Raw genomic sequence first — 576,716 nt, 5'->3', positions numbered from 1 at the left:
TCTATGTTGCTATAAAGAATAAGATTTCATTCTTTTGCTGTCTGGATACTATTCCATGATGTATGTGTACCATATTTCTTTATCCAATCCACCACTGATGGCCACCTAGGTTGATTCTATGTCTTTACTCTTTTTTTTTTTTTTTTTTTTGAGACAGAGTCTCACTCTGTTGCACAGGCTGGAGTTTAGTGGTGCGATCTCGGCTCGCTGCAACCTCCACCTCCCAGGTTCAAGCAATTCTTCTGCCTCAGCCTCCTGAGTAGCTAGGATTACAGGTGTGTGCCACCATGCCCAGCTGATTTTTGTATTTTTTAGTAGAGATGGGGTTTCACCATGTTGGCCAGGCTGGTTTCGAACTCCTAACCTCGTGATTTGCCTGCCTCAGCCTCCCAAAGTGTTGGGATTACAGGCCCGAGCCACCACGCCCAGCTCCACGTCTTTGCTCTTATGAATTGTGCTGTGATAAACATGCAAGTACAAGTGTCTTTTTGGCAGAATGATTTATTTTCCTTTGGGTATATAGCCAGTAATGAGATTGCTGGATCAAATGGTAGTTCTACTTTTAGTTATTTGAGAAATCTTCACACTGCTTTCAACAGGAGCTGAAATAATTTACATTTCTACCAACAGCAGATAAGCTTCCCTTTTCTCCATAACTTCACCAACTTCTATTGTTTTCTGACTTTTTAATAGTAGCCATTATGACTGGTATAAGAGGATAGCTCGTCATGGTTTTAATTTGCATTTCTCTGATGATTATTAATATTGAGCATTTTTTTCATATGTTTGTTGGCAGACTATATGTCTTCTTTTGACAAGTGTCTGTTCATGTCCTTTGTCTACTTTTTGATGTTTTTTTTCCCTATTGATTTGCTTAAGTTCTTTACAGATTCTGGATATTAGTCATTTTAACATTACCTAGCTTCAAACTATACTACAAGGCTATAGTAATCAAAACAGAATGATACTGGTACAAAAATAGACCTATAGACCAATAGAACAAAATAAAGACCCCAAAAATAAAGCTGCACACCTACAATCAACTAATATTTGACAAAGCTGACCAAAAGAAAAACACAGGGAAAAACACCCCATTCAATAACTGATGCTAGGAAAATTGGCTAACCATATGCAGAAGAATGAAACTGGACCCTACCTCTCACCATATTAAAAAAATAACTAGAGATGGACTAAAGACTTAAATATAAGACCTCAAACTATAGAAATCCTAGAAGAAAGCCTAGAAAATACTCTTCTGTACAGTAGCCTAGGTGAGGAATTCATGACTAATACCTCAAAAGCAAATCAAACAAAGACAAAAATTGACAATTGGCACCTAATTAAAATAAAGAGTTTCTAAACAGCAAAATAAACTATAAACAGAGTAAACATGCAATCTACAGAACAAAAGAAAGTATTGTGAAAAACCAAAGTTCTTAAAATTAAAAACTCAATAGATGTTAAAGACTAAATTAGTCTTAGATGAAAAGGTACTAATGAATTGGAATATATATCTGAGATTACTCAAAATGGAACACAGAGTGGAAAGGCAATGTGAGAATTGGAAAAAAGGCACATAGATAACAGAATGAAAATGTTCAACTTAAAAAAAAATTAGAAGCAATGGGGAAAAGACAATGAGAATTTTCCAGAATTAATGAAAAAATTTTATATTCAAAATGAAAAAAACATATTGAAAAAACCATGTTGAATAAGAAGAAAAACCCAGCTATACATATTATGGTGAAAATGCAAAACACATACACACACACCGAAAATCTCAGAGAAGGCAACTAAAAGTATTAGGTCCTCTCTCTGTATCAGATGTGTGTGTGTGTATGTGTGTGAGTGTGTGCATGTGCATGTGCATGTTCATTGTGGTGTATTTATGTTTGTCTATATGCTTTTGTTTGTGCCAGTCCCCTCACTGGCCATAAGCTCAAGATTGAAAAATTAACACAGCTTGAAAAACAAAAACTTTAGAAATGAACCATGGGGAGTACCCACATGTTACCACATGTATTTGTCTGTTCTCACACTGCTATAAAGATACTACCTGAGACTGAGTAATTTATAAAGGAAAGAGTTCACAGTTCTGAATGGCTGGGGAGGCCTCTGGAAACTTACGATCATGGTAGAAGGTAGAAGGTGAAAGGGAAGCGAGGACCTTCTTCCCATGGCAGCAGAAGAGAGAAGAGTGAGGAGCAAAGAGGAAAGAGCCCCTTATAAAGCCATCAGATCTCATGAGAACTCACTCCCTATCACAAGAACAGCATGGAGGAAACTGCCCCCATGATCTAATCAACCTCTCACCAGATCTCTCCATAGACATGTGGGGATTATGGGGATTACAATTCAAAATGAGATTTCAGTGGGGACAGAGTCAAACTATATCACCACAGTATGTTGCACACAGAGACTTTTATTGAAAGATCTCAGACATTGTGTATTTGCATATTTTAGAAAACGTGTTTAGTTTTCAGTAATTTGTATATCTTTGGACCTCTGTGAAATATATTGACTTAGATAACTTAGACATGTAACTGTTAAAAGGGAGTCTTGTTTTTCTATTTCCTTAGATCTAACCTGACAAAATATATAGACATTTTTTTTGTTTTGTTTTGATTCTCAAATGGCTCAACTCATGCTTAGTTATGAATGGCTTCTGACGTGCTGGTGCTGACTAGTTCCCATGTAAACTGGAGAGACGAAATTTTATTTGTGATTGAATGTATTTTTGTTAGAGGCAAGTAAACAGTTGACATAAAGCATTACTCACTCATTCAATCCTTGAAGCTTTGTAAAACAAAAATAAATTATTTGGTAAATTTTGTTTATGAGTTAATTATAAATTAGTGAGCACATGAATTTAATCTCCTGAAACTCATCAAATTATTTTATCATTATAAAAGGGGGTTTATAGTCTATTAAACAGTAATTCTTTAATAGAAAAGGAATGTATGGCCCACTTTACCTATCATATAGATTAAAGGCTTCAATAATTTTGCAAACTATTCTTGAAAACAAAATTAAGAGTCCATTAGCACTTCACACCCCCAACAATAGAAACATTAACATATACAGCAATTCCAAACTGGCAGAGTAATGATCTCTATGAACACTCTCCCCAGAGAAACAGCCATTATCTGGTTAAATAACACACACACACACACACACACACACACCCGACACCATACCACACAGAGTTGTCCCTTGGCATCCATGAATGACTGGTTCCAGGACCTCCTTCAGATGCCAAAATCTGAGGATGTTCAATTCCCTTATAGAAAATGGCATAATATTGGCAAATAAACTATGCCCATTCTCCTGTATACTTTTATTTATTTTTATTTTGAAACAGAGTCTTGCTCTCTGGAGTACAGTGGAGCTGTAAAAGCAGAAGGCTCTGAAGCTCTCTTCAAGTGAATTGACTGTTTCAAACAAGGTGTGAGGAAGATCAAGCTAAGGGCACTCTTGATAACAATGAAACTTTGCTGATTCATTAAGAGGAGGCTGGTAACTCCATGAGAGCAACAAGCTAAACTATAGTCCAGTCACAAGTTTGCCAGAGAGAAAATCAGAGAAAGAAGCAAGTAAGAACCCTCCTGGATTGGAACAAACCTCAAAGACTGATCTTATGCAAAGGATCCTATGTTTAATTGGATCAAACTGAAATGGAATTTATGCACCAGAACATTGTTGAAAACAATAAAGAAATCATCCTGCAAATAGTGGAAGCTAACAGATGGATGTAATGCTTACAGAAGCAGACGGTTCAACAGGAAAATCAGGGAAAGGGACCAAGAGTCCTCGTATAACCATTGCCATGCCAGGGTGACTGTGCAGATGAGGAAAAACATCAGAGGCTGCACACTGCAAGAGAAATACACTTCAGTAAAATATTTCAGCCTAGTCACCAACAAGCAAACAAGCAAACAAGTCCCAGAGAGGAGGTAGTGAAGGGGAAATCAGTACCCAGTGTTGCTACAAAATATTACCTGAAATGTTCAGTTTTTAGTAAGAGAAAGCAAATAAGAGGCATGCAAACCAGCAGAAAGATGCAACCCATACACAGAAAAAAAAGCATAACATATTCCAGGCCCATTTATGTTGCCTCAAAGGACAGGGTTTTATTCATTTTTAAGGCTGAATAGTATATATATCTATATCTGTCTATCTATCTATCTATCTATCTATCTATCTATATACATATATATCCAATTTTCTTTATCCATTCATCTGTTGATGGACACTTAGTGTAACTCTATCTTGGCTATTGTGAATAGTGCTACAACAAAAATAGATATGCAGATATCTGACATATTAATTTTATTTTCTTTGGATACAAACCCAGTAGTGAGATTGCTATATCATATGGTAGTTATATTTTTACATTTTCAAGGAAGCTCCATACTGTTTTTCATAATGACTGGACCATGCTATTTTACAGTTCCATAAGCAATGTACAAGGGTTCTCTTTTCTCTGCATCCTTGCCAGCATCTGTTATTTTCTGTCAATTTGATAATAGCCACAGAATGGTTTTTACCTAATGTAAATATGCAGAATCTGATACAATAACATCTATTACTTTTATCATCTAATTTATGTAGTAGTCTTTGTCAGAGCAGCCTGCATTTTTTAAAGCATTATATTTTCAAATATATATTTAACATTCTAGAATGTATTGGGCAGTAAATTCTGCCTGTTTCTCCTATGAAGAACAGACACTGTGTGAAAAAATATCGAGTGATAAATATGATTATACTCACAGAATTTTTCTGCAAATGAAGAGCAGACTGAACAGGTCCTTGTCTCTTGGTCTCTGTAAGATCCTATATTTAAAGTGGAGACAGCAAAACTTTATCTTAATTATACTTTATATCCCCTTCTTCCTTCACTTTTCAAAGAGCTTTTTTTCAAGTGATTATTCTAGTCAGCTTGGGGTGATTGGCATCTCTATTCTTTTAAAATCTAATAAATGATACATACTTAAGGATGTGTCACACTACATGTAAATTTATTCAAAACATTGACCCATTTTTACTGGTTCTTTTATTCATGACCCAAAGAATATTGAAATGATTTTTCTTTAAAATTTTAGTAGTTAAGCACATGGACTGTGGCACTAGATTGCATGGTTTTAAATTCTGACTCTGTTCCCGATCCTCCATGCCTCAGTCTCTTTATATTTAAAATGGAGATAAGAATATTCCTTATCTCATAGATTGTGATGAGGCTTAGATGTGTTAATATTTAGAGTGTTTCAGACAATTACTAGTGCATTCCTTGCTATTTCTTTCTTAAAACAGTTTCATGTGTAATTGTCAAGTATAAAGTTTAATTTAGTATCTGCATAATTTAAATGACACATCTGACAGAATATTGAGCTCCACAAAATTGACACATGTATATCCACACATATATGTGATATTGACAAGGAAATTTGAAGTTGGAAGCCATCTTCTCTTTTGATATAAATGTTCTGTAATAATTTCTTATCCCATCATGGAGGCAGGCTATGCTTACTGTATTACTCAGTTCTTGCATTTCTGCCAAGAAATACCCAAGATTGGATAATTTATAAAGCAGAGAAGTTTAATTGGCTCATGGTTTAGCAGGCTTTATAAGAAGCATGCTGCTGGAATCTGCTTCTGCTGAGGCCTCAGGAAGCTTACAATCATGGTGGAAGGTGATGGAAAGCCAGCATATCACACAGCAAGAGAGGGGGCAAGAGAGAGAGGGAGGAAGTGCAACATGCTTTTATTCAATGAGATCTTGAGAGAACTCACTCACCATTGTGAGGACAGCACCAAGACATCCATGAGGGATCTGCCCCCATGACCTAACACCTCCCACCAGGACCCACCTCTAACATTGGGGACTACATTTCAACATGAGATTTGGAAGGGACAAACATCCAAATTATATCACTTACTAAATCACAACTTTTCATTGTTTTGAAGACTCTCTTCAAAATAATTTGGAAATGTTTAGGTTTGTTTTTATTATCTTAGTTTGTAAATCATGTAATATATTGAGTCATATAATTGAGAAGGTAGTAAAAAATATTTTGGGTTCACCCACAACACGTAGAAATGTAAAGAGAGTGAAACCCAGCTGTTCACTGAACTAGCTCCCAAAGGATCACAAGGTAAGCCTTTCCTAGCTTCTCCCAATGAACACAGTCATACAAAGAAAGAAGGAGCATGATCCCAACACCATTTGAGAAGTGGAGCTAGGCCAGGATTGAAGTCACTCATCAGTCATACTGTAGTTGAATTTTTATTGTCATATTTTGTATTATAGTGAATTTATATTAATTACTGCGTTTAGAATTTATCTTCACTGTCCTATCAAAGTTCCGTTCCTCTATTAAAAGCAGCTTATATGTCATTTTTTTGGTGATAACTATAATAGTTATGATCATGGTTATTTGTGCAATATACTGTTTATGGCTTATCCACAGGGCTGCCATACCTCAGACACTCCTCAATTCATGAAGAACTACGATGTAGGTTTGGCATTAACATCCCCAAGTCATCTTCTCTAGCTGAAAGGGAGAAAATTTCTAGGTCAAAAATCAGAGGGTCTTCTTTTTGAGTATGCCATTAAACCAAATTGAAATAATTCTCCCCCACAAAACCAAGGGGATATGATGAACACTCACTAGTATGCAAATTCAATAAAGTTATTAGGTTAAACTTGTTGCATTAGTTGGATAATGAAAGATCAATATCTTTGTAACCCAATCTTAGTTTTGATGCCTAATATAGCCTTATCTCCAGGAAAACTGTGATCACTCATTCCTCATTCCATGAAGCTACAAAAAAATGAAGTTAGATATGAACAGTTATGTGTATAATCTTACAGTAAGACTACTGATAATCTTCAATGAATTATAGAAACTTCTAGATGTTATTCTTCTTAGTTTTACTTAGAACTTGACAATCCATAATCTAAATATTCTCTATAGATTATATATTTAATATTTGTTCTCATATTTTAATATAAAATATTTTATACAGCAAAATTAAAATGGATGACTGTACTTAATTTTAGAAGTAAAGAGAGACAAGTCCAGGCAGCAGGAAGTTGGGCTGCAGGAGTAACTCTGAGGACCTGGCATGCTCCTTTTCCTTGAAGGGACTCTGCTTTGAGAGAGTGTGGCAGTCTATGTTTAAGACTTCTGGGCAGTGGCAAGGCTAAGCCTCAGGACAAAACAGAGTTGTTACTCAGATTTTTTTCAGTGATGAGATGGGATTGGCAGAAGGGATATAAAAAGAGAGACTCCAACCTCTGAAAGGGATATAGGAATTATTTCTCTAAGGACCTATGATGAAAATACCTGTGCACTGAAACCCTGAACTTAAATATACTAGAGAAGGGGATTGGTCCTCTTATCGAGAGAGAGGGATGGCACAAGTAGTGCCATGAAAAGGTAGTGGTTATTTGTGTGAGAAAAGATCTGTTATGTTCAGCCAGATTGGGCTCCACTGGTTTTCAATAGAAGAGGAAATTTCTTGTGGCTGGCTGGTGTGATTCACCAATTGAGCAGGAATGGACTTGGAGGGTAAGTCTCTGCCTCAGTGGTAATCTGATTCTGGAAAAAACTTGCCAGGAGATCCCAAATAAGATAATGATATTAACTATTCACTAGAAGGGAAGTTCCTTCACATATAAAAGAAGACACATTCCTCAAACGATGTATCTAGGTAGGCCAGGATTGTACTTGGAACAAACACATTGCAAAGAACCTTCGTACCCAAAGCACCAGGAAGACTTAATTATGTAGTACAACAGAGAACACACAGCCTGCTGAAAAAAGTTCAAAAGGAAGACTCTATGAGGCTCAAATATAGAAAAAAATTACCTGCACATATTTTTAACTATTGTAAGCTTCAATTTTAAGATGTTATGGTTTTTAAAATTTTAGATATCAAAAATGAGCTACTCATTCAATTGCAGAGTTCTATTGTTTAAAGGTCTCAAGTGAGCATCTTTTTTTCCAGTTAATTCCATCACTGACTTGCTGACTTAATCAGTATCCACAGAAGTTTCTCAGTGCAACCTCAATAATTATATAAGACTTTTGTAATGATTATTTATCAAGCACTGTGATATTCTGTTTTAAATATTGTTTACTAGCTTTGATAAAAATACAACATATAGCATTCCAAAAGATATGTGGCCGCAACACTGGTAACTAAAGTGTGTAGTAGAGATCTGGTCAAAATGACCTGAGACAAATGAATCCCCAGGCCTCACTAAATAATATGTCTTTGGTCATCTTTTGCAGATCCTATTTGAACTCGTTCTTTTGATATGCTCAGCAATATTATGAGTCTAGTTTAATGGTTTTATTAAAATTGTAAAATTTTCCTTTAAAACATGTATTGAATGTTTCAAAACAATACTGACTCTCATCAAAGGAAATCATGTTAGGTCAGAATCTATAGGAATTTGTTCACATGAAAAAGCTGTCACATGTCAAACAGTGCTATGAAATTGATAGCTGATATTTCAAAGCTGGAGCATAATTTTTATCATCAGCAATCTAGGGTCTATCTCTGGGAGTTATACGAAGGAAAGTTCAGTGAAAATTCGAGTTTTACTCTTCTTGTGGAGAGTTAGTATGGATTCCATTTCTCAAAAATAGTTGGATTATGAGTAACAATCCTTCACTGCTATATACCTATAAAAACACTTGAAATGAGTGGCATAAATGCTGAATTTTTATAATTATAAAAGAACCCTCATTTTAGCAAAGTAATGCAAGAAATCAGCTGTTCATCTGTGCTAAGTCACTTTTCAGAAAACTGGTGTTCCTCTCCTAGACTTCAATTGACAATGATAAAGATTACAGGGAAGTAATCAACAAACCAACAAATATTCATGGAACAAATACAATATTGAAGGCATTATATCAAGTGCCACAGAAAATGTAAACACAAATAAACCTAGTTCCTTCCAAGGAATTTACCAACTGAATAAATAAGTTTAACTTTCATTGAATAACCTGAACTCCATAGAGCATGAATAAGAAAAACTTTTTCCTCCTCCTACCATGAGAAAACACGCTGCCAGGTTTCCTTTGATCACATCTGATTACCCTTTAGGGTCACTTTGGAGTAACTGAAAAGTTTTATTAAAATTCTACCCAACTTGGGCCACAAAAACTCATGCATCTTTGCCCTGCAAAGCAGTGATAATATAGCTTCTTTTTTGTGTTTTTAATTTTATTTTATTTTAGGTTCTAGGATACATGTACAGAATATGCATGTCTGATACATAGGTAAATGTGTGCCATGGTGGTTTGCCGCACCATCACCTAGATATTAAGCCCAGCATGCATTAGTTATCTGTCCTGATGCTCTCCCTCCCCTTGTCCCCCCAGCAGGCCCTGGTGTATATTGCTCCCCTTCCTGGTTCCATGTGTTCTCATTGTTCAGCTTCCACTTATGTGTGAGAATATGTGGTGTTTGGTTTTCTGTTCCTGTGTTAATTTGCTGAGGATGATGGCTTCCAGCTTCATCCATGTCCCCGTAAAGGACATGATCTTATTCCTTTTTATGGCTGCACAGTATTCCATGGTGTATATGTACCACATTTTCTTTATCCAGACTATCATTGATGGGCATTTGGGTGGATTTCATGTCTTTGCTGTTATGAATAGTGCTGCATAAACATACATGTGCATGTATCTTTATAACAGAATGATTTATATTCCTTTAGGTATATATCCAGTAATGGAATTGCTGGGTCAAATGGTATTTCTGGTTCTAGATCTTTGAAGAATCACCACACTGTCTTCCACATGGTTGAACTAATTTACATTCCCACCAACAGTGTGAAAGCATTCCTATTTCTCCACAGCCTCACCAACATCTATTTTTTTCTTGAGTTTTTAATAATTGCCATTCTGACTGGCATGAGATGGTATCTCATTGTGGTTTTGATTTGCATTTCTCTAACGATCAGCGATGTTGAGCTTTTTTTCATATGGTTGTTGGCTGCATACATGTCTTCTTTTGAGAAGTGTCTGTTCATGTCCTTTGCCCACTTTTTGCTGGGATTGTTTTTTTTTTCCTTGTAAATTTGTTTAAGTTTCTTGTGAATTCTGGATATTAGACCTTTGTCAGGTGTGTAAATTGCATAAATTTTCTCTGATTCTGTTGGATGCCTGTTCACTTCGATGATAGTTTCTTTTGCTCTACAGAAGCTCTTTAATTAGATCCCATTTGTCAATTTTAGCTTTTGTTGCTGTTGCTTTTGGTGATTTCATTATAAATTCTTTGCCCATGCTTATTTCCTGAATGGTATTGCCAAGATTTTCTTCTAGGGTTTTTATGGTTTTGAGTTTTATATTTAAGTATTTAATCCATCTTGATTTAATTTTTGTATAAGGGGATCCAGTTTCGGCTTTCTGCATATGGCTAGCCAGTTTTCCCAGCATGATTTATTGAGTAGGGAATCCTTTTCTGACATGGTTTGGTTGTGTCCACACCCAAATCTCAACTTGAATTGTATCTCCTAGAATTCCCACATGTTGTGTGAAGGATCCAGGTGGAGGTAAATTGAATCATGGGGGTCAGTCTTTCCTGTGCTATTCTTATGATAGGGAATTAACTCTCACAAAATCTAATGGGTTTATCAGGGGTTTCCACTTTTGCGTCTTTCTCATTTTTCTTTTGCTGCCCCCCATGTGAGAAGTGCCTTTCACCTCATGCCATGATTCGGAGGCCTCCCCAGCCATATGGAAATGCAAGTCCTATTAAACTTCTTTTTCTTCAGAGTCTCAGGTATGTCTTTACCAGCAGCATGAACACAGATTAATACATTTCCCCACTGCCTGTTTTTCTCAGGTTTGTGCAAGATCAGATGGTTGTAGATGTGCGGTGTTATTTCTGAGATCTCTATTCTGTTCCATTGCTCTATGTGTCTGTTTTTGTACCAGTACCATGATGTTTTGGTTACTGTAGCCTTGAAGTATAGTTTGAAGTCATGTAGTGTGATGCTTCCAGCTTTGTCCTTTTGCTTAGGATTGTCTTGGCTATGTGGGCTCTTTTTTGGTTCCAAATGAAATTTAAGTAGTTTTTCCTAGTTCTGGAAGAAAGTCAGTGGCAGCTTGATAAGAATAGCATTGAATCTATAAATTACTTTGGGCAGCAAGGCCATTTTTATGATATTGATTCTTCCTATTCACAAGGATGGAATGTTTTTCCATTTGTTTGTGTCCTCTCTTATTTCCTTGGGCAGTAGTTTGTAGTTCTCCCTGAAGAGGTCTTTCACAAATTTTGTTAGCTGTATTCCTAGGTATTTTATTCTCTTTGTAGCAACTGTGAATGGAAGTTCATTCATGATTTGGCTCTCTGCTTGTCTATTGTTGGTATATAGGAATGCTTGTGATTTTCGCACATTGATTTTGTATCCTGAGGCTTTGCTGACATTGCTTATCAGCTTAAGGAGCTTTGGGGCTGAGATAATGGGGTTTTCTAAATATGGAATCATGTCATCTGCAAGCAGAGACAGTTTGACTTCTTATCTTCCTATTTGAATACGCTTTATTTCTTTCTCTTGCCTGATTGCCCTGGCCAGAACTTCCAATACTGTGTTGAATAGGAGTGGTGAGAGAGGCCATCCTTGTCTTGTGCCAGTTTTCAAAGAGAATGCTTCCAGCTTTTGTTCATTCAGTATGATATTGGCTATGGGTTTGTCATAAATAGCTCTTCTTATTTTGAGATAAGTTCCATCAATACCTAGTATATTGAGAGTTGTTAACATAAATGAATGTTGAATTTTATCAAAGGTCTTTTCTGCCTCTATTGAGTTAATCATGTGGTTTTTGTCATTGATCGTTTATGTGATGAATTATGTTTTTTGATTTGCTTATGTTAAACCAGCCTTGCGTCCCAGAGATGAAGCTGACTTGATCGTGGTGGATAAGCTTTTTGATGTTCTCCTGGATTTGATTTGCCAGTATTTTATTAAGGATTTTCTCATCAATGTTCATCAGGGATATTGGTCTGAAGTTTTCTTTCTTTGTTTTCTCTTTGCCCGGTTTTGGTATCAGGGTGACACTGGCCTCACAAAATGAGTTAGAGAGAAGTCCCTGCTTTTCAACTGTTTGGAATAGTTTCAGAAGGAATGGTACCAACTCCTCTTTGTACCTCTGGTAGAATCCATCTGGTCCGGGGCTTTTGTTGGTTGGTAGGCTATTAATTACTGCCTCAATTTCAGAACTAGTTATTGATCTATTCAAGGACTTCTTCCTGTTTTAGTCTTGGTAGGGTGTATATGTTCAAAAATTTATCCATTTCTTCTAGGTTTTCTAGTTCATTTGCATATAGGTGTTTATAGTATTTTCTGATGGTAGTTTGTATTTTTGTGGGGTCAGTGGTAATATCCTATTTATCATTTATTGTTTGTATTTGATTCTTCTCTCTTTTCATCTTTATTAGTCTAGCTAGTAGTCTATTTTATTAATATTTCAAAAAATTTGTGTAACTTTCTAACTTGCTAATATTGTACGCAACTTTAAGCAACTTTTGGATTCATTATGGCTCCAAATTATTGAGAACACATGTGAACTTCTCCTGAGAATTTTTTTCATGCTCAATTCTTTAATAGTATAGGCCAGGTATTTGAATATCTACAGGTTAGCAAACATCCAGTCAGTATATGAAGTATCTACTCTTTTGCAGATAACCCTAATCACTCGAGCTCTCCTTTAACTTGATTTCGTTGGTGGGAAAAGCCACAGAACTGTTTAGCCCTATGAATTTCATTTAAAATTTTCTCCAATAGATCTTTACCTTTCTCTTATAGAAGAGAATAGTTATAGAGTGTGATAGAAAGTGGTCAAAGGGTCAGTTGGACTACCTCTTAGTAAATCTATTCAAGAAATATACTCAGAATTTAGGATATTTATCATTCATTGCCCTCAGCTTTAAAGGTTTGGCTACAATTCTGAGAAAACATGGAATGTTCTGGTGCCTACTAAAATAATTTTAGGCAAATAAAGGAGTTAGCTACCTTTAGATACATCACAGGGGCTGATTTACCTAAAAGTTAATAAAGCATCAACCTAAGGACATCTCAATTGACTTCCAAGGCCCTGTACCTCATTTTGTATTTATAATTTTGTATTTTTTTCCCTAAATCTCTTCCCCAAATATATGTGCCTCAGATGCCACAAATCATAGATTTACTCCTATCAGCACATGATTAGTTGAAGACTATAAGTTCCCTAACTTGAGCAATGGTAAAGTCACCAGCTGGAGCTTTCTGGGAAGGTTTTATAGAGAAAGAATCTAAGGTTACACATTTTATCAACAGAGAGAATGAGCTGTCTTGAAAGCTTAAGGGAGACCTTATTAAAGCAGTTAGTCTACTTTACAGGTCATATATTAGAGCTTGATTATTTGAGGACTCTCAGAAATAGCAGAATATCTAAATAAAAGCTTATCTTGACATTATCACCATTATAATCCTTATATGAGACTAATGCTTTGCTTTTAGAATAAAACATAATAATCTATTAGGATGTGTCTGGAGTAATGCAGTTCTGTATATACTATCTTTCACTGCAAATCATTCAGGTACTTTATTTGATCCTTAATCATAAATGTCATTTTAAAATCTTTTACATTGTACAGATGCCAGGAGATCCTTTTTTATGCTAAATTTAATCTCATATGCATAAAACACTTGTGAATTTTTCTACATGTATTTTTTATAATATCTCAACTTATAATCACATTGAAACCATGGACTGTTTTTCTTTCTAATTCATTCCATTGTTTAATTTTTATTTCACCGTTCCAGCCCTCTTTCTGTAGCAGTTCAGAAACATACTACAAACTTCAAAAGCCATTTCAATTTTCATTTTACTTTTGCATTTCTTCCTTTTTGGATTTATTTTTGTTCTACTAATATTTTTTAGGCACCTTTCAATTTGCTTTGAAATGCTTTCCTTTCATGTCACTTTTTTTCTATTTAAAAAAGCCACTGTCTTTGTTTGATTCTTCTGTATTTATGCATTACCGTTGCCTTGTAGTAAAATCGGAGCCAAATGAGGCTTTTTTATGTGTATTTTGTATTTACAAGGGATACAAGAAGCCATGCAGTCATGAAATGACCCGTGCTGCACTGCCAGGTTCTTAATGTGTTGTGCTCACCCTGGCACCTTACTGGAAATATGACAGGCTTGTTCATAAACACACAAACCTTGAGCTATGCAGGTTTTCACTGTCTCTTAAGAACACTAATCTCTCAATGCATCAAGGAGATTCTACTTCTGTCTGTTTTCCCTCTCCCATTATTTTCAAAATATATTTTGGCCATTTATATCCTAAACATATGATAAACCAAGAATTTGGAGTCTGGAGAGAGCCAGGACTATAAAAAAAAAAAAAAGACTGTCCTAATTATTACTAAAACAGAGTACCCTTCTAATTCTAATGGCATATATGGAAAACCTGAGAGACTCATGCCAATAGTTCTGTGATGGGAAGGTGGCTGTTCATTTATTAATGTGCATTGAAATGTTGAAACATATATTTTGTATATATAGTAGGTATATATTTATTCATGAATAATTATATGTGGTGATAGCAATTCAATAAGGTAGTTATGCATAAAATGAGATTTATATTTTCATAGATTAAAAAATACAAACAAAACTAACTGAAAGTCCTTTTTTTCTACCTTCAAGGAACAGACTCATTCAGAAGTGTTTTATTTAGTTATCTAAGAATCTGCTTTCATTATTCTCTTATGAAGATCAGAGGATATAAAATATATTCTTTATTATTCTAAAAATACATTCACTTTTTCTAGACCCTATTTTATTGTCTAACATCTAAAATGTATGTTCAGTATTTGAAGGCTGATGCTAAATCCATATCAAAGCAAAGATAATGAAAATGATATTGTGCTCTGAAAGCACATAAGCAATAGCAAACACCTTGTGGTGAACCAGTTTTCAAACCTAGTGCAGCATTTTAATTTTGTCTCTGCTCCTTCTCCAACTCATACAGTCACACTATATTTTGAAATTCTTAGAATTTTGTTCGTAGAAAAATGACTAAAAACTTGTCTCTTTAGAGAGCATAATAAAGTGTTTTCTAATCACAGATTTGTGGTGTATTCTCAAAATGTTGCTCCTCTAACTGAATGTCTTAAAATAGCAATTGCAGTGCTCTAAAACTAATTTATTAAAATGACAATAATGGTATTAGAGGATGAATGCTCAGATAAAAATCTTTTCTCTAAATGAAGAATAATTATTCATGCGGGAAAATTATCAGAAACCATTTTGGGCTTCTCTAATAACATGCTAAGTAATTTGTTATTTTCAATGTAGTTGGAAATATTTACCACTTGCTAATTCCTGCAAAATTCAATACAGCCTATAGATAAGATTAGTGATGGAATACAAATATTATATTACAAAATTATATTCGAGTTTACTTTAGAGTTAAAATAATGATTTTCTAAAATTTTCATTTTATTTATCAGTAAACCAAGCCCCAGAAAGGTTGAAAAAATAAGTAAAAGACTACATCAATGGTCTATGACATTGATAAAATGAGAAGGTGGCTCACCTTACTCCATGCCCAGAGTTGCTTCCATGACTTCACCCAGGACTTATTATACAAGCAAAAATAAGAGATGTTGATCTGTTAACAAATAAAGTGCTGGTCATAACAATAGGCAACTGTCACTTGATTTTTCTCTGATCCTAGGGTGAACTCTTTATTTCAGAAAAAAACATGTTGTTTATCATAATATACAAACTACTATAATTTGATTAACCCTCTTTTTAAGACTGTCTAAATTTGTTTAAATTATATAATTTCTGTTTAATTTAACCTTCCATTCCCCCACCAAAAATAATTGAAAACAACAAAAAAATTGAAAACAATCTAAATGTTTAGTTGTTGGTATTGGGTTGTGATTTATCCATGTATTGTAAACACTATAACTGCTGGTATCTAGATGCCTAACAAAATCTAGTCATTTTCATTTGTAGGTACATACCCAACAATAATGCATATATGTGTGCATGAAAATCAATGTCCAGGAATATTCATAGACATTCATAGTTTATTCATAATTTATTCATAGCCATCATTAAATCAAAGCAATCGTAATGTCCAGTAATTTTAATATGAATAAATTAATTCTGATTTATTCATGTCATGGAATACTACATAGCAATGAAAATGAACAAACTTTAGCTATATGCGACGTTGTTGTATCTCACAAACCCAGTGTTTAGTCAAAGAAACTTGACAGCAAAAGATAAATACTGTGCATTTAATATATAATCCTCCCAGAGGGTCAACTTCCCACTCTCTTATAGGGAGTTACAAGACTATGTATAGGGATTTTTTGGATAGATATTTTTAGTGATAAAAATAAGAGTCACAATTAAAAGGTAGGAGGACCTGGAGTTCAAAGATAAGTAGTTATAGAAATAAGAAAATGACACCAAAGGAGGAATTAAAGACAATTAATATATAATTTTCCCACCTCAATATGTTCTGTAGGTTTGCCCTGGTTATGTGGATTCTAACACAATTGTGACAGAGTATTATTAAATTATTAGCAAAATAATCCTATTAGCAAAATGTTCTGAATTTATTTAAATTAAAAATGATGCACAGGAGTGATTGTTTTCCATGAAATCTCAAAGATTCCTACACATCCCCAAAATCTCAAAACTCATTTATCACAGTGGAGCTAGAGGTGGGTAGGAAGGTGTAGACAAACAAGAAAAAAAATGAATAAGATAATTTCCAATAGCCATAAGTGCAATAAAGAAAATGTAGAGGATGAAATGGATATGAATGGCCAGGGCAGAAGAAAAAGGCATAATTTAGATAGAGGCATATTCGATGACTTTTATCTAGGATGTGAATGATAAGAATGAACAAGGCATTTGGAATCCCAAAGAAAGAGTATGCTAAGCAGAAGAAACAGCAATAGGCAAAATCCCTGAAGAAGAAATGGCCTTAGTGTGATCCAGAAACTGAAGAAAGGTGTCTCAGTCCATTTGGGGCTGCTATAACAGAATACCACAGACTGAGTGATCTATAAAAAACAGAAATTTATTTCTCACACTTTTGGAGGCCGGGAAGTCTCAGCCCAAAACATAGGCAGGTTTGGTGAGACCTTTCTCTTCTTCCAAGATGGTGCCCTGCACGCTGTGTTCTCCAGAGGGGAGGAAGGCTGGATTCTCATGTGACAGAAGGCCAAAGGGCTAAGAGGGACAAAAGGGGGCCAAATTTGCCCTTTTATAATGGCATTAATTCCACCCATGAGGGCAGAGCCCCTATGTCTAATCACCTCACAAAAGTCCCACTTCTTAAAATCAATATATTGGCAATTAAACACTACATGAATTTTGGAGTGGACAGATGTTCAAACCATAGCAGAAGGTTAAATTACACAAGAGGGAAAGTAGTGGAGACTTAGACAGTGGCCTAATTATGTATTCTTATAGTACACAGAAGTAGATAATTGCCAGGTCATAGCCAGATAATGTAAAGTCATGTCTTACATCCCCATTATTTTTAGTTTCTAGGGAATATTACAGGAAGTACTACAGGAAATTTCAAATTTCTTTTAGGGTCAGAATCTGATTCACTCCCTGAGCATTTGAATTAGTTTAGATGGGCTACCGGGCATGAGATCAGTGCTGTAAGATCCATTTTAAGGAGTGTCTGAAGAGAAGAGGAACAAGTCCTTTATCCAGATCGTCAAAGGACAGCCTGGCATCAGAGTGTTGAATAATCATCAGTATTTCAGAGTGAACTGAAGGTATTATTGAAACAGGTCAGGAAAAAGATAAAGAGTTTGAGGCAATTACTGTATCTTTAGCTATCTTTATTGAATTGAGCACATGATTTGTTGATGTATATGGATGAGTTAAAGGAAGAGAAGCTGAGAAGACTATTACAAAGTGTGATGGTTAGTTATGTGTGAATTTGGCTATGGCGTCCAGTTGTTTGGTCAAACATTTGTCTGGATGTTGCTTCTGAAGGCATTTTGTATATGTGATTAACATTTACACTCAGCAGACTTTAAGTGAAGGGCATTATCCTTAATAATGTAGGTGAGACTCATTTCATTGGTTGAAGGCCTTGGAATAAAAAGCTGAGGTTTTCCAGAGAAGAAAAAATTATATCTCAAGACTCTAACATAAAAATCTTGCCTGAGTTTTCAGACTGCTGGGTTGCCGTACAAATTTCACACTGGCCAGCCCCTGCATGAGCATGAACCAAGTCCTTAAAATTAATCTCTTACTCTCTCTGTCTGTCTGTCTCTCTCTGTCTCTGTCTCTCTCACTCTGTGCGTGTGTGTGTGTGTGTGTGTGTGTGTCTGTGTGTTACACTGATTCTATTGGCTTGGAGAACATTTAGTGAAACACCTAGTAAAGACTACAATGCAAATTCCTTTCTGGTTTTCTTAGCTGTTTGAAAGAGGCAGAAACCTCCAAACTACTTTTACTTTCCCCTGTTAAGGTTTAGAGCAGAGTGAGCGTTAGCCACTCACTCCGTGAGTTCCTTCTTTTAAGATTCCCCATGGACCTGATTGACCACTGAAGGATAAAGACTCACACCTCATCCTTCTAGGTGAACTGGAACTAGCCACCTGGCCCCTGCCCAACACCAGGGAGCCAATTTTTTGTTTTTGTTTTTTATCTTAGGAGATAAATGACATATCTGAATCTATATTATAAAACTCTTCTCTACTATGAAAATCTAAATGATTGGCACTGGGAAATTCTTCCCAGGTAAATAAAGTAGGAAGTTGAACATTTATCTAACAGATCTACTTTGGAATCTTAGCAATTCAACTGATAAGATGCCAGAAATTATTACAATTATTAATAAAATATATGAACATTTTTATCTTTTCCTATTGACTTTAGATTTTGATTAATAGCAGTATTTTCTAAGTCCTGTCAACATACACTATATATTCCTCAAAAGCCAGGTCCTGCATATTCAAAGCAAAATGGGAGAGGGAGTCTTAATTATTTAAATGTACTATCTATAGTATTCAAATCACTTTTCTATTCTAATTTAGCTGAGCATTTCTGGCCATGTATTGATGAGGAGCAAAATGTAAACATTCCCATCAGTTTGCTAGTAGTAACTAGACCTAAAATAATTTTGTTTTTTACATATCTAATTTTGAGACAGTATGCTTGGCAGTTAGGAGCATGGGCTCTGAAGCCCAATTCCCTAGATTCACATAATGGTGTCATATTAGCTGAATGAATTTGAGTATTTTATGCAACCACTTCCTGACTCAATGTGTTCATCAGTAAAATGGGGTAATATTACTTACCTCATAGAGTGGTTATGAGGGTAAACACATAGAATAGTATCTGGAACATAGTAAGTGCTTAAAATATTAGTTTTAATAGCTATAGATATTTTCTGATACTTATAAATGCCTTTAATCAAACAATTGCTACATTAGTTTTTGTGTACAGCAAGTGTATTAACTATATGATGGGAATCAATCTTAACCTAAGTTTGAGTCCTCGATCTTCAAACTAGAGGTTATGTGACATTGGCAAGCCACTATCTATGGATCTTGAACTAGAAAGTGGATCTGATACCCCCCCATATCTCCATATCTATATCATTACAAAAGCAAGTGTGATTATATTTACTGAATGCAAGTTATAAAATCTTATACAGACGTGAAGGCTTGCTATCTATTCATTTAATCAATTAACTTCAAAATAGTTAAACCACAGTGACTCTGCAGTTGGTGTTCCACAACTATGTGCCAAAGAAACATGTTTTAAAAAGTCAATATCATAATATGCATAATTATTTTTAAGTATATGAGGGCTGATTTTCTTTACTTATTAATAACTAACTTAGTAGTAAAACATAATTTTTTAAGCGTAGCTGAATTTGCTCATAGTTGTGCCTCTATCCTCTGACTTATACATTTCATTTTGGTTACTGATGCATACAAGCTCCAGGAGCAAATTTTCTTATGTCCCCTCTCTGCTTCCATGGCCTCATTAATCTCTTCTGTCTTGCATCTACCTGCGTAGTTTTGCTGTTCTTCATGTTCTCTTCTGGCTTAGTCTTCATCAGAGTAAAAGGAATAGTAATCTAACACAGAGGATAATGAATATTGGTCTTCCAATTTAGCCCCAAAACACCAAAAGTGGTGGACTGACCTAGGGAAAATTCAGGTGTAAAAAAAAATCTAATAGTCATACTAAAAACAGCAGCAAGCTGTGTTTGGTGGAGACTTGTATTCAGCTTTTTAATTGTCTTTTTTTTTCACAGACTTTTAAAGTACAATTATATCATGACTTGACTGCTTTTAGTTCCACAGTCTTCTGAAAATAACAATGTAAACATTTTAAAGCTATAAGGGACTTATACTAAAGCACAATGGAAAAATCTGTGCTGGCAAATTGGAGCACTTTGTTATTCTCACCCACTTCAATTCTATCAAATTCACATAGGAATTTGACAGTTAAAAGACAGTAATTTGAAATATACAATTTCCTTTTGTTCCTTCACTTTACCTAGTGAAATTTTTAGAACATTACTGTTAGTATCCCATGGCCTATGTGTTAAAAGTCTTCTGTAGCCCTGATAGAGCCTCTGGTATTTAAAAATGAAGGATAGTGGGATCTTCAGAAATAAAGAGCCAGACTTGATATCAAACCATATAAGGTAATTGGGCAGTATCAATTACCTTTCTGTCTTTCTGTTCCTCTGGTTAATTAGCCTTTCCTTCCCACACTTTCTCAGGCATCTATGACCCCATGTATTAAGCTCTCTCATAGTTCCTCCAATGTTGACTGTGCTTTCCTGCCCAGACTTTGAATCTTGATAAAGTATAGCTATCTTGAAGATGCAGATCTAATGTGAATTATTCCGTAAAGACTTTCTTTCCTGATTCATAGTAGGAAATAATCTTTTCCTCCATTTAGTTTTCCAATTATTTTTTAACCATTTTAACACAAATTGCCATATACAGGCATGACTATTAAAGCAGATTACAAATTCTTTTAGGCCAGGGACTTTGTTTTTATTTATCTTGGGATCTTCTATATCTCATAATACAATATCTTACGTTGTATTAGTAAGAGTTGATAATTGATTGCTATTAAACATGGATAGGAATAATTTTAATGATATAAATTTATTGGGCAATCATGACAATTAGATAAAATAAGTATCAAGAGTTATATTACAAGGAATATGATGATACCTTGTTTCCAATAATAAAAACTGATTAAAAGTTCCAATGTAGTATTACCTGTAGAGACAAAGAAAAACTTGTCAAAAAACATGAAAGCATCTAAAAAGACATGGTTATACAAAAGCCTGTCTGTGTTGTTCTTTTCTTTTTTTTCCCTTTTTTTTTTTTTTGAGGCGGAGTCTTGCTCTGTCGCCCAGGCTGGAGTGCAGTGGCATGATCTCGGCTCACTGCAAGCTCCGCCTCCCGGGTTCGCACCATTCTCCTGCCTCAGCCTCCCAAGTAGCTGGGACTACAGGCGCCCGCCACTGCGCCCGGCTAATTTTTTGTATTTTTAGTAGATTCGGGGTTTCACCCTGTTAGCCAGGATGGTCTCGATCTCCTGACTTCATGATCGGCCAGCCTTGGCCTCCCAAAGTGCTCGGATTACAGGCGTGAGCCACCGCGCCCGGCCTATGTTGTTCCTTTCTTAATGAGCCTACAACTTCACCTCTTTTTAGATTCCATTCAACTGTGGACAAAATAATTACCTAAATTTATTTGATGTCTTGACATGATACATCATAGCACAGACCAGTTGCATGTCACTTAATTGTCTAACTAGTTCCAGCCTCAAGCCTTGGAACTTACTGCATTGAGACTCTATTCTTCTCTGTTTACTTTCCTATAAAAAATTTAATGAACAATAAAATGTCTTTGCCATCTTTATTGTGGCTCCTTTGAAGTCTTGCTCTTGTCATTGGTTTTTTCTTATATTGTGCCTGACTCCAAGTCTGAAGATTCTGTACTATAGATTGGTCTCAAATAGAAAAGCATTGTATGTGCTTTCAAGAAAGTAGACATTTTGAAATACCATTTATATGGGATGAACTTTTTACAAAGTTCTTTTTGATGCATGTTTGTCTATGTATAGAATATCTTTGAGGAACACATAAAAAATTTGTAACAATGGTTGCCTTTGTGGAGGGGGACTGAGGGACAATGTGTGGAAAGGAGAATTACCTTTCATTTTACACCTATTTAGATTCTTTGCATTTTTGCCATATTAAAAACACAATTTAGATTAAAAACAAGACACAAAAGCAAATTAACTAACACTATATTATTTCCTGTGTCTTTTCTTTCCTAAACAAATTACAACAAACTTGGAGGTTTGAAACAACAGAAATATATTCTTTCACAGTTCTCAACTCCTGAAGTCTAAAATCAGTTTCACTGGAAATCAAGGTGTTGACAGGGCTTCATTCCTGTTGGAGGCTCTAGAGAAGTCATTTTTTGGCTCTTCCAGCTTCTAGTAATTGCTGACATTCCTTAACTAGTGGCCCCATGACTCCATTGTCTGCTTCTGTTGGTCACATTGCTGTATCCTTTGTCGATTCAAATCTCCATCTGCCTTTTTCTTAAAAGGGCACTTGTGATTGCATTTATGTCCCACCCAGGATAATCTTCCCATTTCAAGATTCTTAATGACATCTATAAATATCTTTTTTTCATGACGGTTTTCAGGAATTAGAACCTTGTGTCTTTGGGGGTCATTATTCAGCCTGCTGTAAGCACCAATTAGACATGTTCCTATGCATGGATTTACTGAATCCACACAGCTAGTCTGTGAAGTAATTGTTGTTCTAATTGTGCAAGTGAGACCACTGAAGTTCAAGAGGTTAGGTGACATATATCCAAAGGCACAAGTAGCAAGTGGTGAAGAGTTGATTCAAACCTAGACCTAATCTGGCTCCAATTCGCTTTTGTTTTTCCATTTCATCCTAGCAGCTTCCCAAGTAATAGATACACAGTAGTGTCTTAATAAATGTTTGTTGTTACAAAATTAAAATAATAAAATAAAACTATTGAGATATTGAAGTTTGCCACTTTATCATTTCATTACTATTTTTAAAAGTTCACAGATTTTTAAAACTTTTTTTTTTTTTTTTTTTTTTTTTTGAGATGGAGTCTCGCTCTTTCACCCAGGCTGGAGTGCAGTGGCGCTGTCTCGGCTCACTGCAAGCTCTGCCTCCCAGGTTCACGCCATTCTCCTGCCTCAGCCTGCCGAGTAGCTGGGACTACAGGCACCCGCCACCACGCCCGGCTAATTTTTTGTGCTTTTAGTAGAGACGGGGTTTCACCGTGTTAGCCAGGATGATCTCGATCTCCTGACCTCGTGATCCGCCCACCTGGGCCTCCCCAAGTGCTGGGATTACAGGCGTGAGCCACCACACCTGGCCAATTTTTAAAGCATTTTTAAAAATCAGATGTCTCTTCAGAAACGGTTTCCTAATGTCAGTGCAGTGCTGTTTCCAAATGGATCGCCACTGTGGATTGGAGACAGTTTTATCAATGTAACACAAAATAACGCAACACATAAAGAATGTGAAGAGGCTGAGCCAGGAATAAATTGAATCCCTGTACAGACAAATAATGAGCCCCAAAGTTGAATCAGTAATAAATAGCTTATTGTGATGATTAATACTGAGTGTCAACCTGATTGGATTAAAGGATACAAAGTATTGATCCTGGGTGTGTCTGTGAGGGTATTGCCAAAGGAAGTTAACATTTGAGTCATTTAATCTGGGTGGGCACAATGTAATCCGCTGCCAGTGTAGCTAGAATATAAGCAGGCAGAAAAATGTAGGAAGAGAGACTGGCCCAGCCTCCCAGCCTACATCTTTCTCCCATGCTGGATGCTTCCTGCCCTCAAAAATTGAACTCCAAGTTCTTCAGTTTTGGAACTAGGACTGGCCCTTTTTGCTTCCCAGCCTGCTGACAGCCTATTGTGGGACCTTGCGATTGTGTGAGTTAACACTTAATAAACTCATATATATATATATATATATATATATATATATATATATATATATATGTGTGTGTATATATATATGTGTGTATATATATATATACTTTTATATATATATATATACACACATATATATATACACACACATATATATATATATATATATATATATATATATATATATATATACTTTCCATTAGTTCTGTCCCTGTAGAGAACCCTGACTAATATAGATATTTTGGTACCAGGAGTGGTTCTAGAGGAACAGAATATTAAGGATGGAGTTATTTCATTGGTTTGGGGGTTTCTGGAGTTGGCTGCTTAATATGATTAGACCTCAAATTGCTAAGGACTCTACTTCTAATACTATGGAGAACCCTGATAGTCCTTGGCATGAACTGTTTAGAAAGTTATGCAAAATAAAGGCATTTGACACTCATGGTTCATCACTCGTGAGAAGCAAAGGGTTTACTGACTCTATGCATAATACCTTTGACCCTATGCGGGGAACCAGGGAACATAATGATGCTGGTTGGTTGCTCCTAAGTTCAGTGGACAAAGCGATGAAAGAAAATGATGAACTCAGGGATCCTATCTCCCAGCTTCAGAAGCAAATACTGAGCCCCAAATCTGCTAAGACTGAGCTGAGAGTCTTATCTCCTGTAGAGAAAGAGCTGAAATTGTGGAAAAACAGACACAAGTTTTTATCATGTGAGTGGCCGACCTGCAACGAAAGGTGCATGCCCAACCTCACCAGATGTCTACTGTTAAAGGAGGGCATTTGTTGGAAAAGAATGGGACCCTGCAACTTGGAATGGGGAGGTGTGGGAGGACCCTGATGAAGCTGGGGACACTGAGTTTGTGAACTCTGATGAGCCTTTTTTTTTGCCAGAAGAAACACCTTTCCCGTCCCCATAGTGGCAACATCCCCTCCCCCCACCCATGCTGCCATCAGCCCTTCCACCTTTGAGGAGATAAACCCTGTGCTGCCTGAGGCAATGGTGATGGCCTCCCCGAGGCAGTTTCCAGGCAAGAGAATGTTGATTCTCCTCAGGAAGCCAACACCCCTGTTTGCTTCCAGTCCTATAGCTAGACTAAAGTCCTGGTGGGCCCATAGATGTGAGGTTGAGAGTATGACCCATGAGGAGGTGCACTACACTCAAAAATAACTGCTTGAGTTTTCTAATTTATGTAAACAGAAAACTGGAGAACAGGCATGGGCATGGATGTTAAGGGTGTGGGATAATGGTGGAAGGAACACAGAGTTGGATCAAGCTGAATTTATTGATTTGGGCCCACTAAGTAGCTACTCTACATTTGATGTTGCATCTGGGGAGTTAAAAAAGGTTCTAATAGTTTATTTGCTTTGTTAGTTGAAATGTGGATTAAAACAGGAATACCCATCTTGAATAGTTAGGTGAGCTAGTAATACACTTCTAGTGTGCTTAGTCCTTTATACCTTTTGTGTCTATTTTTTTCCAGCAGCTGTTTGTATACGTACCAATGCATCCTGCATTCATCCTACTCAAGTTTATAGCATAAACTTCATGCTGCGAGTTCTCCAGGTTCTGGATCTTTAGTTACATAAATTCTTATCACTCTTAATTTTTTTTCAGGGCTATTGTTTGTGTTGTAAACATTGAAGGCATATTTTGGAACTCAGAGCCAATAATTTGAAACAAACACTAAGATTATTTTCTGTATTATTTCCACTGGAGCAAAACATTTTAACCTGTTTGTTTCTAATGAAAGAGCTGCAAGGCAAAGAGGAAAATTTTATAGTAGTAAAAGAAAATACATGGATAAAAATGCTGAAATATTATTCTCTTGTACAAGGTTAACTCAATGGAACAGAATGCTCTTGGCATACAATTAAATTTGAGATGAAGGAAAGGCAAACACAGGTCTTCTTTCAGGTAGAGAGCGTTTGCATTTAAAGATTTATTGTAATACAGAGTTTCAACATGCTCACACTTACAATATTGTCCTTCTGGAAAAGGACCTTTTTGGTGTCCCAGTGAATCAGATAAGTGAGGGTTAGTACCTGAGGTTCATTGGTCTATGTGGATTTTATGACTAATACAGCTAGGTAATTCTTTTTTACAAATTTTTCATTTGAACATAAAGTGTTCAGTAAAATATAGGAAGTAAAAGGAGATAATTTGTAGCTGATCCACATACGGCAGAGTGACTAAAAGTAAATGATAAAAATGGGCTGATGCTTGGAAAAGAGTTACAGAGTCAGTGGGATCAATGATTATTATTATTAATAATATTGATATCTCCAGTGCTTATATTATCTTTTATGCTCATAATTTATACCTTACAAATTTTTAAATAATCTCTCAACAAGCATGAATGTAATTATTAGTATATATTGTAAAAGTCTGAGAAAACAAGCTTGGAGAGATTTGTAGCAAATGAACTAATGTCATACAGCTGCTATGCTGAAGTTTCATGTGTCCAACTTGTTCTATCATTTTAAAAATGTCTGGATTCGGAGTTTCTGGTTCACTACAATAGCCATCAACAAACAATGATTATTGATAAACTACTGTGTCCTGAATTTTAATATTCTTTTCATTGTGCATATTTTCTCTAGCATTTTACTAATTTTTATGTCAATATCCTTGACCTCAAATAAACATGTAATACTACTTCTGATGTGCCTTACAGAAGAAAGACTTAACTCCTCTGACAAATAAAATATTCCTATTTTTTTTAAATCAACCATTTGGACTGATACAGAATGACATTTTAGGATAAAAGTAAATAATCAATATTTTAAGCTTTTTCAATATTAAACAATGCCATTAATAAATGCAATGTCCAGATTAAATGTCTTTCCTGATATAAAGTATTTTTAAAGCCGGCTAACATCTGGTTGCTAAATGGCCTAAAGAGCGAGGATTTTAAGAAAACCAAATATTTTACAAAGAAAACAGAGAAAATATTTATAACCATAGTAACAGCTTAATTTAAATTTGGTATTTTATATATTATTTCAGATTCATGATCATTTACAGAATCACATTATTGATTACTTTTAGGAGGCAATAAACAGTTATGCAAATGAAGGCAAATTGTATCATGTTCACACAACACTGGGTTACAGCTAACTATAGGGAGACTGATTAAGCTGGTGGAGAACTCAGATTCAATACTTAATCAGAATGTTCATTAGGAAAATATATGGCCTTAAGAATTTGATTAAATCACTTTGTTGCTAATAGTACTTATTCCATTCATTCAACACTATATATATATATATATATATATATATTTTTTTTTTTTTTTTTTTTTACCAGAAATAGGCAATATGTTGCAGGTATAGAAGGTATGTTAGAGAAACAAGATAAACTAAGTCTCTGCTCTCATTGTGCCTACTTTCTAATAAGAAGGAAAAAGAAAGGAAGTAAGGAAAAGAAGGTAAGTAGTGAGTAAGAATTAACAAATACTTGTATTGAGTTTATTGAGTCTGTGGAAGGCTGATTGCCTCTCCACAGCTATATCCACTGTGAATTTTTAGCCAAGCATGCAGTGGTAGGCCCAAGAGATTATGGTTTAGGTGGGCCAATGGTTAGGAAGAAGAGCAGAATTCAGAAATGAGTGAGGATAAATTGGGACCCACAGGTATCTCCAATTTGTCTTTCACTGCCTGTAACTGTGATGATCTTTAGGGACTGATTGCTCCTGTTTCACTGGTCCAAATCTCATGCAAATTTCCCTTGTGGCCAGCTACACACTGGCATCATATAGAGAAGATGATTCAGGAAATGTTGGAGTATACACAATTTCACTGTTATTTATTCTATGTAATATTTCCTATTTATAATATTTTACTTCAAAATAAAGATATAGGCAAAAATAATTACTTCAGGAAATTATGTTAAATATCAATGTCAGTTTTTTTTAAGTCAGCACAGAACTATAAAGTTATGAAAACCTTTTTGAGTCTTCTGTCAGTGATGTTCCATGTATCTCTGCTTATTTACCTAGTGCTTTGGACTTGGCAAACATCATTTCAAGTTCTTATATAAAATCCCCACAGAGTAGTGGCAATTTGTCAGAGCATTTTTTCCTCACCTTTTTAAAAAACAGTAAGTAAAATGAAGAGAATTATAATGGTGTATGCCACAATCATGTTAGTGTGAGTCCCCACAAGATGTTAGCCAGACAACTGCTCTACTCACTAGCCTATAGCAATGAAGACAGTGTTCTCTGATGCAGGAAGTAGGAACACATATCAAAGGATCAGTTGATCTGCAAATTTAATGTTTATTCTCCTTCTTAAATGTGTCGAACAGATCCGTGCAATTCATATTATTTTTTAAGAACTGTCAACCACATCCTTAAACTCTGGCAATCTTCATAGCATAAAAAATAACTCATTGCACCCTTTAAACTAAAAGAGAAGGCTTGTGCATGATTTAATAAATGTGATTTTGGATGTCTAAGCATGAATTAACTTTATTTTTGTAATTCTCTGAAGCTCAGCTATGCCATTGACATTATTTTATTCTCCAATAATCAATAGCTAGAGCCAACCAATTTGATTTTTTGATATGATTCATCTCTTGTATTTACACAGTGCTTATAGAAAACAAAGTAATTTGAATTGGAAAGGTATTTGATATTGAAGACAGAGCCTTAAAATTGATTTGTAGTTAAAACACATTGACTTTTTTTATATTTTCAAATCTAATATTACCAGAATCCTGTAAAAGAATATTCATACCAATGAAACACTTTAAACTGGCCATTGCTATAAAATTGAAATGGAGAAATACAGTTTTTACTTCAAAGGAATTTCTACCTTAAGGTCAGTCTAAAAGCATTTTTTCTCTACATGTATTAAGTGGATTTAGAGTGCATCATTAAAATGAAAGTAACCTCAATATATCATCTTTAGAAGTGGATGGAAAAATGCTTTAAGAGGATCTAAATTGCATATTAAAGAAACCAACTTTATTAAATTATGGGGCTTCAAATTAAAAGATATTTCAGCAAACCTGCTAGTTAGATTCTTACTGAGAAACTCTTTAGTTCACAGCTGGAAATCACTATTCATTGTGCCTGTATTAAAAAAAATTCCCCTACAGGATGTTGGCAGTGTCCCTACCTGAAGTAAAAAGAACCTAACCAATAGCTGTTTTAACATAAAATTCTTATTAAGAAAATTTATATTTGAAAAAGTTTAATATGGAAGTGATTACACCAGAGAAAACAAACTTTTCAATAAGTTTAGTCTGCTATTTTTGTAAAACTCATTTTGCCTTACAATTACAGTTACATATGGCGTAGTGACAATGACAATAAAGTGGGCTTCATCAATACTGAAGTAGACTGAGTTGGATTATTATTTAGACAATTTTTTAAAAACTGTGTCAGATTTACTTTCTTCATTCATAAAATATGGACTAATTCTAACTCGATTGTAACTGTTGTGAAGATTAAGTAAAATAATCCTTGAGAAAATACATAGCATCTATCGATATATAGTGTATATACACTAGATAGTTATTACATTCCCTTATTTGTGGAGGTTTATTCATTATGGCACAATTTACAAAGTTAATTTATTTATAATACTTGCTTCTAATGAATCACTCAAATATAAAAAGTGTCAATAGTAACTCTGAAAACAAATGTCAGGTTGCTTTTTATGTAACTCAGTTTTGTTTCTAATATGCCAAAATTTTTTCCTTCCAGAAGAAAAGCTTCCTTCTGCAGAATAGAGAAAATATTACTTTCTAAAACCTGTATTCCCGATTAACTCCCACCAATATGGCAATACCTAAAATTATTTGACCAGATAGGAACCTGTAACCCATTTCTTCTGTTATATTCATGTCTCTCACCATCACCTCTACTGGCTTCACACCAAGTCTTAACTATCTCCTTGGCTTGACTAAACTTTAGACAAATTTCCTCCTAACCATAGGCCAGAAACCTTCCTTTCCTTAGAGTACTTACTTTAAAAAGCTTGTAATTGCAAATTATTTATCTGCCTCTTTAAAGTGTAGACACAGCTCCCAACCTCCTGCCCATTTTATAAACCAGTAATGTCTCTCTCAAGGACCTGGGAGTCATCCCTTTGAAATGTAATCATCAAGGAAGGTAGCTTTCTTCTCTTTCAGCCTCTGTGGAAGGGTAGCAGCCTAACTTGCTAAGTGCCAATTAGCAAACACAAATAGCCTGATCACAAAGAAAAACATTTGCAAGTTCAGAAGTGAATCATTCAACGTGCTAGACACACCCAATTGATCAACCTCCCCAATAATATCCTCCAGCTCACCCTGTACTTAAAAACACTCCCACCTTTCGTTTTGGTGGAGTTGATTTCCATCTCTCTCCCTCGTACAATTGTCTTGAATAAAGTTGTCCTCGGCTGTGTAACTCTCTCAACTGCAAGTTTTCTTTGACAGATTCCTCCTTACCAAGTTTAAGGTCTATGGTTCATCATTAAAATTACACTCTTGCCAATTCCTAAATTCATTTGTCTCTATTTTGCCCAAACTTCAAATCTGGATAATTCATTTCTCTAACTGCTCTGGTTGAAGAAAAACACACAGCCAGCTGACTCACTTCACTCTAGCTGCTGACTTCAAGTCTGGGAATACTGTTTCATCCCTTTGCTTGCCTTAAACGTCCCACACCTTTTTGCCCACAAGCATTCCACAGAGAAAATAGAAGCAATCAGAGAAAATGTCCACCAGTGCTGACCTCTATATCAATCTACTAACCTGCATCTGAGACCTTATACTTTGCCCTTCCCGATGCTATTGTTAATAAGTTAGCAATGCTTATACCTCAGGCAACCCCTTCACTTGTGCCCCAAATCTATTTCTACCCCATCTACTCAAGAACGTAGCTCTGGAAACTCTCCCATCTGTATGCCATGTTACCAACTTTTTCTAATCTACTCAACCAGCCCAATCACCATGCAACATGTTGTATATATTTCCATTTTAATCCCAAATCTTCTTCCAGATACTGCAGCAAATTTCACCTCCTTTTTTCAGCAAGTATTGAGAAGGTGTTTACAGTCCCTCTCCTCCCATTCTCTTTTAAAATTACCACACTCAGGTTTTAGCTCCCACCCACCGAAAGTATTGTGTAGGCCACAAATAAACTTTTAAATCCAATTCTAAATTCTAGATTTATTTGACTAACCAGCAGCATTTGGCATAACTGATAATTTCCACACTTTCTTCATACGTCTTAAAGAACACCAAACTATTTCATTTTCCTCTTAAATAACTGGCCCATTTTTCCTTTACTGGTTCTTTCCATCTCTCCACTGCTTAATTAGTGTGACTAGGTTCAATTTTCAGACCTCTTCTCTTCTTTAATTGAACTCATTCCCTAGGTGATCTCGTCCAGTTTCATGACACTGAATATTATCTAGATGCAAACATTGAAGCAGTTTTTTTCTCCAGCTGAGACTTCTCCTCTAACTTCAAAATATTTGTCCAACTACCTCCTAGACATTTTCATTTGGCTATTCAACGGAAATCTCAAGCATAACATGCTAAACTCCAAACTCCGGATCTTTACCTCAAACACACAACTTCCCAGTCATCACTGTCTCTGTCAATGTCATTGTTCCAGTTGTTGGTGGAAGAGAAGTGGGGGCATGACATTAGACTTAATCTTGATTCCTGTCTTTCCCTACTTCATAGAGTGATTCTTTGAAAATATAAGATATTATAAATTTGCACATAATACATCAATATCTTTCTTCCCCATTTGGAGTGGATGTCAAAAACCTCATAATGACCTAAAGGCCCTATCTGGCCTGGTATCTCAGTTGCCACTGTGATCTCATCTAATGCTCTGTAATCTAGCCACATGTGTCACCTACCTGATTCTTCACGTATGACAAGCATGCTCCTGCTTCATTACTTTTATACTCTCATTCGCTTTGCATACTCTTTTTGCAGATCATCGATCACTCTCTCATGTCACTACCATCAACCATTTTATTTAAAATTGCAACTCTACCCCTGAATCACTCTATCTCCTTTCCTGATTTTTCTTCAGAACACTTCTTACAACCTGATATAACACATATGAATGTATGCATATATTTATTATCTGTTTCTTGAAGTTTAACATAAGCCTGTATGAGAACAGAGACTTTTATTTTCTTGGTCCCTAGAAAAGTACCTGGCACATAAATATTTAAGAAGGAAGGAGAGAAGAAGGAAAGAAGGACACCATTGTTAACTCTGTATCATTATCTGTAATCTAGATGGATATTATTAGGGTGCCTATTTTCTTAGCATTTTGAAATTTTATTGCATATTTATTAACTCTTAGAATTTGGGTAGGAGATAAGATAAAGCCATAGCTATGTTCCTAAGATGCTAGTTTTCACATGCATCCATGTGAAGATACCATCAAACAGGCTTTGTGTGAGCAATAAAGCTTTTTAATCACCTGGGTACAAGCCGGCTGAGTCCGAAAAGAGTCAGTGAAGAGAGATAGGGGTGGGGCCGTTTTATAGGATTTGGGTAGGTAGTGGAAAATTACAGTCAAAGGGGGGTTGTTCTCTTGCGGGCAGGGGCGGGGGTCACAAGGTGCTCAGTGGGGGAACTTCTGAGCCAGGAGAAGGAAATTCACAAGGTTAATTGCTCAGTTAAGGTAGGTCAGAAACAAATCACAATGGTGGAATGTCATCAGTTAAGGCAGGAACCAGCCATTTTCACTTATTTTGTGATTCTTCACTTGCTTCAGGCCATCTGGATGTATAAATGCAGGTCACAGGGGATATGATGGCTTAGCTTGGGCTCAGAGGCCTGACACTAGTAACAGTTATAAAAGTGCTGCTTCCTCTTTCTCTACTAATGCTGCTCTCACAACTTTGGTTTGTCATCCCCTTTGATTTCCCATCCCCTCATACCCTGTAGGATGGTTAAAAGGTATTAAATTTCTAGAGCTTATATGGATGATGAGGTTTCACTCTCTCTAAAAACTCTTTAGTTATTAAGAGAATTATGCCAGCTGGTCAGGTTGAGTTTATTGGAAGATCCATTTTTTAGCAGTGTCCCGATGGGTTAGAATCTGATTTTCAGGGTTGATGATTCTGAAACTTGAAGTTATTTTGTTAAAATAATAAGCATCCTGAGCTTGAGTTGAATTGGGATATTGATTTTTATAGTACAGTATCAATTTGTTAATTAATAATAGATACTATCTTTCTACTCATCAGGGAACATGTTTTGCTATATTTCTCCTCTAATATCTTCTCCATAACAATATTCTAATAAGAAATGTGGTGTTACACTTTTGCACTTAAGCTCCTATAAGAGTCCTCTGTTACTTTTCAGATTAAATACAAAGTTGTTATAGATATACAATGATGTTTAAATATCCAGTATCAAGCTCAAGTTATTTTTCTGTAACTCAAGTTAATTTCTGTCTCTATTTTATCATGCTGATTTCAGTCACTTCTAGGCATTCTCCACATCCACCTTCCAGGGATTTGTTACAATACCAAGGTCTTGTCAATGCAAAATATCTGAGACAGGTCTCAGTCAATTTAGAAAATTTATTTTGCCAAGGTTAAGGATGCATCTGTGACACAGCCTCAGGAAGTCCTGAGACATGTGCTTGACAGAGCAGGAGCATCGCCTCTTGGACAAGCCCCTCATTCTAAAGTTTATCTTAATAAAAAACAGCCTAAATCCAAAGGGCATCAGCCTAATGGCTAAGGTCAGCATGACCATAAAGCACAAATAATATTTCCAACCAGAAACATTCCAAACTCCTCCCCAACCAGAGACATGCTAGCCCCAAGATAAACCCCCCTCTGGCAGGGAAGATGCTAGCCCTGAGATAATCCCTCTCTGGGCTGGAAAGACGTCTGCCCCAAAATAATCTCCCATCCTTCCAGAGAGATTCCAGCCCCGCCATAAACTTCTCCACACACATAAACATTCCAAGCTTGTGATAAGCCCCCTTACCCTAAAACAATATATACTCTTTGTCTGTAAGAGTAAGCGCTCCTGACCGAAATAGCCAGGACAGCCTCTCAGGTTTGAGCTAAAGTAAACCTGTCTTTAACTACCAGCTGCATTTCGTGTTTCTTTCCTCTTTCTTTAACTCTCACAGTGCTCATGTGGTTGGGGGTACAGTTTGCTTTTACACATTTTAGGGAGACATGAGTCACCCATCAATATGTGTAAGGTGTACATTGGTTCAGTTCGGTAAGGCAGGGCAACTGGAAGGGGGGTCTTCCAAGTTAGAATTAGAGAAGAGACAAAAGATTGCACTCTTTTGGGTCCTTGATCAGCCTTCCACTGAATACACAATTTATTCTGGCTCAGTGAACCTGCATTTTTACATAAATGATAGGGCAGAGGAAGCAATCAGGTAGGCATATGTCTCGGGTGAGCCTCAGAGGGATAACTTCGAATGGAACAGAAGGCAGGTTTGCCCTAAGCAGTTCCCAGCTTGATTTTTCCCTTTATCTTAGTGATTTTGGAGTCTCAACATTTATTTTCTTTTCACAGTGTCATGTAGTGTTCAGCAAAAATTTGAGGAAGGACAACAATGTGGATCTTGGCTTAGCTTCAACAGGTTTACAGTGAGATATATGTCAGCTCAGTTGGCTTGGATACTCCAAGTTCTGTGACTCAATTGTATTCTGTCCCACACAGAACTTACAGAACTTTGGAGAAATTACCCATGCCTTTATTTTCTTAGATGCACCACAAACTTCCCTCTGGTGACTTGCTAGATTCCTTGTGAGCTGCCAGGAGCTGCCAACACCTCTCTCTCTCTCTCTCTCAACACCTCCCTCTCTCCCTCCCTCCCTCTCTCCCTCCCTCCCTCTCTCCATCTCTTCCCTTTCTCTCTCCTCTTTCTAGCTTTCTCATTATTCCCTCCCTCCCTCTCTCTCTATTTATCTATCTTCCCTTCTCTCCACAGTTCTCTTTTTAATCTTGGAGATTATAAACAGAAGTCTCATGTTCCCTTCTATTTCTCTCAATTCATATTACGTATATCAGGAATCCTTTTCCTAATTTGTCCTTCTAGTTTCTGGAAATAAAAGCTGTAAGAGCATAGGGTCTTGTCCTATATTCCTCCCTGCCACAAACTTCTCCCAAAACAACGAGCACAGAGCCCACTGGAAATATAGGTAAAGAAGACAATAAAGGGAGGGAAAAGAATGCCTTACTATCAATATTATGACATTTACAGTTAGATTTCCATTTCATTTCCTTACTCATCCATATTTTCCCTACTTTCTCATAGCATCAGATGTGTTGTAGCTTCCTGAATACGTTTGCTCCTCTATATTTCCTAGTATTTGAACAATCCTACTTGTCTTTTGCCTGCTTTAAATGACTGTTCATGTGTAAACAACAGTATGTGCAACATGATGAAAGAGGAGAAAAGGATGCCACCACAAACACCTTTACATTGAAGTGTATCTGGGAGACAGCTCTCCCTACAGAATGGCAGCTAACCATGGGCCAACTAAGAAGCCAATTTGAGCCTTTCATTAAATGGTAGTAAGGGTAAATAATTTCTTTTTCAGACAAAATAAAACATACTATAGATTTAGATAGATAGATAAATAGATAGATGATAGATAGATATGCACATATATGCATGTGTATATACACAAACCCATATGTACGCTTAGAAGTGGGAATATTTGTTTACCTTTCAGATAGACCTGTTGAGCATTTTGTGGCCCCTATATGATGCACACACCTTACTTTGAAGACTGAATTTAACATACATTAACCTCTAACATTTTGTATATTGAAGCTGCCATTTTGGTATCATGACACCAATTTTTCAATAGTGTTATAATGTATTACTTGCCAATTTACCATTAGTTATTTTATGAGATTTGCAAGACAGATTAGTCACCTGATAGCAATTGTGATCTGCATTTGTATTTTCAGCAGAGCCTCCATAAACCATTTCTCCTTAATATGGATAAACATACACATTTTTATGAAGATGATAAATATCTTCAATATCATAGGAGGGCATTTTCTGACCTTGCTACTGAATTCTGAGGATAGCTCTTTCCATGCACGGATTAGAGCTCATCTGCACACAACCTTCAGTAAACTCCTTGGAAAAAGAGATTTTAATAGTAAGGATTTAGATTATTATCATTCAGAGATGTTTTATTAACCTCCATCCACAATGTGCATATTTCTACAGCTTTTTTTTCATAATTATAATAGGGAGGCCCTCAATATAGACTATAGATTTTTCTAGGTTCATTGGTCAGTTCCATCTAACTTTCCTCGTAACATCTATTTTAAATCTTGCCAAGGCCACTAATGTTATAATGCTGCTAAATTATATGATCACATTTTGGTTCTTATCTTGACCTATCAGCAGTTATTAGGCTTGTTTCCCTAAGAATAAGAAGCCCACTATCTCTGGGAAGTAGATCTCTCAATAAACAGACACGGACAAGTCAACACTCAACTGTCAAGCATTCAATAACACTCCTTGAAACAAAATCATTTTTAAAAATCAGTCTTCTACCCATACAGCGTCAACTCTCATCATTCCTTCACTTCTTACCACTTTTTCCAGCCATGCTGGATTTTCTTAAGTTTCCAAGCTTTTGCAAATGCAACTCCTTCTCTCCAGACTGTGTGTCTCATATTTCTCAACAACATATGCAGCACAGATAACTGGAAAACCAACTTTATGCAAAAACAATAACCCTGTTTCCTTTGTCTGTGTCAGTATTCTTCTTTGTGCCCCTAAGTACTTCCTTTGTGATAGCAATTTTTAAATTGTTGTATTGTCTATTTATTTACTGGCTTTTCCACAAGACAATAAGTTCTTTTGCATTGTATAGGAACTTGCATGTAGTAGCTATTTAATACAGCTTTGCGGAATAAATTAAAGAGTTAATCTCCATGCCTTTCTCCCTTTTCATTTTTTTCATAACCTTTTCACATATAAGTATGATGAAACTTTGAAAGTGAGATTATTTAGAAAAATAAGAATCTCATACCCCATGGTTTGCCAATATTTATAAACAAATAACAGTAGAAAACATGTTTTTGCATTTAATTTTAAAACTGTTAGATGACCTTGTTGACAATAAAAACAAATTATTTACCTAAATTAAAGCTAAAAAATGATAGAATGAATAAAATAGACATCAGATCTCTTTTGTTTAATGTTTTTAAATTAAATATAAGATACGCAACATCTTAATAAAAATAAGACACACAAACTTTTTATTTTTCTAAAATTCTCATGATTTAGCAAAAAAGATCTTCATGGTATACCACATTTACCACGGGCTAAAATATAGTTTGCAAGGCAGGAAGGTTTTCATATTAAGCTTTGCTTATTAATTCCCTGAATTAGAATGGCTCTTAGAGGAAAAACAACTAATTTGCAGACAGCTTGAAGAAATTGAATTGGGTGATGATAGCTATCTTTAAAGCTTGTGACCTTACATTGTCCTTTTAGATGCCTTAAGGGCATTAAAAGTACTCTAAATTAATTTTAGAGGCTACATAATAATGTTTCCATTAATCATAAAATCCAAGACCAGTATGCCCCTTGGTGCTCTGCTATGATTTTAATCTTCCTAACATGATTTTGTCATGTGTCTTATTTCTAGAAAAATTCTGTGATTTTTTTCAGACCTAATTTTCTTAAATCTTGGCAACAATATGCACCTCTTTCTAACTCCTCCCAACACATCTGAAATTTAGAACTTATGTATTTTTTCTGCATCATACGTTCAGTCTTCTCCAGTGTTTAATGATACCTTTATGGTTGCATATAACAGATGAGCAGTGATGTTTGCATGTCATGAAGATCCTGTGTGCTTTCAAAATGGCAAAAACTAGTAGTTTAACTTGTGCCAAGCACTACAATTTTTCATAGTAATACTTTGTGTTTCATCAGTCACTTTAGGAATAAGGTAACTGACACATAGATAAGTTTAGTAATTTGCCCAGCAGCAATCAGCTGGTAAGTAGCTCAAATCTAATTTTATTGAGCCTAAGTTGCCACAAATGTGATTGAACATAGATGATCATTCCTCCCTTTACCTTCCTCTGACAAAATAAACCTGAATAACCAAAAATTATTAAAAAGAACAGAAAATTTGAAATAACCCTTGGACACTAGGTATCCACCCATGCCACCCATGGGTGGCACCCATGCCAAAGAATTCCTAGACATTATGCAGATAAAACTAAAAAGAAGTCATTGAGGGTAGAATTGATATGGACAGGAGGCAGGGAAAAACTGGGTAGAAAAGGGCGGGGTCATTGGCAAGGGCTCCACCCTCAAGCCTAGACCTGCAGCCCTAAATGAGAACATGCATTCCGGTTTTCCTGCCCAAATGTTGCCTTTTCCAAAACCACCCTGGCCTTCCATGCCCCCCATCCTGTACCCATTAAAAACCCAAAGCTCCACTAGCAGAGGGGCAGAGTGGCACAGCAGAGAAGGAGAGAAGAGAAGAAGCATCTGAATGTTGAGAGGAGAAGAGGCAGCTGGACATAGGAGACAATGGTCAGAGAGGAGTTCAGCTGAACCCCAGGGGAAGATTATCATTCCATCTCATTTCCAGCTCCCCATACCACTGAGAGCCACTTTCCCCACTCAGTAAAATCTTTGCATTCATCATCCTTCAAGTTCATGTGACCTCATTCCTCTTGGGCACGGAAAAGGACCTGGCTGCGGGTGCAAGAGGCTGTCATGCTGACTCTCTAGCAAGCTGTTTTAACACTTAGTCATTCTTGGAAGACAAATGCTAAAAGAGCACTGATTGTAACACATGCCCTCTGGGGCTCCAGAGGTCACAGGCAACCCCTACACGCTGCTGCACAGGCTAGTATGGGGTTTGTTCCTGCTGGTGCCCGAAGGCACTTGTCCTGGCTCCTGCACCGGTTAACCTGTGTGCTCTCTCTCCTTCAAGAGGTTTGAGTGCAGCACCCAGTAAAGGAGCCACCCCTGTTGTAAGTCCCATGAGGGGCTCAGGGGAACTCTCCGGTCTCAAAATCACATTATTGTTGTAGAGAAATTCGTACCCTATCTCTGCAAGCAAATAAAGGGAACACTAAGAGATTTGAAAATATTGGACTGTCTCCTAGGGCAGCAGGCTATAAGAAACATAGGAACACGGTCCACCTGGAGAAGAAGCCAGCCTCAGTGGAAGGCTAATTATGGAAAACAGCTTTTGAGGGAAGAATATTCTGTATGCAGAGGGAACAATGCAAGTGAAGAAGATTCTCACTATCAACTCATTCACTACTTAATCAGGCCACTGCATCACCAAAAGGGAATTGATAGTAAAAAATCTGAAGTAGAAGAAAATGCTATCATAACAAGAATTGTTTGTACTTGGTGTCTCCATTTCTACTTCTTCCATTCTATCTTGACCCTACACCAATACAACTTTTGCCTTCATCTCTCCACTATAATGTCTCTTGTAAAGATCACTAATGACTTCTGTGTTGCTGAATCAAATGATACCATCTCGTCCTCATCTTACTCAACCTATGAGCAGCATTTGATCCTGTTGATCATTTTTTCTTCCTAAATTGTTATTCACTTGAATTGCAGGAAGCCACAATTCCTAATATTCTTTCTACCCACTTCACTCCTCCTCAGTCTGTTTCCTTTACCGCATGCTCCTCACTCTCCTGAATGATTAATATTGTCGACCCTGTGGCTCAAGGCTTGGTTCTCTGTCATATATGCTCTATCTTGGTAATCTCATCTAGTTCCATAGTTTTAAACAACTTTTAATTACTCATGACTCTCAAATGCATATCTCCAGCCCAACTTTCTATGATGAACTCTAGATATATATTTCTGACTGCCAACACAACCTATCTTCTTGGATATCTTGTAGGAATATGAAACATAAGTAACCCAATGCAATTTATGAATGTTTTCTACTAATCTGCTCTACCTGAAGTCCTACTCATTTCAGTTAATGGAAACCCAACCTTTTAACCAGCCAAAAAGTTAAAGTTCAATCTGTAAGCAAATATTAGATTTTTTATGTTTAAATACTAATTATAGTGTTGCACTATATGAAGGTATTACCTGTATGAAAAGTAAAGGTAAAACTGTATAGACTGAATTAAATATGGCTATTTATATTACTCTTAAGGAAAATGATACATATGATACTAAAATGTTACCCATAGAAAACATGTTGCATATTCCCATTCTTTTACACGGAAGTATTAGAATTTTATTATCTGCATAATAATCCATTGCATTAAAAAACATTATCTTCTCTTTAATTTGCTTTTTAAAATTTTTTTAATTTGCTACCAATAAACAGTTTACATAGAGAAATTGATGATGAAAATTAATATTTATTAATCCATTTTTGTAAATACTAACTATATGTTGAGTCACCAATCAATAGTATTTATCTGCTAAGTAACCTGTAAGATTTACTTAAGTAATAAAACCTGAGATTTAAGGGCAGCCCCAGTTCTATTTTAATCCCCTATTTTAACTCCTACGTACTTAAATCTTAAAACACGAGAAACCACATTTTAATATTTGTATTTTAACTACAATTTCTGCATTTTAAAAAGTACTTAGGTTATATTTTAAAATATGCAATTTAAAAATCCCCCAGGGCTATTGAAACAATTTTATCAATAATTCCATGGTGTAAGGTAGAAAGAGTTAAGGAAGGCGGGGAGCAGTGGCTCACGCCTGTAATCCCAGCACTTTGGGAGGCCGAGGCGGGCGGATCACGAGGTCAGGAGATCAGGACCATCCTGGCTAACACGGTGAAACCCCGTCTCTACTAAAAAATACAAAAAAAATTAGCTGGGCGTCGTGGCACGCGCCTGTAGTCCCAGTTACTGGGGAGGCTGAGGCAGGAGAATGGCATGAACTCGGGAGGCGGAGCTTGCAGTGAGCTGAGATTGCGCCACTGCACTCCAGCCTGGGCGACAGAACGAGACTTTGTCTCAAAAAAAAAAAAAAAAAAAAGAGTTAAGGAAAAAACGTAGAGAAACTACGGATTTCCCCTTTAATTGCAATCCAAAAATGTCACTGGTAGAGAAGATGTAAAGTTCTGCTTTATTTCTAACATATAAAGTGCTTGGAATCCATCACTCCCATGAGAAAGGGAACATAAACCACTTTTCTTGGACCTGTTAGAGAAATAAGGTCACAAGGTAAACCAATACCCAGAATCTGTAGAGAAAAGAGGAACACAGAGAATCACAATGAAGATCAGCTTACCTGGAACAAAGACATAGTCATACACTGATTGGGCACAAAATAGTTTTGGCTAATTACTGGAGGCTGAGTCTGGATGACCTGGCATGAGAGTGAGAACCTCCTGGGGTCAACAGTCATAGGAAGACGCTGCACTTTTTATGAGTTCTCCTCCAGGAAACTGACTAGTTCTCATGATGAAGATTAAAGACATATCCTGTCATGTTTCTACTAGGGGTAGAGGAAAAGTAATCATTCTGAAATACGTTTAGAGCATGATTAAGAACTGCTCTCCAAGGGAAACAACAACCAGAACCAAACCTAATCTATCTGGGGAAAAGGCAATCAGTCAAATTCTGCTCTAGTTTTCCTGTCTTCCTTATGAGGGGAAAGATAAAAGCTAAGAAACACATATGAAGGCCATAGCTCGGAAATGCAGACCCACTAAAAGACTAAAATTTAATTTACAGGATTATAGAGCACTTTCCCTTCCATCACAAAATGCCTTACCACCACATCACAAGGGCTCTAGAATAATAACAGTGCATTATAACTAACAGATCTTGAAGATGCAGATTCAATAAAAGGAATTATTAGAGACATCCAAAGACAAAAGAGGAGACAAAAATAAGAACATTAGAGGATGATAAAACCTATGGCCCCTACAGCTACTGCAAACATAAACATAGTCCAACTCCTAGACAGATTCACATTAAACCTCACACTAAAGGCTTATGAACCTCAGCTCCTATTACCCAATTTCCAGCTTTTAGTGAAAATTTACAGTGCATATTGTGATAGTGAAAATTATGTGTCAACTTGACAGGGCCATAAGGTTTTCATATATTTGGTCACACATTATTATTTGTTTTTACTTTTTAACTGACACACCAAAAAATGTACATATTTATGGGGTACAGTGTGATGTTTCACTATATGTATACAATGTGTAATGATCAAATTAGAATAAGAAGCATATCCATCACATCAGACATTTATTATTTCTTTGTGGTGGGAACCATTAAAATCCTCTCTTCTATTTATTTTGAAATATAAAATATATTATTAACTACAGTCACTCTACTGTGCAATGCAACATGATAATTCATTCTTCCTATCTAACTGTAAGTTTGTACACATTCACCAACCTCTCTTTATGCCCCTCTTCCCTCTGCCCTTTCCTACCTCTGGTAACCACTAATCTACTCTCTACTTCTTTGAGATCAATGTTTTTGCATTCTACATATGAATGAGATCATACAATATTTGTCTTTCTGTGCCTGGCTTATCTCAATTAACATAATGTCTCCCAGGTTCATTTATTTTGCTGAAAGTGACAGGTTTTATTCTTTTATGGCTGAATTGTACTCCATAGTGTAAATATATTACATATTCTTTATCCATCTGTTTGTTGATGGACACTTAGGTTAATTTCACATCTTGGCTGTTGTGAATAGTGCTGCAATAAACATGAGTGTGCAGACATCTCTTGAACCAACCAATTTAATTTCCTTTGGATATATACCCAGTAGTGGGATTGTTGGATTATATGGTAGTTCTATTTTCAATTTTTGGAGAACTTCCATAGTGTCTTCTATGGGGGCTATACTAATTTGCATTCCAACCAACAGTGTAGAAGAGTTCCCTTTTCTCCACATCCTTGCCAACTCTTGTTATCTTTTGTCTTTTTGATAATAGCTATTCTAACAGGTGTGAGGCAATATATCATTGTGGCTTTAATATGGATTTCCCTGATGGTTAGTGATGTTGATCATTTTTTCATATACCTGTTGTCCCTTTGTATGTCTTTTTTGGAGAAATGTCTATTTGGATTTTTTGCCCATTTAAAAAATTTAGTTATATCTTTTTGCTATTGAGTTGTTTGAGTTCTTAATATATTCTGGATACTAACCCCGCTTCAGATGTGTAATTTGCAAATATTTTATCCAATTCTGTAGGTTATCTCTTTACTCTGTTGATTGTTTTCTTAGCTGTGCAGAAGCTTTTCAGTTTGAAATAATGCATTTGTCTACTTTTGCTTTTGTTGTCTGTGCTTTTGAGGTATTGAAAAAAAAAATGACTCTTCCCCTGATCAATGTTAAATGTTTCTCCTATGTATTCTTCTAGTAGTTTTACAGTTGTGTGTCTTATATTTAAATCTTTCATCCATTTTGAGTTGATTTTTGTAGGCAGTGAGAAATGAGGTTCCAGTTTCATTCTTCTGCATGTTGATATCCAGTTTACCCAACACCATTTGCTAAAGAGACTGTCCTTTCCTCAATGTGTGTTCTTGGAGCCTTTGTCATAGATTAATTGACTGCAAATGCGTGGATTTATTTCTGGGTCATATAGATACTCTATTCCATTGGTCTGTGCATCTTTTTTATGCCAATTCCATGCTCTTTTAGTTACTATTGCCTTGTTGTGTATTTTTAAGTCAGGTAGTGCAATGTCTCCAGCTTTGCTCTTTTTGCTCAAGATTGCATTGGCTCTTCAGGGTCTTTTGTAGTTCCATGCAAGTTTTATGATTTTTTTTCTATTTCTGTGAATAATGTCATTGGCATTTTGATAGGGATTAAATTATATCCATAGATTGGGAAGTATGGGCATTTTAACAATGTTAATTCTTCCAGTCCTTGAACATTGGACATCTTTCCATTTATTTGTGTTTTCTTCAATTTCATTAGTCAATATTTTGTAGTTTTCATTGTAGAGAACTTTCACCTCTTTGATTGTGTCTGTGAGGGTGTTTCAGGATGAAGTTAACCTTTGAATTGGTAGACTGAGTAAAGAAGATTACACTCCCTTATGTTGGTGAGCTTCACTCAATCAGTTGATGCCGCCAAGAGATCAAAAAGGACGAGTACGAGAGAATTCCTCCGCCAAACAGTCTTCAGACTGGAACATTATATTTTTCTTGCTTTTGGGCTGAAATGGAAACACTGAATTCTTGCTGGTTCTCTAGCTTACAGGGTTCAGTTTTGAACTAGACTCCCACCATGACTTTAAATATAAAGCACAGATAGGTTAAAGTAAAAGGATAAAGATATACTATGTTAACACTGATCAAAGGAAAGCTGTTTTAACTCATAAAAATAGATATATTAATTTCAGACAAGGCAAACTTCTTATCAAGAAAAATTATTTGTGACAAACAGGGGTATTAAGTGATTTTTAAAATGGGTCAGTTCTCCAAGAAGATATAAAAAATCTTATTCATTTACCTGTGAAGAGAATATTAAAATACATGAAGCAAAAAAAAAAAAAAAGACAGAACTCCAAGAAATAATAGAGGAATATGCTATTATATCTGCAGACTTCAGCACAACACCTCTCTATCAAAAATTAACATATCCAATGAGCATAAAATCACTAAAGAAAGAGTGGTACAGAACAGCACAATCAATCAGTTGGATCCACTTTATACATATATATAGAATATTTCATCTAACAACAGAATGCGTGTTCTTCTCAAGCTCATAGAAAACATTAAACAATACTGACTTCATTCTGTGCCATAAAACACACTTTAACATATTTTTAAAAATAAAAATTATGTAAAGTATATGCTTAAACAATGATGGAATTAAACTAGAAATTAATAACAGTGAAACACCTGGAAAATCCAAAATATTTGAGATTAAAGAACATACTTCTAAATAATGTGAGTTAAAGAAGAACTCTCAAAATAAATTTAAAAATATTTAGAACTAAGTAAATACAAATAAAAACACAGGTTATCAAAATTCGTGGAATGCAACCACAGCAGTGGTTGGAGGAAAATTTATAGCATAAAATATATTAGAAAAAAAGAAGTATTCATAATAAATAAACTGAGCTTCCACATTAGAAAAGTAGAAAAAGAAGAGTAAAGCCTAAATCAAGTAGAAAAGTAGAAGCAATAAAAATTAGAGCTTTAACAAATGAAATTGAAAAAGAAAATCCATAAGGAAGAAAAGTTCTTTAAGAAGCTGATTTTTAAAAAACGATCAATAAAATTGATAAATGTCTAGCCAGGTTAGCAAAGCAATAAGAGAGAAAACACAAATGAACCATATCAAAAATGAAAAAAGAAACATAAGTATTAATTCTATGAGCTTTAAAAGGATAGTAAATAAATATTATGGACAACTCTATATCCACAAATTTAAGTCTTAGATGAAATGGTCAATTTCTTGAAAGATACAAAATACCAAAACTCACTGAAGAGAAACATAATCTGAATATAGGATATTGAATCAATAATTTAAAACCTTCTTAAATAGAAAGCATCAGGCCTATATGATTTAACTGATGAATTTTATTAAACATTTGTGATGAAAATAATACCAGTTTTTCCATATATTTTGCAGAAAAAAATAGAACCAGGGAACACTTTCTAGTTCATTCTGTGAGGTATGCATTCCCCTAACACTAAAAACCAGATAAATACATTAGAAGGAAAGAAAACTACCTGTTTCAAAACAACAGGTGCTGGGGAGGATGTGGAGAAATAGGAACACTTTTACACTGTTGGTGGGACTGTAAACTAGCTCAACCATTGTGGAAGTCAGTGTGGCGAATCCTCAGGGATCTGGAACTAGAAATACCATTTGACCCAGCCATCCCATTACTGGGTGTATACCCCAAGGATTATAAATCATGCTGCTATAAAGACACATGCACACGTATGTTTATTGCAGCACTATTCACAATAGCAAAGACTTGGAACCAATCCAGATATCCAACAATGATAGACTGGATTAAGAAAATGTGGCACATATACACCATGGAATACTATGCAGCCATAAAAAATGATGAGTTCATGTCCTTTATAGGGACATGAATGAAGCTGGAAACCATCATTCTCAGCAAACTATCACAAGGACAAAAAAACAAACACTGCATGTTCTCACTCACAGGTGGGAATTGAACAATGAGAACACATGGACACAGGAAGGGGAGCATCACACACCCGGGACTGTTTTGGGGTGGGGGAATGGGGAAGGGATAGCATTAGGAGATATACCTAATGCAAAATGACGAGTTAATGGGTGCAGCACACCAACATGGCATATGTATACATATGTAACAAACCTGCACGTTGGGTACATGTACCCTAAAACTTAAAGTATAATAATAAAAAAAAAAAACAAAACACATAAACATGGAGTCACCATTTGACTCAGCAATTCCACTCCATGGTATACACCCAAGAGAAATGAAAACATATATCCACACAATAACCTGTACACAAATGTTCATAGCAGCACTATTCACAATAGCACAAAGGTGGAAACAACCTACGTGTTCATCAATGGATAAGTTAAAGGAAATGTGGCATAGTCATACAATGGAATATTATTTAGCCTTCAGAAGAATGAAGTTACACACGCTACAACATTGATGAAGCTGGAGAACGTTATGCTACATAAAAAAGCCATTCACAAAGTACTACATATTGTATGATTCTATTGACATGAAAGGCTCAGAATAGGCAAAATTACAGAGACAGGAAGTGGACTAATGATGGCATAGGCCTAGGGGTGTTAGGCTAGTGGAAGCATAAGGAAATGGAACATGAATACTAATGGATACTGGGTTTCTTATTGGGGTGACAGAAATATTTTAAAATCGATTGTGGTGATGGTCGCACAATCCTGTGAACACAGTAAAGACAATTGTATATTTTTTTTAAAAAAAGAAAACTACAGAGCAATAGCTCTCTCAAATGTAAATGCAAAAATTCTCAACAAAATATTAGAAAAATCAAATCAAAAATGTATAGAAAGAACTACAACCCACATCCAAGCGAGATTTATCTCAGATATGCAAGGCTGGTTCAGCATTCCAAAATCAATGAATGTAATCCATCTCATCAAAGGCAAAATACATAAAGTCAACAACCATGTCAATTGGCACAACAAAAATTTTAAAAATTCCAGTAATTATTTAATATAAAATCTCTCAGCACTCTAGGAATAGAGCAAAACTTGCTAAGTTTAACGAAGATCATCTGTAAAATACCTACAGCTAACATGGTACTTCATAGTGAGAAACTCGATGCCTTCCACCCAAGATCAGGAATAAGGCTAGAAAGTAATGTCCTCTCTCCCTACTTCTATTCAATATCATACTGGGAGTCCTAGCTTGCACAAAAAGACAATAAAAGCCATAGAAATTGAAAGAGAAGAAATAAAACTTTTTTTTTCACAGATGAAATGTTTCTGTATAAAATCAGAAAGAATCAACAACAACAACAACAAAATCAATTGCAACTAAAAAGCAATTACAGAGAGGTTGCAGGATAAAAGGCTAATATGCAAAAGCCAATTTATTTTCTATATACTAGCAATAAACAATTGGAATTTTACATTAAAAACACAATATCATTTATATTAGCACCAAAATAAATAAAATTATTATGTATAATAATCCAACAAAATTCACCAAGGATCTATATGCAGAAAACTACCAAACTCTGATTAAACAAATCAGAGAAGATGATACTTAGTCCAATGTGACCACACACTGTTCCTTAGACGTGTTGCAATGGACTGTACCACTTTGGTGTCCTTATTATAAATTCTTTGTAAAGAGAAGCATCATTTTACAAGGAAAATAAATTTTAAATTATCCCTTTGATACCTCAAAATTTCATGCTCTTTTTAACATAGTTCAAAATTATTAATGTTTCAGATATCATGAAAGGAAATGGCATATACCAACATTTTACAAATGAGTCATGGATATGTCCTACTTAGGAGTTCAACTGATCATTTAGATCATTTTTTGAGTGATACTTTGGTTCAGTGACCATGACCTGATTTTATGCTTCAACTTTTCCATTCCTACCAAGCTGTTATACTGCTTGAAGCTCAATTTACAAATCTATGAAGTGGAACTGGAGACATGTGCCTTGCAGGGCTTAGTGAGAATCACAGATCAATTACATATGTTGCATTGCATTTAATGAATGCTTACTAAGGATAACTTGGATTCCCTCTGTAACAATAGGTTCTCGTTTTTATACAGAAGAGTGGTCACGCTGAAGACTGTGGTGTTAGAGATAGAATGGGATCCATGTGGACAGAGTAGATAAGACTGAAAAGTCTGACAGATCTTGGGTCTAATGATATCTGTATGTCCAGCTTACAAGGCGGTCGGGAAAGACAGCTGGGGAATGAAGCTCAAGCTTTTTTTTTTTTTTTTTTTTTAAAGAGGCAAGGAATAATGACCACAAATAGTTTATGAGACTTCCTTTACTTGGTAATTTTTTTATTTTTTCATTATCCCCATGGTGTCAAAAGACAGCAACTTCTAAGGGTATATGATGCTGAATAAATGTGTATGGGATATATACAGTGGAGCAGCTGCCCTTTGATGAGCTGAGCGAAGACATTAGGAATAGGGTAAAGGGAAGCTATCGATTCACTCTAGCAAGGCAGACGAGTGAACATAGCCCTGCCCCAGATGCTTATATAAGAGCTCTTTGCTGTGCAAAGGTTTTAGAAAGCGTGGACATTCGGGAACCAGCAGCAGGATCAATGTCGCCCTTGACTGGGTCTTGCCAGTAACAAGTTCATGCAAACTAATGTTACTCAAATCTTAGTAAATCCTAACACTCTGCTACTCATCTTATATGAATTCTCTAATTAAATCTTCAGAATAACTCTGTGAGGAAACTGTTTTGTTGTCATTTTACAGGTGCAGAAACTGAGCCTTAAGAAAACTCACTAACTAGATCACACAACTAGTAAGAGATAGATAGGACTTGAAACAAAGATTGTCTGACTTAGGCCCCAAACTCTTAACAATTCTACTATATTGTTGCCTAAGATACTAGCTCTCAACAGCATAGAATGAATTCATTTCAAGAATAATAATATCTACTATCTATTGAGCACTTACTGTAACTCAGGTGTACTGCTCTACTCACATTATTTTGTTTAATTCTCATCAAATCCCTTTGAGTTAGGTTTTATTTTTCCCATTTTACAAATGAAGACACTGAGGCTTATATAAGTTAGGTTATTTGCCCAAGAGCACAGGCTCACAATACAAAAGCAAGGATTGAATCCAGTTGTGTCTGACTCTTAAATCTATTTTTTTAAGTACTGCAAAAATCAAGGGTATTAAAGTCAGAAAACAAGGACAAAATTGGTCTTATACAGAAGATCTCTTTTATACCAACTGTAAAATAACAAGCAAGCCATGGCCATAAAATACTGTGGCAACCAGTGGAACCTGCCTTATTACTTTATAGTCACACTTCAAATTTATTCAATACACAATTATTGAGATTCTACTATATGCCATGCTCAACATTTTGCACAAAATAAATCAGATTAATCTTACGATAGCTTTAGTTCAAAGACTGGTTCAGTCCTTTGTGGTACTTTTCCTTTGTGTGGCTATGTTTTTGTAAAGGTTGTTTTCTCTTCCAACACAGCTTAACTCTGCCCTTGCACCTAAAAAAACCACATTTATCATTATGATTTTCAGTATCAGAATGACAGCAGCCTCAACATTTTGTTTCCCAGGTGAGGAATGAGCATGCTTATTCACATCACTGCAGAGGAAGCAAAAATCTTCTTCATGGCCAAAAAACTCACATCCAGCTCCCTCTTCAATTTTTGAAAATTAGCAGCTTCTTTGAATTTAACTGAAGCAGAGAATATTGTTGGAATAAAAGCAGCATTAATTAAAATTGTCTATTGAGTCCCATGACAAATTTGCTATTATAAGTTAAAGCAAAGAGAACATGATGCTGTGTTGTTTATAAGATAGAGGTAATTTCCTGGGAGTATTTGTAAATCATTATCAGGGCTTGTCCATGGTTGTCAGGAACTTCACAGATAGAGTCTCACTTTTAGAATATAATTCTTAGTGCCAAGATAATGTGTAAGCAGGAGATATAATTTGAGAGATAAAGCTATTTAAATAAAACTTATGTATTCAACTGATTATAAAAAACATTACTGGCTGACTGTAGAAAGCCTGAAAAACATAGAAAACTATAAAGATAAAATTCAAATCACCTGTAATCTCTGGTTTTAGCAGCAACCACTCAATATTTATAGGATTTTGCTGTTGTTCTTAACCATATATAATTTTACATATTGAGTTGTAAGTGAAAATAGTGTTTTTAATTTAGCATCCAATTATAAGAATTTTAACTCTTCATAGCCATCATTTACCTTGACTGGATTATGAACATCCTATAATTTTTTTTTTTACAGTTCCTTTATTGTGAATCTTTTAAAAAATGGAACTCTAATGTATTTATCTAGACAAGAGTTATAGTATAAAAACTTTAATTTGCTCATTTATAATAAACTATATAATTATTTTCTTTTCATAAGTATGAATTAATTATTCCAATCAATCATTAATCTGTCTTGTCTACAGGAGAACCAACCACTGTTCTGATTAAAATGACCAAAATTTCCCTTTCAAATGAATGCTCAGCCACCTCATTTACCATCAGATCATCTCCCAAGGTCAGCTTTACTACATCAGCTCAGCCAGTGCAACCTTGACAGTTTTGTGTGTGTGTAAAATATGTGGGATGTATGTGTGCGTACTTGTAAATTCAATGAGGCTCTTTAGGGAGAAGCCTATTTGTAACTTCCTCCTTTTTTCAGTATTTTTAAAAATGGCTTTAAGATCTGTGGCATCAGTTTACTCTCTGCAGTTCTTATAGAAACAAAACAAAACAAAAAAAGTTTAATGCCTACTCATAGTCATTAGGGAAATCAGAGAACACTCCTAAGAAATACTTCTAATGTCTACCTATCACACCCTTACTTTCTGCCTATTTCAGTTTTTATCTGCAGTTTCCTGAAAAAGATGATCCATGCTAATGTAGTTTAAAATCTTCAAATAGGGAAGCAAAATAAAAGTGTGCTTTAGATAAAGCATTAAAGAAAATTGGTATTGTGTTATTTATCTAACTTTGTACTTGCTGAAAGTGACAAGAGAAACTTGTTTATTAATTGATAAATATGAGCATAACTTTGTGTAAATGTATACTTCTTTTAGAAAAATAGCAACTGGAGTTTACTTGTAGGCTAATGAACCCAGACAAAAGAGTCGGAGGCCTTAATGGCAATTACATGTCAACCACAAAGCCCTTTGTAGCATAATCTTGCCAGTTATAAACATGTTATTATTTTTATAGCTGTTTTCCATGTTGCAGAAAGTAAACTACAGTACTAATAAAATATCAGAACTATAGACATTATGTAAGCTGAGCTTCTCTTCAAATTTCCTTCTGCCTCTTTCTGTATCAGAATCCATGTTCAAATTGTATACAACACTTCTAAAACATTTGCTATTGCCTCTTTTGTATGTGTATATTAAAAATGAGATAGGCTGGGCATGGTGGCTCACGCCTGTAATCCCAGTACTTTGGGACGCCAAGGTGGGAGGATCACTTGAGGTCAGGAGTCCAAGACCAGCTGGCCAACATGCTGAAACCCTGTCTCTACTAAAAATACAAAAATTAGCCAGGTATGGTGGCACACGCTTGTAATCCCAACTACTCAGGAGGCTGAGGCAGGAGAATTGCTTGAACTAGGAAGGTGGAGTTTGCAGTGAGCCAAGATTGTGCCACTGGACTCCAACCTGGCCAACAGAGTGAAACTCTGCCTCAAAAACAAAACAAAACAAAACAAAAAATAAATAAAATACAGTTTTATTCTTTCACACTGTGTCTCCTCCTTTGGGAGCATTTTGCATTTTTGGCCCTTATTCCCTTTCATAGAAATGTTGAGCTAGTAATGTCAAGATTATTACTGATAAAAGGGAAGCTTCAGGTGAGTCAGTTCAGTTTTTATCTTATAATAAACTCAGATGATTTGGGGATACTTTGAACTAGTTCTCACAAATTACACATTTAATATAGTATTTTATTATAAATTTGATATTATGAAAAATGTGACTTTAATATGCTACTAGACTGTGCAGTGCATTTATAATGGAAAGTAGAGGTAACAATGCACTTCAATTCCCTTCAAACACCCTATAGATCATAATTATTAATTATGAGATCTAAAACAGCAACTGGGAAAAAAACTAAACTTATTGTGGAATCAGATATATCTTAGGTGAAAAATAAATATTTATAAAATAAATTATCTTAAAGAAAATGTGTAAGATCAAAATGTAAGTATATTTATTTCATTTATTTTCTTATACTTTTAAATATTTAAGTTCATCTGGAAAATTATTCAACAAGTAAGATTGTTTTTGCTTTCACTTTAGATAATTGGGAATTCAAATAAAAAGGGATGTTATATCTGATCAAGTGTTCCTCCATTCATGGTGACTGGAGTCGAGACAATTGTGTTCCCTCAAATGGTTCTTGAACTTTACTTTTGTATATGAACACAAGTGCTTAAGTATTTAAAGCATAATTTTAATAAACCTAAGTTGAAAATACAGTAGTTGCTAGGAAATTTGATAATGGCATTTGAAAATTTTCTACTATGAAGTTTTAAAGCATCCAGAGAATCTCTTATTTTTGAAATGCCAATTAAAAGGAATAGGTAGATATAAGAAAATATATTTTCTCTCTTTTTTTATTATACTTTAAGTCTGAGGGCACATGTGCACAACGTGCAGGTTAGTTACATATGTATACATGTGCCATGTTTGTGTGCTGCACCCAGTAACTCGTCATTTAATATTAGATATATCTCCTAATGCTATCCCTCCCCGCTCCCCCAACCCCACAACAGGCCCCAGTGTGGGATGTTCCCCTTCCTGTGTCCATGTGTTCTCATTGTTCAATTCCCACCTATGAGTGAGAACACGCGGTGTTTGGTTTTTTGTCCTTGCAATAGTTTGCTGAGAATGACGGTTTCCAGCTTCATCCATGTCCCTACAAAGGACATGAATTCATCATGTTTTATGAATGCATAGTATTCCATGGTATATATGTGCCACATTTTTTTAATCCAGTCTATCATTGTTGGACATTTGGGTTGGTTCCAAGTCTTTGTTATTGTGAACAGTGCTGCAATAAACATACATGTGCATGTGTCTTTATAGCAGCATGATTTATAATCCTTTAGGTATATACTCAGTAATGGGATGGCCGGGTCAAATGGGATTTCTAGTTCTAGATCCTTGAGGAATTCTCACACTGACTTCCACAATGGTTGAACTACTTTACAGTCCCACCAACCATGTAAAAGTGTTCCTATTTCTCCACATCCTTTCCAGCACCTGTTGTTTCCTGACTTTTTAATGATCGCCATTCTAACTGGTGTGAGATGGTATCTCATTGTGGTTTTGATTTGCATTTCTCTGATGGCCAGTGATGATGAGCATTTTTTCATGTGTCTTTTGGCTGCATAAATGTCTTCTTTTGAGAAGTGTCTGTTCATATCCTTCTCCCACTTGTTGATGGGGTTGTTTGTTTTTTTCTTGTAAATTTGTTTGTGTTCATTGTAGATTCTGGATATTAGCCCTTTGTCAGATGAGTAGATTGCAAAAATTTTCTCCCATTCTGTAGGGTGCCTGTTCACTCTGATGGTAGTTTCTTTTGCTGTGCAGAAGCTCTTTAGTTGAATTAGATCCCATTTGTCAATTTTGGCTTTTGTTGCCATTGCTTTTGGTGTTTTAGACATGAAGTCCTTGCCCATGCCTATGTCCTGAATGGTATTGCCCAAGTTTTCTTCTAGGGTTTTTATGGTTTTAGGTCTAACATGTAAGTCTTTAATCCATCTTGAATTAATTTTTGTATAAGGTCTAAGGAAGTGATCCAGTTTCAGCTTTCTACATATGGCTATCCAGTTTTCCCAGCGCCATTTATTAAATAGGGAATCGTTTCCCCATTTCTTGTTTTTGTCAGGTTTTTCAAAGATCAGATGGTTGTAGATATGCGTCATTATTTCTGAGGTCTGTGTTCTGTTCCATTGGTCTCTATCTCTGTTTTGGTACCAGCACCATGTTGTTTTGATTACTGTAGCCTTGTAGTATAGTTTGAAGGCAGGTAGTGTGATGCCTCCAGCTTTGTTTTTTTGGCTTAGGATTGACATGGCAATGTGGGCTCTCTTTTGGTTCCATATGAACTTTAAAGTAGTTTTTTCCAATTCAGTGAAGAAAGTCATTGGTAGCTTGATGGAGATGGCATTGAATCTATAAATTACCTTGGGCAGTATGGCCATTTTCACGATATTGATTCTTCCTACCCACGAGCATGGAATGTTGTTCTTCCATTTGTTTGTATCCTCTTTTATTTCATTGAGCAGTGGTTTGTAGTTCTCCTTGAAGAGGTCCTTCACATCCCTTGTAAGTTGGATTCCTAGGTATTTTCTTCTCTTTGAAGCAATTGTGAATGGGAGTTCACTCATGATTTGGCTCTCTGTTTGTCTGTTCTTGGTGTATAAGAATGCTTGTGAGTTTTGCACATTGATTTTGTATCCTGAGACTTTGCTGAAGTTGCCTATCAGCTTAAGGAGATTTTGGGCTGAGACAATGGGGTTTTCTAGATATACAATCATGTCATCTGCAAACAGGGGCAATTTGACTTCCTCTTTTCCTAATTGAATACCCTTTATTTTCTTCTCCTGCCTCATTGCCCTGGCCAGAACTTCCAACAGTACGTTGAATAGGAGTGGTGAGAGAGGGCATCCCTTTCTTGTGCCAGTGTTCAAAGGGAATGCTTCCAGTTTTTGCCCATTCAGTATGATATTGGCTGTGGGTTTGTCATAGATAGCTCTTATTATTTTGAGGTACGTCCCATCAATACCTAATTTATTGAGAGTTTTTAGCATGAAGGGCTGTTGAATTTTGTCAGAGCCTTTTCTGCATCTATTGAGATAATCATGTGGTTTTTGTCTTTGGTTCTGTTTATGTGCTGGATTACATTTATTGATTTGCATATGTTGAACCAGCCTTGCATCCCAGGGATGAAGCCCACTTGATCATGGTGGATAAGCTTTTTGATGTGCTGCTGGATTCAGTTTGCCAGTATTTTATTGAGGATTTTTGCATCGATGTTCATCAGGGATATTGGTCTAAAATTCTCTTTTTTTGTTGTGTCTCTGCCAGGCTTTGGTATCAGGATGATGCTGGCATCGTAAAATGAGTTAGGGAGGATTCCCTCTTTTTCTATTGATTGGAATAGTTTCAGAAGGAATGGTACCAGCTCCTCCTTGTACCTCTGGTAGAATTCGGCTGTGAATCCATCTGGTCCTGGACTTTTGTTGGTTGGTAAGCTATTAATTATTGCCTCAATTTCCGAGCCTGTTATTGGTCTATTCAGAGATTCAGATTCTTCCTGGTTTAGTCTTGGGAGGGTGTATGTGTCGAGGAATTTATCCATTTCTTCTAGATTTTCTAGTTTATTTGCATAGAGGTGTTTATAGTGTTCTCTGATTGTTGTTTGTATTTCTGTGGGATTGGTGGTGATATCCCCTTTATCATTTTTTATTGCATCTATTTGATTCTTCTCTCTTGTCTTCTTTTGTAGTCTTGCTAGTGGTCTATCAGTTTTGTTGATCTTTTCAAAAAACCATCTCCTGGATTCCTTAATTTTTTGAAGGGTTTTTTGTGTCTCTATTTCCTTCAGTTCTGCTCTGATTTTAGTTATTTCTTGCCTTCTGCTAGCTTTTGAATGTGTTTGCTCTTACATCTCTAGTTCTTTTAATTGTGATGTTAGGGTGTCAATTTTATATCTTTCCTGCTTTCTCTTATGGGCATTTAGTGCTATAAATTTCCCTCTACACACTGCTTTGAATGTGTCCCAGAGATTCTGGTATGTTGTGTCTTTGCTCTCGTTGGTTTCAAAGAACATCTTTATTTCTGCCTTCATTTCGTGATGTACCCAGTAGTCATTCAGGAGTAGGTTATTCAGTTTCCATGTAGTTGAGTGGTTTTGAGTGAGTTTCTGAATCCTGATTGCATTGTGTTCTGAGAGACAGTTTCTTATAATTTCTCTTCTTTTACATTTGCTGAGGAGTGCTTTACTTCCAACTATGTGGTCAATTTTGGAATAAGTGCGATGTGCTGAGAATAATGTATATTCTGTTGATTTGGGGTGGAGAGTTCTGTAGATGTCTATTAGGTCCACTTGGGGCAGAGCTGAGTTCAATTCCTGGATATCCTTGTTAACTTCCTGTCTCGTTGATCTGTCTAATGTTGGCAGTGGGGTGTTAAAGTCTCCCATTATTATTGTGTGGGAGTCTAAGTCTCTTTCTAGGTCTCTAAGGACTTGCTTTATGAATCTGGGTGCTCCCGTATTGGGTGCATATATATTTAGGATAGTTAGCTCTTCTTGTTGAATTGATCCCTTTCCCATTATGTAATGGCCTTCTTTGTCTCTTTTGATCTTTGTTGGTTTAATGTCTGAAGATCTACCAAGCAAATGGAAAACAAAAAAAGGCAGGTGTTGCAATCCTAGTCTCTGACAAAGAAAATATATTTTCATTTCCCTATACAATATATAGCATATATTTGAATATAAATGTTCACTATATAATCACACATAATTATATAATAATCGCATTCAAAAGACAAATATTAACATGGGGAAATATTTGTAATTCATATACCAGAGAAATGGTTGACATCCTTATTTGGCAATCTCCTTAAATATTTCCCCCAGACATCAAATAAAATCTCCAGTTTAAAATACATAAAACTCTATTTGCAAAAAAAGTCTTCTTCCCTAGGGCTTTTCAGTTCATATTAATGCCATCTTCATTCTTACCATTGATTCAAATCAAACTTTTAACACTAATATTTGACTTCTTTATTCTTTCCCTTAGCTCACTACCCATACCCAATTTATTCTCAATTCCCATTAATTCCTCTAAAGTATGTCCTGAACTATGCATTTCTTTTCTTCTCCACTCCTATCACCACCAACACTGACACTCAAATAACACTTCAGTTGTTTCCCTCTTACCATTATTGCCTCCACTTGCTCCAGAACAATTCATTCTCTGTGCAGCAGGTTGAGGGTCATTTTTGTCTTCACATAAATTATTTAAAGTCAGTCCACTAATTATAATATATAATAGTTTCCATTTGAAGCTAGAATATATTCCAACAATTTTCCAAAGCCTGCTGGTCATATGGTAAGTGTGTGTCTAATTTTATAAGAAACTGCCAAGCAGTTTTTCAGTGTCTGTAACTGCTTTATATTTTCAATAAAAGTGACATAAGTTCTTCTTTCTCCATATCTGCAGTGACAGTTCCTATTGTCATTTAATTTTTTTTTGAAATTAGAGTGGTCTCTAAATATTAATTTATTTCCTTTACCCTTTGTTGTTTGATACTGTAGAATATCTTTTTTACAGGCTTATTGGCCACTTATAGATCTTAATTTGTGAAATGCCTCCTCAACTATTTTGTCCATTTTTAGTGTCTTTTTTGTTGTCTTCTCTTTGAGTTTTTAGATACATGAAAGCACAATGCATGAAAGAAAAAAAAAGCAAATTGTACTTAAATCAATCAAAACTTCTGTGAAACACACTGTTAAAAAAATAAAAGGATAAGCCACTGAAATAAGGTATTTGCAAAAGATACATCTGATCATGGACTTATATCTAAAATATACAAGGAACTTTGAAACCCCAATGACCAAAAAAAAAAAAAAAAAAAGAACCAATTGAAGATGGACAAAAGATCTGAATAGAGATCTCACTAAAGAAAATATGCTAATAGCAAATAAACTTATGAAAAAATGCTCAATATCATTTGTCACAAGGAAATGTAAACTAAGCAACAGTAAGGTACTACTATAGGCCTATTAAAATTTGTAAAATTAAAAAACTGACAATGCCAATTGCTGGTGACGATAAGGAACAATCAGAACTTGCATGTGTTGTTGGTAGGAAGGCAAAATAGTCCAGTCATTTTAGAAGACATTTGACAGTTTCTCATAAAGGTAAACATTGTATTACCATATGGTCCTGCATTTACACTCGTATGTATTTACTCAAATGATTTGAAAAAGTACGTATATGAAAACACCTACAGCTTCATTTATAATTGCCAAAAACTAGAAGCAACTGAATTGTGTTTTAATAAGTACATGCATAAATACATTGTGGTACACACACTTGGAATATATTTTAGCAATAAAAAGGACTAAACTATCAAGTCATGAAAAGGCAGGGATGAATCTTAAACGTGTATTTCCAAATGAAAGAAGTCTGTCTGTAATGGATGCATAATGTATGACTCCATTTGTATGACATCTTGGAAAAGGCAAAACTTTAGAAATATAAATAGATCAATGGTTGCCCAGGGTTTAAAGACATGAAGGATCAAATAGATGAGCCACAAAGGACTTCTTAGGGCAGTTAAACAATTCTATATACTACAGTATTGATATTATGTATGTATCAAACCCATAGAATTCTACAGCACAAAGAGTGAGCCTTAATGCATGCAAGTTAAAAAAAAGCTATTTAGGAGATCCAGGAATCCTAGGGCAGAATGTAGGTTGTGATGAAAAAAATATAACTGTATTGCAAATATAAGAAACAACATCACTGAAGGGGTTAAAGAGATAAAGTTACTGAAATAAGTAATTTTGGAAACCAGTGGAGACTATAAAACTAAAGACTAAAGACTAAAGAACATGTACATAACACTTTACTTGAGGAATTTTTTTTCCACAGGTATACAGGTTAACAATTCTGAAACCCCTAGATATATCTATACTATATACATATACTGGAGTTGATCACTTGAGTCAAGAGACAGTAGATGGTAAGAGTCAAGTTTTTTACTGTTGGAATGAAAGATTGCAAATAAATAAGCAGAGAAGGCTAGAATAATTCATGAGGTAATGGATTAGAGTTGGAGACATCGGCATCAACTCATATATAGCTTAATGTATATAGTAGATACAGATAGATACATATAGAAATATTTATAGATACATTTATACACAGATTAGTTTAATATATATATAAAACTATAAATACACATATGCACACAAACAGATATATGTTCTTGCTTGCCAGCTCAGAAGGCCTATGATGATAAACCGGTAGCAACAAGCATACCCAACTCTTGGTTTCTAATAGGAGAAACCAGCATTTACTGAAGAAATGGCAGATTCAGGACTTCAGTGGGGAATATATAAGCTTGTAATGCTAGAAAGTAAGAAAGTGGTTAAAAAGTACAAACAAAAACAAAAACACGATTTTAATAGGAGTTTATCAAAGAAACAAAGGAGCTCATTGAAAGAGCTCCAAATAGCCAAAGCTAACATACCTTGATTAAAACAATGAATAACACAGTACTGCATCATAAGTCAAAAATATAAAATAAATTTCCATGAAGCATAATTTTAAATAATTTATACAGATACTCCACCCTTAAGGAGCTGAAGTGTGATTTCCTCACTCTTTAAATGTGCCCAGCATATAGTGACATTCTTCCATATAGTGGCATTCTTCCAGACAGTACAGCATGGAAAGTTGGAGGCAGGGGGTGTGTGACTACACTGGAGAAATCTGATAATTGCTACCTTAGCAAGTGACAAATGCTAACATTAACAGTGAAAGTCAGGTTCACAGCACATACCCTTTATGTGAGGTGCTCCATAAAAGGGCCATATATGCAAAGCAGCCCCCAAATGCCAAAGGAGTGTAGAAACCAAAGAAGGAAGCAGAGAAATCCAGTTTGTCAGTTTTAGGTGATTTATTAGGGGAACTTACAGACAGAAGACTGGTCTTGGGTGGCTGCAAGACAGGTAGATCTCCACACGCTTACTCCCCAGACTTAAGGCTTGTATACCATAAAGAAAAAATACATGTGTTCTGAGCAAGACAATTAAAGCCTACCCTCCAGAAAAGGCAAGAATGCTATTTGCATCATAGCCTATAATTTGCACAATAAAATCAATGTCGCTTTGTTCTTATACTAGGGGCAGTAAATAAAGTAGAAACCAGGAGGCATTCACTAAACTGGGGCTAATCAGAATATATTAGCAGCATTTTTAGGGCAATTAAGCAATTCTGTATACTACAGTGTTGACACTCCGTATTTATCAAACCCATAGAATCCTATAACACAACAAGTGGGGCTAGTAGATGTGGATTAGCATCCAAGATGAAGTAACTTTTGTCTCCACCCCTCTAATCTCTCTTACAATCTCATGCGCCCACCTCTTCCATGATGGTCCCTGAACATTCAGAGGTGAGGGGTGCTGCAGTCATTTCAATGGTTTCAGTGACAAGTTGCATCAGTTAATTTTCTACCTGTAAGCAGAAGTCAAAACAAAAATACAAACAACAAGCAATGATACTTATGCCAGGCATAAGGCATAGAATGTCTTTCACTACCATGTTTCCCAGGATCCAAAGCAAGAGGCTTTTTGTAGCACTGAACAGCAACAGAAACAGATGACTGTTGGAGGAAATACAATGTTTAATAGGTACTTGGTGGAACAAGCAAAACAACGGTGTAGCGTCACCTCTGCTGGACAGGACATAGGCAGTCAAATTATTATGTGATGGGGATGCATACCAAACATGTTGCCCAAGGGGCCAAGGTGCCAGTATTATCTGTCAGGTTACAGGGGCAGCAAGATACCATGTTAAATGGCTGACCAAAGTTTACTCTAAAAGGAACCCTGTTCCAGTGTGTTGGTATTTGGAACATCTTGATCCAAACTCCAAAAGGATCAATGGAGACCACCTTAGCTGACAAGAAAATTCCTTGCTCTCTGATGAGAAATAACCTATCTAACCTTAAGAAAGTTACCAGTCCAGTTCTCATTCCGTTGTCCCCTACCCTGGCTCAAGATCTTGGGGGAGTTGCAAATAACATTTGCTGTTGACCTTTGATCAACTCCAGTAGATGTTTGTCTGGTCAGACTTTCTTTACAACTCACAGTTAATGAACCCTTCTCTATGGTGATCCTGAGTCATTGGTATGTTGCCAGCCCTGTATTTTCTCAATGAATTCGAGTTTCTAATGACTTGAAGCAAAACCTTCACCCACCCATGCAAAGTATTGGAGTATGAAAGTGCTTGAAGTTTTGCCTTCACAATACCATGTTTCCTTTCAATTAACCTTGCTGCTTGGTGATCATATGGCTCAATCTTGGACATCATGTTCACTGAAATATCATGTCTCAGTCATTAACAACGCATCAAGAGTATCCATACATGACACTGTTTTACTTCAAGCCATTAATGGTGACTATTTTGTTTGCCCTTTTGCAAGGGAAGGCCTTCAAAAATTCCATGGCATATGTCAGTGTACATTTTTGTTCCAAGCTTACTGGCAGCAGAGGTTTAATATAGTCTATCTGCCAGTCTCTCACAGGTGCAGCTGTTCTATGCATATGTCCAGATATATGTGGATGTGGCAAGGGCATAAGTGGGAGCAAACTAAGCAGTTTGTTATTGCTGCTGCTAAATTTGCATAGTGGAGGGGCAATCTTGCTTCCTTTGCTATTTTCCAGCCCACGCATGCACTGTGATGTCCACTATGTTTATTACCCAATCAACCAGCTTGAAGATTGCAAGGGAGCCAATGTTCTCATTTTTGCTAGGATATCAGCCTCCATGTTACCAGTGGGAAGTGAATCTAACAAGTGTGCTGAAACATGATACACAATTACACTCTCAGTGGGTTATTGTAGCCTTTTCCAAATGTCTTTCCACATGGCAGTTCCCCACAGGGATTTGTAAAGTACACACCAGTCATCCTAGGCCCACTGGGCAAGCCAAGTTGTAAGAGCCTCAGTAATGCCCAACTATCTGTATAGACAACTATAAGCCATGGCTTGTGGGTCCAAACCAACTATGCAGGTCAGAGTTCTGCCCACTGACTGCCCTGCTGCATTCCTATCTCAAACCAGATAGTATCTGTCTATGGATAGACAGCTATGCTAATACTATCTGTACACAGAGGTTACCTTGGCTCGACCCGTCTTAATCCCAAGCATATTTAGGGATAAGAGCCATGCCTTTGTGTGTCATTGGAGGCATCACCTGTGGAAGCTCCATAGCAGGGGCAGCACTAGTCTCATAGTGTGCTGGCCCTGAGCATGCAGTTTATTTTTCAAGGGACTCGTGGAAGGAGCCCTACATTATTGCAGGCATGCATGCCACTTTTGTAAAGTGAAGGCCTGAGCAATAGTTGAGACAGACCTGGAAAACAATCCCTCTAGCCAGACCTTAGTAGGGAGACCTGTTCTCTCTGTTTCCAGCAAAGCAGCACTTACGGGTTCAACTTGCTGCAGAGCTTTGTATATGCCTGGGACCTGTTCAATTGGGGAACACTGGGTTTCAACATACTTTCATAGCTGTGACCAGAATCCTAGGGGAACTTCTTTCTCATGCTGGACTTGCGAGATGTGACCCTTATGGTCACATCTAAAGACACTGATATCCTGGGAAATGGGGAATCTAATGCTTGTGTTTAAACTACTAGTATTTTAGCCTTAGCAAATGCTTCTTCTTGTTATTTATCCCAGCAGCAACTAGATTTCTTCATTTATTATTCTGTATAGGGGATGCAAATATTGAGCTAAATGTGGACTAAAGCCTGCCAATATCCCAAAAGGCCTGGACAATGTTGTAACTTATTTAACTGTTTTAGGCAAGTAAAAATGTATTTTGTCAATGACTGCCTGAAATAAGGCATGTGTTACCCAACCAAGCAACCCTTAGGAACTTTACAGCTGGTCCTGGGCCTTGTATCTTTGGCAATTGATGGCCCATCCTCTGCATTGGAAAAGGGTGCACAATGCATCAAGGTGTTGCTGTAGCAATGACAAATCTTCAGAAGTTAGCATAATATCATCAATATAATGCCTATAAGTCAGGGTGTAAAGGGATGCTGAAGAAGTCATTAACTAAATCTAACACAGCACGATACGTGCCTATATTATTTGTTCTATCACTTGAGTTATATTAGGCACAGCACTGTGTACCTTGGATATCACCTTATTAAGTTCCTAGTTGTCTATGTGTCATCAGATTTTCTTACTGGCCATACAAGACTGTTGAAAGAACTCTAAGCTAGCTGCATAATATTAAGTTTGGCCACTTACTGCATGGTGGCTGTAATTTCTTCTGTACCACCAAGAAGACAATATTGTTTCACTTTAACAATATGTTGTGGGGGAGGGAGTTGTAGGATTGAAATACCTTTTACCAGCCAGAGTGATAAGTGGAATTCCCCCACAGACATTTATAAAGCACATCCTAAAAAGACATTCATACCCAAGATGTTTTCTGAAATAGGTGAGATAAAGACAGTAGAGTAAGCAGCAGGGGCACAGTAGAGTAAGTACCAGGGGACTCCACTCAAAACCAAGGAGGGGAGGAATTTGTTTCACTCAGATTATTTGCACCCCCTGCCCCCAATGACCATCTATAGCTGCCCATTTACTCAGCTGTCTTTCTGGGTTTCATGAATTAAGATACATTATGCACCCGTGTCCACTAAAGCTAAGGTTCTCTGCCTGTTTTTGAACTCCAATAGATTATGAGCTCCACCTGGGGCTTCCGGTCACCCCTATAGCTTTTCCATGAAGGCAAGTTTGGCCCCACCTCTAGTCTCTAGGCTGGAAAGGAGTATCACTCCTGGAATGCAGAGATTGGGATTCTTTTATACAGGGTTTCTTCTTTTCCTTCTCCTTCTTTTTGGGGCACTGGGAAGGGGTCTAAACTGTTGATCAGGAGTCAGGTCTTCTCAAAGGCTCACAATATAGAGTTAGGATGCTGGTCTATGTTTGTTTGTTTGTTGTCTACCCCAGCTGAGATCAGATCATGCCACATTTACTTCTAGAAATCCTAACTGGTCCTCTTTGACCTCCCTTTTTCAATCCAGCAAACTTTATTTATCTCATTTTCCCTTTTCCTTTAGTGAGCAGTTGGGCTTTATCTCTTCCCTATTTCCTTTTTGCAAAATCAGAAATGGCTTCTCTCACCTCACATACATCTTGTCCCCCAAGGGAGACATGCCTCTTCTGGGGGCCACTTTGTCTCATTTTTTTCAGCTTTACTCCTTTCCAGGGATGTGCAGTCCTTATCAGCGTCCCATAGTGGCTAAGATTTCTCTTGGCTGCTGTTTAAAAGGTTTTGCTATGTCCAGTATTCCTGCTGAGTGCTGCATGTTTTGGGATTTTGCTTTCTGCAGCATGAGCAGTTTTGCTCTTAAGGGGAATGAATAATTATCTTCCTCCTCGGAGTAAACCTCTGTGCCATCATCTCACTCACAAATTGGTTTGCTGGAATTCCAGGTATATGCATCCGAGCTTGGTTTGGCAAGGACAATCTTCACTTTCAGCCTGTGCAGCTTTCTTCTTTGCAAACATACAGAGTGGCAAGCTAAGGTTTCCAACTGTGCCTCCTGAGTTTCAAGCTTATTCATCAAACCAGAACTAACACAGATGTGGAAGTTCTCATATCCTTTCCTCACTGCAATTCTTTCTCCAGTTTTCCTGCACTCACCTCAGCAGTTACCTGTGGCCACTCACACAAGATCATAACAGTGGCAAACTCAGGGTCACAGCTCCAAGAACTTTCTTACCACAATGAATCATATTGCTTTTTTACTGACAAGCTTTCTAGAACTTCTGATGTTCTGGGCATGTTCTCATACACTGTAGTCCACAAGCATCTAGCAAATGGGCAACACCACCCCACATAGAGGAGGAGGAACCCCTAGGATTTCCCCCATGGATGCGTCTTTCTCCTTTCCCAAACTTTAGTTACCTGACTCCTGGCTAGCTGTCCATTTGTTCAGTGAAAAGGTCCTATATGCACAGTAGCCCGCAAAAGCTGAAGGGGCCAAGAAACCAAAGGAGCCAAATGAATCCAGTTTATCAGTTTTGGGTGATTGATTAGGGGAACTTACAGACAGAAGCCTGGTCTGGGTGGCTGCAAGACAGTTTGATCTCCACACTGTTACTCCTCAGATTCTTTCTGTATGATACAGGAAAGTTCTGTGCAAGACAATTAAAGGCAACCCTCCAGAAAAGTCAAGAATGCTGTATGCATCATAGCCTCTAGTTTGTGCAGTAACATTAAAATTGCTTTGTTGTTAGTCTAGGAACAGTAAATATAGTAGAAACCAGGAGGCATTCAGTGGACTGGGGCTAATCGGAAGTCAACATGGCAGATTAGCATAAAGATGGAGTCACTTTTGTTTCCATATTGTGTGATGAAAATGGCACTTTACCTCTGTGGTTCTCCTCTCAAAACCACTAAAAACAGTCTAATTATGAGGAGAAAACCTCAGACAAATTCCAGTTAAGAAAAATTCCACAAAATATCTGAGCAGTACTCTTCAAATTTGTTAAGGTCATCAAAAACAAGGAAAATCTGAAAAAGTTAACACACCCAACAGTAGCCTAAGGAGACATGATAACTTAACAAGGATCCTGGAATAGATAAAAGGACATTAGGCAAAAAATAAAGACATCTTCATAAAATTTGGACTTTTGTTAATAATGTTTCATTATTGGTTGATTAGGAGTGACAAACGCACCATACTAATGTACAGTTTTAATAATAGGGGAAGGTGGCTGTCAGGTATGTGAAAACTCTTTGTAGTATCTTTGCAACTTTTGTGTAAATTTAAAATTATCCTGAAGTAAAAAAAAAAAAGTTTACTTGAAAAATATTACATTTAGTAAAATAAATTAGATAACCGAATAATATATACTGTATTGACTCATTTGCATGAAAGTATAAGAAAGATCATTCTAATCTTTAGTGATAGAGAATAAGTAGATCAGCAATTTCTAGGTCCAGGGATAGGACTGGATTGGGGATTGGCTGGTAATTGATACAAAAAAGTATTTTCAGAGGTGACAAAACATTCTGTAACTTATTGTCACATTGATAAGTGTGAATATACGTGTGTGTGTGTGTATATGTATTTGTCAAAACTCTACACTTAAAATGTGTGCATTTTATTATATGTAAATTATACCCCAATAAAGTTTTTAAAATCCCATTATAAATAAGGGTACTGTAAGTGATTGGAGCTGGAAGATTAGGGAACACTCCAACCATGAACTTTCAATGTCACTTTGACTAGAAGCCTCATCAATTTATTTTACAAATTCTGCTTACAACTTTTAAGATACATCCCCCAATTCCATTTTACTAAAAACAGTTTTCAATATCTTGGGCTTAAGTCTTAGATACATCATTTAAATAAGAACATCTATTTTTAGTTAATTCAATTTATCTGAATCTGGGAGGAAAAAATATATCTTATAAAATTGGGGAGATATTTATTTATTTATCCACATATCATATACATTGGTAGAGAATAGCTGATGACTGATATGCTTCATCTTCCTTGGAAAAAAAACATGTTTGTTATGATTAGAGGCATTTTCTTTTGTGATTTTACATTTGGTGTTTTTTCTATCTGGCCTATCTGGCTACTTTCTTTGTAGAAAATAACCCTCTCTAAGGGCCTGGTAATAATAATTTATATAACTCATTTTGTGCTATACAAAATGAAGATAATAGAAATAATAGTTTATGTGAACATAATATATATTTCAAATAATATAAAGAGATTCATACATGTTGTTTAATCTTGAGTCTGAAAGCCTTTCCAATTTAATAAGATGTCAAGAGAGCTATTGATAACTGAGAGCTGAACACTACAGTAAAGCATGAATGCTGACTTCTTTAACAGGAAAAGAACTGCTTTTTAATTGGACTGGATGCTGTATTGACAGAATAACAAGAAAAAAATTAAATCATTATTCTTTTGCAGCACAATGCTTCCTGTCCATACCAATGATGAAGAATAAAATAGAATATTGTCCTTTCTTCTTTTTATAAACTATTGAAAATCACATGTAGATATTCAGTTGCATGTGTTTATTTATATACATGAGGTGCAGAGTAGTACACTAGGCAAGCAGATACACTTTACTGTTGTACATTATCTCTACCACTTGGTGAAAACCAAGTTGATGACTTAGGCAAAAACCTTTTGTTATTTTCCATTTCCTTAGATAAGCGCAAAAAGATCTAGACTTCTCTGTGGATATGCAGTTTTACATAATGAGGCAATATTTGTATTGAGAAAAGGTCATATGCAGTTTTACTTCAACTATCAACAGATTTTTTTATTATAAAAATATTCTAGCTGCCTAACCATCTTAACTAAAAAGGTATTTGCCTAAAACAGGTGTTCGAATGACCAAATGACCTGTGTAACATTTTTTGAATGATACTTAACGTTATAAAATGCCCTCTTCTTTCCTATGTCCCATTTTCTCTATCAAAAATAAATTCATACTTAATTATATACATAAACATAAAGATAAAATATTGGCTGATCTGGCACCGTTGCCTCAATGCAAGACAGATTTGCTGTGCTAGTGCTAGAGCTTCTTCTGCCCAATTCTGCTTCCATCACTTCCACCACAAGCAAGAGCTTCTGCACAGCAAAAGAAACTTTCAGCAGAGTGAACAGACAACCTACAAAATGAGAGAAAATTTTTGCAAACTATGCATCTGACAAAAGCCTAATACCATCTATAAGGAACGTAAACAAATGTGCAAGAAAAAAAAACCATTAAAAAGTGGGCAAAGAACATGAAGTCATTTTTCAAAAAAGACATACCATGCAGCCAAAAATCATATGGAAAAAAAAGCCTAACATCACTGATCATTAGAGAAATGCAAATCAAAACCGCAATGAGATATCATCTCACACCAGTCAGAATGGCCACTATTAAAAAGTCAAAAAATAACAGATGATGGTGAGGTTGCAGAGAAAAAGGAATACTGTTGGTGGGAGTGTAAATTAGTTCAACCATTGTGGAAGACAGTGTGGTGATTCCTCAAAGACCTGAAACCAGAAATACCATTCAACCATAAATTGCATTACTGGCTGTATACCCAAAGGAAAATACACTATTCAGCCAAGAAGACACTTGCACGTTTATCACAGCACTATTCACAATAGCAAAGACATGGAATCAATATAAATGTCCATCAATGGTAGACTAGATAAAGAAAATATAGTACATATATACCATGGAATACTATGCAGACATAAAAATAATGAGATCACATCCTTTGCAGGAATATGGATGGATCCGGAGGCCATTATCCTTAGCAAACTAAAGCAGGAACAGAAAACCAAATACCGCATGTTCCCACTTATAATTGGGAGCTATCTGATGAGAACACATGGACACATAGAGGGAAGCAACACATACTGGGGCCTATTGGAGGGTGGAGGGTGAGAGGAGGAAAAGGATCAGAAAAAATAACTAATGAGTACTAGGCTTAATACCTGGATGACAAAATAATCTGTATAACAAACCCCCATAACACAAGTTTACCTATATAACAAACCTATACATGTACCCCTGAACTTAAAAGTTAAATTAAAAAAAAAAAAAACACTAACTCAACAATGTACTGCAAAAAACAAACAAACAAAGAGTACCTCTGAATAAACTTCTGGTATGCAAATCTCCATCTCAGAGTCTGCTTACCAGGAAACCTGACCTGCAACAGCTGGTACCAGAAGTGGTTGAAGGAAGCAAATTCTAGAATGTCGTCTTGAAATTAGATTGATCAGCAACGAGGACCTCTTTAGAGGTGGTTTGGTCGAGCACTGACCACCCCAACATAATTATACAATTACTAAAACTTTCACTGTAGTGGTAAAGTGAAAAGGGATACCAGTGAAAAACAGTGGATTACTTAAAGGTAAAAGAGAAACAGTAACTATAAGAACTCCATATGGAATTGGATGGCTATTGCTGGGGCCAGTAGATGCTTTAGAGAAAGGGAAGAAAAGGTGAGTGTGATTAATTACCAATTAAAAGCTAAGTGTGAAAGACAGAGAGCCAATTTGGCAGCATAGCACATCTTCTGCACCCAGAAGGGAAAAAGGGTGATCAGGCCTAGAGGTTATTCATAAAATTAAGGGAAATCTAAGTGATGTTACATTTTCAACTCCATCTGGTGTGGACTTCAACGTAAAGGCCCTGAACTGGGAAACTGGAATTTTGCCATAGAATGGAGTCATCTGGATTGATGCGGTAGAAATTCTTGGAATTTCCCTGGACCTTTTGGCCTACAAAATTGGCCTACTTTTTCCTGTTAAAAGCTAGCTAGTGCTTACACAATTCTTGAATATCATGGAGAGTCTCTGCCTTTCTAGAAAACAAATTATCCCCTCAGGATCTACCCATACTTCCTTTCTAGGATACCAGTCTAATAATAACAGTAAATCAATACAAAACTTGGCTGAGAAAGTGCTGAGACTACTAAGAGAAAAAGGGCCTCTACACCAAACAAATGTGGGACCTAACCAAGATATGCAACAGGAGCCAGGGAAGTATATACAGAAAAATAACCTGAGGACTCTGAATCAAGGTGGATGAGACATAAGAATGAGGAAGAGTAATTTTATCACTATAAAGCCCTCTTCCATGATATTTTAATGCCTTGCCAAGGATCCTGGGTTATGATACTAACTTACTGCCACAAAGATCCTTGGGAGTTTTGAGAAAACAGTGGCTTAGATAAAGTAAAGTAGAAATGCATAACTGCAGTAAGAGATGCTGGAAGAAGGAACCAAAGGGTCAGAGAATTGGGCATGCTAGAGTGCTAGAGAATTGGGCATGCTAGAGGGCATCAAGCCCAAAAGCCTTCCAGATGATTATATTCCCTGGGAAAGCCTGCAAGAACACTCCATTTACCAAAGCAATGGATTGTTGAGAGGGACATCACTGAAATGATCAGTGCAGCCTGTCCTCCGGGGCCTTTGGAATTCTTCCATTGCAGCTCAGGCTACAAGTGACTAAGCCAGAAACTTCTAGCCACAGTTGGAGTAGAATTGACTTTCCCATAATCTGTTGGTCAAAACAGACTTAGGCCAGCCCAAATTCAAGAGAATAATAAATGAAATTCATCTCTTAATGGGAGTAGTGTCAAATAATTTGTGAACATCATTAACATGCCATATCCCACAGATAGAATATTTATAGATTCTTGTACCACAGTTGAAAGCTTGACTGGTTAGTCAGAGATTTGGAAAGAAAAGCATTTGAAACTCATGGATAAGGAAGCTTGGAAAGGGGGAAAAATGGGAAACTCTGAAAGTGGGCACAAAGTATTTGTATCACATATGGTGGCATTAGCCCGCCAGAGAGCTTCTACCACAGAAAAGGCATTATACAACCAAGTAGAAGAAAGACTTGGTGGGTCAACACTAGCTAGCCTCTGCAATTGGTCTTCCTAGTGTTGGACCGGTCAGGATATAAATAAAGTAGAGATGAAGGCAAAGATGGATGCTTAGCCAGGGCCAAACGGTGTGTGTTACCACCAAGACTAATATATTGCCTTTCATTGCTAAATGACCTGGCAGCCACAGAAATCAATGCTGAATTTCTGATAAGGCACTACCTATCCAGTAAATCTGCCACCCATTCAATGATAAGTTGATTACATTGGAGACCTTCCACACTGGAGGGGGCAGTGATTTATCATGACTGGATCTGATACATATTCCAAGCATGGGTTTGTTTGCCTTTTCTTTTTGAACGACTTTAACCAGTACAACATCAGAAAGCTGACAAAGTGTTTGAACCAGCAATACAGTATCATGCGTAATAACTCTTTGGACTAGGCAATCCACTTTACAGCAAAAGAAGTGTGATAGAGGTTACACGACCATAGAATCAACTGGTCTTACCATAAATCTCATCAACCAGTAACTTCCATCCTGAACCAGTGATAGAAGAGTCTCATGGAGGTCAGCTGTGTTGCCAGTTTGGAGAATATTTCCTCCAAAGATGAGATGCCATATTTTAAATGCAGAATGCCCTCCATAACATTGACAATTATATAGTAATATGCTTCCAAAAGGTAAATAGGTTTGAGAACCAAGGAATGGAAGGTCTCCTTATCATCATTCTCAGTGATTCACTTGGGCAATCTGTTTTTCCTGTGTGGGTTTAGAGTTTCTGGTTTTAAGAGAGGTGACATATCCACAAGTAGACAAAATAAGAGTTCTTTAAACTTTAAGCTATGGCTGATACTTGGTCATTTCATGCTCCTTCTAACAAGAGACCTTCAAGGAAGAAATTTTCATATTAGCAGGGATCATTGATCCTCATAACCAAGAGGATGTTGGACTTATTTTACTTGATAGGATTTTCAATAAAATTTTGAATGGAAATGGTAGGAATGTATATATGTGCCTTAGGACTGGTTATGAAAACATGGAGAACTAGATTTGACATTCAAGTGATCCGGTTGGGTATTTCTTCTCATTTCCTTACTCAATTTTGATGGTAAATGTGTCATCAAAGCAGCTACACTCTGAGAAGCACATGGTGATTAAAGGCTCAGACCTCTTAGCAAACAAGGTGCAAGCTGGGAGTGGGAGTATCTAGATCAGGTAAGTTGTAGCAGAAAATATGAAAAACTCTACATAAAATAAAATAATTGGATTTGTTTTCCAAAACTTAGTATAAAGGAAACTCTAGGCTAAATTAATTTTCTAGTCAATTATGTTAAATATTTAAATAAGAAATGGTAGAATGCTTGTACAAATTCTTACAGAAAATAGAAGAGGAGGGAGTACTTCTCAATTCATTTAATGAGGCTAGCATTGTCTTATATGAAAGCTAGACAAAATCCTGGTAAGAAAAGAGATTATAGATCAATATCCTTCATGAACATAGACACAAATCTTCTTAACAAAATTATAGCAAATAAATCCAACAAAACATTAAAATAGTAAGGCATTTTGACCAAGTGATGTTTATCTAATAAATACAAGGTAAATTTAATATTCAAGGATAAATCAATGTATTTCACCACTTTAATAGAATGAATGATCAAAATAATTACTACTTCAATGAATGCAGAGAAAGCATTTAACAAAATTCAGCTTTTATTTATAATAAAACTAAAACTATAAATTAACTAGGAAGTGAAGAAAGGTCACTAGAGCTGATAAATGGTATCTTAAAAATTACCTACAACTAAAATTATACTTATTGGTACAATACTGAATGATTTACTACAAAGTTTGGGGATAAGAGAAGTATGTGTGATCCTACCAGTTTTATTTAAAAAAGAGAAAAGACAAAAAAGAGCTTAAAGTTTGTAAATTATGGAGCAAAATTGTTTTAAGTTTATATGATTATTAACACAGAAAATGCTAAGGCATCTACAAAAAGCCTACTAAAACTAATAAGAGATTTTGCAAGAAATCAGGATATAAGGTCAATACAAACTTAGTTGTATATATTGGCAATAATTTAAAAATAATCTTATAGAAAAAATAGGTAAAAACATTTGTTTCTTTAGGTTATGCAAAGGTTTTGTTAGACAGAACCCTAAAAGCACAAAATATAAAACAATGCCCAAATTAACTTCATTATGGATTCAAAACTCTATGTACAAACAAAGAGTTTGTATCCTTTTTATAAAAAGAACTCTTACAACTCGATAATAAGTAGAAAATATACCTAAAAAGTGGATGAAAGATTTGAGCACTTTACAAAAGGAATAATACATAAGAATAGGCAATAAGCACATAAAAAGATGACTAGACATCAAACAAATACAAATTAAAATCAAAATGAGATAGCATTAGACACTCACTAGATGAAAGTTAAGAGGCCTATGAATATCAATTGTTAGTGATGATATAGGGCATCTGAAAATGTCATACACTGCTGATGGGAAGGCAAAATGGTACAGGATGTGAGGGAAAAGTTCAGCATTTGGAAAAATGATGGCTGTATATTAAAAGGTTAAAAATATATGACCAAGTAATTTCAATCCTAGGTATTTATACAAGAGAAGTGATTACATCTGTTAACACAAAGATATTTCTGCAAATATTCATGGGAGGATTATTCATACTAACTAAAACCTGGATTCGATACAAATATCCACCAGTTGATGAATAGTATACTAGTATGACATGTATCCATGAAGTGAAACGCTATTTAGCCAGAAAAAGAAACACAATATATACCACAATATAGAGTAACTTTAAAAAATATTATTGGTAAAATAATTCACATAAAATAGATAATTTATAGTGATTATTTTAATTTGAAATTCCAGAAAATATGATACTTCTTGTAACAGAACAATCAATGATTTCCTGTGGCCTGAGATAGAAGAAGAAGGTGGGCATAAGGTTGCAGGATCAACTGCAGAAAAGTTAGGAGAAAATATTTAAGGATGAGGGCACTGTTTTATATCTTTACTGTGGTGATGGGTACACAGTTATATATAATTATTAAAATTCAACTATGTTCTTTTTAAAATATCATTTTATTGTGATAAAAACAAACATGAGATCTACCTCTTAACATGTTGCTAAGTGTACATTATTGTTGACTATAATGCAATGTTATTCAGCAAATGTCTAGAGTTTATTCATCTTGCTTAACTGAAACTTGATTATAACCACCTATTGATTATAGGAAATCTGCCCATTGATTATAACTACTTACTTCCCCCTTCCCACAGCCCCCAGGCTCTCCTCTTAAAATAGATTAATTTAATATATATGAATAATACTTCAATAAAAAACAATGCTTCATATATCTTGAAGCATTGTTGCTAGATGTACACACATTTTGGATTGCTTTATCTTCTTGGTGTATTTGTTCTTCCATCATTATTAAATGCTCCTTATTACCTCTGCTAATTTCCTTGTCCTGAAATTTACTCTGATATTATTATGTCCACCAATCTTTTGATTGGTTTCCCTATGGTATAACTTCTTTATCCTTTTCTTCTTTAAACTTATCTTTTTTAGCATATTTTAAATGGGTTTCTGGTAGACAATAATTTGGTTTTGCTCTTTAAACCAATTTCCAATCTATATTTTATAGTGTTTAGATAGAACAAACAAGAAAGAGATAAATAAAATATTATAATTAGAGACTTCAACACTCTCTTCTTTCAGTTAAGGACTTCTTTCTTCTCTCTTCTTTGACAAAAGAAATAGAACATCTTAATGTAATAAACATTTATAGAATACTCCATCCAACATTATCAGAATAACTATTCTTTACTACTACACATGAAACATTTGTGAAAACAAACCATATCCTGTGTTACAACACAAACATTAATGAATTAAAGAGAATTGAATTGACACAAAGTGTCTTTTTTGGTCATATGACCCTAATGAAATTAAACCTGATGTCAATAACAGGAAAATGTCCAGAAAATTCCCTGAATTATTAAAAATCAAATAATGCAATTCTAAATAGTGGTTGGGTCAAAGTGGGTTCAGAATATACATTGAATTGATTTTAAACTAAAATACAATGCATTAATACATATGTGATGCAGCTATAGCCATCCTTGTAGAGAAATTTATGCCATTAAAATGCACATATTAAGAAAAAATTTTCAGATAAATTTAAACTTTCACCTTGATAAAATAAGAGAAAACTTGTTCTTTTTTATTTTTCTAGAAAAAATAAGAACAAACTAAACCCACAGAAACCAAGATGATATAATAAAGAGAAGAGAAAAATAAAATTGAAATTAGAAAATAGAGAAAATAAATGAAACCAAACTTCGTTTTATTTTTAAGATCAATAAAGTTGATAAAGTGTTAGCTGGTCTAAGAAAAAGATGGAGAGGAAAAAATTACTTGAATGAAAACTATCACTTCAGGGATATCACTGTAAATACTACAATTATTAAATGGATGATAAGGGAGTACTATAAAGAACCCTAGTCATACAAATTCAAAAACAGAGATAAATGGACCAATTCATTGAGACACAAAAATTACCAATACTTATGCAAGAAGAAACAGAATACTTAGTAGTGTTATATCTCTTTTAAAAACTGAATTGCTAGTTTAAAACCTTAAAAAAACTCTTGTTTCAGATGGTTCCTATTGAAAATTATACTAATTTGTGTCATCTCTCCAGAAGTGAAAAGAAGTGTTCCCAACTCATTTTATAAAGCGAACATTACCCTGAGACCTAAAACAAATAAAGACACTACAAAGAAAGAAACTACAAACCAGTATTCCAGATGGAAATAGACATAAAATTTCTCAATAAAATATTATTGAATTGAATGCAGCAATATATGAAAGAAGATAAAGCATTATGACCAAACATGGCTTATATAGGCTGGTCAACAACAAAAAATTGATCACTATTATCATCAGATACTATTACAGACAACTATATGCTCACAAACTGAAAAATCTAGAGGAGATGGAAAAATTCCTGGAAACATATAGCCTCCCGAGATTAAATTGGGAAGAAATAGAACTACTGAACAGATCAATAATCAGTAGCAAGATGATTCAGTGATACAAAATCTCCCAATCAAAAGAAAGAGCCAGGGCCGGGTGGATCTACAGCCAAACTCTAACAAACATGCAAAGAAAAACTAATTCCAATTCTTCTGAGAGCATTCTGAAAATATCAAGGAGAAGGAAATACCTCCTAACTAATTTTACAAGGCCAATTGCACACTGATACCAAAACCAGACAAGGACACCACCAAAAAAGAAAACTACAGGCCAATATCCCTGATGAAAATAGACACAAGAATCCTCAATAAAATACTAGGAAATCAACTCCAACAGGACATCAAAAAGATAATATATACCATTATCAGGTGGGATTTATCTCAGGGATGCAAGTATGGTTAAACATATGCATCAATAAATGTCATGCATCGTATCTGTAGAATTAAGGACAAAAATCATATGATCATATAAGTAGATGCAAAAAAAGTATTCATGAAATTTAGCATTCCTTCATGATAAAAATTCTCAACAATCTAAGCATGGAAGAAACATACCTAAAAGTATTAAAGGCCATATATGACAAACCCACAGCCAACATCATTCTTAATAGGGAAAAACTGAAACATTCCCTCTAAAAACTGGAAAAGACAAGGATGCCTTCTCTCACCACTCTTACTCAAAATAGTACTGAAAGTCCTCACTAGAGAAATCAGGCAAGAAAATGCATCCAAATTAATAAAGAGGAAGTCAAATTATCCCTTTGTGCTGATGATATGATTTCATATCTAGAAAACCCTAAAGACAACACCAAAAAACTCATGGATTTCATAAATGAATTGAGTAAAGATTCAGGATACAAAAAAAAAATAAGCATACAGAAATCAGTAGTGTTTCTATATGCAAATAATGATCTACCCAATGATCAAATCAAGAAGGCAATCCCATTTACAATGGCTACAAAATATAGCTATGATATATTTAGCCAAGGAGGTGAAAGATCTCTACAAGGTGAACTACAATGCACTGATGAAAGAAATTGTAAATGACACAAACAAATGGAAAAACATCCCATGCTAATGGATTGGGAGAATTAAGATCATTAAAATGACCATACTGCCAAAAGCAATCTACAGATTCAATGCAATCCCCATCAAATTGCCAATGTCTTTTTCTATAGAATTAGAAAAAACAATTTTGAAATTCATAGGGAATTAAAAAAAAAACCCAAGTAGCTGAAGCAATCCTAAGAAAAAGAACAAAGCTGCAGTCCATCACATTACCTGACTCCAAATTATACTACAAGGCTATATTAACCCAAACAGCATACTACTTTTATAAACATAAACACATAGACCAATGAAACAGAATAGAGAACCAAAAAATAAAGCCAGATACCTACAACTAATTTTCAACAAAGTCAACAAAAGTGTTCACTAGGGAAAAGACACCCTATTCAATAAATGGCACTAGAAAAATTGAATGGTTATATGGAGAATGAAACTAGACCCGTACCTCTCACCATATATTAACAAAAGTTAACTCAGGATGGATTAAAGACTTAAATATAAGATCTGAAACTATAAAAATCCTCAAAGAAAAGCTATGAAAATCTCTCTGGACATTGGCTTAAGCAAAGAATTTGCGACCAAGTCCTCAAAAGCAAGCAGAGAAAGCCAAAATGTAAACAAATGAGACTCAATTAAACTAAAAAAGCTTCTATACAGCAAAATAAGCAATCAACAGAGTCAACAGACAACCTAGAGAAGTGAAAACTGTGCCTCTTACAAAGGGCTAATATCTAGAATCTAGAAGAAACTGAAGCAACTCAACAAAAACTAAACAAATGATAAAAAGTGAGCAAAGGACATGAACAGGCATTTTTCAAAAGAAGACATACAAATGGTCAATGTATAGAAAAGTTTTCAATATCACTAATCATCAAAGAAATGCAAATGCAAATTATAACCACAGTGAGATACCATCTTACACTACTCAGAATGGCCATTATGTAAAAGTCAAAAAAACAACAGATATTGGTAAGGAGGGAAAGAAAAGGGAACTCTTATAAACTGTTGATGGGAATCTAAATTAGTACCACTTTTATGGAAAACAGCAGAATTAGTTATAGAACTACCATTTAAGCCAGCAATCTCACTACTGAATATATACACAAAGGAAAAGAAATTGTTGTATCAAGAAGACACCTGCCCTTATATGTTTATTGCAGCACTATTCACAATAGCAAAAATACAAAGTCAACCTAAGTGACCATCAACAGAGACTTGGATAAAGAAAATGTATGTGTGTATGTGTGTGTGTGTATGTGCATATCTCATGGAATACTATTCAGCTATTTAAAAAAATGAAATCATGTATTTTACAGTGACATGGATGGAATTGCAGGCTATTATCCTAAGTGAAATAATTCAGAAATACGAAGTCAAAACCACATGTTCTCACTTATAATTGGGATCTAAACAATGAGTACACCAGGAAATACAGAGTGGAATAACAGACATTGAAGTTACAAAGGTTGGAGGGTGGGAGGGAGCTGAGAGTTGGCTAAATACCTATTGGGGACAAAGTTTACTATTCAAGTGATGGGTATATCAGAAGGCTGGACTTTATCACTATGTAATATATGCATGTTAGAAATCTGCACTTGTACCCCCTAAATTTATAAAAATAAAACACGATAAATTTATCAATGTAATCAACAAATGGACTACAAAAGAAAAACTGCATCATCTTAAGAGATATAGAAAATGAATTTACATATGTCAACATCCATTTATGATAATTGCTCTCAGCAAACTATAAATACAAGAAAAGATATTTAATCTAAGAGTGTCTCTAAATTATTTACAAGTAATATCATATTTAATGGGAAAAACCTAAAGACTTTCCTCTCAAAATCAAAACCAAGGTGATATGGTTTGGCTCTGTGCCCTCACCCAAATTTCATCTCGATTTGTAATAACCATGTGTCGAGTGAGAGACCTGTAATCCCCACGTGTCAATGGAGGGAGGTAATTGGGTCATGGGGGCGGTTTCCTCCATGCTGTTCTCATAATGGTGAATGAGTTACCATGAGATTTGATGATTTTATAAGGGGCTTTTCCCCCTTAGTTTTCTCTTCTTCTCCCTCCTGCTGCCTTGTGAAGAGGTGCTTGCTTCCCATTCAGCTATGATTGTAAGTTTCCTGAGGCTTCCCCAGCCATGTGGAACTGTTAGTAAATTAAACTTCTTTCCTTGAGAAATTATCCAGTCTCAGGAAGTGTGAGAATGGACTAATAAAGTAAATTGGTACTGGTAGAGTGGGGTACTGACACAAAGATAGCCAAAAACATGGAAGTGACTTTGGAACTGGGTAATAGGCAGAGGTTAGAATGGTTTGAAGGGCACAGAAGAAGAAAAGATGTGGGAAAGTTTGGAACTTTGTAAAGACTTGTTGAATGGTTTTGACCAAAATGCTAATAGTGATATAAACAATAAAGTCCAGGCTGAAGTGGTCTCAGATGGAGATGAGGAACTTACTGGGAACTGGAGCAAAGGTTGCCCTTGCTATGCTTTAGCAAAGAGGCTGGTGGCATTTTGCCTCTGCCCTAGAGATCTGTGGAACTTTGAACTTGAGAGAGATGATTGGAAACTGGAGCTTGTGTTTAAAGAGGAAGCAGAGCATGAAAGATGAGATTTTGGACTGTGCATTTTTGAGTTAATGCTGAAATGCATTAAAATTTTAGACTTGGGAAGGCATGACTGGTTTTGCAATGTGACTTCTCACCCCTGGAAGGACCAGGGGTGGAATAATATGGTTTGGCTCCATGTCCCCACCCAAATCTCATTTTGAATTGTAATACCCACAGGTCAAGGGAGGGACCTGTAGTCCCCATGTGTCAAGGGAGGGAGGTAATTGGATTATGGGCCTAGTTTCTCCCATGCTGTTCTCATGATAGTGAGTTCTAATGAGATCTGATGGTTTTATAAAGGGCTCTTCCTTCTTCACATTCTCTTCTTCTCTCTCCTGCCACCTTGTGATGAAGGTACCTGCTTTCCCTTCTGCCATGATTGTAAGTTTCCTGATGCCTCCCCAGCCATGTAGAACAGTGAGTCAATTAACCCTCTTTCCTTCATAAATTACCCAGTCTCAGGGAAATTCTTTATAGCAGTGTGAGAAGGTACTAATACACTAGGCAAACATTCTTGTCTCATCACTTATATTTAATATTATGCTACAAATCCTGGCTAATGAAAACGGTTTAAAAAAAGAGAAAGAATGCAAGAAAGAAAAGACATACAGATGGGAAAGGAAGATATATTACCGTTAAAAAAAAAAAAAAGCATTATTAACAGAATGCACAAAATCTCAAGAAATCCATAGAAATACCTCTTGGAACTAATAAATGAATTTAATAAGTTCACAAAATACAAAGTCAGTATACAAAAATAATTATTTCTGCATACTAGTTTTAAACTATTAAAAACCAAAACCCAAAACTTTTTTAAAAATGCACCATTTACAAAAATCAGAACCATAAAATAGCAAAGTATAAATCTAACAAAATACAGGCAGAACTTGAAAGACAAAACTGCAAAATGTTAATAAAAGAAATCAAAGAAGTCCAAAATATAAATATGGATATTATTAAAATGTTAATTCTTCTCAAATTGATATAGATTTCACACAACCTCAATGAAAAGCCCAACAGGATTGTGTGGAAATATTTACAAGTTGACTGTAAAGTCAAGTCAGAAAGTGAACAAATAAATGAACAACAAATATTAATAATTTTGAAAAAAGCTAATTTTAAAAAAGAAGAACAAAACTGAAGGACTCATATAAAGCAACAGTAACCAAGACAATATAGTATTGGCAAAATAATAAGCATATAGATCCATGGAAAACAGCAGAGACTTCAGAAATAAACACACAGATATGGTCAACTGATTTTTTTTTAAAGGGAAAAAGGTATACAATAGTGAAAGAACAGTCTTGTCAACAAATAGTGCTGGAGCTACTAAATATTCACATGCAAAAAGTAAGAACCTCAATCCATACCTCACATAAAATATAAAGTCAACTTAAAATGATACACAAAACTATTATTCATACCTAAAATTATAAAACTTGTAGAAAAAATGTAAAAGTCCTTTTTTCAATATACTTGAGTTACCTTTATTAAAAGACTATTATCAGGCTGGGTGCAGTGGCTCATGCCTGTAATCTCAGCACTTAGGAGGAAGAGAAGGGAGAATTTCTTGTGTACAGGAGTTCGAGAGCAGCCAGGACAACATAGCAAGACTCTGTGTCTAAAAAAATAATAGCCAGATGTGGTGGCATGTACCTGTAATACTAGGTATTATACCTGTAACATAGGTAGTTGGCAGTCTGAGGGTGGAGGATTGCTTGAGCCCAAGAGTTTGAGGTTACAGTGAGCTATGATCCTGCCACTACTCTCCACTCTCCATCCTGGGTGAGAGAGTGAGATCTTGTCTCTTAAACAAAACAATTATAAATTAATACTTCCTATTATTCTTGTTTGTAGGGTAAACTGTAATGTTTTGATATATGCACACATTATGGAATAATTAAATACATCTAATTAACATATCTATAACCTCACATATTTTTCTTGTGTGTAGTATAAAAATTTAAAATCCACTCTTTTAGAATTTTTGAATATATGATACATTATTGTTAACAATAGTCACCATGCTGTGCAATAGATTTCAAAACTTATTGCACTTGTCTAACTGAAACTTTTTACCTTTTAACCAAAAATCTCCCCACCCCTAACCTTTGGTAACCACTATTTTACTCTCTGCCTCTGTGAATTTTACTTTTTTTAAATTTCTAATATATGCAGTATTTTTCTTTCTGTGCCTGATTTATTTCACTTGGTGTAATGTCCTCCAAGTTTCTCAGGTTAGATAAAGATTTCTTAAATACAATACTAAAAATCAGTAAATTTAAAATGACAAATAAGACTTCAGAAAAATGAAAAACTTGTGTTATGTGAAAGGTACTGTTAAGAGAATGAAAAGATAAGCTACTCACTGGGAAGAAAATATTTTCAAATCATATATGTGATAGTAGACTTGCATGTCGAATGTGTAAAGAATTCTCAAAAATCAAATATAAGAAATCAATCTAATTACTTAAAAATGTCCATGAGATCTGAACACTATCAAATTGATGACAAGAGATATGCAATACTCTTAGTCATTATAGAGATGCAAATTAAAACTTCATGAGACACCAGTACATACTTATTATGATGTTTTTTAAAAAATGACAACACCAAGCACTTAGACGATGATATGATTTGGATATTTATCTCCCAAATCTCATGTTGAAATGTAATCCTCAATGCTGGAAGGGGAGCCTGGTGGAAATGTTTGGGTCATGGGAGTGGATTCCTCATGGCTTGGTGCTGCACTCAAGATAGTGAATAAGTTTCTTTGAGATCTGGTGGTTTAAAAGCATGTGGCATCTTCCCTTAACCCCTATTCTCTCTCTTGCTCCTACTCTCATCATGTGATGTGCCTGTTCTCCCTTTGCCTACCATCATAATTGTAAGCTTCTGAGGCCTCACCAGAAGCAGACGCCAGTGCCAAGCTTCCTGTACAGCCTGCAGAATCACGAGCCAATTAAACCTCTTTTCTTATAAATTAGATATCTAAAAATGTGGAAATGACTTTGGAACTGGGTAATGGGCAGCAGTTGGAAGAGTTTAGAGGGCTCAGAAGGCAGAAAGATAAGAGAAAGTTTGGAACATCTTAGAGTCTGTTTACAGGATTGTGACCAAAATGCTGATAATGCTACAAAATTGTTTCTCAGATGGAAATGAGAAGCTTATTGGTAACTGCAGCAAAGGTCGCCTGTGTTATACCTTAGCAAAGAGCTTGGTTGTATTCTGTTCCTGCCCTAGGAATCAGTGGAATTTTGAACTTCAGAGGGATGATTTAAGGTATCTAGCAGAAGAAATTTATAAGCAGCAAAGTGTTAAAGATATGACTTGGCTGCTTCTAACAGCCTAAATTGAGATGCAGGAGCAAATAAATGACTTAAATTTGGAAGTTATATTTAAAAAGGGGATGTAGAGTGTAAAAGTTTAGGGAATTTGCAGACTGGCCATGTGGGGTCTTCCCCATTTTCAGGGGAATAATGTGGTTTTCCTGTTTTCAGGGGAAGAATACAAGCAGGTTGTGGAGCAACCACTTGCTAGAGAGATTTGCAAAATGAAAAAGGAACCAATTGATAATAGCCAAAACAATGAGAAAAAGGCCTCACAGACATTTCAGAAGTCTCTAAGGAGGCAGCCACTTCCATAACAGGCCCAGTGGCCTAAGAGGGAAGAATAGTTTTATGAGCCAGGGCCAGGGCTCTGCCGCCCTGTGCAGCCTCCAGGCTCTGCTTCCGGCATATCTGCTGCTATGGCTCCAGCCTTGGCTCAAAGGGCCCCAGGTACAGCTCAGCTCGGGCTGTTATTCTGGAAGGTGCAAGCCATAAGCCTTGGTGGATTCCATGTGATGTTAAGCCTCTGGGAGCACAGAATGCAAGAATAAAGGAGGCTTGGCAGATTCTGCCTAGATTTCAGAGGAGGTATGAGAAAGCCTGGATGTTCACGCAGAAACCTACCACAGAGGTGGAGCCCTCACAGAGAACCTCTACTAGGGGAGTGGTGAGAAAAAATGTGGGGTTGGAACCCCCACACAGAGTCCCCACTGGGGCACTGCCTAGTGGAGCTATGAGTAGGGGGCCACCATCCTCCAGACTCAAGAATGGTAGTTCTACCAGTAGCTTGCAACCTCAGCAGGAAAAGCCACAAAGGCAAAGCTTCACAAGGCCTTGTGAGCCCACTTCTTGTACTAATATGCCCTGGAAGTGGAACATGGAGTCAATGAGATTATTTTGGAGTTTTACAATTTAATGACTGCCCTGTTGGGTTTCAAACTTACATGGGGCATATAACCCCTTCCTTTTGGCCAATTTCTCCCTTTTGGAACAAGAATATTTACTCCATGTCTGTAACTACATAGAATCTTGGAAGTAAAAAACTTTTTTTGATTTTACAGGCTCATAGGTGGAAGGAACTTATCTCCAGGTGAGAATTTGAACTTGGGATTTGGAACTTCTGAGTTAGTACTATAATGAGTTAAGACTCTAGGGGATTATTGGTAAGGCATGATTATATTTTACAATATGAGGACATGAGATTTGATGGGAATAGGTGCAGAATGACATGGTTTACATATTTGTCTTTCCAAATGTCATGTTGAAATATAATTTCCAATGTTAGAGGTGAAGCCTGGTGGGTGGTGTTTGCATAATGTGGGCAGATCCCTCATGGCTTGGTGCTGTACCTCAATATAGTAAGTGAGTTCTCTCAAAATTGGGTTGTTTAGAAATGTGTGGCACCTCCCCGCTACCCCTGTACTCTCTCTTTTACTCCCTCTCCTGCCGTTTGACATGCCTGCTCCCTCTTTGCTTTCCATCATGATTTTAAGCTTCCTGAGACCTCACCAGAAGTAGATGCTGAGACTATTCTTCCTGTACAGCCTGCAGAACCACAAGCCAATAAACCTCTTTTCTTATAAATTACCCAGTCTCAGATATTTATTTATAGCAATGCAAGAATGACCTAACAAACAAGATTTAGAGCAACTGGACTCATACATCATCAATAGAAATGCAAAATGCTCCAATCCCTATGGAAAACAGTTTGGCAGCCTCTTATGAAGTTAAACCTTACCATTTGACTGAGCAATCCTCCACTTAGGAGTTTAGCTTAAAGAAAGAAAAATTTATGTTTACTCAAAAACTCAAAAACCTGTACTTGAATGTTTATAATATCATTATTCTTAATCACCCCAAACTGGAAACAATTCATATGTCCTTTGATGAGTGAATGGATAAATAAACTGTGGTACATCATGCAATCAAATACTACTCAACAATTAAAAGTACCAAATTTCGGATACAGATAACAACATTGATGAATTTCAGATATATTATGTTAAGTCAAAGAAGCCAGACACAATGATGTTCAATTTCATATATTTTCATTTATATAACATTCTGGCAAATGTAAAACTATAAGAATAAAGAATTTGTGAGTGGTTTACTAAGGGTTAGAGGTAGAAGTAGGTTTGACTACAAAAGGAGAGTATAGGGGTCTATTTTGAAGTAAAAGAATGGTTTTTCATCCTCAGGTAGCAGCGGTTATATGGCTTCATGTGTTTGTCAAAAGTCATATAACTTTACTTCCAAAAAGGTAGATGAATTTTAATGTATTCAAATTATGCCTTATTATAATTGAGATATAAAATATCTCAATAGATTAAAAACATAAGATCTATGCATGTCAGTAAATGTAAATTTACCTCAATAAAAATACTATGCAGCCAATTTTCGAAGTATCTTTGTGAGACATTACTAATATATTAAAACTCTTAAGTCAGTTCCCTTTAATCCATGGTTGGCCCTGGATACATAATTGTTGAATGGATGAATGAATGAATGAATGAATCATTGATTAATAATAAAAGAAAAAATTAGGAAAATTTAAATCTCAGAAAACTTGTCTCTCAAATCAAAGTGAGAATTAATTGTATGATAAATATTTCTTTCAGAAACGTAAGCATTTCTGTTTTTATGTCTGATAATTGAAGATTTTTCTGAGAGTGACAATCTTTTTAATATGCTTTAGTGCAGTCTTTAGTTTTCCTACATTTGATCTTTTATGCAAGCCCTACATTTTCACCCTAATATAAATTTTTCTTTGCTCATTATTTATCTCTTTCACTTAAATCTACTAAAATATTGTTTATGTCTTCAATTCTTTGATGTCTTGTTCATTAAAGAGGAAATAAGAGAAAAATTATTCTTATTTCCTTCTTTAAAGGTAATATCGAATATGTGATTATATACTTCTCATCAGATGTAGCTTAGTTTATGCCACAATTGTCATCTCATTAATGAGAGCTTCCAAAATGAACTCGATTATGCTAATAATGTATTGTAGTTTTAACTATCATGTTTTTCTGACTTTAGCATGGAAATAAAAATTAAAGTACTTTTTAATATCTGAACCATTCCTGGAGTTATTTTCAGGAACAGAAAACATTTTCACAAAACATATTGTTTGAATCTGTTAAAAGCGAATAAAGAGACACCCAGAGACCATCATCTCTAAGCCTATTTCTGAAGGAGCTGACACTTTCATTCTGTTTGATTCTCTTCCCTTTAATTGCCCTACTTCCTAGGCTGATATTTCTAATTTTAAAAATTCAGATTAGTTCCACATCTTCCATCTATGCCACATTTAGATTTAAGTAGCCTTCTATGCAAAAATGACAAAAAGAGAAAGTAGTTCTCTTTTCAATAGATAAAACTGTCTCATTGAATGAATGGCATCTCCCATGATAAAAAGAAAAAAAAACATGCTTTTATAGTAAAAAGAAAGCCCTAATCAACTTTCATTACTCAGGAGACAACCACCTAGTTTGAATTAGGACTCTGCTGCTTACTGGCTACATCACCTTGGGCATGGTATTTGACTTATTTGTGCTTCATTCTCTTCTAAAATATGAGGATTCTATCAGTATCTATTTTATAGGATGGCTGTCAGGTAAAAAGGACCAATATCTGTTATGCATAGAACAGTGAATGGCACACATTCAGTGTTACAAGTTAATAACATTTATTATTATTATAACCATTATTGATTCTCACTAAAACTGTGTAAGAAAGATAGGCGAGTAGCCACACCATTTTACCACTGCATAGTCCCTTCCTTACAAATAACTTGGAAAAATAGGCAATATTATTCTTCTCTGAGAATCCAACATGAAACCACAACGTAGCAAACGATGAAGCTATATACAAAGATACTTTAAATAAATCAAAGGTCTCACAGGCTAGCTGGACTTCTCTATAACCTAAATTAGGTTTTAAAATCTATTAAAAAAAAGTAAATTAGAATGAGATTTCTTAGTCACAGTAGCTTTTATAAAAGAGATCCAAAGATTCTGGTCAAAAATATGAATCTATCTTGTTCTTATAACATATATATTCCTATTGTGTAAGTATCTTTGATGCAATGGTATTTAGAAAAGAGACTGGTCTATGATAAGTGCTCTATAAATAATAGCTGTTACTTATTATTTACTACTTATTTACATTATTGTTATCATTATAATTAATATTGTCTTTTTATATTTTATCCTCAGAAAGTACATTTCAGATTCTAATTTCAAGTACTATAATACACTGTGCCTTCACAGGAAGGATGCATAAAAAGAAGGTAGGAGGAGTAGCTAACATCTGTAAGAGGTCTACGTTTCAAACACTGGCATTCTAACATTGTACAGATATGTTTAGATGAGGTGCCTGAACTAAGAGTTGGGAAATCAGGTTTCTGAGATGGCAGGGCCCAGTGCCACAGTCCTGAACTTAACAGAGTCACTAAACTAATCGGGGAGTTTTGACAAATAGATGGACAGCTATTCTCAAGTAAAACCCTAATTTCAACTCTGGCCTCATGTGGAATTTCCTTTACAAAACTTCTGTACTCTAACTTCTATAGTTTCTCTAAACTTTTGGTATAATGGAGTTTGTTAATGTTTCCTTTAAATGTTTAGTAAAATATCAATCACTCAAATTTTTGATGACTGATATTTCACACACTGTATAATACTAGTCATCAAAAATAAATATACACATAGTCGAATTTTACTGTGTACTTATGTACCTATCACATGTGAAGCCCCCTGCTGAGTACAGGAACCATGAAGCTGGGTAGGACAAAGGCAATCAGAACAGATTGATAAACTAGTAATAACAACACACTGTGATACTAGCAGCAACCTTGGAGATACACAAAGAGAAAAGAAACTTGAAAATGTTAAATACTAAAATTAGAAATAAGCTGATGAGATCCTAAACCATGCTTACATGATTTTTCATGCTTTAGTGAAAAGATAAGAATTATTTCTAATTGCTTGGTTTTAAATGTGTACTTTTAAACTACAAAAGTGTGGTTAAATGCATTCTTTCTCCATTAAATTAAGTACCTTTGCTAATAGTCTTTAAACTGTTAAATTCATTTTTATATAGGCTTTCTTTAACCAATAATGTAAAGGTAAAGATAAAATGTGAATTAATGGAAAAGCACAGCCTTTTTCATATTAACCACTTTCAGAAAACAGTGTCCTCAGTATAGGGAGTTCCAAATGCCTCTGAACTGAAGGCCTGCATTTTCCCCTAAATATGCAACGTCTGCGTGTAACATTTTAGTCATTCCTAAAACTTTTCAATTAAACTTTTATAAAGCTATTCAATATTATTTTGTTTTATGTAAGAATTTCTGAGAAAAACTGGGATAATGATGTACATTTTAAGTACATTGTAATTGTTAGAACAATATATATATTATTCTAACAATTACAATATATATTTCGTAACTAAAAATTCTGTGTTTTTAAGCCCTGAGTTTCCATTATCATCAAAGAAGATAAAGTAGAAAACCACTTATTTCATTTTAACTTCTAAGTATAATCAATTTCCTTACTTATTAAAATTTAGCAAAAATTACTACAGTGTTCCCATAAACACCAAGACTTTTCCTTTTCCTTTTTACATTTTGAAAAGATCATATAGCAAATTCTTGCTTCTGGTAATGGTGAATTAGCTTGGAAATACTAATCCTACTGCCAATAAAAATAATAATGAACTGTGAGCAAAATATTAAAGGATTTACTTGAAGCAATTTAGAAACTAGAGAACACATAACTTTTAAAATATCCATATTTATTTATTCTTTGGGACATTCCTCAGTCTCCACAACAACACAGAGATAATACTCAGGCACAAAGTTGTAGTCTTACTGGGTTGAAGAGTCACAATTTGGATTACAGGGCTCTCACAGAACCTGGAAATGAGAGTGTCAGTATCTTAGAAAAGGAATATCATAGACAGGTAAGCCTAACAATTTTCATATATTCTTCGTGGACAAATGAGCTGTGACAGTGCAAGGAGCTGAGAGGGAAAACAAAATCTAGAAGGCCAAACATGCTGAACAAAGATATTAACAGCTTCTTTCTAGTGAAAGGAAGACAAAGTTTGGAGTTTAATCCTTCCAAGTTAGAGAGGTCTGGTAAACACCTCAGAATTTTCATGACACAGAACGGTCACAACCCAGGACTAAGGAACACGTTTCAGACATGATGGCATATCTTAAATTGATCCACCGAAGAAAGCCTAAAACCAAACTTCTTATACAAGATAAAGGCCATGAAACAAATGCCTGCTTGAACAAAATTCATCATTACTCGGAGGGAAATAACAGAATCCGGAGTCTCTAGCATAGAGTCACACACCACATTATGACCTTTTGATCAATGACAAACTGCATATAAGACAATGGCCCATAAGATTATAATGAAGGTGAAAAATTTCAATCACCTGCTGGTTTCGTAGCCATCCTAACATCATAGTGGAATGCATTATTCACACGTGTGTGGTGGTGCTGGTGTAAACAAACCTACTGTTGCCAGTCATGAAAATATCGCACATACAATTATGTACACTGCATAATAGTTGATAATGATAATAAATGGCTATGTTACTGTTTTATGTATTTACTATAGTATATGTTTTAGCATTATTTTGGAATGTACTTCTACTAATTAAAAAAAGGATAGCTGTAAAACAGCCTCAGGCAGGTGCTTCAGGAGATATTCCAGAAGACAGCATTCTTATAATAGGAAATGACAGCCCATGTGTGTTATTGGCTGGAGGACCTTCCAGTAGGATAAGATATAGAGGTGGGAGACAGTGATATTGATTATTCTAACCCTGTTTTGGCTTAGGATAATGCGTGTGTTTTTGTTTTAGTTTTTAACAAAAATGTCTAAAAAGTAAAAAATAAAAAATTTTAAAAATAGATAAATGCTTATATAATAAGGATATGAAGAAAGAAAATATTTTTGTTCAACTTTGCAATGTGGTTGTGTTTTAGGTGTTATTTCAAAGTAGTCAAAAAGTTTTAAAAATTAAAAAGTTTACAAGGTAAAAGAATTATAATAAGCTAAGATTAATTTATTGCTGAAAAAAATTTAAAAAATAAATTTAGTGTGGCCTAAGAATACAGTATTTATAAAGTCTACAGTAGTGTACAGTAATGTCCTAGGCCTGAGTGTACCATTGTTTTTCTTTCATACTGTATTTTCACTGTAGATTTTGTATGTTTAGATACACAAATACTTACCATTGTGTCACAATTGTCTAGAGTACTCAGTACAGTAATATGCTGTACAGGCTGGGCGTGGTGGCTCATGCCTGTAATCCCAGCACTTTGGGAGGCTGAGGCAGGCGGATCATGAGGTCAGAAGATCGAGACCATCCTGGGTAACATGGTGAAACCCTGTCTCTACTAAAAATATGAAAAATAAGCCAGGTGTGGTGGTATGTGCCTGTAGACCTAGCTAGTCGGGAGGCTGAGGCAGGAGAATCGCTTGAACCCTGGAGGTGGAGGTTGCAGTGAGCTGCGATAATGCCATTGCACTCCAGTGTGAGTGACAGAGCAAGACTCCATCTAAAAAAAAAAAAAAAAAAAAAAAAAATCCTGCACAGGTTTCAAGCCTAGAACAGTAAGCTATACCATAAAACTTAGATGTATAGTAGCCAGTACTATCTAGGCTTGTGTAAGCATACTCTGTGATATTCACACAATGATGAAATTGCTTAACAACACATTTCTCAGAAGGTATTCCAGTTGTTAGGCAAGGCTAGTATAAGAAGGAGTATGAAGTCCCTAGCAGCAAACATAGGGATGCTAGGACTCTCTTGCACTCTTTCTCTCCAGTTATCCCATGGGCTGCCCACAAGAAAGATCAGAAAGTATTGAGAGAAAGCTTCCTCTATACTTCTGACTGGATGAGGAGAACAGTGCCCACTGTTCTTAAAGTATTTAGAAATAAATTTAATAAAAAAATATGTAAGATCTCTATACTGAAAAATACTGAGAGAAATTTTAAATGGTGTAAATAAATAAAGAGACATTTCGTGTTCCTTATTTGGAAGATTCAATGTTGTTTAGATGGACATTCTCCGTAAATTGATCTACAGGTTCCACACAATCCAAATCAAAATCCCAGTGGCTATTTTCATGGAAACTGAAAAGTAAATTTCAAAATTAATGTGGCCATTCAAAGGACCTATAATAGTCAAACAATTTTGCAGAACAAACAAGCAACACTTGAAAGACCTGATTTGAAAACTTACTTTAAAATAAATTTAGTTTAGTCTAAGTATTCAGTGTTTATAAAGTCTACAGCAGTGTGCAATAATGCCCTAGGCCGGAGTGTGCCATTTTTTTATTGTGAGGTGTACCATTTTTATCTATTACACTACATTTTCACCATATATTTTATATCTAGATACACAAATACTTACCATTGTGTTACAATTGTTTCATTCAAGACAGTGGGAATATTGGAATAAGAATAGACAATTAGTTGATTCACTTGGAATACAGATTCCAATCCATACATACACAATTAGTTTTTTACTAAAACAAGGAAGTATTCTTTTATAAATATTCCTTAAACAACTGTGTATCTCAATGGAAAAATTTGTACGGCAATTCTTACTTTATGCCATATAAAAATAATTTTGAGATGGATTATATGAATAACATCTACATTTAAAAGCTAAATCTATAAAATATCTAAAAATCAACATGAAAGAAAACCTTCACCATCTTGTGGGTATGCAAAGATTTCCTGGAGAGGGTATTAAAAACATTAATAGTTTTTTTAAAAAATATAAAAACATAAATTTAGCAGTAAAAATGCCATGTATACTATATTAAAATTAAAACTTTCTGCTTTTTAAAAGACCTCCCTAAAAAGTGAAATGCAAGTCACAAGACAGGAGATGTTTGAAGTACATATAATTGATAAGAACTTATATCTAGAGTACAAATATGTTCCCTTACAATTCAAAAATAAAAAGACAAATAAGCTAATTTTTAAAATATCTGGCTAAAAGCCTTAAACAGACACTTCACATAAACAGATAAAAAGTTAAAAAAGTAGATAAAATGCTAACCATAATTAATAGTCATACAAATTAAAGCCACAATATGATATCCCTGAAATAGCTAAAAGGAAAAAGATTGACAATACCAAATATTTGGAAAGACATAGAGCAACCAGAACAACCAGATCTCTCAAACATTGATGGTTGGCAAGAATATGATACAATCATATTTGAAAACTGATCATTTCTTATAAAGTTAAATATATACTTCATGACCCAGCAATTCTACTCCTAGGCATTTATCTATGAGAAGTAAAAACATGTATTCACACAAACATTCGAACATGAATATTTATGGCAGCTTTATATATGATACCCAAAACCAGAAACAACCCAAATGTCCACCAAGAGCTGAATGGATAAATTTTGCAGGCTTGTCACACAACAGAATGCTATTCAACGTCAAAGAGAATGAAATACCAACATGGATCAATATGGATGAAATGGACAAATCTCAAAAACATTTACATTGTATCCAAGAAGCCAGATATGAAATAGTTCATAATGTATGATTCCAATTATATGAAGTTCTATAACAGGCCAAACTAATGTATGGTGATATAAATCAGAACAATGTTCACTCTCATGGAGGGGTGACAGGATAAGGACAATGTTTACTCTCATGGAAGGGTGACTGGATAGGGACACAAGAGAATTTTCTGGGGTGAGGGAAATGTTGCATATATTTATTGAAGTGACAGTAATACACACACACACACAAATGTACATACAGTCAAAAGCCATTGAGTTATATATTTAAAATATATGCATTTATTTTATGTAGTATATACTTTAATGAAAACAACAATTAGGGAAAGTAAATTAAAGGTCAGTGCCAGTGGAAGCATAACCAAGGTTAAATATTGTGATAGTTAATACAGTGTGTCAACTTGATTGGATTGAAGGATGCAAAGTATTGTTCCTGAGTGTATCTGTGAAAATGTTGCCACAGGAGATTAGCATTTGAGTCAGTGGATTAGGTGAGGCTGAGCCACCCTCAGTCTAGGTGGGCACCATCTAATCAGCTGCCAGTGAAGCTAGAATAAAGCAGGCAGAAGACGCTGATGTGCTGAGTCTTCCAGCCTTCATCTTTCTCCCATGCTGGGTACTTCCTGCCCTTGAACATCAGACTCCAGGTTCTTCAGCTTTTGGACTCTTGGACTTATGCCAGTAGTTTTCCAGGGGCTCTCAGGCCTTCGGCCATAGACTGAAGGCTGCACTGTTGGCTTTCCTACTTTTGGAGTTTTTGGACTCATGCTGCCTTCCTTGTTCCTCAGCTTGCAGAGGGCCTATTGTTGGACTTCACCTTGTGATTGTGTGAGACAATTCTCCTTAGTAAACTCCCTTTCATATATCCATATATCCTTTTAGTTCTGTCTCTTTAGAGTACCCTGACTAATACAAATATAAAAGAGAGGATGTAGATTTAAGAAAAGGAGAGACCAAGGCTAAGATTTCTTGATTTGCTGTAATTAAATGAAATGAAAAGATATTTGCTAAAATTTAAAAGACCACATAAGAGTGGGGCTTATTATGAAGTAGGGATCAATCCAGTATGTGGGAAAACAAGGTTAGCTGATTATAGACAAAAAAGGATAGTCAGCATATTTGTTTCCATAATGACCCTTAAGAACATTGAATTTGGGAGTCAAAAGAAAAAAATGTGTATAGGAAGAGATAAGAGAATGGAAACGGAAGCTGGGAAAGTGTAATGTGTAGTTTTCCAATTTTTTAAAAAAACATTTTAAGAGGGTTCTATAAGCTCTGATTGATATTTTTTATCTCAAATCAAGAAAAATATTCTAGAATCAACTACGTAATCTGTCATTAAATTGATGTCATACTGTGTCCAGAATTGGTGGGTTCTTGGTCTCACTGACTTCAAGAATGAAGCCGCAGACCCTCGCGGTGAATGTTACAGCTCTTAAGGTGGTGCGTCTGGAGTTTTTTCCTTCGATGTTCGGAGTTTCTTCCTTCTGGTGGGTTCGTGGTCTCGCTGGCTCAGGAGTGAAGCTGCAGACCTTCACAGTGAGTGTTACAGCTCATAAAAGCAGTGTGGACCCAAAGAGTGAGCAGTAGCAAGATTTATTGCAAAGAGCGAAAGAACAAAGCTTCCACAGTGTGGAAAAGCAAGCAGAAGCAGGAATATGCACAGATAAAACATTATGTATGTATACAAAAAAGAGACCATGAAGAACTTTGAAAATGGGAAATGATTTTACTGCAGGTTAGCAGGAATTCAGCAGCTCAGTAAACTGGCCCTATTATTAACAGTTCTCTTCATCACATAGATGAAAAAAAACCAGAATCTGTGCATATTCCTGCTTCTGCTTGCTTTTTATGCCCCTCTTATCTTTTTCTCCTTAGATGACTTATTGCTGAAACCTTATCTTTCTAGAACTATTTGCCTCCTATGATTGGCTACGTTTTACTTTCCAGCTTTCCTTTGACTAAGCTGTGATTGACACTTCACTCTGCTGAACTTTCACCTACTATTAGCCATGCCTTTTACTTTCTTTTCATTATAAAACATCTGAAAGAATATGAAGTTCAGTCTTTTCAACTTTGTAACCTCTTATAATATTATATTTATATTTTAAAATTTATTCCCCCTTAAAAACATTTTAATGTATATATTTACCTATAAATTTTATAGGTAAAATTTTATCATTTTATCTATAAAATGAATGTTAAGTATATAAGCATTAATTTTATAAATGCAAAGTATTTTATTATATCTGTGACATGTAGCTAATTTATTTCTTCAATCATGCAAGATAATTTTTTTGTATTTCTTTCTTTCCTGACAACCATTATTTCTCCTCATGGAAAAGAGATATTCAGATTATTGATATTTAATAACTACTAGAAAAGATGTATGTCAAAATTCATTGCTTTTACTTCAATTATTCACACATAATCATTCAAGGGAAGATGGTACAATCCATTAAAAACTAATCTTACTGTTGGTCAGTCAAGCATATGGATATTCCAAAAGAATTTACAGTAAGACTCAATATTTGAGCGAGGTTTAAATAATATTTTAGAAACCATATAGTGTTCATAGAATTAGGGTTTCATAGGGTGGTCTGAAGTAGCTTTTCAAGTTTATATAATTTACCCTGAGCTCCTAAATAGATATCAGGCTCTTCTAGATTCAGGATACCTCATATATTCACTCTTCTTATGGTTGTAGGAAAAACTTTCTCTTTTGCAGGGATTACTTCCCCTACTCCAGGTCACTAAATGCTTGTGAACTCAGACTTTTATAGATATTAGCTTTAACAAGGCTGTCAGTAGTGTCAACTAAAGATTAACTGCTTGATGTATTTTGTAACAGATACAGAAAAAAAGTCATCCTCTCAAAACTGAGTTGTGATATGAAATGAGTTAAGTATATTTAGTATGTGTTTGAGACCCAGACGGGCAGGAAGTGGGTTGAGAAAGGAAATAAAATAGGTTCTCCACATCAGTAAGACATTGTGATTTTTATACATTCCTGAAATTGACTATTTGGAGAGCAGTTTGATATGTACATTTGATATTCCACTGAAATCAAACCTTGAATATATAATAAGACTACTTTTAAAAGTCAAGTTTGAAAGTTTTAAAAGATAAAATACATCAGAATACAGCTGAATAGAACAAGGCTGGGAGACAGACTTGGCTGTGTTGACGGATAACTTGTGATGAGAAAAGGGGATTATGGCCAGGAAGGGGACCACTCCAGTGCTCAGAGGTTGGTGGGCTCGAGAGTATCCACAAAAGATGCTTCTACCCTTTCTTTTTGCCTCATGACTCAGACTGCTTTGTCTAAAGTCTTTTCATTATTATGTATCTACCAAAAAGGTAAATTTTAACTTACAGATTGCCTTACAAATTATTGAAAAGCTGAACATTTCTACTTCAGAAAAGTAACAAGTACTATAAACTGAAACTTTCCTGAGTTTATTTGTAGGTTTTATACTAGTTTTGCTTGTGTTTGGGGTTGTTTGTGACAATTGTACACCATAGGATTTTACAGCACATCAGTTTATAAGAATCAGCTTGGCAAAATCTTTAATGGAAGTTTTGCTGACTAAGGGCCTTCAGACAAAATCCACTGAGGACTTAATAATAAAATGAATATTCATAACATCGTTATGTTCTCCAAAGACTTTCTCTCTGCATGCTTTTTAAGTAAGCAAGTATTAAAAGGAGATTTTTCCAAGAAATGTAACTAGAGACCATAATTTCAGTACTTAGAAATTGATAATTTAAAATATTTTAAAGTTAATTATATTAAAAGTGACGATTTTACTCACAAATTTTATAAACAGGACGAAAATATAGGGAAGTGTCTCCAGCACATACTGAGAGGTTAATATAAATCTGGAGGAAAGTCATTCTAAATCTGAAATTATATCTACGTGTATTACTCCTCTGATCACAAGTATTTAGTAGCACCTCTAGATTGTGGACAATTTTAGAATTTTAATTTCCACCACTTCTCTTCAGTTCATTTTGCTCCTAACACACTGTTTTTGTATTCATTATCTTCTCTCCTATGTGGATTTGCACGTCCCTGCCCTGGATGTACCTAATAGGCATTTTCTTGTCTAGATTGTCTTCACATTCTGCCCCCACCATAAATGTATAACTTTCCTGTGCGTGCCAATTCAAACCCAGTTTTTTGCTTGAAGCTTTCCTAGACCCCAGCTAAGCATAAGTGATATCCACTTTTTGGAATTAGCTTGTTTATTGCCTATATAACTGATTTGACACCTTTACACATATCATTTTCAACTTGACCACGCTTTCTTTTTAATTTACTTTTCCATGTGCTGTATCATATCTTCCAAGCCAGTCCATGGGTTTCTCAAGGACATATGTCTGGTTCTACATAAATTAATCTGCTTTTAAATTCTTGAGGAGCAATCATAGTATGATTACATAGGAGATGCTTAATAAATATCAGCATTAAGCCAATGAATGAATGGATTTCTCTGAGAAAAAATAGGGAGTACTGTCAAATTTTATAGAAGTAAATTTAAATATATACCAAGGTACAAAAATAAATGAAGACCACTCAAATAAGAACAATCAGAGGCAATTTATGCACAGCTTGCTCTAACAAAGGAGTCAGTCTCCATCACTTACATTTAGCAGAGACTCAGGGGCAGACAGAGGAGTTGAAAATAAATAAATTGTAGTAAATAAAACAGAAAGAGAGAGAACCCTTTAGGAATGCTCAGATTGAAGGTTGCTGGCATGGAGAAGTTGGAGGCAGGCTAACTAGAAGGGGGGCAGCCTATGTGATTGGCTTAGGAGCCGTATTTGGGTTTCTGCAGTTGGTTCTGCTTTTGATGTGAGTATGAAGGTTTGCAAAAATCAAGGAATCTGTCAGTTATTGACTAAATTGTGTTTGGGGGCCAATAGCTGAAGATGTTAGAGTTTGGCTTCCTGAGCTGGTTGCTGCAGAGGTTGTGGGTCAGAGTTTTATTTTCATAATGGTCTGGCCACATATATCTGTTGGTATACCCAGTATCTCAGTATAATAATGGTATATATGTTTCTAGTACCTTACAGGATGCCTAGCTCTATATAGACTCTATTTCACATGATCTTTATGACAATTCTGTGGCCCTGATAAGTATTAATATTTAATGTAACCAAGGAGAGGACTAAGGCTTGAAGAAGCAAGCTGTCTTGCCCAATATATCAAACCTAGTAAAAGGTATTCATATTTGGACTTACAGCTTCTGGATTTAAGTTCAGACTTAAGATGAAATGATTGTGAATGTGTGGAATCAGGCTATAGCTGGTACATATGAGAATAAAAGCTTAGGAAAATTCCATACAATTGCTGAAAGTTAACAAAAGAGTATCTTGAGATTCTGAAGGGTATCTTGAGAAGTGGAACCCTCATTTAGAATATAGGTAAAAGATTCTGAGAGTATTTGAAAGTAAGAATGTAATTGTAGTAGAAGCTTAAATATTTCTAGAAGGGATAAAGAAAAGGCAAGAAAGCATGAACCTTTCCAGTTGGAATTTCAGCATTTATTTGAAAATGGCTGCACCATCTACTGTGGGCAAGTCTGTGCCCTGTGGGTGTTTGCAGTCTAACAGAAGAGAAAGGCTTGAAAACAGTGGTGTTAGTTCATTTTCAGAAGCTTCCAACTAGATGCAAGAAGTTTATTAGAGGAAGTGTTTAAGGGATATGCAGAGTTGAAATGGAGAAGGGATTTATTATTCATCAAAGCACTGCATACTAAAATACATTTAGAAGAAATATTAGTTGAGAAAATAGTGCTGAAAGTAGGAACAGCTCCAAAGAGGTAGCAATAATTTAATCATGAGATAATCCTGTTACTAGGAATTGCTGTCTTAAAGCTAGACAGAAAGTGAGAAGGATATAAAAGCATACGAAAGGAAAATTCATGCTTTTACACAGGTCTGGATGAGAATATAAAGAACAATGGGCTAGAAAATTTATTTAAGGATCTGTCAAAAGCTTAGTGGTTTTGCTACCTTTAATCATGGGTCAATTTTCACCTCCTCTGTGAAATACTCCCTGACTTCTCCCTTCCTCTCCAACCCCATAAGATGTTATGCCTGTCTTTCCTTGAATTTGACCATGACTATTTACTACTACCAGCAAATATTATTATGATGAGGATGTCACTACCATTGACACTGTGTTCATTCTTGCACTAATACATCCTACTCATCATCTTATCATGTAGCAAATCTGTCACACACCAAAATCCAGTCATTACTATAATTTATAGAAATAACAGAAGTCAGGAAGCTTCTCGTAAATGTTAATTCATTTCCCCTCCTTTTGAATTCTACTTTCTTAACTATAAGGAAATTATCTTACAGTCCCATTAGCACTTTCTGTATGCCACATTGAATCACCTTTCCTACGAATCCCCAACCTGAAGCTCTAGACGACGTGTCCCTCCCGACACCATAAAATCATGGAAGAGCCAACCTTTCTTGGTAGATGTCTGGATAATAATAACCTAAAAATGGCTGCCGTGAGATAGATATGCTGCATGTGGCCTGTGTCTGAACTGCAGTCTCTGTGAGGCACAGTGACTCTTCAGTGTTACCATATTGCCTTCTTTACAATTCCTATTGTATTCCTTGCCCAGAATATTATAAGTAATGTGGGTATTTGGGGAGTCAGTAGCTTCATTTCATCAATATGAAAGTAAAACTGAAGCTATTTGACTAGTAGAATATATAATATCATGTAGAAATATTCCAGCTTCACTACCACTCACATTCCTACTCGATTTACACAGTCATCTGAGGGGATATTTTTTAGCTACCCAGGTCAATATTTGAGAGTGGAAAGCCCAAGACATGAGTCAGCTATTGGAAGTCTCTAACTTCTTTGTAAATGCACTCTTTGGTCATGTTCTTATTTAGTTAAGCAGCTAGAGTACAACAGGGAAGATCGTTCAGTTCTGGTGATGAACTATCCAGAGATATTGACACGGTTAGGTTTAGACATGACCATCAGGATAAATCGAATGGCATGGCTTTAAGAAATTGAACTTTTTAGTGTCAACATGTGCCAATTCTGTTATATTTCCTTCACAGATGCCAGATTACTTACAGCTTTGTGAAACATGAGTTTTGCTTCCTAATGTGTTTCTGTACAATAACATAGAATATTATCTTTCCTAACCACTAGTAAGTTCAATTTCCTATGATTAATGACATCTGCCACTTTGAACAGCAGGAATCTTTTGTTCTATTAATATTATTGCAACTACTATCACAAGATCAACTACCCACTACATTACCTTATTTCATTCTTTTTTTATTTTTAGTTTGTATTTTACTTTAAGTTCTGGGATATATGTGCTGAACGTGCAGGTTTGTTACATAGGTATACATGTGACATGGTGGTTTGCTGCACCTATCAACCCATCATCTAGTTTTTAGGCCCTGCATGCATTAGGTATTTGTCCTAATGCGATCCCTCCCCTTGCCCCCCACCCCCTGACAGGCCCCAGTGTGTAATGTTCCCCTCCCTGTGTCCATCTGTTCTCATTGTTCAACTCCCACTTATGAGTGAGAACATGCAGTGTTTGGCTTTTAGTTCCTGTGTTAGTTTGCTGAGGATGACAGTGTCAGCTTCATCCATGTCTCTGCAAAGTACATGAATTCATTCTTTTTTATGGCTGCATAGTATTCCATGGTGTATATGTGCCACATTTTCTTTATCCAGTCTATCATTGATGGGCATTTGGGCTGGTTCCAGGTCTTTGCTATTGTAAATAGTGCTGCAATAAACATATGTGTGCATGTGTCTTTATTGTAGAATGATTTATAATCCTCTGGGCATATACCCAGTAATGGGATTGCTGGGTCAAATAGTATTTCTGGTTCTAGATCCTTGAGGAATCACCACACTGTCTTCCACAATGGTTGAACTAATTTACACTTTCACCAACAGTGTAAAAGTGTTCCCATTTCTTTGCATCTTTGCCAGCAGCTGTTGTTTCCTGACTTTTTAATGATCAGCATTCTAACTGGCATGAGATGCTATCTCATTGTGGTTTTGATTTGCATTTCTCTAATGACCAGTGATGATGAGCTTTTTTCATATGTTTGTTGGCCGCATAAATGTCTTCTTTTGAGAAAGGTCTGTTTATATTCTTTGCCCACTTTTTTTTTTTTTTATTTCTTATCTGAATCTTGAAAGTGAAGAGTTAACATTCCCATTTTGCAGATAGGGAAGCTGAGGTAGCTTCACAGAGTTAAGTAAACTGCCCCAACTTTCCCAATGTCTATAGTAGAGTACAGACGCTCTCTGATAAGCCCTATGCTTATGCTCCTATGTCAGGCTGCCACCTATGAAAACTTAATTACACCAAAATACTCATATTTTACAAAGAAATATGGTTAACAATTAGGGTAAAGACGTGCTTTAAAAGGTTGTTCCTTGTTCTTCAGACTGATGCAAGCCAGGCAAAGCTCCAAATTGGAGCTTAGCCCAGGAGGGTTCTTGGCTTTACCCAGGAAAGAATTCAAGGGTAAGCCAGTGGTGTTAGACAGCAATCTTTTATTGAATGGTATTGCTCCTTGCAGAGCAGGACTAACTCATTGGTAGTGCACGCAGAGTCGGCAAAGTATGGGTTCTTGATTACTCTACTTATACCCACTTATTCTCACTTTCAATTACATGCAAATTAAGGGGCAGGTTAATACGAATTGAGGGGGCATTATCTGGAACTTCCTAGGAAAGCAGCGGTATCTTCCAGGTCATTACCACGGAAACGGGCGGTAACTTCCACACCATTACCATAGCATCTGTAAACTGTCATGGTGCTGGTGGGAGTGTCTTATGCTAATAAGCAATGAGGGTAGGTAGGGATTACTTTCCGAGTCATCTGCTGGCTCCTGCCAGTTTATTTTATCATGTCTGGACCAGATCCTGTTTTGTTCAGCAGGGTTGTGACCAGAAAATAAGTCCTGCCAGCCTCTGACTTCAAAACTATAGAAGCATTAAATGCAGAATTCTTAGGAAAGAGAGAACCTTCTAATAATCTTAGTAATTCCTTTCCCCCAAGTTTGCTGTGGTATAACACACCTTATGGATTTATTTAAGTTAAAGAGCTTTGTGTCACCAACTAACTTCCTCAGGTGTATTTTATTAGGTTTGTGTTGTAGAAAAAAATCAGTCAAATTATTGGCAATTGTATTTTTATGGCATCATTGTGAACAAGGGTTTATACCAAAATTCTGTAAAAAAGACTTTCATATGAAAATCTGTGCAGCTTTTCATGTTAAACCGACAGTATTGGAAATGATATGTGTGGCTGAAAAATCATTCAAATATCTGGGAATTTCTTTTTTTTTAAGGTATCATTATATACAAGGCTTTAAACAAAAAAATTGGAATATAAAGATTAGTCTTGCATGAAAATATTAACAACTTTTAGTGTTAAAAAAACATGGGGGAGATTCTGTAGTTCAATTCATTAAGCTGATAGTTCATTAAACTGATTATATAGTTCATTAAACTGATTTATGGAAAATATTTGAAGAAGAAGTTTATATTTAAAAAATCTGGTATTTGCTCTGCATATCCATGAATCGGGATGGGTCAAATTCTTTAGTTTTTTCTTTTTAAAAATCAATATTTTAAAAATCTATTTGAATTAGCTTTTATCTTTATACCAATTTGCAGACTCATTAATATAAACTCACACAGAAATTTCTGAGACATCTGATGTTTCATTTCTCTATTCATAGCAGTTAAAATTGTAGGTATGTTACCTTGCAGAGACAGGACTTTAGCATTCATAAAACACATTTACACGTTGTAAACATGATTAAATCGAAAATAGACTATGAAAATGGACTGTTGAATTAGTGTAAAATAAGTTGAACAACTGAGAAAAAGGCTATCCCAGGTCAAAGAAACCTGATTAAATCCACATCTTGGAAAGAGCAGTCATTCATTTTAAATAATTATACTACCTGGCAAAATATAAAGCCCCTCCCTCCACAATATGAACTGGTTTCAAAATGAACAAAAGGATATCTCACACACAGTAAATGTTTCATGTAAGAGGTAATATTTGTGACATGCTTTGAATAATGAGCAGAAATTAAGACATAGGGATGATGTAAATGCTATATTAAATATTACACTGAAGTTCTGGGAGAAGGAAGCAGATTAGTATTATTATATCAGTGAATCGTTTTTACCAAGAAATACAGTAATGAAGGTGGATCAATCTGGAAGCATGGCTAAGCCAGTCCAGTGAAAACAAGAGGTAGAAAAAACTGTTTCTTAGTTAAAGGAATTGGCTGCTAGTTCAAGCAAGAAGAAATGAAGCCGAGAAAGACAATGGAGATAATCAAAACAAAATGGGAGAGACTGTTACAAGTATATTGTAGGCGGTAGGAAGCATAACTGGTTTGATCACCTCTACAGAGGCTACAGCTCAGAACCTAATTTAGTGCTTGGAACTTAATAGTAACTGAATATTTATTGAAGGAGTTCATAAATGAGTGATTGAATAAGATTTTACATCTTATGAAAGGACTGTAACTAAGTGAGAGTATGAATTTAAAATGAGCCAAGCTTAGCCTGAAACTAACAAAAGTTTTAATTTAGGAGAAAGGTCCAATTTCAAGGGAAGGTGTATATTCATTTTAAATTTATTGGTTTAAAAAACTCAACAGGATACCCAGGTGGAGATATCTCTAGCAGATAGTTGAAAATATGAGTGTGGCTCTCAGAAAAGAGGATGTTTGTTGAAATAAATAAATGAGCCCTATTCTTAGCAATTCTAAATTTTTATTATTTATTTAAACAATTTTATTAGATGCTGTTTTTTCTTTCTCTTGTTTAATTATAAAATAAATTTCTTATTTTTTCTATTTGTTCCACTCCCCCTCTGTTCCAGTTATCTATTGTTGAATAGAAAACCACACCAAAATTTGATGGCCTAAAACATGAATTTATTAATACTATCTCTCACAGTATTTTGGGGGGTAGCTGGATTCAGCTGGATGATTAGTGCTCAGAGTCTCTCATGCAGCTGTCGTCAGATCATTACAGGGCTAGAGTTACATGAAGTCTTCTTTATTCACATATCTAGATCTTTGTTTGGGATGACTGGAATAGTTGCAGCTGCTCCAGCAGCTACTCCACTTGACTAGTTTGTCCTCATGGCATGGAGGTCTCAGAGTAGTCAGACTACTTCCATGAGTTGGCTTTTCCCAGAGTCAGCATTCAAAGAGAACAAATTAAAAGTCACATCGATGAGAAGTCAAGCAGCATCACTTTCACTATATTGTGTGGGTCAAAGGCAGTCTAGACTACCTTTGCGGAGGGGACTCCCTAAATTACCCAAGTGATGATTCTTTGGAAGGTCATCTTTGGAGGCCAATTACCATATTTCTCTTTCAACCCCTATTACTTGTTATTTTTAATTGTGAGAAATTCAAATAATAACTATAAAGTAAATATCTACTCATGCAATACCACTTAGATCAACAAACAACATGGCCAACACAGTAGAAACTCCCTCACCCCCAATCCCACCCTCTGTGCACTCCTCTTGAACACAAAGACCTTCCTCCCCACTAGAGGTAACCACAGTCTTGACTTTTGTGAGAATCATTTCTTTGCTTCTCCTTAGAGCTTTACCATCTTTGGACATATCCCAAGGAAATATAGTTTAGTTTTGTTTGTGAATTTTATATAAATGAAATTATACTCTATGCATTTTTGAGACTTGTTCAACTTTATGTTGTAACCATGAATGTTATTGTATGCAGACTTTTTTTTTTCATTTACATTTCTGTGCAAATTCCATTATATGAATACAATGGGGTTTTATATATCCATTTTAGTTTAGATTGATGTTGGGTTGTTTCCATGTGTCTATGACACATGATATGGCTATAAACACTCTTGGACATGACTTCTTATGCATATTTGTAATATTTGCTCTTTATACCTGGAAGTGGAATTAATAGGCATTAGAAATTAAAATATTTAACTTATTCAGATAAGTCAAACTGCTTTTCGAAGTGGCTAAACCCAACACTCCCACATGCTAGCTCTGTGAGTTCTCATAGCACCGCATCCTACCAACACTTGGTATATTAAATATTTTAATGTTTACTAATCTGGCAGATGAGTAGTGATATTTTGAAATCATTTTAATCTTAATACATCTGATAATTAATGAGGTGTAATAACTTTTCTTGTGTTTACTGGCCATTGTATATCATACTTTTGAAGAGCCTATTAAGATATTTTCCTCTTTTTCTAATGAATTACCTATTTTCATCTTACTGATTTGTAGGAATTTTAATATTTCATGGATAGTAGTTCCACTTTGTGGTTTATCTTTTCATTCTCTTTTGTGGCATCATTTGATAAATAGTAGTTCTTTGTTTAATGTATTCAAGTTTATCAATGTTGTCATTTACTTATTAAAATGACATGATAATATGTTGTTCCTGTGAAATAGCTCACTCAAAATGGGAATGCTAATATATTAAAAAGCAAAAAGGCATTAAATATACTGTTTTAGCTTTTAAAAACATTATATGAAAGCACCATAATGAATGATGCATTTGTAAGAGAGAAAGCAAGGTCAGAGAGAAAACAAGAGAATCAGGAGCTGAAAAGAAAATAGAAATAATGTAGAGAAGGAGTAGTCCAAGAAGTCAGGACAACAGTTGAGGTTGTGCAGTGTCTCAAAAGAGAGAGAGGAGCATTGCAAGAATAAGAAATATTTTTAAGAGTATTAAATGCTACTGAGATTTCAAAGATCATGGAATTTCAACTGCCTATCCTTCTTTCCTTGTCTAATTCTTATTTTTCAGCAAGATGCTTCTTTCTAGTGTCAGGTGGTCAGTTCTTTCCTCCGATAGCCCCTTGGCTCCCTTTGCCTTTCTGCTTTTCTCACCAGTACAATTCTGTTTTGAGAGCCCCAGCTACACTGGGGATCCAGTACCAGGAAGGCTGTCACCCCTGTGCTAAAGAAAAATGAAAGCAAGTTGGACATGAGTGTGTACAGTGTGCCTTTCATGAGATACTTCTTTTAGCTGGAGGATGGTCTACTACCTGGTTTTGCAACCAGGGTCCCTCACACAGAGACCTTATTTACAGTGGAAGATGACCTTGTGGCTCTTGTATGACCCATGACTACATTATGCCTACCTGACCATTTCTCTGGTGATGAAAGCCAAATGTTGTGTCCTCTCCAGGACACTGGGGAAAACCTGGGCTGGGACAGCCCATTGTTCTTCAGATGGAAGTTGAACATTCAATACAATGCTCTACCACAGGATGAAACAAGGCTAAATATTTTTTTTATTTACTGTATTTTTTATTTTTTATTTTTTAGATGGAATCTTGCTCTGTTGCCCAGACTAGAGTGCAGTGGTGTGATCTCGGCTCACTGCAACCTCTACCTCCTGGGTTCAAGCAATTCTCCTGTCTCAGCCTCCCATGTAGCTGGGACTACAGGTGCGTGTCACCAAGCCCGGCTAATTTTTGTATTTTTTTTTTAGAGAGACAGGGTTTCACCATGTTGGCCAGGATGGTCTTGGTCTTTTGACCTTGTGATCCACCCGTCGTGGCCTCCCAAAATGCTGGGATTACAGGTGTGAGCCACTGTGCCTGGCCCAAAGATTTTTACTTACATATTTTGGGCAAAGAGGGCATAATTAATGGAGAGGAAATTATGGGCCACACGAGGCAGAAGTGGAGGGTCAGGCAGAGAGAGAGAGGCAGTGAGTAGCCATCAGCAGTATATAAATGGGTATAAGATGTGGGTGACTTCAAGTCCATGGGCAAATGTCTGAATGGTCCATTTAAAGAAAATAGCTGGAAAGCAGGGAGCATAGTCGTTGGGCACGAGAGATGTTTCTCAATTCTTGTCTCTGGCCATCAGCTTGAGCCACTGGGGTGTGGTGTAGAACTGAAAGCTGTATTAAGGGTGACTGAACCTTGCTTCCAGTATGAGAAACTTAAACTTGTATTCAAAATAGGTGCCGAGGCCATGTAAAATGATAAGAATTCACTAAACACCCATGTTGTGGTGAGTCTTAAGAACTTGCTATGAAGTGACCCTGTCACTATGTACAGATGGGGACATTGGGTCACATGCTACTTTCATTGTTGAAAACTACCTATATATACAGACAGCTGGGTATTAGGTAGATTTTACTGATTGTTTTAATGTGTCATACAAGACTCCAATGTTCTTTCTCCAATCATAACCAGAACTCAGCTTCCAGCCTCTACCCTTCTGTCATTTATTCTCTGGAGAAATTAAAAAAAAAAAAAAGCCAAAGACAAACAGCCCCAATATTCCACTAAGAGATCCTTAAAGTGCCAATATATTTTAGAGTGGAATGAAAATATGTTTTCAAATTTGACCTTACCAAATCTCTTGGTATCAGTTTCTTCATTTGGGGATAATTTTGTCCTACCACCAAACCCTTTGATTTTGCACATAGCTGAAACCCGATATGGACTTTACACTCCCCAAAAATAATGCTGATAGAATAGATGAATAATAAACATCATACATTACATCATACATTACAATGAATTTTCTGCACTATTGTGGGATAGACGTCTTACATAACTAATGGTACGTGATTTGTCTTTCACTATAACTTTGAATAATAATTTTAATTGGTTTTTCTTTTGTAGGTTTTAAAATAATATATGTACTTAAATAAGTGGTTTATATATATATATTAACCATTATATATTACATTAAATATAGCCATTTATTTAATCTAAGAAAGGATGAAAAGGTAACTTTATAATAAAATGTTTTATAGGTAAGTTATTTTTTCTTTTGAAACTTTTAATGGAGTTAACTTCTGGTGTTTTATTTTAAAATACTTTAAATGTTTTTTAAGCTATTAGCTAACAGTACTATACTCTCTGTGTGAAAAATATGGGTTTATTATTGTACTGGGGAGTAATATAGTTCTTTATTGCTTTTTAGTTTTATCTTCTCGCAAATAGCAGGCTGTCAAGAACCTTTCTGATATAATTGTAGTTGTAAGTAATGGCACCTCCTACCACCGGTTAGTTTGCTGCTTCTTATATGCTATGTGTTCTGAAAACACATAAGAAAGGCTTCTTTGAAACTTCATGATAAACAAGAATCTAGAAAGTTCTGAGAGAGCTTGAATCTAATGGCTGCAAATAAGAGCTAAGTATTTCAAGCTCTAATTTTGTGCCAGTATATGTCTCATGTTATTTTATTCATTTCTTAATCCTTTAAAATACGATTTTTTATTCCTTTCTTAATCCTATAACATGGATACTATTATTACTCATATTTTACAGATGAGTTGAACAAGGAGACTCAGATAAACAAGAATTCTGAGTGGAGTCTTTTAATCTTTCTGACTTCTCCCCTTCCAAAATTGATAGAGCAACGATATAGGTAAACAAATAAGCAAGCAAACAAAAAACCCACAGAAAACATCTACTCTAAAACAAGATAATAAGAAATTACCATGGACCCCAAAATATGATGGAGGGAGGACAAACTGGATCCATATGATATTAGTGACTATTAGAATGCAGAGAAAAAGCAAGATACAAAAAAAGTCAGTAAGACCCACTACCAGAAAGTTAGATTAGCAATCTAGGACAGAAGTGGAAACTGGGACAGGCTTTTGCAGGCTCCAATTCTCAGAAGAGTGGAAAAGGACTGCAGGAAGATCTGCTGATATTGGCAAGTCTGGACCCAATGAACCTTCCACACTAACCAACTGGAGCTCCTTCCAGTTCAAAGTCCTGTGCTGAAGAGAAACTAATGGGAGGAGAATTGAAATTAAGTTTACTAATATAAGTATATATTCAAAATAGGTAAATATAAGGTCTGTGACCTCTCATTTTGATTACTTTGGCCCTTGCAAATGTTAGCAGTGGGCCTCATTCTGAAATTTGGGAGGTGGCTGCTCTCTACATTTGAGCCCTAGGGGCCACCACAGGAGTTTCAGGAAATTGCAGTGGAGCTGCTCCTCCAAACAATCATGGTACGAGGAACACAGGCTGCACTGATAATCCATTCTACTTAGCTGATCTGAGTTTGGAAACCTGGACTCTCAATTTTCTTAACAGTTTAAGTATGGGTTCTATTTTTGTTTTTGCTTTTTTTTTTCCAAAAAGTGGGAAAGGAACTTGAAGTTCATAGCGTATCCCTTCTCATATTTTTAAAATGTTTTAAAAATGTAGTGATATTTCCAAAATGTGAAGAATTTTCTTGTTTTTGTTTTTGTTTTTTGTTTTTTGTTTTGAGACAGAGTTTCGCTCTTGTCGCCCAGGCTGGAGTGCAATGGCACAATCTCAGCTCACTGCAACCTCTGCCTCCCGGGTTCAAGTGATTCTCCCACCTCAGCCTCCCCAGTAGCTAAGATTACAGGCACACACCACCACGCTCAGCTAATTTTTGTATTTTTAGTAGAGACTGGGTTTTACCATGTTGGCCAGGCTGGTCTCGAACTCCTGACCTCAGCTGATCCTCCCGCCTCAGCCTCCCAAAGTGCTGGGATTACAGGTGTGAGCTACCACGCCTGGCCAGAATTTTCTTGTTTAATTTCCCATCACATGCCATCATGTGGGCCTCAAATCATGAGGAAAGAGTGATTACTGGCAATACTCTGTTTTTTTTTTTTTTTTTTTGGCACACATCCATGCCCAATGCTGGATTCTTGAATCTTCTCATTTATAAATTATAAATCACATTCATTTTGGAACCATTGTTGAGAAAGAATCTTTTTTTTTAAAAAATTCATTTTCCCAAAGATAACTCATTTGGTTAATAAAGAGGATGAAAGGATTCTTGTTTGAGATTTTTAAAAAATATCATCACTTTTAATTAAAAAAATAAATGACAAAGACATTTAAAAATCATCTAGCAGGTAAGCTAGGAGCTTGTGTTACTTAATTTCTACACTCTGAGCAAGACTCTCAAAATGTGTGATTCTAACACAGGACAGCTTTTCTTACACACCCAGCTTCAGAGATTTGTCCCGGAGTGCAGAACTATTAAGATGCGCGATTACTTTCCTAGAATTGTCATAACAAATTACCATAAACTTCATGGATTAAAACAACAAAAATTTATTCTCTAATTTAGTACTGGAAGCCAGAAGTCAGAAATCAATGTGTTGGCAGGGCTCCACTCCCTCCAAAGACTTCAGAGGAGAACTTTACCTTGCTTCCTCTAACTGCTGGAGGCTTCAATCATTTCTTGTCTTGTGGCAGCAAAACCCAACTCCCTACAGAAAGGCTCTTTTCATGCCGTTTTCCTCTGTGCTAGTCTCCACACCCACTCTTCTCATAAAGACACTTGCCATTGGATACAGGGCCTACTCTAATCCAGGATGATCTCCTCTAGAGAACTTTAATTTAATTACATCTTCAAAGACCTTTTCCTAAATAAGGTCACATTCACATATTTCTGGTGAATTTACTTTTTGGGGTCCTATTCAATCTACTATAGAGACTGATCTATGGATAGTAGAAAAGAACTTTTCATATAGTACTTGAAAATCTGTCAGGGGTATAATATACACCTTCAATATCATAATTAAAGTATAAAAATTTATCAACCTATAATAGTTAATGAAAAAAAGACATTTATATCTTGAGTTGATTCCTAGTCACAGCAAAAGTAAATACAACTTTATTAGCATTAAACAGATTTTGTTTTAGAGAAAATTGCTACTTCACTATTAAGTCTCTCAGAATTACAGATTATACATCAAAATCAGGTTCGTGTGCCAGGATATTAAAAGGATAATTTTGTACCCTAGAAATGAAAGCAAACAGAAAATGCCAGAGGTACTTTTACATAATAGTTTCATGCTTTCATACTGGGCTGTAGCTATATTATTATTATCATTATCATAAAATGTTGTTACATTTTTCTCATTTGGTTTCAACCAGTTGTGTTTCTTGTGAGATCAGTGACCTGTGAATATAAAACACAGAGAAATCTAAAACAACTGGAATTTCTAATAATATAAAGTAAAAACTGTTCTCTTCAGTTTGAGGGTTATTTTTTTATATTTCCCAAATAAGAGGCAGCAGCAAATTTTAAACCAAGAGCAATGGAATGAAAAAAATCACTTCATGGGTTATTTTTAAGAGAAGACGGAGTCTTTAGTTGAGAAGACAGCAGGGACAGTGGTGAGTGGGGGAGAGGGAGAGAAAGGAAGAAAAACAGAGGCTACAGAGGAATAAAGGAAGAGAGAAAGGAGATAAATATGAGAGAGGGAGAGAAAGAAGGAGAGAGGGAGAGAGGGGAAGAGGGAAAGAGGAGAGAGAGAGAGAGAGAGAGAGAGAGAGAGAGAGAGATTGCTACTTCTCTGGGGGTCTAGAAGGAAATGCTTGTGTTTTCTCTCACCCAGGAGGAAGAATTAGCTAATAAGGAGGAGGGCAGCAAGGACTAGAACACAACATTTGTGAGCCTAAATCAGTACGTCTGATTAAGCTCTTTTGTTTCTATTTCTCCACCGAATTTAAAAAATCCATACAATCAAAATCTTATCCTACCTTATAGAAATTTTTGCATGTGAAATCTGGGAAATTTGGGAAAGAGAATATTAAAAACCTTAAGCTCTTTATTGGAGCTAGTTTTAAAAAAATGTTTAATAATATGACTGATCAAAGACAGTGATGCTTGCCATACATTTAATCTCTCCCGTGAGCCCCCATACTTTCTCATCTTTTTGCAGTGAGAAGGGAACATGATGTGACATTCTGGCCAATAAAATGTAAGCAGAAGCAGTCAGTATTACTTCCCACTGGAGGCAGAGAAAATCCCCTCATGATTCTCCCATTCAGCTCTTACCCCTAAGAATGAGAGTGAAGGTCACATGTTGCTATTGGAAACTCTAAAATTTGAAACTGCCTGAAATGCTGAGCCATCACATTGAGTTCAGCACCCTGGAGAGCCCAACATCTACAGTAAACTTTATAAGTGGGAAAGCTTAAAAACTATTTTTTAAGCCACTGAGATTTTGCGATGGAGTATTATCATAGTTTATACCTACCCTAATATGTGTAATATATCTAGGTTGTTTGAGGTTAGCTGAGGTAATCCCTTAATAGATATGAAACAAAATTAAATACTATGAAGTGGGGAGGCATTACATTTGCTTTTTAAAAACTGCATTCTCTTTGATACTTTCTGATACTTTTGTTGCTGTTAAAAAAAAGCATAACTTTTCATTATCGGCTATATGAGTAATCATTATTTTCAACTTTACTAACAGAAAGATCTATGATTCCAAATTTCTCTTAAACGTTTCTTAACCCCTGTTAACTTAGTTGATTTCTTTTCACACAATTAAAGTTGTATTAGAAAGACTGGAAATCATTAATCTCTTGATACAGAATAATTTCTTTCAGATATTAGTAAATGATATACAGTAAACGCCATTTTCTTACATGTCTGGATTTTATACTTTTGCAAAAGGAAAATTCAAACTCAAATGAATTATTTTTATTTTTTGAACATATTTTTGCAAAATGGGATGAATTTGAAAAAATTAACAAAACCTTGCTGGGTCATATAAATCATCTCCTTTTTATATGATTATATGAGGCCTATAGACTATAACCATTTTCCTTAAGTCCTCTGGGCCACCTAAGTAACTGAGCCCCTTCTTAATAAACTTGCATATCTGCATTGAAACATCATCTGTTAGTGATCCGATGAAAAGGACATGTGACACAAACCTACCTACCTCTAATCAGTGGTAATTACTGATATTTATTAAAAGAACTTGCCATTTCATGACACTTTTGGGTATCAAATAACACATATGCATCAAGGCTATGATAACTACTTGCTGTAGTTTCTTTTAGTGAATATTGGTAACCTCCACTGGTTAGAGAAAGGTAGTTGGGATCTGCATGTTCTTTTTTGTCAAGATCACTAACAGGTAATATGTTTCAATAAGTACATAACTCATAATAAATTCTCTTGACCAGGAAAAAAAAAACAGCTTATTATATGAGTCAGGAATTTCCTTACTTCTATACACCAAAGTAACAATGTTAAAATAAATTACCATACAGACAACTTATCACTGCTTCAATTTATATTATGTATAGGAATATGCCCTTTTTTTTTTTTTTTTTGAGATGGAGTCTCGCTCTGTCGCCAGGCTGGAGTACAGTGGTGTGATCTCGGCTCACTGCAACCTCTGCCTCCCGAGTTCAAGTGATTCTCCTGCTTCAGCCTCCCGATTAGCTGGGACTAAAGTCATGCACCACTATGCCCAGCTAATTTTTGTATTTTTAGTAGAGATGAGGTTTTACCATGTTGGCCAGGATGGTCTGAATCTCTTGACCTCGTGATCCACCACCCTCAGCCTCCCAAAGTGCTGGGATTACAGGAGTGAGCCACCACACCCAGCTGGGATATGCCATTTTTAAGATTATCTCCAGCTGCTTCATGTGGGCATTTTGAATAGGAATTGGTGGGGTGGGGGTGGGGAGACTCACTTTTTGCTTCCAGCATTCTTTTGGTACCCTCTAACAGTTTTTTTTTCTACTGATGACATACTACAAGGACTAAAATAATGTGGATGTGCACTATAATCCCAACAGTTAATGTCTGTTACAGGATTTTCTTTTTCCTGTATCATGAAAGAGTAATCATTTTCTTGAGCCATTTAGACTAAGCCATGAATTAAACATGGGAGTGAACAGTTAACTATATTTTTTTGCATATTTCAATGTGTTCAGTTGTACAAATAAGTGTCATTCTACAAAAGGTTTTATATATTTAAATGATGAGTTAGTAGAACAATTGGGAGACACAGGACTTCATTCCAAGAAAAATACTTCTGAAAGGTAATAGAAAAATACACTAGTAAATCTGTGATGTGTATTTTAAAAGTCATTAAAAAGAATCCAGAAACAAACCCAAATATATACAATCAACTAATTTTTGACAAGCATACCAAGAAGACACAATGAGGAAAGAATAGTTTCTTCAATAGATGGTGTTAAGAAAGCTAGATATCCACATGCAAACAAACAAATAAATACGCTTACTTTACGCCACACACAAATTCAACTCAAAATGGATTAAAAACCTAAATATAAAACCTAATACCACAAAACTCCAGGAAGAAAATACGGGAAAAGCTCCTGGAAATTGTACTTAGGAATTAGTTTTTGAATGTCACAACTAAATCTTGGCAACAAAAGCAAAATAAACAATTGAGACTACATCAAACTAAGGAGCTTCTGCACGGCAATGAAAACAGTTAACAAAATTAAAAAGCAGCCTATGGATTGGAAGAAAATATTTGTGAGCTATATATCTGATAAGGGGTTAATATCCAAAATATATAAAAACCTCATACAGCTTAATAGCAATGAATAATAATTAATAATAACAATAACCTGATTAAAAAATGGGCAAATGACATGAGTAGACATTTCATAAAGAAGGCATAAAAATGGCCAATAGATATATGAAAATGCGCTAATCACTAATCATCAGAAAAATTCACATCAAAATCTCAATAAATTATCATCTCACACCTGTTAGAATGGCTACCATCAAAAAGACAAGACACAATACGTGTTGCTGAAAGTGTGGCGAAAAAAGAACCGTTTCACAATGTTTCAATGGTCTTTACATTTTGTTTTGTTTTGTTTTTGCAGTGCCTGGTACCAGTTTTTCCTTTCCATATTTAGTGCTTCCTTCAGGAGCTCTTCTAAGGCAGGCTTGGTGTTACCAAATCCCTCAGCATTTGCTTGTCTGTAAAGGATCATATTTTTCCTTCAATTATGAAGCTTAGTTTGGCTGGATATGAAATTCTGGGTTGAAAATTCTTTTCTTTAAGAATGTTGAATATTCATCCCTACTCTCTTCTGGTTTGTAGAGTTTCCACCGAGAGATCTGCTGTTAGTCTGATGGACTTCCCTTTGTGGGTAACCCCACCTTTCTCTCTGGCTGCCCTTAGCATTTTTTTCCTTCATTTTAACCTTGGTGAATCTGATGATTATGTGTGTCTTAGGGTTGCTCTTCTCGAGGAGTACCCTTATGGTGCTCTCTGTATTTCCTGAATTTAAATGTTGGTCTGTCTTGCTAGTTTGGGGAAGTTCTCCTGCATAATATCCTGAAGTGTGTTTTCCAACTTCGTTCCATTCTCCCTGTGACTTTCAGGTACACCAATCAAATGTAGGTTTGGTCTTTTCACATAGTTTGATATTTCTTGGAGGCTTTGTTTGTTCCTTTTCATTCTTTTTTCTCTAATCTTGTCTTCACGCTTTATTTCATTAAGTTGATCTTCAATTTCTGATATCCTTTCTTCCACTTCATGAGTTTGGCTATTGATACTTGTGTATGCTTCACGAAGTTCTTGTGCTGCATATTTCAGCTCCATTGGGTCATTTATGTTCTTCTCTAAAATGGTTATTCTAGTTAGCAATTCCTCTAACCTTTTTTCAAGGTTCTTAGCTTCCTTGCATTGGGTCTAGTTAGCAATTCCTGTAACCTTTTTTCAAAGTTCTTAGCTTCCTTGAATTGAGTTAGAACGTGCTCCTTTAGCTCAGAGAAGTTTATTATTACCCACTTTCTAAGCCTACTTCTGTCAATCCATCAAACTCATTCTCTGTCTAGTTTTGTTCCCTTGCTGGTGAGGAGTTGTGATCCTTGAGAGGAGAAAAGGCATTCTGTTTTTTGGAATTTTCAGCATTTTTGCACTGGTTTTTCTTCATCTTCATGGATTTATCTACCTTTGGTCTTTGATGTTGGTGACCTTCGGATGGGGTTTCTCTGTGGATGTCCTTTTTGTTGATGTTGATGCTATTGCTTTTGGTTTTTTAGTTTTCCTTCTAACAGTCAGGCCCCTCTTCTTCAGGTCTGCTGGAGTTTGCTGGGGGCCCACTCCAGACCCTTTTTGCCTTGGTATTACCAGCAGAGGCTGCAGAACAACAAAGATTACTGCCTGCTCCTTCCTTTGGAAACTTTGTCCTAGAGGGGCACCTGCCAGATGCCATCTGGAGCTCTCCTGTATGAGGTGTCTGTTGACCCCTGCTGGGAGGTGTCTCCCAGTCAGGAGGTATGGGGGTCAGGGACCCACTTGAGGAGGCAGTCTGTCCTTTAGCAGAGCTCAAGTGCTGTGCTGGGAGATCTGCTGCTCTCCTCAGAGCTGGCAGGCAGAAACGTTTTAAGTCTACTGAAGTTGCACCCACAGCTGCCCCTTCACCCAGGTGCTCTGTCCCAGGGAGATGGCAGTTTTATCTATAAGCCCCTGACTGGGGCTGCTGCCTTTCTTTCAAAGATGCCCTGCCCAGAGAGGAGGAATCTAGAGAGGCAGTCTGGCTACAGTGGCTTTGTGGTGCTGCAGTGAGCTCTACCCAGTCTGAACTTCCTGGCAGCTTTGTTTACACTGTGAGGGGAAAAATGCCTACTCAAGTCTCAGTAATGGCGGACATCTCTCCCCTCACCAAGCTCAAGCATCCCAGATCAACTTCAGACTGCTGTGCTGGCAGCGAGAATTTCAAGCCAGTGGATCTTAGCTTGTTGGGCTCCATGGGGGTGGGATCCACTGAGCAAGACCACTTGGCTCCCTGGCTTTAGCCCCCTTTCCAGGGGAGTGAACAGTTCTATCTTGCTAGTGTTCCAGGTGCCACTGGGGTTTGAAAAAAAACTCCTGCAGCTACCTCGGTGTCTGCCCAAATGGCTGCCCAGTTTTGTGCTTGAAACCCAGGGCCCTTGTGGTGTAGGCACCCGAGGGAATCTCCTGGTCTGTGGGTTGCAAAGGCCATGGGACAAGTATAGTATCTGGGCTAGATGGCACCGTCCCTCATGGCATGGTCCCTCATGGCTTCCCTTGGCTAGGGAAGGGAGTTCCCTGACCCCTTGTGCTTCTCAGGTGAGGTGAAGCCCCACCCTACTTCTGCTTGCCCTCTGTGGGCTGCACCCACTGTCTAACCAGTCCCAGTGAGATGAACCAGGTACCTCAGTTGGAAATGAAGAAGTCACCCGCCTTCTGCATTGGTCTTGCTGGGAGCTGCAGATAGGAGCTGTTCCTATTCGGCTGTCTTGCCCAGGAAAACCCATGTCAATTTTTAAAGAAAGAATAAATTCTATAGGTTTTACTGTCCTGCTGTCTCCATGTGTAAATTACTCCCACCCACAACCCCAACCCTATACACATAGTACTAATAGTACTAATTTCACTATTACCTGAGCTTCCCTTTTCCACTAAGTTTTCATTCCTTGAGAAATGAAAGATGATCAAAGTCACTGAGAAACTGGCAAAATGCCACTTATAGCAGCATATGTTTGGCAGCAGGACTTAGTCCTCCTATTAGAAAGGAAATTCTTGGTAAATGCAAGTATATATAAAAAAGGATCCATCTTCTGATGTATTCTTTTGCAGGGAAATGGATTTTACTCCCTTTGAACAGGCTCTACATGAATACTCTTTGAAGGAAAAATCATATTGCTTTTAATAAAAGTCCTTTCTTTTCCATATCGTGCATCTGTTTCCTTTTCCATACCTTGGTGGATCTCAGTTTATTAAAAGTATTCTATCAACAAAATAGGAGGGAATTATTATCCCATGCTAGTATCTTTCTTTTGTTTTAACTTGATTCCACACTTCAACTTTAGTTTACTTCAATTCATAGTAATAAAATAAACAGACCTTTCTACATTCTGAAGAAGAGCATTCTAGTTAAGTTCTTTAGAAGGTGAATTGAATTGTAAGTATAATATATTTGTAATGCAAACAGTATTTTATATGTAACAAGGCAATTTATATGTATCTATCTAAGTAGACATGTGTGATAGTAATTATAAATGAACTATTAATAATTGTCTAGTAAAATAAGTAGTTCCATAATAAAATATAAACATTAGCATAATAATAGAATAATGTACTAACATGTTTTGGACTGACATGTAAACCAACTACAATTTGTTGTGCTTTACCTGCACTGTCTCATTTAAACTTCATAATAATTCAATTAGTGAATACTCTTACTGTCTTAGTATGAGAAGTGAGGGAACTAAGGCACAGTGAGACTATTTTTAATAGGAATTAATGAGTACTTACTTTTTTGTTGAATGAATTAGCTATTTACCAACCAAATATTTACCTTAAATATATATTTAATGTACAACATAAATACATAATAAATATAAAATAGGATATAAGCATATATTAATATATTAAATATAAATTATAAATATACCTAATATATTAAAATATAAATATATAGTTACATATAAATATATACATGCACAATTGATAATATATAATAAAATATGCACATACAAACACATACACCAAAAGAAAGACAAAGAGAAATAACTTTCGCTCCCATGTGTCTTTTTGCATTTCTGCACATCTTGTGAGTGAGACCCTGTTTGTCCTCTTTTATTTTGAACTATTTTCATTTCAAGGATGTCTGTATGGTAAATAGCCTTGGAAGACAGAAATGGTGTTTTTGTCCAGAACCAAGAGAGGCTTGCTTGTAGCCTTGGGAGATAGAGACAGTGCTACCCTCCACAGCAAAATGTTGGCATGCTAGCCATTCATCAGAAAAGATTCAGGTTCCCTAAGCTCAGGGTTCCTCTCCTGTAAAGCAGTCCGTTGTATGTGCCAGTGGTATCTTATCCTCTTCATATCTCTGTGGAAATTAGGATTGAGGAAGAAGAATGATAAATGCTGATAATGTGGCTACTGTTAATGTCTAATAAGCTTCTTTGCTCCTGACCCAAGCATCTTGTATTTTCTGCAGGCATTTATGAAACTGTGACAGGCTGGCTTGTTAGCTTACAAAGAAGATATAAATCTCAGAGCCTTCATAGACTCTTTTTCTGCATTCTGATAAAAAAAATTCTGTCTCTTTTCTGATCTTTCTCAATGTTTAAGAAGTAACAAAATGTACTTACTGACATACTTATCCTTTTTTTTTTAATTCCTGTCAAATAGTGGTATGGGAAAATGGTGGAGGGGCAAAACAAAGAGATCAAGAAAAGAAAATGTGGTCAAACTGCCACACAAGCATAAACCTTGTGTGACTGTGTATTTGCTGTCTTACTCTGTATCACATGCTTTTTGAACATTTGGGGTTAACTAACCTACTAATGAGACCTATCTTCCTCTGAAGAGTCAATCTATCCCACATTCTTTCTGTGCTGGGGGATGAATATTTCTCCCATAAAACATAAGTTAACAGCATAAATATAATTTGGTGATAGAAAAATAATTCTTTATAAGAGCTATTGTATTGAAAGGTAGTAGTTCATCTGAAACCAGGGAATAAATGTTGACTCCCTTTTAGTGAAAAGTGAAATAGTTATTTATCTTAAACTTTTCTTAGCATAATTCTAGTTATGTTAGAAAATGATGCTACTAACAGCCAGCACACTTTTTAGGTTTATAGCTATAAGAACAAATGTATTATATCATCATGTAAACATTATTTTACTGGTCAAGCATGGTGGCTCACACCTGTAATCCCAGCACTTTGGGAGGCCGATGTGGGCCAATCGCTTGAACCCAGGAATTTGAGACCAGCCTGAGCAGTACAGCAAGACTCCATCTCTTTCTCTCTCTCTTTCTCTCTTCAGTAAAAAGAAAAAAAAGTATTATTTTGCTAGCAGCAAATTATCACTATGATTTTTAAGGGTAATACTAATATTTAAAGTTAATGCTTAATATACATCGATATATTTAGCTTTAGGAAATAAATATTTAGGGAAATTCCTTAGTAACTCTCATTTTTAAAAATTTATACCCAAGACAACTAGTTCATTTTGGGTTTGCTTGTATGAGTTGATATATAATGTTTTATTATTTATTTATTTTCTTTTTAAGACAAGGTCTCGCTGTGCCACCCAGTCTGGAGGGCAGTGGCACAATCATGGCTCACTGCAGCCTCAAACTCCTGCACTCAAGTGATTCAACCTACCCAGTAGCTGGGACCACAGGCATGCACCAAAATGTGAAGCTAAATTTTTCATTTTTTCATAGAAACAGGGTCTCCCTATGTTGCCCAGGCTGGCTTTGAACTCCTGGGCTCAAGCAATCCTCCCACATCAGCCTTCCAAATGGTTGGAATTACAGGCATGATCCACTGTACCCAGCTTGATTTAACTGTTTTAAGGCCAAAGCTCAAGTTTCCCGTATTCTTTACACACTTAGATTATTCTCTGATTTGTGAAATAGTCTCTCCCTTCTCTAGCTCCTTGAGTCAGATGTATCTCTTCTATGTTAGGTAGGGTAATGCTTGCTGTTTTAACAAACCAGCTCCCAAATAAGCTAGGGCAGTCAAGTTCTTGTCCATGATTATACAAGCTATGGGCACATAAAAACTGAAACTCAGTACCCTAAGACAATGAATGTTTATTTTTTCATTGATGTATACTCCTATGCAGATGCTCTTGGCTGTTGAAGTATAGGATTCTACTTCATAGTCATTTAGGGAACCAGGATGATGAGGGTTGTGCCATTGCCAACACATATCTTTCTGGGTGATTATTCAGCTGGTGGAGAGAGACAGCAAGTTGCCCTGGGTGGAGAGTCAGTGGGTAAAGAGAGAAAAAAAATATAAAAGTATTCCCACTTCAAGCCACCTTGGAAGAAAAGTGACCCACATAAATTTGTCGCATGTTTTACAGATACGAATTAGTCATGAGACCCCACTGAGATGCAAGAATGATGGCAAGTGTAGTCCATTACTGGGCAGTCACTTCTTAAAAATAAATTCCCAACTACTGAAGGAGGTCATACATTTTTGGTGGGCAGCTAATTTTCCCCACCTCATTCTGCACTCTTAGCAATTATTCTCCAAGTCCATTTAAAGGCCTATCTGTATTAATAATGCATTCATTTTATTGTTACTAAATATTATAAATGAGCCTGAAAAACATTCTGTAGCCACATGGAAACACTGATTCATTCTGCTATAAGTACTGTAGAGTTACACGAACTTACACTAGATAAGATCAGTGTAGTCACTAGGGAGCCATCTGCACAAGATATTATAATATATAATACTACTTTTATGTAACCCTACCTGTTGTAAGTATGATGTGAGGCCTATAAAGTAAATATGTGTCACCAAACTTGTTTACATAATGTACCCTTCTCTAAAAAATAACAATGCTAAAAAATATCCTTTCTAATTAGCAGCTTTTTCTCAGAACAATAAGATAATGTACACATTCAGGGAACCAAAAGAAAATGAATTGAGTATATATGGAGAAGAAAAACATAATTTAGTCCCCAAAAGATGCAGTTATTAATGCCAACATAGGTCCATTACATTTTACACACGGATAAGCCAAAAGTTATGGCAGTCAAGTTCTTACCCATGATTATGCAGGCTATGGACAAATAAAAACTAAAACTCAGATCTTGCAGTCTTGTGCTGTTTCTTAATCAAGTTGTGATACACTTTAGATATTTGTCTTCTCCAAATCTCATGTTGAAATTTTATTCGCAATGTTGGAGATGGGGCCTAGTGGGAAGTGGATCCTTCATGAATAGCTTGCTCCCTTCCTTGAGGTAATGAGTAAGTTCTCACTATATGAGTTTACAGGAGGGCTGGTTGTTTAAAAGAGCATAACACCCATCCTTTCTTGCTCACTGCTTCACCATGTGACACACCTGCTCCCCCTTTCCCTTCTGCTGTGACTTATAGCTTCCTGAGGCCCTTACCAGAAGCAGATGCTGGTGCCATGCTTCTTGTACACCCTGCAGAACCATGAGCCAAATAATCCTCTTGTCTTTATAAGTTACTCAGCCTCAGATATTTCTTTATGGTTATGCAAGCAGACTAACACAAGCTGACATTCTAGCAAGATGAAGGATGACTGGAACTGTGGTGGTGGAATACCATGGGTTTACTCTGTGGCTTCTTCTGAGTCTGTATTTTAGGCTATGATGAATTAGAGTACCATTGGCTGTAGGGACTAATAGTAGTAGTAATTTTTTTGAAAGTAATTTTGTTCACCTATCTTCTTGTTATTTAATAAAACCTATCAAAAACATGAGGAGTGTCAAATGCACAAGAGAATTGAAAAAAAGATTTCAGGTAGCCATTGCCATATGTAATCTAGCACAATAGTAGTGGTTTCTGTCATTTGAAGTCAGCTACCAGAAGGTGCTTTATATAATGTTATCCCACTGGATCTTCAAATAATCCTTTGCAGCACTTATTATCAGCACGTATTTACCAATTTTACAGTGGAGAAAATAAGTAACTGAGTAAATAAGAGACAGAGTTGGTATTAATGTTGAAGAATATCTTATCCAAGGCCATTCCCTTTCTCCATGTTTGTACTTTATTTTAATGTGTTTCAGAACAGAACATATGGTTAATCTAGTATATGATATTATTAGAGAGTGTATTAGGATTCTCCAGAGAGAGTCAATAGGAGATAGACAGAAAGATAGATAGATAGATAGATGGGTAGATAGATGGACAGATAGACAGATAGGTGACAGGAAATTTATCAGGGTGATTGGCTCACGTCATTATGGAGACTGAGAAATCTTGAGACGGCCATCTGCAAGCTGAAGGCCCTGGGATGCTGGTAGCATGGCTCAGTCCAAGCTCAGTCCAAGCTCCCAGGTCTAAGAACCAGAGAAGTGAATGATGTAAATCTCAGTCTGAGACCAAAGGCCTGAGAACTCAGGAGGCTGCTGCTTTAAGTCCTGGAGTCCAGAGGCCATGAAACTGGAGTTTTCATCCAAGAACAGGAGAGGAAGAATGTTACACAGTTGCAGCTGGATGGACACATTAGCCTTTTCCTGTTTTTGTTTTCTCTGAACTCCCAGAAGATTGGATGGTGCCCACCCATTGCATTTGTAAGCTAGTACAATAGTAACAATTTCTGTCATTTGAAGTCAGATACCAGAAAGTGCTTTATATAATGTGATCCCACTGGATCTTCAAATAATCCTTTACAGTACATATTATGAGCACATATTACCAGTTCTACAGCTGAGAAGATAAGTGACTAAATAAAGAAGTAAGAAGTAAGAGTAAGAAGCCACACTGAGGACAAATCTTCCTCACCTAGTCCTCTTAGACTCACATGCTAATCTTTGGAAACAACCTTAAAGACACACCCAAAAACAATACTTTCCCAAGCTTCTAGGTGTTCCTTAATTCTGTCAAGTTGACACCTAAAAGAAACCATCACAGTAAGCATTCTTAGGCACATTGTAACAATGACTGCTTGCTGCATATACAATTAAATTTTTGGTGCTGAGGCTTGAACTGACCATAAAAATGACTGAAACACTTAAGGAGATGTGTCTTAGAAGGTGCCTTATTATTGCTCATATATGGTAATTCAGATTCAAGGTTATTCAAGGAAATTCAATTTTTAGGATAAACCAGTTTGAGAAGATAGAAATGAGGTTCAATAAATATGCTCATTATAGGTAAGTGAGGTTTCCTGTAAACACAGCAAAATTTCAAAAAATAATTTTAGAAAAGAATTTAGAGCAATGTATACAAGAAAATGACATAAGACACAATTCAATTTTTGAAAACTAAGATATGTCACCTTACTCTTGAGAATAACTCCAACTGGCCACACTTATACTTCCCATTTGTGCTAGCTATTGAACTTATAAACATGTGTCTAATGTCTGCTTGCCCAGATATGCTGTAAACTGCATGAGATGGGGCTCAAGTCAGTGTCATTCACCATCACTTCTGCCTCCTGCAGTTTCTTCTTCATAATGTTAGCTCTTAAAAATACTGATTAAATTAATTGATGGACAAGGTACTAGAGTTCATTAAAATTTCAAATAAATTAATGTACACTAATAGTAAGATGCAAAAACACCCACAAAAACGTTAATTCTTCCTACTAGCCCTCCACCACCCAGGTTCATTCTCCAGAGGAAGTAATTGTTCATTATTTCCTACAAGTTTTCTGAACATTAATGCTTCTTTAAGCATGTCTCCACTTTTTCTTACATTCATTTCTCACATAAAAATATGTACTTGAAATGTAAATATGTTTATTTATATAGCATCAAATCAGTTTAATAATCCAGACAAAATATTAATTGAATTGGTTGAATTATCCCAGTCCCTAATAGGTAATATTCTACATATTCCTAAAAACAAATTCCTTACATTGACGCATTTACTTGTGATTTCTTTCTTACAAATGTAGTAAGCTGAATGTAGACCATAACAATTGCATTTCAACACTAGTTGAATTTTCAGGTAGTTTGAAATCAGAAAAAAAATAACATGGACTTAAGATTTCACTTACAACATAGGTTTTTTTTTGTTTTTTTATTGTAGTTCTTTGACCGTTTTGACAATGACTGAAAAATTCATTGTATCTGATCATGTGCTCATCTACTTACTGGGTTCATTTGACTAGCAAGCAACCCGGGAGATGTGAAATGTAGGCAAAATAGTCACAGGGGTGCCTCTCTGACATCCATAGACCCAGACCTTGGCACCCTTTCTGCTTACTAATTCTCAGTCATTGGTAGTAGGCTATTTAAATTTTATTGTGTACAAGAATACTTTCATGAATTTTGATTTAAAATAATAGGATAGTCAGTTGTGACCTAGAAAGTTTTTTTCTGTATTTGTATACTGTGGTGTGGAATTATTTCAGCAGAAATTGAGCTATATAGTATACATATTATTGAATAATATGTAAAAATATATGTAAATGAAAGCTATATTTTTAACATGAAAATATATTTGCAACCATAGCAGAATTTATCATGTAGTTTAGCATAGGGTATTTCACGATCTATTGTATTTATATAAATAACATAGTACTCTGTGCAAACCCAGACTTAAGTCATGCTATTCATTCTTTATGTAACTCTTTTTAAGATTTCCTTTGGTATATGTGGAATCATGAAGGGCTGCTTCTGTTCTAATTCAAAATTTAAATTTTTATCAAGTATATATGTCTGAAATTATAATTATGAAATTCATCTAAACCTATTTGGATGGTTTAATTTCTATCTCTCTTCTGTTGCTTTTGGCTATCTCGTATCCTTTTACCAACTAGCCATGGTTTTCAAACTATGCCGCCCAAACCAGCAGCATAAAATCACCTGAGAGTTTCTTGAAGTTTAGAATTTCTGGTCTCACATCTCACTTACTGAATTAATATGCATTTGTTAAAAATGCATTTTTATATGCATATAAATGCATATAAAAATGCATTTTGAGAGGAACAGCTCCAGTCTACAGCTCCCAGCATGAGCGATGCAGAAGACGGGTGATTTCTGCATTTCCAACTGAGGTACCGGGTTCATCTCACTGGGGAGTGTCGGAAAGTGGGTGCAGGACAGGGGGCGCAGTGCAACCAGCATGCACCAAAGCAGGGTGAGGCATCGCCTCACCCGGGAAGCGCAAGGGGTCAGGGAATTCCCTTTCCTAGTGAAAGAAAGGGGTAACAGACGGCAACTGGAAAATCAGGTCACTCCCACCCTAATACTGCGCTTTTCCAATGGTCTTAGCAAACGGCACACCAGGAGATTATATCCCGCGCATGGCTCGGAGGGTCCTACACCCAGGGAGCATCACTCATTGCTAGCACAGAAGTCTGAGATCAAACCGCAAGGTGGCAGCAAGGCTGGGGGTGGGGCACCCGCCATTGGTGAGGCTTGAGTAGGTAAATAAAGTGGCCGGGAAGCTCAAACTGGGTGGAGCCCACCGCAGCTCAAAGAGGCCTGTCTGCCTCTGTAGACTCCACCTCTAGGGGCAGGGCATAGCCAAACAAAAGGCAGCAGAATCCTCTGCAGACTTAAATGTCCCTGTCTGACAGCTTTGAAGAGAGTAGTGGTTCTCCCAGCACACAGCTGGAGATCTGACAAAGGACAGACTGCCTCCTCAAGTGGGTCCCTGAACCCCAAGTAGCCTAACTGGGAGGCACCCCCCAGTAGGGGCAGACTAACACCTCACACGGCTGGGTACTCCTCTGAGACAAGACTTCCAGAGAAATAATCAGGCAGCAACATTTGCTGTTCACCAATATCTGCTGTTCTGCAGCCTCCACTGCTGATACCCAGGCAAAGGCAAACAGGGTCTGGAGTGGACCTCCAGCAAACTCCAACAGACCTGTAGCTGAGGGTCCTGACTGTTAGAAGGAAAACTAACAAACAGAAAGGACATCCACACCAAAACCCCATCTGTACGTCACCATCATCAAAGACCAAAAGTAGATAAAACCACAAAGATGGGGAAAAAACAGAGCAGAAAAACTGGAAACTCTAAAAATCAGAGCACCTCTCCTCCTCCAGAGGAACGCAGCTCCTCACCAGCAATGGAACAAAGCTGGATGGAGAATGACTTTGACGAGTTGAGAGAAGAAGGCTTCAGATGATCAAACTACTCTGAGCTAAAGGAGGAAGTTTGAACCCATGGCAAAGAAGTTAAAAACCTTTAAAAAAAATTAGATGAATGGCTAACTAGAATAACCGATGCAGAGAAGTCCTTAAAGGACCTGATGGAGCAGAAAACCACAGCACGAGAACTACGTGACGAATGCACAAGCCTCAGTAGCCGATTCGATCAACTGGAAGAAAGGGTATCAGGGATGGAAGATCAAATGAATGAAATGAAGCGAGAAGAGAAGTTTAGAGAAAAAAGAATAAAAAGAAACGAACAAAGCCTCCAAGAAATATGGGACTATGTGAAAAGACAAAATCTACGTCTGATTGGTGTACCTGAAAGTGACGGGGAGAATGGAACCAAGTTGGAAAACACTCTTCAGGATATTATCCAGGAGAACTTCCCCAACCTGGCAAGGCAGGGCAACATTCAAATTCAGGAAATACAGAGAGTGCCACAAAGATACTCCTTGAGAAGAGCAACTCCAAGAGACATAATTGTCAGATTCACCAAAGTTGAAATGAAGGCAAAAATGTTAAGGGCAGCCAGAGAGAAAGGTCGGGTTACCCATGAAGGGAAGCCCATCAGAATAACAGCTCATCTCTCGGCAGAAACTCTACAAGCCAGAAGAGAGTGGGGGCCAATATTCAACATTCTTAAAGAAAAGAATTTTCAACCCAGAATTTCATATCCAGCCAAACTAAGCTTCATAAGTGAAGGAGAAATAAAATCCTTTACAGACAAGCAAATGCTGAGAGATTCTGTCACCACCAGGCCTGCCCTAAAAGAGCTCCTGAAGGAAGCACTAAACATGGAAAGGAAAAACCAGTACCAGACACTGAAAAAACATGCCAAATTGTAAAGACCGTCAAGGCTAGGAAGAAACTGCATCAACTAACAAGCAAAATAACCAGCTAACATCATAATGGCAGGATCAAATTCACACATAACAATATTAACCTTAAATGTAAATGGGCTAAATGCTCCAATTAAAAGACACAGGCTGGCAAATTGGATAAAGAGTCAAGACCAATCAGTGTGCTGTACTCAGGAAACCCATCTCAAGTGCAGAGACACACATAGGCTCAAAACAAAGGGATGGAGGAAGATCTACCAAGCAAATGGAAAACAAAAAAAGGCAGGGGTTGCAACCCTAGTCTCTGATAAAACAGACTTTAAACCAACAAAGGTGAAAAGAGACAAAGAAGGCCATTACATAAGGGTAAAGGGAACAATTCAACAAGAAGAGCTAACTATCCTAAATATATATGCACCCAATATGGGAGCACCCAGATTCAGAAAGCAAGTCCTTAGAGACCTACAAAGAGACTTAGACTCCCACACATTAATAATGGGAGACTTTAACAACCCACTGTCAACATTAGACAGATCAACGAGACAGAAAGTTAACAAGGATATCCAGGAATTGAACTCAGCTCTGCACCAAGCAGACCTAATAGACATCTACAGAACTCTCCACCCCAAATCAACAGAATATACATTCTTTTCAGCACCACACCACACCTGTTCCAAAATTGACCACATAGCTGGAAGTAAAGCACTCCTCAGCAAATGGAACAGAACAGAAATTATAACAAACTGTCTCTCAGACCACAGTGCAATCAAACTAGAACTCAGGATTAAGAAACTCACTCAAAACTGCTCAACTATGTGGAAACTGAACAACCTGCTCCTGAATGACTACTTTGTACATAATGAAATGAAGGCAGAAATAAAGATGTTCTTTGAAACCAATGAGAACACAGACACAACACACCAGAATCTCTGGAACACATTTAAAGCAGTGTGTAGAGGGAAATTTATAGCACTAAATGCCCACAAGAGAAAGCAGGAAAGATCTAAAATTGACACCCTAACATCACAATTAAAAGAACTAGAGAAGCAAGAGCAAACACATTCAAAAGCTAGCGGAAGGCAAGAAATAACTAAGATCAGAGCAGAGCTGAAGGAAATAGAGACACAAAAAACCCTTCAAAAAATCAATGAATCCAGGAGCTGGATTTTGAAAAGATAAACAAAATTGATAGACCACTAGCAAGACTAATAAAGAAGAAAAGAGAAGAATCAAATAGACACAATGAAAAATGATAAAGGGGATATCACCACCAATCCCACAGAAATACAAACTGCCATCAGAGCATACCATAAACACCTCTATGCAAATAAACTAGAAAATCTAGAAGAAACGGATAAACTCTTTGACACATACACCCATCCAAGACTAAACCAGGAAGAAGTTGAATCTCTGAATAGACCAGTAACAGGCTCTGAAAGTTAGGCAATAATTAATAGCTTACCAACCAACAAAAGTCCAGGACAAGATGGATTCACAGCCAAATTCTACCAGAGGTACAAGGAGGAACTGGTACCATTCCTTGTGAAATTTTTCCAATCAATAGAAAAAGAGGGAGTCCTCCCTAACTCATTTCATGAGGCCAGCATCATCCTGATACCAAAGCCTGGCAGAGACAACCAAAAAAGAGAATTTTAGACCAATATCCCTGATGAACATCGATGCAAAAATCCTCAATAAAATACTGGCAAACTGAATCCAGCAGCACATCAAAAAGCTTACCCACCATGATCAAGTGGGCTTCATCCCTGGGATGCAAGGCTGGTTCAACATATGCAAAAAAATTAACGTAATCCAGCATATAAACAGAACCAATGACAAAAACCACATGATTATCTAAACAGATGGAGAAAAGGCCTTTGACAAAATTCAACAACCTTCATGCTAAAAACTCTCAATAAATTAGGTATTGATGGGACGTATCTCAAAATCATAAGAGCTATTTATGAAAACCCACAGCCAATATCATACTGAATGGGCAAAAACTGGAAGCATTCCCTTTGAAAACTGGCACAAGACAGGGATGCCCTCTCTCACCTCTCCTATTCAACATAGTGTTGGAAGTTCTGGCCAGGGCAATCAGGCAGGAGAAGGAAATAAAGGGTCTTCAATTAGGAAAAGAGGAAGTCAAATTTTCCCTGTTTGCAGATGACATGACTGTATACTTAGAAAACCCCATTGTCTCAGCCCAAAATCTCCTTAAGCTGATAGGCAACTTCAGCAAAGTCTCAGGATACAAAATCAATGTACAAAAATCACAAGCATTCTTATACACCAATAACAGACAAACAGAGAGCCAAATCACGAGTGAATTCCCATTCACAATTGCTTCGAAAGGAATAAAATACTTAGGAATCCAACTTACAAGGGAGGTGAAGGATCTCCTCAAGGAGAACTACAAACCACTGCCCAATGAAATAAAAGAGGATACAAACAAATAGAAGAACATTCCATGCTCATGGGTAGGAAGAATCAATATCGTGAAAATGGCCATACTGCCCAAGGTAATTAATAGATTCAATGCCATCCCCATCCAGCTACCAATGACTTTCTTCACTGAATTGGAAAAGAGTACTTTAAAGTTCATATGGAACCAAAAAAGAGCCCACATTGCCAAGTCAATCCTAAGCCTAATGAACAAAGTTGGAAGCATCACACTACCTGACTTCAAACTATACTACAAGGCTACAGTAACCAAAACAGCATGGTACTGGTACCAAAACAGAGATAGAGACCAATGGAACAGAACAGAGCCCTCGGAAATAATGCTGCATATCTACAACCATCTGATCTTTGACAAACCTGACAAAAAGAAGAAATGGGGAATCGATTCCCTATTTAATAAATGGTGCTGGGAAAACTGGCTAGCCATATGTAGAAAGCTGAAACTGGATCCCTTCCTTACACCCTATACAAAAATTAATTGAAGATGGATTAAAGACTTAAATGTTAGACCTAAAACCATAAAAACCCTAGAAGAAAACCTAGGCAATACCATTCAGGACATAGGCATGGGCAAGGACTTCATGTCTAAAACACCAAAAGCAATGGCAACAAAAGCCAAAACTGACAAATGAGATCTAATTAAACTAAAGAGCTTCTGCACAGCAAAAGAAACTACCATCAGAGTGAACAGGCAACCTACAGAATGGGAGAAAATTTTTGCAATCTACTCATCTGACAAAGGGCTAATATCCAGAATCTACAATGAACTCCAACAAATTTAGAAGAAAAAAACAAACAACCCCATCAAAAAGTGGGCAAAGTATATGAACAGACACTTCTGAAAAGAAGGCATTTATGCAGCCAAAAGACACATGAAAAAATGCTCATCATCACTGGCCATCAGAGAAATGCAAATCAAAACCACAATGAGATACCATCTCACACCAGTTAGAATGGCGATTATTAAAAAGTCAGGGAACAACAGCTGCTGGAGAGGATAGGAGGGATCAACAGGTGCTGGAGAAATAGGAACTCTTTTACACTGTTGGTGGGACTGTAAACTAGTTTAAGCATTGTGGAAGTCAGTGTGGCGATTCCTCAGGGATCTAGAACTAGAAATACCATTTGACCCAGCCATCCCATTACTGGGTATATAACCAAAGGATTATAAGTCATGCTGCTATAAAGACACATGCACACGTATGTTTATTGTGGCACTATTCACAATAGCAAAGACTTGGAACCAACCCAAATGTCCAACAATGATAGACTGGATTAAGAAAATATGGCACATATACACCATGGAATACTATGCAGCCATAAAAAATGATGAGTTCATGTCCTTTGTAAGGACATGGGTGAAGCTGGAAACCATCATTCTCAGCAAACTATCGCAAGGACAAAAAACCAAACAGCACATGTTCTCACTCATAGGTGGGAACTGAACAATGAGAACACATGGACACAGGAAGGGGAACATCACACACCGGGGACTGTTGTGGGGTGGGGGGAGGGGGGAAGGATAGCATTAGGAGATATACCTAATGTTAAATGACAAGTTAATGGGTGCAGCACACCAACATGGCACATGTATACATATGTAACTAACCTGCACATTGTGCACATGTACCCTAAAACTTTAAGTATAATAAAATGCATTTTTAACAAATGCATATTAATTTGAATCAATACACATAAAAGTTTCAGAAGCACTGCTATCATGTACCACTAATTACTTGTTCCTAAACAGACCCAAAGTTTGAAAGCAGTTGATTCTCTTTTCTCCTAGCGTCATTTGGGGTCATGCACCCTATTCTTGGCCAATCAGAACACCACAAATTTAAGACTTCCTTGATTGGTTCGGAGATGATTAAGTGGCTCAGCCATGTAAGCCAACATTTCCCACGAGACTTTTGCCAGGGCTATCGAAAGCAGTTCTCTTTCTTATTAAGCTTGGTTAGCTTTTAGAATTAAGTTCTATATCCCTGATGGCCAACTTTTTCACTACATAGAGAGTGCTTGCCTAAGAATAAAGCAGACACAGAGGAATAAAATAAAGTTGAGATGGAAAGAGCAATGGACAAATTGAAAGAAGAGAGAGGAGAAGGAGAGGGGAGTAGCGGAGAAGAGAGGAGGGGAGAGGAGGGGAGGGGAAGGAAGGGGAGGGGAGGGGAGGGAAGGGAAGGGAGAACAGGGGAGCAGAGAGGAGAGGAGAGCTGGAAAGGGGAGGGGAGGAGGGGAAGAAGTAAAGAAAAAAGGAGGAAAGAGAGAGAAAGGAAAGGGAAATAAAGGGAGAGGAAGGGGAAAAATATCTTTAAGTGCCTAATAACAGCTGTGCCTTAAACCACCATCACCTGTGGGATTTCTCAATTACATAAGTCATTAAATTCCATTTCTTAAGTTGGAGTTGGGTTTCTAACACTTGCAAATGAAAGTATCCTAATTGTACAGATGATGAAAGTGTTTCCATGAGGAATTTAATTACTAAACTACCAGACAACAGTCTCTTGGTGTCCCTTACATTTAGAAACATGCTTTAATTTTCAGCCTGAGCCAAATTTACTCTCTAATGTATTCAACAAAACAAGTTCATGTTTTACATTCCTGAATCTCAAAACATGTGCTTTCTCTTGAATAATTACAAATGTGACTGCTGGTGATCTTGTTATAATGGCTGTCTTGGTATGAATTGATCAAATTCAGATTAGTGTTTTACTTTATTATTAAAAACACTTGGTTTGAACTTGTTACATTAGTGATTTTAAATCTGAACACTTTCTGAAAACCTGTTTCATGTTTTGGACACACCGCAAGTAAACAGATTCAATGTAGATGGAAAAAAAAACAAATTTTCCTTTCCTTCTCACCCTTCCTACTGCTCCCTGCCATCTTTCAAATTTCTTATCTCTTCCTTTTTTTGTTGCTTTTTTTTTTTTTTTTTTTTTGAGACAGAGTTTCACTCTTGTTCCCCAGGCTCGAGTGCAATGGCATGATCTCAGCTCACTGCAACCTCCACCTCCTGGGTTCAAGCGATTCTCCTGCCTCAGCCTCCTGAGTAGCTGGGATTACAGGCATGTGCCACCATGCCCAGCTAATTTTTTATTTTTTTTTTTGTATTTTTAGTAGAGACAGGGATTCTCCGTGTTGGTCAGCCTGGTCTTGAATTCCTGACCTCAGGTGATTGCCTGCCTCGGCCTCCCAATATTCTAGGATTACAGGCATGAGCCACCGTGCCCAGCACCTCCTCTTTCTTTTAATTGTTATTCTTGGACCAAATAGTGGACACCATTTAAACCAAAATCTATTTTTTGAATCAACTTGGAATTAAGCAGTTTGTCATATTTTCTTCACACTGTAAAAATCCAGTTATCAAATTATCCAGTAGATATTACATGCCATCTTCATGGGAATTTTTAAACATATAAAACATTGCAAAGGAGATATTGGGGTTAAAATATATTGAATCATTGGGCTAATAAAATAATTTGAAAATGATGGTATGCATTCTTAAACTGTTTTATTTTCTGATAACTTTTCATAAAATTTCAGACAAGCCATCACAAAATTGGATGTTTCAATGTGCAGCATTATTTCTGTATCAATATCTTTATATATCTATATATTTTCTTATGATAAATAAGACTTTTCAGTTTTGAGTAAGGCTGATGGTGATAACAGTTCCTAAATCTAAAATGGTAAGCTCCACTTACCTACCTCATGCAAATCCATTTTGTTTTCTTGTTTTGATTTTTTTTTAGTTGTACAAAATTATAGGGTACATGTGAAGTTTTATTACACATATCTAGTGCATAGTAAACAAGTCAGTTTCCATCGCCTGAGTACAATACATTTTTGTTAACTGTAGTCAACCTACTCAACTGTAAAACATTTAATTAGCTCCTTCTTTCTAACTGTATGCTCATACCCTTTAACACACTTCTCTTAAGCCTTCCCTATATCCCCCACTCACCCTTCCCAGTCTCTGTCTTCCCACTCCTTATCTCTACATGATCAAATGTGTTCACTCCCACATATAAGTGAGAAAACATGTTATATTTGTCTTTTGGTGCCTAGCTTATTTCACTTAACATAGTGATTTCCTCTATCCATGTTTCTGCAATCCATACACAATGCAATAGTACATGACCATAAAAAATAATGAAATGTATATGTAAGTGATATATATACACATATATTTAATAATAGATGTACATATTCATATTTATAAGTATATATTACTTACATAAATGAATACATATATATTTATAAATGCATTTATACATAAATATATTTCATTACATAGAAGTCATATATATTTAATTTCACATTGGAATATATATATATTTTTTTATCCACTCATCCATTGATGGACATGGGTTGAATTCATATATTTTCTACTGTCATTAAAGCTGTAATAAGCTTGTGAATACAAATATCCCTTTGATACACTGATTTCTTTTCCTTTGGGTAGACACCTAGTACTGGGATTTCTAAATCAAATGGTAACTCAGTTTTTAGAGAAATCACAAGTTTTCAATAATGGCTGTGGTAATTTATAACCACATCAATAACATACTGTATATAAGACATGTTTTATTTTCCTCCACATGTTTGACAAAATGTGCAACTTTTTGTCTAAGTTATAATGAACCAATTTTCATTTTGTTGGCCCTGTGCATTTTTTTAAAAATTCTGTTTCATTTTGTACTGCTCCGTACTTAATTATTTCTTTTCATCTGCTATTTGGGGTTTGGTTTGTTCTTGATTTTCTAGTTCCTTCAAGATCATTGTTAGATTGTTATCTTTCTACTTTTTTGATGTAGGCATTTATTCCTACAAACTGTTTTTATGGTATCTCACAGGTTTTGGCATGTTGTGTTGCCAATTTCACTCGTTTCAAGAAATTTTTAAAACTTCCATCTTAATTTATTCATTAACACGATAGTGATTCAGGAGAATGTTGTTTAATTTGTATGTGTTTGTAGTTTCCAAAGTTCCTCTTTGTATTGATTTTTACTTTTATTTTGCACTCTACAAAGATAGTTGATGTGATATTATGTTTTTTTTCTAGATTTGTTGAGGCTTCTTCTAACATACAGTCTATCCTGAAGAATGTTCCATGCACTGATTAGAAAAATGTGAATTCTGTAGCTGTTGAAAAAATGTTCTGTAAATGTTAGTTAGGTCCATTGGTCTAAAGTCCAGTTTAAATCTAAAGTGTTTTAATTTTTTGCTTAGATGTTCTGTTTAATGCTGGGAGTGGGGTGTTGAAGTCCCCCACTATTATTGTATTGTAGTGCACCTCTCTTTTTAGATCTAGTAATATTTGTTTTATAATTCTGGTTCCTCTAATGTTGGCTGCATATATATTTAGAATTGTTTTATCCTTTTCCCGGATTGGTGCCTTTATCATTATAATGAGGCCCATATAAGGCATCAATTCAAAAAAAGGATATGCTTTGTCTTTTTAAAAATGTTTTTGACTTAAAGTTTGTTTTATCTATATAAATAAAGCTACTTCTTTTCACTTTTGGTTTCTTTTCATGGAACATCTTTCCATGCCTTTGCTAGCAGTCTATATAAGTTTTTCTGATAAGGTGAACTCCTTGTAAGCAGCAGATAGTTAGATCAATTTTTTAAATTCACTAAATCTTTGTATATCTTTTATATAGAGAATTTAATCCATTTTGTCTAAGGTTAATATTGATATATATAAGGCTTTGTTTTTGTCACATTGCTAATTGTTTTCTAGCTGTTTTACATATTTTCTGTTTCTTTCTTTTTATCTTAGTATTTGTCATTGTGGTTTGGTGGATTTCTGTAGTGATACCACTTGAGTCTTTTCTCTTCCTCTTTTGTGTGATTGCTTAACCAGGAGTTTTATACTTTTCTGTGTTTTCATAATGGTAAATATCATCCTTTGCTTCCAGATATAGGACTCCTTTGAGCATTTCTTGCAGAATCAGTTTAGTGGTAACAAATTCTCTCAACATTTGCTTCTCTGGGAAATACTTTATCTTCCGTTTTTTTGTAAAGGATAATTTTGCTGAATAATATTCTTGTCTGTCATGATTTTCTTTCTGTACTTTGAATGTAGTATCCGATTTCCTTCTGCCCTGTAAGGTTTCTGCTGTGAAATCTGATGGGGTTTCCTTTATAGGTGACTAAAAACTTTTCTCTTGCTGCTTTTAGGCTTTGCTCTTTGAGTTTAGACAGTCTAGCTACAATGTGCCATGAAGAAGACCTTTTGCATTGTATCTGCTTGAATATCACTGAGTCTCCTGTCTCGGGATGTCTAAATCTCTTGCTAGGCCTAGCAAGCATTCATCTATTATTTTGTTAAATAGGTTTTCTAATTCTTTAATTCTCTATTTGCCCTCAGGGATACAAAGAATTTAATATTTGGTGACTTTTTGTTGTCCCAAACATCATGGAGGCTTTGCTCATTCTTTTTTATTGTTTTTTTCTTTATTTTTGTCTGACTGAATTATTTCAAAAGACCAGTCTTCATTTTCTATGATTCTTTCTTCTGCTTGGTCTGGTCTATTGTTGAAGCTTTCTAATGCATTTTGTATTTCTTTCATTGAATTCCTCAGTTTCTGAGTTTCTATTTGTTTCTTTTTAAAAATATCTATCTCTTTGGAAAATTTCCCATTTATATACTGAATTGATTTCCTGATTTATTTGTATTATTTTTCAGAATTATCTTGTATCTCACTGAGTTTCTTTAAAATTAATATTTTGAATTCTTTATCTGAGATTTTGAGAATTTCTGCTTGATTAAAAATCTATTGCTGCAAAATCATTATGTTCCTTTGCAGGTGTCAAATGTTCTTGCTTTTGCATTTTTCCTGTGTCCTTATGTTGATATCTGTGCATCTGGTGTAATAGCCATTTTTTCATATTTTTGAATGGACTTTTGTAGAGGATGACTTTTTCCCAAATATATATCTATGGTGTTGATTGGGTAGGGCACTTTGGATTTGATTCTGTATACATGTAATAGTGTAGTCTCTGGATGATTTCTTTGACTGTAAACAGCATTAGAGATATCTGTGATTTCCTTAGTGGGTTAGGGTGCAGTTATTAGTGGAGGTTGTAGTAAAGTCATAGTGGGGATGGGGATGTCACATAGCCAGTCTTCAGGCCCTAGTGATGGCAGCAGTGGGCTGAGCATTCTGATCCTTATGCCTTAGGGTGGCATACACTGGCACCTGTGGTAGTGGTTACTGGAGGGCCAATTCTTGGGCCTCCAGGTGGCTAGCTTGAATGCTGATAGTTGCAGAGATGGACCAGGCAGGTTTTCAATTTACTGGGTCCCTGGACAGCTTGTTTGTATACGCAATGCCAGTAGCATTAGCAGGATGATTCTTGAGTCCCAAATCATGTACACTGATGTTAGTAGTGACTGCAGTGGGCTGGGTAGGCCAGTCTCTGGGCCCTCAGGTGGTGCTTGTAGGTAGGTGCCAGATAAGGTGGTAAGAGCCAGGAGTTTAAGCTGAACATTAGGCCCCCAAGAGGAGTGCTCAGGTGCCCAGGGTGGTGAATTGCTTTGGGCAGTCTCTAGGACCTTGAAGCATGTGCTCTGTCTTAGAGATGGGGGCAAAGCTGGGTTTGGCAGGCTTGTGCTCAAGCCTCCCAAATGTGAGAACAGCCACTAGCCAAGGTTGGTGGGTTGAGGGTGATCCTCAGTACCCAGGTAGAATGCTGGGTGAGCAGTAGTGTTAGCCCCACTGAGGAAGGTGAGCCCAGACTCAGTGGCCACAGTCTAAGCTAGTTGGTGGGGAACACATGTCCCTCTCATGCCCTAGTCACAGTGGGTCTCATCTCTGAGCCCTGGTAGTGGTAGCCCACACCTAGCTCACACCTCAGGCCCAGCTACAGGAGACCCACCATAAGTCCCGGTGGTAACTCATGTCCCACTTGTGTCCCCTTCTCAGTCCTGGCAGCACTTGCTTCTCAACACCAGTAGCTGAAGCCCACACCTCACTGGCTTCTCAGCCTTGGCTGCAGCAGCCTATTCCCAGGTCATGGCCCAGTCCCAACAGCAACTGCCCAAGTTTTCCTAGCACTTCAGTGTAAGGGCTGCTGAGCCCAAGGACAATATGCAGTCTAATAAAGTCTGGGATTGAAAATGGTGTTTTGCTGTAGCCACCTATGACTCAGAAAGGGTGCAAGAACAAGTGCAAGCTCTCTCCCTAAAGCGGTTCCATCTCATTGTCTCCTGGCACCTCCTTATGTTAGTTTCAGGTCTTGAAAGGGTTGAGGGACTCTCCTGTTGCCAGGATTTCATGATTCCATGCTGGGAATGTGAGATGCTGGGAATCTCTCACTTACTCATTCCCTACATTGGGCAGTTCCTCCTGGCTTCCAGCTCATACCAGCCAAGCAGGCTGTCTCTCTTTTTTTGTTCCCTTGCTTTTGTTTCTTCCTGTCATTTCTCAGTTGAATTCCAGTGTTATCTCTTGGATAATGTATTTGAAGTATGATTACGCACTATTTTGGATCTTTTAAGTGGAGGAGGTGAGCGTGAAATGCTTCTAGTCAACCAATTTGAAGTCCACAATAGATAACTTCCATTTTCTTTAAGTTAGAACTGTTTAACACAGAGAAGAACAAAAGCTATTTTTCATTTAGTCAGTCAACATACGTCTATTGAATACTTATAATGTGTTAGACTCTGTGGTAAGAGGTAAAAATTGGAAATTGATAAGTCATTGTGTGGCATTCTAATACAGTGAAATACATTGTATTCTAATATAATGAAATACATTAGTAGATTTGTAGGAAGTCTGGGAGAAGGAGGTCTTATATGTACTCCTGGGGATCTTTATCAAAGCATCCAATGCCCCAATTTTTTCTTCCCCAATGCTCATCCGCAGATCTATCAAAATTAGGAGTTATTCACATGAAAAAGCTTTCCAGGGCTTGATTTACTCCAAATTTTCCAAACTCCTCACCAATTTATAACCACTATATGGTGTTTCCAACAAGGTGTTCCATGAGAGCAGTGATATACAAATAGTTTTGTGTATGTAGAGTTGGAGAAGTAAGGGAAATTTCTTGTTGCTATTGTGATTATTCTTTCTGTATTTGAAGTGAGCCTTGAAGGACTAAAAGGGTAAAAACAGATGGGAAAGGGAGAAAAGAGCATTTCAGCTTATGGAAATATAAGCATAATAATTACTAACATTTATGAAGCTTTTACCATGTGCTGTACACATCCCTCAGGTCGTTGACACGGAGATAAAGGACAGTGGTTACATGAATTTCCTCTGGTTTCCTAGGTAATGAATGGTGGCGCTTGGATGTGGCTCCCAGCTTTCTGAAAGGATACTCCAAAAAGAATGTTCTAACCTCCAAAGTTGGTTTCCATAAGGGTAAGCACTTAGGGAATAATGATCAGTTTAAATGCACCAGTGTCACTACTCATTTTGGTTTATATGGTAAGATGCATAATGTATATAACATACATACATAAAATGTATATATGAAAATAGGTATGTATAATATATCTCTCTCCATATATATATGCATATATATATATATATATATATATATACACACACATAGAATCTCCAGAACCTGGGGACCAAAATTTCTAGTTGCTTATCTTCATGGGCCAATGCATGCATGCACAGGTGCTTAGCAGCTGTGCATTAATGAACACCACTGATGAAATGATTCTTTAGGATGAAAATTTCTTCCAAAAATAAGATAGGTAGTTTTATTTTTTGACAGATTGCGATGTGCAATATCTACTTTATAAGGAGAATAAAAAATCTAGTTTCAAAGTGTTGTTTTACATGTAAATGTGATGTCAAAAATATGCTTTTGCTCTGACTCTTCATAGGCCATTCTGTTCAGTCCCAAAGTCATTATCAAAATCCTTTGACTTTTTGCTATGTACTCCTCAATTTTATTTCATGCATCTTGAAGAAACAAAAGACGTTTCAAATATAAATAGAGAATGAAAGTCTAGTTGTTGCATATAGGCCAGGCACCTTATCTAGCTCTCTGTGTGAATTTCCACCTCACTGCTTGCTGAGACTCTGCAAGAGGCAGGCTTCATCAGTTCGAAAATACCACACTCTGTCTTGATAGCTCATCCTCCTCTCTGTTTGTCACAGATGTTTCCAAGTGCAATGAGATGTGATTTAAAGAAAAGTGCTAATTTTTAAAAAGGTAAAAATTCTAAATTGAGTAATCTGTATATGCATTGCTGCCAAGTATTGGTTTGAGCTGATTCAAAAGAATTCAATCTATGGACATACATATCTTAATATATTTAAGGTCAATAAGACACATAAAAAATTCTCAGTAAAAGTCATGTAAAGGGAAACTGTTATGTTTGCACAGAGTTCATATATTTGCAATTTGGTTCCCATGATAAAAACATGATAATATCATAAGTAAGTGTAACTTTTCAATTTTAATAAGGTTTTGCTTGAAAGTCAGGATCATCTTATATATTCACTTCCTGATTGGATATTCTGCTATCTTTACAGAGCTCACATGGGAGAAAGGATTAATTTTTCTAAATTGAATTTTAAAAGATATTTTATGCTTCTTTTCCATTCAAATATGGTTAAAAGTTAACCTAGTTCAAGGGAAAAGGCAGGAAAGTGTACAGCCTTAAATCCCAATTGAAGGAAAGACACTTTTTCGGTGGAAGAAGTTCATCAGTATTCTTCATAAATACTATCTTCATAAATATTATCAAGTGAGATTAAAACTATTATGCATTTTAAAACTTCTTCAGGGGCTTCTTTTTCCATTTGGTTCCACATGATAGCTTTTCTTTGGAAGTAGATTTGTGGCCCAGTGAGTAGCATTTGTTGTTGTAGAATTTTATTTTCTCATTAAGTGGCTTGCCCATAAAAAACAAGGCAGCTCTACTTCTACACAGTAGTGAAATATGAGAACATTTCTAGTAAGAAGACTAGGCAACAGGGCAGGGTGAAGGTGTGGAGAGAGAGAGAGAGAGAGAGAGATGTTCAATCGTCATTGTAATTGTATCTAATCATCACAGCATCACAGAAATGGAGAAGCTACTACAAAGGAAGAGAAGTCCTACTGCCCTGTCTGGATAAGACATTCCATTTTTTGATAGAATTTTCAGAGTACAGAAATAGTGTTTATATTTGTTGGGAAGTCAGAGTTGACAAAGTATTGTTTGGGGCATATCTAGATTTGTCAAGTTGGTGCTCATAATTTTTCATTTATTCTTGATGTGATTATTTCTTAGCTTTCAGAACTGAGGAGTTACTAGTCAGTCAATCATTTCAGCTAGTATCCTCTTAGTAGACTAATAAAGTTCTGTTTTTTTCCTTCAACTTTTATTTTAAGTTCTGGGGTACATGTGCAGGATGTGCAAGTTTGTTACATAGGTAACACCTAAGTATTAAGCTCAGAATCCATTAGCTATTCTTCCTGATGCTCTCCCTCCCCCTGTCCCAAGACAGGCCCCAGTGTGTGTTGTTCCCCACCATGTGTCAATGTGTTCTCATCATTCAGCTCCCACTTATTAGTGAGAACATGAGGTGTTTGTTTTCTGTTCCTGTGTTAGTTTGCTGAGGATAACGGCTTCCAGCTCCATTCATGACCCTGCAAAGGACTTGATCTTGTTCCTTTTTATGGCTGCATAGAATTCCATAGTGTATATGTACCATCTTTTCTCTATCCAGTCTATCATTGGTGGGCATTTGGGTCGATTCTATGTCTTTGCTATTGTGAATAGCACTGCAATGAACATACGTGAGCATATATCTTTATAATAGAATGATTTATATTCCTCTGGGTATATACCCAGTAATGGGATTGCTGGTCAAATGGTATTTCTGCTTCCAGATCTTTGAGGAATTGCCTCACTGTCTTACACAATGGTTGAACTAATTTACATTTCCAACAACCATGTAAAAGCATTCCTTTTTCTCCACAACCTCACCAGCATCTGTTGTTTCTTGACTTATTAATAATTGCCATTCTTACTGGTTTTCAATTGTATCTCTTGTGGTTTTTATTTGCATTTCTCTAATGATCAGTGTTGTTGGGCTTTTTCTTCATATGTTTGTTGGCCACATAAATGTCTTCTTTTGAGAAGTGTCTGTTCATGTCTTTGCCCACTTCTTAATGGGGTTGTTTGGTTTTTTCTTGTAAATTTGTTTAAGTTTCTTGTAGACTCTGGATATTAGACATTTGTCAAATGGCTGTATTACAAAAATGTTAAGGGCAGCCAGAGAAAAAGGCCAGACCACCTGCAAAACGAAGCCCATCAGGCTAACCGCAGATCTCTCAGTGGAAATGCTACAAGTTAAAAGAGATTGGAGTCAAAAATTCAACATTCTTAAAGAAAAGAATTTCCAACACAAAATTTCATATCCAGCCAAACTAAGCTTCATAAGTGAAGGAGAAATAAGATCCTTTTCAGACAAGCAAATGCTGAGGGAATTCACCACCACCAGGCCTGCCTTGCAAGAGATCCTGCAGGAAGCACTAAATATGGAAAGAAAAAACTGTTACCAGCCACTACAAAAACACACTGAAGTACCCAGACCAGTGACACGATGAAGCAGCTACATAAACAAGTCTGCAAAATAACCAGCTGGCATCATGACAGGATCAAGTTCACATATTACAATATTAACCATAAATGTAACTGGGCTAAATGCTCCAATTAAAAGACAGAGAATGGCAAGCTGGGTAAAGAGCCAAGACCCATCAGTATGTTGTATTCAAGAGACCAATCTCATGTGCAAAGACACACATAGGCTCAAAATAAAGGGATGGAGAAAAATTTATCAAGCAAATGGAAAACAGAAAAGAGCAGTGGTTGCAATCCTAGTTTTGGACAAAACAGACTTTAAACCAACAAAGATCAAAAAAGACAAAGAAGGGCATTACATAATGCTAAAGGGCTCAATTCAACAAGAAGAGTTAACTATCCTAAATATATATGCACCCAATACAGGAGCACCCAGATTTATAAAGCAATTTCTTAGAGACCTACAATGAGATTTAGACTCCCACACAATAAAGTTCTCTTTATACTGCTTTTCATGCAGCTGTCACTATGTTTCTGGCTATTTAACTATTCTCTTAATGTGTTGAGCATTTAAAAGGTGTAGAGATAAATTAAATGATTACACCCAGTCCATACATGTAATATTTACGTACAATATTATGAATTATGCCATTTACCTTTTATTTGGCTGTAGAATGCTTGCCTTTTGCAAATTTAAGATTTGAGTGAAATCTCAATGAATAACATCAATATGAAAAGTTAAAATTTAAAATAGAAGCTATAGGCTTCATAATATGCTACCTCAGCTTTTTTATTTTTATTTTTTAGTTTACTGTTAAAGTTTAGAATAGTATTAGATTTACAGATAAGTTAGGAAGAGAGTACAGAGAGTTCCTATATACCCTCCACACAGGTTTCCCTATTGCTAACATCCTACATTAATATAAGTTTTAATTTGTCACAATTAATGAACCAATATTGTTATATTATTATTACTGAAGTTCATACTTTATTTCCGTAGTTTTTACCAAATGTCTTTTTTCTATTCAAGAATCCCAATCAGTATATCACACTACATTTCACTGTGATGACTCTTCACATGCCATGCCAGTTTCTTTCTTTTTTCCTCTCATAATTAGACTGAAATTATATTTTTGGGGGGACAAAATCCACAGAAGTAAAACACTATTCTCATCACAATGTATCAATAATCCTACAAGCTATTAACATGACTTATCCCTGTCAATATTATCTTTGAACACCGGGCTATGGTAGTGTTGTCAGATTTCTTCATTGTAAAGTTACTCCCCACCTTCCATGCTGTACTTTGGAAGGCAGTCACTATGTACAGCCCATATATAAGGAATGGAGAAGTATGTTGCACCTTCTTGAGTAGAGATTAGCTATATGAATTATTTGGAATTCTCCTAGATGAGAGAATTATCTATTCCTCTTATTTATTTATTCAATCATTTATTTATGTCAGTATGGACTTATACAATTTTATTTTATATTTTAGATTATTATTTAATACAAGTTTATCCATTTTGTTGTTCAAATTGTTTTAGCTTTGGTCATGGGTATCCTTTTGTTTAGCTACTTTATCCCTTTGACATAGTACCATCATCGAAGGTTTGTTTGTTTTGTTTTTAGCACTACAAAATGCTCTGAATACATCTTGTTTATCTTCTGACTCAATCCTAGAATCAAGTATTTCTCTATGGAGCCCACTGTCTTTTACTGGAGTGTGGTATTAGAATCCAAGATTTGTGTGCTACTTATATTCATTATGACTGAAGTGTCAGTACTTCTAAGCCTTTTCAGCTGACAGAGGAAGTATATACTAATAAGCTAAACATGAGTTTATACTGATGTTTTCAACTTAAATCTAATACCACATGAATCATTTTAGATTTATCCCCTTGCTGGTCTGTAACCTTCCAATCCAACAGTGAGAAAGTCTGGCCCTTAACATCTGCCATCCTTTTAAATTCTCTTGATTAGTGTGGCTTCATAATTAGCCTTAAAGTTGGATACTGTGAGTCCTGCAGTTTTTTTTTTTTTTTAGCATTTCGTTGGCTCACTTGCATTTTTATATAAATTTTGGAATTAGTTTGTTTATATAAAATAACTTGCTCAGATTGTGATTGTGATTATCAAATAGATCAAATTGGGAGGAAATTGTGTTTTAAGAATATTGAGTCTTCCAATCTAAGAACATAAAATATCTCTCCACTTGTTTAGACACTTTTTTATCAGTATTTTGTAATTTTCTGCATACAAATTCTGTATGTGATTTTATACTTAAGTACTCCATTAATTTGGTGGTATTGTAAATAGTATAGCTTTAATTTCAAACTTCAATGATTCATTGTTCTTATAAAGGAAAGTAATTGAGATTAATATTGATATTGTATCTTGTGACTTGGCTATACTTGCTTATTAGTTCCAGGAAGTGAATTTTGTTGTTGCTGCTGCTGTTGTTATTTACATTCTTTGGGGAGTTTTGTTCTGGCAATTATGTCATTTGCAAATAAAAAAGTTTACTTCTTCCCTCCAATCTGTGCACATTTTATCTTTTTCTTGTTTTGTTGCACTAGCTCTGACTTTTGGTAGGATATTTAACAAGAGTGATAAGGTTACTTTGCCTTTTTCCTGATATTAGGGGTGAAGCATCAGTCTCTTGTCATTGAGCATGATGTTAGATGTAGGACATGTAGGTTTCCTTTCTTAAAAAAATAAAGTTGAAGAAATTCCACTCTATTTCACAGTATTGAGAGTTTTTATCATGAATGGATATTGGATTTCATCAAATGCTTTATCAACATCAATTCATATTATCATCTCTGATTTTTTTTCTTTTGCCAGTATATGTGGTGGATTACATTGTTGTTACATGTTGAACTAGCTTTATAAACTCCTAATAAATTCCACTTGTTTCTTGTATAAACTGTTTTCCCATGTTGTTGGATTCCATGTCGATATTTTGTTTAAGATTTTTGCATATATGTCCATGAGGGAGGTTGTTCTGTTGTTTTCTTTCTTTGTAATGTCTTCAGCCAATTTGCATACTAAGATAATTCTGGTTTTAGAGAATACATTAGAAAGTGTTTTCTCTGCTTCTATTTTCTGGATAAGGTGGAAAATTGGTATTATTTCTTCCTTAAGTACTTTGTAGAATTCACCAGTGAAAATATCTGGGCCTGGTAATTTCTTTTGAGAATCTTATAAAATATTGAATTAATTCCTGTATAGAGCAATTCAGGTCATCTATTTCTCCTCGTGTGGATTTTAGTCCTTTCTGTCTTCCAAGAAATTCTTTTATTTCATTTATCTTATCATTTTTTTCATGTGTACCATCACATTTACTTTTCAAATCACACTTAGAACAATACTGCACATGGTAGTCATTAAAATTATTTGATGAATGGATGAACACATGAACAGCAGGAATGCATTTTTTAAATTACAAAACTGAGAAATGAGAACTAACTGTCTTAGAGACTAAAGATACTGACTCCATTACTTTTATTATGTTTTTATGTTAATTTTGACTGCTTCTTATTGAACCCTTCCATTTGGTGGTTAAAATATCATTGAGGCAAGTTTTTAAAGATTTTTTCCCTATTATTTGTAATGATTTATTAAAGTAAAAATGTATTTCATATATGTATTATTACTAGTTTGTTAAATTATTTCAAAGTTAAGGTTCTAACCAACATCAGAAAACAATGGCAATGAGCATATAAGAAACAGATTTAGACATGTTAGGCTCTCAGGGATGAAGAAATTTTTTCTTTCTCTTTTGACACAGAGTCTCCGTCTGTAGTCCAGGCTGGAGTGCATGGTACAATCTCAGCTCACTGCAGCCTCGACCTCCCAGGCTCAGGCAATCCTCCCACTCAAGCCTTCCAAGCATCTGGGACACAAGTATGTGCCACCACACCTGGCCAATTTTTATTTGTAGAGACGAAGTCTCTCTATGTTGCGTAGGCTGGTCTTGAACTCCTGGGCTCAAGCAATCCTCTCAACTCAACCTCCCAAAGTGCTTGGATTACAGGCATGAGCCACCACATCCAGCCTAAGAATTCTTATATTTGCTTTGCCACTAAGCTGTTTCTTCAGTACAAGCAGTTATTTAAGCTCTTTTAGAGCCAGGTGGGGCAATCTATGGCCTACCACCTGTGTTTGTAAAGTTTTATTGGAACACAGCAATGCTTATTCATTTACATATTGTCTGCGGCTGCTTCAGAAATACAATGGCAGAGTTGCGACAGATTGCGTAAACCACAAAGCCTACAATTTTTGCTATCTATAATTTTAAATGATTACCTTCATTTTATTTTACTGGCTTTATTTATTATTTTGATTTCTTATTTCCATGGTTTTCTTGGGGAACTAGTGATATTTGGTTACATGAATAAGTAGTATTTCCTTAGTCGGAGTGTTGATCTCTTTTTTATTTCTAACATCGATAATTTGTGTGTTCTCCCATTTTTGTTGTTGGTTGAGATACTTAAAAATGTATTGTGTTGATCTTTCAAAAAAATGAATTTCTAAAACCATCCTCCTTATTGGTTTTCTACTTTCAATTTCATCGATTTCTACTCTAATTTGTATTGCTTCTTTTTATTTATGCACTAAAACTTAAATCCCTCTTCTTTATCTAGTTTTCAAAAGTAAAATATTAGGTTTTTTATTTTAGATCTTTCTAATTTTTTGACATAAGCATTTAATGTTATAAATTTCTCTTTATGCATTGATTTTGGTGCAGCCAACAGATTTTGATAATTTGTGTTTTCATTTTGTTCAAAATGTATTTTAAAGTCTCTTGAGACTTTTTCTTTGACTCATAGATAATTTAGAAGTGTGTTATTTAATTTCCAAATATTTGAAGAGTTCCCAGCTATTTTTCTATAGCATATTTATAGTTTAATTCCACTGTGGTCTGAGAACATGTTTGTATGATTGCTAGTTTTTTAAGTATGTTAAGATATGTTTTATGCCCAGAATGTGGTTCACATTGGGTAATGTTCCATGTAGCCTTGAGAAAAATGTGTCTTCTGCTGTTGCTAAATGGGATACTCTCTACATGTCAATTAGAACAAATTGATGGATTGTGCTATTCTGGTCATCTATGTCTTTACTGATTTTCCACCTGCTTGATCTAGCAAATGCTAAAAGAGGTACTGATGTCCTCAAATAGGAATGGATTTGTCTGTTTCTCCAATCAGTTGTATCAGCATTTTCTGCATGTATTTTCACATTCTTTTGTGAGTTACATATGCATTTATGATTATTATGCTTTCTTCAGGAATTGATTATTTATCATTATGGAATACTTTTGTTTACTTCTGAAGCTTTTCCTTGTTCTGAAGTCCTTTTTGTCTAAATGTAATATTGCTACCCCAGCTTTTGTTTGTTTGTTTGTTTGTTTGTTTGTTAGAGGGAGTCTTGCTGTGTCACTCAGGCTGGAGGGCAGTGGTGCAATCTCAGCTCACTGCAACCTCTGCCTCCCGGGTTCAAGCAATTCTCCCTGCCTCATCCTCACAAGTATCTGGGATTACAGGCACTTGCCACCACGCTTGGCTAATTTTTGTATTTTTAGTAGAGATGGGGTTTTGCCATGTTGGCCAGGCTAGTCTCAAACTCCTGGCCTCAGGTGATCTGCCTGCCTCAGCCTCCCAATGTGCTGGGATTACAGGCAGGAGCCAACGCGCCCATCCTAGCCCAGCTTTTTAAAATTAGTGTTACTATGATGTATCTTTCTCCAACCCTTTGCTTTTAAATTATTAGTAAATTTATATATAAAGTAGGTTTTTGCAGACAATATATGGTTTGGAAACATTGTTTTTAATCTACTCTGACCAAATTTTTCTTTCAATTAGTTTATTTAAACCATTTATACATTAAGTGATAATTAACATGGACTAATATTTATGATATCTCAAAGTCTTTTTAAAATTTATTGGCTTACTTATTTCTCTACCTTCTGATTTTTCTTTATTTATTTGAGCATTTTACATGATTTCACTTTATCTTCTATCTTAGCATACAAATTATATTACTTTAAAAAATGTATTGGTTGTCCTAGAATTTACAATTTACATTTTTATCTGTTTTGTCCACCTTCAAATAACACTATACTGATTAACATGTAGTGCAAGTACTTTATAAGAAATTATTCCCAGTTTCTCCCCCCTTTCCCCCGATGTTGCTGTCACTCATTTTGCCCATTCATAATCACCCAATACATTGTTATTATTATTGCTTTAAAAACTATCTTTTACATCAATTAAAAATTAGAAAAAAGATTGTAATTTACCTTCATATATTCCTTCTTCAATGCTTTCTTTTCTTTATGTAAAATCCAAATTTCTGACCTTTATCATTTTCATTTTCTTTCTCTCTGAAGAACTTTTTTTTTTTTAACCATTTTTTGGAAAGTCTGCTGGTTATATAGGTTTTTTTTCTTTGTTTACCCTTCACTTTTGATGGATAATTTTGCTGCATAAATTCTAGGTTGATGTATTGATTTTACTTTGTTTTCAAAACTTCATTTCCACTCTCTTTTTGCTGTCATGGTCTCTGATGAGAAGTCCACGGTAATTCTTATTCCTCTATAAATTAGTGTTTTCCCCCTCTGCATTCTTTTTAGACTTTTTTCTTTGTGTTTGGTTTCCTGCTGTTTAAATATGGCATGCCAAAATCTATTTGTTTGGTATTTATTACGCTTCACTTTATCTGAACTTTCTGGACCTGTGATGTGGTGTCTGTCACTAATTTTGGAAAGGTCTTAAGTATTTCAATTAAGTATATGTTACACTTTTATATATTGTCCCACAGTTCTTTGACGTTTGGTCCTCATTTGTTTGTTTAATATTTTTTTCTTTTTGCATTATAATTTGAAAAGTTTTTATTGACCTATCTTCAAATTTACTGATTCTTTCTCCAGTCATTTCAAGTCTACTGAAAGCTCACCGAATGTATTCTTCATTTCAGTTACTGTGGTTTTTAATTCTAAAGTTTCCCTTTGATTATCCCTTAGAGTTTTTATCTCTCTGCTTACATTACGTATCCGTTCTTCCATGCTGTTTACTCTTGCTATTAGGGTTCTTAACATATTAATCATAGTTATTTTAAAATTCCTATCATATAATTCCAACATGTATGTGACATCATGAGTCTGGTTCTGATGATTGCCTTTTTCTCAGAGTGGTTTTTTTTTCCTTGAATTTTGACATACCTGGCAATCTTTTTGTTTAAAGCCAGATACAATGAATTAGGTAATAGGAAGTGAGATAAATAGGTCTTTACTATGGGGATTTATGCTCATCTGGCTAGGAGTTGGACTGTGTTTAATATTTGTCATAGCTACAGGCACCAGACAATTTAACTTCATTTCTTGTCCTTGTTTTCCTCTCCACACTTAACTTTGGGCTTTCCTAGGTGCTCTTTGTCTGGGAGGACCTGCGTCTTGCATCTCTTTCAGCTGTGATTTACTCTTATGCTACTGGCTATTTTTGTGTGATGGTAAATTGTGGGCAAGGGGATATGTTCCACAATTGTCCAATTAAATTGCTTGCAAAGTTTTTCTCTCATTGTTTTAGTAATCCTAATTGCATCTGTAGAATATTTAAAAAATGGTTTAGATATTGCTGACTCATATTAACTAAATTGTCACTGCTTTTTCAACAAAAATAAATTGTTATATGAGTAAATAGTTCACACCAATTTACTTGCCTCTAAAGAATGGAAATAAGTTCTTAAAAAAAAAACAAAAAAATAAGTTGATCATTTTTGCAACATTTTAAAGCAAGAAGATATTATAAAATTCCTAAAAACAATCATTTGGAACTATTTATTTTTAATTTAAACTCATTTTAGATACAGAGGGTACATATGTAGGTGTATTATATGGAGATATTGCATCTGCTGATGTCTGGGGTATGGATCTCGTCAATCAGGTAGTGAGCATAGTACCTGATAGGTAGTTTTTCAACACATGCCCCCACTACCTCTTTTTGCCTCAGTAGTCCATAATATCTATTTTTGCTCATAGTATCTATATTTATGCCAATGTGTGCTCAATGTTTAGCTCCCATTTATAAGTGAGACATGTGGTATTTGGTTTCCTGTTGCTTCATTAATTAATTTAGGATTGCTCCATCATATTGCTGCAAAGGACCGGTTTTCACTATTTTTATGGCTACAATGTATTCCATGGTGTATATGTACCATAATTTCTTTATCCAATACACTGTTGTTGGGCACCTGTTATTTCCATGTCTATTCTATTACGAATAGTGCAGCAATGAGCATACGAGTGCATGTGTCTTTTTGGTAGAATGATTTATTTTCCTTTGGGTATATACCCTGTAATGGGATTGCTGGTTTGAATGGTGGTTCTGTTTTAGGTTCTTTAAGAAATCTCCAAACTGCTTTCCACAGGGGCTGGACTAATTTACATTCTCACCTGCAGTGTATAAGCATTCCTTTTCTCTGCAGCCTTATGGGCATCTATTGTTTTTTGACTTTGTAATAATTGCCATTTTGACTGGTGTGAGATGGTATCTCATTATGGTTTTGATTTTCAATTCTCTGACGGTTAGTAAAGTTGAACATTTTTTCATATGATTGTTGCCACTTTTATGTCTTCTTTTAAGACCTGTCTGTTTATGTCCTTTGTCCATTTTCAATGGGGTTATTTGCTTTTTACTTGTTGATTTCTTTAAGTTCTCTATAGATTCTGAATAGTAAGCATTTGTCAGATGCATGGATTGCAAATATCTTATTCCACTCTGTAGGTTGTCAGTTTACTCTGTTGATAAGTTCTTTTGCGATGCAGAAGATCTTTAGTAAAATAAGGCCCCATTTGTCTATTTTTGGTTTGGCTGCAATTGCTTTTGGGGACTTAGCCATAACTTCTTTGCCAAGGCTGACGTTGAAAAGAGTATTTCCTAGGTTGTCTTCTAAGATTTTTATAGTTTGAGGGCTTATATTTAAGCCTTTTATCCGTTTTGAGTTAATTTTGTATATGGTGAAAGGCAGGGGTCCAGCATCAATTCAGCATGTGGCTAGTCAGTTATCCTGGCACCATTTATTGAATAGGGAGTCCTTTCCCCACTGCTTGTTTTTATCAGCATTGTCAAAGATTAGATGGATGTAGGTGTGTGGCTTTATTTCTGAGTTTTCTATTCAGTTTCATTGGTCTATGTGTCTGTTTTTGTATCAGTACCATGCTGTTTTGGTTACTGTAGCCTCGTAGTATAGTTTGAAGTTGGGTTGCATGATGCCTCCAGGTTTGTTCTTTTTGCTTAGGATTGTCTTGGATATTCAGGCTCTCTTTCTGGTTCTATATGAATTTTAAAATAGTTTCTTCTAATTCTGTAAAGAATGTCAATGGTAGTTTAATGGGAATAGCATTGAATCTATAAATTACTTTGGGTAGTGTGGCCATTTTAATGATATTGATTCTTCCAATCCATGATCATGGAATCTTTTTTCATTTATTGGTGTTGTCTAATTTCTTTCAGCAGAGGTTTTTAGTTCTCCTTGAGGAGATCTTTCACCTTGTTGGTTAACTGTATTCTTAGGTATTTCATTTTCTTTGCAGCCATTGTGAATGGGATTGTGTTCTTGATTTCACTCTTGGCCTGGATGTTGTTTGTGTATGGAAATGCTATTTATTTTTGTATACTGATTTTGTATCCCGAAACTTTACCAAGGTCATTTATGAGTTCTAGGAGCCTTTTGGCAGGGTCTTTAGGATTTTCTAGATATAGAATCATATTGTTCGTAAAGGAAGATAGCTTGACTTTTCCTATTTGAATGCCTTTTATTTATTTCCTTTGCCTGACCACTTCTATTCAACATAGTACTGGAAGTCCTAGCCAGAGAAATCAAATAAGAGAAAGAAATAGAATTTTTTTAAATTAACTTTTTTTTCTCCTTCTTGTCCCATGATCCTCTCCCCTTCCTGTCAAATCATGATAATATACTTATCTTAAGGATATTTCCTCTCTACTTAGTCTTTTATTCTCTAATTTCATAAAATTGCTTGATACTACTTGGATATTTGTAGCTACTCAGACATATAGAAAGTTCACAGTTTCAGTGATGTCAATGACTAATGAAACCCAGAGTTTTTGTAGTGAACTAGAAAATTGAAACACAAGTTTCCGTGAGAAGAGTAATAGGCAGGATGAGAATTAATTCAAAGGGTAATATTAATAGGTATTTTCTATTCAAAATATCCTGGAAATACTCTACTTACAATATTTTATTTGTAGAATCCTAATACTGGGAAAAATACTACCTTATTTTTAAAAATATTTTAAGCCTTCCGGCAGGTTTCTTCAACCCTCTGAGAATACAGTTTGTCCTCTAACTAAATATCCATTTTCAAAATTGGAAGGAAAGAATGGTCCAGTCTGGCTTTACCATATTAAACACAAAACCAACTGTTCAGTTTAAGTTATGCCTAAGAGAAATTATAACCTCAGCTGCCATTTCTTATATCCTGTTAAAATATATCAAAATATTTAGTGTACTCTAGTATTTACTTGTCCACTTCTCTTACATTTCAAGTTTATTTCCAAGCCCGTCTCTTAAAACTTCAGGATAATTCTGTCTTTACCTCTAATCATCTAGATCATTCCTTTCACAGTTAGGCAGATGACAAGTATGAGGAGACAGCTTTTGGCTGACATATATAATTCTTATTGCACTAATGTTATTGTTATCTTGTTGAATTATAATTGTTATTTTCTAGGTTTAAATTCCTGTTCCATAAATTGCCAGTTATGTGACCTTTAACAAATTTTCTCTGTCTCAGTTTCCTCATCTGTAAAATGAAGGCAATTCTATTACTTAACTGATAGAATGTTGTAAAGATTAAATTTGTTAATTCACAAAATATGTTTCAGAAAAGTGTCTAGCTCATAATAATTGCACAATGTATATTCGCTGCAATTACTGTTAGGATTATAACTATTACAACTGGTTTGGAGGGGATGTAGTGTCTCACCTGATTAGTAGACCATTTATACTAAATCCTTGAGGAGAGACAGGCCTATGAAAGCATTGCACAATTATGTCAGGTGTTGTTCACATGGACTACTATAAGATTGGGATACCTTGGACTTTGGGCAACTCTAGGCACATGTGACTCCTTTTTCCCAGAAACAGGACTTAGAAAGGAAAGAAAGTGGAAAGATCATGAATCTCAGCCTAGTTTTTATATCTGCACATCCCTAGTAGAGTTATTTTACCTCCCTGAGCTGTGGTCTCATCATTTGGAAAATAATACTCAAAAGTCATGGTGGTTGTGAAGATCAGTATATATAGACATGCTTTATATAAAGCACATAGCATTAATAAAATTTTTTTTAAAGTATAAAGTATTCTTTATTTTTTAACATAAAGTTTTATACTACATATAAAACACATAGTATTAATTATTTTAAAAATCAGATTTCTTTCTCCCTTTCCTATTATTTCTTTTTCTATTAACTAAAGGGCAGAATCTTCTTATCTAACATTTACCCAGAGAGATATAAAGCAGAATAGGAAAAAATACCTGCGTGGCAAAACCATGCAGTTGTCACATGGGGATGGATCGAGTGAAAACAAATGAAAAAAACTAGCCATGTGCTTGTACCTTGTTCTTGTATTGGAGGGCTAGCATATAGATGTCTCAAGGCAGTGGGTGAATTGGAGCAGGTCTCACAAATAAGGTGACTAAGACATAAATAGAACTTTGAATTTTATTGACATGTATGAGCTTACATTCCTTTAACTATCTCTTACTATCCTGTTCTTACTTTTGAGAGTTCCAGTTCACTTTCAAAGAGAAAGGACACAGATTTGAGTCAAAGTGCTGGAGGTGTGGGGGTCAAGGCACTGTCCTCTGCTCCCAGCCAGAGGACCAATGAAATGACTTGAAGGAACAGGGTAATGGCAAAGTCAGAGCCACTTAGAAACCTAAAGATTTTTATTTTTCTGTTAATTTTAGGAGGCTAGGTTTGGTTTTACAATTAATAACCCCTTATAGGAAGCAGGAAACACTACCTCAACTCCATGTCTACATTCTTGACACAAATAGCACTTTTATTCTTCTAAAATCACAAATATATAAAAAAATGTGAGGGCTTTCCAAAGGGATAAGGGCTTGGAAAGAAGCATCTTTCAAGAAAGGTAGGCATATTTTCCATGTTCATAAGTTTGTTACTCAAGGCTTAATATGCTCCAATGAAGTATATGTCATAGACTCTTCTTGCTTCACACCAGTGATTTTTCAGCCTTGGCTTGATACTAGCAGCACCATGAGAACATTTAAAATAAAACAATGCTCAAACTGATTTAATTGTTCTGGGAATTGGTATTTTTTAAAGTTCCCAGGTGAATCAATATAAACTTAGGTCTCTGAACTACTGCTTTATGCCCTTAGACCTGTGTTCTCAGGTTTTAACTGGAAATTTAGCCCATTGTCTCTAGGTTTGCCCTTTGTAACAATGAAGGAAAGAATGCCCTGGGTATTCTAGAACAGTTCTTTAAAAGTTTGAAAATAAATCAACCCTTCAGTCTCTTTTCTCAGACGACTCAAACTAGTGCCTCACACTTTGCGTCTTAGAAGCCTTTCCATTCTTATTTTTGTAATTCTCAGGAGGAATTCTTATAATGTTAAATATGTTGAAAGGTGAAAGACAGAAGCTTGAATAAAAAGCTTTACATTAATTATTATGGCAACATTTATCAACAATTACCTATTATTCCTTTGTAAACACATTCTTACAGTGTATTAACATTTCACTATTCTTTGAAGCAGTGATTGCCTATTGGTCTTGTTTATATTCTGTTATAATTCCACATTTCCCCAAAACTTATTCTGGAGATTTTCTTAGTTTTTTAAAGTCTTTTGTTGAGAAGAGCCTAGTTAAACTTTTTATTAAACTTATTGTGATAAGAGAGGGCACTATTGAGGTATAAGTTTCTTGGAAAGATTTTGTGGAAAACTCAGATAGATCTTATTACTGTAGCATTTAGGTATATTGGATTCCCGGTTTAAATTCTGCCTGAAGCTTGTCAAGTGGAAGTAAAGCAAGAGAAGAAAAGTATCTTAAATTTAAACCATCAAGCAAAGAGTAAAATTTTTCCCAAAAGCAATGAACCATTTAATTTCCACTAATGTTACCTGGGAAAAAATATCCTGTACTACCAATCAAAGAAACTTAGAAATGAGAATAAGCACTTAGTCTTCAGAGACTCCAAAAATTTTGGTTCAGGGGAATCAGAGTTGAAACATTCCTCTCAAAATAGCCTTGCATAATATTTTTGTTTTAACAAATTAAATTTAATTTGGCAGAAGATTGGAAAGAATGCTCTTTGGGAATTTAAGATTTGCTCCAAAGTCAACAAAGAACTATGTAAGCTGGGCAAGCTCAGTATTATGAAGGGGTAAAGAAGCTGATCCTAAAATAAAGAGTAGGTAATATTTTAAGATGTCAAATAAATGACATTTGCAACTTACTATATTTGCAGTTACAACCTGCTTACACTTAGAGTTGCAACCTACTACACTTACGCTAAGTTTTAGGTAAGAAGGCACATAAGCATTCATATGTGAGCATGCATATATACACACTTAGAAATAAATTTTAATTATTTTTTAAGCTAGCCCTACAACTAAACTTTTAGAATGATGAGGCAAAGGGGACTGAAGAATCACAATATTGGTCTCACAATTAATCTTAAGATAACTAGTCACAAAGAAATATTTTCACATAATAAGTAAAAACACTAAAGTAAGTAAAAATCTATTTGTTACGTCTAGAAAATTTTATCTTGCTTGGTTCATGAGAAATTGATAAAGTTGAAGAGGATTCTATTTAATGTAGGGTCTGGCTTGTATGTGGGAATACAGAAAGCATATAAACTTATTTTTATGATTTATAAAATTCGGTTGTAAAAGTTATTGTGATCATTATTGACTAAACAGATGGTATTTTAAAGTTTATCTACAATTAATTATCATGTCAGTAGCAAATCTGCCACTTAAATTCAAGCAAAATTATTGATCTCAATATTGATGGTTTAAAAGTTAGAAATGTATCATCTGACTAGAGTGATCTCCATTGTAAAATATCAGAACTTGTCCTCAGGTAAAAATCCTGCTGTTTTAGACACACTAGGATTTAGAATTTTAGCAGTCCCTTTAGACAAGTCTTCCTTGGTCTCTTTCTCTGTAAATGGTCAGTCCATCTATAATGGTGGGTCCAAAAGAACCATAATTCTACCACATTACCCTGGTTCTCTAGCAATATTGGAGGACTATGGTAAGCAATTGACTTATACTTGGTCTAATATATTTTCCTTCAAGAATGTGAACTGAGGGATGCAGAGGATGGGACTTGCGTGCTGAGTCATTTTAATGGTGGACTGTAATGAAAGATCCACAAACTGTTGATACCAAGATCCTTACTCCCCATTGCATCCTTTCTCAAGAGTTGTAGTTTATTATTTTTAAAATATATTTTTATATTTATTATAAAATAATAAAATTTATTATTTTATTATAACATTTATTATAAAATATTATATATTTATTATATTATAATTTATTATGTTATATTTTATTTATATATTTTATGTTATAATAAATATTTATGTTATAATTTATTATATTATAACATTTATAAAATATAAAATGTTATAAAATTTACTGTAATAAATTTTGTTTTAATGTTGAAACTTCCTTATGTTGATTCTATTATTGTACACCAAAGACTTTACTACAAGGATTCATGACAGTAGAACTTACTTAGAAAAAGATTTTAAGGAGGCAACTAGTTCAACTCCTTCACTTTAAATGAAGAAATTGACACTCATAGAGCTTGATTCAATTGTTTAATATCTAGAAGAACTAGAGATGTGGTGTGGACATTAGTTCTTGTTTTTGCTAAGTGTGCCATTCACATTCCTGACTTTCACATTCACCTGACTTTCAGCTCAAGAGCTTATGAAGACAGGCCTCTTGGTTTAGTAATCTGTGTAGATATTATGTTTTTTTTTCCCAGTGCTAAATTTTTCACCTTTCATATTCTGATTATCTAACTACTTTCACTTTATAACTAAAGCAAAAGGGCCACAGATTTTTACAAATGCTCTATCTGGCCAAAGCCCCAAATTAAGCTCTTTCAGATTGCTACAAAGAAGAGCTGATACCAATCCTACTGAAACTGTTCCAAGAAATCAAGGAGGAGGAGTTTCTCCCTAACTCATTCTACAAAGCCAGCATCATTGTAATATGAAAATCAGGCAGAGATATAATGAAAAAAGAAAACTTCATGCCAGTATCCCTAATGAAGATTGATGCAAAAGTCCTCAACAAAATACCAGAAAAATGAGCCCAGCAGCTCCTCAAAAAGCTAATCTATCCCAATAAAGTAGGTTTTATTTCTAGGGTGCAAGATTAGTTCAACATACACAAATCAGTAAATGTGGTTCACCACATAAAAAGAAAGAATCAAAAACAAATGATCATCTAAATAGATGCAGAAAAAAGCCTTCAATAGACCAGGCATTGAGGGAATATACCTCAGAATAATAAAAGCCATCTACAACAAACCCATATTCAACATCATATTGAATGGGCAAAAGATGGAAGCATTTTCCCTTGAGAAGTTAAACAAGACACTCTCACCAATTTTATTCAACATAGCACTGGAAGTCCTAGCCAGAGCAATCAGGCAAGAGAAGGAAAAAAAAAGACAAATAGAAAAAGAAGTTAACTATCTATCTTTGCTGAAAATATAATTCTTCTATACAAAGAAAACCCCAAAGACTCCATGAAAAGGTTCCTGGAATTGATAAACACATTTGGTAAAGTTTCAGGATACAAAACCAATGGAAAAAATCAGGAGTATTTCTATATACCAAGAATGGTCTAGTTATGAACTAAATCAAGAACACAATCCCACTTATATTAGCCATAAAGAAAATAAAATACCTAGTGTATTAGTCCATTTTCATGCTGCTGATAAAGACAAACCTGAGACTGGAGAAAAAAAGAGGTTTAATTGGACTTACAGTTTCGCATGGCTGAGGAGGCCTCAGAATCATGGTGGGAAGTGAAAGGCACTTCTTACATGGTGGTGGCAAGAGAGAATGAGGATGATTTAAAAGTGGAAACCTCTGATAAAACCATCAGATCTTATGAGACGTATTCACTACCACAAGAGCAGTAAGGGGGAACTGATCCCATGATTCAAATTATCTCCCACTGTGTCCCTCTTAAAACATGTGGGAAATATGGGAGTACAATTCAAGATGAGGTTTGGGTAAGGACACAGCCAAACCATATCATTCCACCCTGGTCCCTCCAAATCTCATGTCCTCACATTTCAAAACCAATCATGCCTTCCCAACAGTCCCTAAACTCTTAACTCATTTCAGCATTAACCCAAAAGTCTACAGTCCAAAGTCTCATCTGAGACAAGGCAAGTCCCTTCCACCTACAATCCTGTAAAATCAAAAGCAAGCTTGTTACATCCTAGATACAATGGGGGTATAGGTAGTGGGTAAATACAGCCATTCCAAGTGGGAGAAATTGGCCAAGACAAAGGGGTTACAGGGCCTGTGCAAGTCCCAAATCCAGTGGGGCAGTCAAATTTTAAAGTTACAGAATGATCTCCATTGACTCCAGGTCTCACATCCTGGTCATGTGGATGCAAGAAGTGGGTTCCCATAGTCTTGGGCAGCTCCACTCCTGTGGTTTTTCCAGGGTATGGTTTCCCTCCCAACTGCTTTAATGGTCTGGCATTGAGTGTCTGTGGCTATTCCAGGTGAATGGTGCAAGCTGTCGATGGATCTACTACTCTGGGGTCTGGAGGACAGTGGTCCTCTTCTCACAGCCCCATTAGGCAGTGCCCCACTGGGGACTCTGTGTGGAGATCTGACCCCACATTTCCCCTCCACACTGCCCTAGCAGAGGCCCTCCATGAGCACCCCACCCCTGCATCAAACTTCTATCTGGACATCCAGGTATTTCCATACATCTTCTGAAACCTAAGTGGAGGTTCTCAAACCCCAATTCTTGACTTCTGTGCACTCACAGGCTCAACACCACATGAAAGTTGCCAAGGCTTGGGGCTTGAAGCCTCTGAAACCATGGCCCTAGCTCTACACTGGCCCTTTCAGCCACAGCTGGAGCAGCTGGGACGCAGGGCACCAAGTCCCTAGGCTGCACACAGCACAAGGACCCTGGGCCCAACCCACGAAACCATATTCTCCTAGGCCTCCAGGCCTGTGATGGGAGGGGCTGCCATGAAGACCTCTGACATGCCCTGGAGAAATTTTCCCCATTTGCCTTAGGGATTAACATTCGGCTCTTCATTACTTATGCAAATTTCTGCAGTCGGCTTGAATTTCTCCTCAGAAAATGGGTTTTTCTTTTCTATCACATTGTCAGGCTGCAAATTTTATGAACTTTTATACTCTGCTTCCTTTATAAAACTGAATGCCTTTAACAGCACCCAAGTCACCTCTTGAATGTTTTGCTGCTTAGAAATTTCTTCTGCCAGATACCCTAAATCATCTCTCTCAAGATTCAAAGTTCCAAAAACCTCTAGGCTGGGGCAGAATGCCACCAGTCTCTTTGCCAAAACATAACAAGAGTCACTTTCCTTCCAGTTCCCAATAAGTTCCTTATCTCCATCTGAAACCAACTTAGTCTGGACCTTATTGTCCATATTGCTATCAGGCTTTTGGTCAAAGCCATTCAAAAATCTCTAGGAAGTTCCCAACTTTCCCACATTTTTCTGACTTTTTCTGAGCCCTCCAAACTGTTCCAACTTCTGCCTGTTACCTAGTTCCACAGTTGCTTCCACATTTTTGGGTATGTTTTCAGCAACATCCCACTCCTGGTACCAACTTACTCTATTAATCTGTTTGCATACTGCTGGTAAAGACAAACCCGAGACTGGGAAGAAAAATAGGTTTAATTGGAGTTACAGTTCTGCATGGCTGGGGAGGCCTCAGAATCATGACGGGAGGCAAAAGGCACTTCTTAAAAGGAGGCAGCAAGAGAAAATGACGAAGACGCAAAAGTGGAAACCACTGATAAAATCATCAGATCTCATGAGACTTATTCACTATCATGGGAACAGTATGGGGGAAACCACCCCCATGATTCAAATTATCTGCCACTGGGTACTTCCCACAACACGTGGATATAATGGGAGTAAAATTCAAGATGAGATTTGGGTGGGGACACAGCCAAATTATATCACCTAGCACTTCATCTAAGCAAAAAGGAGAAAGATCTAGACAAGGAAAACTATAAAATACTGCCGAAAGATATCGGAGATAACACAAATAAACCAAAAAAAAATTCATAGTCATGAATTGGAAGAATCAATAGTGTTAAAAGGGCCATACTGCCAAAAGCAATATACAGATTCAATGCTATCTTTATCAAAATACCAACATCATTGTTCACAAACTCAGAAACATCTATTCTAAAATTCATATGGAATGAAAGGATAGCTTGAATAACCAAAGTAATTTTAAGCAAAAAGAACAAAAATGGAAGCATCACATAGCCCAACTTTATTATATAAGGCCACAGTAACAAAAACAGCATGATACTGGTAGAAAAACAGACATATCAACCAGTGAAACAGAATAGAGAACCCACACACCTACAACCATCTGATCTTTGACAAAATTGACAAAAATAAGCAAAAAGGAAAGGAATCCGTATTCATCAATGGTGCTGGGATAACTGGCTAGCCTTTGCAGGAGAAGAAAACTAGACCCCTGCCTTTCACCGTATACAAGAATTATCTCAAGTTAAATTAAAGATTTAGATGTAAGACCTCAAGCCACAAAAACCCTAGAAGAAAACCTAGGAAATACTCTTCTCCACATCAGCCTTGGCAAATTTATGACTAAGAAACCAAAGCAATTCAAGATAAATGAAAATTGAGAAATAGGACCTAATTAAGCTAAAGAGCTTCTGCACAGCAAAAGAAATTACCAATAGAATAAACAGCCTAAAGAATGGAGGAGATAGCTGCAAACTATGCATCTAACAAGGGTCTAATACCCAAAATATGCAAGGAACCTAAACAAATCAACAAACAAAAGACAAAAATTTAATTTAAAAAACTGGGTGAATGACATGAACAGACAGTTCTCAAAAGAGAGCATACAAGTGGCAACAAACATGAAAATACACAACATCTGTAATTATCAGAGAAATACAAATGGAAGCCATAATGAGATTACCATCACATAAAGATCTGAATGGAGATTGTTAAAAAGTCAAAAATTAACAGATACTGGTAAAGCTGTGGGGAGAAAGGAATACTTATACTCTGTTGGTAGAAATGTAAACTAGTTCAGCCACTGTGGAAAGCAGTTTGGAGATTTCTCAAAGATCTTAAGATGGAATTAGCATTCAATCCAGCAATCCCACTACAGTATATACCCAAAAGAAAATAATTCATTATATCAAAAAGACACATGCACTTATATGTTCATTGCTGCACTACCCACATTACTAAGATCTGGTATCTGCCTAGGTGCCAATCAACAGTGTATTGGTTAAAGAAAATGTGGTACATATATACCATGGAGCACTATAAATTCATTAAAAATAATATAATCATGTCATTTTCAGCAACATGGATGGAGCTGGAGGCTATAACCTTAAGTGAACTAATGAAAGAACAGATAACCAAATACTGCATGTTCTCACTTATAAGTGGAAACTAAACATTAGGTACACGTGATTGTAAATATGGGAACAATAGATGCTGTGGATACTAGATGGGGGAGGCATGAAAGGGGACATGGGCTGCAGAAACACCTGTTAAGTAGTATGCTTACTGCCTGGGTGAAGGGATCATTGGGAGCTCAAGCCTCAGTGTCATGCAATATACCCATGTAACAAACCTGCATGTCTTTAATCCATAAAATTTTATATTGTAAAAAAATAAAATGTATGTAGGTAGGGAAAATTTAGAATGATAAATAGATTAACAAATATTTATTAGAATCTTATTGATTCTTTGGTGTGTGCCAGAGACTGTTCTAGATGTGGGGGATATAGCAGTGAACATAGACAAAATCATTAGGGGAAAAGACAATAAAGATATGTATGTAAAATATACAGTCTATTTTGTTGGAGTAAGTTTTAGGAAGAAAAATACAGGGAAAGGAAATAGATTTGTGTGGTATGGTATTGTAATTTTAGAGAGGGTGGCTTCACTAAGAAGAGAGTTGCATTGCATTGCAATAAAATCCTGAAATAAATAATAAGTGAGCTGTGTAAATGCCTGGAGACAAGCACTCCAAAAAAAATAAACAGCTAGTGCAAAGGCCCTGAGGCAAGAGTATATCTGTGCTAGAGACAGCAAAAAGGCCAGTATGCCTGGTGCAGAGTGAATAAAAGGGAAAATCATAGGAGATGAAGTCAGAAAGATAATTGGAGAGAGAGGACATAGATTACATAAGGCTTACATTCTGTTGACTTTGTCTTCATTTTCATGAAAAACCACTGTGGGAATTTGAGGAGAGGAGAGGTATAGTTGGACTTAATGTTTTAATATAAGATATCCCTGTGGCTGTGGAGTGGCCTTTAGGGTAGAAGCAGGAAGACAGGAAGTATTTGCAGTAATTCAGGAGCAAGATAATGAAGGCAATAGTGGGTAAGAAGCAGGAAGACTTCGGATATATCTTTTCAAATGAAGCTGACAGGATGTATTGATAAATTGGATATGCAGTATGTGAAATAAATAGAAATCAAGGAGCAGTCCATTTTTTTTTATCTGAACAACTTGAAAATTAAATTGACACTTGCCAATGAATATCTTAAGATTAAGACAGATGCCACAGGCTCTGTAAAAATCAAACTGATATGGGATGACAAGAGGTAACGATAGTCCAAGCAGAAGTTTCCCTAATGTCCGTCACACATTCAGACAACTCTGAGTGTTCACTGTAAGCCCAGCCCCCAATTGGATATTTTTCACCCCAACTTCTGAAAGACATTGCAGCCATCTGGAATTGCTCATCAGAAAATCTTTACTATCTTTATAGGCAAGGTGCATGGTTCAACTGTTCTGTAATTTTACAGTATAATCAAATGAATGACATATTGACATGACCATTTTTCCTTATTTTCCTACCTAAAGCATTGATTTGTGAATGAAATTCATCATTTAAATGTTAAATTTATTGTAGTAGGGCCTGAATTGGAGTTAATTGAAGTTCCAAATACAATCTTGTTGCAGGTGTTTCTTATATAATTAATACTTGTATTTAGGATTAAAGTTTATTATTTATTGTTATTTTGTCAATGACAGCAGAAGAGCATTAGATTATCACTTAACAGAAAACATAAGGAATCAGAGCAATTGATTCAAATTCAACATGTTCTCATTTTTGTGCCAACTTTATCTGTGAAAGTGAAAATTTTATTTCCAAATAAAACTGATTTTAGATGAAAGATTTATTTTGTTTTACTCTACCCCAATAATAAACCATCTGCTCTATGACCTTGAGTTTCTGTAAGCCCAAGAGAACACAGTGCCACCCACTAAGAAAGAAGGAAGGGAGAGAGAATGCAGGGATAATTACTTCTATCCTCTTCAAATACATTGCCTACTTCTCATAAATATGAGCCACTCTTCCTTTCCTGTTTCCTATAAACTTTAAAAACAATTGGTCACTTTTTGCAGAAGTCTCCTCCATGGTTGCACATTCATTTAGTGCTGGTACATGAGTAGATTCCAACATTTTCAGTTTTTAAATAGAAAAACACGTGTGTGCCTTCACCAGAAAAAATAATGAAGGCTTCTTTTTAAAAAAATTTTAAAAACTATATTGTTTGGGAAGAGATATGCTTTCCCATGTGAGTTTCTTTTTACTAGATTCAAGAATATTAAAACTCATTATCCATTTATTCCTCCCTTCCCTCTATAAGTGTTTATCGAACTGACATTTGTTTATTGTGCAAGGCATTTCCTGCATATTGACAATAAAAGTGAATAAATAAAGGTCTGCCTTTAAACAATGTACAGTAAAAAACACAAATGACTATATAGAAAAATAAATGCCACCACTATTGTTCAATAGGACTAATATAATACCCCTCTAACTCATCTTTCTGCTTCAGCTCTGGACCCCTACGGTCTATTTTCCACAAAACAGCCAAATTAATTGTGAATGTAGATTAGCTCACATCATTCTTCCCTGCAAAACCCTCAAATGGCTTCCAATCCCCCTTGAAATAAATTTCAAGGTCCTTACCATAGAAAGGTCACAACCTACAATTTCCTACGTATTTTTCTTTTATTTTTTTGGAGATTGAGTCTTGCTCTCTTGTCCAGGCTGGAGTGCAGTTGCATAGTATTGGCTCACTGCAGCCTCCATCTCCCAGGCTCAAGTGATTCTCATGCCTCAGCCTCCCAAGGAGTTTGGATTACAGAAATGTGCCACAAAACCCAGCTAACATTTGTATTTTTAATAGACAGAGTTTCACCATGTAGGCCAAGCCAGTCTTGAACTCCTGGCCTCAAGTGATCCACCTGCCTCAGCCTCCCTAAGTGCTGAGATTGAGCCACTGCACCCTGCCAAATCCTACATGATTTGACTCAAATGTCTCTAACTGCTTTCCCCACCATCACTGTGTTTGTGACACTTTGCCCTTCTTGCTCTTCTTACAGTTCCCAAACATGTTCTTGCTTCAAGAACTATGCAACTGCCTTCATTCTGCCTGAAATGATTTTCCACCATATTTTCTTATGATCCACTCCCTTCAAGTCTCTTCTCAAATATCATCACCTTAAAGTCCTTCCCTGACTGCCCCACTCCTTTCTAAAGTAATGAGGAATTAGTGAAGGATTCTATTACATTGCACTGCTTTATTTGGTATACCATTTTGCACTAATTGACAACATATTTTTTATTTATTTATTATACACAAACACTCCTCAGGTTGTAAATTTCATGAAGCAAGAAATTTTTTACTTTTGTTTACTTTTGTAGAGTAGTAACAAAGTTTTTAAACATATATTTTAAATTTATGGGCACTTGGTGTATATATTTATGGGGTACATGAGAGGTTTTGATACAGGCATGCAATGTGTAATAATCACATCATGTAAAATGAAGTATGCATCCCCTCAAGTATTTAACCTTCATGTTAAAAACAATCCAATTATATTATTTTAATTCTTTTTAAGTGTACAATTAAATTATTATTGACAATAGTCACCCTGTTGTGCTGTTAAACACTAGGTCTTACTCATTCTTTCTTACTATTTTTTTGTACCCATTAACTATCCCCACCCCATTCCAACTATCCCACTACCCTCCCTAGCCTCTGATAAGCATCCTCTGCTCTCTATGTCCATGAGTTCAACTGTTTTGATTTTTAGATCTCACAAATAAGTGAGAATATGTGATGTTTGTCTTTCTGTGCCTGGCTTATTTCCATTAACATAATGACCTCCAGTTTCATTCATGTTGTTGCAGATGACAGAATCTCATTCTTTTTTTATGGCTGAATTGTACTGTATTATGTATAAGCATCACGTTTTCGCTATCCATTCATCTGTTTGATGAACATTTAGGTTGCTTCCAAATTTTGGCTACTGTGAACAGTGCTGCAACAGATATAGAAGTGCAGATATGTCTTTGATATACTGATTTCCTTTCTTTGGGGTATATACCCAGCGCTGGAATTGCTCAATCATATGCCAGCTCTATTTTTAGTTTTTTTGAGGAACCTCCAAACTGTTCTCCATAGTAGTTGTACTAATTTACATTCCCATCAAAAGTGTACAAGGGTTCCCTTTTCTCTACATCCTTGCTAGAATTTGGTATTGCCTGTCTTTTGGATATATCATTTTAAGTGGGGTGAGACGATATCTAATTGTAGTATTGATCTGCATTTCTCTAATGATCAATGATGTTGAGCAACTTTTAATATTCATGTTTGCCATTTGTATGTCTTCTTTTGAGAAATGTCTATTCATATACTTTGCCCATTTTTAGTTGAATTATTAGATTTTTTCTTATAGAATTGTTTGTGCTACTTATATTCTGGCTAATAATCTCTTGTCAGATGGGTTATTTGCAGATATTTTCCATTCTGTGGGTTGTTTCTTCACTTTGTTGATTATTTCCTTTGCTGTGCAGAAGCTTTTTAACTTGATGGGATCCCATTTGTCCATGTTTGGTTCAGTTGCCTGTGCTTGTGGGATATTACTCAAGAAACCTTTGATGAAATCAATGTCGTGGAGAGTTTTCCTGATATTTTCTTGTAGTATTTTTATAGTTTGAAGGCTTAGATTTAAGTCTTTAATCTATTTGATTTGATCTTTGTTTATGGTAAGAGACAGGGGTCTAGTTTCATTCTTATGCATATAGATATCCAGTTTTTCCAGCAATATTTATTGAACTGACTATCTTTTCCAAAATATATGCTCCTGCCAACTTTGTCAAAACGAGTTCACTGTAGGTGTATGGATTTGTTTCTTGGTTTTCTATTCTGTTCCACTGGTCTATGTGTCTGTTTTTATGGCAGTACCATGCTGTTTTGGTTACTATAGCTCTGTAGGATACTTTGAAGTCAGGTAATGTCATTCTCATTTTGTTCTTCTTGCTTAGGATAGTTGTGGCTTTTTGGGCTCTTTCTTAGTTCCTTATGCATTTTAGATTTTTTTTTTGTATTTTTGTGAAGAATGTCATTGGTATTTTAATAAGGATTGCATTAAATTGGTAGATTGCTTTGGGTAGTAAGAACATTTTAACAATATTGTTTCTTCTAATCCATGAACATGGAATGTCTTTCCATCTTTTGGTGTCCTCTTCAATTTCTTTCATTAGTGTTTTATCATTTTTATTGTAGTGATCTTTAACTTCTTTGGTTAATTCCTAGGTATTTAATTTTATTCATGGCAATTATAAATGGGAATCCTTTTTAAATTTATTTATCAGATTGTTCACTATTAGCATATAGAACTGCTGCTAATTTTTGTATGTGATTTGGTGCCCTGCAACTGTCCTGAATCTATTTATCAGTTCTAATAGTTTTTTTGTGGAGTTTTTAGGGTTTTCCACATATAAGATCATGTCATCTGCAAACAAGGTGTATTAATCTGTTCTCACATGGCTGTAAAGAACTACCTGAGACTCAGTAATTTACAAATAAAGAGGTTTAATTGACTCACTGTTCCAAACGCTGTCCAGGAAGCATGGCTGGGAGGCCTCAGGAAACTTACAATCATGGTGGAAGGTGAAGGGGAAGCAAGCACATTTTATCATGGCAGAGCAGGAGAGAGAGTGAAAGGGGAAGTGCTACACAGTTTTAAACAACCAGATCTCTTGAGAATTCACTCCCCACCATGGGAACAGCAAGGGGGAAATCTGTCCCTATGACTCAATCACCTTCCACCAGGTCCCTCCCCTAGCACTGGATATTACAATTTAACATGATACTTGAATGGTGACACAGAGCCAAACCATATTATTCTGCCTCTGCACTCTCCCAAACATCAAGTCCTTCTCACATTTCAAAACACAGTCATGCCTTCCCAACAGTCCCTCAATATCTTAACTCATTCCAACATTTACTCAAAAGTCCAAACCCAAAATGTCATCTGAAACAAGGCAAGTCCCTTCTACCTGTGAGCCAGTAAAATAAACAATAAGTTAGTTACTTCCAAGATACAACTGGTAAATAGACCCATTCCAAGAGGGAGAAATTCGTTAAAACAAAGGGGCTACAGGCCCCATGTAAGTCTGAAAACCAGGAGGGAAGTCGTTAAATCTTAATGTTCTCAAATAGTCTCCTTTGGCTTCAAGTCTCACATCCAGGCCATGCTGATGCAAGGAGTGGGCTCCCAAGGCCTTGGGCAGCTCCAACTCTGTGTCTCTGCAGGGCACAGATACTGTGGCTGCTTTCATGGGCTGGCATTGAGGCCTGTGGTCAGGTGCATGGTGCAAGCTGTTGGTGGATCTATTATTCTGTGGTCTGGAGGGCAGTGACCCTCTTCTCATTAGGCAGTGCCCCACTGGGGACTCTGTTTGGGGGCTCCAAACACACATTTCTTGTCTGCTGTGCCCAAGAAGAGGTTCTCTGTGAGGGCTCTACCCCACAGCAGGCTTCTTCCTGAACATCCAGGCATTTTCATACATTGAATGAAATCTAGGCAAAAGCTACCAAACCTGAACTCTTGCCTTCTTTGCACCCATAGACCCAACACCTCATGTAAGCCACCAAGGGTTGGGGCTTGCACCCTCTGAAACAAGAGCCTGAATTGTACCCTGGCCCCTTATAGCCATGGCTAGAACTGGAGTGGCTGGGAAACAGGAAACTATGTCCCAAGGCTGCACAGAGCAATGGGGCCCTGGGCCTGGCCCGCAAAACCATTTTTCCCTCCTGGACCTGCAGGCTTGTGATGGGTGGAGCTGCTGTGAAGGCCTCTGCAATGCTCTGGAGGCATTTTCCCCATTGAATTGGCTATTAACATTTGGATGCTTTTTACTTGTGTAAATTTCTGCAGCCCTGAATTCCTCCCCAGAAAATTCCTCACTCCTCATGGTCAAGCTGCAATTATTTTTAACTTTTATGTGCTGCTTCCCTTTTAAATATACATTCTAGCTTCAGGGAATTTCTTTCTTTATGCAAATGATTATAGGCACTTATAAGCAGCCAGGCCACATCTTGAACAATGCTGCTTAGATGTTTCTTCTGCCAGACACTCTAAATCATCTCTCTCAAGTTCAAAGTTTCACAGGTCTCTAGAGCAGGGTCACAATGCCACCAGTCTCTTTGCTAAAGCATAGCAAGAGTGACCTTTACTCCAGTTGCAAATAAGTTCCTTATCTCCATTTGAGACCACCTCAGCTTGGACTTCATTGTCCACATCACTATCAGCATTTTAATCACAACAATTTAACAAGTTCCTAGGAAGTTACAAACTTTCCCTTATCTTGCTATCTTTTTCTTAGCCCTCCAAACTGTTCCAACATCTGCCCATTACCCAGTTCCAATGTCAATTCCACATTTTTAGGTATCTTTATAGCAATGCCCCACTTCTTAGGTACCAATTTTCTGTATTAGTCCATTCTCTTACTACTCTAACGAACCACCTGAGACTGGGTAATTTATAAAGAAAAGAGGTTAAATTGAATCACAGTTCCACAGGCTGTACAGGAATCATGGTTAGGAGGTCTCAGGAAACTTACAGTCATGGATGGAAGTGAAGGGGAAGCAAGCATGTCTTACCGTGGTGGAGTAGGAAAGAGAAAGAAGGGTAAAGCCTACACACTTTTAAACAACAAGATCTCATGAGAACTCCCTCACTATCATGAAACAGCAATGGAGAAATCTGCCCCCATGATCCAATCACCTCCCACCATGTTCCTGCCCCAACATGGAAATTACAATTCAACATGCTGTTTGGGTGGGGACACAGAGCCAAAACATCACAAGGCTAATTTGACATATTTCTTTTCAATTTGGATACCCTTTATTTCTTTCATCTGATTGCTCTTACTGGGATTTCCAGTACTATGGAAAATGCTTTTTCAACATCAGTTGAAACAAAATACTAGCAAATAGAATTCAATAATACTTTAAAAAGGTCATTTATTGTGACCAAGTAGTATGTATCGCAGGGATGCAGGCATGGTCCAACATATGCAAATCAATAGTGTGATACATCATTTGTTTAGATTTGCATTTCCAGTCTCTAGAAGTGGGCCTGGCACAGAGGATGTATTAGTCTGTTCCCACACTGATACAAGAGGTGGGCTACCATGGCCTTGAGCAGCTGCATCCCTGTGGCTTTGCAGGGTGTATCCCCCTTCATGGCTGCCTCCACAGCTGGCATTGAGTATCTGTGGCTTTTCCAGGCACACAGTGCAAACTGTCATAGGATCTGCCATTCTGGGGTCTAGAGCACGGTAGCTCTCTTCTCACAGCTCCACAAGCGGGGGCAGTGCCCTAGTGGAAAATCTTTGTGGGGGCTCCAACCCCACATTTCACTGCTGCACTACCCTAGCAGAGGTTCTCCATGAGGGCTCTGCCCCTGCAGCAAAGTTCTGTCTGCACATCCAGAGTTTCCATACATCCTCTGAAATCTAGGTAGAGGTCCCAAACCTAAATTCTTGACTTCTGTGCACCTGCAGGCCCAATACCATGTGTAAGCCACCAAGGCTTGGGGCTTGCACCCTCTGTACAGTCATGGGACTTGGTGCCCTGAATGACAGCTGTAAAGGGGCCTGAGTTGTACGTTGGCCCCTTTTAGCCACAGCTATCATGCAAGGCACCAACTCCCATGACAGTACAGAGCAGGGGGCACTGGGCCCAGCCCATGAAGCCATTTTTCCCTTCTAGACCTCCAGGGTGCCATATAGGTCTCTGACATGCCCTGGAGGCATTTTCCCCATTGTCTTGGTGATTAACATTCAGATCCTGGTTACTTATGCAAATTTCTGCAGTCTGTGGCTTGAATTTCTCCCAAGAAAATGGGTTTTTAGTTTCTGTCACCTCAGCAGGCTGCAAATTTTCTAAACTTTTATGCTCTGCTTCCTCTTGAATGCTTTGCCACTTAGAAATTTCTTCCACCAGATACCCTCAATCATCTCTCTCAAATTCAAAGTTCCACAGATCTGTAGGGCAGTGGCAAAATGCCACCAGTCTCTTTGTTAAAGCAAAGGAAGATCACCTTTGCTCCAGTTCCCAACAAGTTCCTCATGTCCATCTGAGACCACCTCAGTCTGAACTTCATTGTCCATATCACTATCAGCATTTTGGTCAAAGCCATTCAACAAGTCTCTAGGAAGTTCCAAACTTTCCCACATCTTCCTGTCTTCTGAACCTTCCAGTCTCTAGGAAGTTCCATACTTTCTCACATCTTCCTGTCTTCTTTTAAGCCCTTCAAGCTGTTCTAATCTGTCTGTTACCCAGTTCCAAACTTGCTTCCACATTTTCCGTATCCTTATAGCAGCACTGCACCCCAGTACCAATTTACTGTATTAGTCTGTTCTCATGCTGCTATAAGGAAATATCTGAGAATGTGTAATTTATAAAGAAAAGAGGCTTAATTGACTCACAGTTCCACATGTCTAGAGAAGCTTCAGGAAACTTATAATTATGGTGGAAGGCACCTCTTCACAGGGTGGCAGCAGAGAGAATGAGTGTCAAGCAAATGGGGAAAAGCCTCTTATAAAACCATCAGATCATGTGAGAACTCACTCACTATCATGAGAATAGCATTGGGGTAACTGTCCCCATGATGTAATTACCTCCCACCGGGTCCCTCCCACAACATGTGTGGATTATGGGAACTACAATTCAAGATGAGATTTGAGTGGGGACACTGCCAAACCATATCAGAGGGGGTACTCAACAAATACTAAATGATTTTACAAAGTGGGAAAGCACAAATGGGCAAGCCTATTTAAATTTAAAATCCAAACATTTTAAATGACTAGGGAGCGGTATTTAGAGAATCTCTTCAGAATTTTCATAAAATTAACCCTTTTAAGTTTATTCATCTGAATTTTTAATGGCTGTATTTAAAATGGCATGATAACTAACTGGTCAGAATACCCATTTTCCATGTTGGTAACTCCTACACTTCTTTGCCATCCCTTCAGTGATGAGGAAAGAACTGTGCACACAGTTCTGGAAAATAGGAAATTCAAGAGATCAAGGTGCCAACGGATTTGGTGTCTGGTGAGAGCCCTTTCTCATATATGGTGCCTTCTATACATCTTCACATGGCTGAAGGAATGAACAAGATCCCATGGGCCTCTTTTATAGGGGCATTAATTGCATTCATGAGAAACGAGTCCTCATGACCTCATCATTTCCTAAAGGGCCCATCTCTTAATACTATCATATTGGATATTAGGTTTCAACATATGAATTTGGAGAGTCACATACATTCAGACCATGGCAGTGGGTTAGGTAGGACACAGAATATGAAGTGCTCATGGAAAACTGATCAAGCCAGGATATTTTCAAGAAAGATTTAAAAAAGGAGTATACATTAGAGTAGTATTTGGTATTGGCTCCTGAGTTCCAGAGCTCACAAGTTTAGTTTTCTGGACACTATGTTTTCTGCTTCTTTCAAATCACCAGAGTGCTCAATCTATCTTGAGAACTTAATTTTGGCAAGTTTTACCTCATATGTTAACACATTTTGACTTTACCATTTTTTTCTTTAAATGGTGGCAAAGCACATTAGATGAGCAAACCAAAATGTACTAATTGTAAAATATTTCTTCTAATAAAAATAGACGGTTATGTTACTAAAAAGAACAATTTCAGAAAAATATCAAATTATGAATTAAGACATTCCTCATTCTTATGTGAATTAAGAAATTCTTCACTGTTACACAAGCTTTCATGTTACAACCCATTTTTCTCTACATCTTGCATTTAGCTAGGTATCTAAGAGTTTAGATGATTTATGAGATGTGGCTAAGGGGAAGATCACTATATTAGCGATATCAAATAATGTCTTTCTTTAATCTAGTGAAAATGTCTGGTATAAATTTGAGGGGGTAGGGCACAGGTATTTTTGATTTTTACAACCTGTTGATCTGTGAAGAGAGATAGTTTGACTTCCTCTTTCTGTTTATATACCTTTTATTTCTTTTTCTTGCTTGATTGCTCTGGCTAGGACTTCTAGTACTATGATGAATAGGAGTGGTGAGAGAGGATACCCTTGCCTTGTTCTGGTTCTGAAGAGAAATAGGTTCAAACTTTTGCCCATTCGGTATGATATTGGCTCTGGGTTTGTCATAGATGGCTATTATTTTGAGGTATATTCCTTCAAACTTATGTTACCTAGTCTGTTGAGAGTGTTTTACAAAAAACAACGTTATATTTTATCAAAATCCTTTTATGCATCTATTCAGATGACCATAGGGTTTTTGTTTTTAGTTATATTTATGTGATGAATCACATTTATTGATTTGCATCTGTTGAACAAACCTTGCATCCCAGAAATAAAGCCTACTTCATCATGGTGGATTAGCTTTTTGATGTGCTGCTAGATTTGGTTTGCTAGTATTTTGTTGGAGATTTTTGCATCGTGTTCATCAGGAGTATTGGTTTATTGGTCTGAAGTTTTATTTTTCATTGTGTCTCTGCCAAGTTTAGGTACCAGAATGATGCTGGCTTCATAGAGTGAATTAGGGAAGAGTCCCCTCTTCCTAGATTTTTTGGCATAATTTCAGTGGGATTGGTACCAGCTCTTCTTTGTATGTCTGGTGTAATTTGGCCATGAATTCATCTGGTACAGGGCTTTTTTCTGATTGATATTGGTAGGCTTTTTGTTGCTGATTCAATTTTGAAATTAATTATTGGTCTATTAAGGATTTTGATTTCTTCCTGGTTCACTCTTGGGAGGTTTGGATGTTTCCAGGAATTTATCCAATTTTCTAGGTTTTTAGTTTGTGTGTATAGAGGTGTTCATAGTAGTCTCAGAGTTTTTTTTGTATTTCTGTGAAGTCAGTGGTAATGTCCCTTTTGTCATTTCTGATTGGGTTTACTTGGATTTTCTGTTTTGATTTTATACGTAGTAAACCCCATAATTTCTGTTCACAGGGTGCTAGAAGTGACGAACAACTTCAGTAAAGCTTCAGGATACAAAATCAATGTAAAAAAATTAGTAACATTTCTATACACAAATGGTATCCAAGAATGCAATCCTATTCACAAGAGCCACAAAAGTAATAAAATACATAAAAATTCAGCTAACCAGACAGGTAAAAGATCTCTACAATGAGAATTACAAAACACTGCTGAAAGAAATCAGAGATGACAGAAACAAATAGAAAAAAACATTTCATGCTCATGGATAGGAGAAATCAACATTGTTAAAATGATCATACCACTCAAAGCAATTAACAGACTTAATGCAATTCCTATCAAATTACCAATGCCATTTTTCACAGAATTAGGAAAATATATTCTAAAATTCACAAAGAATCAAATGAGAGCCCCCAAAACCAAAGAAATCCTAATCTAAAAGAACAAAGCTGGAGGTATCACCCTATCTGACTTCAAACTATACTTCAAGGCAACAGTAACCAAAACAGCATTGTACTGGTACAAAAACAGACACATAGATCAATGGAAAAGGTTAGCAAACCCAAAAATAAAGCCACACACCTACAATCATTTGATCTTCAACAAAGTTGACAATAATATATCATGGGAAAAGGACTCCTATTCAATAAATGATGCTTGGATAACTGGCTAGCCATATGTAAAAGACTGAAGCTGAACCCTTTTATTATATAAAAAAATTAACTCAAAATAGACAAAGACTTAAATGTAAAACCTAAAACTATAAAATCTCTAGAAGAAAACCTAGGGAATACCTTTCTCTACATATGCTTTGGCAAATATTTCATGATCAAGTCTCCAAATGCAATTGCAACAAACACAAAAATAGATAAATGGGACCTAACTAAACTAAAGAATCTATCTACAGAGTAAATAGATAATTTACAGAATGGGAAAAAATATTCATAAACTATGCATCCAACGATAGACTACTATCCAAAATCTATAAGGAAGTTAAATCAACATGCAAAAACAAACAATCCAATAAAAAAATGGGCAAAAGACATGAACAGACACTTCTTGAAGGAAGACATATCCCTGGCACTTCCACCAAAAACAAAACAAAACAAAACAACAACAACTAAAATACCAACAGCAAGAAAGAAGACATACACATGGCCAACAAGCATATGAAAAAATGCTCAATGTCACTAATAGAGAAATGCAAATAAAAGCCACAATGAGATACCATCTCATACCAGTCAGGCTATTATTAAAAAGTCAAAAAATAACAGCTATTGATGAGTTTGAAGAGAAAAAGAAACACTTATACACTCCTAGTGGAAATGTAAATTAGTTCAGCCACTGTGGAAAGGAGTTTGGAGGTTTCTTAAAGAACTTAAAACAAAACTACCATGAATGAGCAATCCCATTATTGGGTATATACCCAAAGGAAATATATCGTTATATTCATTCATTATATAAAAAAGACACATGCACCCATATGTTAATCACAGCACTATTCACAATAGCAAAGACATGGAGTCAACCTGGATGCCCATCAGTGGTAAACTGGATAAAGAACATGTGGTACATATACACCATGGAATACTACACAGCCATAAAAAATAAAATCATGTGATCTGCAGCAACATGAATGGAGCTGGAGGCCATTATCCTAAGCAAATTAATGCAGGAACAGAAAACTTAATACCACATGTTCTCATTTATAAGTGGAAGCTCAACTTTGAGTTCCCATGGATGCAAAGATGAGAACAACAGACATTGGAACCTACTTGAAGGATAAGGCTAGGAGTAGGGTGAATTTTGAAAAACTACCTATTGAGTACTAAGCTCACTACCTGGGTAAGAAAATTGTTTGTATATCAAACCCCAGCAACACACAATTTATCCATGTAACAAACATACATATGTATCCCCCATACCTAAAATAAAAGTTGGAAAACACAAAGCAAAATAAAACTTGTTGGCATCTTTTAAATCACCTAGAAAGGAAATGACTACTCTGACCAAAAGAATAACTCGTAGTATTCCTCGAATATCATCTAACTTTGGATATTGTTTTAAAAAGTAGGTATTAATGTTATTAAGGTATGGTGAGGCCAACACTTCAGGAGACAATTGCCAATCAAAAGGTGGCTTATTTAACCTCACAGACCCCCAGAAATGAGAGGGCATGACACACAATGAGGAGGGGAGTGGCACATGTGGAAGCACCAGGGTCAGTGCAGAGGCAAACGCAGCAGGGGAAAACATGGGCAATAGCCTTTATTGTGGTTTCTCCCAGAAGAAATGGGCAAGGCAGGGTAATCAATATAATGACTGGCTAGTTTGAGTAATTTCAGGGGGCTCTGAGATATAGGATTTGTCTCTAGTTATCTGGTATCTGGTCAGTGTGGGTGGATAGTGGTCCATAGTGTAAGCCCTGCGAAAGCTCTAGAAAGGGGATGTTTGGGGTATGGCCTCTGGATTGATTGGTTTGCATGTGAAAGTTATGCTTGCAGCCCAGTCACTTACTACCTCTAGGAATTGGTAAGCTCTAGGAGGGGTAGTCTCTTCAGAGTCAACAAGGCCCCAGATGTCAAAACATCAGAGACAAATGGTTAATACAGATATTGAAGCTTATATCCATGTCTAGAGGAGCTTGTGTCTCCTTGGACATAGTAATATATACCTAATAACTCCCAAAAGAAATATAAAATGGATTTTCCTGGGGTATGAACTGCAATAAGCAAAGCAGATGTACTGAGGAGATTTTACATTTCTTTCACTAGAAGAGAGAATTTAAAAGAGCTTTCAGATTATAGGTAGAATACCCTGGAGCCTACCAGATTGCAAATCTCTCTGCTTGGAGAAAATTGTTAAAAGGATCTTTAACCTAGGCATGATGGTAAACATATTGTGATGTCCTCAAAAAAGATCCAAATAACTTCTGACTTATATATTTGCCCCTAAAAGTTATGTCTTTTCTCTTCATGTAAAAAAAAAAATGTTCATTGCAGATCTTATTTTATTATACCAAAGTTGCTTTTTAAAAATATACCATAACACCACACTGCAACTGCTTTTTAAGTTACCTTTCTTGCTGTTTACCAAATATGTTTTTTTTTCTCTGAATAATATGCAGGCAGCTTCAAGGGAAAATCTGTTAATATCCCCCAAATTTTCATTTTTTACCAGTTTCCCCAGTTCTTCAACATAGTATGGGAAAATATATTATGACAGCTCCCATGCACCCTTCAGAGAAACACCTTGATGAAGTTAGGAGAGATCTATGAAGAATGTGGATTCACTATTAAGAATTATCTGTGGGACCTGCCAAGTTGCTGCTATCTATCCCACACATGGTCTCATTAAAAAACCCCTCAGTGCATGATTTATTGATTAGAGACCAAATATCCTGGAAAAGTCAAAAATTACTCTTTGGATGGGATTTTAAACATTCTCTCTTATATCCCACCAATGTATTATGCTTTAGATACATTTGAACCAAAAAAGAAAAACATATGAAAAAATTCTATTCTACTTTCTAGTTCATTACTAGGGTTGTTTTATTACAAGATTACATAACTGGAAAAGATTTAAACAACAGAATTTTTGTTAACCGTATATTATCAGTCATATTAAACACTAAAAACAATTTTCAAAGATGTTATTTAAAATCTAGTATTAAATTAAATACTCAAGTAGTAAAATGCACTGAAATGCTTTCTAGATGTAAGAGTTAGAATGAATCAGGCCATATTTTTATTCCAAAACAGAATTTCTTTCAATTTAGAGGAAAAATATCAAAATATCAAATTTTTTTCTTTTCTTCTCCACCTTCTCAGACAGATTGTGGAGGATATTTCCTGAAAATACTTTAATCCAAAAAAATGTGTCATTATTCTGTGCCAGCATGGGGTATGAGAAATAAACTCTTGTTTTCCAAATAGTAAAGAAGATTGACATTAAAATAATTTCATGCAAAAAGTAGGCGTATATAAGTAGAACAAATGAAACAAAATGTAGAACAGATGGGCAGATAACATGGTGTATGCAGTGAACAGGATACTTTCAAAATCTACCCTTTTAAAAGGAAAAGGTCTGAACAAGGACTTAAATTGAGCAGAGCAAAAAACTAGAAGTAAGATAAGTATATGAAAGTATCTTCTAGGAGCCATTTTAGTCATTCATTCATTTTCTTTTTTTTTTCTTTCTTTTTTTTTTCCTTTTTTTTCCTTTTTGAGAAGAAATCTTGCTCTGTTGCCAGGCTGGAGTGCAGTGGTGCAATCTCAGCTCACTGCAACCTCCGCTTCCTGAGTTCAAGCAATTCTCCTGCCTCAGCCTCCCAAGTAGCTGTGATTACAGGCATGCACCACCACACCCGGCTAATTTTTGTATTTTTAGTAGAGATGGGGTTCCACCATGTTGGACAGGATGGTCTTAATCTCTTGACCTTGTGATCCGCCTCCCTTGGCCTCCCAAAGTGCTAGAATTACAGGCGTGAGGCACTGTGATCGGCCCATTTATTTTCTTAATTTCAAACCTTCATTAAAAAAAGTACTGATGACCTATATATGCTGGAATTGATGAAACTATGGTAAAGAAGTCACTGTTTTTTCATCATAGAATTTAAAGATTGGCCTGGGATGATGGACCCCACAGAAGTTATAACAAGAAGAGGACAAGAGTGACCATTAAGTATGAACTTCTTTAGGAGAATATAACAGGTTTGGAAGATCAAGGAATGAAGGTATGTTTCCTGGGGCAATAATATTAAGCAGAGATGTAAAAAACATGCCTGAGCAGTAGAAAGGAGAGGTGGTGGAAACTGGAAGAGAATCAGGAAAGATACTTAAGTTTTTAGATTAAATAGACACATGGCTGTTGGCTAATGCACTGAAGCAGAAAACACTGCAGGAAGAATAGTTTAGGAAAAGTTCATGAGTTCATTTTTGGACATGTTGAGTTTGGAGTGCTTGTGTGACAGCCCAGCATCCTACCTTGCAAACTATTAGGTATATACAGTATAAAATGTATAGTGAGAAGATAGCTCTGGGTTTTGTCAGTCAGCATGAGCTAGATATGTCACAAAAACATTTCAACGAGTTAGAACAAAAAGGTTTATGTCTTGCTTTTGCTGTATGTCCATTGCAGGTAAGGAAGGGAGCTTTTTCACTCAAGTTATTATTCAGGCACCTGGACTGACTGATGCCTTCCCATGTTGTGATGCTTTTGTCTCTATTTGAGGCTTCACTGTTTACCACAGCAGGCCAAGAGAATGTGTGCAAAGGCTTATAAGCTCAAAAATGTTTCTGTCCTAAAGTGACACTTGTCACTTCCATTTACAATCCATCAGCCAAAGTAAATTATATGGCCTCTACTGATTTCTACAGGGAATTAGTAGTTTCTCATTATTATTTAGGTAGAAGAAAAGATGCAGAAATTTTGGTGAGTGCTAGTAATATCTATCACAGGATTGATGGTATTAATTTAGGTGTCTTTAAGATATGTCCTATGCAGCGGACATTCATCATTTAGTCAGTCTTCCCAAGGCAAAGGCCAGGATAGTAATATGCCAGACTCCCTTAAAGTTTTAGGAGAAGGCATGTGACTTAGATTTCTGTAGTCAGTTGAATCCACTTGAAATTCGCATTAAAAAGTTAGTGCTATGAAGAGGTGACCACTTGAAGGCAAATACACATGTCCAATACATGTAATGACAGAGGTATTTTTTTTTCTGTGTAGGTTTGTGGGTGGGGGAGGTAGGGAGCAGAAGATCAGGCATCCAATCCTAAGAGGAATCTGTTCCAAGTGGCATGGTCATAGTATCTTTTCCAGAGTAGCCCATGTGGTGTATTGTATTGTCATTGATTTTGGGAGGGTAGCTTCAAAATCTTGCCCTCCAGTTCTTCCTTAAATGTGTATAAGTTATATAATACCGCTTTAAAATTCCATTTTCTCCTTAAATAAGCCAGAATGTTTTCCCATGTTTGCAACTAAGAACGCCGACCAATGTAATATTTGGCCTCAAGAGAGGCAATAGGCTCTCAAATAAATAGAACACTGAATAGTTTATTTAAACAGGTTGCGAATGAAGGCATTGAAGATCTAGTTAGTACAGAACTGGGAACTCTGGTGGTTAATAACGTTGCATGTTAAACAGTTACTTAAATTATCCTGTAAAATGGAATGGCTATTGAAGTCAAGAGTTAAAAAAAATAAACAAACCTTGTAGCTATTGATACAGAATGAGAGGAAGTACTAAGGATTACAAAGAGGAGGAAGGCTGGCTGCTTCCAGCTGCACTGGAGAGCTTAATGACAGAAAATGGTAAGGTTAAAATTTAAAGTCTTGGCTCAAGGTGTAGTAAGAGAATCGGGATCTTACTATGTCTGTGCCAAAAGTATATTTTGTTGCAACAACAGTATTAACATAACCAAGCATCCTATCGGATGCTCTGGGTTGCTGAATTTCAACTTAAGTTGAATTCATATCTTTGTCAGATTTTTAAATAACAGCATATTGAATGAAAAAGAATGAGACACCAGAATCAAAAGGGGGAAAATCTGATAGAACCCCAAACACTCATGGAGTGTCTTGCCAGCAAAACAGCACCTATTTTCCAGTCCATTTAGGCTAGTAATGCCTTGCCTCGATATCCGTAAGGTAAGTACTTTGCAAGGAAAGCAAATTTCTTGTATGTCCCTTCTCGTTACCTCTTATTGCCTATAATTTAATAGCCAGAATCAGTCAGATATTTTAATTGGTTGCTCAGTTAGTTGACTGAAACTTATGCACAAAGGTGACCTGTGCTGAATGAATGAAAGGTGGCATAAAATCTTTTGAATTAAAGAAGATAAATTAATGAATTATTGCAAAGTTGGAGTGACTCTATTCCCTAAATGGTTCCCTGAAAAGACCCAGAAGATTAGAATGTAGATGTTAATAGATATAGCTATATTCAAGTGCAGTCAAGACTCCATCTGCCCTGGGCAACTTTCTGAGACTTGGGGATTGGCTCTCAATGAATCCTAGGCTTCTGTTGTCTCTTTTTGCCTATCTGTAAGTAATATATCCACTTCATGTAACTTGTTGAGTATGAATATGTTCTGTTTCACCAGACTCAGACACGTTGGTGACCAGAAAATCATGAAATTGCTTCACACAGGGCCCTGCCATTTTGAAGTTTCAGAATATCCTGTAATATAGAACAATATAGAATATACTATTGAAAGTGAAAGGCCAAGTTGCTGTACTTTGCTCCATAAGTCATAAAGAAAGAGGTACAGTGGATTTCTTTGGATATTGGAGAAAATTATCACTACAGTTCAGTTGGATACTCTGATTGATTTGGCTAGTTATGCAAAAGCATGACTTTTTTTTTTTTTTAAATGGAGTCTTGCTCTGTCACCTAGGCTGGAGTGCAGTGGCACAATCTTGGCTCACTGCAACCTCTGCCTCTCAGGTTCCAGCGATTCTCCTGCCTCAGCTTCCCAAGTAGCTGGGACTACAGGCGCATGCCACCACGCCTGGCTAATTTTTCATATTTTTAGTAGAGACGGGGTTTCACCATGTTAGCCAAGCTGGTCTTGGTCTCCTCACCTCGTGATCCACCTACCTCGGCCTCCCAAGATGCTGGGATTACAGGCGTGAGCCACCGCCCCTGGCCAAAAGCATGACATTTTTAAATATCTGCTTAGCAAGAGAAAATCTTTAGGCTGGACAACACTCCATGAAAGCAACTCTGCAATGTGCTTTATAACAGTAAATCCAATCATTTCCAAAGTATCTGTCACAGAAGACAATACTGTATAAAGCCCGTGTCAAGCCTTAATAGGAGAGTCATGCTGTAGGCACCTAATGTTTTAAGGCAAAGTTCATGGCAAGTAACTATTGTTTTGATCAAAAGTTTGTGGTTTTTTTTTTTTTTTTTTTTTTGGCAGAAACGATGTGCTAGGAGTCACTAAACAACTGATGATAGAGCACCAAATGATCTGAGCTTATGCTCATGGACTTGGTGTTACCTAATACTCCAAGCTATACAATTGGTTGGGTCCAGAAATGATCCATCCATTAGAAATGTTATAAATACAGGTTTGACCTCAAGCAGGTCCTGAAGTACAAGTAAGTTGCATAAGCAGATATTTCTGTCAAGGATAACAAAACCAGACACTAAAGTGTTCAGGACAAATTTTAATTAGTGATAACTTATTGCAATAGGGAAGAGGGTCCAGTATGAACAGAATTCAATTTCAACTGTCATGAAATTCACTGGTCCTACCACAGATACTGTGATTGATAAAACTCCTCCTTTTTGAGATCATGAAGATATACTTGTTTATGGATAGTCACATTAGGATAGGTGTGAGCATTTTGCTATTTGGAGGATTAAATTTAGCAGAAGAATATACATTAATGTCAGGCAGCTAACATTAGCTGTAGAGGTGGACCTGTGCCATTTCTTGTCACCTAATATTTTGGAGAATTCTATTTTCCATAATCTTTCAAACTATGAGTCCTGTTTTTCCTGACTAGAATTCAGAAAACTCACATTTGTAGGTTGCTTACAGTTTTAATGAGAACAGATATATGACCTAAGTTCCAACAATCAGATATGACTTTAAGAGACTTGAATGCATAAACAAGACAAGCAAGAAACCTGTTCTATATGCGGGGGAAGAATAGTGGTAGAAGCCTCCCGTTCTTCAGAGGTGGCAGTAATATTTTCACTAGCACATTTTCCCAGCATAAGCACTGTTTCTGTAATTAGCCTTTAGCCTGGCTCTGAGTCTCCTTGAGATTTTGTAAGCTTTCTAATAGTCTGAATAAATTCATTTTCTGTGTAAGTTGGTCTGTATACAGTTGTTTGCACCTGGGTACTGTGACCCATACAGTAAAATTATGGTCACCGAAACCACAAGAATAAATCATTTCACATAGGAATAGGGCATATAAAGCTAAAGAAGGCCTGAGAACACACTCCTGAGAAACTTTACAGTGAATCGTGTGAAGTAGGTGAAGTTAACAAGAGATAAGGATAAAGAGATGTCAGAGAGGCAGGGAAACAATACAGGGTGCATGGATCATGGTATCCAAAATTCAGAGTGTTTCAAGAGGAGAGTGATCAAACTGTTGAATGCTCCCAAATGAGCAATAAGTGAGTAATAATAATCTTTGTGATATTTACCTGATTATCTAATTTCATCATCACAAGAACCCTATCAGAAAGCTAATAATTGTTGCCATGAATTAAGAAGAATTGGGATGGCAGGGAAATAATAGTAGACATTGTAGATAACTATTTAATTGTGATGAGAAAAAGAATGTTAGTTGGAGAAAGAAAAGGGATTCAGGAAGGTTTGTTTGTGGTATGGAAAGTTAGGGAAATTTAAAGATAAAGAACAGAGGCATATCAGCCATGTTTCTTGTGAACATAAGAGAATACATGATCCAAAACACAGATACTTCAATGAGTCTTTTTTTATTGTAAACTTGGTAAAGAAGAGAAAATGATGGCAGATGGTAAGGTTTATGTTTGCTAGCAGGAAGTTAAGAGAATTCCTGTTTGTCCTAATTTCTATGTAAAGTACAGGACAAGGTTATCTGCCAAGAGAGGAAATGAGAGGTTATAGGTCTGAGGAAATAAATGGTTTGAGAGAGATCTTATAGAAATGAGAGTACAGTAATTAGAAGAACAGAAGAGGTTCAGTGTTATGGCTAAATTAGGTCTTCCTATGTGATTTTCTCAAGGAAAGCTCATCAAATGTGTTTAGGGTACAAATGACCAATCACTGCAATCACTACCCTTATCCTGAGTTGGGGAACTGGAAACATAAGATAAAAATACTTGCCACTGTCTTTGTCAGTGGAATGTAGACATACAGACACTATGACAAAAACCAGAGAGAATAATGTGGTCAAGGAGAAGGGGGTGATTGACCTTAATGTGGGACTGTTTCATACAGATGGTGCCCCTTAATTGAGTAAATGGAAGACTTGGGGACTGGGTGTATGTGAGGTGCAGAAGTACTCAGGACAAAAGCAATGCCCCCTGAAAATGTCTTGGTTTTGATAATCTACTCTCTATGTATTCTAAAGAACGTAGGGAAACAGCTCATACATGTTTCTCACAAAATATTAACCTTGGGTTGTAAACTCAATTCAATTCATTTAGGTATCTTGTATTACCATCTTGTCAGTAATACCTGGATCACCTGAAGAGTCTAGGCAGAATTACTCAAGACATTGCAGATACATTCAGGTATCTAATAATATCAAGCAATAACTAGCACCTTGATATAATTAACAATAACATTTTACTGTGCTGGTGGGCCTTAGGCAGATATAGCCATCAATTAAATAGACAAATCAGTAAACCAGTATATACATTTAGATGGTTGAAAACAAGACAAAAAAAGAAACAAACAAACAAAGACATTTCTCAGAACATTCTGGGATTTTACTTTCCAATGGTAGGATAGTGCTGAGCTTATCAGTTACTTTTATATGATGTTTCTTATGATCTAAAAACAGTATGACAAGGGGTATCAGTTATGGTGTCTGGAAAGTAGTCTCTAAGGTGACTGACATAACACAGGAAAAGTAAAATAATCTTCTATAGATAGCAAGCTAAATTTGCTAAACTGGAGGCTGAGAATTTAAGTTTGAGTATTTCCATCTATCTTGTTTCTTATATATCCTATATTTTCCCACTTTTTTGAGCAGCAAGAATAGATCACTTTCATTGTTACTGTTTAGGGAATACTTATGAGTGTTTTATCAGAAAGTTGATACACTTTAAATGTAAAATGTTAGAAGATTTGTAGGCTTTCCAAATATCTGATTGCATGTTGGTTAATATTTCTTCCCAAGGAGAAAGCAATACCTAATTTAAAATAGAAGTTATAATAGAATTAATGTTTGCTTAATAAAAGTGCTTCAAAGCTATTCTGTATTAACTGAAAGATATATTTATTTATCCCCAGTTAGCTCCCACGTGAGGTTCTGATGGAAGGTAGTTTTGCCTATGTATGCTTAAACAAATTATTTGCTCACTTATTTCAGATTACATAGGGTAATAATGGCTATGACCACTTCAAAGGCCAGCTAGTGACCCTGAACTGTGGCCAAAGTATCTGAGTTGCCTATTTCTTAATATAAATTATTGAATAAGACAATTATACTTAATGCAAATCAGGCTTAGCCTAATGCACAATTGCAAATGGTAAAGAATTGAGTCCAGTATCTTTTCACAAAAAATAGCCTTGTATGTTGCTTTTTATGTTTTGTTTTTGTTCTGCAGATGCAGAATTGGATTAATCATGATTCTTGGGTCATGATGCACTTTCATTGTTGGCCCATTCATAGTATTCTTTCTTCCCTTTCTCCCTTCTTTCTCTCCTTCCTTCCGTTCTTTATTACATGTATTAGTTTTCTTTTTATAGTGAAACAATCATGTACAAATCCAAAACAAAACTTAGGAAATCTTACACAATAACTTACACCTAATATATGGTTGATCTTGGCTAATCTGTTCCCCTGCCTTCTGCTAACTTGTTAACATTATCCTGAAATGTCTCATGGCTTCCTACATGTCTCTTTTATAGAGCTTATCACATGTATATGCATCCACAGACATATATTTTCATTTTTATTATTTTTAATTCTATAAAATGGGTTGCATGTTGTATGTAACCTTTTTTTTTCACTTTTGAACCATATTGCTATATATCACTGTAATTTAACTACTGGATAGTATTTCATCTGATAAAGGTAATACAGTTTACTCATCCCTCTAATTCATGAGCATTAAAGAGTTTGCTATTACAAACAGTGATGGAATATTCTTTAATTAATAAATGTTCCCTCTTGTACTTATGGAGGAGATTCTTCTGGGTATCTACTTAGGAAGGCAATTACTATACTATAGGGGACATCTATATTTGCTATGGATATTTATCCAGCTTTAGTAGTCATTATTTAAAACTAAATTAAGAAAGGAAAACGAATAGGAAGTCTTTTTTCTTCAATGACATTTCAAAAGTAACATGATCTATTTTTGACTTGAAAGAGTTCAACAGTAAATAATGTAGAAAAATTACTTATAAATGGGTGTGCTTGTACCTTGAGAAGCTCATTTTGTCATAATGTCTTTCATTTCCTTATACTCATTGAGATTAATTGTAAATAAAATGTCATACTGACACAGTTATAACCCTATACTTGGCAGGTATATGATACCACAAGGAGATGAATAAAGGTCAATTTTATATGGAAATATTGAAAATGTTTTCTCCATTATAAAGAACAACTTTCAGGGAAGATGACGTCTATATTCATAAATCTATCACTTCTTGCCTTATTAACTTTTATTAAATTGTTAGATTTTCAGTATTTCCTGCAATGTGACATACTGCTTTTGTATTATCTCTACCCACTTTAACACATTCACAATTACTATGATGCCAGTAATTTTATTTCCAAAACTGAAATTGGTGAAAGTCAAATCATGTTGCATCCCCTGGCAGCAGGGATCAAGACTAACTCTTTATTATGTAATTGTCTATTCAGTGTATTCTGCTTGTAAACACTGCGTCTACAATATATGTTTTGTGACATCCTAATGAATTTTTCATATTTCCTCTGAATAGCAGGTTGACTTGATGATGGTCCTCAGACTATTAATAAATTCTGCCATCATTCTGCCATAATTGATCCCATTTACTGCTATGCTTCCTTTGCCCCATTTTGAGGAGAAAATATAGATAAATTTGCATATAATCCCTTTGAATACACAAAATTTGCTATGAATTACTCTCTGTATTGTTCAGCAAAAGTATCCATGAGCGGATAAAGGCTTATCTGTTTTTTGAGTGATTAAAGGTTTGAAGCAGACACAGTAAACAGTAACTGTTGAAAGTGAAGCAAAAGTAAACTAAGCTCTCATTTCTTATCCTTATGTTCATATGCTGAGGCTCTTCCCCATTTTCGTAACTTCCCTTTCTCTTGAGTTGGAAAAAAAGATGGGGGCCTAATAGAGTTCCAGATTTGTAGAATAGTGGAGCAATCAGTATTGGACTGCATCAGCTGTCTGGTTCTTCTTTCTTACTACGAAATGCACCTCATAGGAAATTGAAAGCACAGCATCATTCATTCATTCATTTATCCAATAGTCAATCAAAACTATACATAAATATATAAAACCTAAATCCTTCTTTCCACTGTGTCTGAGCAATACACATAACCTCAAGACATTCTTTTCTCTAAACATTATTTTATTTTAGAGACTAAAGGAAAAGACATACATGACAACTTTGTCACCTACAGGCTGTGCAACACTTGATGCAGTTCTTCAGTAACCTAGTTAAAAACTATAACAAGTTATGGTTGTCAAGGGTGGAATATGTCATATGTAATATGTAATATGTCAGTCTACATATTACAAATGAGTTGAGACACCCAAGTTCATCTGTAAGGAGGGTAACTAAAAATGGAATATATTTTTTTCACAAAAATAATTTTATACATAGTGATGAGGTTTTTCATCAGGACATAAAGTCAGCTTAATTCATGATGAACTTAATGTACCTTGTAGTGTTATTTGATTTATAACTACCCACAATTGGCAACATTTTTTTCCTAAAGAAAAAAATATTTTCTAAATTTCAATTCATTATTCACCTAGGCAACAGCATCTAGAAACAAGATAACTACAAGAGAGAATACATCTGCCTATATGACTAGATTTGCAGGTTTGTATTCAGTTATGGTCCCTGTGAAGGAAAGGAAAGGAGAGTCGCCTGGACTGGAAGTCATCAAGGGTGCTTCAAACTTATATTCACTCACTACTTGAGTGCAAATCATTCACAATTTGGAAAATTGTTCCCCATTGCAAAATATGCTTCATCTTTTCTAACTCACATGTGTGACAGAGAATGAGGAAACTAATAGTAAGTTTAGAAATTAATACAGCAATGCAGTCAACAACTATTGATCATTTACTATGTTCCAGAAACATAGCACAAACCTACGCTAAACATCAAGATTTAAGTTTTGAAATACTCTTCCAGTGGCGGGTGCGGTGGCTCACACCTGTATAATCCCAGCACTTTGGGAGGCCGAGGTGGGTGGATCACGAGGTCGAGATAGAGACCATCCTGGCTCACAAGGTGAAAACCTGTCTCTATTTGTAAAAATACAAAAAATTAGCCATGTATGTTGGCACACACCTGTAATCCCAGCTACCCTGAAGGCTGAGGCAGGAGAATTGCTTGAACCTGGGAGGCAGAGGTTGCAGTGAGCCTAGATCACACCACTGCACTCCAGCCTGGGCAACAGAGCAAGACTCCGTCTCAAAAAAAAAAAAAGTTTCCAAAATGTTCAAAGTGTAGTGGCCAATATCAAATTTACACATATTAATTTTATTTAAAAAGTAGTTGTAGTTCAACCAATCAACTGTGTGAGTCAAGCTTACTGTTTCATCTTTCCGACATTGTTTTATCATCTATAAAATGAGGATAAATGAACTTGAAGGGTTTTTCAGTTGAAAAATTGAGTGGACTGCCAATGAAATTGTGAATAAATGAAATCACATGGTCCAAGGGCTGTGCAGAATTCAAATTCAGTTCAGGCAGGTCAGATTGGGAGATGGTGGGTGTGTGGTAGCTTATGCTTCAAAGAACAGTGGACTTTAGCGCAAAGTAACTAAAAAAGTTATAGTTCACATGAGGCCTATGTTGACTGATGCAGTATTAGCTAGTGGCTGGAGTATCATTGGATGCTGAGAGAACTGAAGAATAAAATACTGCAAGCATGTTCTAGCTATGTTCTGGAAGGCACCCATAGGAACAAAGAAGGGTAATAGGACAGTAGTTCTATAGGTATATTAGTTAGGGATCAGTGGGTCTAAGCTACAGAAACTGTCTTTGGTTAACATAAACAGACAAGTTATAGCTTTGCTTAAAGAACAACTGTGGTAGCTCATAGATTCAACTGGAAAGCTGGAAGATCATATTTGGAAAAAGGCAAGAAGCAGGTAGCTCTGAGGGCTTAGCAGCAAGAACTACTCAACAATTTCATCATCAGTGTGTTGCCATCATAAAGGATGACCTACAACTGATTTCAGTGATTCTGCACAGGATTGACATTCCAGAGAAGGAGTTTCCAAATGGCCTAGCAAATATGTGAACACTTCTCAACTAGAAAAAAACAGCATCTTGATTTTTCAGCCTTAAAGAAGACTGTGCATAATGGGCAAGAAAATTCACAAAAGGAAATTAGGATGTTATTTCCAAATCCACTATCCTTAGCCAGAGCAAGGGCCAGGATCCATATTCATGGAGAATTGGAATGGTAACAAGGAGCTAGGGCAGGAAGCCTGGGCATATGAACCTTGCACAAAGAATTGTCACCTAGGCTGTAGGCACCTGAATTCTATTCCATGGCTCCCTCACTGGTAGGAAAGAGAGACCTCTTTCCTAAATATACCACTGGTTCCAGATCTCGCCAACTGAAAACCTCTGAAGGACTGATTCATCTCTGGCATACTAACAAGTTAAGTGTATAATTAAGCACTTTCCACAGTTTCAAGCACACAGAAATTATGAGTAACATTAACATTAATGTTGATATAACATTATTATAACATAATCATCGTAGTTGCCATTAAACATAGGTTGAATGAGAAGAGATTCAGGGAGAGAAACTATTTCAGTATGGTTTGGCTTTAAGTCCACTTAGAATTCAGGCAGAATACTTGGAACGGGAGAAGATATGAATACATAAAATTTAATACTGTCTCTGACACTATCTCTGTGACTCTGGACAAGTCACTGAACCTCTCTGCACCTGCTTCTTCCTATGTAAAATGGAATTAATAGGAATAGTAATACTACCTATTGTATAGGGTCGTTATTAGAACTGAATGAGATAACACATGAAAAGTGCTTGGGACAGTGCCTGATACATAATAAACATCATATAAGTGTTATCTCCTTTTCTTAGTATCATTATTATTACTTTAGAGTTCACAAAGTGCTTTTCACTATATTAATTTCATTCATGCAAACAATTCTGTGGTGAAGGTATTCTTCTTTAAAATTTTAACAATAAAAAATAGATATTTTATTTTTATGATATGGATAGTGATACTCTCATCTTTTAACTGTGAGTCTATTCTACTAGACCTTGTAGATATATACAAAATTATATCACTGAAGGACCTCCATGGAGACAGAAAAAAGACAAAACTCCCCAATTCTGGGTAATAACATTTAATAATAATTGATAGTTACATTTAACATTTAATAATTGGTAGTTATATTTCACGATTTTAGTGATGTATACATAAATGATTCTAGCAGAAATACAGATAGTCTTTGTTCTTTAACTTTACGAATAAAAAACAGATGCTGTCTTTTATAATGCGAAAATAAGAATATTAAATGACTTGTCCTAAGTCACAAGATTACTTGGCCAACGATGGTCCTCTACCCTCTTTCCTCCCATCTCCACCCACAACCCCACACTTCCCCACTTCTATTTGTATCTTCTGCAAAATGGTCTCTCTGGGCTTCATTGCTATTTTAATATGGCAAGAAACAGAAAGGCCTATTTTCAAATGAAACTTTAATATAGTGCTGATTGACAAGGCACAGAGCAAGTAAAAGTCCTTACATCTTTTCCCCATACGTAAGAAAAATGAGTAAACAATATTTGTCCAAATAAAGTTTTTTTGGGGGGAAAATATCACAGAGATGTTTCTAATTATTTAAATTTTATATATTTTCTCTTGTGATGTAAAAAGTTATAAAGACATTTTCTTTCTAACTTCATAAGATGGTTCAGAAATGTCAAACACTGTCAACAGGATCATACTGATTAATGCTTATCCTGAAATAGAGATTTTTTTCTTCTCCTTTATGACAAAAAGTATAATTTTGAAGCTAGTGTAAACTATGCTTCAAATGTATTATTTATTTTCACTTCTAAGTCTTAGGAATTAACTCTAATCCATGTATGGATGTCTGATCTTGATCCTTGTGTTTTGAAAGATTTAACGCACTTTATCCTCAGAAAGTGTTACTCAGACTGACTTACAAAGCAATCAGATAGCAAAGTAGAATTTACGTCTATTTCTTTTAAATAAATGCCACCAATTTGGCCATCTCTAACATCTTACTGCACTTCTTTTATTCTTCCAAATATAAAGGAGTATTTCAATATCAAATTTTACTTAATATAATGTAAATTTCCCACCACTATAATTATCATAAGCACATGCTGCATATGTCTAAAAAGAACACTTTGAGAAGTGTGCAAACTGGAGTTCTGCTGTCAGGATAACTTTATGCTCTACACTCAGTTTCTACTTCTGCAGTTAGGAACATGACAGCTGTTTGTATCTGAGTGCCAAGAATGTGGAGTACATGTTGACTCAGTTGCTTGCTGCCTATCTAAATCTTGGCTTTGATTTTTTTTTCTAGCTGTCACCTTGGGCAAATTACTTAAATGCCCTGTGTGCTTTTCACCTAATTGGAGATAATCAGTATACTTACCTCATAGGGTTGTTAGAAGGATTAAACAAAATAATAAAGAACAAGTATGGAGTGCCTAGCACATGTCAGAAAGGCTAAATAAATGCTGGGTACTATCTGCCTTACTAAAGTGATGGTGCAAAGCCATATGGATTATGGTATGTGATTTTCTTTTAAATAGAATCTCTGGAATAGAATTCTATTTAAAAGGGATTCACCACATGAGCCACGATTATACAAGCCTTAGAAATTATTTTTTGAAGTCTTCACTTGGGAATAGTATCAGCATATTAATTTGGAGTTGGAGACATCTTCACATTTCTATAACATTTCTTCTAGCTTTTTTTTCATTTTACACTTGAAATGGCTGTGTTTGCTTCGCCCGGTCTCTTATGTTCTCTTCTATTAATAGGTTTTATCAAGTTGCAAGATAAAATGCCTACTCAGCTATGGCAAACTCCACTTCTTAGTCCTGAGCCATGGTGGAAGGGGACATGCTATTTTTTCTTCTTTTTTTTTTAAACAGACAAGGTTTTTCTCTGTCAGTCACCTAGGCTCACCTCAAACTCCTGGCCTCAAGCGAGCATCCTACCTCAGCTTCCCAAAGTGCTAGGATTAGAGGTGTGAGCTACCGTGCCTGGCTACCCTCCTCATTTTAAAGATTCATGTCACTCTTTGCAGTGGACTGGCTCTGGAACTATCCTAAAGAGAAATGTCATGCCAGGGAGATCCCAGGGTGTATTCCATGTCCTCAATGCCAGATAGAACAAAAAGGCACCAACGGTCGTGTTACTGCTTGTGGTGGCTCCCCTTAAAAACTCCAGGTAAAATATAGGAAATATTTTCATTTTCAAACTTCAGAATTCGTTTCAAGAGGTTTGGATCTCTTTTTAGAAAATGTGGAATTTGAGTGTGTGTTTGAGAGAGAAATAAGAACAAATGCTAGTTTAAGTGTCTGGCATTTCCAGTGTTCCTGAAATGATTACTTATTCATGAAAATATCTTCGTAGTTAAGTTGTTAAAGCTAACAGCAGAGATTGTTCTGTTCCCTCCTCAAGTGTCAGGGGCGCTGTCCTTAGGCAACTCTGGAGCTCACAGTAACATAGTAAAGACCCAAAGTGGTAGAATCAAAGTAAGCAGCAAAGTTGAACCAAATTAAGCACTGTTTATTAATTATTTATAGCTCACCATATTCTAGAAGGATTTATGGCAGCTACAATTCCATCTCTAGGGTTGAGAAATAGAATAATATGTTTATAATTCAGTTATATTTACTACATGTATTAAACAGATCTCCTGGAATAAAAGGAATATTCTGATATTACTTGGGGCAGCTAATAAGAGGAAAGTAACACCATGTGTGCATCTCTCTGCACATTCATTGCTCTATCCCAGGACAAATGCAAAAAGCTATAGTTAATTTGATCTAAACCCAGATTATAATAATTTTTAAAGTACTACTATGGGGAATAAAGATATATTTTAGTAAGAGAGCTAAAAGCTAAGTATTAAAATGCTGTTTTTTAAGTGCTATTAAGGTTAATCTGTTCATAAATATGCTACTTCAGTGAACCTGGAATAATTTGGTTTCCAAAAAATCCTCCTTCGGAATTTTAAGGCACATATAAGGAAACTTAAAAAAAATCAATACTATGGGATGACTAAATTTCTACTTTCTGAATAATTTTATAAGTATTAAACCTTCCTAATCAGTAAAAACAATGTTAGTGCTTCTCAAACATTGGTGGACATCAGAATCACCTGGAAGACTTGATAAAACACAGATTACTGAACCACAACCCCGGTGTTTCTGATCCTGTAGTAGGTCTGGGGTGAAGGCTTAAAATTTTTATTTCTTTTTTATATCTTTTTTTTAAATTATACTTTAAGTTTTAGGGTACATGTGCACAACGTGCAGGTTTGTTCCGTATGTATACATGTGCCATGTTGGTGTGCTGCACCTATTAACTCATCATTTAACATTAGGTATATCTCCTAATGCTATCCCTCCCCCTCCCCCCACCCCACAACAGGCCCCGGTGTGTGATGTTGCCCTTTCTGTGTCCATGTGTTCTCATTGTTCAATTCCCACCTATGAGTGAGAACACGCGGTGTTTGGTTTTTTGTCCTTGTGATAGTTTGCTGAGAATGATGGTTTCCAGCTTCATCCATGTCCCTACAAAAGACATGAACTCATCATTTTTTATGGTTGCATAGTATTCCATGGTGTATATGTGCCACATTTTCTTAATCCAATCTATCATTGTTGGACATTTGGCTTGGTTCCAAGTCTTTGCTATTGTGAATAGTGCCACAATAAACATAGGTGTGCATGTGTCCTTACAGCAGCATGATTTATAATCCTTTGGGTATATACCCAGTAATGGGATTGCTGGGTCAAATGGCATTTCTAGTTCTAGATACCTGAGGAATCACCACACTGACTTCCACAATGGTTGAACTAGTTTACAGTCCCACCAACAGTGTAAAAGTGTTCCTATTTCTCCACATCCTCTCCAGCACCTGTTGTTTCCTGACTTTTTAATGATTGCCATTCTAACTGGTGTGAGATGGTATCTCATTGTGGTTTTGATTTGCCTTTCTCTGATGGCCAGTGATGATGAGCATTTTTTCATTTGTCTTTTGGCTGCATAAATGTCTTCTTTTGAGAAGTGTCTGTTCATATCCTTCACTCACTTGTTGATGGGGTTGATTTTTTCTTGTAAATTTGTTAGAGTTCTTTGTAGATTCTGGATATTAGCCCTTTGTCAGATGAGTAGATTGCAAAATTTTTCTCCCATTCTGTAGGTTGCCTGTTCACTCTGATGGTAGTTTCTTTTGCTGTGCAGAAGCTCTTTAGTTGAATTAGATCCCATTTGTCAATTTTGGCTTTTGTTGCCATTGCTTTTGGTGTTTTAGACATGAAGTCCTTGCCCATGCCTATGTCCCGAATGGTATTGCCTAGGTTTTCTTCTAGGGTTTTTATGGTTTTAGGTCTAACGTGTAAGTCTTTAATCCATCTTGAATTAATTTTTGTATAAGGTGTAAGGAAGGGATCCAGTTTCAGCTTTCTACATATGGCTAGCCAGTTTTCTCAGCACCATTTATTAAATAGGGAAACATTTCCCCATTTCTTGTTTTTGTCGGGTTGTTCAAAGATCAGATGGTTGTAGATATGTGGCATTATTTCTGAGGGCTCTGTTCTGTTCCATCGGTCTATATCTCTGTTTTGGTACCAGTACCATGCTGTTTTGGTTACTGTAGGCTTGTAGTATAGTTTGAAGTCAGGTAGCGTCATGCCTCCAGCTTTGTTCTTTTGGCTTAGGATTGACTTGGCAATGTGGGCTCTTTTTTGGTTCCATATGAACTTTAAAGTAGTTTTTTCCAGTTCTGTGAAGAAAGTCATTGGTAGCTTGATGGGGATGGCATTGAATCTATAAATTACCGCAAGGAGAACTACAAACCACTGCTCAATGAAATAAAAGAGGATACAAACAAATGGAAGAACATTTCATGCTCATGGGTAGGAAGAATCAATATCGTGAAAATGGCCATACTGCCTAAAATTTTTATTTCTTACACATTTCCAAGTGATGCTAATATGGCTGGGTTGGGGACCGCATTTGAGGACCACTGTTTTATATATGGTCAGAGACAACTAAGGTTAATTAATGTTATCACCTGGAAATCTTGCTGCTCCAGTGGACTGACTAAACATTTACATAAACACAACTGCTGACAGAAATACAACAAAAGTTCACCAACAATTTAAGCAGTTAGAGCAAAATTTAGATTAAAATATCAGAAGAAAATACTACAAATATAGGGTAAATGCCTATGAAATATATAATTGAATTATTTAAATGTCTTAAATGTTAGAACATTATTTTCAGAAGCTTTGCTTCCTATTAGGAATAGATCCGTAAAATTCCTTTCATATTAAATAAAAACAAAGGACTTTCATATTAAGAAACAAAAAAGAGGCTGAGTTTATTTTTTATATGTTTGTAATACTCTGTAATATTTAGAAAGTTCTTACAAGACCAGTATATTTATTAACCAGATAAATTTTGTATTATACAATTCTATAAATAATTCGGAAAGAATAAATTAACTTTTAACAATAATAAAATCCTATATATTTTTTCAATATTAGATAAACATTAACAAGTTAATTATCTCCTTCAGCAAATATTGATGTAGTTGGGTCGTTATATTGACTGCTAAGAGAAAGCTTGGTTTCATAAATCTGACAAAAGTTAAAGCTTAGTATGTTTTATTTTTGCAAATAATTGGTTTGTAGACAATTGGTGCTTCATATTTGATGAATAAATGAAATTAGGTTATAATAAAGCAGAGCTGTCAATATTTTCCCCACAATATGGCATTCAGAAAATCTGTAAATGTACATAAAATTTTGGAAATGCAAATGCCTTGTTTCCCTGCCTCTCTTGAAATATGCTGACCTTGGCTAAAAGACAACAAATACCATTAAAAAGTACAAGGCCTGTGAGATAATTGTATATATTTTTCCAAGAACAAACCAGTCAGATTTGTTTTCTCCCCCCATTTTGCTTATCATTACAGCCTCACAGTCTACCTAAACACCTCTGGAGGGAGCTCTGTACCTTTTAGGACATTATCGTTTGAAGACAATCTGTAACTTGGCTACAGTCTTGAGTAGCAAGATGCTACAACCCTGAAAAGGTCAAAGATGCTGTTCCTCTGGTTTACTTATAGATAGGACAACTTGTTTACAGCAATTAAAAAATCCAAAATAAGCTAATCATAAGCTAGTAATTTCCACTGTTGTGCCTTAAGGTTCATAGTTAAGCATGTATAAAGCTTTGATGACAATTGCAAAGAAGCTGTGTTTGTGAAAGTTTACTGAAGTGCCAGGAGAGCTGCACATAACAGGCAGTGCAGTAAAGTAGGAGTGTGGAATTGGAAGATGGACTTCCTCAGGATGAAACCTAACTGCCACTTCCTGGTGTTGTGAACTTGGGCAAGTTCTGAGTTCTTCATCTCTAAAATACAGATTCAGGAAATAATCGTAACTTTCTCATACAGGTGCTGGGAGAATCAAACAGTTTAATATATGTAAAATGCTTAGGTAAGTACCTGGCTATTTGGTATTATACATATCGTATATATATGTATAATATTACTTATTCATATATTTTATTATATAAATGTATATAAAATATTTTATGTTTACTCTCATATAAAATATATTATCATATATTTATTATAGCTTATAGTAAATAGTATAAGAGTTATAGCAATTATCATCACTTTTTATTTGCTTCATTTTTATGATCATTCTATGGTTCTCTTTATTTCCTATCCTATCTTATATCCAGTTTCAATGCTGCCCAATTACTACTGACTCCATCACTCTTATCCCTAAAACCTTAATTCTAAAGTTAGACATTACCTAAATATAAACTGTTATAATATTCTTAAACATTGTAATACCAGTTTAAATCATTCATTAATTCACTGCTTTACTGAAACACAGATAAAAATGTCTCATTTTATCATTTTATCTTCTTTTTGACCAGTAGATTTGGACCTTAATACTAATTTACTACACCATTCACTCTGATATAGACTGAAACACAGGATAATTCAAGTTTAAGTGTCATATACTTGGTGGAAGTTAAATGTTTATATAAAATGGATACCAAATGGAAATAAAATGTTTCTCCATTTTGTGCATTCACAGTGATCCCAACATCTTGCATCTTCTTTTATAATAAATATACTTCCTAGGCTAATTTTCAGACCTTGAAGCCTTGGAGACCACTGAAATTAATAAATTTGTTGTAGCTCCAAAAGTCTCTTAGCTGATCATTACATTGGCTGGCTGCAATAGGGAAAGGGCCATTGCTGATACTTGTGTATTTACCAATCTTGTTTAATCACAATGAAAGAAGATGAAGGTGTCATGGAAAGTGGATTTTGTGTAATGCTATATCAACTGAAGTGATTTCCATAAGCCTTCACAGGTGTTCACAGGAATCAGACATTAGAAAAATCCCTCCTAATCCAAGATTTGGAATATACTTCTTGTATTCAACTGGTACTTGTTGTGAAGTAAATTATTGGCCCTAATTACCTACCTACATGCATGCTCATTGCCACGTAACTGCAAGTTCTCCCACTCAAGGTGAAGTCTACTCCCCTGTCACTTTTCTTTGGGCTTGACCATTTGATGTACTTTACTTTGACAATGCATGTGGATGGAAGTGCTAATGTGACATTTCTCAGCCTAGCCTTTCATCTTGCTCAATTGCCACTGCCATGAGAGGAGCTTCCACTGAGAAGCTACTATCCCCCAAGTCTGGTTCTCAGAATATGCACATGTGGAAGAGAAGAAAGCCTGACTTTTAGCAAGAAGCCTATTCCTGTGGTATGTGCAACCTCAGCAGAGCTTTTCATTAAAGTCCAGTCCAAATCAGCTGATCCTTGAGTGACCTGCATATATCTGAGAAATATTATATTATTGTTGTATGCCACTGATATTTTATGATTGTCTGTTGTTACATAACAAAAGCTGACTGACATACATGTAGTTTCAGGATTATCAAAAAGGCATTATCTTTTCAAAAATGCTAGAAATAATTCCAAAGATAATTGTTTGTGCCAGATGACATAATTGTATATACATTGTAGATGGAATTAGCAAGATTACTTTTAATGCCAATGACATTTAGGAATGCCAATTAACTTATGAAACACCATCACATATCATTAATAAAGGAAATTTATATTTTGTGTTCCCTAAATGGCACTACAGGAAATGTAACATATGCTCATTAAGTTTGTGGTTATGATTTTTAATCATTGAAATGAAGTCAATGAAATTGTATAACTGAAAAATTCCACCAAATAACTATAAATTTCACCTTTAGATGGATATTAGAATTTATAAAATATGTCTAGTGACTTAATTATATACTAGTTAACAATTACAAGACTATTATAACATATTTAATTAACAGAATTGAAACAAGTATTTGTTGTTGAAAAACAAAGAACATTTTAAACAACTAATAGTATTTTCAAAAGAGCTCGACAAATGTATTAGCCATATGAAATTGAAATAAAAAGCAATTAAGTTTCCAAATGTTAAAAAAGTTCTAATTCTATATGATTCTTGTCTAAGGTGAAAGCAATGATATAAGTTCAACTATGTAAGAAAAAGTTTTAAAAATTGCATTTATGACCACTTCTTATATTCCAACACTTTGTGTTGATAATGCAACTAAACTTTAAAAATCTCTTTGATTACCATTTAGCATCAAGATGTTATATGGAAATCTTTTACAACTTCAATATCTTTCTTACAACTTCAATATCTTTCTTTTAAGAGACAGACAATTAATGGTCCATTTTACAGAATAATAGAGCTAAACTATATTGAGTGAAATAAGATGATACAGTTACATGGGAATAAGGATGGCATTACCAACCCAAACTGGCTGATTTTAGTGTAGAAATATGACTCATAAAATTTCATACAATTTAAGACTAACCATTAAGTTGAATTGATAATTATATTTAGAGATCAATTCTAAAATGCTAATTAAAATACTATTGAAAATCTTTTCAGTATGAGATTTTCATATATTCTACTTTATTACGCTTCAAACGTGGTAAATTGCTACGGAATGGAGTTATTTTTTAAGAGTTTCTATCTGTGCTGAGCTCAAAAGAATGCCCACTCTCCATAAATAAAAAGTAAACAAAGGAAATGCATCAGAAAGTTGGAAAATAGTTTCATCATGCTTCTGAAGAAATTTCTTGATTTCTTGGTCATCATGACCTATACTTGAAGTGTTGCCTTCTTCGGTTTCCTTTTGAAGAAGCTGCTCCAGAACCCAGAACAGGTAGAAAATGTTTTCATAGCGTGACACATCATAACTGGCTTGCTCCTACAAATAAACAGCAAACTCCTTTAAAAAATTGGCCATAAATTACCTAAGAAAAATGTCATATAAAGATATCAGAGTTTCAGGCAAACAAAATATATTTGATATATTTAACACCTTCTGTCATCCTGTCACTGGTGAACAAGGGGGAAATAAAAAACATTTCCTTTATTCAAAGACTTTACAATCATGGTGTATGACTTTTCTTTCTTGCTGTTTCATGAAGCTCCAAATCCTTTCCCTGCATTCTTGCAGAGAATACTCAAATGAATCTGAGAATACTTGGCAAGGGGTCTTAACAATGACTTGGCAAGGAGTCATACCAGTGTTAAATTCAATCTTTTGCCAAAAATTTTGAATTCATGGTACTTACTTATTTTGATATAAAACAATCCCAGAGTAGTAGGTTCATCATCTATAGGGGAATAGATGTGATATCATACTGAATCTTCCTGATACAACTCAGGGAGGGGTAGCATTGAATCATATACATAGTCATGAGAAGAAATGTAGATGCATCTTGTAGAACTTTTAATTTGGACTAGATGGTTGAATGTGAGATAGATAAGTCACAGAAAGGCCTAAAAACTAGACAATAGCAAGCATAAAATGAGAGAATGGCAGAATCAGTATAAAAATGAAAACTGGCTTTATCATTAGCTAATTAATTAAGAAATGTGTCAGAAGCCCTATGAGGTGAGCAGATAGTTTATCACTATTCCACAGTCAAGGAAATGGATCCTCTGAAAAGTAGACTAATTAGAACTCAAATCCACAGAACTTTTTTTATTTTCCTGGTACATTTTTGTTCAAATTCATTAAGAAAGTATTAACATTGAGAAAAAAAGAAAACTTACTCCTTTGGGAACATTTACGAAATATTTTCACTGTATTAATACAAAAATGAAAGAACATTCTTTTAGAGTTGAGACAAATATATTCTTCAACAAGGTGACCCAATAAGCAGAGTAAGATATATACAGGCATACCTCATTTTAGTGTGCTTTACATTATTGTACCTCCCAGGTATTGCAATTTTTTCAAATTGAAGGTTTGTGGCAACCCTGCATCAAACTAGTCTATCAGAGTCATTTTTCCAACATGTGCTCACTTTGTATCTGTGTCACATACTGGTAATTATCACAATATTTCAAATTTTTCATTGTTACTTTATCTGTTACAGTGATCTGCAATCAGTCATCCATGATGTTACTACTTTGTTTTGAGATACCACAAACCATGCCCATATCAGATGGTGAACTTAACTGATAAGTGTGTGTGTTCTGACTGCTTCACCAATTGGCCATTACCTATCTCCCTTACTCTCCTTAGGCCTCCTTATTCTCTGAGACAAAACAATATTGAAATCAGGCCAATTAATAACCTTACAAATGGCCTCTAAGTGTTCAAGTGAAAGAAAGAGTTGCCTATCTCCAATTTTAAATCAAAAGCTAGAAATCATTAAGCTTAGTGAAGAAGGCATGTCAAAAGCTGAGACAGGGCAAAAGCTAGGACTTGTGCCAAAGTTAACCAAGTTGTAAATTCAAAGAAAGAGTTCTTGAAGGAAATTAAAAGTAAAGTTCTCTTCCACTGAACACACAAATAATAAGAAGGGGAAACAGCCCGACTGGTAACATGGAAAAAATTGTAGTGGCCTGAATACAAGACCAAACCAATCACAATATTCACTTAAGCCAATACCTGAACCAGAGAAAAGGCCTAACTCTTCAATTTTATGAAGGCTGAGCAAAGTGAGGAAGCTACAGAAGAAAACTCACTCTGAAGATAGCAGAGGCTGGTTCAGGAGGCTTAGGGAAGAAGCCACCTTTATAACATAAAATTACAAGGTGAAGCAACAAACGCTGATATAGAAGCTGCAGAAAGTTATCAAGAAGTTATAGGTAAGATAATAAATGAAGGTGGCTACACTAAACAGTTGTTCAATGTGGATGAAACAGCCTTCTATTGAAAGAAGATGCCGTCTAGGAATTTTGTAGCTACAGGGGAGAAATAAATGCTGAGCTTCAAAGGATTGGCTGACTTTACTGTTAAAGATTAATGCAGTTGGTGTCTTGAAGTTGAAGCCAGTGCACATTTACCATTTCAACAATTCTGGAATCCTTAAGTATTTATTATGCTAAATCTACTCTGGCTGCAATCTATCAATAAAACAACAAGCCTGGATGAAAGCATTGTTTACTGAATATTTTAAGCCTACTGTTGAGACTTACTGCTCAGAAGAAAAGATTCCTTTCAAAAGATTACTGCTCATTGACAACACACCTGATCATCCAAAAGCTGTGATGGATGCATAAAGAGATTAATGTTTTAATGTCTACAAACACATCTATTTTGCAGCCCATGGCTCAAGAGTAATTTTTGTTTATAAGTCTTATTTAAGAAACTTATTTTATAAGGCTATAGCTAACATGGATATTGATTTCTCTGATGAATATGGGCAAAGTAAATTGGAAACCTTCTGGAAGGGATTCACCATTCTAGATGTCATTAAGAAAATGTGTAATTCATGAAAGAAATACAAAATATCAATATTAACAGGAGTTTGGAAGAATTATTGAATGACTTTGATGGCTTCAAGACTTCAGTGGAGGAAGTTACTGCAGATGCGGTGAAAATAGCAAGTGGAATAGAATTAGAGGTGGATCTATTGAGATAATCATGTGGTTTTTGTCTTTGGCCCTGTTTATATGCTGGATTACATTTATTGATTTGCGTATATTGAAACAGCCTTGCATCCCATGGATGAAGCCCACTTGATCATGGTGGATAAGCTTTTTGATGTGCTGCTGGATTCGTTTTGCCAGAATTTTGTTGAGGATTTTTGCATCAATGTTCATCAATGATATTGGTCTAAAATTCTCTTTTTTTGGTTGTGTCTCTGCCAGGCTTTGGTATCAGAATGATGCTGGCCTCGTAAAATGAGTTAGGGAGGATTCCCTCTTTTTCTGTTGATTGGAATAGTTTCGGAAGGAATGGTACCAGTTCCTCCTTGTACCTCTGGTAGAATTCGGCTGTGAATCCATCTGGTCCTGGACTCTTTTTGGTTGGTAAACTATTGATTATTGCCACAATTTCAGCTCCTGTTATTGGTCTATTCAGAGATTCAACTTCTTCTTGGTTTAGTCTTGGGAGAGTGTATGTGTCAAGGAATTTATCCATTTCTTCTAGATTTTCTAGTTTATTTGCGTAGAGGTGTTTGTAGCATTCTCTGATGGTAGTTTGTATTTCTGTGGGATCGGTGGTGATATCCCCTTTATCATTTTTTATTGCATCTATTTGATTCTTCTCTCTTTTTTTCTTTATTAGTCTTGCTAGAGGTCTATCAATTTTGTTGATGCTTTCAAAAAACCAACTCCTGGGTTCATTAATTTTTTGAAGGGTTTTTTGTGTCTCTATTTCCTTCAGTTCTGCTCTGATTTTAGTTATTTCTTGCCTTCTGCTAGCTTTTGAATGTGTTTGCTCTTGCTTTTGTAGTTCTTTTAATTGTGATGTTAGGGTGTCAATTTTGGATCTTTCCTGCTTTCTCTTGTGGGTATTTAGTGCTATAAATTTCCCTCTACACACTGCTTTGAATGCATCCCAAAGATTCTGGTATGTTGTGTCTTTGTTCTTGTTGGTTTCAAAGAACATCTTTATTTCTGGCTTCATTTCGTTATGTATCCAGTAGTCATTCAGGAGCAGGTTGTTCAGTTTCCATGTAGTTGAGTGGTTTTGAGTGAGATTCTTAATCCTGAGTTCTAGTTTGATTGCACTGTGGTCTGAGAGATAGTTTGTTATAATCTCTGTTCTTTTACATATGCTGAGGAGAGCTTTACTTCCAATTATGTGGTCAATTTTGGAATAGGTGTGGTGTGGTGCTGAAAAAAATGTATATTCTGTTGATTTGGGGTGGAGAGTTCGGTAGATGTCTATTAGGTCCGCTTGGTGCAGAACTGAGTTCAATTCCTGGGTATCCTTGTTGATTTTCTGTCTTGTTGATCTGTCTAATGTTGACAGTGGGGTGTTAAAGTCTCCCATTATTAATGTGTGGGAGTCTAAGTCTCTTTTTAGGTCACTCAGTACTTGCTTTATAATTCAACAACCCTTCATGCTAAAAACTCTCAATAAATTAGGTATTGATGGGACATATTTCAAAATAATAAGAGCTATCTATGACAAACCCACAGCCAATATCATACTGAATGGGCAAAAACTGGAAGCATTCCCTTTGAAAACTGGCACAAGACAGGGATGCCCTCTCTCACCACTCCTATTAAACATAGTATTGGAAGTTCTGGCCAGGGCAATTAGGCAGGAGAAGGAAATAAAGGGTATTCAATTAGGAAAAGAGGAAGTCAAATTGTCCCTGTTTGCAGATGACATGATTGTATATCTGGAAAACCCCATTGTCTCAGCCCAAAATCTCCTTAAGGTGATAAGCAACTTCAGCAAAGTCTCAGGATACAAAATCAATGTACAAAAGTCACAAGCATTCTTATACAGCAACAACAGACAAACAGAGAGCCAAATCATGAGTGAACTCCCATTCACAATTGCTTCAAAGAGAATAAAATACCTAGGAATCCAACTTACAAGGGATGTGAAGGACCTCTTCAAGGAGAACTACAAACCACTGCTCAAGGAAATAAAAGAGGATACAAACAAATGGAAGAACATTCCATGCTCATGGGTAGGAAGAATCAATATCGTGAAAATGGCCATACTGCCCAAGGTAATTTACAGATTCAATGCCATCCCCATCAAGCTACCAATGACTTTCTTCACAGAATTGGAAAAAACTACTTTCAAGTTCATATGGAACCAAAAAAGAGCCCGCATCGCCAAGTCAATCCTAAGCCAAAAGAACAAAGCTGGAGACATCACACTACCTGACTTCAAGTATACTACAAGGCTACAGTAACCAAAACAGCATGGTACTGGTACCAAAACAGAGATATAGATCAACGGAACAGAACAGAGCCCTCAGAAATAACGCCGCATATCTACAACTATCTGATCTTTGACAAACCTGAGAAAAACAAGCAATGGGGAAAGGATTCCCTATTTAATATATGGTGCTGGGAAAACTGGCTAGCCATATGTAGAAAGCTGAAACTGGATCCCTTCCTTACACCTTATACAAAAATCAATTCAAGATGGATTAAAGACTTAAATGTTAGACCTAAAACCATAAAAACCCTAGAAGAAAACCTAGGCATTACCATTCAGGACATAGGCATGGGCAAGGACTTCATATCCAAAACACCAAAAGCAATGGCAAGAAAAGACAAAATTGACAAATGGGATCTCATTAAACTAAAGAGCTTCTGCACAGCAAAAGAAACTACCATCAGAGTGAACAGGCAACCTACAAAATGGGAGAAAATTTTCACAACCTACTCATCTGACAAAGGGCTAATATCCAGAATCTACAATGAACTCAAACAAATTTACAAGAAAAAAACAAACAACCCCATCAAAAAGTGGGCAAAGGACATGAACAGATACTTCTCAAAAGAAGACATTTATACAGCCAAAAAACACATGAAAACATGCTCACCATCACTGGCCATCAGAGAAATGCAAATCAAAACCACAATGAGATACCATCTCACACCAGTTAGAATGGCAATCATTAAAAAGTCAGGAAACAACAGGTGTTGGAGAGGATGTGGAGAAATAGGAACACTTTTACACTGTTGGTGGGACTGTAAACTAGTTCAACCATTGTGGAAGTCAGTGTGGCGATTCCTCAGGGATCTAGAACTAGAAATACCATTTGACTCAGCAATCCCATTACTGGGTATATACCCAAAGGACTATAAATCATGCTGCTATAAAGACACATGCACATGTATGTTTATTGCGGCATTATTCACAATAGCAAAGACTTGGAATCAAGCCAAATGTCCAACAATGATAGACTGGATTAAGAAAATGTGGCACATATACACCACGGAATACTATGCAGCCATAAAAAATGATGAGTTCATGTCCTTTGTAGGGACATGGATGAAATTGGAAATCATCATTCTCAGTAAACTATCACAAGAACAAAAAACCAAACACCGCATATTCTCACTCATAGGTGGGAATTGAACAATGAGATCACATGGACACAGGAAGGGGAATATCACACTCTGGGGACTGTGGTGGGGTCGGGGGAGGGGGGAGGGATAGCATTGGGAGATATACCTAATGCTAGATGACGAGTTAGTGGGTGCAGTGCACCAGCATGCCACATGTATACATATGTAACTAACCTGCACAATGTGCACATGTACCCTAAAACTTAAAGTATAATAATAAAAAAAAAAGAATTAGAGGTGGAGCCTGAAAATGTGACTGAATTGCTGTAATCTCATAATAAAACTTGAATGGATACATACTGGTTTCTAATGGATAAGCAAAGAAAGTGGGTTCTTGATATGGGATCTTCTTTTGGTTAAGATGCTATAAACATTGTTGACAACAAAGATTTGGAATACTATGTAAAATTAGTAGGTAAAGCCATGGAGGAAATAAGAAACAATACTAATACTGCTTAGAGCTGAGGAAATCATAAGAAGACCACACAATGCATGCTCCCAGCATCTGATCAACATCAACCAAACTAACCAACACCATGTGCCTAATATAACCAAAATAATGGAATTATCTTTAGGAAAAAGTCATCTACTGAAAAAACAAATTTCAAAAATGGGAAAAGCAACTGATATACCAGATGTTCAGATATCAAACTAAGGACACAAGAAACATGATAAAAGGAAAGATTTTGCCACTAAACACAGTAATTCTCCAGCAACAATTTATTATGGAAAATAAATTTATGAAATCCTGGAAAAAGAATTCAAAATATCAATTTTAAAAAAGCTCAGTGAGATAGAACACAGATAGACAATACAAAGAAATCAGAAAAAGTAATTCATGATATGAATGAGAAATGTATCAATGAGATAGATAGCATTAAAAAGAACTTAAATTTTAGAACCGAATAATTCATTGAATAAAACACAAAATATATTTGAAAGCTTCAATCAACTAGGTCAAGCAGAATTTAAAAATCCAGAACTTGAAAATAGGTTTTTTGAAACAACCCAGTCAGACAAAAATAAAGATGACAGAATGAAAAAGAATGAATAAAGAATATGTGACATTGACACCATGATAAAGGAAACAAATATTTGAATTTCCGGTGACCCCCAAATGCAAAGAGAGAACAAAAGGGAGAGAAAAGCAATTTAACAAAATAATAGCTGAAAACTTCTCAAGTCTAAAAAGATATTTAGACAGCCAAACACAGGAAGCTCAGAGATCCCCAAAGGGACAGAATTAAAAAAGATCTTCCCTACTGTATATTACATTGCAGTAAAAAGAAACAAAGAAGGTCATTATATAATTATAAAGGGACCAATTAGAAAGAAGATATAAGAATTCTAAACACATAGGCACCCAACACTAGATCACCCAGATATATGTAGTAATACTTATATCCGATAAAACTGTCAAAAGTCAAAGGCAAAGAGAGCAATAGCAAGAGAAAAGCCCATGGTCACTTTTAATGAACACTCATCATATGAACAGTGGATTTCTAAGCAGAAACCTTACAGGACAGGAGAGAAGAGGATGATTTATTCAAAGTCTAAAAAAAGGAAAAAATCTGCCAGTCAAGAATAACATACCCAATAAAGGAAGTCTTCATAAAGAGAAATTAAGTATTTCCCAGACAAGCAAAATCTCATGAGACTCATCACCATTAGACTGGCCCTACAAGAAATGCTGAAAGGAGTCCTACAACCAGAAGTGAAATGATGATATCTACCATTATGGAAATACACAAAGGTTTATTATGAACTAATAGAGCAAACAAATAAGGAAGACAAAGGACTTAAATGTTACCAATACAGAAAACTGCCAAATCACAATAAAAAGCAAATAGATAAAAGGAAAGGAACAAAAGACACACAAACAGCCAGAAACCAATTAGTAAAATGGCAGGAATAAGCCATCACATATTAATAACAACCTTGAATATAAACAGATTAAACTTTCCACTTAAAAGATATAGATCGGCTGAATGGATTTAAAAACATAACCCCACTATATGCTGCTTACAAGAAACTCATCTCACCTGTAAAGACACATATAGACTGAAAATAAAGGTATAGAAAAAATATTCAATGCAAATAGAAGTGAAAAGTAGCAGGAGAAGTGATACTTAGATAAAATAGACTTTAAGTCAAAAAAAAGTGAAGTCAATCTATATGATAAAAGTACAATACACCACGAAGATAGGACAATTTTAAACATATATGTACCCAACACCATTGTCTACAGATATACAAAGCAAATATTATTAGATCTAAGGGGAGAGATAGGTTACAATACTCTAATAGTTGGGAACTTCAACAACCAACTCTAAGCATTAGACGGATTATCTAGACAGAAAATCAACAAAGAAACATTGGATTTAAACTGAACATAGACCAAATGGACCTAACAGACACTTACAGAACATTTCTTCCATGAATATAAGTTATTCTTATCAGCACATGAAATATCCCCCAGGATTGACCATGTTAGAACACACAAGTCTTAAAAATCTAAAAAAAAATTAGTATTAAGTATCTTCTGTGACCACAGTGGAATAAAATACAAAATCAGTAAAAAGAAGAACTTTAGAAACTGTACAAATACATTCAAATTAAATAATATGTGCCTGAATGAGCATTAGGTCAAGAAAATATTAGGGAGAAAATTAAAAAATGTCTTGAAACAAATAAAAATCAATACGCAACATATCAAAACATGGGATATAGCAAAAGCAGTGCTGAAAGGAAAGTTTATAGTAATAAAAGTCTACCTAAAAAGGTAGAAAGATTTCAAACAATCTAATGATATAGCTCAATAAACAAACTAGGAAAACAAGAACAAACCAAATTCACCCTTAATAGAAAAAAAAAACTAATAAAGATCAAGAAGAACTGATGATGAAATAGAAACTCATACAAACAATATAAAACATCAACAAAAGTTTCTTTTTTTTTTTTTTTTTTTTTTCTTGAAACAGTTTCACTCTGCTGGCCAGGATGGAGTGCAGTGGCATGATCTTGGCTCACTGCAAGCTCCACCTCCCGGATTCACGCCATTCCCCTGCCTTAGCCTCTGGAGTAGCTGGGACTACAGGTGCCCGCCACCACACTCAGCTAATTTTTTTGTATTTTTAGTAGAGACGGGGTTTCACTATGTTAGCCAGGATGGTCTCGATCTCCTGACCTCGTGATCCGCCTGCCTTGCCTCCCAAAGTGCTGGGATTACAGGAGTGAGCCACCGTGCCCGGGCTCAACAAAAGTTTTTCTAAAAAAAAAAACTAAACAAAATCGATAATCTGTTATCTAGACTAACCAAGGAAACAAAGGTAGAATATCCAAATAAATACAAGCAGAAATGAAAAGGGAGACATTGCAACAGATACCATAGAAATACAAAAGATCATCACAGACAATTATGAACAACTATACATTAACAAAATGGATAATCTCGAGGAGATAAATAAATTCCTGGACACAAACAACCTGCCAAAAATGATTCAGGAAGAAATAGAAAACTTTAACAGATCAATCACAAGTAATGAAATTGTATCAGTAATAAAAACATCTTCTAACAACACAAAAAGTTCAGAACTGGATGGCTTCACTGTTGAACTCTACCAAACTTATAAAGAATAACACAAATTATCCTCAAACTATTCCAAACAACTGAAGAGGAGTGAATTCTCCCTAATTCGTTCTAAGAGACCAGTTATTACCCTACTACCAAATTCAGCAAAGAAGTAACAAATAAATAAAACTACAGGTCAATAAACATAATGAACACAGTTGCAAAAATAATCAACAGTATGCTAGAAAACGAAATACACAGCGCATCAAAAGGAAAATACACCACAATCAAGTAGAATTCATCCCAGAAATGCAAGGATAGTTCAATACATTACACCAATGGAATAAAGGACAAAACCCATGTGATCATCTCAATAGATGCAGATAAAACATTTGATTACATTCAACATCTTTTCATAATGGGAAAGTTCAATAAACTAGTCATAGAAGGAACATACTTCAACATAATAAAGGCCATATATGATACTCCCACAGCTGCTAACATCAGACTGAATGGAGAAATTCTGAAAGCTTTTCCTCTTGGTACTGGAACAAGACAAAGATACCTAGTTTAACTCTAATATTTTTATTCCACATAGTACTAGAAGTCCTAACCAGAGCAATTAGGCAAGAGAAATAAATAAAATGCATCCAAATTGGAAAAGAGGAAGTCAAACTGTTCCTTTAGGCAAATGATATCTTTTATCTAGAAAAACTTAATGCCCACCAAAAACTCTTAGATCTAATAAACTCAGTAAAGTTGGAGAAAACTGAAACAATATACAAATCCCTGTAGAATTTCTAGACACTAATAACCAACTTATTGAGAAAGATATCAAGATGGTAATCCCATTTAAAATACTACAAAAATTACCCCCCCCAAAAAAACATGTAACCACAGTGGTTAAAGGCCTTTACAAGGACAACTACAGACTACTGATAACAAAAATGGAAGAAAACACAAATAAATGGACAGGCATCTCATACTCATGGATAGGAATAATTAACATTGAAATGATCATATTACTCTAATCTACAGATTCAATACAATCCTTTTTAAAATACCAATATCATTTTTCGTATAAATAGAAACAATCCTAAAATTCACATGGAAACAAAAAGGAGCCCAAATATCCAAAGCAATCGTGAGGAAAAAGAGCAAAGCTAGAGGGATCACACTACCTGACTTCAAAATATATTACAATGATTAAGTAATCAAAACAATATAGTATTGGTATGAAAGCAAACACAGACTAATTGAACAGAATAACAAACGCAGAAATAATTCCATATATTCACAGCCAAGTGACGTTCAACAATGATATCAAGAACATCCACTGGGAAAAGGACACCCACATTAGTAAATGATGTTAAATAAGTTGTATATCCATATGTGGAAGAATGAAAATGGACCCCACTACCTCTCCATATACAAAATTCAACTCAAGATCAATTAAAGACTTAAATATAAGCCATGAAGCTATGAAACAACTAGAAGAAAGCAGAGAAAACACTTCAGGACATTTTTCTAGGCAAAGATTTTAAGGCAAAGACCTCAAAAACACAGGCAACAACACCAAAAAGATAAATGCACTCGCGTGTTCATCACAGCACTATTCACAATAGCAAATACATGGAGTCAACCTGGATGCCCATCAACAGTGGACTGGATAAAGAAGATGTATTTATATATATATATTATATATATATAAATAAAATATATGTATTATATACATAATATATGCATTATATATATCATGGAATACTATTGCAGCTATAAAAAGAGAACAAAATCATGTCTTTTTCAGCAGTGCAAATGCAGCTAGAGGCCATTACCTAAGCAAATTAATTAATGCAGGAACAGAAAACCAAATACCACACATTTTCACATATAAGTGGAAGCTAAACATTGAGTACACATGAACAGCAAGATGGGAAAAATAGACACCAGGGACTACTATAGCAGGTAGGGTCAGAAGGAGGGGGTAATACCTGAACAACTACCTATTGGGTACTGTGCTCACTACCTCAGTGAAAAGATCATTTGTATACCAAACTGCAGTGACACAGAAATTATCCATGTAATAAACTTGCATATGTACCCTGTGAAACTAAAGTTAGAAAACAAAAAACAAAAAAATAGTTGAATTGGACTATATTGAACTAAGAAGATTCTGCATAGCAAAGGAAACCATCAAGAGGGCAGAGGTAACTTACAGAATGAGAGAATATATTTGCCAACTACTTATCTAAATAAATGGACTAATATCCAGAGTATGCAAGAAACTCAAGCAATGCAACAATAAAAATTAAATAATCCAAGTAATAAGTGGGCAAAGGACATGAACCAACATGCCTTAGGAGGAGACATACAAATGGGTAACAGTTATACAAAAAAATGCTCAATGTAATCATGAGGGAAATGCAAATAAAAACTACAATGTGATCCGTCTCATTCCAGTTAGAATGGCTATGATTAAGAAGACAAAAAAAAAAAAAAAACCAGAAGCTGGTGAGAATGTGGATAAAATGGAATGTTTATGTACTGTTAGGAATGCAAATTAGTGTAGCCATGGAAAGCAGTATGGTGATTTCTCAAAAAAACAAAAAATAGAATTACAATATAATCCACCAGTCCAACTACTATTTGTCCAAAGGAAATTAAATCAGTATCTCAAAAGGATACCTGCATCACCATGTTCACTGGAACCCTATTCACAATAGCCAATATCCAATTCGTGAAGAAACTCATTGGTAGCTTGATGGGGATGGCATTGAATCTATAAATTACTTTGGGCTGTATGGCCATTTTCACAATATTGATTCTTCCTACCCATGAGCGTGGAATGTTCTTCCATTTGTTTGTATCCTCTTTTATTTCATTGAGCAGTTGTTTCTAGTTCTCCTTGAAGAGGTCCTTCGCGTCCCTTGTAAGTTGGATTCCTAGGTATTTTATTCTCTTTGAAGCAATTGTGAATGAGAGTTCACTCATGATTTGGCTCTCTGTTTGTTATTGGTGTATAAGAATGCTTGTGATTTTTGCACATTGATTTTGTATCTTGAGACTTTGCTGAAGTCTTAAGGAGATTTTGGGCTGAGACAATGGGGTTTTCTAGATATACAATCATGTCATCTGCAAACAGGGACAACTTGACTTCCTCTTTTCCTAATTGAATACCCTTTATTTCCTTCTCCTGCCTGATTGCCCTGGCCAGAACTTCCAACACAATGTTGAATAGGAGTGGTGAGAGAGGGCATCCCTGTCTTGTGCCAGTTTTCAAAGGGAATGCTTCCAGTTTTTGCCCATTCAGTATGATACTGGCTGTGGGTTTGTCATAGACAGCACTTATTATTTTGAGATACGTCCCATCAATACCTAATTTATTGAGAGTTTTTAGCATGAAGGTTGTTGAATTTTGTCAAAGGCCTTTTCTGCATCTATTGAGATAATCATGTGGTTTTTGTCTTTGGTTCTGTTTATATGCTGGATTACATTTATTGATTTGCGTATGTTGAACCAGCCCTGCATCCCAAGGATGAAGCCCACTTGATCATGGTGGATAAGCTTTTTGATGTACTACTGGATTTGGTTTGCCAGTATTTTATTGAGGATTTTTGCATGGATGTTCATCAGGGATATTGGTCTAAAATTCTCTTTTTTGGTTGTGTCTCTGCCAGGCTTTGGTATCAGGATGATGCTGGCCTCATGAAATGAGTTAGGGAGGATTCCCTCTTTTTCTATTGATTGGAATAGTTTCAGAAAGAATGGTACCAGTTCCTCCTTGTACCTCTGGTAGAATTCGGCTGTGAATCCATCTGGTCCTGGACTTTTGCTGGTTGGTAAGCTATTAAATATTGCCTCAATTTCAGAGCCTGTTACTGGTCCATTCAGAGATTCAACTTCTTCCTGGTTTAGTCTTGGGAGGGTGTATGTGCTGAGGAATTCATTCATTTCTTTTACATTTTCTAGTTTATTTGCATAGAGGTGTTTATAGTATTCTCTGATGGTAGTTTGTATTTCTGTGGGATCGGTGGTGATATCCCCTTTATCATTTTTTATTGCGTCTGTTTGACTCCTCTCTTTTCTTCTTTAGTAGTCTTGCTAGCAGTCTATCAGTTTTGTTGATCTTTTCAAAAAACCAGCTCCTGGATTCACTGATTTTTTTGAAGGGTTTTTGTGTCTCTATCCATGTAGTTGAGCGGTTTTGAGTGAGTTTCTTAATCCTGAGTTCTAGTTTGATTGCACTGTGGTCTGAGAGACATTTTATTATAATTTCTGTTCTTTTACATTTGCTGAGGAGTGCTTTAGTTCCAACTATGTGGTTAATTTTGGAATAGGTGTGGTGTGGTGCTGAAAAGAATGTATATGCTGTTGATTTGGGGTGGAGAGTTCTGTAGATGTCTATTAGGTCTGCTTGGTGCAGAGCTGAGTTCAGTTCTGGATATCCTTGTTAACTTTCTGTCTCGTTGTTCTGTCTAATGTTGACAGTGGGGTGTTAAAGTCTCCCATTATTACTGTGTGGGAGTCTAAGTCTCTCTCTTTGTAGGTATCTAAGGACTTGTTTTATGAATCTGGGTGCTCCTGTATTGGGTGCATATATATTTAGGAGAGTTAGCTCTTCTTGTTGAATTGATCACTTTACCATTATGTAATGGCCTTCTTTGTCTCTTTTGATCTTTGTTGGTTTAAAGTCTGTTTTATCAGAGACTAAGATTGCAACCCCTGCCTTTTTTTGTTTTCCATTTGCTACTTTAAAGTTCATATGGAACCAAAAAAGAGCCCACATTGCCAAGTCAATCCTAAGCCAAAAGAACAAAGCTGGAGGCATCATGCTACCTGACTTCAAACTATACTACAAGGCTACAGTAACCAAAACAGCATGATACTGGTACGAAAACAGAGATATAGACCAATGGAAAAGAACAGAGCCCTCAGAAATAATGCCGCATATCTACAACCAGCTGATCTTTAAAAACCTGACAAAAACAAGAAATGGGGAAACGATTCCCTATTTAATAAATGGTGCTGGGAAAACTGGCTAGCCATATGTAGAAAGCTGAAACTGGATCCCTTCCTTACACCTTATACAAAAATTAATTCAAGATGGATTAAAGACTTAAATGTTAGACCTAAAACCATAAAATCCCTAGAAGAAAACCTAGGCAATACCATTCAGTACATAGGCATGGGCAAGGACTTCATGTCTAAAACACCAAAAGCAATGGCAACAAAAGCCAAAATTGACAAATGGGATCTAATTAATCTAAAGAGTTTCTGCACAGCAAAAGAAACTACCATCAGAGTGAATAGGAAACTTACAGAATGGGAGAAAATTTTTGCAATCTACTCATCTGACAAAGGGCTAATACCCAGAATCTACAATGAACTCAAACAAATTTACAAGAAAAAAAACAAACAACCCCATCAACAAGTGCGCGAAGGATATGAACAGACACTTCTCAAAAGAAGACATTTATGCAGCCAAAAGACAAATGAAAAAACGCTCGTCATCACTGGCCATCAGAGAAATGCAGATCAAAACCACAATGAGATACCATCTCACACCAATTAGAATGGTGATCATTAAAAAGTTAGGAAACAACAGGTGCTGGAGAGGATGTGGAGAAATAGGAGCACTTTTACACTGTTGGTGGGACTGTAAAGTAGTTCAATCATTGTGGCAGTCAGTGTGGAAGTCAGTTCTAGATTCCTCAGGGATCTAGAACTAGAAATACCATTTGACCCAGCCATCCCATTACTGGGTATATACCCAAAGGATTATAAAACATGCTGCTATAAGGACACATGCACACGTATGTTTATTGCGGCACTATTCACAATAGCAAAGACTTGGAACCACGCCAAATGTCCAACAATGATAGATTGGATTAAGAAAATGTGGCACATATACACCATGGAATACTATGCAGCTGTAAAAAATGATGAGTTCATGTCCTTTGTAGGGACATGGATGAAGCTGGAAACCATCATTCTCAGCAAACTATCACAAGGACAAAAAACCAAACACTGCATGTTCTCACTCATAGGTGGGAATTGAACAATGAGAACACATGGACACAGGAAGGGGAACATCACACACCGGGTCCTGTTGTGGAGTGCAGGGAGGGGGAAGGGATAGCATTTGGAGATATACCTAATGTTAAATGAAGAGTTAATGGGTGCAACACACCAACATGGCACATGTACACATATGTAACAAACCTGCACGTTATGCACATGTATCCTAAAACTCAAAGTATATTAAAAAAAAATGGCTAGTAATTCAATATTCTCCCATGTTTTATTTTGCCTGAGTGAAAAAAATCTTGCTATTTCAAAATAAAGTTTTCAGTTTAACCATACCTTAAAAAAAACAATAGCCAAGATCTAGAATCTATCTGAGCATCTATCAACATAAGAATGTATAAATGTCTCAGACGCTGTAGTGCACAGTCATACAGAGCTAGTTGAGATGTTTCTCTTTGAAGCCATGGTCTCTTGAGCATACCCATGCTCTGGGTTAAACATAGCAGCCATAGAGAGCTACATCCACAGCGAACTCTGAGCCTGCCTGTCCTCTCTTTCTTGACTTCCCAGGTGTTTCATAATCACCCATGCCTTGCATACAGTTACCAATGTGGCAATGGATGTACCTGTGCCCTAAGCCCAGTGCCATTACTGCCCCAGACTCCAGAGTCAGTATTCCCTCCCTGCAAGCCTGTATGTTAGGCCTCAGCCCTATGCTTGACCAACTCATCAGACTCCAGTGCCACCACGGATATAAAAGGGCTAGCAAACTTAACCCAATGCCAAAATGGATTTATTCAATTACAACTTCTCCAGCAGGAAAATAAAAGACTGAAAGGACCCTAGTAGTGATTGTTATTAAAGGTCCCAGCAATTCTCATCACAACTGTAGATATCCACAGTGTTTGCTGCTAAGGATACATGCAATCTTCATCAACCTTGACAGCAGTTGATAGAACTATACAGAGACTATGCAACTTTGCCCTTGGTGCTGGAACCTCTGAACTCCAACTAGCAATCACCGCTGTACACACCCACCCCATAAGGCATGATCTTTCAACACCAAAACTAGTATGCAGAGTCTGAATAAATGACTTCTCCACCAAATGTGCAGACATCAGCACAAAGCAACAAGCAACATTAAAAACCAAAGAGGCATATCACCACAAAGACCACGATAATTTAGTAGTTGCCCCAAAGAAATGGAGATGTGCAAATTTTCTGAGAAATAATTATTTTAAGGAAGCTCAGCACAGTTTAAGAAAATACACAGAATTAGTTTATTGAAATCGGGATAACAATTAAAAAATGATAAATTTTACAGAGATATTAAAATTGTATTAAAAAAGAAAAATTCCGGGGCTGAAAATACAATAAATAAAAAACAATATTTTCAATAGCAGAATGCATCAAGTAGAAAAAAAGATTTAGAGACAAGTTATTTGAAAATATGCGAAGAAGAGAAGAAAACTGAATTTATGGAACAGAATGAAAAGATCAAGTATTGTAAATTATGAGTTAAAGAAGAGAAAAAAATATAAAGGGACAGAAATCTTATATTATTAAAAAAAAAAAAAGCTGGCCCGGCTCAGTGGCTCACGCCTGTAATCCCAGCACTCTGGGAGGCCGAGGTGGGCAGATCACAAGGTCAGGAGATCAAGACCATCCTGGCTAACACAGTGAAACCCAATCTCTACTAAACATACAAAAAATTAGCTAGGCATGCTGGCACACATCTGTAGTCCCAGCTACTCGGGAGGCTGAGGCAGGAGATTCACTTGAACCTGGGAGGCGGAGGTTGCAGTGAGCTGAGATCGTGCCACTGCACTCCAGCCTGGGAGACAGAGTGAGACTCTGCCACAAAAAAAAAAAAAAAAAAAAAAAAAAAAAAGCTGAAAATTTATACAATCTATAGAAAGATATAAATTTTCTGATATATAAATGGCAAAGGTGTCTAATTACATTCAATCCAAATAAAACTGTAGAAGACATATTATAGCCATGGATTCAAAAATCAAAGTCAAAGAGAGGATCATGAGAGTAGCAAGAAAAAGAAGCATATCACATACTGAAAAAGGAGTTTTCAGTAAGGCTATGAACAGAATTTTTAGAGGTCAGAAGAGAGAGATGATGTATACAAAATGCCCAGAAAAAACAAACAATTCCCCCAAAACAACAACAACAGCAAACTGCCAACCGAGACTAATTTATCTGGCAAAGCTGTCTTTCAGAAATGAATAAGAGATAAAGACTTCCCCAGACAAAAGTGAGAGAGTTTATCAACCCCCAGAACTGTCTTAAAAATTGTGAAAAGGAGTTATTTAAGGTAAGAAAATGATGCTATTAGTAACCTAAAACATGAAAGTATAAAACTCACTGGTAAAAAGTAAGCATAAAGGAAAATTAGAATATTCTAATATTGTAAAAGTGGCATGTAAATCACTTAAATCTTAGTATGAAGCCTAAAAGAAAAAATACTAAAAATAATAATAGCTAAAATAATCTGTTCAAGGATACACAATATAAAAAGATGCAAATTGTGAAACTGAAAACATAAAATGTGGGGAGATAGTAGAAGTGCAGATTTCTTTATGCAATGAAAGTTAAATTGGATTTACAATAGCAAAGACATGGAATCAACCTAACTGCTCATCAACCGTGGACTGGATAAAGAAAATGTGGTGCATATACATCATGGAATATTATGCAGTCATAAAAATGAATGAGTTCATGTCCTCTGCAGCAACATGGATGGAGCTGAAGGCCATTGTCCTAAGTGAATTAAAATAGAAACAGAAAACCAAATCCTGTATGTTCTCATTTATAAGTGAGAGCTAAATATTGAGTACACATGGACAAAAAGAGAAGAGCAATAGATACTGGGGCCTACTTGAGAGTGGGGGGTGGGAGTAGAGTGAGGATTGCAAAACTACCTATTGAGTACTATGCTTATTATCTATGTGAAAAAATATTCTGTACACCAAATCCCCGTGACACCCAATTTACCCATGTAATAAACTGCACATGTACTCCCTGAACCTAAAACAAAAAAAAGTTGGAAAGAAAATTAAAGCTACGTTATCAGCTTAAAACATACTGTTATAACTATAAGATGCTTTACGTGAGTCTTATGGTAACCACAAAGCAAAAAGCTTTGTAGATACACAAAAGATAAAAAGTAAAAATTCAAAGCATAACACTAGGGAAAAATATGTAATTGCAAAGAATGTAAGAGAAGAAGGAAAAAAATGTACAAAATAACCAGAAAACAACAAAACCACAGTACTAAGTTCTTACTTTTCTACAATTAGTGAAAGTAAATGGATTAAGTTCTCCAATCCAAAAACATTGAGTGGCTGAATGGATAAAAAATATATTAGCCAATTAAATGCTGCCTACAAGTGACTGACTTGACCTTTAAGTACACAAATACACTGAAAGTGGAGGGATAGAAATAGATATTCCAAATAAATGAAAACTAAATATAGAAAGGGTAGCTATACTATACATAACATAAATGTTCCTATAAATGTAATGCACCACATTATCATAATGAAGAATAAAAGCCATATGATAATCTGAATAGATACAGAAAAGGCATTTGACAAAATTAAACATCATTTCATGCTAAAAACTTTCAATGAATTAGATAGAAGGGATGTACCTCCACAAAAGAAAAGCTATATATGGCAAGTCCATAGTTAACATCATAATCAATGGTAAAAAGTTGAAAGTCTTTCCTCTAAGACCAAGTACAAGACAAGGATACCCACTCTTTCCACTTGCATTCAACATAGTACAGATGTTCCTCAACTTACAATGGGATTACATTTGAATAAACCCATTGTAAGTTGAAAATATTGTAAGTTCAAAATGTGTTTAATAGATCTAACCTGTCAAACATCATAGTTTAGCCTAGTTTACCTTAAGTATGCTCAGAACACTTACATTAGATTACATTACATTTGGAAAGAAAACATCTAAAATAAAGCCTATTTTATAATAAAGTGTTGACTATCACACATAATTAACTGAACAGTCCTCAAAGTGAAAAATAGAATGGTTGTATGAGTACTTGAAGTGTGTTTGTGCTGATTGTGCATTGCTTTGACACTACTTTAAATTGAAATTTTGTAAGTTAACCATCACAAGTCAGGGACTCTCTGTACTGAAAGCCCTTGCCAGAGCAGTTGGTCAAAAAAGAAAAAAAAGAAAGAAAAAAAGGAAATAGAAGGCATTCAAGTTAGAAAGAAAGAAGTTAAACCATCTCTGTTTGTAGACAATATAATCTTATATATAGAAAACCCTGAAGACTCCATCAAAAAATGTCGGAATAAATAAGTAAAGTGGAAGGTGTGAGCCCCCAAAATCTGAGACAGGTCTCAGTTAATTTAGAAAGTTTATTTGCCAAATTTGAGCACATGCATCCGTGACACAGCCTCAGGAGCTCCTGATGACATGTGCCCGAGGTGGTCAGAACACAGTTCGGTTTTATACATTCTAGGGAGACATGAGACATCAATCAACATATGCATGATGAGGCGGGACAACTTGAAGCAAAGGTGAGACTTGAAGCCAGGAGGGGGCTTTCCATGTCATAGGTAGATAACAGACAAATGGCTGCATTCTTCTGAGTTTCTGATTATCTTATCTAAAGGAGGCAATCAGATATCCATTTATCTCAGTGAGCAGAGGGGTGACTTTGGATAGAATGGGAGACAGGTTGGCCCTAATCACTTCCCAGCCTGAATTTTCCCTATAGCTTAGAGATTTGGAGGCCCCAAGATTAATTTTCCTTTCACAAAGGATACGAAATCAATACACAAAAATCAGTAGTGCTTCTATACACTAACAATGAACTAGCCACACAATCAAGAGAATAATTCCATTCACAATAGCTACAAAAATCCAAAATACTTAAGAATACATTTAACCAAGGAGGTGAAAAAACTCTACATTAAAAACTATAAAATTCTGATTAAAGATATTGAAGAATATGCAACTAAACAGAAAGATGCCTGTGGTTCATGGACTGGAAGAATTAAATTGTTAAAATGCCTATAGTATCTCAAAATAATATACAGATTCAATACAATTTCTATCAAAATTCCAATGAATTTTGTCACAGAAAAAGAGAGAGAAAAGGTTTTAATAATCGTAAAGAGCTATAAAATACCTCAAATAGCCAAAGCAATCTTAAACAAATAGGGAAAAGCTGAATGCATCATACTATCTGATTTCAAAATCTGCTACAAGGCTATAATAATCAAAACAGTATGGTATTGGACTAACAATAGACATAGTCCAGTGGATCAGAAAATAGTGAACCAGAAATAAATCCACAAATTTATGGTCAATTGCTTTCCCAAAAAAGAACAAAAATATACAGTAGAAAAAGGACAATCTCTTCAGTGAATGATGCTGGGAAAACTGAATATTCACATGTAGAATGAAATTAGACACTCATCTCACACCATATACAAAAATCAACTCAAAATGGATAAAACATTTAAACTTAAGATCTGAAACTGTAAAACTGCTACATAAAAAAGGAGAAAGCTCTATGACATTGGTCTTGGCAATTATTTTTTGGATATGATCCCAAAGTACAGGCCAGAAAAGAAAAGCTAGTCAAATGGAATTATACTAAGCTAAAAAGCTTCTGAACAGCCAAGGAAACAATAAACAGAATGAAGAAATAACTTGCATAATGGGAGAATATATATTCAAATCATATACCTGATAAAGGGCTAATATTAAAAATATATAAGAAAGTCAAACAATTCAATAGTAAAAAAATAAACAGCCTGATTAAAAATGGGCAAAGGACCTGAACAGACATTTCTCAAAATAAGACATACAAACAGCCAATAGGTATATGAAACAATGCATTAACATTACCAACCATCAGGGAAATGTAAATTAAAACCACAATGAGGTATGACCTCATACCTGTTAGGATGACTATCATCAAGAAGATAAGAGATAACTGTTGGTGAGGGTATGGAGAAAAGGGAACCCTTCTAAACTGTTGGGTGGAATGTGGATTGGTGAGTCATTACAGAAAACAGAGATGCCTCTAAAAAATTCAAAAAAATGTTGCTAGCCTATGATCCAGTAATTCTACTACTGAGTATATATCTAAAGAAAATAAAAATCATTATGTCAAAGAAATATCTGTACTACTACATTCATTGCAGCATTATTCACAACAACCAACACAGGGAATCAACTTATGTGTCCATCAACAGATGAACAGGTGAAGAAAATGTACTATATATATATACAATGAACTATTATTCAGCCTTAAAAAGGAAAAGAAAATCCTGTCATTTGGGATAACATGGATGAACCCAAGGACATTATGTTAAGTTAAATTATCCAGGCACAAAAAGACAAATACCACATGACCTCACTTATATATAGATACTAAAAAAGTTGAACTCATAGTAGCAGAGACTAAAATGTTGGTTACCAGAGACCGAGGAATAAGGGTACTGGGGAGATGTCAACGGACACAAAATTTCTGTTAGATACAAGGAATAAGTTCAAGACATCTGTTGTGCATTATGGTAAAGTTAATGACAATAAGTATATACCTGAAAATTGTTTTAAGAAGTATATTTTAAGTGTTCTTATCACAAAAATGTAAGTATGTATATATAAAATAAATATTCCCTTGATTTGAAATGACTTTTATCGTCAGTCTCCAATTACCAGCATCCTGATCAGCCTTCAGTACCTATCACAGATGCCATGTATTCATTGAGCCTTTCTTGATCCCTACAATTTTATAGATTTTTAAATATTCTGCCTTATATTCTGGTTAGTTATATATTTGTTTTATTGCCTGTTTAGACTCATACTGAGGGGAGCACGTATGTTCTTGTCACTATAATTTCTATAGTCTAGAACTATGTCTTTCTTTCCCATAATAGATCCTCAATACACATTCATTGTTTTGAATTGAACAGGAATTGAAGTACTTTAAAAAGTTACAAGTATATTTCCTTTCTATATATACCCAGTAATGAGATTGTTGGAACATATGGTAGAAATATTTTAATATTTTGAGGAATCTCCCTACTGTTTTCCATAATGTACTAATTTGAAATTTGGAAGCACTAATTTGGATATATGAATTTGGATGTACTAATTTCATTTCTACAAACAGTGTATAAGAGTTCCCTTTACTCTGCATCCTTGCCAATAATTATTTTTTGGCTTTTTGATAATAGCCATTCTAACTGAGATGCAGTGATATCTCACTGTGGGTTTCTTCATTTTTTTTCCTTTGCTGTTCAGAAGCTTTTCCATTTGACATGATTCCATGTGTCTATTTTGGTTTTCATTGCCTGTATTTTGAGGTCTTATTTAAAAATTCTTGATCAGCCCAATTTCATGAAGCATTTCCTGTTTTTTTTTCTGGTAGTTTCATAATTTCAGGTTTTACATTTAAGTCAAAGAGACATCTACACACCCATGTTTACTACGGCAGTATTCACAAATAGCCAAGATATGGAATCAATTTAAATGCATATCTAATAATGAATGAATAAAGAAAATGTGTGTCTGTGTGTGGAATACTATTCAGTCATAAAACAGAATAAAATACTGTCATTTGCAATAACATTTATGGCAACATGGATGAAGTGATGGCTGATACTCTTCCACTAGTTTTAGAGTAATTTTTACATACTAGCAGTCAAGCTGGACTTATCCACACCAGTACTGGAAAATATCCAATGTAGGTGTAACGTGCCCATCTAGAAAGCATCAAGGTGTTTTGCCTGAACATTCTCCAGGCAGCTGAATGAGCCTCGATACTGAAGCAGGATGGCTGTGTATATCTGATACAATGCTAACAGTTTCTGTTTCCATCTAGGTCTTTTAGTAGGATAAAAGCTGGACAGGAAAATTCTACAATCCCATGATTACTTATCATTATCTAATCACATTTTATATAATGGGGAGCTTTCAGAGAATGAGATAATTTTCTGGTAAAAAAATCACCAGATAGTAAGCCATATCCATTTCTCCTTCTTCCTCATCAACAGACTCCAGTTTTGTTCCAGGTGACAATGGATCAGTTAAATATTTACATTATTGAGTGTCTTTTTATCTAATGTTGGTTAAAGAGATCTAAGTATAAGTAGCTGAGTTAGGCATTTGGGAGAGCTCATTAATGACTGGCAAAATATGTTCATATGCACGTTTCACATTCCCCTTTATCAATGTTCCTGTTTGAAAATATAGATGCAGTGCTTGGAAGTAGAATAGCTTCTTGTAAGCTTGAGAATGAGGGTCACCCATGGATCAATAGAAAGAGTCGTATTCCCGATGGCAATTTGCAGCCCAGTATACTCACAAAGGATGGTTGTTCCTTTCCTGCACTATGCCAGAGTTCCCTTCTTCCATTTCTGTTCTTTAAAATTGAAACCTTGAGACTTCATCTAGGCAGGGAAGGAAATCTTCAGGTCCCTTACTCTTTAAAAGGTGTTTCATTCTGCTATCTCTGATACAGAAAAGACAGAGAGATCTAAAGGGACAAAAGGAAAGTCACATTCCTTGGATGAAAAAAAAAATGTAACAAAGGGGACTGTATATTTGAGGCTCGACTTGTAGTTTGGATGTTTATATTTAATGCTGTAAAATATAAAAATGTAACAGTTCATTAAATCAATTTGATAATAAGCACTAGCCAAGGACATACAGAGATGTAGTCTGACATGTTCAGAAATAAGCAAGCTCCTCTGGAAGGGGTAAAAGCACAAAGCAACATTTTTCTTACTACTACAAAGGCAATAAGTGAAAGAAAATATTTAGAATATTACAGAGCAGAAAATTAAGTCAAGGAGCACAGCCATATAACATAAATGTTAAACTAAATGTTCACTGAATATAATACACCATTCGGTCAGTTTCCTATGTGCCAGATTTTATAGGACAGAAGTAATAACAACTAAAATGAGTTGTCTCTAAAAGAATGCATTCAACATGGTACTTTAAAGGAAAAGGTCAGTTGTCACCATGATAATTCAGTAGGAAACTTACCCCGACTTTTAATAAATTATCCTTTTTTATTTAGTAGAAAGTAAAGAAGGCAGTCAATTTTAGTCCTGAATTCTAAGGGGATGAAGTTAACTCTCTATGAGCAATTTACTAACTAGCTTGAAACTTCTGAAGCATAGGAGAAAGCACCAAAGCAGCTAACAAATAAGCAGGGGCTTAGCTAGGGGCCCAGTGCAGTAGAGCATCTGACCATGCTTGCAACAATGCTCAAATGCTCAAGAACAGAGTCAAAAAATCACATGCAAGTTATATACATACTTACATACATAAAATCAATGAGCTCATGATTACAACAGAAGCACATACTGGTTTAAAAGTATGTTTCTTCCAAAGGTTGTGTTATATTCTTTCTCTCTCCCCATAACCTAGGTGTTGGGCCTATACTGAGGGAGTATAAAGCTCTGGTTAGAGCAGAGTACAGTTAATTAGGGGAAATTTCCTAGAGATGAATTGTAAGGCAGGGCACAAAGGGAGTGAGGGGTATAGATTGGTGAATCATCTTTTGATCTAAGTGCCCAGAAAAGAAGGATGAAAAGACTCAGTAAGTATTAATCCATTTTGCTTTATACAGATAATGGCCATTATCTGCCTAAAATGTTGAATCCATGAGACTAAAGGGTTTACGTCTAATATGTGTGATAACTTTGATGAAAAGTTCTAAAACTGTTAGTATTTTGGATCTTGACATTTTACCCTTTTTTCCTATGGGAAACAGTTCAACAAGTATGCACGTTGTGTATATAAGTATCTGTGAAAGAAATATATATATATATATAACATATAATTTAAAAAAATTTGTCATTATATGACTTATTTAAAAATAATGATTTTCTCATTAATCTATTTTACTTTTCACAAGTCTGTTTCTTGAAGCTGAATTTATGTAACAAGGTAATAGCAAAATGAGTAAACTGAAGAAAAGGCCTACAAAGAGGAGTTTGTACAAGAATCGTAAAAAGAAAAGGATTATTTGTATTTGTCTGACACAAACATCTACTGAAACTCCCAATAAGGACATATGTGGCAGAGGCCCTTGTTGGTTGAGATCTTTGAGAAACTATAATATTACTTTGTAAGTAACATTCTTTTGGGGAATTCCTTCTTTGTAAAGGAATGCTATCAAATTAACATATATTAATTGCTTTATTAAATCCCAGTTCAGTCATTTACTAGCTATATGATCTGGGAAAGTTATTTAACCTTTCTAAACTTCATTTTCCTCATCTAAAACTTGGAAATAATAACAATAACTCCTCTATTGGGATGCTGGGAGAATAAGATTATAAATTTAAACCACAGCATAGGAGTATACACGTTCAAGTAAGTGTTATCTACTGTCTGTTATTATCGTTACTGTCATATTTTTACCCAAAGTGAAACAATAGTCTCAACTCTTAAGCTACTTTGTATGTAGAGAAAAATTACTAGTATTATTCAAGTACTACACTGTGGTGAATTATTGAAGGCATTTCAAGCTCATTGTGAATTGCTCATCTAGAGATGTGTAAAGAACCTTACCTACGTTTCCCTATCAAGAAAATCCTTCATAGACAGTAGTAATCTAGAAGATAATTCCTTTTTGCATAGAAGGATGGTACTAAGGAATCTAAATATGAATTATTTTAAAGATTTTCTAATATCACAAGGCCCTGAAGAAGGTGTGTGTGTTAAACAGAGTCTTATGAGACATGAACAACTGAAAAAAGGTCCAATCAACCAATTCCCTATCTCCAACACCCTAATGTAACACAGTATTTACGAAACTAGCTTGATTTCTTTATTTAAACATATTCTCTGGTTATCTGAATAATGTCAGATGGATAAACTTGTTCAAGTCTATTCTAGAGGAAAGTTGATGTGATTTTCTGATCCCTAAGTAATGTGCTCTTTTAGTGTCTAACCCAATATCATCATAGATTAAATCCCAAGTGCCTTAAAAATTTATCTTCACACATTTCTTTGGTGAAACATCCTGTGATTTGACTCACATTTATCACTTTCTTGGTCATTGGATTGAGCAGCCTGGTGGATATGGTGATAAAATAGATGCCACATTGATATAAATTCTTGATCTTTTCACAAAGAGCATTCATAATATATAGAGCTTGCATTCCTCTGTTCTCAGAGATCTCTTCAGTCAGTGTTCAAAAACTGTACCTTGCAGCTGCACTACTTTCTCAGTACCACTGTCTTAAATTATGGGGCTGTCAACCCCACTTATAGGAAACTTTCCCTATTTTATACTACAATATTACAATCTAAAGCTGGAAATCTTTTTCAAGCACATAGGAAAAGTAAATAGATCATTTGTTAGTCTGGACTTCCATCATCACAGCAGTTCTTAACAAAACAATACTGATCAGACAATCTGTTTATTAATACAGAGTTTATTATGTGAAAGAACAAGGTTCAGGAACTGGAATAAAAGCAGCTAAATTCTCTAAGGACTAACTCAGCTGGCGGTACTTAGAAATTTAAAACTTTACGTGTCTGTCTGCATTGCTCTAGTCCCTTCCTCCCTTCTGTCCTATCACAAATATTTATTGGGTACTTTCATGTGCCTAACTCAAGGGTAGGTGCTGGGGATACAGGGATGAATAGGACATGATCTCCACCTATAAGAGTCCCTGGTATATATCTAAGGAGATAAAGAAGTAAATAAATAATGGCAATGCAGAGTGCATGCTGTATAAAAGAACTCTAAAGGGAATAGTCATAGGGTGGGAGAAGATGCTGAAGGGCAGGAAATGAGCTGAACCATGAATGATGATCCTGCAGACTCAATTCCTTCTAGAGAGTATGGCAGCATTCTTCAGGAGAGGTGACTTGAAAATTGTTGTCGGTATAGGAAAAAATGTCTGTTTGGCTGCTACCAAGGAGTATCTGCTCTGCTTAGTGATGATGCATTGAGACAAGCAGGAGGCAGAGAACTTAAAGGAAGAGCAGGGAGAGGTGTCGCTAATCTCTGAAACAACTCAGAATAATCCTTACAATTTAGCCTTCTGTAGGACAATGGAACCAGATTTCCCTGATGTGGGCAGTCAAGGGCCAAATCAATTTTATGTGTTAACAAAATCTCAAAGAGTGTGTTGGAATCCATGAGGACTATAATCACTTACATTTATACTTACATCTCTGAAAGAAGATATGTATAGACATGAGGAAGCATAAAAGCAGTATTCTTGGGAGAGAATGCAATATTTCACTGTGTTAGGCTAGTAATTAAGACAGGGCTTGAGAAAAGAAATCAAAGCTGGTGAAACATATGGTATATATTGAAAAGTAGAGATCTGTATGTCCATTATTGATGGAAAACAAATGTTTAAATATCCGGTGAGGGTAAAATCAACAGAAAATATTCTTCCTAGGACTCTAAAGATTTTCTATAACAGCATCAAACTCTGCCCAACCAGGCAAAATACAGGAGCCAGATTTGTTGGAGAAGCATCAGTGACTGCCCAGCCAGGCAAAAGCCACAGGCTAAAATCATTTCCTAGGTAGTGCTTAAACTTTGAAAAATTTACCAAAGTGAGCAGGTATACTTTTTAGGAGCAGTGGATACAAAACCCATGATTAGGGACAACAAGATTGGCTCACAAGAGAGCAGAACCTTTCCAATAATTTTGTTTAGAAATTGAAAGCAAATTTTATCAGCCTCAGATTATTACATTACAAAAGACAACTGAACAGAGCTGACTCAAAGAAATTAAAAGGCATCATATTTATCCCTTTTTATTCCTATTTTTACTATGTATCATCACTAATTCGATACAATCAGTTTATCAGAACATGACATGAAAGACTTAGTGAACTGCACAACAAATGAAAAGAAGAAAAAAAGCTGTATGTATTCTGTATTCTTATAGACACTTGTATTACATTTCTTTCTTTTTTAAAAAAAATACAATCAATCACCATTCACCACACCTGCCTTTCTTAATCAAGTTTTTTGCGATATAATTTAGGTACAGTGTAAGTCACCCTTGTCAGGTCTTTATGTACTAATTTTGATAAATTACTTTTTAGAACAAAGAAATATCACAATATTAAAAATTTCTGCATAAAGAAAAAGTAATCATACAAGTATATGATATTAATATTTCAAACACTTTGTCACATTCTACATAATTTTTATTAAAAAATATATAAACCATTCAGTAAGTCTGCTTCTAACTACAATTCATAAAATACTTCACATTTAACTATAATTCTGGTGCCTGAAGATAATCTAGAGAAATTTTTTCCACTTAATAAACAGTAAACATATTTTCTCTTAGTTATGATTTTCTTTTTTAAAAATAATTTCAACTTTTGTTTTAGATTCAGGGGGTACATGAGCAGGTTTGTTATATGGGAGAAATTTTTTTAAGGAAGGTTCATATGTAATATAAAAAGCTTAGGAGAAGGAACTAGACTTCAAACTATGAGATAGTTTTCCCAATTTAACTATTTTTATAATCTTCCTATTAAGTACAGCTGGGGCAATTTATCTGTCACAGAAAAAGCCAAATGGTCCCAGAAAAAGCCTTCTTGCATTAGTGGCTGGCAAGAGTTCTTACCTGATGATAAATGTTTTTAAAAAAGGAGTATAGAACAAGAAAGGGACTTTGGCTTATTGATGCTTTTATAAATTCTCTTCAAATAACACTTCCTTAGTGGCTAAGTCAAGCACAGTGCTAAGACAGAAATTACACAACAATCAACAAAGAGGACGGCTTTGTATCCTTTAGGCCTTACCATTCATGGTAGCGTTACATATGTAAATAATTATAGAACAATATGAGATGTCTATAAGACGGTTATGTCCAAAGTGTTACCATAGTAGTGTTGCTACTGAATGAGTTATAGTTGACAGGAAGTCAACACTCAGCAAATCTCTGTTAAGAAAATCAAACTAGCAAAATCTTCAAAGTACAACTAAATACATTCTGGGAAATTCACATTAGCTTAAATGCACAGAAAATAATGCAAATGGGAGAATAACTTAGGATGCATATGTTAATACACATGTTTAAAAAAGTGGTTCTTGTAGCCTTTTAAGATAGCTGTCGAGTGGCACCTGGCACTCACCTTCTCTACAAAGCAGGAGCAAAAACAGTCAGTAGATAATCAAACATCAAATAGAGTGTCTAAGAGAGAACATTGGGATGCAGCAGGGCAATGACAGAGAACCTCTAAAGCATGGAAAGAGAAAGAAGCAAAGAAGACAGCCTGGCCAGGATTGGCTTGGAGCCAGGAGGCACTCTCCATTGTGGGAAAAATATCTTTTTCCACAGACATCCCCACTGCAGGCTCCTGCAATCCCAGCCATGGGAGAGTTCCTAAGCCCTTGTGGGCCCTGAGACTAGCATGTAAAGTTTCCTGGAATCTACGCAATTCCATTGTTACGGGTCCCACACACTCCCCAAGATCCAAGCAGATGCAGCATGGAACCATTTGGAGAGTCCAGCCCCCACCAAACTACATACTGTTTGGGGCCCAACAGCCTCTCTATCTCCACATCATTGAAGTCCTACTGACATCATCCTACATTTATCCAGAGAGCTGCAGTGACATAAGGCCAGCTGGACTGAGTGGAGGGGCTAGTTCTCAAGCATTCTCACCCATGCAGTGTCCTATAGCCTAGGAAATGGGCTGCCTCCAGGACAGAGAGAGTAATAGAATGCACTCACTACAGCCTGAGAGCCACCTGCTTGAGACTGATGCCACTGACAGTAACCCTGCCCCCTCCAGCAGTAGGGCCAGAGAACACCTGCATGCACCCTAAGGGGGTTCTGGGACAAGCCTGTACCACCAACTGTTACCACTTCCAAGGTCTGAGCATGCCATCTGGAGATCCAGGGGTAAGCCTGCCTTACCCAAGTCAGCCCATGCCCATGTGTACCAGTGGGGGATAGGATCACCCTGCCTACAGCCTCTTGCAGTGACACCTATGCATAATGTCTAGGAGCCTAGAGATCAACCTGACCTTACCACCACCGGCAGCACTCAACAGGGAAGCCTGAGGAAAGGTTGCCTTTACCACCACTGCTGCTGGCAATGACATGCAAGCACCATCATGGGGAGTAGGGGGTGGCTTGCACAGACTACCACCACCACCACACCCACTATGTACACCACTCAAAGGCCTGAGGACATGCCTGTCCACCAAGCCCACCACCGCTACTGACAACACACAAGCAATATGCCTGGAAGTCCAAGAACCGGCTCACCCAGACATATTACCACTGGTGTCAGTGGACACTGCCTGGGGGCCAGAGAACTGGCAAACCTGTGCCCAAGGACCTGCCCTCTTGATGCTCCTGTCCCCAGCAAAGTCTCACCACAGCATCCACTAACAACTGCAGCCCAAGCAAATGAGGAAGACACAGACAAACTTGACATTGATTACAGCTGCCTCAAATCATACAAAATCTAACCTACTGTGCATACCCACATTCAAAGCAAAATAATCTTATTGAATCAACATTATAGATACATCAATAAAAAAGTCTTTCCCTATGAAAATCAATCCATAAAACTTGAAAAAGCAACTGTTGTACCATATGCACAAATTTCAATGTAAAGAACATGAAAATATGAAAAAGCAAGGAAACATGACAATTTCAAAGGAACACAATAATTCTTCGTTAAATGATCCCAACAAAAAGGAAATTCATGACATGACTGAAAAAAAATTCAAAATAATAATATTGAAGAAACAGTGAGATACAAGAGAGCAAAGGTTAAACAACACAAAAAAGTCAGGAAAACAATACATGATCTAAAAGAGAAATTCAGAAGAGAAAGATATCATCAGAACAGAAATCAAACTGAAATACTGGAACTAGAGATTTCAATAAATAAAATCAAATCACAAAAGACATCTTCAACAATAGACTTCATAAGCAAAATAATTGTTGAACTTGAAAATAACCTGTCTGACAAAAAAAGGAGAAAGAAAAAGAATGAAGAAAGCATATATGATATATGAGACACCAGAAAGTGAAGAAATACATGAATTTTCGGTGCTGTAGAAGGTGAAAAGGTGGGCAAAATAATAGAAAACATATTTAACAAATTAATAGCAGAAAACTTCCCAAGTCTTGCAAGAGACACAGACATCCAAATACAAGGAGCTCAAAGAATCCCAAAAAGATCCAACTCAGAAAGCTCATTTCCAATGCATGTTAGAGTAAAACTGTCAAAAGTAAAAGACAAAGAATTCTAAAAACAGCAAGAAGGAAGTATCTGTATTAGCTCATTTTCACATGCTATAAAGAAAGGCTTGAGCTTGGATAATTTTTAAAGGAAAGAAGTTTAATTGACTCACCGTTCTGCAGGGCTGAGGAGGCCTCAGAAAACTTACAATCATGGTGGAAGGGGAAGTGAACATGTCTTTATTCACATGGCAGCAGGAAGAAGATGTGCCAGGCAAAGGAGGAAAAGCCCCTTATAAAGCCATCAGATCTTGTGAGAACTCATTCACTATCACAAGAACAACATGAGGGTAACTGCCACCATGATTCAATTACCTCCCACTGGGTCCCTCCCACAACATGTGGGAATTGTGGGAACTATAATTCAAGATTAGATTTGGGTGGGGACATAGCCAAACCATATCATTCCACCCCAGCCCCTCATAATCTCATGTCCTCACATTTCAAAACAAAATCATGCCCTTCCAATAGTCCCCCAAAGTCTTAACTCATTCTAGCATTAACCCTAAAGTCCAAGTCCAAAGTCTCATCTGAGAGAAGGCAAGTCACTTCTCTCTATGAGCCTGTAAAATCAAAAGTAAGTTAGTAACTCCCTGTAAGCAATGGGGGTACAGGCTTTGGGTAAATATGCCTGTTCCAAATGGAAGAAATTGGTCAAAACAAAGGTGCTACAGGCCCCATGCAAATCCGAAATCCAATACATCAGTCATTAAAGTTTTAAAATGATCTCTTTTGACTCCATGTCTCATATTCAGGTCACACTGATGCTAGAGGTGGGCTCCCATGGCCTTGGGCAGCTCTGCCCCTGTGAGTTTGCAGGGTATAGCTCCCCTCCCAGCTGCTTTCATGGGCTGGTGTTGAGTGTCTGCAGCTTTTCCAGGCACACAGTGCAAGCTATCTGTGGAGCTATGATTCTGGGATCTGGACGATGGTGGCCCTCTTCTGACAGTTCCACTAGGTAGTGCCCCAGTGGAGACTGTATATGGGGACTGCAACCCCACATTTCCCTTCCACACTGTGCTAGCATAGGTTCTTCATGAGGGCTCTGCCCCTGCAGCAAACTTCTTCCTGGACATCCAAGCATTTCCATACATGCTCTGAAATGTAGGCAGAGGTTCCCAAACTTCAATTCTTGACTTCTGTGTACCCATAGGCCCAACCCCACGTGTAAGCCTCCAAGTCTTGGGGCTTACACCCTCTGAAGCAATGGCCTGAGCTGTACCTTGGCCCCTTTTAGCCGCAGCTAGAGCTAAAGCAGAGGGACACAGGGCACTATGTTTCAAGGCTGCATAAAGCAGGGAGGGCCCTGGCCCTGGCCCACAAAACCATTTTTCTCTTCTAGGACTCCAGACCTGTGATGGGAGTGGCTGCCATGATGGTCTTGACATGCTCTGGAGATATTTTCCCCATTGTCTTGGCAATTAGCATCTGGCTCCTTGCTACTTATGCAAACTTCTGTAGCCAGCTTGAATTTCTCCCTAGAAAATGTTTTTTACTTTTTCCACTGCATTGTCAGGCTGCAAATTTTCTAAACTTTTATACTCTGTCACCTCTTGAATGATTTGCTGCTTAGAAATATCTTTCACCAGATACCCTAAATCATCTCTCTCAAATTCAAAGTTCCACAGATCTCTAGGACAGGGGAAAAATGCTGCCAGTCTCTTTGCTAAAGTATAGCAAGAGTCACCTTTGCTCTAGCTCCCAAGAAGTTCCTCATCTTCATATGAGACCACTTCAGCCTGGACTTCATGTCTATATCATTATCAGCATTTTGGTCAAAGCCACTCAACAAGTCTCTAGGAAATTCCAAACTTTCCCACATCTTCCTGTCTTCTCAGCCCTCCAAACTTCCAACCTCTGCCTATTACCCAGTTCCAAAGGTGCTTCCACATTTTCAGGTGGGGACAACAGCAGATACCACAGAGAGTGGGGTGATTTACAACAGCATCCCACTCTCTGTGGTATCAATTTATGTTTTAATGCTGCTATGAAGAAATACCTGAGACTGAGTAATTTATAAAGGAGAAGTTTAATTGACTCACAGTTCTACAGGGCTGAGGAGGCCTCAGGAAACTTACAATCATGGAGGAAGGGGAAGCACATATGTACTTCTTTACATGACAGCTGGAAGTAGAGGTGCTGAGCAAAGGGGGAAAAGCCCCTTATAACGCCATCAGATCTCATGAGAATTCACTCACTATCACGAGAACAGCATAAGGGTAACTGCCCCCATGATTCAATTATTTCCCACTGGGTCCCTCCCACAACACATTGGGATTGTGGGAACTACAATTCAAGATGAGATTTAGGTGGGAACACAGCCAAGCCATATTAGTATCAAATCTCATATAAGGATATTCCCAGTAGACTAAGAATGGATTTATCAGCAGAAACCTTAAAGGCCAGAAGAGAATGGGATAATATATTGAAAGCATTGAAAAAAAAATCTGTCAGCCAAGAATATTATGCCCATTAGTTATCCTTCCAAAGTGAAGGAGAAATAGTCTTTCCCATACAAATACTGAGGGAATTCATCACCAGTAGACTAGCTCTTCAAGAAACACTTAAGGCAGTCCTGCATCTGGAAGCAAAAGGACAATATACATCACCATGGAAACAGGAAGATATTAAACTCAGGGTAGAGCAAATGCAAAAATAAGAAAAACAAAGGAGTCAAATGTTGCCATTAAGAAAGTCAGGAAACCATAATGACAAACAGTAAGAGAGAAAAAAAAAAAAGAAAAAGGATATACAAAAAAATTAGAAAACAATTAACAAAGTGACAGGAGTAAGTCCTCGCCTATCAATAATATTCTAAATGTCAACAGAATAAATTATCCACTTAGGAGATATAGCCTGGCTGAATTGATTTTAAAAAATGACCAAACTATAGGCTGCATACAAAAAGTTCACTTCCCTTTCAAAGATGCATACAAAATGAAGGAATGAAAATGATATTCCATGCAAATGGAAACCAAAGCAAACAGAAGTAGTTATACATGTATCGGACAAAATAAACTTTAAATCAAAAAGTATAAAAGGAGATGAGGACAGTAATTATATAATGATAAAGGAATGAATTCAGGAAGATAATATAATAATTCTAAGTAAACATGCACCCAACACTGAAGCATCCAGATATATAAAGCAATACCAATAGATCTAAAGAGAGAGACAGACTCCAATGCAATAACAGTTGGCAATTCCAACATCCCCTTCCTAGCATTAGGTCATTTAGAGAAACAATCAACTAAGAAAAACAATCTGAGCAATACACCAAATGAACCTAATAGATATTTGCAGAATATTTTATCCAACAGCTGCAGATACACATTATACTAACCAACACATAGAACATTCTCTAGGATGGACTATACATTAGGTCACAAAACAAGTCTCAACAAAATTTTAAACATCAATATTATATTTAATACTTTTCAGACCACAATGTAATAAAACTAGAAGTAAATATTAAGAGGCCGGGTGCGGTGGCTGTCGCCTGTAATCCCAGCACTTTGGGAGGCTGAGGGGGGTGGATCATCTGAGGTCAGGAGTTCGAGACCAGCCTGGCCAACATGGTGAAACCCCGTCCCTACTAAAAGTACAAAAATTAGCCGGGTGTGGTGGGCGGTGCCTGTAATCCCAACTACTCAGGAGGCTAAGGCAGGAGAATCACTTGAACCCGGGAGGTGGAGGGTGCAGTGAGCCAAGATCAGGCCACTGCACTCCACTCCAACCTGGGCGACAAAAGTGAGACTCCATCTCAAAAAAGAATAAAAAAGAAAAGAAATAAATACTAAGAGGATATTTGGAAATTGTAAAAAAAAAATAAACAAAATGACTATGAATGACCACTGGGTCAATGAAAAAATTAAGAAGGAAAAAAAAAACCTCTTGAAACAAAATAAAATGGAAACACAACATACTATGAGATACTAATAAGATTCTGCAAAGGCAGTGCTCAGAGGGAAGCTTACAGCAATAAATGTTTACCTCAAAAAGTAGAAAAATTTCAAATAAACAACATAACAATAAACCCCAAGGAACTAAAAAAGAAAGAACAAACCAAATCCAAAATTAGTTGACAAAAAGAAGTAATAAGGAATAGAGCAGAACTAAATGAAATGGAGACTAAAAAAATACAAAGGATAAATTAATCAAAAACTTAGATTTGTGAGAAGATAAACAAAACAGATAAACCGTTAGCTGGGCAACCAAAAAAGAAAAAAAGAGAGAAGACCCAAATAAATAAAATCAATATGAAAATGGAGACATTAAAACCAGTATCACAGAAATACAAAGCCCCATTAAATATTAATATAAACAATTATACTCTAACAGGGCCAGGTGCAGTGGCTCATGTCTGTAATCCCAGCACTTTGGGAGGCCGAAGTAGGCAGATCACTTGAGGTTGGGAGTTCAAGACCAGCCTGGCCAACACAGTGAAACCCCATCTCTACTAAAAATACAAAACAATTAGCCAGCCACGGTTGTGGGTGCCTGTAATTCCAGCTACTTGGGAGGCTGAGGCAGGAGAATTGCTTGAACCTGAAAGGCAGAGGTTGCAGTAGGCTGAGCTTGCACCACTGCACTCCAGCTTGGGCAACAGAGTGAGACTCTATCTCATAAAAAAAACAAAACAAAACTGGAAAATCTAAAAGAAATGGGTCAATTCTTGGACACGTACAACCTACCAAGATTGACTTGAGAAGACACAGAAAACATGAGCAAAGCAATAATGAATAACAAGATTGAATCAGGAAAGCCTCTCAACAAAGAAAAGTGCAGGACTGATGGCATTACTGATGAATTCTGTCAAACTTATTAAGAAGAACTAACATGAATTCTTCTCAACTATTCCAAAAAAGTTGAGGAGGAGGGAATTCTTCCTAACTCATTGTATTATGCCAGTATCAGTCTCATAGAAAATAACAGATAAGGGAACAATTAAAAAAAGAAAACTACAGGCCAATATCCCTGATGAACATAAATGCAAAATTTTTCAACAAAATACTAGCAAACCAAATCTAACAGCACATCAAAGTGATAATACACCATAATCAGGTGGGATTTATCCTAGAGATGTAAGAATAATGCAACATACACAAATCAATAAACAAGATACATTATATCAACAGAATGAGGAAAAAAATTATAATCTTAGATTCAGAAAAAGCATTTGGTAAAATTTAACATCCTCTCCTGATAAAAATTCTCAAGAAAGTAGGCACAGAAGGAACATACCTCAATATAATAAAGGCCATATATAAAAACCCACAGCTAACAACATACTGGACTGGGAGAAGCTGAAAACCTTTCCTCTAATAACTGGAACAAGACAAAGATGCCCACTTTAACTGTAACTATTCAACATAGTACTGGAAGTTCTAGACAGAGCAATCAGACAAGGAAGAAATAAAATGTATCCAAATTGGAAGAGAGAAAGTTAAATTATCCCTCTTTGCAGATGACGTGATCTTACATTTAAAAAAAACCTAACAACTCCACCAAGAAACTCTTAGACATGATAAACAAATTCAGTATAGTTGCAGGATACAAATCAATGTACAAAAGTCACTATCTTGGCCAGATGCGATAGCTCATACCTATAATCTCAGCACTTTGGGAGGCTGACGTGAGTGGATTGCTTGAGCCGAGCAGTTTGAGACCAGCCTGGGCAACATGGCAAAACCTCATCTCTACAAAAAACACAAAAATAAAAATTAGCTAGGCATGGTGGTGCACACCTGTAGTCCCAACTACCTGGGAGGCCAAAGTGAGAGAACTGCTTGAGCCTGGAAGGTTGAGGCTGCAGTGAGCTATGACTGCACCACTGCACTCTAGCCTGGGTGACAGAGTTAGCCCCTGTCTCAAAATTAAAAAAAAAAAAAAAGAGTCACTAGCATTTCTATACAGTAAAAACAAACTATTTGAAAAAGAAATCAAGAATGCAATCCCATTTAAATACCCACACAAAAAACACCTAGGAATAAATCTAACCATAGAGGTGACAAAAACTCTGTAAGGAAAATTACAAACTTCTGATGAAAGCAATTGAAGAGGATACAAACCTATGGAAAAACATTCCATGCTCAGGGATTGGAAGAGTGAATCTTGTTAAAATGACCATACTACTCAAAGTAATATAAAGACACAATGCAACAACTATAAAAATACCAAAGACACTCTCCAAAGAAATAGAAAAAAAATCCTAATATTTGTATACAACCACAAATGAACCCAAATAATCAATTCAATCCTTAGCAAAAAGTACAAAGCTGGAAGCATCACACTACCTGGCTTCAAAATATACTACATGGCTATAGTAACCAAACCAGCATGGTATTGGTATAAAAACAGGCCCATCCACCAAAGTAAAAGAATAGAGAATCTAGAAACAAATGCATGTATTTACAGCCAACTGATCTTCAACAAAGGTATCAGAAACACACATTGGGGAAAAGACACTCTCTTCAATAAATGGTGCTGAGACAACTGGATATCCAAAGGAAAAAATAATGAACCAAACCCCCATCTCTCATGATATATAAAAATCAACTCAAAACAGATTGAAGATTTACATGTAAGAGCCCAAATTACAGAACTACTAGAAGAAAACAGGGGAAATGCTTCAGGATGTTGGTGTAGACAAGGATTTTATTGCTATAAATTCAAAATCACAAGCAACAAAAACAAAAATAGACACATATTACTATTACATTAAACTAAAAAGCTTCTGCACAACAAAGGAAAAATCAACAGAGTGAAGGAACAATTTGTTAAATGAGGGAAAATATTTGCTAACTGTTCATCTGACAAGGAACTAATATCCAGAATATACACAGAATTCCATGAAGTCAACACCAAAAACAAATAATCTCATTAAAAAGTGGGAAAGGAATCTGAATAATTTCTTTAGAGAAGACATACAAGTGGGCAATAGGTATAAGGAAAAATACGCAACATCATTAGTCATAAGGGAAGTGAATATAAAAACAAAATGAGATATCATCTTACTATTACAATGGCTATTATCCAAAAGACAAAAAATAACAACTGTTGGTGAGGATGCAGAGGAAAATAACTGTTGGAGGGAATGTAAATCTGGATAGTCATTATGGAAAACAGTATGGAGGTTTTTTAAAAAACCCTGAAAGTACAACTACCATGAAATCCTGCAATACCATTACCAAGTATTTATCTGAGAAAGGAAATCAGTATATCAAATGTACACATGCACCCCCACTGTTCACTGTAGCACTATTCACCTTAGCCAACATATGGAAAAAAAACAAACTGTCCACCAATAAATGAATAGACAAAGACAAAGTTTTATATATATATATATCTCACATAATAGCATTTCATTGCATATATATGTATATAAACATACATACACACAATAGTATTGTGCCATATAAAAGAATAAAATCCTGTCATTTGCAGCAAAGTGTCATCTGCAGATGGAACTGAAGGTCATTATGCCATGTGAAGTAAGCCAGGCAGAGAAGACCAACATTGCAGATTGTCACTTACATGTGCGAGCTAAAAAAGTTGCTCTCATGAGGGTAGAGATTAGAATGGTATTTAGCAGAGGCTCACGGGGGGAGGCGGGGTGGGATTGGAGATGAAGAGAGGTTCATTAATGTTTACATGCAGTTAGAAAACATAAGTTCTTGTGTTCAATAGCACTGTAGGGTGACTATAATTAACAATAATTTATTATATATTTCAAAATGGCTAGAAGATGAGAAATGTTCCCCACACAAAGAAATGATAAATGTTTGAGATGAGGCATATCCTAAATACCTTGATTTGATCATTACAGATCATATGCAAAATATCACACATACTCCATAAATATGTACAATTATGTATACATTAAAAAAGACACTACTAAAAAGCTCTTCTCATCTTTTTTTCAGATGCATATGGTAAAACTAATACCATGTATTCTCAGAAACTACCTACATTTGTGAGATGGATCAATTAATTTACTTAACCGATACTTGTACGAACCTGGACATATGCGTTATAAGCAATTATTTTCTGGGAAAAAAAAGTCCATAGTAAGTTCACTATCATTAGCTAACATCAAAGATATATCTAAAATAAAAATTGAGCACATTTTAAAAGTACTTGTATTTTTTCTTAATTTTAGTCTGAGATTTTAATAAATTTTACATTTTTGGGGAACTAAATTAGAAGAGTGTTACATTCTTTCTTCAAATTAACGTCCCAATATATTGTCTGGATTTGATATAAAAATGTCATTAAGAACTTTACATAAGATAATATATTTAATACTGCAACGAAAATGTCAAGCATCTGATAATTTGCAGGCCCTGAGACAGTGAAAAGGCTTCCACAAAACCCTTCCTGGTAGACTACACAAAGTAGTCTATGCAGGAAAGTCACTGATACCTCTCAACTCACATCAGAGCTAATTCATATCCTCTCAACCCACATCAGAGCTAATTCTGATGGTAAGAAGGTCAGAGGACAAAATGCTAAGAAGGGACATTCCTAAAAGTGAAAATTGAGAGCAAAGGGTAAGATAGAAAAAAACCATGCAACTCCAACATTAAACTTTCTGGGCCTTTCAGAGTGGGAAAGAAACTCAATATGCTTGCATTGCCTCCAAGAATATAACTATGACACAATTCAAAAACAGATGATTATTCTGAAAAATGTGGAAATGATGGAGATTGAGTATAATCATGTGCTTCATGATTCAATCAATCATGGCTATTTAAAACACCAATAATTCTGTGAAACACCAGGTTTGGTGTAGTTATCCGGTTAGTGAACACACTGATACACTGGGAGGGTGATGCACTCTGATTCCACGGGAGGATGGGTTCAGGACTCTTCCAGACCTCACTTTATGTGTTTCTTATTTGGCAGATATTGATTTATGCATGTGCTTTCCTGAGTTCTGTAGGTCACTCCAGCAAATTATTGACTTAAAGGAAATTGCAGGAACTCTCTCATATTTGAATCCATTTGTTTTGAAATATAGGTGGCTTGGAAACCTAGGAACTTGCAGTTGGCATCTGAAGTGAGCGCAATCTCACCAGTAACTGCACCTGTAACCTGCGGTGCCTACACTAATTCCAAGTGGTTACCATCATAATTGAATTGAATTGGAATACACTAATGTGTCTTGAAATTGAATTAAATTATAGGAATGTATGCAAATGACCTAAGGAAGTCACAAAAAATATAAAATAAATTTCATAAGACTTTCCCCTTATAGTTCACACTTTCATTATGTCATATAATACTGTTCAACTAGCTACCCCTTGATGTCTAAGACACTTTCACTTTTTCCAGCTCAAAATCAGTCAGTTAATACAGAAGATGGCATAGGCTATCCAAAAAAATAGATACTCATAAGCATCAAAGGTGTGAGGAAGGGAGAGACATAACCAACAGATGAGGAGCACATTCAAATAGATCTACCCCTGTGTTTTCCATTAAAACCCAGATGCAAGAGCAGCAGCATATAGCTAACCATGTGGAAAATGCAACTAGCTATGTGTTTGTATGCATGGTTTCTACAAATTTGGCCTAAGCAGTTATTCAAAACATAGAATGAGTCAGAAGTCATTAGAAACACTTAAATGTTCTTTTGCGATACGTCTATATAATAAAATGAAATTTTGAAAATGGTATACTTTGTCCAGAATGTTTTGGGTTTTTTTGCTAAACATTAGACCCAGGAGGCTCTTCCTGAAAAAAGGGTTCTGTAGTTGAAGAAGATTATAATGATGGAATAGTATAATTCTCTTGTTAGAGACCCATAATTTAAATAGGAACTTTTAGATACTTTCAGCAAATTAGTCTGTTTACCACAACATTTTGAACATAGAAGGCTTTTTTGTTTATTCACAGAGAATCAGTGTCCTGCAGAACACAATGTTGAGACTAAAGTGATTTAAAAAAGGCCAACGTAGGCTTTAAAAAAAAAAAAAAAGACAGTAAGTAGTTACAGAAAAAAATCTAGATACTTTCAGATGTCAAAAAAAAAGATGAGGTCATGTTTACTGATATCAATAAAGATATGTACTCCAAAAAAAATACACTAATCACTATTGCAGGCTGATTTTTAATTTTAATTTAAAACCATATAAAATATATCTGATTTTCTATATGTAGAACCTAATTTTTTTTTTTAGATCCAGAGCTAAAAGACTACTTCACTAAGGTGAATAACTCAGAAAGGAAAATTTCTATCCATTTTTCTGAAATTGTTTTGTTGAAGAGAAATCCATTAGTAAGCTTTCAAGAATTTTTCTGTTTCAAAGAGTCATTTACATTCCTCCTCAGGCAGTCTGTTTTTGAAGTGTGCAGCAGGAGGATGGGTGGTGTCTTCTTTCATAACTAGTGTCACTTAAGAGGTCAAGAACGCTTGGGTATGTTCTTCGCAGATTCTTTCAGAGTAAGCAAAAAAGTGACTTTCTGTTCTTTCTGCTCATACTTTTATGTTTAACTTAAGACTTTGGGAAAGATGAATTGTTTTCCTTATTAATTTTCTCCCAAAATTTATCATTAAAAATAACATATTCTTTATACAAAATGGCATAAATACAAAGTGGTATCAGTGATTTAAAAAATACCCACAATACACGGTGAAACCCCGTCTCTACTAAAAATACAAAAAAATTAGCCAGGCGTGGTGGTGGGCGCCTGTAGTCCCAGCTACGCAGGAGGCTGAGGCAGGAGAATGGCGTGAGCCCGGGAGGCGGAGCTTGCAGTGAGCCAAGATCGTGCCACTGCACTCCAGCCTGGGCGACACAGTGAGACGCTGTCTCAAAAAAACAAACAAACAAACAAACAAAAAAAGAAACCCACAATAATACATTCAAGAGAGACAAATACAGTTCTTGCCATCATAAGGCTTCTACTCTGGCAATGTGGACAGACACTAAATGAGTAATTGTGTAAATAATCATTAAGTTCTGTGATGGAAAAATGCAGAATTCTCTGATAGAACTCCACTTAGTATCACAGTTATTTCTGTCTGCATATAATACTGCTTCTCAGTGACTTTTCTGCTTTTCATCAATAATAAAAGCTATCTCATTCTAAAGCACAGGTGCCCAAACAGAATAGCGTTTTTTGAGATAGTTTATTTAAGTATATGTAACAGTCTCTCTATTCTCTCTTGTTTTGGGTTTGCTTCATACATGTGGGGGATCAGATATGGATTCTGAGGATGGAATGTGAAGCCCCAAATACTCTGGGAAGTGCGTTTTTGAAAGCAGATCCTGTAAGGCCCTTGGTCTTGTGTACATTGACAGGTTATTCCTATCATGGCATGTTCTCCTTATACAGATACCATCTCAGACAACTTCTAAATCTGCAGAAGTATATACCGCAGATGGCCACAGAGGTCACTGCTTTCAGGGGCACTTTTATCTCTTCAACTCCAATAGGCTTGGAGTAGCATGGAGAAAGGGATTTTTCAACTTTAATATTGAGAAAAGTATGCTGTTTGCCATATCATAGTAATGAAATCAAAATGTAAATATGTGTGACCTAAGAGTTCTAAATTCAGTATTTTACATAGTCTCACAGAGCATTTAAAAACTAGATTTGAAGGGGAGAATAAGCCACTTATAATTAATCTCTAATTTGGTTTAACTCCATCCATGTGGTTTAGCATTTTAAGTGTGGTTGATGTGCATGGTGTTTATTCTATATATAATACAAGAGAATTCCAAAACATACTTTTCATGTCATCATTTTATAATTCTCGATGCTTGACTCAGTTTTAGAAATGAAGAAACAGGCAGTTAATAAACTTTCACAATGTTCGTAGCATATAAACAGAAAACACTGTCATATTTTATTTAATATATTTAATTAATATGAGAAAATAATATTTACATGATTTTTATTTCAAATTCAAAGGAAAATAACTATACATATACATTTTAGTTAGTTTGTTTTCTCAGGTTACTCATGTTTAGCCAGATATAATAACACTGTTTTCATGCTGAAGGAATAAATATCTGGTCTCCTTAATGATTCTGTTTCTCAGCAACATTGAAAAAAATTGGATTCTGATTGCCTTTAAAAGGTTAGTAGTTTAGGTCACTGAGTATGCAAACCTCATGAAATTTCAAATGCTTTCCACCTTCGGTGACTGTCTATATGTTGCCATACTATATGTATTTTCATGTAGAAGCCTGGATTACAGATTAAATTTTAAAATGCTCAGTCCTAGACCCAGACCTCTGTTATTTTAAGTTAAACCATGAGATTTTTTGACTTGACAGTTTTGACCCACAAAAATATCAATTTCACATTATTTAATGTAATAAAAATATATTTCCATAGCAATAAATAAAATTCACTTGAGCGGTTTGTGTTATCTGTTAATTAAAAAAATAAAGAAAACAAAAGGAAACAGAACAAATACAACAGCAAACCTCTGAACAAATATCTACAGGTCATTTGAAATTAAAACATTCATTATAAAATAAATTGGTTATTTATGATTTAGGATGTTAACATTCTTTAACTATTCATGTCATGAAATTAACTTTTAAATGATCACTAAAGTTTACACAATGTCTCCATAATTTCTCTATTATTATGTTCATTTTTTCTGAAGACATAAAAACTCGTTTGTTATTGTGAATTTTACCTAAAAAACTATTTAAAATCATTTATAGTAGGCATCAGGAAAAGTCCTATGATTTATTTAACACTTCATGTTTGGAATATCAATAATCAGTGGTATTTAATTTACTAATTTATTTGTATTTGCCATCTAAAAGTAGTGAGGCCTTAATATCAAGAGGTTTTTTTAATGTATTTACTTATTACTTATTTTGTCTGATCCAAATAGAAAAATGTATCTAGAAACCCAAGGAAATCAGCTTTTCCACAGTAAAACAATGCCACCTCTGATGACTACTTAGTACCTGAATCAAACCAATCTTTCAAAACTTGTTACTGCAAGTGAATTGTTTGGCACATTATATTACTAATTGGCTGAATTATATTTTAATTATTAAAGACTGAGAATCATTAAATACTCCCTGCCCATCTATTTTCATCAGGTTCAACTCATTATGACTTGGTCATCTGTATTCCCTTGTGAAAAGTACCAATGCAGTTTTCAGAATAGTCATACCACGGATTATCTTTTACAAGCAACCTTTTTTTTTTGTTCTCACTTAAATTGTTTTTTATTTTCTTATTGTGTCTCGATAAGAATAAAACTTTTTGAAGGGAGGGAGAATCATTCTCACATCTTCTAGCGCCTTTTCTTGCGCTGCTTATCCAATAAGTTTTCCAAAAAAAAAAAAAAAAAAAAAAGGCTGACTGCTTGGTTTCTGGAGCACACCATTTTCCCCTCTCCAAAACAAAACTATTAGGGAGAGAGACACAACAATTTCAAAGTATTCATTTTGTAAAGGGCCAGAGCTGACATTTCTGAATATCACAATTTAAGATTGTTATTCAAGTTTGAACCATGAGCCATCTACATAGATACGTATGTGAGTCAAAAAGGTTGGAAAATCTAAGTGTCAGAAAATCTTCTGTTGTCAGCAACCATCAGCTAGATGATGCTTGAGGGAAATGGCTTAATTTTCCTTCTTTCTGAAAACTGGCATTTCAACTGTCAAAAGATTGTTTTCTGAATATTTGGCCATAAAAAGCTGAGCAATGACATATGTTTCAACACAACATTGAAGGGTTATAAGAGATTTAGAAAAAATATAAACAATCATATGTAAACACACTTATATATAAAATATATATATATTTTCACACACACCCACAAACACACACACACATCCTGTTGGTAGCTAGTGACACTTTCACTAGTAAGAGTGAATTGTGATTACATTCATTTGCTTCAGCTAAAAATGAGTTTTTTATATCTTTGTGAAATAAATAATTAAATTCAAAGTGGGTATTTCTAGGATTTCTATCAGTATGAATTTTAAACTCCATTTTTTCTTAAATGTTGCACATTATACTTCTAGCCTTAAATTGGTAGCTGCCTCACAAGAGGCAAGTATCTATTCTGCAAGAGATTAATAGAAGACTTGTATTAATGGGCATGAACCTAACATTTAAAATTTCACTCTGCATTTTTCTTTCTCTTCCTTTTTTCCCTCCTTTTCCTTCATATCTTCCACATCTTTTCTATTTGTCTTTCTAATTTGAGAGGTACTGCCTGAGACATTTTGTCATTGGAGTTATTATGGTACTTTGCCTCATATTTTTGTAAGTCATTATGATTAATATTTTTAATGGGTTTAATTAATAAACAGATTGATTTGGCAGAAACATGGTGGGGTTCCTGTTATTAGACATTATATAAGGAGAGGTGGCATTTAAGGGAAGGCAGAGGAAACTAATATTTACAGAATACCAAGTGTGGACAGGCATTGTGCTAGATACTTGATACATAAATTCTTATTTAAACCACAATGGGTTAGGTAGTTGCCTTAGTCCATTTCCTGCTACTATAACAGAAAACCACAGACTGAGTAATTTATAAAGAACAGAAGTTTTTTTGACTCATGATTCTGGAGGCTGGGAAGTCCAGGAGCATGGTGCCAGCATCTGGTGAAGGCCATCCCATGGCTAAGGGTATCACATGGTAAATGAACACAGGACACAGGGAGAAAACGGAGCTGAACTTATCCTTTAATCAAGAACTCACTCCTATGATAATTAACCTATTCCTGCCATAACAGCATGAATCCATTCATTAGGGCAGAGCCCTCAAGGCCTAATCACCTCTTAAAGGCCCCACCTCTTAAAACTGTTACAAAGCCAATTAAGTTTTTAACACATGAACATTTGGGGGATACATTCAAACCATAGCATTAGTATAATTCTGCATTTTCATATAGATATGAAAATCTATCATATAGATAAAGAAACTATCTATCATATAGATAAAGAAACAGTGAAGCTGACTGGGGTCATGATAGAGCTGAGGTTCTCACAAAGTGTCTATGGCTCTGAAGCATGTGCTCTTTTTTATTTTAAATTCCACTATCTGCTGGTGTGACCTTGGAGAAGTCAGTTATGTATTGATTTATATCATCACATTCCAGAAAAAGGACTTGAAATAGTTGAATCACCTAATCTCTCTGGATTACAATTTCTTTGTCAAAAAAATAAAGACTTCAACTCAGTAATCCCGTGAAGAGTATTATTTGATAAATTCCTTGTGTCCTAGAGTTCCCCCAAAGTGCCAAGATCAAAGGGTATATGCATCTCTCATGCTATATGATATGCATTTTACCATGTAATATGCATTTCATTGAAACTCTTACAATTTTCAGATTTTCAAAATCTGTTAAATTATGTTGTCATAAAACTTTATTAAGATATCTATTTAGTATAAAACAATCTGTAACCGTATTCAGTGTTTGTTATTAATGATAAAAATCCCTTTCCAAGATCCTGGATTTCTGATTTTTTTGAATGCTGACAAATCACCAGCAATAGCTAAAACTACTTTCTGTCTAGTTTACACATCCATTTCAAGGTTTCAGAGATTTAAAACATGCTTTGAAGGGTCCTATATCTTTTACAATCATGTCAAATATAGCAAAAAGCTAAAACCACTGTTAAACAACACTGATCACACGTATCACATAGTGACCTATTCATGTAGTCATTCATTTGCATAACATTAACTAATGGGCTACTATATGCTACATAAAATACAGGAGTTCTATGGTAGTGAAACCAGAAGATGTAGTATGTGCTTTGTAGGAGTTTACACTCTAGCAGAGGAGATAGGAAATTAATGGATAAACATACATATGCATGCATATACACACAGAATGGTGAGTAAAATGAAGAAAACAAATAGAATACTGAGAGAGACCAAAACAGGAGATGGAGACATATCTGTGATGGGACCCTCAAGGAAGCTGAAGGCCTTGAGAGTAACCACCTTTTTGTGTAGGGAAGCAGGAAGAGCACTCCAGGTAGAAAAATTAGCATGAGGTGGGTTAGATGACCAGGTCCATGTACACATACAAAAAAGCTAAGGGTTCCTTCAGCTATGACCACTTAGTTTGAAAAGTAAGGAAACTAAAAGCAGGTGAAGCTTTTAAACTTCCTGCCTCTCTAGTTCAATATATGCAAATCAATAAATGTAATCCAGCATATAAACAGAACCAAAGACAAAAACCACATGATTATCTCAATAGATGCAGAAAAGGCCTTTGAAAAAATTCAACAACTCTTCATGCTAAAAACTCTCAACAAATTAGGTATTCATGGGACATATCTCAAAATAATAAGAGCTATCTATGACAAACCCACAGCCAATATCATACTGAATGGGCAAAAACTGGAAGCATTCCCTTTGAAAACTGGCACAAGACAGGGATGCCCTCTCTCACCATTCCTATTCAACATAGTGTTGGAAGTTCTGGCCAGGGCAATTAGGCAGGAGAAGGAAATAAAGGGTATTCAATTAGGAAAAGAGGAAGTCAAATTGTCCCTGTTTGCAGATGACATGATTGTATATCTAGAAAACCCCATTGTCTCAGCCCAAAATCTACTTAAGCTGACAAGCAACTTCAGCAAAGTCTCAGGATACAAAATCAATGTACAAAAATCACAAGCATTCTTATACACCAATAACAGACAAACAGAGAGCCGAATCATGAGTGAATTCCCATTCACAATTGCTTCAAAGAGAATAAAATACCTAGGAATCCAACTTACAAGGGACGTGAAGGACCTTTTCAAGGAGAACTACAAACCACTGCTCAATGAAGTAAAAGAGGATACAAACAAATGGAAGAACATTCCATGCTCATGGGTAGGAAGAATCAATATCGTCAAAATGGCCATACTGCCCAAGGTAATTAATAGATTCAATGCCATCCCCATCAAGCTACCAAAGACTTTCTTCATAGAATTGGAAAAAACTACTTTAAAGTTCATATGGAACCAAAAAAGAGCCCACATCGCCAAGTCAATCCTAAGTCAAAAGAACAAAGCTGCAGGCATCAGGCTACCTGACTTCAAACTATACTACAAGGCTACAGTAACCAAAATAGCATGGTACTGGTACCAAAACAGAGATATACATCAATGGAACAGAACAGAGCCCTCAGAAATAACGCCGCATATCTACAACTATCTGATCTTTGACAAACCTGACAAAAACAAGCAATGGGGAAGGGATTCCCTATTTAATAAATGGTGCTGGGAAAACTGGCTAGCCATATGTAGAAAGCTGAAACTGGATCCCTTCCTTACACCTTATACAAAAATTAATTCAAGATGGATTAAAGACTTAAATGTTAGACCTAAAACCATAAAAACCCTAGAAGAAAACCTAGGCATTACCATTCAGGACATAGGCACGGGCAAGGACTTCATGTGTAAAACACCAAAAGCAATGGCAACAAAAGCCAAAATTGACAAACGGGATCTAATTAAACTAAAGAGCTTCTGCACAGCAAAAGAAACTACCATCAGAGTGAACAGGCAACCTACGGAATGGGAGAAAATTTTCGCAACGTACTCACCTGACAAAGGGCTAATATCCAGAATCTACAATGAACTCAAACAAATTTACAAGAAAAAAACAAACAATCCCATCAAAAAGTGGGCGAAGGACATGAACAGACACTTCTCAAAAGAAGACATTTATGCAGCCAAAAAACACATGAAAAAAATGCTCACCATCACTGGCCATCAGAGCAATGCCAATCAAAACCACAATGAGATACCATCTCACACCAGTTAGAATGGCAATCATTAAAAAGTCAGGAAACAACAGGTGCTGGAGAAGATGTGGAGAAATAGGAACACTTTTACACTGTTGGTGGGACTGTACCAACCTAAAACCATAAAAACCCTAGAAGAAAACCTAGGCATTACCATTCAGGACATAGGCATGGGCAAGGACTTCATGTGTAAAACACCAAAAGCAATGGCAACAAAAGCCAAAATTGACAAATGGGATCTAATTAAACTAAAGAGCTTCTGCACAGCAAAAGAAACTACCATCAGAGTGAACAGGCAACCTACAGAATGGGAGGTTCAACCATTGTGGAAGTCCGTGTGGTGATTCCTCAGGGATCTAGAACTAGAAATACCATTTGACCCAGCCATCCCATTACTGTATAAATCATGCTGCTATAAATCATGCTGCTATAAAGGACTATAAATCATGCTGCTATAAAGGACTATAAATCATGCTGCTATAAAGACACATGCACACGTATGTTTATTGCGGCACTATTCACAATAGCAAAGACTTGGAACCAACCCAAATGTCCAACAATGATAGACTGGATTAAGAAAATGTGGCACATATACACCATGGAATACTATGCAGCCATAAAAAATGATGAGTTCATGTCCTTTGTAGGGACATGGATGAAATTGGAAATCATCATTCTCAGTAAACTATTGCAAGGACAAAAAACCAAACACCGCATGTTCTCACTCATAGGTCGGAACTGAACAATGAGAACACATGGACACAGGAAGGGGAACATCACACTCTGGGGACTGTTGTGGGGTGGGGGGAGGGGGGAGGGATAGCATTAGGAGATATACCTAATGCTAAATGACGAGTTAATGGGTGCAGCACACCAGCATGGCAGATGTATACATATGTAACTAACCTGCACATTGTGCACATGTACCCTAAAACTTAAAGTATAATAATAATAAAATAAAATAAATAAAAAATAAAAAAATAAACTGCCTGCCTTTTTCAGGGGTCACAAATAACAACTCTGCCACCTTATGTAAACATTTCTCCAGAAAGCAACTTTGTATTCATTCATTTATTTATTTTTAGAGGCTGGGTTTTGTTAAGTTGTTCAGGTTTGGTTAAAGTGGCTATACACAGGCATGATCATGGCACACTACACCTCGGAACTCCAGGGCTCAAGCAATCCTCCTGCCCTGGACTCCTGAGTAGCTGGGACTGCAGGTGCATGCCACTGTGCCTGGCCACAGTAGGCAAGGCCAAGATTCAGGAGTGAACATGAGAAAAGACCAGCAGTAACATACATGGCATCGATAGAGTCACATTTCTTCCAGCAAAAATTTCCCAAAAACAAAAAATCCTATTCTGGTAAAAATACAAAGCTATTAAAAGGCTCTAAACGGTGGCCTGGGAACACTGCATACCATTTAAGGGAGCTGAAGAAATATTGGTACCATGTTTTTCCTGTTTCCTTATATTACTATAATTTAATGTTAAGATCAAAATGATCCAAGCAAACTTGGAGTCTTGGGGAAATTTAGATAAAATCACATTTGAAAACAAATAATTATCTTAGAGGGAAACTTTCCCATGACAATTTTAATTAAGCCAATAATATTCTAGTAATGTAGATGTCCTAATGATATCTAGGACTGTTATTCAATTATGTTCACTAGTGTTTTGTGTCCTTGTACATCTATGTCCTTCTACACTTTAAAATCTTGAGGAAGAAATGTGACTCCCCCTTTCTGTGTAGTTCCAACTTGAATAAAGTTGACATGTCACTTTTAACAGAATAATAAAAATTTAAAAATGTTTTTTTAAAAATAATTTCAACTTTTATTTTAGATTCAGTGGTACATGTGTAGGTTTGTTACATGTGTATATTGCCTGGTGCTGAGGTTTGGAGTACAAATGATCCTGTCACCCATGTACTGAGCATAGTACCCAATAGATAGTTTTTCAGCCCTTGCCCTCCTCCCTCTCCCCCCGCTAGTAGTCTCCAGTGTCTGTTATTCCCATCTGTATGTCCAGGTGTACCCAATGTTTAGCTCCCACTTATAAATGAGAACATGTGGTATTTGGTTTTCTGTTCCTGTGTTTATTCAAAGAAAACAACTTTTTATGATATGATATCTGTATTTAGATCTACAAAATAAAACTCAATTTAAAATAAATTTAAAGCATGATTATACTTTCTCAAATATCTTTTTTAGGTAGGCTTTTGTTTTTGTTTGTGTTTTAATAGGAAGAAAGAACACGAGGGGTCAAGATTCCAAGCCTACCCCTGGTTTTGCCACTTGCTCTATGGTCCTGAAAAAGTCCTGGTTTCTCTTTATTTGACTTGAGGTCCCTTCATTTATAAAAAAGATGGACTGCCTGTGAGGAACTTAAATGGTCTAAGTCACCTCCAACTGTAGAATTCTATGATTATCAAAAACAAAGTGAGATTTCATCTGAATGTTAAGGAATCCAATTCATGGTGCTAAAATAAGCATGCAAATATGAAAAATGAGCTGTATCATTATTACTATAAAAGTCTTCTTTACATATAATTCACAAGCACTTGTAAAAAATGCAGAATTACCAGAAAATCTCCCTCAAACCAAACCTACACTGGTATATTTAATCTAAAACAACTGTACTTCAGTAGTCATTTTAAAAGGGAGAAGTAGTTTCAGTAATTTATTATCAGAAAACAATATGATGAGCAGGTAGTCATTACAAATTCAAAACACAAGCTTCTTTTGGAAACTTCACTTCTTTGCTGTAAAAAATAACTTTTAATAATGGAACTACCTGATGAAAACCAGCATATCACAGCTTCACTGAGAATGTAAGTACAGTTTTGCTAGCTCTGTAACATTCATGTTTGTAAACAGTTTGAATGGCATGTAATTATATGTTCTCTCCTAAAACTGTCCCTGACCCTCTCTGTTAAATGCCTTTAAAAAAAGTTGTTCCAGAATTAAAGAAAGCCAAATAAAAGATATATCCATTTAACTTTAGAGTTTGGACATACTGCTTTACAAAGTAAAGTGACATTCAGTAATATTACATCACTTAATCTAAACTTAAGTGATGATTCTTTTGTTCATTTCCTTGGCATTCTAAACGTGGAAATGCATTTAGTCTACCTAACCTGCAAAATGCCATAGCTTAGCCTACCTTAAATGTGCTCAGATCACTTACATTAGCCTACAGTTTAGTAAAATATCTGGCAACAGAGTCCACCTTGGCATATCTGTTTTTTACCCTGGTGACTGTGTGATTGGGAGCTGTGGTTCACTGTCCATGCTCAGCATCATGGTGAGACAGTATTCTAAAACAGCACTAGCCTGGGAAAAGATCAAAATTCAAAGTACATTTTCTATTGCATGTGTATCACTTTCATACTATCTTAAATTGGAAAAATCATAAGCTGAATTGTTGCAAGTTGGGGACCACCTGTATTGTAGTACTTGCCCCCTTTCCTCTCTTTAGTGGGCGATAAGATAGCCCTGAGAAGCCTCCCTATAAGACAGTGACATGTCAGTGTCCAGCCAGAGCTCTGACAAATAGGGAATGTCCAGGAGTTGTGGGGAGCTGACAGGCACTCAGTACATCTCTATACTTCCCAATTAAATAGGTAAGTATTGAGTACCCACTTTTACCCATCCAATCAGCCACTCTCGTATTCACCAAATATTTATCCCAAGCATGCAACATTCTCAAGACTTCTGCACTTGCTTCCCCTTCTTCCTGATATTCTCTTCATCAAATATTCACAATCCACTCCTTTACTTCATCTTGGCTAGTGTTCAAATGTCAACTCTGCCACCCCAACAGAGAGGTCCATCCTAACTGTATTCATTTGCTAGGACCACTATAACAAAATATCACAACCTGGGTAGCTTAAACAACAGATACTTATTTTCTCACAGTTCTAGAGACTGGAAGCCCAAGACCAAGATGCTGGCAGGGTTTATTTCCTCTGAGCCCTCTCTCCTTGACTTGCAGATGACTGCCCTTCTGTTGCCCCTTCACATGGCTTTCCCTCTCTGTACATGCACCCTTAGTGTTTCTTCCTGTGTACAAATTTCCCCGTCTAATAAGGACATCAGAAAGACTGGATTAGGGCACATCCTAAAGGATCCATTTTAACTTAATCTGTTCTTCAAAGGCTTTGTTTCTAAACATGATCACATTCTATAGTATTGGGGATTAGGGCTTCAACATATGAATATATGAGAACACAGGTTAATCCAAATGTCATAACTGATTATTCTATCTAATGACACAGCTTCATAACGTTCCCTCTCCCTACTGTAACTTAGTTTCCTTTGTAGCACTTATTATTTGACATAATTTATATGTATTTGCTTTTTCTCTGGCTCCCTCCCCTGGAATGTAAGGCCAGGAAGCACTTTGTTTTGCTTACTACAATATTCCCATAACCTAAATCAGTCTCTGGCACAGAGCTGATGTTCAGTATATAAATACTGAATGAGTGAGTAACTTTTCTGAGGACTCCTTCTGCATTAGGCATCCGGCTCAGCCAAGTAAGAGATGGATCCAGATGAAAGACAAAGGAGCAGATCTCAAACAAGGAGTGCCGTATGAACCATGGGTGCTGTTCTTCTAGTTGCCAATCTCTTCTTTTCTACCTCAGTGACCAGGCTGTGCTGCACCTGGGCACTGCCGGTTGGGACCTCAGGGATGATCACAGGATCACGAGTAAAGGTGAATTAATATCTACTCTATAGGTAGATTAGATTATGTATCCTAGGTTCATTCTTGGGAGAGTGTTGCTTAATAGCTTTCTCTTTCTTTTTAAACTCTGAGGAAAATAAGTTTAGATATGGCTTCTTACCTTCCTTTATTTTTGATCACTTTCAACATCTAGACTTCTTCTACTCTAAAAACACAGATTTATAAAAGAGTTATTTGGAAAAAGAAGGGAGAATCAAGAGGGGAGTTTATTGCAGAGTGCTCTAGACATTTCTCTAAGAGATTTTACTTGAAATCTGCATATATATATTTATATATATATAGTTTTTTTTTACATGGAAGTTTTTTCCTTTCATTAAGTATTGATACTGTTGATCTGTTCACAGAAGCTCTGCAGTCAAACTAACAAATGTTCTGTATCTTAGATTTTATTAAATAATTTGAGACATTAAAACTACCATATTTACTTGCATAATTTTTCATTGAGTGAAACTGATAAAATCAGTATAAGATTTGCAACCAGAATAATGCTACCTCTAATCATCAATTCCTTATCTTTCTTGGTGTTGGCATTTTTTCTTTGCTTTTAATTTTTAAATTTTTTTTATTATTATGCTTTAAGTTTAAGGGTACATGTGTACAATGTGCAGGTTAGTTACATATGTATACATGTGTCATGTTGGTGTGCTGCACCCATTAACTCGTCATTTAAAATTAGGTAAATCTCCTAATGCTATCCCTCCCCCCTCCCCTCACCCCACAACAGTCCCCAGAGTGATGTTCCCCTTCCTGTGTCCATGTGTTCTCATTGTTCAATTCCCACCTATGAGTGAGAACATGCGGTGTTTGGTTTTTTTGTCCTTGCAATAGTTTGCTGAGAATGAGGGTTTCCAGCTTCATCCATGTCCCTACAAAGGACATGAACTCATCATTTTTTATGGCTGCATAGTATTCCATGGTGCATATGTGTCATATTTGCTTAATCCAGTCTATCATTGTTGGACATTTGGGTTGGTTCCAAGTCTTTGCTATTGTGAATAGTGCCACAATAAACACACGTGTGCATGTGTCTTTATAGCAGCATGACTCATAATCCTTTGGGTATATACCCAGTAATGGGATGGCTGGGTCAAATGGTATTTCTAGTTCTAGACCCCTGAGTAATCGCCACACTGACTTCCACAATGGTTGAACTAGTTTAAAGTACCACCAACAGTGTAAAAGTGTTCCTATTTCTCCACATCCTCTCCAGCACCTGTTGTTTCCTGACTTTTTAATGATTGCCATTCTAACTGGAGTGAGGTGGTATCTCATTGTGGTTTCGATTTGCATTTCTCTGATGGCCAGTGATGATGAGCATTTTTTCATGTATCTTTTGGCTGCATAAATGTCTTCTTTTGAGAAGTGTCTGTTCATATCCTTCGCCCACTTGTTGATGGGGTTATTTCTTGTAAATTTGTTTGAGTTCATTGTAGATTCTGAATATTAGCCCTTTGTCAGATGAGTAGATTGCAAAAATTTTCTCCCATTCTGTAGGTTGCCTGTTCACTCTGATGGTAGTTTCTTTTGCCGTGCAGAAGCTCTTTAGTTTAATTAGATCCCATTTGTCAATTTTGGCTTTTGTTGCCATTGCTTTTGGTGTTTTACACATGAATTCCTTGCCCATGCCTATGTCCTGAATGGTATTGCCTAGGATTTTTTCTAGGGATTTTATGATTTTAGGTCTAACATGTAAGTCTTTAATCCATCTTGAATTAATTTTTGTATAAGGTGTAAGGAAGAGATCCAGTTTCAGCTTTCTACATATGGCTAGCCAGTGTTCCCAGAACCATATATTAAATAGGGAATCCTTTCCCCATTTCTTGTTTTTGTCAGGGTTGTCAAAGATCAGATAGTTGTAGATATGCGGCATTATTTCTGAGAGCTCGGTTCTGTTCCATTGGTCTATATCTCTGTTTTGGTATCAGCACCATGCTGTTTTGGTTACTGTAACCTTGTAGTATAAGTTTGAAGTCAGGTAGCATTATTGAAGTCAGGTAGCCATTATGATGTTAGCTGGTTATTTTGCTTGTTAGTTGATGCAGTTTCTTCCTAGCCTCGATGGTCTTTACAATTTGGCATGTTTTTGCAGTGGCTGGTACCGATTGTTCCTTTCCATGTTGAATGTTTCCTTCAGGAGCTCTTTTAGGGCAGGCCTGGTGGTGACAAAATCTCTCAGCATTTGCTTGTCTGTAAAGGATTTTTTTCTCCTTCACATATGAAGCTTAGTTTAGCTGGATATGAAATTCTGGGTTGAAAAGTCTTTTCTTTAAGAATGTTGAATATTGGCCCCCACTCTCTTTTGGCTTGTAGAGTTTCTGCCGAGAGATCAGCTGTTAGTCTGATGGGCTTCCCTTCGTGGGTAACCCGACCTTTCTCTCTGGCTGCCCTTAACATTTTTTCCTTCATTTCAACTTTGGTGAATCTGACAATTATGTGTCTTGGAGTTGCTCTTCTTGAGGAGTATCTTTGTGGCATTCTCTGTATTTCCTGAATTTGAATGTTGGCCTGCCTTGCTAGATTGGGGAAGTTCTCCTGGATTATATCTTGCAGAGTGTTTTCCAACTTGTTTTCATTCTCTCCATCACTTTCAGGTACCAATCAGACGTAGATTTGGTCTTTTCACATAGTCCCATAGTTCTTGGAGGCTTTGTTCGTTTCTTTTTTTTCTTTTTTCTCTAAACTTCTCTTCTCGCTTCATTTCATTCATTTGATCTTCCATCACTGATACCCTTTCTTCCAGTTGATCGAATCGGCTACTGAGGCTTGTGCATTTGTCACATAGTTCCCGTGCCTTGGTTATCAGCTCCATCAGGTCCTTTAAGGACTTCTCTGCATTGGTTATTCTATTTAGCCATTCATCTAATTTTATTTCAAGATTTTTAACTTCTTTGTCATGGGTTTGAACTTCCTCCTTTAGCTCAGAGTTGTTTCATCCTCTGAAGCCTTCGTCTCTAAACTCATCAAAGTAATTCTCTATCCAGCTTTGTTCCATTGCTGGTGAGGAGCTGCGTTGCTTTGGAGGAGGAGACAGGCTCTGATTTTTAGAGTTTCCAGTTTTTCTGCTCTGTTTTTTCCCCATCTTTGTGGTTTTATCTACCTGTGGTCTTTGATGATGGTGACGTACAGATGGGGTTTTGGTGTGGATGTCCTTTCTGTTTGTTAGTTTTCCTTCTAACAGTCAAGACCTCCAGCTGCAGGTCTGTTGGAGTTTGCTGGAGGTCCACTCCAGACCCTGTTTGCCTGGGTATCAGCAGTGGAGGCTGCAGAACAGCAGATATTGGTGAACAGCCAATGTTGCTGCCTGATCGTTCCTCTGGAAGTTTTGTCTCAGAGGAGTACCCAGCCGTGTGAGGTGTCAGTCTGCCCCTACTGGGTGATGCCTCCCAGTTAGGCTACTTGGGGGTCAGGGACCCACTTGAGGCCATCTGTCCGTTCTCAGATCTCCAGCTGTGTGCTGGGAGAACCACTACTCTCTTCAAACCTGTCAGACAGGGACATTAAATCTGCAGAGGATTCTGCTGCCTTTTGTTTGGCTATGCCCTGCCCCCAGAGGTGGAGTCTACAGAGGCAGACAGGCCTCCTTGAGTTATGGTGGGCTCCACCCAGTTAGAGCTCTGGGCTGCTTTGTTTACCTACTCAAGCCTAGGTGCAATGGCAGGTCCCCCTCCCCTAGCATTGCTGCCACCTTGCAGTTTGATCTCAGACTGCTGTGCTAGCAAAGAGTGAGGCTCCGTGGGCATAGGACCCTCTGAGCCATGCGTGGGATATAATCTCCTGTTGTGCCGTTTGCTAAGACCGTTGGAAAAGCACAGTATTAGGGTGGGAGTGACCTGATTTTCCAGGTGCTGTCTGTCACTCATTTCTTTGACTAGGAAAGGGAATTCCCTGACCCCTTACACTTCCCAGGTGAGGCAATGCCTTGCCCTGCTTCGGCTCATGCTCGGTGCGCTGCACCCACTGTCCTGCACCCTGCACCCACTTTCCGACACTCTCCAGTGAGATGAGCCCGGTACCTCAGTTGGAAATGCAGAAATCACCTGTCTTCTTCGTCACTCACGTTGGGAGCTGTAGACTGGAGCTGTTCCTATTCGGCCATCTTGGCTCCACCCTCCATTTTTTTTTTTTTAATTCTTTGCTGTGGATCTACCAAGGCTTTTGATACTCACTGGCTACAAAACATGTCCTAGAATGATGTTTCCCAAAATGTGTTTGGTTAAAAGATGTTTCATCTAGACATGTTTGAAGTATGCATGATAATAATAACAAACAACCATATGGTCTAATTATAAAAAAAAATCATCAGAAATATTATGTCTACCAGTAAGAATAACAAGAATACAAGAACTATCATGAAGTATTTACTGTGTGTCAGATACTGGACTAAGCACTTCATATGTACTACATCATTAATCCTCACAATAATTTCACAAATGATAAAACTGAGTCTTAGAGTAATTTAACTTGCTTAAGTTCATCCAAGTACTCCGTGCCTGAAGCAGATTTTGAACTCATATTTGCTTAACTCCAGAACTCAAACTTGTATGAATATACATGTGGCCTTTCAGAGAATGCACTTGCAACATTTAGAATGAGAAAGCACATGTAAAAAAAGACAGGAAAAATATTAAAATTTATAAAAGAATAAAAATTTCTGTGGCATGGAAGTTTAAATCTTATTAAATGCCTGATTTTTCCAGGCATTTAATCTATGTTGACATAAATAGTTCATCTATGTTGACATAAATAGTTTAAGAATCCAAAAACCAAAATTAAAAAAGTGGAAGCTGTTGTCTAAAAACAAAACAAAAACAAAGCCTTTCAATGAAAGAACCAGGCCTAGACAATTTTATAGACAAACTTTATCAAGCTTTTAGAGATAGATATTAGGTTGGTGCAAAAGTAATTGTGGTTTTGCAATTAAAGCAATGGCAAAAATCACAAGATCACCAGTACTTTTGTACCAACCTATAATTCCCTTCCAATCTAAGCCTCTCCAACCAATCAAAAGGGCACTGTGGAACAAGACATACAAATGGAGATTGTGCTACAGTGAAGAGAGGCAGACAATGAAGTGACCATTACTGGATGGGAAGGATCAATTCAGATAACTTCTATGAGGGTGATGGGGTTGGGAGAAATTCTACCTCAGACACTGCCAAGATAATCCTGTCTGAGAAGGTGATACTGTTATTAGATTAATGATGCTCTGAGAGACAAGAAGTGGCTGAACATGGTATGAGAAAGCTGCATTTCAAGGACAAAGAACAACAAGTGAAATACTCTGAGCCAGAAATGGAAGGAACACGTTCAAGAAATAGAAGAAGAGATAAAATGTTCATATGAAGAGGGAGAGAGATATGAGATCATTTTGGAGAGGCAATTTCAGTGATTCAAGCGATAGATGGTGGCATTAGTTATGGTGGTTACAGAGGAGACCGTGAAAAGTGGAGAGCTTTGAGTTGTATTTTGGAGACACTGATATTCAATATACATGTACTATATATACATAATATATATGTCTATATATCCATTTTGCTCTTAATATGGCTAGGGAGACATAAATACAAAGTTAAAACTCTCATTTTATCAGTGGTTTGATATAAAATACTTTGAAATGTCATAAAGGCACTATCAGAAAGTGTGAGCTTGGAATAAGAAATGTAGTTTATTAATAATAAAAAGATGTTTCTTAATGAAATAAAATCATTTTATAGCATTTCAGTCCATCTTTCTTATCCCTGTTAACACTTATCTGAGTGTGAATAGGTTTTCTATTAAAGTACACTGACCAGAATGCTTAATGAATCTTTCTAGACTACATTATGGCTCCACTTTCCACTGGAATCATAAACAAGTTAAGTAACAGATTTAGGCGCACATAGCAGCTGCTATCAACTCCCCTCTTCTGACATCGTTCAAATTTTATTTCACAGATTTTTCACAATCACTTTTAGAAAATCATATATTACAGTAGAGAGAGAAGTGGAACAAGGCTAGAAAAATCCACATTCTGCTGCTAATTAATAAGGGATACTGAGTCTCAGTCTAGTCATCTGCAAAATGAGAATGCTCAATGCCCATCATGCTTTTTGCAGCATTATTCTAAGAAGCAAATAAGTGATGTGAAATGAATTTTGGAAATCATAAGCTGTAAGATTTGGTTATTCTGTAATAATTTATAATTCTTGGAAGCACATGAATTTAGTAATATCCTGAGATCAAATGGAATAAAAGCTAATAAAATCAGTTCAGAATAATTATCTGAACTTTTTTGCATCTGGCTTTTGATCAATAGCAGATTTATGATGTAATGATCACTGTGGATCAGAAGTACTCTGCTACTGGTGCCCAGGTGGACAGAGCTTCATCTCTAAAATGAAAGTGTGGGAATCACGAAATATTGCATTTCAAATGCATTTGTGAGTACGTGAGATCAGTAAGCAAACATCAAGAGATTCTTTTTCCATGATTTAATATGCACGAGTAGCCCCAATAAGAATCCTTTCTGATATGAACAGACACTTCTCAAAAGGAGACATTTATGCGGCCAAAAAACATATGAAAAAAAGCTCAACATCACTGCTCATCAGAGAAATGCAAATGAAAACCACAATGAGATACCATCTCATGACATTCAGAATGGCGATTATTAAAAAGTCAGGAAACAATAGATATTGGCGAGGCTGTGGAGAAATAGGAATGCTTTACACTGTTGGTGTGAATGTAAATTAGTTCAACCATCATGGTAGACAGTATGGCGATTCCTCAAGGATCTAGAACCAGAAATACCATTTGACCCAGCAATCTGTTACTGGGTATTTACTCAAAGGGATATAAATCATTCTACTCTAAAGACACATGCACATGTATGTTTATTACAGCACTATTTACAATAGCAAAGATATAGAACCAACCCAAATGTACATCAATGATAGACTGGGTAAACAAAATGTGGTACATATACACCATGGAATACTATGCAGCCATAAAAAGGGATGAGATCATGTCCTTTGCAGGAACGTGGATGAAGCTGGAAGCCATCATCCTCATCAAACTAACACAGAAACAGAAAACCAAACACCGCATGTTCTCTCTCATAAGTGGGACTTGAACAATAAGGACACATGGTCACAGACAGGGGAACAACACACATCAGGGCCTGTTGCAGGGTTGGGGGTGATGGGAAGGAACTTAGAGGAGAGGTCACTAGGTGCAGCAAACCACCATGGCACACGTATACCTATGTAACAAACCTGCACGTTTTACACATGTATCCTGTTTTTTTTTTTTTTTAGAAGAAACTAAAGAATCCTTTCCTTACAAAATTATTTTTTTTCCATTAAAGGTGCCTAAGATTCAGAATGCCAGATTAAAGGGAATTACAAAAAAAAAATTGTAGTATATCCTGCTTAAACTGTATAGAAACTCATTAAAATAATTTGTGATGGAAATATACAGAAGAGAATTTAAAGGAAATAACTATTCCAACAAATCCTACTAGCTGGTGAAAGGTCTAAATCAGGCTTTTAAAAATATTCTAATATTCAGTAAACACGCCTTCCTAACTGCAGTCCTTGAAAGGCCACCTTAAATTTTATTAAAAGGCACATGATTTTTTTGGACACCATTATTAGCCAACAAATATTTATGGAAATCTGATATAGCAGGATCATGAATTATAATTAAATGAAAAAGAAAAAAAACTCCAATTGCTATATGCATAGATAATGTATTGTACCATGTAAGTTAAATCTTATTTAACAAAATAACTCAAATAATTTAATGCATAATCCTTTATGGCATTGCAATTATTTTTTGAATAATATTATTATTTATTTAAAATGTTCTGATCAGTTGTATATGCCTTTGAGCCTTAATGCATTAACTAGACTAGGTACATCTATCAGGTGACATACTTAATATGCCATGATGCTAGAATAAAAATAAAAGTCCAACTCTTTTGTTCACAAACAACATAGCAATGGAAAACAAAGTCAAATTATTTCTTTCTTCAAGGGTATTTCTTTACAGCCAATATAATAAAGATTCCTAAACAAATTACTCTCTGTTAGATAACTGAAACTATTGTGTAATTTTAGATGGAAGACTTCATTCATTGTAGATATGACAGATAAAACTTATACCTGAATATGATTCCTTTTATAGTTTTAGGCATTATAAACACAAAAATATGTCATCAATTTATCACACAAGTTACTAAAAAGTACACACCCATACAAAAGCTGATGTTTCTTATGTACTTAGAATGAACTGTGATGCAGAGTACATCTGATCAGCAGTGACTTGAACATCACTATGCACAGTATTCCCTCAATACATATGGTTAAAAACATGGCTTCAATAGAAGAAATTCTGCATTTCAAAAAGAAACAAATGTATTCACCAACTGTTGGATTTCAAAGTTACTGTGGGAGGTAACTTCATGTAGCAACATTGTTTTATGGAGAGAAAAATTCTGATTCTACACTCTGTTAAAGGAATTCATGCAACTCAGCCTAACAAAATTTGCAGCTGGCATGGATAATGTACTTAAGTGTACACTGTGGGAGATGAGGCTGAAAAGGCAGACAGGGGCCGGTTCATTAGAGCTTGTTCACTGTGCAAAGGAACTTGAATTTTACCCTGTCACTAAAGAGACAGGATAAAATTCTTGCCAGAGAAAGGATGTAAGTAGGAAATAGTTTTCGATAGAGCATTCTGGAAATTGTCGAACTGATTTCCAGGGCAAGATACCAGAAGAAGAAAATTTTATTAGGAGAAAACCAGCAATTTTTTTAATGTATTGACAGATTACTCTTGTATATATTTATGAGGTATAAAGTGATGTTATGATTTTTAAATTCAATGTGGAATGATTAAACTCGCATATCATGGCCTCAAATACTTAACATTTTTGTGATAAGAAGATGAGAATATTCCAATAGAGTACTATTCTCCTAGCAATATTAAAATGGATAGTTCATAAGAATGCATAGTACATATTTTAAATTCTCCTTGTAAAGAACTTTGTTAAAGTTCTGTTTAATCCACTCTTTCAATTATCATTTCCGGATTCTACTCATTCCACATTGCATTAAACACAGATGTGTTTCCTTAATAATGTGACAGTTGTGTTTCCAATACAGAAGGGGTTAGACTTTTCTGGAACCACCTTTTCAATAGTAGTACAGTTATTCCCAATTTAATCTTTACTTTCTAAAACCAATCCCATTAGTAAAGCATGGAAATCTTTTTACTTTGTCTATTTTAATAATCTTCCAAGCATACTCATTAAGGAACTAGAGTTTAGAGTAAGATAGACCTCAGCCTTACTAACCATAAGCAGTTTTTCCATCTTCTTTGAACCTCAGTTCCTGAACTAAAATAATAGATCTTCCATAGGGAGGTTTGTAATGTTTAAACGCAATAATTGTCTTTTTTTTTTTTAGATGGAGTCTTGCTGTGTTGCCCCGGCTGGAGTGCAGTGGCACGATCTCAGCTCACAGCAACCTCTGCCTCCCAGGTTGAAGCGATTCTCCTGCTTCAGCCTCCTGAATATCTGGGATTACAGGCACCCACCACCATGCCTGGCTAATTTTTGTATTTTTTTTAGTAGAGACAGGGTTTCCCCATGTTGGTCAGGCTGGTCTCAAACTCCTGACCTCAGGTGATCTGCCCGCCTCGGCCTCCCAACGTGCTGGCTGGGAATACAGGTATGAGCCACCAGACCCGGACCTAAATGCAGTAATTTTCTTAAGTATCTAGCACAATTTCTACATACAGGAAGGGCTACCGCCCCCCTCCCACCCCCCACAATGTCTATTATTATTATTTTGGGGATAGCATAAGTTGATCCTTAAATTAGTGGCTTTGAAACCAGTGAGGTTTTCATTTTAGTTCAGGCACCAGTTTCTGACCTTAGAAAAGTTATCACCTCATCTATAAAACAGAGGAAATGATACCTATACCAGACGGTTGCTTTGAGGATTAAATGAGATAATATAAGTCAAGTGTGTAGCTTGGTGCCTACAGCAAGCACTCAGGACATGTTTATCACTAATATGACCACCCCACTACCACAACCACCTGTTATTATTACTACCTTTTCTGTGCTCTGTCATAAGTGTCACAAGCCAGACACAAATGGTGTCTACATATAGCTCTGTAGATAAGCTACTGTTTTGTGGCTATTATTACTAGGGTAGATTACACATTGGACACATTTTTTTCCTCCTTCATATCTTTATCTCCAACCATATGTTTTAATTTTTAAATAAAAATAACATATTTTTATCTTACTAAAAAAGATGTACATAGTACCATGGAAATTTAGATAATCTGGATTAGCAAAAAAAAAAAAAAAGGCATCTATAATCCACCACTCTATAATTACTGTTGACATTAACACTGCATTGTACATTATTCATTTTTTCTATTCACTTCAGGTTTTGGTTTTGATTTTTTTTAAGAGAAACATTTTAAAAGAAAAGTATATAAGATATTGAGCATATTGGTTAACTATTTAATTTCAAATATTGAGGGGAAAATTATTGGGATAAATAATACTATCTCTTATTTAGATATAAGCAGTAAAATTAATAGCGAGTCATGAATAGAGTAAATTTCTCAACTAAAAACCTTAACCAGAATCCAAATGACTTAGAACACTCAGTATGGTACTTTTGGAGAAACATAAAAATAATAATTCAAAAACCATATGGCTTATTTTTAAAAAAGAAGCTCCTGGTTACATAGAATTAACACAGTCTCTTTAGTTCAGCTAATCTCCAACAAGAACTGACATTTACAAGTATCATACTCTCCAAGATTCATAACTGTCAAGAAAATGTTGAATTATGTTGAACTAACTTTTTGTTAAACAAAACACAATTAACTAGAGTAGCCCATTAGTTGACTACTCTAGTGGAATGTTGTAAAGTCTTTGAAGAATGAATAATCAAAAACAGTTCTCTAGCGTTATTTTTTAGACTGTACTTTCTAGACCTCTCATTATCTCATTCCCTATTCTTCTAACAGAACCTAATTTATGTCCTGATATAGAACTATTCATGAAACATACATGTGAGGGGATACAGGCCATATTTTAGATGTAACTCTTCTGAAATACTAAACCTCAACATTTTCACAGAAAGCAATACTTCTCCAGATCTTGGTCTACCACAAGATTTCATTGCAGTTTTCAAAGCACCCTGATGCACATTGCCTCATGCTTTTCATAAGCCTTTAAGTTATGTAGTGTAGACATTGTGATCTTTGACTTATAACAAAAGAACTGAGAGTTAAAGATATTAAATGCCATTTTTTCCTAAGGCCACAAATCCCTGAAATTGCAGAGATAGCATAGCACTTTTGTTTTTGCTATTATTAAAATGAACAACCTTGGACAAGTCACTGAAACTCCTTAAAAGTTTTTTATCTTACATTAGTAAAATGCAAGGATTGGTCTAGATTATCTTTTATTTTCTCTTGATGTTCTGTAAATCTATGAGCTATAATGCACTAGGGCACAATGCTCTAGGTATTAGAAAACCATGTTTTGCTGGCATTAACCTGTCTTTTTTTGTTTGTTTGTTTTTTGAGGTGGAGTTTCACTCCTGTTGCAGGGCTGGAGTGCAATAGGGCAATCTCAGCTCACTGCAACCTCCACCTCCCGGGTTGAAGCGATTCTCCTGCCTCAGCCTCCCAAGTAGGTGGGATTACAGGCATGTGCCACCACGTCTGGCTAGTTTTGTATTTTTAGTAGAGAAGGGGTTTCTCCATGTTGGTCAGGCTGGTCTCAAACTCCCGACCTCAGGTGATCCGCCTGCCTCGGCCTCCCAAAGTGCTGGGATTACACAGGTGTGAGCCACCACACCCGGCCTAATCTGTCTTATTGGCTTTATTGATTTCTTTTCCTATACATAGTTTTATGGTCTGAATGTTTGTGACCCCCTAAAATTCATATGTTGAAACTTAATAATGTGATGGAATTAGGACATGGGGCCTTTTGGGAGATGATTAGAGTCATAAGGGGAGAGGCCTCAAGAATGGGAGTGCCATTATAAAATAGGCCCTAAGGAACTCATTCTCCCTTCCACCACATGAGGATGCAGCTAGGAGGCACCATTTATGAATCAGGAAACAGCTGCCAATGCCTTAATCTTGGACTTTCCTGTCTCTAAAACTGTGAGACAAAAAAAAAAAAAAAAACAAACAACAACAAAAAACAAAAACAAAAAAAAGTAAAAAAGCAAAAAAATAAAAGTTGGTTACTTATAAGCAACCCAGTTTATGGTATTTTGTTATATGAGTGTGAATAGAATAAGACACATGGGAAATTCCCAAAGTATGGTTCACAATCTAATGTGAGGTAAAAACTATCAGAATAAAACTAATATTAATACATTATATGTCTCTTTCACTGTGTCAACATTTGCACTGATTATGTATAAGCCATGGTGAATAAAACTGTGGGCATCTTAGCCCTTCTGATGACTGCAGCATCACTTGAAGAAAGTTATTTTATTCATGCATTTTTATTTTCAAAGTTTTTTATTGCTGTTGTTTGCTTTGTTCATTTTTAACCATGTGCCATGTCCCATGACCCTCTAAGGTTTTCTGATACAGAGAGGCTGAGGCTCAGCTAAGAGAGGGACATTTAAATTCTTAGAGCAAAGCTACCAGGCTTAGATGGCATTTTTATTTCTACAGAAAGGAAACAAAATAGTTTAATTATATTTAAGTTAAATAAGATAATTTGATTAAAATTCCAAGAATAAAACTTTGTTACAAATTTGAATCCCTAATTTGGTCCACTTATATATAGAACTTGGGCGTTCAATTCATTTTTAAATGATTTCCCAGACTCATTTACAAATAAGCAAGTTAAGTTATATTCCAATAGGAATATATGTCTAGGTCATTAAAGACTAACCAGATACCATGTAGTAAAAGTTCACTCTTTTAGAAGCTATCACGATCTCCCCTTTCAAATCCCTGCTTTCTCTTTTTTTTTTTAAATTATACTTTAAGTTCTAGGGTACATGTGCACAACGTTCAGGTTTGCTACATATGTATACATGTGCCATGTTGGTGTGCTGCACCCATTAATTCGTCATTTACATTAGGTATATCTACTAATGCTATCCCTCCCCCCTCCCCCCACCCCACAACAGGCCCCAGTATGTGATGTTCCTCTTCCTGTGTCCATGTGTTCTCATTGTTCAATTCCCACCTATGAGCGAGAACATGCGGTGTTTGGTTTTTTGTCCTTGCAATAGTTTACTGAGAATGATGATTTCCAATTTCATCCATGTCCCTACAAAGGATATGAACTCATCATTTTTTATGGCTGCATATATTCCATGGTGTATATGTGCCACATTTTCTTAATCCAGTCTATCATTGATGGACATTTGGGGTGGTTCCAAGTCTTTGCTATTGTGAATAGTGCTGCAATAAACATACGTGTGCATGTGTCTTTATAGCATCATGACTTATAATCCTTTGGGTATATACCCAGTAATGGGATGGCTGGATCAAATGGTATTTCTAGTTCTAGATCCCTGAGGAATCGCCACACTGTCTTCCACAATGGTTGAACTAGTTTACAGTCCCACCAACAGTGTAGAAGTGTTCCTATTTCTCCACATCCTCTCCAGCACCTGTTGTTTCCTGACTTTTTAATGATCGCCATTCTAACTGGTGTGAGATGATATCTCATTGTGGTTTTGATTTGCATTTCTCTGATGGCCAGTGATGATGAACATTTTTTCATGTGTCTTTTGGCTGCATAAATGTCTTCTTTTGAGAAGTGTCTGTTCATATCCTTTGCCCACTTGTTGATGGGGTTGTTTTTTTTTTCTTGTAAATTTGTTTGAGTTCTTTGTAGATTCTGGATATTAGCCCTTTGTCAGATAAGTAGACTGCAGAAATTTTCTCCCATTCTGTAGGTTGCCTGTTCACTCTGATGGTAATTTCTTTTGCTGTGCAGAAGCTCTTCAGTTTAATTAGATCCCATTTGTCAATTCTGGCTTCTGTTACCATTGCTTTTGGTACTTTAGACATGAAGTCCTTGCCCATGCCTATGTCCTGAATGGTATTGCCTAGGTTTTCTTCTAGGGTTTTTATGGTTTTAGATCTAACATTTAAATATTTAATCCATCTTGAATTAATTTTTGTATAAGGTGTAAGGAAGAGATCCAGTTTCAGCTTTCTACATATGGCTAGCCAGTCTTCCCAGCACCATTTGTTAAATAGGGAATAATTCCCCCATTTCTTGTTTTTGTCAGGTTTGTCAGAGATCAGATGGTTGTAGATGTGTGGTATTATTTCTGAGGGCTCTGTTCTGTTCCATTGGTCTCTATCTCTGTTTTGGTACCAGTACCATGCTGTTTTGGTTACTGTGGCCTTGTAGTATAGTTTGAAGTCAGGTAGCATGATGCCTCCAGCTTTGTTCTTTTGGCTTAGGATTGTCTTGGTGATGCAGGCTCTTTTTTGGTTCCATATGAACTTTAAAGTAGTTTTTTCCAATTCTGTGAAGAAAGTCATTGGTAGCTTGTTGGGGATGGCATTGAATCTATAAATTACGTTGGGCAGTATGGCCATTTTCACGATATTCAACTTACAAGGGATGTGAAGGACCTCTTCAAGGAGAACTACAAACCACTGCTCAATGAAATAAAAATCCCTGCTTTCAACTCTGTAGGTGCTTTTCAATAAAGTAGTTAAAGGACAAATGAAATAGAATATACAATATAGTTATCCTCTCACATGCCTAACTAATTTGAACATGTTTAACATAAAACAGAAATAAAATTGCTATTAATTTGTACCGTGTTCTGCCACTGCTTTTATACTTTAATATTAGATGTGCTCTTCAGTATGGGTTTAAAACCAATATGCCACATGGGATAAATATTTATGGATAATGCTGCCTCAAATGTTAACAAAATATTGTATAAAGTAGCAATTCCACCAAAAAGTGACATATTGACATCAACTAACTAAATCAAAGAAGTTTTCCAGTACCATTACAGAGAATCACACTAAGTTGCTACTTTGGCATTCCAGGCACCGCTAAATATCTGTTCTACTTTACGGTATGCACTACAGCTCTATAATCACCCAGACTGGAAAGAAGAGGTTTTTCTTCAAAAAATTATTTGGAATTCTCATTTTCCCTTACTTGCATTATTTGAGTATCTAAGCACCATCAAGAAAATATACCAAAAAGAAACTAACGCTTATATAAAATGCCATGAACCATAACTTACAGTTAAAATTGTTATCTCCAAGGGAAGTGTTAGCAAAAAGATGAAATGTGCTTTTGCTCAGAGCGAACAGAAATGCAGTTATGCTCCTGTCAGTTCACCCCTCTCACACACACAGGCACCTTATTGTGCCATCACTACCTTCAGCTGACCTGAAATGCTTTCTTTCAGTCCCACTCTCACTCCTATGAGGCTTAAATCCTTTATTTTCTGTGAGGTTGTCAGGGAATGCCCAGCCACCACACAAACTTCTTTTATCTTAAATGTTTTCGACTTGTTCTCTACATTAAAACATTAACATTTTCTCTATTTATAAATCTGAATATATTAAATAATATACACAGCTGTTTATTCAACAATTATTTTTAGGTTAATATATAAATGGTTTATTATTGTTATTTTTCACAGAAATAACTCTTTCCTGATTTTTATTTTTGTTTATTTCTTTTGTGTTTCCCTAATGCTAATGATGCCATTAAAAAAAACCCAGCAATTATATTATATGTGTGTTCATTCAAAATAATTATTGATGACCTACTTTGGTTTTGACAGTGCAGCTGCATTTCTCTTCCCAATTAAACTCTAAGTATCCCTGTGGCTTACCCCAGGACATTCAGCATCACACTTCCCCCATAGTAAGAACTCAATAAATATCACAATATTGATAATAATACACAACAATATGGTTTTGAAAGAAGCTACAGTTCATATTCAAAATAAATTGGTTAATAAATGAGAACACAAGTATGAGAACATTCTAGTTAGTACTGCAATCATAATTAGAGTTGAGACTACCTTTTGTCTCCTTGACCTGGCTCTGCACTTAGTGTGACAACTTCAGAGTTTCCTTGAGAGAGTAGTTTAGAGGTTGGCAATCTAGCTGGGAAGACCTAGATGTGCTGCATCACAACCAACAAGTGCACTTTCCCCGAGGTCCTGGCATAGTCCAGCCCATGGCCCTCAACAGGGACTCTAATGATGCATCCTCATACTGCTCTTTTTTCTCTAGTTTTCAATCAAATAACTTTCATTATTTAGTTTTTATTTACTTATTAAGACATAATGTGCCTGTCACTCTTGTGGGCACTGATCAAAATGTCAGGGAACTGTCTCCCAGGCTCTCTTTCCTTCTGCTTCCCATGCTGCCATCATCAGAAATGATTCCCTTGCCCTGTGGAAGAACTTTCTAAGGCTTTCCAGTGAAGAAATGGCTGGCCTGGTCAATTGCAATGAACTTCATACCTACTCTACACTAACAACTAGAAGTGTTCCAGTTCTAAAACCTGAAACTCCCAACTTTCACACTCAAATGCAGCTTCAATTTTCCTGTTTCTTTCTTTTAATCCCAGGACACCAGTAGGCCATCCAGAACCCTCTCTTTATCATTATACCTTATAGTTGCTTTCTATTCTTCAATAAGTACTTTTAAAGTACCAAATATGTGCCATGCATAACTCATATACTCTCAGAAAAACATAGAGAGCCTCAAATTAGTTTGTACCCGAAATCATTCTTTTTAAGAACTCAAAGGATTCCTGCATAAAGATACATAAAGTGAAGAGGAGATAAATATTCCGACGTTCTTTCCTTTCCTTTTTTCCTTTCTAATTCTGAGTGAATTACAGCTTGGAAAACAAGTAATGCGAGTTTCAGGGTCAGTAAGAGTTATTGATTACAGATTACTACATTTTATTTAAAGTGAAAATCCTCATTCAATCAACACATTCTTTCATAGGTGAGTAATATAAATAGAAAAATAAATAAGAAATTTTCACTAACCTCAGTACATACAAAAAACAGAGATGTAAATAACACTGGATTATAATTGGTTCCATTAAAATGTGTTAATGTCTATAATACAAAGATTGGAGTAGGAAAGAAATGGCTGCTCCTTTCCATGCTGATTAGAGAAGTCTTCATAGAAGGCATTAGGTTTCGATTGCATCAGAAAATTATTCTGAACAAATATATTTTACTTGCCACAGGAAACAAGAGAAAAACAATCAGTAAAGGTATATTATTGAAATGCATTTGATATTTTCTCATGACACTGAAATGACTCTGCTGACTTCTTTTCAGTGACTGATAGACCTCATCATGGCAGCCATTAAAACTGCAGCAATACATTCTCATGCTTATGGAAAAAAAGGAAGAATTAATCATACTTAATTGACATTTTACTGCTAGCACAGACAAATACAGAGGAAATAATTGGCTTTATTTCCTGTATTTACTCAACATTTCTCTTGAATTAATTATAATCTAAGACACAGAATTATTTTGACAGTGACCGTACACCTGGATCTTCCACAACTATTTGTTCTGTATATACTGGCTCCATACACACCATTTCAGAACATTGAGAGAAAGTACCACTGAATCTTTTATTTAAACTCATTTTCCATTTTTCATTAACTCACCAAAAAAAAAAACCAATATTCCCTCACTCCTTTCAACTCCTAGTAAAAGCACAGAACCCTTTAAGATGACAGTCATTGTTGTTAAACATTATTTCCCCAACACAAAATCCTTCAGTTTCTCAATGAAAGAATCTATGAAGGAAAAATGAACTCTAAGTGAGAGGCTGATTGAGCTGCATTGAGAAATGTAATGCACGGCCTAAAAAAATTCTCCTAGACTCACCAAACAACAGGGTGGGGGATTGAGGGGCACTAATGCTCTGTATACTGCAAGATGTAACAAAGGCCCTTGAACTGTCAATGCTTAGACTTCAGTTTCTCTGTATCCCATAAATTAATCAAAAAGCACTATAGCTAACGGTACAGAATTCCATGTCAAGGTCAAGTAAAAAGCACTGAACACAAGTGCCACAACCTGCTCTCCAGCAGAGGAGTGAAGATGGGTTTTACTGGTGCCTTAGTACACAATGACCAGGGACAGGGAAAATCCACATGGACTTCTTTAGATAAATTTTATTAAGTTCCAATGATGATTTTCTCATTAGATATAAGTAAAAGGAAAAAAGCCAATTAAACAAACAACGATACAGATCCTATGAGAAACAGTAAATGATACAAGGAATAATGCCCTAAATTCAATAAAGCAGAGCAAAACTCTGAAAATAACTTACTAAAGAAACGAGAATAACCAGAGGAGATAATTTGACATGTTCAGTGGCATGAAATGATACATGTCCATTATAAAAAGCTGAAATCCAATAAAAGATAAAAAGATAAACACATTGAATGGCAAAAAAAATATATAAGGAGTGAAATCAAAATGGAATGTGATGAACTGAGGACAGAATTAAAAAAGAATTAAAATTCCAATAAGAAAAGTGAAATTCAGGCAGGAGAATGGCGTGAACCCGGGAGGTGGAGCTTGCAGTGAGACGAGATTGCACCACTGCACTCCAGCCTGGGTGATACAGCGAGACTCCGTCTCAAAAAAAGAAAAAAGAAAATTGAAATTCATATTGAAGATAAACTCAAGAATTATTATAGAAAATTGAGTAAATGATGAAAAATTTTGAGAAATTCACTTGATATGTAATAGAAAAGAAGAAATGAAAATAATGAGAAAAGATAATAAATATAAATAATTGGAGCTCTATAAACCCCACAATGACTGGTCTTTTCAAAGACATAATTTTTAAAATGTTTCTTCAGCTTAAAAGAAAAAAAAAAAAACAAGACTTCTGTTTTAAGGAGTCAGTGCACTCAACAAATATCTCAATGAAAATCTACACAGTTTTACTTTTGAACTTGAAAAAATTATTCTCAAGGCCACTTAGATATATAAACAGGAAGAACATCTAATAAAAAGCCATTAAAATAATTAGGTATTAAAATACATAATAAAAGTAGATTAACTAAATTAGTGCCATAGCAGTGTACAAACTGGCAGGCAGATCAATAAACAAACACAATATATGTGAAAATGAAGTACATAATAAAAGAAATATCCCAAACAAAAAGAAAAAGTTAGTGTTGCTAAACCATGAGAAGCTGAATGTTTTCCCACTTAGTGTCCCACCTCACTCCATGGATTAATACACTTTCCAAATATATTAAATAACTGAATGTAGAAAATTAAGATATAAAATTGCATAGAGATCCAGTCATACAGTGAATAAGGTGACCAAATTAACCCTCTTGCTAGAGAGTATTTGAAAGTAATAAACACACTCCCCCTCACAGACACATGTAGACACATAGATATAAAATTATTGAAAGAGAACTCTGAAAAATAAGGATTATCTTTGGAAGTTGGAAACAATAAGAAAGACTTAATACTAAAAGATGATCTGTCAGATAGTACTGAAGGTAACCCATTAGGAGAATTTGCCAATTCCTCCTGCCCAGCATCTTGGGTTTTACCTGACCGCCTCAACACAAGGTAGAAGACAAAAGCTGTTAGCTGTACAATGTGAAATTTTAAAGCTGAGGCACCCACATAAAGCTGAAGACATCGAAAGTCACCACCAGTAGGCAAGCTAGGGGGAAAAAAAGACTCACAGGGCAAGGTAGTGTGAATTCTTGCTAGGTTTCATTGGTTCCCAGTGAATGGGAGAAAGTGAAAAAACGTCTCTGAAGATTTGAAGTCATTAACCTACACCCCTCACACAAGCTGAGAATGCAGTTCACAACTAGTTTAAAATTTATAGAGATTGTCTTATCCCTTACAGGTTAATGAGTCCTAGTTCCTATAGCCATCTCTACTGCATCATTTTTCTGGGAGGAGAGGGATGTGAAGATATTGGACTCTTTTCCTTTTCTAATATTATTAATATAATCATTGCCTTTAACTGCTTTCCTCAACATGTGACAAGGATTAGAGGATGGATTCAGGTATGGCCAGTCACTGTGTTATAAATACAACATTAAATATACTCTGATATAGTCCCTGCATAATTTAAATTTTAGAATTAAAAACACTTATAAAATTACCAATTTCTGAATATTCATTTAATGTTTTGTATTACCCTCATTCTTTAACAAAAAAGATTTCAATTTGCAATAAAAACTTTTGAATTGATATGCAGAAATTTCAAGAGCTGAGAAGGATATTTGCAGTTCACTGAGAGATTGCTTTAGATCTTCAGAAGATTGTTGAAATTAACCACAATGTATTCATATATTGATGGAAGGCTTCTGTTATGTTCTTAAGGCTTGGAAAGAAGTTTTACTATGACCCTCCAATGTAGATGGAGAGATTTTGTTTACAGCAATAAAAGTAATCAGAAATTCCAAATCTACGTTTTAGGACCGGCTTTGTGACGAGGAACTCTATTCTTAAAAAATTATTAATACCATGAGGCATAAAACTGTGTATGGTGACTGTGACAAGAGAAAGACAAATGCAGATTCATGAGTCATTCTAATAAGCATCAGTAGGGACATTAGGCCTATGTCAGCATCTGTTCTATATGATCCTTGAGACACTCTCCAGAAAAGTGATTATGATGTGATGTTTGAAGACTACTCATAAACTTCATGTTGGATTGATTGCCCTGTAAAGACTTTGATTTAACTCCTTAGGGATAAAAATACCTATACTTAACCACCATACTGGATTATAGAATTAGGCTCAGAGAAGTGGATTTTTCAAACCCATTAAACTCATTAGCAACAGAGCTAGAATTAGAACTCAGGGCTTCCAACTAGCACTCTGTTCTCTGTCCTCACATTTTACCCACTCTATTACATGTCTGTCTTAATGTCTATGATTATGTCATGATCATATCATGAGTAAACTAATGATTATTTTTAAATGTCAGCCCATCCTTTTTAAATAAGGACATATAGCTTATTTTCATATTTTGAGTTGCATTTTCACAGCATCTTCAGAAATGTCTTCTGAAATTAGAAACTAGAGGCCATTACAACACAAGTATATCATGATTTATGGCTTTTAGTGATAATCATCCTGGTCTTTATCTGTGATATACCGATTATACCCTCTAGCACGAACTAGCCAGAGGTTCAGATGGTTGTTTTGAACAACTTGTTCTGTAATAGTTTTTTTTTTTTTAATTTGTCTGCCTACATTTTGACATCTTTCCCCTTGGTTGGTTTTTCCCAAATGGTCTATGGCTTTGAATTAAAACTGTGAAAGAGTAACTTAAAATACTAAATATTTTAATAGAGAATATTTTGCCAAAATCACTGAGATTTTCTGCCAAACTGCTCCTTTAGTTTAGGATTGAGTCTTAGATTGATTCAGCATCCTTTCTGGCTTTTCTGATGAAGTGTCAAAAATATTCAATAATAAATGCAATTAAAATTATATGAAATTTTATATAATTTGCCTGGCTCTGAAGTATTCCATGAGCTGCTTCTCTCAAGTAAGTCTTTCCCAGGGTTTCCCAGGGAACTAAGGCATAGCATAATTTAGAGAATGCTTCTTGATTAAAACCAACATTTCACTGTACTCTACATTTTGAGACATCAGTCTTTACCTGTTTTTTTTTTTTAATAATAGTAATCCTGGCCTCATAAAATGAGTTGTCAAGTGCTCTGTCTTCCAATTTTTGGAATAGATTATATATAAATGGTAATATTTCTTTCTTAAATTTTGGTAGAATTTGATAGTGAAACCCTCGAAGTCTAGAGTTTTCTTTGTTGGCATATTTTAAACTTTGAAATCAATTTCTTTAATTGGGTAAGAATATCAAGGTTACCTATTTCTTCCTGAAGGAGTTTTGGTAGCTTATATCTTCCAAATAATTGGTCCTTTTCATCTAATTTGTTGTATTTATGGACTACAGATGTTTATAGTAGTCCCTTATTATCCTCGTAACACCTGCAATAATGTCCACTTCCCTTTACAGGCATTGGCAAGTTGTACCTTTTCTTTCTTCCCTCAAATGCTTGTACTTTGGGAAAAGAATGCGTATAATTTGGAAGAAGAAAGGAAAGATACAAATTACCAATGACTGCAATGGAAGTGGACATCATTACAGATATTAAAAGGATAACACCTGCAGTTTCTACTGTTTTCATCTTTTCAACATCATTCATGTATGCTCTTATATTCATTATTTTCTCCCTTTTATGTGGTCTGGGCTCAATTTTTCCTTGCTATTCTAGTTTCTTATATTATTGATTTAAAACCTCCCTTCAATGACAAGCATAAATCCATATATTTCTCAAATTATTACTGCCTTACAAAATGCATCTCATAAATTATCATGTCATACTTTCACTTCAATTTTTTTCTAGTTTCTCTTGGGACTTTATGTTTGATCCATAGGTTATTTAGAAATGTACTGTTTATTTCCAAATTTTTTAAGGGTTTTCTAGATGTACTCCTATTATTAATTACTAGCAAAATTATATTATGGTTGGAGAACATCGCATGTATGATTCTTTAAATCTTGTTAAAGTTTGTTTTGTGGTCTAGAATGGTATCTCAATCCCCCTTGAAAAGACTATGAATTTGGCTGTTATTGGGTGAAGTGTTCTAGAAATGACACAAGTCAAACTAGTTGATGGCTTTGTTATGGTTTTCTAAGATATTGCCGATTTTATGCCTGATTTTATTATTACTGAGAGAGGAGTAATGAAACCTTCAAGTATAACATATTTATCCAGTCCTCCCCACAGTGTTATCAATTTTTGCTTCACGATTTGGAAGTTTCAAGCATTTGGTAGGCTCACACACATTTATCATTATATTTTCTTGGTGAATGGACACTTTTGTCATTATGTAATATCTCTCTTTACCCTGTTGATGTTCTTTGTTTAGAAATATATTTTTGCTAATATTAACACAGCCAATCTAACTTTCTTTGGATTAATGTTTGCAAAGTACAGAACTACATTATTTTAAATTATTAAAATGCTTATTAGCTTCCACTTTAATTATTTTTTGTTAAAGGTCTTTATTATTTTGTTCTAGAGGATAAAATATACATTTATAGGGTTGGGTGTGGTGGCTCACACCTGTAATCCCTGCACTTTGGGAGGCCCAGGTGGGTGGATCACCCAAGGTCAGGAGTTTGAGACCAGCCTGGCCAACATGGTGAAACTCCATCTCTACTAAAAATACAGAAAAATTAGCCACGAGTAGTGGCACACTCTTGTATTCCCAGCTACTCTGGAGGCTGAGTCAGAAGAATTGCTTGAACCCTGGAGGCAGAGGGTGCCATGAGCTGAGATCACACCATTGCACTCCAGCCTGGGCGACAAGCGCAAAACTCCATCTCAAAAAAAAAAAAAAAAAAAAAAAATATATATATATATATATATATATATGCACACATTTGTAACCTTTCTCAGTATATTTAGAGTTAACATTTTCCACTTCAATTAGAAGCTATACAACTAAAAATTCCTGATATCCTAATAACTTTATATTTTAGTTATCATATACATTGCATCCATATACACCAAGTAATGTTTAAGCTTTGTTTCATCAGCATATATGTTTTTAAATAATGTAATAAAAGCAACATGGTCTATTATATTTACCCCCTTAAGCATTACTTTTGCTCTGCCTTTATTCCTGAAATTACAAGTTTCTCTGTTATATCACAACTCCCTGTGGTCTTAAGCACTGCTTTTAGCATTTCTTTCACAGGTTCTACTGACAATGAATTATGTTAATTTTCCTACATGTGAAGCACAGTTTATTATTCTGAAGGATATTTTTAATAGATGTAGAATTCTAGGTTGACAGTTTATTGCTTTTAGCAACTTGATGTTGTTCCAAAATCTTGGAGCCACCATGGGTTCTGATGTGAAAAGTGCAGTCATTTGAAATGTTGTTCCCCTGAATATAATATGCCATTTTTCTCTGGCATCTATAAAAAGAAATAGATGGGTAATTACAATATTCATTTTTTTGGTAATGGGTACACTAGAAGCCCAATCACCATCAATATGCAATATACCCATGTGACAAACATGCACATGTACCTCATGAATCTAAAATAAAATGCAATTTAAAAGATCATTAAAAATTTTAAAAATTAAATATAAAAGGAGAAAGAATTATCTTTAGTTTTCAAGAAGTTTATGATGATGTGTTTGGGTGAGGTTTCCTTTGAGTTTATTATGTTCATGGCTTACAGAAAATTAATACATTTATCGTTTTCTCCCAATTTGTAAAGCCTTTGACCATTATTTTCAAATATACTTTTGTCACAAATTTCTTTCCCTTTTCCTTTAGGAACCACAATAGTATATATGCTATACCTTTTGGTATTGTTCCACAGATTCCTGAGACTTTGTTCAATTTTCTGCAGTATAACTTTTTTCTTAAGATTAGATCATTTCAACTGACCTGTCTTCATGTACACTGACTTCCTTGTTATCTCTATTCTGCCCTTGGGCCCATCCAGGGAATATTTTATTTCAGATAGTATATTTTTCAGTTCTAACGTTTACTTTTTAAAACATGTATATGTTAAAATTATGCACACATGTATTCATGTATGTATGTACACATGTACAAACACACAAAATACACACACAACACATATATTTCCTAATTATCTGGTTAGAATTTCTACCATTTCATTCATTTCAGGATTACTGATGTTTACCTCAAGGAGCACAGTTAAAATACTTGCGTTAAAGTCCTTGGTCATTTTAATATCTGGGTTACCTCAGGGATTACTTCTGATGATTGTCACTTGCCTTGAGAACTGGGTCAACATTTTTCTGATTCTTTGTAATTGTGTATATTGAGTAGTTTTAGATTGTATCCTAGAAATACTAAGAATTATATTGTGACACACTGACTACTAAGTTGTTTTGTTTTTATAGAATATTGATTTTCTTTTTGGTAGTATAAAAGCAGCTACAGAAAAGCTGTATTCCAATAAAACTTTATTTACAGAAGCAGGTGGCACACCGGCAACCAAAATAATTAGGTTCAGCGTACAAATTCTGCCCTACCTTCTGTTAGTGGTAGTTTCACTGTCAGTTTTCCATGTCTTTACTCTGAAGTTTGGGTTTATTCCATTATGTGTACCACTTGGGAGTTTGCCTGGGTTATATACAGCGGTTTACATCATAATTCTGTTATCAAAGCCTCTGCTATGTTGTTTGGAGTCTGTCTCACACAGGTCAGGGGTGAGTCTGGAAATTATATCCTTCCTACATAGAATTAAGGATGCCCTTCTCCAACTCTCTCTACTCCAGAGAGTTGTCCAGAGATAGCAAAGGGCTGGAGAAGGATAGTCTCAATTCTGTGTAGGAAGATTCACCTTAATTCACCATCACCCCCTTCTGTTCCCAGAAGTCTCTTTACCTACTTTTTCTTGCCAGAGGAACTTATTTTTTCTGAGTTTTCACCATTCATGCTACTTGTACATAGTTACATAACCATTACAAAACCCATTTCAGGGACTAGATAAAAAAACAAATACAAAAAGAAAGACAAAAGTCCCGAGGATTCCTTCCATACTCTCCAGCTCATAATGTCCCCATTACCAGTCCTCTTGCCCAAAAGTTGTTTCTGTTAAAGATTTTGCTACTCTCAAGTACAACAGAGTTCCTTGACTGGGGCTGCTCTTAAATCAAAGCTTGGACATTGAAAAAAAGGAAAAAATGAGAAACGTATTCCGTAGGTTTTTTTCCCTTCATTTTGACTTCTTTAACAATTCACATGCTACTTTTTTATATTTCAGCGTTCTCAGGTAGTTGACTTTTTTTTTTTGAGATAGAGTTTCGCTCTTGTCGCCCAGGTTGGAGTGCAATGGCACGATCTCAGTTCACAGCAACCTCTGCCTCCTGGGTTCAAGTGATTCTCCCACCTCAGCCTCCTGAGTAGCTGAGATTAAAGGCACCGCCACCACACCCAGCTAATTTTTTTGTATTTTTAGTAGAGACGGGGTTTCACTATGTTGGCCAGGCTGGTCTTGAACTCCTGACCTCAGGTGATCCACTCGCCTCGCCCTCCCAAAGTGCTGGGATTACAGGAGTGAGCCACTGCGCCCAGCCAGGTAGTTGACTTTTATATTTATTTTCAAATTATTTTAGTTTTAATCAGTGAGAATGATAGATTGTAGTGGCTTTATTATATCTCATCTGGTACCGTAAGTCACATTTTAGATTTGAGTTTACAGAGTTTAAAGCTTTATTCATTATGCAAAGGCAAAATTATAAATCAGGCAACCTTTATTTTCTGGCCTCCCATAAAACATCTTTCAATCCCCTTCAGATGCTCAGTGCCATGGTCACACAATGAAATTCAGAAAAGACAGTGAGACTAATTCAGTACCTCTCCAAAATATTTCTTAAATATTTGTCCAATATTTATGTTGAGAGGATGATGAACATCATAAATTTACATACCTACAGTAAAAAAAAATATATATTTCTGGTTACCCAGACCTGTCTTCCACAGAAGATGGTTTAAAAAACATCCATTGTCAAACATAATATCTGAAAACTTGCTCCTGAAGATGGTTCTAACAACATTCATTTTTATAAATGTGTATTAATGTCAGCGGGGTTTTATATTTTAAGCTTTATATGTTGTTGAATAGTAATAATAATATCAGCTAACAGCAATGGTGCACTTATGATGACAAGTTTGCTAAATGCAAATATGATTACCTCATGAGACCCCCAAAATCTGTATGAGATAGGTGGCACTGTTGTCAATATTTTAAGAAGAGATAAACTGAGGCTTAAAACGATTAAGTATTATTTTAATTTTCATTTAATCATTTAAATATGTAGTTATAAAAGATAATAAGCACCTTTTAAAAAAATCACTAAAATAATATTATCAAAGTTTTAAAAATTAACAGTTCCTTAAAATCATAACACACACTTGTGCAGATTTTCCCCAATTATCCAATTATGTATTCCATTTTTTGTTTTGTTTAAATCAGGATACAAATAAGATTTATATATACCAGGAATTGGCAAACATTTTATGTAAAGATCAAGATAGTAAATATTGAATGCTTTGGAGATTGTTATATGTTTCACTGTTTCAAGTATTTGTGTTCCAGTAAAACTTTATTTACAAAAGCAGGTGGCAAGCCAGATTTGGCTCATGGACCACAGTTAATCCACTCCTGATACATGGCTATAAGTTAATAAAGTCTCTTTGGTCTCATTTAAAATACAGGCACATTGTTTGTCTGGGTCTGTCTCCTTCTTTTCATTATAATGCAATCTATTTGTTGAGGAAAATGAGTTGTTTTTCCTGCACAAACTAGGTTTTACTGACTGCATCCTCCTGGTTAATTTAACGTGTTCTATTTGTTTTACCTGCAAGTTAGCAATTCATTCTAGAACCTTTAGGTTTGATTCATTGACAAGACTACTTCAAAGGTCACACTACAATTTAACTAGACATCTGATTCTAAAGTTCATGCACTTTATCATTTGATTTAGTTTATCCTTGGAGAGTCTCTTAAAATGTTCTAGCCTATAAGTGGCAAATGCCCTAACTTTTACCTTCGTTGCCAGCTGAGCTCAGGAATGGAAGTTTTTCTTAATAAGTAGCAGTTTCAAAAAGGCATTCAGTGATGTGGAAATTTTTAGGCCAATAGGGTATTTTGGGGGAATGTTCAGCCTTGTTTCATTTATACCTAATAGTTATTTGAATTACAAACACCAGTAATGAAGAAAACTGGCCAAATCTGATAAAACAGGGCTCATTATCCAGAATTTCTCTTAAGTTCTTGTTAAACAAAACAAGATTAAATAAAAAAAGTTCATGCCCAGGGTCCCTAATCTCTATTTTGTCTACTTGAGCACAGTTTGATGCAAATTATAGTTCTATTCTCTCTGATGGATTGATTGCTGACTGAGCCAGGCTTCATAGATCTTAGATATGATCAAGACATGTATAATTTCAGAAAAGAATATGGTTCCTCTCTCAACTGAAATAGGTCAACTGTTTCATGCTCAGAGCTATGATTACTTTTCTTTATCTTATTAAAAATGCTTATTTTGTTGCTATATTTTGCCTTGATATAGAAAATTAGTTTGTTTTAGAGAAGTAAATGTATAAACTCATTCCAGATTCAGAATATTTAATTTGCATGTCCTATTTTTATTAATAAATTGCTTAGCTTTTATTTTACTTTACAAGGAAAACAGAGAAAAGTAAAAATGCTTCCTGATGTAGGCTGCAGAACTTTTGAGATTTCTCCTGCTAATATGCTTTCTTCCAAATTTTAAAATCTATTTTAATGTAGAATTTTAATCTACTTTGTAAACATTAGGTCTCTGAAGTATTTAATATAAGTATGCATGTAATACTCTAAATTCAGATTTCACCTGTGCTTATCAATATTCCAAAAGCATTATTCATTTTTAATAGCTTGGCTACTGTACGCAGAAACATGCTGATTAGATAGAGGTACGAACTGCATCTCGGAGAAAAACATTTCTGTGAAAAATCACTTAAAAATTAACGATTCATTTTAAATCAATACATGTCTGACACCTAAAGAGATGTTTTCTTTTCTATATAAAAATATTTACAATGCAAAAAACATGCATCTTGAGGACATGCAATACATAAATTAAAAACATTACAGATTCTGTATTTTTTAAATAAGTTTTTAAAAGTATGCACGCAGTGAAAGTGTCGTGTTTTGTATTTATAATTTGTTTTGTATTTATATTTTGTAAAAATTATTTTTCATTTACAATTCGTAAAAAAATGGTATATTTGGGTATCTCTCCTTCTCAGATACTTCATCCTTCCTTTTAGATCAACATTATTTTTTTTCAAAATCTATGAATGTTAATACAGAAATAATTTCTTCATTTTAACTATTATCAAATACTCGTTTTAGATACACCACATCAAGCCATATTTTAAAATAGAAATTTATGTTATATCCAAATTTAAGCTATTATAAACATGCTGAAATGAACATCCTTATACAGATCTCCTTAGTACAGTGAATTTGCTATATTTTACAGGATATGCATCTTTAATTTTCCCAGGTAATAGATAAATTCTATTACCCCACATAATCATAGTATCTGATAGTGTTTTCAAGGTAATTTTTAAAAAGATATTGTGTCAATATAATCAGTATGAAACATTTTATTGTTTTTGTCATTTGCATTTACTTGGTACCATGAGATTGAGTATCATTCATGTTAAATCACCTTTTAGGTTTCTCCCCATTTTTTCCTTTTTTTCTGTTTTTGGGAGCTTTTTTCTCTTTTTTTTTTTTTTATTTGTGTGTGTGTGTGTGTGTGTGTGTGTGTGTGTGTGTGTGTGTGTGTTTTGTTTTGTTTTCTTATGGAGTTTCACTCTTGTTGCCCAGGCTGGAGTGCAATGGTGCAGTCTCGGCTCACAACAACCTCCTCCACCTGGGTTCAAGTGATTCTCCTGCCTCAGCCTCCCAAGTAGCTGGGATTACAGGCATGCACCACCACGCCTGGCTAATTTTGTATTTTTAGTAGAGACAGGGTTTCTCCATGTTGGTCAGGCTGCTCTCTAACTCCCGACCTCAGGTGATCCGCCCACTTAGGCCTTCCAAAGTGCTGGGATTACAGGCATGAGCCACCGCGCCCGGCCTTTTCTCTTCCATTAAACTACCTTTTCATATCCTTAAGCCCATTTTTCTCTTGTTTCTGATTGATTCCTAGTTCATTTTATATATAATATAAAAAGTATATTATAAAATTATAATATAGAATTATAATTATATCAGGGTTCGATCAGGCTGGTGGGAAAAATATAAAAGATAATTATAGTAATAGTCAAAAACTCTCTTGGAACGCCTGAAAGTTTGCATAGCTTCAGATTGCTTGGCTGAAGGCAGCCAGGGTTTCTGTAGGATCCAGAAAGATTAGGGTGCAAGTACAAAGGAATGTGGGAAGTGTATCTTACTAACCTGTTTACTTATATGGGCTTAAGACTAACCTTTGTCCTACCGGGTACTTTACTGCTTCCTATTTGGGAGAGCGGGGGAAAGGGGTCAGCAGAAGTTTATTACTGGCAAATGCTGTTTGCTTTAGGCCTTGGAACCCAGCCTTTAATCTTTACCCTCTAGTGCTGTTTACTCACAATTTTGTTAATCAGTCTTACTGAATAAATGTAAGCCTCACTATCTGATCGGGGCCCAGTGGCAACTGTTTACAGAATTCAGCTTGGAGACTGCAAGCAGCTTGGACCCTCAGCTGGACTGGCAAAGCAGAATATATGAGTGTGTCAGTGTACTTTATTCATCCGTTGCCGAATCAGGGGTCTGCAGGAACAGACCCCCCGCAGCTAGTGCCCCCGCAAAAGGAGCTCTGCCTCAAAATTATATTATAAAATCTTATAAATTTATATTATAAAATTATTTTATACGACATATAATCTATAAATATATAATATAATTTTATATTACATATAATTTATAAATATATAATATGAAATGAACTAGAAACCAGTCAAAAACAAAGAAAATTATACTAATCTTTGATTTATTATAAATTTTGAAAATTTTTAACAGAAATACCTTAAACTTATTTACCATGTCAACAACTAAAATATCTTCATAAAAACATTTTCTTTCTAAAGGTTCCATAGAAAGAAATAAATGTTCCATAAACAAGTCTCTTTGCATATTGAGGCCCCAGGAACTTGAAAGCAAGTTAGAAGAAGGAAGATGAAGCAGCTGCTGGTACTTATTTTTTTGGTTTTGTTTTGTTTTAATGGGGTCCAGGTTGGAGCTAAGTTGGTATTCTTTAAAACATCCACCCAAGTGCCCATCAATGATAGACTAAAGAAAATGTGGCACATATACAGCATGGAATACTATGCAGCCATAAAAAATGAATTCATGACCTTTGCAGGGACATGGATGAATCTGGAAACCATCATCCTCAGCAAACCAACACAGGAACAGAAAACCAAACATCACATGTTCCCACTCATAAGTGGGAGTTGAACAATGAGAACACATGGACCCAGGGAGGGGAACATCATACACCTGGGCCTGTTGGCGGGTGCGGGGAAAGGTAGGGGAGAGCATTAGACAAATACCTAATGCATGCGGGGCTTAAAACCTAGATGACGGGTTGATGGGTGCAGCAAACCACCATGGCGCATGTATACCTATGTAACAAACCTGCATGTTCAGCACATGTGTCCCAGAATTTAAAGTAAAATCAAATAAAATAAATACAAAAAAATCCACATATGTAAAATGAACATGTGTACCTCTTTTTCAATGTCACTTTTCTAGAATAAACAAAACACATTACTTTGTAAAATATTAAGAGATAACATATATTGATGAGAGCTTTCAGTAGCAAAGACTTCTAGTAATAGCTGATCAGAAAGCTGATCCTGTGAAAATCACATACTATCTAGATATCTAAAGAAACATATAAGCTATTAATAAAATTCATATAAAAATTTTAAAAACTTACTAAAACCATGGATATTGCTTTTTATAGAGATATTCTGCCCACAGATTTTTGAATAACTAAACAATGTAGGCCCTTAGAAAATCAAATAGGTCACCAGTCTATGATAACATAAAGAAGCCACTTTCTCAAAGTTATTATTAAAGTAAATAGAAAACCACGGTGATTATGTCATAAGATGGTGAATATACAATAATCATGGTAAGAAAATGCTGCTACTAAAAAAAAGGCAGATACATTTTCTTAATGTTAACCTATTGATAAAGAAAAGACAATAAAGGGGGAAATCCAAAATACATGTATGACAAGATATTAGGAAACTTTTATCTTCAACATTGCATAAGTAATTTCAACAAGACCCATTCAAATGAACACAGCTAGAGAAAGGATACTAGGATAAGAGTTCACAAAACCACCTTTCAAAAATCTGATTCAAGGGTCACGGAATATACATAAAAAATATGTTAAACTTGACACAAATATCTACTTTACTTACCCTGCTAAAAAGTAGGTGAGACAACACACATACCAGTTGCATGAGACAAATTAATATAAAATGGTGTTAGTGAAATACAAATAACTGACATGGTTAGTCAATAACAGAAATTATTCCATACTTTATCTTCTAGATTATAGAGTCAGACTGTGGGTTGGACAGACTGGTGCTGTACTTCCTATGACTATGGGCAGGCTATTTAAACTCTCTAATCCTAATCGCCCTCTTTTGTAAAATGGGAATAATATGAATTACTAGTGTAGTTAGGAGAATTAAATGACATAACATAAAATTAAAATTAATCGCTATTTATTTCAAACAAAAATATATGCAAAATATTTGGTGGACTATGAAATGTTTGGAATAATGTTTGACACATAAGGCTTCTCAGTAAATATTTATGATAATAATTATTATTGAATCCTCCATTAATCTTTATTAAACATATTATCCTCTGCCATCAAATACCTTAGAAATTAACTCAGACTTATATAGAGTACAATATGATATACATATATATACATACACAATCATTTTCTGAATTAGTGACTACTTAGAAAAGTTTATATCATTAAAAATAAAACTATTCTTCAGACAGTTCTTGGTAAGATCTTAGCATTCTTTGTATCGACAGAGAAATAAAGTCTTTAAAGTGAGCTAAAACACTGAGTATAAAAGCACTGAGAAAAATTATATTTACTTTAGGTTGAAAAATCTGTTAGGATTTCAAAAACTATATTTTAGTTGAGGAACAGTTTACACATAGTAGAATGCACAGAATTTAAATGGATATTTTGATGCATTTTTAATTGATACGTCAGAGTTGTACATATACTGGGGATAAATGGGATATTTTCATACATGTATACAATGCGTAATTATCAAATCAGGGTTATTGGGATATCTATCATTGCAAACATTTATCTTTTCTTTATGTTGGAAACATTACAATTCTTCACTTCTAGCTATTTTGAAATATAAAAATGTTATAATTTCTACAATTTAGTTATAATTAACTATATCTAAAATTCACTAACTGTACTATTGAATACTAGAACTTATTCCTTCTATCTAACCGTATTTTCGTACTCATTAACCAACTTCTCTTCCCTTCCCTGCCTCTGGTAACCGTGATTTACTCTCTGCCTCAATATGATCCATGTCTTTAGCTCCCACCACAAATGAGTGAGAACATACAGTATTTGTTTTTCTATGCCTGGCCTATTTCACTTAACATAATCACCTACAGTTCCATCCATGCTCTGCAAATGATGAGATTTCATTCTTTTTATGGTTTAATAATATTCCATTATATATATAGAGAGAGGAATATTATTTGGTATATATATATATTTGGTATATATATACATATATATATATCAAATTCTCTTTATTCATTCATTTAGTGATGGACACTTAGGTTGATTTCATATCTTGGCTACTGTGAGCATGTGAGTGCTGGTATCTCTCCTTTCTTTTGGATACATAGCCAGCAGTGGGATTCTTGGATCATATGGTAGTTCTATTTTTAGATTTTTGAGGAATGTCCACACTGTTTTCCATAATGGTTATACTACTTTACATTCCTACCAACAGTCTATGAGCATTTGCCTTTCTCCAAATCCTCACTAACATTTCTTACTATTTGTCTTTTTAATTCTAGTTGGAGTGAGATGATATCTCACTGTGGTTTTGATTTGCACTTCCCTGATGATTAGTACTGTTGAGCTTTTTTTTTTTTTCATATGCCTGCTAGCCATTTGTATGTCTTTTTTTGAGAAATGTCTATCAGGTATTTTGGCCATTTTTAATTCAGATTGTTTGTTTTCTTGGTATTGAGTTGTTTGAGTTCTTTATATATTCTGGTAATTAATCCTTTGTCAGATAGCTAGTTTGCAAATATTTTCTTCCATTTTGTGGGTTGTCTCTTCATTTTGCTAATTGTTTCCTTTGCTGTGCAGAAGCATTTTGCCTTGATATATTCTCATTTGTCTATTTTTGCTTTTATTGTTTGTGTTTTTAAGGTCTTACCCAAAAAAATCTTTGTCCAGGCCAATGTCCTACAGCACTTCCCAGTGTTTTCTTCTAGCAGTTGCAAAGTTTCAGATCTTACATTTAAGACTTTAATCCATTTTAATTTGATTTTTGTATACGATAAAAAATGAAATATAGTTTTGTTCTTTTGCATATGGATATCCAGTTTTCCTGGCACCAATTATTAAATACTGTCCTTTGGCCAATGCAAAACTCCTTAGCAAAATACAAGCAAACAGAATTCAACAACATAAACCTGCCTAACACTAGTTATTGTTATTGTGTTATTGCTATTTTTCTTATTATTATTTTAAAGTATCTTAACTGTCACAACATCTGGGTTTGAATTATGGCTTTAGGATATGCTCTTTCTGCAGTCTTGGTCAAGCTACTTCACCACTCTAATGTTTTGTATTCTTATCCATAAAGTTTGTGAAAATTATAACCACTTCATGGAGCTATTGCGAAAATTAAATGAGAACATATACATCATTTTTTCTGCACTTACTGATATCCTCCAAACAATCGAATTCAATTAAACTCACTTTCCACATTGCTTCCTATTGTTAAACTCTAAGACTTCACCTTGTTTCCCCAGACTCTTCGGCATCTCTTGTTAAATAACAGCCTAATGCCTCTGCATTCAGTTACCCTCTGCTTATTCAATTCAAATGCATTTTTCAAGTACTTCCTTTTCTGTAAATTATTTTCAGGGACTTGCAATCTACCATGGCCTATTCCTTGATCTTGGAACTCCTATGAAAACATCATACATTTTAACACTTTGCTCCTTTTCAATTAGTAAATATAGCTTACTTTTTTCTCCTTGACAACAGTGAAAATGAGTTTTTAAAAAAAATCTAACAGAGCTCTTAAGAGAGTTTGCCATTTTGTAGTCAATTGAAAATTTGCTGACTAGATACACCATGTCAAACATCAAATTCAATTAGATTGCATAATATTTTTAGACTATGTCATTAGATGTCAGTACTTTGTTAAAAGCCATTTAAATTACATACATATACAATATTTTATTAAAGTTCTTTCTCTTTACCAAGACATTTCTACCTATCTCTAATTTCCTTTAATTGTGACTTTGACTACAGAAATGATAAGAATATTAAATGAGCTGTCAAATGGAATACACGTAATAAACCAGTGTCAACATTAAAATATGGGAATGACTTATGTTCCTTCTACACCTTTGTCACCAGTGATATAGAAGACTTTCCACAGATAAAAGGGCTTAGAGCAGTGGTCTTCAAGCTTGGTTGCATACTGAAATCACCTGAAGTGCTCTAATAATACCAGTACCAGAATTCCAAATTCAGAGACCTCTATGTAATAATAGGATTGGCATATGACTTGGCAACAGGATATTTAAAAGTTAGCCAGATGATTTTCATGAGCAATACAGAATGAAAAATACTGATTAAGGACTACTCTCCATTTAGAATCCTCTCCAGTTCACTTTTCTCTCATTTTGCTTTAGAAACATGCTGCCTGCCTGGAGGGATTTAAAGCTGTTCATCTAAGCACTCTTTTGCTGTCACCAATGGCATCTTTGGCATATATATGCAAGTAAGCATTATAAAGTAGTTTTATTTTCAAAACTGTTTTCTGAAAGTATCTTTCTGTAATTTTGGTAGGCAGTAATATTACTCACATATATTAGACATAAGGTAATAACTAAAACATCAGCCTGGAAAGAAGAGAAGAAGGGAAAAGAAAAGAAAAACATATAGTTACATTAACTATATATGAGAACTACAGTTTCAAGTTATGTGTACCTGACTGATGGCTCCCAGATCATCAGCAAAGCCATTTACTTCTGATAGAAGCAGAGATATAATAGATTTTCTCAACAAGCTGCAATTTCCCAAGGTTACCAGACTCTGAGAGACATAATGCTGCACCTGAAACTAAAGATAAAAATGAGTAGGTTTCTATATTCCATCACGTCAAATCAAAATGTATTTTCTAAGACCTTACTACTGAGCTAAATGCTGTGAGGAATATAAAAAGTATCAATGTAATTCTGGGTCAGTCTCAAGAACAACCATAAAATACACAAATTATAATATTCTAGGCTCTAAGATTTTCTATAGCAGTTAATATTTTGAAACATGAAACAGGGTGCTAAAATGGAAGTTTTAGTTGAAATAGCAAAGATAATAGTTTAGATAATAGGCTATATACAGAATGAATAAAGGAGATGATAAATCAAGATACTTAAGCTCTTACCTTTTAGATAGATTAGCCAGATAGATGATAGATAGGTCATCTATCATTCTTTTTGGCACCAGGGACCAGTTTTGTGGAAGACAATTTTTCCATGGAAGGGGGGCAGGGTGGATCATTTTGAGATGAAACTGTTCCACGTCAGGTCATCACTCATAAGACTATCACAAGAAGTGTGCAACCTAGATCCCTTGCATGCACAGTTCACAATAGGGTTTGCACTCCTACGAGAATCTAATGCCACAACTGATCTGACAGGAGGGGAAGCTCAGGAGGTAATGCTAGCTCCCCTGCTGCTCACTTCCTGCTGTGTGGCCTGGTTTCTAACAGGCCATGGACCAGTACTGGTCCATGGCCTGGTGGCTAGGGACCCTTGAATTACAGAGTTGAAGAGAAATATCTATTAAGTTAGATTGTGAAAATGCTTACTGAGGGACCCCTGAATTATAGAGTTGAAGAGAAATATCTATTAAGTTAGATTGTGAAAATGCTTACTGTAGTGATAGGCACCTAGTAAGTGCTCAATAAGTGAAATGTTATAATTTAGGATGACAACACAAAAGCATTCACAGCTATATAACAGGAATTTAGTTCACTGAACCTTGAAAAGTTAAATACTATAAATAAAATATATTTTTCTAGAGTTAATATAATCCTATTGGAGAACACTGATGAGAAGAGAATTTCATCATAAAGAGCTCTTCCATAGTATATCTATGAACTGTTTCTCCCTGACATGACTGAAGTTCATACAAAGACAATATAACCATTAATGTGGTTCAAAATTATATGAATATTATCAAAATAATCTCTATTCTTCCTTACATTTTAATTGACACTTGCCCTTTTGTAAATACAGTGGAATTTTTTTGAAAGGCTGACATGGAAACCAAGACTGACAACAATATTATATGTGAGGCTACTGTGGTCCAAACCATGGGAGGACACACTCAACACACATGATAATCTTTTTCTTTCACATCTTCCTGTATTTAAGAAGCTGGAGAACTAGAAGTAATTCTTCCCAGATTACTCTGCAGTTAGGATTTTGGATGTGAGTTCTGCCAATCAAAAGTACTCATTTGAGCCCTTGATTTAGAAATGCATCACCAAGGAAAAGAAGTAGGTACAGGGCATGCATTTTGTTGCTACAGATAGCAGCTGAGGTGTCAGAGTGCTGGCTCATCCCACAGCTGTTTCAGAGTTACCTAATTATGTAGGTTCTTTTTTTTTTTTTTTTAAGATGGAGTCTCCCTCTGTCACCCAGGCTGGAGTGCAGTGGCGGGATCTCCACTCACTGCAAGCTCTGCCTTCCGGGTTCACACCATTCTCCTGCCTCAGCCTCCCAATGTAGCTGGGACTACAGGCACCCGCCACCACACCCAGCTAATTTTTTGTATTTTTAGTAGAGACAGGGTTTCACCGTGTTAGCCAGGATGGTCTTGATCTCCTAACCTCGTGATCCGCCCGCCTTGGCCCCCCAAAGTACTGGGATTACAGGTGTGAGCCACCGCGCCCAGCCTATGTAGGTTCTTTTAATCACAATAGAAGTAGCAGCTACCTTGGTTGCCCAGTGGTTTAGGGAATGATTCCTGTAAATGTAGCATTCCCAAAGGTATTTTGACCTATATGTTTACCTAGAGGATTCACAAAGCTTAGTGTCACATTAGTCTTGAAATATGAAGGAAATGGGTAGAAATTCTTATCACTTTCCCAATTAATTTTCCTATATTAACTGTGCAGAAGATAGGAGGAACTTGGAGAAGAGCCGTGAATTATTGTAAAGTTAATTAGGTAGTGTTTCCAATTACACAGTGCTGTTGTTCCAGAAGTAGTTATTTTCTGAAAGGATCAACACTGCCCCTGACACTTATTAGGTAGAGCCCTGGATTCTGCAGAAGTTTGTGGGTCTAATGCATGTAGGAATACTCCCTCTAAAGTGAAAAACAAGTTGCTATAGTATGTATTTACTATCACTAAGAAAACGACACAATGCTTGATAGGCCTTTGTGAATTCTGGAGACAACATATTACCATTTGGTTTACCACTTGGAAGCATATTTCAAGTAATCATAAGGCTGTACACTTTGAGAAGGGGCCAGAGTAGTATATAAAGATCTCCAGCTGATCTAAGTTGGGAAATAAGAAGTTCTGTCCTTTAGATATCACGATTAGTAAGATCCAATGTGCTTGCAGTTGATCAGAATATTATATGGAGTCTGTAGCCTACTCTAATTAGAAAATCACAAAGGAGGGACCCTGGGTGTAGAACAAAGTCATATCTTTCTTGTCAACTAAACATTATTCTCTCTAGAAAATAAAAATTTACATATGTTATTTAGCCCTGCCATAAACTGTGCCTGCCTGATTGTAGGACACCAAGTAAGTGTATATCCAGAACTACTCATTTGAAAGAGGTGCTATATAAATTTAGGTATACACAACAATACTCCATCAAGTAGCCATAGTATAAACAAAACTGGGATCAAGTGAAAACTAAAAGCAGAAGTGAGTGTTGTTTGATCACTCAGTACTTATAGTTCCAACTGGTAGACCTCCTCTTATAAGGTTGAGGTACTGTTCAATGGTAGGGAATTTATATTCCCAGCCAATGGCCAATATATGATGCTCTTTCTCCCACATGAGTTTCAGGATGGATGAATAAACTGCATGCACAGAGTATAGATTGTAACTGAAGACACTCCTCTAACAGCACACCACAGCACTTAACCCTACTATAATGTTTTTTAAATAATTTGAACAAAAGCTTAAAAATCAAATTTTAGATTATGCAATAGCCAGAGAGACAGATACTGTGAGTAGATCAAGATGATTCAAATCAACTCTCTAAGCTGTAACAATGAGTCCCAAATAAGTAAAATGCAATAGAGACATATATATGTTGTATCTATTTAAATTCCTATAACCTGTTGAAAACAAGAATCAGAATTATAGATATTTAAAACATTTGCTACCTGCTAAGCACTTATCCCAATTTAAACTAAAGATAATTAATATCCAGAAGAATCCAAAAGCCACAGGAAGGGACGGTGGGCACCTTCATAAAGGTCCTTGTGTTTCCTAAAAAAATGTCTACTGTGGGCTTGGAGATGGGGCAGGCAGTGATTTCTGTTAGACTGTGATTTGGGAAATGACTTGTTCACACTAATGTGATTCTTTTGAGAATCTGGAAAGCTCTGGGGCCCTCCCTAACAACCTTTAATAACAGCCATCTGTCAGTATGTAGAGCGAATTGTGCCTATTTATGACCAACTTCTCAAAGGCAACTGCTTAATAAATGGAATTTCACTTCCTTATCATTGGGGAGTGGATGACATTTGAATAGATGTCAAAAATAAATAATAAGAAGAACATAATATTTTGTGAGGTCAAAAGAATGTGGGAGGCTGTAGAAACCATATGCCTTCTGATTTTATAAAAATCATTTTTATCCTTGAGTCACTGACATTTGTTTAAAGATGTATACACATTGCTAATATCAGATACATCAAATTATAAGAAAATAATGAAAAAATATGAGTGCCACAAGCTCACAACTGAATTCTGTAAAATAAAATTTAACAAAAAAAGTTGAGATCAGAGGTACATAATTATCACTGAACAAGTGAACAAGTGATAGAGATTGGTTATATGGAAGGACTGTCTATGGATGCATGTTAGAATGAAGAACGATTCTTTTTCTATGATACCTATTTGTATAGCCCTACTAATGAAGGAAATAAACTTAAACCAACTAATTATGTCTATTGGAACAATGTGAACTAAGAATTTAGGCAAAAGAGTTGGATACTACATCAAATATCCCAATAACAATGATAATAACATTCCCTTTCTTTTCTTAATATGAAGAAACTGAGAATCAGGAACATTAAAGTCACTTGTAAGGGGTAGAGTCCAAAGTCAGACCTAGATCTTTTTTTTTTCTCTTGAATGTCTAATATATTTGGTGCTTATAAAGTAAAACATAAAGAACTTACAGGATAAAACAGCAAGAAATGAGAATATAATAATATCAATATAAGACAATTTATTAAGCATTTACTTTGCATTATGTACAGTACTTACTGCTTACATATACTGTATCATTTAATCCTAACCATGAGACTATAAGAAAGTTTAATCTCAAACTAAATACTAGGGACCCATACTTTAAAGAGAGTAGGTTAACTTGTTCAAAGTTAGATTAAAAATATACATAAGAATATATGTAGTGACTTTGGGAGTCCAGGCAGATGGATCACCTGAGGTCAGGAGTTCGAGACCAGCCTGGCCAACATGTTGAACTAAAACACAAAATACATCTCTACTAAAAATACAAAAATTAGCTGGGGATGGTGGTGCGCGCCTGTAATCCCAGCTACTTGGGAGGCCAAGGCAGGAGAATCGCTTGAACCCAGGAGGTGGAGGTTGCAGTGAGTCGAGCTCATTCCACTTCACTCCAGCCTGTGCAACAGTGCAAAACTCCATCAAAAAAAATGTAGTGACTTGTGCTGTTTATCAACCCATTGCATACCCAAATGTATCATATCTGAATTTCTCTAAAGGCATAGAAACTTTGATAGTCCATAGGGGATCCATAAAAAGTGTTCAACCACTTGCCAGATATAAAAAATTACTAATTACTACTCTGAATTAAGGAAACATAACTATTACACTGCACCATCAACCTCTGTAACAGGCCAGCACTGTAAGCAAGCTGGACAGTAGGATAAAGAGACCCAGGGACAGATGGTATCACGCATAAATGTTGATGGCTGATGCAGTAATGCCACTAATGTGTTTCCTACTTTCTGAAGCATCCAGAATTATGTCTCAACCTCTTTATTTTCCTATTATTCTATAATAAATATGTATTGTCTAAACCAAGAAATAACTCTCTGCTTAAAGCAAGAATAAAACAAACCAACCAACCTTAGATGTTATTTGTGGGAAGTTTGGAAAATAAGAAAGTACAAAAACTCTCTTCTCAGAAATGCAATAAGCATGCCTATAAAACTTTAGAAATAACCAAAACATCTAGCAGTATCAACCATAGCTATTAACGTATATCTGGCTTCTCACAGTAGAGATGACACAATAGGCAAGCAATTAATGGCTGAAATATCCAGAGAAATGACCACTGGAACTAACCCACATCTTAACTAAACAAGAATGAGAGACACTGCTATCCCACTGTCCCTCTAAGAACAGAGCAGCTCCAATCTGTGACGTAGAACAAAAGCTATTTTAAAAAATTCTTAAAATTTCAGTGTACTTAGAGTGAAGGTAAATGCTTCAATTTCAATTGAAAGTCAAAAGAAACAACATTCAAAGGCTCTCACTCACATAGAAAATATATATATACTATAAAAATACATAGTTTAGAGTAAGTTTCTGCTGTAATTAATTACATAAAATGTTGTTTTAAAAATAATTAAATGTGTTAAGATTCCCTATAAGGGAGGAGATTATTCCTGAAGATGCCATAATTCCAAAGAATAGGACAAAACAAAATTAAAGCTATAATAGTTGAAATTAGTTATGTATTCATTCATTCATTACAGCAAATATTGAATGTAATCTATGTGCCAGTGACTCAGCTAGTCCCTATTATCACTTAGAATTCAATAAAAAATAAAATAACATTATTTTTGCTTCAGTAGTTACTTCTGCTTATGTTGGGGCTCACACCTGTAATCCCAGCACTTTGGGAGGCCAAGGCAGGCAGATCATGAGGTCAGGAGATCAAGACCATCCTGGCTAACAAGGCGAAACCCCATTTCTACTAAAAATACAAAAAAAAATAGCCAGGAGTGGTGGTGGGTGCCTGTACTCCCAGCTACTCGGGAGGCTGAGACAGGAGAATAGCTTGAACCCAGGAGGCAGAGGTTGCAGTGAGCCGAGATCCTGCCACTGGACTCTAGCCTGGGTGACACAGTGAGACTCTGTCTCAAGAAAAAAAAAAAAGGGGGGGTATCCAAATGCAATCCAGCTTATCATGATCTGAAAGGATACTTTTAAAAATGTTAAAAACATTTAACTCTCATACAAATTTAGAATTAACACGTCAATGTATTTATAGCATCAATGAGGGTAAAAAGCATTTGAGGAACTGAATCTTGAATTTGAAAAAAAGTAGAATTAGACCATTAGACACAAAACTGGTTAATATTTTACATGATAAACCCTTACCATAACCTCAGGACTTATTTTCTACTGTACAGGAATCATTTATATCTATATTATAGAGGGATCTATAGGTTAATATGAAACTTCACAGGGTCAGGGCCCTGCCAAATCACATTCCCCTAGAAATTTAAGTAATAATTAGGTTGTCCTGTTAGATGAAGCCCCAGTATGTCACTGACTGGACAATCAACCAACCTTTGCCTTATTTCCAGAATTTGATAGTATATCTTAACACGAAATAAATCAGCAAATTTTAATGTAATGCAGAATTCGTAAGAAAGAAAGAGAGGTCCTCAATGGTCAAAAGAAAAAGAAAAATATAAACAGATATAACATTAAATCAGACAATAAACTTTCAGAAAAAGAATAAGCTGGGGTTGCTCTGCTGGCAAAAAGCATCACCAGCACAAAATTTTCAAATAAGACTTTGGCCTTTATTAAGTAGGAGAGAGACTAACATTTCTAAGATGAAGCCTAAATTAGTGAAATGTAGAGACTGGTAAAGATCTAATGTGCCAGCACAAATCACCCCCAATAATTAATAATAATAATACCAGTAAGCAGCACGATTTTTTTTTTTTTTTTTTTTTTGGAGAGATGGCATTTCACTCTTGTTGCCCAGGCTGGAGTGCAATGGCGCGATCTCAGCTCACCACAACCTCTGCTTTCTGGGATTCAAGCGATTCTCCTGCCTCGGCCTCCTGAGTAGCTGGAATTACAGGCATGTGCCACCATGCCTGGCTAATTTTGTATTTTTAGTAGAGACAGGGTTTCTCCATGTTGGTCAGGCAGGTCTTGAACTCCTGACCTCAGGTGATCCACCTGCCTCAGCCTCCCAAAGTGCTGGGATTACAGGCGTGAGCCACCATGCCTGGCCAGTAGCACTATTAATAGTCATCTTTAAGAATCTGCAAATCCAGCCATATCTACATTGGGTCTGCCACAAGGAAACTGCATGCTGAGAGATGAAGCTACTTTTTTTTTCTGGCAACTGCAAGATGCAAATAAAAAACCACTCTTGAGGAAAACACTCTTAGTTCAGGTTTTCAGAATTCTTATAGACTAAGTTCAGACAAATATGGGTTAATAATAAAAGTTGACCAAGTAAACTTGAAATCTGTTAAATAATAAAAAATTTTTAAAAATTGGACCTTCAAAGACTTCAGACATTAATTACACTTATCTGATACGGAATATAGAATAACTATAAATGGAATGACAGGAAGTCTTTGAGAAAAATAAAAATACCAAAAAAGAAAGAAAAACATTAAAATTTAAAACTCAGTGAATGAAATAATAAACAAATTAGTTACAAGTAAAGAGAAAGGCAATAAACTGGAAAATGTACATAGAGAAATCATCCATAATATAGGAAAGAGAAATGATGTGCATGCAATATACGAGTAGAGGTTAAGAGACATAGAGAATAGAATAAGAAGATATAGTATCTTTGAATAGAATTCAAAAAAAGAAAAAGAAAAAAACTAAGAGAGACTACTGGAGAAGAAATGATATGGGAAAAAATAATGGAAGAAAGTTTTTTAGGCCTAAGAAACAACAAGAATTCACAGAGGAAAGAAGTATAATGTATACTAACAGAAGAGAACAATTAGACTGACAACATAATTAATAGCAACAATAAAAGCCATACATCTTTGATCTAGTATCTTCAAACTACTGTGACAAAATATGTATTAGCTTATAATTGTGTACCCACTAGAACTATCCTTCAAGAATAAAGAGAAAATAAGACATTTTCAATGTATGAATATGAGTCATTTTAACACTGATAGAACCATACTAAAGGGATTTAAAAAAGAAAACCGGCCAGGCACAGTGGCTCATGCCTGTAATCCCAGCAATTTGGGAGGCCTAGGCAGGCGAATTGCCTGAGGTCAGGGGTTCCAGACCAGCCTGGGCAACACGGTGAAACCCTGTCTCTACTAAAATACACAAAATTAGCCAGGGGGGCATGGTGGCGTGTGCCTGTAGTCCCAGCTACTCAGGAGGCTGAGGCAGGAGAACTGCTTGAACCCGAGCGGTGGAAGTTGCAGCAGTGAGCCAAAGTGAGCCAAGATCGCGCTATTGCCCTCCAGCCTGGGCAACAGAGTGAGACTTCATCTCCAAAAACAAAAACAAAAACAAAAAAAAACCAGTCCCAGGAGTCTCTTTGTGTTTGATATTCTGAAGAGGTCTGTTTCCCTTTTCTTATGTCTATTTATTTTAAAGTTTTAAATACTTACTTTTATATTTCAGTTTCGTTTCTATCAAAACAACTCATATCCTGATACTGACACTGCCAAGTACACAGTAATAAAAGGAAAACCATTCAGAAAAAAATAAGATTTAGGCCCTCAGAAAGCTTATAATAAAAAGCAAACTCATAGTTAATCAGCAAATGAAAAAATGAAGAAAAGAAAAAAAAGCAGGTACACGTAAAAGTAAGATATTGTAAAAGCTAAAAGTTCTTGAAGAAGAAAACAGAAATGAATCAGAACCAATTCCTCAAAGCTGCTCCAAGTAAAGGACTCTTCCTTGGAACCAACAAAAGATCAGATAGAGGACATAGAAGGAATTTTTAGGTTCCAAATAAAATTGACATACTAAATCCAACACTAAGATATATATCTAGGTGATATTAAATCACAAATAAAAAGAAAGGCCTTTATTACTTCCTAAGAAATTAGCTATTGGGCCTCTTTAATAAAGGAAAGGTATCTGCCAAATTCCAGTCCTAAAGTATTTTCTACATCATAGATTAATATTTTCATTGGGTGAAAGAAAGGACAGGGTGAAGAAAACTTTGGGTGAAAAGAAAGAGCTTAGGGTATCACTTAGGGATGTTAGTTATAACATCCTAATCAGATTAAAGTAAATTAGGGGTATTTTTTAAATCCTAGGAATATTCCCCTAAAATAATACCAAATATCATTAGGTTTCTGGTCCAATAATGATTTCTCTAAGTTTTGAGCACTAAAATGAATAAAACAAAATATTATCTCTATAAAAATGTTAAACTAGTAGCACAAATAATAACTAAAGTGAAAAAAATCATTCAGAAAAAAATCCATAAACTATGACAAAAAAGAGTTAATGGTGCTAGTCAGAAAATATTTAAATCAGTTAAAACAATATTGAGTTCAATATAGATTAATAGCAAAACATATGAATAAGTAATTGACATAGAAATGGTAAATACACATATAAAATTTCTCTACCCCAAAATAACCAAATTAAAATTAACATATCACTTTATACCTATTCAATTAGAACATAATATTGAAATAATGTAAAAGAATAAAAGTATGGTATGTCTACATTTAAATTTTATTTTCTTATAAAAGCTAAATATCAGGCTGGGTGTGGTGGCTTACACCTATAATCCCGGAACTTTGGGAAGCCAAGAGGATTACTTGAAGCTAGGTTCAAGACCAGCCAGGACAACATAGTGAGACCCTATATCTACAAAACATACAAATAAAAAAAAAAATAGTTGGGTGTGATGGTGCACACCTATGGTCTCAGTTACTCGGTGACTGAGGCTTGAAGATTGTTTGAGCCCAGGAGCTCCAAGCTGCAGTAAGTGAGCTATGATTGTGCCACTGCACATCAGCCTAGGTGACAGAGCAAGACCCTGTCACTATTAAAAACAAAATACCTAAATATCCAACAATGTAACAATGTACGAATAGGTAAAATTAGGTTAAATCTACTAAATAAATATCACAAATCACAACATTAAAATTATATAATAACACAGAATACTTACAATATAATATAGAAAAAAATGTGAACTATGATGGTATAAGAAAAGCAAGTGGTGGTTTTAAAATAGGTTTAAAAATTTGTGTATATTTACAAAGACCAGGAAAAGAAACTTTTAAAGTTTCCAGAGAAGCAAGATTGTGAAAATCAATTCAATTTAATTTTAGACTTCTACTGGTGTTGATGTTTCTGTTTTAAAAAACTAGAAAAGGCAAATTTCAGAAATCAATTGGACTGATATAAATATAGATCATATACCATTATACTTCTAATGGGACACACATTTTTTACCTTATAAAAAGATATGCAAAATAGGGCTTCTATTTTGAAAGATTCTCTACTACTTTTCAGATATAATCTAAAACAAAATTAGATATAAAATAATTTTCCAGAGATGTTCATTTTAAACACTGATTGTCAAATAAAAACTTACAGTAATTACCAAAACAGGCTATGCAGCAATGTAAATTTTTCAGACTAATAGTGTAGATGATAACAACAACAAAAACAAACAAAACAAAAAAACGCAGAAAACACAAAACTAGCTCTAATTTAACGCCACATTGAAAAACTGTTCAATGGTTTGTTTTATAGATTCTAATTGGTAGGTTTGCACACACTGGCTAAAATCTCTGCAGTATATGAGCGATGCAGCTCAAGTTGCTGCCAAAAAAACAAATAATGGACAGTGAGCAGAAAGAAGTAAGACACTGCCTAAGTGAGTGACACAAGGACTGGGAGATGTCCGATGTAAAATATGAGAGGCCACAGGAAATATGAAATCTCTCGCCTCATGTTGCCTAACACCTGGGCCCTAAAAGCCACTTTGCTTTCATTACTCAGTCCTATATATGGAAGAAAAGAAAGAGTATAGAAAAGTAAAATAAACACTAGAACAAGATTTTTTAAATGATATTTTATAAAAAAATTATAACATCACATTTTATCCCATAAATATATGCAATTATAATTTTTAATATATAGTAAAAATAAAAAATACAAATTGAGAGTAGGATTAGAGAAATAATAATAGGTTTTAAAGTCTATAAAGGCTAAATTAATTATCACTTTGTGGCACATGGCAAACTTCATTTGAGATGACACAGATTTATGGGGAATGAAAAAGGCACAAAGTTCAGAGACGACCCAACTAATCATCAATGATAATCAGAACTTAGGTCAGCAAAAGTTTAAACATAAAGATCTCCCTAAGACTCACTATCAGGCAACAAAGGTCACCCTGGATATTACAGATGAAATCCAGATGATCCTGAGCTCAAGGATGCTCCTTGCAACTCAAGAAACTTCACCATCCCTATCCTCACAGTACCATGCATGCTTGTGAAACAGCAAGTATGCACGTACTGTGAAGAACAAGTTCAACCAAGTTTCTGCTTTCCAGGGGCTTATTTGAACCTAACCTATAAAGTAGAAAAAAATTCTGCCCTTAATACCTATTATATATTCTCTTTTTGCAGCACCTCAGAGATACCAAGAATAATATGTGTATAATAAGAATATAATTGAGCTACAGGTAAAATGCTGACAAGTGTGAATATTTAGGGAACTAAAAACAAAAACAACACACACACACACACACACACACAATAGTGCCATCCAACAATGAATGCAGGCAGAATTACAGCTTCATTCAATAATATGACTGGATCTTAACAGATATATGTCTTAACGGATACAACATTGCGCAAAGCCCTGCAAGTTACTAAAGAATATTTATATTGCAATTCAATTTACAAAAAGTTCAAAAAAAGACAAAGCTGAATTATGTTCTTTAGAAACACATACATAGGTAATATTACTACTTTAAAAAGCAAAAGTAGTAACATACAAGTCAGGCATTCAGTATGTTCAACAATGGGTTTTCCAATAAGGAAGTCAGTGTGGCGGTTCCTCAGGGATCTAGAACTAGAAATACCATTTGACCCAGCAACCCCATTACTGGGTATATACCCAAAGGATTATAAATCATGCTGCTATAAAGACACATGCACACGTATGTTTACTGCAGCACTATTCACAATAGCAAAGTCTTGGAACCAAGCCAAATGTCCAACAATGATAGACTGGATTAAGAAAATGTGGCACATATACACATGGAATACTATGCAGCCATAAAAAAGGATGAGTTCATGTCCTTTGTAGGGATTGTAGGGATATGGATGAAGCTGGAAACCATCATTCTCAGCAAACTATTGCAAGGACAAAAAACCAAACACCACATGGTCTCACTCATAGGTGGGAATTGAATAATGAGAACATGTGGACACAGGAAGGGGAACATCACACAATGGGGCCTGTTGTGGGGTGGGGGGAGGGGGGAGGGATAGCATTAGGAGATATACCTAATGTTAAATGACGAGTTAATGGGTGCAGCACACCAACATGACACATGTATACATATGTAAGTAACCTGCACGTTGTGCACATGTACCCTAAAACTTAAAGTATAATAAAAAAAAAGAAAAGAAAAAAAGAAGATATTACTTTAATTAGCTAAATAAACATAGAAATCCTTTTTAGTAGTAAAATCAAGTAGGAAATAATATGGTCAAGACATGTATAGGAACAGATTTGAAGTTTAGGGGCACATTCTTTTGGATGTTTCTAACAAATTTTGTCCTTGATCTGAATCTAGAATTTTAATAGGCATAGTGTAGTTTCACTTAGACATTCCATTGCTCCTACCCCACCCCATGGAGAAAGGTAGCAATTAGCAATTTTTTTAGAGTTAGCTGAAGGTCTATCTATTTCTGAGCGTCCACCTATCTTTTAATCAGCACTCCCGGTTTATGCTTCCTTGTCCTTCTACAAATGAAGAGAAGCAAAAGAAAAAATAATAGTGATTATAGGAAGAGATAGTTTGCTTGTCTGAAGTGTCAATATACTTATGTATCTAGCATGCAGCAAAGTCAGTTGGGTTTAGAGTCAGGGGCTTCCATGATACGCAAAGATAACCAGCAGAAGAATGGACTGGGGAGGCTGTGTCAAGAGGATGGTATGGAAATGCCTAGGGATGAGTTTCTCCAATTCCTAGGGCCTTTACTGCATTTTGTTTTACCTCATCTGGGTTTCACTTTCCTTTGTCTATGGGTTGATTACTATTGAGCTGAGGCAGATTTATTGTCCACTAGAGGCCAAAACTAATTTCTGAACATGCCCTCACTATACAGAGCACTGGTACAGAGCCCTTTAGGACAACTCCATAATACCTTTAATGTCACTTTGTTGAGCACTGGAAGTATGGAGCTAATATTTTATGACCAGGATAATATTATTAACAAAAATGGTTACTGCTTATTTTCTTACTGACATCAGAAACTATGCAGTTCTCTTTTTTGATCATCACAAAAGGTTTCTTTATCTTCCCTTAGATTTCTACATATTCTAGAGTAACAACTGATCACTTACGCCTTCTCATTCTTAACATTTCAGTAAGCAATCTTGTTGTCTTTATCTCAGTTGCTTCAGTTTGACTTTTTCCTCTTTCGCCATGAATAAATATCAGTGTGTGTTGTTAGTCCCCCTTCTATAGTCACATAACTATAAAAACGATATAACTTCAACACAACATAAGCAGCTGAATTAAGCTAAAACACTTACTATCTTGCTTTTATTCATCCTCATTTGAATGCATATTTTAAACTATCAGTAGTATATATTTAAAGTATTGTTAGCAACTTTTGAGCTTAAAATGTACTTTTTCAGTATATTTGACTCATATCAACTCCAATACAATCCAATTTGATTCTGTTCTGAAAAACATTAAGTCAAAGCTTCAGAACAAACAAGTGTCAAAGATGGATTGCCAATGTAAATAGTATAACTTGACTTCAAGTAAATCTTTTAAAAAATACTCCCTAAATGATGCTTTGAGCTGTAAACTTACTGTAACTGTGAATACCACCATTTGGAACAACCCATTGTTTAATATCCAATTCCATCTTTTCCTGACGAAATTCTTGCCATTATCTGAATGTTTTTTGTCTCAAGGATTACATTTTTATTTGCTTAGCCCTTTAGGCTATATTTGATGCCATATCCCTTTTTCACATAAACTCAGACTCTACTTGTTACTTGGCTAGAGACTACAGAAGATAAAAAATACATATTAATTCTGTTATTCAATGTAAACTCCCAGGCACCATTAAAATTCTGTGCATTATATGAACACAAAAGAATGTAACAGTAATTATGTTTGGGGGAATATTTTAGTTCATTAGGACATAAGCTTCTTTGAAAAAGACAGTTGAAAATTTTGTGGCAGAGACTGCCTGCCTGCTCACCAGCAGATCCCTTTTCTTCCCCTCCAAACACATTTGCCAGCTTCCCTTGCACTCGGGGAAGGCATGTGACTGGGTTCTGGCCAATGGACAATGGCCAGGACTGGAAGCACACCACTTCCAGTCCTGGTCCATTAAACACTCCCACATGATTCTTCAGATCTTATCTCCACCTGTCTTTCAGCTGGATGCAGAAAATCCAGTAGAGAACTCCAAGGCCTTAGGGAGTTGTGAAGCCACAGCAAGAAAAAAGCCAGGATTCCTGAATAAACACTTGTAAAGCTTCTCAAAGACACCTGCTTAGAATGTATGCAGAAGGAATAACCTTGCACTGCACTAAACCACTGAGATTTGAGGATTGATTATTACAGCAGTCAACCTACCCTGACTAACATGAATCAGATATATATTTTTCCCTATCTGCTGTGAAAAACTATCATCAGATTTCCATTCCTGCTTTTATTGTTTTAAGTTACTAAGGATTGCATTCTAATTTCATTTTTCCCAGATTTATTAAAGTATAATTGACAAAAATTATATATTTAAGGTGTACAATATGATGTTTTGATATACAAATACATTGTGATGACAACACCTAATATATCCTTCACCTCATATAGTTACAATGTGTGTGTATGTGTGCGTGTTCTGTGTGTGGTGAGAACACAATGCATTCTAAATTTAATTATATGACCATTATTTAATTATATGACCATTGTTTAACTTCTGAACTCAGTCTTCTTAGTTTTTTTATATGTTTCCATTTTATTTACTTATTTTTATTTTATTTTTTTTGAGATGGAGTCTCACTCTGTCACTCAGGCTGGAGTGCAGTGGCATGATCTCAGCTCACTGCAAGCTCCACCTCCTAGGTTCATGCCATTCTCCTGCCTCAGCCTCCCAATTAGCTGGGACCACAGGCGCCCACCACCACCCCTGGCTAATTTTTTGTATTTTTTTTTAGTAGAAATGGGGTTTCACCGTGTTAGCCAGGATGGTCTCTATCTCCTGACCTCATGATCTGCCTGCCTTGGCCTCCCAAACTGCTGGGATTACAGGCGTAAGCCACTGTGCCCGGCCATATGTTTCCATTTTAAATATAGATTATAACACAAGTCAAGACTAGGAATCCTGTAGGTGCTCAAATATCTAACTGCTGACAAGAATCTTTATCACATTGAAAGGCTGAGGTGCCCTACCTTTATCTTTTAACACTTTATCAGTGTTTTGACTTGCAATCGCTTTTGCCATAAAGCCAGTAGCTAAGCAAAGAAAATCAAAACAGACATTAATCCATCAACTGTTTTAGACTCATATAGATGTGCCAGAACAATGTATAAGATTAGTAGTCAACTACTAGCACTTATAAGTAAAGTTTAGCAAAGACTAACTAAACAGAAGTTTTTGGTAAAAATTCTATTTTCTAAAAAGAACATAAAGGAATATGTTAACCTACTTCACTGTTATAAATAAATTAAGAGTTCAGGGCCAGGCGCGGTGGCTCACGCATGTAATCCCAGCACTTTGGGAGACCAAGGTGGGCAGATCACAAGGTCAGGAGTTCAAGACCAGCCTGACCAACATGGTGAAACCCCATCTCTACTAAAGATATAAAAAATTAGCCAGGTGTGGTGGCATGCACCTGTAATCCCAGCTACTGGGGAGGCTGAAGCAAGAGAATCATTTGAACCCTGGAGGCGGAGGTTGCAGTGAGCCGAAATCACGCCACTGCATTCCAGCCTGGGCGACAGGGCGACACTCCAACTTAAATAAAAAAAAAAAGAGTTCAAATGAGAGGATAAGGGAGAAAATAAGAAGAAGACTGCCGGTGACTGCTGTTGAAATCCCTTTATTCTCTCAACACATCTACAGTTGGGAAGATCCTAAGCGTGAGTCTCTCTCAATTTCCAAAGAATTAACCTATGTTAAACATTATACTCTAATCCATTCCCCAAACTTCCCTTAACAATCTTCGCATAGAATTTTGGTGCTTTAAATATTATGGCCTCCAAATTATCTGGCACTCTTCCCATTGGAAGGCAGTTTCTGTGCCATTTCATCTTGAAACTGGGTGGGTTGTAACTGGTTAACCAACAGTGCACAATGTGAGTGACGCTATGTTACCTATCCCAAGGATAGGTCATAAAAGACCATGCAGCTTCTGCCTTGCCCATAGAATGCTCCCCCTTGAAAGCTTCAGCTACTGCGTAAGTGACAATCCTGAGGCCACCATTCTGTAAGGAAGCCAAACTAGGCCACATGTAGAATTCACATGGAGAGGCCCAAGAATGCATGAAGAAAGAGTCCTCAAGATTACATGGAGATCCAGTACCCAGCTGCTCCAGCTCCTGCTCTTCCAGATCCACATCGCTCTCTGGCTGAAACTTCATGGAAAACCTCAAGCCATAACGACCCAGCAGAGCCCTTCCCAAATGTTTTACCTACAGAACCTGTGAGAGATCATAAAATGATGATTCCTGTTTTAAGCCACAAAGTTTTGGAGTGATTCGTTAAGCAGCAATAGTAACAGGAATAAGAACGTCTAATCATTGAGTAAAATAACCATGTACGTCTACTGAATGTCATATATCAGATTGAGAATCTCTTTAGTTTTGATACTATCTTTTTGACACAGGCTAGTTTTAGGTACCTCAATCTAATATTTTATAAGGAATTAGCTAGTTTAAAACAACTGCTATACCAATAATCACTAAACATGGTTTCATCTCACCAGAAAACAGCTAAAAACAGAAAAAAAGAGTATCTTCTAAATGCTCAAGGATTTATCATCTCTCTTGACTTCATATGCAGGGATTATATAAGAATCAAGATGATGATGTTATAATGTATAAGAATCAAGCCAGGAAACTACTGTCATAGTAAAATAAATACATTTTTGAAATGTATTTTTTTTATATACTTTAAGTTCTAGGGTACATCTGCACAACATGCAGGTTTGTTACATATGTATACATGTGCCATATCAGTGTGCTGCACCCATTAACTCATCATTTACATTAGGTATATCTTCTAATGCTATCCCTCCCCCCTCCCCCCACCCCACAACAAGACCCGGTGTGTGATGTTCCCCTTCCTGTCTCCACATGTTCTCATTGTTCAATTCCCACCTATGAGTGAGAACATGTGGTGTTTGGGTTTTTGTCCTTGCGATAGTTTGCTGAAAATGATGGTTTCCAGCTTCATCCATATCCCTACAAAGGACATGAACTCATCCTTTTTTTTTTTTCAGATTCAATGCCATCTCCATCAAACTACCAATGACTTTCTTCATAGAATTGGAAAAAACTACTATAAACTTCATATGGAACCAAAAAAGCACCTGTATTGCCAAGTCAATCCTAAGCCAAAAGAACAAAGCTGGAGGCATCACACTACTTGACTTCAAACTATACTACAAGGCTACAGTAACCAAAACAGCATGGTACTGGTACCAAAGCAGAGATATAGACCAATGGAACAGAACAGAGCCCTCAGAAATAATACTACACATCTACAACCATTGGATCTTTGACAAACCTGACAAAAATAAGAAACGGGGAAAGGATTCCCTATTTAATAAATGGTGCTGGGAAAACTGGCTAGCCATATGTAGAAAGCTGAAACTGGATCCCTTCCTTACACCTTATACAAAAATTAATTCAACATGGATTAAAGACTTAAATGTAAGACCTAACACCATAAAAACCCTAGAAGAAAACCTAGGCAATACCATTCAGGACATAGGCATGGGCAAGGACTTCATGTGTAAAACACCAAAAGCAATGGCAACAAAAGCCAAAATTGACAAATGGGATCTAATTAAACTAAAGAGCTTCTGCACAGCATAAGAAACTACCATCAGAGTGAACAGGAAACCTACAGAATGGGAGAAAATTTTTGCAATCTACTCTTCCAACAAAGGGCTAATATCCAGAATCTACAAAGAACTCAAACAAATTTACAAGAAAAAAAAACCCCATCAAAAAGTGAACAGACACTTCTCAAAAGAAGACATTTATGCAGCCAATGGACACATGAAAAAATGCTCATCATCATTGGCCATCAGAGAAATGCAAATCAGAACCACAATGAGATACCATCTCACACCAGTTAGAATGGCAATCATTAAAAAGTCAGGAAACAACAGGTGCTGGAGAGGATGTGGAGAAATAGGAACACTTTTACACTGTTGGTGGGACTGTAAACTAGTTCAACCATTGTGGAAGACAGTGTGGCGATTCCTCAGGGATCTAGAACTAGAAATACCATTTGACCCAGCCATCCCATTACTGGGTATATACCCAAAGGATTATAAATCATGCTGCTATAAAGACACATGCACACGTATGTTTATTGCGGCACTATTCACAATAGCAAAGACTTGGAACCACCCCAAATGTCCAACAGTGATAGACTGGATTAAGAAAATGTGGCACATATACACTATGGAATACTATGTGGCCATAAAAAAGGATGAAATGTATTTTAAAAATAAAAGTAAAGTTTCAACATGACTAAATCCCAGTCCTCCTACTAATTTATATTGATTAACTTGATCAACTTTTTAAAAAGAACTATGCCCGTGTACTATCGATTAAATTAATATAAGGACCTCCTTACTGATGACACACTTTGACAAGTAAGTAGTTTTAAAAAACAATGAAATATACTAATGATGTTTTAAATAGCAAATCATAATCAACTATGCTAAAATTAAAATTATAATTTGAGTAGACAGTATCTAGAATACAAACATATCATAGGCAATTACCTCACAAAAAGACAGCTGATTAAGTAACCCAGAGGTACATTTTATAGTGCTTTCCTTCTGGACAGCTCATAAGGATAGAGATTTCCTGAATATTAAATGTTAAATAGGGACTATGTAATACCTTTTCATGGATGCATGAGTGTTTGTTCTGAAATTTTTCTCAGAAAGAATTTTACATTTGTTTTTTGAGAAAAAATTGGCTCTGCCTATAAGCACTCATATAACCCTCTGCCTATAAGCACCCTGCAAAGAAGTTTTTGTTGTTGTTGTTTTGGTTTTTTTTTTTCTTGGCCTAAGGATTCAAGTCATGTTCTTAATTTTCACAATTGTCAGTTTTTCTGCTTAGTTACCAGATGGCCAAAATGTGTGATCCTCTGCTATTACTACATAATATAAACACTTTAGATATTTGCCAGAGAGTTCAATATTCCCTAAAGTTCCAACCCAGCAGTACCAGTTACTAGTGACCCTAACATTCCAGCACATGCCTTCATTATTGCGGTTCTCAGACTTTACCTAGTATCTAAGTTCTCATACTTAGCAAGGTCAGATATGTCTGTGGCAAATGAACAAGTGAATGAATATCATCCAACACCTTATCAAAAACAGGCAGAGACAACCAATATTTAACAAAAAAGAAAAAGTCAATTCATCATTCTTCTGAAATCTCTAATTTCAGCCAAATATCACCTTAGATCACTACTAAAAAGTGTATCTGACCTATATTGGCTAGTTTGCCTTCAGAAATGCCTCTATTAAATTATGATTTAATGTTATGCCCTTTAATGACCAGGAACCAATAGAACAGATAAACAATTGAAGAATATTATTATTGCTCACATGCCATGGCTACAGATATTATCCTTTAATAACATGGATCTCAGATATTAGTTATAATTTGCCTAAGTTTGTTAACATCTGGCTCCTCACAGTGATAAGCAATATAACCCTCAGAAGAAAGAAAGCCTGTCTGTGTGACTGATTGCCTTGGTTGCTGGAGGAGAGGGCAACTTTGGAGATAGTGCACTCTACTCAGCACTCTTTCTTGTGGGGGTTAGAGGATATGGTGGAAGTTTGTCAAAGAGCTTAAAAAGTAACACCAAGGGGCCATTCAATCCTACACAGTAGTCACAGTAATCCTCTTAAGGAGGCTTAAAATGAAGAAATGAGCTCGCACTATTTGGTACAGTGGGCACAGAACACAATCCATATGATATATGTACGTAAACCAAAAAGTATCTGAGACAAGTCTTAATCAACTTAGTTTATTTTGCCAAGGTTAAGGACAATGGCCAGAAGAAAAGAAACACGGAATCACAGAAAGTCTGTGGTCTGTGCCTTTCTCCAAAGATGACTTTAAGAGTTTGAATATTTAAAGGGGAAAAGTGGGATAGAGGGGGAAAAGGGAAGGTATGGTAATCCACATGTTGCAAGAGAAAAGGAGCAGGTAGGGGGAACATTCAATTATGTATTATTCTTGTTCTCAGTAAATTGGCACTTTACATAAGGTAAGGTGAACATAGAGTAGCTGCCTGTGGAAATGTTTAACGTTTTAGGAACAAAAGGAAAAGGCAGTTGTTTGCATGATTCAGCTTTCAGCTTAATGCTTTCCTTTTGGCTTAGTGAATTGGGATCCTGAGTTTTTATTCCTTCCAAGTGTTTACATAGACAGGATTATACTTTGAGAAAGTGAAAATAAACCCAGCTACCACTTGGCCCATGGCGTTCCCAAACAATTTTCTAACAGGATTTAGCTGAGCCACAGCATAGCTGCAAAAAATGGTTAACAATTCTTCCTTTTGCATGATTGCTGCTTTCTTATCAATGAACCTCGAGCCCTGTTTTATCTCTCTGGACTCCTGAAGAAAGATTACTGAGATATGCATTTGCTAAACTGTTGCCTGCTTTGTAACAGTAACCAAATCTAGAGCCAGTTCACACTTCCTAAACTATGCTGAGAGTCATGCAGCATAAGCCCAAACCCTATATCAAAATCTCCTAACTCTCCCTTACTGAGATGCCCCTATGTTAGATGTACTTAGTTTGTTGAACCCCAGACGATCACTCCTCTGGGGTGATATTCAATGAGCTAAGTACATCTAACTTTGATTGGAGGTGTATACTGATGGTTTTTGGATAACAGGTTTCAACGAATTAAACTGAAGGTCTTGTGAAAAATCTTCCCATGTTTAAAAATCCCAAAGGAAAGAGATTCTCTTGTCCTACTTATGATGAATTTTAAAATGTTATTATTGAAAATCATCATTGATGTACATTAAAAATGAAATATACAGATAGGTCCAATGACATTTTAAAATCATCAGACATAAGTAAATGGAAACAGGCCTCTTCTAAAACCATAAGTGGACAAGTTTAATACCAACTAGGTTAAAAAATAAATGGCAGAAATAAAAAATAATATTTTAAATGTAGTTTTGATCAGACAAAAATGATCAAATGACTTGCAATACTCAAAATCAACCACCATTAGGTCTAGCCCAAAGGAAATAATGCTCAGGGAACAAAGGTTACCTTCATCACCAAAGCTTCTGCATATTAGGATGACATGATGGTGGAAAGAATCAGGATCAAGTCCCCAATATGGTTTCAGAGTAGTGTTCTCGCATGTACCCTAGAACTTAAAGTATAATAAAAATGAAAAAAAAAAAAAGAATGTCCTGAAGAAGAGATCGGCCTAGAATCTGGGGACAGTCAAGAGACAGAAGAAAGGAAGACGGGAAAAAATACAGTTGTTTTTTGTTTGTTTGCTTTTCTTAGGGGTAGGTTTGTATATATGTGTTAATCTATGCTTGCATATTGGAAAACTTCTGAGGTACTGTAGAGCTGTTTTCTCTCTCACAGATACTGTTCAGGCAAATGAAAGGAAACTCATTCATAGCTGCAGTCACTAAGAACTGAAACAAACTACTAAGCAATAAAGCAAAAATGGGACCATGCATAATTTACTGACCCTATGTTAAGCAATAATGACACAAAGATATCTTTTCCAGCTCTGTGTTAAAAAATACCGGGATCAGGCACCAAAAACTTAGCTGTTGCTCCAGGATATATTTACTCATGGAAGATAAGATTTTTATCCAACCAAAATAACCTACTCATCAAGACTTGCTTCAGGATACTCACTTACCTATGCCCATCAATCCAAAAATATAATGTCACAAATTCTTTCCAATCCCAACCGTGTCCCTGCTTGGCAAGACTCACCTGAAAACTACTCATTTCAGGCCCTAAAATTATTTAAATAACCTCTCCCTAATTTTCCCCTTTGGAGATACTTCTACACCTCTGTCAAAGGGGTGCTATACAAACTTAGGTTTGCTTGATCAACACATTTTATTTTCTGGTGGTCTTCTGGGGTGCTCAGAATCAACAGCCCACATGGTTTCACCTGCTCACATAATGAATAGTCATTACTGCATAGAAATATCCACAGACTATGAAACACAAAGGCTCATTTTTGTGGTGTTCTGGGGAAATTACCAGAGACGTGATCAGTCTAAGCATCCTGATATTTACCTAAGCTTTCCAGCCCTCCACCATCAAGGAGTCAAACTTTGTATCACCCATGATCACTTACTTCATATGGGGTAATTTCCTCTTCTAACTACAAGTGACATCAAGGACAGAGAGTTAGAAACAATCCCTACAGAACACTCTAAGCATATAGTTTAGTCTATCTTTCTAGTTTCTCTTTCAAAACCTTCTACCCTCCTAACCTTTTCCTCAAACCAATAATAATCATCAACATCATCATCATCATCTCTAAGCAATATGAGTTATATATTTAAATATTTAGAATTTTGCATATTTTAACTTTTTTTCTTTCTTGCTTTTCTTTATTTGTATTTTTTATTTTTGTGGGTATTCAAATTTTTGATCATTAACAATTATAGGAAAAAATAATTATTCATATGAGTTTGCAACAGCTGCTTGTATATGTTCTAGTGTCTAACTTTTCAAGAATCATTCCAAATATTAATCCCAAACATAAAAGCAACTGTTTAGGAAAAAATAAAATAAAACCAAAGAAAAGTTACAAGCCACGTATTTTAGCTATAACTTCACAGAATATGGTTGTTCACTGTTATTACCTAAATAACCTCCTTTTGAACAGAAATAAGGTTTATTTCCACCCACATCTCTCAGGATCCTAAAATACATCACTTTATGTACTATAAGTTTATTAATTGCCTACAAAGGATTTTAGAAATCACGTACACATATCAAATATAGTTATTGTGAATATCCAAAATTAGAAAATAAAACAGCTAATTATAGCATCTTTATCTGCATAGAAACACTATTTTAAAAACATTACATAGTAAGTCCTGCCAAATATAACTTCTTAATATGTATCAAAAGTATCAAATTTTTTTTTTGTTTTTTGAGACGAAGTTTCACTTTGTCGCCAGTCTGGAGTACAGTGGTGTGATTTTGGCTCACTGCAACCTCCACCTCCCAGGTTCAAGCGATTCTCCTGCCTCAGCCTCCTCAGTAGCTGGGATTACAGGGGTCCACCACCACACCCAGCTAATTTCTGTATTTTTAGTAGAGACGGGGTTTCACTATGTTGGCCAGGATGTCTTGATCTCTTGACCTTGTGATCCATCCGCCTCAGCCTCCCAAAGTGCTGGCATCAAAATGTTAAAATACATTAAGATTTACTTCTAACATGGCTTATTTCAAGTGCTCTTTTATGGAATATTTTGAAATTATCTCATCCTCTATATATGAACTCTCATAAAATTTGTTCTATGAACACATATCAAAACATACTTTACACAGTTCATTATGCTATATAGTATTTTAAGCATTCTCTCTAGATTGGACTTTCTATCCTCAGAATCACCTTATGATTATTCACCTTTTACAAAATTATTGGCGTTCAGAGAGGTGAACTACTTTCCCAAGGTCACACAGCAAATAAATGATGAAGTCAGGACTCAAACCAAGACCTTTGACAATCTGATACTAGTCTATGCTTGTTAACTACATGCCAAATTAGTAAACACATGTGTGTCCTTAAATATATTTGTTTTCTAATACTGGAGATCATCTACAAACAATGGAACGATGTCTCTGATATCTATTTATACAGCTTTAATCAAATGTTAAAAGAAAATTAGACTGCAATTGAGTTTTAATTAAATACTCTTGAATATCCAATCATGCAATCAAGTTCAATATAAGCAGTTCTGATTTAAGGTAGATAGATTTTTTTTTCTTTTCCTCCTGCTCACAGCAAAAGATCTAATCAAGAAGATATATTCAAACACATTAATTTGGAGACAGACCATGGATTCCACAAGATAAAACAGAATCATTTATAACATCCAAAATACAAACAAGAATAAATACTGCTGTTTTATGCCTGAAAAATGCATGTTATTTTTGAATACTTCCTTGTATATTTTGTGGCTATTTATGTATTAACCTTTGATTATTATAAATTCAAGGAGTCTATAACATGTATTTTTCCTTTAACAGCAAGATTCTAGCCAAATGCTAGAAATCCTCATGAAGTCTGAGTTTTAATTACTTTTCATGTTATAAAAATGACAGCCTAGGAATTCTAAGTTTAACATCAATGTTCAAACAAGTGCAAGTGAAATTTATTGACTAAATTGCCTTTACGTTTTGTTTTCTGGCACCTGGCAGATGCCTTCTTCACCCCTTATCAGGCTCATAGTTTCACCTGTATGATCATACTCTTAAATGTGCTTTTTCCGGATAGCAGCTGGCCTAGAGATCAGTGTCTAATCATGACAGACTGTGACAAACTGCTCCTATTCCTTTTTTTCCACAACATTTACTATCCCAAGGCCAGAGCTAATCTTACAGAATTCCCAACAGGTGGCCTGGAGGAAGATTTGCAGATCCATTCAAGTGTTAACTACAGATTTTTCCTACTTGGCACCAGAAAATGCTGAACCATCTGCTAGATATACCTCAACACTCATTAAAACTATCTTGTCATGTCTCTTCTCACCTGGGAAGACTGGGTGGACATTAATGAGATTCCACATCTGATGGTGGGCAACATATAGGAGCCAGACTTGCTCAGCATGCATTGATTTAGCTTACTTCAACTTACATTCATTTAGGTATGCCCAACAACATAGGTCTCATACTTGACAGGTCTTACATTTCTAGTGCTGCCAACTGCACATGATATTAGAAAATTATTTTTTTCATAGCATAGACTGTAAAGAAATCTGAAAATCTCACTGAGCCACACAACTAGAGCTGCTAGACTTAGCAAATTAAAATACAAGAAACACAAATAATTTAAATTTCAAATAAACAATGATTTTTTTTTCAATATAAGCATGTCTCAGATATTCTATTTCATCTGATAACTTCACATGCAATATTATGATTATTTAGATTTGGTAAAAGATACTTAAACCCTCCCTAATATTAACCAGTTAGTAGGTTAGTTTGACTTGATAGAAAGACTACTGGAGAATATGTCAAAAGACAGAATTCTCAGCCTCATTCTATTTTCCACCAGACTCTGTAACTCTAGGTATACTCCCTGGCCTCTATGAGCTCCATTATCATTACAAAACGCATAATATACCTTTCCTGTAAACCATGCAAGATTGAGAATCAACTAAGTGAACAGAAGTGAAAGAATTCTAAAATCTAAATATAAGAGAAATCTATATATGAGTCATCAATAATTAGTAAGTTTTTAATATAAGAAGCTCACATTATCTTTTCACATATAAAGAAATTACAACCCATCTGTTTGAAAATAAAACTACTGCATGAATTTCTCCTACTACCCCAATCTGTTTCTACCCAAACCACTCCACTAAACTATTTTTGTAAAGGTCACAATGACTTCCTTAAATAAACTAAGTAAATCCTGACCCTGTATTCTCTATTACTTGACCCTGTTCATTTATTTCACTACGTTTATTACAATATGCAATAGTTGTTTTACATATTTTTCCACGAGCACTTAGTCCACTGTTAGGCACAATGTAGATGTTCAATAATTATGTTGAGTAAGTAAATAAACAAATGTCACTTAAATATACTCCTCTAACTTGTCCTCTGGTAGACACTGTGATATGACACCCAGATCACATTTCAAGGAAGCACTTGTTGCCCCAACTGTATGGAGCACTTTCTACAGGCAGCCTTCAGCTGCCAGCTCCTTCAGACATTGCCTCATTTGCAGAGAGCCACGTCACCCAAAGTCATGCCCCTTCATAGAATGGCCCACATTCCAGAATTGATCAATGCATGAGTATAACGACCTGGTGTCCCGGCCCAACTTAGGACAGCCTTGAAAAACCATTCTAGCTCCAGGAATCCCCAGGGTGTCAGTGAGCCTACTGACGCTCCACTTCTTCTTATCCTGTTTCTGTCCTTTCTTTTCCTAAGGGCTTGATCCCAAAGGCCTTCTAAATAAATATCCTTCACATTACACATCTCAGAATCTGCTTCCCAGGGAATTCAACCTGTGACACCCTCAAAACAGCTTTTAATAGTGATGAAACTCTCTCTGAAACAACCTCCTCTCAAGGTTTTCATCTTTTCATCTGTTGCCTGACCTCCTTTTTCCTTTTGCAAACATTAAAATACCAGACTAACCCAGGACCAATCCTAGTCCTCTCCTGTTTTCATTTTTTTTACACTGTCTCTTAATTGATCTCAGCCATTTCTATACTTCTTGACATTGAGGGTCTCCACTCAATGATCTCTAGTCTATACCTCTGTTCTGAGTTTCACACTTCTAGAGCCAAAAGTTCATTTGAATAGCATCTCTTTTTAGTGCCATCATCTGGAATTAGGGATACCCTTGCTGCCCTTAATCAATTTGCCAATACTGACCACTGATCTTTTCAAAACAAAACTGGAATCACATTATTCTTTTGTTCAGTGGGTTTCCATTTGATTTCAGACATAAATTCAAATCATTTTCTATGATCTAAAAGTAGGCTGAATACTTATATTAGTGAATATTGACATTTCATATTCCATCATATTTGTAACTGGGACCCTTTTCAGAATGAAATGGAGTGCTATTAACAATTACTCTAGGACAACAGGCAATAACAGAACTGGCCCAGGCAATCACAGAAACAGGTTTACTCTATGTATAAGGTGTCCGCTGCACTGCTTTCAAACTTTCTGAATTTAAAAATGCTTAGACATAGTATTGCTTTTATAGTATTCACAGCCTTGGTATTGATTTAGGCCTCAAAAAGATGCAATGGTCGAAAATTTAGCATCTGTTTTTTGTGTGTACAACCCATAAAGATATCTTATGCAGCCAAGGTGTTTAACTAATCCAGTACTCTGCAGCCTTTGGTGTTCACTGGAATAACTTCTGGGATATTTTCAAAATGCATGACCATAATACTTCTCAAGAACCATAAAATCAGAATGTCTGTGGATCGTCCCAGGCATGTGCATTTTGGAAAACCTTCCTAGGTAAGAGCCATTACACTACTCTATGACAAGCACTGTTCAAGCTACCTTTTAAGTTAAACTAGGAAATATACTAACATTGATTGTGTACCTATATCTGCAGTGAGATTATTAGCAGGCTTAGCAGTATTGATCACCCTTAGACTAGTCCTTGGTTTTACTTGAAATATTCCAGCAACAGTGTCATGTTTTTAAGGAGCAAGGGTAGATAAAAACATGATTGGCAAATGTCTATTGTTAAGACTGGGGGTGAATTACATAGTTGTTCATCCCTACTTTTGTAAATGTTTAAAAATTCCCATAATGAAGAGCTTTAAAATAAGGGCCACTGGTAAAACAAACAAACATATGATTTTGACTAAAATGACATGAAGTCCAGCTAATTCTATTTCTCAAATAACTTTTAAATTATATTCTCTCTGCTCTTTCCTGCCATCACCCTATTTCAGGCCTTTATTAGATTTTAACTGAAATCTAAAATTACTTCTTAACTCACAGAAGTACTTCCTAATAAATTTGTAATTCATTGATTCACACATCCATTCTTAAGAAAAAAAAAAAAACTTATGAAGCACACCTATTTCCAAAGAAATAGCATATGTCAAGAAGCTGATATCCTCTCAGGGCTGCCAAAGCTAGTTTTCTAAGTCATAAATCTGATCAGACCATTTTCCAGGGAAAACAAAACAAAGCAAAATAGCAAAATGATCATCTATGACGGTGGTTATCTTAAAAGGTCAGATACTAAATATATTAGGCTTTGCAGACCTTACATTTCTGTTGGAACTACCCAACTCTGCCATTGTGGTACAAAAGCAGCCATAGACAACACATAAACACGTGGGTGTAGATGTGTTCCAGTAAAACCTGATTTACAAAAACAAGTCGTAGGCTGGATTTGACCCAATAGCATAGTTTGCCAATCCCTGATCTCTTAATAAACAAATTCCATAAAACAGTAATTGAAGCTCTGTAACAACCAAATTCCTTTAAATTAATGATCTAAGACATTCAGTAAATATGACCTCAAAGCACCCATATACCTGTATTTCCTGCACAACTCCATGCTCTAGAAGTTCCTCCATTTTTATTTTTTATATCACCATGGCCTTGATAAATCACTGGTTCAATACTTATTAATATTCCAATAACCAGAACAAGTATCCCTTTATATATAAAGCTTTCCCTATATTCTATACATACCCTGAATCTTGGCAGGGTGAGAATCACCCCATAGAAATACCTGTTATATAAATTTCTATGAAGGCAATCATATATTACAGATTCCTTAAATTCTCTGTTTACCACCACTGCATCTGCTAACCTGTAACCAAAGGGTTTATCAAGGGCATTTCTAGGTACTCCAAAACACCAATAAGTATGCTATTATAGACACTGAGAGACACTTCAGCCTCCCAGAGTAGATATTATATTGTTTCTAAGGAAAGACAACTGAACAACACTGATTAAATCAAACCTTATTTATTTTTCGTAAAGCCCAAAGCAATAAATATGCAGAAGTAGGACTTCACGGAAAATTAACAGCATGTTTTCTATGCACTTTATGTACATGCTTTGTTCTAAAGTTATTCCTTAGTCCTCTTTTCTTTTGGCCAAGACTATAATGAGATTTTGTACATACATTTTCCTCAAGCAAAGCAATATGAAACAAGCCAGATGAAAGGGATTGTGAGAGGTCAGGTTATTTTCATCCCTCTTCTCTTAGGAAGAAATATTCTTTACATCCTAAGAAAAGGAGCTACGATTCTATTTTTAGAGACATCAAGAGAAAGAGATTTTATAACTTTCTCTAATAATCCATTCTAATGCTTAACAAATTTTGTTGTTAGAAAAAAAATCTTCATGTAAGTCCTTGTGCTACAGAATGAAACGATTATTTTTCTGTTCTAAGGGAAAGAGAAAACAGCAAAAATTATCTATGTAAGAGACCTGTATATATTTTTAAACAACAAATTATCCTTAATCTATTTACCATTATCCTTTTAGAATTTTCTTTCCTTGAAGCAATAATCCTGATTTTTAAACTGTAAGGTGTTTGAAGCTTATTTACAAATATTTTCCTGGTCTAAGACACTAATACTAAGTAACTGATTATACTGTCATTATTTCTCTACAACTTATAAAAATGTAAGGCTCTAATTACTATTTAAATTGAATAGAAAGTAGAATTTAAAATTCAACTCCTATTCTTTTTAGACCTTGAGCAATAATGTTCCCCCAACACAGTTTTCTTAAGTTGATCTTACATAAAAGATTTTTCAAATATACATTTTATATGGTATAATATCTAACTGAAAATAAAATGGACACAGTATTATCAAAAGTGGGAGGCTGGAAAGCTCATGAAATTTTAATGAGTCACCTTGAATAAGAAAAACATAGCAGGGAATGGTGATAGGTCACAGAATACTATTAATTCATATTCAAAGCACTACTTTACAGAAGTATGGTATCTAATAAGAAGGCTGAAGGGGTGACATGGTGGGAAGGAATTCTTATTTGTATCTAGGTTTTATCATATTTTTACATATTATTTACCTTTCCAACCCAAAGGTATTTTTTCTCTACAATAAAATAATCTTTATCATCCAATATAAAAATATCTTCTATTACTTGATTGTATTTTATTTTATAATAATAAAAGTTCCAAACAACACACTTCTCAATATAATTTCAAAATGTTTTATAGTTAAAATGGCATATGCCAAACGATGCCAAAAGTACAGATAAAACCTGCTGAACAAAATCCAATGCCCCATAAAATATATTTGTCATACCAAAATCATGACATTTATAAGCATACATGTGACTAAAACTCTATTAAATAAGATTGACAGACAATGCTTGTCTTAGAAGACTAGATAGCTATCATGTATAGATGAGTGCCTCTCAAACATGGATATACTTCAGAATCACCTGGAAAGCTTTTAAAATGGTAATGATATCTGAACTCCATCACATAGATATTTTAATTTTTCTGGGAAAGATCCTGGATATCAGTATACTCAGAAACTGGTCAAATGATTCTAGAACAGAGAAAAGGATGTGAACTACTAATAAAGCAAAAAGAAAGAAAAAAGAGATGGGGAGGGTGGAGCCAAGATGGCCAAATAGGAACAGCTCCAGTCTACAGATCCCAGCGTGAGCGAAATAGAACACGGGTGATTTCTGCATTTCCAACTGAGGTACCAGGTTCATCTCACTGGCGAGTGTCGGAAAGTGGGTGCAGGACAGTGGGTGCAGTGCACCGAGTGTGAGCCAAAGCACAGTGAGGCATCACCTCATCCAAGAAGCGCAAGGGGTCAGGGAATTCCCTTTCCTAGTCAAAGAAAGGGGTGACAGATGGCACCTGGAAAATCGGGTCACTCCCACCCTAATACTGCGCTCTTCCAACGGTCTTAGCAAATGGCACACCAGGAGATTATATCCCGTACATGGCTCAGAGTCTTGCTCATTGCTAGCACAGCAGTCTGAGATCAAACTGCAAGGCGGTAGTGAGGCTGGGGGAGGGGCGTCCGCCATTGCTGAGGCTTGAGTAGGTAAACAAAGCCACCAGGAAGCTCGAACTGGGTGGAGCCCACCGCACCTCAAGGAGGCCTGCCTGCCTCTGTAGACTTCACCGCTGGGGGTAGGGTATAGCCAAACAAAAGGAAGCAGAAACCTCTGCAGACTTAAATGTCCCTGTCTGACAGCTTTGAAGAGAGCAGTGGTTCTCCCAGCACGCAACTGGAGATCTGAGAACGGACAGACGGCCTCCTCAAGTGGGTCCCTGACCCCTGAGTAGCCTAACAGGGAGGCAACCCCCAGTAGGGGCAGACTGACAACTCACATGGCTGGGTGCTCCTCTGAGACAAAACTTCCAGAGGAACGATCGGGCAGCAACATTTGCTGTTCACCAATATCCGCTGTTCTGCAGACTCCACTGCTGATACCCAGGCAAACAGGGTCTGGAGTGGACCTCCAGCAAACTCCAACAGACCTGCAGCTGAGGGTCCTGAATGACAGAAGGAAAACTAACAAACAGAAAGGACATCCATACCAAAACACCATCTGTACGTCACCATCATCAAAGACCAAAGGTAGATAAAACCACAAAGATGGGGAAAAAACAGAGCAGAAAAACTGGAAACTCCAAAAATCAGAGTGCCTCTTCTCCTCCAAAGGAACGAAGTTCCTCACTAGCAACAGAATAAAGCTGGACGGAGAATGACTTTGACGAGTTGAGAGAAGAAGGCTTCAGACGATCAAACTACTCTGAGCTAAAGGAGGAAGTTCAAACCCATGGCAAGGAAGTTAAACATCTTGAAAAAAAATTAGACCAATGACTACCTAGAATAACCAATGCAGAGAAGTCCTTAAAGGACCTGATGGAGCTGAAAACCATGGCATGAGAGCTATGTGACGAATGCACAATCCTCAGTAGCCGATTTGATCAACTGGAAGAAAGGGTATCAGTGATGGAAGATTAAATGAATGAAATGAAGTGAGAAGAGAAGTTTAGAGAAAAAAGTATAAAAAGAAATGAACAAAGCCTCCAAGAAATATGGGACTATGTGAAAAGACCAAATCTACATCTGATTGGTGTACCTGAAAGTGATGGGGAGAATGGAACCAAGTTGGAAAACACTCTGCAGGATATTATCCAGGACAACTTCCCCAATCTAGCAAGGCAGGCCAACATTCAAATTCAGGAAATACAGAGAATGCCACAAAGATACTCCTCGAGAAGAGCAACTCCAAGACACATAATTGTAAGATTCACCAAAGTTGAAATGAAGGAAAAAATGTTAAGGGCAGCCAGAGAGAAAGGTCGGGTTACCCACAAAAGGAAGCCCATCAGACTAACAGCTGATCTCTCAGCAGAAACTCTACAAGCCAGAAGACAGTGTGAGCCAATATTCAACATTCTTAAAGAAAACAATTTTCAAGCCAAAATTTCATATCCAGCTAAACTAAGCTTCAGAAGTGAAGGAGAAATAAAATACTTTACAGATAAGCAAATGCTGAGAGAGTTTTGTCACCACCAGGCCTGTCCTAAAAGAGCTCCTGAAGGAAACACTACACATGGAAAAGAACAACTGGTGCCACCCACTGCAAAAACATGCCAAGTTATAAAGACCACTGAGGCTAGGAAGAAACTTCATCAACTAACGAGCAAAATAACCAGCTAGCATCATAATGATAGGATCAAATTCACACATAACAATATTAACTTTAAATGTAAATGGGCTAAATGCTCCAATTAAAAGACACAGACTGGCACATTGGATAAAGAGTCAAGACCCATTAGTGTGATGTATTGAGGAAACCCATCTCACATGCAGAGACACACATAGGCTCAAAATAAAGGGATGGAGGAAGATCTACCAAGCAAATGGAAAACAAAAAAAGGCAGGGGTTGCAATCCTAGTCTCTGATAAAACAGACTTTAAACCAACAAAGATCAAAAGAGACAAACAAGGCCATTACATAAGGGTAAAGGGATCAATTCAACAAGAAGAGCTAATTCTCCTAAATATATATGCACCCAATACAGGAGCACCCAGATTCATAAAGCACATCCTTAGAGACCTACAAAGAGACTTAGACTCCCATACAGTAATAATGGGAGACTTTAACACCCAACTGTCAACATCAGACAGATCAACGAGACAGAAAGTTAACAAGGATATCCAGGAACTGAACTCAGCTCTTCACTAAGCGGACATAATACACATCTACACAACTCTCCACCCCAAATTAACAGAATATACATTCTTTTCAGCACCACACATATCCCAAAATTGACCACATATTTGGAAGCAAAGCACTCCTCAGCAAATGTAAAAGAACAGAAATTATAACAAACTATCTCTCAGAACACAGTGCAATCAAACTACAACTCAGGATTAAGAAACTCATTCAAAACCGCTCAACTACATGGAAACTGAACAACCTGCTCCTGAATAACTACTGGGTACATAACAAAATGGAGGCAAAAATAAAGATGACAAGAACAAAGACACAACATACCAGAATCTCTGGGACACATTCAAAGCAGTGTGTAGAGGGAAATTTATAGCACTAAATGCCCACAAGAGAAAGCAGGAAAGATCTAAAATTGACACCTTAACATCACAATTAAAAGAACTAGAGAAGCAAGAGCAAACACATTCAAAAGCTAGCAGAAGGCAAGAAATAACTCAGAACAGAGCAGAACTGAAGGAAATAGAGACACAAAAAACCCTTCAAAAAATCAATGAATCCAGGAGCTGGGGTTTTGAAAAGAGCAACAAAATTGACAGACTGCTAGCAAGACTAAAAAAGAAGAAAACGGAGAAGAATAGATGCAACAAAAAATGATAAAGGGGATATCACCACCAATCCCACAGAAATACAAACTACCATCAGAGAAAACTATAAACACCTCTATGCAAATAAACTAGAAAATCTAGAAGAAATGGATAAATTCCTTGACACATACGCCCTCCCAAGACTAAATCAGGAAGAAGTTGAATCTCTGAATAGACCAATAACAGGCTCTGAAATTGACGCAATAATCAATAGCTTACCAACCAACAAAAGTCCAGGACCACATGGATTCACAGCCGAATTCTACCAGAGGTACAAGGAGGAGCTGGTACCATTCCTTCTGAAATTATTCCAATCAATAGAAAAAGAGGGAATCCTCCCTAACTCATTTTATGAGGCCAGCATCATCCTGATACCAAAGCCTGGCAGAGACACAACCAAAAAAGAGAATTTTAGACTAATATCCCTGATGAACATTGATGCAAAAATCCTCAATAAAATACTGGGAAACCAAATCCAGTAGCACATCAAAAAGCTTATCCACTATGATCAAGTGGGCTTCATCCCTGGGATACAAGGCTGGTTCAACATATGCAAATCAATAAATATAATTCGGCATATAAACAGAACCAATGAAAAAAACCACATGATTATCTCAATAGATGCAGAAAAGGCCTTTGACAAAATTCAACAGCCCTTCATGCTAAAAATTCTGACTAAATTAGGTATTCATGGGACGCACCTCAAAATAATAAGAGCTCTCTATGAGAAACCCACAGCCAATATCATACTGAATGGGCAAAAACTGGAAGCATTCCCTTTGAAAACTGGCACAAGACAGGGATGCCCTCTCTCACCACTCCTATTCAACATAGTGTTGGAAGTTCTGCCATGGCAATCAGGCAGAAGGAAACAAAGGGTATTCAATTAGGAAAAGAGGAAGTCAAATTGTCCCTGTTTGCAGATGACTTGATTGTATATCTAGAAAACCCCATTGTCTCAGCCCAAAATCTCCTTAAGCTGATAGGCAACTTCAGCAAAGTCTGAGGATACAAAATCAATGTGCAAAAATCACAAGCATTCTTATACACCAATAACAGACAAACAGAGAGCCGAATCACGAGTGAACTCCCATTCACAATTGCTTCAAAGAGAATAAAATACCTAGGAATCCAACTTACAAGGTACGTGAAAGACCTCTTCAAGGAGAACTACAAACCACTGCTCAATGAAATAAAAGAGGATACAAAGAAATGGAAGAACATTCCATGCTCATGGGTAGGAAGAATCAATATCGTGAAAATGGCCATACTGCCCAAGGTAATTTATAGATTCAATGCCATCCCCATCAAGCTACCAATGACTTTCTTCACAGAATTGGAAAAAACTACTTTAAAGTTCATATGGAACCAAAAAAGAGCCCCCATTGCCAAGTAAATCCTAAGCCAAAAGAACAGAGCTGGAGGCATCACACTACCTGACTTCAAACCATACTACAAAGCTACAGTAACCAAAACAGCATGGTACCGCTACCAAAGCAGAGTTATAGACCAATGGAACCAGAACAGAGCCCTCAGAAATAACAGTGCATATCTACAACTATCTGATCTTTGACAAACCTGAGAAAAACAAGCAATGGGGAAAGGATTCCCTATTTAATAAATGGTGCTGGGAAAACTGGCTAGCCATATGTAGATAGCTGAAACTGGATCCCTTCCTTACACCTTATACAAACATTAATTCAAGATGGATTAAACACTTGAACATTAGACCTAAAACCATAAAAACCCTAGAAGAAAACCTAGGTATTGCCATTCAGGACATAGGCATGGGCAATGACTTCATGTCTAAAACACCAAAAGCAATGTCAACAAAAGCCAAATTTGACAAATGGGATCTAATTAAACTAAAGAGCTTCTGCACAGCAAAAGAAACTACCGTCAGAGTGAACAGGCAACCTACAAAATGGGAGAAAATTTTCACAACCTACTCATCTGACAAAGGGCTAATATCCAGAATCTACAATGAACTCAAACAAATTTAGAAGAAAAAAACAAACAACCCCATCAAAAAGTGGGTGAAGGACATGAACAGACACTTCTCAAAAGAAGACATTTATGCAGCCAAAAAACACAGGAAAAAATGCTCACCATCACTGGCTATCAGAGAAATGCAAATCAAAACCACAATGAGATACCATCTCACACCAGTTAGAATGGCAATCATTAAAAAGTCAGGAAACAACAGGTGCTGGAGAGGATGTGGAGAAATAGGAACACTTTTACACTGTTGGTGGGACTGTAAACTAGTTCAACCATTGTGGAAGTCAGTGTGGCGATTCCTCAGGCATCTAGAACTAGAAATACCATTTGACCCAGCCATCCCATTACTGGGTATATACCAAAAGGACTATAAATCATGCTGCTATAAAGACACATGCACACGTATGTTTATTGCGGCATTATTCACAATAGCAAAGACTTGGAACCAACCCAAATGTCCAAAAATGATAGACTGGATTAAGGAAATGTGGCACATATACACCATGGAATACTACGCAGCCATAAAAAATAATGAGTTCATGTCCTTTGTAGGGACATGGATGAAATTGGAAGTCATCATTCTCAGTAAACTATCGCAAGAACAAAAAACCAAACACCGCATATTCTCACTCATAGGTGGGAATTGAACAATGAGAACACATGGACACAGGAAGGGGAACATCACACTCTGGGGACTGTTGTGGGGTGGGGGGAGGGGGGAGGGATAGCTTTAGGAGATATACCTAATGCTAAATGATGAGTTAATGGGTGCAGCACACTAGCATGGCACATGTATACATATGTAACTAACCTGCACAATGTGCACATGTACCCTAAAACTTAAAGTATAATAATAATAAAAGAAAAAATAAATAAAGTGCCTCATCTATAAATAGCATATAGTTGGAACCTATTTTTTTACCAATTTGACAATCTCTTTTAATTAGAATGTCTCCTCCTTCATATTTAATTTATTTTAATTATTAATATTAATAAATTGTATTTATTAAATAATATTTGATAAGTATTTAATTGTTTGAATAATCAATACGTTAGGATTTAGACCTGCCATTTTGCTTTTTCATTTTTTCTCATTTATTTTTTATTCCACTCTTCCTTCTTTACTACCTTTTTTGCATCAAATGTATACATTTTATACTTACCTGTTGATTTTTTAGTTATATTTATGTTAGATTTTAATGGTTGCATTGAGTATTATATGAATCTTAAACTGAAAATAATAGCCTTCAAGTAAGTACTGACTTATTGTCAGTAAAATAAAGCAAACTTATTCTAGTTTAGTTTTATTTCCTATCTTTTACTATTATTATTTATATTATAAACCCAACAATGTAGTCATTCGAACATACATAGGCTTGTGTGTGTGAGACTCTTACTTTACTAAGTGTGATGGTTAATACTAGGTGTCAACTTAATTGGATTGAAGGATGCCTGGATAGCTGGTAAAGTTTTGTTTCTGGGTGTGTCTGTGAGGGTTTTGCCAGAGGAGATTAACATTTGAGTCAGTGGACTGGGAGATGAAGACCCACCCTCAATGTGGGTGGGCACCATCCAGTCAGCTACCAGTGTGGCTAGAACAAAGCAGGTGTAAGAAGATGGGATAAGCTGGCTTGCTGAGTCTTCCGGCTTTCAACTTTCTCCTGTGCTGGATGCTTCCATCCATTGTTCCTCCTACCCTTGGACATCAGACTCCAAGTTCTTCAACCTTTGGACTCCTGGATTTACATCAGTGGTTTGCCGGGGGATCTCAGGCCTTTGACTACAGACTGAAGGCTGTTGGCTTCCCTACTTTTGAGGCTTTTAGACTCACACTGAGTCACTACTGGCTTCTTTCTTCCTCAGATTGCAGATGGCCCACCATGGGACTTTGCCTTATGATCGTGTAAGCCAATTCTCCTTAATAAATTTGCAGTTTATTCCCATTTCATAAGGTGGCTTTTCAATCTATTGATTGTTTCCCTGGCTGTGCAAAACATTTTAGGTTGATGCAGTCCCACTTGTTTCTGTTTTTATAGTCTGTGCTTTGGTGTCATATCCAAAAAATCACTGCCAAGACCAATGTCAAAGAACTTTTTTCCTATGCTTTCTTATAAGAGTTTTATAGTTTCAGGTCTTATATTTAAGTCTTTAAAACATTCAGACTTAATTTATGAGTATGGTGTGAGATAAGAATCCAATTTCATTATTTTACATGTGGATATCCAATTTTCCCAACACCATTTATTAAAGAGACTATCCTTTAACCATTTTTTATTCTTGGCATCCTTGTCAAAAATCAGTTAATCATACACCTGTGTGTTTATTTTTGAGGTATCTATTCTGTTCCCTTGGTCTACATGTCTGCTTTTATGCCAGTATCACCCTGTTCATATTACTATCGCTTTTTATGATATAGTTTCAAAACAGGGAGTGCAAATGTGTAAGCTTTGATCTTCATTCTCAAGATTGCTTCTGCTACTTGGGGTCTTTTGAGGTTCCACAGGAATTTTAGCATTTCTTTTATATTTCAGTGAAAGTCACCTTTGGAATTTTAATAGGGATGGCACTAAATCTGTAGCTCACTTTGGGTGGTATGGACAATACAAATTATTGCAATTCATAAGCTAGGGATATCTTTAAACTCTTGTCTTTCAGTTTCTTTCACAAACGTCTTATAGTATTCATTGTACAGATTTTACACCTCCTTGGTTAAACTTATTCCTATTTTTGATGCTATTATAAATGGGATTGCTTCCTTGATTTATTTTTCAGATAGTTTGTTGTTAGTGTATAGAAGCACACCTGATTTTTTTAAATGTTTATTTTGCAGTCTGCAACTTTACTGAATTCATATATTAGTTCTAACAGTTTTTTGATGGCATTTTTAGGGTGTTCTATATACAATTATGTCATCTGTGAAGAGAAATAAAGTAACTTCTTCCTTTCAAATTTGAATCTTTTATTTCTTTTTCTTGCCTAATTGCTCTGGCTAGGACCTCCATTGATATGCTGAATAGAAGTGTTCTGAGTGGGCACCCTGTTCTGTTCCTGAGGTAAACTTTTCAACTTTTCACCACTGAGTATGATGTTAGCTATGGATTTATCATACATGGTCTTTATAATGTTGAAGTGCATTCCTTCTATACCTAATTTGTTGAGAGATGGTATCATAACAGGATATTGAATTTTCTCAGATGGTTTTGTGTGTGATCAATCATGATTTTTAATCCTTCATTCTGTTAATGTGGTTATAATGAAATCATACTTTCACCCCTGTGATAAATCCTACCCTATCATAGCATAGGATCTTTTTAATGTGCTGCTGAAATTGGTTTCCTACTATTTTGTTGTGCATTTTGCATATATGTATCAAGGATATTGACGAGTACTTCCTTTTCTTGTACTGTCCTTGTCTAGCTTTGGTATCAGGGTAACGCTGTCCTCATAAAATGAGTTTGGAAGTGTTCACTTCTCTTCAAATTTTGGAAAAATGACTGGCATTAATTCTACTGTAAATGTTTGGTAGAATTCACTATAAAGCCATCTGGTCCTGGGTTTTTATTTGTTGGGATTTTTTTTTTTTCTGATGCAATCTCTTTATTCATTATTGCCATGTTAAGATTTTCTATTTCTTCAGGATTCAGTCTTGGTAGGTTGTGTATTTCTAAGAATTTATCAATTTCTTCTAGGTTATCCATATAATGTTCACAGTGGTCTCTCAGGATTTTTTTGCATTTTTGTGGTGTCATTGGTAATGTCTCCTTGTTCATTTGTAATACTATTTGAATATTCTTTTTTCACTTCTTCTAGCTGAAGATTTGTCAATTTTGTTTACCTTTTCAAAAAACTGACTCTTAGTTTTGTTTCCTTTTCTATTGTCATGTGCGTGTGTGTATGTGTGTGTGTGATTTAAGCTAGGTCAAGGGTAGGTAGGACAAAAGGCTTGTATTTTGATGTGAGTGCATGCATGACTGTAAGAAGGCTGCCTCTAACAGAGGGAAAGCATGTCTTTTTTAATCAATTTGGATCTCTAAACTCCACAAAGCATGAGCGAGGAGTAAAATTGTTGGTGACAGTGAAGTCAGAGATTTGTTGTTTTTAAGTCTATCATCTTTCTAATTTCATTTATTTCTGTGCTAATCATTATTATTTCCTTCATTATGCTAGCTTTGGGCTTAGTTTCTTCTTTTTCTAGTTATTTTAGGTGTAAAGTTAGGTTGTTTTTTTTTCATTTTTAAGTTAGTCATTTACCGCAATGAACTTCACTCTTAGAACTGCTTTTACTACAACCCATAAGCTAGGCTATGTTGTGTTTCTATTTTTCTTCATCTTAATATATTTTTGCTTTCCATTTTTATTTCTTCTTTTATTCACTGGTTGTTCAAAATGCACATCCTTGTGAATTTTACAAGATTCCTCCAGGAACTGATTTCTAACTTTATACTACTGTTGTCAAAGTATATACATATGAGATGATATCAACATTCTTAAAGTTAAGACTTCTTTTGTTGACCAGCATATAATCTATCCCGAAGAAAGTTTTTTATAGACTTGAAAAAATGTGTATTCTGCTGCTGTTAGATGAAATATGTCTGTTTGGGCCATTTGAACTACAATTTTATTCAAGTCCTTTTTTTTTTTTCTGTCTGGATGGTCTATCTATTGTTGAAAGTGGTGTTCTGATGCCCCTTACTATTATTGAGTGGTCTTATCTTTCTCTTCAGTTTTGTTAATATTTGTAACTAAAATATATTTACGTGCTTTGATGTTAGGTTTTTTGTTTTGTTTTGAGACGGAGTCTCACTCTGTCGCCCAGGCTGGAGTGCAGTGGCGCCGTCTCGGCTCACTGCAAGCTCTGCCTCCCGGGTTCATGCCATTCTCCTGCCTCACCCTCCCGAGTAGCTGGGACTACAGGCACCCACCACCACACCCGGCTAATATTTTGTATTTTTAGTAGAGACAGGGTTTCACCGTGTTAGCCAGGATGGTCTCGATCTCCTGACCTCGTGATCCACCCGCCTCGGCCTCCCAAAGTGCTGGGATTACAGGCTTCAGCCACTGCGCCTGGCCTGATGTTAGATTATTAAATGTTAACAACTGTCATATCCTCTTGAAGGAACTGACCCCTTTAACATTATACAGTGAATTTTTGTGTCTGTGTCAGTTTAGAATAAAAGATTCTTTTGTCTGATGTAAGTATAGCCACTTTATTTACTATCTGAATGGAATATCGCTTTCCATCCCTTCACTTTCATCCCAGCTGTGTTGTTAAAACTGAAGTCAGTTCCTTGTAGGCAGCCATGTGGTAGAATCTTCTTGTTTTTTGTTTTTTTAATCTAGTCATCCAGTCTGTCTTTTGATTGAAGAATTTAATCCATTTACTTTTAAAAGAATTATTGACAGGTAAGGACTTACTACTTCCATTTTGTTAATTATTTTCTGACTGTTTTGTAATTCCTTTGTACCTTTCTCCTTCTCTTGCTGTGTTCCTTTTTGATTTATTTATCTCTTCTTGTGGTATGCTTTCATTTTTTTCTCTTAATCTTTTCTGTATCAATTAGAGGCTTTTTCTTTGTGATGTCACAAGCTTGCATAAAGCACCTTATTTGTAACATTCTAGTTGAAGCTGATAATAACTTTAATCATATACAAAAATTACACTGACTTCTCCTCTAACCTCTTCTTTCCTCTCTTCCATCAATAACATGCTATTGATATCACACTTTACACTATTTCATACTGTGTATCCATTAACAAATTATAGCTATAATTATATTTGACAATTTTCTCTTTTAATTTTTATACTAGAGTTAAAATGACCTATACACACCATTACAATATTAGAGTTTTCTGCTCTTCACTACATATTTACCTTTTCCAGTGAGTTTTATCATTTCATGTATTTTCATCTTGTTATTTAGTGTCTTTTCATTTCAACCCAAAGAACGCCCTACAGCATTTCTTGGAAGACAGGACTAGTTATGAACTACTGCAGCTTTTCTTTGGGACTCTCTTTATCTCTCATTCATTTATGAAGGACAGCTTTGCTGGAATGAGTATTCTTGGTTGCCTTTTTTCTTTCAGCACTTAGAATATATAATCCTCCTCCTTTGTGGCTTGTAAAATTTCTATTGAGAAATCTACGGATAACCTTATGGAGGTTTACTTGTATGTGATTAGTCTCCCTTTTCTTACCACTTTCAAGAGTCTCTCTTTAATAGCAAGCTCAGAAAAAAAAAATCCATGCACTATGGTCAAATGATTTTCAATAAAGTTGCTATTAACACACACTGGGAGAAAAACATTTTCTTCAATAAATAGTGTTGGGAAGGCCAGGCATGATGGCTCCCGCCTGTAATCCCAGCACTTTGGGAGGCTGAGGCAGGCGGATCACGAGGTCAGGAGATCAAGACCATCCTGGCTAACATGGTGAAACCCTGTCTCTACTAAAAATACAAAACATTAGCCGGCCATGGTGGCATGCACCTGTAGTCCCAGCTACTCGGGAGGTTGAGGCAGGAGAATGGTGTGAACCCAGGAGTTGGAGCTTGCAGTGAGCTGAGATCACACCACTGCACTCCAGCCTGCGCAACAGAGTGAGACTCCGTCTAAAAAGAAAAAAATAGTGTTGGGAAAACTGGATATCCACATGCAAAACAATAAAATTAGATCCTTATCTCACACCATATACAAAAATCAACTCAAAATTGCTTAAAGATTTAAACATAAGACAAAAAATGTAAAATTACTAGAAGAAAACATAGGAGAAATGTTCCATAGCAATAGTCCGAGCAATATTTTTTTGTATATGATCCAAAAAGATGTCACCTCACACCTTTTAGAATGATTACCATCAAAAAGACAAAAGAAAACAAGTACTGGCAAGAATTTGCAGAAAATGAAACCCTTGTATACTGTTGGTGTGACTGTAAATCAGTACTGTCATTATAGAAAACATTATAAAGATTCCCCAAAAAAGTTCCCCCGAAAAACTACAACTGTCATACGATCCAGACATCCCACATCTGGGAATATATCCCAAATAAATAAATGAGTATTTTGAAAAAACATATATTCTCCCATGTTCCTTGCAGCCTTCCTCATAATAATTAAAAGATGGAATCAACTTAATTGTCCATCAATACTTTCTTTATCTGAATAAAGAAAATGTGGCATATATACACAATGGAATACTATTCATCCTTTAAAAAAGAACAAAATCCTGTCATCTGCAATAACATGGATGAACCTGGAGGACATTACATTAGGTGAAATAACCAAGGCACAAAAAGACAAATACCCTATAATCTCTCTTACATTAGAAAGCTAAAAAGGGTGAACTCATCGCAGTAAAGAGTACTATGGTGGTTATCAGTGCAGGGTTGAGGTAGTGAGGAGGTGTGGGAGGTGTTGGTCAAAGGATGATCAGAGATGTTGGTCCAAATTTCAGTTAGATAGGAGAAGTAAGTTCAATAGATCTATTGTAAAAATGGTTATACTACATAATTACAGTTAATAATAATGTATTCTTGAAAATTACTAGAGATTAGATTTTAAGTTCTCTCACCAAAAAAGGTACGGTACATATGTGAAATAATAACACTGTCAGTTAGCTTGATTTAGCCACTCCACAATGTACAGATTTTTTTTTTATATACTTTAAGTTTTAGGGTACATGTGCACAACGTGCAGGTTTGTTACATATGTATACATGTGCCATGTTGGTGTGCTGCACCCATTAACTCATCATTTAACATTAGGTATATCTCCTAATGCTATCCCTCCCCCCTCCCCCGACCCCACAACAGGGCCTGGAGTGTGATATTCCACTTCCCGTGTCCATGTGTTCTCGTGTTTAATTCCTACCTATGAGTGAGAACATGCGGTGTTTGGTTTTTTGTACTTGTGATACTTTGCTGAGAATGACAGTCTCCAGCTTCATCCATGTCCCTACAAAGGACATGAACTCATCATTTTTTATGGCTGCATAGTATTCCATGGTGTATATGTGCCACATTTTCTTAATCCAGTCTATCACTGTTGGACATTTGGCTTGGTTCCAAGACTTTGCTATTGTGAATAGTGCTGCAATAAACATACGTGTGCATGTGTCTTTATAGCAGCATGATTTATAGTCCTTTGGGTATATATCCAGTAATGGGATGGCTGGGTCAAATGGTATTTCTAGTTCTAGATCCCTGAGGAATCGCCACACTGACTTCCACTATGGTTGAAATAGTTTACAGTCCCACCAAAAGTGTAAAAGTGTTCCTATTTCTCCACATCCTCTCCAGCACCTGTTGTTCCCTGACTTTTTAATGATTGCCATTCTAACTGGTGTGAGATGGTATCTCATTGTGGTTTTGATTTGCATTTCTCTGATGGCCAGTGATGAAGAGCATTTTTTCACGTGCCTTTTGGCTGCATAAATGTCTTCTTTTGAGAAGTATCTGTTCATGTCCTTCGCCCACTTTTTGATGGGTTTGTTTTTTCCTTGTAAATTTGTTTGAGTTCATTTAGATTCTGGATATTAGCCCTTTGTCAGATGAGTAGATTGCAAAAATTTTCTCCCATTCTGTAGGTTGCCTGTTCACTCTGATGGTAGTTTCTTTTGCTGTGCAGGAACACTTTAGTTTAATTAGATCCCATTTGTAAATTTTGGCTTTTGTTGTCATTGCTTTTGGTGTTATAGACATGAAGTCCTTGCCCATGCCTATGTCTTGAATGGTATTGCCTAGGTTTTCTTCTAGGGTTTTTATGGTTTTAGGTCTAATGTTTAAGTCTTTAATCCATCTTGAATTAATTTTTGCATAAGGTGTAAGGAAGGGATCCAGTTTCAGCTTCCTACATATGGCTAGTCAGTTTTCCCAGCACCATTTATTAAATAGGGAATCCTTTCCCCATTGCTTGTTTTTCTCAGGTTTGTCAAAGGTCAGATAGCTGTAGATATGCACTGTTATTTCTGAGGGCTCTGTTCTGGTTCCATTGGTCTATATCTCTGCTTTGGTACCAGTACCATGCTATTTTGATTACTGTAGCCTTGTAGTATAGTTTGAAGTCAGGTAGTGTGATGCCTCCAGCTTTGTTCTTTTGGCTTAGGATTTACTTGGCAATGGGGGCTCTTTTTTGGTTCCATATGAACTTTAAAGTAGTTTTTTCCAATTCTGTGAAGAAAGTCACTTGTAGCTAGATGGGGATGGCATTGAATCTGTAAATTACTTTGGGCAGTATGGCCATTTTCGCGATATTGATTCTTCCTACCCATGAGCATGGAATGTTCTTCCATTTCTTTGTATCCTCTTTTATTTCATTGAGCAGTGGTTTGTAGTTCTCCTTGAAGAGGTCTTTCACATACCTTGTAAGTTGGATTCCTAGGTATTTTATTCTCTTTGAAGCAATTGTGAATGGGAGTTCACTCATGATTCAGCTCTCTGTTTGTCTGTTATTGGTGTATAAGAATGCTTGTGATTTTTGCACATTGATTTTGTATCCTCAGACTTTGCTGAAGTTGCCTATCAGCTTAAGGAGATTTTGGGCTGAGACAATGGGGTTTTCTAGATATACAATCAAGTCATCTGCAAACAGGGACAATTTGACTTCCTCTTTTCCTAATTGAATGCCCTTTATTTCCTTCTCCTGCCTGATTGTCCTGGCCAGAACTTCCAACACTATGTTGAATAGGAGTGGTGAGAGAGGGCATCCCTGTCTTGTGCCAGTTTTCAAAGGGAATGCTTCAAGTTTTTGCCTATTCAGTATGATATTGGCTGTGGGCTTCTCATAGATAGCTCTTATTATTTTGAGGTACGTCCCATCAGTACCTAATTTATTGAGAGTTTTTAGCATGAAGTGCTGTTGAATTTTGTCAAAAGCCTTTTCTGCATCTATTGAGATAATCATGTGGTTTTTGTCTTTGGTTCTGTTTATATGCCGAATTATATTTATTGATTTGCATATGTTGAACCAGCCCTGCTGGTACCATTCCTTCTGAAACTATTCCAATCAATAGAAAAAGAGGGAATCCTCCCTAACTCATTTTATGAGGCCAGCATCATCCTGATACCAAAGCCTGGCAGAGACACAACAAAAAAAAGAGAATTTTACACCAATATCCCTGATGAACATCGATGCAAAAATCCTCAATATTGGCAAACCAAATCCAGCAGCACATCAAAAAGCTTATCCGCCATGATCAAGTGGTTTGTATTTCTTTATTTGACTTCTAATTTTGTTCATGTATTATTTTTCTAATTTCATGTGGTTATATATCTGTGCTGTCTTGCATCTTATTGAACTTGTTAATATGATTATTTTGAAATTTTTTCAGGTAATTTTTAGATTTCCATTTCTTTATGGTTGGTTATTAGAGCTTTATTAGTTTCTTTTGGTGGTGTCATGTTTGCTTAATTCTTTGTCACCTGTGTAGCCTTGCATGGTTGTCTGTGCATTTGAAGGAGCAAACACCTCATCCCGTCTTTTTAGACTGATTTATGCCAATAAAAGCTTTCTCTTGTTGGATCCCTGGGCTGACAGAATTGCACCTGGGATTGCACTCTAGTGGTGTTGGAGCCAGATCACATGGCTGTTGCTAGATCTGCAGTGAGGTCCAAGGCTGTTGGGATGGCTACCACCCCACCAACCACCAGGAGCTTAAGCAGGTAAGGATAATGCATAGTCCCTAAGTGAGCTAGACTGGCTTCAGAACCTTGGTCATTAGGGCTGGAAATAAACTGAGGGTCAGCTTCTTGGTCTGCAAATTGAAGGCCCATTAGCAGGTGCACAGATGAATGTGGCCTTCCTGCGGGTCCCTGGGAGGGCTGCTGCTATGTCATTGGCTGTTTCTCTAGTAGAAAATCCCGGCTAAAGAACATGGCTTACAGGAACTGGATCACCTGGCTGCTTCAGTGTCCACAGTTCAGATCAAAGTCTGCATATCTGCCTCTGGGAACACAGACAATGTGTCTACCTCCAAGTCCCTGGGTAAGCAGAACTTCTCTCAGGGTACATCTGAGAAGGGCTGGAGCCAAAATACAGGACCATTTCAGAATCTGCTGTGCGTCCAGTGTTGTCAAGCTTGCTGGGCAACACAGATAGGCATGTCTCCCAACTGTGCAGGCAGGACTGCTTTCATATTGTTTTTTAATACATATATTCATCAAGATGATGTAGTTATCCATTTAATTATTTTACTTCCTTTGTTAATATTCTTAAGTTTTTTCCACAGAGATATTACTTTTATTTTTAGTCTTATTCTTATACATTTTTTGTTGCTATTGTCAATGAAATTTTTTTCTTAACCAACTTTCAACACATCACTAATGGCATAAAGAAGCTTTAAATTTGAGTAATGCCTTCCCATTTAAAACTTTGTTAAGTTCTGTTATTTCTAATCATTAGTAGATTCTCTTGGATTTACTATATGCACTAATCATACTAACTACAAATATAAACAGTTTTGCTTCTCCCCTTCTAAGCCTTATTACTTATTTCTTTTTCCCGTCTTATTACATTTCCTAGCACCTCCTGTAAAATGTTGTATAGAAGGAATAATGTTTGACATCCTTGTAATATTATTTACTATAAAATGGGAATGTTTACAATTGTTTATATAGTACCTTTACTTGTAGCAATGTTAGTTTTTCTTGGCATACATGATCCCCACTTAGATTCCTTTAAAGAAAATTATTAATGATTTATTCAATATATATTACTCTATTTATTCTAAATTCAAGGTTAACATGTTTACAATTTTACCTTAGTGAGAGACTGCTCATAATTAAGAAATCACGCATAAAATCACTCAGTATCAGCTGTTACCATGACAGTCACTCAAAATTTGATATATATATATGTAATTTCCCCAACAAAAACCTCTTCACTATATTTTTCCTTAGTGAATCTTCCCCTATAGATATACTTTTCATAAGAACATTAAGAAAATAGTTTAATCAAATAATTCCCATTCCATAATTTTTTTATTTTAATTTTTTTAAACAGGAATAGTGGATACCTGAAAGGCATTTGGGAATGTGAACTCAGAGACTGTGAAAGGCAAAAACAAGGTAAAACTCTGGCTGTGCTTCAGATGTTTCTGTGGCATTCATTCAAAACTAAATATGTAACAGGTACCATCCAAGACTATAATACTGTAAATCTGATGGGAGCAATCTAGGTAATTTTAATATCTAGTGAGGATTAGGGACTCTGGTTAAGCCAACAAAGCTGATGACTATTTATATCCAACTACAGTTGCAAAAAAATGGCAGTTCCTTCCTCAATTTCCTGTTATCTAGCTGTAAAAGTAAGAGCCTGGGGCCAAAAGCTCTCTAACGAAGAAAAGCAAACTGAAATCTCTACTCACCTCCACTCTTTCCAAATTAAATACTAGTAATTTCTCTCACCTTCTCACAAAAATAACCCTTCTCATAAAAATAAGCAAATATGCAGTGACATATACATACACAATATCCTTGCTTTGCTTTTTCATTCTTGGTAACTGCTTTGCAGAATTATGTACTAGAGTCAGATAAAATTGAAGGGAAAAGTAGTGAGATATGAGAAATGTCTAGTCTGTGCCCTACCATTGCCTTCACTCAAGTCCCTCCCTCTTATTCTTTCTGCTATGACTTTCTCCATTCCAAAGAGTTTATTGCAAATACGGAAAATATGATATTTCTAGATACCAAATTAGGCCTGTTATCTCCAAGTGGTAATATATACTTGAGAAGTGCTTGAAACAAATCTTCACAAGGATGTTAATGCTAAATGTGGCCTTTATGGATCGTCTCTTACTCCAGAGAGCTGCATTTAAGAGTAAAATAATAGTATTTGCATAAAGTTTTACAAATTTACAAAGTGCCTCCAAAAAACATCATTTTATCCTCCTCCAATCCATTTTCAAAAGATAAAATGCAGTCTCAGAGAAGGCATATAGATTTCCAATAAGTGAAAAACTGATTTCCCAATCCAAATTCCCAATGATTTCCTGAGTTCTATACTATCTTAGTTCAAATAATTAGCTGACAGGGAAATTTCAGCATATTATGTCATAAAGGTAAGTAGAATGGGAGTAGGGCATACCGGCAAACTTCTAATAAGCCTCAGTGCTTGAATATCCTTTGTGCTTTGCAACTGAGTTCTTGGGAACTTTGGACAAGTAGCTCTTTATAAAGTGAGAATGAGAAATGGATTAATACGAGTTGCCTAGGATGGCAAGTGAACAGGACTCAGATGGCCAATTATATTTTTTCTTCCATTTATCATGGGATATAAAAGGAGAAATTATTCCATCAAATATGGTATTCTAAAAAACCAACTTGGGGCAAGACAATTTAATTTGACATTTACATTTAACACTGCTCAGCATCCAGTCATTTGCTATTACTTACCAGACTGCAAATTTTAAAAGTGCTTTGTAATAACCCCTGTGATTGAATTGTTGTTCTGCCAGCTTTAATTGACACTCTTGCACCTAAGGATGTACAGTTTCTTCAGTATTAATTCCCTTGGTATTTAATTAATTTGCAAGGAATGAAGTCTCATGTTCATAGATTTGAAATGCATCAAAGAGATACATTAATCTATTTTTATATAGCATTTGTTGATGGGCAGAATGTCTCTTCCAGTTGCTGAGTCAGGTTATGTCAACCCAACATTTGCCGAAACAGCTAGCATGTGATGCCTGCTCGATACAGTGTCTCCTCAGTAACAGCTTAAATTAGAAAATACATAGCATCATATTGAGAGACCGGTGATCACTACAGCATCTTAAAACTTCAGTAGTACCCATATTAAATCATCCAAAACAAAGATATTTTGTTCTTTCAGTTATTTATTGGTGTGTGCATTTATTCTGAAATCAGTTGCCTCTATAGCACAGTGGTTCTCCATGAACAATTAGCATTAGAATTGCCTGTGAAACTTAGAAACTTCACATTCCCAGAGATTCAGTGGGTCTGGCTGGGATTCATGCATCACTATTTAAAAAATAGGCTAAAGATTACTGCCAATTTTATGTCAGTTAGCAGAAAAATTGGAAGAAGAAATGCACACTGGAGTTCTCTGTAGCGGTTTCACTTGATTTCTCTTAATTCAATTATTTAAGATTAGATTGCTATAATTGCTATATATTCAGTATTATTCTCCAAGGAACATATCTTCTGGCAAAATATAAAAACTAAACAACAGTAAACATATATTGATAAGTGGACATACACAAATTTTGTTTAAATGTAGCATGAATTACTGTTCAAATGTTCTGATTTGAGTTGATTTGATTTTATTTGAAATCATGAAAAGAATATCCTACTGGCAACATTAAATTCCTAACATTTTGTTCAACTTGATGTTCTTTCTCATAAAAAATGCTTACCATAAAAAAACAGAGATATTCATGAAAATTAATAAAATAAAAAAGAGGCTTCTTACTTTGGACTAAAATTGATCTTATATTTTAGAAAAACTTGCTTCCACAACACAAATTAAAACTTTTGATGAAGTAAACTAAGACATCTTTCTGAGCCTGTTCTGGTTTCAAGTACTTACAAAGCCAAGAAAAAAAATACATACTTCTGTTATATTTTCTATAGTTTCTAGCATCTGAAGTTATTACAGTCATGTAGAGCTGTCAGCTTCATCTGATTTTTCATGGTTTTTATTAAGATCCATGGAAATAAAATTGAACACCTCTGTAAAGTAAAACAAGCTTTTTATCATGAAGGAAGGTATATTTTTAAGTTATTCTGCCATTTGTCTTTTCCATATCCTGAGGTATATGCCTATCACAGGGTAAGCAGATATTGCCATATATATGCTCACCTGCATCCCAGGATTCATCCAATTGACTTGTTTCTCTTAGATAAACCTAAAGTCATTGGATTTGTGATTGCCAGGAAATAAAAGGCAGAAAGGCTCCATTTTTCAAATAGTCATCACTGCAAAACGTAGGAAAAACTCAATTCTTCTGTTTCCCAGATAAAAATGTCACCATGATTTCCCTTGAACATGCAGAAGGTTAAACAAAGCTGCAGTTGACCACAAACATAAACAGTGGAAAAAACCAACAGATTTTCAAAAAAACATAATAACCCCTTCATATTTTCAGGCAAAAGCTCTAAGGAGAAATAAAGTTAATTTAAATGGTTGCCAATTACTGTAGTGCTATACTTACTCAGTCACAGGCTACTCTAGATTTGAAGTTGATAGGACTTTGATTGAAAATAATAAATAATTTTGCATATATCTATTAAGTTATTCATTCAAAACTTATATTTAAAATCTTACTCATGTGCAAAACAGTTATCAGCAATGGCTATGTTTCCAGCTCAAAGCTACATATAAGAACCTATAGATAACAATAAACAGATTAAACTGTGAAATTAGAGAAGTGGCCCCAATCTTCTCATTGCTTTCTAAGTTGCATCCTCTTTCCCCTTAAAAGTAACATGTGACTTCCCTCTTTCAGACCTTTTCCCTTATGAAAAAATAAAAAGGCTCAATGTCATCTGGCCAATATCGCAACCATACTGGAATAAAGTCTCCAAAATCCTTTCATTTTTGTATTTTGTGGTGTAAAATGGAAAAGAATTTCAGACAAAACTGAGTAAATGAAAATTTATTGAATGCTGTATCTTATGTGTAATTTTTTATATAACAATAACTCAATAAAGTCACTTTAAAAGCTGTGAGTATATGAAGAAGATATCTTTTAGAGACAGAAGTCCTTTCCCTTATGTATAAAATCACATAATGTCTTATAGGCTGATAATGAAGATTCATCTACTTTCATTGTTTTAGGGTGCCTAGTCAAAATGGACTCAAGTTCTCCCCTTCTCTCATCCCTCCCTTAATCCTAACTAACAGTTTAACTTTTATTTCCTACAGAAATTCTAAATGCCAGAATTCAAGCTGCATTCACAACATTCCACAACATTCCCCTCTCTCCATTCTGAGTCCCAGTGACCTGTGACTTCTCAGAGCAGAAGATACAGGAAAAGGTCAATTCTTCTGTTTCCCAGACAAAAATGTCACCATGATTTCTATTGAGAGTGCAGAGGGTTAAAAAAAAAGCACACAATCCATGCATTTGGCCTGAAACCCGGTGGGTAACCATTGCAGAGATGGTTCTCATCAAAGATTTATTTATAGACTAAAAGGAAGAAGAGTTCTCTGAGCTTAGAGAAAAGACAACAGCAGAGTACAGGGCCTTGGGCTATCAGGAGCTGAAAGTAAGGAAACCATAGCTTTGACAAGGCAGCAACTGTCCTGTTTAAGAATAGAGCTCTTAAGTAGGCCTGCCTGGGCCTCTTTATGCCTCATCTGTAAAATGAGTTTTACAGAGTTTCCTCATCTGTAAAATGGAGATAATAAAATACCTTTCCTGGATTGTTATAAAGATTAAATGAAATAATTGCAAAACATATAGAAAGAACTTAATAATGTAGACCATAATGAGTGAGAAATTAGAATCAAAATATTTTGAAAATTTAATGTTTATGTGAATTACCTGGGGATATTATTAAAAATGAGAATTGAATTCCATAGATCTGAGATGGGGTTTGAGATTCTGCATTTCTAATAAACTCCCAGGTAATACCAACATGGTTCGTTTATGGACCACATTTTGAGCAGCAAGTTTTTAATGTATATTAAAATGCTGTGGAGGAAAATAATGCACAATTTCTGGGAAATCTAACTGCACTGATATAGACAGGTCGTAAGCATTAGAAAAATAAAAGAAAAAGAGATGTCCATTTACCTATACAAAAGCAATCCCTAATTATCATGTGATACAGTATCAGTAAATATAGTAGTGTCAGATTAATTTTATCATACTTTATTTTAAAAGTAAATCTGGCCAGATATGGTAGCTTAAACCTATGATTCCAGCACATTGGGAGGCTAAGGAAGGAGGATTACTTGAAGCCAGGAGTTCAAGAACAGCCTGGGCAGCAAAGCAAGACCCTGTCTCTATAAAAAACAAAAAAATGTTTTAAAAATTAGCTGAGCATGGTTCTGTGTGCATGCAGTCTCGGCTACTAGAGAGGCTGAGGTCAGAGGATCACTTGAGCCCAGGAGTTCAAGGCTGCAATGAGCTATGATCACACCACTGCACTTCCCCATCTTTTTCTAAAAAGAGTAAATTCTATATATAAATATTAATATTCATATATATGGCTTATTGGAGCATACTTGATGATTTTGGCATGATGATCCTGACATACACTTTTAACAGAAGAGACATTAGATACTCATCAATTCAACTATTCAATTCAATAAGACAATATTAGAATTCCAATTACTTAATTCAATTGGACTATAATGTTAAGGACTGTGCTAGGTCCTTAGTTTAGTTTCAAATATGGGGGAACCAAAAGGTCATGATATAGAGAAGACATAAACAGTAGATTAATTAACAGATTAGCACATATATCATTTGAAAAGATAAACCACGAGAAGGTCAAAGAAAGAAGCCTGTGCCAACAGCTGCATTGCCAGGGTCTGACCTGCAGACCCAGGCTGCATGATGGATGAATAACATACTCAGACTCCGATATTCAGTGAAAGAGCTGCTACAGGGCTGGGCCACTCACAGAAACAGTTGTGGCAGCCGTGCCCTGACTAACTGGCCCTGCGGACATTTATTCAGCATAGATTTAATGACAAAGGCTTTGAGTCAACACACCTGTAGGTAATTAATCTGATCACCCTCCCCCAGAGAGATCAGTTCTGCCTGCAAAAGGTCAGTCTTAGGATCACATGTGTAAACAAGCTCTTTAGATAAACTCCCTTATATTCCTTTGTACCTACTCTAAGCTATTAACTCAAGGTAAGAGGATTAGGCCGCCTTCAGCCAAATCTTTTACTGAAGCTATGCAAACCTCCCAGCCTTCCAAGAAGGTTTGTGTCTATTTCCTATAACTTTATAATTTTTCCCACCACTCAGACCGGGACTCCAACACTGCATGTAGTCAGCCTGCAAGCTGGTCTGCAATGATCCTTGAAATACTCTGCTTTTTCTTAAGCTGACCTGAAGAAGTCTCCATTCTTTGCAAACTCTTTAGAATACTTGTTATTTTCCAATACCCATCCATTTGAGTTAACTACTGACTAAAATTCTGGCTTTCAGACATTCCCAATAATTTCAAATGCCTATCATGTTATGTTAAGAGAGTCACAGATATTTTCTCATCAGGAAAAATAGTGCTTATTTTAAAGTGTTAACTCTCAAAATGAACATGAACAACCACAGCCATCTGCATGCCATGTTCCTCTGCTGTCTGTTTCTAAGAGTTTCCAAACTAAAGCATAGAAGTAAGGGGGAATTTTGTATTTTGACAGAGATAACTGGGAGATGAAAACCAGGGAAAGGGGCAAATTATTAACAGCAAAAAAACAGCTATGGTAAAATGGCATAACACATTCACAGTCACTGATAACAGAAACAATTAAAAGGCACATGTGTCTTAAGCTCAGCAAAAATCATATGCAAATATGATAACTTTTATACATATGTAATTTTAAATTATTATTTTGGATTATTTATACTATTCTTCCCCAGCATTAGCTCAGAAAATTAAGCTGTTTATATGCAAGTAATAATAAGACTGCCAGCACATTAAGATTTTAGAATATCTTCAGCAAATTTGTGACAAGGGTACTAAATTATCTGGTTATCACAGTTACATATTAATCATATGAAAAGCTTATGACTTGGAACACCTTTCAGTTCTTACCTTATTAAGCCTCTGAGTAGCATGCAGCAAAGCTGACTATATTCTTCTTTGTGAAATACTCTCTTCTATTGGTTTCCATGACAATACTTTCCTAATTTTTCTCCTATTGCTTTAATCCTCCAATTCTTTAACTTCTTTGCAGGCTTCTTCATCTCTACATGATCACTAAATGTTGGCACTCCTCTGGGCTCAGTACTAGGTCCTCCTCTTTCTAATACTGATTTGTTTTCCCATAGCCTTAAAAAGCCTCTAAATTCTGACAAAGACTAAATTTACTTCCAGGCCAGTACTTTCCTTTAAGCTCCATATTGATAAAGCCACTGATTTGCTTTGCTTTGCAAATCTGTCTTACAGTCATCTTATAATTATCATTAAACTCAATATGTCTGAAAGGGAACTTGGGCTCCCCTCTCTTTTCCAAGACTGTTCTCCTTCCAGGCCTTCTTATATCTCTAAATAGCACCTCCATGCACCCAGTTGTTAATGATCAGAAACTAGGAATACTGTTGATGTCTATTTCTCCATGTCAAATCCTTACATTCTCCCCCTAATACTTACTGGATTTTGGTATTTATTTATTTATTTATTTATTTGAGACAGGGTCTCAGGTCTCGCTCTGTCACTCAGGCTGGAGTGCAGTGTTGCAATCATGGCTTGCAGTAGCCTTGACCTCCTGGGTCAAGGATTCTCCCATCTCAGCCTCCCAGGTAGCTGAGACTACAGACGCTCGCCACACCGCCCAGCTATTTTTTTTGTATTTTTAGTAGAGACACGGCTTCTCCATGTTGTCCAGACTGGTCTTCAACTCCTGGGCTCAGGCAATTCACCTGCCTCGGCCTTCCAGAGTGCTGGAATTACAGGCATGAGCCACCACACCTAGCCTCGATTTTTACTTGTACTAAAGTTGTTCAGACATATGCCATAGGATAGTTTTATAACATTTATTCCATAGCAAGTAACACCCTACTCCTTTCCACCATCACCTCTATTTGCAACTCTTCTAGCTGATTGTTTTTGTATTTACCTGTATTATTCTCAATAACATAAAAAATACTGATTTTCTACTATGGATGCCTACAATTTGACTTTCTTTGCCCTTTACTAATCTCCCTTTTCTCCCTCTCTCCCCCCTTCCCTTCCTTCCCACCCCACCACTCCCCGCCCCGCACTCTCTTGCCTGCTCTCTCACATATACACACACTTTTCTTCAATAATTTTGCTATATCATTACTCAATGTTTAAACTACACACAGCCAAGCCATGTAAAATACTATGTATCTTTTCCATTTTGGTAAATTTTTCCTATTGTTAGTAATTACCTTGCTTTATTCATCGGCATAATTTTTATGTACCAAACCTTCCAAACTGTTATTAATTTATGTGTTTTCATAACCATATTTTTTAAATTTAAAGGTTTTTTTAATTCCCTGAAAATTTTAAAACATCATTTTCTTTTTTTCCTGGTTGTAAAACATGCTTTTACCTTTCTGAGAATATATGCATTTTAAATGTAAGTTTTGCATTTCTGCCTGCTCTTTGGTTCCCCCATGTTGTCATCAGGATTTAAGTTTTGTCATTAGATTATTTCCTTAGATATCTGCTAATCCTGATTATATGGGTATACTTAAGAGCAAGGACTGAAAGCTAACTAGAAGCTCTTGGTTCGTGGGTGAGGCTTGTGCACTGTAAGCTTTAGTGTAGGATGATTTGGCTGCTCTTTTTTCCTTTAGGGAAATTTGATAGCAATACATTCATATCTTTCCTCTTGGGATGGTCAATTTTATTCTACTTTTTATTTCCAATGAAAAAATATCCAGTCTTTTACTGATTGTGGGAGGACAATTCCCCTTTCCTGAGGCAGAAGAGGGGCTTCAGGATTCTAAGTGCTTCCAAAGCACATTTCTGACCAATCTTCCTTATTTTATATTCTAGCACCTGGCTTCCATTCTCTCTTCCAGAGGTAACTAGTAGAGCTAATTTATGAGTCTTTTGCAGATTGTACTGCGTTAAGTTAGTTAATAGCTTTCTCAAATTCTCCTTTGTGGTTCTGTTTTCTTGGGTCTGCTAAGGGATTTATGAATTGTCTATTTCCTTTCTAACTTCCAATAGTTTTTTACTGTTGCAGTCTCATGTTCTCCATATGTTTGTGCCTTTTTTAAAAAGTTCTTTACTATCATTTTCATCAGGATAGGGGCTAGTTTAGATTTGTGTCCTCAATATACTAACTTTAATGCAAAAGCTTCCAGTGTATACTTTACCCCCAGTATATATTTTAGGTGCATACATATCTCCATTTCTACTTACAGCACCAAAATAAGCCACTATCCACTCTCACCTGGACTACTACATAGCATAAGTTGTTTCTCTTGCTACCTCTTATCTCTTGCTAATCAATTATCCTAATGCTATTCAAAGTAAGGTTTTAAAATCTAAAACAATCAATGACTTGCCATCAAATATCAAATAAAACCCAAACTCCTTGCCATGACCTAGCTAGTTAAGATGTTTTGTGTTGGCAAGCTGCAGAAAACCCAATTCCAACTACCTTAAATGGTATCAAAATGCACTGACTCATATCATTGGAAATCCAGAAACTACAGAGGCTTCAGGGTTGACTTAACATGGCTCTGGCTTGGATTTACTTTGATTCTCTAGGTTTTATCCTTCTTTATGTGGCTGCTTATCCTTTCAGATGGCAGCAAGATAACTGTAAGAGTTCCAGTTTTACATCCTTCACAAGAGAGTAGCCAGAGAAAGAAATAAAAGTTGCCTCTCATAATCTTCCAGAGAATGAGGAGAAAAGTTCCCAGAAGCCTGAAGGAAGCCATTTCTGGGGCCTCACCGGACTGAAATGCACCAAGTTTCTATACCTGGCAAAGGAGATTAAATTAGAATTATCCTTAGACCAAGGAGCTCTGTGGGTAGCGGCATGGCCTATTTGGAAGAAGGCATAGATATTTTATTAAAATCAAAGGGTAAAAGTCAAAATTAATACTGGTTAGGTATAGTAAGCAGAAAAAAAGCCCTCAAAAGATATCCACATAAAGTCCCTAGAATCTGTGACTGTTACCACTTTATTTAGAAAAAGAGTCTTTGCTTCTACACAGCAAAAAAAAAAAAAAAAAAAACAATTAGCAGAGTAAACAGACATCCCAGAGAGTGGGAGAAAATCCTTGCAATCTATACATCCAACAAAGGACTAATAGCCAGAATCTACAATGAACTCAAAGAAATCGGCAAGAAAAAAAAAATCCCATCAAAAAGTGGGCTAAAGACATGAATAGACAATTCTCAAAACAAGATAAACAAATGGTCAACAAACATGAAAAAATGCTTAACATCACTAATGATCAGGGAAGCGCAAATCAAAACCACAATGCAATACCACCTTGCTCCTGCAAGAATGGCCGAAAAATAGAAAAATAATAGATGTTGGCATGGATGCAGTTAAAAGAGAACAGTTTTACACTTCTGGTGGGAACGGAAACTAGTACAACTGCTATGGAAAACAGTTTGGAGATTCTTTAAAGAACTAAAAGTAGAACTACCATTTGATCCAGCAATCCTACTACTGGGTAACTACCCAGAGGAAAAGAAGTCACAATAAAAGTCACATACACAAAAAATACTTACACATGCATGTTTATAGCAGCACAACTTGCAATTGCAAATATATGAAACTGGCCCAAATGCCCATCAATCAACAAGTAAATAAAGAAATTGTGGTATATAAATATACCATGAAATACCACACAGCCATAAAAAGGAATGAAATAATGGCATTCACATCAACCTGGATGGTATTGAAGACCATTATTCTAAGTGAAGTAACTCAGGAATTGAAAACCAGACATTGTATGTTCTCACTCATAAGTGGGAGCTATGCTATGAAGACGCAAAGGCGTAAGAATGATACAACGGACTTTGGGGACTCGGGGGAAAGGGTGGGAGGGGAATGAGAGAAAAAAGACCACACACTGGGTACAGTGTACACTGCTTAACAGGTAAACCAAAATCTCAGAAATGACGACTAAAGAACTTATTCATGTAACCAAACACCACCTGTTCCCCCAAATCCTATAGAATGATAGAAGAAAGAAAAACGGTCTTTGCAGAGGTGATTAAATTAAGAATCTGAGATGAAGAGGTAATCCTGAATTGTCCAGGAGGTCCCTAAATGCCGTCGCAAATATTCTTGTAAGAGAGAGGCAGAGAGATATTAGACAAATGGTGGAGATTATGTGAAGATGGAGCAGACAGAGATGCAGCCACAAGTCATGAAATGCTGGCTGACCCTAAAAGATGTTAAGAGGCAAGGAAAGATTCTCCTTTCATGCTACAGGAAGATATGTGGCCCTGTATACACTATTATTTAAGAATCCTGGCCTCAGAACTGTGAGAGAATATATTTCTGTTGTTTTAAGGCACTAGTTTGTGGTAATTTGTTACAGCAGCCATAGAAAACTAATACAGTAGGCAACATACCAATCCTCTCCAGTCTATATTTTTCTAAACTATTATGAGTAAAGAGTAGACAGCTGCAGCTCTCTACCCTTCTCTTTCTCAAACTGAAAATACTGCTTCCTTTCAAATATTCAAATAACATCCTGGCTCAGGCATATATGCTATGATAACTGTCTTAGAATGACATGTTAGACCACAAAAATTCTTACTCCAACTCTACCTACTTAACTTCCTCTCATCCTGTTTAAAAGCTACTTCCTGCATTAGGCCTTCTGTGTCCCAACAATCTAATTAGGTCCTCGCTTACCAGCCTTTGGTAAACATCATTTTACTCTCTATCTCTATGGATTCAACTGTTTTAATTTTTAAATGCCACAAATAAGTAAGAACATGTGAAGTTTGTCTTTCTGGGCCTCACTTATTTCATTTAAAATAATAGCCTCCAGTTCATCAATGTTGTTGCAAATGACAGGATCTCATTCTTTTTTTATGGCTGACTACTACTTCATTCTGTGTATGTACCACATTTTATTTATCCATTCATCTGATGATGGACACTTAGATTGCTCCCCAGTTTTAGCTATTATGAATAATGCTGCAGTATACATGAGAGTGCAGATATCTCTTTGATGTACTGATTTCCTTTCTTCTGGGTATACACCTAGCAGTGGGGTTCCTGGATCATTTGAAGTTCTATTTTTATTCTTCTGAGAAACTCAAACTGTTCTCCATAGTGGTTGTACTAATTTACATTTACACCAACAGTGTACAAGGGTCTTTTTTTCTCCACATCCTCACCAGCAGTTATTATCTGTCTTTTTAATAAAAGCCATTTTAATTGGGGTAAGATTACATCTCATTATCATTTTAATTTGCATTTTCCTGATGATCAATGACATTGAGGACTTTTTCATATACCTGTTTGCCATTTGTATTTCTTTGGAGAAATGTCTATTCAGATATTTGCCCATTTAAAAATCAGATTATTAGATGTTTTTCTTACAGAGTTGTTTGAGCTGCTGATATAGTCTAGTTATTAGTCCCTTGTCAAATGAGTAGTTTACAGATATTTCCTCCCATTCTGTGGGTCATCTCTTCACTTTGTTAATTGTTTTCTTTGATAGGCAAAACTTTTTAACTTGATGTAATCCAATCTGTCCATTTTTGCTTTGATTGCCTTTGCTTGTGAGGTATTACTCAAGAAACTTTGCCCAGACCAATGTGCTGGAAAGTTTTCCCAATGTTGCTTCATAGTTTGAGATTTTAATTTTTAATCTACTGTGATTTGATTTTTGTATATGTTGACAGATAGGGGTCTAGTATCATTCCTTTACATATAGATATCCAGCTTTCCCAGTGCCATTCACAGAAGAGACTGTTCTTTCTCCAGTGTATGTTCTTGCCACCTTTGTCAAAAATGAGTTCACTGTAGATGGGTAGATTTATTTCTGGGTTCTCTATTTTGTTCCATTGATTTGTATGTCTGTTTCCATGTCAGTACAACACTATTTTGATGACTACAGCTCTCCAGTATAGTGGTAATGTGATTCCTCCATCTTTGTTCTTTTTGCCCCAGATACCTTTGGCTATTCTGGGTCTTTTGTGGTTCTATATAAGTTTTAGGACCATTTTTTCTATTCTGGTGAAAAATGCCATTGGTATTTTGATAGCGATTACAATGACTCTATAGATTGCTTGGGGTAGTATGAACATTTTAGCAATATTGATTATTCCAATCCATGAACATGAAATATATTTTGGTTTTTGTGTGTTTCCTCTCCTATTTCTTTCATCAGTGTTTTACAGTTTTCATTGAAGACATCTTTCTCTTCTTTAGTTTATTCATAGGTCTTTTATTATATTTGTAGCTGTTGTAAATGGCATTACTTTCTTGATTTCTTTTTAACATTTTTCACTGTTGGCATATAGAAATGCTAGTGATTTCTCTTTGTTGATCTCGAATCCCACAAATTTACTAAATTTGTTTTCAGTTCTTACAGTTTTCTTGTGGAGTCTTTAGATATTTCCAAATAAATGATCATATCATCTACAAACAAAAATAATTTGAATTATTCCTTCCCAATCTGAATGCACTTTATTTCTCTTGTCTGATTGTTCTAGCTAGAATTTCCAATACTATGTTGAAGTGCATATCCTTGTTGTCTTCCAGATCTTAGAGGAAAGGCTTTCAGTTTTTTCCCATTCAGTATGATACTGGCTGTGGCTCTGTCAAATATGGCTTTTATTCTGTTGAGGTATATTACTTCTATTAATATATCCAGTTTATTGACAGTTTTAATCCTGGAGGGATACTGAAGTTTATCATATGCTTTTTCCACACCAATTGAAATAATCATGTTTTTTGTCATTCATTCTGATAATACGATGTATCACATTGATTGATTTGTGTATGCCGAACCAACCTTGCATCCTGGGTTAAATCACACTTGGTCATGATGAATGACCTTTTTAATGTGTTGTGGAATTTGGTTTGCTAGATTTTTGTTGAGGATTTTGTAACAATGTTCATGAGGGATACTGGCCTCTGGTTTTCTTTTTTTTTTTTTTTTTTTGATGTGTCTTTGTCTGGTTTTGCTTTCAGGGTAATATTGGCCGTTTAGAATGAGTTTGGAAGTATCCTCTTCTCTATTTTTCAGAAGAGTTTGAGCAGGATTGGTATTAGTTCAAAATTAAATGTCTGATAAAATTCAGAAGTGAAGTCACTGATTCCAGGATTTTCTTTACAGGGAGACTTTTTAATTTCACCATTAATTATCTTTTTATTTCACTTTAATGTTATTTTATGATAGTCACGAAAAGAATGATGTATAAAATAATAATGTAAATTTCTATAATTAGAATTTCAGGTGTATAATTTTCTCTTAACTTTTATTTTAGGTTTAGGGGTACAGGTGCAGGTTTGTTATATAAGTAAACTCATGTCATGGAGGTTTGGTGTACAGATTATTTTATCACCCAGGTTCTAAGCACAGTGCTCAATAGGTATTTTTTCTAGTCCTCTCCCTCCTCCTACCAACCACCATACAGTAGGATCCAGTGTCTATTGTTACCCTCCTTGTGTCCACGTGTGCTTGTTATTTAGCTCCCATTTATAAGTGAGAACATGTAATATTTCATTTCTGTTGCTTTGTTAGTTTCCCAAGGATAATGGTCTCCAGTTCCATCCATGTTGCTGCAATGAACATTATCTCATTCTTTTTATGACTGCATAGTATTCCACAGTGTATATGTACCATATTTTCCTTATCCAGTTTACTGTTAATGGGCATTTAGGTTGATAACATGTCTTTGCTACTGTGAATAGTGCTACAATGAACACATGCATGCATCTGTCTTTATAGTAAAATAATTCATATTTCTTTGGGTATATACCCAATAATGAAATTTCCAGGTAAAATAGTAATTCCTTTTTAGTTCTTTAGAAAATCACCACAATACTTTCCACAATGGCTGAATTAATTTACACTCCCCCCAACAATGTATAAGTGTTTCCTTTTCTCCACAACCTTGCCAGCATCTGTTTTTTTCTGATTTTTTTAATAACAGCCATTCAGACTGGTTGAGATGGTATCTCATTGTAGTTTTGATTTGCATTTCTCTAATGATTAGTAATGTTGAGCATTTTTTTCATATGCTTGTTAGCCACATGTATGTCTTCTTTTGAAAAGTGTCGATTCATGTCCTTTTCCAACTCGTAATAGTGTTGTTTGTTTTTTGTTTGTAAATTTGTTTAAGTTCCTTATAGGCTCTGGATATTAGGACTTTGTCAGAGCACAGATTGAAAATATTTTCTCCCTTCCTGTAGGGTGCCTATTTACTCTGTTGATAGTTTATTTTGCTGTGCAAAAGCTCTAAAGTTTAATTTGATCCCATATGTCAATTTTTTCTTTTGTTGCAATTGTTTTTGGTGTCTTCAGCATGAAATTTTCACCAGGTACTGTCCAGAATGGTATTTCCTAGGTTATCTCCCAGGGTTTTAGCAGTTGTTTTGTTTGTTTGTTTTACATTTAGGTTTTTGGTCCATCTTGAGTTGATTTAATGAGTAGGGAGTCCTCTCCTCATTGCTTGTTTATGTCTACTTTATCAAACATTGGATGGCTGGAGGTGTGGAGCATTATTTCTAAGCTCTTTATTCTATTCCATTGGTTTATGTGTCTGTTTGTATACCAGCACCTTGCTGTTTCATTTACTGTAGCCCTATAGTGTGGATCACAGGTAATGTGATGCCTCCAGCTTTGTTCTTTTTGCTTAAAATTGCCTTGGGTATTTGGGCTCTTTTTTGGTTCTGTGTAATTTTTAAACTTTTTTTTTGTGAAGAATATGATTGGTATTTTGACAGGAATAGCATTGAATGTATAAACTGCTTTGGGCAGTATAGAAATTTAAATATTTTTTCCTGTCCATGAGCATTGGATGTTTTCCATTTGTTTGTGTCATCTATGATTTGTTTGAGCAATGTTTCTCATTGTAAACTTTGTATTAGGGCTCCAATCTCATTGCTTGTTATTGGCCTATTCAGACTTTAAATTTCTTCATGGTTCAATCTTGGTAGGTTGTATATGTTAGGAATTTATATAATTCTTCTAGGTTTTCCAATTTATTGGCATATAGTTGTTCAAAGTAGCTGCTAATGATACTTTGAATTTCTGAGGTATTGGTTGTAATGTCTCTCCTTTTTTGTCTTTGATTATATTTACTTGGGTCTTCTCTCTTTACTCTTAGTCTAGCTAAAGGTTTTTTGATTTTGTTTATCCCAGGTGCTCTCTTGGTGCTCTACCCCACTGCGGCCAAGCTGGTACCAGGCTGCAAGATAAAGACCCCTTTACTCTTCTGTCTCCTTTTCTCAAGCAGAAGTGGTCTCTCCCCAAAGTTACCACAGCTGGGAATGTGCTGGGTCACACCTGAAGCCAACATGGCTCTGGGTCTCACCCAAGGCCTGTGGTAAATACTGCCTGGCTACCAATACTAATTATTCAGGGCCCAAGGGCTGTTTATTCAGCACATGATAAATTCTGCCAGGACTGGGCCCTTCCCTTCAAGGCAATGGGTTCCCTTCTGGCCCATGGTGTGTTTAGAAATGTCATCCAGGAGCTAGGGTCTGGGATGGGGGCCTTAGGAGTCTGCCTGTTGCCTTATTCTACTGTGGATGGGCTGGAATCCAAGTTGCAAAACAAAGTCCTCTTCCCCTCCACCTTCCTCAAGCAGATGGAAGGGGTCTTGGAGGTACAATCTGTACTGCCTGGGGTTGGTGGAGGGGTGACACAAGCACTTCCTTGGTTGTCTCAGCTGGTATCTCACTAGGTTCCATGCACTCCAAGTTCCCTGGCTCCAAGCCCAACACAGCACCAGGACTTGTGCAGGAATTGCAGTCCTTGTGGTCTAGGTTGCCTTTCATGTTTATTTAGAACCCCAGAACACTTTAGCCCATGGTGGCAGACTTGCCAAAACTCAGGTTCCAATTGCTAGGATGGATGATTTGCCTCTGGACAGGCCTAGTATAAACGTTCCCTCTATGGGCACAAGCTGAGTTCTGCCCCCTGTTGCTTCCCACTGACAGGACAGCACTAAGCTGCAAAGCAAAGTCCCATAATCAGTATGTTCTCTCTACCCCAAACACACAGAACATCTTTCTGTGCCATATGGCCGCTGCCAGGGAATAGGGAAGGGGTGGTGTAGGCAATTCAAGACAGATTTTCTTGCCTTCTTCCATGTCTCTTTCCTTAATGTAATGTTAAAATCAGGTACTATTATAGCTCACCTGATTTTTGGTTCTTATGAAGGTCCTTTCCTGTGTGGACTGTTGTTCAATTTAGTCTTCCTGTGGAGGCAAAGGGGGTACAGCAATTCCTAGAGGCTTGTATTTGGGTATCTTGCTCTGCCTCCTTTGATAGTTTTATTTTTATGTACACACAAGCAAAACCATATAACTTATATTCAATTAGAAACTAAGATGACAAGGCTGTATATGCAATTATAAAGTTTCCAAAAGACTGTTGTTTATAGCCAATAAAAAAGAACAAGAAACAGGTGATCCTATATTGTACCACAAAACAGGACTTTCCTTTTCTTTCTCCTGTTGCTGTCTGTAATTTTTTTTTTTTTTTGAGATGGAGTCTTGCTCTGTCACCCAGGCGGGAGTGCAGTGACATGATCTCAGCTCACTGCAACCTCTGCCTCCCAGGTCCAAGCGATTCTCCTGCCTCATTCTCCCAAGTAGCTGGGACTACAGGTGCATGCCACCATGTCTGGCTATTTTTTGTATTTTTAGTAGAGACAGGGTTTTCCCACGTTGGCCAGGCTGGTCTCGAACTCCTGACCTCAGGTGATCTACCCACCTCAGCCTCCCAAAGTGCTGGGGTTACAGGCGTGAGCCACCGCACCCAGCCCTATAAACATATTTTTACACGTAATATAATTCAGCAATTTAACCAAACCAATGTAAATGTTGTCTTTATGAAATTTAGAGAAATGGCACTAAGGTCTTTCATTACCAATGAATATTTTCTTTAACCCATTAACAAAAGTCAGTTTATTTCCTTTGCACTTAGGAAAAAAAATCTAGAAAACTGTAAAAATTAGTGATGGAAATAGGACATAATATCAAGAGGAAAATATTCAGCATCATATACCTGAACATGAGACCTAGGTCTTCTACTACTGGTTAAGTACTTCCAGTGAGTCCATTAACCTGCCTGAACTCAATTTTCTCATCTATAAACTGAAGATAGTAATAACAACCATGACACAGAGTTGTTGTCTGAACAGATAATAAGTTCCATGTGAAAGTACTTTATAAACTATAAAGCATAATAGGAAGACTGCTATTATTTTAATAAGAGGTATTTAAATGTATAGTATACTTTGAAAGTAAATTGAAGAAAGTTCTGTTCTGTCTCTTCCTCCTTCCTCTGCATGAGCAATGAAAGTTAAACACTGCTTTGAAAATTCAGAAAATGTTTGATTTATATACTGATGCAGTGATCAAAAGAAGTATTAAGATTTTGGTTTATGATACAACTGTTTCAGTAAGTGCTTATCTAATTAAAGTAAAATTGCAGGAACATTAACCCAGATTTTTCCATGTGTGTGTGTGTGTGTGTGTGACAGTTTCCTGCTCTGTGGCCCAGGCTAGAGTGCTCTCATGTGATCTGTTCTCACTGCAATCTCTGCCTCCTGGGCTCAAGCAATCCTACCACCTCAGACTCGTGAGTAGCTGGGACTACAGGTGTGCAAGACCATGCCTGGCTAATTTTTTTTGTACTTTTTGTAGAGACAGGGTCTCACCATGTTGCCAAGGATGGTCTCAAACCCCTGGGCTCAAGTGATCTGCCTGCCTCGGCCTCCCAAAGTACTGGGAATACAGGGGTGAGCCACCATGCCTGACTTATTTATTTATTTATTTATTCATTTATTTATTTATTGAGGGAGTCTCAGTCACCAGGCTGGAGTGCAGTGGTGCAGTCTCGGCTCACTGTCACCTCTGCCTCCCGGGTTCAAGCAATTCTCCTGCCTCAGCTTCCCAAGTAGCTGGGACTACAGGCGCACACCACCATGCCCAGCTAATTTTTGTATTTTTAGTAGAGATGGGGTTTCACAATGTTGGCCAGGATGGTCTCTATCTATTGACCTCATGATCCACCTGACTAGGCCTCCCAAAGTGCTGGGATTACAGGTGTGAGCCACCGCGCCCAGCCGTTTGTTTGTTTGTTTAATACAGCTATAAGCAAGGATGAAATGACCCTTAACCTTAGACTTCCTTTATATTTCCCAAGGAATATTCTCAAAGCAGAGTGGTTAAGTAACTGGTTAACAGCCACGAACATAAAAAATCTCAAACACAGAGGATAAGGTTGTTGGAAAGTTAGCACAGGAAGAAAAGCCTGTGTTATTACTAAAACAATGTCCTAACTTGCAGCAGAGAAACATACAACAAATACTGCTACCTGAGTAGAATTAAATTAAAAAGTCAACATATTTTACTGGTCAATACAATTACGGCATGAATAAGTTTCAAGATACAACTAAGGGATACATACTAGAAAAAAAACAAAACTGATTTCGACCTGGCATGGTCAAAATCAGGATTTTGATTACAGGCTCACGCCTGTAATCCCAGCACTTTGGGAGGCCGAGGTGGGCGGATCACGAGGTCAGGAGATCAAGATCATCCTGGCTAACATGGTGAAACCCTGTCTCTACTAAAAATACAAAAAAATTAGCCGGGTGTGGTGGCAGGCACCTGTAGTCCCAGCTACTCAGAAGGCTGAGGCAGGAGAATGGCGTGAACCCAGGAGGCAGAGCTTGCAGTGAGCCGAGATTGTGCCACTGCACTCCAGCCTGGGCAACAGAGAGAGACTCCGTCTCAAAAAAATAAATAAATAAATATCTGATTTCATGATCCATCATCTTCAGATTTATCCATAAACTGCCTGAAATGATTTAAGCAAAAATCACTGTGATTGAAGCAAAAACAACAGTACTAGAGGGAATCACCAACTTCAAAATGCTATATCAGAGATGCAACATAGCACAGCTTTATAGGAAGGGACCAGTGGAAAGAGTAATTAAAACCACAACATTCAAATAGTTAAATTTAAAAGGACTTCCCATACTTAAAACAGAAAGAAAAATATCCACTATTCCCTACTAAGCTCATTGGTCAACTGGAAGCTGTAGCTGTGGAAAATAGTGACACAAAGAGATAATATACAGCTTCCTAATATATATGGAGGTGTTTCAGGAATGTCATGGTGTTAATAAGAGCTGCTGCTTAGAAAATCAGCTGATGGTCCCCTTCCTGTGTCCATGTGTTCTCATTGTTCAATTCCCATCTATGAGTGAGAACATGTGGTGTTTGGTTTTTTGTCCTTGCGATACTTTGCTGAGAATGATGGTTTCCAGCTTCATCCTACAAAGGACACGAATTCATCATTTTTTATGGCTGCATAATATTCAATGGTATATATGTGCCACATTTTCTTAATCCAGTCTATCATTGTTGGACATTTGGGTTGGTTCCAAGTCTTTGCTATTGTGCATAGTGCTGCAATAAACATACGTGTGCATGTGTCTTTATAACAGCATGATTTATAATCCTTTGGGTATATACCCAGTAATGGGATGGCTGGGTCAAATGGAATTTCTAGTTCTAGATCCCTGAGGAATCGCCACACTGTCTTCCACAATGGTTGAACTAGTTCACACCAGGGACTGTTGTGGGGTGGGGGGAGGGGAGAGGGATAGCATTAGGAGATATACCTAATGCTAAATGACGAGTTAATGGGTGCAGCACACCAACATAGCACATGTATACATATGTAACAAACCTGCACGTTGTGCACATGTACCCTAAAACTTAAAGTATAATAATAATAAAATTTAAAAAAAAATAAAATCAGCTGATGGTATTTAAGTTTATGAGGGTATATGAAATATAAATTGTCACTTCTCATTATCTTATTTTCAATTCAAAAAAATACCTCACGTTGCTGCTACAACAAACTCAACATTGTCTTGGGCATAGTGGAGAAAATAAGATATAATCACTTCCTCAAGAGAAAAGTAACAAAAAGAAACATTTATTAAGTTTTTATATGATGTCAGAAATTATGCTTAGTATTTAGCCCTATGAAGTGGTCACATTTATTACCTACATTTTACAGATGTAGAACTTGGAGGTTAGTTAACTTGTCTAAGGTCATAGCTATTGAGTAAAAGCTTCAGAATTCTAATTCGAGCTATTGATCACTGTGCTAAAAATAATTGAAAACTTGTTCATTTAAGATTCTTATTTTTTGATGTAGACATTCAACCTTATAAATGTCCTTATTACTACTTTTGCTGCATCCCATAGGTTTCGGTAAATTCTGTTTTCATTTTTGTTTGTCTTGAGATACTTTTGAATTTCCCTTTGATTTCTTCTTTGACACAAAGTTTGTTCAAAATTGTATTGTTTAGTTTCTACATACTTGTCAATTTTACCATTTTACCTATTGTTGTTGAATTCTAATTTCATTATATTGTGGTCAGAAAGAAACATCTAGAAAGATTTTGAACTTCTAAAATGGTTAAGACACGTTTTGTGACCTAAAATTTGATTTATCCTGGAGAACATTCTGTGTGCACTTGAGAAGAATGTGTATTCTTTTGCTGTTGAGTGGAAAGTTCTGAATATGTCAATTAAATCCATTTACTCTACAGTGTTGTTCAAGTCAGCTGTTTATTGATTTTTCTGTCTGGATGTTCCATCCATTATTGTAATTGAGGTATTAAAGTCCACTATGAAGAATAAACTAAGCCAAAAATTAGCAGAAAAAAGAGAATAATAAAGACTGGAGCAAAAAATAAATAGTGAACAACGAAACAGTTTAAAAATAAAAAAAATAAGAGTTTGCTTTTTGAAAAGATAATTGACAACCCTTGGCTAGAGTAAGAAAAGAAAAAGAAGACAAAATCAGAAATCAAAAAGGAGATATTATAATGGATGCTTTAGACATAAAATGGATCATAAGGGAAGTATTATGAACAATTATATATGCCAACAATCTGGATGACTTATAAGAAATGGATAAATTCCTAAAAATATGCAACTTACCAAAACTGAATCAAAAGAAACAGAAAGCCTGAAAAGACCAGTAACAAATAAGGGGATTGAATCAGCAATCAAAAGTCTCCCAACAGGCCGGGTGTGGTGGTTCACACCTGTAATCCCAGCACTTTGGGAGACCGAAGTGGGCAGATCACGAGGTCAAGAAATCAAGATCACCCTGGCCAACATGATGAAACCCCATCTCTACTAAAAATACAAAAATTAGCTGGGCATGGTGGCATGCACCTGTAGTCCCAGTTACTAGGGAGGCTGAGGCAGGAGAATCGCCTGAACCCAGGAAGTGGAGGTTGCAGTGAGCTGAGATTGTGCCACGGCACTCCAACCTGGTGACAGAGTGAGACTCCGTCTAGAAAAAAAAAAAGTCTCCCAACAAATAATCTGACGACTACACAGGTGAATCCTACCAAACATTCAAAGAGGAACTGAGAACAATCTTTCTTAAACTCTTCCTGAAAATAAAAATGGCCACTTCCAAACACATTTTATGAGGTCAGGATTACCCTGATACCAAAACCAGGAAGACTCTACAAGAAATGAAAACTAGAGTTTTCATTTCAAACTTGTGATGGTATAGGTGGATCTATAGATGAAATATATATTTCCTATGTCACTTGCCATTGTGCCAGCCATTGCTGAACAGTTGGTCAACAGTAGAAGAACAAGTGAATGAATGGCTTTCTTGCACGGGTAATTGCTGCAGTTGGAACCTGAGTTTTGGCAAGTCCTGCCACCATGGACTAAACCATTCTGGGGTTCTAAATAAACACGAAGGGCAACCTAGACCACAAGGACAACAATTTCTGCACAAGTCCTGGTGCTGTGCGCTCAGAGACAGGGAACTTGGTGTGCATGGAACATAGTGAGATACTAGCTGAGGCAACCAAGGAAGTGCTTATGTCACCCCTCCACAAACCCCAGGCAGCACAGCTTGCACCTCCAAGACTTGGTCCATCTGCTTGAGGAAGGTGGAGGAAAGAGAAAAGAGGACTTTCATTCACAAGTTTATGTGTAGTTTATTCTACACATTATCCTCCTTCCATACAATTCCCAAGGCTACTCTTGTATAGGTTTAAGTCATATCAACCTCCAATACATATATGAAGGCAAAGACTAGACTGGAAAAATATTTGCATCATTCAGTAATTCTGATATGGACTATAAATGCCAGTATCTTCAAGGTTCCAAGTTACATAAAGACTGCTTAAAGTAGTGTTTAAAAAGAAAGCAAAAGTATCAAAAGAAGTTTAAAAAATATCAAGTATTTAAGATATTTTCATGGTTTAGAAATGGATTTTATATCTCAGATACAACTATGGCAAATCTGATATTTAATTCCTGATTGACCATGTCCAAAAGAAAAAGATTTCCATTTTCCAGACAGAAAATTCAATATCTTTCACAAATGCCGAAGCTTACTCACAAAGTTTTTAAAATATTGATCAAATCATACCTTAATAGAGAAGGAAAGAACAGCTGTACATGAAACAAATTGGTTTATCAGTGCAAATTTTATCAAAATTTTGAAAACTCAGATAAAGCCTCCACTGTACAAAAACCCTAAATGTTAGATCATAGCACGGAGGCAAATATTTAACAATGATGTATCCAAAGAAACAAGGTCCAATAACCTTTTTCCTACAATGAAATATAGTAAATAAGTTAGACAGACCTTTTAGTTTCTTCTATTATATTTCTGGTAGTCAATTAAAGAGGATTAAAATGTGAAGCCATTTGGAATTTCCCAGAAAAAGGATCAGATATTAAAGAAGGCAGAAATAATATGAAAAAGAAATTCTCTATCATGTCTCAAGAGCCAAACAACAAAACAACTTCAGGTTATCTCAATGTCACTTGTTAAGAAAGAATCCCTGAGTAAATCTTTCTAAGCCATGTTAAATAAATAAATAAGGAAAAAAAATAATAAAGCTTTATATTATGTGCTCCTTAGCCAATTTATTCAATTCACCTACATCTGCAGAGGGTCCATGGGGCATTTATCACTTACAAGGGAAAGGCCAAAAGAAGAGAAAAATATTCTTCGACCCCAAGGCATTTGCTAGTCAATGCCAGAAAAAGAGCAAATTCAATACAGTACAGATAATCCATCATGAGGAATTTAACACTCACAGACGTTAAGTTTGGAAAACCTTATTTGTTAGCAGTTTTCTCAAAAGTGTTGAGACTTTTTGAACAATAAGAAATAGAAACAAAAAAGGGAAAACATAAGAATAAAAGAATCCAAGGGTGCTGATAATAAAACAGAGAAAGTAATTCAAAGCAGAGAAGAACAAGTTTGAAGCAAAGGCATCTATGCAGAAAACTATGCTGTAGCAATCAGAGGCTAGAAGTGGAGACATCATGACAGATAAGAGCTGCAGACAGCTGCAGAAAAAGACCCAATAAGGGACTCCTTGAGCCACAAGGCTAAGGGACAACAACAGACATTACCCAAAGAGATGTTCACTAAAATTACTAGCATTTTAGGAATAAAAGAGGGATTTATTACTCACCCGATTTATACGATTGTTTCCTAAAATAGCATGTAGTAGGGTTTTCTCAAATTCTTCCAACTTCTTGGAACACTTTTTAAGAATATGACTAGATAAGTTATAGTCACTGATCAGACAAGCTAAAGTACCAACAGCTTCTGTCCAAAATCTTGAAAAAGGAAGTTTGGGATTACGGTAAAAAGTGATCAGGCCATCCAGCAATTGAAAAACAGAATCAGAGACTGTGGAAGAGTCTTTTTCAAAGTGGGTTAAGTCTCTTTCAAGATTACCTGATTCTGTCAAGTTCTTTAATTCAAGTAGATATTGCAAGAATTGCATGTGAGAAGACAAAGGATTTTGCAGGATAGCACAAGGTCTTTTCACAAGAGGCAGTGGTGGAAAGTGAGTGGGGGTACAGCTTTCCACAAAGTGCTGGGACAGGTCTGAGGATTCAGTTCTCTGCTCATTCGACAAATCACATCCAGAATCTTCCATAGAAGTTAACGTACTTTCAGAACTCTTAGGTTCCTGAGCCTCCAACTGGGAGGAAACGTATCCTGAAAAATAAAGGAATAGAAGGATTATCTTCATGCAGCTGAAATTTCTTCATGTAAAACTAGCCATTGATACTTATCTTAAAATAAGAAATGAAGTATATAAATACACATTAAGCATTTAACAAGCAGTAGTGTAAAAACTGAGTAAAGAAAAAACTGTGAAAGAAATTGTAAAGATTGTAGAAAAAAGGTCTTTATCTTCATGGGTAGAAAGGTGACTCATTCATGTGTTTTCAGGTCATTATCTCTCATTCAATTACAATGCCATGCTTGAAAGATGCAGAAGAGAAAGCCACAAGACCTGAAGGAGGTCACAGTCTGGTAGTGAATCCAACAGGTAACTACAAAGCAATAAGGTGTACCCAGACATAGAGATTTACTGAGGGAACTATAAAATCAGGAGGGCCATTGAACAGCCTACCTTGTTAGATTAGTGTATCCTGGAAGAGGTCATGATGGAACTACTTATAAAGTAGGAGCTCAAAGTTAAAGTTAGGAGAAGACAGAAGGCAAAAGAATACCATACACCTAAGGGGTAAATGTAAACGCATAAATACAACAGGAAAAATAATAGCATTTGTGTATATGAGGACTCTCCAGTAATTTGATGTTGCTTCCACAGAAAGTATAAGGTAAGAGACTAAGATAAATAATATAGAGGCCAGATCATAAAAGATAATATAAGACATGTTAAGAACCTTACAATTCATCCTGTAAAGTGTAGAGTGAATTTCCGACTTGAATAATATAAGACCCCTTTGGAAAAATTATGCACATACACACATAAAATATCTGATATGCAAATACAAATATGTATAGATATCTACATATCTCTGTATATGTATATCATATATGTGTGTATATATATGTATATACATGTGTATGTACCTGTGTATGTACACATGTGTGTGTATGTGGTATAGATCCATGAAAATATGTCTATAACTTCTAGAATTTCCTCATCTTGGCTGAAAAATACTGCATCTAAAGCTAAATCTAATTACTCCCGGTCACTCTTTGACAGACATGCCATCATAAACACAAACAAAGCTGTGGTTGTTTTTAAAATGATTATCAGTAAAATGCATAAACCAAATTGAAAAGTTCTCATTGAATATTCTAAAGTACACACATATCCATGAAACTAAATATGAGAAATATGGCTGTCAGCAGTGGGAACAGGAATGAGGCACTGAAAGTTGTAATGCAGAAAAATGAAATAGTCTTATTTTAATTTCATCATTCTATTGGCTATAGGAAGGGCTTATTTGAGGAGAACATAATAAAACATTGAGCGATCTAATTGAGGTGAAAAGCACCTCTATTAGTCCCAACATTGGGTGAAGAGTGAAATGAACTAAGCAGCTGCAGTGGAAGAGAAAGAAAAGGACTGACTGGGAAAATAAACACAAAATATCAATATGTAATCTGGAGACCAGCTTACTGACTGAATATGGGCAATGAAGTGAAAGTATGAATAAATGCATTCCATGGTTCTGACTTAGGTGACAAGGTAGATTATGGTGCTGCCAAATGAAATAGTAAAAAGATAGAAGAAATGGCTTAGAAGAGACTATAAAAAGTTCAGGTTTAGTCACATAAATTCTGAGGCAGCTGGAGAAAATCTAGTCAGAGATGATCCTTTAGAAACTGGTCACATAAGCCTAAGACTGGGGAGAAGGTCTAGACTGAAAATGCATTTTGGGAGTTATCAGTGTGTAGATAGCAGAAACTATAAAAATGATTACAATCATTCAGAGAGAGTATGGGCAGTGAGTAAACAAAGGATCAAAAAAGATACCCTGAATAGGATCAGTATTTGAAGGCTGGATAGAGACATAACAGTCATTAAGAACATAGAGAAGGAACAATTTAAAAGGTACAAGAAAAAATGATTGTGTCATAAAAGTCAAGGAAACAGTTTCAAGAAGAGTTACATACATGAAGCAAAAAAATCCACCAAAACAATAGGTTGAAAAAATGTCTGTTGGAATTGCTAATTTAAACAAACAAACAAACAAACAAACACCAGTTACCTCATTCATAGCAGCTTCATCCAGAGCAGTTTTGATCGATTAGACAGGGTGGCAGACAGAGAACTTATTGCAATGGACTAAAGAGTGAATGAGAATAAGGTAAGTGAAGACTGGAAGTGAAGAAAGTAAGTGAAGACTGGAAGTAAGTGAAGAAAGTAAGTGAAGGACACTTCTGAGGACTTAGACCAGGAAAGCATAAAATGGATAGCAACTGCAGACAAATGTGGCATGACAAATTGAGTGAAATGAGCAATTAAAAACAAAGAAAAAAACACAATGGATAAGCAGAGGTTGGAAATATGAGAAAAGAATGGCAGGTGAGACATGGCCCTGGAGAAGATAGGAGACTGAGTTAAGGACCCAGTGGATGGGCTGGGATCTGTAATGCCAAAGTAAACACTTTTCTCTAAGCCGAAGGAAAAAGAATGAAAAAGTATAGGGTTGTGCAGAACTACTATTGGCATACAGGAAGTTAAAGGAGATCTCACCTGACAGTAATATTTTCTTAAAGTTTGAGAAAGGGGGACAGTGGTTGAACAGTGCACAAAAAGAATGGTAAATGTGACATCTTCTACATTCTCCACCATATGGTTCGTAAATCTAATTTGCTGCTCTTGTCCTTCAGAAAAAACGGAAGCTGATGAGGTAGAATTGGAGGATTGAGCTTTAACTTAGAATTCATTCATTTAACAAGTGTCTACTATAACCATCAAAAATGTGCAGATATGTGCTTGCTAATTATCACTACAACTTCTACATGCCATGCTTAAAAGGAGATAATTAAAAGGAGACAATGATAATGCAGAAAGTTCAAAAAGTAGTGGTAACCAGAAAAATGATCTATCAGCAAACAAACTGAACTGCATGTGGCTATTTCTTCCTTTCTTTTTTTTTTTTTTTTTTTTTTTTTTGTGAGATGGAGTCTTGCTCTGTCACCAAGCTGGAGTGAAGTGGCACAATCTTGGCTCACAGAACCTCCACCTCCTGGGTTCAAGTGATTCTCCTGCCTCTGCCTCCCAAGTAGCTGAGACTACAGGCACATGCCACCACACCCAGCTAATTTTTGTATTTTTAGTACAGACAGGGTTTCACCATGTTGGCCAGGATGGTCTCGATCTCTTGACCCTGTGATCCACCCGCCTCGGCCTCCCAAAGTGCTGGGATTACAGGCATGAGCCACCACACCTGTCCTATTTCTATATTAACACAGCCAGATGGACTGATCATTTTAAGTGAATAGACACTGAAAATGACTTCTCAAGACATCAACTTCATTCTTCACATAAATAAAGGGGAAATACGGACTACAGTAATCTAGAAAATTATACTTTTCTTTCATGGAAGTTAAAGTAATTTAAAAAACAGAACAATTGCATTAATCTTAAAGGTAAGCTTAACTTCATGTGTAATTATTTCAACAAAAACTCAGAAAATGAATTCTACCAATGGATAAATTGGGAAGAAAAAAGGTGATGGCCAGTTTTTCTCTTTACTTCTCACTGCCATGCCTTTTGGCAAGCCACATCCACTCCATCTCATCCCCTTCAGGCATGACAAGTACAAATTTGAAAGAGTACCTCTACCAATGTATGCTATGGGGACAGGAATACACAACATTGACCACCTTTCTTACAGGCTGCTTTATTTCTATACCATCAGAAAAATGTCATGAGAGCATATGTTAGAAATGCTAATATGGAAAAACACACAAAGAAGAATCTCCTTTCAGTGCTCTAAAGGAATGCTTTAATGTCACAACAGAGAACTATGCTAGGATTTTACACAATATGGCTCCCAATGTTAAAGTCAAAATATCAAGCTGAATAAAAGAACCTTATATTCATATTTTATTATACAAACTAGCTTCATCAAACAATTCAACTGATATTCACAAAAACCCTGAAAGATATGTTATTTCGATCTCTAATTTGCCAATTAGGAAACGAAGCTCAGCTTGATTAAGAGAACTGAGAAAGAGCCACACAGTGAACAAGTGAAATCATTACATTCCAAGTCCAATCACCTTCCAATGACAGCAAAGAGGCTGTGTGCTCTATTCCAGCTTCTGTACATTTCCATTATAGTGTTCATTGATTTCTAAATGTTATCCACTTGTTTATGAGTTCCTTAAGGCCAGAGGCCCTGTCTCTTGTCATCCTTATGATCTTTTCACTAAACAATAGAATCATCTGTAGCAGACACCTCATCGGGGAAATGCTTAGAGCTGAAACTTGCTGTGGGTTATAACAGGTCTTCTGTCATCTTTAATATTTATAATGAACCATGATCAACTCCTTGGAAAATTATACCAAACCACAACAATTACATAGATAGCCTAGAAAGATGAGATAGAAGGACAGAAATAGAAATAGAGAGAAGGAGAAGGCGGCGGGGGGGAGAGAGAGGAATACAAAGAGGGAGAGAAAGAGAGAGAGAGAGGGAGGGAGGGAGGGAGGGAGGGAGGGAGGGAGGGAGGGAGGGAGGGAGGGAAAGAGAGAAACCAAAAGAATATGGCTATTGCAATAATTATTTAAAATCAGCCAAAAAAAGCCAATAATATGCTTTTTTATAGCATCTACTATTAATAACTTTTATAACCCATAACCAATTTAGTTCTGCTCCTATCTGTCCTCAACGATGAAAACTCTGACAACTACAAATAGCATTTACACTGGAAACCAATGCTTCCATACTGGAAACCACTCACTCCCTAATAAGGTAAATAATAGTGGGCAGCTGTGACTATAGTATGTGTCCTTAGAAGAGAAAAAACATAAATAGGAAAAAAAGTTTTCTTAGAAAAGATTAAATATTTTCAATATTAGTATTAATGGGTTATAATATCTGATAGTAGTCATAAATATTTATTCATAAAGATAAGATTTTTAAGTATCCATTCTTGTTTGAGTAATATACAGCATGGACATAGACTAATATATCCTTGTCCCTTTAAATGGGTCTTTCATAACTACAACCAGATTCTATTCTTTGCTTGTATGACTGAGTTAGACCTCAAAGCATGGCTAAGAAAGCATCATGCCCAAAGGAGAGAAAAGATAATGAAGCCATGCTGGTGCCGCTTTCTGTAATTCCTGTTTTTCCAGGAGACACTAAGGTAAAGCAAAAGTCAAATAAGGTTTCTGCCTTCATTTATTATTGTGCAGACGAGCTTGCGGTAATGTCTCTCCAATTTATTGCACCTATCTGTTTGTCATTAGATTTAATAGAGGTAAAATACACACACACACACACACACACACACACACACACACACACGCACACACCATTCCAGCACAGTTTGACACATTTTGTTTCATGTTTTTTATTATTACATAATTATGGAGATCAGAAATCTAAATTATGCTAAAGTATGCAATCATAACCAAAAGTACATGAAATATCAATTAAACATTATAATAAACACCCAGCACATGGGAGTCAGAGGTGGGCAGATCATGAGGTCAAGAGTTCAAGACCAGCCTGGCCAACATGGTAAAACCCCGTCTCTACTAAAAATACTAAAGTTAGCCGGGTGTGGTGGTGTGTGCCTGTAATCTCAGCTACTCAGGAGGCTGAGGCAGGAGAACTGACTGAACATGGGAGGTGGAGGTTTCAGTAAACCGAGATCGTGCCACTGCACTCCAGCCTGGGTGACACAGTGAGACTCTGTCTTAAAAAAAAAAAAGTATGAATAAACAAAACCTACAGAGTTCATCTACAATATTCTAAGTCCCTCTTACACACTGGATCCCATAGACTTTATATTTCATTTTGCTGAACCCTTAACCCTTACATTTTCTTTCTGTTTTTAAGGTCTACCTTGAACTCATTTACCATTTTAGAGTGGATCTCAAGTATACTTAACAATACTTAAGTTAAGTGTACTTAATTATACTCTATTTATTCACAATCACACCATCTCTTTGTTTTTCTTTTTTTTCAGGACACTGTGTACCACTTGTTGCCCAGGTTGGTCTCAAATCCTGATTCCTGCTCTCAAGGGATCCTTCCACTTCAGCCTCCCAAATCACAGGAATTACAGGTGCCACCAACTGTGCCCAGTCACATGAATTCTTGATACCTTTCTTACTTATTTCTACATTCCCTAACTTACCCATAAAATTAAGCCCATTGATATGGCTTGGTTCTGTGTCCCCATTTAAATCTCATCTCAAACTGTAATACCCACATGTCAAGGGAGAGGCCTGGTGGGAGGTGAATGGATCATGGGGGTGGTTACTGCCATGTCGTTCTCATGACAGTGAGTGAGTTGTCACAAGATCTGGTGGTTTTATAAGGGGCTCTTTCCCCCTTCACTCTCTCTCTCCGCATGTAAGACGTGCCTGCTTTCCCTTCCACCATGATTGTGGGTTCCCTGAGGCCACCCCAGCCATGTGGAAATGTGAGTCAACAGAACCTCTTTTCTTTGTAAATTACCCAGTTTGGGGAAGTTCTTTATAGTAGAGTGAAAATGAATACAAGAAATTGGTACTGCAGAGAGTGGGGTACTGCTATAAAGATAACCTGAAAATGTGGAAGCAACTTTGAAACTGGGTAACAGGCAGAGATTGTAACCATTCTGAGGGTACAGAAGAAGACAGGAAGATGTCAGAAAGTTTGGAACTTCCTAAAGACCTGTCAAATGATTTTGACCAAAATGCTGATAGTGATGCAAACAGTAAAGCCTAGGCTGAGGTGGTCTCAGGTGCAGATGAGGAACTTATTGGGAACTGGAGTAAAAGTAACTCTTGCTATGCTTTAGCAAAGAGACTGGCGGCATTTTGCCTCTGCCGTAGAGATCTTTGGAGCCTTGTTTGTTTGTTTTGAGCTTCACTTATTATTTATTTATTTATTTCTATTATACTTTAAGTTCTGGGGTACATGTGCAGAACATGCAGGTTTGTTACATAGGTACTCACATGCCATGGTGGTTTGCTGCACCCATCAACCCATCATCTACATTAGGTATTTCTCCTAATGCCATCCCCTCCCCAGAACCCCCCTAACCCCCTACAGGACACGGTGTGTGATGTTCCCCTCCCTGTGTCCATGTGCTTTCATTGTTCAACTCCCACTTATGAGTGAGACATGCGGTGTTTGGTTTTCTGCTGATGTGTTAGTTTGCTGAGAAAGATGGTTTCCAGCTTCATCCATGTCCCTGCAAAGGATATGAACTCATCCTTTTTCATGGCTGCACAGTATTCCATGGTGTATATGTGCCACATTTTCTTTGTCCAGTCTATCATTGATGGGTATTTGGGTTGGTTCCAAGTCTTTGCTATTGTGAAAAGTGCCGCAACAAACATACGTGTGCATGTGTCTTTATAGCAGAATGGTTTATAATCCTTTGGGTATATACTCAGTAATGGGATTTCTGGGTCAAATGGTATTTCTGGTTCTAGATCCTTGAGGAATCGACCTACTGTCTTCCACAATGGTTGAACACATTTACACTCCGACCAACAGTATAAAAGCATTCCTATTTCTCCACATCCTCTCCAGCATCTGCTGTTTCCTGACTTTTTAATGATTGCCATTTTAACTGGCGTGAAGTGATATCTCATTGTGGTTTTGATTTGCATTTCTCTAATGATCAGTGATGCTGAGCTTTTTTTCATACGTTTGTTGGCTGCATAAATGCCTTCTTTTGAGAAGTGTCTGTTGAAATCCTTCACCTACTTTTTGATGGGGTTGCTTTCTTTTCTTGTAAATTTGTTTAAGTTATTTGTAGATTCTGGATATTAGCCCTTTGTCAGATGGATAGATTGTAAAAATTTTCTCCCATTCTGTAGGTTGCCTGTTCACTCTGATGATAGTTTCTTCTGCTGTGCAGAAGCTCTTTAGTTTAATTAGATCCCATTTGTCTATTTTGGCTTTTGTTGCCATTGCTTTGGGTGTTTTAGTCATGAAGTCTTTGCCCATGCCTATGTCCTGAATGGTATTGCCTAGGTTTTCTTCTAAGGTTTTTATGGTTTTAGGTCTTACATTTAATTCTTCAATCCATCTTGAGTTAATTTTTGTGTAAGTTGTGAGGAAGAGATCCAGTTTCAGCTTTCTGCATATGGCTAGCCAGTTATCCCAAAACCATTTATTAAATAGGGAATCCTTTCCCCATTTCTTGTTTTTGTCAGGTTTGTCAAAGATCCAATGGTTATAGATGTGTGGCGTTATTTCTGAGGACTCCGTTCTGTTCCACTGGTCTATATATCTGTTTTGGTACCAGTACCATGCTGTTTTGTTTACTGTAGCCTTGTAGTATAGTTGTAGTAGTGTGACGCCTCCAGCTTTGATTTTTTTTGCTTAGGATTGTCTTGGCTATGTGGGCTCTTTTTTGGTTCCAAATGAAATTTAAATTAGTTTTTTTCCAATTCTGTGAAGAAAGTCAGTGGTAGCTTAATGGGGATACACTGAATCTAAAAATTACTTTGGGCATTATGGTCATTTTTGTGATATGATTCTTCCTATCAATGAGCATGGAAAGTTTTTCTATTTGTTTGTGTCTTCTCTTATTTCCTTAAGCAGTGGTTTGTAGTTCTCCTTGAAGAGATCCTTCACATCCCTTGTAAGTTGTATTCCTAGGTATTTTATTCTCTTAGTAGCAATTGTGAATGGGAGTTCACTCATGATTTGGCTCTCTGTCTGTTCTTGGTGTATAAGAATGCTTGTGATTTTTGCACATTGATTTTGTATCCTGAGACTTTGCTGAAGTTGCTTATCAGCTTAAGAGATTTGGGGCTGAGACAATGGGGTTTTCTAAATATACAATCATGTCATCTGCAAACAGAGACAATTTGACTTCCTCTTTTCCTAGGTGAATACCCTTTATTTCTTTCTCCTGCCTGATTGCCCTGGCCAGAACTTCCAATACTATCTTGAATGGGAGTAGTGAGAGAGGGCATCTTTGTCTTGTGTGGATTTTCAAAGGGAATGCCTCTAGTTTTTGCCCATTCAGTATGATATTGGCTGTGGGTTTGTCATAAATAGCTCTTATTATTTTGAGATACGTTCCATCAATACCTAGTTTACTGAGAGTTTTTAGCATGAAGGCTGTTGAATTTTGTTAAAGGCCTTTTCTGGGTCTACTGAGATAATCATGTGTTTTTTGTCATTGGTTCTGTTTATGTGATGGATTATGTTTACTGATTTGTGTATGTTGAACTAGCCTTGTATCCCAAGGATGAAGCCGACTTGATCATGGTGGATAAGCTGTTTGATGATGTGCTGCTGGATTCGGTTTGCCAGTATTTTATTGAGGATTTTCGTGTTGATGTTCATCAGGGATATTGGCCTGAAATTTTCTTTTTTTGTTGTGTCTCTGCCAGGTTTTGGTATCAGGATGATGCTGGCCTCATAAAATGAGTTAGGAAGGATTCCCTGTTTTTCTATTGTTTGGAATAATTTCAGAAGGAATGGTACCAGCTCCTTTTTGTACCTCTGGTAGAATTTGGCTGTTAATCCATCTGGTCCTGGACTTTTTTTGGTTAGTAGGCTATTAATTGCTGCCTCAATTTCAGAACTTGTTATTGGTCATTTCAGGGCTTTGATGTTTTCCTGGTTTAGTCTCGGGAGGGTGTATGTGTTCAGGAACTTATCCATTTCTTCTAGATTTTCTAGTTTATTTGCATAGAGGTTGCAAATTCTCTGTTGGTAGTTTGTATTTCTGTGGGATACATGGTGATATCCCCTTTATCATTTTTTATTGCATCTATTTGATTCTTCTCTCTTTTCTTCTTTATTAGTCTGGCTAGTGGTCTATTTGTTTTCTTGATCTTTTCAAACCACCTCCTGGATTCACCGAGTTTTTTCAAGGGTTTTTTTGGTGTGTGTGTTTCTATCTCCTTCAGTTCTGCTCTGATCTTAGTTATTTCTTGTCTTCTGATAGCTCTTGAATTTGTTTGCTCTTGTTTCTCAGTTCTTTTAATTGTTAGGGTGTCGATTTTAGATCTTTCCTGCTTTCTCTTGTGGGCATTTAGTGCTATACATTTCTCTCTACACACTGTTTTAAATGTGACTCAGAGATTCTGGCACGTTTTGTCTTTGTTCTTATTGGTTTCAAAGAACATCTTTATTTCTGCCTTCATTTCATTATTTACCCAGTAGTCATTCAGAAGCAGGTTGTTCAGTTTCCATGCAGTTGTGCAGTTTTGAGTGAGTTTCTTAATCCTGAGTTCTAATTTGATTGTACTGTGGTATGAGAGACTGTTTGTTATGATTTCCCTTCTTTTGCATTTGCTAAGTAGTGTTTTACTTCCAATTATGTGGTCAATTTTAGAGTAAGTATGATGTGGTGCTGAGAAGAATATATATTCTGTTGATTTGGGGTGGAGAGTCCTGTAGATGTCTGTTAGGTCTGCTTGGTCCAGAGCTAAGTTCAAGTCCTGGATATCCCTGTTAATTTTTTGTCTCATTGATCTGTCCAATATTGACAGTGGGGTGTTGAAGTCTCCCACTATTATTGTGTGGGAGTCTAAGTCTCTTTGTAGGTCACTAAGAACTTGCTTTATGACTCTGGGTGCTCCTGTACTGGCTGCATATATATTTAGGATAATTAGCTCTTCTTGTTGTATTGGTCCCTTTACCATTATGTAATGGCCTTCTTTGTCTCTTTGATCTTTGTTGGTTTAAAGTCTGTTTTATCAGAGACTAGGATTGCAATACCTGCTTTCTTTGGTTTCCATTTGCATGGTAAATATTCCTCCATCCCTTTATTTTGAGCCTATGTGTGTCTTTGCATGTGGGATGGGTCTCCTGAATACAACACACCAATGGGTCTTGACTCTTTATCCAGTTTGCCAGTCTGTGTCATTTAACTGGGGCATTTAGCCCTTTTACATTTAAGGTTAATATTGTTATGTGTGAATTTGATCATGCCACTATGATGCTAGCTGTTTCTTTTGCCCGTTAGTTGATGCAGTTTCTTCACAGCATCGATAGTCTTTACAATTTGGTATGTTTTTTGCAGTGACTGGTACCAGTTGTTCCTTTCCATGTTTAGCGCTTCATTCAGGAGCTCTCGTAAGGTAGGCTTGGTGATGACAAAAATCTCTCAGCATTTGCTTGTCTGTAAAGAATTTTATTTCTCCTTCGCTTATGAAGCTCAGTGTGGCTGGATATGAAATTCTGGGTTGAAAATTCTTTTCTTTAAGAATGTTGAATATTGGCCCCCACTCTCTTCTGGCTTGTAGGATTTCTGCAGAGAGATCTGCTGTTAGTCTGGTGGGCTTCTGTTTGTGGGTAACCCAACCTATCTTTCAGGCTGCGCTTAACATTTTTTCCCTCATTTCAACCTTGGTGAATCTGATGATTATGTGTCTTGGGGTTGCTCTTACTCAGGAGTATCTTTGTGGTGTTCTCTGTATTTCCTGAATTTGAATGTTGGCCTGCCTTGCTAGTTTGGGGAAGTTCTCCTCGCTAATAGCCTGAAGATTGTTTTCCAACTTGGTTCCATTCTCCCAGTCTCTTTCAGGTATGCCAATCAAGCTTAGATGTGTTCTTTTCACATAGGCCCATATTTCTTGGAGGCTTTGTTTGTTTCTTTTCATTCTTTTTTCTCTAATCTTGTTTTCTCACTTTATTTCATTGAGTTGATCGTCAATCTCTGATATCCTTTCTTCCGCTTGATCAGTTCGGCTATTGATACTTGTGTATGCTTCACGAAGTTCTCATGCTGTGTTTTTCAGCTCCATCAGGTCATTTATGTTCTTCTCTAAACTGGCTGTTCTAGTAAGCAATGAATCTAACCTTTTATCAAGGTTCTCAGCTTCCTTGCATAGGGTTAGAACATGCTCCTTTAGCTTGGAGGAGTTTATTACCCACCTTCTGAAGCCTACTTCTATCATTCATCAAACTCATTCTCTGTTCAGTTTTCTTCTCTTGCTGTTGAGGAGTTGTGATCCTTTGGAGGAGAAGAGGTGTTCTGGTTTTTGGAATCTTCAGCTTTTTTGCACTGGTTTCTCCCCATCTTCATGGATTTATCTACCTTTGGTCTTTGAAGTCACTGACCTTCTGCTGGGGTCTCTGAGTGGGCATCTTTTTATTTGATGTTGATACTATTCCTTTCTGTTTGTTAGTTTTCCTTCTAACAGTCAGGCCCCTCTGCTGCAGGTCTGTTGGAGTTTGCTGGAGGTCCACTCCAGACCCTGTTTTCCTGGGTATCACCGGCAGAGGCTGGAGAACAGCAAAGATTGCTGCCTGTTCCTTTCTCCGGAAGCTTCATCCCAGAGGGGCATCTGCCAGATGCTAGCCAGAGCTCTCCTGTATGACATGTCTGTCGGCCCCTACAGGGAACTTTGAACTTGAAAGAGGTGACTTAGAGAATCTAGATGAAGAAATTTCAAAGCAGCAAAGCATTCAAGAGGTGACAGAGCATAAAAGTTTAGAAAATTTGCAGCCTGACCATGTCTTAGAAAAGAAAAACCTATTTTCTTGGGAGAAATTCAAGCCAGCTGCAGAAATTTACATAAATAATGAGGAGTCTAATGTTAATCTCCAAGACAATGGGGAAAATGTCTCCACGGATGTCAGAGACCTTTAATGCAGCCCCTCCAATCACGGGCCCCCAGGCCTAGTAGGATGAAATGGCTTCCTGGGCTAGGCCCAGGACCACACTCCTGCTCTGTGCAGCCTAGGGACTTGGTGCCCTGTATCCCAGCTGCTCCAGCTCCAGTTGTAGCTGAAAGGGGCCACAGTAAAGCTTGGGCTATTGCTTCAGTGGGTGTAAACCCCAAGCAGCTTCCACATGGTGTTGGGCCTGCAGTTGCACAGAATTCAACAATTAAGGTTTGGAAACCACTGACTAGATTTCAGAGGATGTATGGAAATGTCTGGATGTCCAGGCAGAAGTCTGCTGCAGGGGGAGAGGCCTCATGGAGAGCCACTGCTATGGCAGTGAGGAAGGCAAACGTGGGGTTGGAGCCACAGCACAGTCCCCACTGGGGCACTGCCTAGTGAAACTGAGAGAAGAGGGCTACCGTCCCCCAGACCCCAGAATAGTAGATCCACCAACAGCTTGCACTGTGCACCTGGAAAAGCCATGGGCGCTCAATGCTACCCTGTGACGGAGCTGCCAAAGGCCATGGGCACCCCTTGCATCAGCAGATGCAAGACATGGTGTCAAAGGAGATCATTTCAGCCCTTTAGGAATTGACTACCCCACTGGATTCTGCACTTGCATGGGGCCTGTAGCCCCCTTTGTTTTGGCCAATTTCTCCCATTTGGAACAGGAGCATTTACCCAATGCCTGTACCCCCATTGTATCTTGGAAGTAACTAAGCAGCTTTTGATTTTACAGGTAAATAGGTAAAAGGGACTTGCCTTGTCTCAGATGGGACTTTGGACTGTGAATTTTTTAGTATTGCTAAAATGGGTTAAGACTTTGGGGGACTGTTGCAAAGGGATGATTGTGTCTTAAAATATGAGAAGAATATGAGACTTGAGAGGGACCAGTGGTGGAATAATACGGTTTGGCTCTGTGTCCCCACCCAAATCTCAATGTATCAAGGGAGGGACCTGGCAGAAGATGACTGGATCATAGGGGTGGTTTCCCCTAAGCTGTTCTCATGATACTAAGTGGGTTCTCATGAGATCTGATGGTTTTATAAGGGGCTCTTCCCCCTTTGCTCTCTCTCTCACCTGCTGCCCTGTAACACATGACTGTGTCCCCTTCCACCATGACTGTGGGTTTCCTGAGGGCTCCCTAGCCATTTGGAACTGTGAGTCAATTAAATCTCTTTTCTTTGTAAATTATACAGTCTCCAGGCAGTCCTTTTTTTTTTTTTAGATGGAGTCTTGAGTCTTGCTCTGTTGCCTAGGCTGAAGTGCAGTGGCACAATCTCGGCTCACTACAATCTCTGCTTCCTGGGTTCAAGTGCTTCTCCTGCCTAAACCTCCCTAGTAGCTGGGATTACAGGTGTGTGCCACCATGCCCAGTAAATTTTTGCATTTTTAGTAGAGATGAGGTTTCACCATGTTAGTCAGGCTGGTCTTGAACTCCTGATATCAGGTGATCCGCCCGCCTCAGCCTCCCAAAGTGCTGGGATTACAGACATGAGCCACCGCACCCAGCCTCAGGCAGTTCTTTATAGCAGTGTGAAAATGAAATAATACACTCATAGAACCAAATGTCAAAAGGGTAATTTTTTTCTGAACTCTCTACAAGCTCATAAACTTTATATAACTGAACAAATCATCTTCATGCATCGCACATAAAAACACACAATTTATGTTTGCCCTACGTGTTGTCCATTTCAGCTAATATTGTGGCTATCCCTCCTGTCACTAGGGCCAGAGTAAAAAATCATCCTTGGCTCCTTTCTCTCTTTTACCCTCCACATACAGTGAAAGCACTATGTTATCCTGATTCTAAATTTGACACATTTATTAGGGTTTTTCAGAGAAACCGAAATATATATATATGTATTCATACACATACACATACACACACACACACACACGCCATATATTTTAAGAAACTGACTTAAGCAATTGGCTGAAGCAAGCATGGAGGCTGAGAAGTACCAAAATCTGCAGTCAGCAAGCTGGAGACCCAGGATACTGTAAGTTGTACTCCAAAAACCGGCAGACTTAAGACCCAAGAGCTGATGTTGCAGTTTGAGTGTGAAAGCAGGATAAAAGCCATGTCCCAGCTCAAGGCATTCGAGCAAGAGGAGTACCCCCCTTACTTAAGGAAGGGTTAACTTTTTTGTTTCAACTCAGGGCTTCCACTTATTGGATGAGGCCAACCTACATTTCGGAGGTAATCTGCTTTACTCAGCCTACCAGTTCAAATAATCTTATCCGAAAACACATTTAAAAACACACTGAATGTGTCTATTTGATTCTTCTCTCTTTTCTTGTTTATTAGTCTTGTTAGCGGTCTATCAATTTTGTTGATCCTTTGAAAAAACCGGCTCCTGGATTCATTAATTTTTTGAAGGGTTTTTTGTGTCTCTATTTCCTTCAGTTCTGCTCTGATTTTAGTTATTTCTTGCCTGCTGCTAGCTTTTGAATACGTTTGCTCTTGCTTTTCTAGTTCTTTTAATTGTGATGTTAGGGTGTCAATTTTGGATCTTTCCTGCTTTCTCTTGTGGGCATTTAGTGCTATAAATTTCCCTCTACACACTGCTTTGAATGTGTCCCAGAGATTCTGGTATGTTGTATCTTTGTTCTCGTTGGTTTCAAAGAACATCTTTATTTCTCCCTTCATTTCATTATGTACCCAGTAGTCATTCAGGAGGAGGTTGTTCACTTTCCATGTAGTTGAGCAGTTTTGAGTGAGTTTCTTAATCCTGAGTTCTAGTTTGATTGCACTGTGGTCTGAGAGACAGTTTGTTATAATTTCTGTTCTTTTACATTTGCTGAGGAGTGCTTTACTTCCACCTATGTGGTCAATTTTAGAATAGATGTGGTGTGGTGCTGAAAAAAATGCATATTCTGTTGATTTGGGATGGAGAGTTCTGTAGATGTCTATTAGGTCCGCTTGGTGCAGAGCTGAGTTCAATTCCTGGGTATCCTTGTTAACTTTCTGTCTCATTGATCTGTCTAATGTTGACAGTGGGGTGTTAAAGTCTCCCATTATTAATGTGTGGGAGTCTAAGTCTCTATGTAGGTTGCTCAGGACTTGCTTTATGAATCTGGGTGCTCCTGTATTGGGTGCAGATATATTTAGGATAGTTAGCTCTTCTTGTTGAATTGATCCCTTTACCATTATGTAATGGCCTTCTTTGTCTCTTTTGATCTTTGTTGGTTTAAAGTCTGTTTTATCAGAGACTAGGATTGCAATCCCTGCCTTTTTTTGTTTTCCATTTGCTTGGTAGGTCTTCCTCCAACCCTTTATTTTGAGCCTATGTGTGTCTCTGCACCTGAGATGGGTTTCCTGAATACAGCACACTGATGGGTCTTGACTCTTTATCCAATTTGCCAGTCTGTGTCTTTTAATTGGAGCATTTAGTCCATTTACATTTAAAGTTAATATTGTTATATGTGAATTTGATCCTGTCATTATGATGCTAGCTGGTTATTTTGCTCTTTAGTTGATGCAGTTTCCTCCTAGCCTGGATGGTCTTTACAATTTCGCATGATTTTGCAGTGGCTGGTACTGGTTGTTCCTTTCCATGTTTAGTGCTTCCTTCAGGAGCTCTTTTAGGGCAGGCATGGTGGTGACAAAATCTCTTAGCATTTGCTTCTCTGTAAAGTATTTTATTTCTCCTTCACTTATGAAGCTTAGTTTGGCTGGATATGAAATTCTGGGTTGAAAATTCTTTTCTTGAAGAATGTTGAATATTGGCCCCCACTCTCTTCTGCCTTGTAGGGTTTCTGCCAAGAGATCCGCTGTTAGTCTGATGGGCTTCCCCTTGTGGGTAACCCGACCTTTCTCTCTGGCTGCCCTTAACATTTTTTTCTTCATTTCAACTTTGGTGAATCTGACAATTACGTGTCTTGGAGTTGCTCTTCTCGAGGAGTATCTTTGTGACATTCTCTGTATTTCCTGAATGTGAATGTTGGCCTGCCTTGCTAGATTGGGGAAGTTCTACTGGATAATATCCTGAGGAGTGTTTTCCAACTTGGTTCCATTCTCCCCGTCACTTTCAGGTACACCAATCAGACGTAGATTTTGTCTTTTCACATAGTCCCATATTTCTTGGAGGCTTTGTTCGTTTCTTTTTATTCTTTTTTCTCTAAACTTCTCTTCTCGCTTCATTTCATTCATTTCATCTTCCATCACTGATACCCATTCTTCCAGTTGATTGCATCAGCCCTGAGGCTTCTGCATTCTTCACGTAGTTCTCAAGCCTTGGCTTTCAGCTCCATCAGCTCTTTTAAGTACTTCTCTGTATTGGTTATTCTAGTTATACATTCGTCTAAATTTTTTTCAAAGTTTTTAACTTCTTTGCCTTTGGTTTGAATTTCCTCCTGTAGCTCGGAGTAGTTTGATCATCTGAAGACTTCTTCTCTCAACTCGTCAAAGTCATTATCCGTCCAGCTTTGTTCCATTGCTGGTGAGGAACTGCATTCCTTTGGAGGAGGAGAGGTGCTCTGCTTTTTAGAGTTTCCAGTTTATCTGCTCTGTTTTTTCTCCATCTTTGTGGTTTTATCTACTTTTGGTCTTTGATGATGGTGATGTACAGATGGGTTTTTGGTGTGGATGTCCTTTCTGTTTATTAGTTTTCCTTCTAACAGACAGGACCCTCAGCTGCAGGTCTGTTGGAGTTTGCTAGAGGTCCACTCCAGACCTGTTTGCCTGGGTATCAGCAGCAGTGGCTGCAGAACAGCAGATTTTCATGAACCGCGAATGCTGCTGTCTGATCTTTCCTCTGGAAGTTTTGTCTCAGAGGAGTACCCGGCCATGTGAGGTGTCAGTCTGCCCCTACTGGGGGGTGCCTCCCAGTTAGGCTGCTCAGGGGTCAGGGACCCACTTGAGGAGGCAGTCTGCCCGTTCTCAGATCTCCTGCTGCGTGCTGGGAGAACCACTGCTATCTTCAAAGCTGACAGACAGGGACATTTAAGTAAGTCCCTGTTTGCAGATGACATGATTGTATATCTAGAAAACCCCATTGTCTCAGCCCAAAATCTCCTTAAGCTGATAAGCACCTTCAGCAAAGTCTCAGGATACAAAATCAATGTACAAAAATCACAAGCATTCTTATACACCAATAACAGACAAACAGAGAGCCAAATTATGAGTGAACTCCCATTCACAATTGCTTCAAAGAGAGTAAAATACCTAGGAATCCAACTTACAAGAGATGTGAAGGACCTCTTCAAGGAGAACTACAAACCACTGCTCAAGGAAATAAAAGAGGATACAAACAAATGGAAGAACATTCCATGCTCATGGGTAGGAAGAATCAATATCATGAAAATGGCCATACCACCCCAGGTAATTTATAGATTCAATGCTATCCCCATCAAGCTACCAATGACTTTCTTCACAGAGTTGGAAAAAACTACTTTCAAGTTCATATGGAACCAAAAAAGAGCCCCCATCGCCAAGTAAATCCTAAGCCAAAAGAACAAACCTGGAGGCATCACGCTACCTGACTTCAAACTATACTACAAGGCTACAGTAACCAAAACAGCACAGTACTGGTACCAAAACAGAGATATAGATCAATGGAACAGAACAGAGCCCTAAGAAATGACGCCGCATATCTACAACTATCTGATCTTTGACAAACCTGAGAAAAACATGCAATGGGGAAAGGATTCCCTATTTAATAAATGGTGCTGGAAAAACTGGCTAGCCATATGTAGAAAGCTGAAACTGGATCCCTTCCTTACACCTTATAGAAAAATTAATTCAAGATGGATTAAAGACTTAAACGTTAGACCTAAAACCATAAAAACCCTAGAAGAAAACCTAGGCATTACCATTCAGGACATAGGCATGGGCAAGGACTTCAGGTCTAAAACACCAAAAGCAATGGCAACAAAAGCCAAAATTGACAAATGGGATCTAACTAAACTAGAGAGCTTCTGCACAGCAAAAGAAACTACCATCAGAGTGAATAGGCAACCTACAAAATGGGAGAAAATTTTCGCAAACTACTCATCTCACCAAGGGGCTAATATCCAGAATCTACAATGAACTCAAATAAATTTACAAGAAAAAACAAACAACCCCATCAAAAAGTGGGCAAAGGACATGAACAGACACTTCTCAAAAGAAGACATTTATGCAGCCAAAAAACACAGGAAAAAATGCTCACCATCACTGGCCATCAGAGAAATGCAAATCAAAACCACAATGAGATACCATCTCACACCAGTTAGAATGGTGATCATTAAAAAGTCAGGAAACAACAGGCGCTGGAAAGGATGTGGAGAAATAGGAACACTTTTACCCTGTTGGTGGGACTGTAAACTAGTTCAACCATTGTGGAAGTCAGTGTGGTGATTCCTCAGGGATCTAGAACTAGAAATACCATTTGACCCAGCCATCCCATTACTGGGTATATACCCCAAAGGACTATAAATCATGCTGCTATAAAGACATGTGCACACATATGTTTATTGTGGCACTATTCACAATAGCAAAGACTTGGAACCAAGCCAAATGTCCAACAATGATAGACTGGATCAAGAAAATGTGGCACATATACACCATGGAATACTATGCAGCCATAAAAAAGGATGAGTTCATGTCCTTTGTAGGGACATGGATGAAATTGGAAATCATCATTCTCAGTAAACTGTCGCAAGGACAAAAAACCAAACACCGCATGTTCTCACTCATAGGTGGGAACTGAACAATGAGAACACATGGACACAGGAAGGGGAACATCACACTCTGGGGACTGTTGTGGGGTGGGGGGAGGGGCGAGGGATAGCATTAGGAGATATGCCTAATGCTAAATGACGAGTTAATGGGTGCAGCACACCAGCATGGCACATGTGTACATATGTAACTAACCTGCACATTGTGTACATGTACCTTAAAACTTAAAGTATAATAATAATAAATTAAAAATTAAAATTAAAATTAAAAAACACACAGAATGATGTTGGATCAAACATCTGGATACTTCATGACCCATCAAGTGGACATATAAAATTAACTGTCATAACATATGTATCTGAATCTGTCCTTCCCTAGTCCCTTCCACTACTTTAATCCACACCATTATGATCTCTTGAACGGATTACCACAATTATCTCACCTAGCTGATTACTGCCTTCTGGTTCTGTTCTCCTCTAGGCCACACTCTAGACCAATCAGGGAGTCACCCTTCTAAAATACTACTTTGATAACAGAAATTCTCTCCTTAAAATCTCCCACAGGCTACCCATACCTTACAGGACAGAGTTCTCCATGTTCCTCAGTTTTGCCCAGAAAGCCTTTCACTGTGTGGCCCCTTCCTCCTTCTCCAGCCTTCCCTCTACTCTTATCCTTATTTACATGCAAGCAACTTTAAATTCCTTATGGTTCACCAAAACATGCCATGCTAATTAACATAACTGCACAAGTTTTTTCCCATCTGGCGTGTTTCTTATACCATAATCCAGATGTGTACTGATTCTTCAAACCCTGCATCAAATTTTCTGTGAAACCATCCCTGCTCTCTCCAGACAAAGAAAGTATCTCCCCTGTCTATGCTATCTTGTACCTTACATATAATTATATTACTACACTCATTAACCTGTTTTAAGGGTTTTAGTGACTCCCTATTGTAAGGAGGAGGTTCTTCAGGGCAGACACAGAGTTTATTTTGTGGGTATTTCTGTTGTTTGATGCCTGCTCTCCTACATAATTGGTGGTCTGAATACATATTATATATATATATATTTTTCAAAATATATATGTTCAACATTATTTATAAATATATAAATATGTGTGTGTCTATACAGATAAACAAAGGGTGAGATCAAATAAAATCTCTTCAAATGCACTGAAATAACATCACAGGTATACATAATTTGTTAGTACCATCTATGATTTCCTAGCATTAATAATAATCACTCACATATACAGATGCCTTAAATTCGACTACTTAAAAGCAATGTTTATGCCACCTGGTGGTCAAACAGGAAATGCTATTTTAAAATATTTCATAATTCATATTGTGATATGAGTGTTTCAGTTTAAAGCAATTGACTTCTGCCTCTAGAAGGATATATTTTAGCACATTGCAAAGCATTTTTGAGAAATGGTGACAAAGAAAAGGCTTCAATTGCAGTAATAGTGGGAGACTTCAGCACCCCACTGACAGTATTAGACAGATCATTGAAGCAAAAAATTAACAAAGATATTGAGGACCCAACTCATCACTGGATCAAATGGACCTGATAGACATCTACAGAACTCTCTACCTCAAAACAACAGAATGTACATTCTTCTCATCCTCATGTGCCACCACATGGCACATACTCTAAAATCGATCACATAATCAAACATAAAAAACTCCTCAGCAAATGCAAAAGAACTGAAATCATAACAGCCATTCTCTCAGACCACAGTGTAATTAAAATAGAATTCAAGAATAAGAAAATAACTCAAAACCATACAATTACATAAAAAGTGAATAACCTGCTCCTGAATGACTTTGGGGTAAATAATGCAATTAAGGTAGAAATCAATAAATTGTTTGAAACTAATGAGAACAAAGATACAACATAACAGGATCTCTGGGACACAGCTAAGGCAGGGTTAGGAGGAAAAATTATAGCATTAAACATCCACATCAGAAAGTTAGAAAGATCTCAATTTAATAACCTAACATCAAAACTAACAGAATTAGAGAACCAAGAGCCAAGCAATCCCAAAGCTAGCAGAAGACAAGAAATAATCAAAATCAAAGCTGAACTAAAAGACATTGAGACACAAAAAAATTCAAAAGATCAACAAATCCAGGAGTTGGTTTTCGTATTTTTTTTTTTTTAATTCTAAGTTCTGGGATACATGTGCAGAACGTGCAGGTTTGTTACATAGGTATACACGTGCCATAGTGGTTTGCTGTACCTATCAACCCGTCATCTAGGTTTCAAGCATGCATTAAGTATTTGTCCTAGTGGTGTCCCTCCCCTTGCTCCCCACCCCTGACAGGCCCAGTGTGTGATGTTCCCCTCCCTGTGTACACAGGTTCTCATTGTTCAACTTCCACTTATGAGTGAGAACATGCAGTGCTTGGTTTTCTGTTCTGTATTAGTCCGGTGAGAATGACAGCTTCCAGGTTCATCCATGTCCCTGCAAAGGACATGAACTCATTCTATTCTATGGCTGCATAGTATTCCATGGTGTGTATGTGCCAACAAGCAATGGGGACAGGATTCCCTATTTAATAAATAGTGCTGGGAAAACTGATTAGCCATATGCAGAAAACTGAAACTGGACCTCTTCCTTACACCTAACACAAAAAATTAACTCAAGATGGGTTAAAGACTTAAAGGTAAAACTCAAAACCAAAAAAACCCTAGAAGAAAACTTAGGCAATACCATTCAGGATATGGGCATGGGCAAAGACTTCATGACCAAAACACCAAAAGCTATTGCAACGAAAGCCAAAATTGATGAATGGGATCTAATTAAACTAAAGAGCTGGACAGCAAAAGAAATTATCATCATAGTGAACAGGGAACTGACAGAATGGGAGAAAATTTTTACAATCTACCCATCTGACAAAGATCTAATATCCAGAGTCTACAAGGAATTTAAATTTACAAGAAAAAAACAACCCCATCAAAAAGTGGGCAAAGGATATGAAGAGACACTTTTCAAAAGAAGACATTTATGTGGCCAAGAAACATATGAAAAAAAGCTCATCATCACTGCTCATTAGAGAAATGCAAATCAAAACCACAATGAGCTACCATCTCACGCCAGTTAGAATGGAGATCGTTAAAGTCAGGAAACAACAGATGCTGGAGAGGATGTGGAGAAATAGGAATGCTTTTACAGTGTTGGTGGAAGTGTAAATTAGTTGAACAATTGTAGAAGACAGTGTGGCAATTCCTGAAGGATCTAGAACCAAAAATACCATTTGACCCAGAAATCCCATTACTGAATATATACCCAAAGGATTATAAATCATTCTACTATAAAGACACATGCACATGTATGTTTATTGCAGCACTATTTACAATATTAAATACTTGGAACCAACCCAAATGCCCCTCAATGATAGACTGGATAAAGAAAATACTGATAAAATAGATACAGCACTAGCTAGACTAATAAAGAAAGAAAAGAGAGAAGAGCCAAATAAAATTCAGTTAATTTATCCCATTCTAGCAATTTGCATCACTCTTCTAACTTTGAATATACCAAAAGAGATATCACTCTCAAATGCGTGAAATTATAAACTAATGAGAAGATACGTTTTAGCTGAATTGTCTTCACTACCTGAGCTTCAAAAAACAACACAACAGATTTGTGGGTCAGCTTGGCTCTAAACTATTTGACAATACAATTCCCTTTGCCTTTAGGTGCTCAAATTCTGGACTTTCCTGGTTGTCACTTTCTCTCTGAAACCATCCTTTAACTCTCCAACACAAACCTTCCTCCTTGCTGTGCTTTTGATACCACCCCTCATTCCAGTTTCATGGATGTCCCCATCTTTCTCACTGCCTCAAAGAATTCTTTTAGGCAGATGACTTTCTTATCTGTATTTCTAATCCTGACACTTCTCTCAAGTTCAAGTCACCCGGTTTCCTTGCTTGCTACTATCTCAATATGACTTGACTTCAGAAGCTGAAACCTCATTCGTCCAAAAAAATTCACCATTTCCACTTACTCTTGGCACAACTTCCTGCTAGTACTGCTACTACCCTCCAGTCTCCAAGGTTTGAAACCTGAGAGTCAACCTTGACTTCTTCCTTGACCTCCATATACATTCCATTGACAGATGATATTGATCCTATCTCTCCCTTCTTTCCTTGTTCCCCTTTGGGGGCTTTGCATTAAACCTTCCCTCTGCCTGGGATCCTCTCCTCACTCCCACTCCCAATAGTCTCAAGGCTTATTTATTCCTTGTTATCATTCAAGCTTCTCTTTAAATGTCCCTTCTTCAGAAAGGTCTCCATGATCTCCTAATTTCTATCATATCATCCAGTTGTAATTCTCTAAATATTACTACCACTTCCTGATCATTTCCTAATGGCATATTCTGTCCTAATGCCCTTAGGAACGTGCACTCCTTAAGTGTCCTGGACTCACTGATTTATTGCTATATCCCGAGCCTTTATTGTTAAGAGCTCAATATTTCTCAAAAACCAAAAATCTTTTAAAAATACCAGCACCTCTTTTATTTCCATGCCAAAGTAATTACACGTAAGACCTGAGCTATGACAGTGATGTCCCTGTTTCCAATCTCCTCCCTCTCCCAAACAATTCTAAACACTGATGCCTAATTACTCTGTCTAAATAGCCTTATACGTCAGATAACCTAAATAAATAACTTATGGAAAGTATACTGTCTTAGAAATGCATAGCATACACTCAATAAATGTTAAGTTTCCCCTTTATTTTCCTGTTGGAAAATCCTTAAAATGCCACTTACTGCCTACAGAATGCAGCATGTTTTCCACTGGCTGTCACACCTTTTCTTAATAGGCTTCAATCTAGTTTGTCATCTTATTTTCTAGAACACCTCTTCATGCTCTGTATGCCACTATCATATTACATCATTTGCCAGTATATTCCTCTACCTATACTTTACATTGTTCCCACTTGTTTGAAATAGCCTAGTACCCATAGCTCTCTAAATCCTATCCATCCTTAAAGGCAAGCAACTTCCTTCAAAAATACTTTTAAAAGTCCTGTTCCCTAAGACAAAATAATCACTTTCTCTCCTCTGAACATTAGTATCTTTCTCTGGAATACAGGGTCTCATTGGGTACAATTAATGATGTAATCTTACCCTCACTAGACTGTGTGATGCTATGGGCAGGGCTTAAACTTTATCTTTCTGTATTTTCTACATTGTTTTGTACCTCACAAATACTGAATTTAGGGGGGAGGAGCCAAAATGGCCGAGTAGGAACATATCCGGTCTACAGCTCCCAACGTGAGCGATGCAGAAGACGAGTGATTTCTGCATTTCCATCTGAGGTACAGGGTTCATCTCATTAGGGAGTGCCAGATAGTGGGCGCAGGTCAGTGGGTGCGCGCACCATTCGCAAGCCGAAGCAGGGCAAGGCATTGCCTCACTCCAGAAGCTGAAGGGGTCAGGGAGTTCCCTTTCCTAGTCAAAGAAAGGGGTGACAGACGGCACCTGGAAAATCGGGTCACTCCCACCCGAATACTGCGCTTTTCCAACGGGCTTAAAAATGGCGCACTAGGAGATTATATCCCACACGTGGCTCGGAGGGTAATACGCCCACGGAGTCTTGCTGATTGCTAGTACAGCCCTCTGAGATCAAACTGCAAGGTGGCAGCGAGGCTGGGGGAGGGGCGCCTGCCATTGCCCAGGCTTGCTTAGGTAAACAAAGCAGCCTGGAAGCTCGAACTGGGTGGAGCCCACAACAGCTCAAAGGAGGCCTGCCTGCCTCTGTAGGCTCCACCTCTGGGGGCAGGGCACAGACAAACAAAAAGACCGCAGTAACTTCTGCAGACTTAAATGTCCCTGTCTGACAGCCTTGAAGAGAGCAGTGGTTCTCCCAGCACGCAGCTGGAGATCTGAGAACGGGCAGACTGCCTCCTCAAGTGGGTCCCTGACCCCTGACCCCTGAGCAGCCTAACTGGGAGGCACCCCCCAGCAGGGGCAGACTGACACCTCACACGGCCGGGTACTCCAACAGACCTGCAGCTGAGGGTCCTGTCTGTTAGAAGGAAAACTAATAAACAGAAAGGACTTCCACACCAAAAACCCATCTGTACGTCACCATCATCAAAGACCAAAAGTAGATAAAACCACAAAGATGGGGAAAAAACAGAGCAGAATAACTGGAAACTCTAAAAAGCAGAGCACCTCTCCTCCTCCAAAGGAACACAGCTCCTCACCAGCAACGGAACAAAGCTGGAGGGAGAATGACTTTGACAAGCTAAGAGAAGAAGGCTTCAGACAATCAAATTACTCCGAGCTACGGGAGGAGATTCAAACCAAAGGCAAAGAAGTTGAAAACTTTGAAAAAAATTTAGAAGAATGTGTAACTAGAATAACCAATACAGAGAAGTGCTTAAAGGAGCTGATGGAGCTGAAAACCAAGGCTCAAGAACTATGTGAAGAATGCAGAAGCCTCAGGAGCTGATGCAATCAACTGGAAGAAAGGGTATCAGTGATGGAAGATGAAATGAATGAAATGAAGCGAGAAGGGAAGTTTAGAGAAAAAAGAATAAAAAGAAACGAGCAAAGCCTCCAAGAAATATGGGACTATGTGAAAAGACCAAATCTACGTCTCATTGGTGTACCTGAAAGTGACGGGGAGAATGGAACCAAGTTGGAAAACACTCTGCAGGATATTATCCAGGAGAAATTCCCCAATCTAGCAAGGCAGGCCAACATTCACATTCAGGAAATACAGAGAATGTCACAAAGATACTCCTCGAGAAGAGCAACTCCAAGACACGTAATTGTCAGTTCACCAAAGTTGAAATGAAGAATAAACTGTTAAGGGCAGCCAGAGAGAAAGGTACGGTTACCCACAAGGGGAAGCCCATCAGACTAACAGCGGATCTCTCGGCAGAAAACCTACAAGCCAGAAGAGAGTGGGGGCCAATATTCAACATTCTTCAAGAAAAGAATTTTCAACCCAGAATTTCATATCCAGACAAACTAACCTTCATAAGTGAAGGAGAAATAAAATCCTTTACAGACAAGCAAATGCTGAGAGATTTTGTCACCACCAGGCCTGCCTTACAAGAGCTCCTGAAGGAAGCGCTAAACATGGAAAGGAACAACCGGTAACAGCCACTGCAAAATCATGCCAAAAGGTAAAGACCATCCAGACTAGGAAGAAACTGCATCAACTAAAGAGCAAAATAACCAGCTAACATCATAATAACAGGATCAAATTCACACATAACAATATTAACTTTAAATGTAAATGGACTAAATGCTCCAATTAAAAGACACAGATTGGCAAATTGGATAGAGTCAAGACCCATCAGTGTGCTGTATTCAGGAAATCCATCTCAGGTGCAGAGACACAAATAGGCTCAAAATAAAAGATTGGAGGAAGATCTACCAAGCAAATGGAAAACAAAAAAAGGCAGGGGTTGCAATCCTAGTCTCTGATAAAACAGACTTTAAACCAACAAAGATCAAAAGACACAAAGAAGGCCATTACATAATGGTAAAGAGATCAATTCAACAAGAAGAGCTAACTATCATAAATATATATGCACCCAATACAGGAGCACCCAGATTCATAAAGCAAGCCCTGAGTGACCTACAAAGAGACTTACACTCCCACACATTAATAATGGGAGATGTTAACACCCCACTGTCAACATTAGACAGATCAATGAGACAGAAAGTTAACAAGGATACCCAGGAATTGAACTCAGCTCTGCACCAAGCGGACCTAATAGACATCTACAGAACTCTCCACCCCAAATCAACAGAATATACATTTTTTTCAGCACCACACCACACCTATTCCAAAACTGACCACATACTTGGAAGTAAAGCTCTCCTCAGCAAATGAAAAAGAACAGAAATTATAACAATCTCTCTCTCAGACCACAGTGCAATCAAACTGGAACTCAGGATTAAGAATCTCACTCAAAACCACTCAACTACATGGAAACTGAACAACATGCTCCTGAATGACCACGGGGTACATAATAAAATGAAGGCAGAAATAAAGATGTTCTTTGAAACCAACGAGAGCAAAGACACAACATACGAGAATCTCTGGGACACATTCAAAGCAGTGTGTAGAGGTAAATTTACAGCACTAAATGCCCACAAGAGAAAGCAGGAAAGATCCAAAATTGACACCCTAACATCACAAGTAAAAGAACTAGAAAAGCAAGAGCAAACACATTCAAAAGCTAGCAGAAGGCAAGAAATAACTAAAATCAGAGCAGAATTGAAGGAAATAGAGACACAAAAAACCCTTCAAAAAATTAATCAATCCAGGAGCTGGTTTTTTGAAATGATCAACAAAACTGATAAACCGCTAGCAAGACTAATAAAGAAAAAAAAGAGAAGAATCAAATAGACACAATAAAAAATGATAAAGGGGATATCACCACTGATCACACAGAAATACAAACTACCATCAGAGAATACTATAAACACCTCTACGCAAATAAACTAGAAAATCTAGAAGAAATGGATAAATTCCTTGACACATACACTCTCCCAAGACTAAACCAGGAAGAAGTTGAATCTCTGAATAGACCAATAACAGGATCTGAAATTGTGGCAATAATCAATAGCTTACCAACCAAAAAGAGTCCAGGATCAGAAGGATTCACAGCCGAATTCTACCAGAGGTACAAGGAGGAGCTGGTACCATTCCTTCTGAAACTATTCCAATCAATAGAAAAAGACGGAATCCTCCCTAACTCATTTTATGAGGCCAGCATCATCCTGATACCAAAGCATGGCAGAGACACAACAAAAAAAGAGAATTTTAGACCAATATCCTTGATGAACATTGATGCAAAAATCCTCAATAAAATACTGGCAAACTGAATCCAGCAGCACATCAAAAAGCTTATCCACCATGATCAAGTGGGCTTCATCCCTGGGATGCAAGGCTGGTTCAATATACGCAAATCAATAAATGTAATCCAGCATATAAACAGAACCAAAGACAGAAACCACATGATTATCTCAATAGATGCAGAAAAGGCCTTTGACAAAATTCAACAACCCTTCATGCTAAAAACTCTCAATAAACTAGGTATTGATGGGACGTATTTCAAAATAATAAGAGCTATCTATGACAAACCCACAGCCAATATCATACTGAATGGGCAACAACTGGAAGCATTCCCTTTGAAAACTGGCACAAGACAGGGATGCCCTCTCTCACCACTCCTATTCAACATAGTGTTCGAAGTTCTGGCCAGGGCAATTAGGCAGGAGAAGGAAATAAAGGGTATTCAATTAGGAAAAGAGAAAGTCAAATTGTACCTGTTTGCAGATGACATGATTGTATATCTAGAAAACCCCATTGTCTCAGCCCAAAATCTCCTTAAGCTGATAAGCAACTTCAGCAAAGTCTCAGGATACAAAATCAATGTGTAAAACTCACAAGCATTCTTATACACCAATAACAGACAAACAGAGAGCCAAATCATGAGTGAACTCCCATTCACAATTGCTTCAAAGAGAATAAAATACCTAGGAATCGAAATTACAAGGGATGTGAAGGACCTTTTCAAGGAGAACTACAAACCACTGCTCAAGGAAATAAAAGAGGATACAAACAAATGGAAGAACATTCCATGTTCATGGGTAGAAAGAATCAATATCGTGAAAATGGCCATACTGCCCAAGGTAATTTACAGATTCAATGCCATCCCCATCAAGCTACCAATGACTTTCTTCACAGAATTGGAAAAAACTACTTTCAAGTTCATATGGAACCAAAAAAGAGCCCGCATTGCCAAGTCAATCCTAAGCCAAAAGAACAAAGCTGGAGGCATCACACTACCTGACTTCAAACTATACAAGGCTACAGTAACCAAAACAGCACGGTACTGGTACCAAAACAGAGATATAGATCAATGGAACAGAACAGAGCCCTAAGAAATAATGCCGCATATCTACAACTATCTGATCTTTGACAAACCTGACAAAAACAAGAAATGGGGAAAGGATTCCCTATTTAATAAATGGTGCTGGAAAACTGGCTAGCCATATGTAGAAAGCTGAAACTGGATCCCTTCCTTACACCTTATACAAAAATTAATTCAAGATGGATTAAAGACTTACATGTTAGACCTAAAACCATAAAAACCCTAGAAGAAAACCTAGGCAATACCATTCAGGACATAGGCATGGGCAAGGACTTCATGTCTAAAACACCAAAAGCAATGGCAATAAAAGCCAAAATTGACAAATGGGATCTAATTAAACTAAAGAGCTTCTGCACAGCAAAAGAAACTACCATCAGAGTGAACAGGCAACCTACAAAATGAGAGAAAATTTTCACAACCTACTCATCTGACCAAGGGCTAATATCCAGAATCTACAATCAAACAAATTTGGAAGAAAAAAACAAACAACCCCATCAAAAAGTGGGTGAAGGACATGAACAGACACTTCTCAAGAGAAGACATTTATGCAGCCAAAAAATACAGGAAAAAATGCTCACCATCACTGGTCATCAGAGAAATGCAAATCAAAACCACAATGAGATATCATCTCACACCAGTTAGAATGGTGATCACTAAAAAGTCAGGAAACAACAGGTGCTGGAGAGGATGTGGAGAAATGGGTACACTTTTACACTGTTGGTGGGACTGTAAACTAGTTCAACCATTGTGGAAGTCAGTGTGGTGATTCCTCAGGGATCTAGAGCTAGAAATACCATTTGACCCAGCCATCCCATTACTGGGTATATAACCAAAGGACTATATATCATGCTGCTATAAAGACACATGCACACGTATGTTTATTGCAGCATTATTCACAATAGCAAAGACTTGGAACCAAGCCAAATGTCCAACAATGATAGACTGGATCAAGAAAATGTGGCACATATACACCATGGAATACTATGCAGCCATAAAAAAGGATGAGTTCATGTCCTTTGTAGGGACATGGATGAAATTGGAAATCATCATTCTCAGTAAACTGTCGCAAGAACAAAAAACCAAACACTGCATATTCTCACTCATAGGCGGGAATTGAACAATGAGAACACATGGACACAGGAAGGGGAACATCACACTCTGGGGACTGTTGTGGGGTGGGGGGAAGGGCGAGGGATAGCATTGGGAGATATACCTAATGCTAGATGACGAGTTAGTGGGTGCAGCGCACCAGCATGGCACATGTATACATATGTAACTAACTTGCACATTGTGCACATGTACCCTAAAACTTAAAGTATAATAATAAATAAAAGTAAATAAATAAATAAATAATATATAAGACTAAAAAAAATACTGAATTAAAAGGGACTGAATAAATGAGCAAAATAATTGCTCTGAAAGAAAAGAGTTTGTAGGGAAAAACTGGGAGCTGATAAGAGGAAACCATCTCTCTTTGGATTCCATTATTTAAGGGTCAAAAACCTGCAGTATAGTAAAAAGCATAGTCCTAATTCCATTTCCTAACAAACAGCAAGTGTCAGGATGAGAGAAGGCGAACACTTATATTGTGATGTCAATATCACACACAGCCCTATAGAATAAGGTCAAAGTCATGATGATACAATCTGCTACAAAGTGAAACAGTGAATCCACCTGCATAATTTCCATTCATCAATGTGTGAATGCTACCATGAGGAACTGGTAAAAACAATAAAATTACTGAAGTCAGCAATACACCCAATTCAGTGCCCCCTATACACTGTACACGCCAAACACACAGCGTGTGTTCAACTAAGCACTCTACTCTTAGTTTACTGCTAAATCCACCTTCGACCCTTAGGTTTCATAAGGGTTACCTCTCCACCATCTAGCCCCAATTACCTTTTCCGTTGAGATCTCACAGATCTCTCCTTGAACAAGCCTTTCTCCAAGAGAATTTGCCTGACTTTGTTTGCCACCAAGACACTGAAGACACTGCTTTGACCTCAGCTCTTGGCCACAGAGTTCCAATTGCTCACATCTATGCTGCTGGGATGTTACCTTTAGACTGAGTTGTTCTCCCGAGCCTCCCTTGCTAGGCAACTCAGGTTGATATTCATTTCTACCATGTATCTACTTCACTCTCTTTATTGAAAATCAGATGCACTGATACCTTTTACCCAATGCAATGTTTCCTTAACTTATATTATCATAAGAAGAAAATACTAAAATTAATTATTCCTAAGCATAGACATTCAGTGTTTCCTAAGGAAGGTTCCAGAAAACTGTCTTTTAAGTAAATATTCAGGGGATTCTCATATCTGTTCTCTACATTGTTTGTACCCTATAAATGCTGAATAAAAAGGGGGTGATTAATTGAAGAAGTCTGTAAAGTACTGCTTTGCTCTTTTCCCAAACTCCTGCACTCAGCCTGCATTACCTGTTTCTTGCTGGACTTGTGGCCACTAAGTCATCATAATGAAAGATCTTACATCCCTGGTTTTCAATCTTGCCTGCACATTAGACTGACTTACTTTTTGGAAAACACCAATACTAACCCACATCCTATGCCAAACACATCAGGATCACTGGGTGTAAAACCCAGATACTACTATCTTTTAAAGCTCCTAGGTTATTCCAGTGTGAGAAACACTATCTTATAATAACCCATTTATGCCTAAGGTTGCAACTTTTTGGATTTTGAAATCAGACCTTGGTGATGACCTTGAGCAGTAGGATATAATTAACTCCCACATGCTTAGAGTTCCAGTAATGGGACACTAGGCATAAATGGGTTAATGTATGTTTACACTACTATTCTTTGGATAGCAGAGAAGTAGGATATGCCCCATTTATCCCATCTCCACTCTCACCTTTGTGACTCCAAGAATGTCTTCCTACTTCCTCTCTATGAGTTCATGTTAATTTGTTTAATCTTTCAAAGTTCAGCTGGAGCTCTGCTCCCTTTCCGGGGCTTCTCTTCACTTACTTTCTATTTTGTGAAAGTAGAGCCTTACATGTTCTAACTGTCCCATCCCACCTTATGCTAAACCATTATCACCTCCCTTATGGGCGCAGTTCTACTATATCCCCTCTCAGTTACAGCCCATTCTCCATACAGCAGCCAGAGCAAGAAGTTTAAAACTCCTCGTTAAAGTTCACCAAAGAATTCCCACTGTATTGAAAGTCCTACCCACTGGAACAGGTGTTTCCTCTGTCTCCTCTCTGGCCTCATCACTCACCCTCTATTCCTTACTCGCTCTACTCCACAGCCACACTGGCTGTTTCTGCTCACTGAACTTTCTGCCTCAAACCAATCTGGATGGCTCCACTCCTTCAGGAGTCAACTCAAACATTCCCTTCTGAATAAAAGCTTCCTGACGATCCAGTCTAAATTAGTGGCCCTGCTCTATCTCCAGGTACTCCATCACTTCAACCTGGCTTATTTTGTTCACAGCTTTTAACACTCAGTTTTCTTGCTTACAGGTTTACTTTTTAATGTCTACATCCTCCATGCTAATATAAATTGTATTACTTTTGTCTTGTTCCTGGTAGACTTCCAGAAATCAAAGTGTTTGGGCTGAATAAAGAAATGAATCAATCAATGAACAAATGAACATGCATATAACCCAAGACAAAACTATAGGCATCATGTGTAGTATCTTTACACATGACTACTTTAGGAGCTCATACCTTTCTAACTATATCATAAGCTCCTAATGAGTAGTAAGCAGACTTTTTCTTCTTTTCCAATCTTTAGAACTAAGCTAGTATAATACATTTAAGTACCTATTATTTTGGCTATTTTAGAACATCTTCATTATTGTATTGAAAAATATTTTTTAACTTTCAGTTACCTATATCATCATCCAACCAATAAACATCTATCTAAATTGAATGTTTACTATATCACACCTGAACAAGCACAACAAGTTTGCAATTTTAATTCACCTTCCAATTCTTTCACCTTTCACCTTCACTCTCTCAACCACATTCGTCTTACTAGGTACTGTGCAACTTATAAATCTTACAATTACAGTCTCTGCCTGTATGTGGGCATTGATTAGTCTGATAGGGAGTCAAGCATATTTTTCTCTAACTAATGTACATGTGTTGCGATCAAAGAGACAGAGATTTCAATCAGGAAATTCCTGCGAGGATGCTCCAAGTCTGAGCTGCTTCTCCAGGGGTAAGGCCTTACTGTGACCAGAACATTTTTTAAAGTGGGCCTTATATAGGCTTATGGTTTATGGATTCTGGTTTCAAGATTTCATTTTATTTTTTTACATCTGACACATCAAAACCTGTCCATGAAATGTAGGCTTTGTTTAAAAGCTATCAAAAACTTCACTGTGAAAGACCAGAATCAAATAATTTATTTTCTAAAACCTTACTGACAATCACAGATACCAAAGAAATTGCTTTCTATGAAACAGAGGACAAGAAAGCACAAACTTCAGAAAATCACGGTGATTACTATATTTTGCTAGTATTACATGAAATATGATCACAGTGGGCAATACTGTCTTCCAACACCTTCTTCTTATTTATTTTGGAATCAATAGTTCAGACTGTCCCTGGTAAATGCTAAACATATATCTTCAAATAACTTAGCCTTCTCCAAGGAAATAATCTCATAGTCCTAGGATACGTAAAACATTCATAAAATCCCCTTTAATCTTCACTTCTGAGGATTAATGATAGTGTTTCTCCAAAGCACTGAAGATTATAATATAGGCCATAATATGCATCAGTCATCCTACTAGTGCCTTTCAAGGTCTTGATGCATTTACCTCCTTTTCCCCCAGGGTGCCAGGAATCCCCATAAATTCTGTTGATCCAAGTAGGTGGACTCTGTTCTGACCTTCACTAACCCTGGAGGGTCCAGAATCACCACTCACATCTGAGAGACCCTCTCCCGTTTTTGTGGAGGTATCACCCCAAGAGAAATCTAACAATGGATCTTGCAGGTACCAAAAAAAATTGTAATTGTTAGCTTATTAAACACATGTCCCCCTTCCCTCCCAAAAGTATCTTTAGTCCTTATAAACAACAAAGTAATTAAATAGCATATACATACATCATTGTTGGATAAAACGTTATTTCTTTAAAGCACCAATTTCAAAATCTTGAATCCCTTTTGAGCACTCCTTTTTATTCTCACCTACAGCTAGTCAGTTATTAAATAAGCTTCATTATTTTTGTCTGTTACAAAATGCACCACACTGAATTCTTTACCCTTTAGCCTTGCTAGCATCCTAGTCCATTCTCTTCTCATCATGCTTAGAATACACCTATCTTCTCCTAGCAGATTTTCCTGTTTTAGTTCCTTCCTCTCTCCTACATCCCACACACAACTGGTGTAGATTTTACACCAGGCCTATTACACGGTCCTTTAATGTCTCCCCTCTGTTTAATGTCTTAGGGCAAACCTCATAAGAACAATCATATTTTCTGCCCTGGACATACTAAATCCAAACCTCAGGATGTTCTTCCCTTCCCGGGTTGTAGAAACCCCTGCTTATTGATGCTCTATGCTTCCTTTTTCACATGCTGTCTCTTCTCTGAAAATTCCTAACCACATGCCCGCAGTTTTCTTTCCATTAATATTCTATGACACTCACTGCCAGTCTCAGGTGTTTGGATCTTCCACATATATATGCTACTTCTTTCAACAAAGCTGTGAGTAAGCAAGTGACCTCCTGGTCACTTAAATGGACAGTCATCATTTTCTACCTTGCTTGACATCTCATCTGTTTCCTCATTCTGAAAATATTCTCCTTGTTCAACTTCCACATGACAACATGCAGTGTTTGGTTTTCTGTTCCAGAAAAATAAAGTAAAATAAAATTTTAAAAATATACATTCTCTTCACTTGGTTTATATGATACTACCTTTCCCAAAATTATCCTACCTAATTCACCTTTTCTACTTACCTTTTGCCAACTTTTATTCTCACCATTGTTCACCATCCCGACTGATACTACCCTTGCCCAAGTTACTCCCCTTTTTTGCCAATCCCAGGGCAATGAATTCTTAACTGGTCTCCACACATTCAGCCTCACCCCTTGCCAATGTGTCTCATGATGGAGCCCAGTGGGTGGTCTTTTCAATTGCAAATCTTATTGTGTCACTCATCTGCTGACAATACCTCAATAAAAACTGCATTTTTTTCAAGCACACAGGTAATTCTAATGTGCAGCCAAGTTTGAGAATAACTCCTGTAACCATATTCACTTCCACACCTTGTGGTATTTCTTTTATCCAGAATATTCTCTTACCTCTCAAAACTCAGCTATCCTGATTGACTAATGTTCAATCTTCAGATTTTCATTTAAATGCTTCTCTTCAAGAAGGCCATCTCTGATAGTCTATATCTGATCTGATTCCCCTGTAATTGGCTCCCATGGAACCTGTTAATATACATTAACCATCTGTTTTCTGCCTTTGACTGTAAACTCCAAAGAGAAAGTGCCATATCTGTTTTCCCAGTGTATTGCAAGCACTTAGCATGGTGCCAGGCACAAGGTGAGTGCTCAGAAATTTCTGCTAAATGAATCTTATAACAATATTCTTTAAAAACGTATTACAAAAGTTCAGAGGTGAAAAGATTATGTCACTGTGGAATCACATAAATTACTCTTTTCTTAAAAGCTCACAAAACTGTGTAAAAATATATCACACCAGACAATCAAGAAATAGAAAAAAAAATTGTAACCGGCCAATTTTCAACCAAGAAATTAAATGCCTTTCATTTCGCCATTGAATAAAATATTTGAAGTATGACATAATAACTCATCACGTGACGTTAAGTATATGAACTAACTATAGGCTTGTTATGAAGACAAGAATTATTCACACACTGAAGTTTGGAGACACATGTGATTCCATAGCTAACACTCTTTTTAAGTATAGTCTATCTGCCAGTAAAGCCCAAATGAGAACTCTGTAAGTACATTAGGGATATGGCCAAAAGCCATATGCTTGATTCTGCAGAGTCTATTATCTAGCATAGGAAGACAAAACAAAAATATGCCTAATTCTGAAAAAGAAGCACAGCCGAAAAAAGCTCACTGGTCAATCATTACCCTGTCAAATATGATTAAAACGATAAAACTATAATTACTTTGGCACCAACCTAATATATTCTTATGATTAGTAAAAAGGAGAGCTCAAAGTCAATTTTCTGTAGATACCTTAATCAAACAGAACTCATTTCCACTGATTTTTACTATTGTGTTGGTCCTGAAAATAAAGTCCATTCTCAGGGGTTTTCTGGTTTTTATAACTAGTTAAAAACTAGTAAAACATCATAGTTTTAGTATTATCGTTCATCCATTACTCACTACAAAATCAGTGGTCTAGGAAATTAAATACACTTAACCAAGAGAGCAGAATAATCTCTTACCATTAAAACATAAAATTAACACACATTTTTTTTCCAGAAGAGAATAAACCAAACTAAATAGATTCGCCTCACCAGAATAAATGATTTCACACAACTCATACTGTATTCTGTTTAATTCATCAAATCCATGTTAGGTGTTGCAATGGAAGGGCACTGAAATAAGACTAAAAGGACTCAAGTGATAAATAAGGCATGGCTTCCTCCCATCAGAGAACTCAGAAAACGCAGGGCAACAACTGACTCTACTGCAAGGCAAAAAGGCATTTCTGTCAAACACAGGTCCAGGTGATACGCTAGAGGGTCACAGACAAATTAGTTCAAACTAGGGAAGGGCAAAAAATACTTGATATTGCATGAGTGTTGAGAGATCATGGAGCATTTATTGGGATGGGGGGCAGTCTTTCACACCAGGAAGAAGCACAGATGAGGGCACAGAGGCAGGGGCACAAGCAATGGTGCGGAGAAAGTAGAGCTGGAGCAGAGGTAATGCACAGATAGGGATATGGGGCTGAAAAGAGATTCTGGGTGCACAATAGAGAGCGCCTTGAATGGAATCAGCTCCTAAATCACGTAAATCCATTCACTGTTTAAAACGTGGTCTTCACTGTTTAAGATATGATTTTAATTCACTGAAGCTCCTTTTTATTTTATAGACTAGATGCTACCTAGTTTATGAACTGCAAATAAAATGCCAATTAGATCTTTGAAACTAAATTTGTGGAAATGTTGTTTTTCACAGTGAAAACCATAAACTGTTAAAGAAAGAAGTAAATGATATTACAATGTGTGAAATTTATGGAAAACCTCCCAAATGAGATAGTATTGTTTCAGACATTCATGTTATAAAGAAATAATAAAAATAGTTCAGAGTCAATTCTCAAAGTATAATAAAAAGAATTGACATTTTATAGACTATGGTGTTGTTTGCTTTACTTTTCTGTTTTTTTTTTTTTAATTTTTAAGTGTTACATAGGTAAACTTGTGTCATGGAGTGTGTTGTACAGACAATTTCATCACAATAGCAAAGACATAGAATCAATCTAAATGCCCCTCAATTATAAACTAGATAAAGAAAATGTGGTACATATACAACATGGACTACTATGTAGCCATACAAAAGAATGAGATCATGTCTTTTGTAGGGACATAGATAGAGCTGGAGGCCATTATCCTTAGCAAACTAACACAGAAACAGAAAACCAAATACCACATATTCTTACTTATAAGTAGGAGCTAAATGATGGGAACACATAAGACATGATCTTAACTGTGACAGAAAAAAAAACTGTAGAGGCAGTAAGCGTGGCAGACAACCTATTACGGGGGCTCCTGAAATAGGCAAGTAGAGATGATGTTTAACAGATGACAGAAATCACAAAGCTCATTGTGGAAGGGGAAGAACACTGAAAATTATATAACTGAGAAATCAGAACAAAAGAATAGCAATCAGATTAGAGCATCTTATAACAATACAGAAACGGAATCGAGAATGAAAATCAAGTTCCATTAATGTAACTCACAAAATCACTGAACACAGTAACACCTGAATTCCTACATTTTCTGAACAATTTATTCCTAAGAGAAGCAGACCCGTAACACACTAAGGATCTTTCACTTTTGATTCTGGACTGAAACTGGAGAATGTGGCCATGATGCCCATCATTCAATTTTACTGGAAGAAAAAAACTCACACAACACTCTTAAATATTTGCCCTACCCTTTTCCACAACATAATCTACTTAACAGCTAGATTCAGTTGTTTGTAAGACAGAATTAAACAATAAAATTCTCAATTCCTTAAAACAAAAAAAAAAAAAAAGAAAAATTCTTAGGTTCTTCTGCTGCTAAGGAATTAATGAACTTACCATCAGATTATCAAGGCCAAGGGAGAAGAAAACTAGTATTTATTTGTTGCCTATGTGACAGGAAGCAGTGTGTTAAGCATTCCTCATTAATCCTTAACCATAAGTTCCTCAATATCCAAACCATTGTCATCCTTATTTTTCAGAATAGGAGAGTGTGTATCATGGAGGTAAGCAACTTGCTCCAAAGAAGTTAGCTAATGTTGACAGAGCTAATATTCAAATTCAGATTCTTCTGACTCTAAAAGCCACTTTTTCTTATTGGAAAGAGTGCTCTTTCCAATAAGCACTGTGTCTCCAAGAATTCATCTTCGGCAACCCTAATGCTCCATCAATAATGCTTCTTCTTTTTTTTTTTTTTTTTTTTTTTTGAGATGGAGTCTCACTCTTTTGCCCAGGCTGGAATGCAGTGGCGCTATCTCGGCTCACTGCAAGCTCCGCCTCCCGGGTTTACGCCATTCTCCTGCCTCAGCCTCCCAAGTAGCTGGGACTACAGGCGCCCACCACCACACCCGGCTAGTTTTTTGTATTTTTAGTAGAGACGGGGTTTCACCATGTTAGCTAGGATGGTCTCGATCTCCTGATCTCGTGATCCACCTGCCTTAGCCTCCCAAAGTGCTGGGATTACAGGCGTGAGCCACCGCACCCGGCCTCCTTTTGTTGTTCCTTTCTTCATTAATTTATACATGCTCATTCCTAAATTAATCACAGAGCACCTACTGGATGATAAATGTTGATTATGATCATTCATTAGTATCTATAAGTCTTTTATATTAAGCATGGCATTCTAAGCCTTGCCCTTTTCCTTATTCATATCTATTGTCAGAATGGTTGTTAACATCACACCACTTCTATTTATTTCCAAGATGTGTTCTAGTAAACATATAAATTCATGATATTCATGCCATAAAGTTATGTGTCTACTACTTTCTTTAAATATAAAAATCCTCATTAGTTGGGGAAAAAAAGCATGTACCACAGAATTACCTAAAAGATAATATCCCCATTATTTAAGGAAATTTAACAGCTTGGAACTGTTTGAAAAGTTGTTTATTAACAGTATTAATATTAAAATGTGTGAATTAAGACAAATGATGCCACAAGATTTTAGTGTAATTTTAACTAAAAATCATGTAGATATGTGTATGTGTGTGTATATACAAACAAACAAAGTACCCTCTTAAACATTTACTTGTAAATCATGCAATAAAAAGCACCTCTGCATCAATTGATACAGGGTTTCTTGCAAATGTTCAGCGTACTGCCAATAATATTTCATAGCCAGCTTATATAAGAAGTCATCTACAAGGTGAATCAATGGAAGGAAAAATATTTACCACTTTCTGAAAAGGCATTTTAACTAATCATGGGCTTCTGAGTATTACTACTAATTTAAGGACTCTTAACACCATAGAAATCATGGTACTATCATAAGGAGTTCTGTTTCAAAAGTATACCCCAAATGTTCAGTAAGCCACATATGATAACAAAAGGTAATACTGAAGAAGAGCAGAAATACAACTATTTCTAATTTTTTAAAGATGTACCTTATAATACCAGTTCTGAGAGTAGAAGAAACAGTCTACTTCTACTAGTTACCTTTACAAGAGAATAAAAGGAGGTTGGAATCAATGCTAGCTCTCATTTTACAGTTGCTCAGTATTCACTCAAGGGAGTTTGAGATTACCTCGAAGAGCCTAAGTCCAAACCCAGCTGTGCCAGCAGCACTTCCCAATATGCACAGAGACACCTCCAGCTGCCCACAGAACCACTACACCCTCACCATTGTCATTCATGCTCTCAAATCTCTGAGATTCATGTAGGAAAATATAGTCAAATGCATCCCCAAAAAGGTCCATGTCAGAAAGGTCCACATCAGTTCCTTCCATTCTTTCTTTCTCTTTCCGGCTTTATAAAGTACAAGTGACAAATAAAAATTATATATATCTTCAGTGTACAAGGTAATGTTGTGTTATATATACATATATACACACACATATATATATACACATATATACACATATATATATCTTGTGAAAGAATTAAATCAAGCTAATTAACACATATATCACCTCACATACTTAGCATTTTCTGTGGTAAGACTATTCAGTATCTACTCTTGGCAATTTTCATGGATATGGAACATTATTACTAACTACAGTCACTATACTGTACAACAGATCACCAGAATTTATTCATCCTAACTGAAACCCTTTGACTCTTTGAACAACATCTCTCTATTCTCCCCCAACTGTCAGCTCCTGAAAGAAAATATGGCATCATCTCACTTATATGTGGAATCTAAAAAAGCTGATCTCATAGAAGTAGAAAATAGAATGGGGGTTCCATTCTTTCTAATAGATAACTGTAGTGTACTTCAGAGAATATCCCAGTAAAATAAAAAGATTAAAATTAAGTGAGATGAATAATGAAAACTGCCAATGAGGGCATTTGGGTTGACTATAGAAAAAATAATAGTTCACCCTAAACCAGTGGTTCTCAATCTCAGTTGTATGTTGGAATAACCTAAGGACTATGAAAGAATCATGTCTCAGTCCAGACCCTAGATATTCTGAGGTAATTGGTCTGGGGTACAACCCAGGCATCAAGCCTTTTAACAGCTCCCCAGATGATTGTAATGCAGAGCTAGGGTTGAGAGTCACTGCCTAGAACTCTAGCCTTAAGTCTACCAATACAAAAGAGGCAAAGAGTTTCAGAAAGTCTTTTAAAAAAGAAAAATAAATTTTTAAAATAAAACTAATGTTGTAAATCTAATTAATGACACTTTATTTTACCTTTTCTTTATTTATTTATTTATTTTTTTTTTGAGACGGAGTCTTGCTCTGTCACCAGGCTGGAGTGCAGTGGCACAATCTCAGCTCACTGCAATCTCCGCCTCCCAGGTTCAAGCGATTCTCCTGCCACAGCCTCCCAAGTAGCTGGGACTACAGGTGCGCACCACCACACCCAGCTAATTTTTGTATTCTTAGTAGAGACAGGGTTTCACCACGTTGGCCAGGATGGTCTTGATCTCTTGACCTCGTGATCTGCCTGCCTCAGCCTCCCAAAGTGCTGGGATTACAGGCAACACTTTATTTTTCATACCTATGGAAGCTCCTCAGCACTACTACAGGCCTGCAGGAATCCAGGTACAAAAGGCCTGGATTCATATGGTATTTACTGTTAAAAAGGTTAAATGAACAACTAAGTTTGCTGTCACTGTGTTCACCATCACAGACAACTGTGCATGGGCAAGGCACTTCTTTAAATTGGGACTAGAAAAGTATAAATCACTGAGGCACACATGCCTCCAGGTCCAGCCCCCACTGTATCTCTCACCCTAGCAGACAACAGAGAGCTGCACAGCCACATAAAGCAGCCCACAGGCATGGACTTGGCCTACTTTGGACTGATTTCTGCTCAGAAGACAAATAGGAGAAGATGCATTGTGGTTCACAGAATAAAAAATAAACACATGAGAATAAACACTCCCTAAAAATACACAGGTAGAAGTAACTTTGGAGTTATTAAAAGCACAGTTATTAACACATTTAGGTTTTAAATTTGCAAAATGCCATATAATTTGTATGAACTGGGTGTCAAGGCCATTCTGTCAAAAATACTGTTTTACAGAGAGAAATGAATTATACTAATTCCAGGAAAGAAGGTATTTTTTATTAGAATATCAAAGGATGAGAGAAAGGTGCCTAAATTCTGCATATCCTATTTTATTAGTAAGTTAGAAAAGTTCAAGTACTATAAAAAGTATGTATAAGGATCAGAAGCATTATTTTTACCAGTTACCTTTTCACCAACTAGTATTTGTGAAATTGATGTAAAATGTTAACATTTTACATGTATTATAATTTACATAGAAAAACTTATCTTACTCCATGAAAATAATTTCTGCTGCTTTATATTTACAAGCATAGTCAGAGATGATCATTTTAAATATCAAGCCCAGAAACATATTTGAGAAACCACTGGGTACAAGATCTCATGGAATCCAGTACCACAAGAGGACACAAATGCAACCTAATCTTTGTTCTTCGTGTGATGTATTAATTTTTAAAAGTAATGAGGAATTTTTAGAGCTCAGCTTTTCGAAACGTAAGAAACAGCTTCCTCTGGATGCAATCTTTTTCTTGTGTACTTTGAAGCACAAAAAATAGCTGACATAGTCTGAATGTATTAAAGACATACAAGCAATATTTCTCTCCTAATATGAGAAAATTGAGAAAAACCAAAAACAAGAAATATTATCACACATTTATTACAAGATAATTAATAATGCCATAGAGGCAGAAAAGGTATGATATCTTTCCTCACCCTTTATAAGGGTCACGGTCAATATTACTATAACAAAAGACAGGTGTGTTAGTATGTTTACGTTGCTATAAAGAAATTCCTAAAACAGGATAATTTATAAAGAAAATAAGTTTATTTGGCTCATGTTTCTGCAGGTTACACAAGAAACACAGTGCTGGCATCTGCTTCTGTTGAGGGCCTCAGGAACTTTATAATCATGATAGCAGGTGAAGGAGAGTCAGAGTGTCATGTGCCAAGAACAGGGGCAAGAGACAGGGGAGGTGTCACACTCTTTTAAACAACCAAATCTCACATGAACTCAGAGCAACCACTCATTCTTTACTGAGAGAAGGACATGATGTAATTCATGAGGGATCTGCTACCATGACACAAACACCTCCCACTAGGCCCCACCTTCAACACTGGGGATCACATTTCAACATGAGATTTGAAGGGAACAAATATCCAAACCATATAATTCTGTCTCTGGAACCCCAAATTTCATGTCCTTTCATTCCATAATACAATCATCTCTTCCCAATAGTCTCCAAAAGTCCCAACTTGTTTCAGCATCAACTTAAAGTCCAAAGTCTCTTCTGAGACTCAAGACAAGTTCCTTCTACCTATGAGCCTGTAAAATCAAAAGTAAATTATTTACTTCCAACATTGTATGGTACAGGTTCCCATTTCAGAGAAATCAGCCCAAAGGGGCAACAGATCCCATGCAAATCTAAAACCCAGCAGGCAGATATGAAATCTTAAAGTTTCAAAAAAATCCTTGATTCAGTGTCCCATATCCATGACATACTGGTGTAAGGGGTGGGCTCCCAAAGCCTTGGGCAGCTCCACCCCTGTGACTGCTCTCACTGGTTAGAGTTGAGTGCCTGCAGCTTTTTCCAGGCTCAGGGTGCACGTTGCCAATGGCTCTAACATTCTCAAATCTGGAGGATGGCAGTCCCATTCTCACAGCTCCACTAGACAGTGCCCCAGTGGGAACTCTTGTGCGGGAGCTCCAATCCCAAATTTCCCTTCAATGCTGCCCTAGTAGAAGCTCTCTACAAGGGTTCCACCCCTGTAGCAGGCTTCTGGCTGGGTACCCAAGCTTTCCTACACATCCTTTGAAATCTAGGTGAAGGCTGCCAAGCCTCCTTCACTCTTCCATTGTGTGCAACTGCAGCCTTAACACCAAGTGGAAGCTGCCAAGGCTTATGGCTTGCGCCCTCTAGAGCAGCAGCCTGAGCTGTATCTGGGGTCTTTTGAGCCACAGCTGGAGCTGTAGTAGCAGGGATGCAGTGAGTAGCTTCCCAAGGTGATGCACAGCAGCAGAGCCCTGGGCCTGACTCAGAAAACCATTCCTTCCTTCTAGGACTCTGGGCCTGTGATGGAAGGGGCTGTCTCCTCAGAGACTTCCGAAATGCTTTTGAGGCCCTTTTTCCCATTGTCTTGGATAGTAGCACTTGACTCCCTTTTAGTCAAGCAAATCTCTCTAGAAAGTGATTGCTCCACAGCCCACTTGAATTCCTCCCATGAAAACGCTCTTTCCTTGTCTAACTCATGGTCAGGATGAGAATTTTCCAAATTTGTATGCTCTGCTTCCCCTTTAAATGTAACTTCCAACTTTAACTTATTACTTTGCTCTGACATCTGATAATAGGCAGTTAGAAGCAGCCACAGCACATCTTGAATGGTAAACATTACTGCTTAGAAATTTCTTCTACCAGATACTGCACATTATGACTCTTAAGCTCAAACTTCCACAGATCCGTAGGGCATGAACACAATGCAGTCAAGTTCTTTGCTAGGGTATAAAGTGGGTGACCTTTATCCAATTCCCAATAAATTCCTCATTTCCGTCTGAGGCCTCATCAGTCTGGCTTTCACTGTCCATATTTCTATCACCATTTTGGTCAGAACCATTTAGTCTTAAGAAGTTCCAAACTTTCCCTCAGCTTCCTGTCTTCTTCTTAGCTCTCCAAACTCTCCCAAACTCTGCCCATTGCCCACTTTCAAAACCACATCCACATTTTCAGGTATCTTTATAGCAATGTCACATTGTTTAGTACCAATTTTCTGTGTTAGTCTGTTTTGTATCACTATAAAGGAATATCTGAGACTGTGAACTTTATAAAGTGGTTTATTTGGTTCGTGGTTCTATAGGCTGTATAAGCATGGTGGCAGCATCCGCTTGGCTTCTGGTGAGGCCTCAGGAAGCTTATAATCATGGCAGAAAGCAGGGAGCTGGTGTATCACATGGTGAGTCAGAGCAAGAGAGAGGGAGAGAAGTGCCAGGTTCTTTTACACAACCAGAGCTCACATGAACTCATAGGGAACTCACTCATTACCATGAGGACAGCACCAAATCATTCTTGAGGGATCCATCCCCATGACCCAAGTATCTACCACTAGGCCCACCTCCAACATTGAAGATCACATTTTAACATGAGATTTGAAGGTGACAAAACATGTAAACCATATCAACAGGTTAACAGGAGAAAAAGATAACAGATTTATTTAATCAAAATTTTACTTGATATGGGAGCCTTTGGAATTGACAACCCAAAGATTCATAGAAAATTGTCTGTTTTATGCTTAGGTTTGATGCAGAATGGACAGCCATATAGAAATGTAATTGAACAAAAATGATATGACCTAATGGTAATAGTCAAAGAGGGGAAACCCAGCAAGGCCTGTCTGTTTGGATTTTTCCTGGCCTCTCTGTGTGGCACTCATTCCTTGTGGGCACAGGGAAGGACCCCTTCTGAAATGAGTGTCTTATGATCTACTTTCAGATAAGGTAGGTCAGAGAATTTCCCTATGGTCAGCTCTTACACAGAAAGGCAGAAGAAGGTTAGAGTAATGTTTCTAGGTTTTATGTCTAGCTTTTTACAGGAAGGGGTTCTAATTTCAATGACCTGCCTTGGGGAAAAATAATTCTAGTTTCTATGGCCTGCCTTGGGGAGAAAGAGGAGTGGGAGAAAGAAGGGGAGAAGGTCAGAAAGGGACTTTGCTTCTGAGACCCTTCGTGTTCCTCAGTTCGAAGTACTCAGCATACCAAAGCACCACACTTTAGGGTGTCATTTTCTGAGTCCACAAAAGTGTGAAACAATGGATCTGCTCAATGACTGAAAGCAGCTCACAACACCTCAATGTCTCCTTCACAGCACACACATCTCTCAACAGTGGTATTCTCTCATGTATTTAATTACTATACCAATGCTAACAAATGCCCACACACACTTAAATTTAAAATTCACATAAACAGTGTTTTTGTAACAGGAAATTCATGTGAAAAAACCACCACTGACTTGTAATATAAGAAAAATGTAATAATTCCCCTTCCTGTGATGGGTGGGCGCTACCACCCAAATCACAGTAAAGCCAATGTGGATCCCACATACACATTGGGCCTCCCTCTACAGATACTCATTTCCAATCACTATACTTCTCTGCTGGTTTTGTACCACTTTTATTGATACATGTGCTTTGTCTGCATATTCTATTTAGGAATTCACTCAAATTCATGTTATATCAAGATTACTATTTTAGCTTTCAGTGTGACTCAGAATATAATGCAAGTATGTGTGTTTATAGTTCCACATGTGTGATATTACTTGTAAACTTTATTTACGAGTAAATTTGTTTTGTCTTATTGCCTACAACATGTTAGCATTCATTTATGCAATACATTTCTTTTTAGCTATGTCACTTTATGTACTTTTCTATGGATTGATATAATAGTATAGTTTAATTAGAATTTAAGGTTTTCTACTGGTTTCCAGTGTATGATACACTGAATTTCCTATCCAAAATGTTTCCTCACATATGGGTACTTATTAAGAACAAACAAAGGCAGTAAGATGGAGGGGAGAAGGGAGAGAGTTCTCCTAGAACAAGAATCAACACCACCCAATTGTTAGATCCCTATTATGTTTATCTACATATTGCACTAAACAGTATGAAACAGTATCAAACATAGTTGCTAGGGTCATTGGAGCACTATTATTTTTATTGTTGTTGTTGCTGTTAGGGTCATTGTAGCACTACTATTTTGTTGCTGTTGTTGGTTCATTTTCTCTCATTTCTGCCACTCAGCTCAATCAGGCTCTTAATAAACACTTATTCTTTGGTGACCAGGTGCCAAATGTCACTTGGTACTGAGAAATCTTTCAGAAGCCGGCCTACAAATCCCTCTTAATTTACTGCACTTGGGTGTTTTGAATTTACTACACTTGGGTGTTTGAATCATTCAAAACACTCAGGTGTTTTGAATGATTACGTTTCCTTTGACGCTTCTCTGGTAAAATTTTTTTATTATGCTCCCTGAACATATGTTTCACTTTTGTTTAAACCAGTGATTCTCAAACTCCAGTATTCATGAGAATCACCTGGGGGGCCTGTTAAGCCACAAACTGCTGAGCCCCACTTAGAATTTCTGATTCTTAATAGAATCAGGAATGGTGGGATCTGAGAATTTGCATTTCTAACAACTTCCCACCTGATGCTCATGCAGCTTGTGGGGAATTCACTGATCTAAGGAACCACCTTAAAGTACTAAAAGTTATTGTTCTAGAATTCTATAGGAACCCCATTCCATTTACTATATATTTAACCTTTTAGATAACTTATTTTCCTCATTTCCTTATCTATAATCAAGGCAAGAGGTGAGGACGACTTCTTAGACAAGAGTTGAAGCAGCAAGGAAAGAAATTCAAGAATGAAAACCCAAAGGCAGTTGAAAAAAGAAACAATGGGGCCAGGACACAGATTTCTGAATAAAGGGCACTGGGGGAGAAGTGGGAGAAGAAAATAAACTTTAAAGAATAGCTTGTAGAAAACCTGTCAGAAATGAACTCAGCAAAAACAAAGATAAAGGGGCACCTTCTCCTACCTTCAAAAGAGTCTCAGAAAAAGAGAAGCTGACATATTCTTGAGATCTAGGACAAGTCTTTCCACTTGCGCTCTGTATTTCTTCTACATTAAAGAACCTGAGCCAGCAATGATTCTTTTGTTATCCTCTTCCTTCTGTATCTTCTACTTTTCTCTCTCTGCTGGTTCCTTCTCAAAGTACCAGCATGCTGTCCTTCCATTTGCACTCTCTTCAACTACCAACCCCCGCCCTCACACTCACAGTCCCTTGCTAGTCAAATAGTGGTTCTCGGACCAGCAGCATCAATATGACCTGGAAGTGTATCAGAAATGCAGAATCTCAGGCTCATCCCATTTACCCCATTTATCTAATTTCCTTTTCAATTTGATAATGGGATTGATATTATACTATACATTTTTCCAGCCTAATCTAAAGTCTAGAACTATCTACCTGGATTTATTCACTGCACATTAAAGTTATCCTAAAAAATAAATTTCAGGATTTCTAGGATCCATATTAAATCCAGAATCCTCATGGTACGTTTGGATTTCTAGTAGAAACTTATCAAAAACAGATAAATAGGACACTTAAAAGACAAATAAAACCTGTCAAAAAATAAATGTAATCCTAAATATAAAGATGATTGCAATTTGTTATAGCATTAAGCTATTCCAAAAAAAAATCACACTAAGCAAAGACCTAGGAATGCAAAAGTACTATGAATGGTTTTAGCCTTTTGTTGCACTGATAAGAAGCTAACATTGTCATTCTTCATTTATCCCATTCTGATTCAATTACTTATAAACATGTGTGGCTCTCTTAGAGTCAGGAGCTCTAATACTCACCCTACTTTACTGGGTCTCGATCCTGGATTCAGGATGTTGCTCTCTGTATTCTACTTCCACTGTTACAGGGGCTTGGCAGATATCTAGAAACTACAGATTGGCAAGGCCATTTTGTTCCAAGTATGAACCCTCACATAGACCATTTCTAAACTTATTTATTCACCAAATAACCACCGAGCATGTCCCTCCATGACAGGAACTGTGCTAATTATAGAAATACAGTGGGATGAAAATAGTCTCTGAAAGCATAGAGTTTGGGTCTCACAGGGAAGACAGACTGCTTAAACAATTATAATTTAGCTCACATATAAAAAAGTACAGAATATAATGGGGACCCACATCAGGAGAACCTAATCTAGTCTAGGGAGGTAGTTAGTGAAGACAAAAGTGGTATCGAAACTGCATGACAAAAGAAAGAATAGTACACAGCCAGCCCAAAAGGAGGGGGAGAACATACCCTACAGAGAGAATATGTATAAAAAACTGGAGCTGAGCAAGGTCCATTCAAATAAGTGAAAGAAATTTGGTATGTCTCAGTGCAGAATGTGAAGGACGTGGTGGTGACAGGTTGGGCTGGAGAAATAAGTAAGCACCAAATTCTGGAAAAGTCTGTAGTCCAGTTTAAGGCCTTTGGGTTATATCTGAAATTAAATAAGATGACTTGAGACTGGGCTGCAATTTAGACTAGAAAGGGGCAAAGGCTACAGTTAAAGACATACCAGTCTCATTGGGATAAATTAAGTATGACCAAGGAAATGGCATCACGAATGGAGAGAAATGCAGAGATTCCAGAGATATGCAGAAAGAAATTATTATAGAGCCTCTCAGAATCTCTATCAAATTAAGGATACATCTTTTTATGTTTATGTGTATTATTCAAGTATGTTTTAAATCAACTACAATTTTAAACAAACTTCCATCATTATTGTATTAGACAATTTATATTATGAAAGCTTATATGGAAACAGAGAGAAATGCTTACGCATTGAATTTTCACACTCTTTCAGCATCTGTAAAACAGTGAATGCCCCAACTTATAAATGCTGAGCTCCACAGTTGTGTCGGTAAGTCAGTTATTTGCAATGTTTCCTCAGTACGTCGTCTGGAACAGGGTGAGAAGAACAAAGAGGTGAAACAGAGGCGGAGCAGGCTGGGACCAGGAAAATAGTCATCAGAAGACTAAGGCAAGCTCCATCCTGGATCTGTCAGGCCCCTGTTCTGTTCTCTGGTCACCACTAGTCTAGCTAAAAACTGTTTCCTGAATCCATGCTTATACAAGATGAGAAAGCAAAAACTGGGGAGGCAATGGAACAGTGAGAATTCAGTCCTCAGGCTATAAGGCAGAAAAGAAGAGTGAGGGGACCAACCTGAGCAATGTGAGCTAGAGGATCAGGAAGCTCCCAAAGTCATCTGGCTGGGTTGGTTGTTTCTCGGGACCCAAAACTTAAAACTCAGTTCAACCCTAACTACTTATACTGCTCTGCATACTGCCCTCCACCTCCACTACCCTAAGCACTCTATACAAGTGCCCTGTAATTAATAAACATTTACTAAATAAACATGTACATCAATGAATTTAGTTTGATTTTTTCTTACTTTCTTTTCACTCTGGCCAACTGCTCATCCTTTTTACTATAACCAATTGCTCATCCTGTAGCCTATGATTTATGAATATATTCATAATATATTCATAAATATATTATGTTATATTTATATATAATATATCTATGTATATTACATTACACATAGATGTGTAATACTATCTATGATTTATGACTATATTAACTACTTAAAGTTGCAGGCGAAAAGGCACATACCTGACACTTCATCCATCCACTTCTCTCCTATGAATATCAAATGACCGTGTAATATAATAGCAACTGTCCAGATTCCCCCTGCCCCACCCGCACACACACTCAAATTTTAATCCTAAATCTGCCTACGGAAATTCTATGCCATTTTTCCCATTAACAAAGCCCTGCTCTTGTCACCATAAACCCTTCAATCCCTAGTCCAGTTTAGAAACAGCTACTAACATCTTCCTGGCTAGTCTCTGTGATGTGAGTCTTTCTCATCCACCTTCTCAGACCTAGACTAAATCCTTGCCAACATTAAGAGTCCCTCTTTAACAGGAGGCTGTTGCAGTGTCTATGAAATTTAAAATAAATTAATAAAAATAAATTTAAAAAGAGATTCTATAAAATAAAATGTAAGTAATCTTTTATAAAGAAAAAGAGCATAGCTTTTCACTCATATGTTCTCTTCCATAGATCAGGAAGATGATTAACCATACCTGCCACACATCACAAAAAAGGTTCTGAGAAATGTGTCACTGGGTATGTAGACTTCTTTTTCTTCCTTCCTTCCTTTCTACTTTCCTTTTGTTTTTCATTCTTTCATTCCATAAATTAGTAAAGAGCATTTAAGTAAGATAAAAATGTGACATTATATAATCAAGTTCTCTTTATCCCTCCCCTATATAGTCTAGTCCCCTACTAAATACAATAAAGAGGTATATTCATTAAGAAGCTGTAGAAAAACAAGAATAAAGAAATAGCAGAGTTCCTGAAATGCTGTAGAAAAAGCATATCAGGGTGGAGCCAAGATGGCCGAATAGGAACAGCTCCGGTCTACAGCTCCCAGCGTGAGCGATGCAGAATACGGGTGATTTTTGCATTTCCATCTGAGGTACCAGGTTCATCTCACTAGGGAGTGCCAGACAGTCAGCGCAGGACAGTGGGTGCAGCACACCGTACGTGAGCCGAAGCAGGGCAAGGCACTGCCTCACCCGGGAAGTGCAAGGGGTCAGGGAGTTCCCTTTCCTAGTCAAAGAAAGGGGTAATAGACAGCACCTGGAAAATCGGGTCACTCCCATCTGAATACTGCGCTTTTCCAAAGGGCTTAAAAAACGGCACACCAGGAGATTATATCCCACACATGGCTCGGAGGGTCCTACACCCACGGAGTCTCCCTGATGGCTAGCACAGCAGTCTGAGATCAAACTACAAGGTGGCAGTGAGGCTGGGGGAGGGGCACCTGCCATTGCCCAGGCTTGATTAGGTAAACAAAGCAGCTGGGAAGCTCAAACTGGGTGGAGCCCACCACAGCTCAAGGAGGCCTGCCTGCCCCTGTAGGCTCCACCTCTAGGGGCAGGGCACAGACAAACAAAAAGACAGCAGTAGCCTCTGCAGACTTAAATATCCCTGTCTGACAACTTTGAAGAGAGTAGTAGTTCTCCCAGCAGCAGCTGGAGATCTGAGAACGGGCAGACTGCCTCCTCAAGTAGGTCCCTGACCCGCGAGAAGCCTAACTGGGAGGCACCCCACAGTAGGGGCAGACTGACACCTCACACTGCCAGGTACGCCTCTGAGACAAAACTTCCAGAGGAGCGATCAGGCAGCAGCATTTGTGGGTCACCAAAATCTGCTGTTCTACAGCCACTGCTGTTCTGCAGCCACCGCTGCTGACACCCAGGTAAACAGGATGTGGAGTGGACCTCCAGCAAACTCCAACAGACCTGCAGCTGAGGGTCCTGAATGGTAGAAGGAAAACTAACAAACTGAAACGACATCCACACCAAAAACCCATCTGTACGTCACCATCATCAAAGACCAAAAGTAGATAAAACCACAAAGATGGGGAAAAAACAGAGCAGAAAACCTGGAAACTCAAAAAAGCAGAGTGCCTCTCCTCCTCCAAAGGAACACAGCTCCTCACCAGCAATGGAACAAAGCTGGACAGAGAATGACTTTGACGAATTGAGAGAAGAAGGCTTCAGACGATCAAACCACTCCGAGCTAGAGGAGGAAATTCAAACCAATGGCACAGAAGATAGAAACTTTGAAAAAAAATTAGACGAATGGATAACTAGAATAACCAGTGTAGAGAAGTCCTTAAAGGAGCTAATGGAGCTGAAGGCCAAGGCTCGAGAACTACGTGAAGAATGCAGAAGCCTCAGGAGCCAATGCGATCAACTGGAAGAAAGGGTATCAGTGATGGAAGACAAAATGAATGAAACGAAGCGAGAAGGGAAGTTTAGAGAAAAAAGAATAAAAAGAAACGAACAAAGCCTCCAAGAAATATGGGACTATGTGAAAAGACCAAATCTACGTCTGATTGGTGTACCTGAAAGTGACGGGGAGAATGGAACCAAGTTGGAAAACACTCTGCAGGATATTATCCAGGAGAACTTACCCAATCTAGCAAGGCAGGCCAACGTTCAGATTCAGGAAATACAGAGAATGTCACAAAGATACTCCTCGAGAAGAGCAACTCCAAGACACAAAATTGTCAGATTCACCAAAGTTGAAATGAAGGAAAAAATGTAAAGGGCAGCCAGAGAGAAAGGTATGGTTACCCACAAGGGGAAACCCATCAGACTACCAGTGGATCTCTCAGCAGAAACTCTACAAGCCAGAAGAGAGTGGGGGCCAATATTCAACATTCTTAAAGAAAAGAATTTTCAACTCAGAATTTCATATCCAGCCAAACTAACCTTCATAAGTGAAGGAGAAATAAAATCCTTTACAGACAAGCAAATGCTGAGAGATTTTGTCACCACCAGGCCTGCCCTAAAAGAGCTCCTGAAGGAAGCACTAAACATGGAAAGGAACAACCGGTACCAGCCACTGCAAAAACCTGCCAAAATGTAAAGACCATCCAGGCTAGGAAGAAACTGCATCAACTAACGAGCAAAATAACCAGAGAACATCATACTGACAGGATCAAATTCACACATAACAATATTAACTTTAAATGTATATGGGCTAACTGCTCCAATTACAAGACACAGACTGGCAAATTGGATAAAGAGTCAAGACCCATCAGTGTGCTATATTCAGGAAACTCATCTCACATGCAGAGACACACATGGGCTCAAAATAAAGGGATGGAGGAAGATCTACCAAGGAAATGGAAAACAAAAAAAGGCAGGGGTTGCAATCCTAGTCTCTGATAAAACAGACTTTAAACCAACAAAGATCAAAAGACACAAAGAAGGCCATTTCATAATGGCAAAGGGATCAATTCAACAAGAAGAGCTAACTATCCTAAATATACATGAACCCAATACAGGAACACCCAGATTCATAAAGCAAGTCCTGAGTGACCTACAAAGAGACTTAGACTCCCACACAATAATAATGGGAGACTTTAACACCCCACTGTCAACATTAGACAGATCATGAGACAGAAAGTTAACAAGGATACCCAGGAATTGAACTCAGCTTTGTATCAAGCAGACCTAATAAACATCTACAGAACTCTCCACCCCAAATCAACAGAATATATACTTTTTTCAGCACCACACCACACCTATTCCAAAATTGACCACATACTTGGAAGTAAAGCTCTCCTCAGCAAATGTAAAAGATCAGAAAGTATAACAAACTGACTCTCAGAGCACAGTGCAATCAAACTAGAACTCAGGATTAAGAAACTCACTCAAAACCGCTCAACTACATGGAAATTGAACAACATGCTTCTGAATGACTACTGGGTACATAACGAAATGAAGGGAGAAATAAAGATGTTCTTTGAAACCAATAAGAACAAAGACACAACATACCAGAATCTCTGGGACACATTCAAAGCAGTGTGTAGAGGGAAATTTATAGCACTAAATGCCCACAAGAGAAAGCAGGAAAGATCCAAAATTGACACACTAACATCACAATTAAAAGAACAAGAAAAGCAAGAGCAAACACATTCAAAAGCTAGCAGAAGGCAAGAAATAACTAAAATCAGAGCAGAACTGAAGGAAATAGAGACACAAAAACTTTTCAAAAAATTTGTGAATCCAGGAGCTGGTTTTTTGAAAAGATCAACAAAATTGATAGACCGCTAACAAGACTAATAAAGAAGAAAAGAGAGAAGAATCAAATAGACACAATAAAAAATGATAACGGGAATAACACCACCGATCACACAGAAATACAAACTACCATCAGAGAATACTACAAACACCTCTACACAAATAAACTAGAAAATCTAGAAGAAATGGATAAATTCCTCGACACATACACTCTCCCAAGACTAAACCAGGAAGAAGTTGAATCTCTGAGGAGACCAATAACAGGCTCTGAAATTGTGGCAATAATCAATAGCTTACCAACCAAAAAAAGTCCAGGACCAGATGGATTCACAGCCGAATTCTACCCGAGGTACAAGGAGGAGCTGGTACCATGCCTTCTGAAACTACTCCAATCAATAGAAAAAGAGGGAATCCTCCCTAACTCATTTTATGAGGCCAGCATCATCCTGATACCAAAGCCTGGCAGAGACACAACAAAAAAAGAGAATTTTAGACCAATATCCTTGATGAACATTGATGCAAAAATCCTCAATAAAATACTGGCAAACCAAATCCAGCAGCACATCAAAAAGCTTATCCACCATGATCAAGTGGGCTTCATCCCTGGGATGCAAGGCTGGTTCAATATACACAAATCAATAAATGTAATCCAGCATATAAACAGAACCAAAGACAAAAACCACATGATTATCTCAATAGATGCAGAAAAGGCCTTTGACAAAATTCAACAACCTTCATGCTAAAAACTCTCAATAAATTAGGTATTGATGGGACGTACCTCAAAATAATAAGAGCTCTCTATGAGAAGCCCACAGCCAATATCATACTGAATGGGCAACAACTGGAAGCATTCCCTTTGAAAACTGGCACAAGACAGGGATGCCCTCTCTCACCACTCCTATTCAACATAGTGTTCGAAGTCTTGGCCAGGGCAATTAGGCAGGAGAAGGAAATAAAGGGTATTCAATTAGGAAAAGAGGAAGTCAAATTGTCCCTGTTTGCAGATGACATGATTGTATATCTAGAAAACCCCATTGTCTCAGCCCAAAATCTCCTTAAGCTGATAAGCAACTTCAGCAAAGTCTCAGGATACAAAATCAATGTGCAAAACTCACAAGCATTCTTATACACCAATAACAGACAAACAGAGAGCCAAATCATGAGTGAACTCCCATTCACAATTGCTTCAAAGAGAATAAAATACCTAGGAATCCAACTTACAAGGGATGTGAAGGACCTCTTCAAGAAGAACTACAAACCACTGCTCAATGAAATAGAAGAGGACACAAACAAATGGAAGACCATTCCATGCTCATGGGTAGTAAGAATCAATATCGTGAAAATGGCCATACTGCCCAAGGTAATTTACAGATTCAATGCCATCCCCATCAAGCTACCAATGACTTTCTTCACAGAATTGGGAAAAACTACTTTCAAGTTCATATGGAACCAAAAAAGAGCCCACATCGCCAAGTCAATCCTAAGCCAAAAGAACAAAGACGGAGGCATCATGCTACCTGACTTCAAACTATACTACAAGGCTACAGTAACCAAAACAGCATGGTACTGGTACCAAAACAGAGATATAGATCAATGGAACAGAACAGAGCCCTCAAAAATAATGCCACTTATCTACAACCATCTGATCTTTGACAAATCTGACAAAAACAAGCATTGGGGAAAGGATTCCCTATTTAATAAATAGTGCTGGGAAAACTGGCTAGCCATATGTAGAAAGCTGAAACTGGATCCCTTCCTTACGCCTTATACAAGAATTAATTCAAGATGGATTAAAGACTTACATGTTAGACCTAATACCATAAAAACCCTAGAAGAAAACCTAGGCAATACCATTCAGGACATAGGCATGGGCAAGGACTTCATGTCTAAAACACCAAAAGCAATGGCAACAAAAGACAAAATTGACAAATGGGATCTAATTCAACTAAAGAGCTTCTGCACAGCAAAAGAAACTACCATCAGAGTGAATAGGCAACCTACAAAATGGGAGAAAATTTTTGCAACCTACTCATCTGACAAAGGGCTAATATCCAGAATCTACAATGAACTCAAACAAATTTACAAGACTAAAATAAACAATCCCATCAAAAAGTGGGCGAAGGATACAAACAGACACTTCTCAAAAGAAGACATTGATCCAGCCAAAAGACACATGAAAAAATGCTCATCATCACTGGCCATCAGAGAAATGCAAATCAAAACCACAATGAGATATCATCTCACACCAGTTAGAATGGCAATCATTAAAAAGTCAGGAAACAACAGGTGCTGGAGAGGATGTGGAGAAATAGGAACACTTTTACACTGTTGGTGGGACTGTAAACTAGTTCAACCATTGTGGAAGTCAGTGTGGCGATTCCTCAGGGATCTAGAACTAGAAATACCATTTGACCCAGCCATCCCATTACTGGGTATATACCCAAAGGATTATAAATCATGCTGCTATAAAGACACATGCACACGTATGTTTATTGAGGCACTAGTCACACTAGCAAAGACTTGGAACCAACCCAAATGTCCAACAACGATAGGCTGGATTAAGAAAATGTGGCACATATACACCATGGAATACTATGCAGCCATAAAAAATGATGAGTTCATGTCCTTTGTAGGGACATGGATGAAACTGGAAACCACCATTCTCAGTAAACTATCACAAGGACAAAAAACCAAACACTGCATGTTCTCACTCATAGGTGGGAATTGAACAATGAGAACACATGGACACAGGAAGGGGAACATCACACTCCGGGGTCTGTTGTGGGGTGGGGGGAGGGATAGCATTAGGAGATATACCTAATGCTAAATGACGAGTTAATGGGTGCAGCACACCAACATGACACAGGTATACGTATGTAACTAACCTGCACACTGTGCACATGTACCCTAAAACTTAAAGTGTAATAATAATAAAATTAAAATAAATAAATAAATAATAAAAAGAAAAAGAAACGCGGCTGCCCAGGCACCCAGTTACATTTGAATTTCAAATAGACAACAAATAATGTTTAGCATAACATGATTATATTGAATGAGATGTGTTTATAATAAAACGTTACTCATTGTTTATCTGATATTCACATTTAAAAAAAAAAAGAAAGAAAAAGCATATCATACTTTCTTCCTTGTTTATTTTGCCATTTTGGCTTTGCTTTATTTAATTTTGGGTTGCTTAGTTGCTTCAATGAATAGTTGATGCTGTAAACTGAATTCCCCATCCTCTCAATCTGTCAAGAATCATTCAATTCAACATTTATTGAGTACTTTCTGTCTCTAAACACTCAACAACAGCTGCACATATAAAACAACACTGAAAATTCTAGAAAAAATATGTACTAATATAAATACACTTTAATATAGTTTTGATTTTCAGGTATGGAGTTCTCTTAGAGCAAGGATTATCACTATTTCATGTTATCCTTACATAACTGCCATGTTCTTCCTTTATTTTCCTGTCAGTGTATGCTCCCCTTTTGTATATTTTTTCTCTCCCCTTTACCAGTTACTCCATTTATCTAAATCTATTCATTTATTCCTCATTTTTGAAGTTTAAGGTAACAGAGAACCAGATTACTTCCAAACATCTGTGCAGAAACATTGTACCTGCAACTCCTGCTGTGAGTAAAACTGACTTTAATTATATGATTTTTTGAAAATTTTTCTCACAGGCACTGTAACTGAAAGTGCTCAGCATAAAAACAAGCTATCACCTAGGTTCCTCCTATTAGGCACATTCATGTTACAAAAAAACAACATGCACATTTTATCAGTATTATGAATAGACCCTTGGATAGTAAACAAGAGTTTTGATTTCATGGATGCTTATGATAGTCATAGTTTAAGATTCCTGGAAATTTTAACATTTGAGACATTATATTAATTGTATAACTATACAGGAAAAAATAAAGAAAAATTGACTATGTTTGCCATTCATTCACTGGGTATACTCAAAGAGCCCATTATCAAAAAGGACTCTAGAGAAACTAAAATGTGGCTGTAAATTGTGTAATACTATTTTTGCTCATGCAATAGTAAGATTTTAGTAACATCTATTAAGTTACTGGGTTTTCATGATAATTCCCAAAACTAAAGTCTCCTATTACCCACAGCATATATGTGCGCCTTACACCTGCTGCACTCTCTTAATGTGATAATGCCTCATCTTCCTCTGACATCCCTGGAATATTGGAATCTGCAGGCTTCCCACCTACACTCATGGCTCTATTCTCTTTGAGTCTCATCTACAGCAGTAACTTCACTATTCCTTAAATCCAACAGATCCTAAGTCTGTGTCTGTAGTTCTAGCCTGCTCATCCTCTCTGACCATACTTCCACCTTCCTTCTAGGTAATCTATATTCCAGGGATTAGCCTACAGTCAGAGAAACCTGGGCTCAACCTTTTGTCCTATTAGCTTATTTCTGTGTTCACCATCTGAATTGAAAGTATCACAATCCATTCAGTAGGCTAGGAGGGAAACCTTATTTAGGTATTTAGGTATTACCCTAAATACTGCTATGTCCCTTAACCACTCTCTGAAACCATTCATAAATGTCTAAAGTGTCTACTCTGAATTTATTCCTACATGTCTGTCCTTTTATTTCTCACTATCACAGATCTAATTCAACTCACTATTCCTTATGTAGGCTTTAGTCAAAGCTTTAAAAATTGGTATCCCTGCCTCGAATCACCTCTATAGCCAAAACATCCTCTATGTTCCTCTTTCATTGGACAGATATTTGCTGATCACCTTCTATGTGTCAGGCTTTGAGCTGGGCAACAAGTAAAGAGACCTGAGAAAATCAAAGGTCTCTCCTCAGTGAACATAAGCTCAAGTTCAGGAGATAAACCTGCAACCAAGTAAATAAACAAATAAGTAAATACTACACAGGAGGTGCTTGTGTGGGGAATAACTAGTGGGGGTCCACTAGAGGAGTCAAGGAATACCTCACTGAGGAGGTGTCACTTAAAATAAGACCAAAGGAAGAGAAGAAACCAGCCTCAAAGAGTCAAAGAGAAGAACCTAGGAGAGGACCATGGCAATAAAGAGATTTCAAGGGCTAGAAGGAAGGCCATGTTGACTAGGGCCTAGCTGATAATGGGGAGAGTGTATGAGATGAGGTGGGAGAGGTGAGTAGAGGTGAAATCACCCACAGCATTTTGGGCCACTATCAGAAGCCTGAATCTAATGCGAAGCCTAATTAAAAGCCAGGGAAGAGTTTTATGCAAAGAAATAACACTGCCTGATTTATATGTTTTTTTTTTTTCTAACTTGCCAGAATTACGTTTCCCAATCATGAGTGTCAATCTTCTGCTTCAAAAAAGCCCAGTGGCTCCTGATTAATAGGGTAATCACACGTTCTAGTTTGCTCAAGTAAACCCAGGTTTGCCCCTGTGTTCCCAGTGTAATTATTAATAGGCCCTTCTTTTCACCCTCACAAGGGTCCTAGTAGAAACCATAAATTACATGGTTAACTTACTGATAAGCAATACAGTAAAATATTCCTTAGGTTGACATTCAAGACCCTTCTGAATCCGGTCCCAACTTCCCTCTGTACCTTGTACCTTTTTCCCCATCACTTCTTTGCCTTACAAGTGTTCTGGTCACTCTTAAATGTAATGATGGCAGTATTCTGAATGCAATATGTATTCTCCACTCCAGTGCCTTTGCACACGCTCCTGCATCTTACTGGATGTTCTGTAACCATTTCACTGACAGAACTTTGAGGGCCAGAGGTAAGAAGCCTTCCCAGAAACTAGGCAGAAGGAATAACTTCCTCCTCTGTATTTTGTCAGTCTCTATTATAGTATGTATCACAACTAGGTTAATTATTTATACACCTGTTTTCTCTGCTAGAATGGTAGACACTTAGTAGCAAGGACAGCACCTCCTTTTATGTGTTTTGGAGTCCTCACCACCCACACATGCCTGGCTGATAGCTGGTATTTCACATTGGACTGCTAGATTAACTACTGAATATAAAAGCAAAATAAAATGTATAGTAAAATAATAAAGTTGAACAATGAGATTTTAAAAGACCTTATTGCCTTCACATCTATACTATTTTCATTCTCTAACTTCATTCCAAAGTCAAATGTAGGAAAGTGACAATAAAATTTTAATGAATGACCAGAAGTAAAAAAATGTATAAGGCTAGAAGATGTCGAGCTTTCATGGAAACTAAAAATTTTCATGTTTTGGGAATACATTTCTAAATAATTGTGCAACTGAAATAAAACAAGTATGACATACTACCAAAAGGCAATTTTATATACTCACCACTCTTAAAGGATCCTGAACAAAGCCTGCTCACAAGAAGTTTTTGACGTAATTGCATAACTTCAGCTTCCAAGATTTCAACTTTTGATCTCCATTTTGACTGCTCCTCAGACAGCAACATAGCAAGGTGCTCTGTGTATTCTCTGCTGCTTTTGTCTGCTGGTTTTGAGCGGATAATTGCCAAGGCCAGAGCCAGCTTTGAAGTTCTCAAATACCATTTTTGAACATCCATCCTGGCTTTTGTCCCTATCATTTAATAAGAAAAAAGTTATAGAAATTCTTTTTAACTTGTGCAGTGCATTTCATTTGCTTAAAATTGATTCTGCAGAGTAACATTAATTAATAAGTTTATAATAAGACTTGGCGCCAAGTAACAGAAAAAAAAATCAGGGACTGAAAACAGTATGAGAAAATTATGCAGAAGAAAAATACACACACATGCATATTAAATATATTAAGATTCAATAGTAGGTTTAGACAATTTGACAACTTCTTGGGATGGAAAAAACACATATTAATTCATTTAGTTGTTTCTAACCAGAGAAACATATCAGAATCTCTGAGGGAGCTTTCAAAATATACTCCCTCAAAATTCTGATTTAGCAAATTTTGAGTAGGACTGAGGCTTTTATATTTTGAAAATGAGTCCACTGAATAACCAGAACCATTAAATTATCTATTTATAAACTTAAGTCCTTCCTTTCCTCCAACCCATCTGTTAAATCTTGCATTCCTTAATGAACCTTTTACCTGCTATTCCTGCCTCTAACCAGCCCCCTCCAATCTATATGGAGAACAATCTTTTAAATATTTGCATCATTTAAGTTGCGAGTCTACTCTGATTCTTCACTTCCAAAGATTTCCAATCGTCATTCTGAGCATACTTTTCCAAACCAACAGTGTGTCACAGTCTTAAAATATAAACATACTTATGGAGGCCATATGACAGACCACTGCATACACTGCTTTAATATCATCCCTACTCAAGTATAAGACCCTGTGGCCTCCTCCAGGCTTTATTAGATTATCATGAGAGTTGTGCACATAAAATGTGCTAAATAAAAATGCTTGATGAAGAGTGAAAAGTAAGATGACCCAGAATATTCAGGACTTTCAGTTGCCCCACCTATCCTACTAACACATTTTCAAATTCTTCACCTTACATTTCAAACTTTATTTCCTTCCATTTCCCCAGCCTATCCTTCCATATTGGTTGGATCACACTCAACCAGATACAGCCCAAGTGTACTCCTATACACATCTCTGCTCATAAATTTTCCACTGCTGTGATGCCCTGACTTTCTTATATAGCTGCCCAAGCCCTGACTGTGCACCCTTTAAAGAACAACTCATATACCAACATATAAAATTTTCTCAGGTCTATTCCCACCCACAGCGATGTGTAACTAACTATCTGATATCCTGTAATTTGGCACTGAAAATGTACAATCTAACAAATGGCTTAATGCTGTTTTATTATAATTAGTAATGAACACAAAAATCTGTATAAAATATGTTCATCACAGCATTATTGATAATATTGAAAATGGACTGACAAATAGTTAAATTAATAAAAGTATGACTATACAAATGAATATTACTTAGCCATTAAAAATTAGATTTTTAGAAATTTTGTATTAGCCTGAGAAAGTGTTAAGTACAACAAATGAAGACATGAAATTATATGGACAGTAGGACCCCAGTTACAAGAAAAATGGGGAAGATAAAAAAAGTAAATAGAAAGTATAACTGTAGAATTATTGGTGATTTTTATCCTCTTATCTTCATTTCTTTATTTTTCTAATTTTATTCAATTAACATATATCAATTATAATTAAAAATGTAAAGAAACTAGATTTCCAGAATCAAAGTACACAGCTTTGTATTTTCACAGCTGTTGACTACACTAAGGACTAGATACTGTCAAGATGAACAAACTAATTAGAATTATAGCTCCACTTATTTTAGCTTTCTCAACAACCATTTCACTCCCTGGATCATCCTCCATCTGTTATCAGCGATAGGAGCAGTGGACTCTGACACTCATTACTCTCAGAAAAGCACCCTATGTGCACAGGACAGACATATGGTTTTTGAGACCCTCCTTCAAGAAGTAAGTTTGCTAATACATAATGATACTGATTTTTTAAAAGGTGCCTATTCAAAGTTGTTTCAGTTAGAAAAGAATCTCACATTCAATTATAAACAGTGGGATTCCAGGCTAAAAGAAAAAACTAGAAAAACAGTTTATTAGCACAAGAGGACAAAGTTCTCTGGATAATAAAAACACAGCAAATTCCCTGTCATCCTGCAGAGATATTTAATTAATTGATTGAAGCAACCTGATTAACTAAATGTTCTGATTTTTAAGTTGTTGCATATGATTTGTTAATAGTCTTAAAATCATGCTGAATATCAGCTATCAGAAAGAGAGATCAAATTATAAAATTCTTATGGATTGTAACTATATCAAGGTCAGGGTCATTTGTCTGAACATTTAGATTTGTACTACAAATGAAAAGAAATAATTGCTAATAAAGAGGTTTAGCACAGGCTTGCAGGATATAAATCACACTTAAAATACACACAGAACAACAACATACAACCAAACCAAACCAGGTTTTTAAAACTGCTTCCTCACGTTTGTGTGTGTAAATGTGTGTGTTTATAAATGTATGCCTTCTTAATTGTAGAACAGCATTCCTATCCTCAAAGTATCATTTGCAAAATAAAGATAATTCAGTTTCCCCTAATATTTCATGGAAGAAAAATGAACTTCTATGGCATCATAAGAAAGATATATTTGGCCTTCGTCCCCAGTTCCTGACACAAAGCTCTTAAATCCCTTAGAATTTCCTGAGGTAGCTTGTGGCAGGCCCCTAGAAAGCTTCAGGATAGGAATTAGTTGCCAGAAAGACCAAACCATAATTAAAAGCTTGGAATTTTCAGTCCCACCCCAAGCCTCCAGGGAGATGAGAGGGACTGAAGACTGAATTAATGATGGATCATGCTTTTTTGATGAAATCTCCATGAAACCCCCAATCAATGGGATTCAGAGAGCTTTCAGGTTGGTGAACACATCAGGATGCTAAGAGGGTGGCACACCTAGAAAGGATGTGGAAGCTCTGTGCAATCCCCCCATACATGGCCCTATGCATCTCTCCCATTTGGCTGTTCCTGTGCTGTATTTTTTATAGTAAACTGGTAATAAATAGAGTGACTTACTGAGTTCTGTGAGTTATTCTAGCAAGTTATCAAGCCTGACTAGAAGGGTTGTGAGAACCTCTGAATAAGTCAGACAGAGTGCAAGTAACCTACGGGCCCAGTACCTGCAACTGGCATTTAAACTGAGTGCAGTCTGATGGAACTGAGCCCTTAAACCTGTGAAGTCTGAAGCTAACTCCAGGTAGTTAGTGTCAGAATTGAGTTGAACTGTTGAAAATCTAGTTCGTGCCCAGAGAATCAGAACTGGTTGTTGCTATTGGAAAACACCCCAGCTTCCTAAATATATTCTCTGTTTCACTGAGGAAAGATCAGCAGTAACTTTCAGAAAGCCTTTTTAAATTCAATTTATGCTCAAATAATTAGAGTAAATAATGAAAATGAACATTTAATATCTCCCATGAAGGTATGTAGTGTCTCTTAATTCTTAATAGTTTAAAGTATAAAATCAGTCTTTTTAGAACACAGCATCAATTCCAGCACAGCTTACTTGTATTCTTTTTTATTTGGGAGCAGTTCTTACCATAGTAACATTCCCCATGGGGCTGTGAAAAAATGTAGTCATATTCCATATGACCTTGGATTTTCCCTCAGGCAATGCATGTAGAAACAGCTACTCCACACATTATTTTGGCCATTTGTATCATTTATTTCTCCTGCCCTAATTTTTCCTTATTGAACTTTAATTTGCTATCAACTCGCTAATTTTCTGAACCATCAAGTATTTTATATTTATATTATAACTTCAAATTCTAAAGTTACTTCATCACCAAGATCACTGATGAAACATCTAAAAAAAAAAAAAAAGAGCCACAGACCATTCCTATTCAAGACTGGTGGGAATTTTGAATTACATAGCCATTCAGGAGGATATTTTCCTAATATGTATCAAACATCTTCAAAGTATGTATTCCCCTTTGTCCCAGCAATACAAGTTCTAAGATTTCACCTTCAATAAATGATCAGAGCTGCATACAAAACTTTATGCCCATACATGATTTATAGAATTATAACTACCAATATAAAAAAAAACCTGTCACCAGTCTGAATATCTAATAATAGAGATCAAATTGTGATATATCATATAACTCAACTAAAAATGTTTTTGAAAATATTTGAAGTTATGGAAAAATATTTCCCACATGACATTAAATGTACAGTAAAACATAAAACAGTAAATGCAGTAAAACTGCAAATTAAAAAAATCTACAGACATATAGACATTAATATAGTGATACATTTAAAGACAAAAGGGGAAAGGGAAAAAGAGAGGGAAGGAACAAAAGAAAAAGAGAAAGATAAAAAGAGGGAAAGAAGAGAAAAGACAGACTTACTGACCAAAATAAAAGCAACCCTTCACCATGAGTTGAGGAAGTCTGAATGATATTATTTTCTTACTTATACTTTTCTATATGCACTAGTCCATTTTGCACTGCAATAAAGGAATACCTAAGGCTGAGTAATTTATAAAGAATATAGGTTTATTTGGCTCATGGTTCTGCAGATTGTAGAGAGGCACGGTGCCAGCTTCTGCTTCTAGTGAGGCCTCAGGAGGCTTTCACTCATGGTAGAAGGCACAGGGAGCTAGTGTGTCACATGATAAGAAAAAGCAAGAAAGGGAGGGAGGTCCCAGACTCTTTTTCACAACCAGATCTCAAGTGAAATGGTTACCACAGGGAGGCCCCAAGGCATTCCTGAGAAAGCTGTCCCCATGACCCAAACACCTCCCACTAGGCCCCACCTGTAATCTTGAAGATCACATTCCAACATGAGATTTGGAGGGGACAAATATCAAAACCATATCACTATAGTTCCCAAACTGTCACAATAAACATTATAAGACATATAAGACAGGAAACTATCTTCATACTGATCCTACAGAAATTGTCCCTATTCTATATTTTTCTAAGTGGGAATTATAGAATATGCAGAAGACTGAAACTGGACCCTTATCCCATACCATATACAAAAATCAACTTAAAATGCAATAAAGACTTAAATATAACATGAAACCATAAAACTACTAGAAGAAAACATAGGGAAAGAGCTGCATAAAATGGGTCTTGACAAAGATACTTTGAATATGACAGAAGGACAGGCAACAAAAGTAAAAATAGACAAATGGGATTGCATCAAACTTAAATGCTTCTGCACAGCAAAGGAAACAATCAACAGACTGAAGGAACAACCTGCAAAATAGGAGAAAATACTTGCAAACCATATATCTTATAAGGGGTTACATCCAAAATATACAAGGGACTCCAAAAACTCAATAGCAAGTCCCCATATGCACAGGCAACCAAAGCAAACATAGACAAATGGTATCACACCAAGTTAAAAAGCTTCTGTGCAGCAAAAAAAAAAAAAAGTGAAGGGACAACCCAGAGAATGGAAATAAATATTTGCAAACTATCCCCCTGACAAGGAATTGATAGCCAGAATATATAAGGAGCTCAAAGAACCCTATAGGAAAAAATATAATAACCCGATGAAAACATGGGCAAAAGATTTGAATAGACATTTCTCAAAAGAAGACATAGAAATGGCAAACAGACATATGAAAGTGTTCACAGCATCACTGATTATCAGAGAAACGCAAATCAAAACTACAATTAGATATCATCTCATTCCAGTTAAAAGGGCTTATATCCAAAAGACAGGCATTAACAACTGCTGGTGAGGATGTGGAGAAAAGGGAACCTTTGTACACTGTTGGTGGGAATGTAAATTAGTACAACCACTATGGAGAACTGTTTGGAGGGTCCTCAAAAAAACTAAAAATTGAGCTACCATATGTGCAGCAATCTCACTTTGGGTGTATACTCAAAAGAAAGGAAATCAGTATATTAAAGAGATATTTGCTCTGTACGTGTTATAGCACTATTTACAATAACTAAGATTTGGAAGCAACCTAATTGTGTATCAACAGATTAATGTTAAAAGAAAATGTGGTACATATACACAATGGAGTACTATATTCAGCCACAAACAACAATGAGATACAGTCATTTGCAACAACATGGATGGAACCGGAGATAATTATATTAAGTAAAATAAGCCAGGGACAGAAAGACAAACATTGCATGTTCTCACTTATTTGTGGGATCTAAAAGTCAAAATAATTGAACTCTTGGACATAGAGAGTAGAAGGATGGTTACCAGAAGCTGCGAAGGGTAGTGGGGGACCTGGGGAAAGGTGGGGATAGGTAATGGGTACCAAAAAAAAAAAGTAGACAGAATGAATAAGACCTACTATTCAATAGCACAATAGGGTAACTACAGTCAATAATGTGTTCCTAACTCAAAAGATAAATGTTTGAGGGGACAGAAACTGCATTCTCCATAATGTGGTTATTTCACATTGCATTCCTGTATCAAAGTATCTCATGTACCCCATAAATATATACACCTACTATGTACCCACAAAATTTTTAAAAAACATAAGAGTTTTAAAATTCAATAGCCAGAAAAACTAAAAATGTGCAAAATACATGAATAAAAAATTCTCAAAAGAAGACATATGAATAACAAACAGGTGTACTTTTTAAAAAGCTCAACATCAGTAATCATTAGGGAAATGCAAATTAAAACCACAATGAGATATCATCTTACCCAAGTTAAAATGGCTTTTATCAAAAAGACAAAAGATGAGGATGTGGAGAAAAGGAAATCTTTGTACACTGTTGGTGAGAATATAAATTAGTACAACATCTACGGAAAACAGTATGGAGATTTCTCAAAGAACTCAAAATACAACTACCATATGATTCAGCAATCTTACTTCTGTGTATACATCCAAAGGAAATGAAATCAGTATGTCAAAAAGATATCTGCACTCCAATGTTTGCTGCAGCATTATTCGCAATAGAAAAGATATGAAATCAACCTGTGTCCATCAATGGATTAACAGATAAAGAAAAATATGTAATAATGAAATGCTATTCAGTCTTTAGAAACAAATTTTGTCATTTCAGCATTAATGAACCTGAAAAACATTATGCTGAGTGAAATGAGCCAGGCACAGAAAGATAACTTCTGCATGATTTCACTATATGTGAAATCTAAAATAGTCAAACCTATAGAGACAGAGATAGAATGGTGGTTTCCAAGGGTGGGGGCCAGAGAGAAAAGGGGAGATGTTAGTTAAAGGGCACAAAGTTTCACTTAGACAAGATGAATAACTTCCGGAGATCCATGGTACAACATGGTGACATAGTTAATAATGTTTTGTACACTTGAAAATTCCTAAAAGAATATATCTTAAGTGTTCTCACCACACACAAAAAATAAATATATGAGGTGACTGCTATGTTAATTGGCTTGACTTAATCACTTCTCAATGTCTATATATTGAAAATACCATATTGTATACTTTAAATTTATAAAATTTTTATTTGTTGATACCTTAATAAAGCTGGAAAAATAAATTAATAAACAAAGAAGATTTTAGCTAATTAAAAAAAGCAAAATGAAGAAGCATTTTGTATGAAGTCTCAGAGCTCTGCGCCAATCAATTTTTGATTGTGAAAAGAAGCTTAGCCTGTAGCGCTTACCTCTGCAATTCTGAGACATCTTCAACTGTAAAATACACCACTGATTCAACAACAGCTTAGGTGTAGACAAGGGGAATAAGAATGAAAGAACAGTACTTGCACATTAAACATAACTTCAACTGAAATTTTAAAGGGCTTTCAGAATTGAGGAAACATCGTCCATGGAATGAGAATTCTGCCTCCTAGCTTCTCTAATCTACCTTCCTGATCAGCTTTCCCAAATTCCACTGAGCCCATTGACTTCAGCCATTTCCACAGTCCATTTCCATATCCCTTCCTCTGAATGCCTTTTCTGTTCTTTTCACTAATTCAAAGGACACACAGATTTTGGAAGTGTGGCAGAAAACTTTCCAGTATGACCAAGCAGCAAGCGACTATCCCCTGTATCCCCAATGCCATGAATACTGGCTCACAGTAGGCACACAACTAAATACTAGTGAGTAAATGAATGAATGAATACATCAATATAGGTCTTACAATCACAGGGCTACTTGGCCAACTCTTAACCCTGGCTCTCATCAGTAAGCCTTGGTCAATTACATACTAGGAAAATAGCCTTGGAGTGAGAATAGGTTCTGAAGGGAACTTAATTAGTTAACCAAAAGGTCACATCTGTCTCTCTTCACTCAATAAGACATCCTTTCTTCACTATTTCCACTGAGTCTACTCTCTCCAAACTATGCCCTTCTACAGTATAACCTTAAACTTTCACCAAAATAATTATTGAGTAAAGAAAATACAGTAGGAAAGATAAAATCTAATTCGCATACAGTTTTAGGTCAGAGGGTAAGCTATAAGGGAGAAAACCAGATTTTATCTTATGTGAGACCTACTCTAAATACTTGCCAAGAAAGCAAGAAACTGAAGGACACTGGCTAAACACTCCTTAAATCACTGACATGAATGTAATAAGGCAACACGTGAGTGCAGGAGGAAGTCCTCATGTATCATGATGGTGAAATATGCATTTATCAAATCCCAGTGTGGGGTGAAGCAGAGCTGGCAATGCTAGAACAGTAAGAAATTACAAGACTTTTGAGATAATTAGTTTAATAGCTTCGGTAAAGTTTGGACGAGGTCTAACATGTAATTTTTGGATTAGATCCGTCTGACAGATTTCCTAATTATTGTTATAGTTTCAGCACATACTGTACTGTAAAGTGTTCTATAAATTAATGTCATATGAAATTTTACATAAAAGAATGAGGATTTACTCGAGATTTCAAATTTTTCTACTTTTATTATTAAGGGCCCCTGTGGAAGCCTTTCCAGCAGAGAGTCTGTGCGTGACAGAAGGCTTGCAAAGATAAAAGGATACAGGCTTCTTTTTTTCCTTCTGTTCCCATCAAAACAAATCAACTATCTATCATGTTTCTCTTGTTGAAAAAAGAGTTAACTAAGCATGGATTTTAATTGTCTACGGTCTCTTAACACTATTTTTTTTAATTCCATCCCACACCTTTTGATTTCAAATTGCTTCTTTGTTTTGTCACAGGAATGATCTCTGGATTCTGGCAGAATTTCACATGGAAACATGCATCACATATATTTTATAAGATAACAGAAAAGACAGTGATTCAGAGATTTAGAGACATGTACACATGGCACAACCAGCAATCACATTCCACTACGTAAATCCATAAAAGGAAATAGGGAGCAGATATGTACTATTAACATGGATTTCTAAAAAATATTTTGGAAGAACTATAGGTGTTTCGTGGTTACACCGGTATTTTACACACTGAAATTGACATAATCCTCATCACAAAGATTGTTCGTAGAGTACATTTTAAAAGTCTGATGAATTACATAACTCAAATTCATAAACTTCACAAATTTGGAATCTTTATAAGGCTATATATACCCTGGCGGTGAAAAACAGTCCCGTGTCATAAAATAAGAATGAACATAGGATGAATCCAGAAAGCAAAGAAATAACCAGAAGAGACAACTGAGAGAGGTTGTGTCAATCCCAGGGAAGAGACCAGGCTTTTCAGGACCAGCTGAGCCAGGGCCTTAGCTTCAAGGGAAAGAGGAGATTAAAGAGGGGAGATGATGAGGTACAGAGTCCTGTGGAAAAGGTAAATGGCCCTATCCAAAAAAGTCATTTTGTAAATGACAAATTAGGAAACTGATTTTTTTTCTAACTTCTATTATGTAAAGCCTTCTGAGTATACTGAAGATAACAAACTCAAGAAAGTGCAGTCCCACAGACAGATTTTCTTTAGGGCTCATTATTAATTCTGATAAAGGATCCTACTTCTCATCAGTCTCACTCATTTAAATTTCATTGAGGAGAACACCACAAATTTCAGACAGCAACTGACAGTGTGTCATGGCTTCTTCTCTCAGGGCTCCATTTTACAAGTAAATCTAATACTTCCTTTATTATAGTCTACATGGATTTGCATGCCTAAAAACAAAATAGAGCTCTACTTTCACTAGCCTAAAATAACTTATTAAGAGAGAGGGACTGTTTCACAAATATGGAGCCCTTCCATTCTATACATCTTCTGGCACATGATGCCCTTTGCATTTTTGGCCCTTTAAGCTCATTCCTTAACTTATTCCAGGTAACAAACACACAAAGGTAATATAGCTCTTGTTGCAGGTTAGCCATAACTCAGGACTGGTCCTCTAGTTTCCAGGTTCTGTGAATAAGTATCCCCTGAAATCAGAGAATAACAGATTCAATCTACTTTCAAAGCACAGAAGTTGCTCTTCTCCACTGAAAACCCATCAATTCATAGGATCCATGCGACTTACCCCACTACCCCACTGAGTACCACTACAACCCCCAAACAAGCTAAATACTAGAAGACCTTTTTTTTTTTTTTTTTTTTTTTTTTTTTTTTTGAGATGGAGTCTCACTCGCCCAGGCTTGAGTGCGGTGGTGTGATCTCGGCTCACTGCAAGCTCCGCCTCCCAGGTTCACGCCATTCTGCTGCCTCAGCCTCCTGAGTAGCTGGGACTACAGGCGCCCGCCATCACGCCCAGCTAATTTTTTATTTTTTTCCGTATTTTTAGTAGGCACGGGGTTTCACCGTGTTAGCCAGGATGTACAAGACCATTTTTTAAAAAATACAACACTCATGGCTGGACACGGTCGCTCACGCCTGCAATCCCAGCACTTTGGGAGGCCAAGGTGGGCAGATCACGAGGTCAGGAGTTGCGGACCAGCCTGACCAACATGGTGAAACCCCGTCTCTACTAAAAATACAAAAATTAGCCAGCCATGGTGGCGCATACCTGTAATCCCAGCTACTCGGGAGGTTGAGGCAGGAGAATCGCTTGAACCCAGGAGGCGGAGGTTGCAGTGAGCCGAGATCACACCACTGCACTCCAGCCTGGGAGACGGAGCGAGACTCTGTCTTGGGGACGCGGGCAGAGGGAAACACCAATAAACAGCATAAAACATATGTCCATGGGCACTAGGGGAGGACACACAAAACAGAAATTCGTCTCTAGGTCTCCTCCTTGTAGCAAGCACCATTCACGGTGAAAAGAGTCAAAAATCCTGCAGTCTAACAACTGCTGTCTTCTCATCCTAGACAAGTATAATCATGCATCCCATAATAATGAGGATACCTTCCAAGAAATCCATCCTTAGGCAATTTCATAACTGTGTGAACACCATAGAGTGCACTTACACAAATCTACATGGTATAGCCTACTACACACCTAGGCTATACAGTATAGCCTATTGCTCCTAGGCTGCAAACCTGTACAGCACATTATTCTACTAAATACTGTAGGCAACTGTAACATAATCATAAATATCTGAGTATCTAAATATATCTAAACATAGAAAAAGTACAGTAAAAATATGATATAAAAGATTTAAAAATGGTATACCTGTATAGGGCACTTAAGATGAATTGTTCTTACATGTCTGGAAGTTGTTCTGGGTGAGTCCATGAGGGAGTGGTGAGTGAATGTGAAGGCCTAGCACATTACTGTATACTACTGTCAACTTTATAAATACTGGACACTTAGGCTACACTAAATATATTTAAAATTTTTTCTTTCTTCAATGATAAATTAGCCTTAGCTTACTAAAACATTTTACCTTATAAACATTTCAGATTTTTTTAACTTTTTGACTTTTTTTTAATTACACTTAGCTTGGAAACACATATACATTGTATAGCCATATCCAATACATTTTTTCTTTATGTCCTTATTCTATAAACTTTTCCTATTTTAAACTTTTGTATTTTTTTTTACCTCTTAAACATTTTTGTTAAAAACTAAGACATAATCACATACATTAGCTAGACATACACAGGGTCAAGAACATCAATATCAATGTCTTCAACCTCCACATCTTGTCCCACCGGAAGGTCTTCAGGGGCAATAAAATGCATGGACCTGTACTTTGATAATGCCTTCTTGCAGATTGTGTCCTGTAGGAGCCACCTGAGACTGTTTTGCAATTATCTTTTTTTTAATAAGTAGAAAGAGTGCACTCCAAGATAATGATAAAACATATAGTAAATACATAATCAAATAACATATTTATTCATTATCAAGTATTTATGTATCATGCATAATTGTGTCATACCTGTACATGACTGGAAGTGCAGGTGTGTTTACACCAGCATCACCACAAACATGTACGCAATGTGCTGGGCTATAACATTGTGATGACTCCTAAGTCACCAGGAGACAAGGATTTTTCAGGTTCATTATAATCTTATGAGACCACCCCTGTAAATGCACTCTGTCATTGACTGAAACATTGTTATGCAGGGCATGACTGTATACTAAACATTTCAAATTCCATGCTTCACCTACCAATCAGAACTTGCCTTCCTCAAAATTTGAGATCTAACCAATTAGAGATCACGAATCCAAACAAATTCATGACAGTCAAAAACTGGCCTCAAGCTGACATCACAGCCAGGCCTTGGTTCCCATGAGAGATACAGGCCGAATAGCAGCAGAAGGGACATCTGTTTTTTATTTTTGGTAATGCCATTTGTATTACGCAATTTCTAGAGTCTTTTTTGTCATGCTATCTTGTGATAATGAAAGGGGTGTTTTACTGATAATAGCATAAATCTATTTCATCTGATAAATGGAATACTCAAGCAATAAGAACTAGCCTAGGCTGTATGAGCGTGTTAAGTTCAGCTCCAGGGTAATCAATTAAAATCAATTGTTTAAAACCATGAAAATTTTTCAAAGTAGCTCCTGCTGTAAAAGATACTCAGATTTTTACCTTAACATGGTTTCTGAGTCTAATTGTCGTTTCAGTTACTACAAGAAAACTGTAAAAGTATCACCTCCTTACAAATATTACTGAAATACAGAAAATAAAAGAAAATAATTAATTTATACATGTAGAATGTGACAATTTATCTTAAAATAAAACTTTTGATATATTCTTATAATAAAAACATGTATTTCGCTGGATGAAAGGATTTTTCTGCTAAATTTATTTTCCTGTGTCATTATAGGAGATTACAGATATATAGGCTCACGGCCCAGATCTGGACTTCTGAAAGACAACTGTTATTGAGGCTGAGGTGAGGACATGTGGAGAGGTGAAGAGGCCAAAACTGAGAGGCCATTTAACAGAATACTGCCATAATCCTACTTCTGTCTGAGAAATGAAAGGTCCAAACAGGGCAATAGGAGAAAAAGTGTCAGGACAGAAAAGACATAACTGAAGTAAAATCAAAAGTACTTTGTGATCCATTAGATACACTATACTAGGGAAGAAAAGATATCAAGAATGACCCCCAAGTTCCAGCTTGCACAACTATCTAGACAGTGATAATATAAACTGAGAAAAGAAGGCAGAAACAAAAGAGATGTACAGGAAGGGCCAGCTAGTGCCACATGTTTCTTACCTAACTGCAAGGTAGAGCTGTGGTAGGCCATTGGGAAAATGAAACGAGCTCAGAAAAGAGATGGATATTGAGAAATCATGCAGGTGGCAGTTGAAGCCATGAAATAGACTGAGGCAAAAAATCCAAATTTACTTTTGCAGTAGGAAAGGTTGTTTTAAATATTTTAAAACAATTCTGTTTCTATCAACTGTTATCTTAATTCAAAGGTAATAATAAACCTTATATTTCTCACAGAACTTTTCTAGCATAAAGTGACTGAAGTAATATAAACATCTTAACCATAAGCCCACATAATTTGCCTCTCTATAGACCATTAACATTGTATTTTTACCTACAATGACTAAGCCTATGTTCATCATTCTAATAACCATTCTGTGTAGTGTGTGACAACTCAATGACAGAAATTCAGTTCCACAAATATGTTGTGACAGCATACCACACTTGAGGCCCAAACTGTGCTAGAATCCAAACATAAAAAGATGAATTAGATATATTTCTTGCTTTTTTACAGTCCATAGTGATGGGGGAAATGGTGGAAAGAGAAAAGAAAAATTTAAGAACAATTCAATCTGATAAAAGAATAAAGAAAGTCAGAGAACAGAGGATGACATTCATAGGATCATCCTAACCGCCAGGCTTCCCCACCCAGAAGTTCTTAAACTCACACTCAGTGAGTCTCTAAGAAAAAGAATGGCTGGATTGCCTGAAGTCACCAACCACCCATATCATTTCTTTTCTACAAAGCACACAAATACCACAGGAATCTTATTGAAGGCTTCAGTGGTTATTTAACATTTATTATTATTATTATTATTATTATTATTATTGAAATGGGTCTTGCTCCATTGCCCAGGCTGGAGTGCAGTGGCATGGTCACGGTTCACTGTAGCCTCAGTCTCCTAGGCTCAAGCAATCCTTCTACCTCAGCCTTCCCAGTAGCTAGAACTACAGGCGTGCACCACCATACCTGGTTAATTTTTTTTTATTTGTTGTACAGATGGGGATCACCCTATGTTGCTCAGGCTAATCTTTCATTATTATTATTAATTACAATAATTATAACTATTTCATAGTAAAGTACAACTACAATTTATGAATTATTATTATAAAAATGGAGATTAAACAAATAATTGAGGCCATGATGATGGATAAATTAAGAGGCACCAAGAAATAAACCAATAATTTTCATGAGGATCTCTCCTTGTAAGTCCTTGTACTTCATGTAAATGGTTGCAGAAAGTGGAACAAAATTTCAGGAAATCTGGACACGGACCACCCAAACCCAAGGCAGTTCAACTTCCAAACTTCATGGTTGACAAGTTCTATCTGGCCTGGCTAGACTATGATTGTATAACTGAGGCCATTAAATTGCTTTGTAACTAAGGTCAAACTTATCAATGAAAGATGATGAGTAAGCAGAGAAACTTGAAATGGCCATGAGAACAGCCATAGCAACGAAACACCTCAGGGACACTCGGCTGAAATTGTATCCAAAGCCTAGGCTTCTTCTTCCTTCATTATAGTTAGTAGTGGCCCATTTGAGTTACTTATGGTTACCATGAGCTTTCTGTACAGGAAGGAATGTGCACATGAGTAAATCTACAGAATTCTGTGAAAATTGATGTTATATCTATGGTTTTCCCTCCCTAAACTCTCATATTTACAGATGATAGTATTGAGATTGAGCAGAAAATTCATACATACAACAATTAAGGTATGACAGTGGGCTCTGCTTTGAGTAAACTGGTATTGATAAGAGATATTTTAACTGGGTGTCAACCAATTTTGACTCAACCTTTTTTTTAAAAAAAAAAAAAGCAATATTTCCTGTTTCATCTTAACCATCTAAAATGCCTTAAGGGGCACTTTTAAATTAAATTTTATTCACTCGGTATAGAAGACTTCTTAAACTAGACACATATAGCACATTAAACCTATTTAAGTGGTAAGGGGGAAATTATCAGTTTTACTGCATAAAAATTTAAAACTTGTGTTCATTGAAGACATCACGAAAAAGTAAAGAGGTAAGCCACAGCCTAGGCAAGACATTTTTAATACAACTATTCAATAAAAGGTGACTATTCCTAGTATCTAAAGAGTACCTATAAATTAATAAAGAAAAGATAATCCATTAAAAATGGGCAAAATATATAACAAGCAATGCACAGAAAAAGAAAATACTATGCAAACATAAAAAGACGGTGACATATATACAAAAAGAGACATGTTAAAAACTGTTCATGCCTTCACTGTCTGTAATAAAAATGATAAATTACATATCTGTTGATAAAACAACTAAATAAATTGAGGTATATTAATACAAACAAATACTATTAAGCAATGAAAAATAAATGAACTAGAGTTACATCCATCAAAATGAATAAATTTCACAGTTAAAAGAAAAAAGGTATTAAAATGCATATAATTTAGGTAATTAATATAAATAATACAATATATATTGCTTAAAAACATATCCATATGTAGACAAAGTATAAAGAAATGTATAGAGTGGTATATCCCAAGCACTATGATTACTTCTGCAGGTGAAGGAGGAGTTGCAGTCAGAAAAAGGAGAAATTTGTTCTGTCTTGTAAAGATCTATTATTTTTTTTAATCTGGGAGGTGGGTACACTCATATTTGTTGTATTACTGTCATGTGTTGCTTAATGACAGAGATGCATCCTGAGAAATACATTATTAGGTAGTTCTGTCATTATGCCAACATCATAGAAAGTACTTAACAGGAACCTGGATAGTACAACCTACTACAAACATAGGCCCTATATGATATTGCCTGTTGCTCTTAGGCTACGAACCTGTGCAGCACGTTACTGCATTGAATACTTCAGGCAACTGCAACACAATGCTAAGTATTTGTAGATCTGAACATACATAAACATAGAAAAAGTACAGTAAAAATATGGTATTATAATCTTACGGTATTACCATAGTATATGCAGACCACTGTTTACTGAAATGACATCATGTGGTACATGACTGCATTTTGTTGCGCTTTTTTATAATACACATATTTAAAAACTCTTATTTTCCCTTAGAATAATTGAATAATCTTAGATGTGACTTAAAAACAAGGGCCTAAACATAGAATTTGAATAAAGAATTAATGTCATTATATAGTCAAGCCCAACCCCACTGCTGAAGGAAGTATTTACTGTGAATGTTACCAAAAAATGCAGAAAGTTGTCTTTTTAAAGCATTGCTCTACCTTTTGCAGCAGAACATTACATTTCAGTTCTACCTGAAACACCTCTCTGAACTCTCTTTCTTCCACATATATAGAAGACCTTTTAAATAATCAAACATTAAATGCTTCCACATTTTAGAAGGGATAAGCAATAAATTATGTTTTCAGATATAAACTACATCAAAAATATATGCACATTTACATTATTTTTTAAGTGCCCAAAGCCCCTTTAAACCTAAGCAAGGCACCATATCAGGACACTATTCATACAATTCTTATCAGAACCTGAACACTAAAGGACACAATTTGTTGTGGCAAGTTTACTCAGCAGATAAGGAAAGGCTAAGCCAAAGTTCACGTCTTCCAGGAGGACTTCTTCCCTAACCATTTCATCCCATAGTGACTGTCCCTTCTCTTAACTCTTGTTGGAGTACTCATCACCTAAACCAATCACCATCTGCTTTTGTCCTTTCTCTCCTCTATTAAAGTTCCTTGAGGGTCAGGGGCTATGTCATCTTCCCCTTCTTCACTCCTCCACCAACACCCCCAAGAGGGTCTGCATAAGTCGATATGTTCTCAATTGAATTGGGGAACAGAAAAACTAAGCCCTAGCCTTCAGAAGAGAGGGCCTGCAGGCTGAATCTAGCTCTACACTTTGCCAGCTGAATGACTCAGAGCAATCTCTGCATCTCATTTCATTCATAAAGCAAGAAATATGTTAGTAACAATTGTTTTAAATTGTTTCAAAGATGAAAGCAAATCATTGTTGAAAAGCACTTATGATAATACCTGGCACACAGTAAGCACTTAAGAATTATTAGTTATTATCATTACTAGTACCACTACTACTACTACTACTATTACAGCCATACTATTATGCTATTTATTTGGAGGGAAGAAATGAGTCTTGGAAACCACTTAATGCTTCATTTTAAGGTCTCCTTCCTTTTATTAATTTAACCATTATATTGATCAATGTCTTCCTTGACACCCAATCAGTAATCTTGAATCCAAAATGCAGATCCTGTGTAACTAGAAGAACAATTAGTCAATTCTGTGCCCAAATGTTCACTCTTCTAGCAATGGTAATTGTTGACTTAACAAAAGCATCTATCATGATTGCTGTTATTAAAGTTTGCACTGACCTTGTATCCGTCTTACCTGCTAAAATAATTTAATTCCAATATATTTGTAAAATCATAGATACTTTCATAAATTCATTATAAATATTGATTCTTCCAAAACATATATATCCCTTCTCATTTAAAACAGAATGTAGGATGGGCATGGTGGCTCACGCCTGTAATCCCAGCACTTTGGGAGACTGAGGCAGGTGGATCACGAGGTCAGGAGTTCGAGACCAGTCTGGCCAACAAGGTGAAACCCTGTCTCTACTAAAAATACAAAAATTAGCCAGGCGTGGTGGTGCACACCTGTAATCTCAGCAACTCAGGAGGCTGAAGTAGGAGAATCGCTTGAACCTGGGAGGCGGAGCTTGCAATGAGTGGAGACTGAGACACTGCACTCCAGCCTGGGCAACAGAGTGAGATTCCATCTCAAAAAAAACAAAATAATAAACCAGAATGTAAATGTATAATACATTAATCTGGTCATTATTCTACCATACAAAGTATATTTGCAATGCTTTGGTATTTAGCAATGATAGATTTATAGCATTCTTCTGAAAGCACCCTGGTGATTAAAATACATTTTAAAGCAAATTAAAAATAATTTTAAATAAGCAGCTCTAGGATATTTCAGGTACTCTGAGCAGGCATGATTCTGCAGATTTAAATTCAGGAAAGTTTGACACAGCGATAACTGCTAACAGCATTATTTGATCTGGATAGATGTGCAAACATTGAACACCAAAAAGCATGTGTCAATAATTCATAGGTCTAAAGTCAACTCTCTTGAGCAAGGAAAATGTATCTTTCTATTTCTTTTCCTATATCCCAAGACACTTTTTTGCTTTGAGAAAATTCTTTCCTCTTCGCCTGCCAGTAGAAAGATCACCTGTTACAATCAGACGTTCTGCTGACTTCAGTTGTTTTCTTCCATTAAGACTAGGCAGAGAGCTAGCTCTATATGCATGTCACTAAACAAAAGATAGGAATCAGTCTGGAAATTCGGCACTCCCTACACGCCCAGTAATCTTAACTTCACAACCCACTTTAGGCAGATTTATGAGATTTTCCTGAGAACTCTATCTAGGCAGGTAGCATGTTTCCTAGACTTTGTTCATGCTGAGAGCCAAGCTGAGATCCCAGCATCCCTCTGGGCATACCTAATCTCCTATGTATAGGTCCTAAACACATCTGAATTTCTGCCTCCCCTGCCCTGTTCATTCCCCTTCATCTACCAGCTCCCAAAACCATAATAACATGGGAACAGTCAACTAGCTTGGGCTATGACCACTTTGAGACAAAGGCCTTTGTATCTACACTGTCAATCAGAAACCAGATATCAAGATAATGATGGGCTACAATGAGTTAATAAATAGAAAATGCAATGATTTGTTGCTACCTCAAAATAAAAATTTGTATGCATTTATCCATCAAACTGTGACCTTGAGACATAAGAAAATGAAACAAGTAATAAACTTCGGTTTTTTTTTCATTTTAACATTTTAGAATTTTATAATCATATTTCACTCTTGGGAGTCCAGCTCAGATAACCACTTTGTCAGCAAACAACCTTGCAGTACAAGGAAATTAACAGACTAATAAACATATGGAATTGAAATATTAAAAGAACAGGCTGGGTGCCGTGGCTCATGCCTGTAATCCTAACACTTTGGGAGGCCAGGGAAGGCAGATCACCTGAGGTCAGGAGTTCGAGACCAGCCTGGCCAACATGGTGAAACCCCATCTCTACTAAAGTAAATACAAAAATTAGCTGAGCACAGTAGTGCACACCTGTAGTCCCAGCTACTCAGGAGGCTAAGGCATGAGAATTGCTTGAACCAGGAAGTGGAGGTTGCAGTGAGCTGAGATTGCACCACTGCACTCCAGCCTGGGTGACAGAGCAAGACACCATCTCAAAAAAAAAAAAAAAAAACAATTCACAAATTTGCCAACTGTACCTTTCTACTGCTAAAAAAGGAAAAGCATTTTATTGTGCTGTTTGATGATCAGACCACATCAGAAACATAAATGTGATTGTAATTTTTTTTATTTATAAATCACCAGCTACATCCTGAGAACACAGCAGTGATAGGGATAAACTATTGAGCTTAGATTGTTTTCATTCTAGTTGGGGGGCCACAAAATAAGTAAAATGTATGTATTTCAGATTGTGATAAACATGGCTGAGAATACAAATTCAGGTAAGATGAAGAGAAAAGGTAAGGGATTGTTTGCAATTTTAAATACAGTAACAGAAAAGGCTTCAGTTAGTTGACTTTTTGAGAAAAGATGCAAAGGGAAACAAAGGAACAAGCAATGCTGAGGTGAAAAAGCATGAAAAGGCAGGCCAAGGAGAGGGAAGTTGAAAGGCCTGAGTCAGGGGCTGTGATACATACAGCACTTTCCCAAGCAACATCTTATGTGGTCACACCATAATCCTGTGTATTAGGGTTGCCATTATGTCCCTTTTACAGATGAAGATCAGAGACTAGGCCATGTTGCCACTTGCCCAATGTCATATAGTAGGTATCAGTGCTAAGATTTTAACCTAGATGTTATGGTTCAGTCCGGAAATTTTTCTGCCTCAATGACTGCCTCCTAGCTGTGTTCAGTTCTGTGTATTAAATCTTGTCATAAATAACCAATGAACTATACTGTCAGAAAGAGTGACAATAATAGTGATGAGTCTGCAAACCACAGAGAGCTGCTGAAAAAAGAGAAGACTTAGAGGAATACAACATTTGAAAGATTCCCAAGGAGAAGAGGGAAGAGAGATGTTCAATATTTCTCCGAAAGCAGAAGTCAACCCAGTATGTGCAAATTGCAAGGAGACAAATTTCCCATAAATAGTTGAATAAATTATCTAGTGATGGGAGCTGTCCAACAATGAAATGGTCTATCTTGCGAAGGTATTAAATGCCAATTACCAAGTTACTCAAGCTTAAGCTGCATGGATCTGTCTGAGATGAGAACAAACTTAACATCCACTGATATGAAGACTACAAGGATTGACCAATTTTCCAATTCTGATTCTGTGACTACACATGCCCCTGGACAAAGTTGTGTGGCAGTTAAAAGTTCCAGTTGTGAAGTCAGACAGCTTGGTTAAAATGCAGGCTCCACCACTTATAGACTTCACCTTTGTAAGCCTCAGTTTCCTTACCTGAAATGAGGCTAATAACAAAAGCTACATCACAGAGTTGTTGTCAGGATTAAGTGAGATAATCCAGGTAAAGGATTTAACACAATGCCTGGTACATACTAAGAACTTGCAAAGTTTAGCTATTATGATACAGACACGTATATTTAGGAGGATGTGTATAAAATGTATATATAATATGTAAAACATGTGAAAATTTGTTTCCCTCTCTCTGCTTTTACTCTTTTACTCAGCAGTAAGAGTAGTTCAGTATCCAAAACTGAAGTCTTACAGCATAGTCAATTACATGAGGACACTAATAATAACAGTAATAATAAACCCTTAAAAAGTCAGCTTCTTAGCCTAATCATTTCATATTACATCTCTGTTTATTATCTGCATTATTCTGCAAAAGATGGTGCAGAAAAGTTCATATTTAAAACATTTTAGGCATTAATTTAAAACTTATGAAAGAAAAATCATAATTTTTTTAATTGAAACAACTATTAAAAATCCAGTTTTTCAGTAGGAGAAAGAATATTTAACAATCTTCATCCTGTGTTTTTGATGTGTGTGTGTGCAAGAACTCAAGTGTACATGTGTATGTACGCACACAGACACACACACATGCTTCCTCTTTCAAAATAAGGGTGCTAAACTAGAAAGCCAATGAATATTTTTATTTAAATCTTAATAAATAAAATGATTATAGACATTTATTAATGGGGGCAAGTATTTTATGCATCCGTGTCTGTATTCACAGAAAATGAAGGATAAATAAATATAGGAAGTTGCATCTGTATGCTGAAGTCTGGAGATGCTTCTAGATGATGGAAAGTGAGTTCACAATTTTAGATTAATTCATCATCATTCTTTTGTCACTCTGGAAAAAGCAACATTTATTATTCATAAAGAAGACATTCAGGAATGGACTTGAATGATCAAAGAAAGCTGGCACTTTAGAAAAAACACAGAAAATATCACTATGCTTTACTTCTGCCGTGGGATGCTCATTGCTTTTAGAAAGTTACGGTATGATAGATTATAGAAAAGAAAATGATTACTTTCAAAACAATAGCATTTTATGATATAATAGTGTATGTATGGATTTATATCCATCATCTTATTTAATCCTCCTCATAATCCTGTGATGTACCTTTTATCATCTCTGCTTTATCAACAGAGGCTCAGACAGTAAAAGATGAAGATATAGTTTGACTTCAAAACTTTTAATCTCTCTTCATTGACTGCCAAGTGAACACACTAAATTAGCATAGTTAATCTATTTCAATATATTTCAAATACAATAAAATATACTTAACATCAATACTATACTGAATATACTGAATATCATGGACACTAAGGAGCTTTCCACTAGAAGAAATAATACACTCTGTTGCCCAAGGATAGGGTCAGGAATCCTACCCAGCCTCCATGGACATGAACAGTACTGAAAATTTAATACCTAACAATCAGCTCTTAGAAATTCCTTCCAGACACTCTGTAACTTCTGCTTATTAATCTCAGGTTTGCCCTAGAAAGCAAAAGAGTATGTTCACTTTCCCAAATCACCCTCCAAGGATCTAAAGCAAACCTTCATGCTCTCCCCTGCAAAATTCCTCATTTCTCATAACATCATAATATTGAGTTTCCTTTTCATTCTGGCAGCCCCTCTAATGAGTCCTTGATTTGTCAAAATCCCTCTGCAGTAACACCCAGTATTAAACATTCAATTTGGTGGTGGACATAACCAGTGACAAATTCAACCTTTTTCTTAATTTCACCCAAGATGCTACTAGGTTATTGAACTGTCAGGTCTCGGTGGTGATTCAGACTGTCACAATGGAGAAACAAATTATAAGCCTTTTTTTTTTTTAAGCTAGATCTATAGTCATGCAACTGATTCTGCTGAGGACCAAAAACACTGCTACTCTTCCAGCTTGACTTTTCTCCACTGCCTGTGGACAGTCTGGCTACACAGGATTCTTGCTGCCTCCCTAACAAACCACTTGCTCTCATGATTCTGAATCTTTGTCACTGATACTTTCTGAAGAATACATCCTTCCCCCATTTTCCTGCCTACAGGCTCTCCTTCACCCTTCATGGTCCAGTTCAACTGCCTCTTTCTGAAATTAACTGCTCTCTTGTCTGCATTTCCACAGCACTCTGGGATGCTTTTTATCACAAGGTAGTATCTACAGCCATTTGGGGGTCTTTCTCCCCTGAGAGCGAGTGAGCCCATCAGAGCCAAGTACTATGTCTTCTTTGTGTTATTTCTAACACACAGCTCAGTGGGAAAGATTAAGCCATATTATATATGAATGCCAAATGATAAAGGGTTGTGAGTGAAATAGTTCACAGAAAGGAGTGATTAATTCCAGGTAAGGAATCACAGAAAGTTTCATGAAGTAGATGGTACTTAGGGGAAGACAGGATAAATTAGGGAAATTTATCGATATGGAAATGAGATCATATGGGCAATGGAAAAGGCATCAACAGAGATGAGAAAAGCCATGAGCCTAGCTGGAGTATGGGGCATGGTGAGCCTCAAAGGGAAATGTAACAAATTTCTATTGGACACCTCTGAAAACTGGATACTCTGAATTCACTTTATATTCATTTACTCATTTAATTACTTCATTTTACTACCTCATTTAGAATTATGTAATGTGAAATTTAGTATCACTGTTCAGAGCTAAGGAAATTAAAATTCAGAGAAGGTGGCTTTCTCAAGACTATGCAGTTAACAAGCGGTAAACTGTGTTTATAATATTCATCTTTCTGTACATATTATTTCCATATTACAATGTCTGGGCTTGGGAGTAGGAAATAAATGTAACCTTGATAGGAATGCACTTCCCTGAACTACCATGTGGTCATCTTGTTTCTTCCCTGATGACCACCATCTCAGCCTACTACCACAGCAACACATGCACGCACGCATGCACGCACGCACACACACACAGAGGCATGTAGAAACATTAACTCCAAAAGCACTTACAGATAAAGGAGTTGTGTTTTCTTTCTAAAGACTTCCCCAGTGAGACAGGAGGAAGTAACACTGCAGATCAATCAATTCTAAAAATCACCATAAAAAATCATTTCAAATATATCGTAAAGAAGCAAGACTAACATAACGGCTAGAAGAGCAGGAGAACTTGACTGCCTAGCTTTGCCCCTTACCAGCTATGTGACCTCAGACAGAGATTACACAACCTCTCTGTGCCTCAGTTTACTCATCTGTAAAATGGGAATCAAAATAGCACCTAACTTATAAAGTTGCTGAGGAGACAAAATTAGTTCATTGACATGTGATCCCTATGAACTCTTATCAATCACACTGTAAACACTCATTGCAATGCTTGATCCACTTGAGACTACTGTCAGGCCTCTGAGCCCAAGCCAAGCCATCGCATCCCCTGTGACTTGCACGTATACATCCAGATGGCCTAAAGTAACTGAAGATCCACAAAAGCAGCAAAAACAGCCTTAACTGATGACATTCCACCATTGTGATTTGTTCCTGCCCCACCCTAACTGATCAATGTACTTTGTAATCTCCCACACCCTTAAGAAGGTACTTTGTTATCTCCCCCACCCTTAAGAAGGTTCTTTGTAATTCTGCCCACCCTTGAGAATGTACTTTGTGAGACCCACCCCTGCCCACAAAACATTGCTCTTAACTTCACCGCCTATCCCAAAACCTATAAGAACTAATGATAATCCACCACCCTTCGCTGACTCTCTTTTAGGACTCAGCCCACCTGCACCCAGGTGAAATAAACAGCTTTATTGCTCACACAAAGCCTGTTTGGTGGTCTCTTCACATGGACGCGCATGAAATTTGGTGCCGTGACTGGGATCCGGGGACCTCCCTTGGGAAATCAATCCCCTGTCCTCCTGTTCTTTGCTCCGTGAGAAAGATCCACCTACGACCTCAGGTCCTCAGACCGACCAGCCCAAGGAACATCTCACCAATTTTAAATCAGGTAAGCAGCCTCTTCTTACTCTCTTCTCCAACCTCTCTCACTGTCCCTCAACCACTTTCTTCTTTCCACTCTTCAATCTCTCCCTTCTCTTAATTTCAATTCCTTTCATTTTCTGGGAGAGACAAAGGAGACACGTTTTATCTGTGGACCCAAAACTCTGGCGCCGGTCACAGACTGGGAAGGCAGCCTTCTCTTGGTGTTTAATCATTGCAGGGACGCCTGATTATTCACCCACGTTTCAAAGGTGTCAGACCACGCAGGGACACCTGCCTTGGTCCTTCACCCTTAGCAGCAAGTCCCACTTTTCTGGGGAAGGGGCAAGTACCCCAACCCCTTCTCTCCTTGTCTCTACCCCTTCTCTGCTTTCCTGGGGCAGGGGCAAGTACCCCTCAACCCCTTCTCCCTCACCCTTAGCGGCAAGTCCCACTTTCCTGGGGCAGGGCAAGTACCCCTCAACCCCTTCTCCTTCACCCTTAGTGGCAAGTCCCACTTTTCTGGGGGAGGGGCAAGTACCCCTCAACCCCTTCTCTTTCACCCTTAGTGGCAAGTCCCGCTTTTCTAGGGGGCAAGAACCCCCAATCCCTTATTTCCGCACCCCTACCTCATATCTCTGCACCCCAATCCCTTATTTCTGTGCCCCGACCCCTTATTTCCTTGCCTCGACCCCTTATTTCTGCACCCCATCCCTTATTTCCGTGCCCCAACCTCTTATCTCTGCGCCCCAACCCCTTTTCCCACTTTTCTGGAAGGTAAGAACCCCTGAACCCCTTCCCTCCATTTCTCTACTCTCTCTTTTCTCTAGGCTTGCTTCCTTCACTACAGGCAACCTTCCACCCTCCATTCCTCCTTCTACTCCCTTGGCCTGTGTTCTCAGAAACTTAAAACCTCTTCAACTCACACCTGACCTAAAACCTAAATGCCTTATTTTCTTCTGCAATGCCGCTTGACCCCAATACAAACTCGACAGTAGTTCCAAATAGTCAAAAATGGCACTTTGAATTTTTCCATCCTGCAAGATCTAAATAATTCTTGTCTTAGAAAAGGCAAACGGTCTGAGGTGCCGGACGTCCAGGCATTCTTTTACACATCAGTCCCTTCCTAGTCTCTGTGCCCAGTGCAACTCATCCCAAATCTTCCTTCTTTCCCTCCTGCCTGTCCCCTCAGTCCCAACCCCAAGCGTCGCTGAGTCTTTCTAATCTTCCTTTTCTACAGACCCATCTGACCTCTCCCCTCCTCGCCAGGCCAAGCTAGGTCCCAATTCTTCCTCAGCCTCCACTCCTCCACCCTATAATCTTTTTATCGCCTCCCCTTCTCACACCTGGTGGGGCTTACAGTTTCGTTCCGTGACTAGCCCTCCCCCACCTGCCCAGCAATTTACTCTTAAAAAGGTGGCTGGAGCCAAAGGCATAGTCAAGGTTAATGCTTTTTCTTTATCCCAAATCAGATAGCGTTTAGGCTCTTTTTCATCAAATATAAAAATCCAGCCCAGTCCATGACCTGTTTGGCAGCAACCCTGAGACACTTTACAGCCCTAGACCCTAAAAAGTCAAAAGGCCGTCTTATTCTCAATATACATTTTATTACCCAATCTGCTCCCGACATTAAATAAAACTCTAAAAATTAAATTCCGGCCCTCAAACCCGACAACAGGATTTAATTAACCTCGCCTTCAAGGTGTATAATAATAGAAAAAAGTTGCAATTCCTTGCCTCCACTGTGAGACAAACCCCAGCCACATCTCCAGCACACAAGAACTTCCAAACGCCTGAATCGCAACGGCCAGGCGTTCCTCCAGAACCTCCTCCCACAGGAGCTTGCTACCTGTGCTGGAAATCTGGCCACTGGGCCAAGGAATGCCCGCAGCCCGGGATTCCTCCTAAGCCTCGTCCCATCTGTGTGGGACCCCACTGAAAATCGGACTGTTCAACTCACCTGGCAGCCACTCCCAGAGCCCCTGGAACTCTGGCCCAAGGCTCTCTGACTGACTCCTTCCCAGATCTTCTCGGCTTAGCAGCTGAAGACTGACACTGCCTGATCGCCTCGGAAGCCCCCTAGACCATCACGGACACCGAGCTTCGGGTAACTCTCACAGTGGAAGGTAAGCCCGTCCCCTTCTTAATCAATACGGAGGCTACCCACTCCACTTTACCTTCTTTTCAAGGGCCTGTTTCCCTTGCCTCCATAACTGTTGTGGGTATTGACGGCCAGGCTTCTAAACTTCTTAAAACTCCCCAACTCTGGTGCCAACTTAGACAATACTCTTTTAAGCACTCCTTTTTAATTATCCCCACCTGCCCAGTTCCCTTATTAGGCTGAGACACTTCAACTAAATTATCTGCTTCCCTGACTATTCCTGGACTACAGCTATATCTCATTGCTGCCCTTCTTCCCAATTCAAAGCCTCCTTTGGGTCCTCCTCTTGTATCCCCCCACCTTAACCCACAAGTATAAAATACCTCTACTCCCTCCTTGGCGACCGATCATGCACCCCTTACCATCTCATTAAAACCTAATCACCCTTACCCCACTCAATGCCAATATCCCATCCCGCAGCACGCTTTTAAAAGACTAAAGCCTGTTATCACTTGCCTGCTACAGCATGGCCTTTTAAAGCCTATAAACTCTCCTTACAATTCCCCCATTTTACCTGTCCTAAAACCAGACAAGCCTTACAAGTTAGTTCAGGATCTACGCCTTATCAACCAAATTGTTTTGCCTATCCACCCCATGGTGCCAAACCCATATACTCTCCTATCCTCAATACCTGCCTCTATAACCCATTATTCTGTTCTAGATCTCAAACATGCTTTCTTTACTATTCCTTTGCACCCTTAATCCCAGCCTCTCTTCACTTTCACTTGGACTGACCCTGACACCCATCAAGCTCAGCAAATTACCTAGGCTGTACTGCTGCAAAGCTTCACAGACAGCCCCCATTACTTCAATCAAGCCCAAATTTCTTCCTCATCTGTTACCTATCTCGGCATAATTCTCATAAAAACACACGTGCTCTCCCTGCCAATCATGTCTGACTGATCTCTCAAACCCCATCACCTTCTACAAAACAACAACTCCTTTCCTTCCTAGGCATGGTTAGCGTGGTCAGAATTCTTACACAAGAGCCAGGACCACACCCTGTAGCCTTTCTCTCCAAACAACATGACCTTACTGTTTTAGCCTAGCCCTCATGTCTGCGTGCAGTGGCTGCCACTGCATTAATACTTTTAGAGGCCCTCAAAATCACAAACTATGCTCAACTCACTCTCTACAGCTCTCATAATTTCCAAAATCTATTTTCTTCCTCACACCGGACACATATACTTTCTGCTCCCTGGCTCCTTCAGCTATACTCACTCTTTGTTGAGTCTCCCACAATTACCATTGTTCCTGGCCCGGACTTCAATCCGGCCTCCCACATTATTCCAGATACCACACCTGACCCTCATGACTGCATCTCTCTGATCCACCTGACGTTCACCCCATTTCCCCATATTTCCTTCTTCCCTGTTTCTCACCCTGATCACACTTGGTTTATTGATGGCAGTTCCACCAGGCCTAATCGCCACTCACCAGCAAAGGCAGGCTATGCTATAGTATCTTCCACATCTATCATTGAGGCTACCATTCCGCCCCCCTCCACTACCTCTCAGCAAGCCGAACTAGTTGCCTTAACTCAAGCCCTCACTCTTGCAAAAGGACTACGCGTCAATATCTATACTGATTCTAAATGTGCCTTTCATATTCTGCACCACCATGCAGTCATAAGGGCTGAAAGAGGTTTTCTCACTACACAAGGGTCCTCCATCATTAATGCCTCTTTAATAAAAACTCTGCTCAAGGCCACTTTACTTCCAAAAGAAGCTGGGGTCATTCACTGCAAGGGGCATCAAAAGGCGTCAGATCCCACTGCTCTAGGCAATGCTTATGCTGATAAGGTGGCTAGACAAGCAGCTAGCTCTCCAACTTCTGTCCCTCACGGCCAGTTTTTCTCCTTCACTTCGGTCACTCCCACCTACTCCCCCTCTGAAACTTCCACCTATCAATCTCTTCCCACACAAGGCAAATGGTTCTTAGACCAAGGAAAATATCTCCTTCCAGCCTCACAGGCCCATTCTATTCTGTCGTCATTTCAAAACCTCTTCCATGTAGGTTACAAGCCGCTAGCCCGTCTCTTAGAACCTCTCATTTCCTTTCCATCATGGAAATCTATCCTCAAGGAGATCACTTCTCGGTGTTCCATCTGCTATTCTACTACCCCTCAGGGATTGTTCAGGCCTCCTCCCTTTCCTACACATCAAGCTCGGGGATTTGCCCCTGCCCAGGACTGGCAAATTGACTTTAGTCACATGCCTCGAGTCAGAAAACTAAAATATCTCTTAGTCTGGGTAGACACTTTCACTGGATGGGTAGAGGCCTTCCCCACAGGGTCTGAGAAGGCCACCGCGGTCATTTCTTCCCTTCTGTCAGACATAATTCCTCGGTTTGGCCTTCCCACCTCTATACAGTCTGATAACGGACCGGCCTTTATTAGTCAAATCACCCAAGCAGTTTCTCAGGCTCTTGGTATTCAGTGGAATCTTCATATCCCTTACCATCCTCAATCTTCAAGAAAGGTAGAACGGACTAATGGTCTTTTAAAGGTACACCTCACCAAGCTCAGCCTCCAACTTAAAAAGGATTGGACAGTACTTTTACCTCTTGCTCTTCTCAGCATCAGAGCCTGTCCTCGAGATGCTACAGGGTACAGTCCATTTGAACTTTTATATGGACGCAGTTTCTTGCTTGGCCCCAACCTCATACCAGACACCAGCCCTCTAGGCGACTATCTTCCAGTCCTCCAGCAGGCTAGACAGGAAATTCGCCAGGCTGCTAATCTTCTCTTGCCTACTCCAGATCCCCAGCCATATGACGACACCCTAGCTGGACGATCAGCTCTTGTTAAGAATCTGACCCCTCAAACTCTACAACCTCGATGGACCGGACCCTACTTAGTCATCTATAGTACCCCGACTGCCGTCCGCCTGCAGGATCCTCCCCACTGGGTTCACCATTCCAGAATAAAGCTGTGTCCATCGGACAGCCAGCCTAATCCCTCCTCTTCCTCCTGGAAGTCGCAAGTACTCTCCCCTACTTCCCTTAAACTCACTCGTATTTCTGAAGAACAGTAATAACCCTTATGAGCCTAATACATCCCTTCATTCTATTAGGTCTTTCCGTCCTTACCCTACTTTTGCAACAGGGCTTTACGAAGTCACCCCCAAAAAAACTAGTCATCCCTACTATCTTCTGTCCGGTCATACTCCTATTCTCCATTCTCAACTACTTATAAATGCCCTACTCTTGTTTACACCGCTGGTTTACACTGTTTCTTCAAGCCATCACAGCTGATATCTCTTGGTGCTATCCCCAAACTGCCACTCTTAACTCCCTCTTAGCCAAAGCCCCCCCCCAAAAAAACTAGTCATCCCTACTATCTTCTGTCCCCTCTTAGCCAAGCCCCCCCCCAAAAAAACTAGTCATCCCTACTATCTTCTGTCCGGTCATACTCCTATTCTCCATTCTCAACTACTTATAAATGCCCTACTCTTGTTTACACCGCTGGTTTACACTGTTTCTTCAAGCCATCACAGCTGATATCTCTTGGTGCTATCCCCAAACTGCCACTCTTAACTCCCTCTTAGAGTAGATAGATGATCTTTGCTGGCAAGGCACCCTCCAATATTTCCACCCTGGTGAAGTTCTATTCTTTACTTTTATACTCACTCTTATTCTCATTCCCATTCTTATGCCACCCTCTATCGCTCCCCAGCTACCTCCACCACACTATCAACCTTACCCATTCTCTCCTAGCCGCTTCTAATCCCTCCTTAGCAAACAACTGCTGGCTTTGCATTTCCCTTTCTTCCAGTGCCTACACAGCTGTCTCCGCCTTACAGACAGACTGGGCAACATCTCCCGTCTCCCTACACCTCCGAACTTCCTTTAACAGCCCTCACCTTTACCCTCCTGAAGAACTCATTTACTTTCTAGACAGGTCCAGCAAGACTTCCTCAGACATTTCACATCAGCAAGCTGCCGCCCTCCTTCACACTTATTTAAAAAACCTTTCTCCTTATATTAACTCTACTCCCCCCATATTTGGACCTCTCACAACACAAACTACTATTCCTGTGGCTGCTCCTTTATGTATCTCTCGGCAGAGACCCACTGGAATTCCCCTAGGTAATCTTTCACCTTCTCGATGTTCCTTTACTCTTCATCTCCGAAGCCCAACTACACACATCACTGAAACAATTGGAGCCTTCCAGCTCCATATTACAGACAAGCCCTCTATCAATACTGACAAACTTAAAAACATTAGCAGTAATTATTGCTTAGGAAGACACTTGCCCTATATTTCACTCCATCCTTGGCTACCTTCCCCTTGCTCATCAGATTCTCCTCCCAGGCCCTCTTCTCGTTTACTTATACCCAGCCCCAAAAATAACAGTGAAAGGTTGCTCATAGATACTCAACGTTTTCTCATACACCATGAAAATCGAACCTCCCCCTCTACGCAGTTACCCCATCAGTCCCCATTACAACCTCTGACAGCTGCCGCCCTAGCTGGATCCCTAGGAATCTGGGTACAAGACACCCCTTTCAGCACTCCTCATCTTTTTACTTTACATCTCCAGTTTCGCCTCACACAAGGTCTCTTCTTCCTCTGTGGATCCTCTACCTACATGTGTCTACCTGCTAATTGGACAGGCACATGCACACTAGTCTTCCTTACCCCCAAAATTCAATTTGCAAATGGGACCAAAGAGCTCCCTGTTCCCCTCATGACACCGACACGACAAAAAAGAGTTATTCCACTAATTCCCTTGATGGTCGGTTTAGGACTTTCTGCCTCCACTATTGCTCTCGGTACTGGAATAGCAGGCATTTCAACCTCTGTCACGACCTTCCGTAGCCTATCTAATGACTTCTCTGCTAGCATCACAGACATATCACAAACTTCATCAGTCCTCCAGGCCCAAGTTGACTCTTTAGCTGCAGTTGTCCTCCAAAACCGCTGAGGCCTTGACTTACTCACTGCTGAAAAAGGAGGACTCTGCATATTCTTAAATGAGGAGTGTTGTTTTTACCTAAATCAATCTGGCCTGGTGTATGACAACATAAAAAAACTCAAGGATAGAGCCCAAAAACTTGCCAACCAAGCAAGTAATTACGCTGAACCCCCTTGGGCACTCTCTAATTGGATGTCCTGGGTCCTCCCAATTCTTAGTCCTTTAATAGCCATTTTTCTCCTTCTTTTATTTGGACCTTGTATCTTCCGTTTAGTTTTTCAATTCATCCAAAACCATATCCAGGCCATCACCAATCATTCTATACAACAAATGTTTCTTCTAACATCCCCACAATATCACCCCTTACCACAAGACCTCCCTTCAGCTTAATCTCTCCCACTCTAGGTTCCTACGCCGCCCCTAATCCCGCTTGAAACAGCCCTGAGAAACATCGCCCACTCTCTCTCCATACCACCCCCAAAAAAATTTTCACCGCCCCAACACTTCAACACTATTTTGTTTTATTTTTCTTATTAATATAAGAAGGCAGGAATGTCAGGCCTCTGAGCCCAAGCCAAGCCATCGCATCCCCTGTGACTTGCACGTATACATCCAGATGGCCTAAAGTAATTGAAGATCCACAAAAGAAGTAAAAACAGCCTTAACTGATGACATTCCACTATTGTGATTTGTTCCTGCCCCACCCTAACTGATCAATGTACTTTGTAATCTCCCACACCCTTAAGAAGGTACTTTGTAATCTCCCCAACCCTTAAGAAGGTTCTTTGTTAATTCTCCCCACCCTTGAGAATGTACTTTGTGAGATCCACCCCCTGCCCACAAAACATTGCTCTTAACTTCACCGCCTATCCCAAAACCTATAAGAACTAATGATAATCCACCACCCTTCGCTGACTCTCTTTTCAGACTCAGCCCACCTGCACCCAGGTGAAATAAACAGCTTTATTGCTCACACAAAGCCTGTTCGGTGGTCTCTTCACACGGATGCGCATGAAAACTACTATACAGCCACGATTCAATCCCAGGCTCACGCCTCCAAATCCTGTGTCTCCACGTGGACCTGACTATACATTTGTGAAGGACTCAAAGAAATAAACTAGTGTGGGTTAGTGTGAACAGGAGGAGGAGGGACTTCTGAAATGTACCTGGAATGTTTGAAGATGGGAACTCAGAAAGGCAAAAGCAGGGCAAAAGAGCACTTCAAATGGGGTGAACAGAGCAGAGAGCATATAATGGCATAGGTGTTCATGGAAGAATGCATGAGCTCCTTGACTAAAGAATATGGTATTAGGGAATAAAAGAAAATAGCATAGGGAAGTTGGGGTCTTGAAAGTCAGTCAGAGGGGTCTTGACTTCTTAAAGTAGACAGCTGGAAAACAATGCAGCCTTCAGAGGGGATGAGTAAAAAAAAAAATCCAAGTGGTGTTTTAAGAGGATTAAGCAAGGAAGAAAGGAGCTGAGGAATTTTTGATACCACATAGTAAAGAAGGGCTGGAAGAACTAAGCCAGGATGCTGACAGTGTGCACAAAGAATACAGGAAGCTCTAAAAGATGTTTGTGAAATTGAAGGACTTGCTTCCAGATTGTTAAAAGAGAGGGCAGGTGATGGAAGACTGGAATATGATTCCAATCCTAGGTCAATGAAGTGATGGATCCCAGTTGGAAAACCTAATAAAATTACTGTAAAGTACAACATGTACAAAATAATACTGATATAATATTTACTCAGCCCACTTGAACTATTCTCTGAAGTTGTTTCTTTCTTTACTGAACTTTAGCTTTTTAATCAATGAGTAATGAAAATGAGGTAAGCACATTAATAATTAAGGAATCCAGTTCCCAGCCATGTAGTTTCAATCAGTAACTTTCTCAGTGATCTCGTGCAGTAGCCATATTTTTGAAAAAAGATGAGAAACTGGGAATTTGTCTATTATTTGCCACTAAAGATTTTTACAGCAGCAATTTAGCATGAAACATACTGCCAAAGTCTTTGAGCTGAAACAGTTGCTTCATTTGCTGTCTGCGATTATGCTGTAGTTACTTGTATTCACACAGCAATCAGGTAACACAATTTTGGTTTTGGGAAACTGATTTTGATGAAGAGGGTTTACTAGAAATACTTGCAATTTTTAAAATCTATTTGTTACATAGTTTAAATACTGTCTAGTAATCATCAAATAAATGATGGATGATGGATAGTGAGTGAATTTTTTTAATTAAAAGATAATCTTTATAAGGATGGAAACTAAATTATTAAGAGTGGATTATTAAGAGTAAATTATTTAGAGCCATATCTATGAGAAATAATTATTTAGGAAACAACAACCTCTTGAGAACTATCTAAGTGTTTTATGCACCGTTATGAAAAGGCAGATTATCATAAACTAATGTTCTTTCAGTAAATGTTCAGCACCACTTATTGGTTGTGCCAGGCACTAGAGTTAAGGATAACCTTCCCCTTAGGAACATTTAATCTACTGTGAAGATAGAAAAATAAATAAATACATAAAATACAAACTAATGCATGAATAATAGAACATAAAGTACACAACAGTTCAGACAAGAAAGAAAGTAGCTTTCTCCTACCAGGAAATAAAAAGGAATGGATCATAAACAATCAGTTATTGTAAAACCTATTTTTGAGAATTTTTAAAATATGCTCTGTTTTGTTTTTTTTAATCTTGCAAGAGACAGACATTCATGAAAATAGGAAGTCATAAGAAAAGAAGCAAGCAATCAATAAGCAGCCTCTGAAATATATTTTCTAACAATTATCTTAAAGATTAAGAAAGCCATATCTCTCTCTCCAACAATCAAAATTACTTCCTAATGTGTTGTTTTCATTCTTCTACTCATTCAGATTAATCTAAAGCACACGTTAAATACAAGAGGATTTATTTTCCAGAGTTCTGCCATGGTGAAAGCAATCTAATCAAAAAATGAAATGAAGAATGAGCTCACTGAATAAATCAGAAGGAAGAATTAAAGAGCTGACAGATATTTTGAAAGCCTGTTAAAAAGTAAATTGGACTTTCATTATAAAAATTGACTTAAATGAAGGCTATGCTTAAGAACCTACTTCAGAACATTTCCTTAAAGACAATTTGATTATCTACTGAAAATATTGCATTTTAATATATTTTACTATATTTCCAAAATCTAAGGAGTATAATAATGGACATAAGAACAGAGCGAAATGTCCAAACAAAAAATCTCAGGACAAGATACTAAAAATCTCTGAGTCTACTGATGTCTGTCATTTAAATCTGAAACCTAAATAAAAAGTTCAACAAATTACTTTAAATAGTGCTCCCAAAAGTAATAAAAGAATGATTCCTATACTTTTGTTATTTTAAGGAAAACCTAAAGAAAATAGGATAGTATATACACAGCCCTCTAAATATCTAAAATTTGTAAACTATTTTACCTCCTTGATAGAAAGCCTTGAAATATATATAAGTCTGATAACAGAAAGAAAAAAGCCCTCATCCAAGACAACTCTTCATATTTTAAACAGCAGAGGAGGAAGTATAAAAAGGGTTAAGATTATATTCTCCCATAAATTTGCAAATAAGGGAAGAAGAAATGTTGGTTCTTCTCATATTTATTGGAGGGCTCATGCTTAACTAAGCTCCATCAGATAACACATAGAAAAAGAGCTCATTGCAGCACTGTTTACAATAGCAAAGGCTTGGAACCAAGCCAAATGCCCATCAATGATAAACTGGATAAAGAAAATGTGGCACATATACACCATGGAATACTATGCAGCCATAAAAAAGGATGAGTTCATGTCCTTTGGAGGGACATGGATGAAGCTGGAAACCACCATTCTCAGAAAACTAACACAGGAACAGGAAACCAAACACTGCATGTTCTCACTCATAAGTGGGAGTTGAACAATGAGAACACATGGACACTGGGAGGGGAACATCACACACCGGGGCCTGTCAGAGGGTGGGGAGGGATAGCACTAGGAGAAATACCTAATGTAGATGATGGGTTGATGGGTGCAGCAAACCACCATGGCATGTGTACACCTATGTAACAAACCTGCACATTCTGCACATGTATACCAGAACTTAAAATATAATAAAAAATAAAAATAAAAACTAAAACAAAACAAAAAAATAAAAAGACAAAGAGCTTCTTTTCTAGCCACCCTGTTTTAAACACATAGAGATGGTAAGGTACTCAAAAACTTACTGTCTGAAGAATAGAGGATTAAAATGTGAATTTGATTCATTCTACAAAATCCCAATGTAAAGGACAAGGACAGCAGAGAGAAGTTGTATATACAATATTCCATCAACCAGATGCATCTAAATTCAATTTGATTATCAACGAAAAAAAATTGCATTTCAATATATCTTGCTGTATTTCCAAAATTCAAGGGTTATAATAATGAACATAAAAAATAAACAGTAGTAGTACTATATTCATTTTTTTAATGTTGTATTATTGTTTTCAATTTTTTAAACATATTCAATCTGTGATTGGTTTGAATCTATGGATAAAGAACCCACAGATAAGGAAGGTCTACTGAATTTGCTCTAACCAAAATGGCAGTACCATACAGTGCATGTCAGAGAACCTGAAAATCTGAATATAGAACCATTTAACCTAACTTAGGTAATTTTCCATCAAATATTCCGTTCCTTACTCTTTTATTCAACAGATATATTTAATTATCCCCAACCTGTCAGGCACTGTGGTAGACACAGGGATATAACAGTCAACAAAACAAGTCTATCTCTGCCTTTATGGAGCTTTTAGCTATCAATCATTCCTATCTATAACACTCCCTGTTCAGTAAGAAATCTCAGAGATGCTGTAAATCAGAGATTGGAATCTGGCTGAATCTGGCTGAATCTGGCTGGCCTGCTTCTATAAACCACATTTCATTGAAACAGACATGCCCATTCATTCATGTATCATTGCTTTTGCACTACAGCTTTGCAGTTTAGTAGTTACAACAGAAACAGTATGGCCTGCAAAGGCTGAACTATTTACTCTATTGAATAAATATTTATTTTTTTCTGGCACTGTTCAGAAACAGTTTGCCAAGCCTTGCTCCAAATAAAACCTGATGCTTTAAGGATGTATATTAAAAGATACATACTGTCACTTATACTGAATTCCTTAGTTACAAACCATATGATGGGGGGTTGACTTCCTACAGGGATGTATTTCTACCACTATAATATTTATTTTCACTTTCTTTACTTGTAAAGGCAGGTGACAAAAAAAATTATGTGGCTACTATCTTCTATTAACAGCTTACTCTCTTTAGATGATGTTAACGTTGTCTTATATCTATCTTTTGATAGATCAGAGTTCTTCCACATCATAGAAGGCCCATTTTTCAGAAAAGATCCTTTTCTCTGAATCAAATCAAATAAATTTTGACAGGAGTGATTTTAGGCTACCTTTTAAATTGAACAATAAAATTGATTGTAAAAGCACTTAGCCAACACTCAGGTGCTATATAAATGCAAAATCATAGCAGCAATAGTACCTTCATTTCCCTGAAGATATATAAGTGGATGCTTATTCTCCAATCACTTGACCCAGAGAGCATCAAAATTTTAAATGAAAGAAAAGAAGACTAACCTCCATTGGCTGTTACCAAAAATTCCTAATGAGAAGTGACAGGCCCTGTGCTCACTGTGGTTCCTCCAAAGGATGTTAAGAGGCTAAGGCTGTGGCTGAACATCAATTTGCCATACCCAAAACCCTTTTCTTTCCCTAATGGTAATCAATGTAGCAGGAATAAAATTAAATGTCTACTTAGTTCATATTTAGCCACCATAATGCAGAAATAACTGGCTTGAGAAAGATCCTTGCGAAGCCTTGGTTTTTGAAAGTTTTCCCACTTTATCAACCTACTGGCAAAATACATTTCAAGTGCTCAAGAGTGGAGAACCAGCTCACCAGTAAACAGAGAAGCAGAAATGAGATGATAACAGGGCAAGAGAACGCCTCATTAGGGGTGGGAGGGCTGACTTGGTAACAAGAGAGACCTCTCTTAGGAACCAGCTTAAACATTCTATTCTTGAAAATTCCTTCCTTGATACCCTCAGGCCATGTCAATTCCTTCTGATTACAGGTGCTCTTAACATTCTATACTCTTTGTTTCTATCAGTTATCACAATTGCAGTTGGATAACCCGTATGTAGTCAGTTGTTTGATGTCTATGGGCCTTAGTGAGCCCATTTCCTGTCTGTTCAGAGCAGAAATCTCTGTGGCTAACACATGATGAGCTCTGAAAATCTTAGCTGAATAACTTAACATGAATGGATAGATAAGCCAGCTGGATTCTAGGCACTCTGCTGGCACATAAGGAAGCTATGATTACTGGATAACGGTCTCCTCAAAAATAGCCAATATTCCTTCCTATCCTTTAACATTAAGTTATATTCTAAGAAAGTGCACTAATTGCATACCAAACCTTTGTACCTTTTCCATCAATCCTCTCCTCTCAGCTCTTTCAATGTCGTTCCCTGAATTGACTTCTACCTTTCAATACGTAATAATGTTCAGGTTGCTCCCAGCTTTAAAAAAAGAAAAAATATATACACAATCACCCCCACCTGACCTAGGTCGCAAATGACATCATAACTGCCAAACCTTAAGACCACTTGCAAACCCCCATTCTATTTATCTGCAGTATTTGACCCTGACGAGCACTCCTCTACTCTTAAAACACTTTGCTCTCTGACTTCAGCAGCCTTACTCCCATGATTATTGTCCTATATTTTAAAATGTGTCTAATTTTCCTCAAACCATTAGTATCTCGTCATTATGATTGTATCAGCCTTCTAACTGATCTCTAACTCCCTCCAATCTATTCTCCACAATGTAGTCATATGGATGTTTGCCTCAACAATGCTCCTAAGTGACCTAGCCTAATTTAGCTAGCTTTGTTATAATAAATTGTCAGCCTGACCTTCAGCTTCAAGCACCTTGACATGGCAGAGTTTAATGTACACATGCCTTATGAAAGAATTAAAATATTCTCTTTGATCTTCACCACAATATCCAATGGACTGCTAACATCCTCATACACACTAAAGACATGGTGTAACGTAACATTTTCTAAGCTTTAACAAGGCCTACAAAACAGTTTTTTGCAAAGCTGATTCCAAATACTGGCATTCAGACTAACATTCACAAAAAAAGAATAAAAAACATACTCATGGTTATCAATTTTTGTGTGACCATTTTCAAATTTTACATCTGAATTTATGGTCCATTACCATGTCCTGAAAGTCATCCATACATGTTTCAAATTACACATGCTCTTTATTGCATTTGATCTGAAACTCTTCTGAAGGACTAAGTCCTCATATATAAAAATAAATAGAATAATGGATAGCAACTCACAAATCCCCGTCAAGTGACTGAGTCTCTTTGCAGTCATATAATACGCTGTAAATCTCTCGATTTTAAATAGACAACAAAAATACAAACAAGTCCCCCAAAAGTGATCAATGTGTGTAATCAATTTTACAAAAATGTTGCTATTGAACAATATATTCCATTCATATTTTTCTACGTTATGTGCATTTTATGAATATTAAACAACTGCACATTGTCTTATCTATGGTTCCTGATGGAATTCAAGTCCAAATGTGTCTGCAATTCCAGACTTTAAAACCATTCAAAGCTTTTCAGTCCAAGATATTCCTCCAGACTTAATTCCTGCCTCTTCAAACAATCTAGATATACCAAGACACTGTTTTCTCCATACATATGTGGCTTCCTGCCTTTATTCTTAACAAGCCCTTCATTTGTACTGTATTCCTCACTCTTGCCTTTATTTTTCAAATGTTTCTTATCCCTCCTTAAAGGGACACCTCCTCCATGAAGCTTCTCCCTCAAGCCCCCATGTCCCACACTACTTTATCAAATCCTTATGCAAGTTCACCCTTTACCCTCAATGCTTCCTATGGATCTATAAATCCCTTGCTAACTGAAGCCTGTGAGGTTCTTGAGACAAAAGACCACGTCTGTCCCACCTTTGACACCTACAGCACTTCACCTATTTCGTCCAATAGAATGGGTGCTTAATAAAAAGATCTGCTCACTGAATAGATTTGACAATTCCACCAAAGACCTCAAAACACAGGCCTCTCTTCCAAGCTCAGGAACCATTTTGGTGGTCAAGCCAGGCTAGAACATGCTCAGACTCTGGCAAATACCACAGAAATCCACACAGGTGTGGGCCGATGCTTCAGCAGCTCCACAGCAGACACAGTCTATAATCAATTAGGTAAATAGAAACGTCCAAACGTGTGCGGAGCTCCATACACACCTGCAAATATTGCGAGCTCGGGTCCAAACCCAGGGCACGTGAAAGGGACGAGTGGTCCACAGGCACAGAAAGCCAGGCCTCGCGCTGAGGGAGCGCGTCCTGGAAAGCTGTGCAGGGCCCGCCCCGCCTACCTTCTGGGTTCCTGTAGCGGGGGAGGGCGCCCTCAAGCGGGCACGGCAGCCCTGGAGCAGGCGCTCTGCGCCATCCCCAGGGGCGGGGTTCCACGTGCAGCCCCGCAGGTGGTCACCAGAGCCAGCGGGGAAACGCTGGCCAGCGCCTAGGGCCTTCCACTCGTGGGGGAAGTGAGGGAGCAGGTCCCGGAGACCACAAGCCCCAGAAGACCCTGCGGCCGACTCGACCCCTTCTGCCCCTCTTGGCGGGCTGTTCCGAGGAGGAGCAGAGTGCTCCACAACCAGTCCAGAGAAAATAACTCCAGCTCTAAGCAGGAGCCTAGTCAACGCGGGTACTCGGCTCTACGGACCCGGCATTCTTTAATACGGGCTTTGGGAAGGAAATGGCGCAGGCCAAGTCTCTTTCCTCCGGAGAGCGCCCCCTCGAGCTTGCTCGCCTGAAAGTGAGATTAAGGCCTTGAAGAAAAAGAAAAAAAAAATCGCGAGAGAGACATCTCACGGAAATAAATGCATTGATTCTAATGAGGGAGCAGGATGGGAAAGGGGGACTTCCAGAACTGATGAAAAGATGAATTATAAAACGATTTTTCTTTTTCCAAAAGGAAAATTAAATTTTTATTTCTTGCAAGAAATTGTGATTGTAGAGTGATTTTTCTCACTTTCCTATTTTTCACATTGCATTTTCGCTTTTATTCTTAATCATATTTTTTTGCCTTATGTTATACTAGAATCTCAGCTGGATTCTAAACATCCTGAAGGCAGATTCTCTGTAATATGTAGTATTACACACAATGCTTAGTTGCTGTTAAGTAGAAGTCTTAATATGTTATTTATAGAATAAAATATCAAACATTTTTAAATAGAGGTTTGTTAAACTTATTTTACTAAATGGATTTTATTTTATTAAGACATTCATTTGCATCTAATCAGTTATTGTAAATTTCTGTACAATGTTAAGCATGATTGTTTTAGCCATCTGCCCATTAAAGAAATTCAAGGATTTTAAGTCTACTGTAATTTGTTTAGTATACCATTCATCTTTAAATCCTGCAGAGGTAAATTTAAGATAAATCAAGATTGAATTTTCTTGAACCCCAAATTAATGAACACTAAATTAATGGCTTACCGTATTTGCTGTTCTTATTGACAAATGTAAAATCCAATCATCACAGTTGATTTCTCACAGAGATAAACAAGGGTCAAGTAGGGGAAATGTAGAAAAGTTGCCTGTGTTGCTGCATGTGTGAAATTCTGTTTCAATTCCACTCATTCATTCATTTAAACATATTGGATTGAACTCCTGTTATGTCAGCACATCCAGGAGGCCAGTTCAGTCTCTCTTTAGCTGCCTCCCTTTAATTTGTCTTACAAGCTTCCTGTTCAGAGTGTTCCATCCACTAATATCTCAACATTCTCCATGGTATCTGAGGCAGCTATCTTCACAACTCTTTCATATCTTTTAACTGTTTCTTAGTCTTTTGGCTAATCTTTACCTGATAACTTTCATACCTGCTTTTGCCTCATATTCCTATTGGTCGTCACTTACGGACTGTACTTTCTTCAAATTCATTGCCAGCACATAACAGGAGTTCAATCCTGTTGAACTCACAGGGTGAGTCATGATTATTGCCCTATACAAGTGCACAGTCTGATAATTAAAACAAATGGGTAAACAATCAAACTACATTGCAATCACTGAAATCCAATGGGAAAACTGCAAACTGAATTTTAATGAAAACATACCCTTTCACATTAAGCCTTAGGTAGGTGTCTCTTAATCTAAGTAAAATTTGTAATTTTCTTTGAGCTTCTGAAAATAACATGGTTATGAATTTTCCAAAAGTGTATAATGGAGAATAACTTTCAGGAAAATAGTACAAGTGTTTTTACTGATTTTGGCCTCCCTCATTTTTAGTGAGAATACATAATAGGTAATAAGTACATTTTTGTTGTATAAAGAAATGAATGGACTCCAGGTACTTAAAGTATTTAATTCTGTGCCTTTTAGGAACTATTTTTCTAAAAACATCATTTGCTTTGACCCAAGCCACTTTTCTAAAGGAGTTTATAAATAACAGAAGGTGAAAATGTGCAAAGATACATATAAGGTCTTTTACCTCTTCCTATTATTCATTGCATTTAAATACAGAGGATCTGAATGGGGCTTCAGCAGATAGTCAGAACAGAATGTTTTCAAAAATCATGCTTCTCACATGTAACTGTTTCAAGACAGCAAGGTTATTAAAAGCCAGTCTATAAATTAGCAAAGGAAATTATTAATGGTAATGATGTATGAATTTTCAGAGTTTGAATAAAAACACAAAAGAAAATGGTTTCTCTGTTTGCAAAATATAAAACCTTAGATGAAGAGAACACTAAATTATTATTAGCCGGTTTACTATAAAACAAAATTATTTAAAATGGATAAAATGAGTACAAAAATGTAATCAAATAACACACAGTAACACAAATAACACCTTAGTTGCTGTCGTGTGTTATTTGAATATTAATTCTAAGATGGTTACTTTAATCAAAAACAGCAGAATATCTAATAACATGTCAAATAAAGATGTGTTATTTTAAAAATACCTATTGTTTAAAAACATTATTTAAAAAATAGACATTTTGCATTATTTTATTATATAAAATTATAAAAATGGTATAAACTGTTCTATCATAAAATAGAAATGTCATCAATAATTCCTAGGCCAATATGCCTTACACAGAAAAAAATTAGTTTTGTGTTCAGTTTAGCAGTTCGAGAAACATTTATTATCTTAGGTACTACTTAGAAATAAGAAAATCCCTGTTTGCAATGTTCTAGCAACCTAGTAAGAGAACCAAATTTTAAAATCAAGTATAATGATTAATAATAACTAGCAAATATTGCACATACTATACCAGGTAATCATGGACTCTCTGATTTAATTAATCCTCACAATATCCTTATGGGGCAAGTAATGTTTTTAATCCTTATTTCACAATAAGGAAACCGATTGATTAATTCATCCAAGGACATTCAGCTTGTAGGTGGTAGAGCTAAGACCTCCGCCCCACCCTATCTTACTTCAAAGTGTATAAACTTAAAGCGCATAAACCTAACCCTTCACTCTAGCACATCTAGGAGGCCAGCTCAGTCTCTCTTTAGCTGCCTCCCTTTAATTTGTCTTACAAGCTTCCTGTTCAGAGTGTTCCATCCACTACTGTCTTACCGTTCTCCCTGGTATCTGAGGCAGCCACCTTCACAACTCTTTCGTGTCTTTTAACTGTTTCTCAGAATTTTGACTAATATTTTACCTGATAACTTTCACACCTGCTTTTGCTTCATATTCATATTGGTCATCACTTACGATTGGCTGTACTTTCTTCAAGTTGGTCTAACAGCCTAACGTAATCTTCAATAGATAATGAACCTATGGTTATTTGATTTAACATTATTCCACAGAATCCCACACATCATTATGTTTAATAATTCAATGGCTATTAACACAAAATTAGTAATTTATAATGTCATTTACATAATTGTTAGCATATTACAGATGCCCTCTTGCAATTTTTTCCCAATCTTTGTCAATATGGTTGCTATCTTTGTTTTAAAAGAGCAAAGTCCATAAAAGTTTACAGTGTTTAAATCTATTAAACTATGCTAAATATATGAAAGAAATAAGAAAAAATGTGTTTTAAAAATACTTAACTTTGAAGCATAAAGTGTAGAATTGTAGAAAAGTGGAAAGATTGAGAATAGAGCTGAGCAGAGGCAGTGTTTACAACTATGAATAATATCTCATTTTAATATACTTAAAATCACACATTGTAAAAAGAACTATTCCCCAGATTAGAGTATTTTACTTTATCTACTTATATTTGTGAAGAATTTTCAAAAGTGTTTTAAATGAAATTTCTATTTTGAATGTACAGAGAATGTTTAGGCTTTGAAAAGAAACACTGAAAACAAAAATCTGTTTCTAAAGTAAATAAGTCTTTGTTGTATGAATATTGCATCCTAATTTATGTGTTTATGAGCTCAGTTTCTTGTGTTATTTTGTTTTCTCGAAACACCATATACCGAATTTTGTGCTTTTTTGAATGAAAAGTTTCACAGTTTTACCAACTGAATTGATGAAAGGACATACAAAACAAATGAGACTGAACTACTAAAATTATAAGCACCATAGAAGCCATTTTAGGTCTACTAGGAAACAAGAAAGGCACTCTATTAAGATAACAAGTAAAAAAGCAAACCACTGAGGCACGCTAACAGTTTGGAAAAGGGACTTTAGAGGCGCATATGGCGAAACCTTCCATGGAGACAAAAGAGCTTGTTCAGTTACTGTTGGAGCCATTGTGACTTTCTGAAAGAACGGATAACAAAGAAAGGTAAGGCAAAAGAGGTGCTCTGCAGAAGATGTACTTTTAAAGCATTCCATTTGCATTAAAGAAATATGAGAATTAGGCAGAAATATCAAGAAATATTCAGAACTAAACGCTGCCAAGATCAACATTAAGAAAAGTAAAAGTTTATTTAATGATGGGGAAGTTTTTAAAGTCACAATTGTTAGGTCTTATTTCAGAATGGAAATATTAATCAGTATAAACATTCAGGGTAAAATATAATGTTAAACAAAGGACTATTAAGATTAGTTGGGGAAAAGAAGCTCACCAATTATTTTCAGGAGAGGAAGAAAAAGCAGAGTAGTGGAAAATCCATTGGTGGAAGAGTGTGGTTCTGACTGTGTAGACTCTACAGCCTGTGGCTCAGTAGGACATGCAAACTGTCAAAACTAGAAAGGTTGGTACTAAAAACGCTTATGGATACAGAAAAACCCAGCTCTCATCATCTTCTTTTATCTAGCAATATATCTGTTTTATCCTCAGTTGAGATGAGTTTGTTGCTTTACTTGTTTTGTTTTTGACCTTGACAGGAGGCATATAGTATAGTAAATATGAGCATGAGCTCTGAATAGGAGGCCTATAGTATAGTGAATATGAGCATGAGCTCTGAATAAAGACTGCCTGGATTATACTCCTAGTTTTGCTTCTTACTAGTCAGTTGACCCAGTGTAAATTGCTTTGCTTTTATAACTTCAATTTCCTAATCTATAAAATGGAGAAGATAAGAATTGCACTTACATCAAGTGATATAATTCATATATATAGCACCTTAGAGAGTGTCTGGATCATACTAAATTTTAAATAAATATTTGCTATTATTACTGCCTGAATTCCTACCTCCCTTTGCCTAGTGATTTTTTTTAGCAAATCCAAGTATACAAGTAAATAGATTGCTATAGTAGACATTGCTGTTTTCTTTGCCCATTAGCAAATGAGTATGGGTGATGTTTTTCGTAATGAAACCCTCAATTATTATTAATCTTAGTAATGAGAATTTATGAGTGAATTTGGATCTCCCAAAGGAACACAACCTCCTCAGTAAACCTTTCCCAATTCCTTTGTCATGCACTGCAACCCAAAAATTACATAGAAAACCATTGCCTTTGAGCACAACCTTTTCCAAACCAAACATATTGTATTTGGTGTAATATAGACAGATAACTTATCACAAGCATCCAAAATAACCTTAATTCATTGTGTTCTCAAAATATAAATTTTAAAGAGCTGTTTTAAGATTATCTAAAAGCCAATTTTTATTCAGAGAGAAGATTGAACTAGCAACAGTAGCATCATTTTTTTTTTCTGTATATGACATACAACCTGAGGGAAGAGAAAAAAAAGAATCAATTAATTTAATACAATTTTAACTTGAATAGTCACTTCGTCATTGACAGTTATGATGTTCTAAACAGTTTCATACATTTTTCTCTGCTTCATCTTCCATTTGTTAAGTATTTTTATCTGGGTACGATAATTAACCTAGACACTGTTTAAGGTACAAACCTGATATGTCAAGGCAATCACAAGTAACAACAATGTCTATTGTTTATTGATGCCTCACCCCTTGCCTAGAACTTTGCAGACGTCATAGCATACAAACCTCACAAATCTATAAAGTGTTCTTATTTTATATTCCCCTCCATTAACAATTTACAGCAGTTAACACTTCCAAAGTCACTCAGACATTTTAAGTAGCAAAGTCAAGGCTCTGATGCTCCTTAATCCTAAGTAGTGACTTCCTGGCCTCAGGGTTATTTTCTCCAACTAAAGCAAAATCCCCCCTCCCTTCAACCCTTCAACCCCCACCACTCCCTTGACACACACTGAAAATAGGTGGCTTTGATCTGGGTCAGAAAACCTAATATAGGTGAGACTTTCTGATGATTCACCTCCAGGGCTAAGTGAAACACAGTTGTATATCATGACAAACTGTGGGGACTAATTGTACACTAAAACCGTATTGCTGTGTATTCTGCTGGTTAGCCAGCATTCATTTACATACCCTTTTCCAGATGATATTATGCAAAGAATTATTACTTTGATGCTAGTGGTACTGCCTTATTACAGTGGAAGAAATTTGCATCACAAATGGTAACATTTTCTTCCCCATTTATGTTATACTAACAAGAAACATATCTTTCTCCCATTGCTAACTTAAAGCCAGAAACATGCCCTTTCTACTTGCACTATTGAAGGGGCTGTGATATCCTGAAAAAGATTGGATTTAGAGTCAGAGCACTTGGGATTTAATCTGTATTCTGCCATTTATTGCACTGTGACACTGAGAAAATCAGCTTCCCTCTGTGTCAAGGAAATGATCTGGGCAAGATGACTTTGGAAATACCTTTCTACTCTTAAATTCTATTAAATAATTGTGCCCAGGACTCTATTATTAATTTTCAACTTGCTTCAAATTACTGAAGTTGTCCCTTTATCCTTCTGCATAACCCCTACATTCCTATTATTATTCAAGGGAAAAAAAAGTATTTTGTAAACCAAAAATGAAATTGTAACCCACCCCCAACCAAATGAATGGAACCCTCCTGTCAGCCAAGGGCATTCTAAACTAATGAAATGCTAGTTCAGGCCATGATGGGAATGGGTGGTTGGAAATACCTCAGCTGCTCTGCCTACGGAGTAGCCATTCTTTATTCCTTTACTTTCCTAATAAACCTGCTTTCACTTAAAAAAAAAAAAAAGGCTCACGCCTGTAATCCCAACAATTTGGGAAGCCAAGGCAGGCAGATCACCTGAGGTCAGTTCAAGACCAGCCTGGCCAACATGGTGAAAATCTGTCTCTACTAAATATAAAATACAAAAATTAGCCTGGCGTGGTGGTGGGCACCTGCAATCCCAGCTGCTCGGGAGGCTGAGGCAGGCAGAATTGCTTGAACCTGGGAGGCAGAGGTTGTAGTGAGCCAAGATCGTGCCACTGCACTCCAGCCTGGGAGACAGAGCGAGACTCTGTCTCAAAAAAAAAAAAAAAAAGGAAATGCCTCATTATACCTTCCTCCTGTTGGAATTCAGGCACAGCTGACCAGTATTAACACTAAAACTGAGACCTTAAGACTAACAGAACAGACCACTCTATAACTCTAATCAGAAACATTTGGTCTATTCTCTCTGAAGCTCACTACCTGGAGGCTTCATCTGAACAATAAGAACCTTGCTCTCCACAGCCCCTTATCTTAACCCAGACACTCTATCCTGTTAATTCCAGGTCTTCAGATGAACTCTTTCAACCAACTGACAATCAGAAAACCTTTCAATCCGTCTATTACTTGGAACCCACCTTTGCCCACCTCCCTTTGAGTTGCCTCATCTTTCCAGACCAAACCAATGTACGTCTTACATGTATTGATTGATATCTTATGTCTCCCTAAAATGTGAAAAAACAAGCTGTAGCCAGATCACCTTGGGCACATGTTGTCAGAACCTCCTGAGGCTATGTCAGGGGCATGTCCTTAATGTTGGTCAAATAAACTTCTAAATTGAGACTTGTCTCAGGTACTTTTTGGTCTACAATTTCCACACTCCCTATTTTTTAAAAATGACAGATGTAGCAATATTAAGAAAAAAATTGATAAATGTATAATACTGGTTGTATGTGTAATTTAAGTGCATTCAGTTGCTGATCTTTATGTGTTGGGGTTTATGGATGGCAAAAATCATGCTGTCTTGGTTTCTTCTAGAATCGCACCATGAAAATGTTGCACCATTGGGTCTTGAGGACTCTGAAAATACTGTATTCATTTATTGATGGCCCATATTGGAATGCTGGTTGGACACCCGTGAGGTGCTATTCAGAACACTGAGTAAACATTGTAGGGATTGCCACTAAGGACCTCAGAGTCTCCTGGGGAATGCAGAAGAGTTAAAAAATATCGTAGCTGTTTTAATGAGAGCCAACACTGAGTGCCATGGGAAACAGAGTAATGGATACCAGATTTTGGGGAGAAGGTAGGTAGGAGTGGCTTTTTGAAGAGGTAATGAGAAGGTGAATTCTAACAAGACAAGTAACAGTGTTTTGGGGAGAAAGTGCCTAGCCTAGATTGTAGGCCAAAGGGGCCTGGAGTGCCAGTGATAAGTATAGGTGGCAGAGAAATTCTAGGCAGAAAAGGGTGGGTCCCCGATAGAAACCCCACCTTTATGCTGAAAAACCTGATACCCATGGCCCATAGTGAGAACTTCTATCCCTGTTTTCCTGTTTGAATGCTGCCTTTTCCTAAACTACTCATGGCCTGCCCCACCTGCCAGCCTATGCCTATAAACACCCCAGACTGAGCCAGCAGAAGGGAGAAGCATCTGGATGTCAGGGACTACAGCTGGACCTTAGAGAGAGAAGTGGCTTGACTTCAGAGAAACAACTTGATGGGATAACTTCAGAGAAGAATCCAGCCAGAGACAGCCGAACTTCAGGAGGAGATTACCTACCCACCCCACCCCCTTTCCAGCACTCCTTCCCACTAAAAGCCACTTTCACTTGCAATAAAATCCCCCACACTTACTATCCTTCGATTGGTTCGTGTGACCTCATTTTTCCTGGGCGCTGGACAAGAGCTTGGGAGCCACCAGTGCGGATAAAAAAGGCTGCCACGCTGGCCCTTTGCCCTTGCTGGGTAGAGGGCAGCCGCCTTGCGTGAAAAGGCAAAGGGCTTTTCGCTGAAAAGCCATCCGTGGACAGCAGAACTAAAAGAGTACTGTAACATGTCCTCTGAGGCTTCCAGAGTTGCAGGCACCCCCCATGGATGCTGCTGCTGGGCCTGCACAGAGTTCACTCCTGCCAGCACCCAGAAGCATTCACTCTGGCTCCTGTACCCACTCACCTGAGCGTTCCCTCCCACAAGAGGTGGAATGCAGGGGGTCCAAGTGAGTGGAGTTTGATCCTTCCAGTGCTGAAATGGTTCGAGTGCGCATGCGCTCCAGTTCCCACCTTGTTCAGTTGCGCACCCCCTCCCACGAGGAGTTGAGAGTGGTAGACTAAGTAAACAAGGCACTCCTGTCACAGGGTTCAGGGAAATATCCTACTTCACCAGGATGAGTATCAAAGTACATCTATTGGTAATTGCAAATTGTTATCTCTTTGAAAAAAAATTTTTTTAATTCATGTTCCTCATATATGTTATCAAAATAAGCTTGGCTGTGCTGATAAATTAATGATACCTAAATTCTCACTTCCTTACATTCTACTCAACTCTCTGCTGGAAACGTTATTTCCAGTTACTTATTGTGAAAGAATCTTTGGCACCTGTGTGCTCATCAGAAATTATATTATTCTTACCTATTCTAACTCTTACCTGTTCTTTCAAAGTATTTTCCTTAGGCTGAAAATCAGTAGCTTTTGTTCATGAATAATACATTATAAGACTTAAAACTGAATGTCTGATACTGTATCTTCAGATAACTAAAGCTCTTTGTCCTCAATGATTTCACTATTTGATTATCTTTTAGAAATGCTGCCCTATTGAGGACTGCTTTTATACTATCTAATGCCTCCTCTAGATAAACAAATTTCAAAATCTCAGGTGGAGGTGAGTGTTTGCCTTCATGGTAAACTCATCAGAAGCTTATTGTCTTCATTCTTTTCTTGCTCTTGCTTTTGAATCTATCCTCAAGCAAATCCTTTCCTTTTGTTTGTTTCTTGGTTTGATAGGGCATATTAATGAGACAGATGCAGCAACAGCCGTCAATGTATTTGGAAGAGCTAAAACTTCATTTATAAATTGTTCCTGTCCTAACACGCCATGTAGTTCTATGTCTCCATGCATTACCAAAAGAAGCCTCTGACATCCATAATGATGATTTCCAGCTTTAAGAGACATGGTGTACCACCCTTAGCTGTGATCCCTGTTACACAGCTTTCCTTCAGCCTCCCTGTAGATGAAAGGAGTTAAAAACAGGAAAATGTTAATTGAAATATTTATGCATGTGTTTTAGAATTAGTATTAGATAATACTCTAATATTCTTAGAGTAATAATATTCTCGAAACTACTTTTCAAATCAAACCTGTGAAGATATTAATATTTGAATATATTGCTCCAAATAAGCTTTCTTTGTTTTAAAGCATATAATTTCTATTTGAAATATTTTGATGAAGTAAAATGCAATGATTTCTTATATAAAGTTAGAAAGCCAATCAAGTTTTTTATTAAAACAATAATACAAAATAGCAGTGAAGGTTAAGAAAGCTGGTAGGAGAAAGCTGTGATATTAAGGACTAGTTTATCCATTTGTTGATCATATTAATTCTTATCCAACTTTCAAACATGAGTGATAAGCCAGAAATATTTTATGAGAATGGTAAGGGAAGTATAAAAAAATCCTTTCTGAAATCCCATCCTGTTGTAAGCTTGAGGCACACATGTCAGCATTGTAGCTAAAACTGCAAATTCTAGAATCAGATTTCTTCAACTCAAATGCTAGCTTCAGAAAAGTTACTTAACCTCTCCAAGCCTCAGTTTTCATATCTATAAAATGAAGATTATAATAGGGTTGTGAAAATTAAATGAGAGTATTTCAAGTGCATAGCAGAGTATGACACATGGAAAATGTCCAATATGTTAATTATTGTTAAAAGATAAATAAGACATACTAATTTCCTTACTATACTCAAGACTTTCTACAAAATGACCATGGTGCTTGCCCATTAAAGCCATCAGCATTGTATGAGTATGTGTCAGGGTGAGAGTATGTGTATTAGAGGAGAAAGTAGACAGCATCATCCCTATTTTTAAATCATTTCTATGATTCTATAATCAACTTTTTTTCTGAGAAATACATTCAATTGTGGTTTTTGTTTATGACGTTCATGTCTACAAGCCCGAACTTAATTTAGAAATTTAGAGTTGAGATATTATTTCCAAATTTAGAACAGAACAATAGAAGAGAAAATTAGGTACAAATGTTTTGTACTTCACAAATTATTGCCAGGAGCATATTGTAACTATGAAAAGAAAAATTGCATATTAAAAATTTATAACTCAACACAATAAGGTTCTATATTGCCTAAGTAGCTAATTAATTTATTGAATCAATCTAAAGATACCAAAATTGTTAAATATAAAATATGATTAGTTATTAATTTATTAATATCAAATTTGAAAAGTTACAATTTTCTCATTTGTTTTAATCTGTATGTTTTAGGTAATGCCTTGTGCAAGTAAGGTTCAGAATACATGGAGTAGATTGAATAACAAAGCAAAGAATAATGCTAGCATCCTGTATAACATTGAGAGGCTGCTTAGAGAAGGTTTAAAACTGAACTCATATCAGTCCCTGTCTTGTCAAGAGATTTGATTTTTTTTTTTTTTTTTGACAGAGTCTCGCTCTCTTGCACAGGCTGGAGTGCAGTGGCACCATCTCGGCTCACTGCAAGTTCTGGGCCGCCAGGATTCAGGCGATTCTCTTGTCTCAGCCTACCAAGTAGCTGGAACTACAGGTGTGCGCCACCATGACTGGATAATCTTTTTGTATTTTTAGTAGAGACTGGTTTTTGCCACGTTGACTAGGCTGGTCTCCAACTCCTGAACTCAGCAATCTGCCCACCTCAGCCTCCCAAAGTGCTGTGATTACAGGGATGAGCCACCATCCCCGGCCGCCGGGCCGACTAGTGAATTTCTAATTAAATATCTAATTTTGCAACCAAAGCTAGCTGTATTCATCAAGCCTATTTTAGCTTTTAAACAATTAGCTGTGTGCCTTTGATCATGTAATTTAACCTTTCCTGGTTTCCACATTGCCTCTTCTGTAAAAGGATGATGATAATGTCCTGTGTTGTTGGAAACAGCCCGAATCAGGAATATTTGACAAGGCTTGCCAAATTAGCATATTCCAGGGCTCATTTTTAGCCTTTTGATTAAAAATCTCAGTGACCAGGCTTGGGAAGCTACACTGAAAGAAACCCCTATGTGGTTCTTACGTAATCAACCTTTGAGAACCGCTGGTCCTCAAAGTTCCCATGTACGACTGATCGAAGGAAAGGAGTTACTACTTAGCATCAATGAATATGAGTTGAGCTGGCGTATTGTCTCCTCCGGGAACAGAATTTAGATATCTAACAATTTTCTAAAAGTTATAAAACAGAATAGTAAAAATATTTATTTACATAGAAGTAAAAATAAATAATATCATATACTAAATTGTTATTTACTGCCTCCAGAATCAAGTAAACAATAATGAAAAACAATATTTTTTATGTGAATAATATATCACGGGCTTAGAAATTACAGTTTTTCTTAGAACTTAGGTTAGCCTTACCATACATGTATAACTTTGCTATTATGTCTATATTTTTAGTTTTCAAATCCATACAGAGCACAAAATCTGTGGCTAGGCATTGTTATAAGCACTTTACACATTCTAATACATTTAATAATCATGCAGATATGCAGCTTTTTTGGTACTATATGAGTTTCCATTTCCAGCACACGTTCATACTGGCTTATCAAAAGAATAATTAATAGGAAATGTACTTTCTTCACACAGATTCCCTCTTCAAAATTGGAATGTGAGCAAAAGAGTGCTATTCTGTTTGAATTGATTCTGTTTGGCTATTCGGCTGCCTTTTTACGGTAAAATTGAAAAGGCTCACACAGAATTTAACCATTATATGCAGAAAAGGAAGCCAAAGATACCAGGGAAAAGTAATTCAGACAGTATTCATCTCACAATGCATTTTCTAGCAGAAATTTAAAAAATTGCTAGAAACTTTCAATGTTTCTGTATTTTCAATAATAAATAATTTGAATAATGTCTCTATCCGATATTTTTACATTTTTTTTCTTTGCAAAACAGAATATATTGTTACCACTGACTCAGCTCCAGAAAAGATAAAGGAGAATCACCTTTGCTCAATGTAGCAAAGGCCTTGGACATAGCTACCAAAAACACTGTACACTTTGTAGGGAGTCTGACTACTTTTAAGCAAAGCATGAAAATTTGAAAATGGAAAAAAAAATACATTAAAGTTTTAAAATACGTCAAATGATTTTTCTGCTGGCAAGTGTTTCCTAAGTCTCATTGTAATCAAAATATACTTGATTTTTCACAATTTCAGTGTATATGTCTATAATCATTTTACCAGAGACTTGCTTGCATGTAAGCAGCTCCTAATGTTCAAATTGACATGACACTAAACCAGAGTCTGCAAACCAGCCCCCACACTTTTCTTCCAGTTCTACTGTCTCACAAGTGTATTGGCTCTTTGATCATCACTTTATAATTCTCTTTATTCACCGATTTAACAAATGATTGTAAACTTAATATATGGTACTATGTTAGACTTAGTAGGTAAAACAAAAAAAAGGGACATGCTGCACCCCTTCAAAATGTTGGACTCTCAATACCCCCAAATTTCTAGAGTTTTTTTTATCTAAAGCCAATTCCCAATCAAGTTGAGGGAAGATACTATCAAATTCTAGTGCCTGTTGATTTTATTCCTAGCACCTATCTCATATATAACTATACCCTATGTGTACGTATCTCACATGCATTGAAATTAATTGCTTTATCCAAATATTGCCCTTATTTTGTGGTGAGAAAATGTCTCTCAAAAGCAGTGAGTGCTCCTTACTTGCAATTTCTGAACTGCTATTAGTAAAATAAACTATAACCCAATACCTATTTCTTTGCAGTTTTTACATGTAATTAATATGACCAAATATTTTTAGTGATTTATAAAAGTTTATTATATATATGCTATCAGTCTCTTGCTTGGGCTAATATTTCATCAATTAAAATACTGCTATTTTAAAGTTAATGATAATAAAAATTAAAGGTTAGTTATAGGAGCTTAGGATTTTAACCAAATTTTGGAAACAATTATGCTTAAAGAATAAAGGGAAAATATAGATTTCCTGACTATAGCAGGTTATGGCCAGCATAAAGGCCTGAATGGGCTTAAACCACCTGGAGGACCTACCTGATTATACCAGGAACCAGAAATGCTAAGAGGCTCTTATGAACACAAGTCCTCCTACTCAAAGTAAGGGTCACAGCCATGGAGCATCAGTGGCTAAAAGCAAGAGGGGGTCTTGACAAGGAGATGGAGCCGAGGATAAGGAGCCAGGGAAAGCCAAGAAAAACAGAGCAGCTCAAAAATTAAGCTGAACCAGGGTTCATAACTGCCCAAGTTTTTTCTTGATTGGACATGAGGTGGGAATATTGTCTGAAAGGTAAAATACAGGGGTAAACAGTTTTGGTTCACAGCTCTGTGACAACAGAGTAAGCACTGACTCTGTTAATAATCCCAATAATAAAGGATATTGTCTTACAAAGCTTATATAATCATTCATTCCCTCTCACAACTTTTTTAATTCTTAGAATGATACAATATCTAGTTTTCTGGACATTATTCAGAATAATCCACCTTATTTATTCATGCCACCAATAGTCATATTCAAATTCATGCTTTGAGATGAAAAGGTTGTGAAAAGCTATTGAACTCCAGAGATACAAACCTTCAAGCTAACAGGTGATGAACGAATTATAATGTTCACATTCTCTGAAAGCAATGTTATTTAGCAGATATTTAATAAATTTGTAAAGGTCTACGGATTTTAAACTGCATATTTTTAAAAAGTTATTTTGTTAAAGATTTTGCAAAAAATGTCTTCAAGTGTTTATCCTCCTATTCCCTAGTATAAAGATGAATAGCCAATTATTTTTAAATTAAGGAACATTTGTTCTTTGAAGATGATGTCCATTTCTCTGTGGCTTATTGATAAAAGCTAAAATGCAGAGCTTCATGCACATATTAAAACTATAATAATTCTCTCTCGATATATATGCCCCAAATCCTCTATTCATTTTTCTGCTAATTCATAACTCTAGCAACAAAGTTTTCTCATTTCTAAGAACAAGGAGAAACCAGTCCCCAGACTCTTCTTCCCCAGCCCCATCATCTCACAGAACCATAGAGTGCATTAGGTTTAGATTACTTTTGGTAAAATAATGTATTCTTATATTACTGTTACCAGAAAGGTGTCCTGAGCCAGACCCCAAGACAGGGTTCTCGGATCTCACGCAAGAAAGAATTCCAGACAAATCCATAGAGTAAAGTGAAAGCAAGTTTATTAAGAAAGTAAAGGAATAAAAGAATGGTTACTCCATAGGCAGAGCAGTGATGTGAGCTCCTCAGCTACTTATTTTTATGGTTATTTCTTGATTATATGCTAAACAAAGGGTGGATTATTGATGAGTTTTCCAGGAAAGGGGTGGGCAATTCAAGGAACTGAGGGGTCCTCTCCTTTTTAGACCATATGGAGTAACTTCTGGACTTTGTCATGGCGTTTGTAAACTTTCATGGCACTGGTGGGAGTGTCTTTTATCATGCTAATGTGTTATAATTAGCGAATAATGAGAAGTGAGGAACACCAGAGGTCACTTTCATTGCCATCTTGGTTTTGGTGGGTTTTGGCCAGCTTTATTTATTTATTTATTTTTTAACTACAGTCTTTTATCAGCAAGGTCGTTGTGACCTGTATTTTGTGCCAACTTTTTATATCATCCTGTGACTAAGAATACCTAACCTCCTGTGAATACAATCCAGGAGGTCTTTGCCTTATTTTACCCAGCCCCTATTCAATATGGAGTCACTCTGGTTTAAACACCTCTGACATCACTACATTCTTTTTTTAATTTTTTAAGTATTTCATTATACCCCCCCCACCCCGAGAATCACACAGCCAGATCCAGAGGTGAGGCTGACTGCACTGGCCTCCAGGGATCCACAGACTTGGCAGGAATATAGGTATCAGTGAGGCTCACATTTGACTTGGGCTTTCTTTGACTCCTGCATTTGTAGCCTGTGGCACTTCTGCTCCTTAGAACTTCCATAATTCACCAAATTCTCTATTAGTGTTCGTTTGAAATAAACAGAAACCTCAATTCAAACTGGATGAAATATATAAATGTACATCACAAGATGCCCACAACTAGGTTGGATTTCAGGTTTGATTCAGCAGCTGAACAACATCTTTAGGAACCCAAGTTCTTTTCATCTCTCCATTCTCTTATCCCCAGAGTCAAATTCCAACAGTTTGTGGTTAGAAGTTGGCTGTGAGCAGCAACCACTACATGGTTTCTTATTCAAGGCCAGTGAGGGAAAAGTAGACTTCCACTTAAGAATGATGAAGAATTTTCCCAGATGCCTCCAGAAAACTTCTTGCATCTGTGCTTAGCCCTTTACATGAATTCCCTCATTTATTTCCACAACTAGCCTATTAAATAGGTACTATTTGTATTTTTCATCTTGCAAGTGAGGACACTGAGGCTAAAGAAGTTAAGTATCTTGTTTAAGGTTGCCTAGCCAGTACCGGAAAGGAAGTCCCATCACCAAAATACGAAAAGTGGAGATGGATTCTTGCATACAGGTTGAAACTAAAAACCTGTAGTTTTTTTACTGAATAACTGACATTATTTTCTGAAAAATAATGTCATAAACAGATACAGTAGTAATAGTAGTACTATTGCTTAGCTGCATTACATATGAAATAAGGAGTTTTTTTGAATCCACCTCATGGAAGCTAAACATTCTTTCAAAAAATCATTTGAATGAGAAAGCACATTCTTATGTTCAAAAAGAGAGAACATACCATAAAGTGTGATGTCAGAGGTTTAAAAACCACACACTAGGTTGAAAAAATTGAAATTGCTTAAAGGTAACTAAAAAATACACGGACTTAAAAAAATATCTGGTTCATTGTTGTTCACATTTAGGTGAATTATTGGTTATTTGATAACAAAAATTGGTGGAGAAACTTTATCCACCTTCTTTAATTTTAGAATGTACTTGAAGACAAGTAGATAAAAAGATAGTAAGTGTGATACACACTGAGTGAAAAACAAAACCAATAAAGAAATTAATTACGAAAAAAATGAATGGCAGGAGTACAATTAAAAAGAAATGCAATAGTGACACAGTCTGAAACACTGATTGAAAAATGAATTAAATAATTATTTTAATAAGAAAAAATACTTTTACAGATATTTTGTCCACACTGAAGTTTGATAGGATAGCATGAGAAGGGAATTTGCAAGAACCAAAATGGTAATATTAAAATATGGGTGAAATTTTTCTAGTAATAGCTTCAGGGAAAAGGGGATAAATTATAGAAGTTTCTTGAAGGGAAAAGTAAATTTTTAGCCAAATAAGATGAAAGAAAAATGATCAAAGGTTGCCCCTGATTTGCTTGCTTGAAGGGAGTAACAATAATGGATGGGAAAGATGAGAAGAGAAACTGAGTGGAATTTTTTTTCCGTTCATGGACATTCAGAAATACCACCTTGTTCGTATGATAGCTGAGGAAAAACAGGTCAAATCTATAAGGAGAAAATTAATGTGGGCCATGTACAATTGTGATTAAAGCAAGTCAAATGATGGAAAATTACAAGCTTCAGTTTAAAAGATTCATTTTAAAAACTTCAGAGTGAAAAATCACCGTCAAAAATAAGAAACCAGATTAAAGAGTATCAGAGAAAGAAGACAGTGGGAAAATAGTAGAGATGACAAAAACTACAGAAGTTTTTTATTTTTATTTTTAAGAAAAAACACAAAGATACTAAAAAATAACTTTAAAATTGTGTCAGAATTTAGTCCAAATATTTTAAATCAGAATAGTTGGGGTTATTATTTATTAAATTTGTTTCTAAAGCCTTTTCTATAACGACACAGAACTTGTGGAGAGTAGCATCTTTAAAAGTACTAGAAATATAATAGTTACTATTAAAATAAAAAAACTTCTTTCTGGTTCAATAAAATTTTTCTTTGAAGAGAGAAGACATTATGCCTGTGTACTAGTGTATAGATTCTTTACATTTAAGTCAATCAAGTTGTGTCAGTTAAAATTTTCATTGAAAGCTATTGCTTATGGCATCTAGTTTGTGTTAAATCTTGTCATCTTAAATAAAATTTTCAAAGATCTGATAAATATTACATCATTACAGATTGAAAACAGCACTAAAATTGTCTAAAATATATTTTTACAGGGAAATGGAAACTCAGGTCTATAGTATTTTATGAATTTAGCCTTTAATGGTCAACTTTATTAGGTTGATAGGAAAATATATTCTGACAAACCTTCCAGAAATGATTATGGATTTGATATGTCATGTTGGTTGAATATTCCAATATTCCACACAAGTTATTAACAGAAGTCTAGAATGTAATATCGCCATAGTACTGCTTCAGTGATTTTTTTATATGATTTTATGAACTCTAAAGTAAAAATGATACTTTATTGGCTCTTTCTCAACATTAATGTAGGAATTTGGGGAGGGGAATATCAGAAAACACAATTTAGAATGTAGTATTACAGTAGCTAAAATTTGCAAGAACTGGAGATACTGAATATTCAATTGGTTAGAATCAGTTATTTGTTTATAATGGTAATAATTACAACTTTATTTTTAAAATATGTATATATATAGAGATCTCATATATATATAGATCTCATATAATAGTATTCATATTAATATATATATGAGATCTCTGTCTCTCTCACTAGATAGATGATAGATAGATAGATAGATAGATAGATAGATAGATAGATGATAGATAGATAGATAGATAGATAGATAATAGATAGATTGATCTCAATTTTAGAAATGAGATCTTGCTATGTTGCCCAGGCTGGTCTTGAACTCCTGGACTCAGGCAATCTTCCCACTTCAGCCATCTAAAATATTGGAATAACAAGCATGAGCCATTGATAATAACTTTTTAAAAATAAATCTGTATTTTCCATTTTTCATATTGGCTCTCTTTCCTCCAAATTATTGCCTTACTTGTTTTACACATAGGAAATTAACCGTGAAGTGATTTGCCCAAGGTCATTCATTCCTGTTCAAATTGAACAACCAATATGGGTTTGCAAAACAATCTGCTCAGGGAATAAATTAAAAACATACCTCAATAGACATGAAAGTTCACAGTTTAATTATATCCACATATCCATAGCTTCTTCCACACAAATTATTTAGTCATCTCACCAGAGTGGTTACTCTGAAAGTAAGAAAACTGAGAGCCATTTTCAATTGTAATTTTAATGGCATGCTCCTGAGAAATTCCATTTGTAAGAGCATTTTCTAAATTTCTAAATTAACGCACAGTATCTCATCAGGATACTGTGACCTTCCACTAATTTAGGAAATGCAAAGTGCCATGGATCCCAGGGCACTTTGTTGCCATTCTGACTGGGTCTAAGAGAGGCCGTAGACAGCTGTTTGGGCAGAAAGTTTTTAATTAGAGATAATGGTCAATATTGAATTTTGCAAGTCTTTAGGACTCATGCATTTGCTTTTTTTAATTAAAATTCTAGTTATTCATTCATATCTTTGTTTTTCATTTTTAATGCTGGAATACTTGTCTTTCAACTCATCATTATTATCACAGGTGCAATAATTCCACATCTAAAAAAAGCAAATATGTGAGCACCAATATATCTATGTATGCTCATAATGGCATTTTTAAGAATGTATAAAAATTTGAAAGTGCTACAATAGAGAATGCAGGCTCATGCCTGCAATCCCAGCACTTTAGAAGGCGGAGGCAGGTGGATCTCTTGAAGTCAGGAGTACAAGACCAGCCTGGCCAACATGGCAAAACACTGTCTCTACTAAAAATACCAAAAAATAGCCGGGGGTGATGGTTTATGTCTGTAATCCCAGCTACTCGGAAGGCTGAGGCAGGAAAATTGCTTGAATCTAGGAGGCAGAGGTTGCAGTGAGCCAAGATTGCACCACTGCACTCCAGCTTGGGCGACAGAGGGAGAAGCTGTCTCAAAAAAAAAAAAAAAAAGAGAGAGAATGGTTAAATAAATTATGAGATCTCCTAAACCATAGCTTATTATTGTACAATTTAAGATGATTTAAACATCTTTTTTTACGTGAAAAAAATTATTAGAATGAAATATTTTAAGTGAAAAATAGGACTACAAAGTAGACATACAGCATGACATGACCTAAATCATGTTAAAATTTACACGTGTAGATAATACTAGAAACACACTCCAATGTTAATGGTAGCTTATTTTATCAGTGGCAATTATGCATAATCATCACTTTCTTCTCTGTATTTGTCTTGATTTCCCAATTGCATCTAATGGGCACACATTTGATTTATAATTAAAAATACATACTACTTTTAAAAATGGCTATTGCTCTTGATGTAAATTTTTAAAATGTAAATCATATCTTTTACTAGTAATTATATTCAGAACAAGTCATTTCTGTGACTATGCATAATTTCAGTTCCTCCTGACTGTGGAAATTGACAGGTGATATCAAAGAAAGCCATAATTATTGTTATTTTCTATAAAATCATGTTATACTTTAATGCTTCTTGGGTACTTTCAGACAGCATGGGTCTTTATAAAGTCCATTGAACATGGCATGAATGATGTGCAAATGGAAACTAAAGCGTGTTTAGTACCCAGAGAATACAGAAATTGTTCATACTCTCATTACCTGGAGTTTCTTCCATGGCATACCTTGAAATGTGAGTCTTGTTTCAAGAGAACAAGGCAGGAATTTCTGCTTTAAAATTCGACCAATGGAACAGAACAGAGGGCTCAGAAATACCACCACACATCTACAACCATCTGATCTTCGACAAACCTGACACAAACAAGAACTGGGGAAAAGATTTCCTATTTAATAAGTGGTGTTGGGAAAACTGGCTAGCCATATGCAGAAAACTGAAACTGGATCCCTTCCTTACACCTTATACAAAAATTAACTCAAGATGGATCAAAGACTTAAACAAGACCTAGGATCACAAAAACCCTAGAAGAAAACCTGGGCAATATCATTAAGGACATAGGCATGAGCAAAGACTTCATGTCTAAAACACCAAAAGCAATGGCAACAAAAGCCAAAATTGACACATGGGATCTAATTAAACTAAAGAACTTCTGCACAGCAGAAGAAACTATCATCAGAGTGAACAGGCAACCTACAGAAAGGGAGAAAATTTTTGCAATCTATCCATCTGACAAAGGGCTAATATCCAGAATCTACAAAGAACTTAAACACATTTACAAGAAAAAAACGAACAACCCCATCAAAAAGTGGGCAAAGTATATGAACAAACACTTCTCAAAAGAAGACATTTATGAAGCCAACAGATGTATGAAAAAATGCTCATCACCACTGGTCATTAGAAAAATGCAAATCAAAACCACAATGAGATACCATCTCATGTCAGTTAGAATGGCAATCGTTAAAAAGTCAGGAAACAACAGATGCTGGAGAGGATGTGGAGAAATAGGAACGCTTTTACACTGTTGGTGGGACTGTAAACTAGTTCAACCATTGTGGAAGACAGTGTGGCGATTCCTCAAGGATCTGGAACTAGAAATACCGTTTGATCCAGCAATCCCATTACTGGGTATATACAAAGGATTATAAATCATTCTACTATAAAGACACACACACACGTATGTTTACTGCGGTACTATTCACAATAGCAAATACTTGGAACCAACCCAAATGTTCACCAATAATAGACTTGATAAAGAAAATGTGGTGCATATACACCATGAAATACTATGCAGCCATAAAAAAGGATGAGTTCATGTCCTTTGCAGGGACATGGATGAAGCCGGAAACCATCATTCTCAGCAAACTATCACAAGAACAGAAAACTAAACACCACATGTTCTCACTCATAAGTGGGAGTTGAACAATGAGAACACATGGACACAGGAAGGGGAACATCACACACTGGGGCCTGTGGGGGGTGGGGGGCTAGGGGAGGGATAACATTAGAAGAAATACCTAATGTAGGTGATGGGTTGATGAGTGTAGCAAACCACCATGCCACGTGTATACGTATGTAACAAAACTGCACGTTCTGCACATGTACCCCAGAACTTAAAGCATAATAAAAAAAATTCACACAATGTAAGAGATTTCAAAGTCTTTGGGAAAATGTCAGTGATTAGAAAACATAGGATACCTAATTGTATACAAGAAATTAAATTAAAAAATTGCAAAGAGGAACAGAGAAATTTTATATTATTGTGGATTCATTATGAATGTCAACTTGAGAATCTCTTAATTATACCTCAAGATTCCTCACTCCCTATATTAGTTTTGTAATGCGGACACAAGAATTACCACAAATGTGATGGATTAAAAGAACAGAAATTTATTTTCTCACAGTTCTGGGGGGCTAGAAGTTTAATCAAGTTGTTGGCAGCGCCAGGATCCCTCTTTAGGCTCTAGGGAAGAATCTTAGCTTGCCTCTTACTAGTTTCCGACGGTTACTAGCAACACCTTCATCACTTTAATTTCTGCCTTCTTTTTCATGTGGCTATCTTCCCTCTGTGACTGTCTGTCTAAATTTATTTCTTCTTACAAGGACATCTCTTATAAGGACATCATTGGATTTGTTCCCACTCTACCAGGGATTTTTAACTTCAACATATTTTTTGAGGAGAGACACAAATCAAAGCACAACACACTCTCTCTTCTGTCTTTTCTTCCTTCTTTTTCTCTTACTTCCCTTTCTTCTTTCTTTCCTTCCTTCAGCAAATGGAACACTTTCTTCTCTTATCCTTGAAGCCATGATCTCAAGATGTATTTACACAGCATTGGCCACTTCCTGTCAGTCTCCTTGCTGGTTCCTCCTTTTTTTGTTCAACCTTTAAAGTTTACTGAGCCCAGTACCTGATCCTGGGCTTCCATGCCTTTATGATCTTTACATTTTCCCTAGGTTATTGTATCAATTTCCAGGCTCTAAATACCGTGTACAAACTCTTGTATTTTGGAATTCCTCGGGCCTTGGTACCAGGCCATCTTACTACACACTCCAGTGCACTTACTATGCATCTCTTTACTATGCACTCATTCCTTGGGTGGTATTGTTCACTTTAGGCTTTCAAACATTATTTACAAGTAGAAAATGTTTATACCTGGCAATCGCCTTCCTATTTTCTGAACTCTAATCCTTTTTCCCACATGCCTATTGATCCTCTCCATTTGGTATCTCACAGGCATCTCAAAATAAACATGCCCAGAATTCATTGCAAAGAGCTCTCCCCCCAACTCCTAAGAGAATTCCTCCTTCAGTGTTTCTTATCTCAGGAATGGCCCTAACTTCCATTCAGTTGCTGATGGTAATGATTTATGTCAAATAATTCAGATTTTAGGCCCAATTCCCTTGATTTGCTTCCAAATATTAGTGGAAAAGAAAAAACTCCCAAAGGAGACTGAAAACAGGGGCCAAGGAGTGAGAGGATGGAGCATCACAGGAGCAAAGGGAAAAATGTCTTAAGAAGAGATTTGCCAGTGGTTTAAAAGGTGATGTATTTCTTACAATGAAAAATATAGTTTCCATTAAACAGAACAACATCAAATTCAGTGATGACTTTAGGACAGGGGTGTCCAATCTTTTGCCTTCCCTGGGCCACATTGGAAGAATTGTTTTGGGCCACATGTAAAATACACTAACACAAGCGATACCTGATGAGCTAAAAAAAAAAAAAAAAAAGGCAAAAAAATCTTATAATGTTTTAAGAACATCTACAAATTTGTATTGGGCCTCATTTGAAGCCATCCTGGGCTGCATGTGGCCCATGGGCTGTGGTTTGGACAAGCTTGCTTTATAAAATGTTCCTTTAATGGAGATGTTGCCAAAGAAAGCATTGAGGCATAAATGGAGGATGAGAAAGCAGAGAGGAATGGCGAATTAGGTCAACTCTTTGGAGAGAAGCATGGCTGTGAGGGCAATAAAAGAAACAGGATGGTGGCTTGACAATGTTATGAGGTGCAAAGATAGATTTGCTGCTTAATTCATTTGTTTATTAATTTGTATTATTTTTAAATTGAAAGAGAGCATATTTTAATGTAAATAGGAGAGTCCCATTACAACTATCAGAGATGGGGAGACAGGACACTTGATGAAACAAAATCTCTAAGAATATAAATTGGGATGAAATTTATCATATATTCTGAGAATATATAATAAACCTGATTCCTGGTAGAAAGACTTTCACCTCTGAGATTAAAATAGGTATCTTCCCCTGAAATACTTTCTAGTACAAATAAATTTGTGGTTAAGTGATGAGAAAATAAAAGAGTAAATTGTTGATGTCTTCTGTTTTTGCTGGAAATAAATGGGAAGATCTTCACTGAAAGTGAATTGATGGGGGTAGGGCATGATTTTTCTGGGGAGTGAAGAGGATGGGAAATATTTTCCATACAGATTAGGAGAATAAGCTGACTAGAGAAGCATGGAAGAGAATCTGGCAGTCTTGGGGGCCAAACTGCAATTGATAATAAAAAATTTAGGGTAATAATAATATGCCTGCTGGTTTAATAAATTGCTCTTATGTAGATTGCCAATATACTGATGAAGAAGTTGGAGATGTGGTTGTCATCTAGGGCAGCCAGCTGGTGGCTGCTGGGGACATTACAAAATGGCATTGGCCTTGGTGAATCCACCACAAATTAGAGGCTGGATCACCGCTAAGCAGAATTAGAACTTTGATGTATCAGACTCTGAAAGGTCATCTTTTAGGCGCAAATCTATGTCACTCAGACTCATAAGATATAATGTGTATAAAATTTATTAAAGACTGAAAATTTATTATTCTGTAATTATTGACAACCAGTAACTTAAAATCACAGTGGCAATTTATTAATTTATAATTCTTTGTAGAATTAAAATGCCCATACTAGCATGATTCTCACTTTTTTCTCAATGCCCCAAATACTAGATTATAATGAAATACTTGTTTTATAAACATGAAATTAAAGTGAAGGGAATTAGTACAGAAATTATGCACTCGATTACACAGAATATACGATAGCCTTAAAAACAGCTTTTAGCTAGGAGGACAGAGATGTCAGATAAATTGGGCCCAGACACCTTATCTTTGGGCAGTGACAGGCTGTGTACAGCCAATGCAGGGACTCTACCTCATCTCTTTTTTAGCTTTCTTCACCTCTTTTTTCACTCTCCTAACACATGACTTGTTTTTTTCTATAGGCTTATGTTGGCCTGGGACCCATTAAGTAACATTCAGTGACTTCACATATCTCTGCTTTATTTCATTACATGCAAATTCATAATTAATTTCCTCATGACAATCATAAGTTTTCTTTCCATGTTCTTGAAATAGATTGCCAAATCATATCAATCTTATCTATGCTTTAACAAAATTAGTTTATATTCAGATACTTCATTAACACAATAGAATTAAGAAATACCATATTTTCTTAGTTTTCCCCTGATTTTATAAGTTTGTTATTTTTAGTTTGTGACCAATGTATGAAAAGAAAGGTAATAAAGATAATCTTAAAATTTACAAGTGATATATGAAGATTAAGTTAAATGGTTTTCTTTAGCATTTATCAGCATCTTCTAGAGAAAATTTGCAAGTCACTTACTGCTTATTAGCCGAGTTTACACAAAGTAAACACACAGTACTTTTAACTAGAGAACAAATTATGTCCTGTTAATTAGTTTGGTTTACGCAAAGTAAACACGCAGTACTTTTAACTATAGCTTTAATCATTTTTAAATGAAGTGTGACTATTTATGCAACATTTATCGTTTGAGTTTTACAAACTGTAGAACTAAAATGCTGAGTCAAGAAAAACTGATTTTTTTCTCAGTTTCTCAAGCAAGTTCTATCCAAAATATTTTCAAAAATCCACTTTAAGACATTTAGTTGCCATAGCAATATGCAAAAAATGAAGTCACCAATCTTATCAGAGTGCATGCATTTTTAAAGTCTTTTGAAAAAGTTTAAAGGACTTTTCTATTAGTCTTAATCTTACTTTGATACTTAAATCTATCCAGATTTTCTTATACTCCAACTATTTCTTTCCTAGATGGATGCTAAAAGACTGTTAAAGGAAATAATATATTGCATATACTCATTTAGAGGCAACCAGGAGTCCTAATTTCTAATCTTCTATAAACCCATTGCTGTAAGTAAAGCTAGAAGTCAGTTGGGCTCCGTTTCTACCAATGTCCTCAATATTAAGTGTTTACATTGTGCTACCTTAAGAATAGCAATACAGTTATGACAGTAATGATGCTAATAACAATGTTTGAATATTTTTCCCCTCCAAAACTCATGTTGAAATTTAATCTCTAATGTGGCAGTATTGAAAGGTCGGAGACTTTAGGGGTGATTAGATCATGAGGGCTCTGCCTTCATCAATTGATTAATCCATTCAATTCATGAATGAATGGATTCATGGATTAATGAATTAAGGGATTATAATGGGAGGTAAACTTGTGGCTTTAAAGGAGGACAAAGAGAGACCTGGGCTAGTGTGTTAGCACAGAGGCCTCCTTACCAAGTGATACACTGCACCACCTCAGGACTCTTCTGAGAATCCCCACCAGCAAGAAGGCTCTCACCAGATGCAACCCCTTGACATGAGACTTCTCAGCCTGCATCATTGCAAGAAATAAATTTCTTTTATTTATAAATTACCAAGTTTTAGATATTCTGTTATAAGCAAAAGAAAATTGACTAAAACACTACTTTTTCAATGAGTCCCTGTGTATCAGTAATTTTCCTTATATTGTTTCTCTTAATTCCATTTAATCTTCAAAGTAAACCTCTCAGCAATAAAATTGCAGGATAGGCCCTACACTGGTTTAAGGCCTGTTAGCAGGACTCCTAGAGACTTCTGGGTACATTTTCATCATTCTGGATTCACACCTAGGGGTTTTTGAATCTACTTTCACCTGGCTCTGTTAGTCTAGGGAGGCTGATAATAAATCCTAAGAATTTCATTTAAACTTAACTGTATATCATAAATTAAATAATTCTGTGATCTACAGGGAGCACCTGGCTCAAGTAAAAGGGTTGCCAGCGTGTTTTTAGGCAAGGCTACTTGAAGGGTGACCTAGTCTTATATACGTAAAGCTGCATATCTTGGGTAACATTTAGGCCTCATGAATTTTTAATGCTACCTCACTTCCTCACTGTATGATCAACCATAAATGTGCACCCTACCACCAATTCCACCAACTCCACTTTGTCTCCCACCCTACCTCTGGGGTGAAGCTCTACCCTGGATGATGTTTATCTGCCTTGTATCCTCACCATACTGACTTCCTTCTATATCCTTTAGATAAGAACATCCTATATGATTTGCTCAAATGTTTTCTCTAGATCTTTCCATTGATTGGAACTTACTTTCACCAGGTGTTTATAGAGTGGTCACAGACCATTACTATTCCCTTTTTCATTAATTAAAGGAAAAAGGCTCTGAAGGGGAACATGGTTGAGTAAAGTTACAGTGCCATCTAGCATCTAAACACAGGTCTGTGTGATTTAAATACAATATACCCTACATTTCATTATGACCCCAGTGAGATATGATATTGGCCATGGAAACCAAGGGATCATTCTAAGTAATATACCACATTCTAAACTAACACTCACAGCACTGAAGCAATAGTTGAATAAGACAAAATTTTAATCCCTGGGGCACACTGGCAATATCTAGAGACACTGTTTGATTGTTATGACTTGCAGGGGTGAGGTTGCTACTGGAAACTAGTGGATCAAGACTAGAGATGTTGCTAAACCTCCTACAATACACAGAATAGCCCCTCACAACAAAGATATATCAATAAACCAAAATATCAATGATATCAAGGTTGATGAACCCTACCTTCAGCTCGTTAGTTCTCTGTGAAATAGTACAATACTTTGACTATTTGGGAGACAGGTGTGCTTTATGACTGACCACTCCCCACCTGTCCATCTAGACATCTCTGCTAGATGCATTATGCTGTCTCATTTACTGATTTCTCTGAAACTATTAGAGGATGCTCATTTAAAAGTATTCACCTTCATGTATTGAATGTTTATTCCTTTGGTCTTTAGTTATGCAAACATTTTTAAAAGTGAGCACCCTAAATAATTATATGATTACAAATTTATTTCCCAAAGCCCTCAAGAAGTATATGTGGGCGGCGGTGGGGGGGAGAAGAGAACTCTGATTCAACTCATTTTTGTCAGTATATAATCTGAAGCTGTTCATCTACTTTAAACATGTAACAATAATTTGTAACATATTAAAAGAAATCACAAAAGTGCATTTCTGTGTTTAACATAAGAAAACTACTTTTAGAGATGAAAAATGAGAAGAAGCATACAGAAGTATATGCACAGCTTTCTCATGGGTACTGTATTAGTTGGTTTTCATGCTGCTGATAAAGACATACTCGAGACTGGGTAATTTATAAAGAAAAAGAGGTTTAATGGACTCGCAGTTCCACGTGACTGAGGAAGCCTCACAATCATGGCGGAAGGCAAAGGAGGAGAAAAGTCACATCTTACTTGGCAGCAGACAAGAGACAGAGCATGTGCAGCAGAACTCCCCTTTATAAAACCATCAGACCTCTGAGACTTATTCACTATTATAAGAACAGCACAGGAAAGACTCGCCTTCATGATTCAATTACCTGCCACGGGGTCCCTCCCACAACACGTGGGAATTATGGGGGCTACAATTTGAGATTTGGGTGGGGATACAGCCAAACCATATCAAGTACAAAAACAAGCAAAGGTAAAGAAGAATTCTACCCTTGCACAAAAACAGAGGTAAAAAGTTTCCAGCCTCAACAACAACAACAACAAACAAACAACCCAATGAAAATATTGGCAAAAGACCTGAGGAGATATTTCTTCAAAGAAGATATAGGAATGGCCAATAAACACATGAAAAGATGCTCAACATCAGAGGTAATTAGGGTAATGCAAATTAAAACTATAATAAGATACCACCTCACACCCATTTACATGGCCATTTAATATATATATATGTATGTATATATATATCAACAACAAATAAACAAAAAATTACAAATGTCAAGGATGTGAAGAAATCAGAATCTTTGTGCATTGCTGGTGGGACTGTAAAATAGTATAGCCACTATGGAAAACAGTGGTGTAGTTCCTCAAAAATTAAACATAAAATTACTATATGACCTTTATGGGTATATGCACAAAATAATTGCAAGTGGGGACTCCAACAGACAGTTGTACAACCATATTCATAGCAGCATTATTCAGAATAGCCAAAATGTAGAAGCAACCCAAGTGTCCATCAATAAACAGATAAACAAAATACAGTATATACATATGTATTGAGTATTCTTCATGCTTAAAAATAGGAAAATTCTAATATATGTTACAATGTGAATGAACCTTGAAGACATGGTGCTAAGTTAAATAAGCCAGTCACAAAAAGGCAAATATTGCATGATTCCACTTACATAAGGTATGTAAAATAGACAAATTCATATAGATAAAGTGAAATGGCAGTTGCCAGGGGCTAGTGGGAAGGGGAAACAGGGAATTGTTGCCTAATGTGTATAGAATTTCAGTTTGTGAGGATAAAAAAGTTCTGGAGATGGATAGTGATGATGGTTTAACTACAATGTGAATGTACTTAATGCCACTGAACTGTACTTAAAATAGTTAAAGTGGCACATTTTATGGTACACATATTTTATCACAAAAAGCTTTCCAGTCCAACTGGAAGCGACCAAAATATCTATCAACACTCAAATGGATCAATAAATTGTGGTATATTCATACAATGGAATACCATACAGCTACAAAGCAACAGCCTGAAGAGATTTCGGAAATAATGTTGAATTAAAGAAGCCAAAGAGTAGGATTCCATTTATGTGAAGCAGATCAGGCAAAACTAACCTGCAGTTGTAGTAGAAATTAGAATAATGCTTACCTTTGTGGCAGCTATTGACTGTGAAGGGATATGAGGGAGCCTCCTAGTGGCTGGAAATGAGTGACAGCTAGATCTGGGTAGTGGTTACAGGGTATTAACATATGTAAATATTTATTGAGCTGTAGGCTTGAAACCTGTGCATTTTATGGTGTGTTTATACCTAAATTTAAAATTTTAAAATTCCCATGCAAAGCTGAGGGCCTAAGTCAGTTTTACTTCCTGAAAAACAGAGTTGGTTGGTATTCTTACATTCTTGAAGTCAGAAAAAGACTACAGTTGACTTTGCCTGCTGCTGTAATTAAAATAAAGCTGCTGATCTGTGGAGGCAGGAGTAAAGCCAGCATGTGGTTGTGCAGGAAGAAGTAGACACTACTTGAGGCATGCACTGGGTTGTTATTCCACCAGCTTGGTGATTGATTGGCAGTAACCCCAATGTCATTACAGGGTGGTTGCCCTGACCCAACAATATAAGTCCTGTGGAAGGAGAGATATAATTTAAAACTTTAATGTGTTTTTCCCTTTCTGAGTAATGACCTCCTATCAGTTTATCCCAGGAATCATTTTGTTCGAGCTGGGGAAGTGGTGATGGAAGTGGTTAGAGATTAGAATTTGTTCGGGAGGATTGCTGTGAAAAAGAGGTAATAGCTTCTGTAACTCAAAGTAGTTTTATCCAATAAAAAAGTAGCCTTGCAGGCCAGCTTAATATCTTGAGAAAGAATGTTCCAAATTATACAATTCTTCCATATCCCAATTTTCCATCTCCAAGTATTTGGTACATGAAGGGAGATGGGGGAGGATATATACTGTGTAAGGAGGAGGAGAATGAAGGCAATTCCAGATATTACATGCCAAAGGAACAGCATCACAACAGTGGCAACCTTTCACCCTAACAGCTCCAAGACACTTAAGCCACATAATTGTCATGTCCCTCCAGTTAACCCTATGCTATCTATTCTGGTTATCTCTCACTGCAAAATAAACCACATCAATTAAACCATAACAATTATTTGCTTTCCTCAAGAATCTGGACTGAGGGAGTTCTCACTTGGAGTATTTCATGCAGTTATAATAAGGAGTGGCCGAAGTCATCTTGAAGTCTTCTTCTTCATGTGGTCTCTTTCCATGATGGCCTCAGGGTAACTGCATTTGTTACACGGCAGCTAAAAGTAAATGTGCTTAGGTAAACAGACAAGTTGCCTGACCTTTTAAAACCCAGCCCCAAAAGTCACAGAGCATTGCTTTGACCTGAATTGTATTTGTCTATTTATTTAGCCACAATAGTTGAGCCAGGTTCAAGTAGAGGTAACATAAACTTTATCTCAATGATGGGAAGAATATTTCAGAATTTGCATAATTATTTAAAAAACACCACATGATATTATTATGAGAAGAAAGAGGAAAGAAGCTTTCTGAAAAACAAAAACAAAATCTTTATTTAACAGCGATTAAACACTGCCTCAAGAGACTGTTTACAATTTTTAATCTAAAAAAGCTACAATTAGATTAGATATTTAATTAATGCATTTTTCCATCTGGATTCCCAATTAGCCAGTATTGGTGGGAGTGGGAGATGGGATGGAGGGAGAACAGGAATAGGCTAAATTAATTATATATTAAGTTAAAGAAAACCCTGCAATTTTGATAGAGTTTCCTGTGTACATAGTAAGAAAGATGGTAATGTATCAAACATAAACTGGGATATAGCTTTGAGTTTGATAATATCAGCTGTTCCTCTGGTTAAAAATTATTTCTGATACAAGACTTAATGAGTTTAAGAGCCCCTTATGGGAACCTCACCTAGATAGCTGTTAATATAAAGAGGAGTCATTTTCTCCATTCTAGTTACAAGCATTGTAATCTTTGAACAGACATTCTATTTTCTTTTTGATCCAGTCTAACAATGATTTTCACTACAATTTTTTCATATAAAATGTAAAATTTATATGTAAAATTTATTCATATAATTTTTTATATAAAGTTTACTTATAAATAGCTAATGAGAAAATTATAGAGAAAATTATGAACACTCATACCTGAATAACATAGTAAAACTTATTAGATGTACATCAAATAATACTTGAAAGTAAAATTTGATCTTAAGAACAATTGATTAAAAACTTATTAAACATCTAAAAATAATAAAAATAAGTTTATGCTATTACCCTAGGTTACATGGTGGATCCTGAAACCAAGGTCTTTCTTTATGTCTTAGTCCATTTGTGCAGCTACAACAACATAACATAGACTGGGTAATTTCTACAGAATATGATTTTTTTTCTCATAGTTCTAGGAGGTGGAAAGTCCAAAATCATGGCATTGGCATCTTGTGTGGGCCTTCTTGCTGTATCCTCCCATGGCAGAATGTGGAAAGACAAAAAGCATGAACTGATTCTCATAAGCCCTTTTAATAGTGGCCTTAATTCATTTATGAAAGCAAGACCCTCATGACCTATACACTTCCCGAAAAGTCCCACCTACCAACACTCTTGCATTGAGAAATAAGTTTTTAGAGCATGAATTTTGAGGGACACATCCAGACCACATAACATATAGGGTCCTGAATTTCAGTCACCAACTGAGCTGTTGTGGAGAGCTAGGCCCTACACCCTGAATCCAGAGTCATTGTAGCTCTGCACATGCTCCTGTTCCCAACTCCAGCTCCCTGGATGCTTCACAAGCACTAAATCTTACACACCATTAACAACCCAAAAGCAGGAATGCCTGCACCCCAGGCACTAGTGCCATCACCACTCCAGACTACAGAGCTATAGTCCCTAAGTACATGCCCATGTTTTAGACCTCAGCTCTGTGGCTGCACCATGGGTGCAACTCATAAGACATTTGTACCACCACTACCACAAATGGACCCACAAACCAAACCTAGTGACAATAGGGATTCCCTCAGACACAACTTTTTCCAGTGGGATAAAAAGAGATCAGGAAAATCTTAGCAACCATCACCACTAAAGGCCTTAACAGACCTCACTGCCACTGTGACACCCATCAAAGTGATCATTGAGGATCCCTGAAGTTTTTAATGTCAAACTAGGTGTATAGAGCTGCACAGAAACTATGGTTCTGTACCCTAACTGGTGCCAGAACCAATGCTCTCCCCCAGGCAACACCAACTCAGCCTCCCACAGGGCAAGGTTTTTCATCACCATACCAGCCTATAAAGTTTGGAAAAGGAGTCTGGTCCACCATATGTGCCAACACCAACATGAGGCAACAAGAAACATGAAAAACCAACAACACATTTCAGCATTCACAGAACATAATAACTTCCTGGTAGCTGAGACCCAAGAAATGGAGATCTCTAGACTGCCTGACAAATAATTAAAAATAATTGTTTAAAGGAAGCCCAACAAACATCAATAAAATATAGAGAAACAATTTGATTAAATCAGTAAAATAATAAATGAACAAAATTAGAAATTTGACAGAATTTGAAATAATAAAAAACAAAAATATTTACAGCTGAGGAATACAATGAATAAAATGAAAAATGCAACAGAAAACATCAACATCAGAATTGTTCAAGTGCTAAAGAGAATATGTGAACTCAAAAAAGGTGTGAACTGATTTGATTAAATCAGTAAAATAATAAATGAACAAAATTAGAAATTTGACAGAATTTGAAATAATAAAAAACAAAAATATTTACAGCTGAGGAATACAATGAATAAAATGAAAAATGCAACAGAAAACATCAACATCAGAATTGTTCAAGTGCTAAAGAGAATATGTGAACTCAAAAAATATACCTCCTAATGCTATACCTCCCCCTCCCCCTACCCCCCACCCCACAACAGTCCCTGGTGTGTGATGTTCCCCTTCCTGTGTCCATGTGTTCTCATTCTTCAATTCCCATCTATGAGTGAGAACATGCAGTGTTTGGTTTTTTGTCCTTGCAATAGCATTAGGAGATATACCTAATGTAAATGATGAGTTAATGGGTGCAGCACACCAACATGGCACATGTATACATATGTAACAAACCTGCACATTGTGCACATGTACCATAAAACTTAAAGTATAATAATAATAAAATAAAATAAAATAAAGAAAATACATAAAGAAGAAAAAGGAAATAAATGCAAGAAAGAAAAACATAGAATTTATGGAACTCCAACAGGGGAGCTAACTTTTGCATTATAGCAGTTAAATAAAGAAAAGAGAAACAAAAAGGGGAAGCAAGCTAAGTTAAAAAAATAGCTAAAAATTACCAAAATCTGAGGATAGATATAAATATTTAGATACAGGAAGGTCAAAGGTCTCTCATCAGATTCAATGCAAATAGGACTACAACAAGGCACATATCAAACCGTCATAAATTAAAGACAAAAATAGGCTCCTGAAACAGCAAGAGAAAAGAATATCACACATGACGGAATTTTAATATCATCTCATTTATCAGCAGAAACCGCACAGGCCAGGAGAGAGTAGGATGGTATATTCAAAGTCCTTTAGGAAAAAACAAAACCAGAAAACTGTTAACCAAGAATACTTTAGCTGAAATAGCTGTGTTTCAGAAATGAAGAGCTAAAGACTTTCCCAGAAAAACAAAAACCGAAGGAATTAGGTAAAGAACAAACTAAGCTCAAAGCCCAGGACCCCATGGCTTCTCTGCTGAGTTCTACTAAACATTTAAAAAAGAATTAATACCAATTCTTCTCAAACGCTTACAGGAGGGAATAGTATAGCCATTATGAAAAACAGTTTGGAGGCTCCCCCAAAAATCAAAAATAGACTTACCATATGATTCACCAAGCCCACTACTGAGTATATATCCAAATGAATGAACTTAGTATGTCAAAGAGATCTCTGCACTTCCCTGTTCACTGCAGAATTATTCACAACAACCAAGATATGGCATCCAAGGCTGGTTCAACATACAAAAATCAATAAACGTAATCCAGCATATAAACAGAACCAAAGACAAAAACCACATGATTATCTCAATAGATGCAGAAAAGGCCTTTGACAAAATTCAACAACCCTTCATGCTAAAAACTCTCAATAAATTAGGTATTGATGGGACGTATCTCAAAATAATAAGAGCTATCTATGACAAACCCACAGCCAATGTCATACTGAATGGACAAAAACTGGAAGCATTCCCTTTGAAAACTGGCACAAGACAGGGATGCCCTCTCTCACCACTCCTATTCAACATAGTGTTGGAAGTTCTGGCCAGGGCAATCAGGCAGGAGAAGGAAATAAAGGGCATTCAATTAGGAAAAGAGGAAGTCAAATTGTCCCTGTTTGCAGATGACATGATTGTATATCTAGAAAACCCCATCCTCTCAGCCCAAAATCTCCTTAAGCTGATAGGCAACTTCAGCGAAGTCTCAGGATACAAAATCAATGTGCAAAAATCACAAGCATTCTTATACACCAATAGCAGACAAACAGAGAGCCAAATCATGAGTGAACTGCCATTCACAATTGCTTCAAAGAGAATAAAATGCCTAGGAATCCAACTCACAAGGGATGTGAAGGACCTCTTCAAGGAGAACTACAAACCACTGCTGAATGAAATAAAAGAGGATACAAACAAATGGAAGAATGTTCCGTGCTCATGGGTAGGAAGAATCAATATCATGAAAATGGCCATACTGCCCAAGGTAATTTATAGATTCAATGCCATCCCCATCAAGCTACCATGACTTTCTTTACAGAATTGGAAAAAAACTACTTTAAAGTTCATATGGAACCAAAAAAGAGCCCGCATTGCCAAGTCAATCCTAAGCCAAAAGAACAAAGTTGGAGGCATCACACTACCTGACTTCAAACTATACTACAAGGCTGCAGTAACCAAAACAGCACGGTACAGGTACCACAACAGAGATATAGATCAATGGAACAGAACAGAGCCCTCAGAAATAACGCCGCATATCTACAACTATCTGACTTTTGACAAACCTGAGAAAAACAAGCAATGGGGCAACGATTCCCTATTTAATAAATGGTGCTGGGAAAACTGGCTAGCCACATGTAGAAAGCTGAAACTGGATCCTTTCCTTACACCTTATACAAAAATTAATTCAAGATGGATTAAAGACTTACATGTTAGACCTAAAACCATAAAAATCCTAGAAGAAAACCTAGGCAATACCATTCAGGACATAGGCATGGGCAAGAACTTCATGTCTAAAACACCAAAAGCAATGGCAACAAAATTAACACATGGGATCTAATTAACCTAAAGAGCTTCTGCACAGCAAAAGAAACTACCATCAGAGTAAACAGGCAACCCACAGAATGGGAGAAAATTTTTGCAACCTACTTATCTGACAAAGGGCTAATATCCAGAATCTACAGTGAACTCAAATTTACGAGAAAAAAACAACCCCATCAACAAGTGGGCAAAGGATATGAACAGATACTTCTCAAAAGAAGACATTGATGCAGCCAAAAGGCACATGAAAAAATGCTCATCATCACTGGCCATCAGAGAAATGCAAATCAAAACCACAATGAGATACCATCTCACACCAGTAAGAATGGCGATCATTAAAAAGTCAGGAAACAACAGGTGCTGGAAAGCATATGGAGAAATAGGAACACTTTTACACTGTTGGTGGGACTGTAAACTAGTTCAACCATTGTGGAAGTCAGTGTGGTGATTCCTCAGGGATCTAGAACTAGAAATACCATTTGACCCAGCCATCCCATTACTGGGTATATACCCAAAGGATTATAAATCATGCTGCTATAAAGACACATGCACACATATATTTATTTTGGCATTATTCGCAATAGCAAAGGCTTGGAACCAACCCAAATGTCCAACAATGATAGACTGGATTAAGAAAATGTGGCACATAAACACCATGGAATACTATGCAGCCATAAAAAATGATGAGTTCATGTCCTTTGTAGGGACATGGATGAAGCTGGAAACCATCATTCTCAGCAAACTATCACAAGGACAAAAAACCAAACACTGCATGTTCTCACTCTTAGGTGGGAACTGAACAATGAGAACACATGAACACAGGAAGGGGAACATCACACACCAGGGACTGTTGTGGGGTGGGAGGAAGGGGGAGGGATAGCATTAGGAGGTATACCTAATGCTAAATGACGAGTTAATGGGTGCAGCACACCAACATGGCACATGTATACATATGTAACAAACCTGCACGTTGTGCACATGTACCCTAAAACTTGAAGTATAATAATAATAAAATTTTAAAAAAAGATATGGCATCCATTAGTGAATGAATAAGGAAAACTTGGTAAATATACACAATGGAATACTATTCAGCATTAAAAAAGAAGCAAGTCTTATCATTTGTGACAACATGGATGAACCTGGAGGACATGATATTAAGTGAAATAAGTCAGACACAGAAAGACAAATACCTCATGATCTCATTTATTTGTGGAATCTAAAAACAGAGGAACTCATAGAAGCAGAGGGTAGAGTGGTGGTTGCCAGGGGCTGCTTTGGGGTTGGAGGGAATTGTGGAGATGTCAAAAGAATAGAAAGTTTAAATTAGATAGGAGGAATAGGTTTAAAATATCAATTTACAACATGGCGAATCTAGTTAATAACAATGTGTTATATACTTGAAAATTGCTAAGAGATTAAATTTTAGGTATTCCCAACACACTCAAAAATAATGTATTTGTGAGGTAACGCATGTTAATTTTCTTGATTTAGCCGTTTCACAATATATATATCCATCAACACATCATGTTTTATATTATAAATATATAGAATTTTTATCATTTAAAGGAAATTAAAAATTATGTGATTTAAAAGTTAAATTATAGAAGAATCTTTATTGTATTTTCATATTCCCATGAAGTTTAAAACCATCTCAAATTGAATATTTTGAAAAGATAAATATGAATATTTGAGGGGATGGAAGTAAATAAGATTAGAGTGCCTTAGAAAGATCTTTGATTCTATGTATAAGTATTTATTTATTTAAAAAGACAAAATATAAAATATTTGAAACATGTATGAAGAAAATCTACAACTTAAAAAATGGCTATGTTATGGTAACAGAACCAAAGTCCTTTCTTAAAAATTCCAGTATTACTTTTATATGTTCTATTCATTTTTATAATAATTTCTTCAACATAATTATTCCTCTAATGGTGGTATTTCACCAATTTGAACACTTCTGTATAGAAGACACTTGTTCAATGGAGCCCTATTTATCAAGCCCTATAGATCATTGTCCGTCTTACCCTGCAGCTAACCTATGCTATTGTGATGGTTAATTTTATGTGTCAACCTGGGTGGGTCATGGTGCTCAGATATTTGGTCAAACATTATTTTGGATGTTTCTGTGATGACATTTTTGGATGAGATTTAAATTGGTGAATGCTGGATAAAGCAGATAGCCCTCTCTAATGTGGGTGGGCCTCATTCAATCAGCTAAAGGCCTGAATTGAGCAAAAGATGGACTTGCCCAAACAGAAAGTAATTCTGTTGCAGATAGCCTTCAGATTTGAACTGCAGAATGCAGGATTCGTTCTCTTACCTCCAGCGTGATTGCCCAGCCTGCATATTTTGAACTTGCAAAATCACATGAACCAATTCCTTTAAATAAATAGTTTTCTGTCTATGTATATACTTGCCCTATTGGGTCTGTTTCTCTGGAGAACCCTGACTAGAACAGCAACTTTTTTCTTAGATTGAGTATTTTCATTTTTATCAAAAATGATGTTGCATTTTATAACAAATATATGGTAATGGCTCCAAATTTTCACCCTAAAATTTAGCTTATAGATAATATAACCTACCAAATAATAAAAGTCAATATAATGCTGTCATTGTAATGTATAGGAAAACAAAGTATACATCTACAAAAATAATACATACTTTATTATGCAAATGCGCAGGCTTGACTATGCTAAAATACATAATGAAACTTTCAATAATTTGTAAGAACTTTAGCTATAAGATGAGAAAAAAGACCAGAAATTATTCTCTACCAGAAGTACCAGCAAATAAAGGTTTTTGATGTACATTAAAGTAAAAACTACAGTTAGAAGAAGACCATTATAAAGACCAGTATTGTTCTCTGATAAGGAGAGAGAAAAATAACTTTGATTGAAGTAAGAATAATGTTCCAATTCAAACTGTAGACTATTGAAATGATTGATAGAAATGATAAAATATAAAACTCTGATACTATAGCAAATGGGCTGCTGTATATTTACATGCGTTGTCTCAAAGCCCTGATGGCTCACACCTGTAATCCCAGCATTTTGGGAGGCAGGTGGATCACTTGAGGTCAGGAGTTTGAGACCAGCCTGGCCAACATGGTGAAACCCTCTCTCTACTAAAAATACAAAAATTAGCAGGGTGTGGTGGTGTGAGCCTGTAGTCCCAGCTACTCCGGAGGCTGAGGCAGGAGTATCCATTGAACCTGGGAGGCAGAGGTTGCAGTGAGCTGAGATTGTGCCACTGCACGCCAGCCTGGGTGATAGAGAAAGACTCCATCTCAAAAAAGCAAAAAATTCTCTATGCTATATATATGTTATCACATAAAATACATCTTTACCTAGAATTCTATTAAATATCTCTAAAATTTAATGACATTCTTTGATAGACAACTGAGTATACCACATAACTTGAAAAAAGAAGCAGAAATTTTAAAAAGTTTCAACAAGTAATTTCACAACATGATGTCTTAGTATGGTGCTACGAAATTAGAAAATAGAAAGACTGGCAGCAAGATGAAATATTTTAAGATTTACTAATAATATTTAATAAGATCCTTGAATTTCATGTATCTTCATTAATTTAATAGTATTTGTTTCTAAGTATGTTTTTTAAAAAGAGTCTCAACTATCTCTGCTATGCAACTGAATAGGACAACTGTAAAGACAGACTAGTATTTAGGAAGTAGTATGTTGTTATCTCAAATATCATCAGCAGTGATAATGCTGTTGGTCATATGATTTTATGAAACTAAAAACTCTGAAAATTCAGAACCAAACAAGTGCAAAGGAATGTTGATTTGCACAGCAGTCACATTCCTGAAAATTTTACAATATATCAGAAAACAAATTGTTAACCTTACTGGAATTAACTCCAGTAGGACAGTCGAGGATAATGTAAAACTCAAGGAAGTTCAGTTGTACAGGACTACCCTGTGCATTGTGAGAATCCCAGAATCCTTGGCCTTTGCTCCTTAAATGCCAGCTAACTCTCTCCAGTCATAATGACAACCAAAATGCCCTCATAATTTTTCAAAATACCCTCTAAGAGGTAGTAACACTCAGGTTTAGAATTAAAGTTTCTAAGCAAATTATTCACAAACTATTATCCCCCAAACCAGACAGCCTCCAGCTGCCTGCTCCACACGTCCCCTTTGATGAGAAATCAGCATCGAAAACTTGAACATGACCAAAGAAATTGTGGATCTCTCCACTCATGCTTACTTTTCGTCCCCCAATGTTACTCATCTCAGTCAGTAGCCAGTCCACTATTCCTACTCCATTATTCAGCTCAGAAACTTTGACCTCTTTCTCTTACATACTACATCTTTTACGGAATTTATCCAGAAACTAATACCTGTCACCACCTCCACTAATACCATCCAAATGCAATACAACATTATCTCTTACCTGACTTAGTGCAATTGTCTCCTAGATTCTAGCCTCACCATGTGGTCAGATTTATTCTTTAATCACAGAAGTCAGACCATGTTACCTCTCTGCTGAAAAACCCCACTAGCAACTTACTATTTTCCTCAAAATAAAAGCCATTATATTTTAAGACCTGTAGGACTGGCCCCTTCCCTCACCACCCTGACCTCATCTTACACCATTCTCTCTACCTAATTTATTCCTCTTCAGCTACACTGGCTACTTTGCTGTTCCTTGATCATGCTGAATATGCTCCTGCCTCAAGGCCTGTGCACTAGCTGTTCCCATTTTTTGGACTAATTCCTTCAGATGACTTTGTGGCTAGCTCTCTCATTTCCTGCAGGCCTTTACTCCAATACAAGTTTATCAGTTTTTTTTCACTACCTTATGTAAGAAACCAAACACCGCATGTTCTCACTCATAGGTGGGAATTGAACAATGAGAACACATGGACACAGGAAGGGGAACATCACACTCTGGGGACTGTTGTGGGGTGGGGGGAGGGGTGAGGGATAGCATTAGGAGATATACCTAATGCTAAATGACGAGTTAATGGGTGCAGCACACCAGCATGGCACATGTATACATATGTAACTAATCTGCACATTATGCACATGTACCCTAAAACTTAAAGTGTAATAATAATTAAAAAAAAAAGATAGCAATCTCTTCCCCACCATTGCCTTTACCATCCTTCTTGTATTATTAGTCAGCATTCTCTGGAGAAACAGAACCAACAGGATCACCCCCGCCTCAACCCCCACCTCTGTTGTCTTGGGAAAGATTTTAATGAATCAGCTCATGTGATTGTAGGGGTGGGCAAGTCTGAGTCTGGAAGGTAGGCTGGCAGTCTGCAAGATCCGGAGCAGAACTGTTGCAGTGATTAATCCAATCGCAGTCTAGAGGCAAGATTAATTCTTTTGAGGATCTCAGTTTTGTCTCTTACGGCCATCAATTGATTGGATAAGGCATACCCATATATGAAGAATCATCTGCTTTACTCAAAATCTACTGACTTAAATGTGAATCACATCTAAAAAATACCTTCACAGCCTCATCTAGACTGGTGTTTCACCAAATATTAGATAACATGGCATAAGCAAGTTAACATGTAAAATTAACCATCACATCTCTTGTTTAGCTTTATGTTTCTCCATAGCACTTATTATCTGATTTTATATAATTGCTATTTGCTTCTTAGAAAGAAGCTAACACATAAGCTTCTTTAGGATAGGGACTTAGCTAATTGTTCGCTGCTGTGTATCCATAGTATAGAACAGTGCCTGGGATATAGTAGGTTCTCTATAAATATTTGCTGAGTGCATAACAGAATGCTATGCATTCTATTATATGCCACTGAAACTACTTGACCACAGTCATCAATGACTATCATGTGTACAACAGAGAAAAATCCAGTTGAGGGCAATACAATTTCTCAGTTCCCAAGAGGTGAAGATTATACAAAATATATACTTTTTGTAATGTTTTATGTAAGTTTCTATATATATATAAAGGATGTTTAATTTTTATCCCAGAGTACATATTCAACAAATAAATCTTCCTGTTGGCTTGAGAGAAAGAAAGAGAAAGAGAGAGAGGAGAGAGAGAGACAGAGAGAGAGAGAGCGAGAGAGAACTCCCTTAAAGTGATAGAGAATCATGAATCCTGTGGTCTTTGTTGCAGATGTTTTTAAAAAGCTCGTGCCTAAAAAAGATAAACAATATCTCTAACAAAACAAAAATTTATTTTTTCTAGGTACACTATGTATCACATTGCTCTTAAATATATCTTTTATAAATTTCTTGTGTAAAAAATAACAAGAAAATCAGGTTTTCATTTTCAGAGAAATAAAAAATTTATTAAAATTTCAATTTCTATAGCGTGGATAAGTTTTTTTTTCATTTTTTCCAAGCAAACACAAAATAACTATATATTTACATTGTGGGTATGTTCAACATTTTTTGTATCCTTTATTTTCCTAAGCAGAATAGTCTAGGGCATAAATTTTTCTCAGATTTTTCAAGTCACAAAATCTTCTCCTAGCACTGAATATGGAAATGAATAAATAGTATAACTATAATACCTGACTTATAATATCTTTCATCCTCTTTATCTTCAGCAATTTCTAGAATACTATATGGAGAACCTATGTGCCATTAGTCCATTTGACTAGATTTATATACCCACTTCATCTCAGGTCTTTGTCAGACTAAATTAGGGTTTTGTTAGGTGACAGATTTGTAGGTTCATATATAGATGATATCAATATACGGACCAAATAATGATATAACATGTTTAGACTAGGAAAATCATTAATCATGTATCATTTGCTACTCAGTGATTAGACATGTTCTTTGTACTTCGGTACAAAACACTGTTGCCCTCACAAGATTTAGAATAAGATGTGTTTTAAGTTAGATACCCTTGACCAACTAATTCCTACCTGAGGAGTGGCTATGACATGGCTCTGAATTTTCTACCAACAGGAGAACTAAATTGCTTTTAAGGTAGAGTTCAGAGAAGGAAAGTGTAGTTCTCAAAGCTTACTGTTTTCCAAATAACAGAGGCCCAATTTAAATAAGTTAAAGCAAAACCAACTTCTCTTTTCTGACATAACTGAAATAAATGCAGGGTTCCAGGTGCTCAAATTATGTCACTGGTATTCTTCTCCCCTCCCTTAATTATGATTTCCTGCATGTAGCTTCACTCTCATGAAGAAAAGCTGTTCCATTATTGTGACACATCTACTAGCAACTCCATGCTGACATTTCCACAATTCCACCCCATGAAAACAAAGTATGGGCCCCTTTCACTCAATAATTTCAGCAGAGGTAAGCCACATATGTATCAGTGACCTCTTCATTGTTTCCAGAGAGATAAAATATGCTGACGGGTGAATTTGTGCCACATGTCCATTCCTGCAGTCGGGGCTGGAGAAGATACTTTAGAAAGAATGGGGCATAGCGTCATGCCAACCTAAATGATAAGGACTAAGTGTGGACAAGAGATAGTTTGCAAAGAAGACCAAGGAGAAATGGGCAGGTGAAAACCATCATATGTCCACTACTTTCCTTTAACATTGCTTCACATTTAGAAAGAGAAGAGATTTTTTTTTAAAAAGGATTGGAAAGAGAATAGTAAAAGAAAAATGTTGAGAGAGAAAACCTAGATTTTCTATACAATGGGCAGGAGTTGTCGGGGAAAATAGGGTGATATTAGTTCAGCAACAAGAAGAGAGGGAGAGAAATTCTCATAGGAATGACTTTCCACATCATTTAGCATACTTTTAATGTGGAGATAAACATGGATTTCACCTCTTCCAATGATACCAGCACTTCAGGAGGGAAAAATGAATGTTAGCCCAGTTATTTGAGCTTCCTTCACTCTGAAACTTTCTAGATTATATAAGTCATGGCTTTCAATTTTATGGTCTAGAGAGTATTTCTATAATTTTTATTTTGTGCTGTTTAGATAAAAAGCAATCTTTATGTCTCCCATTTTGTCCTGAGAAGAAAGTCTGATTTAATTGGCCACCTACAAATTGCCAGAACCTATGTTAAACACCTTTACATATATAATCTCAAAGAATACTAGGCATTCACTGGGAAAGCAAAACAGAGTCATGTAGGAAGTAAACATGGTTGGTTGGTTGCATTATATAGTGATTACAGGTATGCAGCGGTCTTCTACAGGCTGACTAAATGAAATTTACAGAGACCACTGGCTTTAGGTTGCTTGCAGCAGCAAGTTATCTTCTTTTAAGTAAATCGTTATATTCTTTCTTTTTTAAAATAGCTCTTTTTCTTTTTCTGAGATTGAAGTCCACCACTCTACTAATCTTTACATGTCTGTGTAGATTTCTCACATATATAAAAAAGTACTACTTTAATTTGACCGAAAACATTACAATGAGAAGGAAACTAGGAGTTCTAACAAAGCCAGAAGTTCATCCCTCCAGATCATGGACATTTTCTACTACCCTGTTTCGAAAGTCTTGAAAGCCATAGAGAAAAAGAAAAAGCAATACCTTTTTCTTTACATATTATCAGGCTCTCGTTTCATTTTGCTAGGATGTATGAAGAATAAATACATATATTTTTAAGTAAATGTGAAAGTTATTTTTATTGTACTTAGGAAACAAAATCAAATACTTATGTCATAAGTTGTATTATTGATACAGAACTTTCTGAGAGACTTTTTATAGAGGTTAATTATTTTTATAATCAACAAAGTTTTAAGAGTCCGCAAATTTTAGTGATTACTCAGACATACATCCTTTAGAATATCAGATCATTTAAAACTGAAAATGATTTTATTTTTTATATGCATATTTATTAAGAGAAAAGCTAAGTAATTACTTTGGTTACATATTCATAGTTGATATTGATTTTTAAAAAAGAAAAAGGAAGTTGATGATATAATAATTTGTTCCTACAAGATTGAAGTATTTTAGTCTGACTTTGCTACCAGTCAGCTATATGACCTTGGGCAAGCCACTTAACTTCTAGGGACTTCATTTTACAATCAGAGCATTGGATCATATAATTTCTGTGGATCTCTGGAGCTCTAAAATTCTAATATCCTGAAAGTAAAAACGTCTGTTATATTTAATCTGTCTCTAAATAAAATGGGATTTAAATAGTCCTGGACAGATAGATATCAGTAATATTTCAAAACAAAGCAAGTGTATAAAATGAAAAATGTTTTTCCTAAATATGTGGTAATTTTTGTCACATTGAAGTTTTATTCAATATGAGGAAGTACTGAAAAAATTTGTACTGCAAAAAAATACATCTTGAAGTCATATAATACAACCAACTGACTGTATTTACTTCCTACATGACTGTTTTGCTTTCCCAGTGAATATCTAGTATTATTTGAGATTACATATGTAAAGGTGTTTAACATAGGTTCTGGCAATTTGTAGATGGCCACTTAAATCAGACTTTCTTCTCAGGACAATATGGGAGCATACGGATGAAGATTGTTTTTTACCTAAACAATACAGTATAAAATTCATGCATGAGGGATCAGCTATAGAATTGGTAGCTTGTAGACAATTTTTTTGCAGTACTTCCTCATCTTGGTACCCCAAATATAAACTGTATGGTTTATGACTATAGTTTAAGTTCTTTTTAGGTCCAGCTGAAAACAAACCAATACCTGAAAAATTAATGGCATTCTTCATTTTGCATATTTCAGCCAAGGTTTTTATAATTTCTTAAAATATATAGTCCTAAACCACATACAAAACTCGAGTCTTTCTTCTTTCCTAAAGATTGTTCAAACTTAGACTGACAATATCTAGACTTCCCTGTAACAAAGCGACCCTCTTCTTTGTCCCCATGTAAGGTAATGCCTCATTTCTCAATCATCTCCACAAGATTATATTGGGCAAAAACATAGTGCAACTAAAAAGGTCAATGTATGTGATACGTCATTTTTGGTGCTTATGTATCTTCGAAGTATGGGTAAAACTTGTGAGACTCATCAAGGTGATAAGTAGAATGGCCATCTTTTCCTCATATTCTGGACCTCAAACTGTTCTCAGTTTAAGTTCTAATTCTGTTGTAAGTATTGCTCTATAGAAGGCTGAAGCCAAGTGATAATTTATTTCATAAGAAACTCATAAGAATAAAGACTTTATAGAGCAATAGTGTATGCTAATCATTTTTTCTGGAATTTTTCACATTCTGATACAAAGCAAGTATTAAGGAGAGTTGCTACACAGTTTGTTGAGTTAAAACTAATCTATACTTTGTATTCAATTCCCCAAGCATTAGATCACATTTTAAACTATATTTCAGGGCAGGAAATACATACATACAAGTTTATATGTTTTATATTTTATTAATTTATAAATTTCAGAGTCTATTTGAGGCAAATTTAATACATTCAGTAAATAATTTTGTGACTGTTTTTCATCTTATTTTAGATAACTCATGGGAAGAACTGTGATATTTTGCTTTTTATACCTGTCCTATTATGAAATATGAAAATTCATATTTTTTCATGTAGACTTATCAGGAGAATAAGGATTGAAATTTGATTTTCAATAATTATGTTACTCATTAAATTTGCCTTTCAGTTGTCACTGTCACTTAAAGCTTTTTGACTGTCATATTGATAGGAAAATAAAAATAATAGAACGCTATCCATAACCTTTGGAATATTGTCATAAATTTAAAAAATCAGATAATATTAACGATGTAAAGTGACATCAATTTCAGGAAGTTCCTCCCGTTGTCCCTTTTCTTGACATCAGCACCATCCTGGTCTAGGCCCTTATTGTCTCATATTTGGCTCTTTACAGAAACGTTCCCAACTCTTCCCCCTGCATCCAACATCTCCTCCTCCATGTCCTTCTGCATTTTAATGCCAGATTAATTTTTATGACCAATTTTATTATGTAAAATTACTACATAATAAAACTATGTATTATTTTTAACAATTCGTTATAAAATTATGTATTATTTTTAATAATACGTAATAAAATTGTGTATTATTTTTAATAATATGTAATAAAAGTGTGCATTATTTTTAATAATACGTAATAAAAGTGTGCATTATTTTTAATAATACGTAATAAAAGTGTGCACTATTTTTAATAATACATAATACAAGTGTGCACTATTTTTAATAATACGTAATACAAGTGTGTATTATTTTTAATAATACGTAATACAAGTGTGCATTATTTTTAATAATACGTAATACAAGTGTGCATTATTTTTAATAATATGTAATAAAAGTGTGCATTATTTTTAATAATACGTAATAAAGTTGTGCTTTATTTTTAATAATACGTAATAAAAGTGTGCATTATTTTTAATAATACGTAATAAAGTTGTGCATTATTTTTAATAATACGTAATAAAGTTGTGCATTATTTTTAATAATACGTAATAAAATTGTGTATTATTTTTAATAATACGTAATAAAATTGTGTATTATTTTTAATAATACATAATTGGGAGCCTTCCTTACTGCCCACCACTGAAGTTTAAGCAGCTCAGTCCAGCATCCAGTAGGGTCTACTATGCATCCTCTCTCCTCTTAACTCTTCTTTTATTTTGTTAGGTTTTTTAATGCCATATTTACTTAGTCCTATAATTGTATTATTATTTTTTCTCTTATTTATTTTTATTTTTATATATTTTTTATTATACTTGAAGTTCTAGGGTACATATGCACAACGTGCAGGTTTGTTACATATGTATACATGTGCCATGTTGATGTGCTGCACCCATTAACCCGTCTAGATTACTTAAAAAGTCACTCTTGATCACATTACAGCCCTTAAATTCTTGTCATAGCACTTAGTCTATCTGGTATCTTCTTTTTTTACTCCCTATTTCTCTCCTTTCTTTTTAAAATGTCTCCAATTACCATAATGTAATTGTAGGAGTTTGGAGACTTTCTCCAACTTGTTCACTTACATATGCCTAGAAACTTGAACAATGCCTGAAACTAATAAGTGCCCTACAAATATTTGTTGAATAAACAAATAAATCAGTTCTTCCGTCTTGAGTAAACTACAATAAGTATTTCAATGTGGATCCTTTTAGTCTTCTTTCTCTATACTTATTATGGTAATTTAAAAATTTTGAATCAACTGTTTTTACTTTATTGATTCATCTCAAAATCTGCTAATTACATAGCTGGAACCTCAGGGGTGATGATTCTGCATCCTCTCTTTCAAGAAGCTTAACATTGTTATGTGTGAATTTGATCCTGTCATTATAATGTTAGCTGGTTATTTTGCTCGTTAGTTGATACAGTTTCTTCCTAGCATCGATGGTCTTTACAATTTGGCATGTTTTTGCAGTGGCTGGTACCAGTTGTTCCTTTCCATGTTTAGTGCTTCCTTCAGGAGCTCTTGCAGGACAGGCCTGGTGGTGACAAAATCTCTCAGCATATGCTTGTCTGTAAAGGATTTTATTTCTCCTTCACTTATGAAGCTTAGTTTGGTGGGATATGAAATTCTGGGTTGAAAATTCTTTTCTAGCCTCTAGCTAGATTGGTTTGAAAGCCAGAGCTTTAATTTCAATTTTAGGAGTAATGATTGCTTTTAAAGAAGGTATGTGAGTGATGTCATTGGACTATTATTTTTAAAATATTTTTCTGACTTCTCTTTGTGAGGAAGACTGTAGCAGGGAGGAAAACTATTGTGGTGGTCTAGAGAGCAGATTATGGAGAACTGGACCATGATGGTAGCAATAAATAGAGAGCGATGGAAACATTCAGAAAATGTTTTGGAGAGTGGAGTGACAGCATTTGGTTAGAGATTAAATATGAATATTGAGAAAGACTGAGTAATCAGAGATCAGGTTGGAACAGGAATGGAGGGTTGAGGAAGTGTGGTATCCCTTCATGAAATGGAAGATTAAGGTAGAGTAGGTTGAATGCAGGGGAAAAATCACTGTTTCTGTTTGGTCCCATTAAATTTGTGATGCTGACTAAGCATCCAATTAGAGATGTAGAACAGGCACTTGTTTTTAATTTTGGAGTTCTGGGGAGATTAGCAGATGCAGAGCTGGAGAGAAATATTTTGGAGTTGTTGATATGTAGATTCTATTTATAGCCATGGGACTAAATAAGATCACCTTGGAAGACAGTATAGCAAAGAAAAACAAAGAGAGAGAGAAGAGGAAAGAGAATTTTATTAGATACCTCAAAGGAGAAGAGCTACAAAAAATTTATGGATAACATCACAGGCAAACAAAAAAAGAAGAAAGAAGGAGAAGGAGAAGAAGGAGAAGGAGAAGGCGAAGGCGAAGAAGAAGAAGAAGAAAGAAGAAGAAGAAGAAGAAGAAGGAAGAAGGAGGAGGAGGAGGAGAAGAAGAAGGAGGAGGAGAAGAAATAAATTGTGACGTGATGTGTCTTGGTCTGTTCAGGCTGCTATAACAAAATGCCATAAGGTAGGTAGCTTATAAATAACAACAATTTAGTTTTCACATACCTAGAGCCTGGAAAGTCCAAGATCAAGGTCCTAGCAGATTTGTTGTCTGGTGAGGGTTTACTTTCTGGTTCCTCAACATTTCAACATTGCCTTTTTGCCATGTACTCACATGGTGAAAAGGGGAAGCTAGCTCTCTGGACTCTATTTTATAAGGCACTAATTCCATTCAGGAAAGATGACAATTTTTTTTATTCCCCAGTACAAACTAGTGTCTGTCCATAGCTTCATTATTCAAACTATTTATTACTAAATAGCAACAATCCAATTTCTACTAGAACTTAGATAAGTTCCCTGAGAGAATTAAATTTTATTTTCTATTCCCAATGTACTACCTAGCACAGTGTTTGATCAATAGAAGACATTTAATAAATATTATGTTTACAATGATATTATGAATGTCTAACAAGATGGGATCATATTTTATTCATCTCTATATCTCTGAAATCTAGAACAATGTCTGGTTTAGATTATCCATTCTTTCATTTCCAGGGTATTTATTGAGCAACTACTATGTGGCTCACATAGTTCAAAGTGCCTGTAACTAAATAGCAAACAAGATGTCAGGGCTAACAGTCACATGGATACTGAATAAATGTCAGTTGTATTTATCTGTTTTTATATAAGTCAGTTAGAGCTCTGTCTTCCTATAAGCTTGGCATTATGGAAAGTTGTATCTCTCTTGATTCTATCCTTGCTTGCTCCATTCCCTTGTCTGGGCACAGTAATTCTGATTTTGAAACTGGAATAACCACTGCTGCTCTTGTCATTCAGAGAGTATTTTTAGAATCAACATAAACCCCTTGTCTAAAATAATTCTAACCAAAGAAACAATTTCATTGACTAAGGTGGTATTGGCAATTATACCAATATAATTGCCAGTACTTAGATAGTATGCTACAATAAGGATAGTGATTTTTATTGTTTTGTTAACTTCTATATTTTCAGAACTTAGGGTAGTGCTTGGCATAGAAAAGTTGCCCCCCAAAATTTGTTGATCACATTTGTGAATAAAGATGTCTTGTATCAGCATTAAATAAAAGTTTTATGGATGAAATATTATATAAAATCATTTTTGTGGAAATAATAGTAGTCATGGGAGCCAAAATATGCAATACAAAATGTAAAACAAACAGAAAATTTAGGATAATTTTATAATTAAAATATTTCTTGAGTTAAAAGGTAGAGGAGTTGGGTTCTGAGTGCTTTGCCACTAACTTGCAATATGACCTATGTCTCATCTTTTTAAACTTTATGAGCCTCAGGTTTCTCATCTGTGAATTAAGATGTTAAAATCGATTTTAAACTTTCTTCCAACGTCATTTTTAAATCTAAATGATTGTTTAATCTAAAAGGAATGGTACCTGGTTGGAGTTATATAAAGCCTCATTGAACTATTCTATAGGCTATCTCAGTAAGTTATGAGCCATTTCTCCACATTCTAATTTGCTGACTGTCTCATACTGGAATGAAGGTGGTAGATGAGCAAGCTGTAAGACAAACAGCAATGTTAACTTACAGGAAAAACTGTTTCCACATGAGACTTTAACTAAAAATGAAAATAAAACAAATAGCTAAGGGGTGGGGAAGCAGGAACGAAATAAGCTGATGCATTTTTGTCTCCATCTTATATGGTGCAATTGAATTTAGGTTATCAATATCAGGAAAAGGTTAGAAGAACATAGATTGATTCAGGAAAGCTGACTTTCTTTTCTGAAAAATCTCTCTTAGAATTTCACATTTCTAACATACCAGCTCTATTACTTATATTTTAATAGTGATAAATCTTAGTAGATATATTACTTATATTTAATATATAATAATTTCTGATAAATTTCCATAAATGGGTAGGACAATGCCTTTGAAGCCATAAAATAAATAACAGTGATATTTAGTTTCTTTCTGGGCTCAGTCCTCTTGAGAATTAACACTTGCAAAACACATAGCTCACGTTATTGAGGATTGCATTGGGGAAGTCTGCAATTGCCGTTTATCAAATATACAGCTATTAGAAGCTTTCATTGGGAATGAGAAAGCTTGGACAAAAACAAAGATTTACTCTGGAGTCTGAAATAGGCAGACGAAGCGTAAACAGTAAGCAATCTTTTCAGATTGATTTTATTTTGGCTCATGTCAACAGTCAGTGTCACTGATGTCTGGCTTTCCCCAGGATTCATGACATGAAATCTCTATATTAAGAAATCTTTGTAAAAATAAACAAACAGAAAGTACTTAATGTGTGTTCTTCTCATGTGATTCTGGCAATGTAGCACTAGGCATATTTTTATATATTTCATAGTTATATATCTGACTGTAACTTTTTTAAAGGATCTGATTCTGTGAATACATTTTAAGTGTATATAAAGTTAACTTAAATTCAAAATATATTCTGCTTGAATTATTTCAATTTTAGACGGTTACCAAAATACAAAACCACAAAAAATTATAAATATTTATGTTTGGATTTTCAGTAGAAACTTTTAAGAAGCAAACGACTTTGATTCATTATACTTTGGGCTGGTTAAGGAAATTAGGTGATTTGTATAATTCTTCTAAATCCCTTTTTAAGGGATGAAATAAAAAGTTTATGACTAAAAAAAAATGACCTCTCAAAAAATTCGAGACACTTATTTTTAAAGAAAAAAGCCTATGATTAGTAAGTGACATAACTACAGTGAAACTAATTTTAAAATAAAATTTTAAATAAATTTCAAGTGCATCATATTCTTCTTGAAGCTAATTCTAGTTAATTTTCCAACTTTGTATCTGAACCTAGCCTCTGTTGTCTAAATGACTGATTTTGATGTGAGTTTCAACACTTGTATTGCATATTGATTTCTTTAGACATCTCCCTGATTTTTGATTCACGTCATTTCCAGGAAATTATAGGAAATTATTTTATTAGAGTTTATATTTTATATTTCTTCAATTCAAATGCTTCAACTATAGTTGTCTTGCTAAAAAAGGGCGCCTTATTCAATTGCAAAATTATCCTTTCTATTTATACAGTTCTTCAAAGAATATACCCAGTCCTTAGATCTCCAACTTTAACTTCTCAGCTAGTTATCACCAAATTCATTCAGCTATTAATTCCATCTATAGATTTTTTTTTAGTGTCTTATTATGTGTTGGGCGTTGTGATGGTTAATACTGAGTGCTGACTTGATTGGATTGAAGGATGCAAAGTATCGATCCTGAATATATCTGTGAAGGTGTTGCCAAAGGAGATTAACATTTGAGTCAGTGGACTGGGAAAGCAGACCCACCCTTAATCTGGGTGGGCACAATCTAATTAGTTGTCAGCATGGCCAGCATATAAAACAGGCAGAAAAACATGAAAAGGATAGACTGGCTTAGCTTCCCAGCCTACATTCTTCTCCCATGCTGGAAGCTTCCTACCCTCAAACATCAGACTCTAAGTTCTTCAGCTTTGGGACTTGGACTGGCTTCTTTGCTCCACAGCTTGCAGATGGCCTATTATGGGATCTTGTGATCATGTAAGTTTAATACTCCTTAATAAATTCCCTTTATATCTATTTATCTATCCTATTAGCTCTGTCCTTCTAGAGAACGCTGACATACAGATTTTGGTACCAGGAGTGGTTCTAGAGGAACAGAATATTAAGGATGAAGCTTTTTCATTGGTTTTGGGGTTTCTGGAGTTGGCTGCTTAATATAATTAGGCCCCAAAATGCTAAGGACTGTACTTCTAATAGTATAGAGAACACTTACAGTCTTCGGTATGAACTGTTTACAGAGTTATGCAAAATATATCTGTTTATCATTCCTGATTCACCGCTCATGAGAGGCAAGGAGTTTAGTGACTCTTATACATAATACCTTTGACAATATCTGGAGAACGAAGGAATACAGTGAAATTGGTTGGTTGCTCCTAAGTTCACTGGACAAAGCAATGAAAGAAAATGATAGGCTCAGGAATTCTATCTCCCGGCTTCAGAAGCAGATACTGAGACTCGAATCTGCTAAAATTGCCCTGAGTGACAGTCTTCCTTCCTGCAGAGAAAGAGCTGAAATTGTGGAAAGACAGACACAAGCTCTTATCATGCAAGTAGCTGACCTTCAATGAAAGGTGCATGCAAAGTCTCTCCAGGTGTCTACTGCTAAAGTGAGGGCATTGATTGGAAAAGAATGGGACCCTACAACCTGGAATATGGATTTGTAGGAGAACCCTGATGAAGCTGGGGACACTGAACTTGTAAACTCTGATGAATGTTTTTACCAGAAGAAACAGCTTCCCATCCCCACTACTGACAACATCCCCTTCCCAACCCATGCTGACTTCAGCCTTTCCACCTTTGTCTGAGTAGATAAACCCTGCACTGCCTGAGGCAACAGTTATGGCCTCCCCTGAGGCAGTTGAGAGGCATGACAATGTTGATTCTACTCAGGAGCCATCCCCAACACCCCTGTTTGCTTCTAAACCTATAACTAGACTAAAGTCCCAGCAGGCCCCTAGAAGTGAGGATGAGAGTGTGACCCGTGAGGTGGTGTGTACTACACTCGAAAAGAACTGCTTGAGTTTTCTAATTTATATAAGCAGAAATCTGGAGAACAGGCATGGGAATGGATATTAATGATGTGAGATAATGGTGGAAAGAACATAGATTTGGATCAGGTTCTAATAATTTATTTGCTTGTTTAGCTGAAATATGGATTAGAAGATGGCACACTGTGAGGAAGCTGGAAATACCTAATCTTCCTTGGTTTAATGTAGAGGAAGGAATCTAAAGGCTTAGGGAGATTGGGATGGTGGAGTGGATTAGTCACTTTAGAACTACTTATCCCAGCTGTGAGGGTCCAGAAGATATATCCTTTAGCAATGCCTTGCAAAATAGATTTGTGAGGACAGCACCTGCATCTTTGAAGAGCCCTTTAACTGCTCTTCTGTGTATGTCAGATCTCACAGTGGGAACCACAGTAGCTCAACTACAAAATTTTAATACAATAGGAATAATTGGAGCCTGAGGTGGTAGGGGCCAAGTGGTGACACTCAACCATCAAAGGCAAGGTGGGCCTAGCTACCTTAATGGGGCAGCAGAGGCAAAGCAGCAATCAGAATAGTCTGACTAGTGTAGAATTCTGGCATTGGCTAATTAATCACGTGTTCCTAGAAGTGAAATTGATAGGAAGCCTACTGCATCCCTACTTAATTTATATAAGCAGAAAACTTCAAGGTTGAATGGACAAAAGACTAATTTGAATTGTAAAAACAGAGAATCCCTGCCCCTCAATCAATTTCCAGAGGTGAGCCAGTTTACAGACTCAAAACCCCTTCAATGAAGGTGAGGCCAGGTCCCCTTGAGGAAGGACCCTACTATACTACCAACAATTTATGCTCTTAATCTTTCTCCTATCCTTCCCTAAGGAGACCTCTGGCCTTTTACCAGGGTAACTGTGTACTGGAGATAAGGAAATGATCAGACATTTTGGGGACTACTGGACACTGGCTCTGAGCTGACATTGACATCCTTAGCATCTGGCAGAACCCCCACATTGACTCCCTGACTAGCAGGGTGAGGGCTATTATGGTGGAAAAGGCCAAATGGAAGTCATTAGAGCTGCATCTACCTAGAAAAATTGTGAATCAAAAACAATATCGCATTCCTGGAGGGATTGCAGAGATTAGTGCCACCATCAATGTCTTGAAAGACACAGGAAAGATCCCACCACATCCCCATCCAATTCTCCCGTTTGGCCTGTGCAGAAGACAGATAGATCTTGGAAAATGACAGTGGATTATCATAAGCTTAATCAAGTAGTGACTCCAATTGCAGCTGCTGTACCAAATGTGATTTCATTGCTTGAGCAAACTAACACATCTCCTGGTATCTGGTATGCAGCCATTGACTTGGCAAATGCCTTTTTCTCCATTCCTGTCCATTAGGCCCACCAGAAGCAATTTGCCTTCAACTGACAAGGCCAACCTTTACTGTCCTACGATGGGGTATGTCAACTTCCCAGCTTTGTGTCATAATCTTATTTGAGAGACCTTGATTGCTTTTGCTTTCACAAAATATCACACTGGTCCATTACATTGATGACATCATGCTAATTGGATGCAATGAGCAAGCAGTAGCAAACACACTGCACTTACTGGGGAGATATTTGCATGTCAGAGGATGGGAAATAAATCTGACTAAAATTCAGGGACCTTCTACTTCGGTAAAATTTGTAGAGGTCCAAAGGTGTGGTGGCCTGTCGAGATGTTCCTTTTAAGGTGAAGGATAAGTTGCTGCATTTAGCCTCTCCCACAACCAAGAAAAAGGTCCAATGCCTGGTGGGCCTATTTGGATTTTGGAGGCAACACGTTCCTCATTTGGGTGTGTTATTCTGGCCCATTTATTGAGTAACTCAAAAAGCTGCCAATTTTGAGTGGGATCCAAAACAGGAGAAGGCTCTGCAACAGGTCCAGACTGCTGTGCAAGCTGCTCTGCCACTTGGGCCGTAAGACCCAGCAGATCCAATGGTGCTTGAGGTTTCAGTGGCATATAGGGATGCTGTTTGGAGCCTTTGGCAGGCCCTCATAGGTGAATCACAGTAGATAGAGGCCTCTAGGATTCTGAAGCAAGACCATGCCATTCTTCTGCAGATAATTACTCCCCTTTTGAGAGACAGCTCTTGGCCTATTACTGGACTTTGGTGGAAGCTGAATGTTTGTTATCAAGTCACCATGTGACCTGAACTGACTATCATGAACTGAGTGCTTTCTAACCCATCTAGCCATAAAGTGGGTTGTGCATAGTAGCAATCCATCATCAAATGGAAGTAGTATATTTGGCTTGAGCAGGTCCTGAAGGCACAAGTAAGTTACATGAGGAAGTGGCTCAAATGCCCAAGGTCTCCACTCCTGCCACCCTGCCTTCTCCTCAGGCTGCACTGATGGCCTCATGGGGAGTTCCCTATGATCAGTCAACAGAGGCAGAGAATACTAGGACCTGGTTGACAGATGGTTCTGCACGACACCCAGGCACCACCCAAAAGTGGACAGCTGTTTCACTAAGAGCCCCTTTTTAGGAAATCCCTGAGGGACAGCGGTAAAGGGAAATCATCCCAGTGGACAGAACTTTGAGTAGTGCACCTGATTATGCACTTCTCATGGAAGAAGAAATGGCCAGATGTGCAATTATATACTGATTCATGGGCTGTAGACAATGGTTTGGCTGGATGGTCAGGAACTTGGAAGAAGCATGATTGGAAAATTAGTGACAAAAAAATCTGGGGAAGAGGTATGTTGGATGGATCTCTCTGAGTTGTCAAAAACTGTGAAGGTATTTGTATCCCACGTGAATGCTCACCAAGAGATGACCTCAGCAGAGGTCTCTCCTCACTGGAATAGACATTCCAGATATTGGTTTGCCCATCTTGCACAAAATGCTTCTGCCAAAACTACCATTCATGGACTCATGGAATGCCTTATCTGCTGTCATGGTATTCCAACAGCATTGCCTCTGATCAAGGAACTCACTTTATGGCTAAAGAAGTGCGGCAGTGGGCTCATGCTCATGGAATTCACAGGTCTTACCATGTTCTCCATCATCCTGAAGCAGCTGGATTGATAGAATGGTGGAATGGCCTTTTAAAGTCACAATTACAATGCCAACTAGGTGTCAATACATTGCAGGGCTGGGGCAAATTCTCCAGAAGGCCATGTACACTCCGAATCAGCATTTAATATATGGTACCATTTCTCCCATAGCCAGGATCCATGGGTCCAGGAATCAAGGAGTGGGAGTGGAAGTGGCACCACTCACCATCACCCCTAGTGATCCACTAGCAATTTTTTTGCTTTCTCTTCCTGTGACATTACATTCTGCTGGCCTAGAGGTCTTAGTTCCAGAGGGAGGAATGCAGCCACCAGGAGACACAACAACGATTCCATTAAACTGGAAGTTAATATTTCCACCTAGACATTTTGGGCTTCTCCTGCCTTTAAGTCAACAGGCTAAGAAGTGAGTTACAGTGTTGACTGGGGTGACTGACTCAGACTATCAAAAATTAATCTACTTCACATGGACATAAGGAAGAGTATGAATGGAATACAGGAGATCCATTAGGGCATCTTTTAGTATTACCATGCCCTGTGATTAAGGTCAATGGGAAACTACAACAGCCCAATCCAGGCAGGACTACAAATGGCCAACACCCCTCAGGAATGAAGGTTTGGGTCACTCCACAGGAAAAAAACCACAACCTGCTGAGGTGCTTGCTGAAAGCAAAGGGAATACAGAATGGGTAGTAGAAGAAGCTAGTCATCAATACCAGCTGTGACTACGTGACCAGCTGCAGAAACGAGGACTGTAATTGTCATGAGTATTTCCTTCTCCTTTTGTTAAAAACATATTTGTGCATGTATACACTTGTACTAAGAAAATATCTTCATTTTTTTTCCTTTTTCCTTTATCATGTGACAGAAGATTTATTGACTTTATATCAGCATTTAAGTATTCTTAACTTTATGGAATAGTATTTGGGTTAGGGATTGGTGTGTTTCTGGTTGTACAAAGTATAGTTGTGTTATGTTAGGTGTAATTATGACCTTGGCTTTATTTGAAAAGTGTGTATGATCTCAAGAGTTGTGTATGGGTTCAAGCTGACAAGGGCAGATTTGTGATGGTCAATACTGAGTGTCAACTTGATTGGATTGAAGGATACAAAGTATTGATCCTGAGTGTGTCTGTGAGGGTGTTGCCAAAGGAGATTAACATTTGAGTCAGTGGGCTTGGAAAGGTAGACCCACCCTTAATCTGGGTGGGCACCATATAATCAGCTGCCAGTGAGGCCAGGATATAAAGCAGGCAGAAAAACATGAAAAGGATAGACTGGCTTAGCCTCCCGGCCTACGTCTTTCTCCTATACTGGATGCTTCCTGCCCTCAAACATCAGACTTTAAGTTCTTCAGCTTTGGGACTCAGACTGGCTTCCTTATGCCTCCGCTTACAGATGGCCTATTGTGGGACCTTGTGATCATGTGAGTTTAATACTCCTTAATAAATTCCCATATATATATATATGGGAGTTTATATATATACTTATGACAACTATATATATTATATATAAAATTATATATATTTTATATATACCATATAATATATATAAAACTATATATTTTATATATACGATATATTATATGTATTTTATATATACACTATATATTATATATATTGTATATATACACTATATATTATATATATTGTATATATACTATATATTATATATTATATATACTATATATTATATATCACTATATATTATATATGACATATATAATATATCACTATATATTATATATGACATATATAATATATCACTATATATTATATATGACATATATAATATATCACTATATATTATATATGACATATATAATATATAACTATATATTATATGTGACATATATAATATATAACTATATATTATATGTGACATATATAATATATAACTATATATTATATGTGACATATAATATATAACTATATATTATATGTGACATATAATATATAACTATATATTATATGTGACATATATAATATATAACTATATTATATATGACATATATAATATATAACTATATATTATATATGACATATATAATATATAACTATATATTATATATGACATATATAATATATAGTTATATATTATATATGTCATATAACATATAACTATATATTATATATGTCATATAACATATAACTATATATTATATATGTCATATAACATACAACTATATATTATATATGTCATATAACATATAACTATATATTATATATGTCATATAACATATAACTATATATTATATATGTCATATAACATATAACTATATATTATATATGTCATATATAACATATAACTATATATTATATATGTCAGATATAACATATAACTATATATTATATATGTCAGATATAACATATAACTATATATTATATATGTCAGATATAACATATAACTATATATTATATATGTCAGATATAACATACAACTATATATTATATATGTCAGATATAACATACAACTATATATTATATATGTCAGATATAACATACAACTATATATTATATATGTCAGATATAATATATAACTATATATTATATATGTCATATATAATATATAACTATATATTATATATGTCATATATAATATATAACTATATATTATATATGTCAGATATATCACTATATATTATATATGTCAGATATAATATATCACTATATATTATATATGTCAGATATAATATATCACTATATATTATATATGTCAGATATAATATATCACTATATATTATATATGTCATATATAATATATAACTATATATTATATATGTCATATATAATATATAACTATATATTATATATGTCATATATAATATATAACTATATATTATATATGACATATATAATATATAACTATATATTATATATGACATATATAATATATAACTATATATTATATATGACATATATAATATATATTATATATGTCATATATAATATATAACTATATATTATATATGACATATATAATATATATTATATATGCCATATATAATATATAACTATATATTATATATGTCATATATAATATGTAACTATATATTATATATGACATATATAATATGTAACTATATATTATATATGTCATATATAATATATAACTATATATTATATATGTCATATATAATACATAACTATTTATTATATATGACATATATAATACATAACTATATATTATATATGTCATATATAATACATAACTATATATTGTATATGTCATATATAATATATAACTATATATTGTATATGTCATATATAATATATAACTATATATTGTATATGTCATATATAATATATAACTATATTGTATATGTCATATACAATATATAACTATATATTGTATATGTCATATATAATATATAACTATATATTGTATATGTCATATATAATATATAACTATATATTGTATATGTCATATATAATATATAACTATATATATGATTATTTGAGAAAAGCAAACACATAAACAAACGTCTTAAGACTTTCAATTGTTACAAGGTTATGAGTTCCAACGTTTCTTAGAAAACTAAGAAATTTTCTAAGAGGCATAGGATTCTGATGGTTGTTTAATGGAAGATGTTAAAGGTGATGATGAGAGGGAATGTCCTGAGCAGTGACAAAGGCAAAATAAAATATGTGTTAGAAGAATCCAGAAATAAGGAGGTGAAGACATCTACTTTTATAAAGGAAATCTAGCTCAACTTCTCCTATTAAGAAACAGATGAGAAAAATTAGGCATAAATTCACCGGGTGCATTAGAGACATTGTCAGGCCCAGTTCCGTGGTCTCCTGAGTTCCCTCTGTCACTTGTGTTCTGCTCTGCACCCTTACTTCTGAAGTGGGTATCTCTTTTGTATAGGACTTTTCCACCAATCTTTACTAACTAATTAATTCTATTTGGAGGTCATATTCTACAAAAGAAACTGAACAGATAGCTATAAAGTGATTTGGGGTGTGAGAGGTCAAACTGAGGAGGTCATTTTGCTGGAAAATGAGAGATTTTGTTATACCAATAAAGCATAATAATTGGTGACTGAGAGCCATAATGCCTTATGCTCTGGTTAACCTAATCAACAGAATCTGCAAAATATCAATCCATTCACTGCTTACCCTAGGAGGTGCTTTTGGGGAAATGCTAGGCTTTCATATTAATTGGAACAAATTGCACGTAATGGGTTTTTCTAAATGGTCTGGTGCTTCACACTGTCAAATCTTCATAGTCCAGATCTTGAGAATCACTCTCTTGGGTATAATGATGCAAACAGCTTCATCTTCCCTAAGTTGTCCACCTGAGGTATAAGTGGATCGCTGCGTGAATCATAAGTAATAGGAGTTTGCTACTCTTTTCCCGATTGTTGTTAAGCAGAAAATAAACTGCAAAGCTAAACGCTTGCCCCAGGCTTACTTACATCTTCATGTCCTTACATCTGAGAATTCAGGTGTATTTTCAACAAGTTTACAGCCTCATAAGACATTAATATGGCCCTTTGGTTGCAATAATGTTCTGTCAAGTGCAGTGTTCTCAGAATGGCACCACGTGTACTATTAAAAGTACATCAAATCTCTCTCAGGCCCTGCCAGCCACTATCCTCAAGGTTGTTTCAGGAGAGCTGTTTCAAGAGGCTGCTGATTCTTAGTATCCATAACAAGAAGCCAAGAGAAAGGGCTGTTTTCAATACTGAAACTGTGTCTTGTTTTGCAACAGAAACTGATAACCCTGAGTAGGATCCTCAAAAGAGAGAAGGTAACTGGTACAATTAGGTAACAATAAAGGCATCGTGTCAACTCCAGTAACAAAGATGAAAACTATTAGTGGATTTTAATATTTTAATATTTTAAAGACAAATGCACTATTTTGCACCAACTAGATTGGTGCAAATGTAATTGTAGTTTTGGACTGTGAATTTTAAATCATTATAACTAGGCTCAAACATATCTTATTAATCAAAATAGGAACCATTATAATCAACATATTTTTCCCAATGAGAAATAAATGTGTTTATTCTTGTAGTGCAAAAATTGCACTTCAGGATTCAGTGAATCCTGAATGGAAAGCATTTTCTGCATGCTGCTGATTGTAGAAGCGTTTTTCCTTTAAAAAGATGTTGATACACTTGAAGAAGTGGTAGTCGGTTGGCGAGAGGCTAGGTGAATATGGCCAATGAGACAAAACTTCATAGCCCAATTTGTTCAACTTTTGAGACACTGGTTGTGCAACTTGTGGTCAGGCATTGTAGGAGAGAAGAACTGGGCCCTTTCTGTTGACTGCAGATGTTTCGCTTTTTGGTACATCTCATTGAATTACTGAACATACTTCTCAGATGTAATGGCTTCGCCGGGATTCAGAAAGCTGTAGTAGCTCAGCCAGGCAGCAGACCACCAAACAGTGACCGTGACCTTTTTTTGGTGCCAGTTTGGCTTTGGGAAGTGCTTTGGAGCTGCTTCTTGGTACAACCACTGACCTGGTCATTGCCGGTTGTCGTATAAAATCCACTTTTTGTCGCACATCACAATCTGATTGAGAAATGGTTCAGTGTTGTTGAATAGAATAAAAGACAACACTTCAAAACGAGAATTTTTCTGATTTTCAGTCAGCTCATGAGGCACCCATTATCAAGCTTTTTCACCTTCCTATTTGCTTCAAATGCCGTAGAGTGGTTCACATTGAGTTCATCGACAACTTCTGTTTTGTTTTTTGTTTGTTTTTTGAGACAGAGTCTCCCTCTGCTGGCCAGGTCAGAGTGCAGTGGTGCAATCTCAGCTCACTGCAACCTCTGCCTCCTGAGGTCGAGCGATTCTCCTGCCTCAGCCTCCTGAGTAGCTGGGATTACAGGGGCCCACCACCACACCCAACTAATTTTTGTATTTTTAATAGAGATGAGGTTTCACTGTCTCTATTAATGGATTACTTTACAATCCATTTTCACCATGTTGGCCAGTCTGGTCTCAAACTCCTGACCTCAAGTGATCCACTGCCTAGGCCTCCCAAAGTGCTGGGATTACAGGCATGAGCCACTGCGCCCAGCCAGGAACTTCTGTAGTTGTAAAAAAGGATCAGTTTCGATGATTGCTCTCAATTGGTTGTTGTCAACTTCTGATGGCCGACTACCATGCTCCTCATCTTCAAGGCTCTAGTCTCCTTTGCAAAACTTCTTGAACCACCACTGCACTGTACACTCGTTAGCAGCTCCTGGGCCAAATGTGTTGTTGATGTTTCGAGTTGTTTTCGCTGCTTTACAATCCATTTTGAACTCGAATAAGAAAATCCCTCAAATTTGCTTTTTGTCTAATGTCATTTCGATAGTCTGAAATAAATATAAAATATATAGCAAGTAATGTCATTAGCAAAAAAAGTGAGAAATATACCCTAAAATGATGAATAACATAACCATATTTATTTAAGAAAGTATTCCAATATCAAATGGCAAATTTTAACAATGCAAAACTGCAATTACTGTTGCACCAACCTAATAATTGGATCAGGGTTGTGCTAGCTTGTCTTGACTTTTCTGTTCTGTTTCCCAATCTTACTTAGGAAAATGTGCCTCTTGCTTAGGAAAACGTGCCCAGGTAGTTGTAATACCTTTTATCAAATAGTAAATGTTTAAGAGTAAGTGAAAGAATACTCAGACATGAGTGGCTCGCTTACCATTGTGTGTGTGTGTGAATGTCTGTGTGTGTTTTGTGTGTGTGTGTGTGAGTGTGGTGAGAACACTTGTGATCTACCCTCTGCTAATTTCAAGTATATAAGACAATATTATTAACTATAGTCACCATGTTGTATATTAGATTTCCAGTACTTATAATCTTTTAACTAAAGGTTTGAACCCTCTAATCAATAGCTCCCCCTTTTCCCCACATTCAGTCCCTGGTAACCACCATTCTCTGTTACTATGAGTTCAACTATGGTAACTATGTGAGGTGATTGATATATTAGCTAGCTTAATTGTGGTAATTATTTCATAGTGTATATGAAATATATATATTACATATATCTCACATTATCATTACATATACATAGTGTATATGAAATATATATATAACATATATCTCACATTTATTAATCATACCTTACTAAAGCTGCAAAAAAGAGTGGCTCAGGCAGCAAAAACATTATCTCATATAGCAAGAAATCAGAAAATAGGTGGTTCCAAGGTTTATTTAGATATTTAATTAAATTATCAATGATTAAGGGTCTTTCCATCTTTCTAATCTACCATCCAACATTTACTCTGCTATGGTTACTACTATGGTTGGCCAAAGACTGTGTTGACCATTTATTAATTTAAACAATTCAACAAACAAAAAATCCCAGATTCCCTTTGGATTAAATGCTAATTTATAAAATTAGAAAAAGAATGTAGATGAATACTTTTAAGACTTTATTTTAGGAAAGAAAATAACTCTTTAAAAAGTCAAAAATTTTAAAAATATTTAAAAATATTAATTTGACTGTATTAAAATATTTTACATATCAAATTGTTATGAAGAGAGTGAAGATTTAAGCCACAAATTAAAAGATATTTGTAACACAAACAGCCAACAAAGAAATAAATTAGAAATATATATGTTATAACAATGAGTCAATAAGAAAAATACAAACATTTCAATAAAAAATTGACAAAAGGTATGATCAAGCATTTTACAGCAGAGGCAAAAGAAAAAAAAAAGTCCTTAAGAGACATCCAACTTCTTTAGTAATTAGGTCGTTAGTAATTAAAGCTATAGTGTGATTTCATGGCTGTTATGAACTGAATGTTTTTGTCCTCCTGAAATTCATATGTTGAAGCTCTAACCCCTAATATGATGATATTTGGAGATAGGGGCTTGGGGAGGTAATTAGGGTTAGATTAGGTCTTGAGGGTGAGGCTTTTATGATGGGATTAGTGGTCTTTATGATGAGAGAAAGAGAGTGCAATTTCTTTTTGTAAGTGCACACCCTTGCCAGGTGAAGATATAGCGAGATGGTGGCCATCTAGAAGCCAGGAAGAAGGCCCTCACCAGAACCTGACCATACTGGCACTCTGATCTTGAAATCCCAGCTTACATAATTCTGAGACAATAAATTTCTGTGTTTAAGCCACTGAGACTATGGTATTTTGTTATGGCAGCATGAGCTAAGACAATAGTATACTTCAGATAGGCAGCTATTTAAAAATTGGATTATATTATATGTGTGTTGGTCAATTTGTGAGCTAAAAGAATATTCACTACTGGTAAGGGTGTAAATTGGAATAATCATGTTAGAAAATAGTTTAGCGTTCACTCGAAAAATTGAAAATGCAAATAATCCTACCTTTCGCTTTAGAAACTTACCCTAAGAAAACACTTCCAAATGCCCCAGGGGACAAGCATATGAATGTGTAAAACAGCACTGCCACCATGGACAAAGACTAGAAGGAGCCTAAATGTTCATCAACAGTGTAATTGATAAATACATTTTAATACATTGTACACATAGACTGCCACTAATAATCAACAGGGTTAATGTCAAAAAAAATCTAGAATGAAAGAAGCAAGCCACAAGATATTTATTTCAATGTGATTTTATATAAAGATAAAAAGCATAAAAACAGTTTAGAAAAACATGATTAAGGCACAATTTACATACAATGAATTGTACATAAATCTGATAGGTTTTGACATATGAATATATCTGTTAAACCATAACCAAATCAAGACAGTGAAGATAACCATCACTCCAAGAAGTTTCTTCCTACCCTTTTGTAATTCTTCCTCTCCATCTCTGTCTGCTTCACATTGCTCTATTCCCAAGTCACTACTGATCTGCTTTTTGTTGGTATGTATTAGTTTCCCTTTTCTACAGTTTTGTACACATAAAATCATACAGTATATATAATTTTTTTGGTCTAGTTTCTTTCACTCAGCATAACCATTTTGAGATCATCCATATTGTTGTATCAATAGCACATCTCTTTATTTCTGAGTGATATTCCATTGTATGGATATACTATTATGTTTTTAATCCATGTACCTGTTGGCAGACATTTTCATTGTTTCCAGGTTTTAGTTATTATAAGTAAACCTGCTATGGAGATTCTTGTACAAGTCTTTGTATGAACATGTATTTTCTTTTCAAGTGAAACAGTTAAACCTATGCTAGATGTATGCTTAACTATTTAAGAAGCTACCAAATTATTTTCCAAAGAGATTGTACCATTTTACATTTTCACTAGGAGCGCACTCTTGTTCCTCCATATTTTTGCCAACACCTGGTATGCTCAGTCTGTTTTATCTTAGGCATTCTGATAGGTGTGCAGTATTGTTTCATTGTGATTTTAATTTGCATGTCTTTGGTGATTGATGACATGGAGCATCTCTTCATATGTTTGCTTGCCATCCCTGTATGTTGTTTGGTGAAATGTCTGTTCAAATCTTTTGCTCGTTTTCAAAATTTGCGTGTCTTTATTTCTTATTGTGTCTTAAGAGTTCTTTACATAATCTGGATACAAGTCCTTTATCAGATGTAAGCTGCAAAAATATTTATTTCTAGGCTTTTTATTCTCTTGTGTCTTTCAAGGAGCAGAAGTTCTTGATTTTGATGAAGTTTAATTTATCAATATGTTCTTTTAGGAATTACTCTTTTGGTATGATATATAAAAAAATAAGTTGAGAAACCCAAACCACAAAGGCTTTCTCTTATATTTTCTTCTAGAAGTTTTATGGTTTTAGGTTTTATTATGATCTATTTTGAATTTTTAAAATATATATGAGGCATAAATAAAAGTCCATGTTTCTCTTTGTATCTGAATATTCGATTATTTCAGTACCATTTGTTGAAAAGACTCCTTTCTCTACTATAGTACCTTTGCACTGCAGCAAAAACTCAGTTGTCCCTATCATGTGGGTTCATTTCAGGATTATTCATTCTAAAAAAATTTATTTTAATATTTTATTTTATTTTTTTTGGAACAGTATTTAGCTCTGTCACCCAGGCTGGAGTGCAATGGCATGATCATAGCTTACTGTAACTTTGAACTCCTGGGCTCAGGTGATCCTTCCACTTCAGCCTCCCAAGTAACTAGGGCTATAGGCATGTGCCACCACTCCTGGATAATTAAAAAAAAAATTTTTTTTTTGTAGTGATAGGAGTCTTACTCTGGTGCCCAGGCTGGTCTCGAACACCTGGCATCAAGCGATTCTCTTGTCTCTGCCACCAAAAGTGCTGGGATACCAGTCATGAGCCGCTTCGCCCAGGTAAAACAGTTTATTTTAAAACAATTCATAGGTAAGTGGTGAAACTAGAAAGCAAGCAAGCACATTATTCAAAAGAATTTTTAAGACCAGTAACCCCAAGCTGATGTTCTCATAGGTTCCATTAGCCGAAACCAGTTTACATGGCTTTCTCCAATACAATCATTGCCAAAATTGTATTGAACTTCTATGTGTTGCAAGATGACCAAAGCCATTTTCTCTTCATAGCTGCAATCCCATTCTTCTATAGTTTGCTTTGTGATGCTGGGCTGGGATTCTGCAAGCATTTCTGCTTGTCTGGCTTCTCCCCTATTAGGCCCTGAGACTAGAGGAAACCAGAAAACCTTAGGAGAGAGAAGAGATACGTGACTTCCTGTTATGTATCCTTCTGTTACCATCCCAGGCAATCAGTCCCTCCACAGTCAATTGATTCAGTTTTCAGGTGGTTTACCACAGTTTCGGACTAGCCTCAGAGTAACTGGAACTTGCCCCCTTCTCCAAGGTCTGAGAACAGCTCTCTTCCCAGCATCTAGGTTCTCATAACCCAAACTCTTCCCTTGTTTATTCAAGACCTGCTGTTGGAGGCCCGTAATTTTCTATCATTGTACCCTCCCTATTCCCTTTTTGCCTTGTAGTCTCTCAACATCTTCCAATTAACCAATTCTATGTATAAAATTCACTCTTTTAAAATAGCTGTAGTGGTTTTAGTTTTACTGATTTGATCTTGATTTTGTGTCATTCACATTATTTTTTTTCTGGAAGATATGGATATCCTCAAAAAGAAAGAGATACATGAGGACTACTACATAAATTTTTCATTTTTTTTAACAGAAGGTGTGTTACAATAAGAGCACGTCTTAGACCAAATTTTGCCATATACTTCAACATTTATTAGCCAGCAGGAATGAAAATACTCATACAATCAATTCTGTAACTCAATGAAGTCCTAGTTTCTGTTCTTGTAAGTACTTGACAAAAACATTTCATAAGACAGGGTTCCATGGAGACAGTTTCACCATTGTGTAATAGCAGGGTTCTGCTAACTTCTAGTCAAATCAGGTGAGAATATCTTCCACAAATATTTTCACACAGTTATTAAGCATAAGTTAGGACTAAGTCTCAAGTTCTAAGGACAACAGACTACTGGGATCACTAGATTTTTCTACCCTTTCCATGAAATGATGAAAAGCCCAACCCACTACTATTAATTAGAGATAACAGTAGTGGAAGCACTTACAGTAGATACTCTGAAATGTTGGCACCTGAATAGAATCTTTCAACTTCTAACTATTCACACCTAGATTATGTGTACTTCAAATGATAATAACCCCTAGAGTATATGAAAAAATAATATATACATATACACAAAGAATATATATATATATACAGAATACACATACAATGTCATGACAAATCATGACATTGTAAATTTTATTTGATGATGACGTATTAGATGATAAATTATACTCAGTATAACAGGAAGCATGGTTCATTCCCTGAGGCTGGAAGAAGAGACTTCTTTCCCTTAACACATTACTCTCCCCTTGCGTAAATAATACTGGGGTTCTGTTATCAAGGCCAACAATATATGCCTGAAACCTAATTGGATTTATAAATATTTATACATTAGGCTGGTAAAATTTAACTTTATTTACATTAGGAAGATTACAATTTTATTTGTTACTCCAGTTAAAATTTTCCAGCTTTCTTCTAGGATACTTCTGGCTTATTTCTGTTGTCTTAACACACTATTGATAACAATCTATTTTATTTTTCAAAATGATCAGGGTTGGACAACATGGTCGTACTAATTCTAGTAAGTAGAATAATAACATGAACGGTGATGTCTATTTTCATTGTCAACATGTTAAATTACTTGGGTAGGCATATGAAATGCTGTATAGTCTAAAAATATTTTTTTAAAGTTGAAGGGTGATTATTCAAATAATTTTTCAGAACGGCATCAGATTTTACTACAATACTTGTCTAAACCTCTACATACATGTATGTATACACGTATGAGTTTAAAGTATTTTTTCTCTGTGTGTTGGGAGAATGTGCTATGTAATTAAAATAAAAAATTAAAATTGATGAGAAAAATCTGTTCTCTGTTTCCAACAAATGAAATGTCAATGTGTTCTTAGATTATATATGAGAGTTTTCAACCAAAAAATGTAAATTGATTAGGAGTGATTTAATTCAACTCACTGCATCTGTACTAATTATATAAACTAAGAAATCATCTTTACTCAGAAATTTGAAAATCTGCTACAATGTAAATGAAAGCATAAGCAGCTAAAACCTCTGACTTTTAATTGAGCTTATCAAAGCCATATAAAGAAATTAAAGAAGGAAAAAATATGTAAAAAACCAGAGAAATCTTTAAAAGTTCAAACAGTGGAAAAGAAGAGGTTATGAAAAACAGGTTCCTTGAAACTACAATAATTAGACTTGACTAACAGTTGAGCAAAAAGTGAAACATAAAACCTAAGAGAAAAAATTACTGCATCTGATTTACATGGAGGGTATCATATTTGTAAAAAAGGCTTGGAAGCAATTTTTTTCTCCAATTTTGCATACATGAGAGAATAGAAATATGTATGATGTTCTATTAGCTTTGAGGTGTAGACCTCTTGAGTTTCTCTAAAGTGCTTAAGAGAAAATTATTTGAAGAAGCTCTGAAGATAATTTTAAAATGTCCTTAAAGATGAAGTTCAATGTTCTTGGGATGCAGTTGAAGGAGATGCCTTCTAATCCCAACTTTTAAAATTAATGGGTCTGGAAACACTAAGTCTAACACAATTTTCAGTCCTGTCTTTCTGCCCTTTCTTGTATAGGGCAGTGTAAAAATAATCTACAGTCCCTTCCCTTTCATCAAGTTTATAAAGATAACAGGCCATCATGCTTATCTCTGCTGATCAGGCCAGGTGTGAGGACGCTAGGCTTCTGTTTAATTTTCAGAGCTGGACCAGCTCTTCTACCAAAGGTCATTGGTGACAAAAGATTTTGATTTCCCTTATTCATTGTAGAAATATTTATTGTAAAATAACCCCTATAATTGAAATTAAAGGGGATTTACTTTGTCTAGCCTTAAGAAGATAAAGCTTAGAAAAGCGATATAATTTCTTTCTGTAGTCTATTCTATGAAGTGGTTTTTCAGTTCCATTAAAGATTGAGGCAAAAAGTATAGAGCTAAAGAACAAGAAAAATGTATGGTAGACATTAGAAACTTTTGAATTTTGATTTGGGAATAACTAGGAATCATTTGTCAGATGTTTGCTTTTCTGAAGATATTTTAAAAAGAGTACCCAAATAATCATTTTCTGGAGAAGATTGGAGTACTATTTTGCTGGCCCAGAGTAAATAGCTAAGTAATAATGCTATTATTTTGAAGTTGAATATATACAGCATCTATCTTGTTATTTACCTTTGAAGGTACTTTATAACTATAAATAAATTTTATGAGCCTAAATTTATCAAACGTACCTATCAACCAATGAAAACAATATGACTTTTTTGAGGAATTCAAATTCCTCAGTGGCACACATTAAGTTTATAGTAACTTGAACATTTAAACTGCTTTCTGTGTGAATGTGTGAGTGAATGGGTATATGTGTTTGTCTTGAAAGCATAGCTATGCTAATAACTTGATCATTTCAAAACATTTACATATATCAAAACATCACATTGCACACCAGAAATGTATACAATTTTATTTGTCAGTTATACCTTATAAGGCTGAAAAAATAGTAAAGTTTTATTTCAAGGAATTTGGAAACTACAGCAATTTATATAGAATTTCTTAAATTTCATTTACTTTCAACTCAAAGACGTTTCTTAGCATTGTGATACACTGTATTCCTTTAATATGCATATGACTATTCTTCTGTCTAGGGAAGTTGTGTGTTTTTGTTTTGCATCAAAAGCAAAATATCATGTAAATAATTTTTTCTAATTAACTAGTTTTTAATAAAATTACGTATGATTTTAAAAAAGCCTCAAATCAAGAATATCCTGTTTCATCTAGCTAAGTGGCTACAGAAAATAATAACAAAAAGTAAGTTCTCAATTAAGCTGCTGTGCAAACTTGGAGGAGGGCAAGGAATGTAAGGAATTTAAGGAAATAATTGTTTTGAACTTGAACATTAACATATCCAATTATTTGGTGATTTCTTAGTGGGTCAGACATAAAATTAGAAGGTAATAACAACTTGTTCCTCAACAAGTTTAAGTCTTCATTGTTTGACAGAAACTAATAAAAGGTCTTATACCATTATAAGATGTTTTATCTGGCCATTAAAAAAACCCCCAGCTTTCTCATTTTTTAGCTCTGGCAGACAGTCTCTCCAAATAGGCATATTTATTTAGTTTTGGCTTTTGAGTCCCATATTTAACTTTTACTTTTATTGCTGGCATTTTATCTTCAGTTGTAAGCACAAAAACATTTCAAATCCTGCGTTATCATGTTCACTTCCATTAGTGCAATTACAGCAATATGCTAGCTACTGTAGCCATGTGATTGTTCAAAGATATTTAGCTACTGGAGTTTATCAAAAAAAGAATTTGTTTTGTTTTGTTTTAAATAGCCTTGGTAGCATCTTTCTTCAGAATAGCCAATGAATGATGTCATTGAAAAGCATATCCTTGTAAAGAATGGAAAATGTCTTCATAAAATGGTTGCTTTTGAAAGATGTTGGCATGTTCTTTTTTTTTTTTTTTTTTTTTTGAGATGAAGTCTCGCTCCGTTGCCCAGGCCGGAGTGCAGTGGCGTGATCTCGGCTCACTGCAAGCTCCGCCCCCTGGGTTCACGCCATTTTCCTGCCTCAGCCTCCCGAGTAGCTGGGAATATAGGCGCCCGCCACTACACCCGGCTAATTTTTTGTGTATTTAGTAGAGACGGGGTTTCACCGTGTTAGCCAGGATGGTCTCGATCTCCTGACCTCGTGATCCACCCGCCTCGGCCTCCCAAAGTGCTGGGATTACAGGCGTGGGCCACCCCACCTGGCCGGCATGTTCTTAATTGTTACTCTGTACTATGCAACATGCAGAGAAACTGAATACGTTTCAGCAATAGCTTTTACAGGAATCTAAGTCCTTCATTTACTTCTGCTGTAGCTTCGTTTTTGTGAAGTTATGCGATTTATTACAAATGGCTCAATTATCAGTGTGTTATTTTTATACATATATTTATAAAATATATTACAGTGTTTTATAGATAACATTCTTTGTTATACTCATCTCCTTGAACACGTTATAAAAAATTAGCAAAATGAGAAGATTCATCAAATATCCAGAATTATAAAAATGTCATACAATCTCTGTTTTTGAGCTGATCAATCAAGAAAGGTAGGTGGAGATTTTTGTAATCTCCTTGAACTGTAGTATAAGTGTTACTGATTTTTATAGTCACCTTCTCGTCTTATCTAGGTTTTACAGTATTAGCAGCACACATTTAAATAGCTCTCCCTAGTCCATAATAAGTGCTTCTCCTAATACGTTGATATCTTAATTCGAACAATGCTATAGGTACACTTTTATTACCTAATTCAAATGTGTTTAGGGAACCATTTCAGATCCTCTGAGGAATCCCAAATTCTATAGAATATTGCTAGTAAACTGGTCTAGGTGAAACTCAAAGCTTTTGCATTTATTAACAAAAGTTATTGTCCATGTAAATATCTACATCTACACTGATATGTTTCTAATCAGTTTGTATTTGAAATGTGGTATTATTCCATAACTGTTAAAATATATCAAGTCAGTCTATAGAAAGGCAGAATAGACTGATTTTGAGAGAGATAATAGGATAACTCATCTGTGGATTGTCAAAGCTGGATCCTAAAGAAGTTCTGACACTAACTATGATGTTGGAAAGATCATATTAAACCAGCATAACTCCAAAGTTAGTATGGCCTTAGATATTTCCACAGAGAAACATTATCAATCCACCTACAATAAACCTCATGTCCTATACTTACAAGATCTCTGTATATGGAAAAAATCTCTACTTGGTTTATTTTCCTACTAAGAAATGATAGAGAAAAGATCAATAATCAATAATCTTTTATTCCCAAGGACAGGAGCCTATGGACTACACTAGATATAGTGTAAGCAGTTTTTTCGTATGATTTGGTTTGTTATATCAGCATAAAATTAAAAAATATATGCTGGTGTATACTAGTGAATGTACTTGCTCTGAAAACCAAAAAAAAAAAAAAAAATAGAATAGTAAAAATAATCTCTGCTGGAAATGCAGAATCTGTTTGTATTTTGAGGTTTTATTAGTTTTAGATCTATGTATATATTTCAAATGTGTACAATTTACTACCACTTGGTTTCATTGCAGGCTCTGTCAGATGCACGATCAATCTGTGCTTTTATATGGAGTGTTATGGTGTCTAACGTTCTATTATCTAAACTGTGGTTATTCAACCGGATCAAGAGTTCTTACATGAAAAATCATCTCTATTTCCAAATGAAAGACAGATAAGAATTATGAAAGCAAAAGAAAAAAATAATAAAACTGTTTATTGATATAGTCCTTTAAAATGTATTACTGTCAGGCATAAAAATTGGAAAAATATACATGCTATTTCCTCTGCCTTAAATCCCTTTCTAGGTACTCTTGGTTGGCAAAATCTGACCAAAATATAAGGTGCAGATTAAAAATAAATTCCTCTATGAATTTTCCTGACATCCACTAGGCAAAGTCAGGCAGTTTTTCTTTTTGCTTTTACATGAATCCAGATTGGACTCAAATAGGGTTCAGACATTTCTGGTAGTATTTGATCAAGTCTTGGGTGTGGACTGGAAGAGTAAGTTTGCTTAAGCATTTTAAGCAGCATATTGGATTCCTAGCGCTGCTCTACCAAAGTACCACAAGCTGGATGCCTTAGAAAAATACATTTATTCTTTCACAGTTCTAGAGGCTAGAAGTTCAAAATCAAGGTGTAATCAGGGCCATGCTTCCTCTGTAACTTTGGGTAGAATCTTTCCTTGCCTCTTGCTCATTTCTGATTGTGGCCAGAAATCCTTGGCACTCCTTGGCTTGCAGCTCGTAGGGGCCAAAAGAAAACTTTCCTTTGTCTTCTGTAGGCTCACCAAAAATCAACTGACAAATGGCATATTAATAGGATATAAGCATAATTATTTATTAGTGTGCCCGAGGTGGGTGGGGGGAATCACAGAGTGACAACTCCACCAAACCATGGGGTACAGTTGCTTGTACACACTACATTTTAGGGGAAAGAGAGATGGGAAGTGTGGATGGTTTTAGGGGGCAGTAAATGATTTTTAGGGGAATTCATAAATATGAATTCCTCTAAAATACCTACTTGGAGAGACTATCTGCCAGAGCTAAAAAGTGAGAAAGCCGGGTTTTTTTCATGGCCAGATTGAACATCTTATAATTCTTTAGGGGAAGAACATATAATGGCCTGGAACAAAGTCTGTTGGGTGTGCAGAGCAGACACTGGTTTGTGACAAAAGTCAGCCCAGGTATGTTGACAGCTTCAGTCTTTCTTTCTGCAATATGCGTTCAATTGTTTAAAACCCAGGATAAGGACAGAGGTTTTCTTCTTCGGTAGATCTGGACTTTAGGCAGATAAGAGAACTTCAGAGAAAACTCCATCCTGTGCTTTGGGAGAGATAGAAGATTGAGAGACAGGAGGGTGGAGGTGGGGAAGGTCAGACAGACCTTGAAGCCTCTTCTTCAGTCCAGCATGTCAAAGTACTGTATTTTAGGGTCTCAGTTACTGAGCTCTGACAACTTTTATTACTCCTATCTCTGCTTCTCTCCTTCATGACATGATGGTCTCCCTGTGTCTTTCTGCCTCTTCACATAGTAAGTTCTTTCTTTGTCTTCATGTCATCTCCTTATAAGAATAGCAGTCATATTGGATTAATAGATTACTCCATTTCAATGTGATCTTACCTTAAATAGTTATATTGGTGACAACCTTTTTCCAGATAAGGTCATATTCTAAGATAATGGGGATTGAAACTTTGGCATGTCTTTTTGAGGGGATGCAATTCCATTCATAACAAGCAGAAAAGAAAAGGTATGTTTTGTTACAGAGTCTGGGTCAAAATCTAAATGTAGAATGTGTGTCAGACCCCTATTGACTTACCATGTTAGAGAAGCCAAAGAAGAGATCTGGAGCCAGTGAACAAGACAAACTGTTTATTGAGGGGACTTACATATAGGGCAGTCCATTGGCAGCAGGCTGGGCAGGAGAACTGCTACCATTTACAAAAAGCATGCAGTTTTTAATAGCATTTTCATGTAGGACTATCCCCTTAGCAAACTCCACCCAGAAACTTTCACTTAACCCAAAACAAAGGGCCTTGATCCCCTGCATGGCCCACATTATGTGGGATGGGTCAGGGATTCAGATATGCCACTCTCAGATTTTTAGCCCAGAACTCTGAACACACATTATTTTTAGAACATAGGGTCATCTTCAGAGTATACTGAAGTTATTGCTGTCAGATGTGTCTGCCATACAGGGTCATTCTCAGGGTATGGTTAAGTTACTGCTGTCAGGTGCATTTGCCATATAGGAAAATAGCTTGTTGTCAGTCTCAGATATTGGTCACTCAGCTTAGCATTTTGATTTGTTTCTGAGCTCTATGAGGATAGGGCTTGCAGGTAGGGGCCCTCTCCTCATAGAGCTCAGAAACAAATCAAAAAGGGGAAAGTTAATGAGGATATACATCTGCGAGACATGGGGAAGGGCGTGAGTTTGGGGAGACAAACATGGCTGGAGTTTACAGGAAAGAATACTGAAGAGGAGAGAGCTGAATGAAGAGAAAACCCTGAAAATCTGCAGACATCCCCCTTGAGTATTCAGCTGAATACTGATCAGCTCATATGTGTGAAGAAACTATTGAAGGCTGGAGAAAAGAACACCTGAAATGATTGCAGATAGCAGTGCACTACAAGAAATGTTAAAATTCATCCTTCATGCAGAAGGAAAATGCTAACACCTGGAAATATGGATTTGCAGAAAAAAAAATAAAGACCTGGAAATGATAACTACATGGTAAAGATATAACATTTTAAAATTATTGTTCACATCTCTTTAAAAGATTATTGTTTATGCAAACATAATAACAACGTGTGGTATTTTCTGCTAAAGAAAACATTCATTAAGGATTCTTTGCTTTTCAAGCGGGGAGCCCTGAGAAACTAGAAGAATTATTGGTAATGGAAGGTAGGTAACTTTTACCCTAAAGGGTGTCAGCTGTGAATTCTGGTAGCAGACTGTCTTTATACTAACGAACTTATGAGTTGCCACAAGTTTGGCTTTTAACAGAATATAATTGCAACATCTGTCAAAGGCTTTTTATTCTCTCTCTCTTTTTTTTTCCTTTGTTTTTTTTTTTTTCCTTGGAGACAAGGTCTGGCTCTATCACCCAGGCTGGAATGCAATGGTGTGATCTCAACTCACTGCAACCTCCACCTTTTGAGCTCAAGTCATACTCCCACCTCAGCCTCCCATGTAGCTGGAATGACAAGCGCACACCACCATGACTGGCTAATTTGTGTGTGTGTGTGTTTTTGGTACAGATGGGGTTTCACCATGTTGCACAGGCTGGTTGCGAAGTCCTGAGCTCAGGAGATTCACCCACTTTGGCCTCCCAAAATGCTGGGATTACAGGCGTGGGAAACCATGCCCAGCTGATTCTCTTTCAACACTGAAATATGCCCTTAGAGCACTTTGGGTAGCTTTAAAAATTTGAGAATATTTTACTAGTGTAAAGTAGCTTTTAGCTGTTTTCTGATATGAGACATTGTGGAAAGATGTTTGGGGAGAACATTTTCTAGAAGTCCTGTGGAATAATGAACTCAGTAATAAGCCTGAGGAAACTTTATCCCAATAACGAAATGTCAATTTGATACTAATGTATATAGTCTCATAAAAGAGCAGACAAAGCAACAGGAAAATTGAATTTTAAGTCTCTCTGAATTTTGACAACCAACATAAACATGATGCCAAATATTTCATCAAAACGTATGTTTATTTTGTGAAATCAATAACAGTTGCTAAAAATATTTAAAACAAAGAGGGGGGAGTAGGAGTGGAAAACAAGAGAAGGAAGAGGAGGAGGAAAAGAAAGAGTAGGAGAATAAATCAAAATGAAATTATGAGTGAGAGTTCTAAGAGAGTTTTCCTAATAGAAGCTCCTATTGTATTGCTAAGAGAATTTTAATAATAGAAGCCCCTGTCATGTTATTTTAGTCACATGTTCCGTTTATGATGTTGACTGTTCATTAGAAGATTTTTACTATGGGCAATTAAACTACTTCTGTTTTTTTTAATTTTAATTTTTATTTCCTGAGTCTGCTTGGGAACATAGATGACAATTCCATAACAGTCAGATACCAACAAAATCAGTCAGATTTAGAAATATTCAACATTTATTTCTGAGATTATTTCTGGAGTTTATCAATCTCTTGGCTTAAGATGATACAAGTAGTGCTGAATTTGGGGAGTGTACATGGCAGCATGAGCGTGGCAGTTAATAAGGCTGCACAAGTCAGGAGGAGTCAGAGCAGAAGGACATAGGAACACTGGATTCCACTGGCCCGCTGTTCACTCTTTGGCATAGGCACCAATGTTCCAAGTGGGCTGGAAGTTAAAGAATAAACATATAGCATCTTTCTGGAACATCAATTTTGTTCAAAGTACGGTAAGGTGAGATTTAAAAATTAAAAAGCTTAAAAAGTTTAATTATAACTGATATGGTTATGTGATGAAGTATGAAATTTATGGTATAATCTGTTCTTCCATTATAAAATGAGATGAATACTACCTGTCCTGCCTGGATTGCAAAGTCATTGTTGAGCTGAGAAATTGTAAGCAGCAGAATCTTTTAAACTGTGAAAAATCTCCTGAAATGTAAAGAAAGAAAGAAGAAGAAGGGAAGCAGCAGTGATAAAATCAGAAGAAAATTCTTAAGGATGATGAAACTTTCTCAGATGCAGGGAAGAAACTCAAGGTTTTTTCTATAAGATTTATTCATTGTCACATAGTACTTAACTGGATGCTTCTCTTACTCTATGTTTCTGAGGTGCTAGAGTACTATCCAGGTTTCCTAGCTACTTTTCAGAGTGTTAAATGTTAATTCCCTCTTGAATATCTTCTTAAATCTTAGAGCGTCCTCTTCAACTATCTCTTCCTTTCCCAGAGAGGTTTCTAATCTCAATTTCGGCTCTTTTAGACTCATCTTCTGCCTCTAGCCCATGGTATTCTCTTTTATACCAAGATGTGTTTCCCAAATGGGCCAAGATCTCACATAGCTTTATGCCTTTTTTTCTTTTTTTTTGCAATTTTCATTCCCAAATTACATTATTGGCAAATTCCTATTCAACCCTCAGCTCGAGTATTATTTCTTCAGTGAAGCATTTTCTGTTCCACTTGGTCCTTCAGGCAGAATGAGGCGGATCCTCTTTCTGTTTTGAGATATAATATGTGCAGTATGATATCATGCTATCAATTTTTAGAACTATACTATTGACTTTTTGGAATAGTTTTACTAGGATTAGTAAAGGTTCTTTGTATTTCTGACAGAATTCTGTTGTAAATTCACCTTTTTTTTGTTTGTTTTTTTAACTTGGTAGGTTTTTTATTACTGATTCAATTTCGGAACTTGTTATTGGTCTGCTTAGGTTTTCACTTTCTTCCTGGCTCAAACTTCGGAGGTTGTGTGTTTCCAAAAATTTATCAATTTCCTCTAGATTTTCTAATTTTTGTGCATAGAGGTGCTCATAATTGTCTCTGAGGATATTTTATATTTCTGTGGGATCACTTGTAATCTTTGTCATTTCTGATTTGTGCTTATTTGGAACTTCACTTTTTTTTCTTAGATAATATATTTAGCAGTCTATAAATCTTATTCATTCTTTCAAAGAACCAGCTTTTGGTTTCATTAATCTTTAGTGTTGATTTTTGCATCTCAGTTTCATTTAATTCTTCTCTGATTTTAGTTATTAATATCTCTTGTCCTCTGCTAGCTTTTCTTGTTTGTATACTAGACATTGTGGATGATGTGTGTAAAATCTTCAAAAATTATTTCTTTTTCTCTAGTATGTTATGATATTACTCATGGATCATTTAGAGCTTTCGGACACTTGCTTTTGGCTTTAAGTGGACTTATTTCAGTCTTGTCAATAGGCCTATGGCAAATTTCTTAGTTCTGGAACATATTTCTTACTCCTAAGCCGTGTTTTTCTGGCATTTCAATAAAATATGTGAGCTATTCTAATGCAGATGCTCATCAATTTACAATGCATTTATGTCCCAATTAACCATCACAATTTGAAAATATCATAAGTTGAAAATGCATTTGGTATACCTAATCTACCAAACAGCATTGCTTAGCCTAAGCTACCTTAAATGTACTCCTAAACCTATACTAGCCTACATTTGGGCAAAATAATCTAACAAAAAGCCTATTTTACAATAAAGACATTTTAAAGAATTTTGAATCATGATTCAAAATTTAAAATATGTATTTTTCTTAATGTATATCACTTTTACAGCATCATAAAATAGAAAATTGTAAAGCCGACCATCATAATTCAGGGACTACCTGTATATTGAAATTTGAACGCCAGACTTTTTCTCTTTTGCAACTGGTACTGAAATCTCTGCTAAGTTCTTTCAGCCTTCCAGTTCTTATTTCCTTCCTGGGCTTCTGTAGTTTCTTTCTTCTATGTACAGGTTAACAATTGGCCAAGAATTGAAGAAAGTGTGTATGCAGATTTTGGGCTTTCTGGTCTGTGGAGCCTCCTTTCTCATTTTTTTGTTTGTTTTTTTGAGACGGAGTCTCACTCTGTTGCCCAGGCTGCAGTACAGTGGCACAATCTTGGCTCTCTGCAACCTCCGCCTCCCAGGTTTAAGGGATTCTCCTGCCTCAGCCTCCTGGATAGCTGGGACTACAGGTGTGAGCCACTGTGCCCAGCCTCCTTTCTGAGTTTTTTCCCCTTCAATTTCCAGCTACTCTGGTAATATAAATCTAGCTAGAACACAGCATGGTTCTCTTCATTCAAGTATGGACTCCCCTCAATTTTTCCTGCTGTTTTTTTTTACCTATGCTGTCATCAACAGTTCTTTTTCTATTTTATCAAGAGTTAATATTTGCTACCACGTGTTCTCATTTATAAGTGGGAGATAAGCTATGGGTATGCAAAGGCATACAGGGTGGTATAATGGATATTGGAGACTCAGAAGGGAGGAGAAGGGAGGAGGGATATAAAACTTTATTTTGGGTACAATGTACATTACTCAGATGAAGGATACAGTAAAACATCAGACTTCACTGCTATACAATTTATCCATGTAACCAAAAGCCACTTGTACCCCCAAAGCTATTGAAATTATATGTATAAATATATATAAATATATAAAAATATATGTAACATATAAAGTAAATAAAAAATTTTCAAAAATAGTTAATATTTCATATACATAAGAGTACACATCTAATATATGCTAATTCACCATTACTGGACTCAATAGTATGTTTTATTTCTTCTTTTTCTTTTTCTGAACACCTTGAGTGACAGAGTTTTTTCTTATTTATTTTTGTTCCTAGGACACTATCTGACATACAACTGATGCTCAGTATATGTATGTTCAGTGAATGGCTATGACATTTTTGACCAGGTACCATGAAATAGGGAATTCTGAAGGCCAAAGTAATCTAACAAACCTTATGAAAATGAGAAATTTTCAAAAATTGGAAGGCGTTTAAATATTTGCCATATTGTGTTTGAGATAAAACACCTGGATATACATTACTGCTGACTATGAATTTAATGTGTTAAGGAAATAAATCCACATCTTTAGCAGTGCACTTTCATTCTATTTTGTCTCTCAGAATACTTGGAATTCTATTTACAGGAAGTCAGAATATCTCCAAAAGCTACCAGTGAACAAAATCTGAAGGACTGTGGCAATGAAGATGTAGTAATAGTTTTATTTAGAATTAGACAATGCTCCTTTTTCTATTTGTATGCAAAAGCAGTCAATTCCAAGCATGTTAAATTTAAATGATCTTTTTTCCATTGTGCTTTCTTTGTGAATGGCTGCTACATTTTGTTATCTTCATAACAGACAGCCCAAACTAAAACGCATAAGCTTTCTTGCCCTGGTCCACAGCATATGGTATTTTAACTAGTCTTGTTTGGCTGCCTTTTTTTTCCTTCACGTAGTAGTAAGGATGTATTAATAATATAAGTCAGAGTTTGCACATGCAAAGAAAAAGATTAATTTTGTGAAAGAAGAATACAAGCGCTTTTGTGGCTCTAATCAATCACTTTTGACTCCTGCTGATACCTGAGACTGAAAAAGACACTGGATGATATATAGGACACCATGTGAGATACATTTTTTGTGTCTCTGTCAAGACAGTGAACTACAAAATAAATATTGGGGCAAGTTTAATGTAGCTCTCAATTAACTCTTTCCAAAGGAAAGAATTAAAAGAACAAAAATAGACAAAGCATAAAAAGTCTTCTTTTAGAAAACATTTGTCAAAGACAATATATCTTTTGAATATATTTCTCTGATCAATTGCTGAGTAAAGCAACCTGCATTCCAACAAAAATATAACACAGAATACAGCCACACATACTGTCTGCTGTATGTAATCAATTCTGCCTTCCAATACAAGGTTTTCAGGGAACTTCACTTACTGACATCTCAAAGATGGCAGATTAGAGCTAAAGGTCACGCTCTTCTTTTGAAAAAAGAGTCTGCTTATGTACCATAGTTAAAAGGGATTATCAAAATAAATTTACCTTGCAAGGATGTGTGAGAACCCACCTGAATTACATATTTAAATTAAGATATTAAAATATTTAAATTTGGACCAGGACAGATAAAAAGACACTAATTTTAGTATTATTGACAATTTAGCATTTTTGTTCAATGTACTTTAACTAACATTTGTTGAGTACTGGACTAGCCACCTCAGTGGCCATGAAGATAAGTAAAACACAATTCCTCACTTCAAGCTAATTTCCACAGCAGCTAGAATACAACCAGATTATTTTAAGTATCGTAAGAAATATATTTACAAAGTGCTATGTATGTTTTAAGGAGGAAGAGTGAAAATTCAATTAGGAAATTAGAACCTACTTTATCAAGGATACAGCACTTGGGATGAATCTTGAAGAAATCCTGAATATAGTTCATAGAGAAGGGAAAGAGCCATGGCACTAAAGCAGGATAGAAAAAAATACAATGACGCTGTTTTTTTTTTTTTTTTTTTTTTTTGATACAGAGTCTCGCTCTGTCGCCCAGGCTGGAGTGCAGTGGCGCCATCTTGGCTCACTGCAAGTTCTGCTTCCCAGGTTCACGCCATTCTCCTGCCTCAGCCTCCTGAGTAGCTGGGACTACAGGCGCCCGCCACCACTCCCGGCTAATTTTTTGTATTTTTAGTAGAGACAGGGTTTCACCATGTTAGCCAGGATGGTCTCGATCTCCTGACTTCATGATCTGCCCGCCTCGACCTCCCAAAGTGCTGGGATTACAGGCGTGAGCCAACGCACCCGGCCTCAATGACACTTATTAAGTTGGTGCAAAAGTAATTGAGGTTTTACCGTTGAATGCACGGTAAGAAAGACTTTATTAAGGACCATCAAAATAGGTCTAGAGACCACCGCAATGGGATTTTAGTCAAGCATAGGCAAGTGGGAATTTATAGCCAGGGAGAAGGGTGGGAGTTAATGGATGAAAAATTCCTGAGAAGAAACATCGGGGTGAGGAGGATTCTGGGTAAACCAACCTAACAGGATTCTTGCTGAAAATAGGCCAGAAAGATGAGATGTTACCTGAGGGATGGTAGAGGATGAGAAACTCTATGAAATATTAAGAGTGGACCATTTTGGCTAAACTGACTTAGCAGACTTCTTACTACAACTGGATTTTATAGGAAGGGCACAGATGAGCCTAGAAGGTTTAAGGAACCTGACTAAAATTTGGTCAAGCATAGAAGCTTTGTAAATATATTTAGAGAATAGCAAGTCAACTAGTCCTACAAAGAAGCAGGAGACTAGGTTACATGAAGCTTCCATTAATGATTTACTTCTTACTTTCATGTGTCTCAAAACCATACAACGTCCCCTCCTTCAAACAGATCCACCCATTGACACATGAACTAAAAACATGAAATTATGTAAAGATTTAGTGGGTAGGTGTGGAAGAGTCTTCACAGCACACAAATCAGAGAAGTGATCAAATTCTCCAATATGTATTTCTGAGTTTCCCGTCATAGTTCATCTCTATCAGTTGACACCACCTCATTTCTTCTGCTCCCTGCATCACCCCACCCCACTCCTTCTGGATCAAGTTTCCTGCAAGCCAGATAGTTCCTACATCACTCTAGGCCCTTTATGATTTGTTTGTCTGCTTCAATTTCCTGAAGCTAAGCTAAGCTGCCAGTACCCACTATGCTCAGGCTGGCATGACCATCACAAACAGGGAGAGCAGAGCACAGTGGCTTTACTAATGGAGCCAGGGGTGGGTCAGCTTTGTTTATTTTATGTGGTGATTTGCTGATTTGAATAATCTGCCCTACAGAAGATCAACCAATTGTTCCTACCCTGCTAATCCTATGATTGTGGCTTTAGGGCCTGTAGTACTTTAGGAGTTGTATATTCCGCTGAAATATGTATCCAAATGTGCCTAATAATTTGACGTGAAATTAGATAAATTATATAGTGCAATTTTTTTCATGAGAACAACAGGACATGTTATTTGCAGCATCAGGAGATGTATTTATTTCTCGATTTAAGAGGCATTAGGGATTCTGAGGGTGAATGTTATCATGCCTTTGGCCTTGAACTTCATCAACAAAGACCACAATATGATGAGCTAACATTTGTTTAGAATATTCATTCATTACTAGATATCACTTTCTTCCCTTCCAGCAATTTGTTCCAAACTGCAGCTTAAAATGTCACATTATTGATGTGGCATTATCAAGTTTCATCATGATTGACCTGATGTCACACTGTTTTGTAACACAACTGGTTGCTGTCTATCAAAGGCACTTACAGAAACCTATTATAAACATAGAGAACAATTTGTGCCGGCAAAGAACCATCTGGTATACTCTTTGCTTTAAAGATGAGCCTTGTGGTTATTTAAAAATTATTAAAGTTTAAATGTGAATTTTGTTAATATTAAAGCCTTTGCTTGATCCTTGAAATTGTCAACATTTTGATACTTCTCTGAGGTAGGTAAAAAGTTTTAGGACTTTTCTTTATGTATGAGTTTTAATTAACATTGGTGACCCACAAGAACTATCAAAAGTGGAGGTTCACTTATAACCCTTCCTCGGAAAAGAAAAGGCATTTTTTTATGAGGATGCTTTGTGTGTGTGTGTGTGTGTGTGTGTGTGTGTGTGTGTGTGTGTGTGTGTGTGTTTGAGAGACAGAGAGAGAGAGAGACAGGGACAGAGAAGGGTGTTGTGGGGAGAGAAAGAAAGGGAGAAGTTGAGAAACAGAGACAGAGAGATCTGGCTAAGCTACATAAAAGGGGGGAAATCAGAAAAAGTAAAGGCAGTGCTGCCAGTGAAGTTCTGAGAAACAAGCTGGGTCTCACAGAGCACCCAGCATTCATCTAGGCTCTGAAGCATGACCTCTGTTCTGGTGCTGCTGCTTTCTGCCTGATGTGTCATAAAGCTTCTACACGAACTCTCTTTTCTGGGTTAGTAAATGCTGCTATTTCCGCTGATGAAACTTTGTGTAAAAGTGACCTTCACACGTCTCAGGCTTTGAAATCAGTTCTCTGGATTTTTAAAAAGCAAGGAAAGAGAGTGATGGGTATAGTTTAGAGAGAATGTGGGAGAAGGTCAAGTGTGGGCTGCAGCTCCCTCAACCTTCCTCTACTAGATAAGAGGGAGTTCTTTGTCAGTAATGGTTTAGCTGCAAGAAAATCTCTGTCTATATCCATGAAAATCACCTGGGAGTTGTGGATTATGCCCGTAATGCCAGTCTGGGAGGCCAAGACAGGAGGATCACATGAGGCCCAGAGTTTGAGACCAGCCTAGCAACATAGAGAGACCCTGTCTCTCTAAAACTATGTATATTATATCCATGAAAATACTGTGGATAATTTTCCTTTTATCTTTGTGCTGCTCTTTTTTTTTTTTTTTTTTTTTTTTTTTGAGACAGGGTCTCACTCTGTCGCCCAGGCTGGAGTGCAGTGGCTCAACCTCGGCTTACTGCAGCCTCCATCTCCCGGGCTCAAGCAATTATCCTGCCTCTGCTAATTTTTGTATTTTTAGTAGAGACAGGGTTTCACCATGTTGGCTAGGCTAGTCTCAAACTTCTGAGTTCAGGTGATCCTCTGGCCTCAGCCTCCCAAAGTGCTGGGATAACAGGTGTGAGCCACTGCACCTGGCCAGCTCCCGGCCACTGTTCTTCATTTTCTTAACCATTCCCTTGTTAAAGTCCTTCTGCTTCTCTAGATTTAGGCCCCTTGATATTCCTTTTACCTAACTATGCCTTCCTGTGCTCTAAAGATAGGTATCACCAGGATCAGTCTTATGTTCTCCTTGCTTTCTTTGTCTCTCTGAAATCTCATCAACTTTACAACTTCAATAATAATTCTTATGTAGATGTCTAAAAGCTTTAGCTCAAGCCTGCAGCATATTCCTTTATGCAGAAATAAATGTTCATTATTTCTAACTCTCCAGCTTTTATTATGTAGGAGACACTTTGAAGAAAAGGCAGCATGTTAATAGTTACATAATGACCAATACAAATAATAAATCACAATGTTAACTGCCTGACAATAGCTAGTTTTAAGTCCTTTTCTTTCTTCCTTTTCAGATTACTTATTTCTCAGGACAGATAGGATTTCAATACTTATAACTCTCTTCCAGATCTGCTCTCTTCCAAATGTAACATTGGTGTCTTATTATAAAAGCTAGAAGTGGAAAACATTCAAGACATTACATGTTCTGTGGCCACTGGCAGAGTTACTTCTGACAATGAATGATTTTAGCACTTATTTCAGCATTTTAAAAGTACATTTAGAAAGTGAGACTCTTCAACTTAATTTTCTAGCTTTTTGTTATACATGCAAGCTTTAGCAAATGCCTTATAATGCCTCTCTAAATGGCTCAACAAAGGTTTGTGTGACAAGGTTGATTTTAAAATTATAATACTACACATAACATGGAACACATGACATGAGAGAGTATCTTGCCAACTCCAGTCATTTTATAAGACAAAAACCACAAAATAAAACAAAATAAAACAAAACCTGAAACACACAGAGGCAAATAGATTTGCTGACATTACACAGCTGGTAATGATGGTTATAGGATCAGAATGCCAGGAATCTGAGACATATATATCTGCTTGTTTGATTATACTTTTAAAATGTTTTTTAATGTACACATACTTTTAAAAATGTTTTCGCAAAGATTTTCTCAGTATTTGTGGCTCCTCTCTCTTTACCTGAATCAAATATTCTCAACTACTATCCAAGAGTTCTTTGAAGAAGAAAGGGTAAGCTAGAAACAAAGAGGGAAAGGTGGGAAGCCTGACAAAATGTATACTCAGTTTTAAGAGTTCCAGAAGAGCTACTTCTTTTGAGTGTCATCTCCAGTACCCACTTCTCCTATAAATATGACTGCTCTTGAGCCCATTATCTTAATTTTTTCCTATTATGTGACCTTTAAAAGTATTTCTTTATATTTAATTTTCATTTCATTATATTTAATTTTCATCATTTTTTCTCTATATTTACTTCCTGATTATATTTGTATTTGCATAATTTGTCACATTTTAACTTGAAAACTACCTCTATTCTCTTTTCACCAGCATGTTATTAAAGTTATTTTACAACTAATTCAGTTAACACACTTAGATATGTGCTGTCTGAATCACTTCTATATGCTTGCATACTCTAAATATGTTTTTTAAATTGATTGCATTTTTTTCCCTCTGAGTAATTTATTGCTTTAAATCGTGCCAGAAACTTTTCTTATTAAAACTTTATATTTTATCTCTTCTTACTTTAGTCATGATTAATTACATGTTCCTTTTCATATATTAACTGACCTATTTTCCTTTGCGGAACTTCTTTTAAAAGATCTTGACACAATTCCATCCATACCTTTTATATCAAAATTGGCCTCATGGATTTTAACAGGCAAAGTGTCCCAGGAAAATCGTCTCTTAGGATGTTTTTCTCCTTCTCTCTATATTTGAACCACTTTTTCTTGTTCGTTTGCTTTTTTAATGTGACAGACATTTATGTCTTTTTCATGTTTACTCAGTAGAGAAAAGCAGGAAGACTGAAAACAGTCCTCAAAAGTTCCTCTAGTTCAGGCTTCTGTTTTACAAGCAGCTGATATGGTTTGGCTGTGTCTCAACAAAAATCTCATCTTGAATTGTAGCTCCCATAATTACCACCTGTTGTGGAGGGCCCCGGTGGGAAATAATTGAATCATGGGAGTGTTTTCCACCATATTGTTCTCGTGGTAGTGAATAATTCCCATGAGAGCTGATGATTTTATAAGGGGTTTCCCCTTCTGCTTAGCTCTCATTCTGTCCTGCCTGCTGCTGTGTAAGACATGCCTTTCACCTTCCGCCATGATTGTGAGGCCTCCCCAGCCATGTGGAAATGTGAGTCCATTAAACCTCTTTTTCTTTATACATCACCCAGTCTTAGGAATGTCCTAATCAGCAGCATGAAAACGGACTAATACAGAAGCACTACTCCTACACTATGGAAATATTTTAAAATCACATCCTGTCTGACCCCTGACCTTAGGAAAGCCAACCCTCTCAGATGCTGTGTATACCTGGAAAGCTGCATTCTGACATGGCCCATTTTCTCTCTGACACCAAGCAATGACTCCCAACTCTTGTTCACAGACCCAAATCTCATCCTCTGATACTGGGCAGGGCCACCAAGGGTAGTGAGAAGGCTCAGTCTAGTTCTCACAATGGATGTTAATGACACTACTGAGCTGTGTAAGCAGACCTCCTTCTCTACATGAAATACTGGCTCCACTGTTTGTAGGATCTTGAGAAAAATGTGGAGAAGGAAGGCATTTATATTAACAGTATCCCTCTTTTAAAGAGTTTCACGAACAGGTGCAAAGGCAGCTGTATTTTGTTGTTTTTACTCGCACCTTTAGAAGAGGGTACTTTCATTTTTTCCTTCACCTTGATATCATTGCAGATTGCTGTAGTAAGACCTAGTTCTTCTATATGTTCCACCTGCTTCCAATTGGTAGGATGCTGAGGGGAACAATAAGTCAGCTTATGTGTATCCAGTAATAATAACTTTCTATTATCTTAAAAGACTGAGGGTATTCATTATGGTTAATTACTAATTTTATATTCAGATCTATACATTGTGTTTCTCTTGGCTCTTTTCAAAGCAGTCTCCTAAATTTTCAAAGTATGCTCAAAATTCTTAACACTTGAGATTGCTGGAGACCCAGTTAATGAATTGTAATTTACCTTAGGGTGGGTATCCACTCAATTACATCTTAGTTCTTCCTTTCTCTGATGACTCCACCTTATAAATCCTCACAGCCCAGTTGTGACCTAGCTTGACCACAAAGAAATTCTCTGCTGAAGCTTGCAATGAAATAATTTGAAATCCTACATCAATTTTCTGTTTGAACATCTTCTGCTTTGTTACGTTTTGCTTTGTTGTAAGAGATGCATTCCCTTTATTTCAGGCAGTTTCTATTTACACCCATTGCTTCAGTGGCAAGTTGATGGACCAACAAACTTCTGGTCGTTTAACATTAGGCCAAAAAAAAAAAAAAACCCTACTAAAAAAGAAGTTGTTTTTTTACTGGGTAAAAAGGTATCCTAGAAAGGATGCTGGACTAGAAGGAAATTATCTGTCAGTTCTCTAGTAGAGAGTTTTTATTTCTTTGTTGTTTAGTTCTTTTTCTGTGCTGAAGAGAGAATAAATGAGTCTCCAAGAGAACAAGCAAAAAATAAACTAACATTAGTCAGTGAATCAATTAATTTATTGAATCCCTACTGTGTTCTAGGCAGTGTAGTTTGCTCCCTAATCTACCCTTGGTAGACAAGCAAAATGTAATGGAGGTTTTTAATGATGAGTGAAAAAGAAGATAAAAATGGCAAACCATGGGGTGCTGAATTCAATTTACAGGCAGATTAAGTAATAAAGGAAAATTCTAATAACAATACATAAGATTATATGTTTAAAAGCATGTACCCTAGAACTTAAAGTATAATAAAAAAAATTAAAAAGCTGATAATTAAAAAGTTAAGTATTAGTAAGAATGGAGCCAGTTTTACTAAACTTTTTTTGAAAATTGATAGCTTGTTTATAAAGAATTTTTCACTTGAGTAACTGTTTAGTATATTTAATGATTTTTCATTTGAAAAGTGTCAGAAAAAATAATGTAGTTCTCTCAGTAATACTTGAATTGTTTTACTGTAACACAGTATCACCATCTGAAGATGCAGAGCCTCTGTGGCCAGATTGGTGGGATTTTTTCTTTTATTGAGGCCGAGTGTCACTCTGTCGCCCAGGCTGGAGTGCAGTGGTGCAATCTATGCTCACTACAACCTCTGCTGCCTGGGTTCAAGTGATTCTCGTGCCTCGGCCTCCTAAGTTGCTGGGACTACAGGCACGTGCCACCATGCCTGGCTAAGTTTTTTTGTATTTTTAGTAGAGACGGGGTTTCGCCATGTTGGCCAGGCTGGTCTTGAACTCCTGACCTCAGGTGATCTGCCCGCCTGGGCCTCCCACAGTGCTGAGATTACAGGTGTGAGCCACTGCGCCCAGCCTGGCGGTTATTTTTGACATTGAGAAGTGAATAAATTATTTTCTGAAAGTTATTTGAGTTGATTTCTGCCCGTTAGTAGTTATGCAGAGGAGTAATTCTGTGTTTTCCCAGTCATGAACCCATGGATTAAAACAACTTGTAAGGCATGATGGAGTATAAGAATGTTATGACTGCAGGTTAAATGCGTAAGTTCTTTAGGTTCTTAAGCTAGCCTTGAAAACCCCAAAGGCTGAGGAAATCGATGTATTACCATTCATGCGATCTCTAGCACACGAGTATCAGAAAGCTTTTACCTAGAGCATGCTACTGGCTAGGCAAAGCTTGATTTGTTTTGATGAACATTTCTCACATTTATTTGGTTCAGATCAGGATCGTATAACTTGAATAATAATTACAGAGCAAATTTTCTTGCTGCCAAATCATGACAAAGTTCTTAAGTAGACAAACTGATCCCCTGGAAAGTTGAATAGTGGCATAATTATCCAATTGCTCTCAGGGGTATTTTAAAACTGTTTGAGAAGCTGCATGGTAAAATACATTTAATGACTTGAATATTTGGCCACAAGCACCATAATGGAGCTCAGAAAGAATCTCAATGTGACTGTTTCATTTTGTTGGCTAGAAGTGTTACAAGGGAAATTTGGTTCCAGTGGTTCCCTAGGAAAAATTAGTCATTTTTATTAGACATTGACTTCTTAAAAAGTAGCAGAGAAAGCAGAGGAATGAAAGCACACTAGAAGCAATTTTCAGGTAACAGATGACATCTCTATGGGTGACCTAGTACTAATTTGAGAAGAAAATATTTTCATATTCATATATTTTAAGTTAGTAGAAATGACTGCTCAAGGAAACATGATAGCCCGGTACATATTAATACTAATGAATCGGACTGTTCTCAGAAAGAGGCCTGTTAAGTGTTTGTGTGAGCGAATTCAAGCAAGGAGAAATACACAAATAAGTCTATCTTATTAGCTAAAATAGCCAAATGTCACAAATGTTGGTGTATGAACAATTAATTCTATGAACCTAGTGGTGGTTTTACTTATCTCTTAGTAAGCCTTGGCAGGTGGTAAAGAGAAGCCAGAAGAGGGAATAAAATTAAACAGAAAGATTTAAATGGTAAGTTTTTCCTAATTTTGACCTAATCAATAATTCTAATAATAAATGATATCAGTGTAAATGACTTCAGATGGAAATAAGAATGTTGTGTACTTCATAAAAACTTTGATGGCATAGGAATTTTGCTCTGCAAATGCAGGTAATAATTCAATCACCAAATAAAAGGAAGTTCATTTTATATTGAGTAAGCTTTATGTATAGTAAACAAATTTTGTTATCCATGTTAAACAAGAATATTGCTAATAGGTTCTATTATTTACCTTAAAAGGCAAAGCTAGCAACTAAGCCATCCCGCCTCCAGGGAGCTTTGAAGGAATCAAGTGAATTCATAATTGATCTGATTTTACATAAGGAGCTCCTGCCCATAGGGTTTAAAAAGTTCTCTTTTCACATGCCTAAGGGTGAATTTAAAAAAGTTAATCAATCCAGTGAGAATAGGAGGGTCATGTTATCATCTGGTTACCAAATTTATGTTTATCCTGCCATTTAAGTGTTATTACATAGCATAGTGAGGCAAGAATAATGTTTGTGTCAGATAACTGGGTTAGACTCACAACTTTGCCCCTTTTTGTGCTTTGGTTTCAATCAGGATGGCTGGCTGAACACATATTCTATATCTCCCACTCACCTCAATAGCTTGAAATTATAAAAAAAAAACATTTTATAAGCATGTGTAAGCATGCTGGAAGACAAAATGTAAGAACACATTTTGACAATAATAATAATAATAATAATAATAATTGGAATTTGCTAGATGGGTAAACAAATTAAAAATTAAGCTCCCTAATAGACCTATATGATGCTGAGAGTGGAATATGTCTTTGATGCCTTCACACTGGACTTTCACTCTCTTGCAAAGAAGCAGACAACAGAAATGTCCGGTCCATGCTAAGTAGGAGATAGAACCTGAAATGCAGAACAGTAGCCAAGGCAATTTACAAGCTTCAGTAGGCAAATAGAACCCACAAAAATAGAAATCAAGTTAATTACATATCTTTCCTTCTGCACACCTTATACTTCTGCTGCTATAAAAGAAAAAAAATCTAGTGTTTGTAATTTGCATCCACAAGCAGACAAATAGGAAGTATGAGATACAAAGATATGAAGAAAAACAAGAATTACCAGACTTTGAAAAATTTATGTATGAAAGACAACAAACCAAGCAATAAATCAACAACTTGGCAAGTGAAGTAAAGTAAGCAAAAAGAAAGTTTTAAAGTAAGTGTGATTAATATGCTTCGAAAGATTATATCCTATTCACAAAAGATTAGGAAACAGATGACATAAAAACCGATCTTCAAAATATGAAAATGTAAGATATAAATGGAATAAAGAATAGGCTTAGCTAAAGAATGAATACATTAGTTAGAAGAGTGAGTGGAAAGATTGTCCTGATCTAAAATAAAAGAAAATTATATTTAAAAAGATATCGTTAATATAATAAAATATTTCTGAAATTGCTAAAAGAAGGACTGCAAGTGAATAATATATGGGTATGTGTTTAATGGGGTATCGGAAGCAAAGAAAAATAGAAAACAATATTCCAGGGCTGAAATAATTCTAAAATCTTGGATTGAAAGATTCCAAAAGATGAATAAGATAAATTTAAAAGGATATACATAAGGCCAGGCATGGTGGCTTATGCCTTTAAGCCCAGTACTTTGGGAGGCCCAGGCTGGTGGATTACTCGAGGTCAAGAGTTCAAGACCAGCCTGGCCAACGTGACGAAACCCTGTCTCTACTAAAAATATAAAACTTAGATGGATGTGGTGGTGGACACCTGTAGTCCCTGCTACTCAAGAGGCTAAGGTAGGAGAATCACTTAAAACAGAGAGGCAGAGGTTGCAGTGAGCCAAGATCACTGCAATCCAGCCTGGGTGACAGAGTAAGACTCTGTCAAAAAAAAAAAAAAAGTGATCTACATAAATCCATCATGGTGTATTTCACATTTCAGAGCTCTAAGAATATAAAGAAGACAAAACTGAGAAGAGAGAATAAAAGTTAACTGGAAACAAAAAAAAGCTAAAACCACATGACTATTTCAGCAACATTATAGAATGGAAGACAATTAATATTTTCAATGTTCTGACAGAAAATAAATTTGAATATAGAATCACAAAACAATGATATTAATCCTTAAGTAAGAACTGAGAACATTTATGACATTTTTGAAGTACTTATGAAAAGGTAAGCTCCAGCCAAATGGGAAGAAGGAATCAAAGTAAGGGTGTATATATATCAATTGGTTTTAGCCATTCATAAAAAATAATAATTGTAAATATGCCTATTACTTAGGACTCATCACTGGACTAAATTTCTATAACAAAAAAATTTATTTTTTATCTTATATACTACTAAAAGTATATAATATTCTAGCAAATCAAATATTCTAGCATATCAAATGTGATCAGAAAGATATCAAAAAAGAAAACAAAAATAAATTGAAATTAGAAAACAAAATAAGATAGAATTATGACAAAACATCAATAGCAAAATTAAATATCAATGTACTTATTTTTCTATTAAATATCTCAAACTTCAGATTGCTAAACTAAAAAATTCAATCATACACTGTTGACACAGAGAAATTGCAAATTACAGAATAGAAAAAGGCTCATTTAGCAAAATGTTTAAAAATTATAATACAATATCTAAAGAGCTAAAAAGTATTAGTACACCAAATTAGACAAAATAGATTCAACACAAAAAGTATCAAATGAAAACAAAGATGTTTCATATTAATAAAATTCCACTGCATAAATAAGGCGTAATCACCACGAACCTTGATGCAACTAACCACAAAACTTGGAAACATATAGTCTAAAAGTCTTAGGAAGAATGTGATAAAGCCTTAAAATTTTCAATATATTTCTCTTAACACAATTGGCACAATTAAACTGGAATCTCAATTTCCTTAAGAAACAATTCTCTAACCACAATACAGTGCACTTCTATGTAATGTATATGTCAAAGAATAAATCAGAATGAAAATTTAAAAATATATTTTGAACTATGTGCATGATGGTATGTGCTTCTAGTCCCAGCTACTTGGGAGGCTGAGGCAGAAGGATTGCTTGAGCCCAGGAATTTGAGGTCAATTATAGGTTTGTGTCAGGGGATTGACTTTATTTGTAAGCATACAATAATGATCTTGTATTAACAGTTTTAGGTTTGTATTATATCTTCCAAATGTAATGCTCATGTTTTCTGTAGAATGGGAACTTATGACTCATATTTCTATGACTTGTGTTTCTGTGGTCCTCATTTTCTCTGGAACTCAGTTTCTTTATCTTTAGTATAAGGAGTTTGGGTTTTATAATATTCATGGTGCCTTATATAGCTAAAATTTTAGAATCATTTGAATATAATAGAAAATATATATTTAATTATAGGGACTTTAAACCTAACTGAGAATACAGGTTTAATGCTATGGACTTAAAACCTAATTTAGAATACCTGTACTATGCATATATGATTCCACCACATGCATTATGTTTTTGCCTAAAACATTTATTAGTTTTCCCTGTATATGGTGAAAAAATTTTTATTAATATATCTAAATTATGTATAGAAATACAGGAATTTCCCAACAATAGTGGGTAAATGTCAGAAAACATTAAAGCTGTCTGTGATACATGCCATGGTTAATTTCTTCTGCAGGCATTTCAGCAAGGACACATAAAGTTTGTTCTCTAATCATGAATCAGGGAAAATAAAAGAGATGGATGAAACCAACTACTTGTGGTAGTTAAAGCATGCTGACCCTCTAATGCACTAAAAATAAAGCTTAACATAGTTCTAATTGTATAATTTCCTTAACATTATTTAATGCAAATGCAATTATCCCTATAACTTTGACTATGATAGTGTTTAATAAATTAACCATGTAGTAATGAAAAAATATGATGAAATTGATTAAAATTATGTTGATTAGGGGGTAAGTCCTAAAATTATTTTCTAAAAAGTATTTTACTGAGTGAGCAAAATAAATAGAAATGGATCTAAAGAGTAAGAATGGTGATTCATTCATAAAGAATTTCATATGTGTACCTATTGTAAATAATCTCTAGAGGTAAACCAAGGCCACTACAGTGGCTTTTTATTACTTTTATTCTGTAGCAATATTTGTCTGGATTTTGGATTTGTCACAACACAGCATCATTACCTCTGTTCACCTCCAAATGATATTTGACTTCTGGCGGCAACGCAGCACAATAGCGCTGTTCACTGAGGCTTCTCAAATGCAGAGAGGCAAGACACATCACTGGGAGCAGCACATGGCATCTTGGTCCTCTTAGAAAATATTCAAAAAGCAGGCCCAGCTTCTGCATCACTTTAGAGCAGTTTGACCAAAATTTCACTGAAATTCTAAACCATATATGGGATCATAATTACTGATGTGGTTTAAACATGAACCTGAACACCTCAGGCTCCATTACTGGCCTCACAATTTCTGGATGCTGCCACCGGCTGGTTCCACTTGCTTCTATGCTACAAAAAGGCCTCAACTAGCAGATGGTGTGTGTGTCCTCACTGTTCCCGATATGCGTGTTCTTGGGGTCTTCTGACTTTGTGGTTTCTAGCTAACAATGTTCTGATAAATGTTTAACTACTGATTCTCTGAAGGGAGGAGAAAAAAGCGCTGATCTGTAGCATTTCCCAATTTTTATGATATAAATACTCCCATCATGGCCAGTTTCAAGCTACCAATATGATACCTCAGAAGGCAGAGATGGAAAGAAATGCGCACAGTTAGCTTTGCAAGCTGATATATGCTTGCTTCACCACACAGTTGCTTTGAACTGTTTTTTTTTTTTAAATCCTTTATGTTATCCTCCTTCATCCTACCAAAACCACTTGTAGTTCTCATTTATGAAGGATAGGTCAGTCCTTTCTGTTTATAGTTTCCCTGCTGCTAGTGTTTCTCCTGTTTTTGCATCTTATTCTTCTCCTCCCTCTCTCCCTTTTCTCCTCACACTTTTTCTGTGTTTAAAACTTTTGGGTCAGAGTAGATTTAAGTAGTACTACCCATTATCCCACTCCAGAGAGTATATTCTCACAGACCATTGTTTAAAAGCAAAATACCTGATTTTCCATACCTCAAAGTAAGTTTATTGCCCATCCTATGCATACCTCCACATATAAACTCAAAGAAACTATGTGAATTAGAATAGAACACATTGCAGTCCACACAATGTTTAAATAGATGGCATCATACCCAATTTTTCCCCATATGGGTATGAGAGAGATAAGCTGAATTATGAACAGAGAGTCACGGAGCAATGCTCAAAGCCATTAAATAATTATATTTTGCCATTTTCCCGCTTTAATGCTTTCTCTGCTATATCTATTAATTTTTCAGACCTTGGGGCAGGGACAAAGTGAGAAATGAATATCAGTGGGGCAGATCCAGAGTTCATTTCTTTGCTTATTTCATTCTTTTTCCTAATCCAGATACTTAAAGAGCCTTAGCTTATTAGAAGAAAACAAATGCTAATCTTGAATACTTCATTTCTTTGACCGAATGAGTGGCAGATTCATAAAGGCGTTATCACATTTTGGCATTATTATAGCCAATTAAAGTGTATGCTCTTGCAAATATCATGGTTTTGGTTTTTGCTTTCTTATATTTACTGGTGCCAGCATTTCTCAATTGAGATATGCCAACAAATCAATTATTCAAAAGGTATGAAAAAGGGTTCATTGTTTCATATCTAGTGGCTGAGTTTAAGATTTGGTAAATACTGAGCCAGAATTTTAGTGTGTGGTTTTATTACATGACAATACTCATTTTTAAGTTGAGATCTCTTTAGCATGACCCTTAGTGTTTCTATGTTTTATATACTTTCCTGAACAGTTTTTCTTCTCACCCTGTACACCCTGGTTTATACCTGCTTTCACCTTCCCGGACTGACTATTGAATCTCAAGCTTACTTTTTTTGTAAGATTCAATAGTGAGCATTTACTTTTTTCCTTTTACAACTTCTAACCATTTGAACATCTTTTCTGTCAGTCCTCCTAGTACAGGAGTCTAAGGGCTCAGCTATTCCCTTGTCCAATTCTGACACCCTGTATGTAGACATGTGATTTAGATGCAGCCATTGCATGGTTTCAACTAGGACTTTGAAACTTGGACTGATGCAAATTTGAAGGGAAATGGTGAAATTAATCACTGTGGTTATATTTTTGAGAGTCCAGTTCTGATGGTAGAATCCTAGCCAGAATGTTCCTGGGACATTGACTTGATTATTTTTCTGCCCAAATTCTGACCCTGGCTTCCTACTCTTGCCACAGATCTGTAAGCCCTCTGATGGCATTACAAAAAAATTCATGATTTCTCTTGAATGCAGCTAAGTACTCTAACAATGCCACAATTATGTAATTTACTGCAATGATACTATAAAACTGCATGTATCCTCATCCATATGTTGTAATTAGTTCATCAACCATTTATACATTTGTAGAGTGATTTAGTTTTTACTGTGCATTCTATTGCTAAGCTCAATAAGTTCGTTAATTCTTTTAAAAATCTCCCAATTATATTCTTTAGAAATTGGCTATTTAATTTTCTACATTGAAAGCATGTATTTGTAACAGTAAATTAAAGTGGACCTTTACTGGTTCAGTTTCAACTGAGGCCTCAATTCGTAAAAGCCTATATTCAATACAGGGGTGAAGATGTGCTTTCCCTTCCCCTCAAGCCTACAGAGACAGGCTTGATAGGGATCATGAATTAAATGTGACAGCTATCTCCTTGATTTTATAAACTCAGCAGACTAGAGTCTGACTTACACTTGGAAATTTATGAGAGAGACTTTGTCTACTGTTCTGAGTTATCAGAGCAAAAGGCATGCCAATTGGAAACCAGCTATACTCCCATTGCTAGCAGAGGCAAAGTATGTATGTTTCTCTCATGGACTAGGTGTAGGCCATCTTGGAGCTATTTTGTATACTTTCCAAAGATCTCTGGAAGGGTGATGAGGCCCATACTGAGAGAACCTATAGTATATTCCTCAAAACAAGGATAGTAATGGGAGTGGCAGTCAGAGGAAAACACAGCTTGCAACAATTTCTTTGTCACTATTCCCTTGTCAGGGGTAGCACCACTGAATATTTTCAGTGAGGAATCACCGCAGAATCCTTAAAAACACTCATGAGCAATGAATAAGCAAATGAATAAATACATCTGGAAACATTTGCCAGACTAAAATGTACAGTGCCTTCAAGCCAGAATCTTCTGGCTCCCTTTTCCATTTTTCCTTCCGCAGATTTAATCTGGGAGTGGGAGCTAGATGTGGGAGAAAGGGTAGAAAAATAAGGAGGGAAACAGAAAAGGCCAAACCCTATCCAGGTGGCATGCAATTTGCCTGCAGATGGCCAGACCTGGAGAAGTGGGGAAAAGTCTTACCTGTTGTTGAAGATTGAAGTGTTGATTAATATGTTTGACTAGATATTCTAATTTTAATTTCTGAAGGAGGGTGGTTAAATTTTACTACTTAAAAAAGCAGAAGGCTTTGTGTTAGCTTTTAAAAATAATGAGATTGCCAGAATTTTCATCATGGATCAGGGTAAAATCTCTCCCACCCTCATATAAATAAATTTTAAAGAGATAGTGGAAGATGAAAATAAAAATACTTTTTGATTCTTATGCTCTACAAATACAAATTTTGCTTGCTTAATATCCCAGTTACACATATAATGAGATCATCATTTTTCAAGTAATTAACATATAAAATATGTTCATGATTCTAAAGCCATACTAAACTTCACTTAATTTCAACTTCAAAAGGAATGTCAGAATCTTTCAATGCCTTATGTTTTTTGTTATTCATTCACTCATCACATATTCATGAATTTCTACTATATACCTGTCATTTTGCTAAGTTATAAGAATACACTTGAGGATAAGGTGTGTATTGTCTCTGCTGAAATACAAGTAATAGCCTATGGAGTAGATTGACATTAAATAAAAAATCACAAAGATAATTACACTGTTGAAAAGGCAAAAGATAGAAATACTTACTATAGCTACATGATTATTATGTGCCTATAAAAAAAGTCTGTGCCATCATATGGTTTTCTGCTTATGTAGGAGATAAGAAATGTATACAGAGTATTATGTTAATTATGATTACATTAAAAGATTATTATATTAAAAGTTAGAAAGTTTTAACTGCTATAAGGCAATCCTACAACAATTCAGAGCAAGAAAAAGACAATGTTACCAGTTATACAGGGAAGGCAATGGTCATGCTGGTATTATAGCTGGCCTTTGAAAAAAACAGTGGAGTTTTGGCTCCTGGAAATAATATATCAGTCTGGAGAAGTAGTCTAAATAGAAAAAAGAATGGCATAGGGAAACCTTATAATATTTGCAGAGAACAGGTGATAGTTAGACAAAAGCTATACATGTTTTCCCCATCCCCATAAGAAAGACATGGCAGGATCTTGACTTCTCTCCCTGTTTGTCTCTTTGCCTTTCTTGGTTGGAGTGAAAAAGCTCCCGCTAGAGTGATCAGAAGACAGGGTTCCAAGCCTTACATTTGCAACTATATGGTGGTCCAGTGGCTCCCAGCCCTGACCTACCACCACACTAGATAAGGGTAGACCGACTTAAGCACTAGACTCTAGCTGGTTCTCATGATGCTCTACTGGGGGCCAACTACCTCCTTAGGAAGTCAGATGGCACATAATAAACCTTGACCTAATTGATCCTTACCTTAAAAGAAAGTAAAGGTGGCCGGATGTGGTGGATCACTTCTGTAATCCTAGCACTTTGGGAAGCCAGTGAGGAGGATCACTTGAGCCCAGGAGTTCAAGACCAGCCTTGGCAACATGGTGAAACCCCGTCTCTACAAAAAATACAAAAATTAGCCAGGTATGGTGGCACGGTCCTGTAGTCCCAGCTACTCTGGTAGCTGAGGTGGGAAGACGGCTTGAGCCTGGGAGCTGGAAGTTGCAATGAGAGGCACTGCACTCTGTCACCCAGACCCCATCTAAAAAAAAAAAAAAAAGAAAGAAAGAAAGTAAAGATACTTTTCCCACTTGAAAGCTCTGCTAAAACATACTGAAGCCCAGAAAATTCACAGAAGCCTATCTAGTTGGGCTAGCTTATGTCCAAAGTGAAAACTAAGTATTGCCTTAGTTTGCCAGACATTGGCATCATTGGCAGGCATTGTTAGAAGCTTTGACAATTTCGAGCGTGTGAAGAAATAGCTATAAGACCTGAAAGTAGAAACTGTGACTACAGAATTCACATTGAGGTAGGAAAGGGGCATGATAAGACAGGTGCAATAGTGTTTTTTGTTGCTTTCAGCCGTATTTGCTTTAAAAAAAAAACCTATGTACATCAGTTTCTATGATTAAAACATTATAAAACTTAGCAAAATAAGGAAAAAACGCATTGTGATAAGCAGAACAAAAGGTAGTTTTAATGGACTTCAAACAGGATTGCATTTAGTGCCACTGACCTCAACTTTGTTAATAAACTTAACCTGAAAGGAAAACTGTCAATTCAATATATACAAGTGTTCATGTCTGAAACATTCTGTCTTCAGAAATAAGTGTTAAATGCCAGCTGACACTTGTTCCAGCTTCCCAGCCCCCAAAGGAGCCCACACTACTACTGGTCAGATGTTGCCCAGGGTAATGTACCAAGAAAAAAGACATCATTCTGACAGATTTGTCTTGTGGCTGCAAAAGGGACTCATTCCTCCAGGGTTTCAAAAGTATTGAGCTGCTATTATTCAAGCTGTGTAGACCACAGCTGTGAGTAATTATATAGAAGCTTGACCTCTGTCCTGTCATGGGTCATTACTTGGAAATAGTAAGAATAACCAATTTTTAGGACAGAACATGTAAGACTATTCATTGCTATCTCTGTATTTTTTGAAATAAAGAAACAATCTTTGACCTGGAGAATTAACTTGTGACCAGAATCCTGACTCTTGGTTCTTTTGTTTCTCATGAACACCCAGTGAAGTACTTATTATCTCTATTTTTGAATGCAGACACTGTGGTAAAGTCACACAGTACTGGATATCAGTTCGATATTCCTTCAACCTTTTCAACTAAGTCACTTAGATCAAATCACTTTGACTCTTGAGGTCATAGTTTTGAAATGGTGGCTAACATACCTTACTTGGCAGATGGAATACTTCTAAGCATAAAGCCTCAGAAGGTGAAAGGTAAAAACTAGTGGGGAAATCCGAGTTTCTTTTTATTTCAGCTCATTCATTTTATTCCATTCTGGTTGGCCCTCTTGACTTTCAATGTTGGTGGCATCTTACAACCACTGCAACAACACATATCCTTGGAATAAATATTAGGGGACAAAACTTTAAGGTCAAAACACCTTTGAAATTGGATTTCTTTGTCGGATGCCTTTATGTTCAAAACTTTTGGTTCTAAATAAGTCATGCACAGTGGTAATCTCAAAGAAAAACGAGCAGAAAAATAGAATAGAACTTCAATGGTGTGAGATAGCAAATATGTGTTATCTTCTTTGTCCACATATTTTAATAGTAGCAACAACACCTTGGGCACCGTGAGAAGAAAAATTATCACACTATGCCTTCATACTATCTGAAATAGTGACTTATTTAATAATTCCTTAAATATTTAAGTAAGGTTCTGAGTGCTAGGCTCTGTGTTATATTCTAGAGATACAAAATGTATAAGATCTGCACCTAGCTCTCTAGGAGCCAATAGCTTACCCAATAAGTCATTCTGTCCACACAAATCTAGATCAGTGTCTTATGTTTACAGTTTGCCAGTTCATTCTTGGTTATGTTTATGTTTTCCTGGCAAATAAAGTTGTTCCACATAGATATGTTGAATACCTACTATTTACTAAGCATTGCGTTAAGTATCAGGGAGACACTGATGAGAAAACTTAATAGGACCCTATCTTCATATGAATTGCCTAGTCTGCTAATTAAAAAAAAAACACCTTTCAATTCCTTCTTCCACAAAAAGCCATATCTTCATTCAAAACTGTATTGGCCATTACTGTGGTCTCAAGAACAATGTTCTGCCTGAACCAGTTCATTTGAATTATACCAATATTAATGTTAATAAGAGAGAAAGGGTACTTGGGAAAATGCAATGTGTAACCACATTAGACAGCCATTCATTTCAGTCTCCTTGATTACAAAATATTTTTCAAGCTCTATTAAAACTATCAAAATTAGTTGTTGCATTATACCTTCTGTTCAATAATCATCAGTCAATATGCACTGGAAAATCAGAGAATTAAGAGATTCTTTTATTAAAATTTTACTACACATCTGCTCTTTGTGGCCAAACATTGTGCTGGGCACTCAGGTTATAAAAAAAGCTGAGTTATGTTCCATGCACTCAAGTTAGTTATCAGGAGAGACAGAGAAGTAAATGAAGTGTCTGGGTAAAAAAAACATATATATTGATAAAATAGAATTTCCCCACAATTCTCTGTGGGCTGCTGTATTTTTGCTATTTATGCCTAAGGCTTAACCAGAAGTTGACTCAGTAGTAATAGTCAGCCCAAGTGACCATATTAAGAGAAGTTCTTATATTTCAAGCTACTTCTACCTTGTAAAAGAGAGACTTTTTCCCTGACAGTTTATGCAGATTTTCAACAAAGTAAGTTTTCTGTTAAAAATGGCTCTGGTTTGTAATAGACAAAAATGTGCGTGTCTCTGTAAGACATTTTTCAGCTACTAAAATTAAAAACAACTGCAGTACTATTTCATCACAGTTCTGCTGTGCATTTAACTTCTGCTGCTCCCTGAAAAACAGTGCTATTCAGCCTGTGCTCTTTTAGAAGACTCTAGATATAACACATTACTGTTCCTTCCCTGTATGTTGAAGGGATGCCACTTCTCATTCTTCAGTATATTATTTCTCTTGGGAAAGGACAACTTCATTTGTTGTGTCTTTCATATTCATATGGTCCTAAGAGTACACATCTCTACACTTCCCGTGTTTGATTCGGTCCTTGCAAATGACGAAAAACAGTTTGATGTTTTAGGCAGACAGTAAATCTCAGTGGCATAGATTTGAGTTGAAATATTTTCCCTCTTCTTTCAGAGTCAAGGTTCATTTGGCAATCACTAAGAATTTGGTGAGGAAAAGATGCTGGGCAGCCCTGCAAGTGACTGGTCCTTTGAATGACTAGAAATGAAAAGTGACAGTTCACTGCTCTTTACAGTCTGAAGCAGCTGGATCACTAGAGATGCCAAGTCCCCTCTGAGAAAAATTCAAGCTCTTCTCAATTATCATTCTCACTCTTTTTTTGTACTGGTATCAAGAATACTTATAGATTAAATAATGCATATGAATATATATTAATATCTCTATCTCTATATCTATCTTCATTAATAATCCCTAAGAAGCAAAATAACTAATAATACCTTATGAATAAAACAATATATTTCTCCAATATATGTATCCATAGATCTATAACTATATCCATCTTTCTCCCAAATATTTTCAGAATTTTAATTTAATATGAGATTATTATAATATAAATACATAATAATATTCCCTAATTAAATAAAAACTGAATGTATTGCATATTATATGTAATATATTTTCAGTTTAAAAAACATTTAGTCAGGGATTATTGTAGTATATACATGAAGTCAATATATTTACTTGCCAGGATATTAAATTTTCATGTTTTCAACTGGTCTTTGGGTTTTTTAATGTTTCTCCATGATTTATTGTCTGGTTCATGGGCATTCCATAGTGGAAAGACTAATTATACATTGGCTTGCTCTCTTTGAGGTCACATGACTGTGTAGCCTGGTTAAAAGGATGGAATCACTCACAAGTATTATCAGTACAACATGGCTTGCAGGAAAGCGATTTTGCTATTGCTGAAGTGAACAGCACCACATCAACTGCAGCACTCCTTGGCTTCCTGGGTCATTAGCCTCCACTTACAGATTGCTCAACTCCTAGCCCACAATCACTCACCAAGGACACGACTGCATTTGGCTATCAGCTCCAGTAATGAAGCTTGAGTTTGATTATTTTATAGGTTCCTGCTTTGGTCCTTGTCCTACCATCTGTTCTTCTATTTACCTGCCTTGGATTTCTGGGCCATAAATTATGACCAGTATTACCTTACGTCTTGCAAGCCTGAGCTCTGATCAGTCATCCTCAGCCCAGCATCCTTTGCATCCACATTCACTAAAACATCTTCAAGTTCATTGTGATTGTCGAATGACCCAGTTTTTCCCTTTCTCTTTGCTACTTTTCCCCCTTTCACTTCTCCCTGCTCAGTCTCTACCAGGAAAGACCAGGAAATTTCCCTTATTAGACTTAGAATAGAGCCTCAGATCAGTTGTCAAAAATTCAGGAGGGCAGAAGTGCCAGCTGCAAGGTCTTTTGAGGCCTAGGCTCACAACTCCATCTTCTGCTGAATTCTGTTGCTCAAAACAAGACACAAAGCTAGATCAGATTCCAAGACAAAATATTAAATCCAACCTTTGGTGGAAAGAGTGGCAAAGTCACATTACAGAGATACAGGGATGTGAAGCATTATTATATCTGTCTTTGCAAACAGGCTTCCCTCTGTCTACAATTTTTCTTATCCTTCTTACAGGCAAATACATTTATCCCTTCTCATAAGTCTCTTCCTTCTAATACATCAGGCCCAAAATTGAGGGATATGAAAACTGAATTTGGCCTGGATGTGGATTGTCAGGAGCTCAGCTGAGCTAGAGAGAGAGGGGGAGGAATGAGCTGCCATGTTTTGGAGCAGCTGAATAAAGCAAAAAGCCAAAAATGAAGGTAACCATAAAGCAAGAGTCTAAAGTGGAAGGAGTGCCAACTTCCCCTTTTCCATTTTCTCCCATGGAATGGTGCACTGGTCAAGGGTCAGGTGGATATGCACAAATGTGGGATCATCTCACTGTTGAGAGCATCCTGAACAGAAGGATTCTGTAGTTTTATGGACTCAGGGGCTGGGAGGAGGAAGTCAGGCTAGGAGTGGAAAAAAAAAAATGAGCACTGAGTTGGACTGAGGAAAAATGTCTTCAAAGTTTCCCGCTCCTTCCCCCAATAAACAGGCCTTGGTAGACGTACTTGAAGACAACCTTGGCTGAAGACCCCAGAAAGACGTGTAGGAATGAAGGTTCCTTGGCTAAGAATGCTAAAGTATGTAAAAGCATGACTGAACAGAGGATCCTGAGTCCTTGACTGCAACTCTCCTTAGTGATGTAATGCACTAGTCTGCACTAAGTATGATGTGGAGAGGGCAGCTTTTTTCCACAAGACCTATCAGTTAAAGCCTTTGTAATTGACCACAGCCAGACCTGAAAAATCGCACATAGATTTTAACCGGAAGCCAAACTCCTCCATAGATAAGGCTGTAGCTTCTTCTGTGTGACTTCTTTTAATCCAGAGACAAGGGGACTAAAACGTCAAATTATACTCTCCCCTTCCCCAACCCACACACATTCAAAAATGATTTCTTATAATCCTTTGCAGACAAATTTCTCTCCCAATTCCTGGGCTTAAGCAGCCATTGATCTGCTTTCTGTTACTGTACTTTTGTCTTTTCTAGATTTTGTATTAATGTTATCATAGATTATATTATTTTGTTTGTGGCTTCTTTCGTTTATCATAATACTTTAGATATTTATCCATATTTTTGCATGTATCAATAGTTCATTTCTTTCTATTGTTAACATTTCACAGTGTATCTATACCATAATCTACTCTGTGTTTATTCACTAGCTATTGTACATTTCATATTTTAATGTTCGGCTACTAACACTGAAACTCTTATGAACATTTGCAAGTAGGCATGGGTGGACATATATTTTTATTCCTCTTGAGTGCATACCTAGGAGTGAGATTCCTGGTCAATGACAAGTACATGTTTAGCTTCATAAGAAACTACCAACTTTCCTCCCTCTCCATTTTTCAATCCCATCAGAAATGTATGAGAGTTGCAGTTGCTCACATAGTTTTCAACACTTGGTAGTACTGGTCTTTTTAATTTGAGACATTGTAGTGAGTATGTAGTGATATGTCACTGTGATTGTAATTTGTACTTCCCTAATGAGCAATGTTGAACATCTCTTTATGGATTTATTGTTTGTTTGCACATTTTTTTTGTAAAATATGTGTTAAAATATTTTGCCTTTTTAAAAACTGGGCTGTTTTTCTTGATATTATAGTAGTATAAGATTTCTTTATGTATTCTCCATGCAAGTATTTTGTCAGATAAATGTGTGACAGACATTTTTTCCCAGTTGATGTCTTATCTAACCATGTTTTAACCAGGTCTCTAAAAGAACGAAAGTCTTTAACTTTGATGAAGTCCATTTTATCCATTTTTGCTTCATGATTTCCTCTTTCCTATTTAAGAAATCTTGCCCTATCCCAGTGTCACAAAGATTTTTCATGTTTTCTTCCAGAAGTTTTATAATTTTAGCCATAACCATCAGGTCCATGATCCATTTTTATTTAATTTGTGTACATGGTATGAGTTAATAGTCAAGGATAAATTTTTCATATATGTAATATATATGTAAAATGTATAACATATATTACACACACACACACACACACAGATTCTCCTTCTCTCTATTATCTCCAGCATTTCCAGATTTCCATTGAGTTACCTTGACATCCCTATGCCAAATCAGGTGACCTTATAAGGGTGGGTCTATTCCTTGACTTTCCATTGATCTAAATGACTGTCATTATTCCAATAGCTCACCACCCTGCTATGTAGTTGTATAAAATGTCTTGAAATCTTCCAATCTTGTTATTCTTTTTGAAATGATTTGATTATTTTAGTTCTTTTGCCTTTACTCACAATTTCAGAATTAGCTTGCCAATTTCTACAAAACACCTGCTAGAATTTTTACTGATATTGCAATGACTCTGTAGCTCAATTTGTGGAAAAAGCCCATTTTAACCATATTAAGTCTACATTGGTTACATTTTCTATCTTCCAAATTACTCCAAGTGACAGCTTTGCCGAAGTTTCTGGCACTATATAACTCACTCTTTTTTGAGATACATATAGCAGCCTCTTCACTGCATCTCCACCCTCTACTAACAGTTCTTTTGTTAATGCCACCAGTTGTAGATTTTTTCCTATGGAAGCACCACCCTCTCAGTAACAAGTCACCCTAAAATTTAGTGAGTTAATACAGCAAAACATTTTATTTGCTCACATTTCTTTGGATCATTACTTTGGGCTGGCTCAACTAGGTGATTCTGCTGGTCTCATCTGGAATCACTTAGGCAGTGAATTATCTAGCCACTCCACTGGGACAGAATGGTCTAAGGTGGTCTTTGTCATATGCTTGGAAATTGTTGCTGGCTGACAGCTAGGCCATTCCTTGCTGTCTTGCATTCATAATAAGGCTGGAAAACTTCTCATGGTAATAGTAGCACTTTGGGATGAGAACAGAGGCTGCAATGCCTCCTGAGGCCTTGGTTTAGAACTCCCTAATAGATCTTCTACCATATTCTATTGGTTAATTCAAAATAAGAGGCCTGTCCAGATTCCAGGGGTGAGGAAATCAGCTCTGCCTCTTACTTACAGAGCCAACAAAGCCACATTTCAAAGAGGGTGCATGACTAGAAAAAATTGTTGCTGTCTTCAGAGCCAATATTCTACTAGAGATGTTTCATAAATATTTTTGTTACAAGGAAATTAGGCTAACACTAAAGTGTCTATAAATTAACCACTTATCTACTTAGCCAATATAAATATCATTTTACATTTGATTGATAAACCTAATGATGAAACCATTTCTACCATTATACTCACAGTTTCTCTCCATATACGTGTATTTTCTTCTCTTTTCTTTTCTTTCTTTGTTTTTTTTTTTTTTTTTTGTAAGACAGGGTCTCACTCTGTCACCCAGGTTGTAGTGCAGTGATGTGATCTTGGGTCATCCAAACCCCAATCTCCTGAGCTCAAGCTATCCTCTCCCCTCAGCCTTCTGAGTAGCTGGAACCACAGGAGTGTGCAACCATGCCCAGCTAATTTTTGTATTTTTTGTAGAGACTGTGTTTCCCCATGTTACCCAGGCTGGTCTCGAACTCCTGGGCTCAAGCAATCCACCCACCTTGGCATCCCAAAGTGCTGGGATTATAGGCATGAGCCACCATGCCTGGCCCCATATATTATCCTTTTTTTAAAATTTTAAGTTCCAGGATACGTGTGCAGAATGTGCAGGTTTGTTACGTATGTATATATGTGCCATGGTCGTTTGCTGCACCTATTGACCCATCCTATAAGTTCCCTCCCCTCGCCCCCCACCTCTCAACAGGCACTGGTGTGTGGACACCCTCCCTATGTCCACATGTTCTCATTGTTCAACTCCTACCTATGAGTGAGAACATGCAGTGTTTGGTTTTCTGTTCCCATGTTAGTTTGCTGAGCATGATGGCTTCCAGCTTCATCCATGCCCCTGCAAAGGACATGATCTCATTTCTTTTTATGGCTGCATAGTATTCCATGGTATCTATGTACCACATTTTCTTTATTCAGTCTATCATTCATGGGCATTTGGGTTACTTCTATGTCTTTGCTCTTGTAAATAGTGCTGCAATAAACATATGTATGCATGTGTCTTTATAGTAGAATGGTTTATGTTCCTTTGGGTATATACCCAGTAATGGGATAGCTGGGTCAAATCCTTGAGGAATCACCATACTGTCTTCCACAATGGTTGAACTAATTTACATTCCCACCAACAGTGTAAGAGTGTTCACATTTCTCCACATCTTCTCCTACATCTATTGTTTCTTCACTTTTTAATGTTTGTCATTCTGATTGTTATGAGATGGTATCTCATTGTGGTTTTGATTTGCATTTCTCTAATAATCAGTGATGTTGAGCTTATTTTCATATGTTTTTTAGCCACATAAATGTCTTCTTTTGAAAAGTATCTATTATATCCTTTGCCCACTTTTTGATGGAATTTTTTTCTTGTAAATTTGTTTAAGTTTCCTGTAAATTCCGGATATTAGACCTTTGTCAGATGGGTAGATTGCAAAAATTTTCTCCTCTTCTGTAGGATTCCTGTTCACTCTTATGATAGTTTCTTTTGCCGTGCACAGGCTCTTTCATTTATTTAGATTCCATTTGTCAATTTTGGCTTTTGTTGCAATTGCTTTTGGCGTTTTCTTCATGAAGTCTTTTCCCATGCCTACGTCCTGAAAGGTACGCCTTGGTTTTCTTCTAGGGTTTTTATGGCTTGGGGTTTTACATTTAAATCTTTAATCCATTTTCAGTTATGTTTTTGTATAAGGTGTAAGGAAGAGGTCCAGTTTCAGTTTTCTGCGTTTGGCTAGCCAATTTTCCCAGCACCATTTATTGAATGGGAGATCCATTCCCCATTGCTTATTTTTGTCAGGTTTGTTGAAGATCAGATGGTTGTAGATGTGTGGTATTATTTCTGAGGTCTTTGTTCTACTCTATTGGCCTATATGTCTGTTTAGGTACCAGTACCATGCTGTTTTGGTTACTGTAGACTTGTAGTATAGTTAGAAGTCAGGTAGCATGATGCCTCCAGCTTTGTTCTTTTGCTTAGGCTTGTCTTGGCTATATGGGGTCTTCTTTGATTCCATATGAAATTTAAAGTAGTTTTTTTTCTAATTTTGTGAAGAATGTCAATGATAGTTTGATGGGAATAGCACTGAGTCTTTAAATTACTTTGGGCAGTATGCCCAGTTTCACAATATTTATTCTTCCTATCCATGAGCATGGAATGTTTTTCCATTTGTTAGTGTCCTCTATTATTTCCCTGGACAGTGGTTTGTAGTTCTCCTTGAAGAGGTCCTTCATATCCCTTGTTAGCTATAGTTCTAGGTATTTTATCCTCTTTGTATCAATTGTGAATGGGAGTTCACTCATGATTTGACTCTCTGCTTGTCTATTGCTGGTGTATAGGAATGCTTGTGATTTTTGCACATTGATTTTGTGTCCGGAGACTTTGCTGAAGTTACTTATCAGCTTAAGGAGTTTTTGGGCTGAGACAATGGGGTTTTCTAAATATGCAATCATGTTATCTGCAAACAGAGGCTATTTGACTTCCTCTCTCCGTATTTAAATATACTTGATTTCTTTCCCTTGCCTGATTGCCCTGACCAGAACTTCCAATACTATGTTGAATAGGAGTGGTGAGAGAGGGCATCCTTGTCTTGTGCAGGTTTTCAAAGGGAATGCTTCCAGCTTTTGCCCATTCAGTATGATATTGGCTGTGGGTTTGTCATAAATAGCTCTTATTATTTTGAGATATGTTCCATCAATACCTAGTATATTGAGAGTTTTTAACATGAAGCAATGTTGAATTTTATCAAAGGCCTTTTCTGCATCTATTGGGATAATCATGTGGTTTTTGTCTTTGGTTCTGTTTATGTGATGAATTACGTTTATTGAGTTGCATATGTTGAACCAGCCTTGCATCCCAGAGATGAAGCCGACTTGATTGTGGTGGATAAGCTTTTTGATGTGCTGCTGAATTCGGTTTCCCAGCATATTATTGAGGATTTTCACATAGATGTTCATTAGAGATATTGGCCTGTCATTTTCTTTTTTGTTGTGTCTCTGCCAAGTTTTGGTATGAGGATGATGCTGTCTTCATAAAATGAGTTAGGGAGGAGTCCCTCCTTTTAACTGTTTGAAATACTTCCAGAAGGAATGGTACCAGCTCCTCTTTGTAACTCTTGTAGAATTCAGCTGGGAATCCATCTGGTCCTGTGTGTGTGTGTGTTTTTTTTTTTTTTTTTGGTTGGTAGGCTATTAATTACTGCCTCAATTTCAGAACTTGTTATTGGTGTATTCAGAAATTCAATTTCTTCATGGTTTAGTCTTGGGAGGGTGTATGTGTCCAAGAACTTATCCCTTTCTTTTTAGATTTTCTAGTTTATTTGCACAGAGTTGTTTATAGTAGTCTCTGATGGTAGTTTGTATTTCTGTGGGGTCAGTGGTGATATCCCCTTTATCACTGTTTATTGTGTCTATTTCATTCTTCTCTCTTTTCTTCCTTATTAGTCTAGCTAGCAGTCTATCTATTTTATTAATTTTTTCAAAATAACAGCTCCTGGATTCATTAATTTTTGGAGGGTTTTTCATGTTTCTATCTCCTTCAATACTGTTCTGATAATAGTTATTTCTCGTCTTCTGCTAGCTTTTGGATTTGCTTGCTCTTTATTCTTTAGTTATTTTAATTGTGATGTTAGTGTGTCAATTTGAGATCTTTCTTGCTTTCTGATATGGGCATTTAGTGCTATACATCTCCCTCTTAACACTGCTTTAGCGGTGTCCTAGAGATTCTGGTATGTTGCCTCTTTCTTCTCATTGGTTTCAAAGAAATTTTTTCCAAGATTTTTTTGCCTTAATTTTGTTATTTACCCAGGAGTTATTCAGGAGTAGGTTGTTCAATTTCCATGTAATTGTGTGGTTTTGAGTGAGTTTTAATCCTGAGTTGTAATTTGTGCACCAGAGCAACTTGGACATATTCTTAATATCATGGGATGGTTTAGTTCATGTTTCTTTGAAGGTTTAAGAAATCAGCGGCAGCTGTTTCCCAACATAAAACCCCCTCCTCTGATGTGCCATGCTGTCTGCTCTATACTAGTAACCCCATATCTTTAGATATAGACAATGTCCTTCCCATTTGAAGGACATTGATGAGTTGAGTAGAAGTATACTCTGTATTCAGACTCCTAATTAGTTTACATATTGCTTTTTTTCTGAATTTTTACCTCACATGATCTAATCTCATCACCCCAAAATTATGGAAATATTTCTAACCCACTGAACGAAGCAGTATGTGAGCTACTGACTATGAAAGCTAGAATGTGTGTGTGTGGTGTGTGTGTGTGTGTCTCCAGTATCTAGCTGAATACTTGATTCATGGTAGGTACTCAATAAACATCACAAACTTTCCACCAGAGTAAAACTGTCCCATTAAGCTGTTTCTGAGAAGCTTCATATGACATATAGTCTTGTGCCAGAAGTAGAGAGGTGGGTGCATGTCACGAAGCAATCTTCTAGAACTTTGATAGTTTGTTGGTAATTGCTGCTCATTCATGTTACCATTACACCGCTCTAATTACTAAACTTGTCAGCCACTACCTTAACTTGGTGTGTCGAACTGATGACATTAAAGCAGTAATTGCCCCACCCATTCCACAGTACTCATCATTTATCAATTATGGCACTATTGCTGACTAAACACAGCAGCAACAGGGAAATTCTTTTTAAAAACAGTGTTCTAGAATCCACTACCAATCAATCTGAGTTGAGATGAGATTTGAAACCCATTGTCATTCTTGACTTGTTTTAGAAGATTATTTTTGTAACGTCAACTCAAGGTAAAACTTGCCGCCTAATGATATATAATAGCTATTTGTTGTTGTTTTTAAAAATATGATAAATATGGATCATTGGATATTGTTATATTTCTCTGATAATGCTAAAGTGAATTTGAGGAAACAATAGTTTTTTGACTAGTTAAATATATTTGTAAGAGATGAGAAGAATTGATATTTTTATGTACCATTGTGTACACAATATGTACCATTGTGTTTTAAGCAATGTATATCTTTTGATAATTTAAAATGTACATTTTATGTTTTTCATGTTTTAGATTGTAAAGAAATGGAGGCTTTCTTGGTAGTATCTAGAAGATGTACCCAAATCCCCACACTGTTGCAATTTGTATGACTAACTGCAAGTTGTCTCCTTAAATTAATTAGCTGAAAGCTGATAGCAATAGCTGTTCTGCCTCTAGTGAGACAACCTTTCAGAACAAAATTCTGGCAGATGTTAACACGGTTAATAGTAGACTTCTTTTTCTGTTTCTATTACCAATTATGAAGAATATTTGGCTTCCTTGCTGTTGAGTTTCTTCATAGACAACATGTAGGTTTTTTAAAGTGACATTGACTTCCAACAAAACTATATGGCTATGGTATTGTTCTTCCTCCAAAGAGGAGATCAGGCAAGTGACCTGAAGCCAGGAAGCAGATTATTATATGCTCCCATTGTGTTACTTATCTATCTTTCTCACTTAAAAAAACCCAGAATATTACTTCTCAAAACTCTATAGATAGGTGGTTAGTTACCTTATAGGTTAATCCAATCCTAACAGGAATAATTATAAAGTAAATTCATCAGACATATAG

General features: G+C 36.4%; 1 protein-coding gene across 2 annotated transcripts; it reads right to left on the bottom strand.

The window, feature by feature from the left end:
* Positions 1-194,420: 194,420 nt before the first annotated feature.
* On the bottom strand, positions 194,421-463,676 carry MEI4 (meiotic double-stranded break formation protein 4). 2 transcript variants are annotated; one of them, XM_008975281.6, is made up of 5 exons: positions 463,005-463,676; positions 422,522-422,767; positions 361,419-361,954; positions 288,784-288,915; positions 194,421-198,431 (listed from the first exon to the last, which is right to left on the bottom strand). In XM_008975281.6, exons 2-5 carry the CDS (start codon positions 422,751-422,753, stop codon positions 198,174-198,176), a joined length of 1,158 nt encoding a protein of 385 aa, XP_008973529.1. In that variant the 5' UTR covers positions 422,754-422,767; positions 463,005-463,676; the 3' UTR covers positions 194,421-198,173. The 2 variants fall into 2 exon arrangements, with proteins under 2 accessions (XP_008973529.1, XP_054969880.1); XM_055113905.2 differs by lacking the exon at positions 463,005-463,676 and adding an exon at positions 460,622-460,710.
* Positions 463,677-576,716: the final 113,040 nt, after the last annotated feature.

This window comes from Pan paniscus, chromosome 5, assembly GCF_029289425.2.
Source record: "Pan paniscus chromosome 5, NHGRI_mPanPan1-v2.0_pri, whole genome shotgun sequence".
Taxonomy (NCBI): Eukaryota; Metazoa; Chordata; class Mammalia; order Primates; family Hominidae; genus Pan; species Pan paniscus.
The sequence above is the reverse complement of the archived record's forward strand: the minus strand, read 5'-3'. Positions and strand labels throughout refer to the sequence as shown.

Excerpts from the sequence above, each read along its gene's own strand:
- MEI4 (XM_008975281.6), bottom strand. The coding sequence starts at position 422,753 with ATGGATGTTCAAAAATGGTATTTGAGAACTTCAAAGCTGGCTCTGGCC. Across the intron at positions 361,955-422,521 it reads TTCAGGATCCTTTAAGAGTG|GATACGTTTCCTCCCAGTTG; the intron begins GTGAGTATATAA and ends TTTATTTTTCAG. Across the intron at positions 198,432-288,783 it reads ATCTGGGAGCCATCAGTCAG|GAGCAAGCCAGTTATGATGT; the intron begins GTACACATAACT and ends GTTTATTTGTAG.